The sequence below is a fragment of the Pseudorca crassidens genome, chromosome 2 (assembly GCF_039906515.1).
Source record: "Pseudorca crassidens isolate mPseCra1 chromosome 2, mPseCra1.hap1, whole genome shotgun sequence".
NCBI classification, from domain to species: Eukaryota; Metazoa; Chordata; class Mammalia; order Artiodactyla; family Delphinidae; genus Pseudorca; species Pseudorca crassidens.
The window spans coordinates 124980024-125556739 of NC_090297.1; the positions used below are offsets into that span (position 1 = coordinate 124980024).

General features: G+C 38.7%; 9 protein-coding genes and 2 pseudogenes across 24 annotated transcripts; 6 read left to right on the top strand and 5 right to left on the bottom strand.

Annotated features, from left to right (window-relative positions):
- Positions 1–16671: 16671 nt before the first annotated feature.
- On the top strand, positions 16672–41452 carry ATP1B1 (ATPase Na+/K+ transporting subunit beta 1). Its single transcript, XM_067728573.1, has 6 exons — positions 16672–17249; positions 22040–22168; positions 34948–35103; positions 36850–37034; positions 39638–39718; positions 40722–41452. The coding sequence occupies exons 1-6, from the start codon at positions 17153–17155 to the stop codon at positions 40983–40985; spliced, it is 912 nt and encodes a 303-aa protein (XP_067584674.1). The 5' UTR covers positions 16672–17152; the 3' UTR covers positions 40986–41452.
- Positions 41453–41977: 525 nt separating this feature from the next.
- On the bottom strand, positions 41978–301556 carry NME7 (NME/NM23 family member 7). Of its 3 annotated transcripts, none has more exons than XM_067728572.1 (13): positions 301425–301516; positions 259695–259741; positions 257382–257489; positions 256474–256640; positions 248052–248162; positions 243977–244027; positions 242472–242679; positions 223263–223371; positions 195683–195747; positions 192738–192806; positions 175858–175959; positions 95747–95869; positions 41978–42264 (listed from the first exon to the last, which is right to left on the bottom strand). In XM_067728572.1, exons 2-12 carry the CDS (start codon positions 259716–259718, stop codon positions 95753–95755), a joined length of 1131 nt encoding a protein of 376 aa, XP_067584673.1. In that variant the 5' UTR covers positions 259719–259741; positions 301425–301516; the 3' UTR covers positions 41978–42264; positions 95747–95752. The 3 variants fall into 3 exon arrangements, with proteins under 3 accessions (XP_067584673.1, XP_067584671.1, XP_067584672.1); XM_067728570.1 differs by having other exon boundaries at positions 95762–95869; positions 301425–301515; XM_067728571.1 differs by lacking the exon at positions 259695–259741 and having other exon boundaries at positions 95762–95869; positions 301425–301556.
- A 126-nt stretch (positions 301557–301682) lies between these two features.
- BLZF1 (basic leucine zipper nuclear factor 1) lies at positions 301683–323539 on the top strand. Its single transcript, XM_067728585.1, has 7 exons — positions 301683–302053; positions 303141–303216; positions 312759–313198; positions 314560–314759; positions 316563–316691; positions 318581–318800; positions 321966–323539. Exons 2-7 carry the CDS (start codon positions 303186–303188, stop codon positions 322149–322151), a joined length of 1206 nt encoding a protein of 401 aa, XP_067584686.1. The 5' UTR covers positions 301683–302053; positions 303141–303185; the 3' UTR covers positions 322152–323539.
- A 2706-nt stretch (positions 323540–326245) lies between these two features.
- Positions 326246–326515, top strand: LOC137209318 (SNRPN upstream reading frame protein-like). The gene has a single exon (XM_067710867.1). The coding sequence runs from the start codon at positions 326246–326248 to the stop codon at positions 326513–326515; it is 270 nt and encodes an 89-aa protein (XP_067566968.1).
- A 98-nt stretch (positions 326516–326613) lies between these two features.
- Positions 326614–327353, top strand: LOC137219664 (small nuclear ribonucleoprotein-associated protein N pseudogene; annotated as a pseudogene).
- Positions 327354–327837: 484 nt separating this feature from the next.
- CCDC181 (coiled-coil domain containing 181) lies at positions 327838–375573 on the bottom strand. 9 transcript variants are annotated; one of them, XM_067728577.1, is made up of 8 exons: positions 375328–375573; positions 374936–375048; positions 357028–357079; positions 350835–350954; positions 347338–348288; positions 342943–343089; positions 331278–331432; positions 327839–329313 (listed from the first exon to the last, which is right to left on the bottom strand). In XM_067728577.1, the coding sequence occupies exons 4-8, from the start codon at positions 350949–350951 to the stop codon at positions 329151–329153; spliced, it is 1533 nt and encodes a 510-aa protein (XP_067584678.1). In that variant the 5' UTR covers positions 350952–350954; positions 357028–357079; positions 374936–375048; positions 375328–375573; the 3' UTR covers positions 327839–329150. The 9 variants fall into 9 exon arrangements, with proteins under 9 accessions (XP_067584684.1, XP_067584678.1, XP_067584681.1 ...); XM_067728580.1 differs by lacking the exon at positions 357028–357079; XM_067728578.1 differs by lacking the exons at positions 357028–357079; positions 374936–375048; positions 375328–375573 and adding exons at positions 355444–355531; positions 356798–356983.
- Positions 356990–396504, top strand: LOC137219663 (putative POM121-like protein 1). 3 transcript variants are annotated; one of them, XR_010941195.1, is made up of 2 exons: positions 356990–357128; positions 371541–375407. XR_010941195.1 is itself a non-coding variant. In XM_067728586.1 (2 exons), exon 2 carries the CDS (start codon positions 395665–395667, stop codon positions 396460–396462), a length of 798 nt encoding a protein of 265 aa, XP_067584687.1. In that variant the 5' UTR covers positions 356990–357128; positions 395599–395664; the 3' UTR covers positions 396463–396504. The 3 variants fall into 3 exon arrangements, 1 of the variants encoding a protein (XP_067584687.1); XR_010941196.1 differs by having other exon boundaries at positions 373790–375407; XM_067728586.1 differs by lacking the exon at positions 371541–375407 and adding an exon at positions 395599–396504.
- SLC19A2 (solute carrier family 19 member 2) lies at positions 383439–409384 on the bottom strand. Its single transcript, XM_067728584.1, has 6 exons — positions 408955–409384; positions 402218–402820; positions 389407–389629; positions 388119–388311; positions 387638–387779; positions 383439–385430 (listed from the first exon to the last, which is right to left on the bottom strand). The coding sequence occupies exons 1-6, from the start codon at positions 409156–409158 to the stop codon at positions 385302–385304; spliced, it is 1494 nt and encodes a 497-aa protein (XP_067584685.1). The 5' UTR covers positions 409159–409384; the 3' UTR covers positions 383439–385301.
- Positions 397090–397193, top strand: LOC137220386 (U2 spliceosomal RNA; annotated as a pseudogene).
- Positions 409385–435771: 26387 nt separating the features above from the next.
- On the bottom strand, positions 435772–521702 carry F5 (coagulation factor V). 3 transcript variants are annotated; one of them, XM_067728588.1, is made up of 25 exons: positions 521444–521702; positions 517461–517552; positions 509111–509233; positions 488484–488696; positions 486856–486999; positions 484009–484230; positions 482330–482495; positions 469173–469350; positions 467501–467600; positions 466856–467067; positions 465344–465494; positions 462777–462989; positions 458519–461567; positions 455532–455694; positions 454550–454786; positions 453456–453666; positions 450367–450546; positions 448386–448502; positions 447432–447503; positions 446504–446607; positions 445745–445900; positions 443377–443521; positions 440892–441043; positions 437781–437963; positions 435772–436070 (listed from the first exon to the last, which is right to left on the bottom strand). In XM_067728588.1, the coding sequence occupies exons 1-25, from the start codon at positions 521599–521601 to the stop codon at positions 435927–435929; spliced, it is 6885 nt and encodes a 2294-aa protein (XP_067584689.1). In that variant the 5' UTR covers positions 521602–521702; the 3' UTR covers positions 435772–435926. The 3 variants fall into 3 exon arrangements, with proteins under 3 accessions (XP_067584689.1, XP_067584690.1, XP_067584691.1); XM_067728589.1 differs by lacking the exon at positions 454550–454786; XM_067728590.1 differs by lacking the exons at positions 435772–436070; positions 437781–437963; positions 440892–441043; ... (3 more) ...; positions 447432–447503; positions 448386–448502 and having other exon boundaries at positions 450396–450546; positions 453481–453666.
- Positions 521703–525026: 3324 nt separating this feature from the next.
- SELP (selectin P) lies at positions 525027–567615 on the bottom strand. Of its 2 annotated transcripts, XM_067728591.1 has the most exons (16): positions 567537–567615; positions 555108–555198; positions 553020–553406; positions 549678–549785; positions 549021–549206; positions 548317–548502; positions 545821–546006; positions 543012–543197; positions 539327–539512; positions 533191–533376; positions 531686–531895; positions 530451–530636; positions 529480–529599; positions 527594–527624; positions 526291–526346; positions 525027–525705 (listed from the first exon to the last, which is right to left on the bottom strand). In XM_067728591.1, the coding sequence occupies exons 1-15, from the start codon at positions 567537–567539 to the stop codon at positions 526292–526294; spliced, it is 2307 nt and encodes a 768-aa protein (XP_067584692.1). In that variant the 5' UTR covers positions 567540–567615; the 3' UTR covers positions 525027–525705; position 526291. The 2 variants fall into 2 exon arrangements, with proteins under 2 accessions (XP_067584692.1, XP_067584693.1); XM_067728592.1 differs by lacking the exon at positions 549021–549206.
- Between the last annotated feature and the right edge of the window lie 9101 nt (positions 567616–576716).

Consider the following 576716-nt stretch of genomic DNA (forward strand, 5'->3'; position numbering starts at 1 on the left):
AAAAGGTGCTATTTCTCTCACCAGACTATTATCCTGAAGTGAGGACAGGCAGATGTTGCCACACATGCCAGAAGGACGGGGCTTGCGTGTTATTCGCAGGGCAACAGGAACCCCTAATATACCAAAACTAATACCCCCAATGGGCCTGAAATGTCCCCACTACTAGAGAGTCACGTTTAACGATAAGGCACTGAGCCCCAAGGAGTCCCTAGTGCATATGCACACAGAAGAACACAGAAATTTAAGGGAATAGACACGGGATGTAGGAGTTCCGATGGCAGAGATCCCACTGGCAAAAAATGAAGAAAGAGAATGAAATCTGCCGAAGACAAGTTAATGAGGTTTTGCCTGGGCTCAGAGTTCTCAGTGGAGAGAGTGCTCAGGACAGCTCGCAACTGTGGCATGGGGGATGTTCTCATCCCATCTCACCTTACGGCCTCCCTGGTAGCCAGACCTGCCCAACCCTTTCACTTGGTGTTTGTGCTTTGCTCTGAGCCCATCCCTTGTTGTCACATTATGTTTAATTTAACCTTCACTAAGATCTGAGGGATTTAAGGTACACTGTTCTAATCTGGAGCATTTGGTAACAAAGAATAATCTCAAGCTAACTCAAGAAAAGGGGAGCGTTAATCAAAAGATACAGAAATCTCATAGGAATCCAAGGAGAGTCTACACGAAACACGTGGGCCCCATGAGAAGAGAAACTGAGAAGCTGTTCAGAGCTCTGGCAGAGGTTGCTAACCATCTCCCAGGGTTCACGTCCCTCTTCTTCTTCTTAATACAGAGCCCTCTGTGCTTTATCTGGGTGCGTGGCTGCCAGTCTGGCACTACAGTTCCCAGCCTGCCTTGCAGCGGGGTGCCGTATTGTAAGTAAGGGGGTATAAATGGAAGTGAGATGTATAAATTTGGCATCATCTTCTTAAAGCCAAAGACATTGTCTAAGATTTTCTCCTTGCAGTAAGATGGAATGCAGATTTGGTATTGACTCAGCCTTAGCCATGCAAAGAAGGACAACACCGTTGAGGACGCCAGAGTAACAAGATGGAAAAACAAGGGTCCCTTGATAACTTCGTGTAACAGAACCGCCTTGCCAGCCTGGACCATTCACCTCCAGGCTGTTAGGGAAGAAAGAAATAACTGTTCTTTTCTTTGAGCCACTCTCTTTTTGGGTCTCTGTTACAGTGGCTTGGCTCACATCTTAACTAATATAAGAATCGAGAGCTAGCCCATAGATGGAGCTTCCTTTGAGTCACAGCCACCCTTGTTTACTCTTCCATAATTGGATGGAAGGGGCACCGTCTTAATCAGCTCAGGCTGCTGTAACAAAATACAGATATTTATTTTCTCACAGTTCTAGAAGCTGGAGGTCTAAGATCAGGGTGCCAGCATGGTTGGGTAATTGGTGAGGGCCCTCTTCCTGGCTGGCAAACCATCTTATTGTATCTTTGCTTGGCTGAGAGAGAGTTCTGGTGTCTCCTTCTAATAAGGGCTCTAATTCCATCTTGGAGCTCCACTCTCATGACCTCATCTAAACCTAATTACCTCCCAAAGGATCCATCTCTTAATACCATCATACTGGGGTTAGGGCTCCAACATAGAAATTTGGAGGGAGACCTAAACATTCAGTCTATAATAGGCACCACAGTAAAAACAGAGCAGTTTCGGAAGCCCTTATAGCACACGTCCACAGATCATGTAGTGAGGAGAGTCAGCTGAATAAGCATTTGAACTCATGATCTGTCACTCAGTTGAGGTTCCTGAAAGTTCAATACCTGGGAGATATTAATTCTGTGAGCATCATATTCTAAAATCTCCAATGGATTATATTTTCTAGGTGCAAGTCATCTATTCTCATATCATTTCTAATCACAGCACAGGAGAATTTTACACACGCCAGTCGTTCTGGTTCTCAAACTTTAGCATGCAGCACAATCAACTGAGGACTTGTTCACACAGATTTACTGGCCCCCTACTGATACACTAGGTCTGGAGTGAGGCCTGAGAATTTACGTTTCTAGCAAGTTCCCAGGTGATGCGGACGCTACTAGGCTGGACATCACACTTTGAGATCCACTGATATACATCATCCACCACTGTCCTACATGTTGTATAGAAAACACACATTAAAAAAAAGCAAAAACAAGAACAAAATTTAAAAAACAACACACAGCTATTGCTGGCATACTCCACAGAGTCTTAAAGCCAGATGCTAATAGAAACACTAAACACCATGATATTTTAGCTTATTCAAAATGCAAGGATGCATTTCTGTTCTGTGACTTGGTAAGTTGTAAACAAATACATCATTTGTTTAACAAATATTAACAAGTGATTTTATTCTCGACCAGGCACTAGGAGCTAGCAGTGACAAAGCAGACAAAAATGTCAGTCCCTATAGAGCTTAAATTTGAACAGGAAGAGCTGTCATTTGTTGAGCTTCTGTTATGTCCTAAGCCCTTTTCATTAATTATCTCTAACTCCCACAAAGACAATAAAATATAAGTGTCGTTATTCCCATTTTCAAGATGAGAAAGTTGACCCTCATATCGTTAAGTAACTCACAAAATCAAATGGCTCTGTCTCCAAAACCCATGTACTTTCCATGACACCACAATGAAATATAGTTGGCTAACACTACTACACAGGGATTTTTAGCTGAAATACCCTATATTTTGCCAGCAAAGGATTTCTTTTTCACTGCTATGGCCTGGAAAGATCTTTGAAGCATTGGGGACCTTCAAGTGTAAGATCTCAAGGGCTGGATGAGAATATTATAGACTGCAAGGAAGGGATGGATTTCCTAACTCTTGACTACAACACACTGGATCATCCGGCCAGGTAAGTTAACGGCAGGGCCACAATAAAGTTTTTGTGGGTTCAGAAGTTTACCTTGAACAGCAACTGTACATAAAAACTAGCAGGTGCCTAGTTAAAATTGGAGATCTTTTCTTCCTTCAATCATTTATTCAGTAAATGTTTCTTGAAACTTCTGTGAGTCAGGCACTATGCTAGGAAGTGTGGAGAATTCGAGGTAAGACTTTGTTTCTGTTCTCAAGCAGGTTACAATGTAAGTATAGTAAGTCCCCTACATGCGAACAAGTTCTGTTCTGAGAGCAGGTTCGTAAGTCCAATTTGTTCATAAGTCCAGCAAAGTTAGCCTAGGTACAGTTGGCTATATAGTACTGTACTGTAATAGGTTTATAATGCTTTTCACACAAATAATACATCACAAACAAACACAAAAAATGAAACATTTTTAATCTTACAGTACAGTACCTTGAAAAGTATGGTAGTACAGTACAACAGCTGGCATACAGGGGCTGGCATCGAGAGAACAGGCAAGAAGAGTTACTGATTGGAGGTGGGAGAGGAGGTAGGAGATGGTAGAGCTGAAGGATCGTCAGCAACAGGACACAGAGGGCAAGCTGCACGTGACAATGTACGTCAGACACGTGAACTAACTTACGTGATGGGAAAGTTTGCAGCCTGAAGGTTTGTATGTGGGGGACTTACTGTATAGTGACTTCTTCCTGGACCTCCTCCAGCTACTGCATTTGGGGTTCTCTTTGGGACAGTAACTTTTGTCTTATGTTTTATACTTTGAACTTTTAATCTTTATTCATAATCCCAATTCATACATCAGTTTGTGCTGTTTGGTTTTGTTTGTTTGTTTTAGTGGAGCTATTTATATAGAGGAGTTGGGTATTTGGTGAGACAATATAGTGAATTATTTTTTTAAAGAGAAATGACAGTGATTATCCAAGATCTTGGGGAAATATTAAAAAGAGGAGGTGGGTCCTGAAGCGATGGGAGAAAAGAAAAATTCTTGGAAGTTAAAGAATCTATGATCCTTAAAAAAAGATAGGAACTTACCCTCAAGTAGAGAGAGAGGAGAAGAGAGTCTTAAAAGAGGGAAAAGATGGGCTTCCCTGGTGACGCAGTGGTTGAGAGTCTGTCTGCCAATGCAGAGAACACGGGTTCGTGCCCCAGTCTGGGAAGATCCCACATGCAGTGGAGTGGCTGGGCCCCGTGCTCCGCAACGGGAGAGGCCACAACAGTGAGAGGCCCGGGTACCGCAAAAAAAAAAAAAAGAGGAAAAAGAAATCTTTGTAGTGAAGTAAAAAGTGCAACTAGGTGGGCAAAAGAAAGACAAGAACACTCAGTAGAACTCTTCCTTTAAAGGGTTATCCCACCCTTTGTCGAAGTGCATACTTGGACTTCATTGAGTGTGGCTGCCCATGTGCGTTGTCAACTTCAGGGTATGGTATACCTCAGTTTTTTCAAAGAAAACAAGGATTAAAGTTTGTCAGCTCACAGGTTTGGATGTCTTTAATAGGTGAATACAGTGTATGTCTTCTTAAGTTCAGAGGCTTGAAATCAGACCGAGGGTTCCACAGAGGACTCAGTTCTTCATTCAAAAGGCCCAGCTAGAGCTCTGAGTCACCACTTCACCTGGGGATGGGGGCTTGGGGGTGTGGGGGGAGAAGACAGCAAGTGACTGGTAACAATCGGGTCTTTCTTTTTACTCCTTAAGAATCCCTCAGCAAAGGTGCTACAGTGAGCACACATTGTTTTATTTCCACATACGCTTGATCTAAGCACAGTGAGCAGCTCTGAATTTTCTAGTGTGTTTTCAAATCTCAGAGGTCTAAGCTGTCTTATGTGTTTCTTCATCCAGTTTAAGCATATTAAGATAGTTCCTGAATACAACAGTCTCGTCCTAGGACACATTCCAGTGCCTAGCGTGGGGGTCTTAATTATAACCAGCTGTGCTATCTTCCCAAACTTCTACACACCCTAAGGTAGGGCTTCTCAATCATCTTGGTGCTTAATTACCAGGGAAGCTTGTTCACATGCAGATTCCTGGGCCCTATCCAGGTAGTGATTCAGGAGGACGTCGGGGATAAGCCCAGGAATGTGCCCTTTAAAGGAGTCAGCCAGGTAAATCTGATGCAGAGAATTCATGGTCACCATATTGAGAAAATCTGTGCAGTTGTCTTAGGGTTTGAGACAAATGTGCAGGGGGACCTCTTTACTCAGCTAAATTTATAGAGCATATACTACGTGTCCATCTGTGATAGGTAGAGGGGATACCATGGTGGACCAAGGCTGTTCTTATGACACTTAGGTAAGCAAATAATCACACAAATGAACGTAGAACGGCTTCAGCGACCAACGGCACAAAGAAGAGTTACACGGTGCCATGAAAACTCGTGGCTAAGATGTTTTCCCTAGTTTCAGACATCTGGGAAGTCTTCCCCTGAAAGCTCAGTAGGTGTTACCTAGCCAAAAGGGGAGAGATAAACCCTCCAGACACAGAGGGGACTAGCGTGTGTAAAAGCCTTGAGGCCAGAGGAAGCTTGGAAGGTGTGAGGAGCTGCCAGAAGTTACCCTGGGGACTCAATAACGTGTAGTCCCATGTTGGCCAACCCGAATCAAGACTTCAAAACTAACATGCCATCCTTTCAGAAGGCTGATGAAACTGAAGAATTATTGATTTGCTGGAAGTGGCTCTTAATTTGCAACCAGATGTGACCTGCTCTAAGACCCATTGTCAGTTAACGGGCTAAAACTGGCAGGGCGGCTGGCATGCTGGGTCTGGATCAATCACACACCCTGTGCCACCACAACTCATACTAAGATTAGGCAACAGCTATCTAAATCCCACAGCCCCCAGAGAGGCTGGAGGAGATTGAATCCACTGTTGCCATAGGAAGTAGAGAAAGGAGATGGGGGCAGAATATCAACAGATCCAGCCTTTGCCGATACGGCAGAGTCACAGATCACGCCCATAGCACAATCTATATGCAGCTGTTTTCTGCACACTCTTTTTGAGATCTTTTCCAGCCGTGCTCCCCTGCTTCTTCCAGAGCCGCTTCCTCTGATCCCGGTGACCTGGACTTTTCTAATGGTTTGCTCTTACAATGGCTCGCCTTTCTTACCACAAAAGAAAGAGATTTGATATTCTCATTGGACAACATAGATAATGGCAGCCATCCCAGGATTTGTATTTTGAAAAAGGTCTGGAAAATACTAACTCAAAAGAACAAATCAATATGTGTCAAATTCCTCTGTGTCATTGTGGTGGAGACAGGGATAGACCCTATAATTTTTAGCTGGGCCCGTGGTACCCAAAATAAAGACTATATTTCTCATCTTTCCTTATAGCCAAGTATTGCCCTGAGGCCAAATTCTGACCAGTGAGATGGGAGCAGGCACGCCGTGTTACCGCTGCTGGATGGATGTTTCCATAAAGGGAAATTGGCACTTACATCTTTCCTTTTCTTCTTTGTCCTCTCTTCTAGCCTGGCTGGGAAGACTGCCGTCCTAGGCACCATTTTGGCCCAGGAGAGCACGGGCCACATAGGAGGGATAGTAAAAAGGGAAGCTGGAAGAGGCCCAAATCCCTAAGGATGTAACAGAATACAGCCATGTCCCCATTCCTGGACCGCTTTCCTCTGGACTTGTAAGTGAGAGGGAAATAAATCCTATGTTATTGAGGCCATGGTTATTTTGGGCTTCCGTTACTCACAGCCAAACCTAACTCCAACTGGTAAAACCATCATGGAAGATTTTTCTTTCTTTTCTTTTTTTCTTTTTTAATGGAGGATCACAGTGAAGTTGCTTCTTGGGGTCCCTCAAATGTAGGCAACGATATTCTCCATCTTCACGTGTGGCTGCTTCTTCAGGCCAACCCAAGCTGAATTATAAGATGGAAAATGAACATGGACTAGGGGCACGAGGCCTTGGTCTGAAGCCCGTCCAGCCACAAGCTCTCCGGCTATTTTCTCTCACTGGGCTTCTGCTTCCTCATCTGAAAAATAACCTCTAAGTTCCCTTACACATCGTAGAGTTTCTAAGACCAGACATGCTAGGCCTCCCCCAAGCCTTGTGCCCACTCTGCCTGTCAAGGGAAATTGTTATCAGGATGAAGGGTTTTCATCTAACCAACAACAGGTTGTGTTTTTAAAGTCTATCATTACTTGTTTAGAACTTGCAACACAGTTTTCCACAGGTCTATAATGTACATGAGGTTTAGGGTCTCGAGCAAACTCCAGAAAGAGGTTTAATCAACTTTCCGTTCAGCTGTAGTGCGGGGAGAGTCAGGGAACCAAAACAATATGTAAAAGATTGGTGTGGGGGGAAAAGTGCTCAATTTCAAATTGGAGGAGGGACAGAAATGTCTTTTCCTTCACCCTTGGCGGAGAAGAGGACACACACCCTCCCTCAGCCCCGTGTTCTGCTGGAGAGAATAATCACCTCAGAGTAACAGCGCTTCCCTTTCACATCCAGATTCCTATGAAATGAGAAAATGGGAGTCTCAACAAACGTAAGAACACCAAGCGGGGAAAGTGGCAGGAGGCGGTGGCGGTGGTGGTGGTGGGATGAATTGGGCGATTGGGATTGACATGTATACACTGATGTGTATAAAATGGATGACTAATAAGAACCTGTTGTATAAAATAATAGATAAAATTTAAATGATAAAAAAAAAATTAAAAAAAAAGAAAATGGGAGTCTCAGTAGGTGTCAAATATGACACCTATGAGACTGCTGCCTGGTTTTCTTCAGTCTAATTCTGATTTCATTTGAAAACTTTGTCCTGCAGAGAAAAGAAAGGCCATTTTCTGGGAATGTCCAGATTCCCTGAAGTAGATATTATGCATAAGCCCTGGGAGAGGTAAAGGGAGGAAGGGTGCTCTCTTTTAAGGAAATTATGCCTTATGGTAAAGTCTGACTTTTCCTGTTGGTCGCAGTGGCACAGAGCCTAGGCATCACCCAGTTCAACCAAGGGAGTTCAGCAATGAAGACGCAATGAGGACAGACCTGATTTCATATGCTGGAGGAACGGAAGCAGTATCTTTTTCTTCCTACCCTGATGAACGTCAGAGTGTTGGGAATGAAGTCACACTTCTCTGATGGACTCTGATCTGCTCCGCTCTTTTTCTTCCTGTAGAAAGGGCAGTCCAGACCCTTTACCTCTAAGTCTCATCTTTTCTCTATTAAAAAAAATCTTTGTCCCAGGCATTCCTTCCATCTACCCCTCCTAAACATAGCCCACATTTCCATGTCTTTGCACAAGCTTCCCCCCCGCCCGCCATGTCCTTCCCCTCACTTCCCCTCACAGGCTAACTCTTCCTTGCACAGATGCCACCATCTGCAGGAAACCTTCCCAGCTCTCAGGAGGTCCCTCTCTTGTGTTCTCTCCTAGCACCCTTGGCAAGTATCAGGCTGTCCCCACATGAGAGAATAAGCTGCTTGACCATCTCGACTCTCTGGTGACCAGCAAAGTGACCCAGCACACGGTAAGGTTACCGATATTCAATGAATGAGTGTTCCTTCTTTTCTGCTTCTTCTCACAGGGTTGTTGGAATCCTGTTCAGGGCCCACCTCTTCCCAAAGGGGTATCTCTCATCTCTAAATTCCTATTGTTCCTCTTGCTTGTGGTATCCATTGTGGGACATGATCATTTACTACCCTGCATTGTTGTCTGCTCATTCCCGTGTATCTGGCCTCACTGACTCGATTGTCTGCTGCTAAAAGGTCCAGACATCTTCTCTGTCTTTTGTGACTCCCTCGGTTTCTAAGGCTATGCTATATACACAGTAGGCAATCGATGAATGGTTGATGAATAAGTACATGAATCCAAGACAGGCTTCTTTAAATTGTGACCCAACGAGACTTACATTATCTCGGAGAGCTTTTGACATGTACAAAAAATAAGAAGAAGCTTTACATGATTCCACCCATTTGGTGCCATGAGGTATGCTTGCACTTTCTGTATGTACACATCTTCCTTCTGAAGAGGCAGTTAGTCCTAGTGGTTCAGAGCACAGGCTCTGGAAACAGGCTGCCTGGCTCTGAATGTGGGCTTCCCTCTTGCTAGCCTTAGGGATCTAATCTACATGAGAGACTTAGTTGCTTTGTTTGTAAAATGAAGATATAACAATAATAGGAGTGTATTAGTCAGGGCTCTTCAGAGAAGCAGAACCAATAGGATATATATAGATATATCTATAAGAGGAGGTTTATTATAGGAAGCGTCTCACTCTGTTTTGGAGGCTGAAAAGTCCCATGATTTGCCATCTGCAAGCGGAGAACCAGGAAAGCCAGCGGTAAGTCAGTCTGAACTCAAAGGTTTAAGTCCCAGTCTGAGTCTGAAAAACCCTAGAACCTAGAGCACCAGTGTCTGAGGGCCGGAAAAGATAAATGTCCCATTCAAGCAAAGAGAAGGAGTTTGCCCTTCCTCTGCCTTTTTGTTCTACTCAGGCCCTCAACGTGCTGGACAATGCCCACCTGCTTTGGTGTGGGTGACCCTCTTTACACAGTCTACTGATTCCAGTGCTAATCCCTTCCAGAGATACCTCACAGACACATCCAGGATAATATTTTACCAGCCATCTGTGCATCCATTAGTCCAGTCAAGTTGACATGTAAAATTAACCATCATAGGACTTACCTCATGAAGTTGTTAAACAGGTAATATAGAGTAGAAAAGGTAATCCACATTGAATACTTGGCATAGTGTCTGACTTATCATGTTTGATAAACACAGTTATTATTAGCCAGTGTAGCTTCTCATATGATGACAGAAGCTTTAAAGGGAACAAGAGCTCTTGGGAAAGCCCGGGCTCAGTGATCCTGGTCATCATTCCACTCATTTATGTGTTACTGTGAGGAAAGACACAGCAATAACTTTTGGAACCAGGAAGTCAAGCACCTTGGCAGGTAGTGTCATGTCATGTGACTGGACAGAAGGCCATCTGGTACTCAGGATGCATTTCTAAAACTCCAGCAAAGGGGGCCTACCCTCAGTGATCGGTGGGTGCAATGCCATGTGGATGGTAGGTAGGAAAGACTGAATGTTATCATTCATTAAGGCAAAAATCAAGCTGTTAGCTCGCTATGTTACAGATGCTGCAAACAGCCCATCTGCCTAAAGGATCTGCTTCTTGAGAGTATAAAATCCTTCTCACTACTCGGTGTAGAAATTAGTATAAATTAAATTGTAATCTAGTTTATACAATTTTTTTGCATTTTTTGCATCTGTCTCCCAGCTCCTTCTCAAAGTAAAATAAATGCAAAACAGTCTTTTTTCACTTCTCCCCTTTGGTTTGATTCCTACAAAGTAGCCACATTAAAATGCAATCTTTCTAGAATGGTGCGGAAAGTTACAGTACCTCAAAAAGAAAAAAGATCTGGCAAATTTTATAGGGTGTATAAGGTCCTTTGTTCTACGCGTTTGTTTGCCTACCTGTCTGCCTGCCTATCTGGGCGTGTGCGTCTGTCTCATGCCAGCCAACAGCTATGCAGCCCTTTCAACCAGCAGGAGCCACAAGGGGGGCGGGGCGCGGGGAGGAACTGAGGCCAAGATGGTCAATGCTGAGGTTTCCCAACAACCTCTGACCTGTGAAAACGGGATCTGTGCCAACCTGACTCCCCCACCTGGATTAAGACTGAGAGCAAAGAAAGCTGTTGCCAGTTAGCAATGGGAACTGCAGCTTCAAGACCATGAGAAACGTAGGGCCATAAAAGCCTTAGCCAGCTGACCTGCCTGTGGGCCAAAACTGGGCACTGGGGGCTGCTGAGGAAGTCAGGTGGTGGTGAGAGAGCCTGCAGAATGTCGCTGAGTCACTTCGATGGGGACGCTAGAATAAAGACCTCCAGACTCCGGCCCAGCACCTGCCCAGAACAGTCCCTTCAAGGTCAGCCTTTGCAGCATTTTTCCCTGGAGCCCAGGGACAGGTGTCCCCCTGCGCTGACTGCTCCATGTGTAGCCATTTTCCTTGAGCTAGACTTCAAGGGGAGGGAGTGTCTCTGTTTTTTTTGCAAGAGCTTTTTCTAAAACATTTATCTGACTTCAGTGTTAAAAAGGCCTAGCTCATACGGGCTTCCCTGGTGGCGCAGTGTTTGAGAGTCTGCCTGCCGATGCAGGGGACACGGGTTCGTGCCCCGGTCCGGGAAGATCCCACGTGCTGAGGAGCAGCTGGGCCCATGAGCCATGGCCGCTGAGCCTGTGCGTCCAGAGCCTGTGCTCTGCAACGGGAGAAGCCACTGAGAGGCCCGCGTACCGCAAAAAAAAAAAAAAAAAAAAAAAAAAAAAAAAAAAAGGCCTAGCTCAATAAAACCATGAAGGCATAGTGTTGGGAGGATAGTAATTGATTAAAAAAATGATAGTGTCCTGATCACAATCCAAAATGATCTCCACTGGACTCTGCGCTCCTTGGAACCAGGGTACTTGCTTTAAAAATGGACGCCAACAAATGGGAAATTGCGCAGGGGAAAGGAGATAGTATGATGAGGAGGTCAGAAACCAGCTCCTACATGAACTGAAGAAACTGGGGGCTTTTTACTGTGAAAGGTATCAATATACGTAGAGCGGACACATTGAAGATGCACCCGACTTGCATCCTGTCCCTTGAAGGAGAGAACCAGAATTGGGCAGGAGTTACAAGGAGCTAGGTTTTAGTTCAGAGTTTCCCAACAGTGGAACGTTCCACTGCAGGGGAGGGAGGACGCAGCCCCTGGAGCTGTTCAACTAGAGGCTAGTTGACCTTATCTCCAGGAGAAGGGATTCTGGACTCAAGGACTTCTGACATTACTTTCAGAAGCACTATACACAGTGAATTCATCCATGATGCCTCTCCAATTGAGGACCTGCCTGCCAGGTCCTCAGTTAAGGAGCAGAAAGAAGTTGAAAATTAAGCAGACCGTAAAATAGACATTCCCTCTCATCCCTGGAAGACTTCAAGTAAGTGGTCCAGTAAAAAAAAGGATCATAACATGCCCCAGATTCTCATCCCATCTATACATGTCCGCAAGGCCAATTAGACCATGCCTCTCTGACAGTAAAATGCTGCAATGGGACCGCCCCTCACTGAGCTTAGGCTCTCAGAGGGGTGTCCACTTGTCACCTTTTAAGTAGATGGAAAATACAGGAAAGGAATTTTATTTTCTAAAGCCTAGGATGCGCTGGCTGGCACCAGACATTTTTCCAAGATAAAAGAAAATTCAACCTCTTGCCCCGCACTGGGGAAGTACAAAGGAACAAGTAAACTCTGAAAGCTCTAAGGATAGTTTAGCAGTACATCTCCCAGACCTTCATTCCTTACTGCCCACCACATCAGGAATATTTGTAGAGACCGTGAACCTCTGTGGTCCTGCCAGAACAAACAAACAAAAACTCATGTTCTCTGTGTCCTCTTCTCTCTACTGTGGTCACCTCCACCATCTACACACCTAATAGCAACTTGACAAAGGACAGGGGTGGTGGAGAGAAAACAGGCAAGTCTCATTACACCATGCACGCTTTCTGGATTTAAGTTTCCTGACTTACCAGTTAGGAAACAGTGTAACAGAAAGCAACTTTTGGAAGTCTGCCTGCTAGGGCCTGGTGACCAAGGTGACACAGGTAACTTGCCACTTCTTCCACTGATGTCAGGGACAGACCCAAATGGGTCTTGCTTAAAAAAAAAAAAAAAAAAGAAAAGAATCCTTTTTCATTATTTTCTTACTATGTTCTCAACCAGGACAAGAATTCAATTCCAGACCCATTGAAACAGCAAAGTGCCCGAATGACCTTAAATGAAAGTAATGGAGGGATATTTGTATATGTCCGCATTCAGGGTCTCAGAACCATTCCAGAGAATGTTTTCCTATTAAATACGCAGAGTCCATGGTGAGGCACAGAAGGATGTCTTGTGGAACGCTCGGGTTGCTATGATGGATGGTCAAGGTGCTCAGCCTGGGGCTGGGTGGGCTGTGTGGGGTGTTAGGCAAGCATCCACCCATGTCCCCGCCACTGTGAGCCGTCCGGGGCCATTGCTCAGTGCTTCTCTCTCCCAGACCTTGGCCTTCATTGCAGAGCTGTGCATTCTTGCCGCTTTCCATTGCGAACAGAGGCTGCCGTTCAGCCATTTTCCTCAACGCTGCATACAGTTTCTGCTGCCAGGATGAGTCACCCTGCAACACATACCCTCACCCCCTCCACTCTGGATTTCAAATACTCTAGGCCTGGCCGAACAGAACCCTGCTGTCCGTGAGCATGTGCGTGAACTTGGGATGGGCAGGCTCAGCCCTCCTGAGGCCTCTGCAGAGCAGACTGTGTTATGTTTGCCCAAGGGGTTCAGAGAGCCAATAGCCTGGGGGCGGTTCTAGTTTTCAGGTCTGGATCTCCCTCACGCAGCCTGCCAAGCTGCAGCCTCTCTTTTACAGGCAGGTGAACCTCCATGTTAGCCTCCGTGATCTTGAGCAGAAGTAGCTGACAGCCTGGGGTTGATTGGTTCTGCCTCTTCTCCCAGCCCGGCTTCTGACTGGGTCATGTTGCTACAAACTAGACCGCCCTTTCCTGCTTTTATCTCTGGACCCCTATCTCTGCACCCTGGGTAGATTCTGCTTCAATGTGCATCTGGTTGTTTCCCCCGCTTGGACAGAGGTCCCTAACCTTCCTCCACTCCTCGCTGCTGCCATCCCTGCTCTCGGCTTCCCCTCTCTCCACACCCCTTCCCCCCAGCAGCGGTCTCAGGCAGAACAAGCCACAGTACTCCAGAACTATTCCACTTCCCTAGCCTGCACAGAAAAAGAGATTGAAAAATTGTTCTTTTCACCCTGACCGTTGAAACTGGGCTGAAGAATTCCTTCTTCCTTCTTTCTGCAGAGAAACACCAGACCTCCATAGGCACAGACTGAACGGCTTTCTGAGTTCCTTGTGGTCCACCCCTCCCCCCCGTCACACCCCAGCCACACGCTCCACCTGCCAGAAGCACCCCTCCCTCTGGAGACCCACACGTTCTCCGCTTTCAACCTGCTGCTACAGCACCCTGCGCTGAAGGGGCCTCAGAACACAAGCCCAGCCCAGCAAAGCCCAAAGGGACATGGTGTGCTCAAGTTATTCATTACTCAAGTTAGAGGAGGTCACAGAGCAGGAAGCACATTGGAAAGCAAGGTGAAAGGTGGCATGGAGGGTGGGGGATTAGTCAGGGTGACCTTCTAAGGGAATTCAGAGCCTGGCAGGAGGGCGTATCAGAGTGGGAAGGTCCTAGCAACAGCCCCAAGGTTAGACAAGGTCAAATGGAAACTGCTAATTATAATTAAGCTACCTACTTTATAGCTCTTGTTATGCACCAGGCACTGTGCTTAGTGCTTCCCACAACTACCATTTAATCCTTGCAACAATGTATCACTCCGATTTTACAACTGAGAGAACGGTCCTGCAGAGAACAAGTGACTTGCTCAAGGTCACACAGCTAGTGAGTACTGAAGCTGGGAGACCGAGTGCAGGTCTGTCTTGCCCTTCATCAGGTTGCTCTTTTTGGTGACACGGTTAGATGAGTGAAACAATTCTAGATGGTCTACAGTGGAAGGTGGAGTTTGAATCTGGTTCCCATAAAGATCATGCTCTCCAGGGGCAATACCAGGTTTGGGTGGAAACATGGAGGTTCTTTTAAGCCAAGGGGAGGTTGGTTTAGAATGAGATGCTACTGTGAAGGCATGACCCTCGAAGCTTGTCAGAACCCAGCAAGAGTTTACATGCAGGGGAGGGAGAATGAGCAAAGCTGGGGAGGTAAAATTTGAGGGGGGGTGTGTGTATCCCCCAGAGGAAGATAGCAGGTCAAGGACAACAGGAAAAGGTCATCCTTGCCAGACACAGGATCAGACCAATTGGCATTTGCCATAGCTCTAGAGAGCTAGGGTAGGACACTGCTTTTTTAAGAAAAAAAGATTTTTTTAAAAAAAACCTGGCAATGCGAGCCTTTCTCTGCATACTTCCTTGTACTACCTACTTCTACTGGAAAAGAGAGAAGGGGAGGGGAGAGAAAGAGGGGGAGAGAGAGAGGGAGGGGAATATAGGTGTGGGCATGTGAAGGGTGGGAAAGGGGAGTATGCACAAAGGCGGGCTCCACACCCTTCCTCAAACCCCTCACCCCTTCCCATCCCACCTTTCCCTCCACTCATCCTTTTTTGCTGATTCCGCTCACAAGTTTTCCTCTGTCTTACACATAGGGGGCACTCACTATAACACATGCCCTTCCCAGTGACCTGTCCTGCTGGAAACTCCTCCATAAGGTAGCTTCTGTTGGGAGGGGACTAGGGGCATCATATCTGCAGGTGCAGCCTCTTCCTGCAGTTCTACCACCAACTTGGGGCTTTTCCAACATAAACACTGCAGGGGCAAAGCAGGGGGTGGCTTCCTTTCTCAACACTGCAGTTCTCAAGGTTGCCCTTGACCCAGCCCTACATGTAGCAGCCCCTTGGGGGCTGGGTGGATGGGTGGCTGCTTCTGCATTTCAGGAATTTTCAGGTTTGCCCAGGTCTGGTAGGTGGGCCTTGAGAAGGATTAGTGGGAAAGAGCTCATACTACATCAGTTCAAGGTTGTCCTTAGACCTGCCAGGTTCACCTTGGTGACAGAAAGGTGACCCCCGACAAGCATCCCCTGTATTGGCTTTCTGGATATGGGGAGGGGAAATCTCCTTTTCCAGGATGGGCTATGTTGCTCCCTGGGGATGAGACCTCTCTGCAGTGACTGAAGAGGCGCCCCTGCTGATTTCTGCTGTGTCACTCCCTTGAGAGGGACGTGTGAAGCTGTTCAGGTGTTTAGCGGAGGGAGATGAAACCAAGGAGTTTGGGTTTTCAGGCACAGGGGATAAAGGAGGGGAAGGGATAAAGGGTACCAAGGACTGCCCTGCACCTTCTCGCCATCTGAGCTGGGTTTCCCCGTATCCTGTTTGGCCCCAGGCATTTTATAGAAGAACAAAGTGGTCGGTACTCCCGAAGGGGCATAAAACCACGTCCGTGATAATACCAGCCACCGATTCGGCGCCAAGGGGAGTCCTCGGTGGCTGGGTCACGTGCAGACATTGTCGCCCGGGTCTAGACTGGTGTGAGCCGCCAGGCAGTGCGACTGGTTTCCGAAGGAAAGACTCACTGGGGGCTGGCGGCTCGGCCTCCTACACCTCCCACCCCTTCCGAACCCCGGATCCGGGCTGCCGCCCTGGGTGGGTTTGGCAATCGTCCTGCTTGAGGTGGTTCAGGCCGCCCACAGGGAGCACAGCCCGGCAGTCACGAGCCGGGGCTGCCGGCTGGGCTGGCCTAGAAGGAGAGGGACGGGCCGGAACTGCAACCGCAGGGGCTGGGAGCGCGGAGGGGGCGGCAGGTGCAGGAGCGGAGAGGCGGGGCGGAGCTGGGCAGAGTCGCCGACTCTCAGGCGTCCCGGAGTGACCTTCCCCCACCCGGCCAGGGCCTAGAAGGGGTGGACCTGCGGCGGAAGGAGGCCGGGAGCGCACGAGAGGGACCGGATCAGGACAGCCGGGCCGAGGTCCCCGAGCGTCTGCCGGGCGCCGGGCGACGCAGGTGCCGGGCACCTCACTAAAGAAAGAGCAAGTATGCGGCCAGCCCGGAGCGAGGGAGGGGGGCTGCGTGTTGCTGCCGGGGGGCCGCTCGCCGTTCCCCCGGTCCCTCTCCGCGCCCCCGCTCTCCAGCCCGCCCCTCACGCCGCAGCTCCGGCTCCTTTGTGCCGGCCCCGCGCCCGCCCCTTCGAGCCCTAGGCCCCTCCCCTTCCGCGCCGGCGATTGGCCCGCCGGGCCGCTAGTGGGCGGGGCGCCCGGCAGCCTAGGCGCGGTATATAGTAAAGGTAGGGCATGCGCCCTTAGCCAATTTCTCGGCTCGTGGCTGGCCCCAGAGTCCTAGGCCCGCAGCCCGTTGGTCCGTCCTCTTGCCTCTGACTTTCTCCTGTCCCCTGCCTGTCTCTGCAGAGGTCACAGGAGGTGGGGGCCGAGCACGCGTCCCCGGCGGCAGCGGGAGCGGCAGCTGCGGGTTCGTGTAGCCCCCGAACCCCCCACGGGCAAGAGGAGCGCGTGGCGGACCAAAGAGCGCCCGCGAGCGGCCGTGAGCCCACCAATAGGTGCGGGGCTCGGAGCCGCCCAGCGTGCGCGGTCCCTCCCTCCTCTCTCCGCCCCCGCCCCCGCCGCCGCCTCCCCCTCCTGCCTCTGCTCCTCCACCGCGCGTCTGGCACTTTGAGAGCCGCAGCGGCAGCGGCGGGTGCAGCCTGCGGAGAGCCAGGCCGGGGACGCCGACCGGCAGCCGGGGAGGACGCGAGGGCGCACGCCGCAGTCTCCCACCCTTAGTCCCCGCGGCAGCTGCTGACCCGCCACCATGGCCCGCGGAAAAGCCAAGGAGGAGGGCAGCTGGAAGAAATTCATCTGGAACTCGGAGAAGAAGGAGTTTTTGGGCAGAACCGGTGGCAGCTGGTGTAAGTACGGGGTCCGCAGCTCTGCTCCTAGCGCCTTGTCTTTCCTTGTAGGCGCATCCCCTGCGCAGGCTCTGCGGACCGCTCCGCACGCTGCGCGCTGGAGAGGACGGAGGGGGTCGGGTGCTGAGCGCTGCTCAGATTGCGCCGGCCTGGGCTTGTCATCCTGTGCGGAATGCGGAGTCCCCGGGCTAGACGCGGGGTGGGGATAGGAGCGCGCCAGGTAGAGGGTTATGTATATTTTAGCGGTCTTGGTAATTTGCAGTCTATCGGAGCGTCGCTTGAGCTCTTCCGTCCTGGGAATGGTCAGGCTGTGGGAGACTAGATATGCCTCTCTCTATAGACATGTTTCAAGTCCTTAAAAATGAGATCTGAGGCTCTGAGAGAACCGCATGAGGGTAATCGGATCGAATGCAGGCGAGGTTGTGTATTATAGCAGCTTTCTTCTAGTCTAAATATGTACCTCAAAAGGCGGGTGTGGGAGGGCGGCGGTGATGGTGGCAGAATCCATACACTGCAGTATTTCGTAGCGGTGCCCAGAGTTTCCCCCGATGACCTACCCTGGAGTCATCACAGCCCAGAAATGGCCCAGGAAGCTCCATGTCAGGACTTCGTTTCTGAGCCTTGGCCCCAAAACATGGCAAAGCCTGGTTGTTTTCAGTGTCTACAGAGAGATGCAGAATCAGTAGCTTGGGTTGATTACGGTGAAGGGTTACTGTAAGAAATAAATAGCACAAAGGCAGTAGCAGGTTATCTTATAAGATTTTGGGCAGCCTGTTGCTTGGCTGGATAGACTTTTTTTTCCCCCCCATTGAAAATTAAATACCTTACTTGTCTTCCACCTCTCTACACGGGAAGGGTGACATTTTTTTTTAAGGTCATTTTGAAGGGCAGAGTTGTAGGCAAATCTGTAACAGTCGTGACTGCTGGGGAGAGAGAGAGAGAGGGAGGGAACCCCCCTCCTGCATCACTGCCCCCTCCTTCTCTAATATCATCATCACCATCATCATCATCATAGACACCACTAGCACCACCACTGCAGCCACTAAGGGAGCCCTGGGTAGGTGCTGATGTGGTGCTCCTGATTGGAAGGATCTGTGAGCATCGGCAGGAGAATGAGTCAGGGAAATAATGCTTGGCTGACATTTTGAAACGGAAGAAGCTGGAATATACGATTTTTGTAGAGGAAAAAAAAAATGCAGCCTGTAGTGGGTCTCTTTGATTGAAAAGTAAAGGGTTAATAATGCATCACATTTCAAGGTTAGTCAAGGTGAAACCTCATCCCATACCTGTGCTGAGAAGCATAGATATCCCTGAGCCATGTTAAATGTAGGTCTTTAAAGGGATGGCTTTTAGCTTGTATTCTATATTTTGTTTTGGGAAGACTCTGTTCTTCAGTGGGATTACTGCCATAGTTTCTCACGCAGAAAGATAGCTCTCTGTGTTTTCTTAACGTGGAAGGAAAAGCCTGAAGAACTCTGGGTGTTTTGTAGGGTGAACAGCTCCTGGCCTGGGCCGTCTCCCAGCAACTCCTGGTAACTCGAGTGAGGCCTGAGGGGTGCACTGCAGAATGGGCCCTCTTCTCCCAGATTCACTGGCGGTTCCTACCACGATGATCTGACCCCAGCCTTGTCATGGGCCAGGGGCTGCATTGACCCCAGCCATATTGTAAAATTTGCCCTCTAGTGTTTTTCCCTCTCATAAAATGTCTTTCATTCCTCATTCCATTTCCAGAATGATATTTGTTTTAGAGGGTAAGGCAGTATGAAACGACTTGTTTTGTAAGCTGACATTTTATAAGGCAGCACCTCCGTATGAGAGAGACTGTGTTGATATTTGTGTCTTGATACCACATACAGCAAAGTGTTAAATACACTGATTAATGAATGCAGACATCAGGACTGGTGCTCTTGTCTCATCTTTCCTTCCATTTTCCAAGATGCTGGGTTAAAAAATCTGGTTTTTATTTTGCACTAATATGTTTACTCCTTTCTGGCAATGTAAGAAATGACAGAGCCCCTCACAGGCAGAGAGAGTGGCAGCAGCTGTGTCTCCTATGGAGAAAATGCCACCTTTCTAGTACTGGGCCCAACGTGGATGCCCTTGGGACCAGGGCAGGTTGCCCTTGGTTCAGTTCGCTTGTAGGTAGATTTTCACCAAGATGGACGCAGGAGCCTCGCCTGTCACCTGCTGGAGAAAGCGCAGCACACAAATCACCTGGTGCTTTCTACCTTTTTATTAAGTTAATACAGGCGTTGGTAGATTTTTATGTCTACTGCTGGGCCCAGATGCCATTTTCCCTTCTGTCTGTGACCTTTTGAAGGGTACTCGTTCTTTGTTTGTTTCTTTCCTAACTGGAAAACCTCTATATTACTTGTATTTTTTAAAAGGAAGAAACATTGCTTCAAAGGAAAAAAACGTCTCTAAAGTTTATCCTCTGTGCCACCCTGGCTGGTTGGTACAGTATGCCCAGCTTTTCTTTCTGAGCCTGTGTGTCGGTGAGCCCACACTGCATAGGCCCTGCCACACCTGCGTCATCCACTCTAACCAAGTGACCTCACAGCACCAACGGGGGAAACTGTGCCAAGTAACGTCTCCGAGCAAAAGAGAAGAATCCCCCACTGCCCTTAGCGTATAGTGTCGGGCAGATAGGAAAGGCTGTATCTCCTTCAATTTAATCAGCGTGCTTGCAGAATGGGTAGTTTTTCCGTAATCATATTTGTATTTTAAATCGTAGCCTCAATTATGTATCTGCTCATGTTGTTAGAATTAGGTATCTGGAGTCCAAGGAATCAGTATAAAAATGCTTCCGTGGTTAGGCAGAGAGTGCCAAGATGAGGTGAGGGCAGCAAAAAAGAGGATACAACAGTTCTCTTTCTGACCGTGTTATACCAACTCTTGTACCTCTTAGGAGCATTCACTGGAAAATTTTTCCAGATCTCTTGACGTCACAGCCTTGCCATTTGCCTACTGCTGCCTGGATACAGAATGCAGCACTTAACCCTTGTCCTGCAGGGAAGCACTGATTGAGTTGGGGAGCTATAGTTCTGCATTGTACAGTCTTTTCATTTTTCCTTATCTCTGCTTGTGTCTTTGCCCTTTTCCTTCTTTTCTTTTTTAATAGGGGAGAAAAAGGATTAAGCATTTTGGTGTGGTTTTATGTGTGTTTGGCTTGTTTTAACAGCTCTAGAGTATGATTTTCCCCTGAACTATTTATTTGCTGATAGAAAAGTTGAGCTTTTAAATATACGGAGAAGGCGAACCTGGCTGATTACAGCCACAGTGAACCCACTCCCTCCTGACCTCCCTCACACACACACACACACACACACACACACACACACACACGCTGATTACAGCCACAGTGAACCCACTCCCTCCTGACCTCCCTCACACACACACACACACACACACGCTTACACTTCTTTTCAATGATGCTTTTGTTCTGTTGCTTTCTCCCAAGGACCCCAGCATGTAATGCAGGAGATCTGAACGTTGTGAGAAGTAAGCTAAAGCTTCCTTGTGCAGTCATGTTTCAGATTTGATAACCCTACGGCTCACTGTTCCCACTGCTGCCTTCACATTGAGTGGCTGGCACAGGGCTGCCCGGTGGTGCCTAGTACAGCCTGTTACTATGCGGCTAATTGGGGAGATAATCCCTGTAAACCAGTAACTGATAGCCTCATTCCAGTCCATGGGCTTCTCGGTTTGTTATTTATTTTTTTTGGCTTTTGCAGCTCTTTCAGCTTCCATGTTGTCCTGTGAACTAGGGGGAGAGGAAAATGCAGCTTATCAAGTCAGTCCTTAGTCTGAGTCTAGTCAGAAGATGAAATAAAAATGTGCTTGCCATTTTTACTATAGCAGTTCCTTCCTTCCTTTTTTTTTTTTTTTCTTGTCTGGTGCCCCTGAAAGGAAAGACAATGTACTTGGTCGGGAGAGCTTCACTGGGTCTCTCAGCGTTCATTGCTCTTTCTCAGCATAAAAACTCACAGGTGTTTGAATGTTTGGAGAAGCAGCAGAGCCCGGATTGTAGTATTGAAACGTCAAAGGATAAGCAAGCAAAGAAAACATCAGTCTCTAAGGAAGTGTGTTGTCATATTTGAAATGCACTGCATAAGCACACAAACACAGCCCTAGGTTTTATTGATGATCTTCAGGACATTTTTTTTTTTTTAAAGGAACATTTATTTATTTATTTATTTATTGTCTGTGTTGGGTTCTCGCTGCTGCACGGGCTTTCTCTAGTTGCAGCGAGCGGGGGCTACTATTTGTTGCGGTGCTCAGGCTTCTCGTTGTGGTGGCTTCTCGTTGCAGAGCACGGGCTCTAGGCACGTGGGTTTCAGTAGTTGTGGCATGCGGGCTCAGTAGTTGTGGCTCACGGGCTTAGTTGCTCCGTGGCATGCGGGATCTTCCCAGACCAGGGATCGAACCCGTGTCCCCTGCGTTGGCAGGCAGATTCTTAACCACTTAGCCACCAGGGAAGTCCTGTGACATTTTGTTTTTAATTTAGGGAATAAAATTATTTCCTATAAAGAACCTTACTTCTAATTGAATATTTATCCTACCTGGAACACACATGCACTATAATGGAGGGCTGCCCATCCCCCTGTTTTTACCCTACAGTCTGGGAACGAGATGCACTCTCTTGATCAATGTTGGAAAAGGAAGCTCTGAAGACACAGCTTGGAGGGGAAGCCGGGAAGGAAATGCATTCGTCTCTGGGAAGGTTTGCCTTGCATTCTGAGCATGTGACTGCATCACAGCCTTTTTGTTTCTGTCTGTTCCCCTTGCAGTTAAGATCCTTCTGTTCTACGTAATATTTTATGGCTGCCTGGCTGGCATCTTCATCGGAACCATCCAAGTGATGCTGCTCACCATCAGTGAATTTAAGCCCACGTATCAGGACCGAGTGGCTCCACCAGGTAAAACGAACGTGAATAAGTTCAGTTTTTCTGGAGGTGAAAGGAGCGTGACTTTTTCAATTGCGAAAACATTCTTCTGAAAATTGTCTATCATGTGGTCTTAAACCCAGCCTAGGAAAGAAAAATCGGGGCTTCTGTCTGTTGCAGCCAGCTCTCCTACCTGCGCTGCAGGCAAAGCTCCTAGGGTTGCAGGCATCTTATTTTCCCAGCTCTGCTGGGAGCGAGGAGAGCCCTGGTCCTCTACCCAGCCTGCCACTCACCGCCTCTGTGACTCCCAACCACAGCCTTGCTCTCCTCGTCCCTCCCACCCAAGGCCTTGGTTAGTGGGATCATTACAGGGCCTTTCCAGCTCTCACGCACATTTTTCACTTGCTTGAGGGGCCTATGACTCAGATAAATCCTATAAAAAACCAATCTGGCTCCCTTTTTTTTTTTTTTTTTTTGTGGTACGCGGGCCTCTCACTGCTGTGGCCTCTCCTGTTGTGGAGCACAGACTCCGGACGCGCAGGCTCAGCGGCCATGGCTCACGGGCCCAGCCGCTCCGCGGCATGTGGGATCTTCCTGGACCAGGGCACGAACCCGTGTCCCCTGCATCGGCAGGCGGACTCCCCACCACTGCGCCACCAGGGAAGTGCTGGCTCCCATTTTTAAAGGTTAATTTATTTTTAGGGATGATGAGAAGCTCTGAAATGGCCACCCGCTCCCAGGGAGACGAGCCCTGACTTCAGGGGTCCATTCTTCCACCTGCTATTCACAGGCAACTTGACCTTGAACAAAGGCACTCTCTCTTTTCACTTCTCAATATATATGCCTGTTTGTTTAATAGGAGTCTTATTTATTGGCTTTCTGGGCCCCCTTTGCAGGTTAACTGTCTCCTTTAGCTCTGTAAACTTGGGGCAACTAAGAGGTTATCATAGAGGAATGCAAACTGCCGCATGAGTGCCCTGCGGTGATGTGGGTGCTGTCACTGTTGAGTGACCTGCCCTGTACGCGTGCATGTCCACGCTGGTCACTAAACCCTGGGGAGACCCACTGCCCTCATGCCTGACGCTGACAGAAGGACAAGACAGCAGCCACAACCAATTGTTCTGTTTGTGATTGTACTGTCTGGCTCATCTAAAAGTCTTTGTCGGGACCTGGAGAGAGGAAATGTTGCATAACTTCCGGGTTCTCACATTGTCAGTGACCTTGAGGCTGCCTGCCGCTGGGGGTGGCAATGACGTGTCCCCTCTACACTTTCCCTGGGCAACGGTTTAGTAACAGCTGTACTGAGGTGACAATCTTGAGGCTATCTTCATGGGACTGAGCAGCCTTGATCAGGTGCGGCCGCGAGTCACAGCCTTGTCGTGTCCACCTCCTCCTTGGGCATGAGAAAGTCCCTCGGAAGAAAATCTTCAGAATATGGAGATGGAAAACACTGGTTTTTAGCCCCAAGTCAAGTAGTCCTCTACTGTAAGAGAACCCCTAAATATTTCCAGATAAATTTAGATCTAGGGGATTTTGGAAGTGAAAAAAAGAGAACATGTAAGTATATAAAATGACTGCTTAATAATATTCCAGTTTCCAGCAACTGTTTCCTAAAAGAGGTGGGTCTGTGGAAAGGTTGAAGCAAGAATTCTGGGTGGTACAGTGAAACGTAGGATCTTAAGTAAACATGTTGGACTCTGGCTTTTGTGATAGTAAAGCATGGTGTGTCTTTTCATGTTCACTTTTTTTTAAAATTAATTAATTAATTTTTTGGCTGCATTGGGTCTTCGTTGCGGTGCGCAGGCTTCTCATTGCAGTGGTTTCTCTTTTTTTAAATATATTTTTAAATTAATTAATTAATTTATTTTTATTTATGGCGGTGTTGGGTCTTTGTTGTTGCACGTGGACTTTCTCTAATTGCGTTGAGCGGGGGCTACTCTTCGCTGCAGTGCATGGACTTCTTATTGCAGTGGCTTCTCTTGTTGCAGAGCACAGGCTCTAGGCGCGCGGGCTTCAGTAGTTGTGGCACACGGGCTCGGTAGTTGAGGCTTGCGGGCTGTAGAGCGCAGGCTCAGTAGTGGTGGCGCACGGGCTTAGTTGCTCCGCGGCATGTGGGATCTTCCTGTACCGGGGCTCGAACCTGTGTCCCCTGCGTTGGCAGGCGGATTCTTAACCACTACGCCACCAGGGATGTCCCTCACGTTCACTTCTGCTAGAGTTTTTATGATAGCATTAGTCATAATTTAAATTTGTGTAGACCTTTTATTTTTTTCTCTTTTTTTGCCATTTAAAAGCTAATTTTCAATCATGATGCCATTTTCTAATAATTCTTATACTTGAAGTCAAAGGCGACCCCAAAGTCAAGCATTTTCTTTAATTTCCTAGATTTAAAAACTAGTCCTTGACTAGTTTGACTTTGGGGTATCAGTCTTTTTTAATAAAATTAAAAATATTCTTCATGTTCTCTGCAGAAAGGGAAGTTTCACTTTCAAAAAGAAAGAGCCAAAGAGCTGGACCTTTTAAGTAAGGGCTTGTAAATGACCTTGCCTGGAAAATCTACTGGCCGAGGTGCCTTCTCTCCGTTTCCCTCCCTCCCCTTCCTTCCAGCCCCTTCCTAAAAGACACATTCTGAGTACCTATATTTAGTGTCCTCACAGCAGTTGGACTGACCTGACAAACCGTCACTTCTCCAAAGGAATGCTGGTGGCTCATTTTGGAAATATGCACTCCTGTCCTTTGGTCTGAGTCACAGGAAAAGTGCTTCCTCAGCTCTCCATCCTCCCTGCCCTGTCCCTCGGGTTCTTTGTCACTTCTCTGTCTCTCCTTTTCATCATCCCCTCACCCATCACCTTGACAGGAGAGTCTAGGTCAAGCCCCCTTTTACCCTCGCCATGGCATTAATTTGAAAATGATAGAGGCCTTTGAACCGGGAGGCCAGGTCGGCAGAGCACTTGCTGCGAACAAGGGCAGCCCGTGGACTCTCCCCGAGTGCTCTGAGGGACCCTCCTGAGCCCTCCTCCTGGCATCTTTCAGAACAGATCTTAAGAATTTGTATTTTTGGTAGGCAGTAAGAACTGAAGGAATATATGGAAGGATACCCTGGCAATTTTTTGACTTCAACTTAATATCTCTAAGCCTGTATTTTCATGACAGTTAAAGGGAGAAAAGTGTATATTTAAGTCAAGTGGACCTAGTGAGAGTGAAAGAGCTGGTCCATCATTTAAAGATATAAAGACTTATTAATGCTATTATTAACTAAACTTGAGTCGTGAATACAAACCTGGCCAGACTGGGTTTTGACTGCCCTTTTCACACTGGAATACCTAGTAATCAGATCTCTTCTAAATAACATGTGTGAATGTGGTCAAATTAAGCAGTGGCAATTGTGCGGTGCATTTGGGTCGGTACGTCTGTAGCAATGGACAAGATGCTGGGCTAAACCCAGAAGTCTCAGAGTAAGGACCAAATCATCAAACGGAAGAAAAATGTAAGAAAAAATGGATGACATGTACGGTTTCTTGCCCTGAGCAGTGGTGGCCATCACTGCTTATAATGTCTTACAGAGTTGTGTTGCTATGAGATATTGGAACAGATCTGCCTGCTCAACCTGGAAGGCAAGGGCTACTGGGATTTTATGTCGAAACATATTAATTTGCTATTTTTGTGGGTCAGAAATGGTTACGTGTTGGCAATTTCACATTGCCTAAGCTAAATATGAAAGCAGCCCCTGAGGTCCTAAGCCACGACACGGAGGTTCCCAGTAAAATTGACCTGAGAATGACAAGCAGGGGCTGTGACGCTGGACACAATCCCACCATTCTACACAGTACTTAACTTCACTGAGCCTCAATTTTCTGATCTATAAAATGGGAATAATACCTGTAAGGGTTAAAAGAGATGATAAATATCTGTAAGGTGAATAGTACTTTATAGTTGCAACCCTAGTGGCATTAGGTGGCAATATTAACAGCCACCTCTATTTTTATAGCCCTATCATTTCACTGGAAGCAGCAGTTTCTTCTTTTTGGATATTGAATTCAGTATTTCCAGGCTTTGGATGATATAACAGAGATGCTTTGACACTTAGATGGTATGACACTTAGATTTTCATGAAGGTAATAGAATCTTAGCTGTCCAAGAAAAGGGTTCGGGAGAAGTTGGGTTAGGAAACACGTTGAAGAAAAATGTTCAGGTGACATTGTGTTGCTTCTGTAATCTCTCCCTCTAAAATACCCACATTTGTTGGATTAGCCCCTACCAAGCTTTCCTCCCTGAGGGACCCTCTTAGGAGAGTCCTCAGCGGTTGGTCAGTGGCATCTCTTCTCACCATGTTAACGGTGCTGGATCTGGAGAGAGACATGGGTGTCAGCATGCTAGAGAGGGCAGGAGGCACGCGAGTGTGCCCGCTCCCCCTCCCCGCCCACGGTCACGCTCACGAGGCCCCGTCCCTTGTTTGACCGTGCACCTCTCGCTGCCTGGCCAGTGGTGTAATGGAAGAGTCTCCTCTTCCATCCCTGCTGCTCACAGAGCCACAGTGGGATGAACCAAAGTGTGTGTGTCAGTCAGGGGGTCCAGGGAGATTCCCAGCTGCCTTACTTCCTGGTAAGCAGGTATGAATATGTGGACTCTTCTCTTCCTGTTAAGTTGTGGACAGGTTTTTTGTTTTGCTTTGAAGTAAAGATGGCTCAGTGCCGGAAGAATTCTTTTTTTTTTTTTTTTTTTTGCTGTACGCGGGCCTCTCACTGCTGTAGCGTCTCCCGTTGCGGAGCACAGCCTCCGGACGCGCAGGCTCAGCTGCCATGGCTCACGGTCCCAGCTGCTCCGCGGCATGTGGGATCCTCCCAGACTGGGGCACGAACCCGCGTCCCCTGCATCGGCAGGCGGACTCCCAACCACTGCGCCACCAGGGAAGCCCAATAATTCATTTTTAAAGGGTCATATTTACCGTGAGATGGTAACCAGCATCAAGGCAGAAGAATAAACAGGGTGGGAAGACCGGCAGCCCACACTGCCACCACCAGCAGACTCCATTTCATCTTGATTGGCAGAGGGAAACATCTTGTCTTCAAATCTCTTAAGATAGAAGGCACCTGTAATTCCAATCTCATTGTATTGGGTTGGCCAAAAAAGTTCATTTGGGTTTTTCCGTAACATCTTTGAGAAGTCATCATATCGAGCTCAGAATTGCTTAATTTTTTTTTTTTTCAAGCTACATTACACCCATGTTACTCTCTTTCACTTAAATTTCAGAGGGGCAATTGGACATATTTGGCTTCCTTATGCTTCAGAGGAATTGTTCCTTCAAAGTGCCAACAAGGTGTTTTTCAGCTATTTCGTTAGATTCCATTGATCCGTGAGCTGACACGATAAATATGTGATGCCCTCCAGGCCCACCTGGCGCTCTGTTCCCTCTCCTCTCCTCCCTCCCTCAGATGGGTCCTGCCAACCTACTCCCAGAGTTTAAGGCTGTGGATGAGCTGGCATTGGTGACGCTAGGATTTCTGGAAGCTGCTGCCCAGAGTTGTAGTTTGGGTAAAGGGTTGAGAGCAGCAAACTCCAGGTTCCCTTCCTCGGTGAGCCTCGCTGTTTGCCCTCCACAACTCACCCACTTCTTCATGTCTAAAGACGAGGGTACAACTAATAAGTCAGCTCGGGTACACGGGAAGTCTACTAATTAACTTAAAACTGTTCTTGGAGACACACAAAAAATGTGTCTGCATTCATATGCTCATTTTAGATGAGTGAGCAGAGCAGAGCCCTGTGATGAATAGGACCAGGTAATAAATTTCATGCAGAGATGGGGGTGGGTGTAGGGGGAGATGGATCTGTGGAGCTTCCGCTGCGCTCACTTGGGGGAAGGGCTCGGGGAGGACGGCAGTGGAAAGAGCACCGGCCTCACGGCCTCCACGTCTATCTCCATGTCTGTGGTACAATACCTTGGGTTGCAATTGGTGTCTGTGCTTGTTCAGCGCTCTCATTCTAGTGATCTCAGGACTCCAGAGCCTATCTGACACAGACAAGACGAGAGGGAAGTTGGGGAGATGAAGGGGAGCGGGGAGGTGTCCCCTAGGGGCTTCCAACCAGAAAAGTATCTTTCCCCACATACACACGTGAATAGACGTCATCAAATATCCTGGATAACGTGGTGTCTTGTTTGGGGATAGTATTGGTCACTTAGCAAATTTTATATCTCAAGTCAAAATACTATGTGTGCTTGTTCTTCAGTTTGGCCTTGGATAAAAAAGCATAATTAACGTAAAATAGTAGGATTTGACTATGTATATTTTCCCATTATCAAAGGGGTTGTCATTTATCTTGGGAACAAGCACAATAACGAGCTATACAAAATATCAAAGATATGTCCCTGTGAAATTCTGTGCTCATCTAAGATGGAGCCCTTGAACTAAATAATTCTCTCTCTGCTCGCCTGAAGATGATCATACAACTACAGGAAAAAAACTCTGATGATAAAGGGTAATTCCATAAACAGAGAAGGGCCTTCAACCAGTGTGCATGGCATTCAGCTTAGGAGAAAAGATTCCCATACACTAAGGGTTGTTGAACATCCAAATAGGCTGTGGCGAAAGTCCAGCAACCCATCTTTCTAAGACTTTTCTTCAAAAAGAGCAGCTTCTTGAGGGTTTGGGAGGGTAGGTGTGACCCTGCCTGGAGGTAGGGGGGTTGACGTCAGCTGATCCCAGGCCACAGTCGAAAGCTGAACCTGAGGCAGAAGGTGAGGCTTAGGCTACCGGTTTCCAGAGGGCACAGTGGCGCCTTTTTTCCTGTGCTCTCCCTGTATTTTATTAGGTAAACTGATATTAATCATGCAGGGGTAAAATAAAAATTAAAAACAGCAGTCAAAACCCATAAATATCTTAGTGGCACTTGAAGGGGTAAAATGTGTGTGTGTGTGTGTGTGTGTGTGTGTGTGTGTGTGTGTGTGTGTATATGTGTGCCTAGAAATGTATGACTGTGTGTATAAAATCACACACCCCCAGCTTTTTTTTCTTTAATTGAAAATTACTTTTCCGCTTGGAATGTACAGGAGACACATGATATAGATGTGTTGTGTGCATGGCTACCTTTATAAGCATTTCTTTGCCTCCTGGAGGTTTCTGTGGAGAATGATACCTGTTTAGAGTATTTGGCCTAGTGATTTATTGGATGTAGTAAATGACAGGTACAAGCAGCTGTGCTTTGGGATCCCCCCTTTGAGTAACTGCTAGAAGGTTAAAATGAATGCATTCTAGTTTCAGTACTTCAGACTCACAAGTAGATGGAGAAATTATAAGCCTGCTAACATTGGTTAAAATGAATGCATTCTAGTTTCAGTACTTCAGACTCACAAGTAGATGGAGAAATTATAAGCCTGCTAACATTATAAACCTAATTGGAAGCAAAATACTTCTTTCTTAATGAAAAGCCTTTCTTTTCTCTTTCCTTTCCCTCCCTCTTTTACTTGCCCTGACCCCTCCTGCTATGAACACCTACTAAAGCCGAAGATTGAGTGTTTTCCTTATTTGTTTCTCAGGAGATGGGGAACCAAGGAGAGGCCAGTGTAACTCAAAAACAAATGCAGGGGCTTCCCTGGTGGCACAGTGGTTGAGAGTCCACCTGCCGACGCAGGGGACACGGGTTCGTGCCCCGGTCCGGGAAGATCCCACATGCCGCGGAGCGGCTGGGCCCGTGAGTCATGGCCGCTGAGCCTGCGCATCCGGAGCCTGTGCTCCGCAGCGGGAGAGGCCACAACAGTGAGAGGCCCGCCTACAGCAAAAAAAAAAAAAAGCAAATGCAGAGCCAAAGGGTTTTTGTTTGTTTGTTTAATTATTATTTTAACTTCAAATCTTATGTTAAGCTGACATACTCATTAAAAACCAAATATTAAAATTTCACATATCCAGATTCTCATTTCAGTCTTTCAGGTGGCTTTATTTGATAATAATCAATCTGTAATTTAAGGCAAATGGTCAGATCAGGGCAAAGCTGTACAGAGCTCAGCGTGGTTAATGTCGGTTCAAGTTCAGAAGACTGGAGAAGCAAAAGGTTAGATCTGTTTCCTGGAATATAATTTGAAACTACAAGCTAGTGATCGGGTGTTCTGCTATCTTTGGCCTCTGGGAGTTACCACTGCAAACAAAGCTCGGCCTTATCCAGAGCTATAACTAAGGACTGTTAAGGAGTGAGCAGTGTGGAGAGGGACAGCTGAAAGTATCTGACCTAGTGTGAAAACAACTAATGAGAAGGCCAGCCAGCAAGATGGGATTTGTGTGTCCTTGGAGAGGGTCAGGCTTGAGGAATTTGCCTGTGGACTCAGGATAATAAAGAAGTTGCCAAATCCAACCCTAATTCTTTCTATCCCTTTTTTCCATTAGTCTGATAATGTAAAGTAAATGGTTTAAAGGATTTAGATATCAGGTCGAGGGCCCTTCATCTGCCTCTTGTAAGTATCTAATTGCTATCTAATTAGGGAAATGACTAGGAGTTTTCCTAATGTTTTAGAGAAAGTCTCATCAGAGATTTTAAAGATTATCCAGAACAGAACCGTCCCGGGTTGGGGGGGGGGATTGATCTCTGATAGCTTCCAGGAAGAGGAATTCTCAGGTCAGCAGCTTCTGGACAAAGAAAAGAGAGGAGGCAGAGACGGTGGGTGAAAGAGTGAGGGACCTTCAGAAATGTGAGGAGGGGCTGAAGAGCAACAGCCACCCTGGACTGTGGGGCGGCCTTCTGGATATTTTTGTATTATTTATGTACGTGCTCCGTAGGTGAGGGTTGAGCGACAGAAGCTGATTGCATGACCTCAACCCAAATGGTTCATGTTTTTCTGGATAAGCAACATTTAGATCAGAAGTTAGGTATCTTAAAAGGATAGTCTCTAAGGCTTATATTAGTTCAGAGATCCCTCAGAGATTCCAGAGGGAAACTTTACAGAAGAGAGCGAGACGCGGCTGAGCTCCCTGAGTTGACCCATCATTCCTGGGCTCCCGTGGCCAAGGTTGTCATGTCACTGAAAATGCAAAGGATGGGGCAGAGACTTTGGCCCAAGGTCTAATCCAGCTGGGCGAGTCACAGGATTGTAAGACCCAATGCTTAACTGTCCATTTCACCTCTTGCCTTCTCAGTTTCACCAGTTTCTGATGCTTCTCTGTACAGAACACAGTAGAGATTCTTCAAGTGTGCTGATCTGCTTTTCTCTCATGCGGTAACATAGAGGCTTGACAGGGCTTAGATCATAAGCCAAACTCTCTGAAGGATTTGGGCTCTTGGAAACTGGTAGACACAAGACCAACTGTGTGTAACATTTTTCTGGGCCAGTGGGTACCACTGTGCATGTAATAATAATATCTATATTTCCGTTAGTCTGCTGAAGAATTCACTCACTAGCAGTACCCTTTTGGTAGTAAAGGGCCCACAGCACTGAGTGAAAGGAGCTAATGCCTGGGGTCTCCCACGTGTCACGTGGTCTCTTTAATAGTGGAGACCCTGCACTTGGCATTGGGAAGGGATGAAAAGCACGCCGCAGAATCCCAGCTCCTCTTGTTGCTTTCCTTTTCTCTCTGGGAGAATCTGAGAAGTACATCCCTCATCCTCATACACACATCCGGGAGATAGAACAGCCGCTGGAAGAGGGATGCAGAAGCGGCCAGAAAGTGAGAGGCGGACTGCTGGGGAGGAGAGCTGAAGCCAGGCCAGAGGGAACACTGACCTGTGTGACCCTCACCTTGCCATTTAGGTCCTACCGTGTTTACTCTCAGTGTGACCTTCTAGGGTCACTTTCCTCTTTTTAACCTGTTGGGTGAGATACTCCAAATCTCACACCAGGCTCACTGACGTTTTGTTAGCATTTTCTTTTTTGCTGCGTCACTTGCTCTGCAGATGGACCATGGCTGGCATGACTGTAACTCATCACACTGATGTCCCTGCCATCAGCCAGACGGTCGTTCCCCACCTTCTTCCTACCTGAAGATTAGGCGAGACTGCTCTTTGGCTTCTGACAGTTGCTCTCATGTTCTTCACCCTTCATCTGTCTACCGCTCTCCCGCCTTCTCCTTCCCAAGCCTGAAAACACTGTTTAACCCTTGGCCCATAGATCTTCTCTTAGTCCATTTCTGCCCACCACCTTCGCCACCAGGGTCGAGGCAAACTTCCTGCCTGACAAATTCAAAGGCATTTGCCTCCGAGTTCTCTGGCTGCCCTGTGCACTGCCTTTCTCTGTGGCCCCTCGCATGTGAATGCCCCTCAAAGCTCTGTTCTCTCCTGACTCCAGGGTTACTCTGGGAGAACATACCATCCCCCTGAGTTCTGTTAACCTCTGGCTCTGGGACTGTCTCTGCACTTCCCCAGGTCCAAGCAAGTCACCTTGACTTAAATGTCTTGTTTACAACCCAAACCAGCGATGACCCTCCTTCCCAGACGTTGAGCATTTCAGCATTTCAGCCGGGGATCCCTATTTACCCTACTAGCTCAGGCAGGAAATCCCAGTGAAAGCTTCTCCTGACCTCTGTTCGTTTTACTTTATGTTTGCACGTATCTATCACCTTTATCATGTGGCCTCTTTGTACCATAAATAATCACAATGCCAGTTTTCTAACTAAATAATGTAGAAAAACATTTTTAGGGTATATTTAAATTGCTTAAGTCATACAGTTTTCTACGGTTTGTGAGCATCATAAAAAAAATGTTTTAATTGTAGTAACCTTTATTTTTAACTGAAGATTTTCTGCTACTTCCTCTCTGACTCATTTCCATCACTGTTGACAGCTTTTTTCCCCCTGAAATTCTTCAGGTTCTCCATCACCCTTTCCAAGATGATTCTTTTTTTTTTTTTTCTGGTACGCGGGCCTCTCACTGCTGTGGCCTCTCCCATTGCTCCGGACGTGCAGGCTCAGCGGCCATGGCTCACGGGCCCAGCCGCTCCGCGGCATGTGGGATCTTCCCGGACTGGGGCACGAACCCGTGTCCCCTGCCTTGGCAGGCGGACTCTCAACCACTGCACCACCAGGAAAGCCCCCGAGATGATTCTTAACGTCACTGGTAGTTTGTCTCGGGCACCCTGTCTGCCTGGCTCCAGACCCTCACGTTCCTTGTCTTCATCTCCCATCGTCTCCATTCCTCTAGGGAACTACAAGCACAGAAGAACTTGCCCATTCAGCCCCCTGAGCTGCCCCCCCCTCCCCTCATTATTTAACTGATTTTGAAGCTCAAAGCCATCCTTAATGACGAGAAAAAATAACGGCCATTTAGCCCAGGCCCTACTGAAGTCTGGTCTCACTCTGGTCATCACTTCCACTTTGATTAGATCATTATCTTCATACCCACCTCACGACTGCCACCCTCAGGTTCTAATTCTCTAAAGCAGTGGTTCTCAAACCAAGGGTGCTTAAGGATCTCTTTAAGCTTGTTAAGCAGAGATTCCCAAGTCCCACCCTTAGAGATGGGGATCTGGCAGGTCCGGAGTGGAGTCTGCCAGGCTTCGTGTTTAACAGGCCCCTAGGTGAGTGATGGAGGTACCCTGAAGGGCTTTGATGATGAGGCACCTTTCATGCCCAACACAAAGAGGGCTGGTCTGGGAGTGGGGATTCAAATAGGGTTGCCAGATGAGCAAATAAAAATACAGGAGGCCCAATTAAATTTGAACTTCAGATAAACCATGAATAATTTATGTAAGTATGTCCTGAATTTTACACGAGAGATACTTATATAAAAATTTTTTCATGGTTTATCTGAAATTCAAATTTCACCATGCATTTTATATTTTATCTGGCTGTCCTGGAATAGAATGCCGTTGTGATTGGCTCTCCACCCACTGTCTTGCGTAGTGCTGTGTAGTGTTGTTCAAATATCTATTTGGGAAGTCTTGTGAATGACAGAGGCTTTTAGAAGTTAAAGAATCTAAAAGTCCACTGAAGAGTGGAAATCCAAGGTGCACATACCCTGTCTGGCACTTGACTTTCTCAGGATAACCACTTATGTTTGGAATGGAAAGCAGGAGTAGTAACTGCACATAAATTGCATATTCCTCCAGTTTAGGTGAAAAGATCCAAAGAAATGTCTCTACTGAGTAGTCTTGAGTCTGTAGCATTTTCAGCGGTCATAAGTTAATTGATTAAAAGGAGTATGGAAGACGATGTCTGTGCTCAGTCTTACGTACAGTTAGAAAAGGAAAAGCCACCTGCATGAGATGCTTGCTAGCAGTGCGCAAGGGAGGACTGGAAAGATGACAGGCTTTAGAGTACCACGTGCTTGGGTTAGAATTCCGGTTCCACCACTTCCTCTGTGACCTTGGGTCAGGTACTTAACCTTTCTGTGCAAGAAGTGTTTTCATTCATAAAAAACAGATATGCTTATCATGAAACGTTGCTGGGGAACTTAAATGACATCTGATATCAAGACATAGTCATTGGTACTTACGTATTTAACCTAAATGCCAGAGAAAGGATTTCACAGGAGAGAGAATTTATTTTTTTATTATTTTTATTTATTTTTATTTTTTTGCGGTACGTGGGCCTCTCCCTGTTGTGGCCTCTCCCGTTGCGGAGCACAGGCTCTGGACATGCTGGGCCCAGCCGCTCCGTGGCATGTGGGATCCTCCTGGACTGGGGCACGAACTCGTGTCCCCTGCATCGGCAGGTGGACTCTCAACCACTGCGCCACCAGGGAAGGCCGGGAGAGAGAATTTAAACCATTCTTTTTAGTCAGATGGGATTAGCAAAGTATGTTTTATACGTGGAGAGTCAGCTTTTGAAGTATCTTGGTTGACTACCTTCCCACTCATGACTTTGCTCTGTGTTTTTCTAACTTTCTTCCTGCTCTAGGATTAACACAGATTCCTCAGATCCAAAAGACTGAAATTGCCTTTCGTCCTAACGATCCCAAGAGCTATGAGGCATACGTGCTGAACATAGTTAGGTTCCTGGAGAAGTACAAAGATTCGGCCCAGAAGGATGATATGATTTTTGAAGATTGTGGCAGTAAGTAGACATATTTTGGATGTTTGTGGTTGGTTAATTCTGATTTCCTGTTTCTATTTGTTACTTAATGATTGAAAGATACTCCTGAAATAATTAAAAGATTGAACTCTGGCCATACTGAGAGGATAGTTTTTTTGTTTTGTTTTGTTTTTAAAGCAGGAACACTTTATGGGTTAGGCTTGGATACAATGAAATAAACAGTATAGCCTCAAGTATTACTTTTACCTGTATTTGAAAGGTGTCTTACTTTTGAACACTCCCAAATATCTCTGTTTTTACTACTCAGACTCAAAGACCACAGTTACAGATTTGATTCTCTCACATCCATTGATTTTGAGAAATACAATTGCTTATATTTCCAGATTTCTGTCCCCCTCCCTCCCCATCCAACCCCTGGCCCCTACAGAAGAGTTCACAGGACCTTCTGTCACCAAAATGAACCTTTGGTGTGATTAGCTATAACCACACTGATACCGATGGAGGAGGGTTTATGGTCAGGGTATATCTTAGAGACCCTGGCCGGGATGGATAATGAAGTATGTCTTATCCTATGTCCATCATATGGATAAGGGAATGACTGATGAATGTAAACAATGGCTCTTAGTTTCATTAAGCCATTGACAGAATGCACATCTTCCTCCTTGCTACCTGGAGTGTGAATTTCCCAGCCTTGTTGTCACGCCTACCAAAACAAGACGCCACTCTGAGTTACCAGGTGATACCAGTTCTTCTGATTCAGTTCAAGCATTTATCACCTCCAGTTCTTTAAATGGCAGACCGTTGTGTAATATGGGGTGAATTGCCATTTTAAGTCATTTTAAAAAGATTTAGTAATTTAAAAGAAACTCTTTCACTAAATTTTTCTCATTAGAATTTAAATGAGGTTTTCATCTTACTTTGTAGTAATTAAAAGGCCCGTATGATAGATACTTAGAGTGAATCACTTCTCAGGAGATGGACTGAATTGAGGCACTTTATTTGAAGGGAAAATAGTTAGTTTGTGGACTTAAAAATATGTATATAATTTATGGTATTTGCATCCATTTCCTGCAGGATGCTTTAATCTTGAATTCTGTTCTCATTTATTCTTTCTCTGGCTTTGAAATAAAAAATGCAACAATACAATTTCTCACTTGAACAAATGCTTATAAGAACTCAGTGCTGAAAGACAAAAACTCAAAAAGAAATTTTTTTTAAACCTTGAATGGTGGTTGAAAAGGAAAAACAATTCTTTCCTACTCCCATTTTACTGTTTAACATGTTAATTAGAGGCATAGCTCCGAGAAATCCCGACCATGAAACTTCCAGTTCTGAAAATTATTGGCAGTCCTTTTGTGCTCTAATTATATAAATGTCCCTGTTATTGAGCTGAGCTGATGTCGACCTGTGCAAATGATGCTACTCCTGAAGAGAGATCCAGTTTCCTTTCAGTTTTCTAATTAGTGGAGTCATCCATTATTTAAAGAAAGAAAAATCGGCAGAGACCCAACATCATGTGCTGCTCATCGAGCACTGTGAAGCTTTGGTACTGGCTGTTGCTTTTGGTAAAATACCTTTTTAAGGTCAGTGGAGAGAGGAGAGATGGCTTGCTGGAAATCCTTTCTTAACTCAGGTGATATAATACATTAAGTGCAGGATAGCCCTGTCTTCGAATAAGTCATTGTGACAAGGAAGAGAGCCCTGTCCTTTCTCAGTGGTGCTCAGGGAATTGTTGGTACAATGTGAAAATGGCGTTTGCATTTTCAGATGTGCCCAGTGAACTCAAAGAGAGAGGAGAATTTAACAACGAAAGAGGAGAGCGAAAAGTCTGCAGGTTCAAGCTTGAATGGTTGGGAAATTGCTCTGGAATAAATGATGAAACTTACGGCTACAAAGAGGGCAAACCATGTGTCATTATAAAGCTCAACCGAGTTTTGGGCTTCAAACCTAAGGCAAGTAATATTTTAAATCATAGAATTTAGATGAGCCATTCACAACTCGATGTAGTCCTTAATTGGTATGAAAAGAGACCCTAACGGACGTTTAAAGGATACTCAGTGACAGTTTTGAAGCTGATCAGTAGAGTAACACTGAAAAACCTCTGTGGCCACCTTGGAATTCTTAGGGTTAGGTCATTAATCTCATTTCCTAAAGTTAGAGAAATTCTGTGTGGCAAAGCCAAATTCTGAAGTAAGTCCTGTGGCCCTGCTCTGGATTTCTATTATGTAATTCTATAACGTAAACTCTTTAAAAGTAAAAAAGAGAAAAAGATGTCTTTAAATTTAAAACCTACCTGAACTGTAGGAGCCACAGTATTTAAAACAAACAAAAAAAAATCTCGTAATCTGAAATAATTATCTGGTCATCTGAAAAAATGTTTTTTTTGTTTTTTTTCTGAATGAAGTTTCCGTTAGAACTTCTAATTCAAAATTAGAAGTTGAATACTGTCTAGGTTGAACTTTTATAACCATGCCATTGGCTTTTGCCATTATTGCAACTTATAATGGGTAAATACTACTAGAGATCATTGAACAATTGCAAATTGCCTTCGCTCACCATTTGGTGGGATGGTAGCAATTCTTTAAAATTAGAAGAAAAAATTGTATGGGTGTTCTCTCTGTTTTTATAAGACTGCTTATTTCATTCTCTCCCCCAGCTCATGAAGTAAAAAATGCTGTCCTTTTCTCTTAAGCGTGGATTCTTAAGGAAGATTTCTCCCATTTGCTCATGAGAGCATTGCCATTAAGAGGGTAGTTTTTGGTTCTGATAGGAATTGACTGCAGTATACAGAGTTATATGAACAAACTTACCTCATTTCTGGAATCTGGCTCTTTTGTTCATTAACTTTCTATTATATGCTCTTTATTTCTGCAATGCTTATTACCCATGAATAATATTTTCAAAAGAAAGTCAATGTAGAGATGAAAAGTTTTATTAACATAACTGAAGGATACATCAAAACTCCTTTACTGCCACCAGAGGCAAAAATGGATGAGTGGGTGCATGGATGTTTGCCTGGCTGGCTTGTTGGATCTCCTACAGAAATTAATGTACCTCTCAACAGAATTTTAATCTTCGTTCCACGTAGACTAGGAGGTAATCGAAGAAGAATGGTGAAAGCCATTATGTCACACTTAGAGTTGATATTCATATTGCTAGGAAATTCTTCACCAAGATAAACAAGCTATTTGGCAATGAAAGGAACTGGTGCAGTGTATCCAAAGGACTAATCGTGATCTTTGCTCTCCGAATCCCTCACTTTTGATAATTCCTTTTCCTAGACATTGAATGATATTTGTCCCCCACAGAGTGTTGTGATTCACATCTCTTCCCATATTTATAAAGATATTCTGTTAAAGTGATGAATTCAGCTACTCTTTCTTTTCAGTCTTTGTTTTTTTTTTTCCTTTGGATTCCCCTTGGTTATCCATTGCCACTTTCTGATTCAGCCCCGCATCCCAAATCCCCAACTCTTTCGTTGTTGGAATTACAGAGGTTGCAGTACTCCACATCTCACTTGATGTGCCCGTTCCCTCACTCCCCGAGGATAGATTCTGGTAACTTCTTTATCAATGTGTATTTTCTCTTCATATTTTTAAAGATAAATCTATTGCTGGCAGAAAGTTCCAAGAAGCAAATCTAGATGATCATTTTCTTATATTCCAAAAGAAAGAGCAGTACCAAAAATAGTCCTTTACTGATATAGAGAATTGTGCATTTTACCTGACTTTGATTAGGCTATGTATGTGTTACATCTCATGTCAGGATTCACATACTCTGCTGATGTGAGTAAGCAAGTGACTGTCTGTCTTCCAGGGGGTAGATGTCCATCACACTTCTCCTGAGATGGATTTGAGCCAGGGATCTAGGAAGGCAGGCCCTGGATATTTCACTACAGCAGTAATTTTCAACGTGTACTATGGGTCCCTTCGATGGCGTTACCCCTTCACAAGACCCCTTCATTGAGGGCAATGCCACTTTAATCTATTTTACATGCTGGACTCGCCTAACAAAACTGGGACTTAAATGACAGGGCCTCCACTGGAGATTTAAAAAAACAAGAAAAAAGGGGGAAAAAAAAAAAAAGGAAAGCTTACTTGAAGAAGGCATGCTTGAGGGAGAAGGATGGCATTATTTATTCACGGCTCGGGAGGAAAGCCCAAGTTTTATAAAAACAGAAATGTCAACCAACCTTTCCATCTAATTATAATCTTAGCAAATGAGAAGAGAGCATTATTTCTGAGTTGGCTCTTATTTTTCAGTGTCCTTGAATAAAGCTTCTAATGGGTTGCCATTAGAAGTTCCATTTAGTACTGGGCTACACATCACAGCTTAATTGTAGTGGTCACAAAACTTGGGCATTTATTTTCAAGAACATCACAGCATGACCTTTCCTAGACTGGTTAGGAGAGTCATTCATTCTGCTGTCCTCAGGCGTTTGGTTATTATTTCAATTGACCAAAGTGTACTTGTTTGGGCTACAAGCTCGTTTTAATTTTCAGAAGTTAAAGGAATTATTTACAAACTTATTGACCAACATGGATTTTATTTTTAGCCTCCCAAGAATGAGTCCTTGGATACTTACCCAGTGATGAAGTATAATCCATATGTCCTGCCTGTTCAGTGCACTGGCAAGGTAAGGAGACCTTTAGAGTTACTGAGGGTGGGGCAGGAGAGAGGGGAGAATGAATGAGATTGTTTTAAATTAGAGGTAAAACTTTAACATGGGAAATAAGAAGCACTGCTTCCAGGAATCAGTCTCAGCTGATGGAATTGTAGCTACACTGGGTAAAACTTCTTAAAAGAACAGAAAGATGTAACAAGAATAAAAACATCTGTCAGTTTCTCCAACTGGAACAAGAAACCGAAATATCTGAATTTAATCAGTTGGAATATTGGGTTACAGAACTGAGGTGAACTAGCCCACGTGAGTGCTTCTCTGGCTCACATGGTGTGTGAAAAACTTGAGGCCAACGTTTTTGTTTTTTTTTTAAATAATTTTACATTGAAAAATTGCTTCTGGCTTTTCTTTAAAAACAATATTGAAATATTAAGGTAACCATCAATGTGTATTCCCTTTAAATCTGAAGACAGGTACCTGATGGATTGTTTAGAGAGAGAAGCAGAATAAAGAAAGGGAAATCTCCAAACAGTTCAAATTTATGTTGGCACCAAGAAAGGAAATGGACACAAGAAAATGAAAGGCAAATAGTTAAACTTTTGGAGGTAATGTCATTGAAAATATCCACTGGGCCAACACTGAAGAGTTTCTTTCAGTGCTGGCCCTACTTCTAGGAGGTTGTGTTGGCTTGAAGAAAGGCCTTAGTTGGCTTTTGCTGCAGTTTCCCATTTGTACAGTGAGGAAAGCCTCCTTTTAGTGACCGTTTCTCAAGGCTACTAAGGATTAGGCTGATTGTGTCTCTTCCTCTCGCGGGAGATGTGGTTCCCCGTATCCTCCAGTGGTTAGTGCTCACCTCCTCCCGCGAGGGGTTTGAGCTGGCATGTCCGCGGATGACCCACTTCCTCCAGCAGTAGCTCGCAGACTGCTTTGTGGGACTGAGAGTCTCATTTGTATGTGAGTACAAATCGTCATCCAGGATGTGAGCCCTGAAAAATCTCATTTCCTCTCTGGTTTCCAGCGAGACGAAGATAAGGAGAAAATTGGAACCGTGGAGTATTTTGGACTGGGCAGCTACCCTGGTTTCCCGCTGCAGTATTATCCCTACTACGGCAAGCTCCTGCAGCCCAAGTACCTGCAGCCCCTGCTGGCTGTACAGTTCACCAACCTCACCATGGACACGGAAATCCGCATAGAGTGTAAGGCGTATGGTGAGAACATTGGGTACAGTGAGAAAGACCGTTTTCAGGGACGCTTTGACGTAAAAATTGAAGTTAAGAGCTGATCACAAGCACAGATCTTTCCCACTAGCCATTTAAAAAAGTTAAAAAAGATACAAAAACCTACTAGTCTTGAACAAACCGTAATACGTATGGGACCTACACTTAATCTATATGCTTTACACTAGCTTTCTGCATTTAATAGGTTAGAATGTAAATTTAAAGTGTAGCAATAGCAACAAAATATTTATTCTACTGTAAATGGCAAAAGAAAAATAAAAATTGAGCCTTGGGACGTGCCCATTTTTACTGTAAATTATGATTCCATAACTGACTTATAGTAAGCAGTGTGTTTCTGGCCCCTAAGTATTGCTGCCTTGTGTATTTTATTTAGTGTACAGTACTCTCGGTGCACACACTCTGGTCATTTTTCAAGCCATGTTTTATCGTATCTGTTTTCTACTTAACGTGAGCAAAGTTTGCTGTCCAAGGTGTAAATATTCAATGGGAATAAAACTGGCATGGTACTTTATTTTTCCTTTTTGGGTTTGGCTCTTTCAAAGATGATAATGGCCCATCGATGAGCATTTTTAACACACTCCATAGTCTTTCCCTGTGGTGTTTGTTAGGTCTTTATTATTATTATTATTATTTTTCCTGGGTCTGGGTTGCGGGGGTGGGGTGGGCTGTTATGGGGGAACTGCCCTTTAAATTTTAAGTGACACTACAGAAACACACACAAAGGTGATGGGTTGTGTTGTGCTTTGTACTGAATGCTGTCCTGACTCCTCTTCCCCTGTCCTCCAGTCTGTTCTGAAGCCGTGTATGAGATCTGGAGCGCCCGTCACTTTGGCTAGTGACGGGGCTGATTAATTTGCTTTGTACATTTTCTTTCACTTTCCTTTTTTCCTTTCTCTGGAGGCATCACCTGCTGGTGCTGTGTCTTTATGAATGTTTTAACCATTTTCATGGTGGAAGAATTTTATATTTATGCAGTTGTACAATTTTATTTTTTTCTGCGAGAAAAAGTGTAATGTATGAAATAAACCAAAGTCACTTGTTTGAAAATAAATCTTTATTTTGGACTTTATAAAAAGCAATGCAGTACCCCATAGACTGGTGTTAAATGTTGTCTGCAGTGCAAAATCCATGTTCTAACATATGTCATAATTGCCAGGAGTACAGTGCTCTTGTTGATCTTGTATTCAGTCAGGTTAAAACAATGGACAATAAAAGAATGAACACATTCCTCATGTGTGATTCACTCTTGTCTAAACACCACAACCTGTGACTTCTTTACTTTCTAAGCTGCTAGTTATCCAAGATCTTGAAGAAATACTGAACCTGAAAGACAAACACGTGATTTCATCAGTTCACATGGAAGTTCAGGCTTTTCTACCCGACAGAGGCCATAGAGCTGGGTCAGGACTCTGAACACCAAGGTGCACACCCCTTCCCAGTGAGACAGCCAGGTTAGTTGGAGGCAGAGGCTCAATCAGCGAAGTTTTAAAGTTCAAGTTTAGAAATATTTTGCAGTGATACTCAGTTTAGAAAACATGAAATTTTGGTTCCTGCTAGCGCTTCACGAGATATGGTTGTTAGTAGTTCAGTTAAAAAAAAAAAATGAGGTTAGCAATCAAAAAATGGACAGAAGAACTAAACAGACATTTCTCCAAAGAAGACATATAGACGGCCAAGAGGCACATGAAAAGCTGCTCAACATCACTAATTATTAGAGAAATGGAAATCAAAACTACAATGAGGAATCACCTCACACTGGTTAGAATGGGAATCATCAGAAAATCTACTAACAACAAGTGCTGGAGAGGGTGTGGAGAAAAGGGAACCCTCTTGCACTGTTGGTGGAAATGTAAATTGATACAGCCACTATGGAGAACAGTATGGAGGTTCCTTAAAAAACTAAAAATAGAGTTGCCATATGATCTAGCAGTCCCACAGCTGGGCATATATCCTGACAAAACTGTAATTTGAAAATACACATGCCCCCATATGTTCACAGCAGCACTATTCACAATAGCCAAGACATGGAAACAACCTAAATGTCCATCGAGGATGAATGAATAAAGAAAATGTAGTATATATACAAACGGAATATTACTCAGCCATAAAAAAGAACATAATAATGCCATTTGCGGCGACATGAATGGACCTAGAGATGATCATACTAAGTGAAGTTAAGTCAAAGACAAATATCATATCACATATGTAGAATCTAAAATAGGACATAAATGAGCTTACCTACAAAACAAACAGACTCACAGACATAGAGAATAGACTTGTGGTTGCCAAGGGGTGGCAGGGTGGGGGAGGGATGGATTGGGAGTTTAGGATTAACGGAGGCAAACTATTACATACAGAATAACACTGTATAGCAGAGGGAACTATATTCAATATCCTGTGATAAACCATAATGGAAAAGAATATGAAAAATAATGTGTATATATATGTGTGTAACTGAAAAAATTAGCATGTGCCAAAAAAAAAGGTAGGGTTTGAGGTTCAGTAAATTAAGAAGGTTTATACCTTGCTTTTTGGTTCATGGTTTGGCCTAAGTCCATATTTAGCCATATATTTCAAAATTAGCCTTAGAGTGAAAGGAGATGAAAATGAGCTTTCTGAAAAACATTCTCCAGGTATAACGGAGCTGAAGATTTAGTATCCCTTAACCCACGTGGGAAGTACCCAAACTAAAATCTTGGCATCATCATATTTCAGAAAATGGAAACCTTTCACAAAGCCTGTGCAGCCAAAGCTTACATCAATCCTTCCTGCCTTCAGGCTGGTCCCGAGAAATCCTTTGGGACCTGAAATGCTGAAATGCCTCCTCAGTTGGGCTCTCCTCTTACAGAAACAGACCCAGAGGCCCATGGCCATTTCTGTGACAGCACAACTTGTTCAGAAATAGTAACAGCTTAAATTCCCACCTTACTGCCCCACATTTATTACCCTGCCAATCTGCTTCTCTTGTTTATTCTTTAAAAATACTACCTGAGACTTTGCTATCTCTAGAGCAGCAAATCGTGTGATGGTAAATTAATACCAGAGAAACAATGACTCCATTTAACAAAAAACAGCAAAGGGAACTGTGAGAAATGGCACGACTGCTTAGCTGCAAAGATTTTAGGAGCCCTCCTTAACAACTGAGGAAATACAGCAAAAATCCGTAAACGGACAACATATCTACCTAAAGCTGGGTTTCTCAAAAAGCAACCTCCACGTACATTGAAATGGAAGGTATCGTTCCTTTAACAGAAGATGGTTTGTTTTGCTGAAACATCAACACTTTTTGCAGTGTACATGAGTCTTAAACGTGTGATGTTTATGAACAAGAAGTGGGGAATGGCTTTACGTCTGAGGAAAGGGGAGTATTTATTCAAATTGGAAGGTCGTTTGTATTTTTGAGACTGTTCTCAGGTCACAACCTCGGTCAGACACACTTAACCCCCTGCTTTCACATGAACCTTGTACCTTCTGTTCTAAGACACTGTGTGTATGTGCATATATGTGTGTGCATGTGCACCTGTGTATGTATGTGTGTGCTCTCTGCCTATTCCTTCCTTCAAGATTCTGTCCAAATCTTGCTTCCCTGTAGCCTTTCCAGATGGTGCCAACCTATTCCCTGCCCGTGCGAGTGCTTATACCTCCACTAGGAGACTGGGGAATTGGTTAGTGTTTTTTGACTCCGTACGTATTTGTTGGCTGCCTAGTCTGCTAAGTACTCTTCAACTGCCCCGGAAAGACCCTCGAGTGACCCTCTGCCACTCACATTCTAGTATGAAGTACCTGCATATTTCTGAAACTCTTGCTGCTACACGTTTATCATGATTTGCTCTCCTCGTATTATTAGATGACACGTTTCTTGGGTGTAGGAACAGTGCCATCTACTTTTGGGGTGTCCTTACATCCTGAAAAGGGGTTTTCATTACAAGTCCAGTCAATCAAATATTGAATTCCTCACACAGAATATAAAAGGAATGAGTTTTTCAAAGGCAGGTTTTCTCACACGTTCGCTAAGTACCACTTGGAATCAAAAGCATTGGAATAATTACTAAATAGAGGAAAAAGGATTCTTTCTTTCTTTCTTTTTTTTTTTTTCCAATCCATCACATTCCCTGAAGGAGAGCTTCAATGTGGTGCTAGTATGGCTTCAACCCAGGTTACTACCCTTTCAAATAAAGGGAGATAGGCCTGGGGCTCAGAACCTTTTGCAAGCAATAGTATCTAGCTAGAATTCAATAACTTTTCTTTTCATTGTATTTATTACCTTCAATTAAGGACAAGTAATACTAGTTTCCCACTTAGGCTAAATAAATACTTCCATGATGGAAAATAAACTTATTCAAGTATCACAGCGAATGAATTTAAAGAAAAATAGTAAATACAATTTCAGGTGGTACTCAGATATGGTAAAACTCATGAAGGTAATAAAGGCCAACTAGACTTTAGGAACCTTTGCCCCAAAATACAGCATTAACGGAAGCCAAGGTTTTCGGTTCTGTACCTGTTTGGGCAAAATCTAATCCGAGCTCTGTTTTAGAACAATAGCATGCCCTGTCTGCCCAAGCTGCATTTATTACCAGAGGGAACTGCTCCAACTCCAAATTAAAAACATTATCAGTGATCAGAGACGAAAATCTAGTTATTAAAATCTTTCAAAGTCCAATGAAAGCTCAAACTCCTGGCATTTTAAAGGATTAGTAACACTTCAATATCAGTATATATTTGGCCCATGGAGGAGAACTAAGTGAGGTTACTTCGAAAATCCATGACTAAGGACAGAGGGAAACATAATACAGAGGGAAACTATCCAAGGAGCATTTAAGAACAGCTGTAATCAAGTGAATAAAGTGATCTTGGTTTCAAATTCAGAGAAAATGTGACTCTGTCTTTTCTTCTTCAAGAGGAAACTAGCATTAGCCAGACATGTTATCCGCCATTTCTAGGCTCTGCACTGGAAAAGATGAACAGGAAAGAGAGAGATAAACCTGTTATTCTCCCAACTGATGCCTGCAATCACCAGCATCTATAGCCTACCCAATGTGAAACAGAGAGATTGGACCAAGGCAGATATCTTGGTTCATATTTTAATTCTCTATTTTTCTCCCAGAGACTGTCAGCATTGGTCTGTTCTGAGAGGTTAAGTACCTCATGAAGGTACTGATTTTTATTGACTACAGAACCCAGCTATTTTATTTAGCCACACATGAATCCCACACCCTAAGAAAAGGCCCACATTGTAATAAAACTGTGACTTACTATCTCCAGCTGGCTTTACCACAAAACCTTTAAAAAAATGGGATTTCATAAAATCGGCACCCTTACAAGCAGTCTGTAAAGCACTACCTTTTCCAAGGAAATGCTCACCTTCTTCCTCTAGTGCTTGTCCCATACAGGCCAGGTAGGAGGAGACACTGAGTGATTTGAAACCCACCTATTCAGTTATCCACAATGTCTGATATACTCAGTATTCATTCCTCTGTAAGGTGGCCCTTTAGTGCCCATAACTTGTTACAGGGATTTATGGTCACTAAATTAGCAAGTACTGGAGGAGCATGGAACAGTCCTATAGCAATGGGATATAGGGTCTATTCCTTTACATAGGAACAGGGGTTCTAAAATGACTAGTGGGTGAGGATCAGGTATTGGGGAGGTGCGGATAATTCAGCACTGGAACCTCTGGGGGGCAAGGGAATAGAATAAGGTTAACAGACACTTTGGGATTGTACTACCAAAAGTGAAACATGGCACGAGAAGTCCATGCTGACGGAAACCTGTGCCTAGAGCTGGCCTTTCTCCTTTTCTTTGACTTGCAAATGTCTTCCAAGCTACCTACTATGTGCCCAGCACCGACTGTAGGTGGGGGAGGGAAGGGTTCAGGCATACAAGATCCCTGTTCTTATGAAAATTTTGCCTTCACGCTTCTAAATGTCTTAAATGCCCTAAACTACTCTCACCTATACTTAATTCATTCTTTCCCTCCTCTGTCAATCATTCATTCAACATTGAGCACATCCCATTCATGATAATTCAGTGATGGGTGAGACCTGGTCCTCAGAAAGCTTATAGACTGAAAAGAGGAAAACCCGTGTAATCAAATAAAATCACTATCGTGTGCTAAGGTATGAGTGGGAATCATTAACTGCTAGTGGGAACACAAAATGTTTCATAAAGTGGTTAACATTTGAGTCCTCAGGATGAGTTGGAAGTGACACAGAGGAAGGAGCAGCGAATTTTAGCTGAATATACAATTGCTATGCCAATGGGCAATGATACTTTAATAATCAGATTAACTTGAGGATTTGTTCTGTCTTTATCACTGTTAAATAAGAACAACAGCTTACATTTATGAACTACTTCACAGTGTACGGCCTAATTTCATATATAAACCATCTCCTTCACACCAGCTCTGTGAAGCTGGTCCCCTTATCCCCATACAGAGCAGGATCCCGAGACTCAGAGGTCCATGACTTCCCTATATAGTAAGCTGAGGAACTTGCTCAGTTGGCAAGGCTGGAACTTGAATCTGTGTCTTCCAACTCTAAGCCACAGTGGCACTGTGACCTTCCATGGAGTAGCCCCTGCCTTTGCTGATGACCGTATATAAATTATTGCCAATTCTGTAAGAACGTAATTCAAATAAATGTACATTTTCTGTAATTGCTTCAAGTGTAGACTCAAGGAAAGCTTCCAGAGAATGTCTCGTCTTTGCCCTGAGTACGGTGCATAACAAAAACGGGTCTCAAGGCTAGTGATTCCCTGTCCACCACTCCCCCAGAGGAACTTCTAGTATATGCAGCAAGCGTGAAATCTCCTTGCATGTTTTATTAACTCTGGCTTTGTATCAGAGTCTCTAGTGTAGCTTACTGCTCCTGATGCCTGGGCTCCGCCACAGATAGCTGAATCAGACACTTTGGAGGTAGAGTGCAGGTGTCTGTTTTCCAGTGGTTCTTAACGTGAGCTGAGCAACAAAAATGCCTGTGGAGCTTTCTTTTTTCTTTTTTTTCTCCTTTGAAATCAGAGTATAGATGTGCTCGAACATTTACAGAATTTATCCATCTTACTGTCGTGGAGTTCAGCACCAAACTAAAATATATGTACCTGTGCCATTATACTAGATAGATTTTCAGTACAGTTTTGTTAGTGTTCCAATAATATACTGATTTTTAAATACATCAGCCTATTCAGAAAGGAAACAACTTTCTACTCACTTGGGGCCCTTATAGCCAAGGCTGGCTTCATGGATGTGTAACCTGTGCTGACACACAGGGCCACATGCTTAGAAAGGCCTATGCCTGGTTTAGTGTTCCACTGTCTCTCTCTTGAAATTCTTAATAATTCTTGAACCAGGGGCCCTACATTTCCATTCTGTAACAGTTCTGCTTACAGCCATGGGCCTCTGTGCTAGGGCTACTTTGGCCTGGTTTTCCTATCGGGTGAGTGGAAAATGTGGTTGAAAAGGCTGCTTGTAAAATAAGCAATGAACAGATCCATGGTGAGAGGTGGCGGGTTGGGGAAGGTGCAAGGTGAGGCTGGCTATGGAAGATGGGAGCCGCCAGACTTGCTAGGAGAGAAACAGAGGCCCAGGAGGGCAGGCCGAAGCCTTGGGGCAGGGGTGAGGGGGAGAGGGTCTCTGCTGTGGGGATGGTTGGAGGAGGCTACCAGCAGGCCTTTCACATGTGAGCCTGAATCCTTTCTGAACTCTTCCCACGCTCCCTCTCTCCCTCTTTGTCTTCTCCCTACAAGTCACCACTTGTTTTCAGCTCTCCAGATAATGGAGTTCAGAAGTAAACAGTTGTGAGGAAAAAGGTGGTGGGTAAAGGACCTCTGTTCTCCAGACAGAAGGTCTCAGAGGAAACATCCTCGCCTTGATATAAAGAAAAAAAAAAAAGAGATGAAAAATCTGTTCCTGCTTACTGTCTCAGCTACAGAGCCCAGAAAGTCCTTGGGCTGCAGAGGTACCCCCTCAAATCTATTTATAGGCTACAAAATATTAATAATAAAGTTGAACCTACTGTAGTTATCTCCTTCATATATGTTTATCTTCTCCATGGGTTCGGAGGCCATATTTGAAGTCTTTTTCGTTTTTTTAAATTGGAGTATAGTTGATTTACAATGTTGTGTTAGTTTCAGGTGTATATAAAAGAGATAACTAGGGCTTCCCTGGTGGCGCAGTGGTTGAGAGTCCGCCTGCCGATGCAGGGCACACGGGTTCGTGCCACGGTCTGGGAAGATCCCACATGCCGCGGAGCGGCTGGGCCCGTGAGTCATGGCCGCTGAGCCTGCGCGTCCGGAGCCTGTGCTCCGCAACGGGAGAGGCCACAACAGTGACAGGCCCGTGTACTGCAAAAAAAAAAAAAAAAAGAAGACAACTAATAAGGACCTACTGTATAGCACAGGGAACTCTATTCAATACCCTGTAATTACCCATATGGGAAAATAGTCTTAAAAATGAGTGGATATATGTATATGTATAATTGATTCACTTTGCTGTACACCTGAAACTAACATTATAAATCAACTATACGCAATAAAAATTAATTTAAAAAATTAAAAAAATAAAAACAAAACTAATAAGGACCTCCTGTATAGCACAGGGAACTCTACTCAATATTCTGTAATAACCTATATGGGAAAAGAAACTAAAAAAGAATGGATATAAGTATAACTGATTCACTTTGCTATACACCAGAAGTCTTTTAAGACAAAATGAAAATTTCACATTGAAATGACTAGACATTTCAGTAATTCTGTAAACCCAATATTCTCAGTTTTCTTATAAAGATCTGATTCTTCTGCTGCCACCCACTAATGAGAGCAACTGTCTTTTTAAAGCTAGAAGGAAAATACACCTCAGCCCAGAATAGAGTGGTGCTGACCTTTCTCTCTATAGGAAATATATACCATTTTTTCTAATATATCTAACAGGAGTCCTTTCTAGAAATTCATTCTAAAATTGTGTTTTGTGACTCATTCTTATCTGGCCTCTTCTGCCCTGAAGGTGGTTCTGGTTGCAGCTAGTCCCTCCCCAGGCCCTCAAAAAACCTAAAAGTATGAATAGGGAACTTCTGTTCCCTTCTCCCTACCCTCAATGATTAAAAAAGTACTCTCTGAGGGTCACCATATGAGAGCCACGGATAATTTTTCAATGTTTACATTTAAAATTTTACTTACTCTTAAAAAGTGGAGTCCTTGTTATATATCAAATGCTTTCATAAATTATCTTGTGTAATCCTTAGAACTGAAACATGTATTAGTCCCATTTTTCAGTTGATGAGACTGACGTTAGAGCTAGCAGCTTGCCTGAGGACGCGTGATTCAGTTTAGTGCCTCAGGCTTTGCTCACGCTGGTTAAGAGATCAAGGTAAAGGTGGAGCCTGGCTGCGGTGGGGATGGGTTTGACTCCTGGCCTTGCCATTTCCTGGCTGGCTGACCTTGAGGAAGTCATAACTTCTTGGTTTCTCATATTGCACATCTCTAATATAATAATACTGATTACATAAGGTTGTTGTAAAGATTAAATGAGTTAATATACGGAAAGCATTTAACACAGTGCCCAGCATATAGTAAATATTACAAAATAATTATCATTATCAGTTCTCCCATATCCTCACAATGCTGTGGTCTGTCCTGCTGTATGTCAGTGAAGCCATGGGTTTCTGAGCAATTCCATCCGGCTCTGAGAGCCAAAACTGCCAGGGCAATTCCAGCTTATTAGGGGACAGCCTACATAATTAACCAGGCCATGAATGACAAAGGCAGACTGAGGACCTTTGCAAACAAAGACAGTAAAGAGACTCAGAACCAAACACAACATGTAATCCCTGAATGGATCCTAGAGCAGAAACATTTTTTTTTCTTGTGCTACAAGACATTTGTGAGTGAAACTGGTAAGATTTGAATGTCTGTACATAGTATAGTGCTGTATTAATTTCCTGATTTCTAATCATTATTCTGTGGGGAAGGAAGAGAATATCTGTGTTTTAGGAAATATACACTGAAGTATTGAGAGATAAAAGGGAATCATAACTGTAATTTACTGTCAAATATATATACATACATGTAATAAATAATGCACACATACACAAGGAGAGAAAAGAGAATGATTAACGTGGTAAAACGTTAACATCTGGGGAATGTGGGTAAATGGTTTAGAGAAGTTCCTTGAATTGTTATTTTTTTGCAATTTTTAAAAATAAGTCTAAAATTATTTCAAAATAAAATGATAATATTAATCGGTAGAAAAAACAGCCTAGTATAGTGAAAGAGTACTGAATTTGGACTTGGAAGAACTTTGTTTGATTCTAGTCACTATTTCCTCGTGCTGTTAGGCAAGTCATGTAAACTCTCTCAGGCTGTTCCTGAAACCGTGGACCTCAGATTGGGACTTGAATCCACAGTCTTTTAACTGAGATAACACACCTGGTCTCAGGACTTAATGAAGCTCAGGTTCTTGACGTCTTGTCACAGAAATAATTCAGTGAGAGATAAAGTGATAGGTAAAGAAGTGGATTTATTTAGAGAGAAACACACTCCACAGACAGAGTGTGGGTCATGTCAGAAGGTGAGAAAGGCACCAGGGTACGGGGTTGTCAGTTTTTATAGGGCTGGGTAATTTCATAGGCTAATGAGTGGGAGAAGTATTCCAGCTATTTTAGGAGGGGGCGGGGATTTCCAGGAATTGGGCCACCACCCACTTTTCGACCTTAAAGGTCAGCCTTGGATCTGCTGATGTGTTACAATGAGAGTATACTGAGGGTCAAGGTCTAGTGGAAGTCATTGACTCATCTGCCATCTTGGACCTATTTGGTTCTAATCAGTTTGTCGTGTCCTTGGGCTATGTCATTCTTCTAAAGGTTGTGCCCTGCCCCCTTCCCTCCTGTTTCATTCCTAAATCTAAAAATTGAGAACAATAAGATCTACCTCATTGGGATGAATGTGTATATACGGTGATGAGTGGATTTATAAATTCGCAGCTCAGGATGGGCTTTGCTGCAAGTCAGTTTACGGTGAAGCTAAGAGGCTCACCTGGGAATATCAGTCAAGAAGGGGAGAAAACTCAGGTGAACTTGTCATTTCATGTTCGAAATTCACTTTTGCTGACCCCCCTACAGAAAAAAAGGTTTTGATAGGGAACATATTCTGTCCTTAAAACTTAAAAAATGTCTTCAAGTAAGAAAAGGAAATGTAAACATGATGATCAATTGGAGAAGGAGTGATTCTCCATCTGGCTGTAGATCAGAGTCACCCTTTAGATCTCTAAAAAACAACAAACGGATGCTTGGACCCCATTCCCAGAGAGTATGATTCATTAGGTCTTGGGAAGGGCCAGGATATATGCACTTCAAATAGCTCCACAGATACTTCTGATGTTCATGGGGGTTGCAAACCACTGCCCTAGACAGTTAGTAAAAGTAGGCGCCCTAGAAATCAGGGCTGGAACCAAGCCCATCTGATACTGCCACAAGTGATCTGAAGGAAAGAATGAAATCTCCCAGTTAACTTGGCTTTTCCTAGTACACTGGAGGCTCTCAACATGAATAATGTGCCCAAGAGATGGGTAAGGCCTCACACGATGAAATGGGGAATATGGGCAAAAAAAAGGAGACTGAACTTCAACAGGCTCATCTTGGGTATTCATGAGAAAGAAATGAAAGTAGCCTCACAGAGTGAGTTCTATAACAATAAACGGCGACTTGGGAAAGGGATCTTGGAGTGTGTCCTGTTGGTCCCCTAAAGACTTGGGCCCAAGGGGCAAATGCTGTCTGGGAGGCCATCTTTGCAGACTGACCTCATAAAGGATACTGGAAGTTAAAACCCAAGGAAGTACAGTACCTTTAAAAAAACAAAAAACAAAAAACCCACAGGTATTCGTTTCTTGGGAAGTTCTTGTTGCTATACTTCACACACATTTCACTTTGAAAAGCTCCAAGAGGAAAATGATTAAATTAGAAAATAGCAACTCAAGTTATTTAGAAGATATGGCATCACTTTTATAAAGACATGTTAGAAAAGTTTAAAAAGCTCTTAAATTAGATCAAAGCAGATAGAAGATATAATCAGAATATACAATTAGCTAATGAGGGGAATAGTTGGGATGGACTTTTCCACTAAATCCAGAAAGAACTGGAGAGGGCAAATGTTGAGATAATTTAAGATTAAAGAAAAAAAGACCTCCTTACATCCAAAGATTTAAAGGGTCAAAATGGCTAGAATCATATGTTAATAATATCTTTTGAAGGGCAAATTGGAGATGTGGAAGGAATATTTTTAATCTTTGATAACAATGTTATAAAAGGCAATTGCCATATTTTTCTATAAAACTTTCCTCACTGTTACTAACAAAAAAGTTATTCTGGGCTAAATATATTCCAGTGAAATTTCAACCTTCTTATTATGTATTTAAAGAGCTTGTTGCACAGTTCCTGGGAAAGATGAATTGAGACAATGGCCCTGAGCCGAGATGGCCAGTGCTCCTGGTAGGGAGATAACAGCCTGGAAGACAACTGCATGCGAAGAAAGAGATGAGTTGCCAGCTAATTCTAAGACAGGGAGGCTCCCATCTCCACCTGTGCTCCAGCCACCATCACTGTCATTGCCCAAAGCAACCTCTGAATCTCACACACCTTCCCCAGCTCAAAACCTCCACTGGCTCCCTGTTTCCCACTGTATTATGTCAAACCTTCCTGGCTTGGCTTTCATAAAGCCCAACATTACAGCCCCCTAAAACCAGCATGCTTTTGGCTCCAGTCATTCTTCCTTTTCTGATGCCCAGGGACAAAGAAAGGACTTTACCACTTCAAATGTCCTTTCTTTTATTCTTTCAGCGCAAGGGATTTTATGCTTCAGGGCAAGGGATGCTCCTTTTACTTCTTTTGTATATGTCAGAATTCTTCATATACAGTAGTCCATAAAGTCTTGATAATTAAATATCTGTATCGTGTTCTCTATTTCTCTTCTTTATCACACCCTCATCACCCACTCTTTCTCAAAGTCGGCTATAGATAAAAAAGAAACTTCTTACCTAAATGGACATTTCCCCAAAGAAGACATACAGATGGCCAACAGGCATATGAAAAGATGTTCAACATCACTAATTACTAGAGAAATGCAAATCAAAACTACAGTGAGGTACCACCTCACACTGGTCAGAATGGCCATCGTTAAAAAGTCTACAAATAACAAATGCTGGAGAGGGTGTGGAGAAAAGGGAACCTTCCTACACTGTTGGTGGGAATGTAAATTGGTGCAGCCACTATGGAAAACAGTATGGAAGTTCCTCAAAAAACTAAAAACAGAATTGCCATATGATCCAGCAATCCTACTCCTGGGCATATATCTGGACAAGACTATAATTCAAAAAGATACATGGGGACTTCCCTGGTGGCACAGTGGTTAAGAATCTGCCTGCCAATGCAGGAGACACAGGTTCGATCCCTGGCCCAGGAAGATCCCACATGCCACGGAGCAACTAAGCTCGTGCGCCACAGCTACTGAGGCTGTGCTCTAGAGCCTGCAAGCCACAACTACTGAGCCTGCGTGCCACAACTACTGAAGCCCGCGCACCTAGAGCCCGTGCTCCACAACAAGAGAAGCTACTGCAATGAGAAGCAAGCACACAGCAATGAAGACCCAGTGCAGCCAAAAATAAATAAATAAATATTTTAAAGAAGTCCCCTTGTAAAAAAAAAAAAGATACATGCACCCCTATGTTCACAGCAGCACTATTCACAATAGTGAATAAGATGTGGAAACAACCTAAATATCCATCATCAGATGAATGGATAAAGAAGATGTGGGACATATATACAATGGAATACTACTCAACCATAAAAAAGAACGAAATAATGCCATTTGCAGCAACATGAATGGACCTAGAGATTATCATCTCTAGGTGAAATAAATCAGAATGAGAAAGACAGATACCATATGATATCACTGATACGTGGAATCTAAAATACGACACAAATGAACTTATCTATGAAACAGACACAGACTCACAGACATAGAGAACAGACTTGTGGTTGCCAAGGAGGGAGTGAGGGTATAGGAGTTTGGGATGAGCAGATGCAAACTATTACATATAGAATGGATAAACAAGGTCCTACTGTATAGCACAGGGACCTAAATTCAGTATGCTGTGATAAACCATAATGGAAAAGAATATGAAAAAGAATGTATATATGACTGAATCACTTTGCTGTACAGCAGAAATTGACACATTATAAATCAACTATACTTCAATAAAATACATTGAAAAAGAAAAAGAAGCTTCTTGCACAATCTCCATCACTGGCTTCTGCCAATCACGCTGATATAACAACAAACACTGACATTCATGAACAGAATGGAAAGAACTCTGTCCCTAGGCCAGCAAAGACCATGGTTGGTTTGCAATGAACAATTTAGGGCAGTAGAGAACTGAAGAGGATTTCAGGAGGGTAAGAAATGAGTGACTATATTCCTATCAAAGAAGAGTAAATAGGCTTCTAGAAAGAGGCAATTATGACAGAGACATGCTTCAGGCAAAATATCATGAATTAATTTATTTTCAAACAAGAATATCAGTGGCCCGTAAATACTCCAAAAGTTCTTTAAGTTTCTAGAATAGTATAAAACAATGAATTATTTAAAGCCTTATCAGTTTAAAGATTTCATTTAGAGTAGCTTGGATCTTAGTTTCTAAGCCTTATTTTGAATGGTATAACCCTGTCTTGGTCCTATCAAAAATCTAGATAATTTATTTTATTTAATGTTTCATATTCTCTCAAACTACTTAGAACAGAACAGTGATGTCAAAGACTGAAACAGAACCCAATCAATTAAAATATAGGTGACTTACTATTGGCATATTCCTCTGGTGCTATTTTCAAGAATAATATTGACAGGCTGAAGAAGTGTTTTAAAACAAAGAGAGAGATTTTCCATGGATCCTGTCACTGGGAAATTTACAGCAGAGAAAGATGACAGTGTTTCAAGATATAGCAGGGATGGCAGCAATAACAACAACATTGAAAATAATGCGGTAGAGACTGCCAGTGCCCACCCAATACTCATTCTCCCTTTCTCCTTTATAAGAGGATTTTGATTTTGTTGGCGCCTAACAAAGTGCATAGCCTCTGTTACAGGTGAGGGGCGGGGAGGGGAGGATGGTGATTCATTTCTCACTAATGTCACATATGCAGAAGTTGTTGGGTAGGGCTTATAGGAAAGCTCCTTAAAAGCAGGCACTCTGCTGGTAGTATCCTGTTGCCCTCTGCCCTTCAGTTCTTTCTGCCTGGAATGAGCACATGATGTTAGAGACAGAGTAGCCACCTTGGAACTAAGGGGCAGTCACAAGGGAAAGGCCAAGATTACTGCAGAGATCTTGGGCCTGGATTGTTGAGCGGCTAAACCAAAGCCTATCATGGCCTGCCTCCTCACTTCTTGTTTCACAGTAAGAAAACCTTTAATTTGTTCTCTTTTTGGCACTTCTGTTCCTAGCAGCCAAATTCTTAACGGATATAAATAACAGTAATAACTACAATAATAATGGTGATAACAATAGCACTGTTCTAAATGCTTTGCATTATCTCATTTAATACTTACTGATCTATGACTGTTATCTCTGTATGACAGTTCAGGAAACTGAGATTTAGGCCCCATAGCTAGCTAAGAAGCAGAGTTAGGATTTGAGCCCTGGCAATCTAATTTTTTTAAAATTAATTAATTAATTAATTAATGTTTGGCTGCATTGGGTCTTTGTTGCCGCACGCAGGCTTTTCTCTAGTTGCAGCGAGCAGGAGCTACTCTTCATTGCGGTGCGCGGGCTTCTCATTGCGGAGGCTTCTCTTGTTGTGGAGCCTGGGTTCTAGGCGCACAGGCTTCAGTAGTTGTGGCACGCGGGCTCAGTAGTTGTGGCGCACGGGCTTAGTTGCTCCATGGCATGTGGGATCTTCCCGGACCAGGGCTCGAACCCATGTCTCCTGCATTGGCAGGTGGATTCTTAACCACTGCAGCACCAGGGAAGCCCTGGCAATCTAATTTTAACTGTTTGTATTGTGATTTCTATTACCCTACTAAGTGAAGGAAAACATCAAGTAGCTCAATTGAGATTCTGGGGTCATGGATGCTGTTCTCCGTTGCTATTCTCCTTTATGCCAAATACACACATCTCTAATCTAGGCATTTCCAATAAAGATTCCTGAAACATTCAGAATTCATGCTTAAAAAGAGTAAAGTCAGATCAAATAGATTTTCCAGAAGAAAATCTCCCCTATGTGAGGATTTAGAACTACCTGCCCTGTGTCTGTCAACTCCCTTTCACTTCCTCATTCATCAGCCTGAACATTTTAGCCAGACGTCATCCTCACCTTGTAAGAGTCTGGGATGAGATCTTCATTGATTTACTAAATCCCTACCCTTTCAGATGAAATCATACCAAAGGAGCAATTTAGTGCCAACTTCAGTGGTTGTTTTCTTTAGTGCAGGCACCATGCCTACTCCCTGGGACCTATAACTCCCCTAACCCAAGTGGAAATGATCTATCTTCAGCGGGATACACTTGGGTTGATTTAGGAAAAAACAAAACCAAACCAAAAGCAAACCACTCCAAAACTGCTTATGATATTTCCTGAGAAGATTTTTCGGAGGTCCTTTCCAAGCAGTTTCTGATCACCACTGCTCTTTGACTCAGTCATAACAGCAGTAAATTTGAGGGAACTTTTGCAATACTAGTTATTATGGTTAGGCCAACTAAAAATTAATTGAATTGCTTGGAAAATCAGAATCACAAAAGTTAAGCACTGAGTACCAAAAGAATTTTGTACAATCTTCTCAATTATATTGCTTTCTCTTTCTTGTGCACTTTCCATCTCCTAAAGATGAATAATAGCAGAAAATGCTGATGTTTAACATTTCTAGCTAGAATACATTTTGAACACGTAAAACTAGAGATGCTTATGACAAAATTCATTTAGAGGTAGGAGGTCCCAGTTTCCTAGCTATTCTACTTTTGATCTTCCTCCAACCCATTCTCTCTACTGCCACTAGAGTTTTCTTCCATTGCTCCTTATTTAAAAAACAAAACACAACCCATCACAACCTGGACCTAGTCTACTATTCCAAATGCTACCATAACCACTTTTCCCTTCATATTTTAAACTCTAGCCACAATCATTTCAAATAATTACCTGGATACTCCATCTTCTGGCATATATCTGGGACTCTAGGCATGCAATTTCCTCTGCCCAAATGCTCTTCCTGTACCCTCTTCCCCCCATCCCACTTTTCACTTTGTAACCTTAGAATCTCTACTTTAAGCCATCAACCAATCAACCAACAGAAAACAAGGAAAAACCCTTGTGGAACTTAAAAAGAAACTGATAAAGGCCAAACTAATCATCTAAATCAGGGGTCACCAAACTTTTTCTGTTAAGGGACAGAGTAGTAAATATTTTAGGCATTGTGGGCCATACAATCTCTGTCGCAACTACTCAATTTTGCTGATGTAGCTGCAGAGCAGTCATAGACATTATGTAAATAAAGTGTGGCTGTGTTCTAATAAAACTTTATTTAAAAAAACAGGCAGAGGGCCAGATTTGACTGGTGGGCCATAGTTTGCTGACCCTCATCTAAAGCATGCTATGTCTAAATAGCACACATATCTCTAGCTGGCAAAATACATCATTTTCCATGAGTATACTCATAAATAGCAAAATCATACTGATCATACACAAGAGAATATATTTTGTTACAAATTGTATCTGCCATGTGGGATGCACTCATATTTCTTACCAAAAAATCTAGTTATAAATAATTTTAAAACCCATGAAAGCTAATTTTTGAGGGTAGGGATTATTGATTATACTTGAGTAAATGATATAATGTACATGATATCATTTAACACTTCTTGGTACTTAACAAATGCTTAATTGAACCAAAACAGAATACAAATTCACCTTGTTACTGGAGAATTGTGCAAGGTTTTTGTGTTGTTTTTTCATGTGGCTTCCTCCCTCCCTCTTTTCCTTCCTTCCTTTCTTCAAGAAAAATTTCTGACTCAGAGAAGGAGCCAAAAACCCACTCCAACTTTGGTCACTGCAAAGCCATAACAACTGTAGCTTAGAGAGAGCAAGGACTGAGAATTTGGTACTAGTGAAACTGATATTATATTTCTTAATTGATACTCAAGGTTTTGTAGGTTCTCATCACAGCAGTGATCTAAGGAAGTGGTCTTATTTGTTTTCTACAGAGATTAAATATGCTGCCTTTGTATAAGTTCTTTTCACTGATATACTATAATCCAAAAAACACTCCTTGCTTTTGGAAAAAAGGGCTTAAGTGTTTCAAAACTATTTCCCCATTTAGTTCAGTATTGCTAAATCACTCAATATTAAATATGCAGTTAGCGCCTTCTTTCCCCCATTTCTCTTCTTTAGCACACTTTGGGTGGCAGCTAGTCTCTAAGGATGATCTTTATGAGTCACATTGTCCAGTGTTTGTGGCCTTGGGTTTCCCCCCTTACACTGAATATGGGCCTGAGATTCACTTTAACTAAGAGAATGTGATGGAAGGGATGTTATGCCAGTTCTTGACCTAAGATTTAAGAAGGCCTAGCAGCTTCTGCTTTTGGCAGTCCTACGCTGCCATGTAAGGAGTCTCTGCTGGAGAGATGACCATGTGAAGAGGCAGTTCTGAGCTGACATGGAGAGAAAGGGACACTCAGCTGTCTGAGCTAAGCTCTCTTGTGGTTCTCCTCCAAAATGTCAGAGATTTGAAGGAGCTATCTTGAACATTCTAGCCCCTTTGAACCGCTAGGTGACTGCAGCTCCAGCCAGCATCACAGAGAACAAATAAACCACCCAACAGAACCCAGTAAACCACAGAAGTGTGAGAGAGAAAATGATTACTTTTTCAAGCCACTAAGTTTTGGGGTAGTTTATAACACAGCAATATAGATAATCAAAATACTTTGAAATGATTAAAAAGAATATATTAATAGTGTTTCTTTTCTGGGAATCATTGCAGTGAATATTCTAACCATACAGAGTTCCACCTGGAGTTAGTAAAAAAAGAAAAAAAAATTTTTTTTCCTGAAGAAAGTTTACTGACCTGGTCTTGACTTGGCCAAGAGGAACACGAAGTGAAAAACTAGATCTTCAGAATAGGGTAATTTGGGGATTACCTATAACAAGTGATCAATCAACACATTTGTTTTCTACAGAGAGAAGCAAACAGGTGCTATGGAAAAATCATCACTGTTGGAGTCAGATGTAGATCTGGATTTGAATCCCAGCATTTTTGTTTACTTGCTGTGGGATCTTGAGCAAATCATTCAGTATTGCCAAACCTTGGTTTCCTCAGCTCCCAAATGAGAATACTGGCAGCTCCCACCTTTTAGGACTATTTTAAGGATTCAGTTAGACAAATGTATGTAAAATGCCTAGCACAGTGCTGGTACATAACTGTACCAGCAAATCTTATTTTGTTGCCCTTATAGAGGCGTCATGACAAGAACCTGGCTGAATGGAAGGCCTAAGTCTTGGGGCGTGCCTCTGATGCTGGATCACCTTCCTCCCACCCTACTTCCTCTGATCACCCAAGGAGGTCAACAGGATGTGAAGAATTGAATCCTGCCTCTAACTGACAAGTATTACGATATCCATCTTGGGCTACTGTTACGGGAGGGACTGTGTTCCCGCCACATTCATATGTGCCCCAATTATCTCAGAATGTGACTGTATTTGGAGAAGGATCTTTAAACTGGTGATTAAATTAAGCTGGGGTTGTTAGGGTGGATCCTAATCCAATATGACTGGTATTCTTGTAAGAAGAGGAGATTGGGACACAAAAACACACAGAAGAAAGACTATGTGAAAACAGGGAGAAGACAGCCATCTACCAACCACGAAACGAAGGCCTCAGAGGAAACCAAGACTGCCGACACCTTCATCTTAGACTTCTAGCCTCCAGAAATGTGAGGAAATAAAGTTATGTTGTCTAAGCCACCCAGTCTGTGGCACTTTGTTATGGCAGACACAGTAAACTAATCTAGCTACTCTGAAAATGATTAAGGTACATGAGGCAAGCGAATACATCACAGGTTACAAAGAGAGTGGAAGGGAACATAGCAGAAGGAGAGAGGCGGGAAACAAAGATAGGATGGAGACAGGACTTGCCACTTTGGGAGCTCAGGTTGTGATGGTCATTTGGGATCTGCCTAAGTCCATGCCTGAGCCTGGTAGGTAAAAGGTTCACCTAAAGACACTGAACATCAGAAAGAAAATAACACTTCTACACCAAATGCAGAAAGAGATAAAAGTCTGTCACTCGGGACCCTCTTTCTTATGAAAAGTTTTAAAACATCTTAGAGTACAAGTGAAGATGGAAAATGCTTTGCTATTTTGAGACTTGTTCACTCTTGTAAATGACATCTGTGATGTCAACATTCAATGAGAGCTATTCAGAATCTGGCACTTTTAATTCATGTGAGAATGCCAATTCCACCGAGTAAAGAGGATATTAGGGTTACATTTAACACAGAGTGCAAATATTGCATTGGAGTAGGTTAGGGATAAAAATGTCAATTATATGTAAAATTAAATACCACCTTTTTGAATCATTTGCCTTGGCATCGTGGAAAATTTTCTAGCCTTCTCCAAGAGTGTGACATTTGGTAACAGTAATTCATAAATGGCCTGATTCCCCAGTGAGTCACAGTGACTAAAATACTTTGAATAAATGTTTCACTTATTTATATTGTTGGGTCAAAACCACAATTTGCTGAATTATCTGTGTTGGTAACATTTTTTAAAGAGTTACAATTACCACTTGCAACCTCTCAGTGCTCCATATGTTGTTGACACATACAAGAAAGTGAGTAGATAGGATTAATGGATAATGATTGTGTACCCCCATGTCTTAAAACTCAACAAAAAATAGATGAATTAAATAGGCAGCCACAGTGATTATATTTAAAAATAGAGCTTATTCCCATGAACAAATGATACGGAGCACCAAAGCAGGGCGTTACTAAATCTTTGAGCCTGGAAATTGTAAAATAACTTCTTTTTTTGTTTCTTTTTAAATAAGTGCTCACTTATTTTTCAGCTGGTAATATGTACATGTGAAATTTTACTTTCTTTCTTTTTCTTTTAACAGATCTTTATTGGAGTATAATTGCTTCACAATACTGTGCTAGTTTCTGTTGCACAACAAAGCGAATCAGCCATATGCATACACATGTCCCCATATCCCCTCCCTCTTGAGCCTCCCTCCCACCCTCCCTATCCCACTCCTCTAGGTCATCACAAAGCACTGAGCCGATTTCCCTGTGCTATGCTGCTGCTTCCCACCAGCCAACTGTTTTACATTTGGTAGTGTATATATGTCGATGCTACTCTCACTTTGCCCCAGCTTCGCCCTCCCACCCCATGTCCTCAAGTCCATTTTCTATGCCTATCTCTTTATTCCTGCCCTGTAACTAGGTTTATCAGTACCATTCTACTGTTTTTTAGATTCCATATATATGTGTTAGCATACGGTATTTATTTTTCCCTTCCTGACTTACTTCACTCTGTATGACAGACTATCCACCTCACTACAAATAACTCAATTTCATTTATTTGAATGGCTGAGTAATATTCCATTGTGTATATGTGCCGCACCTTCTTTATCCATTCATCTATCGATGGACACTTAGGTTGTTTCCATGTCCTGGTTATTGTAAATAGTGCTGCAATGAACACTGTGGTACATGTCTCTCTTTGGATTATGGGTTTCACAGGGTATATGTCCAGTACTGGCATTGCTGGGTCATACGGTAGTTCTATTTTTAGATTTTAAGGAAACGCCACACTGTTTTCCATAGTGGTTGTATCAATTTACATTCCCACCAACAGTGCAAGAGGGTTCCCTTTTCACCACACCCTTTCCAGCATTTATTGTTTCTAGATTTTTGATAATGGCCACTCTGACTGGTGTGAGGTGATATCTCATTGCAGTTTTGATTTGCACTTCTCTAATAATTAGTGATGTTGAGCATCTTTTCATGTGCTTCTTGGCCATCTGTATGTCTTCCTTGGTGAAATGTCTATTTAGGTCTTCTGCCCATTTTTTAACTGTATGGTTTGTTTTTTTGATATTGAGCTCCATGAGCTGTTTGTATATTTTGGAGATTAATGCTTTGTCTGTTGTTTCATTTGCAAATATTTTCTCCCATTCTAAGCGTTGTCTTTTTGTCTTGTTTATGGTTTCCTTTGCTGTGCAAAAGCTTTTAAGTCTAATGAAGTCCCATTTGTTTATTTTTATTTGTTACTCTAGGAGGTGGGTCAAAAAAGATCTTGCTGTAATTTATATCAAAGAGTGTTCTTCCTATGTTTTCCTCTAAGAGTTTCATAGCGTCTGGTCTTACATTTAAGTCTTTAATCCATTTGTGGTTTATTTTTCTGTATGGTGTTAGGCATTGTTCTAATTTCATTCTTTTACATGTAGCTGTACAGTTTTCCCAGCACCACTTATTGAAGAGGCTGTCTTTTCTCCATTGTATGTTCTTGCCTCCTTTGTCGTAAATTAAGTGCCCATATGTGCGTGGGTTTATCTCTGGGCATTCTATCCTGTACCATTGATCTATATTTCTGTTTTTGTGCCAGTAACATACTGTCTTGATTACTGTACCTTCGTGCTATAGTTTGAGGTTGGGGAACCTGATTCCTCCAACTCCATTTTTCTTTCTCAAGATTGCTTTGGCTATTTGGGGACTTTTGTGTTTCCATATGAATCGTAATTTTTTTTTTCTAATTCTAATTTTAATTCTGTAAAGAATGCCATTGGTAGTTTGAAAGGGATTGTATTGAATCTGTAGATTGCTTTGGGTAGTATAGTCATTTTCACAATATTGATTCTTCCAATTGAAGAACATGGTATATCTCTCCATCTGTTTGTGTCATCTTTGATTTCTTTCATCAGTGTCTTATAGTTTTCTGAGTACAAGTCTTTTACCTCCTTAGGTAGATTTATTCCTAGGTATTTTATTATTTTTGTTGCATTGGTAAATGGGAGTGTTTCCTTAATTTCTCTTTCAGATTTTTCATCATTAGTGTATAGGAATGCAAGAGATTTCTGTGCATTAATTTTGTATCCTGCAACTTTACCAAATTCATTGATTAGCTCTAGTAGTTTTCTGGTGGCATCTTTAGGATTCTCTGTGTATAGTATCATGTCATCTGCAAACAGTGGCAGTTTTACTTCTTTTCCAATCTGTATTCCTTTTATTTCTTTTTCTTCTCTGATTGCCATGGCTAGGACTTCCCAAACTATGTTCAATAATAGTGGTAAGAGTGGACATCCTTGTCTTGTTCCTGAGCTTAGAGAAATGCTTTCAGTTTTTCACCATTGAGAATGATGTTTGCTGTGGGTCTGTCGTATATGGCCTATATTATGTTGAGGTAGGTTCCCTCTATGCCCACTTTCTGGAGAGTTTTTATCATAAATGGGTATTGAATTTTGTCAAAAGCTTTTTCTGCATCTATTGAGATGATCATGTGGTTTTTATTCTTCAATTTGTTAATATGGTATATCACATTGATTGATTTGTGTATATTGAAGAATTTTTGCATCACTGGGATAAATCCCACTTGATCAAGGTTTATGATCCTTTTAAACCTTGTGTTGTTGGATTCTGTTTGCTAGTATTTTGTTCAGGATTTCTGCATCTATATTCATCAGTGATATTGTTCTGTAATTTTCTTTTTTTTGTAGTATCTTTGTCTGGTTTTGGTATGAGGGTCATGGTGGCCTCATAGAATGAGTTTGGGAGTGTTCCTTCTTCTGCAATTTTTTGGAAGAGTTTGAGAAGGATGGGTGTTACCTCTTCTCTAAATGTTTCATAGAATTCTCCTGTGAAGCCATCTGGTCCTGGACTTCTGTTTGAGGGAAGATTTTTAATTACAGTTTCAATTTCATTACTTGTGATAGGTCTGTTTATATTTTCTAATTCTTCCTGGTTCAGTCTTGGAAAATTGTACCTTTTCAAGAATTTGTCCATTTCTTCGTGGTTGTCCATTTCATTGGCATATAGCTGTTTGTAGAAGTCTCTTATAATTCTTTGTATTTCTACACTGTGAGTTGTGATTTCTCCTTTTTCATTTCTGATTTTATTGATTTGCATCCTCTCCCTTTTTTTCTTGATGAGTCTGGCTAAGGGTTTATCAATTTTGTTTAACTTGTCAAAGAACCAGCTTTTCGTTTTATTGAACTTTGTTGTTTTCTTCGTTTCTATTTCATTTATTTCTGCTCTGATCTTTAAGATTTCTTTCCTTCTACTGACTTTGGGCTTTCTTTGTTCTTCTTTCTCTAGTTGTTTTAAGTGTAGGGTTAGATTGTTTGGGATTTTTGTTGTTTCCTGAGGTGAGATTGTATTGCTATAAACTTCCCTCTTAGAACTGCTTTTGATGCATCCCATAGGTTTTGGGTCATTATGTTTTTTTTTTTTTTCTCTTTAAATTTATTCATTTATTTTATTTATTTATTTTTGGCTGCATTGGGTCTTCGTTGCTGCATGTGGGCTTTCTGTAGTTGAAGCGAGCGGGGGCTACTCTTTGTTGCAGTCCACGGGCTCCTCTTTGTGGTGGCTTTTCTTGTGGCGGAGCATGGGCTCTAGGCACGTGGGCTTCCGTAGTTGTGGCTCACGGGCTCTAGAGCGCAGGCTCAGTAGTTGTGGCACACAGGCTTCGTTGCTCTGCAGCATGTGGGAACTTCCCGGACCAGGGCTTGAACCTGTGTCCCCTGCATTGGCAGGCAGATTCTTAACCACTGAGCCACCAGGGAAGCCCTGGGTCATTGTGTTTTTATTGTCATTTGTTTCTATGTATTTTTAAAATTTCTTCTTTGATTTCTTCAGTGATGTCTTGGTTATTTAGTAGTACACTGGTTAGCCTCCATGAATTTGTGTTTTTTACAGTTTTTTCCCTGTAACTGATTTCCAGTCTCATAGCACTGTGGTCAGAAAAGATGCTTGATACGATTTCAATTTTCTTAAATTTTCAGAGGCTTGATTTGTGACCCAAGATGTGATCTCTCCTGGAGAATGTTCCATGTGCACTTGAGAAGAAAGTGTATTCTGCCACTTTTGGGTGGAACGTTCTATAAATATCAATTAGATCTATCTAGTCTATTGTGTCATTTAAAGCTTGTGTTTCCTCATTTATTTCCAGTTTGGATGATCTGTCCATTGGTGTAAGTGGGGTGTTAAAGTCCCCTACTCTTATTGTGTTACTGTCAATTTCTCCTTTCATGGTTGTCAGCATTTGCCTTATGTATTGAGGTGCTCCTATGTTGGGTTCATAAACATTTATAATTGTTATATCTTCTTCTTGGATTGATCCTTTGATCATTATATAGTGTCCCTCCTTATCTCTTGTAACTATCTTTATTTTAAAATCTATTTTATATAATTATTGCTACTCCAGCTTTAACTTCCATTTGGATGGAATATCTTTTTCTATCCTTTCACTTTCAGTCTATATGTGTCTCTAGGTCTGAAGTGGGTCTCTTGTAGACAGCATATATATGGGTCTTGTTTTTATATCCATTCAGCCAGTCTCTATCTTTTGGTTGGGGCATTTAATCCATTTACATTCAAGGTTATTATTGATATGTATGTTCCTACTGTCATTTTCTTAATTGTTTTGGGTTTGTTTTTGTGGCTCATTTTCTTCTCGTGTTTCCCGCTTAGAGAAGTTTCTTTAGCATTTATTGTAAAGCTGGTTTGGTGGTGTTGCATTCACTTAGCTTTTGCTTGTCTGAAAGGTTTTTGACTTCTCCATCGAATCTGAATGAGATCCTTGCTGGGTACAGTAATCTTGGTTGTAGGTTTTTCTCTTTCATCACTTCATGTATATCCTGCCACTCCCTTCTGGCCTGCAGTGTTTCCACTGAAAAATCAGCTGATAACCTTATGGGGATTCCTTTGTATGTTATTTTTTGTTTTTCCCTTGCTGCTTTTAATATTTTTTCTTTGAATTAATTTTTGTTAGTTTGATTAATATGTGTCTTGGTTTATTTTTCCTAGGGTTTATTCTGTATGGGAGTCTCTGTGCTTCCTGGACTTGGGTGACTATTTCCTTTCCCATGTTAGGGAAGTTTTCAACTATAATAGATAAATCAACAACCGGAAGGTATATTAGTACCACAATAGTAAAAACGAGGAGGATGGAAAAGAAAAATGGGGGGAGGGGGGGAAGGCCTTGGCTGTGGAGGGCGGAGCCTAAGCAAGGGCAAGGTTTGGGTAGTGGGCGGGGCCAATGCTCAGGACCCACAGGGCTGGAAAAGGCCCTGGGGGCTGTGGCTTAGACTCAAGGAAGAGAAGGGGTCCAGGCGTGCCCCCCACCCCTGGTCTTAGAGGGCAGGGGATCTCACCTGGGAGCCCAGCAGGCTTCCTGGGCTCGAGTGGGTGGGTCAAAGGTTCTCCTCTCCTCTACTGCTCCTCCAGTCTGGGAGGGCCCCTCCCTCCTGCCTCACCTGTTCTCCCCTTGGCCTCCTTCCTATGTCCCCAAGGACCCTTGTGACATAGAGGGGACTCTGGAGAGCAGGGGATTGGCCTGGGAGCTTAGCAGGCTCTCCGAGCCCGAGTGGGCGGGGCAATCACCCTCTGCTCCTCTTCTCCTCTTCCAGAGGGCCCCTCCCGCCTGCCTCTCCTGATCTCCCCAGACTCCCTTCTATGCCTCCAGGACCCACGCAGCCTGGATGGGGCTTTGAAGGAGAGACACCAGCTTTGGAGCTCAGCAGGCTCCCTGGCCCAAGTGGGACAGGTGATCACCCTCCAGTCCTCTCCTGCTCTTCCTGGAGAGTCCCCGCCAACCCCGCCTGCCTCTCCTGATCTCCCTGGCCTCAGGGGTGCCAATCCTGTCTGGTCTCCACTTCTCCATCCCCCTCAGTCCCCCTATGTCCTACCGGTTCACTTTGGGGTTCCTTCCGTCTCTTTGGGCATCAGAGTCCCTGACCAGCGGCCAGCAGGTACCCTAGTTGTGGGGAGACGCTAACTCCGTGTCTTTCCACACCACCATCTTGACTCCGCCTCCTAAAATAACTTCTTTTAGTGAACAAGGGGCATTATATTGAAACTTGAAATTATGGGAGATTATGAGAATAGAGCTTTTAATTAACAAAACCAAGCCACAAAAATCTAAGATTTTACTGTAAGTTCTTTTACTTCCTTTTAAAACTGACGTTCTTCAGATCATATAGAAACTTAATTTCCAGTTTAAAATTTAGTGCTAATTGTGAACTAAAGGTTTAAGGACAATGAAGCTGACATTAAACATATACTCTTTCAAATTAGTCCTGATGGCTGTTAGAGTCATAAAATATTCATAAAAGTTACTAATTCATAAAAGTTACTAATCCATGCGGTTTTATAATTTTATGATTAACTAATTTAATGATTCTCTTATTTGTCAGCTTAATTAGTAGTGGAGGGAACTTTCTGAGTCCTTCAGTGACACTGTGGAACTCTGCCTTGCTTCTAATTTGGAAACTAATATACAAAATAATAAATCAAAATTATTGCTCTTTACTTGCCTAGGTTATTATTCCCTTTTGTTTTTGCCTATATTTATTAATTTAAATGTAAAACAACATTTTTAAGTTGGGGAAATCTGAATCTAACCTCTGAATATGTTAGGAAAAAAATGCCCCACAGGCCAGTGTGACAGTTACTGAATGACTAAAATATCGTATACTTGAATGAGAAAAACTAATATGTATTCACCTCAGTGGAATGAAATTAGTCATAAAATCTCTAGTTGTAAAATGCTTGTCACTTGATTTTCTATCATTTCCAAAGGACGAGTGAAAATCCCTGTTTATACTACTATGAATAGAAAATAAATTCTTTGCTTCATTTCCTTTAGCTTATAAATTATTTATATCTTTCTTTTAAAAATTGTATCCTTGGGACTTCCCTGGTTGGTGCAGTGGTTAAGAACCCACCTGCCGGTGTGGGGGACACGGGTTTGATCCCTGGTCTGGGAAGATCCCACATGGTGCGGAGCAACTAAGCCCATGCGCCACAACTACTGAAACCCGCATGCCCTAGAGCCAGTGCACCACAACTACTGAAGCCCAGGCACTCTAGGGCCTGCATGCTGCAACTACTGAGCCTGAGTGCTGCAATTACCGAAGCCTGCATGCCTAGAGCCCGGGGTTCCCCCACAAGAGAAGCCACCACAATGAGAAGCACATGCATCACAATGAAGAGTAGCCCCCACTCACCACAAACTAGAGAAAGCCCACGCACAGCAACAAAAACCCAATGCAGCCAATAGATAAACAAACAAACAAACAAACTGTATCCTCATTTGGATGGCACTGGGAAGGTGTAGACTACAAATAAAAATTTCTTAAGTAGGTTTCATTTAAAATATTGTTGACCTGAAATTATAATGCTGTTATCAATGCTCAGTGGTATTTTGTGGTACAGCCCTTAAGTAATGAAGCTAACTTCTATTGGGTTGGCTAAAAGCTTCGCTTGTTTTTTTCCATAAGATGGCTCTAGTAGCACTTAGTTGTCTTTAACTTCATTTGAAACAATTTTGTTAGACTGTATGTGACAGCTGTCACATCAGCGTGCACTTAAAAAAAGACTTACCAAAATTGGTGAATTTTTGTGTAGCCATTTTAATATTGAAGATGGAAGGAAAAAGCAACATTTTCAGCATATTATGCTTTGTTATTTCAAGAAAGGTGAGAACGTAACCAAAATGCAAAAAAAGGTTTGTGCAGTTTATGGAGAAGGTGCTGTGACTGATCTAACACGTCAAAAGTGGTATGAGAAGTTTCGTGCTGGAGATTTCTCGCTGGACAATGCTCCACAGTTGGGTAGACCAGCTGAACTTGATAACGATCAAATCGAGACACTAATTGAGAACAATCAACGTTATACCACGAGGGAGATAGCCAACATACTCAAAATATACAAATCAAGCACTGAAAATCCTTTGCACCAGGTTGGTTTGTTAATCACTTTGATGTTTGGGTTCCACATAAGTTAAACAGTGATTCTCTACTGAAAAGTAATGAAAATGTTATCTTTTTAAAACAAATTTTGATGGGCAATGAAAAGTGGATACTGTACAGTAATGTGGAATGGAAGAGATCATGGGGCAAGTGAAATGAACCACCACCAACCACACCAAAGGCTGGTCTTCATCCAAAGAAGGTGATGTTGTGTATATGGTGGGATTGGAAGGGAGTCGTCTATTATGAGCTCCTTCCAGAAAACCAAACGATTAATTCCAACAAGTAATGCTCCCAGATAGACCAACTGAAAGCAGCACTTGGAGAAAAGTGTCCTGAATTAGTCAACAGAAAATGCATAATCTTCCATCAGGATAACACAAGACCGCATGTTTCTTTGATGACCAGGCAAAAACTGTTACAGCTTAGCTGGGAAGTTCTGATTCACCTGCCGTATTCCCCAGACATTGCACCTTCAGATTTCCATTTATTTTGGTCTTTACAAAACTCTCTTAATGGAAAAAATTTCAATTCCCTGGAAGACTGTAAACGGCACCTGGAACAGTTCTTCACTCAAAAAGATAAAAAGTTTTGGGAAGATGAAATTATGAAGTTGTCTGAAAAATGGTAGAGGTAGTGGAACAAAAGGGTGAATATGTTGTTTAATAAAGTTCTTGGTGAAAATGAAAAATGTGTCTTTTATTTTTACTTAAATACCAAAGCATTTAAAAAAATTTTTTTTTACATTTTTGTTGAAGTATAATTGCTTTACATTGTTGTTAGTTTCTGCTGTATAACAAAGTGAATCAGCTATATACATATACCTATATTCTCATATCCCCTCGCTCTTGCCTCTCCCTCCCACCCTCCCTACCCCACCCTTCTAGGTGGTCACAAAGCACCAAGCTTTGATCTCCCTGTGCTATGTGGCTGCTTCCCACTAGCTAGCTATTTTACATTTGGTAGTGTATATATGTCAATGCCTCTCTCTCACTTCTTCTCAGCTTACCCTTCCCCCTCCCCATGTCCTCAAGTCCATTTTCTATGTCTGCGTCTTTATTCCTGTCCTGTACCTAGGTTCTTCAGAACCATTTTTCTTTTTTTTTTTTTAGATTCCATATACATGTGTTAGCATACGGTATTTGTTATTCTCCTTCTGACTTACTTCACTCTGGACGACAGACTCTAGGTCCATCCACCTCACTACAAATAACTCAATTTCGTTTCTTTTTATGGCTGAGTAATATTCCATTGTATATATGTGCCACATCTTCTTTATCCATTCATCTGTCGATGGACACTTGGATTGCTTCTATGTCCTGGCTATTGTAAACAGTGTGGCAATGAACATTGTGGTACATGTCTCCTTTTGAATTACGGTTTTCTCAGGGTATATGCCCAGTAGTGGGATTGCTGGGTCATATGGTAGTTCTATTTTTTTTTTTTTTTTTTTGGCGGTACGCGGGCCTCTCACTGTTGTGGCCTCTCCCGTTGGCTCCGGACGCGCAGGCCCAGCGGCCATGACTCACGGGCCCAGCCGCTCCGCGGCACGTGGGATCTTCCCGGACCGGGGCACGAACCCGTGTCCCCTGCATTGGCAGGCGGACTCTCAACCACTGCACCACCAGGGGAGCCCCGGTAGTTCTATTTTTAGTTTTTTAAGGAACCTCCATACTGTTCTCCATAGTGGCTGTATCAATTTACATTTCCACCAACAGTGCAGGAGGGTTCCCTTTTCTCCACACCCTCTCCAGCATTTATTGTTTGTAGCTTTTTCATGATGGCCATTCTGACCAGTGTGAAGTGATAGAGATACCTCATTGTGGTTTTGATTTGCATTTCTCTAATGATTAGTGATGTTGAGCATCCTTTCATGTGTTTGTTGGCAGTCTGTATATCTTCTTTGGAGAAATGTCTGTTTAGGTCTTCTGCCCATTTTTGGATTGGGTTGCTTGTTTTTTTTTGATATTGAGCTGCATGAGCTGCTTGTATATATTGGAGATTAATCCTTTGTCAGTTGCTTCGTTTGCAAATATTTTCTCCCATTCTGAGGGCTGTCTTTTCATCTTGTTTATGGTTTCCCTTGCTGTGCAAAAGCTTTTAAGTTTCATTAGGTCCCATTTGTTTATTTTTGTTTTTATTTCCATTTCTCTAGGAGGTGGGTCAGGAAGGATCTTGCTGTGATTTATATCACAGAGTGTTCTGCCTATGTTTTCCTCTAAGAGTTTTATAGTGCCTGGCCTTACATTTAGGTCTTTAATCCATTTGGAGTTTATTTTTGTGTATGGTGTTAGGGCATGTTCTAATTTCATTCTTTTACATGCAGCTAGCAGGTTCTTATTAGTTATCCATTTTATACATATTAGTATATACATGTCAATCCCAATCTCCCAATTCATCCCATCACCACCACCACCCCCACCCCCGCTTTCCCCCCTTGGTGTCCATGATACACCCACTTTAGAAGAGAGTTTGATAAAGCATACTCTTACCAAATGATCCAGCAATCGCACTCTTTGGTATTTACCCAAAGAAGTTGAAAACTTATATCCACACGAAAGCCTGCACACAGATGTCTGTAGCGTTTTATTCATAAATGCCAAAACTTGGAAGAAACCAAGATGTTCTTCACTAGGTGAATGGATGTATCAACTATGGTACATCCAGAAAATGGAATACTACTTAGTACTAAAAGGAAATGATCTATCAAGCCATGAAAAGATACGGAGGAACCTTAAATGCTTATTACTAAGTAAAAGAAGCCAATCTGAAAAGGCTATACGGTATGCTTACAAATATATGACATTCTGGAAAAGATAAAACTATGGAGACAGTAAAAAGACCAATGATTGCCAGGGGGGCTGGGGAGAAGGAGAGATGAATACAAATAGCACAGAGGATTTTTAAGGCAGTGAAACTACTCTGTATGATACCATAATGGTGGCTATGTGCCATTATACATTTGTCCGAACCCACAGAATGTACAGCACCAAAGGTGTAAACTTTGGTGAACTCTAATGTAAACTACAGACTTTGGGTGATAATAATGTGTCAGTGTGAGTTCATCAGTTGTAATAAATGTACCACTCTGGGTCAAGGCTATTGACAATGGGGAGGCAATGCACGTGTCAGGGGAGCGGGTATTTCAGAATTCCCTGTACCTTCCCCTTCATTGTGCTGTGATCCTAAAGCTGCTCTGAAAAATAGAGTTTATTAAACAAGAAAACAAAAACAAAAAGCATAATGTTCACAATGCTGATCATTAACTCATTATTTAGCAGCACTTAATCTATTAAGTTATATACAATACTGTTTTGCCAATTGTCATGTATGTATAATTGTTTCATCTTCTTAGAATGTTAGCTCCATGAGGTAATGGACTATAGCTTATATCATTCCCTAGTGATATGTCTAAAGGTAAATATATATATACTTTAGCGAAGGAATTACATTTAAAGTCCTTAATGTATGATGCAAAGAAATAATACAATGTAGAAAGGTTTTTGGATTTTAAGTGTAGTTAAGCAGGTATCCAAGAAATATTTCTTAAATAAATAAATGAAGGAATAAAAGGTGTTTTCAATTTTACTGACTCTAAACATTTAAATTTCAATTTCTTATACTGATTCTGAAGATAAGCATCCTTCTTTCTAAATGTCATTGGTTGGAAAACATAAAATAGAGAATGAAATAAAAATAGTTTAAGAAAAATTTATGCCACAAACTAAATGTAGGAGGAAAGGCATGTTACATTACCCTTTGCTTGACTTTCAAAAGACAGGTCAGATGCCTAAACTACTCTTCCAGGTATGTTCAGTTAGTTGCAAAAGTGCTGTAAGTGCTATTCCTGTAAGTCACTTCTGATTAAATCTTCCCTTCCTTAAGCAAAAACAGAGTACAAGCTAAGCATATCTAGGTGAAAAGGCGCATTTGGAAAACAGGTGTCCTTGCGTCAGAAAAACCAGGCAAGTCTGTAACTGTCCTACCATTCTGTGGGTTTGTTCTCATCCTAAAATGACGATGGAAAGAGCGACACAGACGTTTTGTTATTAGGGTTTCTGGGTGCCAAAGGCTTATCAGAATAGAAGGAAATGAGTAGGGAAAATAAATAAATAACAGGGGAATAATGAAAATAATGGTGGCGAAAGCATGGCACTACTGATACAATTATATCTTTTCATTAGTATTAGAAAATAATAATTTCAAAATGATTGTACCATTGACAGTTTATTATAGGAAAGAAGATTGAGTTTGTGTCTAGGCACCCAATAAGATCAATCAGCTGTTTACATCTGAATGCAGCAAGGCATATCCTGTCACAAAACAGTTAACTGAATTGAGTCCTATTGTTTTAATTCAGTGATTACGTTAACTGAATCAGACAATACACAGAAATTTGCTTTATTAGGTCCTGCCATCTTGACCGGGAGAAAAAGGGATCTTATAAATAATGGGCTGATAACATAGATGAAGATTTATATTGAACTGCATCCTTGGTGCATCCCCTAAGGATAGAAGCAAATCAACATCTTAAGGTTAATAAAAGTTTACAAGTAAACTATGTATTGAGATTTAGTGATACCTGTACTCCTGCTACTAATATACCAACAGCAACAAAACCAACAGTAACTATCATTTATTGGGCATCTGCTGTATGCCACACCCTGGGCTCTACCGTTGTGGCAGATACTTAGATTGGGTCTCTCAATTTCTATTTCATCCTCCTTCTGTTTGGTAGCGAGAAAGCTACAAACTACATTTCCCAAACTCCTCTGCAGCTAAAGCTCTTATTACAAATCAGGCTCCACGAATCAGATGCATCCATGGGAAATTTGCAAGAGAGAGGCAAGACAAAGGCCATCTTCTTACTGCTCTGAATACTGGCAAGCAAGTCAGAAAGATAAGTGTTTGTAGTGGCTGGACTCAGCCTTCCAGTGTCTTGTCATCAGGTTCACGGCTGTGAGACTGCAGTTATGTCAGCAGTTGCGGCCGAGGTGGCGTCAAGAGCAGCTGCCTGACCTCTGCACAGTAGTGTGGTGTGAAATCAGTGGCCCTGTGGCATCCCCTTCCTTCCATTGATTTCCCCTGTATTAAACCCCTTTCTTATTGAAACACGTAGTTTCTGTTTTCTATACTGAACTCTGATGAAACAGTCCTTTTTATATATTGTCTCATTCAATGCTTACTGTGAAATGTCATTATTTCCATTCTGCAAATGGGGAAAATGAGTCTGAGAAAGGTAATTTTTCCTAAGTCCCAAAGTTGGTAGGTGGAGAAGTTAGAGGTTTGAACTCAGGTTACTCAACTCCAGAGCCTGTGCTCAGAAGCACTATACTCCTCAGCCTGCCTCATACTTTAGATTCAAATTCAACTTTAAACTTTTGATTCACCTTTGAACGCAAGTTCAAATCAAGTAAAAAGCTATTGAAAGCTCAGCTAATTTCTCTTTCTACTCATCATTTCTGTATGCTTACAGACTTTGGACTGACTTAGAAATAGAAATGCTGGTCTTGTAATAGTTTCAGCTTAGTCAGAATAAAATAAGAAGTGTGTTCTCCTGGGAAGTCACTTCTCCGAAGTTTTCAATCTTCCAGTTTTAGTAAAATGATGTTTGATATCTCAGAGTAATAAATTTTTACCAGTCATTGAAAAAAATATAAAATATATTTCTGTACATAACTAAGGAAAGAAAAAACACCTGCAATCTTGATAATTATAATAATAACCAATTACCTGATCACAATGAATATGAAGACAGTATGCATATTAGAAAAACCCAGCATTCCTGGTTAGGAGACTAATGTTCTATACACCGAGCTATGCAATCTCAGGTAAGCCACGTCCTTCTTTAGGCCACACTCTCCTAACTGGTGAAAAACAAGGGGGTTAGATTGGAATCTGAGTTCCTCAAAACCCCGAATCAGGAAATGTTAGTGCACAAAAGGGGTTTAGAGCGGGACTCTCAATCTTTGTCACCTCACGGCACACAGAGAAAATGCTAATTCTTGTGTGACATACTGAAGCCACAGCAGGAAGCAGTTCAGGATTGAAGAAACTGCTCTTAGGCCTCCAAAGATCAATTTCTCAGCTCACTTGTGGAGAAGTCTGAGCTTAGAGAACCACCCGTTCAGCCTCATCAGTTTCCATGTGGAGAAACTAAAGTGACTTTACAACAACCTGTAAGTTAAAGTATATGGTATCGATGTATATTATCAGCTGTTACACTCATATATTATTTAATAATTTTTCCCCAACTTGTCCCCACTTCAGTTCATTTTCTACACAGCAACCAGGGAGCTCTCTTAAAAAATACAGATCTGATCACGTCAGTCCCCACTTTCCCTCTCATTGTTCTTAGGATAAAGACCCATGTTCTTTATCATAATAAAATAGCCCACTAGGCCCTGCATGTCCCAACCTCTATTTCTCCAGGGTCATCTCACACTATTCTCCCCACTGCACTTTATATCCCTTTTTTCCTTTCCTAAAACGGCCCAAGCACTTTCCTGCATCAGAGCTTTAGACTCTGGGGTCCCTTTTACTTTCTTCCCTAGCTGACACTTAACTCATTTCGATAGATCTCAGTTCAAGTGTTATTTCCTCAAGAAAACCTTCCCTAATCTCCCTTCTATATCAGGTTCCCCTACTACATCTCATCCTTTCTTTTACTACACAGCACTGATGACGTTTTGAACTCGCTCATTTCCTTTTGCGATTATCTGATTAACGTCTGCTTTCCTCATTAGACTCTAAGCTCTGAAAAGGGCCAGCAACTCTTTTGCTTTTACTGTCTCCTCAGTGCCTACTGCTGTGTCATAGGTCATTTATGAATAATTGTTACCAAGATCTGACACTCTCACTGGAGAAGGCTGGAAAATTTTCCATGATGCCAGGACAAATGACTTAAGAGTATGTTTCAATTAAATATTTGTTTAATGGATAAATTTATGGTTTTGTTTGGGCTATATGTAGGAGTCTTCCTGGCAACTCTAATCTTTGAACTGACATAGTTCTGTACATCAAATTTCTTATGATGTGAAATATGGATATGGTGATGCTTTATTCTAATTAATGAACAGTATGGTCATTCACTTAAAAGCTTTCAGTGCAAATATTCTTAATTTTTGGATCGTGGAATACTTAAAAGCTTTGGACACTTTTTTCAAGAAAATGGATACATTCACAACATTTTGCGAACAATCTCAGGCAGTTAGTCCATGGACTAACCCTATGAATAAATTTCAAGTGCCTAAATATGGCATAAAATTACTTTTTCTTGATCCTTTTGACTTGATTTGACTTGATCCTTTGATACCTTTCCAAGTTCGCCTGCCACTCTCTAATATTATTTTAAACTCTAATATATCACAGTCCGTGTGGTTTCCCAGAATATATACCATTTCCCTTCCTGGAATTCCATTCTCACTTTTTCTTTTTAACATATCCTCCAATACTTGGAACGAAGCTTGTATCTTCCAGGAGCCTCACCTGACTCCCATGCTGGGAAATGGGTACCTCTTTACCATGACACCTGGTAGAGATCAGCCTCCTAGCATTTACTTCCTAATGTCAAAATTATAGTATTTCCTGGAGAATTAAATTCTTTGAGTGTAGGGACCACGTCTTAAACCCCCCAACTCCCCACACCCCAGTGTTTGGAACAGTGAATGACACAAACAGATCTTCAATAAATGTATGTTAATCTGAACTGCTGAAGAACAATAGTAGAAGAGCTAAGAGAACCCATAGATAATATCCCTCAATTGAGAGGACAAACTGTAATACTAATAAATAAATTGAACATCTACAATGTATAATCATCGTCAAAGGCTATTAACACAAAAGACGCATAACAAAGTTATTTTACTGTTAAAAAAATATCTAGTCTAAGATATCAGTGTCTGTATGGGTGTCCATTACAGAAAATCATCATACAACTAATAGAACAATGGATTCTTTATTAAAATAGTTTGAAGGTAATACTCAGAAAATGTATCATTACGACGCCCTCATGGAAGGGTTCGGTACCATGCTACGTGCTACTGCTGTACAATGTTTTACAATTCTCATTGCCCCATGAATAGTAAGCTGCAGATTTCAGCTCTCAGATGGTGACTGTACGGTAACAAAAAGTTAATGTATAACAAGCAAAAAGGAGAACTTTGCACAGAAAGTTATGTACACTGATATTCCAAGCAAAGAAATTAGTTTTGCTGTTTTAAACCTACAGTTGTTATTCATTTACCCAACAGATAAGGTATCTGTAATTCTACAGCTGATACCAAAGGGGACCAGTAGTTATCACTGGAAGGATGACCATTCATGACACAATAGACTAGGAGCATAATGCAGAATGTGATTGGGACGGGTCCAATGAGATGGCCAATTCACACATTTCTGTTTCACTGGCTCTAGAACTCCTCTCTTATGCCAGATTCACAGGCTGTCATAAGTCAGATATTGCAGCATGGGGTTGGGGGGTGGAGGCAAGGGATGGAAGCATTATCAGAGGATTCAGAGAATAACGATCTTTTAACACCCCCTCATCCCTGCTTAGAGGTGATATGCTGATTTCCTCTCTCAGCCTCATTCCAGCCCCCACCCCACTCAAACTGCTGGGAGAATGAGAGATATCACTGATGGAGCAGACTATTTTTTTCTTTTTTTTTTACATCTTTATTGGAGTATAATTGCTTTACAATGGTGTGTTAGTTTCTGCTTTATAACAAAGTGAATCAGTTATACATATACATATGTTCCCTTATCTCTTCCCTCTTGCGTCTCCCTCCCTCCCACCCTCCCTATCCCACCCCTCTAGGTGGTCACAAAGCACTGAGCTGATCTCCCTGTGTTATGCGGCTGCTTCCCACTAGCTATCTGTTTTACATTTGGTAGTGTATATATGTCCATGCCACTCTCTCACTTTGTCACAGCTTACCCTCCCCCACCCATATCCTCAAGTCCATTCTCTAGTAGGTCTGTGTCTTTATTTCCGTCTTACCCCTAGGTTCTTCATGACTCTTCTTTTTTTCCCTTAGACTCCATATATATGTGTTAGCATACGGTATTTGTCTTTCTCTTTCTGACTTACTTCACTCTGTATGACAGACTCTAGGTCCATCCACCTCACTACAAGTAACTCAATTTTGTTTCTTTTTATGGCTGAGTAATATTCCATTGTATATATGTGCCACATCTTCTTTATCCATTCATCTGTTGATGGACAAAATGGGCAGAAGACCTAAATAGACATTTCTCCAAAGAAGATATACAGATTGCCAACAAACACATGAAAGGACGCTCAACATCAGACTATGTTTTGTATACAAAATGCCAGGAGCAGTAACAAAGATAGAAAAACACCAAACAAGAGTGGGCTTACAACAAAGATGGGAGCTGTCATTTATGCTGAATTTAAAAACAACAGCAACAACAGCAAATTGAATTATGTAGGAAGAAAGAACATTTTAAAACCCTTAGAAACAAAAATGGTGTCCAGCACAATTGTGGGTACACAGCGCAAAACGTAAGTGATACGAACTAAAATGTGGTGAATTATGAGAGTATGGTCGAGACAGGGAGAAAAGGGAGGAAGGAAGCAGAGAGAGACGGTATTTGATATTATTGGGAGAAAAATCACCCAGTGCTGCACATTTGTCTCAAATAATAAACAAATCTGTGGTTTTTTCAAAGAATCAGCCATATTTTCTAAGGCAGACTTCCTAGCCTATTCCTACATTATGAGATAGAAATTTGGATGCTGCAACGATTTGGGGGCACCTACATAGGCATTCTGTATAAATTAAGCAAAAATGAATGTGCTTATCAATAATCACATATGAATTCACCAAGAGTTCTGCCAAAGCCTTGGTGACAATGTAAGCAGCCTGCTGGTTGTGCGTTTTTTGAGGAATAAGTAATTTTAATTTTTCATCTAAAACTTAGGGGGGACAAGTTCATGAACAAAAATATAAGTTAATGAAGATAAAACGTAAGTAAATATCCAATTATCCTAATTATTGATGGAGGCCAAATATTCTTCCCCCAAGCTTAATTTTCTGCTCTCACCCATCATTTATTTCATCGCGAACTCCATAGAAGTAATACTCATTACATTTAAGTTTGTAATATAAAGGTGGTGAAGTTAGAAAGTGGAAATTCTGGACCCAGACTGCCTGGATTCAATCTCAATTCTGCTATGTTCTAGCTGTATGACTTTGGGAAAGTTGCTTAACCCTTCTGTGCTTCAGTTACTCATCTGCAAATGAGGTAGTAACATTTACGTCATTGAGAGATACACAAGTTAATGCACGTAACACACTTAGAACAATGCTTGGCACATAGTAAGTACCCCCTGAAGCTAGTTAATACTGACACCACATAAATACATAAAAATACAAAATTAATAAGCAAATGACACAAAGGAGTTAATACAAATAAATTTTATAACATAGGTATCTTTTAAAATTAGCTACAAACATGATTGTACTGAGTTCTTAACTCATTATGACATAAAGATTTGTCCAATATAAGATTTTTTTAAAAAGTAACTATAGTAGTTTGGATTTCATCTATACATGCAGCAAGAAAAGAATGTGCGACTTTGCTGTGAACAAGATACTTTCAAGATGTTGTCTAGTTGCTACCTTTGTCGGTAAAGGAATGTTCAGGTTAAAGGAGAACAGGAAATAGCTACCATTGTCATTCTTTCACAGAAAGTTACAGAATTATCACAGGAAATTGCTTACACAACATTAGTATTTATGTGATAGTGGAGGTATTTGACCTTTGAAGATTAAAGCCCTTTCAGGTTTCTTTAGAAGCTTTCTATAATCTTTAGAATCTCAATACATTTGTTCTTGAAAACATTAGGAGGAATCTTTTCCTTCTGTTCGATTATTCCATAGTTTTCTCTCTTGTTAAAACAGAAATGCCCGTAACTGTCTAATGGGCAAAGAACAGTAGTGGGTTTAGCAACTTTTCCTCTGACACCAAAGTGGGAGTAGTAGTAATATTTTATGAATGAAAAAGAGGATGAATTTGATTAGGTCAACAATGCTTTAGGCTCCTTTCTAGGCCCTCTCTAAGGACCTTCAATTAGTCACCTGAGAGTTACTCATTAACTCAGATCATGCTTAGTCACTGGCTAAAAAAATGAAGGATCATGCAGACGGAAGACAAGAGTTCAGGGTCAAACTGCAGAGAGCAAAGGACAATGAGTGGATGGTGATACCTTCCTCCTCATTCTTTCAGAGTCAGGGAAATGAGGCGACCAGGCAGCCTTTGGAGGTACTAATGTGAATGCGATATCAGGTGTGCTAGTGAAGACACAAATACCTCCAGTTAAAAAGGGCACTTTGCTTCCCTTACTTGAGATCAGGATCAGAGCCATGAAACCCTTATGAGTGCTGGGTTTGGTACCTTTTTTCTTTTACAGGATGCCTGTACACAAAGCAGACACCATGCCAATGCTATTCTGGAAGTTCTTTTGACTCTAGGATTACTGGAAATAAGAGTAGCAGAGAGCATATTTATTAGTTTTAAATAATATTTAATTCAGAGAGGTTACTATTTTAGGTACACATGTCTATCACTAGAGGATTATACTTGATGATAATGTAACCTTATCAAATCTAGATTATATAATTCTGGGATGAGTCAGTCTTTTAACTTCTAGTTTGTGACTTATTTGGGTCCCTTCATAATTCTTAATCACGTTCATTTGATCGTAAAATATTTATTTTAAGCCCACAACAAGTATATTTGTGCTCTATAAGAAGATGGCTAAAAATAACAAATTTAAGAGCAAAAGAGCAAATATTCCACTTGGATATTTATTACCAAAAAAGTGAAATGTCACATGGTGAACAGGTTGCACTTAATAGACAAATGGTTGCTGATCTCTCTCTGGATTTCAAGTGCGCTCGCTAACCTCTTCATTTCTCCATTCTGGTAAATGACCAAGAATTGACCATAGTCATTCAAATTCATATGTCAACATAACTGAAGATCATCACGGTGAAGGGCTACAAACTAGAGACAAGCACCACTCAGTGGGAATGGAAGGACATTTTAATTTTTTAAAATTTTTATTGGAGTATAGCTGATTTACAATGTTGCGCTTTTAACAGAGTCGGCAAAGGGAAGTTTTGCTTGTCTAGATAAAGTGTGTATTCTCACTCCATCGCTATTGGCTTATCTAGCTTTGGCCTCTCAAACCTCAGCTAAAAAAGGAATCATCCATGAGTTTCATTTTACTGCCAGGTGGTAGACGACAGAGTCGTCTACAATGAGACAAGAGGTTGGAAAACAAAAAAACAAGAGGACCAAGTTTAGCTGCTATGGCACTGAGGCTAGCTAGCACCTGGGTACTGACCTTTGGATTGCTTGCAAAGGAATACAATCTGATACTCAGTCATAAAGAGCTACACTAAAAATGAAAGACTTCTTTTATTTATACTTAAAAATGTATTATTTGAAACCAGATCTGTGTGTGCTTTGTATTTGGTAAAAATGGAATTAAGTGGTTTCTGACAGTGAAATTATACCTAGAGGTTTAGTTTTTTTTTTTTCGGCTGCGACGCCACAGGGTTTGCAGGAGCTTGGTTCCCAGACTAGGGATCGAACCGGGCTCTGGCAGTGAAAGCGCCAAGTCCTAACCACTGGGACTGCCAGGGAATTCCCTCTTATAGTTTTAATTTAACTGGGATATTGTTTGTGAAAGAGCCTAACAGTACTTACACTTAATGGGCACAACATAACAAAACTTATAGTCTTCCTGTTGACTCTGATATATTTATTTTCCAATAGCCAAATGTAATGATAAAGATTATGATAATGATAAATATAATATTAACTAATAATATTTATTGAATACTTCCTATTCTTATTGATTTACATATATCAACTAATTTATGTTTTGTAACTACCCTTGGAGATAAGTATTACTATGTTCATCTTAAAGGTGAGGGAATTGAGCCACAAGATTTTAAGCAACTTCCTTAAACAGCTAGTAAGTGGCAGAGCTGAATTTAAACCCAGGTTGTCTGGCGCCAGATGTACTCACTGTACTGAGAACACTTAGCATGGTACCTGGCAGGAAGTGAATGCTTAATAATATTATCATTACTTTCAACATTACTAGATTTAAGAAAAATGCATTGAGTGCCTAAGCACTGGGAAAGTAAGCAATGACAAAAAAAAATGCAAGGCCACTGTTCTCATTAAGCATAGCATTTAGTGGAGGAGACAGATATTATTCAAAGAATTGTACCCTGTAAAGCAGAAATGATTACTTGAAGTAGAAGAATATTTCTAAATATTTTAGACCACTAACTGACAAGGGATTAATTTCCAAATTACACAAAAAGCTCATACCGATCAATATCAAAAAAAAACCAGGGCTTCCCTGGTGGCGCAGTGGTTGAGAGTCCGCCTGCCGATGCAGGGGACACAGGTTCGTGCCCCGGTCCGGGAAGATCCCACATGCCGCAGAGCGGCTGGGCTCGTGGGCCATGGCCACTGAGCCTGCGTGTCCGGAGCCTGTGCTCCGCAACGGGAGAGGCCACAACAAAGAGAGGCCCGCATACTGCAAAAAACAAAACAAAACAAAACAAAAAAAGAACTAAACAACCTAATCAAAAAATGGGCAGAAGATCTAAACAGACATTTCTCCAAAAAGACACACACAGATAGCCAACAGGCACATGAAAAAATGCTCAACATCGCTAATTATTACAGAAATGCAAAGCAAAACTAGAGTAAGGTATCACCTCACTCCAGTCAGAATGGCCACATGAAAAAGTCTACAAATAATAAATGTTGAAGAGGGTGTAGGAAAAAAGGAACCCTCTTACACTATTGGTGGGAATGTAAATTGGTGCAGCCACTATGGAGAACAGTACGGAGGTTCCTTAAAAAACTAAAAATAGAGCTACCATAGAGCTGCAATCCCACTCCTGGGCATATATCTGGAGAAGACTCTAATTTGAAAAGATACATGCATCTCAATGTTCACTGCAGCACTATTTACAATAGCCAAGACATGGAAGCAACCTAAATGTCCATCAACAGATGAATAAAGAAGATGCGGTATATATACACAATGTAATATTACTCAGCCATAAAAAAGAATGAAATAATGCCATTTGCAGCAACATGGATGGACCCAGAGATTATCATACTAAGTGAAGCCAGTCAGAGAAAGACAAATATCATATGATATCACTTATACGTGGAATCTAAAAAAAAAAAAAAAAAAGAATTTATTTACAAAACAGATATAGACCCACAGACATAGAAAACAAACTTACGGTTACCAAAGGGGAAAGAGTAGGGAAAGGATAAATAGGAATTTGGGATTAACATATACACACTACTATGTACAAAATAAACAACAAGGACTTACTGTATAGCACAGGGAACTATACTCAATATTTTGTAATAACTTATAAGGAAAAATAATCTGAAAAAGAACATATATATGTATATGTGTGTGTGTGTACTGTACACCTGAAACTAACAACACTGTAAATCAACTATACTTCAATTAAAAAAAATAATAATAAATAAATATTTTAGACTGCTATACTGGATGATTAAAGCATATGCTTCTATTACTCCTATTATCTATTCACTTAAACTCTGCTGCCTGGTTAAAGTTTTGGAAACTCCACTTTGTCAGGTCATTGCCCTATTCAGAAACCTTTGATTGCTTCCAGTTTTGTAGAGCCTAAGTAGCCACTGTGTGTCATACATACCAACAAACTCCCATCCTCCATTTATGGCAGATGTTAGTATTCCATGATGGCATATCTTTTTCTCTTTAGTTGTGGTCTTGCAATCTTATAATAAATCAAGGGTTGGTACCTGAATTTAAACCTTTTTGCCATTGCTGACCCAGTTTTCTGGACAGAGTATTGGTTCTGGACTCAGACAAACAGGTTTAAATTTCAGCTCTCGGCCACTTATTTGTGGTGTGATGCTGGGCCAAGTCATTTCACCTATGGGAGCATCACTCTCCTTACATGTAAAGAGGGGATAATAAAAACTACCCAATAAGGTTTTTAGGTAATGCAGTTAAGACATTTAGCATAGTGCCTGGTATATATTGCTCAGTAAACTGCAGTTACTATTTTTATCACCATAATCCTAATGTTCATTATTGCCATCAGAAAAAAAAGCCTTCAGAAACCTCCATAATCTAGCCCTAATTTACATTTCCAGATTTATCTCCCGTAATCTACTAAAGGAGTCCTCCACTTTAACTAGATTTGGGTAACTCATTGTTCTCCCAAAACTAGCCTGCCGTTCCCTCTTCCTCTCTGCATATAAAAATCTGCCTTATTCAAGGCCCTTCTCAAGTGCAATTTCATTAATGAAATTCCCCTGATCCCTTCAGCCACAGTCACACTGCTCTCCATTATACTCTCACCATACTTACTGTCTGTTCCTGACATTTCATCATACCCTCACTGCCTGACCACATTCTCTTATGCTGATGTTTAATTTTATATTACAATTTAACTGTATACGTGTATTTATCTTGTTTTCCTAGCTAAATTTTCAATTCCTTGGAAGGCAGCTATGCTAACCACGATATCACCAACGCTTCAACTCCTTAAAGGCTGGGACTATATAATACTTGTGTCCTCAAAATAATACCTAATCAAATGATCGTACATTATCATCAGTGAATGAACGAACTAAAACGTACGCACATGTGTTTCAGTTAACTTAAAAATGAGTCATGGATTAAGAAGAGAAATTTATTTTTTAATTCTTCATATGATGTTTAAGGACTCAATGTTATAAGAAAAATCTCTGGCTTTCTACTTTGAATTAGATTATTCTCCCTTTGCTAGTCATACTTAAAGATTTTTTTTTTATATTCACACCTGTATCATCATATTTGAGCCTACGTAGTATAAGTGTTAGAAGAAGACTCTACCTCTCCAAACAAATTAGAAAGGCTTTTTGTTTTTATATGTGTTTTTAAAATTTGTAGTTTTCTTTAATATGCATAGAATCATCACTCAGTACTAAAGAAATCTCAAATAATTATATTCCTCTTTGACCTAAGAAACATGATACATGTTTTTCATATCGGGTTTGAGTAAAATAAGGAATCCAAAGGCTCCATAATCACATGTAACTTAGCCCAGTGGCTCCTGTCACCACTCTGCAGGTGCTATGGGATGGGGCCGGGATGACATTTCACTGCTCTCTAGCAAAATGGGAGAAATAAGGGCACTAAAGCAGTGATGAACCAAGGGCTGGCAGGAGTAGTCCACTCTGAGGAGGGGACAGTATTTTCTTACTGACATTGGAACTGCCTGTACAGGGTAGATAAAAAGCAGACAAACTTTTAGTGGATTCTGCTATTGTTTTAAAAGTACCTACAGAAAATGCAACCACATTTTGTCTGTACCTGTAGCAGACTGCTTCTACTATCGTGCCCTTGGTGTGTCATAGCAATAAAGTGAGCTTTGAGTAAAGCTAAATTTATCCAGTTGAAGAGACAGGCCATTATTGTGCAATTAAATGATGTTGGCAATTAAATGTCCTTTCAAAACAAAATGGTAGTGATGATGGGAAACAATTTTTTTTTTTTTGGCCACGCCACACAGCTTATGGGATCTTAGTTCCCTGGCCAGGGATGGAACCTGTGCCCCCTGCAATGGAAGTGTGCAGTCCCAACCACTGGACCACCAGGGAATTCCCAGAAACAATTATTTTAAATATCCTCATTTGGTCAATTTTTTTAAAGTTGATTGTTATGCCTATCCCCAATGTGGGCTTTGTTACTGTTGCTCATTGCTTGGTTTAGTTTTGGAAATGTCCCTAGTCTTTGAAATTCCATGTCTGAGAACAATTAACCAAGACAACAACTTGACCTAACAGAGTATGCGTGTGCAGCGACTTTTGGCCCAAGGCAATGGTTCTCAAAGTGTGGGGCTCTGGACCCATGGCATCAGTGTTAACTGGAAATTCTTTAGAAATGCAATTTAGATCTACTGAATCAGAAACTTTGGAGTGGAGACCAGCAATCTGTGTGTTTAAAAAGCCCTCTACTGGATTCTGCTGCTGCCAAAGTTTGAGAACCACTCAACCTTCCAACTAGGTAGGGAAGATGAAAAAGTGCTGAGACAAAATACATGGAGATTTTTAAATGCCCCTGTAATGTCCAGTGATTCTTCATCTAATTTATTTTGTATGGATTTTCCATAGTTATTAATTAATCAATATTTCCAAAGGAATTAATCTAGATTTATTTCCTAGAGTCTACAGTGAATGACTTCATAAGTGCCTATTCAAAGTGGGAAAAATAATGCTAAATATAGACCTTAAGTGATTAGGCTAATTATTCTTCAGAATGAGAAGTCAGTCAATCTAAAGAAAGTTGGAGCTGAGGCTGTATTTGAGGAACTGAAAGACCTGTGGACCTGTGAACTCCCTTTGTGCAATGTCATTTCAGTCATTATAACGATTGCATGGTTATTATAGTATTAATGTCTATAGAAATTTCCATGAAGTAAACAGGTATTATGACTGTTTAGGATAAATTATTCCAGCACTTTATTAATAGAGATCTGCTGTCTTGAATAAAAAATTAAACTCCTACCTATGCTAAATGAGGGAAATATTGGAGATCCATTTATTACTGAGATAGTGTGAGGACTGTCTGGGGTGAAAGTAACTGAAGTAATCTAGCAAGGAACATGAGCTCCACATATGGCAGAATACAGGAGGGAACGTGAAATTGTGCCTTACAGATGCTTTTATCCAAGAAAACAACCAATTCTGATGAAATACTAACTGGACTGTAAAGAATTATAATTTGATAGCCTAATGCTTCTTATATTTTCAGGATGTTTTTACGGTTAATGTAGAGACTTTGAAATATTATGTTTGAGAAGGAAGAAAATTCTATGCAAACCATCAGGTTTCCACATGCACATGTATCAGACAGCAATACATGTGCATGTGTATTGCATACACAGTCAGCAATAAAAGATGCTGGCAGCAGTAGACTTTTCTGACAACTGGTAAGTGGAGGGAATAGTGGGTGTGGCCCTTGAAAGTAGGGCTCACCCTCATCAGGCTGTGACTTTTTAGCCATATGAAGAGAGAAAGGGGGATGAAGATGCACTGACCCCATTCATGATACCTTCTCCCAGTTCCCCCCTGCACTGACTCAACAGACATTGACTAAAAGCCTGCAATATGGAAGGAAGGCGCTAGAGAGACAAAAATCTATGAGAGGTCCAGGCCCTCAAGGCACTTACACAACCAGCAGGGTGGAAAGACGTGACTTAGTTCCTGGCACAGCTGTGAACCACACGCCCAAGCTAATTTGCGGGTGCAGATGTGAAGGATCTGAGAACTGTTTTCAGCTGTGAGAGACCCAGGGCCTCTGTCCTTGTTAGCCTTAGCATGAATCAACACTCACATGTACCCCAGGCCTCTAGTTACTCCTGGAGGGGCATTTTGGCAGCCGCAACATTGAGCCTTTCCCCAAGAAACCCAGGTCCTCAACCAAGTCATGGCTGCCTTCTTCCTGGGAAGCCAGAGATGCCCCCAGTCAGAGACTGGGACTCCCTGGGGAGTGTAATAACCTTGGCTGCAGCTGAACCCATTGACAGAGGCTACAGATCCCCTCAAATTTCAGAGGTTGTTCCTATTTCCAATTCTCACTGAATCTTCCAAGCAAAATAATCCCTTTGCTGGCTTGCCCACAGGGTCTAGGTTTCCCTCAAAAGCAGAATCATGACCAACTTTTTCCAAAAAGTCTGAAGGGCAGTGGTTTCCAAATGGTAGTTTAATTGTTAGCTATATCAAAATCACCTGCAACATTAAAAAATACAGATACAGGAAGCTCATCCAAGACCTACTTAACCCAGAACTTTCTATGATGGAGCTCCAGGCTCATGTAGTTTAAAAAATTCCACAGGTGATACTGATGCATGCCACCAGCTGGGAACCCCTGCACTAGGGCAGTGGTTCTCAAACATTAGGGGCATCAGAATCAAAATACAGATTCCTGGGCTCGATCCCCAGAATTTCTGAGTCCATAGCTCTGTGGTGGGGCCAGAGAATTTCATTCCCACCAAGTTCCCAGGTGATGCAGATGCTGCTGATCAGGGGAGGAGCTTGAGAACGACCATACTAGGGAAGGGCAGGGGCCAACTCTACCAGAAAGCCGGGCCCTGGCTGAATACCCGTTACCCTGTTGACCTCCTATGGCAGATACTGCTCGTCACCTCTCCAGTGCTCGTCCTGCCTTTCTGCGTTCTAGCAGAAACTTGATTTCGCTGGAGGTACTAATGATTCTCAACTAACAGAACTCCATTTACCAGCTTCCCTTGAAGGCGGGGGTGCTTGTAGAACAAAATTCCAGCAAATAAATCATAAGCAGAAGTTGTTGGCTGGGGCTTTTGGAAAAGCTTTTTAAAGTGGGTGGGGAGGAGGGTGCTGGCTGAGCTGGCATTTTCCACCTTTTGTCCCCTGCTCTTCCCCCTTTTTCAAGCCTGGAACACAGAGGTGATAACTGTAGTTCTCACAACCATCCTGGGATATATTATACAAAGAATCTGGGACGTTCCCCCACTATTTAATACATTAATATTTCTTCAGCAGTGTGAACAGTCACATTAAATGAGTTACATAAAAATTATATATGTGGGTTCTGCATTCACGGGTACAAAGGGGGGATTATACTATGCCATTTGACATAAGGGACTTGAGCATCCACAGATTTTGGTATCCTGGAAACAATCCCCTGTGGATACCGAGGGAGGATCAGGTTAGGCTTTGCCCTCAAGCTTATGAAAACACGTTGGTTTCCAGAAATTTTAGCATCACAAGGATGGTAGTCTCTGTACCACCATCTTCACTTGGAGATAGGAGTTAATCTAGTCTCCTTCTCCTTGGATGTGTTAATCCTTCACATCCAGTCAGTCTCTGGGGCTGTCACGTCTACCCCCCTAAAAGTCTTTTGACACTTCCTGCTTCTGGCTATCCAAACTGTCATAGCCGTTCAGACTACCAGAATCTTTCCCTGAATTATCTTAATAGCCTTCTCCCTGGTCTGTCTCCCTCCCAACCCCGCTTTGATTTGCTCTCCACACTGCAGCCAGAGTGACGCCTATAACATAGGGATGATTGTGCTAATCCCCTGTGTAAAACGTTTCTATTGCCCTCTGGATAAAGTTCAGACGTCTTAATATGACTTTACAGGGCCCTTGCTGGTTTTTCAACCCTTATCTCTTGTCATTTTCCATGTCAAGTTCAAAGCCCCTGCCTTACTAAACTATTTTTAGATCTCTAAGAGAAAGCTATTTGCTCTTGTCCTTGTACAAGTTGTTCCCTCTTGGACAATGTACTAGTAAAAATCATAACTCTTCATTCAACACAGAAACTAAACCTAAAGATAAATTATGAGTATTAGTGTTCAGAGGCCTACACTAACCACAGCCAAGAAATCCAGGCCTGTCCAATCATCTTATAAACTATACACCTATGTTTATTTCTGGTAAATGCTTGATTCTTTTTTTTCTAGAGTGTACCAGAACAAGAATCAATGCAGAAATAATTACATATCCAAATTCAAACTTGTTTTGATTGACTAGTCATACATACAATTAAATATTTTATATATTTCTTAAATTTTTATTTTACAACCACAGAAGTGATATAACCAAGTTATAGAATATTTGGAAAAGAAAAACAGAGGAAAGACCCATATTTTCATCATTCTAGAAAACAATTACTATGATTATTATCTCCTAGAAGGTGAGCTCCGTAAAGCCAAGAGCTACGCATACCCTGTTTATTGCTATGTCCCCAGTGCTGTTTTTAGTTTTAAAAAAATGTAAATATCTGGATGAATGACTGATGAATCTGGATGAATGACCAATGTATCATTTTGGTGTACAGAATTCAAAATTCAAACACACTTGGATTTTCTACCATATACCTATTAGGCAACTTTGAGAATTTCAATTACAGTACATGTAAAGTGTCGAAGATAATCAGAGAAAGACAGTCCTGGGAACAGACTACAGAAGTAAAAACGAAAGGCAGAGGAATATATATATTTTTTCAATAAAGCTTTGGGAGAGATAAAGAAAGCAAGAAGAAAGTAAAACGGACCCTCAGAAGTATCATCAGTGACATGGGTGAGAGGAGGGCTAATGCTGAAGGGGATAGAGGGGAGGAAGACACAATGCGGAGTCACAACATCAAAAAGGCATCACACATTTTCATGGACAACGGAAAGCCAACAAATGACTTTGCATAAAGAGTATATGCCATACAATAAAAGAAATATGTCAGTATCTTGTTTGAACTGTAGGTGCAAGACATCTAGAAAAGTTTCTGATGAGCAAAGGAATGAATGACTCAATTGAATTAGAATCTCTACTTATTATCTTCAAAGGTGTCAGGGTCACAAAAGTCAAGGAAAATCTGAGGAACTGCTCTAGATTGTAAGAAAGTAAGGGCAAAACTAAACGCAATGCATGATTCTGACCTGAACCCTTTTGCTACTGAAGATCCATTGGTTATTGACTGGCAAAACTTGAATGGAGTTTGAAGATTCGATAGTGGTAATGTATCAACATTAATTTCCTAATTTAGATGCTTGTGATGTGGTTAGGTAGGAAAATGTCCCTGTATGTTAAAAATACACACTAAAGTACTCAGAAAAATGGGACATTATGTTGGCAACTTAATCCCAGACATTTATTTTTAAAAAGTTTTGTATACTAAGCTTGAAATTACTTTTTTAAAAAAATTAGGATCTTTAAAGGTGGGTCTGGACATCAGTATTTTAAAAACTGTTCAGGTGATTCTAACATGCAACCAAGGCTAGAAACCACTGCTACAGAGTCTTCATTTATCAACCTTAAAGAAAAAAGGTTACATACTTTGGTACTGAGTACATGAACTACAATTTATTTAACCAAACTCTTCTGTCTTTTCCTTCAAAAATGACTTATTAAAGTTTTTATAGGCCAGGCAAGACAGAATCTCTTCCCTATGAGCACTAAGTCTCATGGGGAAATATCTACAAGCCAACAAAATGTGCTGTAATAATAATAATAATAATATAATTGTTATCATTTGTTCAGCAATTACTGTGTGCTAGACACTATGCCACCTGAAAGGTCAGGCACCGCTATCATCTTCCTTTTACAGAATGAGGAATCCTAGGCACAATGAAATAAGTCACCCTGGAGTACAGATCTATGTTGACTCTTGACTACACTACTGTATTAGAGGAAAGCAAAGCGCTATGAAAACACACAGATGAGCCTCCGATGCAGACTACAGGTGTCATGGAAGCCTAATCAGAGGAAAGAACATCAGATATATCTTTAGACATGCACCCTATCTCCAATTTTAATTACCACAAATATTTCTTAAGTGAACATCTGTGCAGAAAACTTTCCATTTAGTAGTCCTGCTTCTATTCCTACTCCTTTGGTGAGATTCTAAGAAGTAGAATTCTGGGACAACGTGTATGGAAAAACCCCATGGCTTTCAATACCTGCTGCCACATAGCTGTCACCAGCAATACGAGGGTATCTATTTTACGGTAACCTTACCAGAAGTGGGCACTGATACTTTAAAAATTCTTTTCCATTAGTGGAAAACGAGTATTTCTTTATTACAAGTTAAGCTAAACATTTTTTCCACTAATGCTTTCTCTAAAGCACAAATTTAAATTACTACCAATAGAGTCTCAGTGCATGTTACCAGCAAAATAACATCTTAGAATGTCTCATACTATACAGATGCTGTCATTTTTCCCTATAACCACAAAAGTGGCTGTGTCACAACAGCAGCATGTAATGAAATCAGATTTCAATATTCATGCTAAGATCCCTGACCTCTAAAACTTTGTGAGCTCATTGAGGACAGAGGAAATATCTTGCTTGATCTTGAAATCCTATCACAGTGTTAGCAAGTAAAACACACTCTGTAACTGTTTGCTGTTAAGAGTAAGTAAATAAAATCATGGATGGTGACAAAATATAAATGGAAACCATACTTTCTGAGCTCTACACATATGACACAAAAAACCTAGGTCAGTAAACATCACATGAGAAAAAGGAGAAGTAGGTTGCTCCCTTTTTTCCCTTCTTGCCATATAATTAGGGAACCCATGACACCAGTGTGCTGATGACAGTTCTTGTTTATACCTTTTGGCCTAACATCCTGGCTGATTAATTCTAGATTGGGCGATACATTTCATGGTCACTCTACATCTAAAGGATGTTCCTTTAATGAATAGTAGATCTAAGTACAAAGTGCTTCCCTGATCAGAGAGCTTGTCTTTGTGTCACTTTAAATTTCACTTTAAAAACCTATGAGCAGATAACTCTTTGGGCCTCATAGTGTTTTGTTTTGTTTTAATAAAATTTTACCATTTAAAGCTAAGTGATAATCTGCAAATAGTTAATCCCTAACTAACAGAACATCCCTTGATAGTATCAGCACTCTTAATTCCATTTTATTGATAAGAGAAGGGAGGCATGGAAAGTGACTTATTCCAGGGCACAAGTATGAATCATCAGCAAGGTGAAAGGAGGCTGTTGGAGCTCTAACTTCCATTTTTGATTAATGCTCTGAACCACACAGGCATTAATTTGCAATTAAATCTCCTGTGTAGTTTGTTTAGAAAGATTTTAATCATTTAGAAAATGGCTCTGTAAACTGCAGGCAGTAATATCTATTTCAAATTGTATGAGCAAAATCACAAGCATACCTTCAGTAACATTTTTTAATGGGCATAAAATTCACGGTTAATAATTTTTCAATTTCCCTGAACAACAGTCTGAATTCAAGCCTCACCTATAGGTCCTAAGTTATCAGAAGGTAAAGGGAATATTTATAAAATAAATTAAAGTATAAAGTAAATATTTAATCCTTTGTGTAATAAAAATAAAATTTGTTACAGTTTTATGTTTCAGAAGTATGCATGTCTACATTTCATACTATGGTGCAGTTTGGATAAGATTTTAGCAGATTAACATCTTGGATTATGACAGAAAATCTTAATGGAGGTAGCAGTCACTCTTTATAGCAACTAAAACAAAAACTCATAGAAATAAATTTAATAGGCTATATGTCTAAGACCCATATAAAAAAAGAGGCATAAAAGAAGAGGCAATACCACATACACAGCTGGAGAACTATTATTATACTTATGTCACACCCACATTAATTTATAAACATACTGTAATGTCAGTCAAGGTTCCATTGGCATCTTGTGGGGGTGGGTTAAAGCAGGGGTCCCCAACCCCTGGCCCACGGACCGGTACCTGTCCGAGGCCTGTTAGGAACCGGACCGCACAGCAGGAGGTGAGCAGCGGTCAAGCCTGCAAAGCTTCATCTGCCACTACCCATCACTACTCATAGCTCTCATTACCGCCTGAACCATTGCCCCCCATCACTCGGCCTACAGCCTGAATCATCCTCCCCCTCCCCCCACAGTCCATTGGAAAATTGTCTTCCACTAAACTGGTCCCTGGTGCCAAAAAGGCTGGGGACCGCTACGTTAAAGAACTTGGTAAACTCATGTAAAGTTCATTTGGAGGAATAAATTTAAGAGAATAACCAAGAAAACTTTTTAAAAGTATAAAGTGCAATAATAAAAATAGTATTTTGCTGGCACAGACCAATAGAATAAAACTGAAAGTTCGAAACAGGCACAGGTGTATATAAGTATTCAATAAATGAGAAATAACAATGAAAGAATAAAAGGATTTAATAAGCAATGTTGTGACAGCTGACTAGACCCATACCTCACACCATTCAGCAAATTAATTCCAGGCTTTCCAGGCTAGTTGAATATTTCAGTGCAAGATAATGAAACGAAATATTGGGAAAGGCTTTAAAGATACACACACACACAAAAAAACGACTGATAGATTTGTTATAAAACATATTACTCACTAAAATAAATATGTATTAAGGATATCAATCATTTTTGTCATTCATGCTTTAATCACTTAAATTTATCAGTTGTCTTTTAATTTCATTTAGCTCCTCCTGACACAAAACTATAAGAAGTTAAACTATAAGAAGTTAAAAATACCAATCTTTTCTTTAAGGCCTCCTTCCCTTGGCTGTGAAGTGACTTTCTTAATCCCAAACCACACTAATTTTTCACTTATATCTTCTTATAATTCTTTTCATTGTTTCTTATGTCATGTTAATTACACAGACGAGAAATCAAAATATGGCCTCGTCCTTTATTAACTGTTTGATTTGAGGATGTTACGTAACCTCTCTGAGTCTCAATTTCATTTTTCTGATAAAACAGACATGATAATGCCAACCTATCAGAGTTGCTGTGGAGATTAAAAACATAATTTATACAAAGCATTTATCATAATTATTATAGAACCTGGTATATAAAAAGTCAAAACAGTCTTTGTTTTTCTAAGTTAAAACGGTAGCTATTACTTTTAATGCTATCACATTGCACAATTTCATTGACAAATCATGACTAGAAACCTAAGGTAATGGTGTTTTTACCTGATTTTTAAATAAATTTCACATTATTTAATCAATGCTATAGCTTTTTACTTTTTAAACCATACTATATGCCAATCAGAAAAATACCTTAGTTCTTTGAAGACTACCCCATTACTACAGCATCCTACAATTTGGTCTTTTAAAGTTGCAGTCTGAAGTTATCCAATGGCCAAAGAACATTGTAATCCAAGAGTATTAAAAGGTTCCTTACACACTAGACCTGCTGAGATTATTTATGAGTTTGAAATATAAATAGGATGCTTACCCTTCTTCATCTTACCTCTAATAGGCCATCCTCTGGTAGATCAGTGCAGTGGACAGCATTCTGGATCTTAGATTTACCAAAGATTGCTCGGAGGGTTCCAGGGCGTAAATGCCGGGCAATTTCCTATTAAATAAATACACATTCACATATAGATTAAAGTCAGCCATGTAGTGTCAATTTAAAAAAAAAACACCAGCTGTACGAAATACGTTCATTAATTATTCATTACATGTACATGTATACATTGTTGGTAATGATTTTTCCTGGAAACAGGATGAATGCATGAAAACTGAGCAATGAAAATTCTCAGTTCACTCATACAGCTTTTTCTCTGGCCCAATGTAAAGTCCACTGTAATCTATGTCGAGGGCAATAATAATTATATCTCTTTTTATCGACAGATTATGGGACTCACATAAATATGAACCCAGCTCATTATTGTGAAAGACTTGTATTTTATAAAGACAACAGAGATCCTAACAATTTAATTTAAAATGAACTAGTTTGATGGCACTGATTGCAAAAGACTTTAAAATGTTACAGTTGTATCAGTTTAGTGCTATCTTACATTTAAGGGAAAAAAATGGTTACAAATAACTCATAAAATTTTGGGTAAAAGAAACAAGAGGTTAAAAAAAATTGAAGATGTGGGCTTCCCTGGTGGCACAGTGGTTGAGAGTCCGCCTGCCGATGCAGGGGACATGGGTTCGTGCCCCGGTCTGGGAAGATCCCACATGCCGCGGAGCGGCTGGGCCCGTGAGCCATGGCCGCTGAGCCTGTGCGTCTGGAGTCTGTGCTCCGCAACGGGTGAGGCCACAACAGTGAGAGGCCCGCGTACAGAAAAAAAAAAAAAAATTGAAGATGTGGGAGTATCAATGACCTACTTAATAGTCTGTTTTTCTAAGTTAAAAATTTTCTAAAATCCTATTTTGATTTTGAAATATACATACAAAAAAGGCATTTACTACACATATTTAAAAATAATAATGAAACAAATACCTGTGTGCCCACTATTAAGCTGAATTAAAATAATATTACAATAACTTTCAAGGTCCCGGTGTGCTCCATCTTCATTCCATCCCATCCCTATCTCCACTCAGAGGTTACCTTTAATATCAATTTTACTTAAATATTCCCTTGTTTTACTTAGTTTTCAAGGCAGTTTTTCATATTTGTCCATGTAAATATGTGTAACTGTAATTCATTTGTTTTTATTACCATATATATTCCAATGTATGACAGAGCATACTTTATCCATTTTCCTGATGATTGACATTCAATTAATTTCTTCTCTCTCTCTCCCCACCTCTCTGTCCTCCCACCTCTCTCTCCTCACGCTCACGCTCACGCTCACGCACACGCACACGATCACAAACAATTCTGCTACAAGCATTCTTGTACATGGTGCACATGTGCAAGAGTTTTTCTGTAATCTTGGGGGCACATACATATTCAGTTTTGCTAAGTACTGTCAGACTATTTTCTTAAATGGCTGTAACAATTTGCCCTCAACCATCAATGCACAAGAATTCCCACTATCCATACCAAAGCCAGCATTTGATAGTGGCTGACTTTTTACTTTTGCCATTAGGCAAGCGTGAAATGGTATCTCATTGTGTTAGTACGAATTTCCTTGATAACTAAAGAAATTGAGTGTCTTTTCATATATATCCTTTTCTGTAAAATGCCTATTCTTGACTTTTTCCATTTTTCTATTGGGTTATTCTTTTTCCTTTTGTTATTCTTAATACCTTCTGAATTCTAATTTTTTGTCAGTTATATATGATGCAAATATCTTTTCCCAATATGTAGCTTGTCTTTGAGTTTTCTTTATGTTTTCTGATGACCAGAAATACTAAAATTTAATGAAATTAAATTTATCAATTTACGATGTGTGCTTTTTGTTTCTTAAGGAATTATTCCCTACTCCAAGTGCATAATGATACTCATCTCTATTGTCTTCTAAAATCTTCAAAGTTTTGCCTTCCGCACTAAGTTCTTGATCCATCTAGAACTGACTTTGGCTATCATGTGAGGAAGATGTCCATCTTCATTTTTCCCATATGGATATTTAATTGCCCTAGCACCATTTTTTGAGTTATTTCTCTCTTTCCCCCGCAATCTCCAATGAGATTGATAGCTCTGTTATATGAAAGGTTTCCCTGGATGTATGGGTCTGTTTCTTGCTTTACTATTTGATTCCATTGGACTTTTTGTCTATTTTTATCTATGCTGTCTTAATTATTATAACTTTATAATAAGTCTTCACCTGGTAACGCAAGTCCCCCAGATTTTAGTTTTGAATGCATTAAGTTTGGGTTCCATTAGACATCCAAGTGAAGGTGTCAAATACATGATTGGCTGAGTCTAGAGTTCAGAGGAGTGTTCCACACTGCAAATAACAATTTGGGGGTCAATAGCATATATATGGTATGTAAAGTTACAGGTTAGATGAGATCATGAAGGCAGTGAGTATAAACAAAGGAGAGGAAGCACAGGGACACCATGTCATTAAAAAGTCAAGGAGATGAGGAGAGATGAACAAAGAAGACTGAGAAGGAACGGCCAGCTTGGTAAGAAGAAATGCAGCAGCATCCTTTCCTAGAAGACAGTGAAGAAAAATGTCAAGGACAGAGAGTTATCAACAGTGTCAAATGTTAAGTCATATAGGGTTAGGACTTCCCTGGTGGCACAGTGGTTAGGAATCCGCCTTCCAATGCAGGGGACACAGGTTCAATCCCTGGTACGGGAAGATCCCTCATACCACAGAGCACCTAAGCCCGTGTGCTACAACTTCTGAGCCTTGCACTCTAGAGCCTGTGAACCACAACTACTGAGCCTGCGTGCCTAGAGCTCGTGCTCCACAACAAGAGAAGCCACAGCAATGAGAAGCCCACACACCTCAACGAAGAAGAACAGCCCCCACTCGCCGCAACTAGAGAGCCTGCACGCAGCAAGACCCAATGTAGCCAAAAAGAAAAAAAAAAAAAGTCACAGGGTTAAAGACGGAGAACTGGCCACTAGACCACGTGGAGTCACTGCTATCCTTGACGAGAGCAGTTTCTGAGGAGTGGAGAAAAGCTAAAGGCTTATTATTGTGGTTTCAAGAGAGAATGAGAGAGGAAGAACGGGCACAAGTGAATACAGGCAACTACGTTGAGGAATTTTACTGCAAAGGGGAGGAGAAAAATGGAGCAGTAACTGGAGAGGGAAGTAGAATCAAGAGAGGGTTTTTCATTAAATGTTGGAGAGGGTGTGGAGAAAGGGAACCCTCCTGCACTGTTGGTGGGAATGTAAATTGATATGGCCACTATGGAGAACAGTATGGAAGTTCCTTAAAAAACTAAAAATAGAACTACCATATGACCCAGGAATTCCACTACCGGGCATATACCCTGAGAAAACCATAATTCAAAAAGAGTCACGTACCACAATGTTCACTACAGCTCTATTTACAATAGCCAGGACATGGAAGCAACCTAAGTGTCCATCGACAGATGAATGGATAAAGAAGATGTGGCACATATATACAATGGAATAGTACTCGGCCATAAAATGGAACGAAACTGAGTTATTTGTAGTGAGGTGGATGGACCTAGAGTCTGTCATACAGAGTGAAGTAAGTCAGAAAGAGAAAAACAAATACCGTATGCTAATGCACATATATGGAATATAAAAAAATGATACTGATGAACCTAGTGGCAGGGCAGGAAGAAAGACGCAGATGTAGAGCATGGACTTGAGGACACAGGGGAGGACAGGGAAGCTGGGACAAAGTGAGACAGTAGCATGGACATATATACACTACCAAATGTAAAACAGATAGCTAGTGGGAAGCAGCCACATAGCACAGGGAGATCAGCTCCGTGCTTTGTGACCGCCTGCAGGGGTGGGATAGGGAGGGTGGGAGGGAGGCTCAAGAGGGAGGAGATATGGGACATATGTATACATATAGCTGATTCACTTTGTTGTACAACAGAAACTAACAACATTGTAAAGCAATTATATTCCAATAAAGATATTTAAAAAAAAGAGAGGGTTTTCTTTTTTTGAGGGGGAGGGGATGCTGTTTTAAAGTGGGAGAAATAATAATACCTTTCCAGGCTGATAGGAATCATCGAACAAAGGGAAAAACTGATGAAACAGAAAGGAGAAGAGAGAATTGCTGGAGTGATGGAAGCAAGTGACAAAGTAGAGGAGTTGGCCTTATATCTAAGAGTGTGGAACATTCACCCTGAGCATCAAGACAGTACATGGGCCCAGTTATAGCTATGTGGGTTTATGCAGTGGCTGGAACTTATGGAAGTTCTTTCTCTATTTTTCGTTTTTATTGAGATGTGACTTACATACGATAGTATGCATAGGTTTTAACTGCACTGCCCCATGAATTCAGTCAAATGTATATACTCAGCAACCACCATCTTCAACAAGATATAGAACGTCTCTAAAGTTCCCTCTAGACTTTATTTTTTTGACTCATTCTATTTTCCAGTGAAAAAGTCAGCAAGATTGTCACCAGCTGAGAGGAAGGATGGGGAAGAGGTTTTGGGGATGTGAGGACAGAAAAGGAGGTACAAGACATTTTAAGAGAGGAGAAGAGTGAATGGACTAGAAAAATGAATGTGACTGCTCGGCAGCACTGAGGGCCCTCTTGAGGTTAATGATCATGAAGGTTAAGGGAGATCGTTCAGGACGCCTGAGTGTTCTCCAGTCATGGGTGCAGGCAAAGGTTAGGTAGAAGGCTGAATTTAATGAGGGTTGGGGTTCTTTTTTTTTTTTTTTTGCGGTACTCGGGTCTCTCACTGCTGTGGCCTCTCCTGTTGCGGAGCACAGGCTCGGGGCATGAACCCGTGTCCCCTGCATCGGCAGGCGGACTCTCAACCACTGCGCCACCAGGGAAGCCCTGAGGGTTGGGGTTTTACCAAGAGAAAACAACAAAGTAAGAGAGGGGTAAGGGGGCTGAAACTGTATGTAAGGAAACAGTGATAATGATAGACAAAAGAAATTTTAATTGAGGATGAAAGTAAGTGAGGCCCTGGGGGGTGGAGGGGGGGTTAGAGACAATGAAAAGGTAGGTCAATGCATTAGAGCTCCTAGTGGGATGGGATGATTATGGAAATCGGTGTGTTATAAGAAGTGAGCTGGAAAGTCAAGAGATAGGATACCTGAAATTGGAATTACTGGAGGTGCACAGAGAGGGGGTTATAGATATTTATAATGACCAGTTTTAAGATATAACCATGGCTGAGGTCAGGTGGAGGGCAAGAAGGTTACAAGAAAGGAGGACAACAGATGGAAAGGTAACGTATGGAACGGATTACCCGTATGAATATGGAAATCACCAAAAATTATGACAGGTGTAGCGTATGGTGCAAGGATGCTGAGCAGCGTTCACACCCGTGATTCCGTCACTTAAGCAATTTTAAAGGCATGGGTTTATTTATTAAGTCTTACTTCCAAGGTTTCTATCAAATGTCAGTTATAAGTGTATCAAGTTTAAGAAAAACATTTTGATAAACAAAGAAATAAGGATGACCTTATATTTTATTTCATATTCATTACTTTCATTCTGTTCTCCATAATTTTCCTGGGAATGAAGTACCCAATATTAAAAACACCTACTCTACTTACATGGTGGTAAGCTGCCATTCTGTGAAAAAAGATGTACTTTGTAAAATTATTAAAGGTGAATGAAAGGTGAGTACTTATTTTCCTTTCCTTATTGTTTCAGATTAGGGGGAAAACTTTAAAGTGACTCACTTTGATTAAACTGCTTCATAAGAACTTATTCTCTACCCACTTTTATTTGGAAATCACCATGTTCATTAAAATATTTTCTTGTAGGTGTCTGCTACACGCACAGCACTTGAACTCAAAAGATGTTCATGTGTGTGTGTAGGCGGTGGGTGGGTGTTGTACTGTGGTCAGAGAAGGCAGTCTCTTTGTTCTTCTTTTGAAGGAATTTGTTGAGATTTTCTTTGCATCCTAATACATAGTCAATTATACTGAATGTCTCATGGGTAGTGGAAAAGAATATTGTCACAGGTTGCATTTCTCCGGGAAACCAACTCTGAGGTGGAGATTTGCATGCAGGAAGTTCGTTGGGGAGTGGCTTCAGGGAAGTTTATTGTGGGGAAGTGAGGAAAACAGGATTAGGCAGAGAGAGAAGTTGAAGTTCAATGCAGTTACAACAGTTGCCCCAGATCATCCTACAAGAAGCTCTGGAGCTCCAGAGTTGTCCTCAGTTGAAGCAAAGGGGTCAGACCTTTCTCTCTCTAAATTGACAAGTCACTGGACATATGCCATTCCAGGGAAGGGGGCATGTCCTTGGGCAGATGACTTTCTTTGGCAGAGAGAAATGTCTGGAGAGGGACTTATTGTATTACAGTCAGCAGCCAACACTTCCAGAGCTGGGAAATGGGCACTGCAGTCGTGAAGGGCAGAGGGGAGTCTGAGTGGCCCTCCACAGCATCTACTAATTACATACATACAAACATACACACACAGACATGCACATGCATATGTGATACATTCAGTATATATAGCATATATGACAAATATGGCATTGCAGACTATTGCAATCTGATTACCATTCTTTTTAGGTAACTAATTTTTTCTGCAAGGTTTTGTATTATCTCTCTATCTAGGCATTGGTCATTTACTGGTCATTCCTCTCTGTACTCAACAGTCCAATCCTATTTGAAGATACACACCTTCAGTCTGTTATTTCTTTTATTGTTTTCTCTCCTCCATTTTATTTCTTCTTTCCTTTCGCTGTTTCTATGTAATAGATATTGAAACTTCTGGTTCTATATTCCCTCTCTCTTTTCTTTTATACTTTCCATCTAATTGTCTTTTTGTGTTATATTCTGGGAGAATTCCTCCATTTGATCTGTCACCTCACTAATTTGTTTTTAAACTTTTGTTTTTAGGTCCACTGCACAATTCTACTCATTTACTGAATATTTTTAATATTTCAAAAATTATATTTTAAGTTTTTCATATCTATAATTATTTTTATGGATCCAGTATTCTCTTTCTGGGGCTACTGACTGTATTATTTTAAAGACTTTTGTTAGCTCTATCAACTTGCTTTCCTTAGGTACTGATTCCCTTTGTTGTGTTTGGTGTTTTCTTTATGGTATGGTTTACCTTCAAATGGTTGGTAATTCCTGGCTCTTTATCTTTGTTTGGAATTTTCTGTTTACCTGTCATAGAGGTCAGGGACATACTGACAGGCAGGGTATGCTGGTTGTTTTTCTTAAGGAAGTGGGCGTCCCATTTTTTCCTGGGTGTCACTAGCTACCTACCCACCACATTGCCTCTAGCTAAAGCCCCACGTTCACGGCCTTGGGCTGTAGTTAACAGCATCAGCTGTCCTCTACTCAGCATAAGCAAGCAAAGGGGAAAGGGCTGATTTATTCTGCTGCTCTTTATGCAGTCTCCTCACTCATCACCCTGCTGACGGCTCCAGGTCCCTCCTTAGCATTGCATCCACTGTGGCTGATGTGCGGCCAGACCCCCTGCCCCTTCTGAGCAATCCTCTCCTGCATGGTTTAGAATATGCTTCTCTTTAACAGTCCAATCCTACCTGCTTTTTGCCTTTCAAAGTTAATGTTCTGCTAATGGTAGGCACTCTTTCTTGTTTTCCAGAGTGGCTGGAGATTTACTCTTTAAAATAAAACAAGATAAAATAAAATATATCTCCCATAATTTCTAAGGATTGGAAAGGCAGGGAATGATGGGCACACACGGTTATCTGCCACACTGATGAAAACTCATCTTACTGACATTTCCATTTCCCCAAACTCAGTAAGTTACCTTCAATTCATATTAGCTGCTATCATTTTGTGTCTAAAAATTGAATTCCTTCCAGAGTAATCCTTCATTTCCCACTGCTCCTATAGGAATTTATGCTCCTATTGTAACCCCTGACTTGCAATTCATATAGTTTTTCTGTGTGCCTATTTCAGTAAGTTTCCATTAGACTCTCAACCCTTTAACACAATACAAAAATTCCTTAATATTCTATGCCTTACTATGAGCACACAATAAATGTTTGCTAAATATTTTTTGACTGACATAAAATGGCAAACTTCTATTTAAGGAGCCAGGATGGAGCAGAATGAAGAATAAGGGCTGTGAAGGAAGGCAATGTGGATTTGAATTTGGCCTCTGTCACTTACTAGTTGTGTGGTCATGCCACGTTGCTTAACCTTTCTGCCTGTTGTAAGGTTTTCATTTGCAAAACAGGGATAAAAATAGGACTTAGCTAGACTTAACTATGATGTTTTTGTGAGAATTATAGTAAGTAAAAGTATTTAGAGAAGTGTCTGTCATATGGTAAACAATCAATAGATAATGGCTATGAGTTTTATTAATGTAGCCTTAGAATTAAAAGGAAACTAAGATGAGAGTTCTTAAAGAGATAAAGAACGGTATATTTTGATATAGTCAAAGATGATCCAACCAAATAGTCATGTATCTTTTAATAAATATACAACATTTTTCAAGAATATTAATGATAGTTTTAGAATAAAGGTAAAAGTTTAAATAATCAAGTAATAAGACATTTAGATTTGATAATACTAATCTATAAACAAACCTCAGAAAATACGAAGTAGTTTTACGTGTATAATGTATTTTGTTTAGGTAAATGATAATGATAAAGAATAGAACAACAAGTATTTTCTTACATCTGTTGTTAAAATTTAGGCTTTCATTTTGGATCATCTTCTTTAAAAAGGTAATACATTTATTTTGGTTTTGACAATTGTAAAATATCAAATATGTCTATATAAGTAAAAAATACTGAAATGTTTAAAGCCTGGAAAAATCCTCCATGGATCATCTCCCCCCTTCCTTTCCTGGCAGATTTTCCCTAATTATTCCCAATAGGTCCATGCTGCTCTGGCTCCTTGCATTGTACGGTGAAAGTCATCCTACTATGCACAGTCCCACTCCCATAATGAAGCAGAGAGGAGTACCGGGTAAATAAAAGCAACAAAAGTACCAAAAATGCAATTTAAATTTAATATGATAATTTTTAAGTTACCACAATATTAATAAGTGAGGGGTTATGCTGAGAAAATAAGACTCTTTAAAGAGCAATATTTATTTGTACTTAAAAGGTCAGAAGACTTTCAAACTCTACCAAATTCCTGGCCTACCCATCCCCCACTACCACCTTGCCTTCTCAGTTCCGTCAAGTCAAATGCTTGGTTATTGAACAGCTCATTTTAAGTACTAAAAATTCCGCTTGGGTAATCCTGTAGGGGAAGAAATCTGGCTTAGAGAATGACCTCTAAATCTAAGACACGGAGGAAAAAATGCACTAAGTAGAATGGTAATCAGCAGGATACTGAAAACAAAGAAGAGAAAGTTTATATAGCTATTCTATTACCATGTGCATTATAAAGAATATTGTTGTTTACTGAATAATAGGTCTATCAGACCGATAAAATATGACTGGACAAAGAAAACAAACTGCTTCCCTGGAAAGCTATTCTCTTTCAGTTCTCCATGATACAGGAGAGATATGCAAGAATGAAAATGACCTTCCATTTAAGAAATGAATTAAATTTGGAAGAGATTTGTAAAATTTACTGATTATGGAAATTTGAAGAAAGACAACTTTGTGATCAACCTTAGAATATATTTATATAATGAGTGACACATGGTACAGAATCACACCTGGTCATTAGCCTAATTTTGGGAAAATTCTAAGTAAAAGGAAAAAAAGTCTTGCCTAATCTATAGGATAACCATGTTAGCAGTGATATAGATAAGTGGATAAATCTTAACAGAGGAAGTAGCATGGCTCCAGTCTTAGCAATCCTAAAGGAGCTGTGAAACAAAACAAAAAATCATGTTACAATCATTGCCTTCATTTTATAGGCAACAAGGGTAACAGAATTTAATATCAAAGGCCAATGAAGCAACCACTATAATTAAAACAGTAAACATCCATGTTCCTAGCCATTACTGGTACCCCTTGGCAGAGTCCTATAATATTAAAAAATACATGCTTAGTCCTCTTCTTGGCTCCTCTGGTACTCCAAAAATATTTTACCAAAGCTTATCCTCCAACCATTTTTCCCAGTTACATGCAACTTTGTATTAACTAATGCAGTTACAGTTTTATATTCCTGGAAGAAGAGCAATATCAAACTAATTCACAACTAAAAGAAGATAACGAAACACTGGAAGGAATTGCAAGTAGGAAAGGAAACGAGAGAAGAGATCCAACGTCTACTTTCTGTAAGTCTAAGGATCCTTCTAGAACCTACGCATAGGATTCAGAAAGAGGAACTACAAAATTGAACTCAACTACTTCTGTGTTAGTCTCATTGAGTGAGCTACTGAAGAATTCACAGTAAATACTCTTATCTTGTTAGCTCTGGAGACCACATGAATTATTTATATGAGGAATCATTAAAACCTGGCTTGTGAACTCTGACAAGCTTCACATCTCACCTTTAATTAAGTAGGAATTAGCTGTAATGTAAATGTATAGAACCTGAAGACGGTCATAATCAAATGTAATTTAAGGTGAAACATTTAGACAATTCAATCCTATCTTTTCCACTAGGTTTCAGCAGACCGCATGCCATAGTAATCACTGCCTCTTAACGAGCTGTTTGCTCCTGCGGTCAATAATAGGCTCTGGCTGAAATAAACTCTCATTTGACAGAGGTATTATTTTTAAATGTAAAATGATGATCCCCTGGTTCTACTCTTTTCAAATTGTTGGGCAAATCTTTTTGCTTGCTCTTCATGTGAATTACTTCGTATTTTGGCAAAAACCACAAGGACTTGCTTATGTAAGTAAAGTCTGAGAACATAAACATTAGTATAGAGGAAAATGAAATTCCTTTTTGGTAAACATTTTCCTAGTGCTTTTCTGTTTTTCCCAAACACTGCATCATAGGAGATTTAACCTTTGAAGTACAGGCATTACCGGGAGATATTGTGGGTTTGATTCCAGACCACCACAATAGAATGAGTATCACAATAAAGCAAGTCACATGAATTTTTTGATTTCCCAGTGGATATAAAAGTTATGTTTGCAATATACTGTAGTCTATTAAGTGTGCAATAGCATTATGTCTAAAACAATGAACATACCTTAATTAAAAAATAATCTATTGCCAAAAATGCTAGCCACCATCTGAGCCTTCAGCAAGCTGTAATAGTAACATCAAAGATCACTGGTTACAGATCACTGTAACAAATGTAACAGTAATGAAACACATGAAATATTGAGAGAATTGCCAAAATGTAACAGAGAGACAAGAAGTGAGCAAATGCTATTGGAAAAATGGTGCTGTTAGACTTGCCTGTGGCAGAGTTGCCACAAACCTTCGGTTTGTTAAAACAAACAAACAAAAAAAAACCCCCACAATGTTAGTGAAGCGCAATAAAGTGAAGCACGATAAAACAAGGTATGCCTGTATAGACACATAACTACTGAGAAACTTGAGAGGCGTTCAGTCTCCCCCTACAAAAACTGTGTCCTGCACAGTCTACCACACCCTGATAAAATAACTGCCGCTCAATCTTTCTCTACTCTCCTAAAGAAATGTATAGCTCAATACTCAGAAACCCCTCTAAAGGAACAAAATAATGAAATAGCTGGGACCCATTCCTGGCATCTCTAACACCCAATTCCTTGCCATATCCTGTCATTACAAATGGTGACGTATGGCCCATATCAGTCTACTTTACTTTTTTTTATTATTATTATTTTTTATTTTATTTTATTTTTGCGGTACGCAGGCCTCTCACTATTGTGGCCTCTCCCATTGTGGAGCACAGGCTCCAGACGTGCAGGCTCAGCAGCCATGGCTCACGGGCCCAGCCGCTCCGCGGCATGTGGGATCTTCCCAGACCGGGGTACGAACCTGTGTCCCCTGCATCGGCAGGCGGGCTCTCAACCACTACACCACCAGGGAAGCCCTATCAGTCTACTTTCTATCTTCACTCTGCCACCATATTCTCGTACATAGACTATTGGTTCCTTCCTGGTTTATCTAGTCTCCTAGATTCCACTGCTTTTGATAAATACATTCTCCACAAAATAGTCAGGGTAGCCTTTATAAAACATAAGTTGAGTTATACCATTTTCCTACCTTACACCCTCTGATGCTTTCCTTCTTAAGAGAAAATCCAAAAATTTTAACCTAAGCTATACAATCTTGCATGATCTCATCTCTGCTTACCTCTCCACCCTCACCTGAAATGGTCTAGTCACAACAACCTCTTCCAATTTTTCAAAGCCACCAAGCTCTTCCCTACTTCAAGCATGAAAACACATATTATTCCCTTTCAATATTCTGGCTCAGAAATTCTTCTCCCTCTTCTCAAGAAGTTTATGTTCTTTACAAATGGTTCAGAGTAAGCAACGTAAATCAGCTGTGGTAGATTCTGCAGAGTGGCTCTCTCAACCCTTCATTCGTCTGCCTTCTAGTTGGAAAAACTACATTCTCCAGACACCCTTTTGCCTAGTGTTCTTGATGCAAATTATGTTCCACCAGTGAGGTCTGGAGGGCAGAACTGAGCAGAGGCCATCTTTCTGCTGATGGTGCCACAGTCAGACAAGGTAGAAGACGAGTGTTTGGAGGCAGCTGTGGTAGCCAAACTCAGTGCCTGAGTCACCAGATTCTTGGGAATGAGAGTCAGTGATGGTGGCAGCAGTGGAGGCGGTAGCAGCAGCAACTTCTGGCTTCTAGAGGCAGAAATGCCCTTAAAATCAATAACTCCAACAGCAGCTCCTGACTCAGGCCTTGCAGCCCTCCTAATGAGTTTGTAAACTTCTTCCCTGTATTAAATCCCTTTTTAAAAAATCCCTAGGCTGGTTTGTTTCCTGCTCTGAACTTTCAGTGATACTTTGAGGTTCCATCTCTCTTCCTCATCTCTACACAAAAGGACAATCCCTGCTGCTACTTAGTAAGTACCTTCTTGCCATCTGGCTTTCACCACCACTCTCTTGAAACTGCTCTCTCAAAAGTCACCTATAATAATCTGTCTTCTTGCTGAAATCTCTTATATAGCAGCAAAGTTATAAAAGTACCATCAGAAGTAGCATCTGAGTATGGGTATACTTCAATTTATAAAATAGGACAGAGAGTTTATAAAATTTAAGATTATTGATCCCAGAAGCAACATAAATCTCAACAGTTAGTGGAAATATCTTGGTGTCTTAAAGGCTTAGGTTCAGCCTACTAGACTGAGTTAAGCGAGGTAATGCCCATAAAATGTCTAGTGCTGTCTGGCCAACTTGGAGGCACACAGCAGTAGATAAACTCATCTTCATATTGTTAAAAAATAAACTTAAAACTATAGCTAACCATGAGGCACTCACATAATCTTTTCATTTTAAAAAGCAGGTAGTATTTCCTATGAATCTCACAACTCCCTATTGGGCTGACAATGCAGATGGTTTTCACCTTTTGTAGATATGGATAACCGGGTTCTATGGACAGTCTTAGATCTCCTATCCAGCACTAAAGAAAGGGTGTAGTCAAAGATCCAACCACTTTGGGCAAACTCCTTTCAAAAGGCTAATTTCCTAAACTGCCCCAGGTGTGCTATAATCCCCTTTAGAGTCGCTATGAGCAGCTAAGATTCCAGACTGAGGTTAGTAGCACTTCCAAAACCATCTAACTGCCTCCTGTAATTACCAAGAGCAGCTCAGTCCAACAGAAATATAACAGGAGCCACATTAAAAAGCAAAAACAAACAAGTGAAATTAATTTTAATAATATAATTTATTTAACCCTATATATCCAAAATATTATCATTCCAATGAGTAATTAATATAAAAATTATTAATGAGCTGTTTTATATTATTTCATACTACATCTTCAAAGTCCTGGGTGTATATCACCTGTAAAACACATCTCAATTTGAACCAGTCATGTTTCAAGTGCTTGAGAGCAGTAAGTGCCTAGTGGCCATCATGTTGGATAATGGAGACCTAGAGACCGGTAGCTCTCTTTTTTGACCCAGGGTAACTTCTAAGCAACATTCTACTTAAAAGCTGAGCCAAGACTGCTAATATCTATAGTATTAACCTTTCTGACCTAAAGGAGACCTTAGTCTACACAGGACCATAACCTTTAGGGCAATCTAGCCATGCTACTCACACTGCCATCCTAGGCTATAATCTAATCTTATCTATCTATCTACCTATCAATTAATCATGTCTGTTGCCCACTTTTCCTCCACAGCTAACATTACAAATGTACACCATTATCCTCAAGCCTGTATCCTTAGCTACATCTTTTCACTCAGCAGACAACTTTGTTTCCTGCTTCACAGAGGAAATTGAGATTATCAAGAATCATCTCCTTAAAATTCCTATACCCACAGTTTTATATATATATATATATACAAACACACACATATATATGTATATATTTTATCCTCTCCTCTCCTATTCAGTATCAAAAGAAGAAGTATTTCTTTTCCTTTTAATAATTAACCCTTCTTGGCCACTCTTAAGTCAGGAAATTTGCTCCATTACAATTTCAACATTTCTCTTTCCAATAGCTTCTTTCCTGCCTCCTATATAAATGCTCAAGTCTCTCCCATCACACACACACACACACACACACACACACACACACACACAGAGCTTTAATTACTCCTCCATCTCTTCCCTTCCCTTTTTAGAAGTCTTAATAATCTCTATCCCATTTACTCTTTAAACTTGTGCCCCACAACTCTACCTAAAATGCTTTGGCAAAGGACACCAATAATCTAATTGGTCATAGAATCTCTGCATTCGCCACTTCTCTCCAGCTTTTAGCACTGTGGACCATTCCCTTATTCCTGAATCTCTCCCTTTACTCAGCCCACATGACACCACAGCCCAGGTTCTCCTCCTGACTGTTCCTCCTCAGCCTCCTTTATTTACACATTCCTCCTGCCAAGAGTTCTCTCTTCCCTCTCTTCTTAACTTTTGGCTCTCCCTGGGCAATCTGTTCACTACTAATCATGTCTTTTCAGAGGACTCTTTAATCCCTAAGTTCAGCCCAGTCCTCTTTTCTAAATTCCAAACTGGAATATACAACTGTCTAACCAACATCACCTGGTTATCCCACAGGACTCTTATACTCAATTTGTCCAAAACTAATCTCATTATCTCCCTCCCCCCCACAAATCCTCCTCCTCCTAAATTCCTTCTCTTCGTGAGTAGCACCACCACTCAACCAAGTTATCTAGGCCAAAAGTGTGGGAGTCATCCTAAGACCCCTCTTTCTCTCCCCCTTGGGCCCCATAGCCAATCCATGTCAATCACATGGATTTATTTCTTTAACAAAGCATCCTTTTCTTAACTTTCCTAGTCTACCCCAACTGCCACAGTTCACCCTCTCATCTTGTGATGAGAACACCACAGTGGTCTCCTAACAAGCCAGCTTGCCTCTACCGCCAAAAATGCCACTTATTTGTTCACATATCTGTTTTACTATTGTAATCTGTAAACTCCTTAAGGACAAGGACTATGACCTTTTCATATCCAACACACAGAGACTGCTCATAAAAGAATCACTGAGTAGGGACCTCCCTGGTGGTCCAGTGGTTAAGACTCCACACTCCCAACGCAGTGGGCCCGTGTTCAAGCCCTGGTCAGGGAACTAGATCCCACGTGCCGCAACTAAGACCCCACATGCCTCAACTAAAAGATCCTGCATGCCGCAACTAAGACCCAGCGCAGCCAAATAAATAAGTAAATATTAAAAAAAAAAAGAATCACTGAGTAATAGTAGTAATGATTTAGTGCAAGAGAGAATAAATGAATGAAATCACTAACTTGCCCAAATTTATACACTTCATTAACCTGGTTAATGATAGGCAGTGAAATTAGGCCTCTTGGTTACCAATAGTCCAGCTCCCTTTGGCTAAATTACACTCTTCAGAAGTGCCTATTTTAAGGAACCCTGAAGCAGATCCTTTTGAAATGCAAGTAATCACCCTTAATTTATCTATTTTGTGAACTGATAGTTTTGTGTATCAGATTTTTTCCAACGAGGGCACACCTGAGAATGGAATCAAAAACCATAAGCACTGATCCCAAAGCTCTGATAGTGACTTGGTCTGTGACCTTGATTGAGGATAATATTACTATTTTATCACAGATACGAAACACCATGTGGTGAATATAAAATGAGGTGGGAGCAATCCACCAGCGTGGCATTAGATTTATAAGTGCAAGCTTGTAAGTGACTTTTCCAGTGGGGATATAAAGACATGCCTAATTCCCTGAAGAACTATTGAATCTTATGGTGAATATACATAGCGTAGAAAAGACCAACTCACTGTAAACATTAGAGTTCACATTATAGTAAATGATCTTTCATTTTATGTTTAACTTCTCCATTACTTATTTTTAAGATATGTACTCCTCCATTGCTCTATAATGCAATAACTCACATTCTTAAGTATGATCTTGAGGCAAGATCCTCATTTAAAAATGAAACAATAAACTCTGTTTACCATAGTTGTAATATCAACATTTACTTGGTTATATATTTTAAAACCACTCATTTGTGTACAGAATATACTGAATTATTCTATTAATGAGAATATTTCAAAATAAGACTATCCCTTTATCTAGATAATTCAGACTCAAGTTGTTGCCCTCAGAAGTATCTTGTTTTCCTTCCCCAAGTCTTTATTGTACAAAGACGTTTCTTTCTCATCTCTAGTCTTTAACTATAATAGCTTTTTTAGAAAGAAAATTTTTTCTTCAGGAGTTATATTCTAAAAGATAACTTCATCCTCCCCCCAAATTCATTTTCTCTTCCCAGGATTACTGTAAACTATCATCTTGAAATACAAAATTTACATTGTTAAAAAGAAAAAAAAATTCCTCATTCTCTTTTCTCTGCCAAAGCAATATTAAGAATGCATTACAGAAATTTTATTTTGTCTTATACTCTGGAATGAAGCAATCTTTTTTTTAAACAAATAAATTTGAACTTTAGTCTGTAGAGGTGAGTATTTTAGAAAACACCATAAAAAATAATTTCAAAACTGTCATTGGATAGTAATTGGAATAAATGCTGGTCATCTGCAACCTTGGTCTTCTGCTAGCACTCAAACCCATGTCCCAAAACAATTATCTTTCACTAATTCCCCAACCCCCCATCCCAGACAACGCTAATGCCATTTCACTTCTTTCGTTCCTAGTGGCATCACTATCTTTCCAAATGTTCAGGTTAGATAATTTAGAGCTATTTCTAACAATTTCATCATTACCCACAACCAATTGGTCACTACCTAATTTGCTAATCTCATTTGTTAATCTGCCCCTCCATTTATTCAACGATTATTTATTTATACCTATAATATGTGAAGTACCGGTGCTAAAGTAAGGAAATAAAGATTAATAAGACATTTTTACTCTAAGAGATCACAGCCTTAAAGGAAGTCAGACAGGTAAATAAACAACTAGTGATGTGTCAAGAATTGTTTAACCACCAGCTATCAAAAAACAAACTGATTTGTATTATTTGCCCATTTCCATGGTGTAAATATGCCCACTGGGATGGAACATGAAGTTGGGAAGTGATGCTAAAACTGTATCTTTGCAAGTTCGTGCAAATGACTCCAACATACCACTATAAAACCCCTCATAGCGTGACAGATTCTTCCCTGGCTCAAACACCTTTGATAGCTCCCCACTCCATACAAAATAAGTTCAAAGTTATAAGGCGTGGTAATTCAAGGTGCTTCAACTTTGCCCTGAGGTCCTCTTTTAGTCTCATCACTTCATGCATATCTGTATAATGTATGCTTTAGAAAATATTTAGAAATGAAAAAGGCTAATGAAAGAGAAGCAAATATTTGTGCATGGACCCAGGATATAAAAGAGGACATACATATTTGCCATAATAGTAAAGAGTTGGTTTGAATCTTCTCTACGAATTTCATTTTTTTAAGTAATCAAAAACTATATTCCATGAATTATGAAATAAAAGTATTTCTAAAAATATGCAAAAAATACACCAACAAACTGAATTTCTAAAGGTGTGAAGATGAAGCCTGGGCAATATAGATAGGAGACCAACCAGAATTTACACAGGAGAATCTCAATAAAATTAGAATATTTCTATTGCACGAGGGAAGAGCTGTGACCATGTCTCCAGCTATTGCTTTTAGAAGACACTTTACCGGGTTCTAAGTGAAACCTGGGACTTGTACAAATAACAAAATGTCACCACAAACAGGACCCCAGGCTCTAGACATCATTTTGCAGCTCTTTTTGGAGGAGCTTCATGAGAACCCACAGAACGGGGATCTGAATACTTTATTGCTCTGTGGGTTTGGATATGTGCAATATATTTCTTACTTATTTCAGAGGTTTTATTGATTCCACACCCTATGTGGTGAGTGAATTCATTCAAAGACCTAAAGGTACATTTTGTAACAAGTTCATCTTGAAGAGTACACTGGAATAAAACAAGATTCAAGGACAAATGTTCTATGGGTACTTAGAGGTTTTGTTCTGTTTTGTTTGAATGTGTGTGTTCTCTCTCAGGCAAGGATAAGTATTTGATCACACGTGTTTTTTAAAAAAACATTTCAGACTAAAACTATACAGTCATGCTTCATGCTACAGAGCTTTGGTGACTGGATTCTTCCAATAGTTTCTATGCAACAAATGACGGGAAATAAATCCAGGCCCTGCCTGTGGGTACTTCCTGGGCCTGTCTCATTATGCGCTTACCTCCATTCAAGTGAATGTCCAGGTTATTCTCCTTAAACTCCAAAAGAAGTGCACCTGGCTTGGCTAAGAGGTGAAGCACACCCGTCTGTACTTGCCCGAGGACAGAGAATAACCACATTCCAGTTATTTTCCAGGGAGTTTAACCTTGAACTTGGTGCCACTCAGTATTACCAAAATACTTAAAGAAGAAAATGTATAGAGATCACTTCAAGAAAATACAAACAACATATCCTTCCTTTTAGAACTCTGTCCCTATACTGCACCACATCCTACAGTATAGGAATAGAAATCACGCTGATTTCTCATACAGTTGTTGCCCACTGGGTGATACCGTCAGCTTCTTATAAGGAACAGACTAGGAAACTTGCTGCCATGGAAGACAGTGAGTGCTAGATCACATAGTGCCTTCTTCTGGGATCCATGAAGGAACCTCCTCCTAGGTATCAGGAAAAGTTAGGATTTTTTTTTTTTAAGAAACTAGTTTATCTCATGGACACGGCCAGTCATATATAATTTGATTGCCTGGACGTCTAAAAACTAACAGCCACATTGTGGCGCCCTGTAACAAAAGGACAGGATTTCGTGGCATGCATTTTATCATGTGTAGTCTCATTACCTCACTTATTTTAATTTACCTTATCATCTTGCATAAATGCTCCTAAACTACCTTAAATCATAACTGGAAAAAAGGAAATTTTAAATAAATAAATAAATAAATGTATTAATGCCAATGTTGTATGCTTTTTAAAAGATACTGTTAACTTATAATAAAATATCTGTTTATATATAATTGCAACTAATTATATTGATATGTAACTGCAGGCATTCTTGTTGCAGGCACCCAAACAATGAATGTTTAAAAATCACAAAACTTCCATTCATGCGCTAATTAAATATCTCACTTTTTGAAAGATTTATTTACTTTTATAAAACTAAACTCATAAAATACTTGTTTGACCATTTGCTTTATTTATTCAACAAGCTGTATCAAAAGGAGTCCTAGGGCTTCCCTGGTGGCGCAGTGGTTGAGCGTCTGCCTGCCAATGCAGGGGACACGGGTTCGTGCCCCAGTCCGGGAAGATCCCACGTGCCGTGGAGTGGCTGGGCCCGTGAGCCATGGCCGCTGAGCCTGTGCGTCCGGAGCCTGTGCTCCGCAACGGGAGAGGCCACAGCAGTGAGAGACCAGCATACCGCAAAAAAAAAAAAAAAAAAAAAAAAAAGGAGTCCTATATTTAAATCAATTCTGTGGTACATCAGCTCATGTAACTCAGCCATTTTCAAAATATAATCATTTATAAATTTGATTCTGCTTTTAAAACATGATAAAAAGCTGGTTTTGAAAGGCAACAAATAGTATATACAGTGTGTTTACCAAATAGAATTCTCTGCATAAGGGGGAAAAAACTTCAAAGACAAATTATTGCTTTGGCACACAGCCATTCATTCTTAGTTAAAAGTCATGTTTAAGTTGTTTTGCGTATTGTTTGTACAACCCAAAGACTCAAATGTGACAAGACCATAACAGAACTAGGCACTGTTTGCTGGTTAGTCAAATAGATGAATGCTGCTCACTGTAATGCCTACTGTTTACTATCTCCTCAGGTTAATTAGTGTTCTAAATATTACATAACTCTCGTGTATATTGACGCACTTCAGGAACCAACATAAGCCCTGCTATTCAAAGAAAATACTCTACAAAGGAAACCATGTAATCATTTAAGTCAAAGTCTATTAAGCTACTACTGTGGTTTTAGAAAGGACAAAAGTTGTAAATGAATAAATACCTTTTATCTTCTGACCTAGTAATTTCACCTGTAGGAATTTATTCTAAGGTAATAATAAAAACCTGTGCAAACATTCATTTATAAATCTGATCTCTGCAATGCCCTTGACATAATAAATCAACAGTAGGGGAATGGTTAACTAATCCATATGCTGGAATATTATGGAAGTCTTAATAACCAGGTTATGGAAGTATATTTAACGACATTAGAAAAGATCACAACTTACATTTTAATTAAATAAGGAAGCTACATAATTGTAAATATTGTATGATTGTCATTTTTTATAATATGCATAAAAATGGTTTGAGGCCAAAATGTGTTTATTTCTGGAAAGTAGAGAAACAACAGTAGTTTTTAAATTTTTTTATAGTTGGCTCTTGGTTCTTTTACATAATTGTCCTTATTTTTGTGTGTTTTTTTTGGGGTGGGGGTAATAAACATGAACTACTTCAGTAATTCAGAAAAAAATGATAAAAATTCCATTAAAAATGATTCATTTCACTAGTTGCAGAACAGAGGTGTCTTCAGTTTTAGTGTGCTGATTTCACTTGTGAGGAATTACATTGAAGTAGATTTGGGGCCTGGGGAGAGAGGCAATATAAAAAAGTATAGGCCAGGAAGACTCACACCAAATAACATCTGGCACTTACATTTCATAGGAAGGAAGCAAGTGACTATTTCTACCAAAATAACCAGAAAAATGAGTCCTATCTGGATACTTTAATATTGGCAATCAAAGTTTGAAGTGCACATAATCTCCTAGATTAGTGTGTTCTCTATTTGGGGAAACAAGGGAAATCAACAATGGACTCTGTGGTAATGAACATGAGTTTCTTGGTTGCCATTATAACCTGGGGACTCAGTCATTGCTTGTTGATAATTCTTTTTTTTTTTTTTTTTTTTTTTGCGGTATGCAGGCCTCTCACTGTTGTGGCCTCTCCCGTTGCGGAGCACAGGCTCCGGACGTGCAGGCTCAGTGGTCATGGCGCACGGGCCCAGCCGCTTCGCGGCATGTGGCATCTTCCCAGACCGGGGCACAAACACGCGTTCCCCGCATTGGCAGGCGGACTCTCAACCACTGCGCCACCAGGGAAGCCCTTGTTGATAATTCTTAATGGTCCCCTTTTGAATTCCATCAAAAATAGGAAGGAAAAATTTTATAAAGTTTAGAGTAAGTTTATGCATAATTCTTGCCCCTGAAATGTGATACCCATAGGATTTGAGTCTACCAGGAAAACTGCATCTGCTCCTCAAAGCTAGATATCTCAAGTAAGAGCAAAAGTTAGAAAAAGACTGGATAACTCAGATGACTGAAAATGTGTTATAAAGGCCTTTGCTTTTAAGCCTAAATTAAGTGAAGCCAGAAGTAGAAGGTATTCACATACACTCTCAACCAGTCTGCTATCTGTTAAAGTAAGTAAGCTAAACTCCATTCCCATTGATCAGGTAGAGAAATCAGAAAAAAAGAAAAAAAAAAGACATCTCACACCTTCAATTATTCACAGAAATTGACTTAAATCTATGTTTACATCTTAGTGCTGTTTTAATATTGCAGGCAAATGAAGCATTTAACAAAATTTATATCTTTTGTCCTTTCATGAAACAAATAACATCATTGACAGACATTTGTTGAAAGTCTGTTAAAGACTTGGCACTTGAAGTGTCCTCTGTAGACCAACTGTACCACATCACTTGAGAATGTCATAAATAGAGAATTTCAGGCCCCACCCTACACTGACTGAATCACAACCTACAGTTCAACAAGATCCCAAGGGGTTTCCTATGTTCATGAAAGTTGGAGAAATACTGTGTTAGAGTATTTTGGGGGGTACTGGAGATGACAAAAAGGTGTAACACAGGTCCTCTAATTAGTATCTAGACCAGGAGGTGAGGAACATTAATAAAAGAAAATTATACAAGGAGCATATGCCAACTGCCAGATAACAAGTGTAGACAATGAGTGATATAGGAGTTCAAAGGAAGGCAAAAGTCACTCAAGGTTGGGGCAGTTTGTGGTGTCTTAAAGGAAAAAGAATACTTGGAAAAGAAGGAAAAAGTGAATATGGTATACGCAACCCAACTTTGGGTAAATCTACTCTCTAGAAGTTTTGTAACTATGACATAACTAGAGCTCTGAGGATTGAGTAGGGTCAGGAGAGAAACAGTTAGCAGGCACTTGGTCTTGTACAAAATATCGGTAAGACATTTACTTCATAAGACATTTGGTCCACATCAAAAAGGTCCTTGAAATTTGGTTCTATCCAGAATGTCCATGAGCATATCTGGTTCATGCCAAATGGTTCTGGACAGGACCTTTTGGCATGGATCAAATTCCTTATGGACATTTTAGACAGGACCATATGGTTCTACAAATATCAGGGACCTTTTTGTGTGGACAAAATGTCTAATGGATGTTTTAGAGACGACAAAGTGTCCCGCAAAGAGAGAAACTATTAAGTCTGAGTAACTTACAGCAAAATATGCTTGAAAATAGCATACCAATCAGGTAGCAAAGCTTCAGAAGATAAAGGAGTGAGGAATCTTGAGAGATCACATTGGTTTATTCTGAAATGTACAACCTTCTATGAGTGAGAACGAGTTTTTTAAATCCATATATATTTTACTTTTTACATTAAATGTCTTAAAAAAATTTGAGTTTTACTTAAAATGTAGGGAAACCTCTTTTTGAAGCACTACTGAAAGGGTTCTACTGCAAAGTACAGAATCCTTTTATGATATATGTAGTCAATTCCTAAATTATATGTACTTTGAGTTAATATTTTCATTTATTTTAATTTCTTTCAAAAAGATCATACTTGTACTTACTACAGAGGAGCAATGATTACTGTTTTGCTATCTAGTGTCACCAATCAAAAATCAATATACAAAGGAGAAAGGGTGGCACTTACTTGCATGGGTTTTTCAAGGGCCCCTAAAATCCCTCTTTTTGGCCTTGCAAGTGGTAGGACTGTCTCACTGAGATATAAATAAAATGCTTTACTAACAACATCCTGAGAACACCATGGCTCAGTACTATTCATGCCAACTGTAACTGATCCTGGGCTCAAACTTGGCGCTAGTGTCAGTGGCTTTTACCTATTGAGAAACTGGTAAGGTGGCAGGCTCTTACGTGTCCAAAAATGGTAATTCCCCAGAGACTCAAGAAGGTTTAAAAATATCTTCCTTCCATCTCAACACAAAGACTACTGTCTTTAAGTTGTACCACTAGCGCTGACATTTGAAACTGACAAGCAGCACATGTGCATTAGGGAGATAAGGCCTGGCACATGTTGCTGTAGCCTCCTGGGATTTTAGAATGCTAGCAGCTCCAGCTGGTGGCTGTGCCCCATTCCCTAGTGTGCACTGCTGCTTTGGGGAAACTAGCCCCTCCTTCTAACTGTGATGGGGATGTGTCTGATTGTAATACGGCTATTTTTGAAGACCTTCAAAACAAGCGATCTCCTCTATGAATAAGAAAACGGAAAGAAAAAAAGAGGTAAAATGTTAAGCTAAGAGATCTTAATGGAAAAAATATTGCCTGGTAGAAAACAGTTAAAGCAGCCAAAGGGAGATAAAAGAATCCCTAGGGAGGAATATTTTTTGAAATAAAAAGGAAAATAAATGAGAGGAAAACGAGACTAAAAGGGAAAATTCCTTGTGAGAATCATTCAGAAAAACGTACTGGAAAAAAGTGCTGATATGTGAAGAGGGAAATGAAAACAAGTCAAATGCCAAAATTACAGGAAGGAAAGAAAGAAAGAAAGGATAAAGGCCCATTATGGAAGAAAAAAGAGTTACCAAAATTTTCCAATCCCTGTGGGGACCAAGGTGGCAATTATGGAATAAAAGACAAGAAGCTGGGGTGGGGGGGAAGTAGAGAAGAGGACACAGTACTTCTCCATGATAGAAGATGCTAGGGCCAGAGGAGCAAGCAAAGCCAAAAACCTTGCAGGGAAATCAAAATTCAAAATACTAGGAGAGTCAGAAAAAGTGCCAAACCCAAAAGGATACATAGGCAAGGGTCTTCAAAAAAGTTAAAATTTTATGGGTGACAGTTTCATGATGTGTTATCGAAATGAACTGGAATGTCATAAAGCTAATGTCATATAGCAATGACTGGATATAGCAGCCACAATAAATAGTACATAAAGTACGTATTTAAGCAATAGAAAATGGAAATGTAATTAATATAATTAATATTCATCTTTCGAAAGAAAAAGTACAATGAGTACCTACTATATGCCAGATACTCTTCCTGATATATTGGTGAGAAAATAAAAAATCCCTTCCTTCCTGGAGTTTATATGCTAGTGGGAGAAAACAAAAAATACATGTGTTCAATAGGTAAATGATAACGTATGTTTAGAAGCTAACACTTGTTACAGAAAAAAGTAAAACAAAATAGGGCAAGATAAGCAATTGAGAATGTCAGGGTGTTGCAACTGTAAAGGGCAGGGGGGTTGGGACAGGTTAGACCTCTTTTACGTACAAGTACAAGTGCTACTAAGCACAAATAACTGATGTAACAAAGAACCAATTTGGATTTCTGTAAGCAAATTGTGTTTGATACATGGATGGCATTTTGGTATTGTTGTTATCCAAAGGCTTAAATAAGCTATATTTGCTGTAAGAATTTTACCTTGAAATATTCTAACAAATATATTCCACTTTTCATGTTATTCTTAACTTCTCTTTTGTCAATCTGAAGAAAATGAAAACACTAATTAAAAATATATATGGGGCTTCCCTGGTGGCGCAGTGGTTAAGAGTCCGCCTGCCGATGCAGGGTACATGGGTTCGTGCCCCGGTCCGGGAGGATCCCACATGCTGCGGAGCGGCTGGGCCCGTGAGCCATGGCCGCTGAGCCTGCGCGTCCAGAGCCTGTGCTCCGCAGCGCGAGAGGCCACAACAGTGAGAGGCCCGTGTACCGCAAAAAAAAAAAAAAAAAAAAAAGATACATGCACTGCAATGTTCATAGCAGGATTAGTTACAATAGTCAAAATATGGAAGCAACCTAAGTGTCCATCAACAGACGAATGGATAAAGATGTGGTGTGTCTATATATACATATATATATATATACACACACACATAGACACACACACACAATGGAATATTAACCATAAAAAAGAATGAAATTTTGCCATTTGCAATAACATGGATGGATCTGGAGGGTATTATGCTCAGTGAGGTAAGTCAGACAGAGACAAATACTATATGTTTTTACTTATACGTGGAATACAAAAAATAAAACAAACTAATGAATATACCAAAACACAAATAGACTCACAGATACAAGAACAAACTAGTGGTTACTAGTGAAGAGAGGGAAGTGGGGAGGGGCAAGACAGGGGTAGAGGATTAAGAGCTACACACTACTATGTATAAAATAAATAAGCTACAGGGCTTCCCTGGTGGCGCAGTGGTTGAGAGTCTGCCTGCTGACACGGGGGACACGGGTTCGTGCCCCAGTCCGGGAAGATCCCACATGCCGCGGAGCGGCTGGGCCCGTGAGCCATGGCTGCTGAGCCTGCGCATCTGGAGCCTGTGCTCTGCAACGGGGGAGGCCACAACAGTGAGAGGCCCGCATACCGCAAAAAAAAAAAATAATAAAATAAATAAATAAGCTACAAAGATATATTGTACAGCACATGGAATATAGCCAGTATTTTATAATAACTTTAAATGGAGTACAACTATAAAAATATTGAATCACTGTGTTGTATAGCTGAAACTAATATTGTAAATCAACTATACTTCAGTTAAAATAATTAATTAAAAATAAGTAAAGCAGAACCATTTATTTTGACCTTGTAGCAACAGTACTCATTAAGGCCATGTTCACTGTCAGTCTTCAGAAGCTGTCCTTAAAGTGCTCCCCATCTTCCTGTTGTCTTATTTTACTTATCTTTTGTTGTCTGTCTTCCCATTAGAACAAAAACTCTGTGAAGGCAGGGATTTTTTTTTTTTAAGTGCAGTATCCCCTGGCCTAATATTGCCTGACATATAAAAAGTACTTGGTAAATGGCTGAATGAATGAAAGCAGGTAATTAAGAATTGTTTTTAGAAAGAAACAGCCATTTGGTAAATTATTAGGATACTTCCATAATTAACAAAAGGCTTGGAATTCAGAGATTAAACATTTGTGGTTTCAAGTACTTAAAATATTGAAGGTGTGTGACATGCAATAAAACATTGCAGAGGCTTGTGAATGGGAGCAAATCACTTACCAAGGGAGCTGCTCAGCCTCTGACATGAAAGGTGGCTTTGTCATTTTCTACTAGTGACTGAGCACATCCGTATGGAGCAAGTTATTTGCTAAAGTGGTGCAAGAACTGGAGAGTCAAGATCTCAGGATGTAGCCCTCTTACTTTACAAAGAGCTTTTAATATAATAAAATTCCAGTCCCTAATCTAACCGTATGGAAGCAGCCTGGTAAAGTGGTCAGAGTACAGAAATGGCTTGAACTTAGTGAGTGACCCTGGACAGGTCACTGCATATTTCAATGCAGTTTCCTCACAGGTAAAAAGGAAAAGACAGTAATATCAGTAAATAACAGTACTTATATCTCACCATTTTTAGGACCAAGTGAAGTAATGTGTATTTAATTGCTTTAAAAATTGAAAAAGAACTTTGGAAAAATATATTACTTCTCAAAATAAAAACTATGATTAATACTCAGAAAAACTCCAGGTTTATGCAATACCTGGAATTTGTATTCTTATTTATATTTAACTATACAATTTTGAATGAGTCATTACTTCTCAGGTCTGGTTAACTCCATCATCATGACTATAAAATTGTACATTATTCAAAAACTGTAAAAAACAGACAAACAAACAAATCTTATATATCTTCTTGGATGTCAACATTCTTTAAAAGAAAGACAAGACAAAAAAATAAAACAATAAAATGTCTTAAAATCAAATCAAATGTATGTCTGGAACAAGGACAGACATATAAATCAATGAGAGAGCACAGACATAAACCGATACATCTACTGTCAACTGATTTCCAACAAGGGTGCCAAAACCATCCAATGGGGAAACAACAGTCTTTTCAACAAATGATTCTACAACAACGGAATAACCACATGCAAAAGAATGAAGCTTAATCCTTATCTCACACCAAGTACAAATATTAACTAATAATAGATTAAGACCTAAAAGTAAAAACTAAAACTATAAAACTTTTAGAAGACAACATAGGGGTAAAACCTTCATGACCTTGGTTGTGGAAAATGATTTTTAAATACAACACAAAAAGCACAAGCATCAAAAGAAAAAAATATATAAATTAGACTTTGTTAAAATTGAAAACCTGTTTTTAAGCTTCAAAGGACACCATCAAGAAAGTTAAAGGACAACCCAGAGAATGGGAAAAACAATATCAATATTTGCAAATTGCATACCAGATAAGAGACTCGTATCAAGAATATACAAAGAGCTCTTACAGCTCAGTAATAAAAAGACAGATGCACCAGTTAAAAAATAGGCAAAAGAACTAAATAGATAATTCCTCCAAGGAAGATACACAAATGGACAGTAGTACAAGAAAAGATGCTTGACATCATTACTCAACAGGGAAATGCAAATCAAAACCACTGGGATGGTTAACATCAAAAAGTCAGGTAACAGGGGTTTCCCTGGTGGTGCAGTGGTTGAGAGTCCGCCTGCTAATGCAGGCAGAGGACATGGGTTCGTGCCCCGGTCCAGGAGGATCCCACATGCCGCGAAGCGGCTGAGCCCATGAGCCATGGCTGCTGGGCCTGTGCGTCTGGAGTCTGCGCTCCGCAACGGGAGAGGCCACAACAGTGAGAGGCCCGTGTACCGCAAAAAAAAAAAAAAAAAAAAAAAAAAAAAAAGCCAGGTAACAGGCCAGATGGCAGACAGCAGAAGCAAGAAGAACTACAATCCTGCAGCCTGTGGAACAAAAACCACATTCACAGAAAGACAGACAAGATGAAAAGGCAGAGGGCTATATACCATATGAAGGAACAAGATAAAAAACCCAGAAAAACAACCAAATGAAGTGGAGACAGGCAACCTTCCAGAAAAAGAATTCAGAGTAATAATAGTGAAGATGATCCAGGACCTTGGAAAAAGAATGCAGGCAAAGATCGAGAAGATGCAAGAAATGTTTAACAAACACCTAGAGGAATTAAAGAACAAACAAACAGAGATGAACAATACAATAACTAAAATGAAAAATACACTAGAAGGAATTAACAGCAGAATAACTGAGGCAGAAAAACAGAAAAGTGACCTGGAAGACAGAATGGTGGAATTCACTGCTGCGGAACAGAATAAAGAAAAAAGAAAGAAAAGAAATGACGACAGCCTAAGAGACCTCTGGGACAACATTAAAAGCAACAACATTCGCATTATAGGGGTCTCAGAAGGAGAAGAGAGAGAAAAAGGACCCGAGAAAATATTTGAAGGAATTACAGTCAAAAACTTCCCTAACCTGGGAAAGGAAATAGCCACCCAAGTCCAGGAAGCGTAGAGAGTCCCATAAAGGATAAACCTAAGGAGAAACACATCAAGACACATAGTAATCAAACTGGCAAAAATTAAAGACAAAGAAAAATTATTGAAAGCAGCAAGGGAAAAATGACAAATAACATACAAGGGAACTCCCATAAGGTTAACAGCTGATTTCTCAGCAGAAACTCTACAAGCCAGAAGGGAGTGGCATGATACACTTAAAGTGATGAAAGGGAAGAACCTACAACCAAGATTACTCTACCTGGCAAGAATCTCATTCAGATTCGATGGAGAAATCAAAAGCTTTACAGACAAGCAAAAGCTAACAAAATTCAGCACCACCAATCCAGCTCTACAACAAATGCTAAAGGAACTTCTCTAAGTGGGAAACACAAGAGAAGAAAAGGACCTACAAAAACAAACACTAAACAATTAAGAAAATGGTCACAGGAACATAATTATAGATAATATAATATAATATATATAATTACTGTAAATGTGAATGGATTAAATGCTCCAATCAAAAGACAAAGGCTTGCTAAATGGATACAAAAACAAGACCCATATATATGCTGTCTACAAGAGACCCACTTCAGACCTAAGGACACATACAAACTGAAAGTGAGGGGATGGAAAAATATATTCAATTCAAATGGAAATTAAAAGAAAGCTGGAGTAGCAATACTCATATCAGATAAAATAGACTTTAAAGACTGTTACAAGAGACAAGGAAGGACACTACAAAGTGATCAAGGGATCAATCCAAGAAGAAGATATAACATTTATAAATATATATGCACCCAACATAGGAACACCTCAATACATAAGGCAAGTGATAGCAGCTATAAAAGAGGAAACCGAGAGTAACACAATAATAGTGGGGGACTTTTAACACCTCACTTACACCCATGGACAGATCATCCAAAACGAAAATAAATAAGGAAAGAGAAGCTGAAAATGACACAAGAAACCAGAAAGATTTAATTGATATTTATAGGACATTCCATCCAAAAACAGAAGATTACACTTTCTTCTCAAGTGCGCACAGAACATTCTCCAGGATACATCACATCTTGGGTCACAAATCAAGCCTCAGTAAATTTGAGAAAACTGAAATCATATCAAGCATCTTTTCTGACCACAATGCTATGAGATTAGAAATCAATTACAGGGAAAAAAACGTAAAAAACACAAACACATGGAGGCTAAACAATACGTTACTAAATAACCAAGAGATCAATGAAGAAATCAAAGAGGAAATCAAAACACCTAGAGACAAATGACAATGAAAACACTACAATCCAAAACCTATGGGATGCAGCAAAAGCAGTTCTAAGAGGGAAGTTTATAGCTATACAAGCCTACCTCAAGAAACAAGAAAAATCTCAAATAAACAATCTTACCTTACACCTAAAGGAACTAGAGAAAGAAGAACAAACAAAACCCAGGTTAGCAGAAGGAAAGAAATCATAAAGATCAGAGCAGAAATAAATGAAATAGAAACGAAGAAAACAATAGCAAAGATAAATACAACTAAAAGCTGGTTCTTTGAGAAAATAAACAAAATTGATAAACCATTAGCCAGACTCATCAAGAAAAAGAGGGAGAGGACTCAAATCAAAAAATTAGAAATGAAAAAGGAGAAGTTAACAACAGACACTGCAGAAATACAAAGCATCCTAAGAGACAAGCATCTCTATGCCAATAAAATGGACAACCTGGAAGAAATGGACAAATTCTTAGAAAGGTATAACCTTCCAAGACTGAACCAGGAAGAAATGGAAAATATGAACAGACCAATCACAAGTAATGAAATTGAAACTGTGATTAAAAATCTTCCAACAAACAAAAGTCCAGGACCAGATGGCTTCACAGGTGAATTCTATCAAACATTTAGAGGAGAGCTAACACCCATCCTTCTCAAACTCTTCCAAAAAATTTCAGATGAAGGAACACTCCCAAACTCATTCTATGAGGCCACCATCACCCTCATACCAAAACCAGACAAAGATACTACAAAAATGAAAATTACAGAACAATATCACTGATGAATATAGATACAGAAATCCTGAACAAAATACTAGCAAACAGAATTCAGCAACACATTAAAGGGATCATACACCATGATCAAGTGGAATTTATCCCAGGGATGCAAGGGTTCTTCAATATATGCAAATCAATCAATGTGATATACCATATTAACAAATTGAAGAAGAGAAACCATATGATCATCTCAATAGATGCAGAAAAAGCTTTTGACAAAATTCAACACCCATTTATGATAAAAACTCTCCAGACAGTGGGCACAGAGGGAAGCTACCTCAACATAATAAAGGCCATATATGACAAACCCACAGCCAACATCATTCTCAATGGTGAAAAACTGAAAGCATTTCCTCTAAGATCAGGAACAAGACAAGGATGTCCACGCTCGCCACTATTATTCAACACAGTTTTGGAAGTCCTAACCACAGCAATCAGAAAAGAAAAAGAAATAAAAGGAATTCAAATTGGAAAAGAAGTAAAACTGTCACTGTTTGCAGATGACAGGATACTATACATAGAGAATCCTAAAGATGTCACCAGAAAACTACTAGAGCTAATCAATAAATTTGGTAATGTTGCAGGATACAAAATTAATGCACAGAAATCTCTTGCATTCCTATATGCTAACGATGAAAAATCTGAAAGAGAAATTAAGGAAACACTCCCATTTACCACTGCAACAAAAAGAATAAAATACCTTGGAATAAACCTACCTAGGGAGACAAAAGACCTGTATGCAGAAACCTATAAGACACTGATGAAAGAAATTAAAGATGATACAAACAGATGGAGAAATATAAGATGTTCTTGGATGGGAAGAGTCAATATTATGAAAATGTCTATACTACCCAAAGCAATCTACAGATTCAATGCAATCCCTATCAAATTACCGATAGCATTTTTTACAGAACTAAAACAAAAAATCTTAAAATTTGTATGGAGACAGAAAAGATCCTGTATAGCCAAAGCAGTCTTGAGGAAAAAAAACTGAGCTGGAGGAGTCAGACTCCTTCAGACTATACTACAAATCTACAGTATTCAAGACAGTATGGTACTGGCACAAAAACAGAAACAGATCAATGGAAGAAGATAGATAGCCCAGAGAGAAACCCATGCACCTAAGGTCAAGTAATCTATGACAAAGTAGGGAAGGATACACAATGGAGAAAAGACAGTCTCTTCAATAAGTGCTGCTGGGAAAACTGGACAGCTACATGTAAAAGAATGAAATTAGAACACTCTCTAACACCATACACAAAAATACACTCAAAATGGATTAGAGACCTAAATGTAAGACCAGACACTATAAAACTCTTAGAGGAAAACATAGGACGAACACTCTATGACATAAATCACAGCAAGATCCTTTTTGACCCACCTCCTAAAGAAATGGAAATAAAAACAAAAATAAACAAATGGGACCTAATGAAACTTAAAAGCTTTTGCACAGCAAAGGAAACTAAAAACAAGACAAAAAGACAACCCTCAGAATGGGAGAAAATATTTGCAAATGACTCAATGGACAAAGGATTAATCTCCAAAATACATAAAGAGTTCATGCAGCTCCATATTAAATAAACAAACAACCCAATCCAAAAATGGGTGGAAGTCCTAAATAGACATTTCTCCAAAGAAGACATACAGATGGCCAAGAAGTACATGAAGAGCTGCTCAACATCACTAATTATTAGAGAAATGCGAATCAAACCTACAATGAGGTATCACCTCACACCAGTTAGAATGGGCATCATCAGAAAATCTACAAACAACAAATCCTGGAGAGGGTGTGGAGAAAAGGGAACCCTCTTGCACTGTTGGTGGGAATATAAATTGATACAGCCACTATGGCGAACAGTATGGAGTTTCCTTAAAAAACTAAAAATAGAATTACCGTATGATCCAGCAATCCCACTACTGGGCATGTACTCAGAGAAAACCATAATTCAATAAGACACATGCACCCCAATGTTCACTGCAGCACTATTTACAATAGCCAGGTCATGGAAGCAACCTAAATGCCCATTGATGGACGAATGGATAAAGAAGTTCTGGTACATATATACAATGGAATATTACTCAGCCATAAAAAGGAACGAAACTGGGTCATTTGTTGAGACGTGGATGGATCTAGAGACTGTCATACAGAGTGAAGTAAGTCAGAAAGAGAAAAACAAATATCGTATATTAACGGATATATGTGGAACCTATAGAAATGGTACAGATGAACCGGTTTTCAGGACAGAAGTTTAGATACAGATGTAGAGAATAAACATATGGTCAGTAAGCAGCGAAAGCCATGGGGGGGTGGTGGTGGTGGTGGGATGAATTGGGCGATTGGTATTGACATGTATACACTGTTGTGTATAAAATTGATGACTAATAAGAAAAAAAAAAGAAAGAAAAGCTGAGATGAAATGAGACCTGACTATTGGAAGGAAAGGCGAGTGAAGGGAGAAAAAAAGATGGAGAAGGAAAACTTATAAACATGAAAATTTTATTTGGAAACAATGAAAGTTTGTGGTAAATAAAGGTTTTTATTTTAGAAACACACACACACACACACACAAATAGCTTCTAAAAAAATCAGTAATATTCTAGATTGAAACTTTGTATATAGAAATTTTACATTTCCTCAAAATGTTTACCTGGTAATATTTTTGGATCTTGGAACTACTTAACCAGTGAGACCTTTCTGTATGAACAGCTAATCATAAGAATGGGGTATGTAATGGTACAAGTCTGTACTCCCCTATAGATTTTCAACACTCTCTCCTCAACAACCAATTCTGTATAATAATTCGGCTTTAAATTTGCTTCTGTTGAAATGAAAATAAAAGCAAATAGGTTTGGGGAAAAACAAAAAAGTCAGGTAACAAGTATCAGTGCGGATGTGGAGAAACCAAGACTTTCATATACTGCTAGTGGTAATGTCAAATGGTGCAGTAACTTTGGAAAACTTGTCTGGACGATCTTCAATTAAACATAGGGTTACTATATGATCCAGCAATACTCATCTCAGGCATACACCCAAGAGAACTGAAAACATACATCCCCACAAACCTGTACACAGCGTTTACAGCAGCATTATTCATAATGACCAAGGAAAGGAAACAACACAAATGTCCATCAACTGACAAACGGATAAACAAAATGTGGTATATCTATAAAATGAATGCTATCCAGCCATAAAAAGAAAGTACTGAATACATGGTACATCATGGATGAACCTTGAAAACGTTATGCTATGAGAAAGAAGCCAGTCACAATAGATCACGTATTAAATGATTCCATTCATATGAAATGTCCAGAGCAGGGAAATCTACAGAGGTGGGGAGCAGATCAGTGGCTGCACAGGGCTGTGGGGTAGGAAGGAAATAGCATAAGGTATGGGGGTTTTTTTTGAGGTGATATTCTAAATGTTCTAAAACAGACTGTGATAATGGTTGCACATATGTGTAAATATACTAAAAACTATTGGACCGTACATTTTAAAACAGGTAAATTGTATTGGTATGTGATTTATATCTCTATAGTGCTATTTAAAAAGCAAATGTATATAACTTACTCAGTTTTTTACAAACTTCACAAGATTTTCTTTCTCTTCCCCTCACCCCCTTTTTTCAACCTCTCTGAAAGAATTAATTTACCAGACAGCCTATCAAGATAATTATTTCTTTAAAAAGATGTTCTTGGGCTTCCCTGGTGGCGCAGTGGTTGGGAGTCCGCCTGCCAATGCAGGGGACACGGGTTCGTGCCCCGGTCCTGGAGGATCCCACATGCCGCGGAGGGGCTGGGCCCGTGAGCCATGGCCGCTGGGCCTGCGCATCTGGAGCCTGTGCTCCGCAACGGGAGAGGCCCCAACAGTGAGAGGCCCGCGTAAAAAAAAAAAAGATATTCTTTCATTGTCTTTGTTTTGATTATGCAAAATGTGACAGATAATAATACTTAAAAATGGTTAAAGCTAAATACTTAAAGCTAAATGTATATTTTTTTCTTCCACATTTCTCAAAAATAATGCCACTGCACCCTTTAGACCTTGGCCAGTATCATACTGTAAGGGTGCAGTATATGATTGAGTAGTGATTATCATAATAATCTCCATTACACCAATGACAGTAATAATGCTAGCTAATATCAATTACACGTTCACTATGCTAGGGAGTTTACATGAATAATCTCATTTATTCTTTACAATAATAATCCCAAGCAGTAGATATCATTATTATCCCAATCTCACAGATGAAGAAATTAAAATTTTGAGAGGTTTCCTACTTGGACCAAGAGCAATTGGTGTAGGTGGGATGTGAACTCAGATAACAGAACCCAAGTTCTTAACCACCTTGATATACTTCTTGTATATTATACATACAAATAAAAATCATGTACCACATTTTCTAGAGTTTCAACTTTTAAAACTGTAAATTATACTTCTAAGCCATGTAAAGGGAAAGGGAAAGGTATAATTCACCAAAAGTTCAGCAAAAAAAATCAAAATTTTACAGTTGGAAGGAATAGCATAAATCATTTGGTTTGATGACAATTTCATGGACGTAATAAAACCTGAGGATTTGGGGACTTTTGCCTAACTCTTACAAAATAAAGAAATCTCATTAATGATGCCTTTCTACAGTTAAGACTGATTTAGAACTCATTCATTCATTCACTTATTCATTTAGTCATTTTTCATTTCAGTCAACAAATATATATTAAATGTCAACTATGTGCTAGGTTACACACTCCAGAAAGTCAAAGAGGAATACAACAGTTCTAGCTCTCAAGGGGCTCACAGTCTGACTGGGAGGGGAGGTGGTCTTAAGCAACACATGTAAACTAATAATTACAATATAATGTGATAAGCAACACTGAATAAACATGGCAGGGCCTTATGAGTCTGTTGGAAAGGTCAGGGAAGCCTTCACCAAGAAAATCATTAAGAGATAAATTTTCTTTCCCAGGAAGACGGTACGGAACTTTAGCATGGAATGGTCAGAAATTGCAAGTCATTTAGGATTAACTGGAGCACAGCCAGTGAGAGTGGGAGACTGTATTAAGCATGTCTCTTTATTGTGATGTTCTGACATCTGGGGCTTTACTGACCCTGGAAAGAACAACCAATCCAGAGCCCCACACACAACCTCACCTCCTCTATCACATTTATACCCCAGGCCAGTTTTCCTCTGTCCTTATCACCCCAGGGCCAGGTACCAGACAACTCAGAACAGCCGCCTACACCCTAGGTCCCACTAAAATTATTAAAACCAGTCAATACAAAGCCTGCTTACCCTGTCCTGCCTATCCTTCCACAGAAGCCACAATAAAGGCTCTTGCCCACGTACCCCACTGCCACCCCACTCCTTCTGCTTCCTGACTAACCCCAGTGCTTTTCCCTGTGGCTCTGTGTGGGACAGCACACCCCTTCCACTTGAGAACTGTAAATACCTTTCAACAGCAATCGTCTCCTGATCTGCGGACTTCACCATGTCTGAATAATAATAAAACCTACATTTTAAAACAGAGACACAGTAAGTGCAACTACATAGCTAGAAAAGGGGAAAGATAGTGTATGGCCTTGTCTGTCTTGCTGAGGAGTTTTTACGCAGTAAACACTGGAAGCAAAAGAATGGTTTTAAGAAGGGGAATGACATGATGAGATTTACATTTAAAAAAATTACTCAGGTAGCTGTGTGGTTACTGAATTGGAGGGAGGTAATTCTGAAAGCAAGGAGACTAGGTAGAAGGTTATTGTCTAAAATAATCAGGAAGTGGAGAAAATCTCAAGATTTTTCTATTTTTTTTCTGTTCTTGTACTGTTTCATCTATTCTCCACGTAGAAACTAGAGATAGTGCTAAAACACGTCAGATCGTGTTGGTCCTTTGCTCAAACTCGTCAACGGCCTCTCTTTCACTCAGAGTAAAAGCCAAAGTCCTTTCAGTGGTATGCAGTGCTCCAACCTGGGTATTTCTTCCCATCCCTTACCAACTTGACCTCACCTCCTGCTGTTCTCCCCGTGGTCACTCTGTTCCAGCCACACTGGGCTCTTGGCTTTTTCCAACATACCAGGCACTCTGCAACTTTGGGACTTGATGTTCCCTTGACCTAGACTGCTAAATGACTCTTACCCTTACCTCCTTCAAGTCTGTATCCAATGTTACAGCCTTCCTTGTCCACTCCCTTTAAAAGCTGCAAATTCCTCCCCTTCCGGGAGAACCCTATTTCCTTCCCTGATTGATTCCCCCCTACAGCAGTTACCATCATTGGTCATACTAAACATTTTACTTATTTATTCTGTTCGTGGTATATCTCCCTCCATTGGAACGTAATGTCTGTGAGGACAAGGTTCATTGCTTGTTTTGTTTATTGCTATATCTCCATAGTCTACTCAGTACATAATAGGTACCCCCCAAATATTTGTTGAATGAATGAGTGAATTCATCCAAATATCTGTATAGAAGTTGGAGCAGGTGTTAAGAGAATGAACAATAAGTATGGGATACAAGTCTTGTAAGTTCTCAGAAGCTTAGAGTGGCAAGGATGGGGAGGATTCATGCTGGAAAAAGGAATAAAATAGAAGAAGCTGCCTTGGGTACTACTCTGTCTTCTAACTCCAGGGCTCCTTGTTTATCTTTATTTGACCCTGTATATCTTCCTCTGGCCTTCATTTTGTCTTATGCTTGGGTCCTCTTTTGGCAGCCTGATGAAGTCTAAAAACCTTTCTCAGAGCAATGCTTTTAAATGCATAAAACACACAGGATTACAAAGGAAACATTATTTTGAAATATAATTATCAAAATAGTTTTTAAGTGGTAATATAAAAACATAATGTGCATCTTTATTAAGATCTAGCAGCTCTTCTAAAGGCTCCTATACTTTTAAAGTAGCAATGGTTGTAAATGATATTCTCTCTACAATGATCTCTACAATTGTAACGATCTCTACAATTGTAACAACTGTAATGATCTCTACAATTGTAACGTGATACAAAAATGTTTGTAATTTCTAATGATTGCAAAGTCAAGGTATAGCCATTACAGTGGTTTATTGCTTGTATTCACAGGAATTCTAACTTTCATTCAGAGATCGGTGAAAATAAGTACATGATTTTTTTTTCACATCCAAGGTCACAGACTCCTGAATTCTATTCCCCAAAACTTTAGGGGTCTGTAGACAACAGGATAAGAATCCCTGCTCTAGGTTCAGTCTCAGGCTACATTCAAAGAGGAAGGAGAGGATCAAAACTAAGTACCCCTCCATACACACAATGCAATACTACTCAGCTATAAAAAAGAATAAAACAATGCCATTTGCAGCAACATGGATGGACCCAAAGATTATCATACTAAGTGAAGTAAGTCAGAAAGAGAAATACAAATACCATATGATATCACTTACATGTGGAATCTAAAATATGACACCAATGAACTTATCTACAAAACAGAACCAGACTCACAGACATAGAGAACAGACTTGTGGTTGCCAAGGGGGTGGGGGAGTAGGGGAAGAATGGATTGGCAGTTTGGGGTTAGCAGATGAAAACTATTATATACAGAATGGATAAACAACAAGGTCCTACTGTGTAGCACAAAGAACTATATTCAATATCCTGTGATAAACCATAATGGAAAAGAATGTGAAAAAGAATGTATATACATATATAACTGAATCACTCTGCTGTACAGCAGAAATTAACATAACATTGTAAATCAACTATACTTCAATAAAATAAATTTAAAAATAATAAAATAAAATAAAAGCTAAGTACCCTTCTGTCCTCTCAGCACCTGAAACTTGGGGGAGGGGGGAGGAGAAAACAAAAGCAAAACAAAACTATTTTTCCAAATTCCTTTAACTGTAGATAATCCTTTTCATTCAATACTTAGAGAATAGACCTAAAAATGCAAGAATTTGTGAATGTTAGAATATCAGGATGAATGAGTTTCAACAACAGTACAAATGGTTACTTTTTAACACTCTTGAGAAATTCAAAAGCACAGAAGCATGGGAGACTCAAAATCAACGTAAAAATCCATAGCACGGGGAAGGGAGTGTGCTGGGATGAGTAAGCGGGAAAGAAAGAAGAGAAATTTTGAAATTTAGATTTATGTAGCCCTGTTTACCTTTCTCTCTTCCCTAAAAAGGAAAAGCTATGTTTCAAAATTCTTTATGTTCTCTTCATGGTCCCTGCAGGCAGCTTAGCAAGAATTATATGGTCTGCAATTTCTTCTTATCTTGATTGTCATCTCTTACTTTTGGCAACAAAGTTGGAATATACTTCATGCCAGATGCCCTTTTTGGAGATTCACAATTTATGTTAGCATTCAAAATGTTCTAGAGTCCTGTACTAGACAAATTTGCTTAACGTCATTTAACCCAGTATTTCCTAATCTTTTTGCTTGTCTTTTCAGTTGTTGGAAATTTATCAATTTTTTCTTCCAGTTTTATTGGGATGTAACTAACAGATAGCACTGTACAAGTTTAAGGTGTACAGTGTAATGATTTGCCTTACATATATCTGGAAATGATAACCACAATAAGTTTAGTGAATATCCGTCATCTCATATAAATACAAAATTTTAAAAACACGAAAATTTTTTTTTTCCTTGTGAGGAGAACTCTTAGGATTCACACTCTTAACTTTGATATAGAACTTACATCAGTGTTAGTTATGTTTATCATGTTGTACATTAACATTCCTAGTACTTATTTATCTTATAACTGTACCTTTTGACTACCTTCATCCTACTATCCTTCATCCCCTACCTGCTGCCTCTCATAATCACAAATCTTATCTCTTTCTATGAGTTTTTAAAAAAAATAAATTTATTTATTTAATTATTTTTGGCTGTATTGGGTCTTCACTGCTTTGCGTGGGCTTTCTCTAGTTGCGGCGAGCGGGGGCTCTTACTCTTTGTTGCAGCGTGCGGCATCTCATTGCGGTGGCTTCTCTTGTTGCAGAGCACGGGCTTCAGAAGTTGTGGCACGTGGGCTCAGTAGTTGTGGCTTGCGGCCTCTAGAGCTCAGGCTCAGTAGTTGTGGCACACGGCTTAGTTGCTCTGCGGCATGTGGGATCTTCCCGGACCAGAGCTTGAACCCGTGTCCCCTGCACTGGCAGGCGGATTCTTAACCACTGCACCACCAGGAAGGCCTATGAGTTTGTTTTTGAAATATAATTGACCTACAACACTATATTAGTTGTTGGTATACAACATAGAGATTCAATACTTCTATACATTTCAAAATGATCACTGTAATAAGTCTAGTTACCATCTGTCACCATACAAAAATATTACATAATTATTGACTTTATTCCCCACACTGCACATTTCATACCCATGACTCATTTATTTTGTAACTAGAAGTCTGTACCTCTTAATCTCTCTCACCTATTTCTGTCCTCCCCCAACCCTGCTCTCCCCTTTGGCAACCACCTGTTGTTCTCTGTATCTATGACTGTTTCTGTTTTGTTGTATGTGTTCATTTGTTTTGTTTTTTAGATTCCACGTATGAGTGAAATCATACAGTATTTGTCTTTCTCTGTCTGACTTCACTTAGCATAAGACCCTCAAGGTCCATCATGTTGTCGCAAATGACAATATTTCATTCTTTTTTACGGCTAATATTCGATTGTATATATAGCCCACATCCATTCATTCACTGATGGGCACTTAAGGTTGCTTCCATATCTTGCCAATTGTAAATAATGCTGCTATGAAAATGGGGTGCATATATCTTTTCAAATTAGTGTTTCAGTATTTCTCAATCTTATTTGATCACAAACTGTTTTCCATTTGATACATATGTCTATCATGGCAATTATAAGACTTTATTGCAATTACTGGTTGTGCAGAGACTTCCTTCCACTAGGACATAAGTTCCTTTGGCTCAGGGAAAATGTGTTTTCATCTTCTCATTGTCAATGCCTAAGAATTCTAGACACCTAGATGGTTTGTAAATGTTGTTTGGTGGTTGGTGGGTGGGTTGATTGAATGAATAAATCAGAGAGATAAAAAGAAATGCTTTGAGCCAAATTCTTGTAAGGAACCTTCAGAAGCCTGACAAAGTAAGGTTAACAGTAGGAGAGGATAACAAAGATCAGTGGCTATTATCAGTAAAAGTCAACATGCACAGTTATATTTAATCTAAAATAATAGTGAAATCTCAGTTAAGAAAAGGAAGGCACATTTCTATTCTAATCATTTCCACAGCTTTGAAATTAGAAAGACTACGTCATTAATTATTTAATCAGCATCTCATTTGCATGCCATGCAAGATTAATTGTGACATCTCAGTAAGTGTCACATTTACTAGCAATAAATTATGGTAATTAATAGGAAGGCTTAAAGGCCAAAACTAGGACCAATCTCAAATAGTTTATAAATGTAATCTTTAATGGCTTGGATCACATTTATAGGAGATAATAAATTAGTAAATAGACATCCACAGAGTTACAGGTTTAGGAAAAAAAATATTATTAGTATTTGGCTTTCAACTCCACAAGGTTTTAAAGAATGTTTTTTCATAGTCTATCTGTTTTTGGATCCTAATCAACTAATTCCACCTACTTCTGATTCCCCAAAGCAGAACTAACAAGCAAGCAACATCTGCTGGTTACAGCAGGATGATGTGTAGCATTTTCTTTTTACCAAACCCGAGTTCCAAAAAAAATCTTCAAAATTAGAATTAACATTGAAGGAGCTGAATAAGGGCCCATTACTGCCAGACTACTTTCTTTAAGAACAAAACAGGGGCTTCCCTGGTGGCACAGTGGTTAAGAATCCACCTGTCAATGCAGTTCGAGCCCTGGTCCAGGAAAGATCCCACATGCCGTGGAGCAACTGAGCACGTGCACCACAACTACTGAGCCTGCACTCTAGAGCCCATGCTCCGCAACGAGAAGACACTGCAATGAGATGCCTGTGCACTGCAACGATTGTAGCCCTGCTCACAGCAACTAGAGAGAGCCTGCATGCAGCAACAAAGACCCAATACAGCCAAAAACTAAATAAATAAAATAAATAAATTTATTTAAAAAAAACAAAAACAAAAAAACGGACATACTCAAGAACTTTACCAAGGGATTCCAAATTTACTAAAAGCTGATAGATGTCTAAGAAACATAGTTTAAACTCAAGATTGAATGCTTTTTCTCTATTCCTATCTCCTACTTTTGAGAGTAGAAGCTATTTATGTGTACCTAAAATTTAAACTGATAGCTCAGGAAGAGTATTTAAACAATGAATAGTTAAATAGGCTTTGGTGTTTTAATCACTGTTTTTGTATCTCTTCTAAAATACATATGTATAACTGAATCTTTGAATTTTGTATCTCTTCTAAAATATATATTTATAACTGAATCTTTGTACTTTGCTGTACACCTGAAACTAACACAACATTGTTAAGCAACTATACTCCAATATAAAATAAAAATTAAAAAATAAATAAAATATGAGTCCCTTCTATCACCAATTTGTTTATCTATAGTAGGTAAACTACCTAACTCTTCATACCCAAGTTCTGCAAGCTCTCCTTTCCAATAGTATATTTCAAAACCTCCCACTGTCACCATCCAATGATGGTTATAAGCCCAGGGTCTCATAATTTCTAGTCAGAATTATTTTACCCTGCTCCAACCAATTTTCAACATGGTAGAGTGATATTTTAAAATACAAATTTAATCATATTGACCCCTTGTTGAAACTTTTCCATAGAACTTCCCACTGTACTTGAATAAACACAAACTAGTTAATGTGGCCTTCATAACCTGCCTAAACTATCTCTTCAGTCACACCGTAGGCTACCCTCCTCTTTGTACTGTAAGTAGAGCCAAACTGGACTTCTCTGAATTCCTAGAATATGCTAGGTTCTCCCCAGATTTAGGGTCTCCACACATGGCTGTTCTCTATCCTTCAAATTTGGAATAAATGAGAATGTTTCAGGAATCTCTCCACTTCAACTAAGCTACAGCCTTCTGTTATAAGTTCTTGCACAATGATGACACTCTGTTATAGCACTTAATGTAGTTCTAATACATACATATTCATATAATCATTTGTTTAACAGCCATATTCCTCATTAGACTATCAATTCCACATTGACAGAGCTAACATCTATCATCCTACTGCTGAATACCACCCCCACACACAATGTACTCAATAATTTTAGTTGAATGAAACAAAGTAAATCCCAATCTACCAAAAATGTAAGTAAAAGGTAAAAATCTCTTAAAGGGAGATTTATTTCTAGTATACCCTAAGTCTACACCATAGTCAATCTCTAGAAGTTTTATTCACAAAGGATACTTTCCTATATTCTCCATGCCACTAGAAGATAGATAGACAGACAGAGAGATAGAGACGTATATCTATAAAACACTATTCTTTGTATGATTTTTTTTTAGATTCCACATATAAATGAGATTATATGGTATATGTCTTTTTCTGTGTGACTCATTTCATTTAGCATAATGCCCTCAAGATTGATCCATTTTGTCACAAATGGCAGGATTTCCTTCCTTTTATTTTTTCTTTGCCTGAATAATAATATTCCACTGTGTCTACATACCACATTTTCATTATCTATTAATCCATCAAAGGACACTTAGGTTGTTTCCACGTCTTGGCCATTGATTCTGCATAAATATGGGGATGCAAATATGTTTTCAAGTTAGTGTCATTTCCTTTGGATATATACCTAGAAGTGGAATTGCTGGATCATATGGAGGACCACCCATACTGTTTTTCATAGTGGCTACACCAATTTACATTCCCAGCAAAGTGCACAAGGGTTCCCTTTGCTCCACATCCTTGTCAACACTTGTTATTTCTTGTCTTTTTGATAGTAGCCATTCTGACAGGTGTGAGGTGATATCTCATTACGGTTTTAATTTGCATTTCTCTGATAATTGGTGATAATTAGTGATGCAGAGTACCTTTTCACATACCTGCTGGCCATCTGCATGTCTCCTCTGGAAAAATGTCTTCAGATCCTCTGCCCATTTTTTTAATCAGATTTTTTTTTGCTATTGAATTGTATGAGTTCTTTATATATTTTAGATATTAACTCTTCTAAAAATATCATTCTCGGGCTTCCCTGGTGGCACAGTGGTTGAGAGTCTGCCTGCTGATGCAGGGGACACGGGTTCGTGCCCCAGTCTGGGAGGATCCCACATTCCACGGAGTGGCTGGGCTGCTGAGCCATGGCCGCTGAGCCTGCGCGTCCGGAGCCTGTACTCCGCAATGGGAGAGGCCATAACAGTGAGAGGCCCGTGTACCGCAAAAATAAATAAATAAATAAAAATATCATTCTCAATATCACTATATTTTTTTTCTGTCAGAATAAAAGAGTGTACTCTAAATGTAATGTGCCAAAACAAGAATTGTAATGTTATTATAGAATAACAGACTTTCCCAGTTATAATCACAAATAAAATGGGGGGGAAAAAAGGGGAGTGGGGGGAAGAGGTTTCATGATCAAAGGACAGTGTGATACCCCTAGAGAATCAGACAATGAACAGTTCTCACCAGATAAGCTAGCCCAATCATGTTTGGTGGACTTACAATGCAGATGCTAGAGAAACATTTGGATATATTAAAAAGAAACTTTTGGAAAAGAATTAACCATAAACACTATTCATCATAAAAGTATAAAAATGGTGTTTAAATGGTTTTACAGGGGAAAACATTATTTTATTTCTGAATATACCATATGTAATAGCTAGGAGTTAAAGTGAGATAGTATAAAGTTCCTTTTGTCTTTAATCTAACTTTTTACTGTTTTCTTGGGTTTTGGGCATCTATTCGTAATATAAGTAACTATGATATATGTGAAATAAGGCAAACACTGTCATTTATTTTGTGGCTTTTGGGTCAGCTTACAGCTAAATCACTCAGAAAAAGGATTACACAATCTCTCATTTTAAAACTTTATAGAGAAGAAAGTACTTCTGTATCTAATTTTCAAAAGTCATTTGATTTGTACATGTTTAATGCCTTGGTAATGTGACAGGGTCTCGCAGACAAGTAATAAGACTTGTATAATATTGATAAAATGGTTAAAAGCATGAACTCTGAATCCCAGTTCAAACGTTTGGATCCCAGTTCTGACACTTAATGGCGGGAACAAAAACAAAAAAAAAAGAGGAGAAAATATTTCATGTTAACTTAGTTGAAAAATCTACACATTACCAGAAGAAGATATGTAATAATTTTAAACATCTTCCTTGTAAATTTGAATTACATCTCCTGCCTTTTCAGGAAAATACTGCTTGAACCAGTAATACTAATATATTTGAATAAAGCTTTATTTTGTCATTGAAAAGTATTATAAAATATTGTTTTATTTCAGTAGTTTAATGTCAACTGCTTTTCTATTACTCTCTTATTAGATCACATTGTTTCATCTTTTTTAAAAAATAAATCTATTTATTTAATTAACTTATTTTTGGCTGCATTGGGTCTTCGTTGCTGCACGTGGGCTTTCTCTGGTTGCGGTGAGTGGGGCCTACTCTTGGTTGTGGTGTGCGGGCTTCTCATTGCGGTGGCTTCTCTTGTTGCGGAGCATGGGCTGTAGGTGCACACGCTTCAGTAGTTGTGGTGTGTGGGCTTCAGTAGTTGTGGCCCGTGGGCTCTAGTGTGCAGGCTCAGTAGTTGTGGTGCACAGGCTTAGTTGCTCCACGGCATGTGGGATCTTCCCAGACCAGAGATCGAGCCCGCGTCCCCTGCACTGGCAGGCGGATCCTTAACTACTGCGCCACTAGGCAAATCCTCATATTTTTATAATCAGAAAGAGAGTTACAAGCTTTGCCAAGTTTTTGAGCTGAGTGTTATTTGACACCAAAACAAAAGAAATCCAAAACAATAGTTATTCTGAAATGTAAGAATTTTCTACTATGTATTTTGTACTTTGAGCTAATTATATTAAACACTATCTATACTCTTCATGAAAAATTATTTTCTTTAGCCAGGATATTTTATTAATCAGGCATTGCTAATTATATTCTCTACTTTTATGAAAGTCATTCAAGCTTACTATTTTAAAAATGTAAAAAATACAGTCAATCCTTATTATTCATGGATTCCATATTTGCAAATTCACTTACTCACTAAAATATGTAACTCCAAATTAATACTTGGAGCACTTTCATTGTCATTCACGGACATGCAGAGAGTGGCAAAAATTTGAATCACCTGCCATGAAAGTTCCCAGCTAAGGCTGAACAAAGCAACAGTATGCCTTCTTGTTTTAGCTCTCATACTATAAGCAAGTATCCTTTCTGCAGGCTATTTAGTGCCACACTGTTTGCATTTTTGTACTTTTTGCTGATTTCACTATTTACAATGGCCCCTAAGCATAGGACTTAAGTGCTGTCTAGTGCTCCTAAGTGCAAGAAGACTGTGATGTGCCTTACAGAGAAAACACATGTGCATTACAAGCATCATTTGAGAATGAGTTACGGTGCTGTTGGCTGTGAGTTCAATGTTACTGAATCAACAATACATGTTAAATAAGGTGTCAGTAAACAGAAAAACACAAAAAACAAGGTTATGTGTTGACTGCTTGACAAAAATGCATCTAGAAGCTCATGGAAACCTAACCCTGTACTTCTCCACTAGGCAATATTTCAGTATTCACTAATTCAGTGTTCATAATGACTTTACAGACCATAACTATTGTGAATAATAAGAATCAACTGTAGAAAAATGAAAGAACATCTCAATCATAGTACTACAACCTAGATTGCCTTTTCTACCACATGGTTGCCAATGCTGGATCTTATGTAGCATTTTATATTTTGTCAAACTCACCAGTTTAAGAAAATTCTATTATTCTGTTTTAATATGCATTTCCCTGATTAATAAGACTAAGCATATGTTATATGAAATAGGCATATCTTCTGTGAATTGTTCCCCATTGTTTTGTCTCCCTCAAGTATGGAATTATAACCAACGAATCTTTAAATATATCTAACAGAGAATGAGTACCGAAGAAATTTCCCTGGTTGATTGTCCAAAGTGATTTAGATGACTGCTTAGACCTAGCCAAGAGAGACCCATCCTGGTCAGACAGAGGTCCGAGTTTAAATGATTTCAGTTGTTTGCCAATAGAATCATCTCATAAAAATGGTAAAGTCTCCTTGAAAGAAAATATATGTACACACACAGTGGAAACTCTGTTAACTAATCTCCAGTTAAAAGACTGTCCAAATTTCCCAATGCTATACACTCATTCCCTTTGTGATACACATTGACTGGTGGTGCGAGCACACAGACATCCATAGCAGTAAGCTACTTCCTGGTAGTGTATCGCTCGAAGATCTGTATAAGCAGTCCTACTTATCATCTGAGAATTTCAAAAGTGAATTATGAGATAAGAGAACTTTAGTCCTCATTAGGTTTTGATAGCTGTGAGACACACCAAGCATAGAGGATTTGGGTGAAAAAGGGCTCTCCGAGATGAAACTTAGGAAATATGCTAGAAGCAAGTGGTTTGAAGAAGAGCTTATATGTGAGATTAGAATTAAATTGGGCAGAAGCCCTAGAAAAAAAGCCTCAATATTGTTCTCCATCATTATGCCTTTTAAAAAGATTGGCAGATCCTTTTCCAAGGTGTTCTCTGAGCCTGAGCCTGGTGAAGAAGGGGATAACCTGGTTTGAAAACATGACTATGGAACTGCAGTGGCTCCTCCAACTCCCTTGGCTCCTCTATTCATTTGGAAAAACACAAAGCTTTTATGAGATTTTTCTACCATTTCAAAGAATGAAAAGAGGTCCAAGTTAAATTATCTTAAGAACATCAAAGAGTCCTTTGACTAGGAAAGAAGACCCCTGGGCATTAGGTAAGGCTTTCTTCTTAGGATTATTTTATTTGCACAGAAAGAAGTCTTCCTAACTTTCTCCAGGTCCATGTTAACATACAGAGGTATAAAGAAGCGATAGGATTAATGTCAAACTGGAACAAAGAAAGAGATGACTCATTTTTTTCAAATTTGAGGAATACTAGCTTAGCACCATATTTTGAGCTTTAGAAAGTAGGAACACAACTGGGAAGCAAAGAGGAAGTTAGTTCTAAAGGTAGGCTAAGGCCTTAGCCCAAAAAGATGATAATATTGACCAGAGCCCTAGGAAAGCTACATAAAGAACCTTAGAGCTTATTACCCATAAGAATAATAATCACATGCTAATCAATTACTGGAAGTAGAATGGGGAATGAAGAATTTATGTGGGAGAGGCATATTACAGTTAAATAGAATGGTCCTGGTAAGTTTGATTGAGAAGGTTACATGTGAGTGGAGACTTGAAGAAGGTGAGGCAGTTTGACATGTGGCTCACTGTGGGAACAGCATTATAGGCAGAAAGGACAACCAGGATAAAGGCCTGAGCATATGAGCAACACAATCCAGATGTCATATGCTTGGCCTAGAGACTTCTCTCATATCATGTTGATATCACAGGAGGAACACCCAGCCATTTGCCACAGATATTTTGCTTGTTTAAACACCAGTATAAAATAACTAAAAACAACAAAGACTCAAAATTCAGTGTGATTTGATACTGATCAGGATTATCAGCAGATGGCAGGACAACTTGATTTATTAAAACTTCAGAAACCTGGCCATGGATGTTCTAAGGCAACTATATTCATAAAAACATATGAGAAGATTCAATACCATAAAGTTTCTTGCCATGACTGAACCAGAGATATTACGTCTGTGGGTCCTTCCCTAAGAGGAACCTCCTACTTAATACATAGGCTTTGGAATTAAAGTTCAAATCTGTGAGTTCAAGTCTGTCACTTAACTGCATGACATTAGGTCACACATTCACATTCTCTCAGGACCTGAGTTTTCTCATCTGTGCATTGGAATAAATCATAATGATCTCATAGGATTGCTGAGAGAATTAAATGATTAAATGGTTTTTAGCACAGGGATAGGCAAATACAAATGCTTAATAAACAATGGATAGTATCTACCATACCTTTCCCCTTTAGAAAGTCACAACTGTTTAAATGGCTTGCTCACTTAAAGATTTTAAATATAACAAAACTCATAATTTCAGATCCTCTAACAAAGGAACTAGACTGATGTATGATACAAAGAAAAAATATTTCTAGTAACTGAGGGAACCTATTAGTACATGTAATATTCCTGATCCCAAGAAGGAATTTTATTCTGTGAGTCTTTACATTTACTTAGGTGAATCAGCAAAGAAAGAAATGGAGGATCAATGAAAGTAATTTCTAAGAGAAGCAAGAAGAACTACAATCCTTTAGCCTGTGGAACAAAAACCACATTCACAGAAAAACAGACAAAATGAAAAGGGAGAGGACTATGTACCAGGTGGAGGAACAAGATAAAACACCAGGAAAAAAAACTAAATTAAGTGGAGGTAGGCAACCTTCCAGAGAAAGAATTCAGAATAATGAGAGTGAAAATGATCCAGGACCTCGGAAAAAGGAGGGAGACAAAGATCGAGAAGATGCAAGAAATGTTTAGCAAAGACCTAGGAGAATTAAAGAACAAACACTTAGAAGAATTAAAGAACAAACAAAAAGAGATGAACAATCCAATAACTGAAATGAAAAATATACTAGAAGGAATCAATAGTAGAATAACTAAGGCAGAAGAACAGATAAGTGACCTGGAAGACAGAATGGTGGAATTCACTGCTGCGGAACAGAATAAAGAAAAAAGAATGAAAAGAAATGAAGACAGCCTAAGAGACCTCTGGGACAACATTAAGTACATCAACATTCACATTATAGAAGTCCCAGAAGGAGAAGAGAGAGAGAAAAGACCAGAGAAAATATTTGAAGAGATTATAGTCAAAAACTTCCCTAACATGGGAAAGGAAATAGACACTCAAGTCCAGGAAGTACAGAGCATTCCAGGCAGGATAAATCCAAGGAGTAACATGCCAAGACACATAGTAATAAAACTGACAAAAATTAAAGATAAAGAAAAATTATTAAAAGCAACAAGGGCAAAACAACAAATAACATACAAAGAACTCCCGTAAGTTTAACAGCTGATCTTTCAGCAGAAACTCTGCAAGCCAGAATGGAGTGGCAGGACATATTTAAAGTGATGAAAGGGAAAAACCTACAATCAAGATTACTCTGCCCAGCAAGGACCTTATTCAGATTGGACAGAGAAATCAAAAGCTTTACAGGGACTTCCCTGCTGGCAGAGTGGTTAAGAATCCGCCTGCCAATGCAGGGGACACGGGTTTGAGGCGGGGTCCAGGAAGATCCCACATGCCACGGAGCAACTAAGCCTGGGCTTGACAGCTACTGAGCCTGCGCTGTAGAGCCCGCAAGCCACAACTAGTGAGCCCGCATGCCTAGAGCCTGTGCTCTGCAACAAGAGAAGCCACCGCAATGAGAGGCCCGTGCACCACAGTGAAGAGTAGCCCCTGCTCCCCGCAAACAGAGAAAGCCCATGCACAGCAATGAAGACCCAAGGCAGCAAAAATAAATTTTAAAAAATTTTTTAATTAAAAAAAAAAAGCTTTACAGACAAGCAAAAGCTAAGAGAATTCAGCACCACCAAACTAGCTCTACAACAAATGCTAAAGGACCTTCTCTAAGTGGGAAAAACAAGAGAAGAAAAAGACCTACAAAAACACCCCAAAACAATTAAGAAAATGGTCAAAGGAACATACATATCGATAACTACCTTAAATGTGAATGGATTAAATGCTCCAACCAAAAGACACAGACTTGCTGAATGGATACAAAAACAAGACCCATATATACACTGTCGACAAGAGACCCACTTCAGACCTAGGGACACATACAGACTGAAAGGGAGGGGATGGAAAAAGATATTCCATGCAAACGGAAATCAAAAGAAAGCTACAGTAGCAGTACTCATGTCAGATGAAATAGACTTTAAAATAAAGAATGTTACAAGAGACAAGGAAGGACACTACATAATGATCAAGGGATCAATCCAAGAAGAAGATACAACAATTATAAATATATATGTACCCAACATAGGAGCACCTCAATACATAAGGCAAATGCTAACAGCTATAACAGAGGAAATTGACAGTAACACAATAATAGTGTGGACTTTAACACCTCAATTACACCAATGGACAGATCAGACAGAAAATTAATAAGGAAACACACTTTAAATGACACAATAGACCACATAGATTTAACTGATATTTATAGGACATTCCATCAGAAAACAGCAGATTACACTTTCTTCCCAAGTGCACAAGGAACATTCTCCAGGATAGATCACAGCTTGGGGCACAAATCAACCCTCGGTAAATTTAAGAAACTGAAATCATATCAAGCATCTTTTCCTACCACAATGCTGTGAGATTAGAAATAAATTGCAAGGCAAAAATGTAAAAAACACAAACACATGGAGGCTAAACGATACGTTACTAAATAACCAAGAGATCAATGAAGAAATAAAAGAGGAAATCAAAAAAATACCTAGAAACAAACAACAATGAAAACACGACTACCCAAAACCTATGGGATGCCTCAAAAGCAGTTCTAAGAGGGAAGTTTATAGCACTACAATCTTACCTCAAAAAACAAGAAAAATCTCAAATAAATAATCTAACTTTACACCTAAAGGAACTAGAGAAAGAAGAACAAACAAAGCCCAAAGTTAATAGAAGGAAAGAAGTCATAAAAATCAGAGCAGAAATAGATGAAACAGAAACAAAGAAAACAATAGCAAAGATAAATAAAACTAAAAGCTGGTCATTTGAGAAGATAAACAAAATTGATAAACCTTTAGCCAGACAGATCAAGAAAAAGAGGGAGAGGACTCAAATCAATAAAAGTAGAAATGAAGGAAGAGAAGTTACAACGGACACCACAGAAATACAAAGCATCATAAGAGACTACTACAAGCAACTCTATGACAATAAAATGAACAACCTGGAAGAAATGGACAAACTCGTAGAAAGGTATAACCTTCCAAGACTGAACCAGGAAGAAAGAGAAAATATGAACAGACCAATCACAAGTAATGAAATTGAAACTGTGATTAAAAGTCTTCCAACAAACAAAAGGCCAGGACCAGATGGTTTCACAGGTGAATTCTATCAAACATTTAGAGAAGAACTAACACCCATGCTTCTCAAACTCTTCCAAAACTGTAGAGGAAGGAACCCCCAAACTCATTCTATGAGGTCACCAGCACCCTGACACCAAAACCAGACAGAGGTACAACAAAAAAAGGAAATTACAGACCAACATCACTGATGAAAATAGATGCAGAAATCCTGAACAAATTACTAGCAAACAGAATCCAACAACACATTAAAAGGATCATACACCATGATCAAGTGGAATTTATCCCAGGGATGCATAATTCCTCAGTATATGCAAATCAATCAATGTGATATACCATATTAACAAATTGAAGAATAAAAACCATACGATCATCTCAATAGATGCAGAAAAAGGTTTTGACAAAATTCAACACCAATTTATGATAAAGACTCTCCAGAAAGTGGGCATAAAGGGAACCTACCTCAACATAATAAAGGCCATATACAACAAACCCACAGCAAACATCATTCTCAATGGTGAAAAACTGAAAGCATTTCCTCTAATATCAGGAACAAGACAAGGATGTCCACTCTCACCACTATTATTCAACATAGTTTTGGAAGTCCTAGCCAGGGCAATCAGAGAAGAAAAAGAAATAAGGAATACAAACTGAAAAAGAAGAAGTAAAACTGTTACTGTTTGCAGATGACATGAAACTATACACAGAGAATCCTAAAGATGTCACCAGAAAACTACTAGAGCTAATCAATGAATTTGGTAAAGTTGCAGGATACAAAATTAATGCACAGAAATCTCTTGCATTCCTATACACTAATGATGAAAAACCTGAAAGAGAAATTAAGGAAACACTCCCATTTACCAAGGCAACAAGAAGAATACAATACCTAGGAATAAACCTACCTAGGGAGACAAAAGACCTGTATGCAGAAACCTATAAGACAATGATGAAAGAAATCAAAGATGATACAAACAGATGGAGAGATATACCATGTTCCTGGATTGGAAGAATCAATATTGTGAAAATGACTACTACCCAAAGCAATCTACAGAATCAATGCCATCCCTATCAAATTACCAATGGCATTTTTTACAGAACTGGAACAAAAAATCTTAAAAGTTGTATAGAGACACAAAAGACCCTGAATAGCCAAAGCAATCTTGAGGGAAAAAAAACAGAGCTGGAGGAGTCAGACTTCCTGACTTCAGGCTATACTACAAAGCTACATTAATCAAGACATGAAAGCAGAAATATAGATCAATGGAACAGGACAGAATGCCCAGAGATAAACCCATGCACCTAAGGTTAACTAATCTATGACAAAGGAGGCAAGGATATACAATGGAGAAAAGACAGTCTCTCCAATAACTGGTGCTGGGAAAACTGGACAGCTACATGTAAAAGAATGAAATTAGAACACTCCCTAACACCATACACAAAAATAAACTCAACATGCATTAGAGACCTAAATATAAGACCAGAGAGTATAAAACTCTTCGAAGAAAACATAGGAGGAACACTCTTTGACATAAATCACAGCAAGATCTTTTTTGACCCACCTCCTAGAGTAATGGAAATAAAAACTAAAATAAACAAATGGGACCTAATGAAACTTAAAACCTTTTGCACAGCAAAGGAAACTATAAACAAGACGAAAATACAACCCTGAGAATGGGAGAAAATATTTGCAAATGAATCAACGGACAAATGATTAATCTCCAAAATATATAAATAGCTCATGTAGCTCAATATTAAAAAAACAACCCAATTCAAAAATGGGTAAAAGACCTAAATAGACATTTCACCAAGGAAGACATACAGTTGGCCAAGAGGCACATGAAAAGCTGCTCAACATCACTAATTATTAGAGAAATGCAAATCAAAACTACCACGAGTTATCACCTCACACCGGTTAGAATGGGAATCATCAGAAAATCTACAAACAACAAATGCTGGAGAAGGTATGGGGAAAAGGGAACTCTCTTGCACTGTTGGTGGGAATGTAAATTGATACAGCCACTATGGAAAACAGTGTGGAAGTTCCTTGAAAACCTAAAAATAGAACTACCACACGACCCAGCAATCCTACTACTGGGCATATACCCTGAGTAACCATATTTCAAAAACAGTCATGTACCACAATGTTCACTGCAGCTCTATGTACAATAGCCAGGACATGGAAGCAACCTAAGTGTCCATCGACAGATGAATGGATATAGAAGATGTGGCACATATATACAATGGAATATTACAGCCATAAAAAGAAATGAAATTGAGTTATTTGTAGTGAGGTGGAAGGACCTAGAGTCTGTTATACAGAGTGAAGTAAGTAAGAAAAGAAAAACAAATACAGTATGCTAACACATATACGTGGAATCTGAAAAAAAAAAGGTTCTGAAGAACCTAGGTGCAGGACAGGAATAAAGACGCAGGCATAGAGAATGGACTTGAGGACACTGGGAGTGGGAAGGGTAAGCTGGGACAAAGTGAGAGAGTGACATAGACATATATACACTACCAAATGTAAAATAGCTAGTGGGAAGCAGCCGCATAGCACAGGGAGATCAGCTCGGTGCTTTGTTACCACCTAGAGGGGTGGGATAGCGAGGGTGGGAGGGAGACGCAAGAGGGAGGAGATATGGGGATATATGTATATGTATAGCTGATTCACTTTGTTATAAAGCAGAAACTAACACACCATTGTAAAGCAATTATACTCCAATAAAGATGTTCAAAAAAAAACCACACTGTTTGGGGAGGGAAGGAGATGCACACGACTCTACAGGGTTAGAAAAATAAAAATAAAAAAATAAAAATAGAATAACCATATGACCCAACAACCCACTACTGGGCATATACCCAGAGAAAACCATAATTCAAAAAGACACACCCATCCCAATGTTTATTGCAGCACTATTTACAACAGCCAGGTCATGTAAACAACCTAAATCTGCCCATTGACAGATGAATGGATAAAGAAGATGTGGTACATATACACAATGGAATATTACTCAGCCATAAAAAGGAATGAAATTGGTTTATCTGTAGAGATGTGGATGGACCTCTTAGAGCCTGTCATACAGAGTGAAGTGAGTCAGAAAGTGAAAAACAAATATCGTTTATTAATGCATATATGTGGAATGGAGAAAAATGGTACTGATGAACCAGTTTGCAAGGCAGAAATAGAAACACAGATGTAGAGATCAAATGTATAGACACCAAGGGGGGAAACTGGGGTGGGTGATGGTGGTGGTGGTGGGATGAACTGGGAGATTGGGATTGACATATATATACTAATATGTATAAAATACGTAAGTAATAAGAACCTGCTGTATAGAAAATACATAAATAGAATTCAAAAAAAAAGTAACTTATAAGACTGTCAGGCTGCTAAAGGGTCAACAACAGGAGATGAAAATGATACAAAAGACATGAAAAGGGGTTAAAAGCTATAAATATAGAAATTATGAAACCATAAAAATAGCAGGCTAAAGTAAGCTGAAAAGAATATACAAACAATATACAGCTAAAAATAATTGTATAATTTATAAAACCATAGGATGTAGTGTAAAACCCTAGAGGGATAAAAAGGTCAAGTAGGTAACAGCATATAATCCTTGGATTTTAAAAATTCCTTAGACTTACAGAAATAAAACAAGTTCTCTACACCAGTGCAGTCTAATAGAACTTTCTGTAACAACAGATATGTTGTATAGTCTACGCTATCCAATATGGTGGCCCTTAACCACATATGGTTATTAAGCACTTGAAATGTGGTGGTGTGACTGAGGAGTTAAATTTTAAATTTTATTTAATTGTAATTAAATGTAAATAGATACAAGTGGCTAGTTGGTGGCTACTGTACTGGACAATGTATCTGTAGACAGAAGTAGCTCCCACAGCCTGTGTTCAGGGCTCAGAGGAGGCACCTTCCTCTACTGCAGCCCTTTATTAACTGTGGCCCCTTGGCAGCCTTCACAAATCTCTAACTTGTGAAAAAACCTGATAGCACCACAAACACAGGGTTGAAATGATTTTCCTTCTTCAGTCTTTGACTCGGCTAGAAGAGGGAAAAGTTTTCCACATGTGCTCTACAGGATGCAACATGGACCCTAAATAACCTTTTAACAGAAAAAAAACATGTTAAGATAACTCATTCTTATGTCTAGCACTCCGGTCACTCTCCCTGCCCCTTTACCACAAGTTCACTGAAAGACTGGTTCTAACCCCTTAGAGGTCAGTGACCTTTCTGTATGCTCTCACAGAGCCATGTGGTGACTATCTTAACCATTCATGTCTTTTAAATGTTGGTTTATTTGTGGCTTCTCCCACCCCCACAGAAAACTGCTTGAGTTCAGATACTATATTATTCATGAGTGTATTCCCAATATACATTCCAATGCATCTTAAATAATAATTAATATTTGTTATAAGAATAAATTGAATATACTATGCTTTCTCAAAATCTTTCATTCATTCCTCAACACATTTATAGCCTGGCTTTTGTCCTCACTATTCCACTGTAATTACTTTTACCACTTTCATCAGGTTTCCCGATATGCTAAGTTAGATACTTTTCAAACTCTACTCTCTACACTCCAAAGCCAGTATGCACCAAAATGAAATTCAACATTTCATCTCAAACTGGCTTCCCTTTCTATATTTTCTAGTTTAATTAATGGTACTACTTATAATCCAAGTTGCTTAAGATAAAATTTTTTTAAAGCTAGGAGTCATCCTTGATAGTTTTTCTTATACCACACGTAATTGATACCAAGCACTGTGGATTCTATAGCCTTCCTTAATATCTCTTAACCTGTCCTCTCTTCTCTGTCTGCACTGCTACTACCTTAGTTTATCCCTTCATCACTTCTTATCCACATTTTTATAGGATGTAAAAAAATAAAAACAAATGGAAACCTCAAATAAAGTTGGGAGACCAGAAGGGGGAGCTCTCACTCCCTGTGAAGATAGCAGAGCCCAAAAGGCAGAAAGACTCTTCCTCTTTCCTGGCAAGGATTCAGTTAATGAAAAGCCACGGACTCTTTACTATACCCCTCCCACTTTCCTTTTCCTCTCTATAAAAGTGTTCTCTTTCCCTTGCCGTTTGCATATTTGCACATGGCTCACCAAGGTTGCAGACTCCAAATTGCAATTCTCTGCTGATCCTGAATAAACCCATCCTTGCTACAGAAATATCTGGCAGTCTATTTGTTTCAGGTCAGTAAGGACCTTCTCTTTGCTTCTAATCAAGCTGCCCTATTATGGGTCCTCCACACTACCATAATATTAACTTCCCTAAAATGCAAAAATGATCACATAATGGCCCTGCTGAAAACTCACTAACTCCTCCCTCTTTCCCACCCTTCAGCCTCTGGAATTAAATCCCAACCCTTTAGCATAATTTATAAAGCCTTTTCTAATCTGGCCTTTGCCTACCCCCAACTGCATGGTCCAGTGAAACACGCAGTGAGAACTCAGGGTAAGATAGATTAATGATATTCTGGCCAAGAGATCTGACTCCTACCTAAGACTTTGGCTAATTCTCTCTAAAGTACCTGAGAGAAATATGCACAAAGGAATTAAAACTATTCACTATAACACTTTATTGTTTGTATTGTTTACCCAGTGTAGCGCTCCAATAATCTCAGCTACACTATGGGAGAAGGTTCTTTATTCATAAATAAGGTCTACTGGAATGGCCCAGATTTGCACTGTCCAATATGGTAGCCACTAGCCACATGTGACTATTAAGTACTTGATATGTGGCTAGTTTAAATTGAGATGTGCTCTAAGTGTAAAATAAATGCAAGATTTCAAAGACAGTAAAAAAGAACAGGTGTAGTATCTTGCACAAGATCCAGACTTTTCTGAGGGAAATAATAGTGAAGGCAGGTGGTAGGAGCTTTGATCTCCCATTACAAGCCAGCTCAAACCATGCTCTCTCACCCTACTGTGATAAACAGGATTCATTCTTTACCTAGGCAAATTTTACTGTCTAAATTATACCTCCAGGGACTTCCCTGGTGGTCCAGTGGTAAAGAATCCACCTTCCAATGCAGGGGACGCGGGTTCGATCCCTGGTCGGGGAACTAAGATCCCATATGCTGTGGGGCAACAAAGCCCACACACCTCAACTAGAGGGCATGTGTCCCACAAACTACAGAACCAACACTCTCTGAAGCCCGTGTGCCACAGCTAGAGAGAGAAAACCTGCATGTCACGACTTGAGAGAAGCTCACGTGCTGCAACAAAGAGCCCACGTGCCGCAACAACAAAAAAAACTCTCATGCCACAATGAAGATCCTGCACACCACAATGAAGACCCGATGTAGCCAAAAATATAAATAAATAAATAAATTATACCTCCTGGCATCATTTCCTCTGGGAAGTCTCTCCTGAATAGTCTCTTCCCTGGGCCCCCATCCCACCTCCTCTCTACCCAACACTGGCTGAGTTGTGTGTTCTTTCTATGTATTTCCTTAGCATCCTGTACTTTCCTCTAAGATAGGTTTCATCATGTCTGACTGAAATTTGTCTGATTCTCCTATTAGACTGTGAACTCCTGAGGGTCCCAACTGTGCAGAACCCATCTTTGAATCCCCAAGAGATAAGCATGATGCTAGGTTCATAACAATTCTTCAGTAAATGCTTGAATTTATGAATAAACAATGACAGGTGAAATGAACAAGATAATATTTACTCTATTTCTCCCATTCTGAAACATGTTCCAATATCCACTTTCAATGATAAAGAAGCTACAGAAACTTGATGTAAGGAAGGTCAGGAAGATCTTCTGAGACAGTTTTTCCTTATTTTCCTTTCATTTTGGTTCTCATCCTTCATGAAAGATTTTCATAAGTCATAACTTTAAGTACTTACTTACATTTCAGTTCCAAAGTCTACGCTTTCAATCCCATTTGTTTTAGGAAATGGGCCTCTACTTAATATCCCTACATGTAAACAAATTCTAGTAAAAGGGTAACTTGTAAAGTAAATACAGCTGAGTTCAACACTTCCCCAATTTTCACCTTTAAAACTGAAACTAACTGACCATCTCTCTAGGTGAGTGGAAGCATTTTAACTGTATTTCTGTATTTCTTCTGACCTTTTATAACTTAATACAACATCCATTTAAAAATTCTTTTAAAATGAATACGAATAGTTAAACCTTAGTTACAGTTTGTTTTTAAGAGATATCGTGCAATAATGTGGTAAATTTTTTCAAGTGATCTACCATCTATCTCAGTTTTCCTGGGATTCAGAGATTTCTCAGGACTCTGCTCTTTTGGTGCTAAACCTGGGAGAGTCCTGGGCAAACTAAGACAGTGTTTGTCACTCTAGCTGGTATACAACACTGAGATAAGTGGTTTCTGTTTTGTTTTCTTTTTCTGTTAGAGAAATAATTCTTCATTAAAAACATGATAATTCACAATAGGATTATTTTTAAATACTGAATCACTTAATAGGTATTGTAAATTACTGCACACAATTACTTCAAATTAAGTAAATTACTTTCACGTAGTATTTCTGCATACTACTCTACGTTCTTACTGTACTTGGAATACTTTCAATGTTCTTTATTCTTTTAAATGCATTTAAGTCACTTAATACTTTTCTGAAAATGTATTTTTAAATCATTTTTATACTTTCTAAAATCAGTAAAATGCTTATAAAATAATTAAGTTGATTAACCTTTTAAAAAAAAAAGTATTGCTTATATTTTTACCAAAAACTAGCAACAGAAATTCTTGGCCTGTTTTAATCTGCGAATAGGTCTTCTATCCCTGGTCAGGCATAAATGTCTTCTCTAATTGTTGTTATGCACTAAACTGACAGAGGAGAAATATTGATTCACCTTCCACTTGTCTCGTCAATAGACTGAGATGAAACCAGAAAAGAATGAAGAGAATTCTGTTCCGTTCTAGTCCCATCACTTAGATCTAAGGATTCCTCCATATCCCTTCTCTAGGTTTTCATCAATTTTAACCTTCATCCATTCATCCACTAGAGATAAAGAGAAGCAAAAGGTAAGAAACAATGGTAAACAACACCTGGCTGCCTCTCAGTACATCCACTGCTACCATCCTGGGCATAGTCAACATCATCTTGGTCCTGGATTGCAACTTCTACCCTTGCTTCCCTTTAGACTATTCTCAACACAATTGTCAGAATGATCTTTTTTTTAATTATTATTTTTTGCAGTACGCGGGCTTCTCACTGCTGTGGCCTCTCCCATCACGGAGCACAGGCTCCGGACGCGCAGGCTCAGCGGCCATGGCTCACGGGCCCAGCCGCTCCACTGGGCCCGTGAGCATGTAGGATCCTCCCGCACCGGGGCACGAACCCGTGTCCCCTGCATCGGCAGGTGGACTCTCAACCACTGCGCCACCAGAGAAGCCCCAGAATGATCCTTTTAAAAGTCAAATCATGTCACTACTCTGCTCAAACCCTTTGAAAACGTATGGTCTCATATAGAGTAAAAGCTAAAGTCATTACAAGGGTCTACAAGGTCTTCCCAGTCTTTATCTATCTCAGTGACTTTATCTCCCACCTTGCTTATTCCCCCAAGTTCTGGGATTACCTCAAGCAAGCTCCTCTCCCAGAGCCTTCACAATGCCTGTTCCCTCTGCCTATGATGCTCTTCATCCAGAAATGGGTATGGCTGGCTCTTTTCTCTTCCTTCTTTCATCCTTCTCTTATGACTCCAATTTAAAGCAGAATCCTATCTATACGTCCTTAACTCTAGTCCCCTTTCCTTGTTTCATTTTTATCCATGAGAAATACTATGCATTCTATTTTTTATTTATTTATTATCTGTCTTCAACTAGAATGTAAGCTCACTGCTCTGTGAGGAGACCGTGTGCTCTCTGTTTCACACACACATACCAACACATACACACACACAAACACACACACACACACACACACTTGTTTTGTTCACTGGTTTATCCCCAGTACCTAGAATATTGCCTGCACACAGTAGGCATTCAATTATTCATGGATGAATGAATGATTGAAAAGTAAGAAGTCCCTTCAGTCAGTTTCTCTTTCCTCAGTCACCTTCCCGGGGCCTACAACTCCAAAGTTAGAACTGTTTTTCTTTTAAGACAAAAATAATGCACTCTGTTTAAAAAGGAAAAACCCTAGGAAGTGATAATATATTCATTCTGAGTAGTAATTTGCATCTCAGTGTGACTGAATTTGCCAGATCTGATTAGAGACGTCGTTGTGTTAAGAAAATGGGGAAGCCTAAGCCCAAGATCCTGGGATTGTGGAGAACGAAGGAAGGAGACAAGGAATCTAAGGAGGCAAAGAATATAATCTACTTCCTTCACACTTTTCAGGGTGCAAATGTGGAGGACAGAGGAGAGGAAAAATTGCAGCAAGAAATGAGGCTGGAAGTAGTAAGGACTATATCATGGAGGACTCTGTAACCTCCTAGGAAAAGTGAACTTTAACTGTAAGCCATAAGGAGCCACTGGCAGGGTTTTAAACTGAGAAGTGTTACTTATTTATATTTTAGAAAGAGTGTTGCATCAGGGATGTCGAAGAGTATATGAAGGATAAGACACTGCAAAATGGAGAAAACTTAAGATATAATAGAAATAGTGAGTATAAGCAATAAAAAAGTAGCACTGAGGATGGAGACAAGGAGACAGACACTTAGCTATGAAATGGTATCGGCTACCGGATTGGGACACAAACAAATATGTTGGGATAAAGGAGAAAAGAGAGTTTCAGCTGATTCTTCAGTTTCCAGGTAGGAAGGTATTACTGGCATTCGTAAGGACAGGAGAACGTGCGAGAGGAGGGAGAAATGTGTAGGAGGCACAGAGTTTTAGAAGCACATGAAACAGGAGAAAGGTCTGGGCTGCAGTTATGGATTTAGAGTCATCAGCATAGTAATTCATAGAAAATGTACTGTTATATATAAATATTAATGCTATCACCCGAGAGCTTACGGACTTTGAACAGATGAAAGGATGAGGTCCTTTAGAACAGGGGTCCCCAACCCCTGGGCCACAGAGCAGCACTTGTCCATGGCCTGTTAGGAACTGGGCCGCACAGCAGGAGGTGAGCGGCGAGCAAGCAAGCAAAGCTTCATCTGTATTTACAGCCACTCCCCATTGCTCACATTACCGCCCAAGCTCCGCTTCCTGCCAGATCAGCGATGGCATGAGATTCTCATAGGAGCGCAAACCCTACTGTGAACTGCGCATGCGAGGGATCTAGGTTGCGCGCTGCTTATGAGAATCTAATGCCTGATGATCCGAGGTGGAGCTGAGGCAGTGATGCTAGCGCTGGGGAGTGACTGCAAATACAGATTATCATTAGCAGAGAGGTTTGACTGCACAGAGACCATAATAAATCAATTGCTTGCAGACTCATATCAAAACCCTATCAGTGAGTGGCGAGTGACAATTAAGCTGCATCTGGTGGCAGGCTTTACAGTGGCAAGTGAGTTGATGTACTTCAACTGTACAGCTGCATCTGGTGGCAGGCTTTAAGTCAGAATTCTACACTTATTTTAGTCTGCGTGTGGACCACCCATTATTTTATTTATCACTTCTGTCTGTGTCTCTTTCCTGTACTGCGCACTTGTCACAGTTTTGGTAAGCCCACAAGCTAACCCTAGCCAAAATGAGTAAAAAACAAATGTCACTGGAGAGCTTCTTTGAAAGGGGGAAAGACCCAATGATGAGACAGCCGAAGACTCTAAGACTGCCAACAAAAAGAAAGCTGCATTTAAAAGAAAATACCAAGAGTCCTACCTACTTAAATTAGGGGTTCACTGCAACAGGTGATTCACATTCTCCAAGCCCACTTTGTATAATATGTGGCAACTGGCTATCCAACGAAGCCATGAAACCTTCAAAACTGCTTCGCCACATAGAGACCAAGCACCCTGCATTAAAAGACAAGCCTTTGCGGTTTTTCAAAACAAAAATACGTGAACAGGAAGAAAAGAAGCAATTATTGAAGGCTACCACTTCATCAAATGTGTCTGCACTGAGAGCATCATTCTTAGTGGCTAACCACATTGCTAAAGCGAAGAAGCCCTTTACTACTGGTGAAGAGTTGATCCTGCCTGCCGCTAAGGACATTTGTCATGAACTTTTAGGAGGCTGCAGTTCAAAAGGTGGCACATGTTCCTCTTTCAGCTAGCACCATAACTAGATGAACTGATGAAATAGCAGAGGTTAGTGAGGCACAATTGTTAGAGAGGATTAATGAGTTGCCGTGGTAGGCAATCCAGGTTGACGAATCTACTGATGTTCACAATAAGGCAACAATGCTTGTTTTTGTGCGATATATATTTCAGGAGGATGTGCATGAGGATATGTTATATACACTTTTGTTTCCAACCAACACCACAGCTGCAGAATTATTCAAGTCTTTGAATGATTACATATGAGGAAAACTGAATTGGTCATTTTGTGCCAGTATATGCATGGGCGGAGCAGCTGCCGTGACTGGACGGCTTTCTGGTTTCACTACTCGGGTCACAGAGGTGGCTTCTGAATGTGAATCTATGCACTGTGTCATCCATAGAGAAATGCTGGTTAACTGAAAATGTCACCTGAACTTAACAACGTTTTGCAGGATGTGATTAAAATTATCAACTACATTAAAGTACATGTCCTTAACTCACGTCTGTTCGCGCAGCTCTGTGAGGAGATGGACATAGGGCACACACGTCTTCTCTTATACACAGAAGTGAGATGGCTTTCTAAAGGTAGATCACTGGCCAGAGTTTTTGAGTTACAAGAGCCGTTCCAGAGATTTCTTTTAGAAAAACAGTCACCACTGGCAGCACATTTCAGTGACACAGAATGGGTCACAAAACTTGCTTACTTGTGTGATATATTCAACCTGCTCAACGAATTCAATCTGTCACTTCAGGGGAGAATGACAACTGTGTTCAAGTTGGCAGATAAAGTGGCTGCATTCAAAGCCAAACTGGAATTATGGGGGTGACTAGTGAACACTGGGATTTTTGACACGTTTCAAACATTAGCAGAGACTTTGAAAGAGACTGAGCCAGGGCCTTCTTTCTCCCACCTGATGCATGATCACCTATCTCAGCTTTCCAAAGAGTTTGAGCATTACTTCCCAACCACAAAAGACCCCCGAACTGGGAAGGAATGGATCTGCGACCCATTTGTGAATAAGCCTGGTGAATCGACTTTGTACATGCTGGAAGAGGATCAACTGCTTAAGATGGCAAATGATGGTGGCCTTAAAAGTATGTTTGAGACAACTTCAAATCTCCATACGTTCTGGATTAAAGTCGAGGCAGAATATCCTGAGACTGCACAAAAGCACTGAAAAGCCTGCTTCCATTTCCAACACCCTATCTTTGTGAGGCAGGGTTTTCTGCTGTGACAGCCACCAAAACGAGATTACAGAGTAGACTGGACATAAACAACACACTTCAGGTGTCACTGTCTCCCATCACCCCCAGATGGGACCATCTAGTTGCAGGAAAACAAGCTCAGGGCTCCCACTGATTCTGCATTATGGTGAGTTGTATAATTATTTCATTATATATTACAACGTAATAATAATAGAAATAAAGTGCACAATAAATGCAATGTGCTTGAATCATCCCTAAACCAGCCACCCCTCCACCCCAGTCCCTGGAAAAACTGTCTTCCACACAACTGGTCCCTGGTGCCAAAAAAAGTTGGGGACCGCTGCTTTAGAACACCCTCACTTAAAAAATAGATAGTTTAAGAGTCTAGCTAAGGGGACCAAGTCTCAGCCTGTGAGTTCTCCCAAGTGGAGAAAGTGAAAGTCTGTGAGTGAGCACTGGCTTCCGCAGCACTGCAGGATGATGCCAAAGAAGCCCATTTCTCTCTCACTACATTCAAAGTACTGAATTGTGAGCTGCATGACTAGACAGTGGGAACAGCTGGGAAAGCAGCAGATAAGAGCACTAAAAGGACACGGATCCTAAAAACTCTGTCACAGACTCCATCAAGAAGCCTGTCCATGAGCTGCTGGGGATGCCTCACCAGGGGATCACCTCAACTAGCCCAGGGGCACCACCAGTACTCACACATGCCTCACCCACCATGTGAGGTGCTCACCCCATGTGCTCCCTGTGTGCATTCCCAATGGCAGCAGTGAGAGAAAGTTTTGGCAAATGGCTAGTGAGCCTGTGCAGAAAGCCAACAAGAATTTGTGAGCCAGGGAGAGACCACAAACTTGAGCTTTAGTGTCATCTTTGAAAAAGCAAAAGGCAAGCTGTCAGCATCCAGCCTGGTGCATTTCAGGATCAAGAGAAGGCATACAAATTTAAGAATTCTGCCAGAAGAGGGAGCAAGAAGTGTGAAGCTGGTATAGCCATACAAGTTCTAAGAAACCCCGGAATCCCTAGCAGGGCTGATGGAAGATATTTCTCTCCAAAAGGTAGTTAATAAAGAAGAAAAGAGGTGAGTTCTACTTCAAATGTGAAGACAGCAACACAAAACTGCAAGATATATGAAAAAAAATCAATGAAACATGACACAACCAAAGGATCACAATAATCTTCTAGTAACTGATCCCAAGACATGAAGATCTGTTACTTACCTGATAAAATCTTCAGAATACCTGTTTTAAGGAAGCTCAATGAGCTACAATAAAGCACAGAAAGGTGGGACTTCCCTGGTGGCACAGTGGTTAAGAATTTGCCTGCCAGTGCAGGGGACACGGGTTTGACCCCTGGTCTGGGAAGATCCCACAAGCTGTGGAGCAACTAAGCCCGTGCACCACAACTACTGAGCCTGCACTCTAGAGCCTGTGAGCCACAACTACTGAGGCTGCGTGTCACAGCTACTGAAGCCTGCATGCCTAGAGCCCGTGCTCCGCAACAAGAGAAGCCACTGCAATGAGAAGCCCATGCACCACAATGCAGAACAGCCCCTGCTTGCCACAACTAGAGAAAGCCCATGCGCAGTAACGAAAACCCAACACAGCCTAAAATAAATAAATAAATTTAAAATATGTACAGCTTTAAAAAAAAAAACAGAAAGGCAATTCAAAAAAATCAGGAAAACAATACACACACAAAATGAGAAGTTTAACAAAGAGACAGAAATTAAAAAAAAAAGAACCAAACAAATTCTGAAGCTGAAGAATACAATGAATGAAAAGAAAAATGAGCTAGAGAGCATCACTCTCAGAATGAATCAAGCAGAAGAAAGAATCTTTGAGTTAGAAGAGAGAAACCAGGAAATCATCCAGTCAGAGGAGGACAAAAAAGAATGAAAAGAGTGAAGAAAGTCTACATGATCTATATTATCAAAAGCAATAACTTGCAAATTATTGGAATCTCAGAAAAAGAGAGGAACATGATGATAGAAAGCTTAAGTAAAGAACGGATGGCTGGGAATTTCCCAAATCTAGAGAGGCTTGGATATCCAAGTTCATGAAGCTCATAGATCACCGAACAAACAAAACCTAAACAGATCCTGTTCAAGACATATTATAATAAAACTCAAAAATCAAAGACAAAGAGAGAAACTTAAGAGCAGCAAGAGTAAAAAAAGGTTGTAACTTACAAGGGGACCCCCATAAAGCTATTAATGAATTTCTCAGCAGAAAACTTATAGGCCAGGAGAGAGTGAGGTGATTCAAAGTGCTGAAAGAAAGAAAACAAAAAACAAAAAAACACCTGCCAATCATAAATACAATATCTGGCAAAGTTGTCCTTCAGAAATAAAGGAGAGCTAAAAACTTTTCCAGACAAACAAAAGCTGAGGGAGTTCATCACCCCTAGACCTGCCTTACAATGCTGAAAGGAGTTCTTCAGGCTGAAATGAAAGAATGCTAAGTAGTAATATGAAAATATACAACACATGGGGTAAAGGTAAGTATGTAGTCAGATTCTAAATGCTCTAAAATTGTAACATGGTGGTGTATTAACCAGTTAACTGTAGTAGAAGGGTTAATAAACAAGAATATTAAAAATAACTAACCTAAGACATCAAAAACAAAAAAGGGGAGAGTCAAAGGGTAGAGTTTTTGTATGCAATCAAAGTTAAGTTGTTACTAGTGTAAAACAGACTGTCATATATTTAAATGTTTATGTAATACTCATGGTAACCAAAAAGCAAAAGCCTACAGTCCACTCACAAAAAACAAAGAGAAGGGAATCAAAGCACCACTATGGAAAAATCATCAACACACACATAAAGACAGCAAAAGAGGGAGAAAGGAACACAGGAACTACAAAACAGTCAGAAAACAATAAGATGCCAGTGGCAAATCCTTATCTATTAATAATTACTCTATACGTAAATGAATTGAATACTCAAAACAAAAGGCATAGAGAGGCTGGATGGATTAAAAAAAAAGATCGAACTATATTCTGGCTACCAGAGACTCACTTTAACTTTAAGGACATACATAGGCTCAGAGTAAAGGGACGGAAAATAATATTTCATGCAATTAGAAGTGAAAGAGAGAAGAGCTAGCAATATTTATTCAGAAAAAAAAAGATTTTACACCAAAAACTGTAACAAAAAACACAGATCATTATATAATGATAAAGGGGTTAATTTATCAAGGGGATATAATAATCACAAATATATATACACCTAACATCAAAACACCTAAATATATTAAGCACATACCAACAGATCTGAAGGGAGAAACAGACAACAATATAATAATAGTAGGGGATATCAATCCTCCACTTTCAACAATGGACAGATCATTCAGAGAGTAAGTCAATAATAAAACATTGGAGTTGAACTATACTTTAGACCAAATGAACCTAAGAGACATATACAGAACATTCCCTCCAACAGAAGCAGAATACACATTCTTTTCAACACACAGGGGAACTTCTCCAGGATAGATAATATAATAGGTAACAAAATAGGCCTTAGAAAATTTAAGAAAGTTGAAATACCAAATATCTTTTCTGACCACAATGGTATGAAACTAGAAATCAGTAACAGGAGGAAAACTGGAAAATCCATAAATACTTAGAAATTAAACACTCCTGAACAACCAATGGGTCAAAGAAGAAATCAAAAGGAAAATCAAAAGATATCTTGAAACAAATGAATATGGAAACACATATATTAAAATTTATGGGGGAAGTCTGGAAAGTGTTTGGGACTTGCCTTAGGTGATATCTATTTCCCTGACCCACTCCCTTCACCTCCAGTCATGGGTAGGTTCATGTCTTTTATGGTTCTTTATTATCCTCTACCCTCTAGTGTCTACACTCAGCACTTTGCATCCTACTCGTGTAAGTGACTATCTCTCCCTTTAGACACCAGGCAAAATTTTCTTGTACTGGTTCTCCAGCTCAGGGTCTGGTATAACTTCTAAGTTCAATAAATGTTTGCTGAATAACTGCCAAAAAAAAAAAAAAAAAAAAAAGCTTATGGAATGCAGCAAAAATAGATCTAAGAGGGAAACTCATAGTGATAAGTGCCTACATTAAGAGACAAGAAATACCTCAAAATGAACAACCTAACTTCTCATCTCAAGGAACTCAAGGAACTAGAAATTAACTAAATCCAAAGTCAGCAGAAGCAAGAAAATAACAAAGGTCAGAGCAGAAATAAATAAAATAGAGACCACAAAAACAATAAAAAGATAAATGAAACCAAAAGCAGCTGGTTTTTTGAAATGATAAACAGAATTGACAAACCTTTAGCTAGACTACTTAAAAAAAAAAAGTGAGAAGACTCAAAATCAGAACTGAAAGAGGAGATATTATAACTAATACCAAAGAAACAAAGGATCATAAGAGACTACTGTAAAATCATACACAACAAACTGGACAACCTAGAAGTACTGGATAAATTCCTAGAAATATGAAAGCTATGAAGAATGAATTATGAAGAAATAGAAAATCTGAATAGACCAATAATGAGGAGGTTGAATCAGCAACCAAAATTCTCCCAATGAAGAAAATCCTAGGACCAGATGGTTTCCCTGGTGAAATCTACCAAATATTTAAAGAAGCATTAACATCAATCCTTCTCAAATTCTTCCAAAAAATTGAAGAGGAATAGGAATGAATGCTTCCAAACTCATTCTATGAGGCCAGCATCACCCTGGTAACAAAAACCAGGAGACACGATGATTAAAAAAAAATTACAGGCCAATATCACTGATTAACATAGATGCAAAAATAGTCAACAAAATATTAGCAAACCAAATTTAACAATATATTAAAAAGGATCATACACCATGATGAAGTGAGATTTATCCCAAGGATGCAGTATGGTTCAATATCTGCAAATCAATGTGATACAACACATAAACTAAAGAATAAAAATCATATAAACATCTCAATAGATGCAGAAAAAGTTTCTGACAAAATTCAACATCTATTTATCATAAAAACTCTCAACAAAGTGGGTGTAGAGAATACATACCTCAACATAATAAATGTCATAGATGACGAACCTACAACCAATATCATACTCAATGGTGAAAATCTGAAAGCATTTCCTCTATGATTGGGAACAAGATATGATGCCTACTCTCACCATTTTTACTCAACAGAGTACTGGAAATCCTAGCCACAGCAAAGGCAAGAAAAAGAAATAAAAGGAATCCAAATTAGAAAGGAAGAATTAAAACTGTCACTATCTGCAGATGACATGATACTATACATAGAAAATCCTGAACACCACTGAAAAACTAGTAAAATGAATTTAGTAAAGTTGCAGGATAAAAAAAAATCAATATATAGAAATCTGTTGCATTTTTATACACCAATAGTGAACTATCAGAAAGAGAAAATAAGAAAATAATCCCATTTACAATCACGTTAAAAGTAATACAATACCTAGGAATAAACCTAACCAAGGAGGTAAAAGATTCATACTCAAAAAACTGTAAGACATTGATTTAAAAAAACCTGAAAATGACAAAAAAAAAGGAAAGATATAACATGCTCATGGATTGAAGAGTATTGTTTAAATGTCGATACTACCCAAAGCAATCTACAGATTCAATGTAATCCCTATCAAAATTTCGATAGCACTTTTCCCAGAAATAGAACAAACAATCTTAAAATTTTAGAGAACCACAGAAGACCCCGGGTAGTCAAAGTAACCTTAAGAACAACAAAGCTGGTGGCATCACACGTCCTGATTTCAAACTACAGTACAAAACTATAGTAATCAAAATAGTATGGTATTGGCATAAAAACAGACATACAGATCAATGGAACAGAATAGAAAACACAGAAATAAACCCATGCATATACGGTCAGTTAATTTACAACAAAGGAGCCAAGAATACACAACAGGAAGAAGATAGTATTTCTGCAATAAATAATATTGGGAAAACTGGACAGCCACATGCAAAAGAATGAAACTGGACACTATCCTATACCATACACAAAAATTAATGCAACATGAATTAAAGACTTAATCCATAAAACTCCTAGAAGAAGACACAGGCAGTAAGCTCCTTGCTATCGATCTTGGCAATGATTTTTTGGATCTGACAGCTAAAGCAAAGGCAACAAAAGATAAACTCGTGGGACTACATTAAACTAAAAAGCTTTTGCACAGCAGGACTTCCCTGGCATCCAATGGTTAAGACTCTGTGCTTCCACTGCAGGGTTCAATCCCTGGTTGGGGAACTAAGATCGTGCATGCCATGTGGCCAAAAAAAAAAAAAAAAAAAAAAATCCTTTGTACAGCAAACAAAGCCGTTAACAAAATGAAAAGGCAGCCTACTGAGCAGGCGATGTTTGCAAATGATACATCCAATAAGGGGGTAATATCCAAAATATATAAAGAACTCACACAACTCAACACCCAAAAAACAACTGAAATAAAACAAACAACTGAAATAAAATACAAAATAAAATGCAAAATTAATACACAGAAATCTGCATTCCTATACACTAACAATGAAAGATCAGAAAGAGAGATTAAGGAAACAATCCCATTTACCACTGCATCAAAAAGAATAAAATATCCAGGAATAAATCTACCGAAGGAGGCAAAACACCTGTACCCAGAAAACTATAAGATACTGATGAAAGAAACAAAAGATGACACAAACAGATGGAGAGATATACCATGTTCTTGAACTGGAAGAATTAATATTGAGAAAATGACTATGCTACCCAAAGCAATCTACAAATTAAATGCAATCCCTATCAAATTACCAATGGCATTTTTCACGGAATTAGAACAAAAAACTGTACAATTTGTATGGAAACACAAAAGACCACAAATAGCCAAAGCAATCTTGAGAAAGAAAAATGGAGCTGGCGGGGAACTCCCAGAAATACAGATTGATGGAACAGGATAGAAAGCCCAGAGATAAACCCACACATATATGGACACCTAATTTACAACAAAGGAGGCAAGAACATACAATGGAGAAAAGACAGCCTCTTCAACAGTGGTGCTGGGAAAACTAGACAGCTACATGTAAAAGAATGATATTAGAACACATCCTAACACCATACACAAAAATTAATTCAAAATGGATTAAAGACCTAAATGTAAGGCTGGATACTACAAAACTTTTAGAGGAAAACATACGGAAAATACTCTTTGACATAAATCACAGCAAGATCTTTTTCAATCCACCTCCTAGAGTATGAAAATAAAAACAAAAATAAACAAATGGGACCTAAAGAAACTTAAAAGCTTTTGCACAGCAAAGGAAACCATAAACAGAATGAAAAGACAACCCTCAGAATAGGAGAAAATATTTGAAAACAAAGCAACCAACAAGGGATTAATCTCCAAAATACACAAGCAGCTCATGCAGCTCAATATCAAAAAAAACCCAGCAACCCAATCAAAAAATGGGAAGATAGGGCTTCCCTGGTGGCGCAGTGGTTGAGAGTCCGCCTGCCGATGCAGGGGACACGGGTTCATGCCCCGGTCTGGGAAGATCCCACATGCCACGGAGCAGCTGGGCCCGTAAGCCATGGCCGCTGAGCCTGCGCGTCTGGAGCCTGTGCTCCACAATGGGAGAGGCCACAGCAGTGAGAGGCCGCGTACCGCAAAAAAAAAAAAAAAAGGGAAGATATAAACAGACATTTCTCTAAAGAAGACATACAGATGGTTAAAAAGCACTTGAAAAGATGCTCAACATCACTAATTATTAGAGAAATGCAAATCAAAACTCCAGTGAGGTATCACCTCACACCAGTCAGAATGGCCATCATCAAAAAATCTAGAAACAATAAATGCTAGAGAGGGTGTGGAGAAAAGGGAACCCTCCTACACTGTTGGGTGGGAATGCAAACTGGTACAGCCGCTATGGAGAACAGTATGGAGGTTCCTTAGAAAACTGAAAATAGAGCTACCATATGACCCAGCAATCTCACTCCTGGGCATATATCCAGAGAAAACCATATTCGAAAAGATACATGCACCCCAATGTTCACTGCAGCACTATTCACAATAGCCAGGACATGGAAGCAACCTAAATGTTCATCAACAGAGGAATGGATAAAGAAGATGTGGTACATATATACAACGGAATATTACTCAGCCATAAAAAAAGAACAAAATAATGCTATTTGCAGCAACATGGATGGACACTCATACGGAGAGAGATTCTCATAGTGAAGTAAGTCAGAAAGAGAAAGACAAATACCATATGATATCTCTTTTATGTGGAATCTAAAAAAAGGCTACAAATGAACTTATCTACAAAACCAAAACAGAGTTACAGATGTAGAAAATAAACTTATCGTTACCAGGGGGTAGTGAGGGGAGGGATAAATTGGAAGATCAGGATTGACAGATACACACTACTATATATAAAATAGATAACTACAGTAAGTCCCCTACATACAAACGAGTTCAGTTCCAAGAGTGCATTCGTAAGTCCAATTTGTTCGTGAGTCCAACAAAGTTAGCCTAGGTACCCAACTAACACAATTGGCTGTACAGTACCGTACTGTAATAGGTTTATAATACTTTTCACACAATAATACAACAAACACACACACAAAATAAACAAAACATGTTTAATCTTACAGTACAGTACCTTGCAAAGCACAGTAGTACAGTACAACAGCTGGCATACAGGGGCTGGCATTACTGACTGGAGGAGGGAGAGGAGGTGGGAGATGGTAGAGCTGAAGGATTGTCAGCAATAAGAGATGGCGGGCAAGCTGCAATTTCACTCATGCCTGACGTTGATGGCTCAGGTTCTGGTTCCTTGCTGGATTCAATTCTATCTACCCTCTAGAAAAAAAAAAATCCAGTTTTTTTCATGCCTGGGTAGTAGCTAATTTTTTCTCATCATAGATGACATGGCAGCACTGGACTGCATTCTGAATGGCTGCTGTAACCTTTGTGTACCATTCTACATTCGGGTCCTGTGCCTCCTCAAATAAAGAAAATCCCCTTGCCATGTCCTGCACCGTGAATCTCTTCAGTTCTTCAGTTACTTCTTACTTCTATCTCTCTTCGTCCTTTCTCTGGGCCTCTAATTCCATCACTATCGCTTGGCACTTCTTAGCAGTACCAGCTACATCACCGCTGCTTTTACACTTGCTTCCGGACATCCTGGGCTTGAAATAAAGATACTGTACTACTGTACTCTGTACAGTATTGTACAGTAAAGTACGCAAAAGCACAACCACTTGTAGAGGATGCAGGCGTGTGACAACGTACGCCAGATACGCGAACTAACTTACATGATTGGACATGCGAACGCAGTTCTAATCTCTGAAAGTTTGCAACTTGAAGGTTTGTATGTAGGGGACTTGCTATAATAAGGACCTACTGTATAGTACAGGGAACTCTAATTCAGTACTTTGTAATGGGCTATATGGGAAAAGAATCTAAAAAAAGAGTGGATATAGGTATTTGTATAATAGATTCACTTTGCTGTACAACTAAAACTAACACATTGTAAATCAATTATACTCCAATAAAAAGTAAAAAAAAAATGGCAGAGAATCTGAATACATGCTTTTCTGTAGAAGACATACAGATGGACAACTGATACATGAAAAGATGCTCAACAACTGCATAATGGAATATTACTCAATCATAAAAAGAAGAAATCTTGCCATTTCTAACAACATGGATAAATCTAGTGTGTACTACACTAGTGAAATAAGTCAGAAAGAGAAATACCACATGATCTCACTCATATGTGGAGTCTTAACGAACAAATGGAACAAACAAAACAAAACAGAAACAGATTAATAGATACACAGAGCAAACTGGTGGTTGCCAGAAAGGGTGGGTATTGGGTGAAATAGATGAAGAGGATTAAGAGGTACAAACCTCCATTTATATAATAAATAAATCATGATGAGTATAAGGAATATATATATAAGCATAAGGAATATGGTCAAAAATATAATTATTTTGCATGAGGACAGATGGTTACTAGATTTATCATGGTGATAATTTCACAATGTATGTAAATGTCAAATCACTACGTAGTACTCTGAAACCAACATAATGGGTAAGCCAACTATATTTCAATATTTAAAAAAGCACTGAATATGGCTGTGGAAGAAAACTGAGAAGATAATTGACGGGAGCTGAGCTCTGAGGCCAGGTGTTGGGTGAATCTTCCACATGGATGTTATGGTAAGAAATGGGATGAAGAGAAGGACTATGATCATGGTTTCCAAGTCTTCAGTGAATAAAGGAATGTGACCAGAAAGTCAATAGAAGACAGAAGCAACAACTTCCAAGCATTTCTCTTCCAAGTTTCAACAACTTTCTGCACATTCATGAAGAAAGAACGGCCCTTCAAAATATCATACTTCTACTTTGATCCTGAAATCAGTGAAGGCCACTAGACAGCAGGTAAAGTATCCCTCTGGAACATCAAATGAAAGAAAAACTTCATTAAATTTGAAGAGCCACTTTTACTTTTTGTGTATGAAAATGACTCAATTCAATCTGGCAACGGGGTAAAGGTTTCAAAGTACGAAAGCAGATGAGGGTAGATATTCACTTCACAAAATAATTCAGATTCCCTTAAATAAGATCCTTCGCGTAAAATATTTTACGAACACATTTTTCATGTGTTCACATTTTTCATAAAATACGGCATACCTATGTTAGGTTATTTTGGCTTGTCATACTCACCAGTCCAAGAACAAATATATTCTGCATGATTTTTCCAAACAATTTACCACTTCTTTGGTGACTCTTTCAGGTTCCTAATGGCTCAGCAGGAAAACTGCCAAGCTACTCAACAGTGAAATTCTTCAGCAGGTGCAATTAAAATCTCTTCCAGAGGCAAATCTGGAACTGATTTTCTGCCTAAGTGAATGTATTTTCTGCAGGTGATTGTGTGGTGAGTGAATACTTCTGTAATTATAAAGGAATCTGTTGTGACAATTTTACCATTCTATATAGTAGCGTCCAACATTTTTCAAGCACCCTTATGAGTAGAATACGTACATACATCAAAATATGTATCTATTTTAATAGATTATTTACATGTACTCTTATTAGTCCACACATTAACTATATCAAACTTTAGTTTTTCTTATTTTTCATATGGTAAATAAATATAAATGGAAAGTCTAATAATCCCCCCCACCCCCCCCCCACACACAATGTATTGTATTGTGCACCTCCCCCTCTTTGGAGACCACTTCTGGACAGACTGGAAGAAATTCCATTCATACACATGACTGTTTCCTTCCAGCTATGAGACCACAGAGAGGCAGAATCTCTGCCAATAGCAGATATCAATGATGAAAGTGATGTCAATATACAACATATACAGTTGACCCTTGGACAACAAGGGTTTGAACTGCTCAGGTCCACTAATATGCAGATTTTTTTCAACAGTAAATACTACACTACTACACAACTTGCGGTTGGTTGAATCTGTGGATTCAGAACATGGATATGGAGGAACCACAGATATGGGAGGATGACTATAAGTTACACATGGATTTCTGACTGCTCAGAGGCTTGGTGCCCCTCCACTCATTGTTCAAGGGTCAACTGTATGGTTACAAAGTGATCTAATGATCACTGTTAGGCCGAATCTTCTTTTGAATCAACTTAAAAAGTAGTTCTACATCTTAGAAAAGTATAAAGAAAAAAGGGACCCACTTTGTAGATTAAATACATTCAAACAATAAATTAGTACCAGTTGTTAAGTAGGTGTAAAAATACAGCCAGTGTATTCATTAATTCATCAAATATTAATTGTATGGCCATTATGTACCTGGCTTTCTTCCAAGTGCTAATTATATTGACGTGTGTTGTAACCAAGGCTCTCACTTTATACGTGGGAATTACTAAGCAGTGAAGAAATAAATTTCTAAATTATTTTTATATAACACATGAACAGATTGGCACACCTGGCAGTTAAAAGTGAGATTTCTGTTTAATTATCAATTCTGCCTCCTAGAGCTAAACCATTAAGTTCCTCAAAGATAAGGACTGTATTTGTTTATTAATATAAACCTGGTAGCACCTAGCATAGTGGCTGGCATGTAGTAAACATTCAATATCTATTTACTGGAAAGGTGGGAGAAAAGGGAGAAAGAGAGAGGAAGAAGGACAAAATGAACTAAAGTCTGAGACCAAACTGTAAGAGCCATTTTATTGTCCCTAAAGCTTGACTGTAACTACTAATGGTGTTTCTTCTGACTTGAAAATACCCATCAATACCCATCAAAAGCATATCGTTGTGCACAGGGAACTAAACTCAATATTTTGTAATAACCTATAAGGGAAAAGAATCTGAAAAAGAAAAGATATTTATATATGTGTATAACTGAATCACTCTGCTGCACACCTAAAACTAAGACAACATTGTAAATCAACTATACTTCAATAAAATTAAGAAAAAAATAAAAACACCCCCAAATTAAACTAAATTTTAAAAAAGCATATGGTCCCCCTTGAAATCCTGTACCTATACTTAGGAACAGTACATAATTCAGGACCCTGAGACTAAAGAGGAGAAATCAGTCCTGAATCAGCCCCAACTGCTCATTTAGAAGTTCATTTACTTTCAGGTTTTATGATAAAATAAAATGTATTTTTCTAATTATAAACGTAATATAAATACTTTGAAGAAAATTTGTAAAATACAGGAAAGTAGAATTGAACATTATTATAATCCTACCACCCAGACAGCCACTGTTAACATTTTATATGTTAAACTAGTACCAAATTTTAAAATCCCTGTGATAAAACTTTGTAGTGATATAATGCAATAAGGGGCTCATAAATAACTAAAATGAAAAAAATATAGTGGAGTAATTCCAACTATGCTTAATGACGCAAGACTTAGGACGCTGAAAGAGATTATGAGTTCCTTAAGGGAAGATACCTTGTTCTAGTCATCTTTGTTATAGCCCAGCCATGGGACCAAGCATATTATACATATTATACATATTGTACATATTATACTATTCATTCCATAAATGTTCACTGAATAAATATCTAGAAAGAAAGGGAATCAGCAAATTTTTTTATTGTCAGGACTCTTCCTTCTATGATTACTCACCTGCTCACTTTCCAACTCTTCCCCCAATGACCTTATTTCTATCATTCATTGCCCTGTACTTTAGCTACAGTAATAACAGTTTGCTGCAGCCCAAAAGTGATGCTGTTTTATGCATTCATAACTTTACTCCTATCATTCCCCACCTTCTTCACTTAGCTAACATCTACTCATTCCTCATAATTTAGCTCAGATGTCATGTTCTTCAAGAAGACTCCCCTGACCTCATCATCCATCCCCAGACTAAGCTAAATGCTATGATTCTGGGCTCCCATAGTACCCAATACAAACATCCAACAATGCAGTTGCCACAAAACATGGAAACTAACCACTTATGTATTTGTGCCCACTCATAGAATGTAAGCTGTTTAAAGCTTCTTTCTTTATAGTCACAAATACCAGCACAGGTTCAATGAATATTTATTGGATGAATGAAAGAATGAACAAACTCATCTCATTCTTTTTTTTTTGTCTTAGTTTCTCTCTAATTTACCTCTGGTCAGCTGGTCACCCATAATTTTAATTATCTTAAAAAACAAATGAACAAAACCCCCTCTTGGTCATAAAACACAAATCAAAAATTAAAAACGGCAAACACTGAGTTCTGCTTATTCATCTAGCCAAAAAGTATTCCTTCTTAATATCTTACAATTAATATTTAATAAATAATTAATATCACCACCACTTTCTCCTAATGTCCTCTAAAGCAGAATCACATTTTAATAATCACTCTTTCACAATCACACATATTACTTACTTCTATTCTTCTTTCTTCCTGAAAAGATATAAAGTAGGTCCTGCCAACTCTTTCTCTAGTAATGTCATCAGGTCTGCTCCTCTCCTTTTCTATAGCCCCTGCCTTTAATCTCTTCCAATTTAGTTTGCTCTAGTTTCATCAAAGGAATAATTTAGTATATCCAAAATTAAACTACATACAAGGAATTCCTATTTTCTACTATACAGTATTCTAATTATACAGAATCCATAATTTTTAGCCTGGCTTTTAAAGCTATGCATCCCATACTCATCTCTACCAGTATTCCCTACCTTGTTTCCTCTCAGAAAACATATTTCCTTGTGTTTCTAGGTATGCATTCCCCATTGAAGCCAAGCAAATATTCCTGCTGTATACCATAGTAAATCTTCAAATTCTTTCATTGTTATCTTTGTACATAGAGTTTTACAGCTTTCCCTATTCTCTTCATGCCTTGATTCATCTTTAAAATCCCTGTTTACATCTCTCTTCCTCTTACAAAGATTCTTTAATTACCTTCAGGTCATACTAATTGCTCCCTTAATAAACAACCCTTCACCATTTGTATTTTACCTGAACTAACAATATTTTAGACCTTACTAGTATGTTGCTCTGTAAGTGTTTGGAAAGATCTTTATGTGTGTGCTTTTTTTTTTGTAAATTTATTTACTTTTGGCTGCACTGGGTCTTCATTGCTGTGCGCAGCCTTTCTCTAGTGGCGAGCAGGGGCTACTCTTCGTTGTGGTGTGTGGACTTCTCATTGTGGTGGCTTCTCTTGTTGCAGAGCACAGGCTGTAGGCACGCAGGCTTCAGTAGTTTCGGCACATGGGCTCTAGAGCGCAGGCTCAGTAGTTGGTGCACACGGGCTTAGCTGCTTCACGGCATGTGGGATCTTCCTGGGCCAGGGCTCAAACCCGTGTCCCCTGCATTGGCAGGCAGATTCTTAAACACTGCACCACCAGGGAAGTCCTGTATGCGCTTTTTGATTGTTGAGAACAGGTGTATTGTTTTTTCCTACAGGGCTTAATCTAGCAGCACTCTCATACAAGCTGGCTTCTTAATAGGTGCTGCTAATTTTTTATCTTACATTTAAGGGAACTCAATAAATTGTCTGAATTAAATTAAATTGAACTGGCTGTTCTTCATCAATAAACTTTACAAGTGATAGTGAAATAAAGGGTAAATTTAAATTATAGTTAGTGTTTAAAATTGGTAATACTTCCTATAATCCTACCCAGCTTATAACATTTGCATGGAGCTTTTGCATATGTATTCAAATGTTACTTCTGCTTTTCAGTCCCATCCCCGTCTCCATTCCCCTTACCACCAAATGTCCATGTGAAGAAAACCTGAAGCAAACTGAAAGGCATACTAGAGAATATCACTTTTCACATAAGTCCCACTGCTCATATTTATTTACATATCTGGTATGAAGCCACCATATCAATATTCTTCACATTGAGAGCTTTATTATGGCCTCCCTATGTCAAAGGATAATTAATACTTTAGACAATTTCTATCACAGAGCTTAACAAATTTACTTACCTACACAATTTAGCAACAAGAAACAATAAAAGAAAATGCCACAGTGTTTCTGCCCATTCTATATTGTCACGAGGCTAATAAAAATTCACTTTTGTGGCAATACTGTATAAGAAATAAAGGACGTAAAATGCGATTTTGAATAAAAATTTGTATCTATTACATTCATTTTGTATTATTTCTTTTAAAGAACTAAAACCATCAAAAACCTGTTAAGATATTTAGTTAATGGATAAAACAAACTTTATGTTTTAAACAATAACTTACAGGATCAGCAGGTCCACAGAATTCTCGAAATGTCACTGTAGGATTAGTCTGTTGAATCTCCATTGCTACACAAGGGCCAGAATACATTTCTGTCACCATTTCCTATAATATGTAATATAAAATAATATTAACAAACAAGTAGAATTTAATAATCTTTTACTCCTCCTCTTTTAATTGTACCACTATTCTACTGAACTCAAAATGTTAGAGTTATGTTTGACATCTTCTCTACCTGTACCCTCTATGACAAGCAGTTCCCACATTTTGTCCATTTTTCCTGCAAAAATGTATTTTAGATATGTCCCCTTTTCTCCATTCCTACCACAACCACTTTTAGTTTAATGCTTTACCACTTGACATGTTCACTATTTGAAATTAGCTTCTAGTACATCTTCCTTTTAAAAGGCTCTCTCCCCTTGAACACAGTACTGTCAAACGAACACTTCTAAAGATATAAATTCCAAAGTGTTTACCACAAAGAAACTTATAAAAATCATAATGAGTTCCAGCAATAAGGAAACACAGGCACCAGATTTATTCTCTCACATTAAACATGTAGAAACTAAAAAAATATATATATAAAACAACAGTTTTCAGACACTGGATGACAAACAGCACAGTACTATGATCCCCTAGAGGAGGAAAACAAAAGCTATATAACAGCCCCATCTTACTGCCTGAAGGCTTCCAGACAGTGGGATAGGTAGAGCAAACACAAAAGGGCCCAACATTCTCACTGAGTAGAAGAGACAAAGACTGGAGTTTAGGGAGACCAATGAGGCTAGAATTTGCAGGACAGAATACTACAGGAGGTGGGAGAGCTACAGGAGAGTAAGCTACAGGGATTTGCAGAGAAGTTCACTTGAGTCTTTGACTAAGAGTCTGTGTATGTATAAAGCATACTACCCAAGGCTGAAAAAAGAACTACCAGAAAGCAGAAAATGAAACAATTCACAAAGATAGCACAAGGCTGAGAAGAGTTTGTGCTTCTAACAGCCAGAGTGGAAAGCCCTCATATGATACACAGGGCATCAGGCAGAGTCCTCAGAATGGTACTGCATCATAGTAATTGGCCTAAACTTGCTTTAGATATGGAATGCTCTATACCTATCCTATAAAAGCTTAAAAGCAAGTCTCAGAAGGGTCCAACTGATCCCAAGTAACTTGACTGAGTGCCAGAACAAAGTTAAACATTCTTCAAAGGAATACAAAAATACCATGTAACACTGTAAGTTTCACAACATCAGCATATAGTAAAAACTACCAAGCATGCAAAGAAGTAAGAAAATATGAACCATCACCAGAAGGAAATAAATAGACCCAGCAATGACAGAAATGATGGATGTAATTACAGAAGAATTTTAAAACAGTCACTATAAATAGGTTCTATATGCTCAAAATATAGAAGGAAACATGGACATAATGCACAGAGAACAGAAGATATTAAAAAGATCCCAATAGAACTTCTAGAGATGAAAATTACATCTGAACTTAATACACTTTATGGGATAAACAGGATAAGATTTTGTGGAAGATCAATGAATTTGAAGGCATACAATAGAAACTATAAAAAGCAAGCATGGAGAGAAAGAAAGAAAAATTTAAAAACTAAAAAAAAAAGACTTGTGGGACAATGACAAGCTATGTAATTGGAGCCCCAAAAGAAGAAAGGGTGATGAACAGAAATATATTTCAAGAATTAATTGCTAAAAAGAGTTCAAATTTGATGAAACCCACAAACTCACATATCCAACATATCCATATCCACATATCCAAAATCAAAGGAGAATAAATGGAAAGAAAAATAAAGTAGGGCACATCATAATCAAATTGGCTATAAAACAACAACAACAAATAAAACAACCCAGTGATAAACAGTAAAAACAAAAACCTCAGAAACATCCAAAAAAAGAAACATAACAGTAGAACAAAGATAAGGATAAAAACAATAACAACAACCTATCTAGAATTCTATACCCGGTTGAGAAAACATTTGGAAAATATTTTCCAAAATGAATGAAAAATAAAGACTTTTTCAGAGTATAGGTCTTTAACCTCCTTGGTTAAGTTTATTCCTAGGTATTTTATTCTTTTTGATGCAACTTTATTTTTTTATTATTTTTTTTTATGTTGGGGGTAGGAGTTTATTAATTAATTAATTTATTTTTGCTGTGTTGGGTCTTCGTTTCTGTGCGAGGGATTTCTCTAGTTGTGGCAAGTGGGGGCCACTCTTCATCGTGGTGCGTGGGCCTCTCACTATCGTGGCCTCTCTTTTTGCGGAGCACAGGCTCCAGACGCGCAGGCTCAGTAGTTGTGGCTCACAGGCCTAGTTGCCCCACGGCATGTGGTTCCTCCAGACCAGGGCTCGAACCCGTGTCCCCTGCATCAGCAGGCAGATTCTCAACCACTGCGCCACCAGGGAAGCCAATTTGATGCAACTTTAAATGGTGATTGTTTTCTTGCTTTCTCTTTCTGATAGTTCATTATTGGCGTATAGAAAAGCAACACATTTCTATATATTAATCTTATATCCTGCAACTTTACTGAATTCACTTATTAATTCTAATAGTTTTTTTTCGTGGAGACTTTAGAATTTTCTCTATATAGTACCATATCATCTGCAAATCATGACAGTTTTATTTCTTCCCTTCCAATGTGGATGCCTTGTATTTCCTTTTCTTGTCTGATTACTGTGACTAGGACTTCTAATACTATGTTAAATAAAAGTTGGGAGAGTGGGCATCCTTGTCTTGGAAGTGAAAGACCTATACTATGAAAACCATAAAACACTGCTGAAGGAAATTAAAGACAATACAAAGAAATGGAAAGACTGCAGAAATTAATATTATTAAAATGGCTATATTACCCAAAGCAATCTATAGATTTAATGCAATCCCTTTCAAAATAGCCAAAAAATTTTGCACAGAATTCAAACAAATAATCCTAAAATTTATGTGGAACCACAAAGGACCCTGAATTGCCAAAGCAATCTTCAGGAAAAAAAGAACAAAGCTGGAGGTATCATGCTCCCTAACTTCAGACTATACAACAAAGCTACGGTAGTCAAAATAACATGGTACTGACACAAAAACAGACACATAGATCAAGGGAACAGAATAGAGAGCCCAGAATAAACCCACACACTTATGGTCACTCCACAACAAAGGAGGCAAGAATATACAATGGAGAAAAGACAGTCCCTTTAACAAGTGGTGCTGGGAAAACTGTACAGCCACATGTAAGAGAGTGAAATGAGAACATTTCCTCATACCATATACAAAAATATACTCAAAATAAAGGCCTAAGTGTAAGACCTGAAACCAAAAATTTCTACAAGAAAACATAGGCAGAACACTTTAACATAAATCCTAGCAATATTTTTTTTGGATCTGTCTCCTATGGTGAAAGAAATAAAAGCAAAAATAAATATACTGGACCTATTAAACTTAAAAGTTTTTATACAGCAAAGGAAACCATTGACAAATGAAAAGACAACCTACTAAATGGGAGAAAATATTTGCAAATGCTATGACTGATAAGGGGTTAATATCAAAACATAAATAAAAAGCTCATACAATTCAATATCAAAAAAACAAACAACTCGATTAAAGAACTGAATAGACATTTTTCCAAAGAAGACCTACAGATGGCCAACAGGCACATGAAAAGATGCTCAACACTGCTAATCATCAGAGAAATGCAAATCAAAACCACAATGAGATATCACCTCACATCTGCTAAAATAGCTATTATCAAAAAGTCTACAAACAACAAACACTGGTGAGGATGTGGAGAAAAGGGAACCCAAGTACACTCTCAGTGGGAATGTAAATTAGTGCAGCCACTATGGAAAACAGTACGGAAGTCCCTCAAAAAACTAAGAATAGAACTACCATATGATCCAGCAATTCCACTGCTGGGTATATATCTGAAGAAAATGGAAACACTAATTCAAAACCATACATGCATTCCAATAGCAGCATTATTTACAAGAGCCAAGATATGGAAGCAATCTAAGTATCCAACAACAGATGAATGGATAAGATGTGGTATATATACATACAATGGAATACTACCCAGTCATAAAAAAGAATGAAATTCTGCCATTGGCAACAATGTGCATGGACCTAGAGGCTTAGTGAAGTAAGTCACAGAAAGACAAATACTCTATATGTTATCATTCACATGCAGAATCTTAAAAATAAAACAAACACATGTATATAACAAAAGAGAAACAGACTCACAGATGTAGAGAACAAACTAATGGTTACCAGTACGGAGAGGGAAAGGAGTAGGGGCAAGTCAGGGGTATGGGATTAAGACATACAAACTGGCATACATAAAATAAGCAACAAGGATATATTGTCAGGGAAATATAGCCATTATTTTTAATAACTTTAAATGGAATATAATCTATAAAAATATTGAATCACTGTGTTGTACACCTGAAACTAATATAATATTGTAAATCACTGATCTTTCAATTAAAAAAAGACTTTTTCAGACAAACAAAATCTGAGAGAATTCACCACCACCAGCCACATACCACAGAAAATGTTAAAGGAAGTACTTCAGACAGAAGAAAAATAATGCCAGACAAAAATATGGATCTATACAAAACAATGGTAAACATGTGGGTAAATATAAAACATATTTCACAGCAACTAAAAAAGAAAAAATGTAATTGATTATTTAAAGCAAAAATATTAAAAATGTATTGCAGAGTTTATAACATATATAGATGTAAAATGTATGACAACAGCATGTAGAATAGGAGAGAAGAAATGGAAGTATACTCTTTTAGGGTTCTTAACTCTATATGTGAAGTGGTTTAATGAAAAACATGGTCAAAGAAAAGTGCCTCTCACAGTGTCTGAAACGTTCAATGAACGGAACACTTCAGGCAGAAGTGAAAATACATATAAAGCCTGGAGGAAAAAGTACAGTTGGGGTATATGAAGATCAGTAAAGGAGCCATGGTATCAGGATCTGAGTGAGACCAGAGGAAAGCAGTTAAGAGATGAGGCCAGATCATGGAGGGCCATGTAAACCATTTTAATGACTTTTGAAGGTTTATGATACATAATGCCAAAGTAAAATAAAGGCAATTTATTACAGAATATTTAAATATTAATCCAAACTCAGTCATCATGCCTACTAGAAATGCCAGAAGTTAAAGGAGGGAGAGAACTTCATAATTAATATGGTACACAGAACCCTACTCATTAGAATCCCTAGATGTATGCCCCTGAAGTCACTTTACTATTTCACAAAGGTCATAGGAAATTGATTTTTATGGATAATTATGTTGAGTAGGATTTTCTGTCTAATGAAATTGAAGTACTGCCTACACATAAATGTCAAGAGCCAAGTTGTCAGTAAGGGTAGAAGAAGACATGAGCATGTTATCCAAAAACAGAAGTGTAACTTTTGTCCACCTTTCTTTCACCTGTCTCTCTTTCAGTATTAATAACAAATACCAGTAAAATGATAAACATAGAGGGCTGCACAAAATGCAAAGAAAAGGACTCCATCAATAGCAAAAAGTGTTCCTTAAAAAATGGACTTGAGAATGCTGTTAACAGATTAAGAGAATTAATTAATTAAAAGAATTAACAGAATTCTCAAGTCACCTAGGTTTTTACTTAAGCAAAACACTGTCAAACAAAAAAGCACTTGTTTCCTTCCTTAATAGCCCTTTGACTACCATCCTTAAGCAGTTGCAGTGGGATGTCTGATTTAATATCTCTCCTTACCAGGACATAAGCTCCATGAATGCAGGTAGTGTGCTTTTTTTGTTCATTTCTGTCTCCCTGGTAGCCAACACATTGTACGGCCCACGGGAGATACTCAATACATGTGTAGTAAATAATTGGATCATGATAACTCTATAAGATAGGAATTATTACCTTTTAATGACTGCAAATGCTGAAACAGCAAATTTAACTGTAAATGATCAACACAGAATCTACTATAAAGATTCTCAGCTACAGTAATAACAATAATAGTAGTAATAATAAAAATAGCTAATATTTACTAAAGCAATAGTCTCAGTATGTGAGACTGCTTTACATGGTTTATTTTATTTAATCACAATAACTTCATAAAGTAATAGTGTTGTTTCTATTTTATATATGGGTAAACTAAGGCTTAAAGAAGGTAAATAACTTCCATGGTCACACAGCTGGTGGGTGTGTTTGGGATTTGAACTTTGCATCTGACTCCATAGCCAAAAAAAAACAACAACAACAAAGGAAACTGAGGTCAGGAAGCTGTAAGCTGTTGCAATGAATTTTGGGAAACAGGAAAATTTTACAGTTTCAAGCAAGTAACATGGGAAAACCTAGAACTAGAGTAGAATTATTAAAAAATATCTGGTACAACTGTCAGTGATGCTGTACTATTTCACACTACATATTCTACATTTCACACCCTTACATCTTTAAGTTGAAAACAATAAAATGGATGAAACCACTAATATGACCTTATATATCTTATTTCTTTTATAAGTAAGAATCTGAAGACAAAGAGGGTAAAGTGCTGTACTAAAAGTCAGAGTAAGAATCAGATCACCTGTTTTTGTTTCTTTAGACTATGTTGCCTCTTAAGATTATTTTTACATGGCCTACTTTATAGAATTAAATAAATCTCATAAAATTAAGAGACATCCAGTATCAGCATTTAAAAACTTACCTCTTCCTTGAACTTAAAACTTGAGTCCTAAATATTAACTGTCATGAAAAATAAGAGACCCAAGAGGAAATACAACAATCACAATAGCAAATGAGACCCAGGATTTGCTATCTGATTTTTGCTATCCCAAACTACCCAATGTAAGATATCCCAATCATATGCATTTCTAGTATATGAATACAGACCATCATACAACTTCCTTTGAATGAAATAGTCAGAATCATGAAATGGGAAAAGAACTTTAAAAGAATCAGAGGCTATATACCATTCATAAGAATATATTTACTTCAATAAAATATTACTGGGATAAAAACACTCTTTCCCTTTGGGGAAAATGTTCAAGGAAACAACATTTCTTAGCATAAATAAAATTTTATATCATATAAATGCAGTAACATCTCAAAGATACCTGGATATTGATATATTCTGGTTCATATATATAGTGCATTCTCCCATTAAGATACTGCTACAAACCAATAATCTGAAATACTTGTTTTCAGCGGAATAAGCCATTTTAAGCTGAATAAAAACCATAACCATTACTAAAAATTACTCACAAGACTAATAATTACTCTGAATAAGGTAGTTTTTCCCCTTCCAAACAGTCCCTCTGTTCCTTCTCCTAAGTAGGTTCTTTTATTAATATTACAAGATTTAAATAGTAATTACAGACAATATCTTACTGAGAAGATTAAACCGAAGAAAGTACATCAATATCAATCATTCTGGGCTGTCCTGACATTAAAGTATAATATTGCTATTGCCATTCAAATTCCTGATTTCTCAGGGGAAATGACAAATACACTCAGTGATGTTTTTATCTTTATCTCCAGAATCCCAAGATCAAAAAATTCTAAGAGTAAATGTATAGTATATAAAAAAATTGCATGTATGGTATTTTCAAAGCACAGTATAACACAGAAATATAATGTTGTACACATGAAACATATAATGTTGTAAACCAATGTTACCTCAATAAAAAATAAAAGAAAAAGATGAGGCTTTTTTTTAAAAAAAAAAGTTTTTTACCAAAGGGAAATATGGCCTACCTCAGATATGTACATAAAACATTAATGTCCTCAACTGCTACTTGCTACCAAATTCAATACTACCTGATGTTGTATGAGAATGTAACTCAGGATCAAGGCTACTGTAAGATATGCCTCCACGAGTCTGTTCATCTTATGTACAATAAAACTATAATATAATGTGCATTAATAAAGGTAGTTGCTTCTAACCATATTTTTTAAAAAGCCAATCAAACACAGAAAAGAAGGAAAATGTAAAAAGGGAAGATTTAAGAAATGGAAAACATGTGTCACTGGTTGAATAAATGATGTTAAGATAAGAACGGTGGAGGGAACCTTCAAGATGGCGGAAGAGTAAGACGTGGAGATCACCATCCTCTCTGCAAAATACTTCAAAAAAAAAATCTCCACGTGGAACAACTCCTACAGAGCAACTACTGAATGCTGGCAGAAGACCTCAGATTTCCCAAAAGGCAAGAAACTTGCACCTGGGTAGGGCAAAAGAAAAAGCAGAGACAAAAGAATAGGGACAGGACCTGCACCGCTGGGAGGGAGCTGTGAAGGAGGAAAAGTTTCCACACACTAGGAAGCCCCTTCGCTGGTGGAGATAGGGGGTGAGTTGGGGAGAAGCTTCGGAGCCACAAAGGACGGCGCAGCAACAGGGGTGCAGAGGGTGAAGCAGAGAGATTCCCACACAGAGGATCGGTGCCGACCAGCATTCAACAGCCTGAGAGGCTTGTCTGCTCACCTGCTGGGGGGGCTGGAGACTGGGAGATGAGGCTCCAGCTTCAGAGGTCAGATCCCAGGGAGAGGACTGGGGTTGGCTGCATGAACACAGCCTGAAGGGCGTGTGTTCACCACAGCTAGCAGGGAGGGAGTCCAGAAAAAGTCTGGAACTGCTTAAGAGGCAAGAGACAAATGTTTCGGGGTGCACGAGGAGAGGGGATTCAGATCACTGCCTAAATGAGCTCCAGAGAAGGGTGTGAACCACAGCTATCAGCACAGACAGCAGAGGTGGGCATGAAATGCTAAGGCTGCTGCTGCAGCCACCAAGAAGCCTGTGTGCAAGCACAAGTCACTATCCACACCTCCTCTCCCAGGAGCCTGTGCAACCCACCACTGCCAGGGTCCCGTGATCCAGGGACAACTTTCCCGGAAAACACATGGTGCACCTCAGGCTGGTGAAACGTCACGCCAGCCTCCTCTGCTGCAGGCTCGCCCTGCATTCTGAACCCGTCCCTGCCCCTGGCCTGAGTGAGCCAGAACCCCCTAATCAGCCACTCCTTTAACCCCATCCTGTCTGGGCGAAGAACAGATGCCAGAGGGCGACCCACACGCAGAGACGGGGCCAAATCCAAAGCTGAACCCCAGGAGCTGTGCAAACAAAGAAGAGAAAGGGAAATCTCTCCCAGCAGCCTCAAGAGCAACAGATTAAATCCCCGCAATCAACTTGATGTACCCTGCGCCTCTGGAATACCTGAATAGGCAATGGATCATCCCAAAACTGAGGCAGTAGACTTTGGGAATAACTGTAGACTTGGGGGTTGCTTTCTGCATCAATTTGTTTCTGGTTTTATGTTTATCTTAGTTTAGTACTTAGAGCTTATTATCACTGGTAGATTTGTTTATTGATTTGGTTGCTCTCTTCCTATTATATATATATTTTTTCTTTTTTCCCTCCCTTCTTCTCTTTTTGGGAGTGTGTGTGTGTATGCTTCTTGTGTGATTTTGTCCGTATAGGTTTGCTTTTACCATTTGTCCTAGGATTCTGTCCGTTTTTTTCTTGTTCTTTCTTGTTTTAGTATAGTTTTTAGCGCTTGTTATCATTGGTGGATTAGTTTATTGGTTTGGTTGCTCTCTTCTTTCTTTTGGATTTTTATAACATTTTAATATTTGTATTTTAATAATATATTTTAATTATTTTATTTATTTAGTTTTTCTTTCTTTCTTTTTTCCTTCCTTTTCTTCCGAGACATCTGGTTGACAGGGTCTTGGTGCTCTGGTTGGGTGTCAGGCCTGAGCCTCTGAGGTGGGAGGCTGACTTCAGGACACTGGTCCCCCAAGGACCTCCCAGCCCCACATAATATCAATCAGCGAGAGCTCTCCCAGAGATCTCTGTTTCAACACTAAGACCCAGCTCCACTCAATTACCAGCTCCACTCTACGACCAGGATGCCCATGCCAAACAACTAGCAAGACAGGAACACAACCCCACACATTAGCAGATAGGCTGCCTAAAATCATAATAAGCTCACAGACACCCCAAACCACACCACCAGATGTGGTCCCTCCCATCAGAAAGGCAAGATCCAGCCTCATCCACCAGAACACAGGCTGCAGTCCCCTGCACGAGTAAGCCTACACAACCCACTGAACAAACCTTAGCCACTGGGGGCAGACACCAAAAACTACGGGAACTACAAACCTGCAGCCTGCGAAAAGGAGACCCCAAACAAGGTAAGTTAATCAAAATGAGAAGATAGAGAAACACATAGCAGATGAAGGAGTAAGGTAAAAACCCACCAGGCCAAACAAATGAAGATGAAATAAACAGTCTACCAGAAAAAGAATTCAGAGTAATTATAGTTAAGATGATAAAAATCATGGAAATAGAATGGAGAAAATACAAGAAACGTTAAACAAGGACCTAGAAGAACTAAACAGCAAACAATGATGAACAACGAAATAAATGAAATTAAAAATTCTCTACAAGGAATCAAAAGCAGAATAACTGAGGCAGAAAATGGATAAGTGACCTGGAAGATAAAATAGTGGAAATAACTACCACAGAGCAGAATAAAGAGAAAAGAATTGAGGACATTCTCAGAGACCTCTGGGACAACATTAAATGCCCCAAAATTCAAATTATAGGGGTCCCAGAAGAAGAAGAGAAAAAGGACTGAGAAAATATTTGAATAGATTATAGTTGAAAAATTCCCTAATACGGGAAAGGAAGTAGTCAATCAAGTCCAGGAAGCACAGAGAGTCCCATACAAGATAAATCCAAGGAGAAACACACCAAGACACATATTTATAAAGCTATCAAAAATTAGATACAAAGGAAAAATATTAAAAGCAGCAAGAGAAAAGCAACAAATAACATACAAGGAAATTCCCATAAGGTTAACAGCTAATCTTTCAGCAGAAACTCTGGAAGCCAGATGGGTGTGGCAGGACATATTTAAAGTGATGAAAGGGACAAACCTACAACCAAGATAACTCTATCCAGGAGGGAGGGAGATGCAACAGTGAGGAGATATGGGGATATATGTATATGTATGGCTGATTCACTTGGTTATAAAGCAGAAACTAACACACCATTGTAAAGCAATTATACTCCAAAAAAGATGTTAAAAAAAAAAAGATTACTCTACCCAGCAAGGACCACATTCAGATTCAATGGGGAAATTAAAACCTTTACAGACAAGCAAAAGTTAAGAGAATTCAGCACCACCAAACCAGCTTTACAACCAATGCTAATGAAACTTCTATAGGCAGGAAACACAAGAGAAGGAAAAGACCTACAATAACAAACCCAAAACAATTAAGAAAACGGTAATAGGAACATACATATCAATAATTACCTTAAATGTAAACGGATTAAATACTCCAACCAAAAGACACAGAAAGCTGAAAGCATACAAAAACAAAACCTGTATCTAGGCTGTCTACAAGAGACCCACTTCAGACCTAGGACACATACAGACTGAAAGTGAGGGGATGGAAAAAGATATTCCATTCAAACGGTAATCAAAAGAAAGCTGGAGTAGCAATTCTCATATCAGACACAATAGACTTTAAAATAAAGAATATTACAAGAGACAAAGAAGGACACTACATAATGATCAAGGGATCAATCTAAGAAGAAGATATAACAATTGTAACTATTTATACACCCAACATAGGAGCACCTCAATATATAGGGCAAATGCTAACAGCCATAAAAGGGGAAATCAACAATAACAAAATAATAGTAGAGGACTTTAACACCCCACTTTCACCATGGACAGATCATCCAAGATGAAAATAAATAAGGAAACACAAGCTTTAAAAGACACATTAAACAAGATGGACTTAATAGATATTTATAGAACATTCCATCCAAAAACAACAGAATACACTTTCTTCTCAAGTGCTCATGGAATGTTCTCCAGGATAGATCATATCTTGGGTCACACATCAAGACTTGGTAAATTTAAGAAAATTGAAATCGTATCAAGTATCTTTTCTAACCACAACACTATGAAAGTAGATATCAACTACAGGAAAAAATATGTAAAGAATACAAACAGATGGAGGCTAAACAATATGCTATTAAATAACCAAGAGATCACTGAAGAAATCAAAGAGGAAATCAAAAAACACCTAGAAAAATATGACAATGAAAACACGATGACCCAAAACCTATTTGAAGCAGCAAAAGCAGTTCTAAGAAGGAAGTTTATAGCAACACAATCCTACCTCGAGGAAAAAGAAAAACCTCAAATAAACAACCTAACTTTACACCTTAAGCAATTAGAGAAAGAAGAACAAAAAAAACCCAAAGCTAGCAGAAGGAAAGAACTGATAAAGATCAGACCAGAAATAAATGAAAAAGAAATGAAGGAAACAATAGCAAGGATCAATAAAACGTAAAACTGGTTCTTTGAGAAGATAAACAAAATTGATAAACCATTAGCAAGACTCATCAAGAAAAAAGGGAGAAGACTCAAATCAATAGATTTAGAAATGAAAAAAGAGAACTAACAACTGACACTGCAGAAATACAAAGGATCATGAGAGATTACTAAAAACAACTATATACCAATAAAATGGAAAACCTGGAAGAAATGGACAAATTCTTAGAAAAGTACAACCTTCCAAGACTGAACCAAGAAGAAACAGAAAATATAAACAGACCAATCTCAAGCACTGAAATTGAAATTAAAAATCTTCCAACAAACAAAAGCCCAGGACAAGATGGCTTCACAGGCGAATTCTAACATTTACACAAGAGCTAACACTTATCCTTCTCAAACTCTTCCAAAATATAACAGAGGGAGGAACACCCCCAAACTCATTCTATAAGGCCACCATCACCCTGATACGAAAATCAGACAAAGATGTCACAAACAAAAAAACTACAGGCCAATATCACTAATGAACACACATGCAAAAATCCTCAACAAAATACTAGCAAACAGAAACCAACAGCATATTGAAAGGATCATACACCATGATCAAGTGGGGTTTATCCCAGGAAAGCAAGGATTCTTCAATATATGCAAATCAATCAATGTGATTTGTATTAACAAATTGAAGGAGAAAAACCATATGATCATCTCAATAGACGCAGAAAAAGCTTTTGACAAAATTCAACACCCATTTATGATAAAAACTCTCCAGAAAGTAGGCAGAGAGGGAACCTACCTCAACATACTAAAGGCCATATATGACAAACCCACAGCCACCATCGTTCTCAATGGTGAAAAACTGAAACCATTTCCACTAAGATCAGGAACAACAAGGTTGCCCACTCTCACCACTATTATTCTACATAGTTTTGGAAGTTTTAGCCACAGCAATCAGAGAAGAAAAATAAGTAAAAGGAATCCAAATCGGAAAAGAAGAAGTAAAACAGTTACTGTTTGCAGATGACGTGATACTATACATAGAGAATCCTAAAGATGCTACCAGAAAACTACTAGAGCTAATCAATGAATCTGGTAAAGTAGCAGGATACAAAATTTAATGCACAGAAATCTCTGGCATTCCTATACACTAATGATGAAAAATCTGAAAGAGAAATAAGGAAACATTCCCATTTACCACTACAACAAAAAGAATAAAATATCTAGGAATAAACCTACCTAAGAAGACAGAAGATCTGTATGCAGAAAACTATAAGACACTGATGAAAGAAATTAAAGATGATACAAACAGATGCAGATATACCATGTTCTTGGATTGGAAGAATCAACATTGTGAAAATGACTATACTACCCAAAGCAATCTACAGATTCAACTGCAATTCCTATCAAGCTACCAATGGCATCTTTCACAGAACTGTAACAAAAAATTTCACAATTTGTATGGAAACACAAAAGACCCTGAATAGACAAAGCAATTTTGAGAAAGAAAAGCAGAGCTGGAGGAATCAGGCTCCCTGACTTCAGACTATACTACAAAGCTACAGTAATCAAGAAAGTATGGTACTGGCACAAAGACAGAAATATATATCAATGGAACAGGATAGAAAGCCCAGAGATAAACCCACACACATATGGTCACTTATTTTTGATAAAGGAGGCAAGAATATACAATGGAGAAAAGACAGCCTCTCCAATAATTGGTGCTGGGAAAACTGGACAGCTACATGTAGAAGAATGAAATTAGAACACTCCCTAACACGATACACAAAAATAAACTCAAAATGGCTTAAAGCCCTAAATGTAAGGCCAGATACTGTAAAACTCTTAGAGGAAAACATAGGCAGAACACTCTTTGACATAAATCACAGCAAGATTCTTTTTGACCTACCCCCTAGAGAAATGGAAATAAAAACAAAACTAAACAAATGGGACCTAATGAACCCTAAAAGCTTCTGCACAGCAAAAGACATCATAAACAAGACAAAAAGACAACCCTCAGAATGGAAGAAAATATTTGCAAATGAAGCAACGACAAAGGATTAATCTCCAAAATTTACAAGCAGCTCATGCAGCTCAACATCAAAAAAACAAACAACCCAATCCAAAAATGGGCAGAAGATATACAGACTGGCAACAAACACATGAAAGGATGCTCAACATCACTAATCATTAGAGAAATGCAAATCAAAACTACAGTGAACTATTACCTCACACCAGTCAGAATGGCCATCATCAAAAAATTTACAAACAATAAATGCTGGAGAGGATGTGGAGAAAAGGGAACTCTCTTGCACTGTTGGTGGGAATGTAAATTGATACAGCCACTATGGAGAACAGTATAGTTCTTAAAAAGCTAAAAATAGAACTACCATACGACCCAGCAATCCCACTACTGGGCATATACCCTAAGAAAACCATAATTTAAAAAGAGTCATGTACCACAGTGTTCACTGCAGCTCTATTTACAATAGCCAGGACATGGAAGCAACCTAAGTGTCCATCGACAGATGAATGGATAAAGAAGATGTGACACATATATGCAATGGAGTATTACTCAGCCATAAAAAGAAACGAAATTGAGTTATTTGTAGTGAGGTGGATGGACCTAGAGACTGTCATATAGAGTGAAGTCAGTCAGAAAGAGAAAAACAAATACCATATGATAACACATATATATGCAATCTAAAAAAAAAAAAAGGTTCTGAAGAACCTAGGGGCAGGACAGGAATAAAGACACAGATGTAGAGAATGGACTTGAAGACACAGGGAGGGGGAAGTGTAAGCTGGGACGAAGTTAGAAAGTAGCATGGACATAGATACACTATCAAATGTAAAATAGATAGCTAGTGGAAAGCAGCCACATAGCACAGGGAGATCAGCTTGGGCTTTGTGTCCACCTAGAGTCGTTGGCTAGGGAGGGTGGGAGGGAGACTCAAGAGGGAGGGGATATGGGGATATATGTATACGTATAGCTGATTCACTTTGTTATACAGCAGAAACTAACACTCCATTGTAAAGCAATTATACTCTAACAGAGATGTTAAAAAAAATAAAAATAATAGGTAATAGCTAAATTCATAAGCGCTAAGAATTTGAGATGAGGTAATAAATTTAATTGAAAGCATACAAATTGTCATCAAAAATTGTAGCATAGTCAGACAGAAAAAGACAAACATCGTATGATATCACTTGTATGTGGAATCTAAAAAAATGATACAAATGAACTTCCTTACAAAACAGAAACAGACTCACAGATTTAGAAAACACACTTACTGTTACCGAAAGGGAAACGGGGGGGGGGGGAGAGATAAATTAGGAATTTGGGATTAACATATACACACACTACAATATATAAAATAGATAACCAACAAGGACTTATTTTATAGCTCAGGGAACTCTACTCAATAATCTGTAATAACCTGAATGGGAAAAGAATCTGGACAAGAATAGATATATGTATATGTATAACTGAATCACTTTGCTGTATACTTGAAACTGACACCACATTGTAAATCAACTATACTCCAATATAAAATGAAAATTTTAAAAATTTAAAAATAAATTAATAAAAAAATAAGAACATTTTAAAATTTCTTCCATTTAAGAAAAGAAAGAGCATAACTCTAAAATCAGGAAGCTAACAAGATTAAAGTTCGATAACCTACAGCAAAAGAACACTGGTTCCTCTAAAGAAGGGTGGATCACTACCAGTATGCTGAATGCAAAATATAATATCTCATTATTGGTCTTTACTATGTAGGGCTAAATAAGACAAAGGCTCAGGTCATTTCTTAAAGTAGGTTGAAAGGAAAGGGCATAGAGAAGTGAGGAGAAGGGAATCTAGTTTCATTGTCAGGAATAGTGAACTTTATGCAAAAAAAGAAAGCCAAAATTCTCTATAAAATAATGTGGGGGATGAGGGAGGCCACCAGCACAAACGTATCTAATTTGATAAAAGGCAAAAGAAACTAACTTTGATTAAATATCTATCATGTATTATTTTAAGAAACAACATTCAGTTTATCTGAATATAGTCTTGTTTTCAAGAATGAATTTCACTGCCCTCTAAACAACTCCCTTTAAGTCTAACCATTTCTTCAGTCTCTATCGCATTGTCAGATGATTCTATCTGCATTTGTAGCATTAAGTAGACACTAACTACCGCTATGAAGTTACATTAAGAACTATTTGCTCTCAACTTTTTAAAGCATTTTGGACAGTCTTCCACCCTGAGAATTTTATCATGTTCATAGATAATATCAAAATGTGTCAATATCTCAGCAAAGTGTTTTTTGATTCCTGTATATTTTTGTTTCATAAATGAAATAGCATCATATTTTTAAAACTGACCCAGTGGCTCTGAGGGATAAAAAATGCCTCAGTCACTGGTATGATCAGTTGGCAATTGGCAGAATCATGAATACTTCAAGCAATACTTTCATGATTATAAATTATACTGAGATCTACAAGATTTGAGATACACAAGTTGTTTTCAGTACCAATGCTTTACATTTATTTTGATACTTACGTTATACTCAGACACGACTCCTTTATAAATTTCATAAAACTCTTCAACATTAACTCGATCCATGTTGAACTATATTTAAAAAAAAAAAAAACATAAGCCAACCAACACAACAGAATGAGCCACACTTAGCACTCAACATTTATGATCTCTTGGATATATTTCCTTTAAAATGTAAACCTTGAACAAATTAAACAATCTTTGAAGAAAAAGTGTTAAAGTGTTAAAGTTCAGATCATCAATAACAAATTATTGTTTATTAAAAATAAAAAATTATTTATAACATTTGAGTACTTAAATATATCAAGCATTGTTCTAGGTCCTGTAGGTACATCATCTCAGTTAATCATAAAAATCACCCTACAAGGTAAGTAATGTTAATAGCCCCCATTTACAGATGAGGTGAAGACTCAGAGGGGTTATGTAGCCTTCAGTACTTGGCATTCCATCTTAAGCAGTCTGATCTCACTGACCATACTCTCAACCACTACACTCTACCTCGCTGAATAAAACCTCATTCCTGGTACAGAAACGACGTATGTATCTATACAATGTAATGTTGTTTATCGATAGATTAGTGGCACAAATAAGAAGCACAGGGAGATCAGCTCGATGCTTTGTGACGACCTAGAGGGGTGGGATAGGGAGGGTGGGAGGGAGGGGATATGGGGATATATTTATACATATAGCTGATTTGCTTTGTTGTACAGCAGAAACTAACACAACATTGTAAAGCAATTATACTCCAATAAAGATGTAAAAATAAATGAATAAATAAAAATAAATTAAAAAAAATTTTTTAAAGAAATATTACTAAAGAAAAGTTCTTCAAATTTTGTAGAGGGGGCTGGAAATAATACCCTTTTCCTCCCAAGCATTCAGAAAAATCCCTAGTCTGGCTCATAATAAAGCACTGACACCATTCATCTGGAAATCCCACTCCTCTTCAAAAAGAATTGTCAGAATATGCTAATAAGGTAAACCTACATGAGTCATTCTTATCCAGGCTGGATTCAAACTTAGAAATAAAATTTCATTAAGTTCTACCATCTCAAGAACCAGAACCTTAAATTTTTAAAAAATAGCCTCAGACTTCCCAATTTTGTTTTCCTCCCTACTTTGCTTCTTTATTGTTGCCAGGATTGAAGATCACTAAGAAGTTTCTGTCTACCAAGACAATAGTTCAAACTAGGAAGATTTATTTTCATAGGCAACATAACTATTACAGGGAGGGAATTTTGTTTGATTTCAGTATATTATTTGATATTCATACAAATTCTTATATTACTAATACCATAAAATAATAACAGAAAATATAATTTATTAAATACTTAGTAACTTGTACTGGAAATTCTACAAAGTATTGTGTAGGGTTATTTCATTTATTCCATGAAATAGTCCATTGAGGCAAATAATATTCTCATTGCCTAGCTGAGAAAACTGAAGATAAGAATGCTTAAAATCTGGCCAAGTTCACATACCTAGAAAGCAGAAGACACATGATTCAGAAATAGAGCTTTCTGATTCCAAAAATCACAACACGATTGCCACTAAACTACCATGCCTCCCCCGTAAGTTCAATTGATTCTTTTTTTGTAATTATTTTTTTTCACTGAGCACCTACTATGGACAATCACTATTCTAGGTTGTAGGCCTAGAGTTAGATCAATGATTAATTCTAAAATTTCCACAAGGATTACTACTTAAGGAGGCTTAGGTCCTATAACCCTGCAACTACATCACCAAGCTAATACTTTGAGAACGTTTTGGCTAACAATTTCATTATAGTCCTGGCTAAGATTCTTCAATTATTAACTTCCTCATCAGTCTCCAAGTTGTGCCTGATAACTCTGTAAACTAGCTGGTATTTCTGATCTTTTCTCAGCTTATTAACGTTCCCACCAATCTGGGATACAAAATAGGCAGAACCTCAGTTAGTGTCCTGACCTCTGATTTTGGGTGATCCTAAGACTTCATAGAAATCAAAAGCAGTTCCTTTTCAGAAAAAGAGCAAATAAATTATATTGGTAAGAAAATTCTTTCCAAAACTGGCATTTCACTGTCATAATAATGCAAACTTGCTGGCCTTCAAAAATTGTAAAATGTAAAGACAGACTAATTAAAGATGATTTTAAACCCTAAAACAACACTAAAAAAATTTTTAGAGGTATAAGTAATAAATCAATAGTGGAAATAAAATGGAATCATTAAAAAAATCCCCATTAATGCAAAAAAAGAGGAAAAATGAAACAAAAACAAAAAACAATTGTAAAATGTAAATTATTTGATTCCTATAATAATTTGTGCCCAATTTATCATCAAATGCAATGATAATGATAGCACAAAGATATAGAAGGACTCAATAGAAGTTAATATTGTTTCTTCAGTGAAGGGTTTCCTAGAAATGTGCCAGCAGGGCAATTTTGAATGATTGTGGACTCCGGAGATCCAGTGGTATGACTGCCAAGAGAGGGGCTGCTGAAATGTGCTAACTCCAAAGAAGATCCTGAGGGAAACTCCAGAAACCAGCAAAGGTCCTGGGAAAAATCTGAATTGATTCTCTTCTTAGTCACAAATCCAGACAACAGAAAATTCATTATAACTACTTAGCTTAATTCTATATTTTGTTTGGAGGAACTAAATGTATTGTTTCAGTCTGCATTTATTTTGCAACTAAAGTTCCAGGAATTACATAAACCTGCTTTACAAGCTTAAATTAGATGTACCATTAGAATATTAGTTCTCTTAGTGAGAGATTATATGGGTAAAGTCAGTTCCAAAATATTTTTTTACTATAAGGTTATCAAGTTCAACAAATATATCTTTTTATTTTTAATGCATTGAGTTCACAAGTACACAGAGAAAATTCAGTGTAAAAAATTTTCAAGCATACTTCAAAAAAAAAACACATTTCCTCAGTAAGTTATGACCCATTGCAAACTACCTACCATCTGCATAGCTGAAATTTCAAAACCTGCATCTCGGATAGCCATCAGAATCTTTCCCAGCAGTCCTGAAAATACAGAACAAATGAGGGCAAAAAATATAAAATTTCTAAGGCATTTTAGTTTCAGAGAAATGCAAATTTTCTATATCAAATTACTTTACTTACATTCTATAGGAAGGAATCACATATTTCTGAGGGAAGCTAAACCCCTAATACTGTAATCCCATTTGATTCACTTAGTAAAGTGCTTCAGGAATACCAACAATGATCTTGAAGATTAAGCAAAAAACTTTTAAGTTACTATTGCCTGTAAGGACCCTGAGGGCTAGTGATGTAAAGAATATGAAAATCAAACAATTAAAGTAATATTACCAAAAAAAATGAAATGTTCAAGTACCAGATACAGAAGGAGTTCACAGGAGCCGTTCAAAGAAGGAGAAATATCAAATTATAACTGAAGAGGGGAACAGAAGCTTCAAGGGGATATGAGAGCATGAACTGGCCCTTAAAGGCTATAGGTAGATGGCATTATATAGGGACAGAGGTATAAAAAGAGACAAGGCATAATTCTGGGAAAAATGTGAATATGTGTACAGAATAGTAAGAAGTCAAAAAAGAAAAAGATAAAAAAGGAAAAGAGATTTAATCCAAATTGATAAAGGCCTTAGATATCAACATGAGGAATTTGGTCTTTATCCCACGAATAGCAACATTTATAATGGTGTTTGTAGACTCTGGAGGTCTAGAACTGATTTTTTAGATTCCATTAGTCTCTATAAAAATCTCCTAAGTTTCTTTTTTTCAAGTGAACTAAAATTCTCTCTCTCTCTCTCTCTATCTCACACACACACACACACACACACACACACACACACACACACACACTCCATATTCTGGATCATCTTGATGTTCACCTAATAACCCCAAAAAAACAAGTAGTATCAGTGCCCGAATGTGCATTTTTATTTACTATCTTACTGCTGCCAAATAGGCTATTTTAATTGTAGCTGGCTGAGGGATGAAAAAAAAAAAAAAGACAAGGACAGATCTATTTCTTAAATGATATGTTTGTACCAAGTGAAGGCCAAATGATACCATAACATGCTGTAGAAACAAAGGTTTCTCAGAAGTTTCAAGAGTAGAATAGGCCCGGTGGTGCAGTGGTTAAGACTTCAAGCTCCCAATGCAGGGGGCCCGGGTTCGATCCCTGGTCAGGGAACTAGATCCCACATGCATGCTGCAACTAAGAGTTTGCATGCCGCAACTAAGGAGCCCACCTGCTGCAACTAAGACCCAGTGCAACCTAATTAATTAATTAATTAAAAAAATAAAAGAGTAGAATAGGTCTGTGCCAAACTCAGAGCACTTAGTACCATATTCACGTTGAGCTTACTGATTACGTTTCAGCAAACATCTTTTGTCACATTAATGTTAACTTAAATTTTATCCATTTTATAGTTTTGTTTGTAATGAATTTGTAAACTGTTTTAGTTATACAATTTTATGTGCAAGCATTTATATTTAGTTGTATATTTAAGTTACATTATAATTAAGATATTTTATGTCAACACTGGGAATTCATGAGAAAATTTTTCCTTCAAAAGAAACACTGCCAAAAAAAAAAAAAAAGAAAAGAAACACTGCCAAAAGAAATGGATCACTGAAAATGTTGAACAGGAGAATACAGGATAAATACAGTATTTTAGGAAGACTACTAATGTAATAATAATGGGCAAGCTGGTCTGAAGAAAAGAATAAGGGATAGAAAGAATAGCAAAGGCCGTTGAAGTCATCTACTGTGCTGACTAGACTTGGATAGCAGTAGTAGAGAAATAAAGAAGTAATGAATATAAGATATTTCCAAACAAAAAGTAACAAGACTAAAGTAACAAGACTCAAGTGAACATAGAGTGGGAACATGAAGGAATAAAGGTTTTGAGTCTAAGTAACTAGAAGAATGATAGCACTTTTAAGAAGAAAACAAGCTAAGAAACCAAATTAAGAAAAAAGTGAATGATTCTGGACATAGAAACAGAATTTTAGAGCAGAACGCTAATCAGCATTTGAGAAGACAGTATATCCAACGGCAATAAAAATCATCAAGGAATGAATGAACTCCCTATATTACATTGGTAATATGGGGTTGTATTCCAATAGACAGACAGATATAATGAGGCTACAGAAGGTTAGAGCTGAAGTGATGAGAATAGATGACTACTTGTTTGACAAAAAGAAGGGCAAAAGCAAAAAAAGAGTTGGGAGGAATGAGTTTTGAGAAAATATCTAAAGTTGGGGACATGTAAAAGGATACTTGCAAAAGAATAAAGAAGGAAAATATTACACTAGTATCAAAAGAAGGAGCAAATTCTTAGAATACAAGGATAGTTAAGAATTAAAGGAGATTAAGCACCTTGGAACTAAGATAAATCCTTTGGCTTAAGCAAGATGGTATGATGATATTAAAGTCAGTCATATCAACAGAGTGTTAGGAAAGAGAAGTTAGATAACCTATTAGTAATCTGTACCAAACACTCAGATGGCATAGGACACAGGAATGTTAACCAAAATTCCAGGTCTTTTATCAATAGGAAAAGTATAGACAAAAGTTAGGAAAGAAGAAAGTAAATTAATTATTGGGGGCTGAGCCCTTTCATATGAAGTTATTCCACTTAATCCTTAAAGCAATACACTAAAACAGGGGCTACCATCCCACCATAAGGTGAGAATATATGAAGATTTGGAGAAGACAAATAACTTGCTCAACGTTACAAAATTAGTGGGTCTCCAAATCTCACTGTCTTTCTGCAAGTTTCAATAGAAAAACAGGAATGTGTATATGAAAGCCTGATATGTAAAACTCACTAGACAATATAACCCCCTGAGGCAAGGGTCGTGCTCATTTTAGGACTCATTTTATCTCCAGTGACACTAGCAAAGTGTCTAGCATGTAGTAGGTAGTTAACAAATATTGTTCACTGAATTACAAAGTTAATAAAAGAAATAACCAAAGGAAAAAACAGTCATAGCTCTCTGACTGATCCAAGTCTGAGAAACTCTAAAGCTCTTCAGAGCACAATTAGAAAATACCAGAAAATTGTAAAGGAGTAATTAAAATTAGAGAAGGGAAAAAAATTTTAATTTTTTTGGTTTAACAGTTTGAGAGAAAAAGTTCATACTGGCCTCATGCCACATACAAACATTAATCCTAATGAATTCAAGGTAAATGTAAAAAAAATAAAGGCAATTGATTAGAAAAACATATAGGTGATTATACTCATGATATAGGTAGCCTTTTAAAAAGGAAAGAAAAAGGTTGGTTCCTTGGTGTAAGCTTCAATTCCAGCTCTGGATAGACTCACCCTCCTCCAATATGCAATCTTTTTTCATATCTTTTTCCATATATTTATTCCTTTCTACTTGGTCCATTTTTCCTCTCACCCTCACCATCAGTCCACCTTCTAAGTCTTTCCTCAGTGTCTTCTGAAGCCCTGAAGTATTTTGAACAGTTACCTTTATGCCCTCAGTCTCAGTTACCCCACCACAATCTCTCTTACTTAGAATTTAATCTTCATTTACCTGCAATTGTAGCAGGTTGCCTCCTTTTTCCCCTTGCTATGATTTAAATTTTTGTGTGCCAACCAACTTCATATGTAGCCCAATATGATGGTATTAGGAGGTGGGGCCTTTGGAAGGTGCTCAAGTCATGAGGCTGGAGCCCTCATAAATGAGATTAGTAAAGGCCAAGATTTTAGATGGATTAATAAAACAAGATCCAATTATATGATATCTATAAGAAAGCAAGTTTAAATATGAAGACACAGGTAGGCTGAAAGTAAATGGATGGAAAAATATATACCATGCAAACAATAAGTATAAGAAAGTTGTAATGATTATATTAATTTCAAATAAAGTAGAATTTATGGCAAACAGTATTACACAGATAAATGTCCCAAGAGGCATTGGGAGACAGTACTTTAGACAGAGAGCTAAAAGAAAACGGATATTCATGGCAAAAAGAGCACTGAGCAAAGGTACAGAGAGGTAAAACAACATGGTTCTTTTGATGAGGGGAAATGAGACAGAAGAGATCATAGGAGAGGTGGTAGAAGCCACTGATAGAAGGACTTTTGGACCACAGACAGAGGTTTGAATTTTACCCTATAGGCCAGAAGTTCCCAAAACATTTTGGTCTCATGGACCCCTTAGCTCTTAGAAATTATTAAAGACTCTAAAACACTTTTATGTAAATAGGTTATATTGATAAATATTTGTTGTATTAGACAGCAAATTTTAAAATATTAACTTAAATATAACAAAAAAATTTACATTTTAACATAAATACAATTTTTATGAGAAAAATGACTGTTTTCCAAAACAAAAAAATCAGTGAGAAGAGAGATATTGTTTTACATTTTTTAAAATCTCTAATGTCTAATTTAATGAAAAGCAGCTGCATTCAACTTTCAACCTGCTGTTATGTGTTGTTTGCTTAAAGTATATTTAGTTGGAAAATGGTGTAGTATTTTAATAGCCTTTAATATAATTGTATATATTCTTCTTCACTTGACAAGTGGTAGTTTCTTAAAAGCTCACTGCAACATATAATTTCAAACTTCTACCAACGACCTTTTTTTTAACCCTGTTGCATTAAAATCCACTGGTCAATCTTGTACTTTGTATAAATCTTTTTTTTTTTTTTTTTTTTTTTTTTTTTGCAGTACGCGGGCCTCTCACTGTTGTGGCCTCTCCCGTTGCCGAGCACAGGCTCCGGACGCGCAGGCTCAGCGGCCATGGCTCACGGGCCCAGCCGCTCCACGGCATGTGGGATCCTCCCGGACCGGGGCACGGACCCACGTCCCCCGCATCGGCAGGCAGACTCTCAACCACTGCGCCACCAGGGAAGCCCTTGTATAAATCTTTTATCCATGCATGATTTTATAACATCATACACATTGATCATTTGGAAAATATTAGTTCACTGAGTTATGCAGATCTTCCAAATGCTGACTCTCTATTATACCACATCAAAAGAAAAAAAAAATCCCATTTGTTAAATACCACCAACTTCATCAGAATAATCTAAGTATTGGAAAGCTGTTGAGTTCAAGGTGGTGCATACAGTTTTCCAAGTTCCTAACTCTAATTTTTATTTGTAATTTTATCTTCTTTTGGATTTTTTTCTTGGGCAACAACTATTGTCAGTTGTCCTTTCTTTTAAACGATAGGCTTATTTTAAAGAAAATGCCAGCCAAATATCCATATCTGAATGACCATAGTTTGTGAGTCATTCTTTCAAGTAAAAATGGTATTCTATGAAAAAGGCATTTAGTTCAACTCACAACTCAAACAACTGTACATGTGCTTTTCCTAAAGATAGCATTATATTTCAGTATGTATCAAAAGTGCTTCATGTATACTTCCCACTTCTTCACACAGAATATTAAAAATATTTTGACTTGAGGGTAAAAAATTAATAAAATTAATAATTGTTATTGTTTCATCAAGGACACTCCTAAGTGAAAGTGGCTTTTTTTCTGCAAATGCAAGATGGTTAAAAACACACTACTAGTACAGTCTGCTGCCACTATCCTGCTTTGTTCTAAGACACCAGCAGTTTTACCCACTGTTGCTTCTGCACCATCAGTCCAAATGTCAACATATTTTAAAAGGCAAATAAATTCTTAGTACTTATGAGATTTGATCTCAAGGATGCCTAAAAGAGGTCTTATTTATTATAATAAAGAAAATATTTTACATGATTACATAAGAATCCTGATCTAAAAAAAAAAAGAATCCTGATCTAAATATGAAAGTAGTATTTAGCCCTATGCACTAACTAACACAAAGAGAAATGTACAATCTATTCTAAATCTATAATCATATTAAACTATGACTTGTGGGATGTAACATTTGAACAGAATAATTCTATTCACAAATAAACCAATAAAAGTTATAGCCCAAGCAGCACTGACATTGTGCCAAGAACGGTCAGACCTGAGTCAAGGATACTGCTTTTTTTATATTCAGTTGGTTATGTGCAGAGGCAGGACAGAGAGGCATTTAAGAAACCTGTTCTGTGTTTAACAGCTTGAAATGACAAAGTGTCAATAACCATAATCCTTTACTTTGTTCTAGACAGAAAATGTTCAGGTGACTGAACAAATGACAATAACTATGTAAATGAAGTTGCAAAAGAAAAAGTAAAATTGCATGCCCCACAGCAAACATGTTCAAAAGGGTCAAACAGAGCAGATGGCTTATTTTATTTGGCTGGTGTTTGCATAGTTAATTTGTTTTTTAATAGTTTGCTTAGAACTCCATGAATGCTACCTAAATGTTTCGAATGTCAAATCACCTCCCCATCTCCACTCTTTCACATACTCAGTTCATATCCTGATACCTTTTACCTGAATTGTTCTAAAGCCTTATTAATAAGTGGTCACCCTGTATCCAATCATCAATATCAGACATCTATTACTTTGTCCTTCTAAAACCTCTTGCTTCTCCTGGAATTAGGAGCCCTCATTCTCTTTTAGGAAAACTAAACCATTTGACTGGAAAGGGAGTTGCCATCTTCTTACGTGACCCTATAACCATGGGCCTCAGCCAATGGTCAAAAGGTGGACACCAGACCTAAACAAGGTCAATCATAGCACTCTGCTCCCTGGGCAAAATAATTCACCCAGGAATTGGCCTAGAATTGGCACAAGCCAATCAGAGTCCTTCCCTGGAATTTTTTTTAGCTAGAACAGGGGGGAAAAAAAAAGTTCTTTCCAGTGTGTTTCTAAGTATATGAGTCTTGCATTGCTGGAAACCCAACCCCTCTCTCAAGGTGCTGTTAAAAGCTAATCTGCAAGCATGAAAGTGATAGTCAAGAGAAGCACATATGAAAGCCATATGTGCTGAGAACAAGGAGGTTGAACAAGTCTCCCTAAGCCTAGCTCGACCCCTATTCTTCTTCCAGCCCTAAAATGAGACAAATAGGGAATTCAAGTTGGGTTTCAACCAGTTGTACCAACAGTGTCCTCATTAAGCCCCCATTTTTATGTAGGATTTTTTATATAGGAGGTGACACACTGTACCCCGAGAAAGAAAGGTTGTAGAAGAAAGGGTGGAGAAAGAAGAAACAGTACATTTTGAAAGCTGTGGTATTCTTATGGGTGTTGATTCTGACAAAAGAATTACAATCAGCAAATATCCCAGAAAAAAATCCTATGAATAGCCAAATGATCAAAAACTGGGATTAGAAGATCCCTCTTTCTGTCTATAAAGTTCATAAAGTGATCATGGTTGGAGAGTGGAAGAAAAGTAACTGACAATAAAATATTCACGTACATTGAAGTTCAAACAGTATTTTTAGAAATAGCAGACTTAACAGTTTAAATAAAAATAGACTTGCACCAAATAATGGAAACAAAATTGCAAGGCAATCGAATGAAACAGGCACTTTAACACTCACTGGTATCAATAAGATTAAAAGGACAGTAAAGGTTTTCATAACATAACATGGTTTGCACCACTTGGAAGAAAACAAATGGGCACCAGGCTTATATGCTCCAGGATGGATGCACAGGTACCACATAAGGTACCCTGGGTCACCCAAGCAGGTATAATGAGGTGCTAATATAATGTCTAAGGCTTTTTTAGGTATGAATGCAGCCACATTATTAGAGTCTTGAGGATTGGGAAAAGCTTCTCCCAAGCGTTACTGTGAAAATCTGGCTTGAATTTAAAATGGAAATAAAAATGGATTTTTTTCCAGTTTTAAATAAATACATAAATTGAAGTACAGTATATACTTTTGAGAATCCATTTTTTTCTCCCTCTGACCTGTATCTGGTCAGGGTAAATGAATCAATGTTAACAGATCTGCCTTGATTTGGCTCTGTTACCTATCGTCATCCCTGCAAACAAGGCCACTTAGACTGAAAGGCAGCCCTTATGAGTTGAAATAGGATTATATTGCTCATAATAACCTTGAGTTGAAAACGAGTTGTTCTCTCTTTCTTTACAGCTGCCAAAGAGGAGTAAAACCTCCCACAGTGTGGCACAGAGAGGAAGACCATCAACAATGACTACATATGAGATATTTGGCCAGGGACCAAGTGTGTCAATTTACTCTCCAGGCCACAGATGTAAGGGCTGGTAAATAATCCAGTCTGAAGAGATTTCTCCTTTGCCTATCTCAGCCTAACCTCTCTATGGTCTCAGTTTCTTGCCTTGTCTATAAAAGATGGTAATACCTACCTCATAGAAGTTTTATGAGGATGTAATGTGTCTGTATATGTAAAATTCTTAGAACAGTCAGGGGCATACAACAGCACTATTAGCTAATGACAGCAGCAGTAGAGTAGTACTAGGGCCAAGAATAGCCTGAGTTAGGATGCATAGCTTTGCTTATAGAATGAGCACAAATTTAATTTTTAGCCGTACTGTTAAAATGCAAGCATTTTATATGTCTCGTTTCAAAGAGAATATTGTGTAACCGGTACACCGCAAGGAGGCTAATGCTAGTGCCCAGGTCACACCAAATGAGATAGCTGCAATGACTGATGAGAAGCAGATAACAGGGTCAGGGCAATACCCAGCTACAGGCACAACAGGGCCTGGCAAACCCACCGGTTCTCAGGAGAAGGAAAGCCACTGTTGTCTAAGCCAGCAGTGCCTGGCAAACATTGCGATACAAGTTAGGGGAAGCAGAGCAAGAAAAGAAGGAAGAAGGGGGTCCTTACACAGCACTTGACAAAACAAGGCCTCTCTCTCCCACTACGAACCCCTAGAAATATTTGAGGTGCACTTTGTAGAGCGCTCGAGCCCTATCTTAGATGAACGTGTGCATCAGTGAAACAATTTCTGTAGATTCATAAGGAATATGTAAAACTTTAAGCAGAATTTGAAACAGTTTGCCTGTAAAAACCCCTCCCAGGGGAAAAATGACAAGATAACACTTTATATTATGTATTACATCAGATTTTTGAAATAGGGACTTGGTCCAGTGGTTGAGAATCTGCCTGCCAATGCAGGGGACATGGGTTCAAGCCCTGGTCCGGGAAGATCCCACATGCCGCGGAGCAACTAAGCCCATGTACCACAACTACTGAGCCTGCGCTCTGGAGCCCACAAGCCACAACTACTGAGACTGCGTGCCACAACTACTGAAGCCTGGGCACCTAGAGCCCCTGCTCCACAACAAGAGAAGCCACCACAATGAGACGCCGTGCACTGCAACAAAGAGTAGCCCCCGCTCGCTGCAACTAGAGAAAGCCCATGCACAGCAATGAAGACCCAATGCAGCCAAAAATAAATAAATAAATAAATTTATTTTTCAAAAAAATATAATGTAGCAGGTATTCTCATAGACATGCAGCTGTGGAAATATTTAATTGTTATCCTCTTTCTGGAGGATAAATTGGGATTTACTAAAAACTTTAAAATGTTTTTATTTGATGTAAGAATTTCTTGAAATTATTCTAAGGATAACTTAGGTGTTCACAAGGATTTATACAGGAAAATGTTAACTGCAGAATTATTAATAATAAAAATTTTAATTATAAATAATAAAACAAGAAAAAGATAAAAGTATATTTCTATAACTGACTATTATTCAGATTTAAAATTATGTTTTCATAGATTATCTAATTGTGCAGAAAAAATTCAAAATACAATGTTAGGTTTAAAAAGTACAATATAAATTTATATAAATTGGATAATTCCAATTCATTTTATAAAACTAGTATTACCTTAATATCAAAATCAGAGTACAAAAATAAAACACACATCGATAACCCTCATGAATACAGATGCAAAGTCCTTAACAAAATATTAGCAAATAGAACCCAGCAATATATAAAAAGAACTATAGTTCTTTTGGACAACAAGTGTTGTTAAAAATATATATATACCAATGTCATCTGCTATATTAAAAGGCTAAGGAAGAAAAATCACATAATCATATCAATTGATGCATAAAAAACATTCAAAAAAATTCAACACCCATTCATGATCAAAACTCTTAGAAGAAAACTAGAATAGATGGGTACTTCCTGAACTTCATAAAGAGCATCTACAAAAACAAAAACAAAACAACAATAAAACCACTACAGCCAGCATTATGCCTAACAATGAAAGACAAGAATGTCCATTCTCATTGCTCTTATTTAATACAGTGCTGGAAGTTCAAGCTCCTGCAATAAGGCAAGAAGAAGAGAAGGTGAGAGGAAGGGAAGGGAGGAAAGGGGAGGAGGTGGGAGGGGAGAGGGGAAGGAAAGGGAAAGGAAAATGGGAAGGGAAGGGGCAAGCAGATCAGAATGGAAGAAATATAAATCTCTTCATTTGCATATGACATAATTATCTAAAAAAAGAAAATAAACTACAAAAAATATTCTAGAACTAATGACAGATTTCAGCAAGGTTGCAGGACGTAAGATAAACATACAACAATCAATTAATTATCTCTATATTAGAAATAAATAAGTGGACACTGAAATTAAAAGTATAATACCATTTATAAATAGCTCAAAAAGAAAAAAATTACTAGGTGTTAATCTGACAGAACTTGCACAGGACTTGTATATGAAAACTACAAAATGCTGGATGGAAGACCTAAATAAATGGAGAGTCATATAGTGTCTATCATTTGGAAATTAACATAGTACAGATGTCAGTTGTCCTCAAATTGATAAATGGGTTTGGCACAATTCCTATCAAAATCCCAGCAAGATATTTTGTAAATACAGACAAGATTTTCTTTTTTCTTTTTTTTTGGCCGTGCTGCATGGCTTGTGGGATCTCAGTTCCCCGACCCTGAACTGAACCCAGGCCCCTGCAGTGAAAGCCCAGAATCCTAACCACCAGGTCACCAGGGAACTCCCTAGACAAGATTATTTTAATATTACAAGGAAAAATAAAGGAACTAGAATAACAAACAATTTCCAAAAAAAGGTAGGAAAAGTCAATCTACCCAATTTCCTGACATATTAGGTAGCTATAGTAATCAAGACTGTGTAGTACTGGCAGAGTGGCACACACATAGATCAATGGAGCAGAAGAGAAAACCAAACATGAATATGCCCTGCTGATTTTTGATAAAGGTACAAGAGCAATTCAGTGAAAGAGAGATAGCCTTTCCAATAAACCCACTGACATGGCCGTACAAGGAAAGTTAGGAAATACAGTCTCTGACAGGACAGTCACTTATCAGAAACAAGCCTACACTGTAGAAGAACAAATTTAGGAAGAACAGCTAGTCTTCTCTCTCGTGTGTATTGTACATGCTAGTCATATTATTCCTGCAATCCTCAGAACAGCCCTATGAAGAAAGTACTATTATAATGTTCATTTTATAGATGTTTACTTTCTCTACTAAAAGGTTAAAACAACATGCCCAAATAGCTAGTAAGTAACAGAACTGAATTTTAAACACAGTTGTGCTTGCCCCCGATGATCTGAGATTGTTAGATTACAATAAAATAGGCAAAATATTTAATTGGTTTGTATAGATCATTCAATTAAATAAGTCATGTATATTAAAGAGTTCAGAACATACCACCCCAAAATATGTTGCTCTGGTATACTATTTTGACTTAAGGCAGCGTATACAAGAAAAACACTGACCTTCCTTCCTTTTCTTAAAAGTGAGATAAAATTCCCATAAGAAAGTTGTCCTCCCTATGCCAGAAGGAAAGCAACATTCTCATCACTAAGGATAAGAAGTTGCAATCAAGAGAATTCTATACAAACAGACCTTGTTAAAATAATTCTTATCTTCCTCTAACCTCCCCACATAGTTTAGTCACTTCTCCACAATAGGCACTATTGTCTCTCTTTTTTTTCAACCTAATATAAAAGCAAGTAGGTTTTCTCTATTTCTTTGGGTCTTCATTTCCTTATGAAGGAAAACTTGTATTAAAAACTTGTATTACATAAATTTGTATGCTTTTCTCCTGTTGATCTATCTGTCTCATGTCAATTTAATTTTCATGCCCAGACAAAAAAACTAAGAGGGTAAGAGTTTGCCTCTCCTACAATATACAAAAAAAACATTTATTTATGTGTGCTACTTATATTTTTTGATCTTCTGAATATATAATGTAAAACCAGTAACAGAAGAATATAGAATTTTTATCTAGTAAATTTTGGATTGTTCAGAAGATCATAACCCAACTTATTGATTTTTCAATTTAAGGTTTCCTTCCTTCTTACCATTTTGAAGCTTAACAAATTTGAAGGAAAAAAGACAGGAAACAATTGATCATTTTACTATTTGTTTGTAGTTCTAGAAAACTTTTATAGAGAGAAAATAGTTAAGAGCAAAGTTAAGTTGTTAACAAGGTAAATGGACAATATTCTTCAAAATTATGACAAAATTGGTTTTCACATTTAATAATCTAGTAGTTTCAATTTTGCCACCAAAAAATATTTTCTGTAGAAATAACTTATTCTGATGTTAAGGTCTTTCCTGGAGTTGTGATATCTTCCCTTGGTATTATAATCTCTATACTCTACAGTAAACTGTACACTTGAAAGCAACCTTGCAGCCAATGAACCCACCCTTATACTGTGGAAAAGCCTGAAAAACACCTTTACTATGAATGTTAAACTTACTCCTTGCAATAATAAGGTATAAACATCCAAAAACAAGACCTTATTCAAAGAAATGAGTGCCCATGAAAAGGACATTTTGGTGAGCAAAACAACTTACAAAACTCAACATTAAAGAAGCAGCCAGTGTAGGAGTGTTCCCTTTTCTCCACACCCTCTCCAGCATTTAATGTTTGTAGATTTTTTGATGATGGCGTTCTGACTGGTGAGAGGTGATATTGATGGGAATGTAAATTGGTACAGCCACTATGGAGAACAGTATGGAGGTTCCTTAAAAAACTAAAAATAGAGCTACCATATGATCCAGCAATCCCACTCCTGGGCATATACCTGGAGAAAACCATAATTCAAAAAGATACACGCACCCCAATGTTCATTGCAGCACTATTTACAATAGCCAAGACATGGACTATGTCCATCAACAGAGGAATGGATAAAGAAGATGTGGTACATATATAATAAAATAATGCCATTTGCAGCAACATGGATGGACCTAGAGATTGTCAGAGAAGTCAGAGAAAGACAAATATCATATGATATCACTTATATGTGGAATCTTAAAAAATGGTACAAATGAACTTATGTACAAAACAGAAATTGAGTCACAGATGTAGAAAACAAACTAATGGTTATCAAGGGGGAAAGAGGGGAGACATAAATTGGGAGACTGGGATTGACATATACACACCACTATATATAAAAGATAACTAATGAGAACCTACTGTATAACACAGGGAACTTTATTTGGCTCTCTGCAGTGACCTATATGGGAATGGAGTCTAGAAGAAAGTGGATATATGTATATGTATGGCTGATTCACTTTGTTGTACACCTGAAACTAACACAACATTGTAAATCAACTGTACTCCAATTAAAAAAGAAAAAGCAGCCAGTCTGTTGTACAAGACAACTCATCACAACCTGGATGATACGCTCCACAATACTGATACTAAATAGGGGTGGGTGAGATATAAAAATGGCGGATTAAGAAGTGTCAAAAAGAAATCTTGCGTTTTACTTCGGTAGGATCTGTGAAAGAAAAGTTTTAATCTTGATACAGCCAAGAATGCATGAACTATACATAAACAGATGTTGTGTTTAATATTAATAACCAATTTAAATCAAATTGGAGAAATCTGATTTCTTTTAAAATTTAAATCTAATGAAATAAAAGACATTTTAACTAAAAAATAGGGCTGGTGTGTCATTAAAATGTAATTAGTGTAAAGCCAAGTTAAAGCTAGAGATTATAAGAGTTTAAGAGTTTAATGTTCAATGCCAAAATACAAAAGAAATCACAAGCATTACTGAATTCAACAGAAGGAATTTAGTACTAATCCTAGCAAACATGCATAACAAATCAATTTAGGCATAAAAGCCAGGTGGAAAAGCTTTCTGTTTCCTAGACAGCAATATGTTACTAGGCAATACCACTTCACTGACAATCTTCCAGTAATTTTTAATCCGATGAAAAGATAAACCCACAGATCAGTTTGGCTTCAAATGTCTGTTACGATTTTTTGCTGGCTAGTAAGCAAAAATATTGTAGAATCACATTAAATCAATTGCAGATGAGAGTCTGGATTCAGCAGAATTGTTAAGCTGAGAGCTAGTAAGGCACTTAAGTCTTAAAAGATCTCAAATTAATTCATTAGCTGATCATAATTTATTCCAGTAGCAAGTAGGCTTATAAAATATAGACCTAATTCATCTAATAGCCTTTCTGATTCTGCACTTGCACCACACACCCAGATCTAAAATGCACATTTTCCTTACCAGTGTCCTAACAACCACAATCTGTAATTCCTTACAAAGCAATAAAAAGAGTAACCAATATAGCTTTACAGATGTACCCACAATATGGTAACTTGGTATATTAAAATTCATCATAATGTAATTAAGTGAGTAGAAAATAGTAAAGGCAGGCTCCACACCAATGCAGGAGCAACAGAGAAGACCCACAGGATCTAAAATCTCCAGGAAAAGGCCATCAATAACCCCTCCTTACTGGGAAGACAAGGATGGGCTCAGCATAGCAAAGGAAGCCAAGAACAGCTAGCATGGCTGAAATAAGATCACAATTTTAAAACAAGCACAGTCCAGGAAAAACATAATAGGGTACCAGGATGACAAGGGAGAAAGTGAAAATTTAGTATTAGGCAAATAGGTCATCAGAAGCCCAAAGTTAATGCCAGGTTACCACGGAAAACAAGTTAATCACACAATCACAAAGCAATGTTACGTTTTTACAGCACAGGATACTGCCAACTTCTAGGTAGGGGGAGATCCTTCCTAATTTTAAAATAGGCCAGCCCCTCTTCTGGAGGGTGGAGTAAGCACAAGTCCCACTGGAAGTTGACTTCATGTTTGCAGGAGATTTTCATGAATTATACAAGTGCTATACATGTTATAACTCATCAATGGAAATCTGTTAGTTTTATAGGAAAGCACAGTGAAAAAGACTGAAAAAGTAAATCAAAACCATGGATCCATAAACTCTAACATGAACAAAACAAAGCAAATCTTTTCCCTTTCTTAAAATTAGTTCTGTTGTTTTGTATCTTTTTTTTAAAGACATATAAAGAAAAAGATTCTCAAAGCTTGTCTTTTGCACAATTTTCAAAATTACGAACATTTATTTTCTTTATTCCAGTTATCCAAAGTCACAGTTAAGGAGATCACAAATTTAGACATCTTACTACAAGAACATGGCTTCTTCTGTTGATTTTAAATGGCTCTGATTTCCTCAGCTGGCAAGACCTACATTGTCGCTCACAGGCTTAAAAACAGACGCAATGCCACAACATGGGCCACAAATTTTATATAACTCTTACTCCTCGTCTGCTGGAAGCACATACTGTATGCACTGGGTATGGGCCTCCATTTTTGTTCTATTTTCCAGCACGTCCTTATGTAGGGGGCAGCTTTGCCATCTAGTGGTTCTCAAAATGTGATCCCTGCATAAGCAGCATTGTCCTGACCTGGGAACTTATTAGAAATGCAGACGTACCGAGTCAGACACTCTGAAGGTATAGCCCAGGAATGTGTATTTTAACAATCCAGATCCAGTGATATGGATGCTCACTAAAGTTCGAGAACCATGACTGGGAGCAAGATCTCTGAGGACAAGAGAACATCACAATAACCATTCTCCTGGCCATGAACAAGGGGAATGTTATCTGAAAAGCTTATGATTTTAATTTTCAGTCCAATTCTTCCTTAATCCCTCTACTCCAAACCTGCATCATCTTAAAAAGGAAGTCATAAAGGTATTAAATTCTCAAGTTTTGACTTTTTGGTCTTAATTTCCCCTACCCTCTCTCACACAATTTTTAAGAGCATTCCTCATTGGAAAACATGCAAAATGGAAGTAAAAGGGTATATGGTGAAAGTAAATCTCCCTCCCATCCCAGAATCTCAGTCTTTCTTCTTAGGGGAAATCACTGTCAGTAATTTCTTATATATTCTTCTAGAAATATTCAACATATGTACAAATATATGGATATGGCCTTTTTGTTTTTAAGGAAATAAGAACATACTATACCATCTATTCTATGCCTTGCCCAATTTCTAAATATTTACTGTAAAATATAAAATGTATATGTTTTATGGTAAAATATATAACAGATATGCTCAGTTTTATAATATTAAAGTGAACATATATGGTAACCTCCACTCAGGTCAAAAAAAAAAAAAAATCAGAACATTGCCAGGACCCTAGAAGCCCTCTGGGTGTGCCTCTCCAATCATCACCCTCTCTCTTCTCAGAGACTACCTGACTTTGGAATAACCTTTTCCATGTATTTCTTTTTTCTTTACTACCTACATATGCATTCTTGAAAAACATAGTTGACTTTTGCCTATATTTAAACTTATGAATAGCATCATATGGCTTCTAATTTTCTATGTCTTATTTTGTTCAACTTCAAGATTGTGAAATTCATCCATATTGTTGTGTTCAGCTGTTTGACAGAGAAGGAAGAACATGCCACATTGTAAACAGAATCTCTGAATGGTAGAAGTGATTTTTAAAACAAACATTTTTCTGTATTCCTATATTTTATGTAATGCATATTACTTCTGTTAATACAAGAGAAATTCCAATAAACATTACTAAGACAAATTCCAGGCTAAAACTCAGCATGACCCACCTCTGTATCTCTTTGATGTCTATTCCTTAAAAGGAGCATTCTGGTATTTTCAATGCCTAAAGAACACAGTTCCTAAAGAAAACATTCAACTTTAATTATGTATCAATGTAAGATCTTAGAGTGATGACTTTTCCTAAAGATCTCAAATTGGTTTTATATATATTACCCAATTTATCCTCACGCTATAGTTGTTAAGAATTTAAGGCATGTGTTTTGAATCACATTAACTAATAGCAGTCAGGTTAAATGAAAACTATCATCATACAAAGCCAAACACCATAAAACTCATACTGGAAATTTCATCTTCTTTTTTTTGCTGTATGCGGACCTCTCACTGTTGTGGCCTCTCCCGTTGCGGAGCACAGGCTCCAAACGCGCAGGCCCAGTGGCCATGGCTCACGGGCCCAGCCACTCTGCAGCATGCGGGATCTTCCCAGACCGGGGCACGAACCCGTGTCCCCCGCATCGGCAGGCAGACTCTCAACCACTGTGCCACCAGGGAAGCCCCTGGAAATTTCATCTTCTGACTCAGCCTAATGCGTAAGTAAGATTTGGCTTAAAGTTTGCCTGCCCTCAAATCCAGGATACTCTAAAGAATAAAAATAAAGAGTAGAGAATCTGGGCATAAATCAATACCAAAAATCTCAAGATACACTTCAAGCACATCTGAGCTCTCTCCAATCTGTTTAAACTAAAATCCTTAATTTTATATATATATATATAAAACTGAACCACTTTGCTGTACACCAGAAACTAACACAACACTGTAAGTCAACTATACTTCAATAATGAAAAAACATCCTTAAGATTATCCTGAAGAGACATTGCAAACCAGTCCTTTGATAACTAAGCTATTCCATGATGACCACCATGAAAATGGCGGTGGAGAAATAACTTCCCACTTGGCACACACAAGCCACCGTACACAGAGGTATAGTCGATGTAAGGTGGTAATAGGTTACAAATGAACTAACCACCAAAACAAGCAAGACCTTTGAACCACAGACTTTCTAGAGTAGGAAAGATGTGCGAATATGTAGAAAAGCAGGGTACCACTTATTAAACAACTCAAAAAGTAATCACAGCGATCATGTGCCTTCAGCATTTTTTCATAAGTATCTACTGCTCCCGTCTTTTAACATGTCATTTGCAAACCCAAGCTTTCCACCTTTGTAAGGTACCATCTTTTCATTAGATATGTGCCTTTTTTCTTCCTCATGAGAATCAACTGTAATCATATTGTCAGAATTTCAGCATTTATAATCCGTCATGTAACATGAATCATCTTTCAAAGTCTTACCACACGAGATCATGTGGCTTTTCATTTTTAAAATATTTCCTGATGAAGTAACACGATGTGGCCTGAATCCCTGGACCCCAGCTCCACAGAGATGGGTCCAGCTCCTGGGCTGGAGGAAGGAATCAGCTGGAAGAGCAGAACCACAGCCTAGTGGAAGCAAGCCCTGTCTTCCTTCTGTCATTGTGCAATTACATGGGCATCTTTGCAGAGGAGGAGTTAGGAGGAGATACCAGTATCAGAGATTCCTCAAAGGCAGAAGAATGGGAACACACTGTCTTTGCAAACTCTTTGAGACAGGTTTTCCTCAAGTCTAGACCATTTCTAGTTATGCTCAGCATTAGTTATGACATCTACAATGACATGGCCCTCTAACAGTCATATATGTGAAAAATAAGCAAGGGGAGTGGTATTTTGTCATCCAAGTTCTGCATTTAACCTTGAATTGATCCTGTTCCTCCCCAAAGACTCTGTGCATATCTAGAATCTAACAGGTCAACAGATCAATATCTCAAAGGCAAATGTGTCAAGTTGCTTCAATAACATCATTCCCTGAAAGGTGACTCCTGAATCCTAATATACAAAAAAGTTGGAAAAAAGGAATGGGAAAATGAAGTTTCCAACTTATTTTCAAATAAAATAATCCTCCTGCCAATAAACATCATCCCTCAAGTAATATACATACAGGATGTCCCACAAGTCTTAGTGCAGTAACTTAGAAGTATAAATGCTCCAAATGTATAATAAAATATGATTTGAAAGTTAATTATATAAATTTCTTTTTAAAATACTTAGCAAAACATAAACTTTATGATTCAAAATACAAAAAATGGAATAACTATAAAAGAAATTTAAATTAATTTTGTAAATGATATTTATTAAGTTTGTTGCATTTATAGTCCTAAAGTTTACAACTACACTAAGACTTCTGAGAGATCTTAGAAGTCACCTTCCTTAAAGTTACACTTCTTCTAGCGCTCTTTCAATGAAAATGGGTTTCATTCTAATCTCACTAGAGAGAAATGTCAATCTAAGGACTGCCTAGCCACAGATAAACTTTTCTGTTATTTTTGTTAAACAACTGCTAAATAGAAATAAACAAGTATTTGAGATGCTACTTTGGTAAAGCAGAGTGCCCTGGATACCCAAATTTTCCATCACTCCAAGAAATTCTCACCAACCTGAAATCTAGCACAGGGAACTACCCCTGTAGAGTCATACGAATAATTGAAAACCAAAAGGTGACTCTTCCTTAACCTTCCCCATGGTTGCTATTAACGTGCCACAGAGAACAAGCTAGGAATAAGCTTGGTATAAAATTTCCTAAGGCCAGCCTCTGATAAAGGCAGATCACCAGAGGAAATGCAGAGTGTTCCCTGTCCGCAAAATTTCTAATAAATGGTTCTCAAACTGGACATTAGGTGTTCATCAGGACAACCTGGGGAGACTATTTAAATGCTTATTTCTGGGCTCTAGTCCAGACTTACTAAACTAAGTTCTGAAGTTAGGGCCCAGACATATGCATTTTAAAAGTCCCCCAAGTGGTTCTGGTGCACACTAAAGTTTGAGAAGCACTGTCTAGCATACAATTACACACCACCACTGATTTGGGTTCGAGTACCACATTCCTACCGTGTTAAGGTCTTAGGATGCTTTATACCACTTGAGGGAAACTGCTACATTGGCGGTCCCCAGTGAATCATGATCCCTGGTATTCATGCCTTTGTGTAATTCCTCTCATAATGATTTGGCCACATGACTAGACTTAGCCATTGGGACATTAAGGCATGATGCAAGCAGAGGCTTGATTAGCACTTGCACAATGAAGATTGTCTTGGAATGCTCCTTTTGGAAGCCAGCAACCATGCCATAAAGAAGCTTAGGATAGACTACTGAATGGTGAGATGCCATGTGGAAAAAGTCTCTGAAGGATGAGAAACTATCTTGTACATTTCAGTTCCAGCACAGCTCCCAGCTGAATGAAGCCACCCAAGTGACCCCAGGTATACCACAGGAGAATTCCCAACTGAGCCCAGGTAATACACAGAATTGTGAGAAACCATTTTTAAGGAACTAAGTTTGGTGATGGTTGTTATAAAGCAATAGATAACTAAAACACAACTACTTCAGGTTTTTAAAAAATGTGTCATGTGATATAATCTCTAAAACTGCTACTGTTAATAGCTAACACTTTATTGTATACTTAGTATGCAAATTATTCCAAGTGCATCACATGTATTTACTTATTTATGACGTAGGTTCTATCACCTCCATTTTGCAGATCAAAAAAATGAAGCTTTAGGAGGTCAAGAAATGTCTTCAAGGCCACATAATTAGTGTCAAGCCATAGAATTATAACAGTCATTCCAAACATTATATCCTATGATCATCCTTGCCAGGTACTGTAGGATTTTCACTGAACTCTCTGCCATTCTTTTATCTATATTCTTGTTTCTTCTAATTCAGACATTTGAGTATAGATAGATCTTTTGCTTGTACTACACTTCACTAGGCTCTGAAGAGAGCTTACGATTCCTGATGCACACATCACAGTTGCTAGGTGCTAGTGCTTTGGCTGCCTAGCAACAGATGTTTCTTTATTCCAGTCAGGTGTGAAGAGCAAGCCCTGTCTTCCAACAATAAAAGACACAGTGATTTCTCATTGCTTTGTCATTGATTAAAAAAAAAAAAACAACTATAATCATAAAGGTACACAATTAAGCCTGGAATAAATCTATTCAATCCTCCTGCTTTCACACAGTAACATTCAAACAATCAAAACTACTCATCGTCTAAATGTCTGCAAGGAGACATCAACCAGGACCAAGTTTATCCATTAAGAAAGACTTCTTAACTCTAAGAGTTTTAGACACTGTATTACAGTGCTAGAAATGTACAATTAAAATATGTACATTTTATGTTACATAAATTATACATCAATAAAGTTATTTAAAGTTAAAAAAGAAGGACATTCTCATACCAATAACTTGGAAGATGGGAAAAGAACATTTCAGTGGCTGCTTAAAGCATTCTAAAGTCTTCGCCTTTGGAAAAATTTGGACAGAGTGAACAAGTTTAAATTTTATTAATAAAATTTAGAGTTAAGTACATATGCTAAAATTTAGGCAGAACCAATTTAAAAATATACACTCTATAACAGAGGTCAGGAAACTTTTTCTGTAAAGGGTCAGACTTTAGGTTTTACTCTTTTGAAGTTTTACTGTATCTGTCACAACTACTCAACCCTACTCCTGTAGCAATAAAAGCAGCCATAGATAATACATAAATGAGTATGGCTGTGTTCCAGTAAAACTTTATTTATGAAACCAGGCAGATGACCCGACTTAGCCCAATGGCTATAGTCTGCTGATTCCCTGATCTAGGACTTTCAAACTAGCAGATAAACAAAAGAGAAAGAGGGCAATAAAGAAAAATTTGTCCATCCAACAGAAGGTGGAAAGGGGTGGGGGTTTAAGAGCAGGGGAAAATAATGAAAAAAAAACTTTAAGAAAGATAAAGAAATCCAAATCAGTTATCACAATAAATGGCAATGGGTTAAATTCAACTATTCTAAGACTACTAGATTGGATTGAAAAAGCAAAAATTCCTTAAATAGGAATGAAACAAAATTCAGTCATAGTGATTATAAGATATATATTATAAGCAAAAGGCTTAAAAAAATTGGGAAAAGACATGCCTCCCTTTAAGGTAAACAACAAAAAACAATTACTGGAACTAAAGTAAGACTAATGTAATGAGCAAAAAGATAATCACACACAACAAAGCCTCAGGACATACAAAGCAAAAGCAGTCCAAATTAAAGGGAGAAATGACAAATTCATAATAATAGATAATTTTAATGTGGAAGAATTTAACAAAGTTTTTTTCAGAAACTGATTATCCAAACAGACAAAAAAAAAAAAAAATTCAGTTTGGACAACAGGTTTGAATCAATAGCTATTTACATGTAAAGGGAGAACGATGCAACAATATCCTTCCTTTCAAACACACACTGGAATTTTTTTTTAATGAGCCATGAGTTAAGTCACAAAGGACATCAACAAATTTCAAAGAAATATCCATCATAGAGACCATATTCTCTGACAATGTTCAGACACTAAAGACTCCTAAATAACACATGGGCTAAAAGAAAAATTATGAGGAGTACAAAATATTTTTTAAAGTATGACAATGAAACAAATACTGTTCCTGTAATCAGTTTGTAATCTAGTAGAGGAAAAAGACAATGATCACTCAAAAATTAATATATATTATGCATTGTAGCTATAAATATATATGTACATATATATATATACGCACATACATACTAATTATACAATATATAATAGCAAAGCGTACTAAGGGCTATAAAAGAAAAGCACAGCATGCCAAGAGAACATGTCACTTGGGGTTTCTCTGAGAAAAATTACATTTTGGGGGCTGGGGGAAGGAGGAGGGGATGCACATCCCAGGCAAAGGGAAGAGCATGTAAAAAGGCCCTCAGGAGAGAAGGAACAAGGGGTATTAGAGAACTGAAAGGCAGGCAGCAGTGCTGGAGTGCAGGAGCAAGGGACAGAGTAACCTGAAACAAATGGAAATAAATTACACCTAGGAAAAGGAGATTCTTGAAATATAAAAATAGGATAAAAGAAACAAGAACTGTTTTAGTCAAATTAAACATCTTTAAAAATATAAAAAGCATTATTCCCATTTAACTGGAAAAGTTCTAAGGAAGTATTCTAAATTTACAATTCTCAATTATTTGTTATTCATCTCTTAACTGCCATTACCTTGTCCAGAACAGCAGTCATTTCTCCAGGTCCCATCTTAAACCATAAGTATGTTAAGATTTTTTAAAGTATTAAAATCACCCTTCATACTTATCAAGAACATCTTTCCACAATCAATTGACCTCAATATTCATGGAATGGCACAAATAATTCCAGCTGTAGAATCAAACAGCCCTGGATTTCAAGATGTTACCTATCCCTTCTAATTCTTAGATTCCACATCTGTAAAATGGGGTTAATAATCAAATTTGATGATGGGGATTTATAGGGTCTAAGTGATAATGTATGAATGAAGAATGGTATAAACGAAGACAAACTTGGTGCAAATCTCAACCGCACCACTTAAGAGCTGTGTGACTTTGAGCAAGTTACTTAACATCTCACTGCCTAGGTTTCCTCCTCTGTGGCATATGTTTCAAACAGTACCTACCTTTACAGTTTTAAGAATTAAATAATTCATGTAAAGTACTTATCACTCCATAAATAAGAACTGCAATTAGTAATAAAATTTTTTATTGTTGTTCTATACTTAAGAAAAGTACTTTCTAACAGTCTCATTAACAAGATTTGAGACCTTCTTCCACTCTGCCCTCAGTCAAGTCATTAAAACTGACAATCCCAGGGACTCTCATTTTCCTCTAAGGGTTATTGGACATTGGAACATATTAACAGGTAAACTTTCATTATTTCTAAAAAATTTTTTCAGTAGCGTAATGCTCAACTACTTCGTTAGGACCATTAAATGTAATCCTTCCTGAAGATTGGGATTCTTTTGTAGAACTAACAGAACTCTTGAGATTCCTTTCAAGTCAATAAATTAGTGATTTCATTTAAAGTTCCCACAACTTGCAAATTCATTAGATATTTTTACTGCCTATAATTCTGCATTTCAAAATGCATGCTAAGTTCCATAAAAAATCAGGGTCTTATATGTAGTTCAATGTACTTGGTGCATCTGTTATAAATTAGCTTCAACTCCTTCAGATAGAATAAAACAATCACAAAACTCCAAAACTGTGACATTCTAAGCAAAACTGGGCCACTCCAAGAATTTTTACTGAAATTGAGTTAGATTAACAATGTTAAATCCAATCTCTTTATTTATAATTAACATACAATCTATATTAGTTTCAGGTGTACAGCAATTCGACCTTATGAAATAATCACCACAATAAAACCAGTTATCATCCGACACCATACAAAGCTGTTACAGTATTACTAGCTATATTCCCTACATGTACATTACAACCTCCTGACTTATTTATTTTATAGCTATAAATTTGTACCTTTTAATCCCCTTCACCTATTTTGCCCATACCCCTATGCCCCTCCCCTCTGGCAACCACCAGTTTGTTCTCTGAATCTATGAGTCTGTTTCTCTTTTGTTTGTTTACTTGTTTTTTAGATTCTACATGTAAGTCAAATCATATGTAAATCCAATCTCTCTACACCAAAAAATGTCACGGCTCTTCCATAGTATCCCAGAAGCTGAATTACTTGAAGGAAATCCAATACAAAAAAGCTGGGAACTTAACCAATTCAATCCGCCCAAATTCAGGGGGGTTCCACAGGGTGGACTGTCTCTTCTAGGGCTCTTGGCCTACCTAGCATCAAAACTACCATTCAGGGTGGAAATTAACACTCTGAAAGAGGTTCTGAGTAAGAATAGCTCAATTTTTAAAAGTGAGGAACTTGATAAATATGATCTTGCTGAAGATCTAGTCCTGTTTCAGTTAGTGTATCAGAGACCATTCTGGCATTAAATTTATAAACTGGCTAACATTCTAATAAGTAATTTGCTTCCTATTTAGTTAAATGTAAACAGACAACCTCCAAACTGTCTCTATATATCTTTTAAACATCTAAAATTGCTTTGAAATAGCCTCCATGAAAATAGAAATGTTACAGCCAAAACACAACATTGAGATACAGAATATAACTTTCTTTTATAAGAATTTTCAATACAGTTCCACAGAATAATAGAATATCTGGGTTTAAAGGCTGAGAGGAAACTTTTTAAACCATCGTGACTCATTGTACTGAGGAGGAAACTAAAATCATACAATGCAGTAAAATCGTTTAATGCAGAAATCTGTTATAAGAAAGGAAAATTTCCAACAAAACTTCAGGGTTCTAATACTTCAAAAGGCTAATTTTTTTGGCCATTACAAGTGCAAAAGCAGCTCTCCCAGATTTGGCTACCACCTCCTGCCCAGTGCCAACCGTAATGGATGATCAGAGTATGTAATTGCTGATCGCTGCTGAATCGACTAGATGGAAGCAATGATCCCACTTCATGGGCTTAAGTTAGACCCAGACTTTCAGAAAAATAAAATATTTTGTTCCTTACACACTAATAGGGATTTTCTTTCTCTCTGTGGATGATGGATTTTGTTAGTATTTTAAACTATTGCTTTGTTTCTAAGGAGTCATTCACCTTTAGTTAAAAATTAAAAGATAATGATATTGGTAGTAGTAGTAGTAATAGAGCAGTAATCATAATAGTAATAATGTCTAACACTTATGTAGCACTTAAGTAAGTGCTGGGCACTGCTTAGGACATTAATCTCTACATTGAATCATTTAGTTATCTAACCATTACATTAAGTGCATTTAAACCTTACAGTTACCTTGTGAAGAAGGTATACTATTATTCTCATCTTATAGATGAGGAAACATGGTACAAAGAGGTTAAGTAATTTATCCAATATCCTCATGGCTAGTAAGTAGCAGAGCCAGAATACAAACCTACACAGCCTGATTTCAGAGGGAAAATAATTCATTTCATCAATGGAATTAAACTAACTACATATAAATAATACTAAAACAAACACATTGCATAATTTTTAAGTTCGAAAAAAAACAGAAAAATTCACCTTGTTTTTCTTCCCTTTTAAAACCTGAGTCCCCAAATAACAAAATATATTTCAATCTACATATGTAAAAAGACTGCAAATATCCTAGGATATCCTGTTATTTTCTTCCACCATCTATTCCACAAACTAAGCTCTTTTTTTCTAGCTCTCTTAGAAGTCAGAAGTGAATCACCGCATCCATGTAAATTAACTAAAAGACTAAGAATTAATGCCGCCTACATCCACATGACATTATCATTTGTGCCAAGAAATTATTACCCACAAAGATAAAGCTGTAAATCATTAAATAACTTCATTGTTCACTTCAGGAACCTCCCAAAAGTCCATTTATCTCAACAATAGTCTATTCAAACAGTTCACAATATTCCCTCAACTGGGCAAATAACTCACTCATCAAACAAAATACTTTTAAGACTTGGTTAAAATCCTTGCCTCACTGTTTCTACTAATTCTAAACTATTATATCATAAATGTTGCCCCATTTCAATCATATCACCGCATTGACAGACCCACCTTACATATCTCAAGGTCACACCTGAAATTCTACAATATCTGCCCGTGACCTCTCCATTGTGAAGTCCACTAAGACTCCATCCAGGTGTGATCTCCTTACTGCAGTAGGCAGTAAACTCAGTCTTGCTTAATCAACAAGCCATTCAGGTCTTCTTTGGGGGAGTGGACAATCAACAGAAGGTAACACTCCCTGTTCCATTTCAGCTGCTCTCTTCATAACTCCTTTTTAAAAAATCTCTTCTTCTAGACCACAGGTGAAATTAAATATACCAGGAAATCAGATCATTATAGAAAAAGAAACATAAACCAGCAATTGAAAGGGGGCCAAGTAAAGCTAATAATAAATTCAACATGAAACTTCAAACTATATTTAATTGTAACCACAGTTTAAGCTGAATTGGGTTAACTACACATTTCAGAATCGTTTTAAAGCATCCCTAAAATTGAGGTTTAAAAAGCAACAAGGAAAAAATGCCCTGAAATGTCAAAGTTTAAATAAAGTATTCTGCCATCTGATTAGATTTAACAAAAATTTCTTATACTTTAACTCATATGCCTCTACTGTTACATATCAAATATGGGTATATGAAATATAGTTTTAATCTTTAAAGACTAAAAATTACTTAAACCCATATAATATTTAGAAAATGAAATTTTTAAAAATCCATTCATTCATCTATTATTTAGTATATTCTAGTTTTTTAAGGATGATCTTTTAAATTATACCCCATCTCATTTCCAAAAGGATTTGGGATGGCTGACAAAAATACATTGAGCAGACTAAAACAAACAGATGAAGGAAAATGAAGAAAAAATGTACAAACTCTCTCTCTCTCTCTCTCTCTCTCTCTCACACACACACACACACACACACACACACACACACACACACACACATACACCAGTCAAAGAACTTTGTTTCAGATACAGAGAACCAAAAGAAGTTTCTATAGCTTTCTCAGAAAGGGCATACTGCAGATATGGTAGATATTGTTCTCGATTAGGAGTGCTGTTTAAGTGAATTAAGTGAATCACAGTCATGTGGTTGGGAGGAGAGGAGGCAGAGTAAGTCAAGGAATCAAGACCAGTAACAGAACGAGCATGACCATAATCAGCAACCCAAGGAACACCTTTTAGAAATGCTCAGATACAAAGAGAAAGATACAGATTCAGATAGATTTTGCCCTCATATTATGTCACCTTTATTCATGTGCCTTCAAAAAAAATGAATGAAAATATTAAAATTATACTTTAATTTCTATATATAAAATATATCAAGAAAAAACAAACATTAACAAAATAAGCTCCTATTAGCAAAATGTATTGGCTATATTGTATTCAACACAGCACTTACCTTCGCTGATGGCATGGGGCTTAACAATGCAACAAGTAGTACAGCTGGTAAATTTAGCAGTGTTTGCTGGCCCACAGACTCCACTCGAAGGAAAAAATAACTCCATTTCCTAAAGACAGAAAGAAATGACTTTGGCACATGTAATCTTGTTACAAATCTGTAAAACAACTCAGGAAATGTGCACAGAATACTATTATCCAGGTACTTCAGAGAGGAGCTAAAGCAGAGGATATGGGGGAAGTGTCTGCCACAGGAAGGCCCCAGAGGGTCCTGCTCCATTACAATCTCTTCTCAAACTCCTAGAATATTCACGTGAGAGGAGAACTATGCAATTACTTTTAAAGTTTCACAACATAAATTCTTTTCTTCAAATTTTCTAAAAATGCTTTTTACAAAGACTAACTGAACCTTGTTTTAAGTCTTAAAAGAACATATAAAGAAGTATTAAAGCAATGACAATATGTATCATTCTGTCTCAGGATTAAAGCTGAGAATGTCTTAACATATTTTGAATATTGGAAGTAATCAATACAAAGTTCTTATTTTACCCAAAGCATCAGTTTATGAGACACAGGTCCAATTTTAAACTTTTCATTAAAATATGTAAAATTCAATTAAAAATTAGGAAATCTTTATAGAAACAGATTAGTATTCAAGAATCAGAGCTACAGTTAAAACTAATTAACTACATATAGTGCTAAAGTCAAATCACATGAACCTTATTTTATAACCAGATTCAGGCTGTGCTATTTGCTTTGCACATAGTTCATTAAAATAACCACCCAGCAATTTGAACTAGCCACAAAGATGGCCACACTAATCAGTAAACTATTTAGACATATGCTTTCCTGCTTCTAAGCTTTTACTAGTATTATTTCTATTCCCTACAAAGCCCTCTGTTCCAAAGAACCATACCAACGTGTAAAGGGTCACTTTAAATATTATCTCCCCCAGGAGCCCCTTTTGATGCACCCCAATCAGTACACTGTACTCCTCCAAAGTTGTGGTTATTTTGGTAATTGCCCCCCATGAATTATAAATTTGAAGAAAAGAACTAACTTGCATAGCCGTGTAGGTCTTTTAGCATCTAAAACAAATAGCTCAAAGTAAATACTCACTTTTCACTGAATTTAAAAATTGAAAGATAGTAGGATGTGTTAGTGTACCACACTGGTGTTCATTAAAAAAAAAAAAACTATCTCGGGAAGATGAGGCAAGGTTCAAATAGTAGCGTATATACTTGAGTGATTCTGGGGTTAATGACACTTTAGAATTAAAATGTTCCATTCCTTAGACAAGTATCTTTCTATCGTATTGCTGCCTTTGCTTATTACTCTTCTTGATCAGTAACAGCAACTACCGCTTGTAGTCCTGTACCAGATGGTTTGATTACATGTTCTCAGAGAACGTGTAAGGTACAGGTGAAAACTCAGATACCTACAGGGTCCTAGTAGGTAATCAATGAGTGAATGAAGTAAACCTGGTGTGACAAGAAGGCAGGGCAGAGGGTTGCAAACTGGAAAGGGCGTGTCCCGTCTACAGTTCCCCTTTCTCTGCTTCCTTTGCAACAAAACTCCTCAAAGAGATGTCTTTATTCTGTCTTTACTTCTTCTCTTCCATTTCCTCTTAAACTTACAACTAATTAGGCTTTCATTCCACAAAGGCTATTCGTGAAAATCCCTAATCACCTCCACGTTGCCAAGTACCCTGGATAATTCTCAGACCTCACCTTACCTGACCCAACAGCATTTGACACAATTGATCCCTACGTCCTGGAATGCTTTCATCACCTGGTTTTCTTCCCACTGCTCCTTTTCAGTCTCCTTTGATGACTTTCTCCCCTTTGGCAGACCCCTAAGTACTAGAGAGGGGTCTAGTACTATCTATTGTCACTATTCTACCTATTGTCACTCTCTTGTTGAGGCCCTCAAGTCCCATGGCTTTAAATGCTACCTGTATCCTGATGTCTCCTACATTTTAACCTCCAGCCCAACCTCCTCCCTAAACTCCACATCCATATCTACTACTTACAGACATTTCATATTTAAAACATCCAAAACAGACTTCGAATTTCCACTGTCCCCCATAAATCTGTTCAGTCCCACCCTTTTCCTTACCCTTCAATTGCACAAGCCAAAAATAAATAACAAAAACAAAGAACACAGTGGTTCTTGATTCCTCTCTACCTGTCCAATCTATCAGGAAATTCTTTAAAATATAACCAGAATCCAACCACCTACCTCCACATCTGTCACCTTGGTCCATGTGACATGCCACCACCATCTCTCCCTTTAATACCTGCACTAACCTCCTAACTGATCTCCCAGTCCAACTTTTCCCACAAGTACCCCTACCCTGCCTGGTCTATTATTAACACAGCAGTCAGAATGAAACTAATAAAAACAGATCATGTCACTCCTCTGCACAGAACCCTCCACGACCTCCTATCTCATTCAGAATGAATTTCAAAGTCCTAGATATCCTAAAAGGCCTTATGTGACCTGGGCCCTGGCTATATCTGACCTAATCTCCAGCTATTTCCATGAAACACATCTCTGCCCCAGCATCACTGGCCTCACCTCCTCACTGTTCCTTGAACATAGCAAATATGCTCTCACCTCAGAGTTTTTGCATGTATTGTTCCCTTACTTGCTGGAACACTCTTTCCCCTAGACATTTGCTTGGATTTCTCCCTCACTTCCTTCTGATCGCTCCTCAAACCAGATATTATAAGGACTTTCTATATGCTATATTTAATAACATTCAACACCTCTACTCCACACACAATGCTGGTCTTTTTCTATATCCTTCCCCTGCTGTATTTTCTTCAGAGCAATTACTAATAGACATCAGAGTTATAGGCCTATTTATTTACTATCTGACATGCCCCCCATCAGAAAAGCTATAATAAGCTCCATGAGTCAGGACTTTGTGTTTTTCACAGTAGCTTCTCAATAAATAGTTTGGAATGACTGAAATTCAGACACATTTTATTTAACATATGTAGAATTTATATGGACACAGACACTCTGAAAGATTAAGAAACAAGCCCTTGCAAGTTAGCAAGTGGCAAAGTGATGATTCAAATCCAGGTCATACTGACTCCAAAGTCCTGAACTTTTTCTATCACCTTTCTTTCAGACGTAAAAAGCTATGCTAGAGGGGAGACCTTCAAGATGGCGGAGGAGTAAGACGTGGAGATCACCGTCCTACCCACAAATACATTAGAAATACATCTACATGTGGAACATGGGGTTTGCTTTCTGCATCTAATTTGTTTCTGATTTTCTGCTTATCTTAGTTTAGTATTTACAGTTTATTACCATTGGTAGATTTGTTTATTGATTTGGTTGCTCTCTTCCTGTGTTTTTTTTTTTAATATATAGATATATATACATTTTTCCTTTTTCTCTTTTTGTGAGTGTACATGTATATGCTTCTTTGTGTGATTATGTCTGTATAGTTTTGCATTTACCATTTGTCCTAGGGTTCTGTCTGTCCTATTTTTTTAGTATAGTTTTTAGTGCTTGTTATCATTGGTGGATCTCTTTTTTGCTTTGGGTGCTCTGCTCTTTTTTTTTTTTTGCTTTCTTTTTTTTTTTTTCTTTGCAGTACGCAGGCCTCTCACTGCTGTGGCCTCTCCCGTTGCGGAGCACAGGTCCCGGACGCGCAGGCTCAGCAGCCATGGTTCACAGGCCCAGGCGCCCCGCGGCAAGTGGGATCTTCCCGGCTCGGGGCACGAACCCATGTCCCCTGCATCGGCAGACGGACTCTCAACCACTGCGCCACCAGGGAAGCCCTTTTTGCTTTCTTTTTAAATTACTTAATTTTTTAAATTCTTACTAATTATTTTTATTTTTCATAATTATTTCTTATTTTAATAACTTTTATTTTATTATTATTTTTCTTTCTTTCTTTCTGTTTTTCTCCCTTTTCTTCTGAGCCATGTGGCTGACAGGGTCTTAATGCTCCAGCCAGGTGTCAGGCCTGTGCCTCTGAGGTGGGAAAGCCGAGTTCAGGACATTGATCCACCAGAGACCTGCCGGCTCCACATAATATCAAATGGCAAAAGCTCTCCCAGAGACCTCCATCTCAATGCTAAGACCCAGCACCACGCAACGACCAGCAAGCTACAGGGCTGGATACCCTATGCCAAACAACTAGCAAGACAGGAACACAACAGAGAACACAACCCATTAGCAGAGAGGCTGGCTAAAATCATAATAAGGTCACAGACACCCGAAAACACACCACCGGATGTGGTCCTGCCTACTAGAGAGACAAAATCCAGCCTCATACACCGGAACACAGGCACTAGTCCCCTCCACCAGGAAACCTACACAACCCACTAAACTAACCCTAGCCAATGGGGAAAGACACCAAAAACAACAAGAACTACAAACCTGCAGCCTGAGAAAAGGAGACCCCCAAACACAGTAAGATAAGCAAAATGAGAAGACACAGAAACACACAGCAGATGAAGGAGCAAAGTAAAAACCCAGCAGACCAAACAAATAGGAAATAGGCAGTCTACCAGAAAAAGAATTCAGACTAATGATAAAAAAAGATGATCCAAAACTTGGAAATAGAATGGGGAAAATACAATAAACGTTTAACAAGGACCTAGAAGAACTAAAGAACAAACAAACAATGATGAACAACACAATATATGAAATTAAAAATTCTGTAGAAGGAAGCAATAGCAGAATAACTGAGGCAGAAGCACGGATAAGTGACCTAGAAGATAAAATACGGGAAATAACTACCACAGAGCAGAATAAAGAAAAAAGAATGAAAAGAATTGAGCACAGTCTTAGAGACCTCTGGGACAACATTAAACATACCAACACTCGAATTATAGGAGGCCCAGAAGAAGAAGAGAAAAAGAAAGGGACTGGGAAAATATCTGAAGAGTCACAGTTGAAAACTTCCTTAATACGGGAAAGGAAATGGTTAATCAAGTTCAGGAAGCTCAGAGAGTCCCAACAGGATTAATTCAAGGATAAACACGCCAAGACACATATTAATCAAACTATCAAAAATTAAATACAAAGAAAAAATATTAACAGCAGCAAGGGAAAAACAACAAATAACATACAAGGGAATCCCCATAAGGTTAACAGCTGATCTTTCAGCAGAAACTCTGCAAGCCAGAAGGGACTGGCAGGACATATTTAAAGTGATGAAATGGAAAAACCTACAACCAAGACTGCTCTACCCAGCAAGGATCTCATCCAGATTTGAAGGCGAAATAAAAACCTTTAGAGACAAGCAAAAGCTAAGAGAATTCAGCACCACCAAACCAGCTTTACAACAAATGCTAAAGGAACTTCCCTAGGCAGGAAACACAAGAGAAGGAAAAGACCTACAATAACAAACCCAAAACAATTAAGAAAATGGTAATAGGAATATACATATCAATAACTACCTTAAATGTAAATGGACTAAATGCTCCCAAAAGACAAAGACTGGCTGAATGGGTACAAAAACAAGACCCATATATATGTTGTCTACAAGAGGCCCACTTCAGACCTAGGGACACATACAGACTGAAAGGGAGGGGATGGAAAAAGGTATTCCATGGAAATGGAAATCAAAAGAAAGCTGGAGTAGCAATTCTCATATCAGACAAAATACACTTTAAAATGAAGACTAAGACTATTACAAGAGAAAAAGAAGCAAACTACATAATGATCAAGGGATCAATCCAAGAAGAAGATATAACAATTGTAAATATTTATGCGCCCAACAGAGGAGCACCTCAATACGTAAGGCAAATGCTAACAGCCATAAAAGGGGAAATCGACAGTAACACAATCATACTAGGGGACTTTAACACCCCACTTTCACCAATGGACAGATCATCCAAAATGAAAATAAATATGGAAACACAAGCATTAAATGACACATTAAACAAGATGGACTTAATTGATACTGATAGGACATTCCATCCAAAAACAACAGAATACACTTTCTTCTCAAGTGCTCACGGAACATTATCCAGGATAGATCACATCTTGGGTCACAAATCAAGCCTTGGTAAATTTAAGAAAATTGAAATTGTATCAAGTATCTTTTCTGATCACAATGCTATGAGACTAGATATCAATTACAGGAAAACATCTGTAAAAAATACAAACACATGGAAGTTAAACAACACACTACTTAATAACCAAGAGATCACTGAAGAAATCAAAGAGGAAATCAAAAAATACCTAGAGGGCTTCCCTGGTGGTGCAGTGGTTGAGAGTCCACCTGCCGACGCAGGGGACACGGGTTCGTGCCCCGGTCCGGGAAGATCCCACATGCCTCAGAGTGGCTAGGCCTGTGAGCCATGGCTGCTGAGCCTGCGCTCCGCAACGGGAGAGGCCACAAAGGTGAGAGGCTCATGTACCACAAAAAAAAAAAAACAAAAAAAAAAACCTAGAAACAAATGACAATGAAAACACAATGATCCAAAACCTATGGGATGCAGCAAAAGCAGTTCTAAGACGGAAGTTTATAACAATATAATCCTACCTCAAGAAACAAGAAACATCTCAAATAAACAACCTCACTTTACACCTAAAGCAATTAGAGAAAGAACAAGAAAAACCCAAAGACAACAGAAGGAAAGAAATCATAAAGGTCACATCAGAAATAAATGAAAAAGAAATGAAGGAAACAATAGCAAAGATCAATAAAACTAAAAGCTTGTTCTTTGAGAAGATAAACAGAATTGATAAACCATTAGCCAGACTCATCAAGAAAAAAGGGAGAAGAAACAAATCAATAGAATTAGAAATGAAAAAGGAGAAGTAACAACTGACACTGCAGAAATACAAAGGATCATGAGAGATTACTACAAGCAATTCTATGCCAATAAAATGGAAAACCTGGAAGAAACAGAATTCTTAGAAAAGCACAACCTTCTGAGACTGACCCAGAAAGAAATAGAAAATATAAACAAAACAATCACAAGCACTGAAATTGAGACTGTGATTAAAAATCTTCCAACAAACTAAAGCCCAGGACCAGATGGCTTCACAGGCGAATTCTATCAAACATTTAGAGAAGAACTAAAACCTATCCTTCTCAAACTCTTGCAAAATATAGCAGAGGGAGGAACACTCCCAAACTCATTCTACGAGGCCACCATCTCCCTGATACCAAAACCAGACAAAATGTCTCAAACAAAGAAAACTACAGGCCAATATCACTGATGAACATAGATGCAAAAATCCTCCCTAAAATACTAGCAAACAGAATCCAACAGCACATTAAAAGGATCATACACCATGATCAATTGGGGTTTATCCCAGGATGCAAGGGTTCTTCAGTATATGCAAATCAATCGATGTGATAAATCATACTAACAAATTGAAGGAGAAAAAAAATATGATCATCTCAAGAGATGCAGATAAAGCTTCCAACAAAATTCAACACCCATTTATGATAAAAGCCCTCCAGAAAGGAGGCATAGAGGGAACCTACCTCAACATAATAAAGGCCATAGATAACAAACACACGGCCAACATTGTTCTCAATTGTGAAAAACTGAAAGCATTTCCACTAAGATCAGGAACAAGACAAGATTGCCCACTCTCACCACTATTATTCCACATAGTTTTGGAAGTTTTAGCCACAGCAATCAGAGAAGAAAAATAAGTAAAAGTAATCTAAATTGGAAAAGAAGAAGTAAAGCTGTCACTGTTTGCAAATGACATGATACTATACACAGAGAATCCTAAAGATGCCACCAGAAAACTGCTAGAGCTAATCAATGAATTTGGTAAAGTAGCAGGATACAAAATTAATGCACAGAAATGTCTTGAATTCCTATACACTAATGATGAAAAATCTAAAAATCTAAAAGAAAAATTAAGGAAACACTCCCATTTACCATTGCAACAAAAAGAATAAAATACCTAGGAATAAACCTACCTAAGGAGACAAAAGACCTTTATGCAGAAAACTATAAGACACTCATGAAAGAAATCAAAGATGATATCAACAGATGGAGAGATATACCAGGCTTGTGCAAGTTTCCTGATGGGAGGGACTGGTGGTGGGTAAAGCTGACTGTTTCTCTGGTGGGCAGAGCTCAGTAAAACTTTAATCCGCTTAACTGCTGATGGGTGGGGCTGGGTTCCCTCCCTGTTGGTTGTTCGGCCTGAGGCAACCCAACACTGGAGCCTACCTGGGCTCTTCGGTGGGGGTAATGGCAGACTCTGGGAGGACTCATGCCAAGGAGTACTTCTCAGAACTTCTGCTGCCAGTGTCCTTGTCCCCATGGTGAGCCACAGCACCCCCCCCCCCGCCTCTGCAGGAGACCCTCCAACACTAGCAGGTAGGTCTGGTTCAGTCTCCCCTGGGGTCACTGCTCCTTCCCCTGGGTCCCGACGTGCTCACTACTCTGTGTGTGCCCTCCAAGAGTGGAGTCTCTGTTTCCCGCAGTCCTGTCAAAGTCCTGCCATCAAATCCCACTAACCTTCAAAGTCTGATTCTCTAGGAATTCCTCCTCCCATTGCCAGAGCCCCAGGTTGGGAAGCCTGACATGGGGCTCAGAATCTTCACTCCAGTGGGTGGACTTCTGTGGTATAAGTGTTCTCTAGTCTGTGAGTCACCCACGCAGCAGTTATTGGATTTGATTTTACTGTGATGGTGCCTCTCCTACTGTCTCACTGTGGCTTCTCCTTTGTCTTTGGATGTAGGGTATCTTTTTTGGTGAGTTCCAGTTCTCAATGATTGTCCAGCAGCCAGTTGTGATTCTGGTGTTCTCACAAGATGGAGTGAGAGCACGTCCTACTCCACCATCTTGGTTCAGGACCTGTTTTGGTTCTTTCACTTGAGTTTATTTTTTTAAGTTTCAATGAAAAACTTTGCTAGGATTTTGACTGGAATTGCACTGAACTTATAGATCAACTTGGAAAGAATTGACATCTTTATGATACTGAATCTTCCCATACATGAACATGTATATATGTTCATTTATTTCTTTTCTTACTGCCTAAAATAAAATTTATAGTTTTCTTGAAAAAGATCTCCCACATCTTTTGTTAGGTTCATCTTAGGTGTCATATAGTTTTTCACCATTGAATGGAAATCTTTTAACTCTGTATAAAATAGATAACTAATGAGAACCTAGTATAGCACAGGGAACTCTACTCAATGCTCTGTGGTGACCTAAGTGGGAAGGAAATCCAAAACATAGGGGATACATGTATACATATAGCTGATTCACTTTGCTTTACAGTAGAAACAAACACAACATTTTACAGCAACTATACTCCAATAAAAAGTAGAAAAAAAATGGGAATCTTTTAAAATTATATTTTCTAATTGGTTATTTCACATATATCAAGAATACTAATGATTTTTATATACTGATATATGCAGTATAACATATAGATTTGGGAAGCACCGTGAAAATGAAACAATAATATCAATATATAACATCTATTAAATACCATATTCCAGGCACTATGCCAAGCACTTAAATAATTTCACTTAATCCTTAGAAGAACACTATGATGTACTTACAACTATTACCTTATATTACAGACCAGGAGACTGAGAGCAATAATAGTAGTAGACAAGGGAACAAAGCCTGTACAACACCAACACTACCAAAGGATAGGTGAAGGGAAAAAATGCCAGTTAATAAGACATAGGGGCCGGAGGGGGAAGATGGCAGACGAGTAAGACGCGGAGATCCCCTTCCTCCCCACAGATACATCAGAAATACATCTACACGTGGAACAACTCCTACAACACACCTACTGAACGCTGGCAGAAGACCTCAGACCTCCCAAAAGACAAGAAACTCCCCATGTACCTGGGAAAGGCAAAAGAAAAAAGAATAAACAGAGACAAAAGAATAGGGATGGGACCTGCACCAGTGGGAGGGAGCCGAGAAGGAGGAAATGTGTCCACACACTAGAAGCCCCTTCCCGGGCGGAGACTGCGGGTGGCAGAGGGGGGGAGCTTCAGAGCCGCGGAGGAGAGCTCAGCAACAGGGGTGCAGAGGACAAAGCGGAGAGATTTCCGCACAAAGGATCAGTGCCGACCAGCACTCACCAGCCCGAGAGGCTTGTCTGCTCACCCGCCGGGGTGGGCGGGGCTGGGAGCTGAGGCTCGGCTTCCGTTGGAGCGCAGGAAGAGGACTGGTGGCGTGAACACAGCCTGAAGGGGTTACTGCACCACGGCTAGCCGGGAGGGAGTCCGGGAAAAAGTCTGCACCTGCGGAAGAGGCAAGAGACTTTTTCTTCCCTCTTTGTTTCCTGGTGCAGGAGGAGAGGGGATTAAAGGCGTTGCTTAAAGAAGCTCCAGAGACAGACGCGAGCCGCGGCTAACAGCACAGAACCCAGAGACGGGCATGAGACGCTAAGGCTGCTGCTGCCGCCACCAAGAAGCCTGTGTGCGAGCACAGGTCACTATCCACAACCCCCTTCCGGGGAGCCTGTACAGCCAGCCACTGCCAGGGTCCCGGGATCCAGGGACAACTTCCCCGGGAGAACGCACGTGGGGCCTCAGGCTGGTGCAACGTCATGCTGGCCTCTGCCACCGCAGGCTCGCCCCGCACTCCATACCCTTCCCTCCCCCGGGCCTGAGTGAATCAGAGCCCCCGAATCAGCGGCTCCTTTAACCCCGTCCTAAGCAGACGCCCTCCGGCGACCTACACGCAGAGGCAGGTCCAAATCCAAAGCTGAACCCGGGAGCTGTGCGAACAAAGAAGAGAAAAGGAAATCTCTCCCAGCAGCCTCAGAAGCAGCGGATTAAAGCTCCACAATCAACTTGATGTACCCTGCATCTGTGGAATACATGAATAGACAACGAATCATCCCAAATTGAGGAGGTGGACTTTGAGAGCAAGATTTATGATTTTTTCCCCTTTTCCTCTTTTTGTGAGGGTGTATGTGTATGCTTCTGTGTGAGATTTTGTCTGTATAGCTTTGCTTCCACCATTTGTCCTAGGGTTCAATCCGTGCGTATTTTTTTTTCTTACTTTTTAAAAAATTTTTTTTCTTAATAATTATTGTTTTATTTTAATAACTTTATTTTATTTTACCTTACGTTATTTTATTTTCCTTTATCCTCTTTCTTTCTTTCTTTCTTTCTTTCTTTCTACTTTTTCTCCCTTTTATTCTGAGCCGTGTGGATGACAGGCTCTTGGTGCTGCAGCCAGGAGTCAGTGCTGTGCCTCTGAGGTGGGAGAGCCAACTTCAGGACACTGGTCCACAAGAGACCTCCCAGCTCCATGTAATATCAAATGGTGAAAATGTCGCAGAGACCTCCATCTCAACACCAAAACCCAGCTTCACTCAACGACCAGCAAACTACAGGGCTGGACACCCTATGCCAAACAACTAGCAAGACAGGAACACAACCCCACCCATTAGCAGAGAGGCTGCCTAAAATCACAGTAAGTCCACAGACACCCCATAACACACCACCAGACGTGGACCTGCCCAGCAGAAAGACAAGATCCAGCCTCATCCACCAGAACACAGGCACTAGTCCCCTCCACCAGGAAGTCTACACAACCCACTGAACCAACCTTGGCCACTGGGGACAGACACCAAAAAAAACAGGAACTACGAACATGCAGCCTGCAAACAGGAGACCCCAAACACAGTAAGATAAGCAAAATGAGAAGACAGAAAAACACACAGCAGATGAAGGAGCAAGATAAAAACCAACCAGACCTAACAAATGAAGAGTAAATAGGCAGTCTACCTGAAAAAGAATTCAGAATAATGATAGTGAAGATGATCCAAAATCTTGGAAATAGAATAGACAAAATGCAAGAAACAGTTAACAAGGAACTGAAACAACTGAAGATGAAACAAGCAACGATGAAGAAAACAATAAATGAAATTAAAAATACTCTAGAAGGGATCAATAGCAGAATAACTGAGGCAGAAGAACGCATAAGTAACCTGGAAGATAAAGTAGTGGAAATAACTACTGCAGAGCAGAATAAAGAAAAAAGAATGAAATGAATTGAGGACAGTCTCAGAGACCTCTGGGACAACATTTAATGCACCAACATTCGAATTATAGGGGTTCCAGAAGAAGAGAAAAAGAAAGGGACTGAGAAAATATTTGAAGAGATTATAGTTGAAAACTTCCCTAATATGGGAAAGGAAATAGTTAATCAAGTCCAGGAAGCACAGAGAGTCCCATACAGGATAACTCCAAGGAGAAACATGCCAGTACACATATTAATCAAACTATCAAAAATTAAATACAAAGAAAACATATTAAAAGCAGCAAGGGAAAAACAACAAATACCACACAAGGGAATTCCCATAAGGTTAACAGCTGATCTTTCAGCAGAAACTCTGCAAGCCAGAAGGGACTGGCAGGACATATTTAAAGTGATGAAGGAGAAAAACCTACAATCAAGATTACTCTACCCAGCAAGGATCTCATTCAGATTTGATGGAGAAATTAAAACCTTTAGAGACAAGCAAAAGCTGAGAGAGTTCAGCACCACCAAACCAGCTTTACAACAAATGCTAAAGAATCTTCTCTAGGCAAGAAACACAAGAGAAGGAAAAGATCTATAATAACAAACCCAAAACAATTAAAATGGGAATAGGAATATACATATCGATAATTACCTTAAATGTAAATGGATTAAATGTTCCCACCAAAAGACACAGACTGGCTGAATGGATACTCTCCAGACAGTGGGCACAGAGGGAAGCTACCTCAACATAATAAAGGCCATATATGACAAACCCACAGCCAACATCATTCTCAATGGTGAAAAACTGAAAGCATTTCCTCTAAGATCAGGAACAAGACAAGGATGTCCACGCTCGCCACTATTATTCAACACAGTTTTGGAAGTCCTAACCACAGCAATCAGAAAAGAAAAAGAAATAAAAGGAATTCAAATTGGAAAAGAAGTAAAACTGTCACTGTTTGCAGATGACAGGATACTATACATAGAGAATCCTAAAGATGTCACCAGAAAACTGCTAGAGCTAATCAATGAATTTGGTAAAGTAGCAGGATACAAAATTAATGCACAGAAATCTCTGGCATTCCTATACACCAATGATGAAAAATCTGAAAGTGAAATCAAGAAAACACTCCCATTTACCATTGCAACAAAAAGAATAAAATATCTAGGAATAAACCTACATAAGGAGACAAAAGACCTGTATGCAGAAAATTATAAGACACTGATGAAAGAAATTAAAGATGATACAAATAGATGGAGAGATATACCATGTTTTTGGATTGGAAGAATCAACATTGTGAAAATGACTATACTACCCAAAGCAATCTACAGATTCAATGCAATCCCTATCAGACTACCACTGGCATTTTTCACAGAACTAGAACAAAGAATTTCACAATTTGTATGGAAACACAAAAGACCCCGGATAGCCAAAGCAATCTTGAGAACGAAAAACGGAGCTGGAGGAATCAGGCTCCCTGACTTCAGACTATACTACAAAGCTACAGTAATCAAGACAGTATGGTACTGGCATAAAAACAGAAAGATAGATCAATGGAACAGGATAGAAAGCCCAGAGATAAACCCACGCACATATGGTCACCTTATCTTTGATAAAGGAGGCAGGAATGTACAGTGGAGAAAGGACAGCCTCTTCAATAAGTGGTGCTGGGAAAACAGGACAGGTACATGTAAAAGTATGAGATTAGATCACTCCCTAACACCATACACAAAAATAAGCTCAAAATGGATTAAAGTTCTAAATGTAAGGCCAGAAACTATCAAACTCTTAGAGGAAAACATAGGCAGAACACTCTATGACATAAATCACAGCAAGATCCTTTTTGACCCACCTCCTAGAGAAATGGAAATAAAAAAAAAAATAAACAAATGGGACCTAATGAAACTTCAAAGCTTTTGCACAGCAAAGGAAACCATAAACAAGACCAAAAGACAACCCTCAGAATGGGAGAAAATATTTGCAAATGAAGCAACTGACAAAGGATTAATCTCCAAAATTTACAAGCACCTCATGCAGCTCAATATCAAAAAAACAAACAACCCAATCCAAAAATGGGCAGAAGACCTAAATAGACATTTCTCCAAAGAAGATATACAGACTGCCAACAAACACATGAAAGAATGTTCAACATCATTAATCATTAGAGAAATGCAGATCAAAACTACAATGAGATATCAACTCACACCAGTCAGAATAGCCATCGTCAAAAAATCTAGAAACAATAAATGCTGGAGAGGTTGTGGAGAAAAGGGAACACTCTTGCACGGCTGGTGGGAATGTGCATTGGTACAGCCACTATGGAGAACGGTATGGAGGTTCCTTAAAAAACTGCAAATAGAACTACCATATGACCCAGCAATCCCCCTACTGGGCATATACCCTGAGAAAACCAAAATTCAAAAAGAGTCATGTACCAAAATGTTCATTGCAGCTCTATTTACAATAGCCCGGAGATGGAAACAACCTAAGTGCCCATCATCGGATGAATGGATAAAGAAGATGTGGCACATATATACAATGGAATATTACTCAGCCATAAAAAGAAACGAAATTGAGCTATTTGTAATGAGGTGGATGGACCTAGAGTCTGTCATACAGAGTGAAGTAAGTCAGAAAGCGAAAGACAAATACCATATGCTAACACATATATATGGAATTTAAGAAAAAAAAATGTCATGAAGAACCTAGGGGTAAGACAGCAATAAAGACACAGAACTACTAGAGAATGGACTTGAGGATATGGGGAGGGGGAAGGCTAAGTTGTGACAAAGTGAGAGAGTGGCATGGACCTATATACACTACCAAACGTAAAATAGATAGCTAATGGGAAGCAGCAGCATAGCACAGGCAGATCAGCTCAGTGCTTTGTGACCACCTGGGGGGGGGATAGGGAGGGTGGGAGGGAGGGAGATGCAAGAGGGAAGAGATATGGGAATATATGTATATGTATAATGTATATGTATAACTGATTCACTTTGTTATAAAGCAGAAACTAATACACCATTGTAAAGCAATTATATTCCAATAAAGATGTAAAATAAAAATAATAAAAATTAAAAAATAAAAAAATAAGACATAGATTGTGATCTGCTAAATATAAAACAAAAAAGGATAGTGAGATATCACAGAATTAAAATATTGTGGAATATTTCAAAAAGGAGAAAGTGTGCTAACCTGTTAAATGTTGCAGTAAAGCACAGTAGATACAGGAAAATAAGAAATGATAATTTTTTCTTGGATTTTTTAATTAAGAGGACATAGGTTATCTTAGCCAAAATGATTTCAGTGGAATGAAAGGATGAAGCCAAATTGTAATGACTGCTCTCAATGTAGTCAAAGGCAACTGCAAACAGTGAGTATAGTCTAGGCTTTGGTGAAATCTGGGAAAGAAGGAAAAAAAGATCACACAGTAACTAACAGGAATTCAAGGTCAAAAAGAGGTGATTTGGGACTGCTTGTATAGTGTTTTTCAATCTTTTGTCAATATCTATGGTCCTTGCTTCCTCATGTATGCTACATGTTCCAGCTGCAGTATTTCTCCTTGATAGCTGGTCAGCTAACATAACGTCCACAATACTCACTCTTCCCAAGACAAACATCAAGAATATGTATAACCTAACGGGTTCATACAAATAATGGGGTATTTCTGAGATGAACGTCAGAAATAGCTGAGAAAATTTAAGTGCACAAAATAGAAACAAATATGCTTAAGACACTTCTTTGAAGGAAGGATTATGGTAGCTAAAGTTGTAGAAGGTTCTCCACTACAAAAAAAACGGAGGGAAAGGTCATTCTGCAAACTGTATCTGCAGGTAGGAATTTTTCTACCAAGCTTAGCACATGCATTACGTATGTGCATGCATCAAAACACACAAATATATATACTTAAGATGAGTCTAGCTTTACCATGTTAATGTATAAAACTTCCCTTGCATTTCTAAACCCACTTATTTTCAGCATCAACGTATTATTGAAATAAATGTACAACCTATATCACTATCCGATAAAGATACGGTATAGCTGGACTTAGAGTCAAGGTTCATGTTATGGTAAAAGGCAAAGAACATCTGTAAGGTAAAGCATCTCAAGAAAAATACCAAAGTGATATGCTGACACTTTTCCCATTTTATTTATATTATATCAAAAGTTTTTCTTAAAAAAAAAAGACTTTGAAAAAATATTTTTTACTAACAGGAAGTAGCTAGGGAGCTTAATGACCAATTTATTGGATGAATGAATTCTCCTGATAAGTATTTACTGAGCATTTATTATGTAGCAGGCAGATTCTAATAATCAAAACAAAACAGAAAAAAAAACCCTGCCCTCATGGAACTCCTTGGTGGAATCGTCTAATGTATAAATACATACAGAGCCTAAGTTATCTAAAATCTGACGGGTACATTTGTGCTCAAATTTATTAAGTGAACTGGTGAAAATCAAGAACAGAGAAAGGGATGGGGTGAGATGCTCATGGGGGAAATAGGAGGAACGTATCAATGACTTTTCAGTTCAGCCCCCAATAATTTCCTTCATTAATTATTTATGTCATCATTTTTATAATATCTTACAATATCTGATTGGCATTTAACAATTGAAAATAATACTACATTTATAGTAAATGTCTACAAATAAGATCAAAGGTCAGGGACTATAATCACTCTTGCATATACCTTTGACAACCACAACCCTCCTATCATACTTGCTTCACAAAACCACAGCCATGGCTAAAGCAACCCTTCACCTACTCTGCACCTACACTCATGCAACTGAACATGGCTGGAGAACATCCACACTCATAGTTCATGACCATTACAGTTCATGAACTGTAATTCTCATCTTAAAAGAAAATTTGACCCTGCTTTTCCTCATAGCTACCACCTCATTTCTCTGCTCACCTCTGCAGCAAAAACTGCCCCAAAAGAGTTGTCTAGATTCACTGTCTAGAATTCCTGTCCTCCAATTTTCTTTTAAATCCACTCCAAGCAGGGCTTTGCCTCCAACTCTGCATCAACATTGATCTTACCAAGTTTACCAATGACCTCTGCATTGCAAAATCTAATTTTCAATTCCCAGTCCCCTTCTTACTTGATACATCTGCTTAATTTGACACTACTGATCATTCTCTCCTCATAGAATATTTTCTTCACTTGGCTCCAGGACACAACTATCTCTGAATTTTTTCCTTCTACCTCACTAAAGGCTCCTCCTTTACCTCCTTTGCTTCTTTCTCCTCTTTAACCCTTTACCAGGGCATAAAGGTTCCAACTCTGTTCTCTTTCCTTCTCTAGCTACACTCTCCTTGGTAATCTCAACCAGTTTCACGCAGTTTCCAGACTTCTCCCCCAAACTCACATATTCAGTTTTTTCTTCAATCTCTCTACTTGGATAACTAACATACATGTTAAGTTTGCAGTGTCCAAAGTGTAACCTCTTATTTTCCATCCATACTGACTCTAGCCATAGCCTTCCTTATTTCAGTTTATTTCAATAAACCAAAGTTTATTTCAATGTTATCCTTTCAGTTGGTCAGTCCAAGAACTTTGGAGTAATCCTAGACATCTCTCTTTTTCTCATACTCTACATTCAATCTGGAAGGAAATTTTGATCATTTGACCTTCAACCACTAAACTATATTTTTAAATACATCTAAGCACTGCACTCATTGCTACTACCCTGGTCCAAGCCATCACCTCTCTGAATTATTTGCAACACCCTCTTAACTGGGCTCCTGTTGCTACTCTTGCCCTCTACAGTCTATTCTCAATGCAGCACCCAGAGCAATCTTTTTTAAATGGCAAGTCAAGCTTGTCAGTCCTCTGTTCAAATCCCTGCAACAGCTCTCCACTTTCCTCAGAGAAGACGACAAAAGTCTTGTGCTATCGTGGTCTTCAAACCATGTGATATCTCCCTGATTACTTGTGACCTCATCAGCTCATTCTTTGCTGTTAACTAAATAAGCCAGGCAGCAATATGCTATTCTAAAATTAGCAAGACGGTCAGAATACCTGAGACAGAGTGACTAAGGGAGAGACTGGTTGTAGATGATGTTATAGAAGTTGACAGGGACCAGATCAGGTAGAGCTTTGCATGCTATGATACTTAGATTTTATAAGAGACAAAAGTTCACTAGAGTTTAATAGCTGAATTGTTAATCTGATTTATTTTTAAAAGATCACTTGGACATAGTTAATTTTACTTGGGAAAGGTAAATTTTTCATAAATTGAGTGTAAGAGAAGAAGGTAAAGAAGAATTAGGAAGCTTTTTGCAATAGTCGATAAAATATAACAGTGATTTAGACCACAGTGATCAAACTCAAGGTCTAATTTGAAAGAAAGACCAAAAGGATTTATTGACAGAGTTGAAAGGAGAAGAAAATATATATATCAACTAGCAGTTGACCCTTGAACAACACAAGTTTGAACAGTTCACTGGTCCACTTATATGCAGATTTTTTTCAACAGTAAATACTACAGTACTACATGATCTGTGATTGGATGCCAAGGAAACTTGGATAGGGAGGAAATGTGGCTGCGGAGGGAGTACTATAAATTACAGGCAGATTTTCGACTGCACAGTGGTTTGGAATCCCTAACCCCCACGTTGTTCAAGGGTCAACTGTATCATAAAACTCTAATATTATTCCATTAAAAATATGACCAGACTAAAAACCATCTTAAATTAGCTAAGAAACTTCTCACAATGCTAAGAATTAACTTGCACTTCATTAATTCAACATCAGTATAAACCCAGTGTAATAATACCTTATTTATATGGATTTAAAATAAGGAGTAGGAAAACTTTTTCATAAACACTAGCTATATATAGGAAAAGAAAAGGATGTTAAGCTTGAATATATGGTGTCAAGTCTGAGTCAAAGAAAGAATGTATGAAATGATGCCTTCTTTTTGAATATTCACTTTCCATAAACTAGTATTCTTAGATGAATAAGTCATACACTGATAAGCCTCAGTAATTTAAGTCTTTGGAACAAAATGGGACAATAAGTATTTCAACTGGAGAAAACTTATCCTGACCATGACCAGGTTACCAGTTCTCAAAGGAGATGTATCACTGAAACACTGTTAATCCTAGGCAAAAGGTCAAAGGTTTTCTCTACTGCTACACCACTGTATAAATCCACCCTAAGTCAGCAGTGACAAAATGCTTTACTCTGACATCAAACATTTAACAAAACCAAAACAGAATTGAAGTAGTTTAAAAACACCTTACTCTGGCAGCACAAGCAAAAGAATCAGGGCCATGAGCTGCATTTCTTATGCCATCTGTTCCAAAGAGGGCTCTAATGCTTCCAGGAGCATCTGTACGTGCCAGTCCAGAGTTGGCAGGTCCAAGAAGTCTTTTCCATTCACATATAGCATCATCTCTTAAAATCTCCATGGCAATTATAGGACCACTGGTGATAAACTGGATCAACTCACTGTGAAACAGGTGAAAGATTGATTTGCTTCATTTTTCTATCAACCTAGGTACCTCTCTTAACAACAAGGATATATGACAATTTGAGTATTTCAACACATACTCATGATCATGATCTCAGAACTACTGGACATAGTGAATTTTACATGGGCAAGACAAAATTTTCATAAATTGAGTGCCTTACAGTGGCCCGAGTGTCTACAAATCACTAGTGTTGTCAATTACTATTAGCAGAAAAATCAATCTTTCATTGAACTAAGACTACTTCATTGACTTAAAATGCATATTTTTGATCTATGCTTTCTACATTGCTCTGAAAGGTACAGAAGAATCTTTTTATTTTCACGTGGTTTACCATTGCAGTCAAATGAAATCGCAGTAGAGAAAGTGATGAGTGATGTATTGTAATATATTTGCAGTAAGAATTAATTGTTTTTGTGTAGATCTATTAGAATTCAAAGAATGACAACGAATTTTCAGTCAATAAACATTGAGTTGGTCTAGTGACATATAAGACATTACACTAGAAGCTGTAATACTATAAACACATACAAAGACTATAACAAAGAATAATTTCCAAGACAATTGTAGATGCCTATTCTACACAAGGTTTGAGAACATTTTTATAATGCTTGGTTTAAAATAATCTATACCATAATGATTTTCTTATGTAAACATTTTCTTTAATAAGGCACTATTCTGTACAGGACACCAAATAGCATTTCTATTGCAGCAGCTTGGCTAATCCTTCTTTATTAGAAAAATAAGTATTCCTCCTTTGTCAATAGCAATATGAGGTGCACAATATTCACTTAACTTTAAATACAACCCAAATATTTAGAACATAGCTTGTTTCTAACATATTTGTTGCTATATTTCAAAGAACAAAACGTATATCAAACAACTTAGTTAACAAAGGTTCTTTGAACAATGTTTTATATACATTGAGAGTGCTAAAATAAGAGTTTAAAACACAACAAATAGATATTCAACATAAAATGTAATTATCTATTTTTAATCTACTGAAATCTAAAAAGAATGCTATGCTCCTTAAAACATTTTATTTGCTTCTGATTAAAGTTTAATATGTTTATTTAATGATAAGAGAATTTTCAACTAATAAAAGGAGAGAAAAAAACAATTCTTAGAAAAAATGCTCTCTGCAGTTGCAAGATGTTGCTAAGGACTTTTTGACAAATTATTCTCATGTAACAAATTTTTGAATTGTAAAATTATAACTCTTTCATTTTCCACGATATCCTCCATTATATCCCACGACCCCCAATTTCAGTACCTACTTTAAAAAGGGCTTTGACTGATGATCTATATGAAAATCTGTTGCTTCTTTCCTATAATCAAAATGACAATAGTTAAGAATTATGTAAGGAAATTATTTTAACTTACATTAATAAAATAATGAAATTCTCTATGTGATCCGTATGTGAATTAAGGACTTTTCACCAAATATTCTGCTCAAATCTCCCGTTTTCAAATTTTTGCTAGTATGGATATCTATGCTAAGATGTAAAATTAAAATGAACAAAAGAGGCAATATTTACTTTATTACTCATGTTCAAATCTACAATCTTCCTTTTCACTAGCATCTTTAACATTCTAAAGCCAAAGTTTAACATATGACCAATAAAAATTATTTGTTCTTTAAAGTTCAAATAAGTTACATCAAAAAATGCAAAGCCATCTTCAAATTCAAAATTTGTTACCTCCTTCTACAGGCTTTAAATCTGAGAGGTTAGGCTAGAATTTTACTTTAATAGTTATAGTTTTCTTCCTTAGATCGCCCTAAAAGAAAGACTATATACTTGTGTTTTTAAAAACTGCTTGACAAATTATGCATATCAATGTACTCTTATTGGTTTTTAATGTATTAAAAACGAATCCTTGAACTTACATTCCCCCCCAAAAATGGATAATATGGAGATATTCAGAAATCTGAATTTATTAAGGGCAATCGGGATTTACTTTTAAATTTACAGTCCCACAACTATAGAGACAATGAAAGGATAACAGACTTTTACACTGATTTTAAAAGTTATTTAGACTTTTCAGTTAATCAAACCAAGTGTCTCAAACTTGTACAGTTTTCTCAAAGGCTTTAAACTTAATTCATAGTATATGACAAATATATGTCAACATCAACTTTTTAAAATAGCAAATTAAAGTATCCCCTAACAAAAGATTAACCTTTCAGGCTTGGTAATTTAGTATGCAATGCTTTAAGATCTTATAGGCCCATTACAAAATGAATTTACTTAATAAGCTATATCGGGATATACTTTTATTCAAACCAAGTGTACTAAAATATTCTCTTTGGCCGTGAAAAGATTATGAAAGTATACTATGCAAGTATAGAAAATGAAATTCATCCCAAGAAATGGAAGGGGAAGAAAACTCATTTTTCTAGAGGGTATATATGCCCAACATTAAATGTTATTATTCCTCATAACAATATATTGAAATAGGTATGTTCATTTTACATTTGAAAATAATGAAGTTCAGCATGATTACATAACTTGTCCGGGTCAAAGTGCTGGTAAGGGAAGAAGGACAGGGAGATTTGAACCCAAATCTCTGATTGCTTATGACCTTACTATTACCAACTTCAGAAAAAAAAAAAAAAAAATGTAGAGGGTAAGGAAAAGAATTCATAAAAATGATACGGATATTCTGTATTGCAGCCTAAAATGAGGTAAAACTGAGCGTCTAAAAAACCTCAAGTGGGGAGTATTTTAGAAGAGTGAGCAGCAAGACTACTAATATGACCAATTCTAAACTTTAACACAACTGAACTAAGAAAAATCATCATGTTTAATATCAGTGAAAAGAAAAATATTAATTACTGAAAGTATCTTATTGCTTTCTTCTAATATGTCACCGACCCCATAGTTATTTCCACTGAAAATCTATAACTGAAACCAAGATGAGAGTTCATGAGTTTTTTTCTCATCATTCTTATTTAATTCCTCCCTTAAAAAGTTTAGATGGAGAGAAGGATTAACAAGTGCATCACCACCTAGAGAAGTCTTTTTGCTGTTATTCTGTTATGTTTTGTTTTGTTGTGTTTTTATAAAGAAACTCACCATTTTCACAAAGATCTATTAATTCTTTTACGAAATACTTACCTAGTGCCTACTTTGAATCAGGCACTGATCCAAGAACTAGAAGTACAAAGTTAGATGGAACTCAGCTTCTGCCTTTCAGATACTGTCATGAGGGAGGAACTGACATTTGAGCAAATAAGTTTAGAAAAGACTTAAGCATTGGGAGATACTCCTCCATGGGTCTCTGACACTCCTAACGTGTCTTATTGGGTAGGCCAAGAATGCAAGGCCCCAGCTACTGTTTATCCTAGCCATTTCTTGGAGTTATGTTTATAATGAGCAACTTTGAGGGGTGAGGTCATGCCTCTTCAGTACAAACAGAAGGCTTGTTTACTGCTCGTTAATGAAACAGTGGGTAACCTAAGTTCAGTGCTCCTCAGAGGTGATGCAATCAACTGTGTGTACGACATCCACCCGGGCCCATATCATATTATTCCCACAGGACATGAAAGCAAAGGGAACCAACAGAAACATGATGTTCATGCTGCTTACTGACCATACTCAAGCCCTCTGTCTCTGACTCAGAAGTTTCAAGTCTTCTGCTAGCATCCCGGAGAGAGTAACAGACTAACTTATTAGATTTTAAGTTGGGTAAAATCCAAGACTTGACAGTAATATTAATAGAGATGTATAAGGTGCTATAAACAATTTAAAAAGCTGTTAAGTTTTCTTGGGCAACTTTATTGTGGAAAGTTTGACACCAAATTATCAAACACTGGAAGTACAGAGACATAAAAAAGTTTTAATCTCACTGAAACTATTCAAAGTCATCTCTCCAGAATTCAGTCCCATAGCCTGCTGTGAGGGCAAGCATTCTCAATACAGAAGAAATACAAGACAGAAATGGGACAAATGTCTCAATACAAGACAGAAATGGGACAAATATAACTATGCTCATAAAGGATCATGACCTCAGCTTCTACTAAATAATAGTGATATCACTAGTACCACACCACTACCACTAATAGCTAACACCTATATACACCTACTATGTGCCACGGTTTTTCAAAGCACTTTACTTTTATTAAACTCACATAACCCTCATAACAACTTTATGATACAGATGATGTTATAACCTCCATTTTGCAGATGAAGAAACTGAAGCACAGAGGTAAGCTGTTCAGAGTCACAACCTACTAAGCGGTGCAGTTACAAGCAATCTGGCTCTAGACTCTGTGCTCTGAAATAGAAGACGCCTGCCTTTCTAGAATATATGTAAACTGGGAGATCTTACATAGGGGAAAAATTCAAATTGTCATTACTGGGGTAAAAATGAGGATGTTTTGTTAAGGTTTCTAGGGATCAGACTTCTCAAAGCTACACTATCTACTGCTCTCCATTGTCCCTGTTCTCACAGAGACAAAAAAGCAACCGTCCCATGGGATAAAGAGCCAGGAACATCAGTGAGAAGACACCTAAGCAAACAAACACACACAAATCAGTGAAGTAACCTAAGAAAACTGCTGGGTCAAGCCCTGCCTAACAGCTACATGAATGTCTCTACCTAACACTAAGTCTTTTTTTTTTTTTTTTTTTTTTTTTTGCAGCACGCGGGCCTCTCACTGTTGTGGCCTCTCCCGTTGCGGAGCACAGGCTCCAGACGCGCAGACTCAGCAGCCATGGCTCACAGGGGATCTGTGGATCATGTGGGATCTTCCTGGACGGGGTCACGAACCCGTGTCCCCCGCATTGCCAGGCGGACTCTCAACCACTGCACCACCAGGGAAGCCCGCAACACTAAGTCTTACTTTCATTAAATAACTTAGAAAATATCTGGTCAGATAGAATGGCTTGCTTTTCAGAGCAGTAAATAGGTATATCTGCCAATTATATATATTGGAAGGAAATAAAGCATTTCCAAACACATGACTTTTGAAAATCTCAACAGTAACATTCCCTTGTCAAATAGAAATAATCTAATATTCATTTCTTCTATAATTTCTATACAATGTGTTACATTGTATAAAAGAAGAGATTACAACTATGAAACACTGGTGTTATAAAAGCAGATGGGGTTATGAAAGATAATGAAGAGTTCATGTCTAATAAATAGTTAATAGTATAACCTGACAACTCCTATTTGCTTAGAGTTCAATCATCCTTTATGCATCTGATTACCTGTTGTCTTCCATTTCCTACTATACTATTCTTTGTCATTCTGTGGAAGTTTTTAAACAAAGACATGAAAGATAGATGATTTTTTTTGAAAAAAGGAACCAGACATTACATAACTGAAAATGCTCAAAAAATTTACCTTGAAAGTGTCATCATTTTGAGTTTGGTTAGAGTAAATCCAGCTTTGCTTATTATTTCAATTATTTCTCCTGCTTTTGATACTGCATCTGGTTTAATCAGGGCTAATGTTCTATAAAGAAATAAAGAATAAATTTAAAGATAAAAATAGTTTGGCAGTTTTTACTTATAATTCCCAAGCAGTGGTAATTTCCTTAAAAATCCTAGATCAAACATCAAAGTGAATTATAAATACAAGTGTATTAATGGCCTCATAAAAACTTATACAATGGAAGTTTACTATTTTTTCACAAGGAAATAAAAATTAGGTACCCAATCTAGAAAAATAATAAAAGTTTAGAGGGAAAAAAAGTTAAGACTCATTTTAAATATGTCCACGTTATAAAACACAGGTGTTTAAGATTTCTATTTCTTAGCATATGCTTTAGAAAAGACAACAATTCTCTAAAGAGTTGCATTAAACATATCAGCTTGACTTTTGGTCTCTTAGACTTTAACATGTGTATGCCATGCACTCAGTTCAGCACTGATTTGGAAATAATATAAATTCTTCTATTAACACTTTATTCATAGCATGAATGATATAAAAAGAACTAAATATCTTCTTACCTGAAGATGTATATGGCTAGCGAACACCCTGCTAACTTTTAAAATCACACTTTCCTCTTAGAGGATACATCAGAGCTACGCGTTCTCCCCTCTGAAGCCACAGAATTAATGGATTTTTAGAGATGGAGATCACCTGAATTTCCTCATTTTACTAACAAGGAAAAAGGCCCAGAGAGGTAACTCTCCAAAGATCACACAGCTGGTCTGTGGCATCCTCAGGACGGAACACCCATCTCACACGACTCTTGGGTCTGTGCTCCTTCCACACCACACCACAAATAATGTTGCTATTAATATTAGCAAAAGGGAACATAATCACAAATCCTCAAGACTAACACTTGCAAACGCAAGGTAAAATCAGATTAGTTGGAGTAATTCAGTTTATCTGGCACACAAAATAAGATAAAAAATTGCTGTTGGGCTTCCCTGGTGGCACAGTGGTTGAGAGTCCACCTGCCGATGCAGGGGACACGGGTTCGTGCCCCAGTCCGGGAAGATCCCCCATGCCGCGGAGCGGCTGGGCCCGTGAGCCATGGCCACTGAGCCTGTGTGTCCGGAGCCTGTGCTCCACAACGGGAAAGGCCGCAACAGTGAGAGGCCCGCGTACCGCAAAAAAAAAAAAAAAAATTGCTGTCACTTTCCCTTTATTTTCAATTGTTCTGACACTTTGGCATTAACTCAAGGAATCCATAAAAGGAGACTGGTAGGCTTTTTCAAAGTAGACTTTTTTCACCAATGAGACAAACTTAGCTAAGGATATAATGATACAAATATCCTTACTTACAACTGGATATAACTTATGGCTGGCTTTTAAAACTTTTAAATAACAAAAGTTGTTCATTTTAGTCTGATAGGGCTTGTAATAAACGGACTTTTTATTTTGAAGCAAGTGAGTCACTTCTAGCATTTCATATGGCTTCAAAGATACAGTTAAAACTCATCATTTTTTTAGCTCACATTGTTTAAAATATTATAAAGCCAAACTAACCCATGATTGTTTATGCTAAACTCTGGAAACATCTTCAAGAACCAAAGCTCTTAAAGAAAATATAAAACACATCGGCAGTGAACAAGAAGCAATATAAAAAAAAATGCAGTTTCATTTTCTCTTTAAGTGCCTACAGGAGACAGAGCGTTGATTACTGTGATTAATTACTCTAAGCAAGTTCCTCTGTCATGTCTTCACTGCTTAATTGTTCAGTAGATAATAGTTAAAATGCATTTTGGAGGGAAAATAAGATCGGCTTTAGGAATCATATGTATTATTTAAAAGTGAAGATAGCACACAAAGAAAGTAAAGGGCCACAAAAATATATTAATAGTGCCGCTGTTATCTGCTGCTGCATAACAAACCACCCCAAAATGTAGTGGCTTAAAACTACAAACAACTTCTCAAGATCATATAGGTTGGCTGGGGAGTGGTTTCACCTGGGATGGGTCATACTGCTGCGTTTGGCTAGTGGGTCGGTTGAGACAGCCAGGCTTCTCTTTCCTTGAGGCCTCAAGAGCTGGAACAGGCAGGGAGATGGAGTCTCCCCTAAAGCCTCCACGAAGAAATGTAGCCTTCCCTACCAACACCTTGATCTTAACCTGACGAAATCTGTGTTGGACTTCTGATATATAATAAATTTGTATTGTTTAAGCAGCTGACTGTGGTAATTTGTTATGTCTTCAATGAAAGACTACAGAGAAAAAAAACTCTGGAGAGGAAAAACACCCCAACAAAAGAATGGAAAGAAGAAAAAATTAGAAAAGCAGGAAAGCAGTAAAATAGTCGAAATATGTAGAAAAATACTAATACAACATATGTAAATGTACATGTACTAGTCTCACCAGTGAAAATCTAGAGGTTTTTAGACTGATTTTTTTTTTTTTGCCGTACGCGAGCCTCTCACTGTTGCGGCCTCTCCCATCGCGGAGCACAGGCTCCGGACGCGCAGGCTCAGCGGCCATGGCTCACGGGTCCAGCCGCTCCGCGGCATGTGGGATCTTCCCGGACCGGGGCACGAACCCGTGTCCCCTGCAATGGCAGGCGCACTCTCAACCACTGCACCACCAGGGAAGCCCCAGACTGATTTTTTTTTTTTAAAGAGCTGCATGCTGTTTACAAGAGATATATCTACAATATAACTTAACAAGGCTGAAAGTAAAGCAATGACAAAAAGATATCAACCAAAAATACATTATCAATCAAATCCATTCTTGAGAAAGATGGCTAAGGCCACCCATTCCTTGGCTGTGGTCTCCTTCCACCTTCAAATCTAGCAATGGAGACTGGGTGCTTCTCACAATGGCATCTCTCTGGTTCTCTGCAGCCAGAAAGGTTCTCTGGTTTTATGGACTCCTGTGATTAGGTCGCACCCACAGGAATGATGCAGAATAATTTCCCCATCTCAAGGCCTGTAATCTTAAATCTGCAAAGTCTCTTTGCCATGTAAGGTAACTGTTGGGCTGCACCCGCAGGCCTGTAAGCCTTGTAGATGCCCAGCCTCGAGACAGAAGAAAGAGCCCAGAGAGCAGCAAAAGAGACCTCAATGGTTTAATTGATGGAGGAACTTACATGTCTGAAGCAAGGTCCTGGAGCAACACCCCAAGGTGTGCAGCAGACTGCAGGCAGGCTGTAGCAGCAGTGTTGGCTGCTCAGGACAGAGGGAGGCTACCATTTACTCAGGGGGGAATTGATTTCAGGTGGGCTCATCAGTTAACAAGGGCTAATTAACAACCCTTACAATTAAGAGAATTGGATAGTCATGTGAGGGAAGCAGGGCCTAGTCAATCAGGAGATCTACAGAGAGCAAGAGAACAGCCGTCTTGAACGGCCTGACCATACAGTAACACATTCATAGGTTCCAGAGATTTGAACATGGACATCTTTGAGCAGCCATGATTCTGCCTACTGTACTCTCTATTGTTTTGGAGTTTATATACTATTTTTCTAGTGGTTAGCTATGAAACTTTTTCATACTTATTTAACTTAAAATTCTTAAAATTGTATAATATCTTGACCCTTTAGAAAGACTTTAGAACACTTTAGCTCCAATGTTCTCTCTTCCAACTTATATAGTTTCATTGTTGTTTTGGACATTCAGTTTTTTGCCTGCATGAGTAAGCCATCTTGGACGATGAGACCACAGGTAAGTAAAGATGAGATAAAGATTGGCTGGGGAGGGGGGAGGGGGTGTGTGAATTTTTAGCAAGGCCTTGGTAATTGAACTAAAGTCTTACTTGAATGCATTTCAGTGCCTTTTTGCAGCCAAAACTCAACTGCTCACCACCACCTAGGAGGATATGTAAAGTAACAGTAATTGGTATTGAGGGAGTAGTTTCCCAAAGGTGAGAACAGAACTGAACTAATACCAGTAATTGTCTGGTCTCCTCCCCTGAGAAGTAGCCTTGGTCTACCTAAAATTGTTAGGCCGACTGGCTTAAAGAAATAAAACTCCAGGAACAATGAGAACATGTGTACCTTTGCTCCTCGTGGGTAAAGTGACTTCTACTCCATTCCCAGGAGAGCGCTTCCTCTCTCCACCCCCTTCATTTGCTCCTCCACATATGGCCACATTTAAGGGTTTCTGGCTGTATGCGGCCCTGCCTCTTCTCTCTCAGACCTGCAAGCCCTCATGCAGGACACAGTCTACAGTTCTTCTCCTGCTTCCATCTGGTTAGCACAGCAGAGGCAGAGGCCGGCACCTGCATGGAAACCTACCTCTCTCTGGTGCTCTGTCTCCCATGCTGGATGGGCAAGTGTGCTCTCAGGGTTTGCTCTAAAGGTATCTCTCTCCCTCAGACGGGCCCCAAGGTCCAGACTGGGAAGGAGGGCAGGGCTGGGGTGGAGAAGTAGGAATAAAGCTCAACCATTCTCAGAGCTGGCTTACACTAGGCAGCCTAAACCAGCACTTTACTTTGATTTGCCTCTGGCGCCTACGTTAGTGCTCCATCAGTTAATATTCAGAAGGGAGAATGGAGACCAACTGAACCCAAGAGATGACAAAAAGCCTGTATGATGTCTTTACATCTGAACAGCAAAACCATAAAGCATCAATTTATTACCTTCTAAAATTAAAATTGAATACGCTAAAAAAAAAAGAAAAAAAATTAAAAATGTTTTTAAGTCAAATACTATGACTCATAGACAACTGATAACATTTATCCATTTGATTTGAGGAGCTTTATAAGAAGAATAGATTAAAATTAGCTAAGAGAGTAGATCTTTCATTAAGTTCCCTTACCACAAAAGAAAACTCAATATAAAAAATAATAAGGGGGTGGGAGGAAAATTTTGGAGGTAATAGATAAATTTATACCCTTGATTGTGGTAATGGTTTCATGGGTATACACTTAGCTCCAAACTCACCAAGTTGTAATGTATTAAATATTTATAGCTTTTTGTTTGTCTATTATACCTCAATACAGAGATTTTTGAAAAAGAGAATTAAAATGTAAATCGAATGTCAGATTTCTACAGTTAATGGGAATTAGGAAGCTGAGGCTAGTTTGTTAGCTAAATTGAATTATATAGAATTATCTTGATAAGTGCCTCAAAATTAGCAGACGGGCACCATGAAGATCAGCTTTACTCCTCCCTCTCAGTACAGGCTTTACTCCAGAAAGAAAATGGTTGAGTATGATAAATATAATAGGGATGTAATTAGTTCATAAATTATCCTTGACACTATATAAAACTGAGAACTAGGCTAAGTTATAATTATTACATAGAAGCTATTTCCATGGGACCATGATAGACATGCACGTATTTCTTTCTCCATATGCCTACTTCTTTGGTCATTTAAATGAAACAATATATTTTTAAAACTCTTGAATTCTGAAGAATTTTATTTAAATCACCCAAATGGTTGTTGGATTTAACCCACTTGCAGTTAGGAGAGAATCAGAAGAGAAAATGGTGAAACAATTGAAGTCAGTAAAAATACAATATTGCACATATTTTAATTAATTATATTTATAAAGCCCAAATATTTAAAATCTGTCTTCACATTCTTCTGTTCCTCCTATTTTTAAATCAGTTCATTCAATAGTATTTACCAATATATTAATTAGAGGTTTTAATAAAAAGAGAATGAGTTTTAAAGTCAAACACAACAAGATTTACTTGTTTCCCTTTACTTTGTAGTTGTGTGACTATGGCTGTGCTCTGTAAAATGGAATCAACAACATTCACTGTAGACAAATCAATTAATATATATATAAATTATAATTGTTACAGCTATTATTATTTTATTTTGATTGGGTCATACTATTAACCCTGTCTCCCTAATTCACTTATTTTTGCTAGTTTAAATGAAAACTTCAAGTAGTCTTGAACTGAGATGCCTACCACAGTGGTTGGCATATAGCATGTGCTCAAAAATTAAGCTATAAATATTTATTACTTGTAAATAAAGGAACTGTGCTTGGTGTTTCCTTAATCCCATAGACTTTTATCAGTAGATCTCATAACAAAGAGATTCCTATTTGTCTAACACTCTTTTTTTTTTTTTCCTAGTTCAGAGTTGTCCTGGGAATCTTTGGTTTTCCTTTTTTATGAGTCATTCACCACCTCACTGATCCATCACCACCTGTGTACTAATACCACACTGAGCATCAAAGAACCTCCAGAATTATAAAGGGCTTGTAAAGAAGTCACAGAAAGAATATTACTATGGGGGGACTCAGGTATTAGGTAGATAACCAGCTATTATTTGGGTGGCAAACCTCAAAATATAGTTTGACAGATATTTTTTCCTATAGAATTAAAGAGTTTGGGGAGCTTTTTATACATATAGCCTTAACTTCCACCAGTGATCCCTATTTTTCATTACTGCAACAATCACTCCACAAATCCAAAGAATCCCCCAAGTCAGCACAATATAATATAAGCCACAGAAACCAGAGCCAAGAAAGATGACCAAAGAATTAACATTCCATTTCAAATATAGCTCGTGCTAGACTCAGAAAGCTGCAAACTCATAAACGTAGAGGTTGAAAATTACAATGTCATTTTCGTATTATGTTTTCTGGCTAGCCTAATTTTCAGCTACAACTGCAACTTGTTCTGTCTCTCCTCTAAATCAAAACTGAGGGAAAGTCAGAATGACAAATGTAGCTGTGACAAACAATGAAGAGAGAAGACCAGAGAGACACACAGAAGGCACCGTACTGCAGCTTCTCCGCTGCACAGGAAGAGCCACGTGCAATGGGACGGAGGGAAGAAGGCAGGGAGGCAGCCAGCGGGGAGCTCTGCCTCCAAACACAACGACTATTTTCACCAACATAAGCTCATTCATTCAACAAACTTATGTGGGGCATCCCCTGTGAATAATGCACTGCTTGAGGCATCACCACCATGGCCTTTAGAGATGCAGTTGTGATCCCAAGACAGATTAAGTTTCTTTGTATCACAATGTTTTTGTATATTTTTTTCTTTTCAAAATACTCATATATCCTGTCTTCAACTGATCAGTCAATATTTATCAGATATCTATTACGTCTGTGAATAAAACTCAAAAATAGACAATATATATTCCAAACAATCTAGACAAAAACAACTTTGTCAACTAGATCAAAGGTCATCATTTGAAAACAGGGAGGAAATGAAGAAAAGGAAAGAGTAGATAATAAATTTTAAATTGTTATTCAACGATTCATTCATCTAACACAGACAAGGTGCTTGTAATGTATGAGGAGATGTGCCACAGGAGACATAAAAATGAACTGAGACAGAAAGAAGACAATCATTTTGCAGGTCCTATCCATTCTCCTGTGATTAAATCCTCCTATTCTTGATTCAGACAGACGCTGGGCTTTAATCCTGCCTCTACTCTGTGACCTTCAGCAAGTTACCTAACATCACTAAGCCTCAACTTCTCCATCTGCAGAATGGAGCTAATAATAATATTATTAGCTTGTGTATTAGGTTGTTGTAGGGCTTAAATAAATGATGCATACAAATCATTTTAACACAATACCGTTTATAAAAATAGCTAACAGATATTAATGCCTATCATTACTACTCTTACCGTACTTCGGTTAATCACTTTCCTTCCTTCCTCTTCATACCTATTGCTACCATCCTAATCAGTCTATTTTACTACTTAAATTAAAAAAAATGTTTAACCACCAAGCCAGTCATGAAGAACAATGAGCTCTGCCTAGTGTATAACATTCTGTTGTATTTTTACTCATACTCATTCCTCTGACCAGCATTCCTCTGAGTTGATCCAACTGGGTAAAAATTCAGTCCATCTCTCATGATCCTGTCAAATACCTTCACAAAGCCTTCCCTACTCTTCTACAAGAAATAGCTTTATTCCTGTTTCACCCGTGATTCATTTTGTTGTGAAGCTGAAACTAACATACCATTGTAAAGCAATTATACTCCAATAAAGATGTTAAAAAAATAAAAAGCAAAAAAAAAAAAAAAAAAAAAAAAAAGAAATAGCTTTACTTTCCTGAGTTTCCTTTGAGCTTCTGGCAATCACTACTTCCCCCCCCATAAACCATCTTTATGCTGTACACTAAGATTTACATTTTCAGTTCCCAGTTAGAAGAATGATGAGGGTGTATAAAAGGTTTGCATTTTTTCCTCTGGAAAATAATCATTGCCTAAGACTATGAGCATCACTTTGTTCCCTGAGTGAAGAGCAAATCACAGAATCTGCTCCATAAAATTCTAAAAATGTCATAATACTGAATTGGATCACTGAAAAGTATCTATACTGTAAAAACAAAAGATAGAAACAAGAAGTTTGAATTTGGTATCAAGACATACATAATGTTCTAAGAATTTTAAAAAGATTATATACTTGCTTTCTTACTTTTCTTTCCTACTGCCCAGTTGCCGAGCTGTATATTGATCCCCATAGTCAAGTAGCACCAGTTGTCGAGAAAAGACATTCACTTTGTTGCCTATAAATAAATCTTCCAAGTGAAGGTCTTCATATTTGGTCCGCTTTAAAAAGGTGCGATGATTCTTTACATCATGCTGGAATCAAAAACAATACAATAAAACAAATAATTATCAGTAGGTAATGTTAACCTTATTATAAAACTAGAAATAGTTATTAATTTTGCTCTATTAAACATAAGTTACATTCTGTTTCATTTTTGCTATAAGTACAAATCATAATTTCTTTCATAACTTATGTATTTCCTAGTCTACTCTAGTAATAACATAAAAATTACAAATTTTATACTTTAAAAAACCCTGGATAGAAAGATTTGTTTATTTCCAAATCACTGCAGCAAATTAGTGCCTATGAAATCCCAGAAAAATTCCAAATTTCTGCTTTCTTGCCAACACAAAATCCCAATACCAAATAGGTCCACCTGCAAAAGGAGTCCTCAACAAAGGGACACAAAGAAACAAGCACGACTCTTTTAACTCAGTCTTCTTCAATTTGACTTTTTGTAGCGATAACAGCATTCAACAATGGTGACATATTTATGAGCATGATAATCTTTATCTATAGCCACTTATTGACTATCACTTAATCCAAAGCATAAATAATCCCACTTCAGTTTTCTAACCAAAAAAATAATTTCTATTAAAAGTAAAGACACAAGGTATCTTCTTGTATTGGAACTATAATACCAAAATGTTTAAAATTCCCAAAATGAAAAAAATGTATTTTTAAAAGCAACTATAAAAAAGGCAATCCTATTCCTCTCTGGATCCCACCTTCACTCCGTTTGCCAACTTTAAAGTAAAAAAAGGCTCATTTACCATTTCAACAGATCCATCCCCTGGGTAAAATAAAAGCTCATAACGTCGAAATAGTGAAGCATTTGGATCATACCACTCTGCAATGAAAACGAATCTTTCACTATGATTCTGTAAAGAAGGATAGAAGAATTTTAACACTAACATGTAAAATATAAGCACTCTTGTAAAAATCATACAAATTGAAAGAAAGAATTACCAAATATTTGCAATGAAGAAATTTATTATTACTTATTGTATTGAATAATTCTGCTTTTCAACAGTATGCCAGTTATCAACATACCCTCATACATATTTCCTTCTAATTTCTTATTAAACACCCTTAGATATCTCAAAGATGACTTATGAACTGCTTAATACTTCACAGCCATCCAATCATCCTGGATAAATTGATATTTTTTTTAGAACATGAGCTCCTGATCTGACTACTGTGATAATTCAGTCCTTCTGAAAGCAAGTTTACATATAAGCAGATAATCAATAAACTAGTATGAGAAAAAAAAGAAAAGAAAATTAGTATGAGAAAAAAATTCTGAGTGGCTAGTTCTCAATTACATTTAGAACATAACTGTTCTAAATTTAAGACTCCAGCAGTATTAGAATATTGTTGTCATTCAAATTATAGTAAGCATCTTTACTCTCCTTAGTAATTTCACATGATAGTATTTTTTTATAGAAACAGTGAGAGAATGTGTTAGTCTAGGTCCCCGGAGAAGCAGACACGATGCCAAGACAGGATTAAACATGTAAAAATTCTATTCTGTAAGAGAAATTCTGTACAGGAAATTCCTACAAGAGAAAATAGGGAGGGATCCAGGGAAGGCTGACAGACCACAATAAAAATCTGACACTGAGTGAAGGAGAGAGTGAAGGAAGACTGGATGGAATCCTTCTGGACTGCTCTACAGACTAAGGAAGGTTCAGCAAGACCACTACTACCAAATGTAAAATAGCTAGCTAGTAGGAAGCAGCCACAAGGCACAGGGAGATCAGCTTGGTGCTTTGTGACCACCTACAGGGGTGGGATAGGGAGGGTGGGAGGGAGGGAGACGCAAGAGGGAGGAGATATGGGGATATATGTATATGTATAGCTGATTCACTTTGTTATAAAGCAGAAACTAACACACCATTGTAAAGCAATTACACTCTAATAAAGATGTTAAAAAAAAAAAAAAAGACCACTGGGCGGTGCGCAAGCCAGTTAGCCCTCAGAGAGTTCTCTGACTTCCAGGGACAGGCCTGCTTTAGTATCCCTGCTCCTCTCAGTCACGGGCTGGGAGCAGCCCTTAGGAAGCATGTCCTAAGCACAAAAGCAGCAGTAGATTCCAGAGCACAGGAGCTGAGGCCCTTTGATCACTTCAGCTCCCTCTAGTTGAAGATCTGTGAGGTGCATACAATGAAAACGTTAAGTCAAAGAATGGCCCTCTTTCCTTGACTATTAGGCAGGATTTCCCATCATATGTTATTAATATCTTAGCCCCCAAAGGTCCTTCATCATAATAAGCAAATGAGGACATAAAGAAGAAAGGAATCTAAGGGTTTTGTAGCTAATTCTGGATTTAGCATCTGATTCTCTGGTTATAGTATATAGACGGGTTCCTTTTATGTTAATAATTCACTTATAAATTCTTATAGTACTATGTCTAGTTATATTTATGATTGTACTCATAAGCTATAATTGAGATAGCTTTTAAGACACTATTTTATTTTTCCCACAATCATCCAAAGACACATTTAAATGTTTATTAGTCAAGAGAAAACAAAGGTAAGAGATATAGTATAACAAGACTTTCTTCATTATTTTTCATATTGATCCCTATAAATACAGCTTTTTTAATTTTTTAATATAGATTTTTAAAATTTAGGTTTCACTGTGCATTCTAGTATTATACTCTCCTTTTAATATAAAATTTAAATATTAGTGGTTTATTAAAATTTTTACTATCTATATTAAAATATTCATTCACTCAAAAACATCATTGAAATATTGCCTTCACTAAAATAAAATTATGAAATGGAAGAAATGATGAGACATCTAACTGAAGGTAAAAGGGCAAAGAAAGTGATGCAAATGAAAAACCAATGAAACTTGGCACTTCCATTTATCCAGGCAGCCTTAACCACAAAAGCTGCCAATCACACTCTTTAACTCTGAGGCAGGTAGTAGAATTTTTCATGATTCATCATCCAGAAAACTGTTTTAATACAAAGAAAACAAACTGAGGAAGTACTGTTTCTGGCTGACAACGTAGCTTAGAGCAAATCAATGCTACTTTCCAAGAACAACTAGGAAAGTGTGATGTTAAAAAAATATACCTGTTTGATGACGTTGGAGAGCATCTAAGGCAGCCAGATTTGATGATCTAAGATTCAGAAAGACAGGACGTTCACTGAGGTGAGCACAGCATTCTTTATACTGCTTTTACCTGAGGACCTGTGCTGAGACTTAAGTCAAGCTGGACAAGAGACTGAGAATCCCAAGAAGCTGGCAGGGGAAGGCTGCTAAGAGGCAGAGAAGCTAGCAGAGCTTTTGACAGTGTCATGGAGATAAGTAGACAAACACTGGAATTTGGGCCTACCAATGCAGACAAGACTTGAGGGGCAAAGATCCGGAAGAAAAGGAAACCACAGAGAAGTGAGCTCAAAGCTGTGTTTGTTCAGTGGAGCTTTCAGTAGCATCACAGTGCTGGAGGGAGGAAAATGAGAGTTCAAACCCACCAAAAAGGAGACCACTGATAAACTATCTAGCCTTTCTGTTGTGACTCCTGGAGCATTACACTCCAGGAGCATAGGCAAACTACAGGTAAACAGATCCTTACAAAATTTGAAACAAGTTTTGTGTTCACTCAATGTTCAATTATGATAAGTGATGTTTCCTCCATTCCAGCCCCCTGCATCTCCAGAAATGGAAATATGGCTTTTCATACACAATGTCAAGCTTTCAAAGACAAACTACCAGATATACCAAAAAAAGAAGACCAAGAGAAAAAAAACAGACAATAGAAAGAAATCCATGAATACCCTAGTTATTATCTGAAAAGGCTTCAAAATAACAATGATAGGTATGAAAAATATATGTCAAGATTAATAATTTCACCAGAGAGCCAGAATCTATTTTTTAATCAATCAGAAATTCAAGAATGAAAAGTAATTGCCAACACAGCATTCTATAACTAGCAAAATTACCCTTCAAGAGGTGAAGGTGAAATAAAGATATTTTTAGACAAGCAAAAACAGAAAATTTATTGCCAATGCACCTGCATTAAAAGAAATTCTAAAGGAAGTTCTGAAGGAAAAAAGAAAATGATTCAAGATGATTCAAGGAACAGAAGAACTGAAAAACAATGGAAATGTAAATATGTGGGTAAATCTAAATAAATAATGCATATACAAAATAACAATAATGTCTTGTGGGATATAAAATAAGTAGAATTTGAATTCAGATCAACAAGAATATAAAGGGTGTGAGGGGAAGACAATATTCTTCAAATTATGTGAAGCAAAAAAAGTATCTCCTACATCAGTTGCTGGATCTTTTCTCAAATTCCAATGAACATCAGTGAGGAGAATGTCTCTTAAGCTAATAGGCACACAAACTGGAGACATCTTGTTCAATTTTTCACCCTCTGTTCTGTTAGAATAACCTTTCTTCATCTCCTAGTGCTCAGACAACAGGAAAACAATTATCAAAATGTTTAATAAATTAGTGCCATTCAAACTTTAAGAAATTAATGATAACCATTAAGCATGACAATAATAATTTTTAGAGTAGCTACTAAGTAGCAGGTTCTTTACATACATTATCTCATTTCATTCTCACAACAGACAATGTAGGTTGACAGAAATAGGGATACTATTTCATGGACAAGGATAGTAAAGCTCAGAAAATTTGAACACTGGTCCAAGGTTACAAAGCAAAGAAATGAGTAAGTCAGCCCTCAAACTTTGGTTCTTCAGACTTTGCAAAGCACATGTTTTGTCCCACTAAACAGCACTACTTACATAAAATGATGCAAAAGTCAGTGTTAAAGAAAGAATTCAGTGGGCCTAAACTAATGATGAACTGATTTATTTAACTACTCCTCTATGTAAAGTTAAATAATTCTAGACAGGGTCAATTTTGTAAACTTTAACAAACATGTAGGAGAAAGGGTATGGATTATTACAAAATAGGATAAGGAAATCAGGTGACTCCCTGTGACATCAAACATACTTAACAAAATATCTCTTTTCAATTATATCCCAATTTCAGAATCTTAAGAAATCAAGAGTCAGTGAGGTTTGTCCTCATAAAATACCAAAAAAACCTTCCATATAAAACTATATTTTAAAACCTATATAACACCCATATGGAAACCCAAGAGACGCAGAAGAGCTAAAGCAGTCTTGAAAAAGAAGAACAAAGTTGGAGACCTCACATTTTCTATTTTCAAAACACTGCAAAGCTACTGTAATCAAGACAGTGTAATACTGGCATAGAATAGATATAGATTAATCTAATAGAAGGGAGTCCAGAAATAAGCTCATACGTATATGATCAACTGATTTTCATCAAGGGCAGCAAGACCATTCAATGGGGAAAGAACAGTCTTTCCATAAACAGTACTGGGACCACCGGATATCCATAGGCAAAAAAATACATGAAACTGTATCCCTACCTCACACTTTATACAAAAATTAACTCAAATGAATCATAGACCTAAACACCAAGAGCTAAGCTAGAAAAACTGCTAGAAGAAAACATTTGTGACTTTGGGTTAGTAAATGATTTCTTAGACAAGACACCAAAAGCACAAGTGACCAAAAAGTGAAACAAAACAACAACAGCAAAAACATAGATAAGTTGGACTCCAAATGATACTATCAAGGGAGCAAAGTGACAACCCACAGAACTGGAGAAAATATTTACAAATCATATATCTGATAAGGGAGGGTCTAGTATCCAGAATGTATTAAGAACTCTAACAACTCAATAATAAAAGACAACCCAGTTACAAAATGGGCAAAGGATCTGAGTAGACATTTTTCCAAAGAAGATATAAGAAGACATACAAATAGCCATTAAACCTATGAAAAGATGCTCAATACCAGTAGCTCGTAGGGAAATGGAAATTAAAACCACAATGAGATAATACTTCACACACACTAGAATGGCTATAATAAAAAAGACAGGCAATAATAAATGTTGGTGAGGATGCAGAGAAAATGGAACTCTCATATGTTGCTCGTAGAAATGTAAAATGATGCAGCTACTTTGGAAAACAGTTTGACAGTTCCTCAAAATGTTAAACATAGAGTACATATGACCCAGCAATTCCACTCCTAGATATATACCCAAGAGAAGTGAAAATATAGTATATACCCATATAAAAACTTGTACATGAATTTTCATAACAGCTTTATTCATTGAAAATATACTATACACCCATACAAAAACTTGTACATGAATGTTCATAGCAGCACTATTTATTACAGTCAAAAAAGTGGAAGTGACCCAAATGTCCATCAATTGATGAATGGATAAATTGTGGTATGTCCATAAAATGGAATATTATTTGGCAATAAAAAGGAATGGAGTATTGACTCATGCTACAATATGGATGAATCTTGAAAACATTATGCTAAATAAATGAAACCAGTTACAAAAGATCACATATTCCATTTATATGATTTCACTTATATGAAATGTTCAGAACAGACAAATCTAGAGACAAAAAGTAGGTTAGTGGTTGCCAGGGTTTTCAGGGAGGGAGAGATGAGAATGACTACTAATGAGTATGGTATTACTCTTTTGCGGTAATGAAAATGTTCTAAAATTGTCTGTAATGATAAATATGCTAAAAACCACTGAATTGTACACTTTAATTGGTGAATATTATGGCACATGAGTTATATTTCAATAAAGCTGTTTCAAAGTAAAGTAAAATAAAATACCATCAGTTTATGATACCAAACAAAATTTTACAAAGCAGATGTTATTTAGGAAATTACAGAAAGTATATACACACACACACATATATATATATATTGTGTTGCCAATAACTTGCTGCTTTGAAACCATTTTCACTGTGAGTACTATATTCTAACGTAGTCATGACCTCTAAGAAAAAACAATAAAAACAATTACTTTTTTATTGTAAAAAAAGAAAAAAAGTAAATAGATACCAGAGGTCACACTTTTGAGGGGAAAGAATAGAGTTGTGTTAACTTTTAAAATTCCATCAGAAACCAAACAACCTAATGCGATGTTGAAAGGAGAGTCTGCAACACTACAGATCAGTTCAATAAATCTGATAAATAATTGTCACACAGAAAAAGATACAATAACTATGTCCACAAGATTTCAAAAATGCTTAAGCTCTTGGGTCTGACCTCTTGAAGTTTTGGCATAGAGTTTCACAACAGCACTTACACACAAAGAAAAAATATTTCATAACCTCTCAAACAATTAGCCCATTCCTTCATCTATAACTGTGATTTACCTCAATGAGATTGTTAAAAAACTATATATGAATAATAACAGAATTTCTATTTAATAGAAGAAAGTAACTCTCAAGCAAGTATTGTTTCCTCTATGAAAAAAGGTTTATCATGCCAAGTAAAAATTGTATTCAAACTTGATTTAACCTTAACCTTTGCAGTAGAAACTTTAGTTATTTCCTAGAGTCAGAAGATGTCTAGAGATATAACAGTGGTACATCTGAACTTGGCAGAAAACAATGGTACATCTGAACATCTCATTCAGGCTGGCCTTTCAACGAGTTGCCTCACTACACATACACACACACACACACACACACACACACACACACACACACACACACACGAGCACATATTCACATCCACATACCTAACCCAAAGTTACCTGTGAAATTTTAAGAATTTTATTTTCAGCTAAGTTGAGGCAAATCTAGCAAAGAACTCCATTCCTTTTTTTTTTCAGTGATCTCAAAGCTGAATATCATCGTGTTCAAACCCTTCATTTTATAGATAAAGAAACTGAGGCAAGCAAATATAAATAACTCGCATAAAGTCACAGAGCTAGTTAACGACTGAGTTAAAACTTGAAACTCCACTTGCTATGACTCAGATCTTTCCATAATACTGGGCTTCCAGGGCCAACTCAAGAGGGAGAAACTAACGCTTTAGTCACACATAGGGACACCTCCAGTTTTCTGCCAGATCTTCGGATGAGAATGTCACTGCCTGGATGATCACCGGGACAACAGAGATTTCCATTTCTGTCAGAAATACCATTATGCAGAACATTTAAAGATTATGCTCTAGCAAAATGAGACTTTTTCTTAAAGAAGCTAAATCATTTTCCTTCTTCTGAACATTTCAAATATAATTTATACATAATAAAACATTCAAGCACACTTTGTTCCAATTTTGTAAATAACCACCAATGTGCCATCTCATTTTTTTAATATTATAAGCAGATAGCCACACTATAAGGTTCGAAACACACTACTCCCAACATATGAAACCTTGGCATATTGAATATTTTAAGCCGAAGGAGTTTGAGAGAACAACAGAAGCAGGAAGGTCACTCTGACCTTTACCCAACCCTTCTTCCCTGAAATAGGTCATAAAACCCTCATGTGAGAGCTACCCTGCCTATACCCTTTGAAAGCAAAGGGACACCGAGGAAACTCCCAACAAACAGCCCTCTCTGAGTTTCCCCTAGTTTACCACCCTTCCCTCCTACTCCTTAACTTACCATATTCCTCCAAGACTGTCCAGTCTTCATCAAACCCAGCATAAAAATACTCAGGTCTGTTTCCTCAGGTCCTCATTTCCTTATGAAGGCTCCCATGTCACAAAAAACTTACATTAAATAAACATGTATGCTTTTCTCCTGTTAATCTTTGTCAGTTTAAATTTCAGACCCGGGGACCCTAAGAGGATTGAGGAATACTTTTTCCTCCCCTAATCACACTATAGTCAAAAAGCTAAGAAGAGAGCCAAAAAAATGGAAGAGAAGCTTTCATGAGCCGCAGCGTGGGGGCAGCAAGGGGAGAGAGACGTTAAGCAGCAAAAAGCACAGTGGTTCTGCAAGATAGCAAAGAGTAAGAAACAACATGCCAGTGGTTATGTAAACAATAACCAAACCCGAGGCAGAGTGGGGAAACTGTAATCAGAGTATTATTAATCCTAAACAAAAGTGGTTCCATTCCTTTTGCTAATCAGCACAGAGAAACCTAATGAGCATTCATTTTCATGGCCCCAGAACTTGAGGGATGATGACCCAAATTCTTATTATTCAACATAATACTGTAGTATCGGTAGGGAACAGTGTTCTGGAAGGACACTCAGGAATGTGACAAGCCAGTGATGATGACTTTAGGGGTTCACTGCACACACTCAACTCTCTCACAGTGCATGAGGGGGTCGGGGGACTGGAGAGGGTCCTTTTCAATTTACACCTTTCTGCCCTGGTTGACCCTGTTTGGTGCTTGTGTTACTTTTATTATTTGACGTCAAGAGGGGTTAAATTGTTTGCTAATTTATAGTTTTCTTTAGAGTTTAATTTCAAATTATATTGAAGACCTGAAGCCAGTTTTTTTTTTCTCTTTAATTAGGTAAGGACTAATTAAACACCCAGCAAAGATACTACTTGTCAGTAGATCCTCCCTCATATCATATATCATCTAGAACTCTTGGAGTTCTCTTCTACCAACTACACTATAAAATCAGAATGTAAATACAAAAATCAAACAAAACAAACAAATAATCAAAGAGTATAACATGAATGTTAAGGAAATACACTAAGATATAAACAGTTAAATTTGGGTGGCAGCATTCTGTAGTTTTTTTCCCACCTTTATATTGTTAATGTCTGTGTTCTCCCAATGTAAATTTGTTTATAAAATCATAAAAATCATAAAAACAGCCCTTTAAAACTCAGTGTAAACAATTACATATCAGATATATGATACAAAAAGAATGGGAAAATTAACATTAAAAGCTAAAATTTATTTTTCTCCTACTTCTTTGTATTTTCTAAACTTTATATAGTCAGTACAAAAAATAAATTTCCCTATAAAAAAATCTTCATTTTAAAGTGTTTTACATGGTAGAACTTTTGGTAAGCAATTAGATATATCGTGTTTTTTAATTTTATATGAAACTTACTCTTCCCCTCCCCTTATAAAACAGATAGTTAGAAAGATAGATTGGAGCTGGGGGAGAGATGCTTTGAAGCAAAATGCATTCTCAAGTAGAGGTGGAATGCAGAGAAAGTAACAGAGAGCAAATCCCCAACACAAAAGCAGAGAGGAGAATATCCTTTTGCATTATACAGAAAGAGGTAAATCCACTGAGAACAAATCTGAAACCATGGTTTCAGAATGAAGAAAAAGGAAAGTCATTCAGATTTTTAAAAGAAAATGTTATTAGTTTTATACAGGCCTCTTAATACAAAGCACAGTCGTATGTGGGAGTTTCTATATATTCTACAAAAATTTGGGTTTGACTTTCAGTTAATGTAAGCATTAGACAAAATAAGAACAGGTGGTGTGTCTGGAGCACGGTCCTGGAGTTCTGTATGCTCAGTCTCCTCATTTGGAGAATGAGAAAAATCACACCGATTACAAACAGTTGTAAAAATTAATGTGAGCACATTTGTAAAAGGGTCTGATACACAGCGTAGAAAACTGAAAAGGTCTCCTGTTAGAACCAAAAGGCACTGGCTAATGTTCAACAGTAAACAAAACAATGAATTTTTAACATTGTCAATAAATCAGAATGATTAATGATCAGAAGCAAATCAGCAAAATTAAAGGTCAGAATTTCAGGGTGAAATGATGACTTTCTAATCTCAGAGCATCTCCAACATCTCCAGCTCTTACAGGATTTAAAATTAGAGCTTAGATTTTAGAGCATTCACTTGAAGGGCTGTATGATAGTGTGTTCAATCTCATGTCTACAGTTCAAACCGTGTATTTCAGTATTCTCTGAGTTAATAAAATGCTTACAACTGTCAAAGTGACTTGCTTCAACCTATTTATATCTCTACATACAATCTTACCATTATTTAAGTATAGGCCTCACTACTTACATGATGAAAAGGATAAGGCAAAGCTATCACACCTTTATACATCATCTGACTTCCATCCACCAATTCGTGTATTCAACAGATTGACCACTTACCATGTTCTAGGTACTACGTTAGGTACTAGGATACATCAAGACATGACAATGATGATTAGAAACAAACATCGCCCTTGCCTTCATAGACCTTATAATCTAGCACGGAGAATAGCCAGTCAAACAATCACACAAATTCTTTTTTTTGACCAAAAAAATAAAAAATAGAAAAATAAAAAACTATTGTGTTGCATTACTCTTATTTATTTCTAAAAACTTAGAACTCCTGGCTCTGAATTCACTGTTCTACTATATCACAACTGACTCAGTTAAGTAGGTCATTTAATTTTTCTCTCATCTTACTCAAAACCCATTTTACACTGGTTATATAACTAGTTATCAGAATGTGCTGTAAAGCACTTTACAACCTTTATTTTTAATTTCCCTTTGATGGTATGCATTTTTAAATGTCAAAAAACCTTAGATTGTTTTTCCAAATTTAGTTTGTAATGCCTTCTAAAAAAGAAAAATGTCATTTTAAAATGTAGCATATGAAAATTGCTGTCCATTCAAATGACATTCTGGTATGAATCATCTCTCAGTTCAGTCTTTTTTTTTTTTTAAATAGTAGGCTTATACCACGTACAGGCTGATTACTTAGGTAAGTTTCTTCCATTCATTTTGAAAACATTTTTCCTTCTTTCAATTCCTTTTTGAAAAATAGGTGATAACCGATAGAAATAATAATGTTCGTTAGTAAAACAGGTAAATTTAAAACCATATGTACGTTGATTAAAGCATGATAATGAATGAACTTGCAGATAATGCTAGAAGAAAGGACGGGATTAATACAGATGAGGTAGCCACACCCCGACCCTTGCTAACCTGAAGGTGTTCCACCACCAAATTCAGGGATTCAAGCATTCTCTTCACTGCCCATATCCTCCTGTTCTTACAGTTAGTTTGTTCAACTTCTCCCTCTTTTATATCATCAGGTTTTCCAGCGCAGCAGCCCTTTCACACATCCCCAACCCACCAGCCTCTTTCCTTCACTTTCTTCCCTATCCATTGCAGATTCCTTGACTTGTCAATCATGCTCTTAACAATTCTTTTCATTGCATCATTTGGCCAGGACCCAACACTAGATGAAGTTAACCACTGTGCTTTCTCTGTGCTTGCAGTGGAGTTTATAGCTTTGCATTTTACATTTAGGTCTGTAATCCATTTTGAGTTAACTTTTGTGAAGAGTATAAGTTCTATGTCTAGTCATTCATTTTGGGTAATATATATGTAAAAAGGAAAGCCCAGCCCTACATGGATCACGTGAAACTAACAATCTTTCACATGCGCGTATGCTTTTAAAAATATCCCTTAGTTCAAGAGTAAGTTTATTAAGCTTGTGCCACCAAGTATAATTGTACCTTGGCCTCATACACTTCAATATTACTGGTCAGAAAGAGCCATTCCAGAAATTTCGCCATTTGCAGCAACATGGATGGACCTAGAGATTATCATACTAAGTGAAGTCAGACAAACAAAGACAAATACTATATGATATCACTTATCTGTGGAATCTAAAAAATAATGAAAATGAACCTATTTGCAAAATAGACTCACAGATAAAGAAAACAAACTTATGGTTACCAAACGAGAAAGGGTTGGGGGAGGGATAAATTAGGAGTAGGAGATTAACAGATACTACTACATATAAAATAGATAAGCAACAAGGATTTACTGTGTAACACAGGGAACAATACTCAATATCTTGTAATAACCTATAATGAAAAATAATTTGAAAAAAATATATGTATATATTCTTTGCTGTACACCTGAAACTAACACAGTATTGTTATTGTGAATTAACTATACTTCAATTAAAAAAAAAAGAACCATTCCATTTCTGATCACTCTATAGTAATCAATCAACAAATACTGATTGGACCTGGCATTATCAGTATTTGGCAATGCATGTGCCAAATTGAGCCTGCTGCCGCTACTCTTGCTTCTCTCATTTGCTGGTAGCCTATAGCAAATGACATGGCTCTGAGCTGTGCTGCTTGAAAAGAAAATCCAGGAAACTACAGGGAATTTTCTTTTGGGGTCAGATGGGGAATACTTCAGGATAGCTAAGAACACGGGCTATAGAGTCAGACAGACCTGGGGTGGGCGACATGGACAAGATAGGAGAGAGCCTCTCTGAGCCTCAGTTTCCCCACCTATAAAATGGGAATAGTAATAGTACTTTCCTCCTAGGGTAGTTGTGGGGATTAGATGACTTAGTGTATATAAAGCACTAGGATTTCTGTTGCCTAAGTCTTATAGCAGTGATGGTGGCTCGTAGGGCCACATGTGACTTTCGAGCTGCACTGCACACATTCATCTCCCTTACTGGCCTTTTTCTGATATACAAGAAGGGCCTCTTTTGATTCGTGATGCTGCAGCCTGCACTGCAGCAAATCCTAGTAAGTAGTTCTTTAAAGGTCTTTGCAGAAAAAATCAGTAGGAAGGAAAAAAGAATTTGTGGCAAACAGAAAACCACAAATGTGACTAAAATTGTATTTATTATGAAAAGTATAGCTACTGAACATATATAGTTATTTCTGTAAGTAATTTTTTATAAAGGACATGTAGTAAGCCGGAGTCAGTACAAATTTTTGCCCTTTAGGGAGCTCAAAGTTATGGGTCTGTTTTTACCAGTATAAAATTGAGCAACAATTTTCTTTCTAAATTTTATGACATCATCTATTACACATTAATGATTAGTATTATAATTCAAACTTCTCAAAGGAAAAGCATCACTGGAAAAAAATCACAGATTACATTAATCAACACGAAATTACTGCTGCAAATTGTAGATGTGAAAACTTAAACCATGTGCTTTGGCTCGGCATGGAAACACAGAAATGTTATGGAAAATAATAACAAAGCACTTACATTCTATAGCTAATATAATATTTAAAGTCATATTGGACATTATGCTTATAAACAACTTATATGTTCAAAAGAGCAGGTATCATATCTTACCATTTAACTACTCTAAGATGCAAAATTAATTATGTGACTAGTTTCCAGGACCAAGAAGAAATCTGAGAAGCTATGTGAATGTTTATGAAATAGGAGTAAAATCTGAAGAATCTGCCTCCAGTTCCACAAAGCAAAGCAGAAATGTTCTATATTTTATTTAAAAGAGAGAAATATGTACTTATAAGAAAGCATGTCAGTCCAAGGCTTCTCTGGTATCTAAAATAAAACACAGGAAATAATTTTCAAATAAATTATCTAAATCTTCATTTAATGGCTCAACAGTGAAATAAAATGTCTACTTAAGGTAACTTTTCAAGTAAATTTTTATTCCTGATAGCAATAAGCCTGGGAGAAAGGCAGGAAAAATTGAAAATCATACTCATTATCTAATCCCACATCAATTATAAATGCAGAAGAAACAAAATAAAATATTAATATGGCTAGAAATGTACCCCCATACATAAGTACTTGGGGTAAAGGATGAGTTCATGGGTGTATATGCGTTTGTGTACATGTTAAGTGAAGACGAATTATTTCTGAATAATACATGATAATAGCAAAAAATTATCTTTATTTCTTTTTACAAATAAACTACAAGGTTTCTGAAGAGGAGTTTTGATTATAAATTGCTCCATTGTAATAGACCCCCTTAACAAGTCCTTTATTCTTCCAGGGACCTTTCATTCTGATAAGGCCTCTAGAGGATATTGGAAAGATAAGGTATCAGCCCAATACATACTGACACAAATGTTACCACCTTTAAAGACTGAACACTTAAAAATGCTTAAAAAGAAAGAAAGAAGAAAAGGAAGGAAGGAAGGCAGAGCCATTATTGTTTTGTTTTTTTACGGTACCAACTATCATAATCTTGCATAAATCAATGGGATACACTGTTTACATCTGATTGCTGGTACTTGTGACTCTTTCACTGTTCTCTAAACTGCTACTATTTTAATCAATGTTTACAAATCTTATTTACCTCTCACAACTGTTAGAATCAAATACTGACTCAAGCAGATAGGGAGGGAAAAGGGAGATAAACTAACAGTACATTAGGGGTAGGTAATACACTGTCTAGGTTAATCCTCACCAGAAACTTACCATGGAGGTACTCCCCCAATTTTCACCCATGAGAAAGAGATTCAGAGACATTAAGATTAATTGTCCAGAGGTTACACAGATCAAACTGCTGGTCAGGGCCAGTGCTGGAATTCAAAGAAAGGTTTGTCTGATGCCAAAAATCAATGCTCATTTCCAGATACCGAAAGAACTGAATCAGGAAAAATATCAAAATGAAGAGTTTTGGGTCAGCCAAAAGAGCAGCAGAGATGAGAGACAGTGAGAAAGGTAGCCTATCTACAAGGTACATTTGAGCACAAAAGCCGGCTGCAATAATAAATCAGAGGAGATCACTAACAATGAAAACTGTTTGGCCTCAATCCAAGAAACAACAGGAAACATTCTACAGTTATAGAAGGACTCTGTCAAGGTTACTGAGGCCCTTCTTACATGTTTCTGGAAACTGCATTTAAGATGTGTTGTAAGAGATTAAGGAAAACGAGTTACTCAAGGTCAATACAAGACTCCTAGGGAATGAAAATCAGTTCATGGAAGAGAAAAAAATAGAAGAGAAAAAACTGCAGTGGCAACAGTAGTATGATGTGGTAGTGTGGATTCAGAAACATAGCAGATGTTTGCCTGGAAATGTCTTTATTTCACCTCCATTATTTTGAAGGGTATCTTTGCTAGTTATGCAATTCTATGTAGTAGAACTAACAGTTATTCAGGAATGCATCTTGAAGAACAATACTTTGGATTCTTCTGCCCCAAAACAGTAACTGAGGAGAAGACTATCCCAAGTAACTTCAGTTATTCAAAGAAATGCATCTTTTAAAACTTAATGACAGGGGCTTCCCTGGTGGCGCAGTGGTTGAGGGTCCGCCTGCCAGTGCAGGGGACACGGATTCGTACCCCGGTCCGGGAAGATCCCACATGCCGCGGAGCAGCTAAGCCCGTGAGCCATGCGGGCTGAGCCTGCGCGTCCGGAGCCTGCGCTCCGCAACGGGAGAGGCCACAACAGTGAGAGACTCGCGTACCGAAAAAAAAAAAAAAAAATTCATGACAGGGCTTCCCTGGTGGCGCAGTGGTTAAGAGTCCACCTGCCAACGCAAGGGACACGTGTTCGAGCCCTGGTCCGGGAAGATCCCACATGCCGCAGAGCAACTAATCCCGTGCGCCACAACTACTGAGCCTGCGCTCTACAGCCCGCAAGCCACAACTACTGAGGCTGCAGGCCACAACTACTGAAGCCCGTGCACCTAGAGCCCATGCTCTGCAACACGAGAAGCCACCACAATGAGAAGCCCGCACACCACAACAAAGAGTAGCCCCCGCTCACTGCAACTAGAGAAAGCCCGCATGCAGCAACGAAGACCCAACGCAGCCAAAAAAAAAAACACGTAATGACATTATGTACCAATCATCTATTATATGTCTGAAACCAGTACTGTACATCTAGTTTCTGAAATTGTCAAAGGTGAAATTTTTTAATGGCTGCTGCTTGCATATCTTACAACTATACAATGCAAAGCATCATTGTTAAGAGAGAAATACTAATTGAGAGTCATCAAAGTACAAAGTAGTATATTGGGCACAGAGGATAGGAGTGGAAAACATTTACAAAGTTGAATGAGTAAGACTGATGAAGGAGCTTAGAATCTAAATGAGAAAAGATGCATAGTTATTAGTTATTTTTTAAAATTACAGAAAGTATATGCAATTTAGGAACAATTATCATATTTTTTCCATATATTTAAAAACCCATTATAATAGTAGCTTTCAAACTTTTAACTATTACAGTAATAACTTCACATTATGACCCAATATACACATACATGTAAATATGTTACTGATAAATTTCACGCAATATTTATCCTTACTATGCACTGTGTACTAAGATATTTTTTCTTTTCTTCTTTTATTTTTTTAATTTATTTTAATTTTTATTTTATATTGGAGAATGGTTGATTAACAACGTTGTGTCAGTTTCAGGTATACAGTAAAGTGATTCAGTTATACATATATATCCATTCTTTTTCAGATTACTAAGATATTTTTTATTCCAGTCTTTTTTTCAAACATCGATAGAGACCCACTAAACTGATTTTATGAGCTATAAGTAAAGCCAAAAACCTTTGAAAAACATTGTATTACCACCCACTGCTCCCTTCACATCCTCTTTTTTGCTTTCAGGCTCACCACCCTCAAAAAGGAGAAAAAAAAAAAGGATTTTCCCTACCGGAACCAAGCAATATATCAGTCACTAAAATAAATGTGCCTGAATTGCCTGAATTGAAAACAGTACAGAGAGAAACAATTGTATATTCAGAAAGATGGAAGAAATCATTTCTGAGGGGTATTTTAATTCACATTGGCTATTGACCCATCCGTGCGTGAGTGTAGTAGCTCAAAAGGAAGAGGAAATTACAACTCTGTAGTTCAATGAGGTTGTAAGGAAACAGCCTGTCATGCTATTGGGTCAGGACTGAGTGGCATAGTCAAACTGCTTAAAATTCTCATAGAAAGATGAAGCAAAGAAAGAAGCAGTGTTTCTGAAATCAAGTATCTAAAACAGAGTCCAGTGAAACAGCCAATACAACCCTTCACTGGGATTAAGCAATTATATCCTAGCCAGCAAGAACAATCACTTCTACAGAACTAGTTTAATAGCTAAACACCAAGTTAAAAATGTGTACTATTTAAATATTTATTTGTATAAGTTATTTGAACCTATGAGATCATAACTCAATGCCACTTATAAGTTTTTTCTCTTCCAGCAAGCAATGAAGTACTTGGCAAACTTTAAAAACTATATCAAATTTGCTGCAAGCTTTGTTAGCGTATTTCTCATCACATTTTCCCACTTGCCCAAGAATTGAGACTGAACTTTTGCAGCTTCCCTCATTTCCTATGGGATCTCACAATTTAGCTGTCTTCTATAAATCAATATAAGTGTAACGAAATATTCTCATTACTATTTTTAAAAATACTTTAGCCAACTGTAAGGAACTAGGAAATTTTGGCTGAAGTTTTAAAATACTAGTTCTCCTCGTGATTGGACAGCAGTAAGCACCCTCTGTTGCATTTTGTTTTATTACTTAATACAAGGAAATTTTTAATATCTAAGCAATGTAAAACTGTTTATACCTTTCATCTTACTCTAGTCCTTCTACCTTCATCCTCTTTTCTACTCTTCCAAATTTCAAGGTATTTAATTTTGACACAAACTAAACTGTCTTTTATTGAATCCTCTGTTTATTGAGTGAAAGCTATAAAAAAAAAAAAGAGAAGAAAATCTGTCTCACACAGATTTGCCAAAATAAAAGCCCACCCACTCAGGAAAATGGTGAGCCTTCTAACTAGCTACACTTCTTACCACTGAACTACAGAGTTGTAATTTCCTCTTCCTTTTAAGGAAGCACCTATGCAAGGATGGGTCAACAGCCAAGCAAAAACTGTTATTTGAGGAGGGGAAAATCAGAGAACTAGTTCTTACCCATCATCACATCCTAGGAAGAACTGTCTGGCTCTTCCTGGAGGATGAATAAAGATAAGTACAGGTAGACTCTAAAATGGTAAGTAAATAACTGGCCTATTTAGTTTTTCCGGGACCAAACCAAAAAAGTATCACACTTCAGTTCTGAATGCTGCTGAAATATACCCTTAAATACTCTGCAGACCTCGATCAATGAGATGTACCATATATCTCCTTATTTATGGTACTTCTAAACTTTTGAAACAGTCTCTCTCAGTTCCTTCAAAATCTTCACATATCTTCTTGTCAAGACACAATGAAAATTCCACCTGCTCGACAAAAATCTCCATGAGCCTCCCAAATGAAAGACATTTTTCAGTACTCTGAAATCCCCTTGCATTTTAGCTGAGCCTTTGGAAGCATATTTATAGTTGTTTATATACTCACCTTATGTTTCTACTATAACGTAAGTTCCTGAGGATAAAATGAGGGTATCATTCATTTTTATATCCCCAAAGTGCACATCCCAGGGCCTTCTACAAGTCGGTATTCAGTCAATAACTGGTCAATACTTCAATCTTAGGCTCACATAAGGACCAGTTCCCAGGACTTCCCTGGTGGTCCAGTGGTTAAGACTCTGCCCTTCCAATGCAGGGGGTGTGCGTTCGATCCCTGGTCGGGGAACTAAGATCCCACATGCCCCACAGTGTGGCCAAAAAAAAAAAAAAAAAGAACCAGTTCCTACTGAAAACTGTTTACACAACACCTAATTCAACATATCTGAGCAGGTTTTTTACATGACCATTTTATCTGTTGCTGTAAGATTACAAAAAATTGTTTACATATTCCTATATCTTACTACTTTACTTCTACTTCTTATAAAACATTACCTTGCATATCTAGTAATTTAGGTTATTACTCATTGCTTGTCACTGATATATTTACAAGTTTTTCAATGTACATCAGTCAAATCATATACATATATTTTTGCACTCAAACAAGCATGAGTTTCATTAATCACTGTACAAACAAAATAGTACTTTCTCAACACCTATGAGGCCCATTCCCTTTCAGTGGCCACTGAGGTATCCACACTTAACCCCTACAAACACGAGTGATGGAGGAGGGGAAGAAGAGATATACCACCAGACACTGTACTTTGCTCCTCCTGTCTGAGGACTACTAAAAAGTTCAACATCAGTTTTTCTGTTTTTAATAATATAAGAAAAGGCCTATAAAATATGTTGACAGTGTAGGTTCCTCTCACATAGAATGATCTCCAGCACACTCTGTACAGACTGAATTGATAGGGGGATAGAATAAGCACCCTTCTAGACTCGGCCCTAGGTCCCGGGTGGGAGAAAGGGGGATATACAGAGGTCAAAATAACAATCCTCATCATCAGGTGCTTTGCAATCATTCTAAATTGCCAATAAAAACCAGTACACATGAAAAAACAGCAAGAAGGACTTCCCTGGAGGTCCAGTAGTTAAGACTTTGCCTTCTAATGCAGAGGGTGTGGGTTCAATCCCAGGTCGGGGAGCTAAGATCCCACATGCCTCACGGCCAAAAAAACCAAAACATAAAACAGAAACAATATTGTAACGAATTCAATAAAGACTTTAAAAATGGTCCACATCAAAAACAACTTAAAAAAGAAAAGAAAAAAGACCAGCAAGAAAACAATACAAAAATAATTCAGAGATAGGTTGTGTGACACAGAACTACAGGCGTTTGAAGAAGAGCAGTCTGTCTATATGATCACCATGACAAAAGCCACAAGGGCACAAAGCTGGGAATAAGCATGAGTATTATTGGCAACCTGGGAGGATGCAGCTGTACAAGGATATAAAAGTTCAACAAGTGATATGTTTATATTTTAAAAACAAAATGAAAATAGTGAATCATTGAGCTAGTGAACAGTCTGAGTAGAGAAATACAATCATGAGGTTAATGTTTCAATTCATCTTAGTAGGGATATGCGCCCTTGAGGGAGGAAGCTTATTGCCAGTATCTAGAAAAGTATCTAGCAAAAGTAGGTGCTCAATAAATGTTTTCCAATATAATGGCTGGATGTATGGATGGACAGATGAGAACATAAAGATTCTAAATCAGGGAGACCAATTAGGAGACAAATCAGATGTCTTAATTCGGGACTAAAAGTGGTTACAGGAAGAATGAAGAGAAGTGATGGATACAAGAGACAGATTTAAGTAAGTAGTAATAAGTCAGTGACAGAAAGGGAAGAGATATGGGAATAAGAAATAGAGATTGAGCAAAGATTTTTCAAAGTTTCAAGCCAAAGTGAATGGGAGAATGCAGGAATCTTTTCAAGGTAAAAATAAGATTACATTTAGGCCAATAGATTTTTGAAGTGAAGGCAGAGCTTCTAATTATTACAGTAATCACTTGGAGTTATGAGACCAGAATTTGAGCAAGAGAAAAGAACTAATGACTTAAGAGTCCCCCCAAAAATGTATTAGAATAGATAAAATCTAGCACCTTCATGAAAAATTCCCAGAGGAAAAATATCTTCCAAAACACATCATCATCGTCATCAACATAACAATAACTCTAATTTATTATCAGTATTATTATTAGAGCTGCTAACATTTACTGAGCCCTTACTATGTAGCATGCACCATAGTTATTTGCCTATATTATTGCACTTAGTCCTTACAACAACCCTAGGAGGTTGTTATGATTGCACCCATTTTCCAGAATAGGAACCTGGGGCACAGAGTGGTTAAGTAACCACATTTATTAAGTGCCAGAACCAGGACATAAATCGAAGTCTGATAAAAATACCTTTTTCTATACCAAGAGTGTCTAAGTTTCTACACCAGATATTCTCTAAGATCCTACTGGGGGAAAAATAACTCAACATTTCTATTTTTTTTAACTCTTAACCTATTAAGGTTTCTATTATTGTGAATTATTCACAATGTATGTAATGTATTAATACAGTACTGTATAAATTATAACTGAGCACTCATTTATGAGGGAGGAAGAGATGTTCTATTTCTTTTTCTAGTAAGAATGTGAGATCAAAACAGCCTAGAGATATATATATATATATTTATATATATATATATATTCTCTTTCCTGTCTACCTTTGTTTCCTACAAGAATTCAATGTCCACAGTTTTATCTTTTTTCTTTAAAAACAGACCATTTATATACCCAAAAGAAGGGTATCAGGCTTCCCTGGTGGCGCAGTGGTTGAGAGTCCGCCTGCCAATACAGGGGACACAGGTTTGTGCACCAGTCCGGGAAGATCCCACATGCCGCAGAGCGGCTGGGCCCGTGAGCCATGGCCGCTGAGCCTGCGCGTCCGGAGCCTGTGCTCCGCAACGGGAGAGACCACAACAGTGAGAGGCCCGCGTACCGCAAAAAAAAAAAAAAAAAAAAATTAAAAGCAGGTCTCAAAGAGATATTTATATACCCATGCTCATAGCAGCATTATTCACAATAGCTAAAATGTGGAAGCAATCCAGTGTCCATTAATGGATGAATGGATAAACAAAATGTGGTATACACTTACAATGGAATATTATTCGGCTTTAAAAAGGAAGGAAATTCTGACATATGCCACAACATGGATGAAAGTTGAAGACATTATACTGAGTAAAATAAGCCAATCACAAAAAAGATAAATACTGCCTGATTCCATTTACACAAGGTACTCAGAGTAATCGAAACGACAGAGACAGAAAGCAGGATGGTGGTTGCCAGGGCTGGGGGAGAGGAAAATTGGGAGTCATAGTTTATTGGTTATAGAGTTTCAGTGTTACAAGATGACAAGAATTATGGAGATGGCTGGTGGTGATGGCTGTACAACATTATGAATGTATTTAATACCACTGAATTGTACACCTAAAATTGGTTACAATGGTAAATTTTATGTTATGTGTATTTATCACAATTAAAAAAATTGAGGGAAAAAAAACAGACCACATATGATCAGATGAGAGCTCACTTATTCATTCCAAAAATATTTATTAACTGCTTCTCTTGTGCCGAGCTCTGATGGTACATTCAATGATTTCTAAGAAATAATCCCTGGTTTTAAGGAGGTCTTTAAGGAAGTCAGTAATGTAAAAGCCAAACATATAAACAAATCATTATAAGTTAATACTCTAAGAACAATAATAGTGATAGTCAAGAGCTAGCACTTTCTATTAGGGACCTGCTATGTGTTAAGCACCTAGTTCTAAACACTTAGGTATTTTATCTGAATAACAGTATGAGAGAGACAGATTATTACCTGTACTTTACAGATAGTAAAACTGACTCAGGTAGGTTTAAAAACACACTCAAGACTACCCAGCTTAGAAGCAAGTGAACCCAGGCAGTTTGATTCCAGATCCCATGTTCCTAACCACTCTCCTCAGAGTGGTGGAAAGGGGATCTAAGGGAAATAGGACCACGCAGCCTACATACACTGCTCTGTTTGCTACATCTCCAGAACCCAAAACTAAACTCTCATTTTAACTGCTTATTGAAACAAATCACATCTTAAAAAGCAACACAACAACAATGGCCTAAAAATCAGGCCATACTTGTCAGACTTGTAATTCTAACAATGCACTGAAAAATGTATGTTGCACTCTGCAATACTAGAGTTCAGAAAAAACTACGTCACAATAGGCAACGAAACACTTTTGTTTAAACTGCTCCCTTGCTTAAATCACACTGAAATGGAGTTATAGAATACAATATGGAGAACAGTCTTAAACAAACCAGAAATCTGATTTTCAGAAGTTGCATATTTAAGAGTCAGTCACCATCTGTTTTAAGCCAAATACCTGCTTCTGTGTGACTTCAAGGGCATTCTGGAGTAAACTATACAGATGGTAAAGTTTACCATTCAACAGTCTTCTAAAGTTTAATCTAAGTCTCTATGTACCTCCATCCACCCTGAATGACATTATAATAGAAATCAACAGTATATGAGAACCTGCTACGTCAAGCCAGCTGCTTCCAGTAAGGGTTTGTGAAAAGCGGCTCCAAAGAACAAACTTCACTGTCTCAAACATTCTGAGAACACAGTTGATCATTAAATATTTATTACCTGACTAGTAGGCAAATAAACATAGCAATTCCTATGGCTTTACTTAGATGCCACAGTGAGAAGTACAACAGAAACGAAAAAGACTACAACCAAAAGGTTTGTATTTTCCCATTACCACAGACTAGACTTTAGGCAATAACTTGTTTTGTACTAAATCTTTACCAGTCTTCCTCCAGGGCTTCCTTCAAGGATCAAGTATTCTCTTACACTGAATTGTGTCAAACATTAACCTTAACTTTAGTGTGGCCAAAACCATTTTCAAACCTGTCCAGATTGTTCTCAGAAGGCTATTGCTTCCTCATAAATTCACCTCGAAAGGCAAACAGAAGGTGAGCTCAAGTGAAAAGGGTCTCATGTAGAGACTCTGATTTGCTAACTCTAGCTTAGCATTTCTCATTAATAAAGTCAGACAAGCAAATAACATTAGGAGGAAAAGTTAGGCGAATTATTAAATTTAGTTAATTTTCCTTTTCCATGTAAATTCTTTAAGAATTAAGTTAAAATGTTGTAATCCTTTTTATCTTTAAAAAAAAGTCAGTTTAAGGCCAAATATCTTCTCCCCTTGTGAAAAATACAATGTTCAATGTGAGGATTCTACATATTTCCAAGGTTTTCTTTTTAAAAAGTCATTTGAGATAATATCTCAGAAGTAGAATGCATTATTGTTTGTCTTTAACAGAAAAAAAAAGTCAATGCTGCAGTAAACAGAACACAAACTCATGTGTTTCCCCAACTATGATGCTTAGGAATGCACCTTCCATTTAATGCCTGCTTAATTTTATTACAGAGTAAAAAATGCCAGAAAAGAACCATTTCCATAGTATAAGTGTACATCAGGAAACTGATCAAATAAGAATCATTTTAAAAGGCATATATCCAGTTTCAGAGAAGAAAGGACTTTTTGAAACTTTTTCAGCTTGGGCCCTATAGATCCTTGAAAATTCTTCCTCTCAGACTTCTGCAGATCACTACCGTAAAAATTTACAATAACGCCACGTTAAATACCACGTAAAAAAACAATGCCACATACTGCCTACTAGGGGAAATCTTCTCTCTGAAAAGCAAGGCTGAAAGAAAACACAATTATTGTTAAAAGTCTTTCCAGACCAACCCTAGCCAACTGATATTTCTGTATACTTGGAATCTAATTTTCACCGAATTTCAGAGATCAAAGGAACATTAATGATAAGGAAACAGAAGTTCAAATAAATTAAGTAACTTCACAAGAGTTTTGTGACTTGCTAAGTAACAGAGTTTAACAAAGACCCTTGTTTCCTGATGGGCAGACTGATGTTTCCGTAGTAGAATGCTGGGTCGTCATCTGGCAGGTTTGTGCAACATAAATTCTCTCTATAACCAAATTCTGAGCTTCTGGAGGATAGTGACTACATCATTTATTTCTTTTGAAGCTCCAAAGTGATTTTCCTGGTTCTGGGACCCCTAATAAAAAAGTCAACTATATACTACCAAAATAAAGATCGAAAGGAGTAAATAAATGTGTTTAGCACAAGATTTTAATAAAATGGCAAAATCCACTCCTCAAGATAAAAAACAAAACCCTACACCCATTTGTTTGTCTATTTCTATTTCCAGAAAAATTCAGAAGGAAGACATTTTTTCTTACTTTTTTGAATAAGTATGGCTTCTCTGACTAGCACTTTAAAAAATACACTTGATGAGGCTTCCCTGGTGGCACAGTGGTTGAGAGTCCGCCTGCTGATGCAGGGGACACAGGTTCGTGCCCCGGTCCGGGAAGATCCCACATGCCACGGAGCGCCTGGGCCCGTGAGTCATGGCCGCTGAGCCTGCGCGTCTGTAGCCTGTGCTCCGGCAACGGGAGAGGCCACAACAGTGAGAAGCCCGCGTACCGCAAAAAAAAAATACACTTGATGAAAGAGTAAGTGACTCCAGGAGAAGAGTTATCCATCAGGGACCACTTGTCAACAATTATCTGAACCACAATATTCGAAAAGAGAAATGGATCTGAACCAAAAAAGAAATAGTGGGTCTAACTATAATGGCAAGAGACTATTAAAGCAATTACACACTATTCACCTAATATTCAATTAGAAAACTGACTTCATTATTGGGCTAGAAGTCATCTGATAACACAGAAGATTAGAATATAAGTGGTATCTATAAATTTCTTGATCCAAAGGGCTGTTGCTAAGGTCACGAGTATACGAAGCCTAATTTTGTTATGCCTTTATCCCATAGCCACTATGCCACTGGGCCTGGAAGTGAACGTGCTAGCCATTTACGATGTGTCCATCTAGACCTTCACTATGCTCTTCTTTAACCTGCTCTGAGTTTGGCCAGCCAACCAGTATGAGCTTCATCAAAAGATTCCCTTGTCCTTGGACTTTCACATGGGTCCAGCCAGTAGGAAGCAGTGGCTAAAGATCAAAGGAAGAAAAGTGAAGTCAAGATATTTATTCTCCTTTCTCCCTGCCAGATCACATTGGTCAGTTGCTCCTCTCTACAAAAGGCCACAGCTCCTGTCAATCTATCTGCCCATTACAGCTACTCTGCTAGCTCTCTCCTTCTGCCCTGGGAACAGGTCTATAGGTAGTATTGGCTCCCTGCTGTTGCTAGTCCCTCCCCTCATACTGAACCATCCCTTGTTAACTTCTCTTACTTCTCCCCACACCTCTATAATTAGTCTCTTTAGTAAACTTTTCAATTATCCCAATTGAGTATACTATATCTATATCCTGCTGGGACCCAGAATGATACTTTGGAATACAGGTACTTCCTGCCTCACACTGCCAGTCCCAAATCATTTTCATGGGGGCAGTGGGGGGAGGGGGTCACCTTCAGTTACTTGTGCTTATGTTGTCATATCCAAAAGGGCTTTGCCTAACCCAAGGTCACATATATTTATTCCTATATTTTCTTCTAAGAGCTTTATAGTTTTAGCTTGTACATTTTGGTCTATAATCCACTTTGAATTACATTTCAGAGTCTTATCTTTTTGCATATGGATATCCAATTGTCCCAGCACCATTTGTGGAAAAGACTACTGTTTCTTCATTGAATTGCACTGGCATTTTTGTTGAAAATCAACTTACCATAAAAGGTTCATTTCTGGACTTTCAATCCTGTTCCACTGATCTCCATGTCTAGCCTTACACCAGTACCACACTCTCTTGATTACTGTATCTTTTTTTTTTTTTTGCGGTACGCGGGTCTCTCACTGTTGTGGCCTCTCCCGTTGCAGAGCACAGGCTCCAGACGCGCAGGCTCAGCGGCCATAGCTCACGGGCCTAGCCGCTCTGTGGCATGTGGGATCTTCCCAGACCGGGGCACGAACCCGTGTCCCCTGCATCGGCAGGCGGACTCTCAACCACTGCGCCACCAGGGAAGCCCTGATTACTGTATCTTTATTGTTAGGTTTGAAACCAGGAAGTCTAAGTCCTCCAATTTTGGTCTTTTTATTCAAAATTTTGTTGACTATTCTGAGTCCTTCACATTTCCATATCAATTTTAGGATCAGCTTGTCAATTTCTGCAAAAAATATCTGTTGGGATTTTGATAGGGATTGCACCAAATCCATTTATCTGTTTATAGAGAAATGCCACCATAATATATTGATTCTTCCAATCCATGAAAATGGAATGTCTCCATATATCTTACAATTTTACTCAGCAATGTTTTGTAGTTTTCAGTGTATATCTTGCACTTCTGCTAAAAAATATTCCTAAGTATTTATTCTTTTGATGCTATTGTAAATGGAATTTATTTCTTAATTTCCTTTTCAGACTGTACATTGTAGTACATAGAAATACAACTGATTTTTGAATACTGATTTTGTATATTGATCTTATATTCTGCAACCTTACTGAGCACATTAGTTATAAAAGTTTTTTGGTTTGGGGGCAGGGGGTGGTAGATTCCATAGGGTTTTCTACATATACAGTTATACCATCTGTGAATAAAGACAGTTTTACTTCTTCCTATCCAATCTGCATGCCTCTTATCTCTTTTTTTCTTGCCTGACTGCAATGGCTAAAACTTCTATTACAACATTGTATAAAACTGGTGAAAGCAGACATCATTGCCCCTTATTCCTGATCTTAGGAAGAAAGCATTAACATTTTCACCAGTAAGTATGTTGTTAGTTATAGGTTTTCTGTGAATCTCCTTAGTCAGGTTGAAGGACTTTCCTTCTATTCCTTATTTGTTGAGAATTTTTATTATGAATGGTATTGGATTTTGTAAAAATGTTTTTGTATGTTTGCTGATCATGTGGGTTTTGTCCTTTATTAATAAGGTGAATTATATTAATTAATGATTTTCAGATATTAAATCAACTTTGAATTCTTGGTATAAATCCCACTAGGTCATGTGGTATAATCCATTCCATATGTTGCAGGATTCAGTTTACTAAAATTTTGTTGAGGATTGGTAAATCTATATTCAAATAAGGAGTATCAATAGTTTTCTTTTCTTGTAATGTCTTCCTCTGGCTTCAGTATAAGGGTAATACTGGCTTCACAGGATGAGTTGCGAAGTACTCCTCTTCCTCTATTTTCCTGAAAGGTTGGTGTTGTTTATTCTTTAAATGTTTGATATAGTTCACCAGAGAGATCATTTGGGCCTGAGCTTATCCTTGCAGAAAGATTTTTTATAACTCATTCAAGTGCTTTGCCTGATATAGATCTATTCAGATTTTCTCCATCTTCTTGAGTCTGTTTTCGTAATTATATCTTTCAAGGATTTCACCCATTTCATCCAAGTTGTCTAATTTGATGGCATAAAGTTGTCCATAGTATTTCATTATAATTCCTTTAATTTATGTAGGGTCAGTAGAGATGGCTCCTCTTTCATTCCTAATTTTGGTAATTTATATCTTTGGTCTTCTTTTATTAGCCAGTCTAACTAAAGTTTTATCTATGCTAATCATTTCAAAGAAAGAATTTCTGGTTTCACTGATTTTCTCTATTGTTTCTTAGTTTCCTATTTTATTGGTTTCCACTCTAATCTTCATTTCCATCCCTCTTCTTGTTTTATGTTTAATTTGTTCTTATTTTTCCCTCTATCTAGTCTCTTAAGGTAGAAGCTGAACTTACTGATTTGTAATCTCTTTTCCAGTTTACGCATTTCTCGTTGATTTCTTAATGTTAAGGTACTCTAGGTCTTGGTCTTTGGACCTCTTGTTTCTATCTACACTCACTCTCTTAATGATTGTCTGGTCCATGGCTTTAAATGAATTCCGTATACTGACAGCTCTCAGACTAGACCTCTTCCAAATTTCAGGGTCATATGTCCACCTGCCTCTTACCTTAGATATTAAATAAACATCTCTAATTTAACAGGCTCCAAACTGAACTCCTACTCCAGCCCCTTACCAAACTTGCTCCTCGTCAGTCTTCCACATCTCTGTTAATGGCAACTCCACCCTTACCATTGCTTAGGCCATACTCCAAGGGTCATCTTTTTTTTTTTTTTTTTTTTTTTGCGGTACGCGGGCCTCTCACTGTTGTGGCCTCTCCCGTTGCGGAGCACAGGCTCCGGACGCGCAGGCTCAGCGGCCATGGCTCACGGGCCCAGCCGCTCCGCGGCATGTGGGATCCTCCCGGACCAGGGCACGAACCCATGTCCTGTGCATCGGCAGGCGGACTCTCAACCACTGCACCACCAGGGAAGCCCCAAGGGTCATCTTTTAACTCTATCCCTGACTCACTCTTTCTCTTAGACCTCAGACCCAAGCCATCAGGAAATCCTGTTAGCTCTACCTACAAAGAATATCCACCAAATCACTCCACTACCTCCACTGCAATTACACTACTCCACGCCACCATACTCTCGCCTAGATTATACCTTATGACTTGTCTCTCTACTTCCACTCTTGACCACTGCCCCCTGCCACATCTATTCTCAAAAAAGCAGCCAAAGAGACGCTGTAAAAATGTAAGTTGAACCACCTCACCCCTCCTCCTAAAATCTGCAGACTCAAACTTCCTCTCTCTATCAGAATGAAGTCAACACACTTTCAACGGCCTGCAAGATCTGGCCTCCCAGTACCTGCCTGATCTCATCTCCCACAACTGTCACTCTTGCTTACTGTGCCACAGCCACACTGCTACTTGAACACAGGGCATTCTCCACCTAAGAGCCTCTCCATTGGCTACCCTACTTCCTGGAATACTTTTTCTCCAACATCTGCATGGCTCATCCTTTCTCACTCTCAAGTCTTTGCTCAACTATCATCTTCTCTATTAGACTGACTCTGGCCATGTCCCTTTAAATGACACTTACCACCATTACTAGCATTCCCAATGTTCATCACCCTGACCACTTTTTCCCTATAGCATTTAACACCTTCAAATATTATGTATATTATTCTTAATATGTTGATTATTTATTATATATCTCCTTCAATAGAATGTAAGACCTCTTAGGGCAGGAATAATTGTCTGTTTTATTCATGGTTGTATCCCAAGGGACTAGGTATACGTATGGCATATAATAGGTGTTATTAAATATTTGTTGAATGAATAAATAAATTTAAAAAGCAGAACTTATCCACTGGCCATTATCAAATTAAACGTTATTCATGCCTGAAAAGCTGAATTTATTTACTCCTCCATTCATTCAACAAATATTGAGCTCCTTCTCTTTGCCAGGCACGGCGGCAGACAATAGGGATATTCAAAACAGACATGTCCTGTTGACATGGAGCTTGTTTACCAACCTTCTGTTTCTCTTCATAGCATGTTAAAAAAATGGTATAATTTCTGTAATAATAAGTGTTATAAAGACAATACAATGCATAAGTAAATGTGTTAATGATTAGGAACAGAGAGCCAGGAGTCTTCCTTCAACTAGAATAGACAGTAAAGCCCACTATGAGGAGATATCATTCGAAGTAAAACCAGGATAAGGAAAAGCCATTCATCCAGAATTCTGTGGGGAGAAATATTCCAGAGAGACAAAAAGCATAAAGCTTCAAAGAGGAGATGGAAGGGCTTCCCTGGTGGCGCAGTGGTTGAGAGTCTGTCTGCCGAGGCAGGGGACACGGGTTCATGCCCCGGTCCGGGAAGATCCCACGTGCCGCGGAGTAGCTGGGCCCGTGAGCCACGGCCGCTGAGCCTGCGCGTCCGGAGCCTGTGCTCCGCAACGGGATAGGCCACAACACTGAGAGGGCCGCGTACCGCAAAAAAAAAAAAAAAAAAAAAAAAAAAGAGGAGATGGAGTTTGGTGAATTCAAGAAAAAAAAAAGCCAATATGACCTGAAGGTGGTAGAAGAGGGATAGATAAGGTGGGAGGGCATCCTGCCTCCACTGCGGAGGCCCTAAACCCACCCTAACATTTTTAGCAATTTAGACGCATCCTAGAATGTTATTTTTATATCACCTTCTCTCTCCTGTGCTCCCTCTCCTACTTTTTTCCCTCTAGGGAAAATGCCAATGGCACTGAGTGCCAGTGTCACTGAGTCGAAATTTGAGAAGCTTATTCCTTAGCAGACTTGGTAGTTCTGTGCAAATCAGAAAAAGTTGTGCTTTCCTCACAACACTTTCTGTCATCTATTAGAAAAATATGTAATAAATAAGCGTATCTGCAATTCACTCATAGTTGTGCATGTGCAGTGCAACATGCACAGCAGCATGTAGGGCCCTGGTTGCAGAGACAGAGGAGGGTAGCTCTTTGCAAATCCAACTGGTTCCATTTTTCCTCTAATTCAAATACAGAGTGCTGTGGATGTTAAATATACATGTAGCTTTTCATACACTGCAATTATTACTATTCGGCATTAACTACAGTTGGCTACAGATTCTGTTAGCTTTATCCTCATGCGAAAAGGAATGAGTCTGAGTATTTCTGAGATGCAGATTCAAGGTGCTGTAAGCATGAACGTACTTCCGTAAAAATGGCAAAAGCCTTGACTATATCAGCAAGTGTCAGAAGTACTGATCATCAGACAGTCTAACAGAAGAGCTACATATTAGGGTAATCTTCCCTATCTTTAGGAAAAGTTTTTGCCTACATTATTTCATGTGACTCCTGGGTTATTTTAATTTAGTAGTTTACTGTTTTGTTTTTTTTTTTTAATAAGATAAAGGATATTTTGATGGAGTAACAGATTCTTAAAAACCATTTTCAAGTTTAATCCCAAAGGAGGCCATTCTTTTCATCACCTAGGCTTCCGGTTCCTAATTTATGAAAAGGAAAAGTGTGTGTCTTCATGAAAAATAATCTGTGATACTGTGTTCTTTCTAGATGAATGGTATGCGTATGTCACATTGATGTAATTAAAATTAATGAGCAACTAATAATATCCATAAAGGATATCGCTCCCGAGAGAATGCGTCCAGTGATAAAGGAGTGCCACCTAATGTTCAGTGTGGACTTCAACATATCCAGGCCACACAGCCATGTGACAAACACCACCCCTCAGTTGGAGCCCTGAAATTATATATTAAATCATGGTAATTTTGCAGAGGCCCCAATTGAGTATCAAAATAAGAATTATGGCTTCTTGAAGAAAATTTGTATCACTCATATGCTCTAGAAATTGATTTTTCAAAAGGAAGTAAACAGTCTTTACTTTTCTCTATAGCTACAAAAAAAAAAAAAAGAACAAGCAGAAATTTACTCCTAAAATATTTTTTAAAATTTAAACACCTTGGTCTCAACTGCAGTAGACTAGAAAGAGCCCAGACTTCCAGGTTCAAATCAGGGCCCTCCCACTCAACAGCAGTATAACCTTGGGTCTTTCAAACCTGAGACTGTTTCCTTACATGAAAAGAACTTAATTTACAGTAGGCATAAAATAAATGATAGATATTAGTTATTAAAAAAGTAGGTCTCCCATTATGATTTATAAGCTAATAAGTTAACTTAGTTTTTAATAGATCCCCTTCCAGTCATCAGGGCTTTAAGAAATGTTTTATTGAAAAGACAACACATGCCAGGTCAACAATTTCATCCCTCTCTAATCCCTTGCATAAAAAAAGGACCTAATCTCAGTTCTTTTCTGATCTTTCCCCCAACCAGTCCCAAGTAAGTTTAAAGCATTTTTTTTAGCCACTGAAGAAATTATCAGGTTCAAACAGCAACTCTGATGAAAGAAGAATAACATGCACTGAATTCTCTTCACTTGCTTTCTAACATCTAACACATTACATAGCAGGGTTTTAAACAATTTAAAACAATAATTTTTAAAATCCAGTTAAACTATTTCAAGAATATCTTCCCCATGACATTTAAAAAAAAGGAAGGGAGTAATCTGATGTATGTGTGTGTATGTGTATGTGTGTATGTGTGTGTGTGTGTGTGTGTGTGTGTGTAAAAGAATCTTTTATTTTTAACCCTTGGATTAATATCATCAAATTTTATTAATTTAACTTTGCAATTCTCAAAAATTAAGTCTCTTTTGAGCCTAATCTTCCCTTTAATATTACAGATTTATTGTTTGTATAAGTGACAATTTAGCTGTAACAGATAAGAACAGTTTCATGACAGCTCAGTGTATTAATTAGGAAGGTCTTTTAAGCACACAGTTACTGAGGGCCTCCATGGGCCAGGCCTGGGAATGCAAAGGAGCATAATATTGGGTTGGCCAAAAAGTTTGTCCAGGTTTTTCCGTAACATCTTACAAAAATCCCGAATGAACTTTTTGGCCAACCCAACAAATAAATCCTGCTCTCCAGGAGCTCACTCTCCTCGGCACATTACGCAGTCCTCACTCTGAGAGCCAGAAGGCAGATTACAGAGATAAATTCTCAATGCATGTCTTTGAAAGCAGATGGAGCCCCTTCTCCACCAGCACTGCATTCCCAGGAGACTAAGCCTTCGGGAAGGGGCAGAGGGGATCGTGGAGACCGTAGGAAGAATAGGCAGGGCCAGAGACGTCGCTACTTCCTTCTCTCTCCTGGCCTTGGAGGTTTCTCTCTTTTCTCTCCTGGATTTTAGATGTCTGTCCCTCTCCCTCTCTCTTGGTCCTGGATTTCTTTCTCTCCCTCTCTACCTCTAAACTTTGGACAGCTTTCTTTCCTAGGGAGATAAAAGGATATTTAAGAAAATAGAGAATGCAAAGGAAAATAAGACAAACAGTGTAAAAAAGGATCATAAAACAGAACTGAAGTTGGTACTTACTGATATGGTATTGACTAAATAAAGTTTTTAATTCCTTCCCTTATTTAAGAAATTAGTACTACAGCAGTATGGAGTCAGTCACATCTACATACAGCGATGCACACCGCATCTAGACATGAGCACAGTGTGGCAGCAAGAACATCTCACTGAGGGAGAAGACATGTGGGCCTCTGAGTACTTGCCAACCTAGCTTCCTCATCTATAAAATTTGGGGATAAGACTAGATTGGTGGCTCACAAACATTTTCTTTTTTTTTTTTTTTTTTTTTTTTTTTGCGGTACACGGGCCTCTCACTGTTGTGGCCTCTCCCGTTGCGGAGCACAGGCTCCGGACGCGCAGGCTCAGCGGCCATAACTCACAGGCCCAGCGGCATGTGGGATCTTCCCGGACCGGGGCACGAACCCGTGTCCCCTGCATCGGCAGGCGGACCCTCAACCACTGCGCCACCAGGGAAGCCCCACACTTTCCTTTTTTTTTTTTTCACCAGAACCTACAATAAGAACTACAATTTCCACTAGAACCAATACACACACATACACCCTCCACAATGGAAAAAAAAGTTCCATGAAACAATTCTTATCCTAGAATGTGCAATGTACTAATATTTTACACTGTTTTTAAAAGCTAGTTGCTATTCACAATTTAGAGTTCATAATCCACCAATGGGTCCCAACATCAGTTTCAGAAACACTGGTCTTACAAAAATCCAAAGTCTCCTTCAGCTCGAAGAGCTTATGATTTCATACCACATAGGGCTGATATGATCTGGCCTCAGGCTACCTCTCAAGCACATTTCTGCCACTCTCTCCCTCACTCTTCTCTGCTCCAACCTTACTGGCCTTCTTGCTGGTCCCTGGACAGAGCAAGCAGGCTCCCACCTCAGAATCTTTGCCCTTGCTATTCCCTCTGCCTGGACTACTCCACTGCTAGGGTTGTTAAGGCTCTCTACAGTATCACTTCATTTAGCTTTCTGCTCATATGTCAGCAATCTAGAGAGGTTTCCCTGACCATCCAATAAATACCACCTCCTTCTACTTTCTTCAATCTCTTCTCCCATAATCTAACTTTTCCATAGCACTTGTCAATAATTAACACTATATTACATGTTTGTTTATTGTGTGACTTCCCACCCCCAGAAATTTTAGCTCCATAAGGGTAGGACTTTGTCAGTCATTGCTGTATATCCTGGATGCCTAGAACAGTGCCTGGTATATAATAGGAACTTAAAAATAATTGTTGAATGAATGAATGAATCTAGAGTTCCCTCTCAGAATACAACAGCCTACTGTTTGAGACTTAGAATTTTAGATTTTCTCTGGTGGTAAACAGCCCTTGATCAAAAACAGTTCTCTACTCCTGGTCTTTACCAAAGGGACTAGCAGGGAAATTCAGTGGAAAGTTAACTTCCCTTCTTTTCAACTACCTTTTCAGAGCATGATTATTCTTCTTTGAATGTCCGTGCTTCTCTGCTCTCTACTGATTTTGATATTCCTCCTCACATGCAATTCCTATCTCTAAAGGACATTATGAATTAGTTCCGAATCTTAAATGCCTTAAAAAATGGAAAATATTATGTAAATATCAGGCACTATCATTATTAAACCTGCAGCTGTGCAATGCTTCTGTCAGGTGCTAAAATGAAAAAAGAAAGTGAAGAAGGGGAGGGGAACCAGAGTAACTGGAGGTGCTACTTTAGGTTGAGTGGGCTAGGAAGGCCTCTCCCACGAGGTGTCATGTAAGCATCGGAAAAAGTGAAGAAGCATTTCAGGCAAATGGAATAGTAACTGTGGCTGAAGTCCATGTAATTCTGGGGGAAAAAAAGATGTAAACTTTTAAAGATGTATATCTCGAAAGGTTAAACCAAAAAGAATCTGCTTTAAAATCATATTAATATGCACACCTCAAGTACTTCCCAATAGTCACCAGATGTGTGTGTCTTGTGCCCACCTACAACTCACCCAAAGGGACATCTGGGTCAATAGGCAAAAATGTTCAAAAGAAAGAGAAAAAACAAAACAAAACATTTGTTAAGTAGGCTGAAGCTTGAACAATGAACCACAGTGACACTTTCCTACTGTTTCCAAATGCCTTCTAGTAAATTTAAGGAATCGATGTTGACATTAGCATGCTAAGTTTAATTTGGGATTTATATATATTCAAAGTTGAAGAAAATGTGAAACTCAGTGAGTGAAAAATAACACAGAAAAAGGTGTAAAGTTAACTAATCTTGTTTTTAATTAACACTCCTACATAGTGATTAGTCTCTCCTCTCTGTTCCTACATTCAGCAGGTCTCTATCTTAACACCTGTCAATAACAACAGTAGTAGCAACAGCTAACATTTATTGGATGCTTACAATGTATAAAGCATTAAGCTAAGCACTTTATCTCTTTTAATCATAACAATATTCCTATGAGGGAGTTAGTATTATTATCATGTTCATTTTACAAATGAGGAAATTGAATTTCTCTAAGTTAGTAGTACAATGTTACAATATATCATGTTTATCTCTTCCCTGCCTTCCCTCTTCCCCCAAGATTGTGAGCTCCTTAAAAGAAAGATCTAGTCTTATTCATCTTTGTATCTCAGATTTATGGCATGTAGCAGGAACCCAACAGTAGGGCAGAAGGATGAGTACAAGAGGCTCTGCCCCACTTCTTAGTATTTCAATTTTGCTTCTAAAAATGTTCTAGTGATGCATGCCTCGACCTATGTGTGTACTGAGAGTCAAGATAAATTCTCAAGGCCATTACTAGATTTTAAATGGAAATTCTGGGGGAAAGTGAGCATATTATTATAGGATCCATTCTCCCTTTGGAGATAAAATTTTTAATTATTTAATTATGAAAAATACTCAAATACCTAAGATATACAAATATTCGCCTTTCAGAGATTTGGGCAGATATAGTAAAATTCAAAAAACTACTTAAAAGAGCAAGATGGTTTAACATAAATGATAGACCTGTACCTGCCACTAGATGGAGGGATTTTCCATTTTTCCAAAGCCCTATTTCTGAGCCTCTGTAGCAAGAAACAGATTAGGCCTAAAAAGGGCTCCTTTATATTTTCACAATCAAATTATTGAATAATAAAATTTCAAGACTACCAGTAATAAAAGCAAATAAAACTTAGCTCCCAGCTAATCCACTTAAGCTTGGCAGAAATTCATGGATCTCAAGATCTAATACTTACTAAACACATATCAGACATGCTTAGCTGTCTCCTCCCAAAAGGACATGAGAGTTATTGAAACTGGTCGCAAGAACTATTCCTGCCATCTCCCATCCCCTCCCTTTTCCCTGACCTTTTACTGCTTCCTTAGGAAAATGAATCTCTAATAGAAATTGAGGAAGATGGTATTTAATATACTGATATAAAAGTAAATTTTTAAATATCCACAAAATTGGACAGTAACACCACTAACCTCAAATATTTACTTCTGAAACTTGTTTTAGATTTTTTTTTTTTTTTTTGCGGTACGCAGGCCTCTCACTGCTGTGGCCTCTCCCGTTGTGGAGCACAGGCTCCGGACTCGCAGGCTCAGCAGCCATGGCTCACGAGCCCAGCCGCTCCGCGGCATGTGGGATCTTCCCGGACCGGGGCACGAACCCGTGTCCCCTGCATCGGCAGGCGGACTCTCAACCACTGCACCACGAGGGAAGCCCTTGTTTTAGATTTTAATCACCTTCCATTCTCTCCAACCATCTTCTCATTAGGTAGTAGTTTGGTTAATATGAAAATAATAAATTTCATATGTATAGTACATTACAGTTTATAAATTATTTTCACATACATTACCTCATTTGATCGTCACAAAATATGAACAGAAATTATCATTCTGATTTTATGGATGAGAAAACAAGCCCAGAAAGATTACATGTCACACAGTAAATAAGTGCTGAAACCAATACTACAATAAGGATTGAAAATTTTCGATTTCTAGCTCTAGACCAGTTCCTTTGTACTACAATCAGCTGCTGCTTCAAAACAGACAAGAGAGGACTGGATAATCTGTCTTTGAATAATAGTTTAGAAAAGGTTACTCCTATCTTCATCAGTATATACAGTCAATAAATTTTGAATTGTAACAGTTTATGAAAGATGTGAAATAATTAGAGAAATATTTTACATAAGTATTAACAGCATTTTTCATCTATAGAAAATTAGTGATTTAAAATCTTTCTCTCTCAATATACTGGGTAAAGAAAGTGAAAGAGTTCGAATCCATTGTTACATGTATGTATTAAATGTATAGAAATATCAGGTTAGAGATTAGGAGACACAGGCACCATGGCACACTGCTAGTAGTGTACAAACGGGTAAAACTTTCTGGAGGTAATTTGGCAGTGCATATCAAAAAGATTTTAAAATGCACATGGCCTCTCATCCAGTTATTCTATTTCTAATTTATTCTAAGAAAATAATTATGATGTGAGTAAAAATGTGTCTGCAAAAAATACGTTTATTATGGCGTTAAAAGACCAAATTAATAAATAGATTGGTTAAACCAGATTAAATGAAGGAATATACGTAGTTCTTAAAACTGATCTGGAAAAATGTATAAGACATATTAAGTGAAAAAAAATTTGTAAACAATGTATGCAATAGGATCACATTTTAAAAGAGATATATACATCTGTGTGTGTATATATATATATATATATATATATACACACACACACGTGTGTGTGTGACTGAGATAATATTCTAAAATATTAATACTGATTGTATATAGTGAGTGATATTACAGATGCATTCAATTATATTTTTGCACTTAGCTATTTTCAAATCTCTAAAAATGACTACATCTCTACAACAGAGTAAGTTAAATATTATATATATAAATGAAGTATATATTTTATATGTTTTGATACATTATGTATTACCTGTATTTTATATATTACATAAATATATAAAATGCATATAGCATATATATGTTTAACTTGTACCAGAACTATGGAAAACAAAGAATGAAATTTAAATTTACATATGTCAGAAAACCCTGGTGCCATTATGCATGTCTACAGAAATACATTTTAAAGAATAAAGCAACATGAAGAATGAATAGCACATAGGATGAGTCAGGAGAGATAACAATAACAACTTAATTAGACAAAGTGCCTGGCATCAGAAAATAAACTTGAATTGGGCAGTACATTTTAATAGCAACAATTTCTCACATCTACTTAATAGAAAGTCTTAAAATACCAACTTTTGGAAGTGAAGTAGCTTAGACAGTTTTTGCAGGAAAATGAATATAAGGTTCATAGGAAATGTTGGAGATACTTCTGGAGAACAAGGGACTTCAATCTTATGCTATAGACCTATTAAGAAAGGTATCAGGTGAAATCACAGCAGAACACATAATATCCCTAATAACCATGTAGAAACTATGATGCATACCCACCTGGAATGGGGGGCTCTGCCTGACGCATCTTACAGAAGATATTATGGAAACAAAAGGTCCAGTAAAGGGCAATTAAATTATGAAAAGGCAATTATAAGGGGAGAAATTAGTCTCTGATCTTCAAATATAAGAGCAGGACAAAAAAAACCTTTCTTTCCAAAGTTTACAAGATCATAAATGTTACAGATGAAAATAGGCACTGAACAACCAAACTAATATGGCTAACATTTAAATAAGTCCAGATCCAAGGAAAATAAAATATTTTGATGGAATAGGAAAAATGTATGAGATACATTATCCTATTGCATTTAGAATGAAACCCCAAATCCTTCCCTTCCTGCCTTTTGTGACAACATGGATGCAACTTGAGGGCATTATACTAAGTGAAATAAATCAGACAGAGAAAGACAAATACTGTATGATATCACTAATATGTGGAATCTAAAAAGCCAGACTTATAGAAACAGAGAGTAGAATGGTGAGTACCAGGAGCTGGGGGAAGGGGGAAATGGGGAGGTATTGGTCAAAGGATACAAACATCCAGTTAGAAGATGAATAAGTTCGGGGGATCTAATGTATATAGCACGGTCATTATAGTTAACAATGCTGTATTACATACTTGAAGTTGCTAAAAGAATAGATTTTTTTCTTCCAAAAGGATATTAGCATGTTTAATAGCATTCTCTTATTACATTTCATTATTCATGGCCAGTCCTTGAATCAGGGGCTGGTCAATGTACAATGTAAACAGAAGGATACAATAGTGGCAACATTTTTTAATTCAATTTTTTGTTCTACAGGTAATACTGGAATTCACTTCACTTGATAAAAAAATAAAACCACTGCAGTTCAGACTCAAATTCCCTTTGATCAGCTCCCGAAATCCAAAACTCTCCCCTAAACACAGAGGTGACCACTGTTACCAGCTTGTCTATATATTTGCCTAATATTTCCATAGAGAATACATAGTACTATCACGTGGGTTTGTATTTTGCTGGGTTTTTTTTTTTTTACATACATTGGAAACTACAAATATTCTGCAACCAATTCTGCAACTAAATTCACTAAAAAAATTCTTATCTAAGTTGGTACATATAGATCTATAACAATCTCCTTAAATGCTACATAATATTCCCAGCATGGACACACCATGGTTTACTTAGCCATCTCCCTATTGATAGACATTTAGGTAGTCTCCCATTACAAACAGCCCCTGTCAAAGGCTGGAGACTTCAATCTGGTCCGCCTGGTCCTATGTTCCTACCCCTTGCAAACAAGATTTATCATTCACACTGTGTTAAGTACACAAAATAGCAAAAGTGTCCTTAGGAACATTTTATAACAAATTTATAGTAAATTTTTTTGTCAAAATCCTAGTTCCCACTAAAATGATTTCTTTTTTTTTCTGTTTCTTTTTGGCTTTTTTAAAATATACAATTGACAAATATAACATTGTATTACTTTCAGGTGCACAACGTAATGATTTAGTATTAGTATATATTGCAAAATGATCACCACAATAAGTCTAAATAACACCCATCACCATACATGGTTACAAAATTTCTTCTTATGAGAACTGTTAAGGTCTACTCACATAGTGACTTTCAAATATGCAATACAGCATTATTAACTATTGTCACCATGCTGTCCATTATATTCCCATGACATTTATTTTATAACCAGAAGTTTATACCTTTTGACCACCTTCATCCCTTTCACTGACCCCTCCACCACTCTGCCTCTGGCAACCACCAATCTGTTCGAAGAGAGTAGATCTTAAATGTTCGCATCACAAAAAAGAAACGGTGGGCTTCCTTGGTGGCACAGTGGTTGAGAGTCCGCCTGCTGATGCAGGGGATACGGGTTCGTGCCCTGGTCCGGGAAGATCCCACATGCCGCAGAGCGGCTGGGCCCGTGAGCCATGGCTGCTGAGCCTGCGCGTCCGGAGCCTGTGCTCCGCAACGGGAGAAGCCACAACAGTGAGAGGCCCGCGTATCCCCCCCACAAAAAAAAGAAGAAACGGTAATTATCTAAGAGATGGAGGCAATCATTTTGTAATAGATAAGTGCATCAAATTAACACATTGTACATCTTAAACTTACACAGTGTTATGTCAATTATACCTCAATAAATCTAGGGGAAAAAAAGAAAAGATGGGGGACAAAAAGGCAGAAAAAAGACAGGAAATAAGATAAAGAGCTACAAAAGACAGGAAAAAAGATAAAGAGGAAAATTAAGCATTATATTAACCAGTTGCTATGGAGTTTTGCAAATACAACTGCTAAAGAAGAATATAACAAGCTCTAGACTGCATTCGTAATAAAATATATAGGGGAAAATGTTTTAAGTTTCAGGTTTTTATTTTAGGCTCTATACTTTCTGATTCAGTTGTAGTAAATAAAATCCTGCCTAGCTTTCAAACTTTAGTTCCTCCAAGTTAGCAGTTCAAGTAACATAAGGAATTCTGGATGGCAAAGAAGCACGTGGCAAGACAGTTAGCCTATTTAGAAAAAACTTTATAAAGTTGAAAACTGAAAAACAATTCATGGAATGAAATCCTGTTCTTTATTCAGCAATCATGAAACTCTCTTTGAAGGCTGTTTTAAAACACCAACTTTGAGACATTTATTTAGTCTAATTCTTGTGGAACACAGTTGATCATCTTTAAAGACCTTATACTAGCAGTTCATATTGGGTAACAGTATTCAAATCAATGCTCTATTTTAGAAGATATATAACATTCATATCTCTTTATTAATCAGAAGAGTCTTGGAATTATCTCTATTCTCTGTACGCACAAAAGTAAATAAATTGATGACTCTATTATATTCTTTATCTTAAACAGCATGCATGTGAGACATCCTTAACTACGGTTGCCTATCTCTGCTTCACAAGATACAGGTGATGCTGGAATTTGAAGCCAGAACCCAATTCTGTTGCTAGAAGCTAGAGCTGTAACAAACCAGATGCAGATAATTTAATTGCAATGACCAGCAGAGCAAACAAACTCCATCCTCAGCTGCTTATGGAGACCATCAGCTTTGATAGAGTACAGATGCCCATGGCCAGACTGAACACGGAGAAAGGACATCCATTTCTCTCTTTTTCTAAAGGCCTACTCTTTCTCATAAAGGACCGACAGCAACTAACATAAGAGAAAGATTTGGATGCAGAAAGAAATTTGAAAATTCAACTATAGTCAATTGTAGGCTTTCATTAAATTCAGAGTTTATCCTGACACACAATAAGATTGTCACTAGGTCAAAGGAGGAAGAAGAAATCTGCATGCCTTGAGATCTCAACTATTTTGCCATTTAAAGTGTGTCTTGTTCAAAGTACATTTTACCTTGAACTTTGTGGATCACGAGTCACAGTAAGAAATATATTCTGCGTCATAACCCAGTACACATAACATACATACAATTTAAAACAAAAATTTCATGAAAGCGACCCTTACTATAGGCAATATGGTAATGTCTATTTCATGTGTCTTCTTTTTTAATGCTGGCTACATACCACAAACTAATTTCATGACCGAATAATGGGTCACAACTATAGTTTCAAAAACACTGCTGTAGTATATACACGTGGTGTGCCCTTTACCTACCTCTCTACTGGAATCTCACACTCCACCATACTCCCCCCACTGCTGTCGCCCACACACCACCTCATAACCTATCAATAATAGCAATTTTTTTTTCACATTAAACCATAAGATCAGTGCCTGCAATACTCAAAGCTCTTTTGATCTTTTTGCTAGTGCTGCCTAGAACCCTTCCCTCAGATCATCGCACTTTATCACTCAGACTTCAAGACAAAAGTCTCTTCCTCAGAAGAGCCTTCATTGACCACGCAATTTCTCAAAGAGCCACCACACACAACTCGAGCCAGGACAGAGGGTGCGAGGAGGAGTTCACTGCTCTTAGGGTTGTTGGGGGGTCTGAATGACAGGCACCAAAAAACAGTATTTCACAAATATCTGAGTGCCTAACATGATATAAGCAACAGCAGTGAACAAAAGAAAGACCCATTCCTCTAACAGTTCACAGTTTAGCAAGTGTGACAAATCTATGAGCAAATAATTTCGACTGAATATGGTAAGTACAAGTTTGAGGGGCCTCTGCGGTAACCAGGTAGAGATGTCCAGGAAGCAACTAGGCCTTAACAGGTCTGAGATGAAACTGAAATTTAAGAATGAATGCTTAGGCATTAGTAGAACTCGTGTGTGTGGATGAAATCAACCAAGGAAAACGTAGAGACTGAGAAGTGAAATTATTAAAGAGTGAGTCCCAGAAAATGACATTTTAAAAACAGGCAAAGCCAGTGGAAAAAAAGAGGGAATGAATAACCATGAGCTTCAGCTGTCAGAGAGGCTAAATAAAATAAATTTTGAGAAGAAATTACTGGATTTGGCACTTAAAAGGCCGTTGGAAATTTAAGCAAGAACAACTTCATGAAGCCATTAGAGAGGAATTCAGACAACAGACTGTTGAGGACGTAAGTGACCGAGCAGAATTTGATACAAATGGAAGCACTATGCTTTCCAGAAGTTTACTGATAGATTGATGGGAGGATTGGATAAACACAGGAAGGGGAAGGGCTTTTGTTTTATTTCATTTTCTTAAGATGTATGACTTGAACACTGAGAAGGAAATGGAGAGGAAGAGGCTGAAAGCACAGGAAAGAAGAACTATAACCTGAAGCAAAAGTCTTGTAAGGAATGGAAGGGAATAAGATTTAGGGCAAAGATGGAAGCATTATCCTTCAACACCTGTTTCTATCAACTAGAAACACAAGACCGAATGATGGGTAAAAAATATAGATCAATATATAGGTTGGGGCATGAGGTTAAAGAAAGTGACTGTTAGACTCTGTCACCTGCTTAGAATGGAGGGGAAGGGACAGGGTTTGTAAAGTGAAGGTGTGGAAAGGGCTCGGAAGGAAAAGGGCAGCAGAAGATTGGAGTAATAAAATGGATTGCTGAGTAGTACTGGAGAAGGGGTGGTGGGTGGGTCTCTGTTAAGTTCATAGCTATACTCATCTGACAATAGTCATCTCTCTATCTTCCAGTTCTTTACCTGTAAGTGTTTAAAATATTTGGTAATTAAGTGAATTAACTAGAACCCTGGTGTTTTCAAACACGTGATTGAATTATCTACAGGCTTTTTCAAAATGCAAATACGGAGCCCCATTCCTATTTATTCAGAATTTCTGGGGGTGAGGCTCTAGCAAGTGAATTTTCCAGAAGTCATCTTGAGGGGCATTCCTGTTAAAAAGCACAGACCTAGAAGGTAATCAACTGTCTAGAAGAGAGCTAATGCAAAATACAGCTATTACTATATGGCCCTTAGACAGGGTGTGGGACAGTACTCGGCCACTCAAGAAAGCAAACATTTCAGGAACTAGGGAGGTTCGGATCGGTAATGAGAACGTTATACACACACCACAACATACTATTAAATGAAGGGCGTTAAGGTGAAGCTGGGAGCTTGAAAAACAAAAATGCAATGATGAAACATGAAAACATTTTAAATGTTCGAAATAATCTCTCACCTCAGACTAATAGACTCAGTGTCTTACCCCTAAACTTCCTGTCACATTACTCTCGAGGCTTAGCAGTACCAAAGTGGAATTCAGAGTGCTACAAGAAATAGGGCAAGAGGAAATTGCAGGGACTGCTCCTGGAAAGGGAGAAAGAGATAACGGCGTGAAGGCAGATGGGACGCGGACGCCTCTCAGTGCCCAGACAACCAAGGACCTGGGACGCGGAGTAAAGAAGACCCCGGAGCCGTTCTGGCCTCGCCTGGCACTCACCATCACCTCAGGATCTCAGCACAAGGAAACAGGTATGGTTGCGACAGGAAGTATACAACACCAACACCAACGCCGGGTTACTCTGGCAACGGAGCTCCACCTACTGCCGTACTTTGCGTGGGCCGCCCTGCCCGCCCCTTCGTCCCTATTGGCTAAAAGTAAACTCAGCTCCGCCCACCCAACCGACAGGCCCGCCCTTTCACTCCGTCGCCTGGGGCGACGGAACACCGCCTACCTCGTGCCAGCATCATCATTTCCGTTTGGCCGACAGATAACTCGGAAGTTCAAACTAATACGCGGCTAGGGTCCAAATAGTCTACATTTTATTTTTTAATAAGGGTTCATCCAGTTTTCACTTACTGAAGTCTTACAGAAGATGTTCTGTGTTACTTGAGTTTAAACGCACCACAGAGTGTGTTTACCTTTTTCTTTTGGAAAAGTATTCCGGAAACGAAACCCTGAGTAATCGGAAGTGATTATTTGTGAACCAGAAGCTTGATGTCACCAAGGCCTGGGCGGATTGGCTTCCGAGTGCAAGAGTTGTGTGTGGAGAAGTTAGCCCAGTGAGATCTAGACGAAGAACCTGTAAAGTGAGGCCCCCTGCAATAGGAAGAGTAAGAGTCTGAGAGGTAAGTCCAAAAACGGACTTGTGTAACTAAGAGGGCGTTTTGGAACGGGATGGCGGTCTGAGTTGAAGTTTGGTGTTCAATCGCTTTGTAAGGAAAGGTTGCCTGTTGTTCCAGGAAGGCTTGTTCAGACAGGCACGGAACTTGGGATTCGACTTCTGGGGACCGCAGAGGTTGACAGGCTTGTCGCTTCCATCCTGCCGCCTTCATACCTGTTACCCACTCCAGACCCATCCTTCACCCCCTTCCCTTGGTGTTTGCCGGCCGACATTGGCTGTGCTCGTACATTTCGCTGCGCTCGTACATTTCGCTGCGCATCTTCCGAGGGCTCACTGCTCTTTCGAAGGGTCTTTGGAGACCTGTTTTCAGAACAATAGGAGGAGGGTTTGTGACGTTTGAGGAAGGTAGTCGTGGGAGACACTATGCCAAGTTATATCGAGTACCCGAGTGATCATTTTTGTGGTGAAACCAGTTGTCATCCAGTGTCCAGTTCATTATACTCATAATCACTGCATTAGTATCACCTTCCTTCTCACGTTCTCCACTGAATCTTAGTCTATACTGTAAGGCCATGCATACACTTCTGAAAGCATATGCTATGCCATTTTAATTTTATTACCAAGAAGTGCAAATTATCATGAATTTTTTGTCGCTTGTTAAACATCTGAACAGAAGCTCCTCTCTGATATATATAGTGAACAAAATAGTGTCAATAATGTCTACTGAGAACATAACTACTTTAATTACTTTTAAATTCCTGGCGTCATATCAGTGATACAAAAGCCCCTACAGTAATTATAGTACTCTTTCTGAGCTAAATTTAAGGACACACATCTGATAATTTAGAATATACTGGTGGTAATTTAGAGTATACACTGAAACAGAAATTTGAAAATAAACCACCCCTAATTTTTTTGAGACATTTGGGAACCATAACAATATCACCTTCTGAAAAAGGGCTATAAGGGGCACCTCCTAAATGCAGCCTTATTAAATGCAGAAGGAGAATATCACGGTATATAAATTACGGGGACTTAGTGAATGTGTTTATATGGTATTGTTTTAATTCTTTCATTTTATACATTTTTAGGTTTTTTAGTAGAAGTCTTGGGGTACATTTTTATTGGTGAAAAAAATGACTACTCTTGAAAGTTTAGAAACCAAAGGTAAGTGTTCTTCTTTTGCTGATAATTGTTTTTAAAACATGAAATTTATGGTGATAGGACGAAGGACTGTTTGAGCCAGGTAACCAAACCCCATAGAGCCCTTGGGAATCATTTGTATTTCATATCTCTTCATGTTTGTTTTTTAATGCAGTGTTTACATTTCAGTACTACAGATATACAGGTGAATAGTAACATTATTTGGTTGTATTTATTAGATGACTGCTACTGTTAAACAGTAGTGTAAAAGCAAATTTTTATAGCTGTGTTCTCTGTCCACTAGAAGATTAAGATTTAAATAGTAAGAATGTACAGTTTTAAAGATTTGGGTAGATGGACAAACAACTATCAGGTATAAAAGACCTTTTTCTTATTGCATTGGTTTGTTAGGGCTGCTGTAACAAAGTATCATAAACTGGTGGCTTAAACAACAGAAATTTATTGTCTCATGGTTTTAGAGTCTAGTAGTCCAAGATCAAGGTGTTGGCAGAGCCATGCTCCCTCTGCAGGCACTAGGGAGGGATCTGTTCAAGGCCTCTCGCCTAGTTTCTGGTGGTTTGCTGGCAATTTTTAGTATTCCTTGGCTTGTAGACACATCACAGCGATCTCTGCCTTTTTGTTCACATGGCATTCTCCCTGTGCATGTATGTCTGTGTGTCCAAATTTCTCCTTTTTATAAGGACATTAATCATATCGGATTAGGGTGCACACTACTCCAGTATGATCTCATCTTAACTAATTACATCTGCAATGACTTTATTTCCAAATGAGGTCACATTCTGAGGTATGGGTGGGACACAGTTCAACTCAGAACATTTGCTAACTACAGTAGTTACTTTTTAGTCCTGCCTTGCTTGTCCTTTGTATAACATTTCATACTATTGATCATGCCCACTTTTTGAACTACTTTCTTTCCTTGATTTCCATGACTTTACTCTTATTTTCCATCTACTCTATGGCCCTTCACTGTCCAATGCAGTAGCCACATGTGGCTATTTGAGCTTAAATTAGTATTTTTAAAAATTAAAAATCCAGGGCTTCCCTGGTGGCGCAGTGGTTGAGAGTCTGCCTGCCGACGCAGGGGACACGGGTTCGTGCCCTGGTCTGGGAGGATCCCACATGCGGCGGAGCGGCTGGGCCCGTGAACCATGGCTGCTGAGCCTGCGCAGACTGCGCGTCCGGAGCCTGTGCTCCGCGACGGGAGAGGCCACAACAGTGAGAGGCCCACGTACCGAAAAAAAAAAATTAAAAATCCAGTTTCTCAGTCACATTAGCCACATTGAAGTGCTCAATAGCCAATGTGGCTGGTGGGTATTGTATTAGAAAGTGCAGATATAGAACATTTCTATAATTGTAGAAAGTTCTGTTGGACACCACTGCTCCAGTTATAGTTTCTTTTTAATTCTCCTCTTCTTCTGGTTTATCTTTTAAATATTAATGTTTTTCAGCCCTCCTTCTCTTCTACTCTCACAGCTTTAGTAATTATAAGGATGGCTTCCAAATCTATCTATAGCTCAGATCTCTTGCCTTGTGATTCAGACCCTTGTAGCTTACTGTCTACTGATTATCTTCACTTAGACATAGATAACAGTCTTAGCATGTCCCAAAGTGAGCTCCTCTTGATTCAGGTTATTCTTGGGTAGAGTGAGTTGTGGAGGTTGGAGCTGTCAGTGAGAGATGGGAAACTATTTTCTAGAAGCCAGTTTTGCAGCAAGCAGATCTCCAAAAGCAAACTCTTTAAAGGGGGTTTAAATGTGTTTAGACAGCGAAGATCATGCCAATAAATATTTAATTGAATTTAATTCAGCTGAGTGCAAGAGCATTTCAGGTCACCAGAGGCTTTTTATATTATTAGAATAAGCAAACCAGAAACTGAAATGAAAGTAATAAGCTGGGGATTAATGGGAAATAAGAGCAATTAAATCATAACTACTATGAAAGCAGTTAGCATGGTACCTGGCAAAAAGCGAAAAACTAAATACGACATTATCATTAGTAATTAGAAGTTAGTTATTGCAAGGCCTCTGTGAAATTATTTATTTGTTGTTACTTGTTTGTACTGAGGATTAGAGTTATAAAGCACTTTCACATACATTACTTCATTTGATCTTAATTTTACAGTGAGGTAGGTAGTTCAGCTGTTAGTCTTAATCCTTCGTTTAATATCATTTTAGCTGTTAGTGAAGAACAGTTACTTGTATCACATGGCCTGAGAAAAGGTGCACATTTGTCAGTTGCCTGCATTTCCTGTAACTGCCTCAGAAAAGAAGCAAGATTGGCTTATAGGGACAGAACAACTTCTCAGCAGACATTTGAGCAATGCTGTCATCATGAGAGGGATGTGTCCTTGCTGCTAAGGTTTTTTGAAAGGGAAACATGCAATAAATAGGAACAATTAGAAAATTAGAATTTGAATCCAAAACCTTTTGGGGAAGCAAGGTTGAAATTAAAAGTAAAGGGATTAAAGTCAGACAGTTTAGTGAAAATAGACCAAATAGGAAGGTCTGAGATGTTCAAATATTTATAATTCCATAAAATAGTCTAACTTTTAACTCTAAGTCTGTGGAACAATAGTTATTAGGTGAAAAAGGATTCCATGGACAGATAAATTAGAGAAATGCTGGATTAAGGGAGAGATTATACTACAGGACCCTTCAGAGCCTTTAATATACTAATGTACACTGTGCAGCTCCAAAGAGATATATGTGGTATGCAGCACTGCCCACACTTATTTGACCTGGAAGCTCTTCTATTTGCGGGGCCTGTGACAAAAGGAACGTTTGGATTCCACGTCAGTAAACGTGGGCCTGCCTTAAGTCCACTGCCTAAAGCATATTTTTCTAATTTAGTGGTAAGTAAACTTCATTGGGTGATACTGGTGACATATAAAAGAATATTAATTTAAAATTACCAAGTGATGATCCCTAATTTTACTGTTTTATAACTGAATCTGCATACGATCTGAAAAGTTTGTCAGATTATGAGTTAGTAATTAATGATTTCGTGTAGAGGAAAAAATTGAGTAGTTTTTAAATGAGTTAGTTATTGGATGTTAAAAGGAAATGTTCTAGGTGGTGTGTTAATGTTAACATTGATGAACTTCCATAAGCACTTACTCACCTTTCTGCACCAAGCACCATTTCATTAAGCTGATGATACCAAGATTAGGAGGCAGTCCCCGCCCTGAGGAGATCTCAACAGTTTAGGAAGGAAACAAATTTTGAAACACTCTTCTATTTGCATTATTCTGAAAGCAATGTAGGATGGGGGGGGAGGTAAGGTTACGTGGTTTGCCCAAGGTCACACAATGTGGGGCAGTGGAGACTGAAGTTTTTGACTCAGAGTCTAGTCTAGTTTTATTATACCATCCTGCTGACTCTGAGTATCTGTCTCCATAGATTTACAGTTTTATCAAAAAAGGAGAAATGTTTGTTTCATTACAGACTATAAAATAATGTTCTTTTTGCCTCAGTATTCTAGAGCAAGGGTTGGCAAATTATGGCTCTTGGGCCTGCTGAGAATATTTGCAGGCAGTCTGATAATAGGGAACACGAGCTTTGAATCCCACTTAAGCCAGGTGTTATCCCAAGTAAAAAATAACTCTATTCTTTTCATTATTAAACCTATATTACCCAAAAAAACTTCCCTCAATAATTATAATTTGAATTTCATCTTTAAAATTTTGTTTTTTTTCTTCATATATAAATGCCTATATATCAGTAGTATCCTTAATTTTGCCTTATGGTCCACAGAGCCTAAAATGTTATCTGACCCTTTATGGGAAAAGTTTGCCAACCCCTACTGAACAGTATTATTTGTTCTCTTGCTACATTTCACCAATTTTGGGGAAAGGCAGTGAGAATGAGCCATAAACCTTAGATATGTTTTAATTCTTTGATAAGTGATCACAGGTGGAAGTTAATGTTGATGAGTAATTGAAGAATTGTTTTGTTGTTTCCCTTCAAAGAATGGGAAGGGATTGATGTTTTGCTTTACTTAAACATTACTCATAATTACAGAGCTGGTACCATAGATCACTGTCATCCCACTTGACTGAAGGTAATTGCTCATGAATGTGCCCTGGATTGGGCCTAGTGCATATGTAATAAAGGTTTCTCTGTGGGTCACAGAAAAAATAGAATTATGAAAGTAAGTTACTGGGCAAGAAAATGTAAAGCCCTGACTCCCCCTTGCCTCCTTGCCCGTGCACAGTAGCTAGAAGCACACTTGTTACAAAGAGGGAGCTGCCCTGTGAGATATGGTACAGCTTTGGGACTCACAAGTGCTTGAGTAAGTAGAACAGTTTAAATAAAGGAAGTGTAAATTGAGTTTGAACCAAATTGATTGAATTTCTTGATTGGAATTTTATGACAATTTTGTTTGAAAAGAGATTTCTGTTCAATACCCATTGTTTCTTTGCCTTTTAAATTTAGCATTAACCATTTTGTGATTTGCTCTTGAATCTCCATTACCTAAAATTCCAACTCAAAAATGTTACGACTTGCCTAGAAATCGTATTTAATCTTAACAGATGTCACACCTGCTTCTTATTTCTTCAGCTTCAGTGGGCCTGAATGGCATAGCTCTAGTGTGTCTTTTTGTTGTGTTTTTTTAATTGTGAATCTGTAGTTAATTCATGACTCTACGTTACTTCTTAAATGCCAGGATGTCTTAGTGACAAAATTAAATTTGTACAAGATAGAGTTAGACAAACTTGAAACCATATTTTAAAAGCATGGGAATAGGCCTTTATTTTTAAAACAGTTCAGTGGGAATTCTCCTTCTCCATGCTGATGTGCTACAGCATGAACTAAGTACCAAACCCTTTATTTCACTTTCGGAAGTATTCCTTTGTTCATCTTTTTGAAAGTAGAGTCATTCCTAAAGCTCAGGGTATGTCTTAGTTAACATTTAATATAGAAATGACAAAATATTTTATTTTAATATAAAACGCTTTGTTAAATAGAACACCTTAATTATACCTCAGATGTCTTTCTACCTCCTGTGTAACATAACTCAGGATTCCCAGTACATTACTACATACTTAGGAAAAAGTCCCCAAAAATCTGATAAATGAAAAAATAGTCCTAAAGTCTGACGATATAACTTTGTAAAACTTTAGCATAAGAGAATAAAAGGCACAATTATATTTTATGATATTAAGCTTTTTCTCCCCTCAATCAAGATCCAAAGTTATTAGATTTTTTTAAAGAATAATAATAAAAGCAATAGGAGGTAACATTTAATGAGCGCTTACTGTGCCATTCTAAACACTTTAGAATGTTTTCTTACTTACTTTTAAGCATTGCATTAGCTCATGGATATGGAGCATGCAAAAAATAAAACTAAATAAAGACATAAGTAATAGATCTACTGATACGTCAGTAGAGTTATTTTGTGAGGCAGTTTGACAATGCAGATCTTCACCTGGCACATTAATTCTATTCTTGGGAGTTTATTCAAAAGAAATAATTCAGAATTTGAAAAAAAAACCTGTAGGCATAAAAATATTCACTAAAGCATTTTTATAATAAATAATTGGAGTCTAAACATCCAGCAATAAAATAGTAATTAATTAAATAGTGCTATATTAACTTGAAGGAATAATGTAGTCATAAAATGAAAATGTGAAGACTAGCAAAACAGAAAAATATATTAAGCTTATAAAGTTAATTATGAGTATAAGTATATAAAAATATTGAAGAAATTTGAAGTAATGAAAAGTTATTTTAGAATGATTAGAATATACGTAATTTTTTCTTCTTAATATCTTTTAATAATGTAATGTTTTAAAAAATAGTAATAGAAACCAGAAGATATGTGACTGTGTATGATGATAATCTGTTCTACTCTATAGTTTCTGTATCTATATAACTAAGTTTGGAAGAAGAAGAAAAATAAGCTTATTAAAAAGTAGAAACCTGGGAGGGATGGATTGCGAGTTTGGGATTAGCAGATGCAGACTATTATATATCAAATGGATAAACAACAAGGACCTACTGTATAGCACAGGGAACTATATTCAATATCCTGTAATAAACCATAATGGAAAAATATATGAAAAAGAATGTATACATACATATAACTGAATCACTTTGCTGTAAGCAAGAAATTAACACAACATTGTAAATGTATATTCAAATCATATGAATATATGATTTGGCTAGATAGTAATGAATTCACCAAAGACTGATCAATAGTCCATGATTGTTCAATTAACATTTTTGTAGAAATCAAATTTCTGTAGAAATATGTTTCTACCACTTATTGCACACTTGTTATATATTACCCAGTAACACATGTTATCTTTTTACATGTATGTCCTGTCTCCTCAAGTTTAGATAGTAAGTTTCTTAAGCATAGAGGTCCCCACTACCTCATACAATGTCTGGCCAATATTAGGCACCAAGCAGCATGTTTGTTGCCTGTAAAACTCAAAAGTTTATCATCACCATTGTTATATGTGCTTATCCTTTTCCCCTCCTCTTGCTTCCATTTATTTATTGTTTATCAGATAGAGAGTTCTGGGTACAAGGCACTTTACTAAGAATATAGTGGTAAATGAGTGACACATAGTCCCTACCCTCATGGAACTTATATCCTAGTGGAAGGCACAAATAGTATAAACTAATTACACTGAAAAAAATGTTTACCATTTTGATAAATGGTAAACAGAGAAAGGCAGGGTCTTTGCTCTAGGGGCGTGTAAACAAAGAACCTAGCCTAATCATGGAAGATTAGAGAAAGGCTTCCCTTTGGAAAGGTTGAACTGAGATTTGAAGGATGAGTAGGGGAGAAGAAGTTAGGAAGAAGATTCCAAGAAGAAATGTCTGCAGAGGAAGAGGAAGGCATTTGCTCCTATTGAGACACTAAAAGAAAGCAAGTAACACTGGAACTTAGGATCTGAGGGAGTGAATGGCATAAATTGAGACCCAGGAGATAGGCAGGGGGCCAGATCACCAAGGGCCGTATAGGCCATGGTAAGGATCTTGGTCTTTATTCTGAGAGTGACAGGAAGCCATTCAAGGGTTTGATGCAGATCAGATCTGCATTTTTTTAAGTTCACTATAACTGTTATATAAATTCTGTGGGCTTTTGCAACCTGACAGATAGGGCTATTAGCAGAGGCAGTAAGTTCAAGGTTGATGAGGCAATAGTTTTGTTTGTGGAAGGCCTCCCAGACCAATTAACAGCTTAGCTCTGGAGTCATATTCGGACTCAAATCCCAGTTTGACACTGATGATTTGGACAAGCTATTTAACCTTTCACAGCCGCTGTTTCTGTCTACAAAATGGGTACTATTGTGCTTACCCCATGAAACTTGTAAAAATTAAATGATATTGATGCATCTGAAGGACTTAGAACTATGTCCTTGGCACATAGTAAATTGAATAAAAGCTAATTATTACCATTCCTAGGTTTTGGCCTCCATTTTCTCAGATGTATGCCAGACTTGTAAAATGGCAAGGAATCTAACTTGTAGCTCATAGGGATGTTACTGAATATACTAATTCAAGAACTCCATGCAGGTTAGGTATCATCTCAGCCATTTCCTCAAGGTTGCAACATTTCCCATTCTAGCAGATCCTCCATTCTTTCTAAGCTCTAAACCACTTATTTTCTTGAATCAATTAGTGAAATTAGCCCTTTCTTGGAGAAAGATGACTCAGTGAAACTTCTTACACTGCTTAATTTGAGTTAAGGTAAAATAGGAGAAAAGAAACAAAATTTTTGTTATTTGACTGGAGCAATGGTAGTATAGTGGTGAGCATAGCTGCCTTCCAAAGGTTATCTAAACTAAGGACGGCTAGCCAGGTTTGGCTTATATGCGGGGAGATTTTTTTTTTTTTTTTTTGGCTGCATTGGGTCTTCATTGCTGCACACGGGCTTACTCTAGTTGTGGTGAGCAGACTTCTCATTGCGGTGGCTTCTCGTTGCGGAGCACGGGCTCTAGGCATGTGGACTTCAGTAGTTGTGGCATGTGGGCTCAGTAGTTGTGGCTCACGGGCTTAGTTGCTCCGCAGCATGTGGGATCTTCCCGGACCTGGGATCAAACCCATATCCCCTGCATTGGCAGGCAGATTCTTAACCACTGCGCCACCAGGGAAGTCCCAGACGGGAGATTATTTTAATTGAGCAAATTAGTAAATGTGTGCAGCAATGTATTAAGTTACAGAGGAAAGGAATGGGAGCTACCATTTACTGAATGTCTGCAATTCTGTGCAAGACACTTCTGACACTTAAAGGGGCAGTGTGTGCAGTGGTTAAGGCCTCAGTCTTTGGGACCAGGCTGCCCAGAATTGCATTCTGCATCTTCTACTTACTGTGTGGTATGACTTTGGGCAAGTTCTTGAACCTCTTTGTGCCTTACTTTCTTCATCTATAAAATAGAGCTAATTATATTTACCTCAAAGGGTTACTGTAAGGATAAATGAGTTATGTGTAAAGTATTTAGAATAGTGTTTGGCACATGGTAAATCTTTTATAAATGTTTATTTGTTACTTAACCATTTTCTCATTTAAGACATAAGGTAACCCTAGATGTATTGTTAAATTCTTTTCATGGAGGCTGAAACTGAAGCTCAGATAATTGCAGGATTTTGTCCAGGATTGTACAGGTAGCAGTGGTGGAAATGGGACTCAAAACCAGATCTGGCTGATCCCAGAGTTCATGTCATTTCTATAATACCATGCTCCTTCCACTTGTTTAGGGCATGATGCCTGGCCGTAGTGTGCTTATCAGACTTATTGGGAAAGTGAGATTTAGCATATAACAAAACCCATACATGATAATTATGGTTCATGATTAAGATTCAAACTGAATGTTTGAGATGGTAAGTAGCATAGGCATTCAGAGAGTAGACTAGAACAGTTGGGAAAATTTAACGCAGAGTAGAGTTTAAGCTGACTTCTTAAAGGGATAAGTGAGAATCACAGTAAGTGTCGAAAGAAGCCATTTAAGAGAATAAGAAATAGCAGAAACAAAGGTCTAGGAGAGAGAGTATTAAGGAATCTGGTTGGATAACTTGTGAAGCATTCTTTGCTAAGAGTTCACAAAAACAGGTCAATCTATTTTGAGGTAGACACTTTCAAATACGTATATACATAGCTTATTTTATTTTTATATTTAATATTATTGAGTGTCTACAACGTGCCAGGCATTTGATCTTATTACATTGTTTCGTACCACAACCCTGTAGCATAGTTGTTACTATCTCCATTTTGCAGATTAGGAAATAGAGATTCATGGAGGGTTACATTATTTACTTAGGATTATACTAGGAAGTAGAAGTTGAAGCCGAATACCTTGATTCCAAATCTCTTGCAGTTTCTACCAAGAGAGAAACCATTTACTTAAGGAAAGTTTGAACCTGTAAGACTTTGTTCATCTTTTGTTGACACATGATTGTTTTGAAAATTTTTACTCTAAATGTTTTCCCTTTTTTTCAGTACCAGGAATTCTGAATGTAGGGTAAAGCATGTCTTAGCATTTTCCTGGCATTTCTTTTCAGTAAGTAGTTTATGTTTCGTTTTCCCTTCTATAGTCATCCTTACTTCATCCCCAATTCGAGGAGCGGGAGATGGAATGGAAACTGAGGAACCACCTAAATCTATTGAAGTTACTCCTGGAATCCAACCTATAAAGCATCACGTCCTTCCAAGTCCACGAAAGAAAGCAGTTCCGTCAGAGAGCCCAGGCGTTCTTCAGCTAGGGAAGATTCTCGCTGAAAAAGCAGTGGAAGTCGAAGCTGTAAGAATATTAGTTCCCAAAGCCGCTATAACCCATGATATCCCCAACAAAAATGCAAAGGTTAAGTCTCTGGGACATCACAAAGGAGAATTCCTTGGCCAGCCAGAGGGAGTTGAAGAACCCAGAAAGGAACTATCCGAGGTAAAGAATATATTGGAAAAGCTCAAGAACTCTGAAAGGAGGTTACTACAGGATAAAGAAGGTCTTTCAAACCAGCTCAGAGTACAGTCCGAGGTAAGAACAGCCTTAATAGGTTTAATGAGTACCTCTCTTTATACCTGGGCCTTCTGAGCCTGCATGTTAGAAAACAATACTTCCTCTTGCAATGTCATTATAACTTGTCATTTATCTAAAAAACTTCCTCTTAAATTTCTCATTCTCTTTAGTGCCTCTAATAGAAGTAGTTTATGTTGGGAACTTATCCTCTAAACATGGTTGAAGTATGAGGTACTTTGGACAATGTGAGGTACTTTGGACAAGACCACCTACAAGTTGTAAAGGAGGTTACAGTTATGAACTTGCAAACCAGAGATTGACTAAGTAAGACTAGCTAATAATCCTTGCTTTAAGAATCCATAAATTCCAAGTATTTTTTTCTATGTATAGATAATACTTAGAATAAAGAGAATGGTGGTATAAGTATCAGTGTCTTCATTGTAAATGGAAAATTATCTATAGTGCTTGATTCACTTTCTTTAATCTTTACATCTTAGTAATGGCCTTACCAGCCCCAGTTTGCCTCTCTGTTAGATTATACATCTTTTTGCTAGATGTTAGTCTTTGTGACACCATGGTTAGTGGTTGTCATTCAAATATGTTTCTAATATATTTAATAATATATTTTTAAATAACTGATTTCAAATTACAAAACTAGTACATATTTATTTGTAAACATTTTAGAAAATACAGAAAAAATAATGAAAATAGTGCTACCTGTATTATACCATCTGGCTATAAATGCATAATTATACATACTGAGTATATTTTTGCCTTGTAACTCACTTTTTTTAGTTGTCTTTTAGTTGTTAATACAGGATATTCTATTAAAATATCATTATTAATAGCAACAGTGTTCTTCAATGACTGCACCATATACCAATACCTTTTATTGGACATTTATGTTTTAATTTTTTGCATTTTTGATAACAATGTGAAGAACATGCTTATAGACATGTGAATTGCTTTTTTGCTTAAATTCTTAAAAATAAAAATCCTAAGGCACAAAGAAATCAATTTTTAAATGTTGGAAAAGATTTATAAAACACTCGGTCATATCTTTTAGCAAAATTTATTGGTTCACTTTTCTAATTTTTTGCCTTTAAGTGTTGACTGGAGGCAGTTTGTAATTTTTATGATAATGATTTGTACTCTTATAATAAGAGGCTCAGATTATAACCACATGGACTATAGATTAATAGAGATATAGACATGGTTATATACATTATGAAACTTAAATATTTAATATCACTTTTTGATACACACTTTTAGTAATGGAGGTCCAAACTACATGAAACAGTTTCTCTTTTGTTCATTTTGCTACATTAAAGTCACTGGCATCACTTTGAGCTTGTTGTATTGGTCATGATTTCCTCCAGGTCAATCGTGAGTTAAAAAAGCTGCTGGTGGCTTCTGTTGGGGATGATCTTCAATATCACTTTGAACGTCTAGCCCGTGAGAAAAATCAGCTTATTTTAGAAAACGAAGCCCTAGGTCGAAACACAGCTCAGCTTTCCGAACAGTTAGAACGGATGTCCATACAGTGTGATGTGTGGCGAAGTAAATTCCTTGCAAGCAGGTATTTTCTATTTTAAAGAGTATTTCATTTCCTAGCTTTTGCTCTATCGGACTTTTGACCCCTAATGCAAGAAAATAGATTGTAGTGTGAAAATTTCTGATTCAAATTGTCAGAGTACCTCGTGTATTATTTAAGATGTGGACTCTTCCTCCTCTGGATGGTCATACAGTCTCCGTAAATGGAAAAGTGGTATCAAAAGGCACCTCCCTCATTCCAGAATTCTGAGTTACTCTTCTATAGTAGAAATCACTCCTACTACAATGTTTAAGATCAAAACAAAACTGTAAACTCAGTCAATTAATAAATATGTAAATTTTTTAAAAGACTATTTTTCCCCACCTTCTATCTGGAGAACTCAAATATCATTGCCACTCCGTACATCATATTTTGTCTCTCGTGCTCTGTTCTTATAGCTCATTTTACTACATAATAGAGCTTCCCAACCTTTTTCTCACCATGCACAAACAGAAAATGATAACATCTGTATGACATACTGTATAGCCTACTGGATGAGGCTACTCTCCAGTAGAGGTGAGAACCCCAGGCCCCTAGAACCACCAGGCCCATGGTAGTTGGGAAGCTCTCTTATATATTATGATTGTCTATTTATCCCCTCCTTCCAACTTTGAGTTACTGGAGAAAGGATCTGGGTGTTATCCATCTAACACACATCTATTTCTAATTGTACTATTATAGGATCTATTTGGAGAAATGAATTTACTGTTTATTGACTATTTACTGTTTATTGACTTAGAATGAATATTAATTAATTCTCATTGAACAGCTTAAGAAGCAAATCATGCATATATTTTACAGATTACTGTAATAACTTTTTTTTAACATTCTGATCGATGCTGATAGTAACACGTTAAGTGCAATAATAATTAAACCAAACTTTATTGATATTTTAGTTGATTTAATCTTTTAATGTCAGAATTGTTTTCATTTTAAGGAATTCAGTGGTTACTATGGTCTGAGACTTTAGTTTTAAGATTTTCAGCTGAATAAAAATACTTTAAAATTTTGCTTCATTTCCATCAATAGAGAATTGGTTAAATACATTTTGGTACATCCAATCAGAAGAAAACATTAAGCTGTTTTTTTTTAAAAAAGGGAATGAGTTAGCTCTATGTGTGCTAATATGAAAAAAAATCACCAAGATAAATTATTAGGTGAAAAAAAGCAAACTATAGAAAAGTTTGTATTAAATAATCCCTTTTTTGTAAATAATATGAATATAGTTATTTTTACACATAATTTTTTGTTGATATACACATAAATTATTTTTTTCTAGAAAAATATGTTGGTTACTTTATTGATCACTGACTATAAAAGGAGGATGGGGATGCTGGTCTGGAAGAAGGACTTAGTTTTGCTTTTTTATAAATCTTTCTATATTTAATATTTTTCTAAGGACAAAGAAGTAATTGATGGCAGAAAAATAACTCATTTTTTTCTCTTAAATTTTCCATATTTAAAAAACATTTAAATAATGTTATTTTTTTCCAAAACTTGATTAATCTAGAATAAGACTAAAGTACAAGTTCCAAAGTCACTATATAGGAAAGTTAAAAAACTGTTTCCTTTGTCATTTTGTAAACAGATATTTTAATTGAGTCCCTTTAATAAGTTCTAAGCTCATAAAGATTTTAAATGTTTTTTAGTGAAGATTTAAAAACTGAGAAGTAATTTGACAATATTAAATCTTTTTTGTAAGTTTTTAAAAATGACAGTCACAAAGGTAGTATATTAACTTCTTAACACTGTCAGAGAATTTATATGTAAGACTTTAATCTTTTCCAGGGTTATGGCAGATGAGTTAACCAACTCCAGAGCGGTTTTACAGCGTCAAAACCGTGATGCACAGAGTGCTATACAAGATCTCCTGAGTGAACGGGAACAGTTTCGTCAGGAAATGATAACTACACAGAAGTATGGCACTTGTTTACATTCTGAACTCTTCTCCTTTCTCCTGCAATTTTTGTTATTGAGATAGTTCTTTAGTATTTCTACATTTAATAACTTATTGAGCATATATGTTTTAAAACAGATGCCCAGGGGAGGGAGAAAGACTGAAAAAACAGAAGACATGCTTCTTTTATTCTTAATTGGGGAGAGAATTAGTTATATCTATAATAGAAGAAATCTCTGGATTTAAAAGTAATTTTTGGTTATAGTTATAGCAGTTTTGTATGGTTTTTGGTAGAAGCCAAAAAGCATACCAGTCTTTCCTTTGGAAGGAGATCTTTTTTTTTTTTTTTTTTTTGCGGTACGCGGGCCTGTCACTGTTGTGGCCCCTCCCGTTGCGGAGCACAGGCTCTGGACGCGCAGGCTCAGCGGCCATGGCTCACAGGCCTAGCCACTCCGTGGCATGTGGGATCCTCCCGGACCAGGGCACGAACCCGTGTCCCCTGCGTCAGCAGGCAGACTCTCAACCACTGCGCCACCAGGGAAGCCCGGAAGGAGATCTTTTTGAGGATTGTTCTACAGTATTAGAGCTTACTTTCATGTCTATATGCACCAGAACTGTTAAAATTGATAGTCTTCCTTAAATGTACTTTATACTTTTATGTAGTTGATTTCTTACAAATCAAATAAGTAAAGGTCAAGAGAAAATCATAGGGGAAATTAGAAGAATGAAAACACAATATATCAAAATATCAGATTTTGTGGGAGGCAACTAAAGCAGTGTTTAGAGGGAAATTTATAATTTTAAATGCTTATTGTAGAAACGAAAAAAGGTCTCGTCAATAATCTAAGCTTCCTTCTTAAGAAACACAAAGAGCAAATTAAGCAGAAGGAAGAAAAGGATGAGAGCAGAAATAAATGAAATAGAAAGCCAAACACTGGTTCTTTGAAAAGATAAGTTTACAAAACCTCTAGGCAGTATAATCAGGAAAAAAATAGATAACAAGTGACTAGTATCAGGGATGAGGAGAGGGGTACACTACAGATTCTGTAGACATAGGAAAGATAATAAGGGGATGTTATGAACAACACTATGCTAATCAATTCAACAACTTAAATGGACGATCTCTTTAAAAGACCCAAACCACCAGAGTACCCAAGAACAGATAACCTGAATAGCCCTAACCTATTAAAGCAATTTACTTTGTAGTCAAAAACTTTCTAGTAAAGGAAACCCCAGGCCTATATTGATCCATTGGTGAATACTAACAAATATCTAAGGAGGAAATAAAACCAAATTTACACAAACTTTTCTAGAAAATAGAGAAGGGAACAACTTCCAACTCATTTTATGAGGCCAGCATCATCTTGACACCAAAACCAGACAGAGGCACTACAAGAAAACTACAGGCCAATATCTCTAATGAATACAGATGCAAAAATCCTTAACAGAATTTTAGTGATTCAAATCCAACAGTATATAAAAATGTTTATAGACTGTGGCCAAGTAGGTTTTATCCCAAGCATTATAAGTTAGTTTATCATTTAGAAATCAACCAATGTAACTCACACAAAAAATTATCATATACATATACCATATGAATATCTCAATAAATGCACAAATCTGTAGTTGTATAATACTGTATGAGTACACTATTATTACCTGTACTAAAATATGAGAACTAAAAAACGTACTGTTTGTTGAATGATTTCCAGATAACCATAAAATCAATAAGTGCTTTCTGTAATCTGACTTATTTTACCAGACTTCCTGATTTATTGAACTCTGAGAGAAAGATAAAGGAGAAAGATACTATATGATTTCAGAAATATGTTTCTCATTTATTCATCATTCTTGATTTTTAGATTTTATCCTCTTATTAATATTGAGTGCTCATGTGTGTTCTTTGCAGGTTGTTGGAGGAGCTCTTGGTCTCCTTGCAGTGGGGAAGAGAGCAAACTTACTACCCTAACGCGCAACCTCACAGCACAGCAGAACTAGCGTTAACAAATCACAAGTTGGCAAAAGCAGTAAATTCTCATCTTCTGGGAAATGTTGGCACTAATGGTCAAAAAAAGTTTCCATCAACAGTTGAATTCTGCAGCACCCCAGCAGAAAAAATGGCTGAAACGGTAAAATACTTCTCTTTCATGATCTGTGGAACCTCTAAGACTGTCCTCGTATTGAAAGGTGACATGTTGTAATGGAAAGTGCTTGGCATTGGGAGTTAGGAAATATGGGATCAAAATTTGATTGTCATACTAATGAGCTAGGGATCTTGCAGAAAATTATTTCCTCCTCTGAGCTTTAATTTTCTCAAACACTTGAGAAAAAAATGTAGTTGTAGTTGTTTTTAAAGATGACCTATTTTTTAGCTACTGAATCATTGATAATCCTTTTCTTGAGCTCATTTTGATATGAAAACCACTTTGTAGAACTTTTAATTTAGTAATCAAGAGTAGATAATTGATTACTTCTGGTCTAAGATGTTATTTGTTTTTTCCCCATATAGATGGGAATGTGCCAGACTCCACAGAAGCAATTAGTGTAGACCTGGTACCTTCAGTCCTGTGTGAATTGAGGGCTCATGCAGGTGACCTGTCAAATACTGTGGTCTCACAGTTCTACAACCATCCAGGTTCACCCTCATCCCAGTCATAGGCCTTGTCATTACCAGAACTTTTCCACTTTTAAAATCTTCAACATCTCTCCATGAACTGTGATCTCAACAGTTTTGGGGATTCCATAAAATAATACATATAAAGCCTGTAGCAGTTTCCAGTATAGGTACAGTAATTTCTCAATAAATAGTAGCTATCATTTTTATTATTATATCCTTCATCCCTCTAATCCTGTTGCCTTTACAAGTCCTGTCAGTTCCTTCTAATTTATCCCCTCTCCCAAGTTCAAACACCTGATCTCCAGGCTAAACTTTAGTAATAGCCTCCTCACCAATATCCCCACCTTGCTTTTTACCTGCCTCCATGCCATCCTCTACTGTCAGTGAGTTATTTCAAAAATGCCAATCCCATCATTCTTGGTACTGCTGTTCAGAGGGCTCCCAGTCTCCCTCATCACTGAATCTGAATTATTTCATACTGTAGAGAAGGCCTTTCATTAATCATTATTCCAGTTCCCCTTCGCTAGTATCATTTTCCAGGTGTGTCCACCCTCTGCACTTCACATCCCAGCAGTGTTAACCACTTGCATTCCACAGATAGGCCACTGTATCTCATGCCTCTGTACATACTTTCCCTCTGCCTAGACTGCCCTCCCAACATCTCTCTTCTTGCCCAACCACTATATTGCCTTTAAGAATCAGCCTTCCCTGAATCCCACAGGCAAACCTAGATGTTCCTTCCTCCAGGCTTCCATTTTGTACATATATATATATATCTATATCTATATGTATATATATATATATCTAGTATAGCTCTTTATCATGTTAAATTGCAATTGTTTGATTCTCCATCTCTCTCCCAAACTGTGAGTTCCTTAAGGAGCTTATGTCTTGCATTTCCTCAAGGTCTGGCATAATCCTTTGTACAACAGTAGGTGTTCAGCTATTTACTGAATCAGTCCCTGAAACTAAACTCATCAGCTTTATCCAAAATCGTTTCTCTTTTTCTATTCTTTTGTTGGGAAATGGTGTTGCTGCCTACCTGGTTGCTGCCAGTAGCATTTGGTATAATTAACTACTCCTGATATCTTGAAACACTCTCTTCCCTTGGCTTACGTAACCCTACACCCTCCTACTTCACTATACAATGGTGGGTAGCCTCAAGGCTTGGTTTACATCCCCTTCTCCCAATCCTTTATCCACCTTATCGTCTCATTGAACAAAACTGACAGTCCTACTTCCTTAGTGTCTCTTGGACCTTTTAGCCACATTGCTTCAAGGTCAGCATTTCTTAGCTAGATTATTGCTGTAAACTCCCTTTCTCTGTTCTTCCCATGTCTGCTTTAGTGCCCACTCCTTCCCTCATCCACCCGCTGTGTATAGAGTGATCTCTCTGAAAGGCACCCTGCTTAAAATCCTTCCCTATCACTTCCAGGCTAAAATCTAGAAACCTTGTATCTATACTGGTATCTTGGTCTCCTTTAATTGTATTCCTTTGGCATTTTGTTCCTCCCTCTAAAGGCACATAATGTAATAACATATATAGAGAGTTGGGGTACTGTTACAATTTTCCCTTCTAAATTTATAAGCAGCTTTAAGATAAGCCCTTTATCTCTGTTTGTCCAGTAGCATCTAACCAAGTTCCGTAAAAAATAGAAGGATATCAAAAACTAAATTGAAAAAGCAGTAATCCAGTAGAAAAACAGAGGTACTGAAATAGAATGGTAGCTGTTAAATGATGCCAGGACATTTTTAAATTAGCTATAGCTCTTTGGGTACATTGGTAACTTAGAAGGAAAAAAACCTGCTGGATAATATGAGAGCTAGGGAAACAGACATCTCAAGCCATTTCTGAAAGCTGTTTTGAATAAGCCTTACATAGAAGGAGAGAAAGCTCTTTCCGCTACTGCTTTTCCCAATTCCTTTCCAATTCCAGTACCTGCCTCCTTTGCCCAATAACCCATGTTCATCATATGATGATGGTTGGAAGAATATGAAAATGAGAAACAGGAGCTATGAGTCAGCCATGTTATCCTTGCCCTTAATTGGAGAATTTTTTTCAACCCAAGAGTTCCTCCTGTTGTGGGTCTCAGTAAAGGAAACAGAATAGGAAAAATCAGAGCAGAAGAAGAATTAAGAGAGTATGGTGTCCATGAATCCAAGAAACAAAAGCATGATCGTTAGCATCAAATATTGCATATAAATTAGAAAAAGAGAAATGAAAACCATTGATTTTACAAGTAAATGATCAAAAACTTTGAAATAACATTTCAGTAGAAGAATGAAGGCAGAATCCCAGTTCCAGGCAGTTCAGTGAAGGACTGAGGGAGAAAGGTAGTGCATACTTTTTGGTTAAAGATAAAAATCAACATCACTTATAGTAAAATTGATATAACCTAATTTTCTTTTATGTTTTCATATATTTTCATCAATATGCATAAGAGTAATTTCATTATTTTTTAAAATATGTAACCTAGGTAATATAATAACTTGACATCATTGTCAAATTTAGAGCTTTTTGAGAAAAGGCATAAGTTCTCTAATCAAATGCATCATTCAGATGTTATTTTTTACGGCAGTTTCATACTAATGAAATAGCACTTTTATATATTAATAAAACCAAGGGCTTTTACAGTCCTTCCTGCATACATCTGACATCACCTCTTATTTTCCTTAGGTTCTACGCATTTTGGATCCAGTAACCTGTACAGAGAGCTCAGCTGATAATCCGTTTTCTGAGTCTTCACCAACCACCTTACTTGCTACAAAGAAAAATATTGGACGATTTCATCCCTATACAAGATATGAAAATATAACTTTCAATTGCTGCAGTAACTGCCAGGGAGAACTTACTGCCCTTTAACAGTCAGTATGTTGGAGGCACACTACAGAGTCATTATAATTTGGCGGCTGGGGTTCTTTTAATGCTAGAAGTATTATCACTTTCTATTTAAATAATATATATCCCCAAAGATGTTTCATGTACTGGACTCTGGATTACCCTTTCTTAATAAATATCTCAGGGTAAGAAAAAAGTGAAACTGTGTAGCTATATTTGAAATAGACAATACAGGCATTACAGGATGGTTTTCCTAAAGGACTAAAAGAACGATTCTGTACCTTCTTTTAGGCTCTAATTTATTAATCTTGCTATATATTTTACATAAGCAAATTAATTTCTGTACTCTAAAGCAAGGATTGGCAGACTACAGCCTTGGGTCATATGCAGCCATACCCATTCATTTACTGTTGTCTGTAGTTGGTTTCATGTGCTACAACAGCAGAATTGAGTAGCTACAACAGGGTTTGTATGACTAGCAAAGCCTAAAATATTTACCATCTGGTCCTTTACAGAAAAAGTTTTCCGACCTCCACTCTATAGTAAAAGTAGCTGGCAGGGGTCGGGGAGGGAGTGGGGTAGGAGTCCTTTCCCTTTTTGGTGATTTTTAGGGGCTACAAAAGAGTCTTATGGAAACACTGTGGGTGAAGGGACTACTTTAAAAATAAATGCTATATGTTAGGAAACTTTTAAATATTTTACAGCCACATTAACAAATGCTTGAGCAAAACATGTTCTCATTTTGCTTTTGTGCAGGGGATTCCATATTTTGAATGGATGCAATTTGATATACAGAAGAAACATTCTAACTATTGAGCTCATTTTGGCAATTGCAGCACAACAGGAGTATCCAATTTGATACTTATGAAATATGGCAGAGAAAGTAGGATCTTTGGGCTTCCCTGGTGGTGCAGTGGTTGAGAGTCCGCCTGCTGATGCAGGGGACGCGGGTTTGTACCCCGGGCCAGGAGGATCCCACATGCCACGGAGCGGCTGGGCCTGTGAGCCATGGCCGCTGAGCCTGCACGTCCGGAGCCTGTGCTCTGCAATGGGAGAGGCCGCAGCAGTGAGAGGCCCGTGTACCGCAAAAAAAAAAACAAAAAAAACGGATCTTTCTAGAACATTGTTCAAACTCAAAAATGCAATTCATCAATTTTTATGTCATATATATTATTATTTACTTATGACCGGCTATCATCAAACATCCTTTTATATACCTTTAAAAATGTCCACAAAATGTTTACACCAAATTACCCTAACTGGTTGCAGAAGTGCCTATCAGTAAAGAAATCCTCAAAAGACAAATATGATCAAATAACAACATGTTTTAATGTCAACGTAATGGTTTTGTTTTGTTTTGGTCTGATTCATCTGAGTTATAGTTTCAAGTGGCAATAAATTTCTCTGCCTTCTTTAGTGTGAATATTTATTTATCTTTCCCCCAGAATGATGTGCTTCAATTCAAGTCTTCATCTAGCTTATACTATTTACAACTGATTCTTCAGCCTTTCCTTTAGGTTTACTTAGTATAAAACATAGGATAGGGAGGGTGGGAGGGAGGGAGACACAAGAGGGAAGAGATATGGGAACATATGTATATGTATAACTGATTCACTTTGTTATAAAGCAGAAACTAACACACCATTGTAAAGCAATTATACTCTAATAAAGATTTTTAAAAAAAAAAAACATAGAGGAAAAGCTCCATGACAGTGGATTTGGCAATGATTTCTTGACTATGACACCAGAAGCACAGGCAACAAAAGAAAAAAATAGATAAACCTCATCAAAATTAAAACCGTCTGCACAGCAAAAGAAATAATGAACAGAATGAGAAGGCATCCTACAAAATGGAGAAAAATATTTGCAATCATGTATCTTTTAAGGGTCTAATGTCCAGAATAAATAAAGGGCTACGACTCAACAACCAAAAAACAATCCAGTTAAAAAATGGGCAAAGGAATAGACATTTCTCCACAAAAAGATATACAAATGGCCAATAAGTACATCCAAAGATGCTCAACATCACTAATCATTAGGGAAATGCAAACTGATATCACTTCATATCCATTAGGGTGGCTATTACCAGTAAAGCAAAATAACAAGCGTTGGCAAAGATGTGGAGAAACTGGAACCCTTGTGCATTGCTGGTGGGAATGTAAAGTGGTGCAGCCATTATTGAGGACAGTATGGAAGTTCCTCAAACAATTACACACACAATTGCCACATGATCCAACAATTACACCTCTAGGTAGATACCCAAAAGAATTAAAAGCAGGGACTCAAAAGGATATTTGTATACCAATGTTCATAGCAGCAGCATTCTTCACAATAGCCAAACAGTAGCAATTCACATGTCCTTTGATGGATGAGTAGATAAAATGCGGTATATACATGCAATGGAATATTATTCAGCCTTAAGAAGGAGTAAATTCTGATATGCTACAGCACAGATGAATCTTTAAGACACTAGATGATTCCACTTATTTGACATACCTGAAATAATCAAATTCATAGAGACAAAGTGGAATAGCGGTTACCCAGGGTTAAGGGAAAGCAGAATGGAGAGTTGTGTTTATTAGGTACAGAGTTTCAGTTTGGGCTGTTGAAAATTTATGAAGATGGATAGTGGTGATGGTTGCACAACATATGAATGTACTTAATGACACAGAATTTTACATTTTAAAAAATGGTCAAAATCATAAATTAGGTAATATATATTTTACCACAATAAAAAAAACTTTAAAAAATTATATACATACACTCATAACCACAAACTAGTGGCACACCTCTGCAACTGTTGCTTTAAGAGTGTCAATAATAAAGATAACAGTTAACTGAGCTAAACAACAAAAAAAAAAGTTCATATATCAACAACCTAACATTACACCTTAAGGAACTAGAAAAAGAAGAGCAAACAACCCAAAACTAGCGGAAGGAAAACAATTGAAGTTAGGGTGGAGATAAAATGGAAAAACAGAGAATCAAGGAAATCAAAAGCTGGTTCTTTGAAAAGATCCGCAAAATTGACAAACCTGTAGCCAGACTGACTATGAAAAACTGAAGATGCAAATACCTAAACTCAGAAATGAGAGTAGGACATTATTACCAACCTCATTTAAATAAAGGAACAATTATACACCAACAAATTAAATAATCTGAATGAAATGGAAAAGTTCCTAGAAACACAATTTACCAAAACTGACTCGAGAAATAGGAAATATGAACAAGCCTGTAACAAGAGGTTAAATCAGTAATCAAAAACCTCTCAACACCAAGAGTGGATCCTAACGTGAGCTACGGATGTTGGGTGATGATGTGTCAATGTAGGTTCATTGATTGCAACAAATGTACCACTTTGGTGAGGGATGTTGATACTGGGGAAGGTTTTAGGGATGGAGGGAGCAGGGGATATATGGGAACTCTCTGTACTTTCTGCTCAACTTTGCTGTGAACCTAAAACTGCTCTAAAAAATAAAGTATATTAAAAAACAAAAAACATCCCAACAAAGAAAAGTCCAGGACCAGATAGTTTCACTAGTGAATTCTACCAACTATTTAAAGAATTTATACCAATCCACCTCAGTCCCTTCCTAGAAAATAAAAGCAGAGGGAACAGGGAACACTTCCTAATTCATTCTGAGGCCAGCATTACCCTGATACCAAAGCCAGACAAAGACACAAGAAAAAAATACTACAGAAAAATCTCTCTTACAAATACAGATGAAAAAAATCCTCACAAAATACTAGCAAACCAAATACAATATCATAGTAAAGGGATTATATACCACCAAGTGGTATTTGTCTCAGGAATGCAAGGGTGGTTCAATATAAGACTATCAACCAACGTAATATATCACATTACTAGAACAAAGAAGAAAAACCACATCATTTCACTTGACGCAGAGAGCATTTGATACAACCCAACACACTTTCATGATAAAAGCACTCAGAAAAATGGGAATAGAAGGAGTAAATAGAGGGAGGAATAAGAATAGAACTTCCTCAACTTCATAAAGGGCATTTATGGAAAACCCACAGCTAACATCATACTTAATGCTAAAAGACTAAAAGCTTTCCTCCTAAGATCAAGAACAAAATAAGGATGCCCAGGCAGAATGGAACGGCCACTGGAGACATTGTGTTCTGAGGAGCGGCCAGTGGCACGATGGAGCAGGGCCAGGGACCGCTTACACTTGAGATGGACCATGGAACAGCACATCCCAGAGGTGGAAGTCCAAGTCAAACGTAGAAGGACAGCCTCGCTACGCAACCAGGCGTGTCGCCTGTACCCGAGGTGGTCTCAGCAGCAGCAGCAAGTACCCGCGGTGGAATTCCATGTGGAACTGAGGCAGGCATTCTTAGCTGAGACGCCAAGAGGTGGTTAAAGCAGTATTGGAACACCTGGGTAGCTGATTCCAAGAGAAAAAAAACCAGCCTTCCCTTAGGTCTTAAGGATCCCAAAACTTTCCTGTAGGTATTGGACTTGGTGGAACAGCAATCATGACTGTGGGGAAGAGCAGCAAGATGCTGCAGCACATTGACTATAGGATGAGATGTGTCCTGCAAGATGGCCAGATCTTCACTGGCACCTTCAAGGCTTTTGACAAGCATATGAACTTGATCCTCTGTGATTGTGATGAGTTCAGGAAGATCAAGCCAAAGAATGCGAAGCAGGCAGAGCGTGAAGAAAAATGGGTTTTGGGTCAGGTGTTGCTGTGTGGGGAGAACTTGGTTTCCATGACTGTGGAGCGACCACCCCCCAAAGGTACTGGCATTGCTCGGGTACCACTTGCTGGAGCTACAGGAGGCCCTGGAGTTGGCAGGGCAGCTGGCAGAGATGGTCCAGCTGGTGTTCAAATTCCCCAGGCTCCTGCTGGGTTAGCAGACCCTGTCCGAGGGTTTGGGGGCCATCCCAACAGGTAATGATCCCACAGGGAAGAGGCACTGTAGCAGCTGCTGCAGTTGCTGCTACTGCCAGCATTGCTGGAGCCTCAACTCAATATCCACCAGGATGGGGGACTGCCCCCACACCTGTTGGTCGAGCAACCCCACCTCTAGGAATTATGGCTCTTCCACCTGGTATACGATCACCCATGCGCCCACCAATTGGGCTCCCCCCTACTGGAGGGATGCCAATAGGCATGCCCCCTCCAGGAATGAGACCTCCCTCCAACAGAAATAAGAGGTCCACCTCCCCCAGAAATGCGTCCAGCAAGACCCTAGGATACTATTGATCCTTCTTAGTCACTTTGTTTCCTGCAATGCGTCTTGTGAAATATGTGGAGTGTTCGTGAGCTTTTGTCCCCTCTGCTGCATTAATATTAGCTAATAAATGCATAAAGCAATTAAACTGTGGGGAAAAAAAAGACAAGGGTGCCCACTTTAACTACTACTACTCTACATTATACTAGACATGTTAGCCAGAGTAATCAGTCAACAAAAATAAATAAATAAAAGGCATCCCGTTGGATAGGAAGAAGTAAAACTACCCCTATTTGAAAATGATATTATCCTATATAGAGAAAATGCAAAAAAAAAAAAATCACTGAAAAAGTTTAGCACTAATAAACAAATTCAACAAAGTTGCAGGGTATAATATCAATGCACAAAAATCATCTATGTTTGTGTTTTGAGTATACAACCCATAAAGAAAGTTAAGAAAACAATTCCATTTGCAATAGAATCCAAAAGAATAAATATCTATGAATAAATTTAACCAAGTAGGTGAAAGATTTGTACACTGAAAACTATAAAACATTGCTGCACTAAATGAAAAGACATTTATGGATTAGAAGACAATATCATTAAGATGGCAATAGTACCTAAAGCCATCTACAGATTCACTGCAATCCTTATGAAAATTCCAACAGCTTTTTTGGTAAAAGAAAAATATTGTGGAATATTTAAATGCCAAATTGGTTTTTATCATTAAGGATAAACTTTAAACAACACAAGACTAGTTATAATGAAATGCTAAATTGCCTGGTGTATGCTCAAAGTGCTATAGGAAGTTGAGACAGGATTGAATAGCTCTCTGTGTTTTCTAATTTAGGGTCAAGTGATTAAGGTACAAATACCCAGTTGATAAGAACCTTGTCTTTTGAAGCTTTAACAGAACTCCTACAGCAACTCTCCACTCCCCATCACACTTGTATGTTTGCCTTTGTCCTCCAGTCCTTAAGTGCTCTTACACATATCAAGGATACTGTTCTCCCACACGCTGGATTCCTGTATAGTCCTATATACCCACAAATGTCTACCAAGGTATGTAAGCTTTACAATATAACTAACAGAAAGGATTTTGCAATCATTCAGATCTCAGAATCTGTGAGCAAACTGCTCACCTCTGTACTTTGGTTTCCTCATCTGCAAAACAAGACTAATAGGGTTGTTATAAGGATTAGGTCAAATTATTTGTGCAAAGCATTTACAACAGGCACATTATATAAACTCTCAATAAGAGCTGGATAATTTTGTATAACATACCCAAAATAGTATACATAATTGTTACTTTTTTTTTTTTTAAAGAACACGTGGAAGTAGGCCTAACCTACTGTTTAGCTTGCCATAGGTATTCAAATTCAAATCTGACATAATTAGGACTTTGTATCAGGCCTTGAACCAGGCTTGTTTAAGAGGTCACTCCTCCTGCCTTATGAAATGTTCTATTGCATTTTTTTTAAAATGATAACAGAAACTAATAATAGATATCTGTCCCTTTTTTGTGTCCGTTCCAGCTAGACATGTTAAAATAATTTAGAAGTAAAGGAATGTACAGTTTATTTGTTGCTCAATTTTTTGCATGGACTAAGAGGTGGTATAACACATTACAATGCTATGAGAGAAGAAATTTATTTTGCTCTAGTGTTAAAAGAAATAAGATAAATTCACTATCAACATTACCAAAAGATAAATAGCATTTCCATAATTTAGAGTATGACCAAAGCACACAGGCCATAAGAAATGATATCGAAAATTTTGAGGACAGCAGCTTCCAAATGAAGTATTTAATAGATACCTTCAGCTGTAATGATCAGTAAAACGAAAAGATTTGGCTTCTGACATATTATATAGGTGGTACTGTAACTGTTTAGAATGCTTTGCTTCCAGTCGGAGCTGTCTAGTTCTTTCTTTGACAGCTTGCTGCTCTGCTAGTTTTTCTATCCGTTTCCTTCTTAGCCATCTGTAGAAAAAGACATGAACAGACCTGTTGAGTACCAACCTGAATATACTCTTCATGCTATAAAGTTATTACTACAGACAAAGGAAATTCGATTTCTTTAGATTAAAAAGCTCTGTTCATAACACAAATTAGTATGAACTGAAAAATTTCAGGCTTATACCAAAGGCTCATACAAGGAAGCATAGTCACATTTAGAATCAAATGTTTGAAATTAAGTTTGTCTAATAAGGAAACTGCCAACTAAAAAAACTTTTTTAAGTAATAAACACACTATTTTACGTGACATAGGTCCTACCTTTTAAAATATGATTTTCTAAGCAAATAAGTATTTGATAGATACCAAATAACTTATTTTTTGCAACTAACTGTATTCTACAACATTACTTAAGCAGCATGCAGAATACCAGCATGCAGAAATGTCTCCTTGCTCTTCTTGGTGGAGAAATTATAGAGCTCTTGCTTTTCAGTGCATAAAATAGTTCTCCCTTAAAATGGAAAAATAAGCCTAAGCATAAGAAACATCAAAAAGGGTGAAGGAAGCGTCCACATTCTAACAAATTTGTCTATAAAACTTGCTTAGGTAAAATAACATTAAAAATAACTGTAGGGCTTCCCTGGTGGCGCAGTGGTTGAGAGTCCGCCTGCCGATGCAGGGGACACGGGTTCGTGCCCCGGTCCGGGAAGATTCCACATGCCGCGGAGCGGCTGGGCCCGTGAGCCATGGCCGCTGAGCCTGCGCGTCCGGAGCCTGTGCTCCGCACGGGAGAGGCCACAACAATGAGAGGCCCTCGTACCGCAAAAAAAACAAAAACAAAAAACAAAAAAAAAAACTAACTGTATACTCACATCTCTGGTATGAAAGTGTGTACGTGGTGTGTGTGTATATATATAATTTTTTCAGAAATAAATCCAGACAAATAAATAACTGCATTAGTATAAAAGAGACTTAAGAAACCTCATAATCTAATGTTGTGTGGTTTTGAAATTGGATATCAGTTTGAGCAAATTAACTGTAGTCATTTAGGGGTCGATTGGGAAAAAAATGGTTATAGGTTGGATATTAGATGAGCTCATTAACAAAAATAAGCAGATTGCAGAACAGTATATACAGTATGATCTCAATTTATATTTTAAAACTGTAAATATATGTACAGAGAAATATCTAGAAGTTATGAAGTACAGTGCTAACAATAGTGATTCCTGGGTGATGAAAATGTGAGTTTATTCCCCTCCATTTCCACAATGCACATTCACTGCATCTATTATAATAAAAGGATATGTATATTTTTTAAAGAAGGAAAGGAAAGAAAGAGGCAAAGAAACTAAAAAAGAGAAAGATAGCAAAAAAGATAGAAAAGAAAGAAAGAAGTGAGCTTCAAACAACTGGACACAATATTCACTCCCTCTCCCAAGGTATGCTGGCAAAATTTTGAAGCCAGGTCTGTTTCCTCAGAATAAACCGGGTAATACAGACTCTTACCCAGGCAACTGAAGGGAGACCAGGTTTGCCTTAAGTTACCAAAATATGTGTCCAAATCTCCTTTTCATTTGGTCTGTACAGATCTTCCTCCTCAGCCTGACTGCTTTTCTTTACAGAAAAATATTTATTGGTAAATGCAACTCTTTATTAAGTTTTCCTGAGGACTGTGTAGGAGAAGCTGTAACCAATCTCTGGCCTATTTCTCTAAGAAATGAACAAATCAATCAACCAATCAATGGTAAGCTATCAAAGGTTATCACACTGGTGCCATAAGAAACAATTTTAGTATTGAAAACTACCTTGAAAAAATGGTATAGGTATTACGCAAAGTATGGAGTTAAAGAATTTTCTCACATATTGTTAAAACTGTGGCTTTAAAATTGAATAGGTATGTAATGAGATCAATTTTTTTAAGTTTTATTGACTATATAACTTTCTAAAATGACCATGAGGAAGGGGGAAAAATGCCCTGCCTTTGACTTACTGTTTAAAGGCCCTTTCACGGCCTTCTGTTCCTTTAAAGAAGAATAAGCATTCCTCTTGCTTTCGCAGTTCTTCTATCTTTCTTTCTTTCAACTGTTCTTCGTGCTTTTTTTTAAGCCATAATCGAAAAGCTTGCTGTGGATCTCTGTTTTCCTGCTACTTACAAAAACAAGCTTTGCTTAATTTAAAGAAACCAAAACTACTTTTTGAGCCCCTGCCTATAAGACCCTATAGGAACACATGTCCTACTCACCAATTTTTCATAATAATACCAATCTCATTACCTGTGCTCCTTGCATCCAAACCAAATACATGACCTTTGAACCAGCAACATTGATTACCCTTTTGTCAGAAAATTCAACATTGAACTCACTGCCCTCTGGCTTCTTTCAAAAGTCTTACTGAGGTAATCAATAAATGAAGGGCTAGATGCAGTGATTTGCAAACTTTTCAAAGTTGAGCCCTTTGACAAATAAAATAATTTTGCACAATGGCACATACACATAAAACATGGCTGAAGAAATGTTGGGGATAGGCAGTATGAGTGAGTTGAGGTCTTGGTATCAATTCCTGAAGGAAGCTCCATGGAAGCTCCACTGGAATTGAAAACCAATGACCCAACATTTGTGTTATTCAAACTTTCTTTTAAATTCTACTTTCGTTTTTAAGTTTTAAGAGCATCTAACTGCCAAGCCCATCTCCAAAACTGTAATTATTATTATGGAGTGTGGCAATGAGGATTTTCAACTATAAGAACTTTTTCATAAGGATAACAGCCATGAGGATTTTGTCATAAGAATGGGCTAGTGGGAGCAGCTTATTGTATGGTTCTTCAAACTTCATGATGGATACTATATTCAGGGATAGCTGAAAGAGCTCTTATTTGGGAGAATAAAGAGAGCAAAGGGAAAGATTTGGGGCTCTTTAGTCTTGGGAAAAGCATGACTCACATGGATGCCTGGCTAGAACACAAAAGGAAAAGATTCATGCAATTAATACTTTCACCAAATATGAACTCTGTGATAGAGAAGACCACCTCCTACACCTTGCATTTTCCTTTATCTGTAACCCATATAGCCCAGTATGCTTCAGTCTAATTTATATAATTTATACAATTTAGGATCTTTGATGTATAATGCAGAACTTTGTGAGGAGGTCCCATGGACCTACAGGACCATTGCTGAACACCTAAAGTTTGGGAATGTCTGGAGATGACTAAAAAGCGTTCAGTCCGCAATTATAGATTAAAAGAGTTAAGAATTCAGAGATAAACAGGATTGATGGGTATCACTGTTCATCTATTTATTCAACAGCTATTTACAGAATATCTACTACACAGAGTATCTACATGCACATAGCTACCGGGATGCATCAAAGGAAAAAAAAAAAAGGCCACAGCAGTGAGAGGCCCGCGTACCGCAAAAAAAAAAAAGAAAAAAAAAAAACAAGCCTCCCTTTCTCATACATTCCATACCTGCACTATACAATAAAGAGTCACTAGTCACATGTAGCTACTTAAATTAAATAAAATTAGACAGTCACATTCAAATACTTAATAGTCACATTATGGCTAGTGGCTACTTTATTGGACGCTGCAGATATAGAATATTACCATCATCACAGAAAATTGTATAGGGCAGTGTTGTTCAAGATAAGGAGATGAAAATATATGATTGATTGACTGATTGATATGTCAGAGAGAGTAATAATGGGAGAGGTGAGGAGAAAGGATGGTATTTATCAATAGACAGAAAGTGAGGGAACCATTTATGGGATATCTGGAAAAAGAGTATTTCAAGCAATGGTAACAGGGCAAAGGTTCTGAGAAGGGATTATACTTGGCATGTCCAGTAAATAGAAAAAATCCACCGCAAGAAGAAAACTGGAAAATTCACAAATATGTGGAGATTAACAGGCTCCTGAGCAACCAATGGGTCAAAGGAAAAAAACAGATGGGAAGTCAAAAAATAGCCTGACACAAATGAAAAGGGAAGTACAACATACCAACACGTATGGGATGCAACAAAGACAGTTCTAAGAAGGTGAGATCAAAAAGCCAACCTAACTTTACACCTGAGGTGTAATTAGAAAAAGAGATATAAACGAAGCCAAAAGTTAGTAGAAGGAAGAAAATAACAAAGATCAGAGTGTAAATAAATACAACAGAAACTAAAAAGACAATAGAAAAGATCAAAGAAACTAAAAGCTGATTTCTTAAAAAGATAACTAGACAAACATTTACCTAGACTTACCAAAAGAGAGAGGACTCAAATTAATAAAATTATAAATGAAAAAGGAGACATTACAACTAATAGTACAGAAATACAAAGGATCATAAAAGACGATTATGAACAACTATAAACCAACAAACTGTAAAATCCAGAAGAAATGAATAAATTCCTAGAAACATACAACCTACCGAGACTGAATCAGGAAGAAAGAGAAAATGTGAATAGACTGATTACTAGTAATGAAATTGAATCAGTAATCAAAAATCTCCCAAAAACAAAAGCCAAGACCAGAGGGCTTCTAGAAAATCAACAGAAAAATTAATACCAATCCTTCTCAAACTCTTCCAATAAACAGAAGAGGAGAAAACACTTCCAACCCATTTTATGAGGCCAGCATAATGTGATACCAAAGCCAGACAAGGACACTACATGAAAACAAAATTAGAGGCCAATATGAACAGCGATGTAAGAATACTCAGTGTAATATTAGAAAAGCTAATTCAGCAGTATATTAGAAAGGATCATACACCATGATCAGGTGGGATTTTCCAGAGATGTAAGGATGGTTCAAATCTACAAATCAGTCAGTGCTATACACATTAACAAAACGAAAGATAAAAATCATATGATTATCTGGATAGATGCAAAAAAGCATTTGACAAAATATCTTTTCATGATAAAATCTCTCAAGAAATTGGGTATAAAGAGAATATACCTCAACATAATAAAGGCTATATATCACAAGTCCACAGCTAACATCAAACACAATAGTGAAAAGCTGAAAGCTTTTCCTCTAATATCAGGAGCAAGACAAGGATGCCCATTCTCACCACTTTTATTCAACACAGTATTGGAAGTCCTATCTGGAGCAATCAGACAAGAAAAAGAAATAAAAGACATTCAAATTAGAAAGGAAGAAGTAAAACTGCTCTATTTGCAGATTACATGATATTATTATATTATTCTATATGATATAGAAACCCTAAAGACTTCACCACCCTAAAAATGTTAGAACTAATAAACCAATTCAGTAAAGTTGCAGGATATAAAATCAATATTAAAAAATCAGTTGTGTTTCTATACAGTAACAACAATCTATCTGAAAGAAAATTAATTAAATAAGCCCTTTTAAAATAGCATCACAGGGCTTCCCTGGTGGCGCAGTGGTTGAGAGTCCGCCTGCCGATGCAGGGGACACGGGTTCGTGCTGCAGTCCGGGAAGATCCCACATACCGCAGAGCGGCTGAGCCTGTGAGCCATGGCCGCTGAGCCTGCACGTCCAGAGCCTGTGCTCCTCAACAGGAGACGCCACAAGAGTGAGAGGCCCGCGTACCGCAAAATAAATAAATAAATAAATAAATAAAATAGCATCACAAAGAATGAAATGTGTACTTAGAAATAAATTTAACTAAGGAGGTGAAAGATCTATATGCTGAAAACAAAAAGACATTGATGAAAGAAATTGAAGAAGACACAAATGAATGGAAAGATATTCCATGCTCACGGACTCGAAAAACTAATACTGTTAAAATGTCCATACTATTTAAAAATTGGCCATATAATCTAAAAATTCATTATAATCCCCATAAAAAATCCAGTGGAATTTTTCACAAAAATAGAAAAAAGTCCTAAAATTTGTACAAGATCCAAATATCCAATGTAATCTTGAGAAAGAAGAACAAAGCTGGAAGCATCACACTTCCTGAATTTAAACTATATTATAAAGCTAAAGTAATCAAACACTATAGTACTGGCAGAATAGATACATAGATCAATGAAGCAGAACAGAGAGCCCGAAATCAACGCGTGCATATATGGTAATTAATTTTCAACAAAGCAATCAAAAATAACAATGAGGAAAGGACAGTCTTTTCAACAGATGAAATTGGTAAAACTGAATTGCTACATACAAAAAACTGAAACTGAACACCTATCTTACACCATACACAAAAATCAACTCAATATGGATTAAAGACTGTGTGTAAGACCTGAAACAGTACAACTCCTAAAAAGAAATATCAAGGATAAGCTCCTTAGCATTGTTTTTAGAAATGACTTTTTGGATTTGATAGCAAAACAAAGACAGCATAAGCAATAATTTTTAAATGGGACTACATCAAACTAAAAAGCTTGTGATCAGCAAAGGGAACTTTCAACAAAATGAAGAGGCAACCTATTGACTGAGATAAAATATTTTCAAACTATATGTCCAATAAGGGGTTATATCCAAAATATACAAGGAATTCATATAATTCAATAGAAAAAAAGAAAAAAGCCCAATTATAAAATAGGCAAAGGACTTAAATGGACATTTTTCCAAATAAGATATATAAATGGCCAACATGTACATGAAAACATGCTCCACATCACTCATCATCAGGAAAATGCAAACAAAAACCACCATGAGATATCATCTCATACATGTTCGGATGGCTATTATCAAAAAAGACAAGAGAAAACAAATGCTGGCAAGGATGTGGAGAAAAGGGAACCTTTGTGCATGGTTGGTGGGGATGTAATCTGGTATAGCCATTATGGTAAACGGTGTGGAGGTTCCTCAATAAATTAAAAATAGAATCATTATATGATCCAGCAAACACACTTGTGGGTATATATCCAAAGGAAAAAAAAATTATCTAGAAGAGATATCGGCACTCCCATATTCGTTGCATCATTATTCACAATAGACAAAGTATGAAAACAACCTAAGTGTCTGTAGATGAATGAATGGAGCAAGAAATGTCACACACACACATGCACGCACACACACGAATATTATTCAGCCTTAAAAAAGAAGGAAATTCTATAACTTGCAATAACATGGATGAACCTGAACCTGGAGGGCATTATTATAAGTGAAATATGCCAGACAGAAACAAATACTGCATAGAACCATTTACATGTGGAAACTTAAAAAAAAGTCTAGGTCATAGACAAATGGAGAGTGGTGGTTATGAGGAACTGGGGGGTTGGGAGAAATAGGGAGAAGTTGGTAAAAGGGTACAAACTTTCAGTTATAAGGTGAAAAAAGTCTGAGGATCTAATGTATAATATGGTGAGTATAGTTGATAACATTGTATTATATAAGTGAAATTTGCCAAGAGAGTAGAACTTAAATCTTTTCTCCAAAAAGGGGGGAGGTGATGTATATGTTAATCAACTTAATGGGGGGAATCCTTTAATAATGTATATGTGTATCAAATCATGTTGTACATTTTATCTTACAATTTTATTTATTAATTATATTTCAATATAACTAAAAAAAAAAGATCACACACACACACACACACACACACACAAAGAAATAGAAACTTAAAAGACAAAAAACAACCTAAATTCCCTGAATGAGCTTAACAGTAGATTGGACATTGCCTAAGTGATGTCAATGCCAGAAGATAGATCAATAGAAATTATGCAAGCTGAAAAAGAAAAAATGTTTTAACAAACATGACCTTAGTAACATCTGAGATAACAGCAAGTATTCTATCATATGTAAAACTGGATTTCCAGAATAATAAGAGAAAGATAATAGGGCAGAAAAAAATATTTGTAAAAATAGTGGCCAAAAATTTCCCAAATTTGGTATAAAACATCAACCTACAGATACAAGAAGCTCAGCAAAGCCCAAGTTAGTCAAATTCAAACAGAGTCACACATCTACTCAACTGCTGAAATTCACATCAGAAAAGGTTTAAAGTAGCCACAGAAAAAACATTTCATACAAAGGGACAGTGATAAGAATTACAACTGACTTCTAATTAGAAACAACGGATGCAAGAAAACCACTGAACACCATCTGTAAAGTGCTGAAAGGAAAAATAAAAAAAACTGTCAACCCCAAATTCCATATCAAATTAAAAAAAAACTTCAAAAACAATCTATTTCTGATAAAGATTTAGGGTATACATATCATAATCCCTAAAGCAATGATTTCAAAAATAATTCAGAGGTATAACTAAAAGCCAATAAGAAAATAAAATGTAATTTTTTTTAAATACTTGATTAATCTCTGTAAGAAGGCAGAAAAAAGATGAATAATGGAGTTAAAAACAAATGGAACAAATAGAAAACAAATATCAAGATGGTAAACTTAAAACCTACCCTTACCAATAATTATAATTAAATATAAATGAACTCCTGTTAAAAGTAACAAATTTCTGGATTAAAAGATCCAAATATATGCTGTTTGTACAAGTAACTCTTCAAATATAAAGACAGATAAATTGAAATTAAAATATGAAATAAGCTATAACATATGCAAATGTTAAAGAAGGTTACTGTGACTTCATTAACATCAGGCAAAGTAGATTTCAAGATAAGAGGGACTCATAATGTGAAAATGTCATTCAATCAGGAAGACATAAATTTGTAAATGCATACACATGAAACTTTTAAAAATATGAAGCAAAACCCAATGGAACTAGAAGGGAAACAGACAGGTACACAATGATAGTTTAACATAACTTTCTCAGTGCTTCATAGAACAAAGAGGGGGAAAACAGTAAGGATACAGAAGATTTAAACAACATTATCGACCAACTTCAGCCCATTGACATTAATACAACACAACATCCAAATGTAGAATACAAAATGTATGCAAGTGTCCACGGAGAGTTCACCTAGATAGAGTGATGACATGCATACATATGCTTGCATATGTCTGTATATACATACAGTGCACACGTATCATTTATATATAACACTGACCAAGAGAAGCAAAGCTCATTACAAAGATGGAAAGACATTTTTAGCTATTTTTCCTTAAATGGCAATAAAAATTCCATCACCTAAAAGCATTTTTAATTCAATGTAAAATAGGTCATTCTACAATCTATATATTGTAAAGATATTTTCTGGAAACTATGACTCACATTATACAAAATATCCCACAGAAGTGACCAGCAAAATACACTTATTATCACAATGCATTAATAAGCCAAATTAATCAACTGCCAAAGTATACTATAGCTCGGCTTCAGCAGAGACAAAGTTCACAGAAGTTCTTCAGAATATTATTTGTTTATGATATAATTTCTAGCTAAAGTTAATTTTTGAGACAGACTTAAAATATAGCAAAAAATTAAAATTCCAAAGGGAAATATATAACCATGATATCTTCTAACCAAAAAATTTAAATTATGTTCAATGTGGCTCAAGTTTTTAGCGAATACAATTCAAAGTTTTATTATCTCTAAATAGAACACAATAGAAAATTAAGGTATACATTTATTTTTACAAATGCCCAATAAAAATATAACATTAGGCTGAATGCCATGAGGCCTGAAGGTCCGTCATCCCCTGGGAAATTATCAGCAGAGCTGTCACAGGGGTTTTTCTTGGTCAGTGATTGAAACGTAAGCTCCTCTCAATTTCTTTACTCTTAAATACTACAGTAATGTGCTATCCTTCTAACCTACCCAATCTCGAATTCCTTTACTCCATCCAAAATCTTTTTAGTTTCTTCTCTATAATTCCCATTCAATAATATAAAGACTTCCAAACAACCCTCATTCTCCCAAACCATTGCTAGGACCCTGGCCTTAAACCTCCTTTCTTACCCAAATCCTGATTCTCCCGTAAGACACAGCTTTTCTCTCTCAAATGGAAGCTGCATTTTTTTGCCATACTTCAAGTACTTCCGAGGTCTGGTGAAGAAGTTAATATACTCTTTATTCCTTCACACTTCTTCAGAACTCCTGAAGAGTAGAGAACTTCTTCTTCTCTACTCTTAAGTAAAGCCATGCTCCTTTGATATTTATATTATCTGACTATATTACTCTAACAATCTCTGGTCACAACCGGCTCAATGTACCTCTCCATCCTAATCCCAAATTAACACTTATAACCAAATGAATGAGCCATTCGACATCCAGCCTCACAGATTTTTCATTTTTTCATTTTCTACGCCTTTCTTCACTGCACTTGCCACCCACTCCAATAGCCACATCCACATCCACATCTTTGAAATCACTAATCTTCTCATTCATATTTCCAGTCCCAACCTCTGTCCTGAATACTACACACGTTTCTTCAGTCAGTCTTCAACATCTTTACCTGAAAGTTTTGTAGGTACTTCAAACCCAACAATTGAAATGATAATTTCCCCCAATCAGTATCTTTTCTACTGCTCCAGTGAGTGGCACCATCATCCACCAAGTTGCTCAGAAGAGAAACCTGGTGTATTCTCTTCACACCTCATTCTTCCTCACTCACATATCTAGTTAATTATGAAGTTCCTTCAATTAATACTCTAAAACAAATATCACATTTCACATCTCTTTCTTTCTCTCTCTGCTGTTATAATTCTATCCCAAGTCACCATCATTTCTCACCTAGACAACTATATATGCTTTCTAACTGCTCTCCGCATATCTGTTCTTGCCCCCTCCAATCCATTCACAGCATGGCAGTCAGAGTGATCTTGTGGAACTGCAAATCTAATATATCACTCCTCTGTTTAAATAATCTCAATGGCTTCCCATAACAGGATTAAATACAAATTTATAGACCCCAACATGCCATATGATCTGATTCCTGCTCACTCTCTGGATCCTCTCAAACTCACCAAGTTAGTTCCTGTCTCAGGCATTCTCACATGTTCTCCTGGCTTAAAACAAATTCCTCTAATCCTTGGCCTAATTTCTACTCCTACTTTACTCATCAGAAAAATCTTTCCTGATACACTTATTGCCCTCATTATGATCTCTCATAGCTCCTTTTTTTCATAGCATTCATCACTATTTATAATTATAAATTTATTTTACATTGAGACTTAAAAATTTTTTTTCAATCCCTACTAGATGAGTGTTATAAAACATAGACTAAACCTATTTTTCTGGGACTTCCCTGGTGGTGCAGTGGTTAAGACTCCATGCTCCCAATTCAGGGGGCTTGGGTTCAACCCCTGGTCAGGGAACTAGATCCCACAGGCATGCTGCAACTAAGAGTTCGCCTGCCACAACTAATGAGCCCGTGTGCCTCAACTAAGGAGCTGGCAAGCCACAACTAAGGAGCCCACATGCCACAACTAAGGAGACGGCAAGCTGCAACTATGGATCCCTCGAGCTGCAACTAAGGAGCCCACCTGGCGCAAATAAGACCCAGCTCAAACAAATTAATTAATTAATTAATTAAAAATAAACCCATTTTTTCCATGCTGTGCCTAGAATAGCACCTGTCATATAGTAAGCAGTTAAAAAAAAATCTATCGAATACATGAAAAAATTTAAATTGGCATTTCTTTGACTCTACCAAATTTGTATCTTGCTCTCATATATTATGGACAACTATATTTATCCATATTATTTGAACTTATTATACATATCCTTTGCCCATTTTTTATTGGAAAATTCAAAAGTTTTGCTTTAATAATATAAATATTAATAGTAACACTAACAATTATGACAATTTAAAAGTCCTAATCAGCTTTTAATGGATATTACATTAAATACAAAGATAAATTTGGAGGAACCCAAATCTTTGTAATATTTAGTTCATTCATCCAGGAATATTATAGGAATATCATATTTGCTTTCATTTAGCAAATAACTCATATATTTATAATATTTTCCCCCCATCTAGGAATATTATATTTATTTTCATTTACCAAATTCACCTTTTTGGTCCCCTGCTCCATAGAGGTCTTACACATTCCTGTTCAGCTCAAAGTTTTTTATATATGCCTATATTCCTTCCCCTTTTATATTTTTCTATGAGGTTTTTGCTGGAATACAGAAAGACTATAAATTTTTGTATATTTATAATATAAAAGACCACTTTGCTAATACTTATACCTCATTTCCCTTTCTCTTAATAAATTGGATAGAACTCCCAGAATAAAATTATTATTATAGAGGGGAGCCTTACCTATCTCTGACTTTAATGGGTATGCCTATGGTATTTCCTAAGATGGTATTTATATTGTAACCCACATTTTATTAGAAATACTTAAAAATAAATTATAATAAATACTAGTAAATACCCTTTCTATATCTTTCAAGATAACCATAAATTCTCCTTTATCTACCTATTATGTACTGAATATATTAATAGATTTGTTATTATTGGTCCATAATTTCCTTCCTAAAATAAATCCTACTTGGTTATAGCATAGTATTATTTTACTATACAGTTGCAGTCAAATTTCTCAATATTTTCTCTTTTAGTTTGTGGTTTCAGGTCTACTACCTTAAAAGGTACCGTCCATCCCAAGATTTTAAAAGCTAAAAATTTCTACAAATGGCATAATAAATGTAAATAAATGTAAAAATATATCATTTTTTCAGCCTAGGAAAACATATTTACAGACATAATAGACAAAGGATTAAAATCTCTAATATACAATGCAATAAGAAAAATAAAACAAAAAAGGACTATAAATAGGAAATTCACAGAATACACACATGCTCGTATACAATAATAATGTATATTATTAATTCGAAGAAAAATTAAGAAAATAAACTATGTACAGTGTTAGACAGGATGTGTTAAACATTCACTCTTCCATACTGCTGGAGGGACTATAAACTGATACGACCTTTTAGGAGGTTAATTTTGCATGTTTAACCACAGCTTTCATTCTGGACATCCAGTAAGTCATAAATTTCCAAGAAACTCTCCTACAGAATGCTGATGTTCTCCTACAGAATGCACATGTTCACAACAGCACTGTTAATTAATACAGCAGTATTAGAACCAATCTAAATATGTACAAATGAGGAATGGTTTAATAAATTAAGTTACCTCTGAAGAGTAGAATATCATACACCTATTTGAAAAGAGAGATCTAAATGTAATGATCTAGAAATATTTCCTTGATGAATGAGTGAAAAAAAACCAAACCATATAATAAATTTTTAGCAGATAAACATGTAAATATAAATAAGACCTGGAAGGATTTGCGGCACACTGTTAAAAGTGGTTACCACTAGGGGATGAGCCTAGAAGGGCTTAGAATTGAATTTTCAAATTTTACTTTACATACATTTTTTAAATAGTATGGATATAGATGATTTTTTTACTTTCTCTTGGGTTTTTTGTATATTTTGAACTTTAAAAAATTAAATAATTTGGTGTCTTTGTTAGTTTTCACATAAGATTTCTATACATCTACTCTTAAGTGAGACCAGTCTATAGGGTTTTTGTGTGCATTGTCCTCCTATTTAAATATCAAAGTTATACTATCTTAAAAAAATGAATTGGTAGCTTTCCTTTTTCTCTGCTATAAATGTTTGAATAAAATAGGAATCATTTGATTTTTACAAGCCTTCTTAGAATTTAATTATAAGTCATCTGCATGTGGCATCTTTAGCAAGGGTAGTTCTTGGACCACTTTTTCTACTTCTTCCATAGGTTTTTAGTCTGATAGCCTCCCTTCTATAAATAAATTCAGCTTTCATAGCTGTATGAACTTGTTTTTCACAGAGTTTTACTTACTCTACTGTTCATGTCTTCAATTTGCTTTGCTCGCTGAATTCTCCTCATTTCTAGGACCTGCTCTCTCTTCTTTTGCAACCATGCTTTAAACACCATGTCATTCTCTTTTTTCTTTTCTTTCTCTTCTTCTATTTTCCTTTGTTCCTCCTGGTGGAAGGAATATCCAAACACATTAATGAAAAATTAATAAAATTATATATGTGTTATCAAAGTAGAGAGATACATTTTGAGGTCTGAAATTAGGATTCCCTGCCCCTAAAAATTTCCATCTGTAAATTGGGCCTCCCTAAAAAACAGGACCTCTAATTTGCTTAGGGAAAAAAAATGAAGACTTTTCAGATAAATTACATTGTCAAGATAAAGTCTACAATTACATAGATCTACATTATACAACATGCTGTTCAAGAATTCCTTGGATCTCTCCTTCACTTCCTAGTTTACTCTTGGTATTTAACTCCCCAAATTGCAGCTGTGCAAAAGAGAAAAAAAACACCATACTCTAGAAGCACTACATGGGGTCTCTAGAAGCACTATAAATGTCTTAAAATTTTTTACATTTTTGTTAAATTTGATAATTGTGATACATGGCATTGTGGTTACAAAACAAAATGCTATAATCATTTTCTTTCTCACATGTACAATCACTTCTGAAGTGCACAAGTAGCAATGATGGGCTGTCTAGGACTTGCTTTAAAAATACCTCAGCCAGGGACTTCCCTGGTGGCACAGTGCTTAAGAACCCGCCTGCCAATGCAGGGGACGTGGGTTCGATCCCTGGCCGGGAAGATCCCACATGCCGCGGAGCAACTAAGCCCGTGCGCCACAACTACTGAGCCTGCACTCTTGAGCCCGCGAGCCACAACTACTGAGCCCACGCGCTGCAACTACTGAAGCCTGTGCGCCTAGAGCCCATGCTCCACAACAAGAGAAGCCTCCGCAATGAGAAGCCCACACACCGCAACGAAGAGTAGCCCCGGCTTGCCGCAACTAGAGAAAGCCCGTGCACAGCAACGAAGACCCAACACAGCCAAAAATAAATAAATAATTAATTTTTAAAAAATACCTCAGCCAAAAAAGGAAGAGATGAAACAAATATGCCAAAGTCTCAATGACTTTTGAATCTGGGTAAGGGAGACACAGGGGTTAATTGTACCTTTGTATATGTTTGAGATTTTTTTTATATAATGTTTAAAAATATTTTCAACTACTGTATAATCATAAAGTAACATTTCTGCTATCAGAAAAATAAGTAATTAGTTAACTATGAGAACAAAATGCACTTTATAACTGCATTATTCAACTAATGTTATAAAAGAGAGTTACTTAAACTAGAAGTGAGAGTACCTCACTGGTTTAAGTATAAACCAATTATGAAGAGTTATAAAATAGTTACTGGGAACAAAGCAGCATGTCACAGTGGAAAGAGCACCAAGCTAGAAGTTAGGAGGTCTGATTAACAATCATACTGCCATCATAATATGTCAATTTGGGCAAACCACTTAACTCAGTATTCCCATCTATAAGATGAAGTTGTATTAACAAGCTCTTAAGTCTCTTCCAATACTAAAATTTTAGCATGGAAATAAACTGAATTATAGAATACATGTTTAAACTGTTTTTAAACAATGGAATTCAGAGTTCTTTCCTTACATTTTGACAATATAGCAAGCCCTTCTAATTCTTTTTGATTGAACAACATACAGGAAGGAAAGGAAAAGTTCTATCCGATTAACAGTATAAAATGTCTTTTAAAATACCAGTATACTATTTTCTAAGCCCTAAAGGAGCTTACATTATATAATATGTGAATTTATTAAATATTAAATTTTATATTTAAGTTCATTTTTACAAAAGGATTTTGGATGCCTTGCATGAATATAGACAGTATTGTAAGACAATTATTTTTCCAGATGGAACATCTGGATTATACAGAAGATATCAGCCAAAGCACAGATACTACAGTTGCCAAAGAGAACAGTGAAATGATGCACTTAATGCAGAGAGATGGAGTATAGCTGCCCAACCCAGCAAATATTTTGCTGGGCATAAAAAAGGAAAGCCTTCCCCTGAAACCAACTAAAAATATTTTAAAGTCTTAGCACTTAAAGACAATGCCTTCAGCAAGTACATAAGCAAAGGGAAATTTAGTTATGAGGATCCTGACATGAGAAAAGTATATCCCAAAACAGAGTGTTTGACACCTAAAAAAGAGGATCAAAAGAAAAACAGAACTATCCATCAGTCATACCAGTTAAAGATTACCGTTAATTCATTAGTGAAAAGACACTGAAATTATATAAAAACTCCTACATAACTTTTACAGAAGTATATACACAAATACACATATAGATGCATGTGTGTGTACAGCAAACATATAGTTCAGTTATTCTCAACAAATTCTTTTGTTATCATGAAGTTCTGAGTTAACGATCCTTTTAAGTACCTATTATATACCTGAACCAAGTAAGCTGAGTCTGACTGTTAGAGTTCAGTACCCAAGTAAGCAAAATTTTATTAAGTATTCACCCTTTCAGATTCCTACCTGAGTGTGCTATAGGTTACACGTTCTTACTAACTTCATTTTTTTTATCTTTTTCTGCTAATGTGAGTTTGATTTAAATGCCAGAAATTTCCATGGTAATTTCCTACATAAGTAGAAAATATACCGTTTCTCAACAAATGACAAGAAAACTGGGATTTTGACTTTGCTACAGACAAGTTGAGGGACTTCAATAAAGTTATTTAAACTATCTCGACTATAGTTTTCTCATCTGTAAAATAATCTTTAAGGTTCCTTCTAATTGTAAGGTTCTATTAACTGTGATTCTGTTGCAGTTTGGTATTTACAGTTAGACATTTTATATGGTTCAGCTTCATGCTATCAGGTAACCAGTAAAACAGAGAACCAGGGCGCTGATTTAGGTAATTTAGAGAAAATCCCCCAGTTTTAATACCTAGAATTTTCAATTATACTTTTATTTAAGAGCAAGGAAAAAAATCCCAAAATAATAATTTTGGATTCTGTATGGCATTTCGGAGACATTTCATTTAGGTTATGAGGTTCTATTCTTAATCTAAAACTAAAACCCCTGAAATCAAGGAACTGTAGTGTTGACGAAAATAATCTGTAATAGGAATAGAAAAGAGTTTTATTCCAGCCAAACTAAGGACTATAGCCCAGGAGACATAAATTCAAGAAGCACTTGAATTGTGTTCCACTGGACTACAAAATGGGGGAGGCATATATATTAGCAAAAACTGCAAAGTTACATAAGTTGTTTGTCAAGAACCAGGATTGAAGCTGGCAAGAAATAAGGGCGCTTGTTAAGCAAGGATTGGTTGGTATCTGAAATGGTGTCTCAAGGGGAGACCTTGAGAGCATAAGGTTGCAGCTGGCAGATATTATTTTGGAAAGTCTGCTGATATACTTGAGTTTGATACAGTTCAGAAAACTCAAGTTCTCGGCGATACAGGAACACATCTGAAACCACATCCACAACGGCCACCCAGTGCCATTTTGGATGCTTGGACCATAGTTTTATATCTTGTCAGAACAAAGAACAAACATCAAGTGTGAGAGGGGTACATCCCTTCAAGGTTTCAAAAGAGACAGATTAACATGTACACAGTAAGTCAGTATGACCTTGGTGTCTGGGTAGGGAACCTCATCTTCAAAGGAGTATTAGCATTGGTGTCATGGGAAGTGGGGGAGCATTTATCCTATCTTCAAAGTGGACATTCTAAGAAATCTGGTAAATACATTCTTTGTTTTCTTTAATGGCGAAAGGAGATGTACAATGTATGCTTTACAGGCCATAAGACAGGCTGTTCTAGTTAGCATAAAGTTCAAGACAAATCATGTATAAGCCAGAATGACTTCCCCATACCTCAATATGTGAAAATTTCTTCCATCAGTAGGCCTGGAAGATATATGAAATACACACACACACACACACACACATACTCCAGAGAACATAATCCAGTCCCACCTGTTGCCTCCTAAACCCCAACAAATTTGTGCCTTCATTTTTTCATCTGACATCTGATTTTCACCTACCTCATAACAAGATTACTTTCAGCAGTCACTTAACTTCTCTGAGCCTCACCTTTAAAATGAAAGGATCAGATGAGGTCATCACTGAGGTCTCCTCTAGCTCTAACACGGGTCATTCATTACTATGCTTTTGTGATGCTTACCAGAAAGGACCAAGGTAATCATGGTGCTTGTTCCATAAATACAGATGCTTAATACTTAACCACTTAATCCAACAAAAGAAAAACAAAATAAGCAAGTAGATATATCAAATAATTTGAAGAACCATTTCAATTCCTACAGCATTTATGAAACATAAAAACATATTCTACTTTCAATATAATGCCCACTTGTGCTCTCACCTCTCTCTTTAGCTTTTCTCTCTTTTGTTCTAGTCGTTTTTGCAGTTCTTTCTGTTGAGGAGAGAGACAGTATGTTGAGGTCACTGGAGATACATCTGCAGACCGTGTCCTATGACTAGATTTTCCATTCCCCTTACTTCGATCTGAGTTGGCAGCAGAACCTGGATGAGTCTTGGGGTTGGGTGGTGGCTGAGAGATATAAGCCAGTTGCTCTTCTGTTGATGAGTGAGCCAGAGCATGAATTTTTGCTATTGGCTCTTCTTTCTTGACTCCACTGACAGATAAATTGGGAGATCTGGGTGACAACTGCTGAGGCTCATTTTCTGTATAATTAGCATTATTAATGGGGGGCAAAAACCCCTGACTCTCAATGTCTTGTAAATTCAGAAGTTCAAACTTTCCATCTCTCTCTACTAGTATTTTCCTATCCTTGTTTTCTTCAGAATTTCCATCAGTAGGCGACAGGAGCACATTTTCTTGTGCAAATTCATTGGAAATACATAACTGAGACAGTTTTCCAGACACATCACTTTCATTTTCAAGATAATTTTTGTAAGTATCAGTGTCTTCCAGAGGAGGAACTTCCAAATCAACTAATTTGTCTTTGAATTTAAGTTTTCTTTCCCTTTTATCATTCACAGGTTCTTGATTTTGTAGAAGCTTGTTGGCTTGTATAATTTTCTCCATAATATATCTCCTTACTTCCTCATCCTCTTCCTCCTCCAGGTCTTGCTGGCTTTCTAGTTTGGATTCCTGTAAAGAGTTTTCACTGTCTGAATCTGATATGGGATCCAAAGGTTGAATACTCGGTACAGAAATGAAGTCATTTCTTATTGATGAAACCTCATCCTTGAAAGATCTGTCAGAATCAGAAAGCTGCTTGGAATGTTCTATTTCTGTTTCATTCTCTTTTAAGCCTTGGTTAATATTCTCTTCATTCCCACAAACCTTCTAGAAAAACAGAGATGAGATTCATTTTCAGTAAAAATTGAGACTCTTTTGTCCATTTATATGTAGACAATCCAAAATGGATTTTCATGCTCATGTAATTTATTTTATAAGTGGGAAAATTTACATGCTTCCTGATCATACTTCACTCATAATTTTCTAATTCATATTTATGAGCACCCCAAGGGAAAAGCACATCAGGAAAAATTTAACTCTAAATTTGAATTTGATGTTGCTAAGTACTAGACTGGTTATTTTTTTTTAATTTTATGCCAATGTATAAAAATGTACCTACAAATAGTACAATATTATTTTAATATTCCTCCCTCTATAAAATTTTCCTCCCTTTACAGATTCAGAAGAATATATTTTAAAATGTTTTCTCCTGTAATATTTGTATTTTTCAAAAAGATATCTTTCTCCCCAGGACCATTACAAGGTCAGTGCCTTTGGTCAAGTCCTAATAATTTTGAGGTTCCTATAATCTTTTCAGATTAGTGTTGCTGCTATTTTCTGCAGGACCTATACCCAAATATCAGGTCAAGTTTTAGCTCTGGATCAGATTCTCTTTCCTCAGCTATCTTCAGAGGCTCCAATAATCTACGTTAAACACCATTATATAACTTGGCCTTACTTTTTTAAAAAATGTAATTCCACATGAACCGTAAACCAGCATTATCACATCACAAAACCCTGCTCCACATCTGTTTCTAACTAATGGTTTCTTACCTAGCATCTCTCCTCCAAACATGTATCCTCACCTACCAAACACTTTGCCCCTAAAATATATAATTTTTTCTCTTTCTCAGACAATTCTCTCCTCCTGAAAGAGTTCCATGGGAGCTACTCTTTTCTGCTCTCTTCAACCCCTTAAAATTCCCTTCCTCTTTTACTAGCTCAGACACCATTTCTAACAGCCTTCTCTTCCTAACCTGCACAACACTGCTGGATGTCCAATAAGTAAATAAACCTGGCCCCCTAAAATGACTACCAAACAACTAAGACCAACTAAGACCTCTGCCTTGTAATTTTTCTTTTTAGCTGTATTTGATTCTCTGGCTCATTTCTATAGTATCTGTTTCCAAATTCTCCTTTAGCTTTCACTTCTTTGTAAAACCCACTACAGTAAAATCTTCCCCCGACCCTCACCCCTGTTTCAAGCTCTGTCATCCATCTTTCCTACCAGCCTCAAAGGAAAAAGTGATTGTAGTAATCCACCAGAATGAGCAAGACTCATCACAGCACTGTTTTGACCACTGCTGTATCCTCAGCACTGTTTTGACCACTGCTGTATCCTCAGCACTTAGAACAGCCTCTGACACATGGCAGGTGATCATTACTTTTTGTTGAATGAATGAATAAAGAAGTAAAACAATGAATTATCATTATCACTTCTCTAATTCTGTTACCCTGTGCTGTGGCTCTCACACTCTTCTAGTCATGAGACCTTGGTTCAGCATTATTGCTCTGGGTATCTCTACCTCTACTCATTCTGATTATTTTTTTGTTAAAGATGCATAAAACTGCCATGTAAAAGTCATCTTGGAAAAGTCTTCACTTTTGACTCTGTTGCCATTTCCAAATATCATCTATCCCATCTGTCTTCTCCATTGCATAAGAAAGCAAAACGGAACTAAGAGACAGTTGTGATGTAAAACCTGCTGCCTTCATTTCCTCATATTCTTTTCCTTAACTCTCTGAAATCTGGCTTCTGTTGTAACTACTCTGATCCACGTCCCTCTAAAGTCACCTTTTCTTATCCCCATCTTGGTCCTTTTCTTTATTACTTCCCTATTTATTGACAATAATTATATTATACATAATAATTATGTATTATCTATTGTAATACACATATATAATTAGTGTCAATACATATGCATATATATATATACACACACATATATATTATATATGGATACACATACACACTGTATATATGTAAAGAGAGAAAGAAGGAACCTTCTGTGAACCAGGAACTGGTTCATTTTCCTGGACTTCCCTTCTACATGTCTGATACGGAATCATGTTTAATGGATCCACTTTTTCCTACAAATATTCCTATGGCTCAGTCTTTGACCTTTTACTTTTTTCCATATATTCATTCCCCTAAAATTCACTCTTAAGGTTTCCAATATTAGCTGAAGACCATGTTTTTGAGGATTTGCTTTATTTTTCATGTATATTAAAAGAATAAACCCATGATTTTACCCAGGTTCACATAAAGTAGAAATTAAATGTATTTTACTTTTGATGCAATAAATTATTTACATTATGTAAATTATAATTTTAATTTTTTAATTATAATTTTGGCTTTATTAAGTGCTAACTTAATCGCTGTTCTCTCACTAATTAGCCCTATGCCTTAGGACGTTTAAACTCTCCACGCCTCAATTTTCTCATCTCTAAGATGGGGATAATTACACTTGCTCTATGTATATCAAAGGAATTTTGTGAGGTTCAGATGAGATAATATATGTGAAACGCCTCAAGAACTACAAAACGCTTTGTTAATATAATTACTATGAACTCTGTTGGCAATTTATATATACCTCTATTACGCTGGCACCATTTTCTTCTTTTTCATTAATCAACCATTCCAGGTCCTTTTCAAAGTCATCTTCATATTCTTCACTACCTTTTAAATCAGTTTCTTGATTTTCATCCATTTTCTGTTTGTTAAAGAATAATGTTATAAGATTAAAAGAGATAAGGTGTATGTCATGTCCACTTTAGGGGTAGTATGGAGTGTGCTTAATTAGCTTACCTTTAATGTTAAAGGTAAGCTAATTAAACACAGAAACACAAATTATGGAATGTTCAGAATAAACATATCAGCATACCCTAAAAGAGAGACTTAAAAAGGCCAGACATTTTCTAGGTGTACCACTCCTAACAACCATTCCACCTCCCCGCAATTCCTGACACCCTATTTACGAGGAGACTAAAAAAGGTGGATAAGAAAAGTATCTGAGGCTTAGAGAAGGATTTTCCACATCCCTACCAATCATTAAAACTCCTTGTCCAGGTACAAGCTGATGAATCAGCTTTTTAGTCTCACTCGTTCACATTTTCTCATATTCAAATAAAAACAATTATATTAACCCTCATCCTCAGTTTCTCAGTCCTTCTGGTAATTTATATAGCATAATTACAATTTGTGATCTGAGAGTTTTTTTTAACTATGTAACAACTGACTCTCAGTTATAGTAAATACTAATTTCCAGAGAAGTCAAACTGTTGTCAATTCAAAATAACATATATCTTTTTCATAAAAAACAAACTGTGATGCCTAGTACTATCTGGAAGGCAGTGACAAGAAACAAGAATGTCAGATGACAGTTAATAAATGTTTGTGAAAATGGTATAAAACTTTTTATGAAAATACCATTCAGCCATTTTTATGAAAAAACTAAAGTTATCTGCAAATTGAGGTCAGTTCCAAGTCCTAATTTTTTGGTCCATAACTTTTCAAATGATGGAAGCATTTTAATCTTTACCTATAACGTGCCTTTATGTGTGTGAGCATACTATATACATGTGTGAATATGCACTGCAATTTTGACAAATATTTGTTGAACACCTACGATATTCCTATAAAAATTATAAAATATGCTCTTGAGCCCTGATACAGAAGACAAACATAAACAAAATACATACATTTAAAATGTAGATAAAAAACATAAATTGAAAATGTAGATAAGTGGGGAAAAGGTATATTATAAAGGACTGTGGAAAGAAGAATAAAAAAGCAACTAACTCCGTTTAAAATTGGAAATATCAAGGAAAGATGAGATGGGTTTTGAATAATGAGTACGAGAGTTCATCATTATCCCAGACAAGAGAACAGCATGAGGAAGAAGCAACACAGAAGTGCATGGAATTTTCCAGTGTGGCCTGAACATAAATGTGCTCCTGGAGAAGGGTCTAGAAGAAGTGAGAAGGCATCAGTTTGATGTCATATTTTCTTTTCAAAAAGAAAATGGTTGAGGGAAAATTGTTTATGTGGATCTAATTGTCATGAAATAGCCAAAGGTAGAAATATACAGCAATAATCTGCATACGTTCCACTATTGACTTAAACAAAAAGAGCAATGCTCTATAAATATACCTAGAATTTTAGGTCCAGTTTCAAAATAACTGTAGAACTATGATCTTCAGGGCCCCAAACACCTGGGACCTTGTTTCTATACCTGCCTTCTCTTGCTCCTACACCAAGAATAGGTTGCCTAAAACCTTTTCTGGAAGTAGAAAGTACAGAAGTCAAGCACACATTAAATCTAGGTACATTGTTTTTGTTTTGTTTTGTTTTTTTGCGGTACGCGGGCCTCTCACTGTTGTGGCCTCTCCCGCTGCGGAGCACAGGCTACGGACGCGCAGGCCCAGCAGCCATGGCTCACGGGCCCAGCCGCTCCGCGGCATGTGGGATCTTCCCGGACTGGGGCACGAACCCGTGTCCCCTGCATCGGCAGGCAGACTCTCAACCACTGCGCCACCAGGGAAGCCCTAGGTACATTTTTTAAGATACAAAATGAGAGAAATTATGTTTGATTTGATAAACATAAAACATCAAACTCTGTTGTGGCCATTAGCTTCACTTTATTCTCCCCAAATGTTTGACCAGACTACCTAACCTGGTGCCAGTTTTACTAAAGCAAGATTTACATTTTTTTCCTTCTACTGTTCACCACCAAATGATAATGAAAGCATGTGGGAGACCATCTTTCCACTAGCTGTACAAGCACTAGCTAAGAGAATAGATAATGCTATGTGTGAAAAAGTTTTGATAGGTTTTAGTGCACAGTATGTTCAAAATGAGTTAAAAGGATGAGATAATTCAAATAGATACATGCACCCCAATGTTCACAGCAGCACTATTTACAATAACCAAAACATGGAAGCAACCTAAATGTCTATCAACAGATGAATGGATAAAGAAGATGTGGTGTGTATATATACACAATGGAATATTATTACTCAGCCATACAAAAGAATGAAATAATGCCATTTGCAGCAACATGGATGGACCTAGAGATTATCATACTAAGTGAAGTAAGTCAGAAGGAGGAAGACAAGTACCATATGAGATCACTTGTACGTGGAACCTAAAATATGACACAAATGAACTTATTTATGAAACAGAAACAAACTCACAGACATACAAAACAAACTTTTGGTTACCAAAGGGGAAAGGGCGTAGGGGAGGGATAAATTAGGAGTTTGGGATTAGCAGATACAAACTACTATATATAAAACAGATAAACAACAAGGTCTTACTGTTAAGCAACAAGGTCCTACTGTATAGCACAGGGAACTATATTCAATATCCTGTGATAAACCATAATGGAAAAGAATATGAAAAAGAATATATGAATCACTTTGCTGTACACCAGAAACTAACACAACATTGTAAATCAAGTATACATCAATTAGAAAAAAAATGATGAGGACGAAAACATAAATGGGTTCCAAGGCTGAGACCTGGCTGAGGTACAGATAACATACAAAGCTCTGTATGCAGTTTGTTACAGTTTAGAGAACAAAAGACAAGCTGGAACACATTCAGAGGTTGGTAAACCAGGAGACGGAAATAAAAGACAAGGAGAAGGGAAGAAGACAGGTTATGAGAATAAAATGCCTTAAAGCCAGTATTCTGAGAAATACTTGAAAACCCTCAGAATGTTAGCCCACAGAAGAGAATCTCCTAAAGGAGAGTCATGACAACTGCTTTACAATATTTAAATGGTAACCATGTAAAGGAGGGTTGGACTTGCATTATTTCAAACAGTAAGACTAGTACCAAGGACTAGAAACTCAGGGGCAAATTTTTCCACAATGTAAGACAGAATTTACATTTTCAAACTTGTCCTGAAGTGAGCTGCGTTCCCTGTTGATCAAATGTTTTTACATAGCTCAGAAGATAATCACAGCAAGACTGTTTCAAAGGAGACTGAAACTTTGGACAAATGATTGAGCTAGATGACCCTTAGGTTTATTTTAACTTTTACTACAAGAAGCAAATTAGCAAATAACTGCCGACTTATGAAATGCAAGAGAATGTAAAAACAAATGCACAGTACCATGATAATGCTTACTCTAAAATAAATTATCAGTGTCTGAATAACTGAGTTCAAGACTTAAATTCTAAAGTCTATCTCATTTAAATGTCACCACCTTTCCTCTGCAGAGTTCTTAATATTACTTCCCCTTCCCTCTCAAGACAAAATTAGTTTTAGGCACACTGAGTGTTAATTATTCAACTCAATTATTCAACTGGATAATTATAACTATTTCTAATGTATTAGTTGGACTGTATCCTTCTAGATACTTATTTCTTTTAAGCTAAAAACAGGAAATGGACTTTCTTAAAGGACTCAAAGTAATGTCTCAATAATTTGGAAATCAGAGGTTGAGAGGAATATTTTGAAGTGACCTGAAGAAAACAAATCAATGTTTCAGAGTGAGTTTATTTATCACTGCCTAAGCTGCAAAACTGGCTAAATCATGTAAACTGTTTTGTCTACTTACCTACCAGTTAAAAGTAAGGGTGCCGGGGCTTCCCTGGTGGTGTAGTGGTTAAGAATCCGCCTGCCAATGCAGGGGACACGGGTTCAAGCCCTGGTCCGGGAAGATCCTACACGCCACGGAGCAGCTAAGCCCGAGCACCACAACTACTGAGCCTGTGCTCTAGAGCCCGTGAGCCACAACTACTGAGCCCATGTGCCACAACTACCGAAGCCTGCGTGCACAGAGCCCGTGCTCCGCAACAAGAGAAGCCATGACAATGAGAAGCCCACGCACCACAAGGAAGAGTAGCCCTCGCTCGCCGCAACTAGAGAAAGCCCACACGCAGCAATGAAGACCCAACGCAGCCAAAAATAAATAAATAAAATAAATAAATTTTAAAAAATTGTTTTAAAAAGTAAGGGTGCCAAGAATGATGTAGAATAGACTAAAACTCACTGTGATCCAAAACACTTATATAAATAACACTATTTTTCACAGTCACATATGCCTTAGGATAATCAGCTTTATTTTCAGATCAGGAATCTTGAAATTTATTATTTTAAGATGTTTAAGTTACATAACTAATTGTTAGAGTAAGACTTCTATGGAATTCATCACTGCTTTCCCTTAATTTCATAAAAACATGGTTCTGACCTGTAAATAAATGGTTGCCTGAAGACTCCAGTAGATACGCTTTTCTATTCACAAAGTATCTCACCCATGTGAAAACTCAAATTTAAAACTAAAACACAGAATCAGCAAAATAAGATAATTACAAACTAAACATATTAGGTATTCTTAAATCAAACTATCATGCTGTAATTAAAAAGAAAAAAAGCCATAGTTGAAGTGACTCAGGGAAGTAAATGAAGTTCATCAAATAACAAGTGCCATTCTTCTCCTGTAACTTCAAAAAATTCATGGATCGTTCCCAAGTAAACAAAGAACAGAAATCATAAGCTCTTGTAACGAAGTCCCTTAAGCCTTTTTCAAATGCGTCACAGGATATTCAATCCCCTTCAGTTTTTTTAATCTTCATCCCCAGGGTACTGGCCATATGGCACACAGTCTACATTCTGGAAAAGAAATACATCTTACACAAACTGAATCACCTAACACGTATTCCTTGTGAGTTTCACACATTCACTGTGTATCATCAGTAAAAACCTATGTAGGTGGCTTAGGCCAGAACCACCCTCTTAATAAGGAACTGTAGCAAGAGACAGAAATTAACTCCTTCCTCTTATGTGTCTGCTAAATCCCACGTGGTTATGACTGTAGATTTTTTAGTTAAGTCCATATATACACACAATTTTGATAAGTTTCTTTCAGGATTCAAAACACTCAAAAATAGTTTAATCTAAATCATTGACTCCAGTCATACTAGTTTAAGGTTGCTTAAAATCTAAGAAAACGGGAAGAACGTCAAACCAAACGCCTTTTAATATAAAATAAGTACTTAAGCAAAAGCTAACCAATAATCACATGAAACCATCTGGCCCATTCTTACTGCGGCATCCTACCCAGACTGTGATCCCATCAGTAAAAATTTTTTTAAGTCACAATCTGTCACACAGCATGACGATAAACAATATTTTACAAACATCAGTGGTAATTTTAATTTCTATCCAGGGTCCCAAGGTACCACCGACTAACTGAATACCTTAGCCTCTTCATGGAAGCTAACATTTCAGGAGTGACTTTTTTCTCCCACGGATGAGAACTTTCAGAGGCGAAAGAATATGACAAAAATTAGAAAGGAAGCTACCCTCTGAGGGGTTTCCCTCATACAGAGCGAAGTAAGGCGGAATTGCCAGGCTTCCCCGCCAGCGCCAAGCTCCGTGGACCCCGGACTCAGAAGGATGAGGCGCCAACACGAAGTCTCCTCACTCGGTTCTCTACCCACCTTTCCTCCCAGCTGTCCCAGACGTTTACCCCTTTACCCTCTCTCCCACCGTAAATATCTCCGCATCATCCTTCCCTTCGCTCCCTCTACATCCCCTCCTGCCTGTGTAAGACGCAGCGGCTGAGGTCACAAAGTCGGCCAGGGGAGTTCTCCTTTCCTCCTCTTTCTAAGCTCTGACAGCAAAGCGAGCGAGACCCCAGCACTTGCGCCGCAGCAGCCAGGACCCTGCTGCCATGGCAACGGCGCGTCTCCGCGTCTTCCATCCGGGCCTCTTTCACTACAAGGGCGCGGGAGACCAGCGCAGACGCAGATGATAGCTTAAGAACACTTACCTCTCCGGGCGCTCCTCCTGGCGCGGGCAAACGACCTCTCTGGCTGCGGTTTCTGAGGAAACGACCAAGAAATCCAAGCATCACCCATAAGTTTCACGAGGGTTAGTACGAATTGGGGAAAGTTTACTGTCTGGGTTGAGTTTTCCAACGTGTGTCTCTTGCCGGATACGGACTTTATTAGAATGAATTCTAGAGGTATATTGCCGTTAAGTTGTTTTCTTCACCATTAACTTCCAAAAGTATTTTCAGCTTTCATTAGTAGATAAGCACATTGCTAATTAGTGACCGGAAGATTCCCCATCCCACCCCCATCCTCCCTAAGCAAAACCAAACCTTTGCAGCTAGAGGTTATCATACTAAGTGAAGTTAAGTCAGAAAGAGAAAGACAAATACTATGTGATATCACTTGCATGTGGAATCTGAAATATGGCACAAATGAACCTGCTATGAAACAGAAACAGACTCACAGACGTGGAGAACAGACTTGTGGTTGCCAAGGGGGAGGGGGTGGGGGAGGAAAGGACTGGGAGTTTGGGATTAGCAGATGTAACCTATTATATATAGGATGGATAAACAGCAAGGTCCTACTGTATAGCACAGGGAACTATATTCAATATGCTGTAATAAAACATAATGAAAAAAATATGAAAAAGCATGTGTATAACTGAGTCACGTTGCTGTACAGCAGAGATTGGCACAGCATTGTATATCAACTATATTTCAATTAAAAAAATAGAGTAAAATAAAAACTTTTATTGCCCAAGAGAATGGTCAAAGGAAATAGGTTGTTTGCTCCAACTTTCAAGCATGTCAAAATGGTCATCTAGAATTTTCTCAAATCCTCCTTAAAGGTCATCTTTATGTATGAAGGGGGAGCAAGATGATTTTGGGGCTGTGGTGACAAATGACAAGATTTTAGGAACTGTCCATTCCCTACCAGAAATAAAACAGGGAGAAATGAAAATATTTCCTCAGCACATTCCATTCAGATTATTTTTGTTTATTATTAGGATTTCTATCATTTGGTAAAATGGAGAGCACCTTTTCTCCAAAGAGGAGCAATATAAAACTTAATTTTTAAGTATTCTCCAAACTGTACAGTAGACTAAGTTAAAAAACATAGAAAAGATTTAAGGTTAAGATTAATTACAATATTGAGTGCACTTCCTAGCTACAGTGTAGAATGTATAGTTGTAACGACATAATGTTTCTTCTGCTGCAGGACTTTGGTCTTAGGCCAAACACTTGAAAAAGACAAAAAATATAAAATTATCAAGTATTGAAGGACAAAGGAATTTTAGTCAAATCTCCTTTAGTGAACATGGAATTACTACAAAGCTAAAGTTGACCTTACGTTTCTGAACTCCTAGTTGAATATTTTTTCCACTGACCCTCCTAAATATTTTAAGTATTTTTGCAAATATTAATGGAATATAGCACCATTGTTCATAATATCCAAAAAGCAGAAACAACCCAAATGGCCAAAAAATAATGAATGGATACATAAAATGTAGTATATCCATTCAATGGAATATTTCAGCTGTAAAAAGGAATGAAGTACTGATAAATATTCAATACTACAACATGGATGAACCTTGAAAATGTTACTGAATTGGTCAACCGGACCCATGCTTAGAGAATAGATCTTAAGTGTTATCACCAAAAAAAGAAAAGTAACTATGGGAGGTAATGCATGTGTTAATTAACTTGATTGTTGTAATCATTTATACTTATAAATATTATACAGTATAATATTTAATAATATTATATAATATTTACATATAAAATATTTTTATATATAAAGTCATCATATTGTACACCTTAAAAATCATGTCATATAACCTAACTATATACAATTTTTATTTGTCAATTATACCTCAGTGAAGTTGGAAAAATAAAGTCCTCTTTCCTCTTCTCTCTGGTGTGAGCCCTTTGGACTACCAATGACTGCACAAGGAAGGAGAATTAAGGAAATATAGGAACAGGATGATTTAGGTAAATGCAGGTACAAAAAGAAAAGAAGTTTTCTGCTATACAGGCCCTTTCACCTGGATGGACTTTAATGCTCTTCAAAGTCAGAAAATGTTAAGCATCAATAAATGACTATGTTTTAGTAATAGGCAGCAGAAATGTGTTTCTAATTTATGACTCATCAAAGACTGGGATTTTTTTTTTAATTGGGGTATAGTTGTTTTACAGTGTTGTGTTAGTTTCTACTCTACAGCAAAGTGGAGTTCCCTGTGGTATACAGCAATTCTCATTAGCTATCTATTTTATATGTATTAGTGTATATGCGTCAATCCCAATCACCCAATTCATCCCACCCACCCTTTCCCCACTTGGTGTCCATAGGTTTGTTCTCTACATCTGTGTCTCTATTTCTGCCTTGCAAACTGGTCCATCTGTACCATTTTTCTAGATTCCACATAGATGTGTTAATATATGATATTTGTTTTTCTCTTTCTGACTTATTTCACTCTGTATGACAGTCTCTAGGTCCGTCCACGTCTCTACAAATGACCCAATTTCGTTCCTTTTTATGGCTGAGGAATATTCCATTGTATATATATACCACATCTTCTATTTTTTATTTATTTATTTATATTTGGCTGCGATGGGTCTTCATTGCTGCACGCAGGCTTTCTCTAGTTGTGGCGAGCGGGGACTACTCTTCGTTGTGGTGCGTGGGCTTCTCATTGCGGTGGCTTCTTTTGTTGCAGAGCATAGGCTCTATGCACGCAGGCTTCAGTAGTTGTGGCTCATGTGCTCTAGAGTGCAGGCTCAATAGTTTTGGCACACAGGCTTAGCTGCTCCGCTGCATGTGGGATATTCCTGGACCACGGATAGAACCCATGTCCCCTGCATTGGCAGGCAGTGGATTCTTAACCACTGTGCCATGAGGGGAGTCCCTGTCTTCTTTTTTTTTAATTAATTTTTTTTTAATTTGGGTATAGTTTTTTTTACAATGTTGTGTTAGTTTTTACTGTACAGTGAAGTGGAGTTCCCTGTGCTATACAGCAGGTTCTCATTAGTTATCTATTTTATACATAGTAGTGTATGTATGTCAAGCCCAATCTCCCAATTCATCCCACCCCCCCCTTGGCGTCCATAAGTTTGTTCTCTACATCTGCATCTCTATTTCTGACTTGCAAACCAGTTCATCTGTACCATTTTTCTAGATTCCACATATATGCGTTAATATACAATATTTGTTTTTCTCCTTCAGACTTACTTCATGCTGTATGATAGTCTCTAGGCCCATCCACATCTCTACAAATGACCCAAATTCATTCATTTTTATGGCTAAGTAATATTCCATTGTATATATGTACCACATCTTCTTTATCCATTCGTCTGTCAGTCGACACTTCCATGACCTGGCTATTGTAAATAGTGCTGCAGTGAACACTGGAGGTGCATGTGTCTTTTTGAATTATGGTTTTATCTGGGTATATGCCCAGTATTGGGATTGCTGGGCATTATAGTAATTCTATTTTTAGTTTTTTAAGGAACCTCCATAGTGGCTGTATCAATTTACATTCCCACCAACAGTGCAAGAGTGTTCCCTTTTCTCTACACCCTCTCCAGCATTTGTTGTTTGTAGATTTTTCTGATGATGCCCATCCTAACTGGTGTGAGGTGATACCTCATTGTAGTTTTGATTTGCATTTCTCTAATGATTAGTGATGTTGAGCATCTTTTCGTGTGCCTCTTGGCCATCTGTATGTCTTCATTAGAGAAATGAAAGACTATGGGATTTTACAAATAGTGATCACTGTGTATATGAATAGTGCCATGTGTTTTCCCTCTCCACTGGTTAATTTAATACTAGTTATAACTATAAATTTCAAATGTCCATTCTGAAAAAAAGATCCAAGAAAGAGATAAAACTCCCCCAGTTTTCTGTCATTGTTCATTATACATGGTATAGAAATAAGTACACAAAATGAGGAAGAGAGCAGCATAAGGTTGAGCAACTCTCTTTCAATTAAAAAAAAGCACTTTGAAGGCTTTGATTTAGAAAAACCAATATTTATTTAACTTAAGTACCCAGAAGAGATTAAATAAATGCCAAGAATTAAGAAGACATGACTGTACATGTCTTCTATAAAACTGTTCAAAGTAAAACACTTTACAGACAATATGCAGATTCTGTATAGAGTCACGATATTCTAAATCATTCAACAAATATTACTCAGCCCTTAAGTGGCAGACACTGTTCTAGATACTTGGAATATATCAATGAACTATCATCTTCCCTGGAAGTCAGAGTTCCAACTATCTCAAACACCTAGAACCCAATTGCCAAAAAAAAAAAGGTGCAAAAGTCTCAGAGTCCTTTGCCTTACTTTATTCTAATAAGTTCAGATCTCTGAGTTCCCAGCCCAGAAATAGAATGTTATCATTTGAAAGGAAGGGAAAAAGAAGAGGTGAAATTTTAAGCATGTATTCTTCTGAATTTATACCTATACATTCCACCTTTAAGGCTCATTTATTTACAGAGCACAAGGGCTTTATAATGTTTACATACATGTATTTGAAATCGATACATTAACATCTGGATCTTTTGTAAATTAAAAAAGCTATTTTATAATGTAGGGAATATTTTCTTTAGGAAGTGAAAAATTCACCGCCTTTATGGAGCTCACCTTCTAGTAGGGAGAAAAGACAATAAATAATAAACATACTAAATAAGTAAATCATATTGTGTGTCAGAAGGTGAGAAATGATATATAAAACATAAAGCCAAGAAGAGAGGATCAGAAGTGTGGGGCTAGGTTGTAGTAATGGGGCTGCTATTTCAAATAACTTAGTCAAGTTAAGCCTTATTGAGGTGACATTTGATACTTTTAATAGTAGTTATACACAGATTTGATGTATAATAATATTTATCAATTACATATATATTACATATCAGATATATCTTATATCTGGATATAGTTATAATAAAAATATAGCAACTGCTGAAAAAATCAAGACATTCTTTCTGTAGTGCACTATTATTATGAGTGTGTCACAGTAAAGGCTGGAGAGCTTGAGTTTGCATATGACCCTTAGCAGCAGGACAATCCCTTTTTCAGCTTGTATGCCAGCCATAAGTACATCCCTTTAACACAAAAAAATTATTCAGCACTTGTTTCATGTGTTCAGCACTTTTGAGTGTATGCCCAGCCCCCATAAGGCAGAAGTTTCAAGGGATCTCCTGCTATGAGGCTCTAGCTTACTCAGTATGTGATTAGAAATTCTGAAATCTGGGAGAAGGATTTTATAGAAATAAATTATAAAGGGAAAGAAGCAAAATGAATCAGAGGTTAGCCTTTGAGGAAAAACAACAAACATAATTTACCTTTTAAATTATTGACAGGAAAACCCTGTGTTTATAAGTAGTGTTTTATTGCCTGATTGAATAATTACTCTTTGAAACTACCCATATGGTTAAACATTAAGTGCCATTTGCTAACCTGTCCTATAGGTCTAGCTCTTTGCAGTTTTATAGCAGAAGTTGCACTTTCTTGACTTCTAGACATACATATTTAATGTGAAAAGCAAAAAATAATTAAATATGGAAGCTAAACTACAAAGGCTCTATTTAAGGTATACAAATAGTATTGATGACTAGTGATAAGAATGACCCTGCTTATCGTCTGCTCGAGGTCAAATAATTGACTCATCAACATGAAGAAATGCACTTCATGTCACTCTGTTGTCATAAAAATACTTTTAAATTAATAATCTCTATAGTCCTTCATGTTCCACTTATATTCTTTACTATTAACATCACCCCATAGAAAGGCAAAGTACATTTTGGTTTATTGAAGGTAATATACAATTAGGCATAAAATTTTCCTGTGATTAAGTTTATACTCAACATGTTCCCAAAGGCATTTGAAGCTGCTTGCATTACCATCCTGGATACAATGAATGGTAGATATAGATGAAGCCAATGCCAGTATGCTAACACTAAGAGTCAGTTCAGTTTCTGTAACTGAGTTTTCAAATTTTAAGCAGCTAATGTAAAAATGGAAATAAAGTACACTTTCTATTTCTTAAAAGAAATCACATGTGTTCCTCAAGAAAAACCTGTTGTCCTGGCATTTATTTTTAAAATAATTTCTTTGGTGGGGTTTTTAGTAGGAGTAGTCAGTGATGAAAGGGCCAAGGCCTTCAGTAGCATTTTTATAGCAAAGGTATAGACAAGTTCCCTAAGGCTGTTCCAATTTTCTTGAGAATAATAATTTTTTAAAGCTATACTTCAAAACCATAAACTTAAAAATATTGACTTTGAATTCTTCCAACTTTTTCTCTTCACCTATGCCTGGTGAATGTCTTCTGTCTTAAAGTGACAATCCAATAGCAATGATGGCTGTCTCTCTTCGCTGGTGATGGCAATATCATTAAAGCTCATTACAAAACTTGGATATGCAAGAGTACCTATGCATTAACTGAAAATGGACTCATCTTGTCTTCTGAATCTGCGTGCAAAGAATGAATGCCTCCCAAGTACGTATATGGCCACAACCAAGAGGTTCATGTCAGCAAGCCACACTCTTCTAAAAATGTAAATCATACCCCTCTCTGACTTTCCAATGCTATTAGAATAAAATTCAAATTCCTTACCTTACTTCCAAGATTCTGCATAATTGGGCCCCATCTTACTCCTGTAATCTCACCTGCTACCACTTTGCTGCCTATTCATGATACACCAAGCACCCTGACCTCTCTGTTCCTCAAGAATGTCGAGCTCTTTTCCATCTTTGCTATTTCCTCTGCCGGGAATGCTCTTCCCCAGATATTTGCACTGCTAACTGCTTCTCATCCTTTAGGTAAGAGTGGACATTCTTGCCTTGTTTTTGATTGTAGGGAGAAAATGCCCAATTTCTTACCATTAAGTATGATGTTAGGTGTAGGTTTTTTGTAAATGTTCTTTATCAAGTTGAGGAAGTTCCTCTCTATCCTTAGTTTACTGAAAGTTTTTTTTTTTTATCGTGAATGGCTTTTGGATTTTGTCAAATGCTTTTTCTACATTAATTGATATGATCACATTATTTTTCTCTTTAGCCTGTCGATATGGTGGACTACATTAATCGATTTTTTAATGTTGAGCCACCTTGCACACCTAGAATAAATCCCACTTGTTTGTGGTGTATACTTCTTTTCACTGCTGGATTCAATTTGCTAATATTTTGTTGAGGATTTTTGCTTCTATGTTCATGAGAGACTTTAGTCTGTAGTTTTTCTTTGTTGTAAAGTCTATTTGTTTTTGGTGTTAGGGTAATGCTGGCCTCATAGAATGAGTTAGGAAGTGTTCCCTCGGCTTCTGTTTTCTGGAAGAGATTGTGGAGAATCGGCATTATTTCTTCCTTAAATATGTGGTAGAATTCACCAGTGAAACCATCCAGGCCCAGTGCTTTCTATTTTGGAAGGATATTAGTGATACAATTTCTTTAATAGTTATAGACCTATTCAGATTGTGTTTTTCAAGGAGTTCATTCATTTCATCTAAGTTATCAAATTTATGGGCCTAGAGCTATTTATGTTATTTCTTTATTATTCTTAAGTGTCCATGTAATAATCCCTCTTTCATTTCTGACATTGGTGATTAGTGTCTTCTCAGCCTGGCAAGAGGTTTATTGATTTTATTGATATCTTAACAACTGTGTTTCATTAATTTTCTCTGTTGATTTCTTGTTTTCAATTTCATTTTTTTCTGCCTTTTAAAGATTATTTATTTTCTTTGGCTTGCCTTAGGTTTAAATTGCCCTTTTTTCTTTAGTTTCTTAAAGTGGAAGTTTATATTACTGATTTTGGATCTTTCTTCTTTTCTAATATATGTCTTTAATGTTATAACCTTCTCTCTAAACATTGCTTTTGCTGCCTCCCACAACTTTTGATAAATAGTATTTTCTTTTAGTTCAAAAGATTTCTAAATTTCTCTCGAGACTTCTTTTTGACACAGGTGTTATTTAGACATGTGTCTTTTAACTCCAAATATTTGGAGGTTTTACAGTTATCTTTCTGTTATTTATTTCCAGTTTAATTTCATTGTGCTGTGAGAATATAATTTATATGATTTCTATACTTTCAAATTTGTAAACGTATGTTTTACAACTAAGAATGTGGCCTATTATGGAAGTTGTTTATTCAGGTTTGGAAAAAATATGCATTCTGCTGTTGTTTGATGGAATATTCTATAAATGTCAATTAGATCAGGTTGATAGTGGTTTTCAGGCCAACCATATCCTTACTGATTTTCTGCCTGTTTGATCTATCAATTAGTAAAAGAGGGTGTTGAATAATTTAACTATAATAGTGTATTTTTCTATTTCTCCTTTTAGTTGTCAGATTTTGATTCATATATTTCAGGGTTCTGTTGTTAAGTACATTCACACTAAGAATTGTTATGTCTTCTTGGAAAATTGGCCTCTTTATCATTATGTAATGACCCTCTTTATATCTGCTAATTGTCCTTGTTCTGAATTCAGTTTTGTCTGAAATCAATATAACTACTTCAGCTTCCTTTTAATGATTGTTAGCATGGTATATCTTTCCCCAGCCCATTGCTTCTAATCTATTCATACATGTGTCTTTAAAGTGGGTTTCTTATAAATAAGTTAGGTCTTATTTTTTATCCACTCTGACAGTCTCTTTCCTTTAATTGTTGTATTTACACCATTTACATTTAAAGCAATTATTGATATGCTTGGATGAATATCCTCCATGTTTATAATTGATTTCTATTTATTGCATTTATTCTTTGATATGTTTCCCCCCTTTTTTTCTGCCTTCTCTGGTTTTAGTTGAGCATTTTATATAATCTATGTTATCTCTTCTCTTAGGATAGGAATTATACTTCCTCAAAAAAAATTTTGGGGGCGCAGTGGTTTAGAGTCCACCTGCCGATGCAGGGGACATGGGTTCGTGCCCTGGTCCGGGAAGATCCCACATGCCGCAGAGCGGCTGGGCCCGTGAGCCATGGCCTCTGAGCCTGTGCGTCTGGAGCCTGTGCTCCGCAATGGGAGAGGCCGCAACAGTGAGAGGCCCGCGTACCGCAAAAAAAAAAAAAAAAAAAAATTTTGGTGGCTGCCCTAGAGTTTACAGTACATTTTTAACTAATCTAAAATTAATTTCAAATAACACTACTGCTTCATATGTAGTGCAGGTACCTTATAAAAGTATTCCCAGTTCCTTCCTCTGATCCTTGTGACATCGCTGTCATTCATTTTACTTATCCATATTCTATAATCACTCAATACATTGCTTCTATTATTACTTTAAACATTTTAAGGTTTAGTTTTTAATAAATTAAGATTAAATAAAAATTTATTTTACCTTTATTTATTCCTTTTCTAACATTCTTTCTTTCTTTATATAGATCCAAGTTTCTGACCTATATATCATTTTCCTTCTCCCTGAAGAACTTCTAATATTTCTTGCAGGACAGAACATTTTAATACTTCTTGCTTGCACTGAATTCTCTCAGTTTTTAATTTTCTGAGAAAGTCTTTATCCTGAACAAAAGGATAATTTTGTTGAATATAGAATTCCAGGTTGATGATTTTTTTCCTTCAATATTTTAAATATTTCACTCAACTTTCTGTGTGCTTCTATGGTTTCTGACAAGAATCTGCTGTAATTCTGTACGTAAGATTTTCCTGCCTCTGGCTTTTTCAAGGTTGTTAACTTTGTCTTTGGTTTTCTACAATTTGAATACGACATACCTTAATGTCGTTTTTACTTTCTTCGTGTTTTTTTTGTTTTGTTTTGTTTTGTTTTGTTTTGTTTTTTATCCTGCTTGGTATTCTCTGAGCTTTCTGGATATGTGGTTTGCTGTCTTTCATTAATTTTGGAAGGTTATTCGGCTATTATTACTTTGCATATTTCTTCTGCTCTATTTGTTCCTTCTCCTTCTGGTATTCCAATTACATGTATGGTACATCTTCTATAATTGTCCCACAGTTCTTAGGCATTCTATTCTTTTTTAAATTCTTTTTCCTCTTTGCCTTAAATTTTGGGAAGTTTCCATTGACCAGTCTTCAAGTTCACTGGTTCTTCTGCTGTGTCAAGAGTAGTGATGAATGCCTTTTATAGAGTCATCAGTTCTGTTACAGTGCTTTTGGTTTATAGCATTTCCTTTTGATTCTTTCTTAGAGTTTCCATATCTCTGCTTATATTACCCATCTGTTCATGCATGTTTTCTTACACTTTCCATTAGAGCCCTTAACATAATGACCATAGTTAAATTCCCAATCTGATAACTCTAATATCTCTGTCAAGCTGGGCCTGGTCCTGTTGCTTTCTTTGTCTTTTCAGACTGTTTTTTTTCTTGCATTTTAGCATGACTTGTAAATTTTTTTGTTGAAAGCTGGACATGGTATATCAGATAATAGGCACTGAAGCAGATAGGCCTTTAGTGTGAGATTTTATGTTAATATGGTTAGAAGTTGGGCTGTGTTTAATGTTTTCCATAGCTGCATGTGCCAGAGGGTTCAAATTTCTCTAGTGTCCTTCTTTTTCTTTCTCTAGTTTTTGGGCTTCCATAAGAACGCCTCCTCAGAGAGCTTGCATCTCCTTCAGCTGTAATTCACTGTTATTCTACTGGAGCCCTATTGGTATGGTGGTAAAGTATGGAAGAAGAGAATCATTCTATAATCTTATGATTAAATCTCACTCTTTCGGTGGGCCTTGGTCCCTGGGCTGTGACCTTCACAAGTGTTTGTTAGCTTCCCCCTCTATCTATTTAGGTGAGACAGAAAGGCTAGAGGGAACTGGAGTTGAAGAAATGCCTTTCCCTCACATAAGATAAGCCTCTGGGAAAGTCTTTTTCCCTGGAGATTAGGCCTTTGTTATGAAGAATGTCTAGGCTTAGATATTCACAATGGTTACTTTCTGCCTCTAGCTACAGAACTTTTTCATCTTCCCCAAATGAAAATTTGTACCTGTTAAACATTAACTCCCCATTTTTCCCTCTCCCCAACCCCTGGCAACCACCATTCTACTTTCTGACACTATGTAGCCTTTTGCATCTGGCCTCTATCACTAACATAAAGTTTTTAAAGTTCATCTGTTGTGTAGTATGCACAGTATTTTGTTCCTTTTTAACACAAGATAGTATTCATTGTGTGGCTACCATCTTTTGTTTATCCACTCCCTGGGTGATGAACATTTGGGTTGTTTCTGCTTATAATAACTATTATAATGTTGCTTTAAAAATGTGTGTAGAAGTCTTTGTGTGGGCCTATCTTTTTCATTTTTCTTGGTTAGATTTCTATGAGTGGAATTATTGGGCTGTGTGTAATTTTTAAGAAACTACCAATCTGTTTTCAAAAGTGGTTGTGCTGATACATTTCCACCAGTGATGTATGGGAATTCCAGTTTCTCTATATCCTTATCAACACTTGGTATTTTCTGCTTTTTAAATTATACCTTCCTAGAGGGTGTGCAATGGCATCTCATTTTGAAACTGCACAACTCAGATGGGGTTTGAACGCAGCCAAAACTCAGATTGGTTCTTGAACCCATGGGCTGAGACTCAAACCCACTGTCTTTTTTTTTTTTTTACGGTACGCGGACCTCTCACTGCTGTGGCCTCTCCCGTTGCGGAGCACAGGCTCCGGATGCTCAGGCTCAGCAGCCGCGGGCGGGCTGGGCTCACGGGCCCAGCCGCTCCGCGGCATGTGGGATCTTCCCGGACCAGGGCACGAACCCGTATCCCCTGCACCGGCAGGCGGACACTCAACCACTGCGCCACCAGGGAAGCCCAAACCCGCTGTCTTTTAATTGAAATTGCACACCTGGTCTCAGGACTTAATGAAGCTCAGGTTCTTTATGTCTCAGCACAGAAGGAATTCAGCGAGAGGCAAAGTGATAGGTAAGAAGTAGATTTATTGCGAGAGATACACATCCCATAGACAGAATGCAGTCTGTCTCAAATGGCTTGAGAGTGGCCCAAAATACGGTGTGGTTAGTTTGTATGGGCTGGGTAATTCCATAGGCTATCAAGTGGGAGGATTATTCCAACTATCTTGGAGAAGGGGTGGGGATTTTGAGGATTTGGGCTACCACCCACTTTTTGGCCTTTTATGGTCAGCCTCACACCTGGTCATAGCTCAGTAGCATGCTAATATATTACAATGAGCATATAATGAGGCTAAAGCTCTACTGGAAGTCACATCTTCTGTCATCTTGGACCTAGTTGGTTCTAACCAGTTTATGTTGTATCCACAATGGCTATGTCATTTTTTTAAAATGCTCCCTTCCTTCCTGTTTCAATTTGGTATTAATTTTCATTTCCTTAATGCTACTAATTTGAAGTACTTTTCATATACTTGTTAGCCATTAGTGTGTCTTCTTTGGTGATATGTCTATTCAAGTCTTTTGTCCATTTTTAAACTGGGTTATTTGTTTTAGGATTGAGTTGTAAGGATTCTTTATATATTCTGGGTACAAGTCCTTTATCAGATATTTGATTTATAAATATTTTCCCCCAGTCTGTGGCTTATCTCATCTTGCTTTTGGTTTTAGGTTTTCCTTTGTTTTTCTTCATTAATCCACCCACCAGCTCAATCTTCAGATGATTCATAAATCAGCATTACCTCTGATCCAATGGGGAATTTTTCAAGGGAGAATTGAACTCCAGAAACTACTACCTCTGGAGCCAATCTCAGCTGAGTTATAGCCCTTCTTACAGCACAGTGGCACCCATCCCAACTTGAGGCAGTGTTCTTTTCTAAATTGTTGATATTTGTACATAGCAGACAATTTAGCAGAGTATGAAATCAAACCATCAGTGGTGGATTGGCATATATTAAGAGCTTCACTAGTATATATTCTATCCCTCCCTGAGAGTAGCTCACAGATTTATCAGTAATAAAGCCAGAATTTTCTTCAGTCACTGGCTTTGAGTGCACAAGATCTAAAGCATATTTCCCAAAGATATTTCTTCCATGAATTCATATCATCTTTAGCAAAAGATATGAACCTTAGAAAAACTTAAAAATCTCCACTTTAATCAATCAATTCAATGAACATTTATAGGGTGTTGTGCTAGGTACTAAGAGACAAACAATGAACAAAACAAGTTTCTCCCCTCAAAGAGCTTAAAGTGGATATATATACATACAAATAACTGTAATACATAGCTGTATGTATATGTGGTAGCGTAGAAATATTGGAGAAGGCTGCCTATAAAAAGTGGCATTTGAGCTAATCTTCACAAATGAGTTGGATATCAAAGTCAGAAATCGGGATGAGGGCATCCCAGACACAGGGACTAATATGTGCAAAAGCATAGAATCTGAGGCTCCTGAGTAATGTCAACAACAGCAAGTATTCTGGAATAGTGTAGGATGCCGTCCTGAAACAAAGCTGGAAAATCAGGTAGGGAAAGGCTGTGAAGAGTCTTAAATTCAATCCATTAGAGGTTTATTGACCACCTACTGTTCCCAACATTGCTAGGTAATCTGAGGGAATGGTTCACAAATTTTTGTGTTTGTATTATCCCACAGTTACTATTCTATCAAAAACCATATCTTCCTCTCAATTGTAATCAAATTCTAATTTTTATGAAGACGTTAATGAATTCACAGGTACTATATCTGTCATTTATAATTAGTTTAAAAGGCATTAAATGTGCAACGTAGTGTACCTGATAGTAAATTTGTAACTGGGTATTTTTGAAAAATTAGTCTTAAAAATTATAAGGAAAATTTTAATATTTTATGATAATTTCCCAGATTGTCTATAAAGAAGGCCCACTTTTTTAGACATTGATAAAGTCTTCTCTTCACATATTTTGCTAAAGAACACTTCAGACATGTTACTATGAGACTGATTTTAACAAAATCTATTAGATGTGTATCAGCTAGTTACATATTATATTCATGTTTTTTTGTGAATCATTAGCTTTGTTTAAAAAGATGGCTTTTGTATAAGTACATTTCTGTTTTTGTGGGGGGAAAAAGGTGACTTTAAAACTGCCCCAGACAGAAAAAAAATGGCTTGTTAGGAATATGTTTTGTGTTAGTGTGAGTTACTGTTACTGTATTTGTTTATTGTAAAGGTAGTTGGTTAATATTCAGTGTACTTTACAATAAAGAGTAATAAAAACTTCTAAGTCCTGAAATTCAAGAACATCTCAATGTTGATGAAAAATTAATCAATAGATCAAGAAACAAATGGATAAACACCAAGGTCCTACTGTATAGCACAGGGAACTATATTCAGTATCTTGTAATAAACCATAATGGAAAAGAATATGAAAAAGAATCTATATTCATATGTATAACTGAATCACTTTGCTATACAGCAGAAACTAACACAATGTTGTAAATTAACTATATTTCAATAAAATAAATTTAAAAAATAAAATAAAACAAAGCAAAAAGAAAAAAAAAGGAAAGAAATGGAAAATTTTGAGCCAAATTTGATGATTATAGCCCAGGAACAGCATCTCATAAAGCTCTGAGAGGACTTCCCTGGTGGCACAGTGGTTAAGAATCCATCTGCCAGTGCAGGGGACGCGGGTTCAAGCCCTGGTCCAGGAAGATCCCACATGCCGCGGAGCAACTAAGCCCGTGAGCCACCACTACTGAGCCTGCGCTCTAGAGCCTGGGAACCACAATTACTGAGCCCACGTGCCACAACTACTGAAGCCCACATGCCTAGAGCCCATTCTCTGCAACAAGAGAAGCAACCACAATGAGAAGCCCACGCACCTCAAAGAAGAGTAGCCCCCACTTGCCACAACTAGAGGAAGCCCGCATGCAGCAATGAAGACCCACACAGCCAAAAATAAAAAAAACAAATTTATAAAACCACAACAAAAAAAATCTATTAAAAAAAAAGAAAAAGAAAACTCCGAGAACTGTTCTGCCCGTTAGAAATCAAGGCACAGTTATATAAGTTTGTTGCTACAGAGGGCTACACATTAAATAATGTATTATTGACAGTTTACACATTCTAGATCTAAGCATCATCATGGCCCCTTACAAGATCAAGAAAGAATGTTATCTTTTAAGGAGTTGTCTTGTTGATGCTAGGAGAATGTTGCTCTTTATGGTTGAGCAAGTATTTCTACCCATGGGGGAGGTTTGGTTGATGCCTAATGCAGATACACAATGCATAGTAGAGGGGGAGAGAGGAGGCCAAAGGGCAGAAAAAAAGTATCTACTTGAGATGTTAAAAAGCAACTAATTTTCAAATAGCCAATCTCTAATTCCATTACTCCTGGGCTCAAACATAAGCAGTTGTTGTTTTCTATATACCTGTTCCATAACCAGATTCAAGAATACTGACAATTACCTCATGTGACAAAAAGTTTAATTTTAAGAGTAGAAATTAATATAAATTTTGCTGTTATAATAATTGTAAAGCACAAAGATAAATAAAATACAGTAGCATTATTAATAAACAAGATTGATAAGAGGTGGCATAGAAGTAGAAATCCTATAGGCTGAGTGCTTGAAATTCGTAACTACTCTTATGCCAATCTTTATTTGGCCTAATATGGCAGTGAACTGAATTAATTTTGATGAGCAGAGAGGAAGGTGTTTTGATGGTTGCCACTCTCCTTTTTTTCTTCTCTTCCTTTTAAGGAAGCAAGAAACATGTAGAGCAAAACAAATCATTTCTGTCCCAGGCTCTAGCCCATTCACTGATTCTAGACTAACCAACTCTCAGGTAACAAGTATAAATGAATGACTTCACAAAGAATTACATAATACCTGAGTTGATGCAATAAGAGAAAGACGGTATGAAAAGATGGGGAGAAATATTGTCAATAGGATTTGCTATCCATAGACTGAGGGGAGAGTGAGAGAAAAATAGGAGTCACGAATGACTTAATGCTTTTGTTTAGCTTGTGCAAATGAAAGAATGAAATGGCACTTTACTGAGATCTAGGACAAGCAGGGTACAAATCAAGAGTTTGTTTCTCCAGTGTTGTTGTGATTAGTTAGGCAATCAAGTAGAGATGGAACTGAGCAGTTGGATATAGAGCCTGGAATTCAGAGAATAGGAAAGGGATATACATGACACACAGGGAGGGGATGTAGATGAGGAGGGAAACAAAAGTTCAGAGAAGTAAGCCTGAGAGTGTTCCAACATCTATCTAGCTGTCAGGAAGAAGAGGAAGAGCCAGTAAACAAGACCCTGGTGCAACCAGTGAGTTACAGAGAATCAAGAGAGAGTTGTGTTCCAGAAGCCAAGGGAAGGTCTTGTTTAAAGAAGGGATGTTCACTGTTTCAAATGCTGCTGACAGGCCAAATACAATGAGGACTGGGAACCACAGTTTTGACAATAGTTGTGTTTTTTTGTTTTTTTTTTCTGTGACCTTGGGCAAGTTAGTAGTGCACTTATGCTCTGGTCCCTGTTTTAAAATGGGGATGGACATCTATTAAGGCTGTTGGGAGGAATGACTAATACATGATTGGGGTATAATAGAGGTGGGGCAGGTGCGGGGTTGTTAGCAGTGACTGGTAGCAGTCCCGCTCAGCCATTGGTCGGCCGTTGGTCACAGCGGGCCCCTCCCGGAAGCAGACCACCGTTGGTGAGCAGCCATTAGGGAGCAACCCTTAGAAGGCTACCGTTAGCAGTCCCAGTCAGCCATTGGTTGGCATCGCAGTGGGCCCCTCCCACTCCCCTTCCTCTGTATAAAGGAGCCCGAATTGGGACTGAGGGAAGATTTTGTTGGGGTGGACTCTAGTCTGCCATCTTCTTGATCTGCTAGCTTTCTGATTAAAGTCATTATTCCTTGCCGCAACAGTTCGTCTCCCGGTTTATTGGCCTGTCGGTCGTGCAGCGAGCAGAGTGAGCTCAGTAACAGTTTTAGAGGAATGATGGGATCCTGAACAAAACAGAAGAGAGTAAGCAGAGACAGCAGCATTGCCAGTTCACTTCAAGGAGTATTGCTATAAAGGGAAGAGAAGAAAAGGGACAGGAGCTAGAAGGACATAGAAGTTCAAGCAGAGGAGGATTTATCATGAAGCTAATAAAGCTTACATTTCAGGGCTTCTCATCTGCACCAGCTTCTTCTATGGCCCTAGGAAGGGCCCTAACAATGTGTTTCTGTGAAAATATGTTTTTGTAAAATTTCCCAAGATAAAATATTTTAATGACAATGAACCAGTGTCTCCTTCCATTCTAGCTTCCCTCCATCAAGTGTTCTCTACTTTTGTCTGGCTGCAGACACTGCTGGTATTTGAGTAAAGGAGAGTTAAGTTAGGAATACAGGTAATTTGGGTTCATGTTTTGTTTTAACTCTGAACAACAAAAGTGTTTTCAAGTATAACAAAAACAATGATTGCATTGAATTGAGAATTACATTTCTTCTTCTCTACCACTTAAATCATGAAGAACTTGAGTGAGAAAAAATAAAACTACCTATCCAACCCTAATGTACTGTGAAAATAGAAGTACCAAGAATTGCAGATTTCTGGTCACAAAGTTATAAACCAATGCAGTTATTCTGGGCTCTAGATGCGTTAATTTTCATTTTTTGAAGAAATGTGTAATCATGTGAAGCAAAATAAATTTGAGAAAGAATGTAAGGATTTAAAACAAGAAATGCTGATAATATGAGATAATAATGAGACAGGCTGGGACCTGGAACCTGAGACCCTTTCCTCCGTCCTTGCACCTGGACAAATGTCTCCTTGAGCAACAGAATACAAAGAAACTATAAAGGACTAAAGATATCCACACACATGCACAGTCGGGACAGTTATGAACAATAGGATACAAAAGGCCAAAACCCAGCTGCTACTTCTGAGGTGCCAGGAGCAAAAGCAGGGTACTGCTGTGATCCCGGCACACAGCACCACCAGGAGGGTGGTCAGACCACCTAAGCCACGCCTCGGGCCCCACCCACAGATCAACCTCTACCCTCACCCCATTTAAGGAACCAGCTTACCCCGCCTCAGGGATTGAGCAAGTGAACCTGTTGCTTGTTTTCACTCCCTCGTGCTGCAGCAGTAGTCCTTATGAAGTCTTGCGTGAATTCCTTGTCTGGTCTCGTATCAATTTCTAGTGATTAAAGAGTCCAAGAAACCAGGTCAGTAACAGTAAGGAAGGTGACTCAGCAAAGTATGCATCCTTTTACAGTAAATGCCTACTCGGAGAACCAAACCTCTTCGTTAAATACAGTAAAATAGAAAAGAAGAAACTATCAAGAAGTTACATTTCCATTAGAATTTTTAAGACTTTCTTAAAATAACTAGACAGCCACAATTTCGTTAATGTTCATTTGAACCACTCAGTGGCAAACCAGTATCTCTGTAAAATATAGTATTGTGTGGACACTACCATTTGACTACCACTTTGTTGCAGGAAAATGGGGGGGCTCAAGAAGATGGTCATGTCCCAGGTTTCAGGCGAGTGAGTCCATGGGGCAGGCCACCAAGTGAGGGTCCTTTGCCTCCTTTAGGAAAGAATCCAAGAGCAAGCCACGGTAAAGTGAAAGCAAATTTAGAGAGATACACATTCCACAGGCAGAATGCAGTCGTCTCAGAAGTCGAGAGCAGCCCTGGGCTGAGGGTGTGGTTAGTTTTATGGGCTGAGTAATTCCATACACGAATGAGTAGGAGGAATATTCTAACTATTTTGAAGAAGGGGCAGGGATTTCCAGGACTTGGGCCGCCACCCACTTTTTGGCCTTTCATGGTCTGCCTCAGAACTGTCTTGGTGCCTGTGGGTGTGTTATTTAGCATGCTAATGTATTACAGTGAGCTTCAAGGTCTACTAGAATTTGAATCTTCCACCATCTTGGGCCTAATTGGTTCTAACTAGTTTATATAGTATCCTCAACAGCTGTGTCATTCTTTTAAAGGTTGTGCCCTGCCCCCTTTCCTCCTGTCTCAACTTGATGCACATTAAGTAGTAATAAGTGTGAAACTTTATTTCCAGAAATATTGAAATAAATTTTCCTAAACTGCTGGATTTGTATACAACACTTTCCTAGTGTAATATACAAATACATGGTCGCTCAGCCTCTCCTAGAACATGAGGGACACAGAACAGCCACTTTCACAGGGGGCCCATATTTTTGTTGCTTACTTACTCTGCTTCACATTATAGCAAGGAGCTCCAAGACTACAAACATGGAGCAGAGTCTGTAACCTTAGAGAGGTTGCTCCCAATCTCACTCTCCTTTTCGTTGTTACTCTTCTCCCTCCTTTCCTCCCAGTTCTAATCTTTTGTTTTGTACAGGCATTTGCGGGGGGCGGGGGGGGGGGGGGGGGGCGGGGAGTGAATACTAACATAAATATTTAAAAGAGCATAAAGTGAATGTCCCTTCCTACAAGTGGGCATCTTCGAGGAAATGCATTCCTGAAATCTTGATCACTACAATAGGAGCAAGAGAATAAGACATCTGCGTAGCTAGGTGAATTAATTTTGAAATTACCTTCACCTTGCAGTGGTGGGCTTCTTAAAGTGCACCAGACTCCTCCATCTGTATGACACATGTGGGTTCTCGATAACCTTACTCAAGTTGTTGCTTTTGGCGCCTCTTCCTTCCTTAGGACCCAATAGATGCATTCTTGAAACTGTTGCAAACCCACAGCTGACGTTTTCCATTTTAAGAATGTCTTTTCATTGTTTTCATTACAAAACAGCCTTTTTTTTTTTTTTTGCGGTAGTCAGACAAAAGCATAACTTCTTTTAGATGTATTTTTTCACTTCATAATGTTTTTCATCAGGAAAAAAAATGAAATCTATATTTCAATACTATCGGAGTCCAAACTAGACAACCAGGAGGTATGGATATTTTGTCTCCTTACTCTACAGGATGAAAATACCCTCACTCATTTGCCCACTATGACTGTAGGTAATTCCACACAAAATTATTTGCCAACTCTAAAAAAAAATTACAAAGAGATAAGATATTTTCATATTTTTGTATTTGTTCAGATACTTTGCAGAATTGCTGCATTAATTGTGGTTTATATTTGGGGGTTAACCAGACATTAGAGAAATTAAAAGCTTACAATAAAAGAAGGCAACTATTAGATTTCTCCTACTCAGGAGAAAATGTTTCCTTCAGGGTCTCAACTATAATTGATTTGAATTCTGGCAAGTGATGCAGAAGGATGATAGAAATACTGATCAAAATTCACAGGAAGTTGGCAATGATTCTCTCTCTGAAAAAATATTATATTTGATACACACGAAAGGCTATATATACAATATGTATGTATATTACAGTGTAATAAAAGTCACTTACCAAAATAAGAACATTACAAATATTCATGATCTACCTACACCATCTCCCTATCTTACCAAAAAAGGTAACCACTATCACAAATTTTTAGTGCTTTGTTATGTTCTTTTAAAAAAATTTGTTTACCACTTATGTATGTTGTTCTTAACCAAAACATTGTTTCATTCACTTGCTTTTGAGCTTCATTTTTTAAATGGTATAATGCAGCATGGACATGCCAGCTATTTGGTTTTTTTCTCACTGAACAGTATAATTATTTTCTAAAATTTATAAATGTTTTTTTTTCTTTTTATTTTTTTATTTTTGCGGTACGCGGGCTTCTCACTGTTGTGGCCTCTCCCGTTGCGGACCACAGGCTCCGGACGCGCAGGCTCAGTGGCCATGGCTCACGGGCCCAGCCGCTCCGTGGCATGTGGGATCTTCCCGGACTGGGGCACGAACCCGTGTCCCCTGAATCGGCAGGCGGACTCTCACCCACTGCGCCACCAGGGAAGCCCCGAAATTTATAAATGTTTTGCACATTATTATGTTTGTATTTTTGCCACTGTATAGCATTGCATTAGTACAATATATCAGAAGTTTTCTATTCGTTCTCCTGTTAATGGAATTTGGGTTATTTCATGTTTTTCTTTTTATGTTTTGTGTTTAAATTGTCATTTAACAATTTAATAATTCTTCATTTTTCTTTCATAGTTGTGATTTTATTCAATCATGTTCAGATATTATGAATAATCTGTAAACAAATCTTTAAATTTAAGTACCAAAAATCTAAAAAGTCATGTAGGCCAAGATTAGGGAGCAGTTTTCTTTAGAAGCAATTCTCTCTCTCCCTCACTATATCTATAAAATGGCTTGGAGACAGACATTAAATAGTTTGAAATATTTCAGGCATATTAAATGAATAACTGTGACTCCAAATTGCCTTTTAGTTATACTTCAAGGTATAGGATGTGAAAACTGCCCTCCTTATCAAGACAGTCAAAACCTCTCAAATAAATATCCCCACTTGTTTTGGTTGTACAAAAAAAAAAGAATAGACAGCATGTGAATTTTTCTTTTAAAAAAAGTATGTACATGCACACACAATTGGATGTGGTGGTATTCATTCCTTCCAAACATGTGATTTTAGAGCTATTTTTTAAAAACTTGCATTTACAAAGTAGGTGATAAAAATATTTTTCTGGATTGTAAAAAGGACACAGAAACCACCAAGACTTGGTAAATGATATTAATCAGACTGACGTCTCTCTCTCCTGCTAACTCTCCTCATTTCTACTTTCTTCAACGTCTGCAGGTTATTTGTCTTTAGTTTCCTGGATAGACATTTCAGCCTGTTTCCCTTTTGCTCTCTTTTTTCATTTGTAATTTTTTGGCAGATGATTTATTCTTTCTCACTGCCCTTTTGAGTTTGGTTTCAATGTCTGCAAGAATTAGTTTAGCTGAAAATCTTGCCAGTCTCCTCTAGAGCTCTTCTTTTACTGTCCCTTCAGCTAAATTGATCTTCACCTTGAGCTACTTTGGCAGTGGTTTGTGGTGGGGAGGGCAGGTGTCTGGGTGCCTATGGCCACAGCACTGTGGGAAACTTTACAAAGCCAGCTTGCATGGTTTTTGCTGCTAAAATCATTCCTGTTTTGTTTGCTTTTACTTTATTTTATTTTATTCTCTCAACTGTTTAGTAACTTATACACTCTAATTTTATTCTTTGCTATTCTTTAAACCTTACTGTGATACCTAATTTAACACAATCTCATCTAATCTGTATCTTAATATTTCTCATGAATAACATAAGGAATTTAGAATACTTCATTTCTAAATATCTCTCATAAGAGCTGTCAGCTGTGTTCTTTTATAGATGATATGTCTTTTCTCTCTGGCTGCTTTTACAATCTTCTCTTTTTCCTAAGTTAACTGCAATTTTACTACTATGTGTCTGCAAAATTCTCAGTCATATTGTAGCATATTGCCTCACCTCCATTCTATCTGCTCATTCTTTCTGAGGCTGTGATGTAAGATCTTCTCATTTCCCCCAACATATCTTAACTTCTTTTTACATCTTTAAAGGGCTGTCTCTTTACTACATACTAGATAATTTTTTAAGTTTTATTTTCCACTTCACTAATTCCCTCTTCAGCTGTGTTTAATATGCTATTTAACCTAGTTATTGAGTTTTTAAAGTGTTTTTAGTGTGAAATTTACTGAACATACAGAAAAGAACATAAAACATAAATGAAACATAAATGAAATATAATGAAATATAATGAACATAAAACATAAATGAAATATAATGAAAAATTATATTGCAAGCACACATGTATCATCTTCCAAGCCAAGAAATATAATGAACATAAAACATAAATGAAATATAATGAAAAATTATATTGCAAGCACACATGTATCATCTTCCAAGCCAAGAAATGGCTGTGTGCCCCTTAATCATACCTCTTTGCATTCCTCAGCAGTAAATACTTGCTAGACTTTTGTAGCAATCATTTCTTTGTTTTATACTTTTTTAAATCACTTTATGTATATAGATTTAATCAGTATAGTTTGCTTTTGAAAACTGGAATTGTATTGCTATATTCTTTTGTGTCTTACTTCTTTTGCTCAAAATTATGTTTATAAAATTCATAGAGGACTTCCCTGGCGGTCCAGTGCTTAATACTCCACGCTTCCCATGCAAGGGGCGTGGGTTTGATCCCTGCTCAAGGAACTAAGAGCCAACATGCCATGTTGTGTGGCTATAAATAAATATTCATTGAAATTATTTCTTGTAGCTCTGTTTTATTCATTTTCATTCCTGTGTAGTCACATTTCTATAGGAATGGAATTGCTGGGTCATAGAGGATGCAAAATCTTTGATTTTAAAGGGCCATGCCAGAATGCTATTCAAAGGGGTTGTACCAACTTACGTTGCACCAGCAATTTATGAGACATTATCCATTGAATTTTTTTTATAAATTTATTTATTTATTTTTGGCTGCATTGGGTCTTTGTTGATGCACATGGGCTTTCTCTAGTTGTGGCAAGTGGGGGCTACTCTTCGTTGCAGTGCGCGGGCTTCTCATTGCAGTGACTTCTCTTGTTGCGGAGCACAGGCTCTAGGTGCACGCGCTTCAGTAGTTGTGGCATGCAGGCTCAGTAGTTGTTGCACACGGGCTTAGTTGCTCCGTGGCATGTGGGATCTTCCTGGACCAGGGCTCGAACCTGTGTCGCCTGCATTGGCAGGCAGATTCTTAACCACTGGGCCACCAGGGGAGCCCTATCCATTGAATTTTAATTTCAGCATTTCTATTTTTAATTTCTAAAATATATCTTTAGGTTCTTTTTGAAGTCACTCTTTTCATTTTTGTTAGTCTCTTATTGTTCAATTTTGTGATTTCATCTTTTATATTTAAAATTTTATAGATATTCATTTTATACTCTGTATATGATCATTCCAAAACCTAAATCATTAGGACTCTTATCTGTTGTTTTTTCTGCCAACTCTTATTTGTGGTTGCTTATGTCTCTGGTGATTTTTAAAATAATGTATTTAATTTTTAATAACTTAATTTCTAAAATAAATATTTTATATATTTATTTGATCTGAGCATGATCTGCAACTAAGTGTCTTATTAACTACTTATGCTCTATTGTGGTTTCCTGGGGGGTGTGAGAGGATAAAAATCATGCATATGGGATTAGAGTTGACAGATATTAAGAGTAACCATTATTCCTAAAGCTTTTTTACATTTCCCAAATTTCCTACCATAAATACATAATACATAATACTCTTAAAACTGGGAAATAATGTTAAAATAACCATGGAACCAGAATACTTGCCAACCACAAATAAACTCAGCTAGTAAAATTTTATCATACATTATGAGGTAGGATTTTAGGTCACTTCTTAGGAGGCTATTTATTGAAGATTAAGGTATCTTCTCTGTGACTTTCTATTCCATAACTCTGTCAGTGCAGGGGCTTAAAAGGGAATGCTATTCTCTAGAGATTATTTTTAAATATTGTTTTTAAAATTCTAATATCAGCCAGGGATTTCTACCCATTTGGGACCACATTAGCTCCCACCTAGATCCCTGACTTAATGCTGGAGTCCTTTCTACTAGACATAGCAGGTCTTTTTTAATTAAAATGGATATGGAGGAATGGCTTTGAGTAAGTATGAAATGGTTTATACCTAAGGAAAGGAGACCAAAATGCAAAGAAAAAGTCAGGGTAGGGAGGAGAGAATCAAAAAACTATAATTGTTCATGGGATTTAATTATAAGAGTTGGAGATAAAAACAGATCTTTAAGCCAACTTGGATACTCTCTCACTACGGATACATTCTCTGGCCTACTGCCTCTTAATCAGTCAAACACAAGACACAGGCAGGAATTTCTAGATACCCTTTTCTGTCCAAGTGTTCAATCTTTAAGTACTGATCTGGAGTTCAAGGTCGACTTCTGGCAACACTCCCAGAATATGGCAGGTGGGTCCTCCAGGATTTTTGGCATCCTGCAAAGAACGATGGTCAGCTCTTGCAGTTTGAAAAATTAGAAAGAAGGGGTGGTGGCTTCCCAGCTTGGCTGGGAAGTTCTGATTCATCCACCGTATTCACTAGACATTGCATCTTTGGATTTCCATTTATTTCAGTCTTCACAAAATTCTCTTAATGGAAATTTCCATTCCCTGTTAGACTGTAAAAGGTACCTGGAACAGTTCTTTGCTCAAAAAAAGTTTTGGGAAGATGAAAGTATGAAGTTGCCTGAAAAATGGCAGAAGGTAGTGGAACAAAAGGGTGAATATGATGTTCAATAAAGTTCTTGGTGAAAATGTCTTTTATTTTTACTTAAAAACCAAAGGCACTTTTTGGCCAACCCAATAAATGGTGAGGGGGAAGGGAACTGATTTCTCAGTCCCTTATTGTGTCTGATGTGATAGGTGCTTTCACATATGTTCTTTCATTTCTTCACACAATCTTGTGAGGTAAGTATCATCCCCACTTGCCAATGAGGAAACTGAAGCTCAAGAGTGACCTCCCTAATGCATCAGAGCTTTGAGTGGCAAACCCAGTATTTTAAACTCTCTTCTACCAGCATTACTTAATGAAAAAAGTAGAGAAATTAGTCCTACTACAAGATGCTTTTTCCAGAATCAATGGAGATGATGTTCACAAATACCTTTTCCAAACTAAAACATGTTAAACAAGTAAGGTACTAAGTATGAGGATGCCATAATAAGTAAAACAAATAGATACCCAGTTTCTATCATTTGAGCATAATGCCTTGAATAAAGCATCCAGTGGACTAGAGATCATTGATAGGCATTTAAATCTTAATGTTTTACGTTGATGTACCTTTTTCAAAATAGTGAGCATTTAGCTGTTGTATTGGCAGGTGGCTATGTTGAGTCCATATCATTTGTATAATTCAATATTCATAGCGCACAAACACATCACAGGGTGTGTTTTGTAACAAAAGACAAAAATAAGGCATGGTCCCTGCTTACAGCAGGCTTACAGTCTGAAAGGCCTTAAGATACAGGGGATATAACTATAGGGAGAGAAAACTTTATCTTTAAAAAACGTTTTTGCATGAAAAATTTCCAAGTCTTTGGTGATAATCAATGAAATGCCTTAATGAAGCAGGTTTTGGAATGGGAATTAAAGAGAAGGTACCCATTTGATACTGTGAGAGAAGATTGATTCGGTTTCTAGGGTATAATGAACAAGTGATTCTCAACTAATGGCAAGAAGATGCTTCCCTGGGTATCAGAATATTTGGGGTTGGAACAAAAAGGCTATGATTTTTCAAAACAAGATGGTACCTTATGCCTTTGATTCAATTTCATTTCGTTTACTTTAAAAATCCAGTTAACACTGAAGGGAATGTAGGTCTTTTGGTTTCTAAATGGGAGAATGCTTTAAAAAAGTAAGAGGTACCAAGATGAAGACCAAGAAAAATAAACAGTACAATGTGGTGTTAGAAGAAAATTGGAAAAACAGAAATGAAAGGGAAGAGTCAAAAGTAAAGATCACAAAGCAATGGAAGAATTAACAGGATGACTCTGGGTTAGTTAGTAAAGTCAGGTGAGGGGAAGGCTTACTCTGAAATTTGTCCTAGTCGAAACAACTAAAAGATTTAAAGAAGTAATCCAAAGCTCCTAATACAGCAAAAGATAAATTAAAAACAATTCTGATTAAAAAGGAAAAATATACTATAAAATATTTATTTAATAAATAAGTTTATAATCTATACAGAATTGAATAAAAAGTACAACAAATTATTTTCACTTCTTTACAAAACTGCATACAGTACAACTTGCAAATTGGGTTCAGCATTCTACAAATAGGGCCACACACCAAGATGTAAACTTATTATTGTCTTAAATAAGTAAAGGCCCTAACTGTGTACCACAAACTTTGAATTAAATTCCAGGGAAATACTGCTTTAGTATTGATTGTACCACAGTCTATTTTATTTAAAAAATTAAATAAAATTCCTCAAATACCACTTTTCTACTTGTTTCTGAGTAAACAATTCCCTATGTAGCAAAATAAAACACAACAAAGACAAAATATAAAATTAGAGGCTGCTATTTACAATATCACTTCCTCTTCCCTTACTTAGCTAGTGTTCTTTTCCTTTCCCTTATTCAGAAAGGAAGGTGAGTGGAAACTGACTTATTCTTATCATTCATTTGCTTCTAGAATTCCTGCTTACGTAAATGAATATGTCAGTTTTGGAATCCTGACACTATTATTCAGTGTTTACCTATGTCGTTCTAAAAAAGTTAACCTAGTTTTGTGTTTTTTTTTTTTTTTTTTTTAAGATTAGGCAACAAAATTGGCTTCAAGATAGTTACGTCTCAGGCTAGCAGCCACTTGGTAGACTAACTTCCCAATTAAATGTGCACAGAATAACATTTTTTTCAAGTAACCTGGAAATGGAATCAATAGCAATTCTTATTTTAAGCAGATATTCAAGATGATCCACCTTTAGAAACAAAGGCAGATTTAATGTACAAAATACAGGAACTAAGTCTATCCTAGTTCCTGTCCCACCAAAATAATTAATAAGAGTCTCAGTTTGAGAAAAAGACCTTGGAATGATCCAACTCTTAACGACATCTTTATCTTGAATAAGAAGGATAAATAATATAAAAGCTATAAATGGAGATGAAGTTATTTTTAAAAAGACTTTTCCATTTTATTTTGGAGATAAAAGTGCAAATACAAAATGGGTTAGTTGTATCTTTAGCCCATTTAGTAACTTTTCATCATAGAATTAATAGTCCTTCATACTGAAGAATAAAAGACAAGCAAACCTGCCTTAAGTTTTCTGATTAGGTCACTTAGATTTTTAGCAGGCCTCAAAACTTGCCTTACTATTTAACTAAATTAGCTTCTCTAGGAAGCATATGAATAATGTAAAAATGAAAAATCCACACAAATACATAATTGTCAAGATGGGAATTGAGAATATTTACACAATGAATTTTTTAAAATAAATTATTAACGACACATATTCCTTATAAAACACCAAACCAGAGCACATATTGTCAGTGATAGGAACAACTTTCATCTGCAGAAACACAAATGCACATGAATAACACAGAAATAAGAATTAAGTTGAACAGAGGCAGGTGCTATTAGAACATATTTCTGTTCTGACCTGTAACACCTGTGGCCCCTGTGAAGCCCTGGTCCCACCAGGCCAAGCATCTGGCTAATCTGATACAGAAGTACTTGACCTATGAAACACCAGACTCACTTGCTAGCAAGTATACACCACCATGTGCTGCTTGATTGCTCTTGATTACTTGGTTTTCAAAAGCAAGCTCACTTTCAAATCAGAAAAAAGTCATCCTTATATTGGCTCTCGTAAATAATCCATGAAGTACACTTCACTTCTGAACAGTATTCTGTTACTCTAGGAGGACAAGGTATAGTCAACTGGCTGCTTTGAAGCCATGAAATGCACACTCATAAATATGTGTCTACACTTTAAAAAATTAAATACATCCAGGCACAGCTGCTGTGCAGAGTTCTTGTGATAAGAAGCTCATTAGCAGTGTGTTATGAAGTGGTCACTTGAGAACTTGATTCTGGATCTTGGGGCTTTCTGTATTTCTTCAAAATATTGACTGCACCATTAGTCAGGAAAACCACAGCAATGAGTGCAAAATAACCAGCGTAGATGAAGAACTAAAGAGGGGGAAAGAATAATTTATAGAATTATCAATTAGAAGGTAAGCTCTTTTATTACATATATGTGAACAGACTCCATAATTAAAGGTATATTCAGTTTCTCTATAACACTTCAAAAAACATTGTGTGCTTAAACAATGTGCCAGGCACTGAGGATACAAAGAGGCAGCACAGCATGGTGATACTGAAGGCTGATTCTTGGGTGCAAATCCCGACTTCCCCCTTACTAGCTGTATGACCTGGATTGAGAGACTCAGTCTCTGAGCCTCAACTTCATTTGCAAAACATTTTGTAATTCATAATATTTCCTAATTGCAGAGTTGTTGGGAAAGGATGAGATTATGTATGCAAATGTTTATTAGCACAATGCTAATGCTGTTAATACTATCGTTTTTATTTTTGTTGCTGTTATAATTGAATCTTGCTGTTATAATTGAATCAAGCTGATATGATTAACAGGCCAAATTCTGAATATCAAGACCTCTACTCTTGCCCAGAAGAGGGCAGTAGAAGGTCAACTATCAATATATTCCATTATAAGATTACTTTTTATAAGAATCTTCTCTAAGCCAATTTTTTTTTAAATTTTATTTATTTTTTGACTGTGTTGGATCTTCGTTGCTGCATGCAGGCTTTCTCTAATTGCGGCAAGTGGGGGCTACTTTTCATTGCGGTGTGCGGGCTTCTCATTGCGGTGGCTTCTTTTGTTGTGGAGCACGGGCTCTAGGCACATGGGCTTCAGTAGATGTGGCACGCGGGCTCAGTAGTTGTAGCTCACGGGCTCTAGGGCACAGGCTCAGTATTTGTGGCGCATGGGCTTAGCTGCTCTGCGGCATGTGGGATCTTCCTGGACCAGGAATTGAATCCGTGTCCCCTGCATTGGCAGGCGGATTCTTAACTACTGAGACACCAGGGAAGTCCCTCCGAGCCAATATTTTAATGTAACTATGTTGTTTATCAACATCATCATCATTTTTGTTCTTAAAATAACTTACTAACTACTGATAAGCTAACACTCTGAGCCAGGTCCTTTAAAATTCTGTTTCATTTTCCTATAGGAAACTCGTTAATTAATCATGGCAGTTACAAGTTTCAGCACAGCCCACAAAATTCTATTATTCCATACGTTTAAACCTACCACTTCTATAGCAAGATGACAAGCACCTAGTTACTCTTCTACCCTCCACCCCAAATGAAAGTACCTAGCCCTTGAGAGGTCTTCTCAAGGTTTTTATTGCAGGTAGTAACTGGGAAACACTTAAGTAATTCTTACGTAAAAGAAAGTAATAAGTTCCCATTCCTCTGCTCTGTCCACCCCCTCCCCCATCCTTTTGTGAGGCAGCATGATGCAGTGGGAGATGCCTAAGCTTTGGAGTCAGATGCTGGTTTGAATCCTGGTTCTGCCATACTATTATTGACTGTGACCTTAAACAACACAACATCTCTCAGACTCATTTTCTTGATGTCTAATCCTGATAACAACACTGCACAATTCTATATAAAGTACCCGGCACATAGAAAGCACTCAATGCACATTACCTATTTCTCTTTTAGACCTCCTCAGTAAAAACAAAGTTACTTACTGCTAACATGTTAGGTCTTTGTATTCTAAGAAAACTAATATGTAAGGAAGGAATAATGGAGATGGAATCATTTGGGCTGAGATGAGGTACGGTAGGCACTTTTTTATTCAATTGCCCATTTTGCTGAAGTACAGAACAAGCCCTACCTACAACTCACAATCAAGAAGGCATATACAGCTATACAATTCCTGAGTGAATAAAATTATTCACACTGTCTCTGTTTGTGCAGGTGTTTTCTCAATAGGTCATATGTTAAGAATCATAATGCTATTCAGCAACAGGAAGCCATTACCTTGGTATTTGGGTGAGGGGTGTTTTAAATAAAGAAGCAGGAGACTTAGAGAGCTTTGAGGTGAAGCATGGCATCTCAAACATGAGATGTAGTATTCCAGGCACAGAATTTAAAATGGAGGGAAATAATGGATGAGGAAGCAGAAGGGCTTGGCCTGGAAGGAACCAATATTACCTTTCAGCTCCACCAGGCTGGTTAATTACACACAGAAATGTTCTAGGGCCTCATCAAAAAGATGATATTGTTTGAATTTGTTTCCATGAAGCATGCTCCACTTCTGTTACCCTGATCAACTCATAACATCTTCAGTACCGAAACAGAGATCTTACCTGAGGGGTAATTTCCAAGCCAAGGCCACTGGCATCTACCACAATTAGAGTAAGCAGAGTCTGCAGTGCCAGAGCGATGAAGGTATTTACACCAAACACTAGGGCGTAGCGCTCCACGCTGAGGTTTGCAGCAATCTGAAAACTTAAAAAATAAATAAAAAGAATGCATAGACAAGAATTACTTCCAGGATAGTGTGAAGAGTAGCCCGTACTTTCTACTGTCAATTCCCTTCCCAACCAAGTGAAGAATATTTTGTTGCTAAATGATGTAAACCCCATGCAAACATCTGAAAACAGCAGGAACATTTAAACAAGGAAATAAAGAACCTTGCCTAAATGCTTCCTCAGGAGAAAAACTGGCAATACACATATAATGCTTCCTCCCATTTGCCTCTTTTAACCAGAAAATTTAATTTGTAAAGAAACCAAAAAGCTAATCCTGTCAGCTCTTCCTAATGGTTCTTTGAATCAAAATACATACGTTGCTATAGTGATGAGTAACATGTAGATGATTCTGAAGACAACGTAGGATGCGTAGCACACCCAAATGTTACCCACGGTGTCCATGATGTACACTGCAGCAGCAATCAGGAGAGAAAACAGAGACAATGTCAATTCTCCCCAAGTGGACCAGGATAATTTTATGTAACCAACTGCAAACACAGCAACAGCACCTACAAAACAAAAAGAGAAAATTTGTCATTTTGCTACACAAATACTATTTCAATAAATTAAAAATTTATCTTAGATTATTACATTTTAAGATCTTTTAACTTTTAAACAGGGTAACTTAAGATTATGGAGGGCCTTGAAAGACAGGCAGAGAATTTTGGACTTGATGGAATAAATAGTATGGAGCCATGGAGAGATGATGAGAGACTGAACTAGGGCAGCTGGTAATGAGAAGGAAAAGGAGGATACAGAGCCAGGGATGCTGCTAAGGAAAAACTACTGAGGCGGACACAGAGGCGAGAATCAAAAAGAACCACTGCTTGTAGCTTGGCAACACGGCAGGATGGCTCATCTCTCTTCCCAACTGAGGGGCAGTTTATTATGTGGTAAAATGATGATGATTATGATAACGATAGCTAAAATGTATGGAGTGCTTTCTAAGTGCCAGTCACAGTTTTAAGTGTTTACAGAAATCATATAAAGTTTTCCAAAACCTTCTGAGGTGGGTCGACAAATTAGAAAGGGACAACAGAATAAAATGGCCAAAGACACAGGCTCTGAGTTCAAACCGCGACTTTACCACTTACCATCTATATCATCTTGGCCAAGTGATTAACCTATCTGTCCACAGCTTCCTTAACTGTAAGCTGGGGATAATAATTACACCTATCTTAGGAATTCTGTGAGGACTGAGTGAACATACATAAAGTCTTTAGAGCAGCGCTTGGCACATATAAACAATATATTTGCTACTGCTGTTATAAAGTATTGTATAGGTTACTCCAAGTTTTTCAACAAGTGGCAGAAGAACCCAGTAAATCAGAGATAATGGAAACCTAGATAAGAAGACAATTTAGAGGACTATTATATTAGGTTTCCCAAAGGTTAAAAGAATTTAAGTTTGTTAGTCATAGCCCTCCACCTCATGTGCAATTCTAAATTGTCCTCCTAAATTATAAAATCAGAGCTCAAAATAAGTAATCCATTCTCTGGGGTTACTTCAAACTTGGGAGGGGAGAGAAAATCTGATTATGGTTGACTTCACTACCAGAGGAATCTCCCCCTCCCAAGCTGCCCTACCACCCTGCACTGCTTACCCAGTAAGGTTGAAACGGCCTCCACGCCACCGTTATAGATGGCAGCATGACGAGAAGGCATCACCTGCTCCCACAGGCCCTGTGCATAGTTCACGACTTGAAAATAGCCGCAGGTGGAGAGGGCCCACCACACGGACCAGCAGAGCAGAGGGCGAGAAGAGTAGCACACCAGGAAATCATTCCACAGGACCTTCAGCACAAGGAGACGGTCTGGCTTGGATTCCTACACAGAAAAAGGGAAGAAGCCAACTGTACAGAAAGCAATTGTATAGACTCAATTTTCTATTCAACAGACTTTTTTCTTGTTCCTTGTGAAAACCAATTGCTTATTTCATATACGTGTGTGTGTGTGTGTATGTATAAACTTCTTAGCAATTACATTTATCCCCCTGGGGAAAAAAACACATTCTTATATAATTTTTGCTTTGAATGCTCTATAAACATTAGTACATCCAGCAAATGATATACTGTTTACAAAATGAAGGTAGAAAGATGGTCAGAAATCGCGTACTTTAGCCAAAGGGAGATGACATTCCATATCTCCCCATACAGTGGCAAGCAACATTAAGAATAAGCAATAATTTGGGCTTCCCTGGTGGCGCAGTGGTTAAGAATCCACGTGCCAATGCAGGGGACACGGGTTCAAGCCCTGTTCCGGGAAGATCCCACATGCTGCAGAGCAACTAAGCCTGTGCGCCACAACTACTGAGCCTGCACTCTACAGCCCGTGAGCCACAACTAGTGAAGCCCACGCGCCTAGAGCCCGTGCTCCGCAAGAAGAGAAGCCACCGCAATGAGAAGCCCGCGCACCGCAACGCAGTGTAGCTCCCGCTCACCGCAACTAGAGAAAGCCCACAAGCCCAACGCAACCAAAAAAAAAAAGCGCAATAATTAGCAACCCTAGTAAATCACTGTTCAGGTAGAATCCATGAATGAGAACCTATCAGATTCACTGAAAGATAATAGTTAAGACAGAAATCTTAGAAAGAAATAAATCAAAATATTAGCAGCAGTTCTCTCTGGCTGATGGGGTAATCAGTGATTTTAATTTTCTTCCTTACACTTTTTCTGTTACCCAGTATTTATGGGAAATATTACTATTACAATGAAGTAATAAAGCTACTATGCATGTAACTGAGTGAATCAAAACATTACTATGTACCATCATCCCTGGACTATGCCAAGAAGTCAATATGAGATTCCAGACATCCTGTGAAATAGCTATCAAAGGTTGCCATAATTCCGGAGCCTCGCTCAGAACATAGGAACTTTTACTTTTGCAACTAACATGGGAAGGCAAAATGAGAGAATCCAAAGGGACCAAGAGGAAGCTAACTGTGAATTAGCATATAAGAGCCAGGATGTGTGACAGGAGCCATGTTACACATTATTAACACCAATGGCAGCAGCATGATTCAACCCGCTTGCTGGCTGGAACCCATATCTTGCACATGAGAACCTACAGATGTAAAATGACTACTCCCACCTGCTGTCAGCCCTTTCTCCTTTATTTTTAAAAACTGAGGTATAATTGACCTTTAACTTTATACTAGTTTTAGGTATATAACAATGATTTTATATTTGTATACAATGTGAAATGATCACCACAATAAGCCTAGTCAATATCTGTCACCATACAGTTATAATTTTTTTTCCTGTGATGAGAAGTTTTAAGATCTACTCTCCTAGCAACTTTCAAATATGCAATATGGTATTACTAATTATAGTCACCATGCTGTACATTACATCCCCAAGACTTATTTACAACTGGGAGTTTTACCTTTTGACTCCCCTTTACCCATTTTGCTACCCCCTACCCCCTTCCTCTGGCAACTACCAGTCTGTTCTCTGTATCTATGAGCTTGGGGTTTTTGTTTTGTTTTGTTTTTAGTTTCCACATATAAATGAGATCATGCAATATTTGTCTTTCTCTGTCTGACTTACTTCACTTAGTATAATGCCCTCTAAGTCCATCCACATTGTTGCAAATGGCAAGACTTCATTCGCTTTTTAATGGGTGAATAAATAGTGTTCCAGTGTGTATATAAATTTGTCCGTATACCACATTTTCTTTATTCATTCATCCACTGATGGACCCTTAGGTTGTTTCCATATCTTGGCTATTGTAAATAATGCTGCAGTGAATTGGTGGGTGCCTGTATCTTTTTGAGTTAGTGTTTCCATTTTCTTTGGATATATACCTAGAAGTAGAATCCTTGAATCATGTGGTAGTCTGATTTTTTTTAATTTATTTATTTAATTTATTTAGTTTTGGCTGCGTCGGGTCTTCGTTGCTGCATGAGGGCTTTCCCTAGTTGTGGCGAGTGGAGATTACTCTTCGTTGTGGTGCACAGGCTTCTCATTGTGGTGGCTTCTCTTGTTGCGGAGCATGGGCTCTAGGTGCACAGGCTTCGTTAGTTGTGGCGTGTGGGCTCAGTAGTTGTGGCGCATGGGCTTAGTTGCTCCGTGGCATGAGGGATCTTCCTGGACCAGGGATCAAACCCATGTTCCCTGTACTGGCAGGCCGATTCTTAACCACTGCGCCACCAGGGAAGTCCCTGATTTTTAATTTTTGAGGAACCTCCACACCGTTTTCCAGTGACTGCAACAATTTACATTCTCACCAATAGTGCACGAGGGTTCACTTTTCTCCACATCCTCACCAACACTTATTTCTTATCTTTTTGATAACAGTCATTCTAACAGGTGTGAGGTGATATCTCATTCTGGTTTTGAGTTGCATTCCCCTGATGATTAGTGACATTGAGCATCTTTACATGTACCTGTTGGCCATCTGAATGTCTTCTTGGGAAAAATGTCTATTCAGATCTTCTGCTCATTTTTAAATTGGATTCTTTTTTTGCTATTGAGTTGTATGAGTTCATTTTATAATTTGGATATTAACCCCTTATCAGACATATGATTTGCAGATATTTTCTCCCATTCAGTAGGTTGCCTTTTCATTTTGTTGATGCTTTTCTTTGTTGTATAGAAGCTTTTTAGTTTGACGTTGTCCCACTTATTTTTGCTCTTGGTGTCAAATTAAAAAACACATTGCCAAGACAGATGTCAAGGAGCTTACCACATATGTCTTCTTCTAAGGCGTTTTATGATTTCAGGTCTTACATTTAAGTCTTTAATCCATTTTACGTTAATTTCTGTGCAGTCCCTTCTTTAAATAGAACCTTTTAATAGGTATAGTTAGGTGTTTATAATACCAAGTTAAATGCTACTCTTTTCTTAGCTCAGTTATATGCAGAGGGAGATGTGTCTATTATCAAGCCAATAGCTAGGATGGAAACTTGAGAATAAGTTTGCTTCTTTTATTGTGCTGTTGAAGGACACAATCCTAATTCTTGCTATAAACAATGAACATTTTTTTCATGACGAAAGGAAGACTATCATTATTTTCTCAGATATTGATATTTCATTACCCAAAACATAGTACAAACATATACAATGAGCCTTAACCAATGGGGACAAATATAGTACATCTGGTTTCAAGGAAAAGGAACCAAAATATGTATCATGGAAGAACTGGTGTTTGAGACAGGCTTTGGGAGATAGATAAGATTAGAATAGAGAAACAATTAAGAACAACATTCAAAGCAAAGGAAACAAGAACAAAAATCACAGAAGAAGGCGCTTTCAAGGTGTACTTAAGAATTGGCAATGATAAAGTTCTCTTCCACCATAAAAGGCTTCTGGGACACTCTGTCCTGCCCTGGCCTGCTGTGCACTTATCTTGTTCCAAGAATACTCATTCTTGCCTTTGCCTGGTATCTCGTAGAGCCCTAGTTCATAAGCCCTAGTTCAGGGGCACTGGAAACCTTTTAAGAGTTGGCACAGAGACCTGCCTTTGGCTACTCTTTTTCAGGGGAGATAACACCTATCTGAGCTTCAAGGGCATTAAGCTGCCAAAGGTAGGGGGCACAGCCATATACGGCTACACACTCTCTCCCTCCATCCCAACTCAGACATATCCATTGGCAGGGGCCCAACTGGAGATATCCAGAGGGAAAGGCTGTGACCACAAATGAAAAAAAAATGGGGAGGGTCAAAAGACAGACTTTGTCCTTCACACAAGTCTTTCTGATCCTGACTTTTAGTGCTCAGGGCCAGCCTGGTGAGAAAGACAGAATACTGCCCAACACAAACCTCCCCCCAGTCACTTTCACCATTATGGTTTCAATTCTTTGGGTTCTGAAGGCTATTCTGACATGAAAAGAAAGAAAGATCAGTCTTGAATTAACACTGAGTAAAAAACCATAAAGTTATAAACCTACATGTAGGTTATAATTTCATTTACTATAAAATCTGTACAAACAGTGATATTTAGAAAGGGCACTAAAATATTAACAGTGGTAATCTTTGCACCCAGCAGTTCAGATTATTTTGACTTCTTTTTATGTAGTTTTCTGTATTGTTTACTTAAAAAATTAAGTATGAATCTTTTAAATAAAATCAGTAGAGCTCCAGTTCCCTCACCTGTAAAATGGAGACAGTGATACCTATATCATAGAGTTTTAATGATAGTAGTTTTAATAAGAATGAGATAATGAATATAAGATTTTTGGCACAGTGTCTGGTACCCAGGTCAAAATAAATGGGAGCTGAGATGATGAATCAGCAGCGTACTTGTCTACACTCAGATGAGAAAAATTTCTGAATCTTAGGCTTTTTACAGTAAAATGGAAATTAATGCTTACTTCAACAGGTTATTGCAAGAACTAGATAAGCATTATTCAGTATGTAGCAAGTGCTCAATAAATGTTGGTTTTCCTTATATTCTATTTACCATGACTCATTAACATAATCAACAAATAGGTCCTGAGTGCTGTTATTCAACTTTGGACTTCCAGGCCCCATCTGCCTGTTAGCGTTCACTTCTTAGAGTTTCAACTGCATGCTGTTTGTCCTCTATCTTGCTCCATGCGGCTCTCAAGCCCTCGTAATATGACCACATTTCTCGTGCCACATGTAAAGATTCTAACATTTTGCAGATACTGAATTAAAAATCTATTATTTACATTGACTCCACCATTTTCATTTTCCTGGTGTGTTCATTAGAAAATTCAAAATTACATATGTGCCTGGCATTATGTATTTTTTGGTGAGCAGTGATCCAGAGGATGGAAATGTATGCCTCCTTCGACTCCTTAAACTTAACCCCACTCTGGGGCAATGTCCCAGCCAGGCAGAAACTGCAGGTGGAGCTGGAGACCTTGAAGAGTTTGGCTATACTTCCAGCTCAGCCCAAAGCCCAAGGATGATTCTGGACTTTCACTCTGACTCGTGCATTTCAGATCTTTCTGGGTTTGGACCTGGTATATATGTCCCTCCCAGCCCGCCCTGCCTGCCCCTTCAGTTGTCACCCCAGCAGGATCTCGGTGGCTTGGGCACTTCTGGGTTTTTTGGGGGGTTTTTTTGGCACTTCTGTTCTTAGCGGCTCTCTCCTCCAATGTTACCAGGTGGGAGGGCAGGCGGACGCACAGGCGCTGATGCCAAATCTGCCACCTCGGGCAGCGGCTGCTGAGCCAGGTACCCTGCTCTCCAGCTTTCCCGCTCTGGTGGCCGGGGACCCAACCTGTACAGTTAGAGCCGGCCGGGGGAGAAGGGGCAGCTGCCCTGCCAAGAAGCTCATCACCCTCAAGGCAAACACCTCCAACCCTCAGACCCCCGGGAGATTCAGAAGCGCTAGACGGTCCAGGGGCGCGCATCCTCACCTGCGCGCCCCAGGGCCTGACGTGTACTCTGCGCATGCGCCACCCCTCCCTAAACTTTTGCGCCCTGCGAACACACGCCCATTGTTCGCTCACAGGTTGCAGAGTATAAAAAGGCAACAGGCCAAAGAGAGCACACTCCGCTTTTGGCCGAGTTGACAGCTGAAGGAGAGTGCTCGGAGCCCAGCTCTCTATCCAAAGACCGACCTCACCCAAGTTCTCTAGGGGCAGTTACTTAGGTAGGCCCTGCCCCTCACCCCCGCCCCGGGCACTGGGGGACCAGCACCTGCCAGGAGGGTTCGGCTGCCCCCAGCCCGCTCCCCGCGCCCACCGACTTCCCGTGGCCGGCCCGGGTCACCCAGCTGTCTATGGCCAGCTATCCACTCGCAGGCCAGCCCACAAGTGTCCAGTGACTCTGCATCTGCGCTTTGCCACAGAGTCTCTGAGACCCCATTCTACCATCCCGCAGACCCTGCGCTCCTTTCTGGGGGTCCTTATCTCCATCTGCAGTCGAGGCCATCGGAAGAAGGCGGTGATGGGTGCTCGCACCTCCACGACATCCCGCAGCTCAGTGTCCGCAGTGGACACAGTCACTGTCAGTGTGGCGCGGGGGCAGCCAGTGCTGCCCACGACACTCAGCTGTGTCCCGAACTACAGCACAGATAAGACGGTGTTGAGGGCCCTGGGAGAGAGCGGGCAAGGGATGGCCAAGCAGGAGGAAGTCCCCACAGTCACAGGGAGGAACGAAGACCAGAGAAGCGGCCCCGATGACACCGGGGGCGCACGATCTGCATTTAGGCCCCTGGGGGGCTCCTTCTTCGTGCCCAGGCCTGGACCTCTGCAGAGAGACCTCCACGCCAAGAGGGCAGAAGACAGATCCAACAGGAAACTGCAGACCTCTTGTATGAGCTCCTGCCTCCAAAGAAACGCCATCACGAGCTCATATAGCTCCACCCGAGGTTTCCCGCCAGTGAAGAGAAGGAGGGGTCCCGCCATACCGCAAGGGCTGCCCCAGAAGTCTGCAAAGAAAGGGAGCAAGGAGGGCCCTCCGTCGCCCTCTGCAGCTCCGGTGGTTTCCCAGAGGAAAAGCCAGCCTGACAAAGATGCGGAGGTAACAAGAGGGCAGAAACGGCCCTGGACGAACGACTCCCTCACACCTGACGGTCCCAGGCCCCGAAAACGCAGGATTTCTCTGCTGCCGCACAGGCGAGGGGAGCCTCTGAGGCTGCCCCCAGCCCCTAAGCTGGGTTTCCGGGTCACCAACGAAGACCTAGACTCGGAGAAGGAAGCAGCGTTCCGGCGCATCAACAGTGCGCTGCGGGGTGAGACCTAGGCCATCGGAGGCCTGGGCGCCGTGCAGCCTTCCTGTCCCTTCCTGCTGCCTGCCGCAGGGGCTGCTTCTCCGCAGAAAATGTTTCATAGTTATTTCTATTTTAATATGATCATGGTACATTAAAATATATTAGTGCTTGCCTGTGAATACTAAGGTCGCTTGACTTGTAATTTTCTATATTGTTCTATATTTTTGTGACTAAAGGCATTACATGGGGGAATTAAAAGAATATCTTGAAGCGATTTTGGCTTTTGATCTGCCACTAATTCCTATTTAACCTTAATTCAGGGGTCGGATTCTTTGACCCAAGGAAACAGAATAGTATAAAAAGAAAGAATGTGAGTGTCAGAGGGTGGCAGTGATTAAGTATAGCAAGAGACGCCTTTGCAAAAGCTACTGTTGGTCCCAGAAGACTCTCACTTAGCTGTGTGACCCTGGGCAAGTCACTTCACCTAAATATCTGAATTATAGGGCTGTGCTGATGATTTAAAAGTGACTGGGCACGGTGGACGCTCATAAATCCTGGGTTCTCAATAAAGCCACTGCCCTGCTCCTTGGTCCTTTGGAATTACTATATTAGTAAAATTTATACTTGACAGTAATTTTAGCTTAAAGTTTATTTTGTCTATTTCATCTCAGCCTTTTGGCTAAGATCAAGTGTAGTATCTGTTCTTGTCACTTTAAATAGCAAGAGAAAAGAAAGAAAAATAACGGGCATGCCCCCACATTCTTCAGACAATAGGAGCCTCTTAACCTGTTCCTTTGTCCAGAGACACAGGCCATTTCTCAGTGAAGGCCTCTGCCATCACTGAGGTTGCAGGGGAGATGTGGTAACTGGGGAGAAAAAGACCAATGGGGATGACCCCCTCACTCCTCAACATGCAAGCCCCCCACTTTCTCACTTGTCTAGCTAGAAATAAAAGGTTGATCCCATGGTTTTAACTTTCAGCTGCTGCTGGACTTTGCATGCCTTGCGTAAGCTGGGAGACAGAGGCAGGAAAAAACCCACCATAATCACCCTGTTAAGGCCATGAAATTAACTGCCCTGCCCTTATGAAATTAACACTGGAGTAAGAGAGACAGATCATAAACACACACATAAAAGAGAGCTTATAGTAGGAATAATACTATAAAGAAAGTAAAAAGGGTAATGGGCTAGCAAGTGACTTTGGAATGGAGTAATGATTGCTAAGAGTGTTAAATGGCTTTCTGAAAAGCTGATGTCCGAGCTGTGACCTGAGTGACATAAAGGAACCAGCCATGAAGATCAGAATGAAGGGCAGTCCTGACTGACACAATCTCCTGATTTGAAGTTCTGAGGTGGGAACAAGCTTGATGTGTTTCAGCCCAATTGAGACATAAGGTCAGAGAGGTTGGCAAGCAGCCAAATTGTATGGCGTTTTGTAGGCCATGATCAGAATTTTGCATTTTCTTCTATATACAATAGGAAAATGTAGGGGGAGGGGATAACTAGGGTTTAATGCCTAGACTATGAAGATTTAAGTCAAGGGCTGATGATTTCAATTAAATTACTTCTGTGTATCCCTACATATGTGAGGGACTGGAGAGGAAAGGAGTTGTTCATGGTATGCCTGGGAAACAAAAGAAAAAAGAGAGTACCTTCACATCAGTCAGCTCACAAAACTCAGGATTCTAGAGTCAAGTAAAGCTTAGTGATCATCTGATTTAACACTCTACATTTAGGGGTAGCCTAACTCAGTTAAAGAAAAAGAATTTGTGGGACTTCCCTGGTGGTCCAGCAGTTAAGACTCCGCACTTCCACTGCAGCGGGCACAGGTTCCATCCCTGGTCGGGGGAACTAAGATACCGCATGCCACGCGGTGTGACCAAAAAGTAAAAAAAAAAAAAAAAAAGAAAAGAAAAAGAGAAAAAAAAAGAAAAAGAACTTGTGATGGAATTAGTACCAGACTCTCATAACTCTTCATAAGGCCCAGAATACCTTCAACAAATTCAAAGGGAAGATGAGAAATTATTTACAGCCTCACAAATAAAGATCTACAGTGAAGGTACAAAGCTGTTCTTGATTATTCATATCTAATGATAAAGATAATAATAGAAATTACCGTGTATTGATTACCTACTTATGTATACTAATTTGAAAGCTCTACATGGCTTTATTTAATACTTGAAATAGCCCTATGAGGTAGGTATATGAATGAGGGAACTAAAAGTCACAAAGAATTAAGAAACTGGCCCAAGGTCACCCTGCTGGTAAGTACTAGTACTGGGGACTGCCTCCCTTCTTCAAAATCCGCTATACTCTGCTTCTATAAATGATATTGAGTACAAGATAAAAACAGTTATTTTGCTGCTGTCTGTGTTTTATGGAACTCACACACACACACACACACACACACACACACACACACACACAAAGAATGCTTCCTAATAGTAAAAGGTGTCAGTCTACAAATAAAAGTATAGTTTTATTAACAGATATTTATTAAGCATTAATCTCATGTCAAGCCCTGTGCTAAAGAGTTGGTTTAATTTACATCATTTCTAATGGATAAGCTACTTAAAAAAAATCATGTCCAACTATATGCCAAGCACAAAATGAGTCCAGTTGCCTGTTTGGGAAAGAAAATCACTGGCTTTGGCAGCTCCTCCTCCTGCAATGTCAGCACCCTCTGCCCCAAAGCAGTAGGACTCATTCTGAAAATCAACTTACAAATACTCTAAGATAACTTGTGGACTGGGCTATCACTTTGACTTCGACCTCATTTTCCCTCTTTTTAAGTCAAGATAAAACCACCCACTGACCTAGAACTCTTCTTTACTGTAATTACCACGATTATCATTTATGGTTCATTGATGGGCTTTGTCAACTTAAGATGGCACTGTGATCTCCAATATCCACATTCTAATTTTCCTTCAAGCTCGTCAAAGAAAAGCAAGCAGTATTTTAGGGCTGTACAGCTGCCAAGCAGCACTGCTTGCCTGTCCTGGTGTCGGTAGCTGAGCCAAGGAGACCATGAAACTGACTTGAATCCTAATTTTACCTCACCATGGCCAACATGATGGTTCTGACCATGTTGTTATCCCACCGAAAGACTTCATGGAGCAAGGTACAGATTGAAGTGGATTTCATATCTGCTCTAAAATTATGTCTAGGAGTACATGTGTGTAATTTTGCACGACTCACTAGTGTTGGATCTGAATCCTTATCTCTAAAATGAAAGGGTGATGTGACCTAAAGTCCCTTTAACATGCTCTGATTGTTATATGATTTGTGGTTAGAATCACTTCTAACTCTAAAAGTTTATAATTCTTCACCAATCAAGTACTGACATTTTGCATATCTATAAATAACAAATATCAAGGTGGTCTAGGACAGAGTTTTTTAAATTTTAGATTTCACCTCATTAGTTGGTAATAAAATCAGTTTAGTGGGCAGTGATCACATTATAAAAAAGTAAACGAAATGTGTCAGAATAAACCATTGTGTTGTAAAACTTTTGTTTCATGGATGACTTTGAGGGGTTCAAGACTTCAGTGGAGAAAATAACTGTAGATGTGGTGGAAATAGCAAAAAAACTAGAATTAGAAGTGAAACCTGAAGTTGTGACTGAACTGCTGCAATTTTATGATAAAACTTGAATGGATAAGCAGCTGCTTCCAATGGATGAACAAAGAAAGTGGTTTCTTGAGATGGAATCTACTCCTGGTAAAGATGCTGTGAAGATTGTTGAAAGGACAACCAAGAATTTAGCGCATTACATAAACTTAGCTCATAAAGCAGGGTTTAAGAGGACTGACTCCAATTTTCAAAGAAATTCTACTATGGGTAAAATGCTATCAAACAGCATTGATGCTGCAGAGAAATCATTCCTGAAGGAAGAGTCAATCGATGCGGCAAACTTCACTGCTGTCTTATTTTAAGACATTGCCACAGCGCCCCAACCTTCAGCAACCACCACCCTGATCAGTCAGCAGCCAACAAGATCGTGGCAAGACCCTCCACCAGCAAAAAGATTACGACTCGCTGAAGGCCCAGATGACGGTTGGCATTTTTTGGCAATTATGTATTTTTAAATTTAGGTATGTATATTATTTTTACATAATGCTATTGCACACATAATAGACTACAGTATAGTACAAACATAACTTTTATATGCACTGTGAAACAAAAAAAATTGTGTGACTTGCTTTATTATAATATTTGCTTTACCTCAGCGGTCTGGAACTAAACCCACAATATCCTTGAGGTATGCCTGTATCACACATAGTTTTCAGCACAGATGAGGAAGATAACTTCCTATCCTTACATACTGTGGACTTCAATTCAGAAACTGGAAGTAGATATTCATCATTTATTGGAATCATTTCACCTATTCATTTAGAAAATTTTTTCTAGAGCTTCCTTTACATACCAAGTTCTGAGGATAGAAAGATGAAGAAGAGGCAGACATTGCTGTGGCTTCTAAGACATCTCCAACATGAGCAATATAATGTTGTGCCAGCAGCTCAATAACAAAAAAACAAACAACCCAATCCAAAAATGGGCAGAAGACCTAAATAGACATTTCTCCAAAGAAGATATACAGACTGCCAACAAACACATGAAAGAATGCTCAACATCATTAATCATTAGAGAAATGCAAATCAAAACTACAATGAGATATCATCTCACACCAGTCAGAATGGCCATCATCAAAAAATCTCGAAACAATAAATGCTGGAAAGAGTGTGAATAAAAGGGAACACTCTTGCACTGCTGGTGGGTATGTGAATTGGTTCAGCCACTATGGAGAACAGTATGGAGGTTCCTTAAAAAACTACAAATAGAACTACCATATGACCCAGCAATCCCACTACTGGGCATATACCCTGAGAAAACCAGAATTCAAAAAGAGTCATGTACCAAAATGTTCATTGCAGCTCTATTTATAATAGCCAGGAGATGGAAACAACCTAAGTGTCCATCATCGGATGAATGGATAAGGAAGATGTGGCACATATATACAATGGAATATTACTCAACCATAAAAAGAAACGAAATTGAGCTATTTGTAATGAGGTGGATGGACCTAGAGTCTGTCATACAGAGTGAATTAAGTCAGAAAGAGAAAGACAAATACCGTATGCTAACACATATATATGGAATTTAAGAAAAAAAAAATGTCATGAAGAACCTAGGGGTAAGACAGGAATAAAGACACAGGCCTACTAGAGAATGGACTTGAGGATATGGGGAGGGGGAAGGGTAAGGTGTGACAAAGTGAGAGAGTGGCATGGACATATATACACTACCAAACGTAAAATAGATAGCTAGTGGGAAGCAGCCACATAGCACAGGGAGATCAGCTCGGTGCTTTGTGACCACCTAGAGGGGTGGGATAGGGAGGGTGGGAGGGAGGGAGACGCAAGAGGGAAGAGATATGGGAACATATGTATAACTGATTCACTTTGTTATAAAGCAGAAACTAACACACCATTGTAAAGCAATTATACTCCAATAAAGATGTAAAAAAAAAAAATCTAAAATAAAATTTAAGTAAAAAAAAAAAATAATAATGTTGTGCCAGTCCCGGAGGTCATTTACTCCAGAGAAAAATACATTTGTCAGCCCTAATATAAATCAACGTTATATTGAATGAATGAATTAATGAACCAATGAAGCAACTCAAGATAAAACCAGAATCCAAATGAATTGAGGGACTTTCCTGTCTGCTTTTTCACCATTGGTCTAGCCCCAGAGTAGCAACCACCAGGCACTTAAGGCTGTGCTTACCTGTCCCTCCATGGGAGGCTCCTCTGTATTTAGAGGGATCTTTGATTCAACGTCTTCCCACTGCGGAAGGTGGTTAGAAGCTGAGGTATCAGTAGCAATGCCACCATTGTGTACCTTGACGCCATTTGCTCCTTGGCAGGAGGGAGGAACGTGGTGAAAGAAAAGACTCTTCTGTGGCATAGGGAGAAACCAGGCTACAGCGAAAGCCACAGAAACACAGGTAAGAGAGATGACATTCAGGCTGAATAGGGACCAGCCTGCCACTGAGACGAGGATCTGCCCTAGGACAGAGCCCACTGTGAAGCCCACCAAGGTGGCACTTCGACAGTAACTCGTGACTTTCTGGTACATGCTCAGGTCTACCACACTGTAGATGTAGGAGTAATAGGCAATTTCAGTGGCTGTGGCGATGCCATAGAAGAATTCCAAGAACTGAATGGCCAGCAGTCCCTGGGCATAGAGCAGCATGAACCATGTAACAATAAGGCTGAGTCCCTGCAGCAGAACAACAGGTTTATAACGGAGGAAGTCTGTGGCAAGGAACACAGGAAACAACAGCACCAGGTAAGAGTAAGTCCATACTGGATATATTTCATTGAAGACCTGGTAGAAAAAAGATAAAATCCCGTTAGTGATCTCAAAGGACCGGGAACATTCGTAACAATTTATTCTTATGAAACAATCTACCAGTACCTCAAAGATCTCATTTTTATCAACCAAAGAAATCTTGACAACAATTCTGATAATTGTTTGGAATATACTTCTCCGTTTCCACCCCATCGTCTTTTTCCTAATAAAATCTTCCCTATTCATCAAAGCCTAGTTCAAGGCCTTCCTCATCCTGGAAGACTTTGCTGCAGCTGATAGTGTTTGTATCCCACCACCCAAAAAAGCTCTCCTGATACTGCTTTGTATGTGTCAGTCTCCTCAGTTACCTCATGGCACTGCTTCTTAACCATGGCTACACATCTCCCAAGGAGCTTTCAAAAATGTGGATGCCTTGCCGCAGGCATTTTTTAGAAACCTCCCAGGAGATTTTATTATGAGCCAGAGTTTAGAACCATTGCTTTATAGGTTCTTTCAGGGTGGACTTGACTTTCATTTGCACAACCTAACAGCTCGCACACTGTTTGGAAGATACTTGGCTCAATAAATGCTTTGGAAACAAATAAATGTTTTGGAATCATTGTCAGTTCTTACTTCTAGCCACAGAACAGGGAGCCATGATCCTACTGTTTGATTAGGTTTCTCTGATTTTAAGTTTCATTTCTTTGGGGTAACATGAATAGATAAAGAAGGTAAATCTGTCCTACAGTCTTAACAGAGTAACTATCTGTGGATGGTAGCATTATAAGCAACTCTGTTGTCCTTCTTTTTGTATGTCTATACTATGAAAAAAAATGGAAGGTTTTTTTTTCATTAATTTTTCATTGGAAGATAGTAGAAATAATATTTAAACCACAAAGACCCCAGCTGGAATTTCTGTTCCATCATTTGCCGTATGATTTTAAGCAAGTTTTTTTTTCAGTTCCTTTTAGCCTTAATCTCCATTATCAGTAAAAGAGAAGTAAAACCTATGCCACAGGGTGGTTTCTTGCAAGGACTAAATGAGAGAGTACATGTAAATCACTTACTCTTTTTTCATACGTTTAAAGACTTAAGGACTGAAGCTGAAACACAGACCACTTGGGACAATACAAATTAAATTAACTGAACTGTCGTCCCCATTCTTCGAATAACAATCATTGTAGGAGACTTTTCCCTCTTTTTACACCTACCCCATAGCCTAGTAAGTTCCTGGGGCTTTAAGCGAGTCAGTTTTATAAGTGATCATTTCAAAGTTTGGATCAGTGGCCTCAGTTTTTAAGTGCGTTCTGAAAGGTAGTCTTACTAACAGTCTAAATACTTTGTGATGGAGCAATCTAATCCTTGGGTTTGACTTACTTTTTAACTCGCATGTATACCTCAGTTCACCCAACTAATTGTTTTAAGGTTTTAGAGGAACAATAAAGTAAAAATTTTATTTTTAGTAAATTATTATAAAATAATTGCCAATGCAGAGAACAACTATAAAAGGAAAACATAATCTGAAATACATTCCAGACTTGATTTCTGACTGGCTGAATATCAAAAGTGATTTGTCTAATAGCCTCGCCTTCATGAATTCCGGTCTAATTTGTGTTTGCAAATCATCTAGCAACCTCCATTTACCAGGAAGCTTTCTTGTGCCTGAATGTGTGCGTGAAAGAATAATCGAGAACTGTAGAAATGATTCTTATTCACAAGTGTGTAAGTTTTATCAAATGAGGAACAAAGTGCACTCGGCTGACTTAACACAGGGTCAGAGGCTTCTCAGTAGAAAACCAAAGGGGATAAGGGCAACCTTGAGATGAAAGCCGTGAGGAGTGAAGGCTTCCCTACAGACTTCACAGGTGTGCTCCATTAGCAACTTCCCACTCCTTTTTTGCCTATAGTTTTATTCATTCTCCTACAGTTTTCTTAAGTGTGAAACTGCCTCCTCTGTTTGACTCTGCATATTTCTTCACCTTCACATTTTCCCCAACATAATACTACAAAGCTATTAGCCACCACACTTCCCCTTTAAAAATACCTTCCTTCCATACCCAGTCTTCTTTGTTCTCCACCACACCGCTTGGGACTTTCACTGATTCTTCACTCCAGTAATACTGTCTGCACTTAGACATGTTATATACCCTTCAATACTAGTTGTCCCCAAACGATTAACTGTGAAGTTTTCGTTATATAAACCTCATCCTTTCAATTATCAATTTAAAGTGTTTATGCTTATGAGTCTAATTCCACTCCTAATACAAAAACCACAGTTTACGTAATGAAGATAAGGAAAAGCAATGCCAAGTAGAAACTAAAATAAAGGCAAGCAGGGGAAAAAGACCAGATATGTTCTCTTTAACTTATTCTCAATGAGAAATCTGAATTTACTCCTAGGAGAGACATCAACCCAAGAGGACCGTCCCTCCCTCAGCATTATCAGCATTATAATAGTACATCTCTACTGACACCACACGCTATGCTAATCACCTCACCTATATGACCTCATTTAATCCAAACAACGCTAAGCAGTAGATGCTTTTATCATCTCTATCTTACAACCAAGGAAACTAGGCCTTACGTGAATTGCCCGAAGTTATCCCAGCTAGTCACCGGCAGAGGGAGTATCTGCACCTAGATATTCTGAATCCACCACCCTAAAATGCCCCATTTCTTCAATCAGAAAACTATTGTTGATCATCTACTATGTTCCAGGCTTACTTCTAATACCATAAAGCAGCTTTTTCAACCTGCCTAGGGGTGCTTTTATGGGGCTTTCATGAAGAGAGAAGACCAGACAATATGCAGAGCTTAGCCACTGTGTCTCCAAAAGTCTCCATAAGACCCCTTCTCTCTCAATGCCTCCAAGGAGAAGCTGTCACACCAGGAAATGCTTCTTTGATGGATACTCTGAATCCTGAAGCGAAACTTCCCACATGCCAAAATGTACAGGTTATAGACTCTTACTGGCCACACCTGGACGATACCTTCTTATCTCAGGTAAAAATCTGCCATGTGAGCAAAGGGAACTGATTTTATTCTAAGGTGCCTTTCACAGTTCTTTGGATCAGAGCTTGTTTGTGCTTTCTTCTGAGACACAAAGAGTCAAGGGAAAACAGCTGTTCAGTTTTAAGCTCTAATTCAGATTTACACTTTATTTTAGAATCACATTTCAATTAGACAACTAGTTAGTAAGCACTTATTTGCACAACACTGTTTTCAAACTGTATGGAGATTACGAAAATAAAAAAAGAATAAAATGAAGCCTCAGTTCTCCAGGAGTTCTGAACCTAGTGAAGAGCACATACACGTAAATTATTGACAAGGGAGTTAGGAAATATGGGGGGTTGCTCCTTTGAGATGGACCTTGAAGGATGAGAAAGTTAGATCCACTGGATTTATGACTATAAGATTAACGTGGATGGAGCTTGGGCATGTAGAAGGCAAGGGGAAGAAGGATGTAGTGGGAGATAAGGGTGTTAAGGAGATAAGAGCCAAATTCTGTAAGGCTCTCAATATTAGGCAGAATAGTTTTAAATTTAATGTCTTAAAAGTATCAAAGAAAGGTAGTGAATGTCAAATCCCATGCTGGAAAAGATGAAAGGATAAAAAATTTTTGGTGATAAAGAGCTCTATTTTATTAAAAGTTTGGCTTTCAACTACTGAAAGACAAATTTTAACCTGTTTAAAATTTATAAAGTGATACAGGTTAATGGTTTTCCTGAAATCTAAGAAAAAAAAATCCTTTGAGAGTGGAAAGAGGAAATTCTGACCTTCTTTTCCTCCTTTTGTCTTTGACCTTGGTTAACAACAGCTCTATCTAAGATGACTGCTCTTGGACCTTCTAAAGTCTCCTGAGGGAAATACAAAATTCAACACAAATAGACTGACCATGATTTGGTATTTGCTTTGCCTAAAAATCATGTAATATTAAATAAATAAATAACTGTACCTTGGTGAAAACAAGCAGTCAGAAAGGAGAACAAGTTGTCCTATTTATTTCAGTTATTAGAGATATTTAAAAACCTAGGGTTCCAGAGAGGGTGGACAGAGCCATACTGTGCACGACCATCAGAATCGGCCATGATTCTGAGGTCCTCAGACACAAACGACATCCCTTTCCAGACTTCTGGATTTTTCTTCAAACCCTGCCCTCTTCCTCATCTAATGTGCAGTAACAGAAGTGTGCTATGTTTTTGTTACACATTCAGCAAATGTTTCCTGGGCCTGGCCCCTCTGCTTTATTGCTATACGCCTCGAACATATTTCACTCACCTAGGCAGCTTTCTGATAAGACAGGACACATGATGGCACATCACACAGCAATTCTGCCCAGGGCACTTGTACAAAACAGTTCGGCTTTCAAATATCAACAATGGGAGCATGTTTCTCTCCCCGTGTGCTTCTCTTTCAGGCAAGGTGCACAAACTGTGCAGATCACGTGGCAGTTCACATGAAATTTTAATTGTTAGCAGCTCACAGACAGTATCATTTCTGCTTCAGTGGCTACAATTCAGATTTGGTGTTTGCTGTGGGTCTCCAGAATCATTCTCTCTTGTATTTACTGAAGTAATTGTCTTCTTGGAGAATCATTCTGTTCACAAGAGTTGGCCCTTTCCCCTTTATTATTGTTTTTAACCAATACTATAATTCAAATAGGTAATGAGTAACTCTTACAGTTCCTTGTGGAGTGGTCCATAAGACTGAGAAGTAGATCTGAAGTTGGGTAAAAGTCAGTGCCACTTGCTAGGGGTGAGATAATGTGGGAAACTCAAGTGAAATCCTCAACCAAGAGTTCAATCCCTTCCCTGTTAAGTGCCCTTGAAAATGGAGGAGCAATGCAACAACAAACTGGATTATGAGTAATTACATCCTGCTCTGACCTGTTATGCAGGGATACTCAAAACAGGTGACTACTAATCACAGGGTAGAGAGTAAGGTTTAAATGGGAGGAGTACTTCACAGCAGCTGGGACAGGAAGGCAGGGTGGGAGGAGAAGTAGACATAAGAAATAAGAAACAGCTAACAACTGCCCACTCAGCTTTCACCCTTTTGTTCCAGAAAGGAATACCAGACCTCAGCTTTCTTGCTTTGTAGTGTTCAAGGAAGAGGATGCTGAATCTGCTTTACTTGGGTTTTGTGGTAGCAGCTTGAGTTTACGTCCTTTTTCAGTTAATATAATGTCTTTCTTTTTCAAAAAACTGGTGTTGAGATTGACCATACACTTTAAAGAGTTAAACACATTTTTAAAGTACACAATGCACTCCAAGTACTTTACTTATAAATCCTCCTGGGGAAGTCAGTCAGCAAAAAGTTCTTGATCATGGACTATGTACTCTTAATTACTCTCAACGTCGCAGCAGAACAGAAAGGAGCAAAACTAACATCCGTGAAGCAACAATTCACAACGCAAGAAAAACTATAATTAAATGCCAACTATGTGATACCATCTAAATATCTGCTTTTATCCCGGGAGGTGGGGTTGGGGGAGCGTGTGGGAAGCGTATTCCTGGACACAGTCTCGCCCAACCAAAAAATCAAGACAAGATGATGGGTTCTTGTTGTCTTGTACAGTCCTTATTTGAGCACTTCCATCTCTCAAGGGTAAACAATGCAAAGTAGGGGAAGGAAGAGGGTGCAGCAGGTAGAGGGAAGATCCTTTCAGAAAGCAGGAGTTACTCAGCATCTGGTTCCTTACTTTCCGGCAGCAAATATTTATTTAAATCTTTACCATGTCCAAAGTACAACCTGCTGTTTTCCCTTTTATTCTCCAAATATTCTCCTCCCCGCCGCCCCCGTCCCCGCCCCCAAGCAGGAACTGCTGGATCAGTCGGAGCAGAGTGGGGCTAAGTTCCATTACAGCATCATCAGCACATCGCCTGAAGCACACGTGAACTGGGGCTCCCGAACCGCGTTTCGAGCCCTTCACCTAAGACACGGCCTATCAATCCAACGCAGGAGAGAAAAACAGCGTGAATTAAGGCAGCGCCTTCCAACTGAGAAAAGTCAGCAATCTCTGCTCAGAATGGCTCCCGCGTTTCGAGCGCCTTTCTCACTCCTCCTTTCCTCAGCTACAGCCCCTCCGCCCGCTCTCACCTTTTCCCGCACATCTCGGCGCCCGCGCCCCGCGCCGGCCGAGCCACCTCCCGCCCGCCCCCCGCGCCTACCTCCCTCTTCGTCAGGTTCTTGTCGGGCCCCAGCAGGTACGGGGTCAAGAAGGGCTCGGACGGCCTGAGGCTGGCGAAGAAGCCGTAGGCGCAGAGCAGCGCGGTGGGCACGAACCAGCACTCGCGCGGGACCCGAGCCGTGCGCAGGAGCATGGTGGCCGCCGCCGCCGCCGCCCGCCGTGTCACCGGGCCAGGCACATCCATCTGGGGCGCGAGGGGCGGGGACCCGGCCCGGCCCTTTCCTTCTCCTTTTCCTCCTCGGCCAACCGGAGTGAGGTTGAATCGCTGCCCCAGCGCAGGAACCTGCAATTGCGAGTGGCGCCTCCTCCCGGCAGGGCCAAGCAGTTCTGAGACAGTCGCCTCTGATCGCAGTGACTCCCAGCCTTTCCTGATTGCGGGAACCTCACGAGTCGCCACCCGCCCGCTGAGCGGCAGAAAACCGTTCACGCCCTAAGGCCCACCCTCCGCCACCACCTCCCTGCTGAGAGCCAATCACAGAGGACGTCAGGCATTGGCTTCTGTCCCATTGGTCGGTGGCTCACAAGATGCGAACTCGCGGCGGCGGCGGCGGCGGCGGCACGCAAGAGCGCAGCAGACGTACGCTGGCTCGGGCGCAGAGGACTTGTAGGACTCAGGTCAGACCGTGGCTGTTCTGGCGTGCGCTGCTCAAGGGGCGAGCCCTCCGACCCCGCTGGAGGTCGACTAAGTCATCCCTCGTGCTGCAGCTCACCTGTCGGGAATGCTCCGCGTGGGCCTTATCCCCACCAAGAGAAACGCGCTGTTACACACAGTCATTTTCTGATTCTTAACCACGGTCCATTCAGATTTTCCTTCCCAAGTGGCCAGCTCCGGGCAAAGATTTAACCTTGGGACGGGGAATGCTCTACCTTTCTTCCAGCAGCTTTCAGGTTTTAAATTGTATTCATCTGCAGTAAAAAGACATTAGAAGCCCGGGATCTAAACGCTCCGAGGCGTTTACCAAGAGCTGGAGCAGGAAAAAGTGGATAAAGTGCTGTGAAAAGAATGAACGAGCTAGTTGCTTAACAGAAGGATCGTAATGGAGTCCTACTGAAAGGGTTTTAGCTTTATGTCGTTACTTTTTGTAAGCGGGATACAAAGAAAGCAAACATAACGTAACTGTAGATACAGGCTGTTTAAAACGTAAGGGGGAAATCCCGAGTCATTAAAGCAATCACGAAATATCATCGATCTCTTTATTAAAAAACGCAAAACAGAGGTCTTGGCATAGTGTTCAAGGGCAAAGCATGACAAGAATCCGCAGTGCTTTCTTTAATTTTTGTCTATAAACCTCTTTCTGCCTGACTCAGCCTGACTGTAACCCAATCCTTCCACTGCAGACCAGCTGCACCATTTAAAGCAATTTCCCCTGTGCAGTATTTGCAGACTTACAGATCCTACCAGAAGCTCACAGAAAACATTTTTGAACTCTATTTTGCTTTAATGTATGTTACGACCTATCTAGCTCAATTTTCTTCCTGGGTCAGCAAATGACACTTGTTGCAAAAAGGATACTTTTTGCAATCAGCCACACAACTCTACCAGATGGAACGACATACTAGTAAAGGGAAAGGAGATTTGTTTCTAAGACTGCACAAGTGGATGAACCAAAATATATGAGTTGATTGACCGCTGAAGAAATGCAGTTGTTGGTATTTACATCTATCAGTGGGTCTCAAAGTGAGGTCCAGGAAGCCCAAGGGAACCTTGGGATCTTTTCAGAATTCCACGTGGTCAAACTACTTTCATAATACTAATAAGACTTTATTTCCTTTTGCATTCTAGAGACTACATGATATGTGATGACATTGTCACTCTAAAGACCAAGAGAATGTATGTTTGTATATTTTTGCATTTAAAAACTTTTCAGATTTAATTTCTAATATGGCAACTATGAGTAGGTATAACCCACAAAAATAAAGTCTTTAGGGTCCTCAATAACAGGTGTCTTGAAGCCAAAAAAGTAAGAACTTCTACAATTATCTAGTCCTCTAAACTTCAGCCATAGTATCTACCTCTCATTATGACTACAGAGAGAACATCAGTGGTCCTCTTGGCAATGCTTCCCTTCACATTTATTGATACATTCAGTGCTTTAGTAGAAGAGAAGGAAAGAGAAAAACAAAAGAGGCCTCAGAAAGAGAAGCCCACTTATTAAGAACAGCTTTCCATCCCTTCCCTGAGTCTTGGAGACCTAAATTGTTTTCACCTGTAAATCATTGGTTCTGAAATTTTTCCTTGGTATTAATCATTTAGGCAATGTTGGGCATTAACAAATAACAATTGTTCTTAAATTAGGTAGAAACTGTTCTATTATTTTTCTCTAAGAGGTCATGGCAGAATTCTAAGAATGACTCCCAGTGAGCCTGCCCTTCTATAATTCCCACCCCTTCGAGTGCCGGGTGGCACCCCTGAATTCAATGAGACAATACAACTGCTTGTTACATTGTATGGCCAACGTGAGATTATCCAGGTGGGCCCACGTGAGATTATCCAGGTGGGCCCATCTAATCACACTAGCCCTTTAAAAGCAGAGAATTGGCTCCTGCTGGTGGCAGAAGAGGCGGGGAGAGATATTTGAAGGAGAAAGTTAGCCATGCCGTTGCTGGAGGGAGCTGTGTGCCAAGAATGTGGGTACCCTGTGGCAGTTGAGACTGACTCTTGCCTGACAGCCAGCAAGGAACTGGGGATTTCAGTCCTTCAGTCATAAGGAACTGAATTCTGCTAAAAACCTAAACAAGCTTGGAAGTGGATTCCTCCTCAGAACCTCCAGATAAGAGCACAGCACAGCCAACACCTTAATTTCTGCCTGTCAACTTTAGAGAAACCACCCAAGCCCACCTGAACTTCTCATCTACAGAACTGTAAGCTAACTTGTAATTTTTTAAGCAGTTGCGTTTGTGGTAATTTGTTTTACAGCAATAGGAAACTAATACAGAGGTAAATAGAATATATTTTTTAAATTGAGGTAATAGTCACATAATGCGAGATTACCCATTAACCATATTTAAGCGTACAACTCCGTGGCATTAGTACATTCACAATGTTGTGCAACCGTCACCTCTATCTAGTTCTAAGATATTTCACCACCTCAAAGGAAACTTGTACCCATTAAGGGATCCCTCCCTTTTCTTCCCTCCCCCCAGCCCCTGGCAAACACTCATGTGCTTTCTGTCTCTATGGATTTACCTCTTCTGGATGTTTCCTACAAGGGGAATCATACAATATGTGAGTTTCTGTTTCTACCTCCCTTCATTTCGCATAGCATTTTCAAGGTTCACCCACATTGTAGCATGTATCAGTACTCCATTCTTTTTATAGCTGAAAAATATTCCACTTGACATAACACATTTTCTTTATCCATTCATAAGTTGATGGACATTTGGGTGTTTCCCTTTTTTGACTATGTGAATAGTGCTGCTGTGAACATTTATGTGTAAGTATTTGAATGCCTGGTTTCAATTCTTTGGGGTAGATAGGAGTGGAATTGCCAGATCGCCTACTAATTCTATGTTCTGCTGTTTAAGGAATGGCCAAACTGTTTTCCACAGAACGTACACCATTTAACATTCCCACCAGCAATGTATGAGGATTCCAATTACTCCACATCTTTGGCAACACTTGGTTTCTTTTTTCCTTTTTTAAAATATCCATCCTAGGGATGTGAAATGGTGTCTCGAGGTTTTGATTTGCATTTCCCTAATGACTAATGATGCTGACCATCTTTTCATGTATTTGTTAGCCATTTGTATGTCGTCTTCAGAGAAATGTCAGCTCAAGTCTTTTGTCCACTTTATAATTGAATTGTTTATCTTTCTGTTGAGTTGTAAGAGTTCTTCATATATTCTGGAGAGTAGAGCTTTGTCAGGTATATGATATGCGAATCTTTTGCCCATTCTGTAAGGGTAAGTAGAATATTGAGAGACGTTTTTCTCTATACACATGGTCTCCAACTTAATGGTTCAACTTAATGGTTTTTCGACTTTATGATGGCGTGAAAGCAATAAGCATTCAGTAGAAACTGTATTTGGAATTTTGAATTTTGAGCTTTTCTGGGGCTAGTGTGGTATGATTCTCTCTTGCCATGCTGGGCAGCTACTGAGGCCACAGTCCAAGTCAGCCAGGTGATCATGCGGTACCCAGACAACCATTATATTTTTCATTTTCAGTACAGCATTTAATAAATTATATGAGATAGTCAACACTTTTATTATAAAATAGGCCTTGTGTTAGATGATTTTGCCCAATTGTAAGCTACTGTAAGGTGTTCTAAACGTGTTTAAGGTTGGCTAACTAAGTTATGATGTTTGGTAGGTGTATTAAATGCATTTTCGACTGGAGATATTTTCAACTTACAATGGGTTTATTGAGACATAGCCCCAGTGTAAGTCGAGGAAGATCTATGTATGAAAGCATGAGGGAATGTGTGTTTTGCAAAAAGTAGAATTATATTATGTACGCTTTCGAATCTTGCTTTTTCTCACTCAGGAATAATCCATGCAAAACATTCCATGTAATAAGGTTAAGCTCTAATTCTTTCTAAGGTTGCATTGTGTGGGTGTGCTAAAATTTATTCAACTATTCCCTTTTATGGCCACTCTGGTTTTAGTTTTTTGGTCACTGCCAACAATCCTGAAGTTAACATCCTCGTACAATATATGTCTACGTATTGTTTTCATTTTATGGGATTTATTCCAAGGAGTGGGATAACTGAGTCAGAGTTATATATTTTTTAATAGGAATTGTTCAGTCACTTTCCATAAAAGCTATAATAACTTAGTTTTACTAGCCACATATGAGAGTATTCTTTCTGCACTGCATACTTGCCAACAACAGGTGTAATCAGTTTAAAATTTTTGCTCGTCTGATAGGTGAAAATCAGTGGTTCTCGACCTGTAATGATTTTGCCCCAGCCCAACCCCCAGGATACTTGGCAGAGTCTGGAGAGATTTTTGATTGTCATAACTGTCAGTCATAGTTGGGGAGCAGGTGCTACTAGCTTCTAGTGGGCAGAGCCAGGGATTCTGCTAAATATCCTAAAATACTCAAGGCAGCCTCCACAACAAAGAATTATCCAGCCTAGAATGCCAGTAGTGCCGAGGCTGAGAAACCCTGGTGTAAAGCGATACCTCATTTTGTCTTCAGTTTGAAAATCTTTATGGATGAATTTGAGTATCTTTCCATATGTTTGTCAGGTATTTGGATTTACTGTTCTGTAAATTACCTGTTCCTGTCCTTTGCTCATTTTTCTTTTGGTTGTTTATTCCTCTCATTAATTTATAAGAGCACTTTGTCTTATAAATGCTTTATTTATCCTCTTCATTGAAAATATTATTTTTCAAATATATTTTTTATTGACCTGACATAAAAGAAGGTCTGAACCAGTGGTCAGACATATTATAACCTTGGGTAGGAAAATAACATCATAAAAATGTCCCTTTCCCCTAAGTTAATTTATAACTTTAATGCAGTTCCAATTGGAATCCGGACAATATTCAGTTAAGAATCCAAAACCATTTTAAAGTTCAGGTAAAATGATAAATGTACAAGAAGAGCTAATAAAATTTTGCAAACAAAGACTAGTAAGGGGGTACTTGCCTAACCAGGTATCAGAACATACTTTAAAGGCTCTAGAAGCAAATCAATTTGGTAATATAATTGGAATAGAGAAATATATAAGTGAAACAGACTAGGAAATCCAGAAATAGAGCTCACTATATGTGAAAAGTTAATAATTGACAACTATTTTGTTCAATTACATGAAAAAAGGGTAAATAATTTAATAAATATTACTGGCCAAACTGTTGATCCATATGAAGGAAATTAAATTTGAGGCAACTTTATACCATATGTAAAAATAAATTCCAGATATAGAAATGATTTAAATTTAAGTAATAATAATAATCTTCCCCCCAAATCTACGAGACTACATGTATACTCTAGGAGACAATGAAACCCTTTAACTAAGACTATAAATGCACTAATATGAAATAAAATATAAAAAATATAAAGAGAATAACAAAATGATCATACTTACTAACTTGACCTTATTGAGGAGATTTCTGGACTGAAAACAGAAACCTTTTTGTCTTAATGTTTTGTTTTTCTGGCACAGTATCTGACTAGTTGAAGGAGCTTAATGAATCTTGGTGAATGAATGGCCCATCGTTGGTTCTAATCCCTTAGTGACCCATTTCAAAAACATCAAGGACAGCTTCCAAGCAAGCAGTGATCTACAAAGCATGAGTGAGTTAAACATTTAGAATCTGTGGTGTGGTAGCCCAGGCAGGAAAGGAGCATGGATTCATACCCATGGTATGGCATATAGAACCTTAGAGCAAAAACAAGAATTAAGATCAGTTTGCCTATTGCATTACTTTCCAGGGGAAGACTCCAAGTTACAGAGAAGTTAAGAGATGTGATGTGATGAAATTGGAAACATGCCTGTTGGCCCAGTTTGAACTTTGCTCTGCAATAGAAATAATGATGTAATTCAGAAAAACATAATTATAACCATAGACTGTTAATTTTGGAAATAATATCAAAGCTGAGGCCAAGAAATGTAAATCAGTCTACCAAGATCACCAAGAGAATTAGAGGCAAAGTCAAAACAGTCTTTGGTTGTGCAGACTAACAGTCCAATATTAATCCTTCATGCCATGCAGCCTTTTAGGTTCTCTTTTATTTAATATTTCTTTACTTTTCAATATAATGTACCACAAATCAGTTCTCCTTGAAAGCATTGAAATGCCTTTCAAATGTATTTACTCCAACTTACAGTCTTAATTCATTCTTATAAGTATGATATGTACAAATAGACATTTCCTCAGTTTATAGATGGGAACACTGAGGGGCAAGGAATCTCAGTCCTTCCAAGTCACATTTATTCCCTCAACATGAGTTTATTAAGAGCCTGTTGTCCAAGCATTGTCCTTGGTGCCGTAGTAAACAATGAGAAGACAGTCTCAACCTTGAAGCGCTCATATGATGAATCAGCAGTGAATCAGTCATCCAAGTTCTGCTCTAGGCTGTGACCCTGAATTGTCCCTAAGTCGATGACCTATGTCACAAACAGAAGCATGATGTGTTGTCCTGACAATAATCATAGACTGAATGACTGTGCTGTGCTATCCAGTAAAAGGCCAGCTCAGCTCACAAGTGACTCTCCTGCCTGTATGTAGTCATCAAAACATTGCCCTACAGCTCAGCCATATCATGGAGCAGCCCATTCAAAGGCCTGCCTACTTATCAGCCTGCTCAGCCTGTGTTGGCCCGGAATTTGGTGCCCCGCTAGCAAGGCCCTTAGGGAAAGTGCTTTGGGGTTTGCCCAGTATATATGTTGTGGAAACATGCCTCCCTCCTGCCTCTGCCTGTCTTCTGCCATCCTTGACATCTAAATGGGAATGCCACCATCACTCCCTAATCTTAAAAAATTCCGTCCTGTGTGAAAAGTTAGTGTACCCTATGAGAACAAACCTATCGTTAACCATAACTCAGATATCATTAAACCACTACCTTTATCCTCTGACTTGCATTTATTTGATTGTAGTTTTCTTGCCTCTAGTCTCTTCCTAGCCCAGGCCAGTTTCCATACCACAGTCAGAATAATCTTCCTGGAATCAAATATTACCCTTGTCCTTAATTCTGATTGTTTAAGAATTTTGGGTGTTTACTCAATAAAGCCAAAACCTCTTATTTCTGACTTTTGCTAACCTCTCCAGTCTCATTCTTCACTACTGGCCTGTGCACTCCCTATGTTCACCTACAAGTGGCTCACCAATTTCTCAAGATGGTATTCAGATATCTTATCTCCTCTACTCCTACAACCCCAGTCCAAGCTATCACCATTTCTTCTCTGAGATACTACACTAGACTCCTAGCTTGTGTTTTTGACCCTAGTCTTCCCCAAGTTGTAGTCTGTTTGCACAGCAGCCAGAGTGATCTTCCTAAAGCCTAGATCAAATCATGCCATTTTTCTGCTCAAACCCCTCCAGTAGCTTCCCATTCCACTTGGAATTAAATCCTAAGTTTTTACCATGGCCTGTAAAGCCCTGCCTGATCTGCTCACTCCACCTCAGTATATCTCTGTTCTCATCTCCTATGACTCTTCACCTTCCTGCTCTGGGCCAGCCACACTGGCTTCCTCATTGTTCCTTGTAGATACCAACCACACTCCTACCTCAGAACCCTTGCACTTGCTGTTCCCTCTGCCTGGAACAGCCTCTTCCTAGATACTTACTTGATGTCCTCTCTCACTACTTTCAGCTTACTGCCTAATTATCACCTTATCCTACTTAAAATAGCACATATCCTCATCCGGGCACCACTCTGTCCCTCTACCCTGATTTATTCATCTTAGTACTCATCCCCACTTGCAATATTATGTAATTATTTGTTTGCTTGCATATTTCCTAGAGCACTAGAATGAGTGTTCCATAAAAGAAGTGACTTTGTTTTTCTTTGCTGCTCTAGAACAGTGCCTGGCAGCAATAGGATCTCAATAAATATTTGTTGAATGAATGAATGAGTGAATGAATGAATGAATAAAATGTCAGCTTCTCTCTGCACACTTCCCTAACACCTCCAAGTTACTGGTTTCATTCTCTGTTCCATTGGAGCTATGTATATACCTCTATTAGAGCTATCACATTTTTATTGTAATTTTTGCCTCTTGTCCCTTACAAGTCTATAAATTCCTCAGAGACAGATGTCTTACTTATCTATATATACTTCATGGCATCCAGCACTAATTCGGTGAAAACATGTGGAATGAATGAAAGTGGGAGAAGCAGAATGTTACAGCTACATTGGAGGTTCTAGGATTCAAATATATGAGCTCTTTATTAATCCCATCTTCTGGAGGCTACACTGGGACTAAGGGCAGGCATTTGTTTGAATATAGATGTCCAAGGCAAAAATGTAAAAATATCTCCTTCCGGTCTACCATTATTTCCCAAATTTCTCTTCGTAAGGACTTCTGGTCTTCGTTGGGCCTCCAATAATGGCTTGGATGGTGATTACACCTAAAGCCTTAAAAAACAAGCTAATGTGTAACAGTCCTGACATGAAGGTCATGTTACAAATACCAGTCACCTGTAGAATTTAATCAGAAAATAAAATTGATGGTCTTAGGAACGAGACTAATCTATCACCCACCTGACTGGCATGAGTCTATGGACCTCATACACACTCTAGGGGCCAATCTAAGGATAAAACTTACTGTAGTAGAAAACAGCATTGTTTAAGGAGTTGGAAACCCTAAGTTGTAGCTCAGGTTTTTCTACAAACAAGTTCCATGATTTTGGATAAGTGGCTGCACCCTTGCACCTCTAACAGAGGGATTGGGACTAGATGAGCTCCAAAACCTTTTCCAGCTGTAAAGGTCTATTGATTGATTCAGCCAGGAGGTTGTACCCAAGTGGCTGTACTCAGTGGAATAAACTGAGTCTGGGAAAGGAATGTATTATCTCTCAACACCAGTGACTTTGCATGGGGAGGTATAACGACAGAGTCTGACACCTGGCAGAGCCTGGAAACAGGCCTTAAATCCCATTTGCACTCCCGTTCCTACATAACTGCCTTCTTCAACCTTACAGCAGCTGGGCTTCTACCACGACGGAAGAGGTGGAGATGAGGGGAAGGGTGGGATGCCCCTCTAGCAGGGTTTAAGCAATATGTGTAGCTGAGAAGGGCTTAATCAGGAGACTGCAAACCTATCAGCATTGTGGTGGTTGTCTTAGCTCTGCTCTTGGGTTTTTCCCTGAGAATTAGAATTAATGTGGCCCAGCGCTCAGAGTGTGCCCTTTGGAAATTCCCAGGGGGTTCCAGAGATTACCAGAAGCACACTGGCAGTGGACAGTCCCTTGTGAGGCGGCAGCCCTGGAAGTCCAGTCTGTGGCTCAGCCCAAGAGCCTCCTCATGTCAGACCACACAGAATAGATTTCACCTGAGGCCAGAGCGGCCTAGCCTATTTAGCCAAGCCATGTGGTGAAATAATTTACTTTCTGATATACTTTATCTCTAAAGGAATGCATAGAACTTTTAAGAAAAATGTTATGTCCCGTTTTATAAAAACATGTAGACTCTTACGGCAGCCTCCAAAAAACAGCATTCACAATCACATGGGAATGAGCTGTAAGTTAGGAAATCCTGAATGAAGTGAAATAAGGGTGTGTTGATTTCTCTCATCTAATATTCATTTGTGGCAACATAATTGCCCAAGGAATAGGTGAAATACTTTATGAGATTCTTACGGCCATAGTCAGTCCATATCTATTAAAATGTTTCTGATGTGTCACTCTCTTCTCTGCCTCTCAACAATGTATAAACACATGCAAACACACAATCACACACTTACTTTCTCTCCTCTCACTTAGTTATATAGTCTCCATGTGGTTTGGTGAGGTATTTTTAAATACTCTCCAATGGCAAATTAAGGGCTCAAAGCATTTTATGTAAAGTCTACCCAGATAGAAGTGATTAGTAGGGAAATGCTCTTCCCAACTCTTAATCTGAATACTAGTTCAGGATCTCCTGTCCAGGTTCTCATAACCCCGAACTCCCATTAAGATGTTTACCTTTTATTTCTTCCCTATTCTGTGCTTGCTTTGGCAAAACATGTATTTCCTCCCTATTCCGAGGCTGAGAGTTCTTGGCTGGAATCCTTATTAACAGAAAGGACATTTTCATTTCTTGGTAAGGTAGCCAGGCATAGGGTGCCTAGCGCTTAATATGTAATCAGTGAATTGACTGAGGACAGATTTGCTCCTGAGAGACTTCAATTTTCATTGAAGGCAAGCTTTGATAGACAAAGGAGAAAGAAACATGATTAAAAGGTCATTTTCTCTGCAAAAAAAAAGGAAGAGAGAAAATGAAAAAAAGAAGAAAATAAAAACTAAAAAGCTACTAATGTTTACTGGGAGATCCTTAATAGTTCAAAGTCAGACAGAACAAAGGTCAGAGATGGAAAATAAAAGACTAGGCTAAGAATTTAAGAAATCAGCTGGAACCCTTGCACTCCAAGTATATATTCTAGGAAAAGCCTGCAATCGAATTTAACATCCCTCCATGTTCATACACATTTAGATGGTAAGAAACTGCAGAACATCATTAGAAAGGGTGTTTTTTAAAATGTGGCATTAGGTTTAAGTAGAACAGTACTTTAAAGGGGGCTAAACATAGGATGACAAGATGTGTCCTGGTAAAGCAGAGGGTAAAAATGATGATTTTGAAAGAAGTTCTCTTAGTGTAAAAAAGGGAAAAATACTTACATCTTGTGAATATTGAAAAAGTAGAGTGAATAAAGTGTTAGGGAAACAGGGTTGTGGGTTGGAGAGGAGAATGGGGGAAGGTAGTTAAATATAAACCTGGGTTTATTTGCAAAGCTTTCATCTTGATAAATGGTACCTTCTTAAAGCAAATACCTCGTCCAGGGAGCTCATGACATTATTTATGTTTCAAAATCTAGGCTATAGTCCAAACGATTTCAAATTCTGGGAGAAACTGTTTGTTTAGAGTCCATTGTACTGAGTGTTAATATAACAACACACCATAAAATATTGTTAGCTCTTAAGAAGAGATCAATATGTAATTACTCAAACCAGGCCTTAATAACTGGAAATTTGTAAATAACTCTGTTAGTTCTTTAAATGATTAACAAATAAATATTTGTTTAACTGAATTGAAAGACTCCCAAACATGTTATATTCATTTTCAGGAAAGGTGATTATTAGAAATGATTAATCTGTACTAAATAGACAAATTATGTCTATACTTACGTTTGAATGTTGATGAGTTTACCATAGGTATTCTTCTGTGAGCTAGATTAAGGTGTTCTACTACCAAAATAGAATGGTGGTCTAGTCCAAAATTATAGGAAAAAATTAGATTAATGGAAATAATTTTCTCAATTTACATTTTTCTCCCATTAATTTTTCTGAAATATTTGGCATCTACTATAATTTGCTTATAATAGAATCTGGTGCAAGAACATAACAACTTTGCAAACAATTTAGTTCAGTGTTTAATCTTGAGGTCATTGTCATTGAATCGCTATCAAAATCATGACTTAGGAAAAAACAGTATTTATGATATAAGCTGTTGTCTGAAGAAAAACAATTTTCCCTGAGGAACTATAAAATCTACCAGACCAGGAGAGAGCAACGCAGTTGGATCACATAGTACTGGCCTCTGTAGACTTGCTTTCGCTGAAGTGTGCTTTGGTGGGAATCCTTCAGCCCCTCCTGAAGGATACACAGGAAACAACCTTATAAAATCTGCTCTTGTTAAAAACAAGAGTGCTCTGCACATTATATGGTGGCCTCTTTCATGGATCTTAGGGCGAAATTTAATTTCAGTATCAAAAAAAAGTGCTCTTTGGGCATTTTTCAGGGACACTGAATTGTACAGCTGATGAGGCTTTTCTTTTTACATTGGTATTTACAAACTTCCTGGTAAACCCAAGCCCCACCCATAGCAAGGGGAAGGGCTTTATGGTATGCACTTTTATACTTCCTGTTTATGGTCCTACCTCTGTTTTTGCTTTCTCTCTTACTTCTAACATATGTTATCTAGTAGTAGTTTATGTTTTCTTTTAAGCGACCTTAAATCTTGTGGAAGAACAAGCTGAGAGATACATAAATATATTCATTCATATATACATAAAATTATGCTGTGTTTAGTCATTTGAGTTTTTTTTTTTTGCTAAGAGCCTGGTGCTTTCCAATTATGTTGCCTCCTGAAGAAGTATGAGAATCTTTGATTTAGAATATTAGCTGATAGGAAGGCAGAGAAGATTCTTTATAATATCTGGAAGATATCAAACCACACTATCATCACCAGCTGATAAATTTTTAAAGACCTATTTGGTTCATTACAGAAAAGTACAGCCTTCACAATACATGCTACAATCTAGCAAACTGACTATTCTTCCTAGTTTAGCCTCCGGCACGATATATACAACTTCCTTTTTCAAGCCTTCTTCATTGGCAACCAATTCATTTTTTCTTGTAAATTTTTACTTACTTCTGTTTTAAATTATCTCAGTTTGTGGATAATTTACAGTAATTTCTGAATCCCATACTAAGCCTATGGACTCAGGATATAAACTGCTGTTAAGTAGTCTCTATCCCTGAGAAAAACATAATTAGGTCAGTTAAGTCCACTGACTAAAGTCAACTTAAGCTGTTCAATTCTTTGTTTAACCTGGATAATTAAGGCTTGACCTCCGTGTGAGGTCAGAACTCTGGCTAGGTACAGTCGAACGAGACAAAGTCATTTTATCCGCCTGTGTCCTACTGCTTTTCCTATCTCTAGTCTATAAAACCATAAGAACTTGGAAGAATTAAGCATTCAGAATTTTCCATAAAATAACTCTCTATTAGAAAAAAAAACCCACACAATAAAAATAGTAGTATGGAACTTTCAGATATTTTTAAGTGTGTGTTAGGCCCACTGCCTTAGGGCACATGCCAATTATAGAACCAAAACCCACTGCCCCGGAACTTGCTCCTTCTTAGTCCATCCAGAGAAATAAATGGTGAAATGTTCATGGCTCTTCGGAGGATCCAAGCTATTTGGTGAATGCTTTTTCCCCGAGTTTGCCAACATGTCCTGAACTCAAAATAGAGTGATTATTCAAAGTTATTCTCAAAAGAGACATGCAGTTTGTAATTTCTTTTAACAATCTGAAAAAATCATGGAGAACTAATTCCTTGTTTCCTATGACCCTTTCATAATTGTGATACACTCACAGCCCCTGTTTTCCAATTCTCAATTAGAATAATTAATAATGTTCAGGATATGATCTGTTGGTTTCCTCTTCTGAGTCATGATTCTGCTGCAAGTCATGTAACTCCTTTCCATAGCAACTATAACTAGTTGGGAAAGTATGCAGTCAAATAGCAAGCAGTATGTTTGCTTGCTATCTGTTATGTCAGTGGAGGATGTACTACATAGCAAAGGTTTAATTTTATCTAAATGACTTTAAAGAGAAGAATAAAAATATGGAAATGCTTATGTCAAAATAAGAGGGGTTTTAATATTTCTACACAGCATCAGATATAACCCATGGATCATAAACATTATAATTTCCATTGTATGGAAGAGAAACCAGACTGAAAGAGAGACTGGGCATCTGATCATCTGGTTTCTGGTTTCAGCTCTGACAGAAACAAACCATAGCATCAGGCAGGTTGTTGAAACTTTGTGGCCTTATTTTATTTTATTTTTTTTGGCTGCACTGGGTCTTCATTGCTGCACGCAGGCTCTCTCTAGTTGTGGCGAGCAGGGGCTACTCTTCATTGCAGTGTGCAGGCTTCCCATTATGGTGGCTTCTCTTGTTGTGGAGCATGGGCTCTTGGGCACGCAGGCTTTAGTAGTTGTGGCGTATGGGTTCAGTAGTTGTGGTGCGTGGGTTCAGCAGTTATGGCTCGCAGGCTCTAGAGCACAGACTCAGTAGTTGTGGTGCACGGACTTAGTTGCTCCACGGCATGTGGGATCTTCCGGGACCAAGGCTTGAACCCGTGTCCCCTGCATTGGCAGGCGGATTCTTAACCACTGCACCACCAGGGAAGTCCCTAGTTTTTTCTTACATAGAATAATGAAGCTGGACCTCATGCTCCATTCTCATCTCTTCCCCTATCACTCCTATTATAGTCTTGCCCTATTATACTTTGGTAGGTTCTAGGTTGGAAGAGATCCTGCCCATTTGTTCAGTAGAGGGACCCAGGACTAGCTACGTAATTTGTGGGGCCCACTGCAAAATGAAACTGTCAGACTCCTTGTTAAAAAATTATTAAGAAATTCACTAGGGTGACCACAGAGCATTAAACTAAGCACGGGGCCCCTCTGGGCACGGAGGCTCTTTGTAACTGAACAGATTTCACACCCTTGAGGCTGACCCTGGAGAGACCAAAGGAATTTTTCCTTCCCATGTAGACACACTCTTTTGCTCTTAACAGAATGCAAATAAGAGAAATTTTGGTGGAACAGTGGCATGAATCATTAAAGGGAAGCAATAATGGGAATACAATATTAGAAAGCCAATGTTTTAGACTGACCGAAGTGGCGAGACAGGGGGCTCCAGACTTTCCTTCCTCCCACAGATTCACTGAATATACAGCTACACATGGGTCAGTTTCCTTTGAGAGAAATCTGGAAACAAATTGAGTGACTCCTACACATTGGGTGACTGAGAAAATGCCCACATCGAAACGGGTAGGAAGGGCTGAGAATACATATTCACCATAAACCCGACCCCCAGCAGAATGCATTTCATTCAGGAGAGAACCCCAAAATTCTCAGCTTCTCCCTGTGAGTAAAGGTTTGGATCACACATCTAGTGCCCCAACTTTTACAACTGCCACCCGAGGAATGGGAATGCCCAAATCACCCAGCTGAGAGAGCCAGTGGAGTTTTGCATTCACAAGTCCCACAGGACCATAGCAAACAGAGAAGGAATGGTTAAAGGAGCGCATGAGCACTCCCTGCAGTTATACCCCAGGGCTCAGTTCAAAGGGAGCAGTCAAAAACTCCCTTCTCCCAAATTCTGCTAGAAGGGATTTGACTCCCAATTTCTGCTAGAAGGGATTTGACTGCACACTTTCCTAGCTGCTGCCTGAGGGTCTGGCTTCTAATCAGCCTGTGTCTGGATGCTGACTGGGATCCCAAGAGCCTAAAAGAGCTGGTGGGCACTTCCCCTACATTCTTCTTCTGGCTCACAGCAACAACAACAAAAACCAAGTTAACAGCTTCTCCCTTGAAATCTGTGCCCCAGCTTTTGAAACTGCCACCTAAGGAATGTGAGCTCAAATCACCTAGCTCTGATATCCAACAGAGCTTGGCAGTCAGAGTCCCACAGGACCATATTAAAATTTAAAAAGCAATTTTCGAACAGGCATGCAAGCACTTCTCATAGCTATTCCCTCCCATGGCTCTGCACAGAGAGAACAGCATTCATTTCCCGGTTTCTCCCTAGAATGGATTTGACTGTATACTTTCCCAGCTGCTATTTGAGGTTCTGGCTTCTAATCAGCCTGCGTGTGGAAGCTGACTGGGATCCTCCCAGGAGCCTGAAAGAGTTGGTGGGCATGTCCCCTCCTGTATCCCCTAGCTTGCTACAGTGGTAAACCAAGTCTCCAACTTCTCCCTGGAAGAAACATACCCACCCATGTAGCACATCAAATATCACAGCTGCCACATGAGGGACTGGCTTGCAAATCACCTAGCTCTGGGTACTGATGAGGCTTGGCATTTACGAGTCCCCCAGGACCACAGAAAACAAAGAGGCGGCTCTGTATGGGTGCACAAGTCCTACCAGAGACTGTTGCTTCTGGCTCAGCAGAGTGAGTAGGCAAAAACAAACACCCATTTCCAAGTTTCTCCCTGATAGGTCTATACGGCATATCTAATGTCCTGACTTAGCTGCTGCTCGGAAGTCAAGCTTCCAATTAGCCTTCATCAGAGAGCTGTTGGGGCAGGCAGTTAACAGTCCTCCGGGACCCTGAACGGCCGTGTGGGCATTTCCCATTGCCTTTGGGACAGTGGCAGGTCTTGGCACAACCTAACGTACTGGGAGCCACTAGAAGCAAAGAAGGTGGCTTGGGCAATCACAGAGGTTTGAGAGGCAACCAGGAGCTCAGGTGGGCTGACTGATGAGGTTCACCTCCTACACGAGGCAGTCTGTCAAGACTGGGAGAGGTGGCTGTTTTATCTAATGCACAGAAACAGATGTAGAGAGTCAAGAAAAAGGAAGGAACAGGAAGATATATTCCAAACAGAAGAACAAGGTAAATATCCAGAAACTGACCAGATGGCTTCACAGTTGAATTCTACCCAACACATAAGGAAGAATTAATACCAATCCTTCTCAAGCTCTTCCAAAAAAATTGAAGAAGTGAGAATATTCCTAAACTTATATTACAAGGCCAACATTATACTCATACCAAAGCCAGATAAGGACACAAAAGAAGATTACAGGCCAATATCCTTGATGAACATAGATACAAAAATGCTCATCAAAATTGTAGCAAACTGAATTCAACAGTACATCAAAAGGATCATACTCTGTGATCACATGGGATTTATTCCCGGTTCGACATATTCAAATCAAAATATGTGATATACCACATTAAAAAATTAATGATAAAAATCATATCATCTCAATACATGCGGAAACAGTATTTGACAAAATTCAACATCCTTTCATGATAAAAACTCTCAAGTTGGGTATAGCTGAAATGCACCTCAGCATACTACAGAGCATATCTGAGAAGCCCACAACTAATATCATACTCAATGGTGAAAAGCTGAAAACTTTTCCTTTAAGATCAGGAATAAGAAAAGGATGCCTACGTTCACCATTTCTATTCAACATATGGAAGTTATAGCGGGAGGAATTACACAAGAAAAAAATAAAAGATATCCTAATCTGAAAGGAACATGTAAAATTGTTATTTGCAGATGATATGATCTTATATGTAGAAAATCCTAAAGGCTCAACCAAAAAACCTTTGGAATTAGTAAATGAATTCAGTAAAATTGCAGGATATGAAGTCATTATACAAAAACGAGTTGCATTTCTATACACTAACAATGAACTATTGAAAAGAGAAATTAAAACAATCCCATCTATAACAGAATCAAAAAGAATAAATATTTAGGAATAAATTCTCTCAAATAAGTGAAAGATCTGTACACTGAAAAGTATACAACATTGAGAAAAGGAATCAAAGACACAATTGAATGGAAAGATGTTTTCTATCATGGATTGCAAGAATGTATAATGTTAAAATGTCCATACTATCCAAAGCAGTCTACAGATTCAATACAATCCCTCTAAAAATTTCAATGGCTTTTTTTCACAGAAATAGAAAAAGCAATCCTAAAATTTCTATGGCTCCACAAAAGACCCTGAATTGCTATAGCGATCTTAAACACAAAGAGTAAAGGTGGAGGCATCACACTTCCTGATTTCAACTATATTATAAAGCTATAGTAATCAAAGCATTATGGTATTGGCATAAAAACAGACACATGGACAAATGGAACAGAATCAAAGCCCAGAAATTAACCCATGAAGATATGATCAATTAATTTTTGACGGAGGTACCAAAAATACACAATGGGGAAAGGATAGTCTCTTCAACAAATTGTGTGAAAACTCAAAATCCACATGCAAAAGAATGAAATTGGACTTCTATCTTACACCATACACAAAAATCAACTTGAAATGTATTAAAGACTTGAATGCAAGATCTGAAATCATAAAACTTCTAAAATAAAATATATGGGATGGTTCCTTGACATTTTTCTTGGCAATGATTCTTTTGGATATGACACCCAAAGCACAGGCAACAAAAGCAAAAGTAAACAAATGCAACTTACCAAACTAAAAAGGTTCTATACAGCAAAGGAAACCATCAGCAAAGTGCAAAGGCAACCTATGAAATGGGAGAAAATATTTGCAAACTACATAATCAACAAGAGATTAACATCCTAAATATTTAAGGAACTCATATAACTCAAGAGCAAAAACACCAAATAACTCAATTTAATAATGGGCAAAACCTGAAAAGACATTTTTCTAAAGATGACATAAAGATGGCCAACAGGTATATGAAAAGATACTCAATGTCACTAATCACCATGGAAACGCAAATCAAAACTATAAAGAGATATCACCTAACCTGTTAGAATAACTATTATCAAAAAGCTAAGAAATAACAAGTGTTGGTGAGGATGTAGAGCAAGGGAACCCTTGTACTCTGTTAGTGGGAATGTAAACTGGTACAGCCACTATGGGAAACAGTATGAAGATTCCTCAAAAAATTAGAAGTGAAACTACCATATGACCTGTGACTTGTGTGAACCAATAGAATGCAGCAGAAGGGAGGCTCCAGTTCTGGGCCTAGCTTTAAAAGGACTGGCAGCTTCTGAGGTGGAGTCAGTATGGTGGTGTGGGAAGATGTGGAATGAGCATCTCCCCGCAACTAGGGCACCTACTGGCCGCTGGTGGGGGACTGTGACACCCAAGGAGACGGGAGGAACCCCAGGATGAGCCAGTAGGACATATGGGGACTGAGAGGGGAGGAGAAGTGGAGGCCAGACAGGATTGGCACCCCTGAAGCTGGGGAGATCAGGAGAGGCAGGTGGGAGGGACTCTCCGGGAAGAGTGGGAGAGGAGTGGAGGGCGATCGCCTGGCCCACTTTGGCCAGGAGCCTGTTGAGCTCCCAGGCTGGTACCCCCCACTCCAAGGCCCTATTCAAGATGTGTGGGTCCTGGAGGCATAGGAGAGAGTCTGGGAGATCAGGAGACACAGGCAGGAGGGGCCCTCCGGGAGGAGCGGAAGAGGAGAGGAGGGCGATTGCCCTGGCCACTCGGGCATGGGGAACCTGCTGAGCTCCCAGGCCAGTCCCCTGCCCTCTAAAGCCCCCTCCAGGCTGCATAGGTCCTTGGGAGCATACAAGGGAGGTTGGGGAGATCAGGAGAGGCGGAGGGAGGGGCTCTACCATACCGGAGGAGCAGGAGAGGAGAGGAGGGCGTTTGCCCTGCCCACTCGAGCCCAGGAGCCTGCTGGGCTCCCAGGGGAGGTCCCCTGCCCTCTGAGACCAGGGGTGGGGGGCACGCCTGGGCCCCTTCTGTTCTTTGAGCATAAGCCCCACCCCCCACAACCCCCAGGGTCTTTTCCAGCCCTGTGGGTCCTGAGCATTGGCCCTTCCCACCACCCAAACCTCGCCCTTACTTAGGCCCTGCCCTCCACAGCCAAGGCCTTCCCCCAACCCCCCTTTTTTTTTCCCTCCTCCTCTTTTTTACTATTGTGGTACTGTTGTACCTTGTGGTTGTTGATTCATCTATATTTTTATTTTTATATTCTTCCTAACATATCTGTTAGTTTCCTGGTCTAATTTTATTTTTTACTTTGTTATTGTTTTGGGGTTTTTTTTGCCACCCGAGGCGGGATCCTGGTTCACAAGCCTGGGGTTGGGCTGAAGCTCCTGCAGTGGGAGCTCCAAGTCCGAACCACTGGACTAACAGAGGTCCTCAGACCCCAGGGAATATTCATCGGAGTGAGGTTTCACGGAGTTCCTCATCTCAGCACCAAGACCCAGCTCTACCCAATAGCTTACAAACCCCAGAGTTGGAAACCTCAGGCCAAACAACCAGTAAGAAAGGAACATGGTCCCACTCATTAAAAAAAAAAAAAAAAGTGAGATGGCCAAAATATATGTCACAGATGAAGGAGCAAGGTAAAAACCTACAAGACCAAATAAATGAGGAGGAAATAGGCAATCTACCTGAAAAAGAATTCAGATAAAGATGATCCAGAATCTCAGAAATAGAATGGAGGCACAGACTGATAAAATACAAGAAGTGTTTAACAAAGATCTAGAAGAACTAAAGAACAAACAAACAGAGGTGAACAACATAATAACTAAAATGAAAAATACACTACAAGGAATCAATAACAAAATAACTGAGGCAGAAGAATGAATAAGTGAGCTGAAAGACAAAATGGTGGAAATAACTGCCGAGGGGCAGAATAAAGAAAAAAGAACAAAGGGAATTGAAGACAATCTCAGAGACCTCTGGGACAACACTAAACACACCAACATTTGAATTGTTGGGGTCCCAGAAGAAGAATAGAAAATGAAAGGGTCTGAGAAAATATTTGAAGAGATTATAGTTGAAAACTTCCCTAACATGGGAAAGGAAATAGTCACCCAAGTCCAGGAAGCACAGAGAGTCCCATACAGGATAAACCCTAGGAAAAAGACACCAAGACACATATTAATCAAACTAACAAAAAATTATTCAAAGAAAAAATATTAAAAGCAGCAAGGGAAAAACAAAAAATAACATACAAAGGAATCCCCACAAGGTTATCAGCTGATTTTTCAGTGGAAACTCTACAGGCCAGAAGAGAGTGGCAGGATATACTTAAGGTGGTGAAAGAGAAAAACCTACAACCAAGATTACTTTACCCAGCAAGGATCTCATTCAGATTCCATGGAGAAGTCAAAAGCTTTTCAGACAAGCAAAAGCTAACAGAATTCAGCACCACCAAACCAGCTTTACAACAAATGCTAAAGAAACTTCTCTAAGCAGTAAACACAAGATAAGAAAAAGAACCACAAAAACAAACCCAAAACAATTAAGAAAATGGTAATAAGAACATATGTATCAGTAATAACCTTGAATGTAAATGGATTAAATGCCCCAACCAAAAGACAGACTGCCTGAATGGATACAAAAACAAGACCCATATATATGCTGTCTAAAAGAGACCCACTTCAGACCTAGGGACACATACAGACTGAAAATGAAGGGATGGAAAAAGATACTCCATGCAAATGGAAATCACAAGAAAGCTGGAGTACCAATACTCATATCAGATAAAATAGATTTTAGAATAAAGACTGTTATAAGAGATAAGGAGGGACACTACCTAATGATCAAAGGATCAATCCAAGAAGAACTTATAACACTTATAAATGTTTATGCACCCAAAATAGGAGCACCTTAATACATAAGGCAAATGCTAACAACCATGAAAGAAGAAATTGACAGTAACACAATAAGAGTAGGGGAATTTAACACCCCACTTACACCAATGGACAGATCATCCAAACAGAATATAAATAAGGAAAAACAAGCTTTAAATGACACAATAGACCATATAGATCTAATTGATATTTATAGAACATTCCACCCAAAAGTGGCAGAATACACTTTGTTCTCAAGTGCACATGGAACATTCTCCAGGATAGATCACATCTTGGGTCACAAATCAAGCCTCAGAAAATTTAAGAAAATTGAAATCGTATCAAGCATCTTTTCTGACCACAATGCTATGAGATTGGAAATCAATTACAGGAAAAAAAAACTGTAAAAAACACAAATACATGGAGGCTAAAGAGAGCTACTAAATAACCAAGAGATCACTGAAGAAATCAAAGAAGAAAAATACATAGAAACAAATGACAATGAAAACACGACAACCCAAAACCTATGGGATGCAGCAAAAGCAGTTCTAAGAGGGAAGTTTATAGCAATTCAAGCTCACCTTAAGAAACAAGAAAAATATCAAATAAACAATCTAATGCTACACTTAAAACAACTAGAGAGGGCTTCCCTGGTGGCGCAGTGGCTGATGCAGGGGACACGGGTTCGTGCCCTGGTCTGGGAAGATCCCACAAGCCGCGGAGTGGCTGGGCCCGTGAGCCATGGCCGCTGAGCCTGCGTGTCCAGTGCCTGTGCTCCACAATGGGAGAGGCCACAACAGTGAGAGGCCCGCATAACACACACACACAAAAAAAAAAAAACTAGAGAAAGAAGAACAAACAAAACCTAAAGTCAGTAGAAGGAAAGAAATCATAAAGATCAGAGCAGAAATAAATGAAATACAAATGAAGAAAACAATAGCAAAGATCAATAAAACTAAAAGCTGGTTCTTTGGGAAAATAAACAAAATTGATAAACCCTTAGCCAGACTCATCAAGAAAAAAAGGGAGAGGACACAAATCAATAAAATTAGAAATGAAAAAAAAGAAGTTACAGCAGACACTGCAGAAATACAAAGCATCCTAAGAGACTACTACAAGCAGCTCTATGCCAATAAAATGGACAACCACGAAGAAATGGACAAATTCTTGGAAAGGTACAATTTTCCAAGAGTGAACCAGGAAGAATTAGAAAATATAAAGAGACCTATCACAAGTAATGAAATTGAAACCATAATTAAAAGTCCAGGACCAGGACCAGATGGCTTCACAGGCAAATTCTATCAAACATCTAGAGAAGAGCTAACACCGATCCTTCTCAAACTCGTCCAATAAATTGCAGGGGAAGAAACACTCCCAAATTCATTCTATGAAGCCACCATCACCCTGATATCAAAACCACAAAAGATATCACAAAAAAAGAAAATTATAGGTCAATATCACTGATGAACATAGATGCAAAAATCCTGAACTAAATACTAGCAAACAGAGTCCAATCATACACCATGATGTATTTAATCATACATCATGGTGTATGATTAAAAGGATCATACACCATGATCAAGTGGGATTTATCCCAGGGATGCAAGCATTCTTCAATATACGCAAATCAATCAATGTGATACACCACATTAACAAATTAAGGAATAAAAACCATATGATCATCTCAATAGATGCAGAAAAAGCTTCTGACAAAATTCAACACCCAATTATGATAAAAAAAACTCTCCAGAAAATGGGCGTAGAGGGAACCTACCTCAACATAATAAAGGCCATATATGACAAACCCACAGCAAGCATCATACTCAGTGGTGAAAAACTGAAAGCATTTCTGCTAAGATCAGGAACAAGACTCTCACCCTCTTATTCAACATAGTTTTGGAAGTCCTAGCCACAGCAATCCGAGAAGAAAAAGAAGTAAAAGGAATACAAATTGGAAAAGAAGTAAAACTGTCACTGTTTGCCAATGACATGTTACTATACATAGAAAATCCTAAAGATGCCACCAGAAAACTACTAGAACTAATCAGTGAATTTGGTAAGGTTGTAGGATACAAAATTAATGCACAGAAATCTCTTGCATTCCTATACACTAATGATGAAATTTCTGAAAGTGAAATTAAGGAAACACTCCCATTGACCATTGCAACAAAAAGAATAAAATACCTAGGAATAAACCTAAGGAGACAAAAGACTTGTACTCAGAAAACCATAAACACTGATGAAAGAAATCAAAGATGACATAAACAATGGAGAAATATACCATGTTCTTGGTTGGGAAGAATCAATATTGTGAAAATGCCTATACTACCCAAAGCAATCTACAGATTCAATGCAATCCCTTTCAAATTACCAATGGCATTCTTCACAGAATTAGAATTAGAAAAAAAAAAATTACAAGTCATATGGAAACACAAAAGACCCCGAATAGCCAAAGCAATCTTGAGAAAGAAAAATGGAGTTGGAGGAATCAGACTCCCCAACCTCAAACTATACCACAAAGCTACAGTAATCAAGACAGTATGTTACTGGCATAAAAACAGAAATATAGATCAATGGTACAGAATAGAATGCCCAGAGACAAACCCACGCACATATGGGCACCTAATTTACGACAAAGGAGGCAAGAACATACAATGGAGAAAAGACAGCCTCTTCAATAAGTGGTGCTGGGAAAACTGGACAGTTGCATGTAAAAGAATGAAATTAGAACACTACCTAACACCATACACAAAAAGAAACTCCAAATGGATTAAAGACTTAAATGTAAGACCAGACATTAAAAAGCTCTTAGAGGAAAACATAGGAAAAACACTCTTTGACATAAACCACAGCAAGATCTTTTTTGACCCACCTCCTAGAGTAATGGAAACAAAAACTAAAATAAACAAATGGGACTTAAAAGCATTTTCACAGCAAAGGAAACCATAAACAAGACAACAAAAAGACAACTCTCAGAATGGGAGAAGATATTTGCAAATGAAACAATGGACAGAGTATTAATCTCCAAAATACACAAACAGCTCATGGAGCTCAATATCAAGAAAACAAACAATCCAGTTAAAAAATGGGCTGAAGACTTAGACATTTCACCAAGGATGATATACAGATGGCCAAGAGGCACATGAAAAGATGCTCAACATTACTAATTATTAGAGAAATGCAAATCAAAACTACAATGAGATATCACCTCACGCTGGTCAGAATGGCAATTATCAACAAATCTAGAAACAATAAATGCTGGAAAGGGGATGGTGAAAAGGGCATCCTCTTGCAGTGTTGATGGGAATGTAAATTGATACAACCTCTATGAAAAAACATATGGAGGTTCCTTAAAAAACTAAAAATAGGACTACCATATGACCTAGCAATCCCACTACTGGGCATATACCCTGAGAAAACCATAATTCAAAAAGAGATATGTACCCCAATGTTCACTGCAACACTGTACAATAGCCAGGGCATGGAAACAACTTAAGTGTCCACTGACAGATGAATGTATAAAGAAGATGTGGCACATATATACAATGGCATATTACTCAGCCAGAAAAAGAAACGAAACTGAGTTATTTGTAGTGAGGTGGATGGACCTAGAGACTGTCATACAGAGTGAAATAAGTCAGAAAGAGAAAAATAAATACCATATGCTAACACATATATATCTAATCTAAAAAATAAAATGGTACTGATGAACCTAGTTGCAGGGCAGGAATAAAAAGATAGACATAGAAAATGGACTTGAGGACGTGGGGTGGGAGGGTGAAGCTGAGGCGAAGTGAGAGTAGCATCGACATACACGCACTACTGAATGTAAAATAGTTGGCTGGTGGGAAGCAGCAGCATAGCACAGGGAGATCAGCTCAGTGCTTTGCAATGACCTAGAGGGATGGGATAGGGAGGATGGGAGGGAAGCTCAAGAGGGAGGGGATATGGGGACATGTGTATGCATATGGCTGATTCACTTTGTTGTGCAACAGAAACTAACACAGTATTGTGAAGCAATTATACTCCAATAAAGATCTATTAAAAAAAAAAAAAGGACTGGCAGCTTCTGCTTCCTACCTCTTGAACACACTTGCTTTTGGGAGCCTGTATCACCCTATAAGAAATCTAGATCACTTGTTGGAGACACCAAGTGAACAGACCACGTGAAGAAGCCATGCAATGAGGAGAGAATCTGAAACTACTTGGAGAGGGACAGAGGACCAGCTTTCCCAACAGTCAGTTGAGCCTCCTGATGACTCTGGCTACAGTCACTGTCTAACTGTAAACTCACTAGAGACCCCAAATGAAGCCAGCAGTAAAACCACCCAGCTGTGCCCAGTCAACCTACAGAATCATGAGAAATAATAAATTGGTGGCTGTTTTAAGCACTAAGTTTTGGGGTGGTTTGTTCCACTAAAATAGATAGCGTCACCAGTGAGTCTCTCCCATGTGACTTAGAGGATACCAGAGGGCTTCTCAGTCTCACAATGTCTGTAAAATTATTAGATACCAAGTTCCCAGGGAAGGGAGTGCTTGAAAGGGGAAGGGAGAGCTGGAGGCTGGGGCCATAAAGAGAAAGGCACTGAGAGAGAATTTCAACTGTTTGCCACTTTGGCCAGGGGCCAGTTCTAGCAAGAACAGCTGCATTTGGGCCAAGGGTTCCAACGCTCTTTATTATAGGTATTCACTTTCCTGTAGGTGAGCCTGTGTTTTGAAACAGTGTGCCATGTACTACCGGCTAGAATGAAGCCAAGGTTACATGTTCAGCCATCCCATGGTTATTTTAGATCTGTTCTATTAATGATCCCTAACCCTGAACATCAATATATGCAATCAGTCCCAAGGGAGACCAGGCCAGATTCACAAGTGCAGCGGGACCACTGAAAACATGCTTACTTGTATCTTTACTCGTGGAGGGTCAGAAAAGTCATTATCGTGTCAGTAAGATAGGGTATTTTAAGCACGTGTCGTTTCATGTAGTAAGACTTTTTCTCCCCACTGTCAAGAAAAACAAACCATTGAGAAATACTGTTTGTTTCCTATACTCTTAAATCATAGTTTTTTTTAAAGAAAAATATAGGAATGAAAGTTATCTGGGCTTATAAATGCTTTAAAAGAGTAATATCTCTTTTATTAATGTGTATAGGGTTTGAGAACTATAATGAAGAATGTTAACTACATGAATATTACTTTATATAGCATTTTTAATCAGTGAAAGATAAGACTTTTCTTGTTGGTTCTTGATATTTTCCCATCTATACTCAAATTAATGCAGAGATAATAGTCATCATCTTACTTAGTAGTTATAAGAAGTTATAAAGGTTTCACATATAAAATTTTATTCTCTAATAGAAAAAAGAGAAATAGTGGAAAAATTTTAATATTTAAAATAGCTCTAAAATACATTGTCCACTCTAAATGGTTTGATATCTTTGAGTCCCTCCTATCTTTTAGAATAATCAATTCTATTAAATATCACAGCCAAAGAGTTCCAGGCGAAGTGCAATGTTTTGATTCCATGTTTTAGGAATGATGCGTATAAACCTGGAAATGATTGGTGGGTTGAAAAAGTTCTTCGCGTGTCCTTTGATATTATTATTTCCTTCAAAAATCTGAAAGCAAAATATGAGAAAATCTTTAAGGATGGCATAATGGGTATAAAAATCTTATACCTGAAAGTAACATAATATTGTATACCAACTGTATTTCAATTTGAAAAACTTATAATTTTTTATCCTTTTAGTTCAAACTGTGGGCATTAATGAACACATACAACAGTATCACAAAGATGATCCTCAATCAATTATGAACTCACACTCCAGACGTACCTCTTTAGTGATATCACCTCATCTGTGATCTGGGAAAAATAAAGAAATCTGATATGGTGCTGTGGGGCAGCCGCAAAAGCATATCTGCCTTTAGCCCCTTTGTAGCTATGTGACTTTGAGCAAATTACTTGTAGTCTCTGATTATCCATTTCCTTATTGGCAAAATGGAGATAATAAAGTTTACCTCATAGAAGTTGTAAAGATTTTAAAGAGTATGTAAACATATGCACGTCTTTATTAAGTGCCAGATAATGGGCACCAATAAATGGTTAGCTATTACTAACTTTTAAAATAAAATACATCATGTATTTTTATTTATCCTTTTTGTCATATGCCCTATATCATCAACTAAACTGTGTTTTAGGTGTGTTTCTGTCATCCCCAGCAAGTTCCCCAAGATTTACACACATCAGAAGCTAAGTCACTATTTGTTTATAAAAATGATTTTTGCCCTACTATGAGGATATCTTGATACAGTGAGAAATAAACCAAACCAAACCTAACAAATAAACAACCCAGGAGTTTAGAGAGAAAGAGATTCAAATCCATTAACTGAGATTAAGTGCTGAGCCCATGATGAGCATAAATGTCCATCCCCTTCTCCCGTGTTGCCCCTCCTACTGGTTTCAGCCCAATTCCCATTCCTGGAATATTAGGTTCCTCTCCTTAGCTTTGCCTCTGGTAGTATTTTAAAACCGCATAACTAGGAATTTAGGAGTATAATGGAATAGTTCATCTTGCAGGAAATTAGTCTCCTCATCCGGAAGGATAACAATTGTTTGAATAACAATATGACACTGAAAGGTATATGGCCATGGGTATGTATGTGATCAGCCATGAATAACAAGTACATCCAAGCTAATGTTAATATGGTAGAAGGTTTTCTAGACCCCTGTTACAGACTGTATGTTTGTATCCTTCCAAAATTCATATGTTCAAACCCTAATCCTCAATGGGCTGATACGAGGAGGTGGGTCCTTTGGGAGATGATTAGGGCTAGGATGGGGGTAGGGCCCTCATGGCATCTCTGTGTGTGCACGCGCCGAGGAAGGCCATATGAAAGCACAACCAGGAAGACTGCCCTCACTAAAAACCCAACCATGCTGGCACCCTGATCTAGGATTCTAGCCTCCAGAACTGTGAGAAATACGTGTTTTTTGTTTGTCACCCAGTCTATGGTAATTTGTTATACAGTCCAAGCAGGCTGAGACAACCCTTTCACCATCTTTCTCAATCAGAGCTAATTAAACTTCACACCACCCGCTGCTGTTTTGTCCTCATTCTTTTATAGGTGGCTCAGTCAAAGCAGAAAGATAGTGTGCATGGTCCCTGTCCCAAGACCAGCTACTTACAGAGCTCGGACTTAGAAGACTTAAAGAGTGACGCATGTCAGTGCATGCTTATCAAATACAAAGAACTATTTGCAAATTTGAGGTTCTGTTCTCATCATAGCAGTTTTCAAATTGTTTTCTTTTTGCCAGGATACCCCTGTACCTTGTCCACCAACGAGGATTTCTCTCTGTAAGGTTTCCATTCAACTCCCTGGTCACTGTACTGGATGGTGTAGCTCTTCACATACATTTCAGAGGACAGAGACTTGCAACCCTGTGTTACAATCGCTGTTATCTTCTTGATTTTGAGCAGATCAATTTGTAACCACTGATTGTTGTTGTTTGCCTATGAAAATGATTAGAACAATGCATTTGACATTAAAACCTTTGCTTTTTTAGACCAAGATACTCAGAAATGCACTGAGCTGGAAGGATTTCTTTTATGTCTCATCCCTGAGGATTCCCTTTCTCCTAGAATCCTTCCCTGTTCCTTCTTGTTTATTGTCAGCAGGTTTATAAACTTTTGGAATATATCACGCATTGTACAACAGTTACGTGTTTACTTGTGTTCCTTACCCTTTGAGGGCAGGGACTTAGTTTTGTTTTCAGGTGTTCACCACGATGTATGGCACACAGATGGTGCTCAACAAATAAATACATTTTATTTGAGAAAAAGCATTAAATTGCTAAATTACCTGTAAATATTTTTCTCTTAAGCAAGTTTATTTAAATGCTGTGGTGATATTACTGAAGAGTTATCTGAGAGAGAATTAGATAGTATCCTCTCCCAATTTAACTTATTTTAGAAAAGCCCCACTTTTCTTTCCATTGCTAATGTCCAATAGGAGAAGTAGTCCAATTTCTTCTTTTCTGATATTTCAAATAAATGTAATATCTGAGAGACCTAATAAAGCGACACCCAGGGCTGGGTGTGGCATAGTAGTTGTCCTGTCTCTGGCCTAACAAAATGCCTAATTTGATGATAGACGCTTGGAGAAAGAGAATCAGAAAAGACTAATTGAGTTTTAGAGTAATCTGAGATTAATTTTCATCTTTGGGAGGTTTATCATGCCCCATAGTCTCATTCAATTCTGTATGAAATAATGAATATTGATATATTTTCTCAACATCACTCATATGTGCATGTCTGTATGTGTATATACATATGTATGTATAGCCACATATATATATGTGTGTAGTCACATATGTGTAGTCGCATATGTATGTATGTGTGTATGTATATGTGTAGTCACATGTTATTGTATTTTTTAAGCAAATTAATTGAATTAAAATAATTGTATTAGATAATTTTGGTTAATTTTGTAACACCCTCTAGTGACATCTGGTGGTGTTTTAGTGTGTCTTCCAATCAAGGTTGTACGAGTGATACAGAATGCAGATAGCTAGCTAGGGGAGCTTTGTAAGTGTACATTTTTTTTGGAGGCATCGAAGAGGCAGAGACACTTCAGTCTGCGTGCATACCTGCATATGTCTGGCTTAGATTTTCCACCTCTCTAAAGAAACCCTGTACATGACATTTCATACTATTGAAGGTTAAGTGAAACAAATAGTTTTGACCTAAAATTCCAGATTTAAAATGACAGCTTTAAAAATTAAAATTAGACTTTTATCTTTGCAGCCTTTACTATATCACAAAACTAAGAGCAAATTATAGAGAGGGCAAAATTTTTTAAAAGGCTGTAAAATGGAGGGTGGGATGACAAGGTTACACCATGAACAGGTCTAAAGGGGCATCTGGGAAAGAATTGGTTGATACCCTCTCTCTAACTTTTTTTTGGGGGCCGTGCTGCATGGCTTGAAGATCTTAATTCCCCCACCAGGGATCAAACCCAGGCCACTGGCAGTGGAAGCGGAGTCCTAACCACTGGAACGCCAGGGAAGTCCCTTTATTTTAGTTATATTTATTTTATTTTATTTATATTATAGAAATTAAATCAATATAATATTACACAACATTATTACTTTAACTTCTGTGGGTCTCAGTTCCCCCCTTTGCAAAATTGCAAAATGGGGTGCCTGGGTTGCTTCAAATGGTGCAAAGAACATAGATCTGTCTATCCGGAGAGTGGGATTCCTGATTCTGCCACCAGGCTAAGCTAAAATTATTTAACCTCTTTTGCGTTTGGACTTAAAAGGAAAATATGGACCAGATGCTTTGTAAAACCCTTTGCCTTTCTAACATTCTGTGATTCTGTGATGATCCAGAAATGAGTCTCAAGGCACAGACATAGTTGCCCAAGACTCTCTGTATTGGGCCCAGATAGTCTCTTCTATTTGCTCCCCTTGCATCACACCATTCCCTCCTCCTTTATCTGGTGGCTTGATTTAAGATTAGGACGTGGGATTCTATACAGAGTCCAGGGAATTGGAGTGTAGCTTCCTTAAGGGAGGGAGTTAGGAGGACAGAAAACAGGGAACCTGGATTAAGTTGATTGACTGGACTGTTCTGATTTCTGATGCCATTCAGATTTTTCAGGTCAGTCGAAGAATGAAATAAATATGAGTCAATTATTAATAGTTACCCTAGAACTAAAAGTTACCTTAATTACTCAGTGGGCTAATATCAAGGGCAATATAACTCTCTGCGAGATGTTTACAAAACTTAGATCACATATTTATAAACCTGGTTTTGCAGCATCTTATCAGGCTGCCAATTATCAAAAGGAATGTTACAAAGTTCTGAGAAAATGAGAACAAAACAATTTAAATGACACTCTTAAGAAAATGAAAAATATTGCTAAATTCTGGAGAGAGCAAAAAGAAGACAAGATGTTGCAAATCTCAGTCATTTATCCCTAATGGAAGTTGTCTCGATCAGGAGTTGGCAAACTACAGCCCAAGGCCAAACCTGGCCTACTGCCTGCTTTTGTAAATAAGGTTTTATTGGAATACAGCCATGTTCATGCATTTACATATTGTTGACGGCTGCTTCCCTGCAACAGTGGCAGCGTTGAGTAGTTATGACAGAGAATGTACGTCTCACAAAGGCTAAAATATTATCTGGCCCTTTGCAGAAAAATTTTGCCCACCCCTAGTCTAAATCAAGACCACAGAGATGATAACTTCTCTCCGAGCCAAAGTTCGAGCTAAAGCTATCAAGACAGCACACAGCCTAGTTCTCAGACCTAGGATCATAATCTGCAGAAGCAGGAGATGATACTCTGGCTTCCCAGGGCCCCCATGTTCCCTGTAGTGAGGGCCTATGCTTTCTTCTGAAAGGCTGAGAGAATTCCATTTGCAGGGGACATTTCACCTTGGCTTGCCAGGCATTCACACGGCCCTGGGCATTAAGGCGGGCAAGGAAGGGTTCCCAGTAATCTCCCCACCAAGAGTTTTTAATTGAGGAAGCTGTGATTTGCTTGTTTTCTATCTTTCCACTTTCCATACCCAGCGGTGTGGAGCATCCTGTCAAGAAAAAAGTAACGTGATTAATTATATACCATGATATTCCTTGCATGGCATTTTGTACTTCAGAGGAGACAAGAAATAATATTACTGCTAAGTAATGACAAAAACAACCATCACAGCAATGAACATTTATTGTCCAAGTGCTAAACCCTGTTTTCAGGCTTCACACGTATTACTTAATGCTCTTAAATATCTCCATTTTACGAACGAGAAAACAAAAGCACAGCAAGAAAAAGTAACTTGACTAAAATAATACTGCTAGAAGAATCAGAAACTAGCTTTGAGCCCAGGCAGTCTGACATCAAATACCATGTTCTAAACATCTAAACTCATTTCCCTCCTTCAGTGAGTCATGGAAACTTTGCTCTTTGCTTTGAGGTAGACAATACTCCTAAAGTATCTATGTGTATAAAAACATACTCTATTTCTTCCAACAAAAGCTACAAAGAAGAAGTTATAGGGGACCTTGGTAGTCACATTTAATATTTTATTTCCAACCCTTTGAGGGTGATGCATGGGATACACCCTTCAGAATTTTGCCAAGGCATGAATTTGAATGTCACAGGCAACAAAGCTGATCTGTGAGTGTAAGAAACATATCTAGTGAGTGAGCCCAGCTGACTGCCCATCATCATCATCTTTGTGACACTTTGTTCTTGCTAGCAAATCATGCAGACATTTTCTTGAAGTGATACCTTACTTTCTTCATGAAAAAAAGGCTTCAGAGAAGAAAGCTTACTGCTAATACTAATTATATAAACATCAAGAAAGTGAAGAGATCTTAGAAAGTAATACTTCTTGTATAGAAAATAGAGGTTTTAAATAGACTAACATTGTTGAATGTCACATTTTAGGGTAGCTTGACTCTATGAGCTGAACAAACTACCAGTTACATCGCACACCATATGGAAAGAAAAACGATAATGACTTATAGAGCTGTTTTAGGTTTTCCTGCCTGATCAAAATTTGCAATTTTTTTCTGATGTGGACCATTTTTAAAGTCTTTACTGAATTTGTTACAATACTGCTTCTGTTTAATGTTTTGGTTTTTTGGCCATGAGGCATGTGGGATCTTAACTCCCCACCAGGGATCGAACATGCACCCCCTGCGTTGGAAGGCGAAGTCTTAACCACTGGACTGCCAGAGAAATCCCCCAAATTTGCATTTTATGTGGAAGATGTTACATAGCATTGCTATCTGAACATTGGCAAAAATGCCCATTTCCATGTCCCTCATGAATATCAAGAGTTTATTGTACTGTTATCTGCTTACAAGTTTCTTATCAGCTGATAAGAAACTTATTCCAAGGTTCAGCTTTCTCCACTGTAAGCCATGGTTTCTTCCTTCTACCCTGAGAGAAGGCACTGTAGCTCCCCAACAGATGTGCCACAGCAAGTTTTAGGTGTGCCTGTATGTGTGTGTGTGTGTATATATATATACACACACGTATATACATATATATTGTATAAATGTGTCTTTATTTTGCCTTCCTTGTTGAAGAATATTTTTGCTGGACAGGTGTGCCTGTATATTGATCTCCCTCCCCCCTCAGCCCTTGAGCAGCTAGGTGGTGCCTAGATCAGCTAAGCCCAGGGTGGATTGCTTCATCCTTTTACCCCAGACTGTGAGACAGGTATTATATTTTATATGTGCTTTGAAGTGAAAAAATTTGGAAAGCACCACTTTAAGAGTCAGAGAAGAAGAAGAGTTGATAAAATCCTTAAGCATCTTGTTATATAGAGTAGAATTTTATTATGGCCATTTATGATTATCTAGATTTATTTATACCACAGGTCACATTACATCCCCTGAAAAATAGAAGCTTACATAGAAAAGGCTTGGATACCTACATAGAGTGTGAAACAGAATACAGAGTTCAAGGAAGGTTTCAGGAAGTTGGGAGGCAGATGTATATTTCAAAAACATTCACTGAACACCTAATATATGCCAGTAATGTTGCTAGATACTTTTATTACATTAAAGTCTGAGTGACCTGGCTGGAAGACTTTGGAAGAGTCAGACCTAGTTTGACTCTCAGTTCTTATTGAAAATGGGCTGATGGAGGTCGTTCTTCGCTAGGGCCCTTCTTTCAAGGGTCAAGGCAGTGTCCATATGATCCAGGAGTTCTTCAGAGAGCCTGCCCTCTGGCTGGCAGAACCAGTCTCAGTCTAGATCACAATGAGAGTTTACCTGAGTGGAACCTCTGTTTCACAAAGGATTTTCTGGGAGCCTAAGTGAAGAGAACTAAACATTCTACCCATTCTCCCATACCCCCCAAATCTTGATTTTCTGAGTGGCAGCTAGAAAACAATGCATCTGTGTTCCTTACCGTTAACCTCGCAACCTTGCAGCTCCAATCGAAGGGCAGGTTTGTTATAGGAGTTAGTTGGAGAGATTCTAATATATCTAGCCACAACCGGTGGGTCAAACTGATTCTCTTTTATTGTAGAGGCATCCGAATTGCCATTAAAATACTAGAGGAAGAGAGGAAAATTTAGTTATATAACAATTCTCTATAAGGTGATTTTATAATAAAATTTTCATCCAATTTAATATGGTAATATTAAGTTTTCATGTAGCCCGAATCAAATTAATTTGGTCTTAAAAGATACCTGGGAATACTTCCACTTCAGGAAGATGGTATAAGCACAACTGAAAGCATAAAAAGACTCTGAAAGGTGGAGAAAAGGCAGACTGGCTAGGGTTCTCAGGACCCAAGGAACAACACAGTGGTGAGTCCCCTGGGTTTTCTTTTTACTGCATATACAGACTTATAAGTAAAGAAGCCAGGAACCAGGAAACACGAATAGGTGCAGACAAAAAAAAAAAAAAAAAAAAGCCAGCAAAAGCCTTCTTTCTCTAGCCTCAGGACCAGAAAAGAGCAGTCTAACGAGACAGAAAACTTTTAGATAACAATTATTCTACTTCAAGCCAAACATCATAGAATAGAAAACACTGTGGCCCCTTCCCTACCCACAGAAGCAAAGGCCAACTGGGGAGCCTAGACTTCCATGCTCATGAGACTGTAAGGAGGCACCCCAACACCCTGACTGGGTTTGTGTCAGAGAAAGCCAAATAGAGACCCAGGATCTTCATCTCTTCCAGCTTCTAATAAGGCTCCCACTCCTGCAGTGTCAGTGGATACCATCCCATCCCCCACCAGCAGCAAAGAGAAGGGGTCCCAGCTCAGGTGTCAACAGAGGAGGCCACGTAGGGAATGGACTTTGACCTCTACCTGGCTGTAAAGAGGCTGTGCCCCATCCCATTTCCCTGCCAGAACAGTGTCAGGAAGAGCCAACTAAAACAAAAGAGCGGATATCAGGAATATTGAAAACAGAAAAGCAATAGATAACAGCAGTGAAACAAAGGGCCAGTTATTCGAAAAGATCTTTAAAAATTGGCAAATCTCTAGCAAGACTGACAAAGCAAAAAGAGAAGAGATGCAAATTACCAATATCATAAATGGAATAGGCAATATCACTACAGACCCTGCAGACATCAAAAGGATAATAAGAGAATACTACAAAAAACTCTTACACATAAATTTAACAACTTAGAGGAAATGGACCAATTGACTGAAAAAACACAAACTATCCAAATTCACCCCTATGAAATAGGTAATTTGAAGAGCCTGTAACTATTAAATAAATTGAATTTGTAATTTTTAAATTCCCAGAAAACATATCTCCAGGTCCACCTGGTTTTGCTGGTGAATTATACCAAATGTTTAAAGAATTAACACCAATACTAGATTATCTCTTCCAGAAAACAGAATAGAAGAGCACACTACCTAATTTATTTTATGAAGCTAGTATTACTCTGATATTAAAACAAAAAGGACAGTATAAACAAATAAAACTACACACAAATATCCCTCATGAACATAGATGCAAAAATCTTTAAACTATGGACTTTAACTGTAATTTGTGTACTGTCACCAATACTGATTGGTAAGAACCATAATTTAAGATTTTCATGATCTATTCTAAGGTATAGTACAAATAATTTATTATTAGAAATAACTAAATGATAACATAGAAGATAGTAACATAGTAAATGATTTACAGAAAAAATGAAAATGATTCAAGGTTATCAGTGTAATAATGGTGGACTGACTCCTTGCATTCAGATAGCTTTCTTTGAAGAGGGGGGTGAGGGAGAAGGGGAAGAATTAGGACTGGTATAATTGGGTCATTGGGAATAAACAGGCTGAGCCCCTGGACGATCCAACAGGGGAAAGTCACTCCTCAGGCATGGCAGCAAAAAAAAAAAATGTGAGAATCACACTGCCTCAGAGCATTACTGGTATTAACACTATTATTTCCTTCAGTTACACTGAAATAGAGAACAAAATAAAATGTAAGAGTAAAATCAAAACTCTTGGTGGCCCATTTTTAGCATGAGCTCTTTAAGGCACAAGACCAGATATTCTACTGTACTGCATATCACCTGCCAATCTGAGAAGTCTGGGTATTTAGTTTGATTATAAAGAGATTTTTTTTTCAAGGTTTATGAAGTTTTGGAATTTCAGAAGTCAAGCTTATCCCTTTAATTTGTAATACATATATACACCTCATTTTACCACTTTCCTCCATAAGACACTAAGAAAGCCGTTTGTATTTATAACACCCAGAAAGGTATTTTTAAAAAAGATATAATAACCCTAGGCTCGGGAAGAAACAACAATGCACACAGACCATCACGTTCCTAGTGCTGTTTCCTTTGAAGATCCGCCAGTTTGTCCGGTCAGAGCTGTAAGCCACAAAGAACTCGGTGGTGTAGTAAGACTTCAGGTAGTGTTTGGCACCTTGGGTCTGGATCCCTGTGAACAGGACTTCCCTTTGCATGTCTACCTGCAATATAGAAAAGCCATTAAGCAGAAGCATCCTTGTCAACAAGTCACACACTGCCTTAATTCATTGTACAACTAACCTTCTTTAGAAAAAAAGAACCAACACCTAACAAACTAATAAAATGGCTAGGGGCAATCCGTATTTGAGCACAGGGTACCTGAACTTGAATCCAAACTCAACCACTCCCTAGTGTATGTGACATTGGGAAGTTAGTTAATCCCTCTGTGCATTAGGTTTTTTTTTATCTGTAAAATGGGATATTACTAGAAATAACCTCATAGGGTTCATTTTGAGTATGTAAAGTACTTAGGATGGTGCCTAGCACCTAGTAATTGTCATTTCCCCTAACAACATTGCAAGAACAACAAGAAGAAATTATTAAATCACTGTCATTTTTATTATTACAGGGAATCCCCTGGCAGACCAGTGGTTAAGACACTGCACTTGCATTACCGAGGGCCTGGGTTCAATCCCTGGTCAGGGAACTAATATCCCACAATCCGTGTAGCGCTGCCAAAAAACAAAAACAAAACCCCCACATTTTTACTATTAACAGTAGCAGTAAATATTATCAGGTTAATATATCAGGTTAATAAGATATACCTGGATCCAAGGTTTAGGGTTAAATTCTACTGCAAGTTTTTCTGCGATCCAAGCGTTATATGATCCACCATTGTTTAGTCTTGCTAATTTGGGTTCCCAATAACCTAAATCCAAAGGAAGAAAAAAATTTATTCTGAATTAAAAAAAAAAAACAAAAACATCTAGCAATTTCTCAAGTGAGTTTAGTCCCAGTGGAAAACCAGATTCCTCAAGGAACTTCTGTTGCAATTAGGAGACCAGGTCATTGACACGGGCCTCAGCTACTAAGTCAGTCCCTGATTATGAAATCTTGGTTTCGGGCCTGTGCTTGGACAGCTGTCAACTACCACCCACCCCCTTTACTGCATATAGGTCACATTTATTTTTTCTCAGTTATGTTTGTATGGTTTCTGCCTAGTGTGCCTGCCTAACAGAAAGACATGGGAGGAATTTATGGGAGCCTCATGATCCCTTACAATTGACCATCTGATGTTGGGAAGAGTTTGAGGCAGAGAGAGGAAACTTAGGAGGAGTTCCTGATGCACAGTGGGTGAACAAAAAGTTTCTTGAACAGATGCATGGTTGATGCAGCAAAGGGCTCTATTAATGGGGATTGTAATACCTGGCCTATAAGACCCTGTGAATCTGGCTAGAATATTTCACGGGTTAGTTCCATTGACATCTTACATTCTACAAAACAGAGTAATGAGTAATTTCTGCTTAGAAGATACATATAACAAAGTAAAATTTCCACAGTTAGAGATTATACCTCTAGTGGGTCAGTAATTAGAGATTTTACTGCTGTTTTACTATGTTGTGGTAGAGAAAAGCCTAGAGAGGAGCAATGGCCCATGGATTCAATAGGCAGCGTTGTCATGTACAGTTTTGCGGGCCGTATACAGCACAATTGTAGGAGGTGCCTTTTACAGGCTATGATGCTACTACTTACCCCAAAACTCAGAAGCCTTGATCTGTGAATCAGCTATGAGACCAGTGCTTAGTCCCATTGGCATTTTACAGTCTACAAAAAAATAGAACAATGAATAATTTTTGCTTAGAGAGTATATATAATAAAGTAAAATCTCTATGGCTGTAGATTATACCTCTAGTGGGTCAGTAATTAGATGTTTTCACCTACCTGTGTGGCACTGACTTAAATATGTCTGACCATAAAATCGTAAATGTACTAGCAAGAACTGGTCCTTTCATAGAAATTAAAATTAGTGATGCCCTAGTGGAAAACAACTTATCCTGAAATGCAAATACTTTTTAAATTGATTTCCATCTGTTTGTATCTTAAAATAAGCCATTTTACAATATTAAGTACTATCCCTCATAAGACTATGTTCTCAAAAGTTGACCTGAAAGTTACAATGTTATTTATATACTGATCAAAGAAGGGAATACTAGCCACTGAACTATCTGGATGTTGACACAGTGCTTGGTACAACAGGTGCTTAATAAATGCTGGCTTGCTGGCTGGCTGGCTGGTTGGATGGACAGACGGATGGACAGATGGAAACTGTGTTTCTTGAATACTGAAATGCCAAGTTCAGTGACTATCTCGGTCACAGTTGAATTCCTGGTTTCTCTCCCCTCCTCTACTCTGGGAGTCTGGAGAATTTCTTATGTTCACTTCCCCATGGATCACAAATCATGAAGGAGGATGCTTTATATTAGTTCCTCAAATGAGGGGAATGCCTTTGGTTTGAACCATTTGGCTTAAAACTGATGTTTGCAGTATAGTCAGACTATAGGTCAGAATAAAAGAAATTACTGCTACAGATTATGCCTCTGTTATGTCAGAGTTCTCAGAGTTGAATATTTCCAATCTAAAAATTGGTAATATTCTAGGGACAGGCACTCTCCTGCTAAAAAAAATAATGTGGCTCTTGGATGATACCTCTGTCTATGATGAGAAATGGCGTTTGCATCCCTGCTCTCTGGTTTTCTCCAACTTCTGTGTCTAGGAGCCACCAGCCAGGTTTTGATGCCTTCATTTCAAGAGTTTTAAATGAACCTAAAATAGAGAGTAAAGGACAACATTGCATACACAAAGATTAACAGGTTAACATTGGTTGACCACTACCAAAGAATCCTAAAATCCCTGAGTTGCAAGTGGTTTAGAATATAACTTAAGAGTTACCCATTTCTCTTTAGGCAGGACTACAGGTGTAACAAAGAGATCAAAACAAAACAACAATGACATCACACACACAAACTTACTAAAAATAAATTGCCCTGGGACTTAAAAAAATCTCCAGCACCCCTTACTAGAAAGAAACTTTCATTTATCTAAATATAATGTTACAAGCTAACCCATATATAATACAGCTTATCAAGCAACCTTGAATGATATGTCATTGGGCCTCAAAAATACTGTACATGTTTCCTTTCTCTCTCTTCATTTCTCTAGTTCTTTTTTATCTGAGAAAATTAAAATAAAACATCCTTCCCCCATGTTTCAATTTTTCTATAAAGTTTACATTTTAGAGAGAGATGTACAAAAATTGTTTCAGAAAATCACTGAAAGAGTGAGATTTCTGAAATCTCTGATTATCCATTCTGGTATTTAACATTACCTACCGCCAGTTAATACTTAAATTCTGCTGACTATAATATGTGACCATTTCCTAGATTGTGAGTAAAAAGTAATAGCTGATGGTCATCCTCCTCAAACACGCTAAAAAAAGACCTCCAGCCTTCTACTCTCTAATGCAGATATTAGGTATGAAGATTTAGGTGGGTCAGCGAACCCCAGCTTCTCACGCGCAGGCTCATGGAAAGGATGACTGATCTGGTAACAGTTGGTGAAAAGTTAGGAGTGAGTTTGACCTAATCCTTTCTGCCCCTGATTTTAACAGAGTGGGTCTTTATAGCTTCGTTAATGAGAAACTGGCATGTTTCAAACAAACAAGGACCCTGTTTACCCCATCCTTAACTAAATCGGGCTCGTTTGGACTTGGGTGCCTACATCTGAGGCTGATTCACACAGCAACCTCCCCACCCAAAGTCAAAGGACTGCCCTGACTAGCTTCTCAGATGGCATTTATGGAAGGTAGGCTGCTTGTTTAAAATGCAAAAAAAATGTTAAAAATCCTGAGCCCCTGCCCAAGTTCTATCAGATCAAAATCTCTGAGAGCAAAATCTCTCCTTAGCATCTGTGTTTTAACCAGTTTTGTAAATTTGTATTATGCCCACTGCAGTCTGAAGATCAACGGCATCTAGCACTTACACCTCCACTCACACACCTACGATACACACCTACAAACAACTCACTGGCACGTAAAAATCCTTTTTGATGATTGTAGTTTGTTAAACCTTATCATTATTTTGCATATGAAAAGCTTTAAATACCTTTATTATTCTTTAGCTTTTATAATCATTTAAAAATATATTTTTCCCCTCATGAGTCAGTTTAAGATTCAGATTCCTACAGTCACTTGCCCAAAGATATCAGGGTGATAGAGTGAGGAGTAGAATTCAAGAACCCCGAAATCCTGGTAAGTTTCTGATCTCCGCCCAATGGAAAGCTTTAGCTGCCTGAACCTCGTGGGATTCATTTTGGAATCTGCTTTAGACCTGGCCTGCGTGACACATCATGGCTTGGAAGAATCTGCAGTAGACAGAGCATCTCTGTAGAAGAAAGCTGGGCACATTTAGTCTGTGTGGTGCTACAAACAGTGCAGACATTTAGCTGGCTCTTCTGTATTCTGCATGCAGGTTTAGAATATGGCTTTGCCCAGGATCCATGCCAGAGCCCATGCTTTAACCCCTTTGGAAGGAGATGCACAAGGAGGGAATAAGGAAGAGTTACAGACGCTAAGATTGTCTGCTCTCGCCATTTTGTCACAGGGACCTCTTTTCATTGTCGAGATCTTTACCAGGCAGAAGAGGCCAGACCCCTAACTGGTGCTGTTGAGTGCCATTTTCCAGCAAGGTCTGGCCATGAAAGTGAACCACATGAATGTCCTGGGAGCCGCCTACGTTCAGCAGGTGCCACCTCACCCACTCTTGCTCATACATTCTCAGGCCAGGCAAGTTGTAGATCATCCCATTGATGGCTGAAAAGACAGAGAGTTGCAATCAGTCAAAAATCTGTGAACATCAGGAAAGAGGAAATATGAGGCCTTCCACTCACCACCCATCTTCTTTATTACTCTGCATGCCCAATCCCACCCAGACATAGTAAGGGGCCCCCTATATGTCATAATATCAGTAAGAGGCTGAAACAGAGCCACCTTTTCCTTCTTACACCAGCCTACTGCAGAAGTGTGGGTGAGTACCCTTTCCAATCAGTTTATCACTCTTTTCCCCAGATTTACACTTTTCCTGTTCTGTGCTTTATCCATTTATTCTTTATATTTGTAGTATGAATTTTCCTAGGCTACGAAAAGGGTAAGGACTAATGTGGGCAGATAAGTGAACTCTAGTCATTAGAGGAAAGAGGGTAAGTGAGGGGATATGCAGTGTATCACTCTAAGGCCTCCTAAATTCAGAGATAGTTCCAGGCAAAATTAGGAAGTCGGTTTAAAAAAAAAAAAGTTTATTTATTTATTATTTTTGGCTGCGTTGGGTCTTCATTGTTGGGTCTTCGTTGCTGCACGCAGGCTTTCTCTAGTTGCGGCGAGCAGGGGCTACTCTTCGTTGTGGTGCGTGGGCTCCTCATTGCAGTGGCTTCTCTTGTTGCAGAGTTCGGGCTCTAGGCACGCAAGCTTCAGTAGTTGTGGCAAGCAGGCTCAGTAGTTGTGGCGCATGGGCTTAGTCGCTCCGCAGCATGAGGAATCTTCCCGGACCAGGGCTCAAATCCGTGTCCCCTGCATTGGCAGGCGGATTCTTAACCACTGCACCACGAGGGAAGCCCAGGAAGTTGGCCTTTATCTTTGTTATACCCACCAGCCTTAGACATTCATGTTTATTCTCTTGTTTGTCTGATTGCTCCTCCGCCCCCTTCCCAGCTTGGATGTCTAGGGTTCTCAGACTTTATCAACTCTCTCCTTACTGAAATATGTGTGTTTTAAGCATCTGATAAACTTGATCACCTTAACAAATGAATGCATACAAAATTTTAATGATAAAGCTTAATGCTACCACGAACTTAATTGGGACTGAAGTGAGGGAAGTTTTGGTGGTGGTGGTGGCTGTTGTTTATTCTTCTAAAGTTAAAGGGACTACTGTGGAATTTCAGGAACCAGGCAAGTGAATTTTTGGAGGGAGAAGAGTTGAGATCATTTTGGCTCTCTTAAAATTATATCAGATATGAAAGTACCTGTCTAGATACTCATAACACCAGCCTCACCTCCTCATCTTAGTTTCTGTGTAAGAAATAGATCTCCTAGAAGTAAAAGGTATCTCCAGTGGTTATTAGGTCAGCATTGCTAAACCATTACATCAGGATACAAAAGTGAAGATGCTCAGCAGAGTAGGCACTCAGTAAACATTAGATAAATTGAGCTGAGTGAATAAAGTTCATTTGTTTACTAATCCAACACATATTTACTCAGTGCACACTGAAGAGGCCAGGCATAGGTGGTCTGCTTATCAAATACCCTGATAAGTTCTACAGTGGAAGATTACCAAATTACAGAGATTTAGACGACAATACATTTAAAACTCAAACTATACTGGATGCATTTTACGCTTTCTTTGAAGAATCAGGAAGCAGGGCCTCGAGGGTACTCAGCAAGTAAACGGCATGGCTACGAAATGGGCCTGTCTGATTCTGCAGTCTGTACTTTCCACTAGGTTGAGAGATTTTCAGAGGATGTGCTTCCTACCCATGAGACCAAGCACCCTGGGCTGAAAGGCCTAGAGATTATAGGAGAAGAGAAAAGAAAGCTCTGCTTGGAGTCTGTGGGGCAGCTCTCAACTGACTCTATTCTAGACTAATAGAATTTCTTAACCTTGTGTGATAAGCAGAGTCCAGAGGGTGGGGTTTTGGAGCAGATTGTAAATCATATTTCCTCTACGCCAAAGTGTTTTTACAGGTGAGATCAGATTGTATTCCACACTTACAGAAGTTTAATGAGGAAAATAAGCTAAAAAAGGGTAGCCTGAGTATATAAATGGGGTGGGAGAGGGAGCATAGACCGACTTAGCCTTGATGACTGGCTGGGGAGAGGAGGTGGCAGTGAACTGGATATTGCTTATAGTGGTTTTTTTTGTTTTGTTTTTTATTCCTGAAGCCTCTTCTTTCCTATTACACTGAATGACTGACCCATCACCCAAAGCACAGGACCTTCCTGATCAGAAATCTCATAGAAATCACCTCCATTTATCAAACTCTGAAAACAGGGTCTTCATTTGTCTTCTGATCCCTAAGTCATTCTATCTGCTGTTCACCAAATCCTAAATTCTGCCTTTCTCTAAAACTGTAATTCCGTTGCCAATTTACAGACAAAGTTCCTGAATGGACTTCAGAGTAGATATGCTTTCCCCTCTCTTCCCACCCAAACGCTCTCTTGGCCCTCTTTTTCCATTAGCTGGCTACACAGTTTCCTATATCATTTTCTCCACATATGCTTTGGGTGCCACCTGGGAACTGCTGAGAGCTACAAATGTTACAGTCATTCTTATTTTGAAAGTACGTGTGATCACTTCTACATAAATAATTGATCCTTTAGAGATCAAGAAACAGTTTTATTAACTGTTTAAACTGCAGAATGATGTTAATTCCTTTCCAATTTATGTTACCCACCGAAGCACACTGGCTTTTTTGTTGGTTTGCTTGGGTTGGTTTTGCAGCAGCCTTGTGAGCTATCTTTTAGATTTCAGATTTTGTATCCTCTCTTTCACCTGCAGTGTCACCTGCCAGGTTACATCAGCCCTCGTAGACATTTAAGGACCTGGTGTCAGTTAGAGCTCCTGGTTCCACAGAAGCATCTCATGTCTAATTTTGGGAAGACCTATGGGCAGGAATCACTATCACCCAGGGATTAGGTTCAGAGACTAGATCAAAGTCAGAGGAAAATACCATGAAACTCATGGGAGTTTTTTACTTCTGAGGATGTGCGGCTCCAAGACCTCGTGGGCTTCTTTTCATAGTACCAGCTCTTCTTTTCATCAAAGACCATAAAAAGTAGGACAAATTCTCTCATGTCCACAGGCATGTTGGTCTCCTTATGAAGTGTTCCTTTTCGGCAGATCAGAAGGGGTCCTATCAAGCCTGAATGGATATCTTTTTCCTGGAAGATAGTAAGAGCAAATTGCACGTATTATCTCTTTCTCAAGATTTTCTTTGCCCTTCTGACAATCACTGATCATATTGAAGAGGAGACCTTCTCAGAGGCTCTGAATTTGAAGATTATAAATGAATAGCTTAATAAGCCTGGATATTGATCATCTAATTCTGTGATACTCATAGTCACTTCCTCTGATTAATCCTTTGTTTCGACATGGTAGTAATGATAATAATGATGATAATAATAGTGATACTATTATAAATACTATTTATTGAGCATCTACTATGTTAAATATTTTGCCTATAGTATCTTATTTAATTCTGACAACAATCCTATATGGTAAAAAATAAATTCATTTATTGAACAAATATTACCAAGTGCCTACTATGTATGCTATATACTGTTATCTCATTTTTAACTTTGGAAACTGAGGCTGAGGGAGCTCAAGTAACTTTCCTAGGGCTACACAGTCAGTGACAGGATAGGAATTGAAATCTAAGTCTATGCTCTCTACCATGCTCGAAATGAGGGAGTCTTGATTTTGTAGTTCTTTTATTAAAAAAGAAAAAAAAAGGCAGAAGAAAGCTAATACTTGTTCAAGGAAACTGCAGATAAACATCTTCTTCTGTAAAGGTAGTCACTGTAACTAGGGCCAACCTTTTAAGTATTCCTCATTCCTTTCCACTGAACAAATGCTTCTCACCGTCATCTGAAGATCGGCATGGATAGTCCCTGATTACGGTAGCTGTCGACTGTTGACCATGATCCTTACACATTCCTCATGGAAAGACAGATATCTACTAAGAAATAATTGTGACACTTCCATCTGATGGACTCAGGTTATAAGTTTGGGGAAATGAGAAAAACTTTCGATGGCCATGCTTACCGGGTTCACTGCCGAGTAGTAGGCCCAAGCCCGACAGGCAGAGCCAGGATTTTCTGGCCCTGATCGCTCAGTGGCGTGCCATACGTATGTATAAGTGCTGTTGGGCTGAACAGCATTGTCTTCATTAAACCATTCAGGAGAGTCATCTTCATAAGTCTTTCCCTCTGATGATTTTTCATAGAAAAGCCCATGGGCATGAAGAGAATATGGTCTGGATGCTAAGTTTTTAAAACGAACCTAAAAAAAAGAATGGTTCACCAATGTATTTACGTTTAATAAAGCCCCCCAAATGTCAGCATTATGGGTCAAAGTGGATGGCTATTAAATTGAACCTAAGATATATTGAATGTTTAGAATCGCAAAGTAACTTTCGTATATTACTTCATCTAATTTTACAACCATCCTATGAGATAGGGCCTAAGTAGTTTACCCCAGAAACACCAAAACAGGTTTGTTTTTAGGCTCAAAGCAAAAGTATTGACATTATCTACAAATGAAATGATAAAGATAGGTGCTACAGATTTGAAAATGAATGAGGCTTGGGTTTTACTCACAAAAAGGTTTCAACCTACTGGCTAGAGAGATTGCACATGTGAATGCAAGTTAAAAATCTGGAGACAAAAGGTGCTGTAAACAAAGTATGAATGGGATTAGGTGGGAATGCCTGGGAGAAGCAATTCAGTTGAATGTTTAGGAGAGGTTGGGGGAATTAAAGAAAGTTTCTTAGGAGAAATGGAATTGGCCCATATAGAATGAACAGGAGCTTAGCAGAGGGAGAAATAAAATTATGAGATCTTTTTTTTTTTTCCTTGAAGAGTGGCAAGTTACTTGGTAAGCAGTCTTTGAAAAGAAATGTAGTTATTTGTTAATTTTGAAAAATAAATAAGTCACCATAGCTCTCTTGCCACTTTCATCTCTACAACCCTCTGGTGCTTGTGGAAATTCCTCTGATGATCTTAGCAATGCTCATAAGATGACTTACTTGGATAACATCATCCACTTCAGCTCTAATGATAGGACCAAGTATGCCAAGATGCTCTTCATACTCTCCCCGAGGATCAAGCTTGTTAAAAGAGCTATCAAGGTACTTTCGAAAAACTACTTTCTTGTATATGGTGTCCTTGGAAACATCATCAATGTCTTCACTGAAATGATAATAATAGCATTTGCTTAAAAGAACAAGTTAAAGGCCATTCAGGAATTTAGGAAATTATCTCTGTTTCTGAATATAGTATATAGAGAAGATATTTGATAAATATTTGATGAACAAATGAATTAAAATATAAATAACTAAAACCACAAGCCAGTAAATATCCTTCAACTCCCAGCTCATATATCATTTCTTGGTATCTCCTCCTATGATCCTTTAGACTGGGTCAAATCTCTAGCATTCCTCACATTTCTATACTACTACTATAGTATATATAGTAAATCCCTGTAGTATTCTTATAATATTTCTATAGTATATGTAGCAAATTATATATCATTTATTCATGAGATTATCTATTGATATCTGACTCTACCACTAGGGTGAAAGCCCCAAGAGGTTAGGGATTGTGCCTCGTTTGCTTATAATTTTTATTTCTATTGCCTAGCAAGTTATCTGGCACATAGTAAGCAGATATTTATTTAATGTATTAATGAATGACAAACATAATCATATATTAACATAGCAGATTTTAATATCAAAAGCAGACAAAGCCACATGATGGGACAGTGCCAGGACAGGCAGATGATAAGAGTCAGTTGATTGAGAGGGCCACCCCTGTAAAGGTCACTGGATGGATGAGTGTTTTATACTCGGAAAGTAGCCACTCTTCCCACATTTGCTTTTGCTAAATCATAGTATTCCTCATGTAGTTCACCAGCTCAGTCTGGAGCTAGAGCACATCATATTTTCCTACTGACTCTTAAATTTCCCAGGAGTCTGGGAAAAAGGCCAAAAGCTCATCCCTCAGTCTCATAGTATTTGTTACACGACATGAGCCATCCACAGAGAATCCCATTCTGCCTTCCTTCTAGCCTTTCTACTGGATTAACCCCGTTCTTCCAGACTCTAAGCATAACATACAATCTCACAGAACACGTGGGGAGGAGCAAAACAACGTTGCCATAAAAATGGGTTGCATATCTGGAATGGGATGTAGGATTTTGAAGGAACTAGTTCCATCCCTTTACACTCTGGAAAACCTTATTCCCTCAGTAACTTGCTTAGAAATCCCTAGATAAACTATTTATTCTCATATAGTAATGGGTGCTACATCTAAATAGGAAGTCAAGGGAGAAAGCCTCTTAAACTAACAGAATTCTAACATGGAAATGTCAGGCATCAGATTAATGAAATAATTTCTGTAAGTCACGCCATGCATTGTGTTTGCTTACTCTAGTTGCACTTGGGTTTTAACTTTAGTAGTGTAACAGTTAGCTTTTGTAAAAGCTGTGGGCTCTATTTGGACACTTTACACATGGTCCCCATGATATCCCTGAGGATCTGTAGTTGCTTCTTGTCCCCCTTCCTCTCCTTTCTCTATATTGTCACCCCAGAATATAGAACCCAGACCAATATGGCTTTCCACACTTGAGCAAAATTAAATTAAAAATTATCTTTTAAAAATGCATGTGGCTCCCTTAAAAACTCTCTGTTATAAGTCAGGCCACTTACAAAATTGCATCAACTCCTTCAACTCTATGGTTGAAGAGTGGCTGGAACCCTAAAATGTTAGAGCTGCAGCAGATCTTGGGGGCCACTTGGTGTAACTCCTCCATTAAAAAGACTGCAAGTAACAAGGTTCGGGAAAGGAACTGACACATTCCAGTAAACTAGGAATGGCTTAAAGCTTTTGAAGGGTTTCTCATTGCTCTTTGAAAAACATCAAAATTCTTCCCAGGGCTCACAGAGCCTAGTGGCATCTGATCTCTGCAGAGCTAACCAAACACTTTCCTAGCACCCACCCTCTTCTTGAGTTCCAGCTACACAGGTCTTCAGCTTCAGGGCTTCCTCCTTCCTCAGGGCCTTCATCATGCTGTTCTCTCTGTCTAGAATGCTCTGCCCTCTCTACCTCCTGTTCATCTTCAGATCTCAGCTCAAATGCTGCTTCTCCAGAGTCAGGCTCCCCAGTTCTCATATCTCCAAATATCACCTTTCCTTATTGGTCTTTATCATGGTTAATTTTTACACTTATTTATGTGAGCACTTGGTTCATATCTTCCTGCCCAACTAGACATAAGTTCCATCAGGGCAGGAGTCCTGTGTTTATATTCTCTTTTATAGTCTCAGCACTTAGCACAATGCCTAGGAGAGAATAAGTACTCATTAAAGAGTTATTGACTGAGTGAGTCTATAAACCAAGTTAAAACAAAAGTTTAAATCAAGATAAATCATTATGTAATGAATGGCTCAGTTGAGGGTATAAACTTGCTTTTTGTTTCTAAGCTACTTTGTACCCTTGGCCTCTGCTACTGGAATCTTATGGAATTTGAATTAATCTTCACCAAGATGCTATATACTGTATATCGATCAGTAAACAATTTTAAATGTTTTTGTTAAATAAGTAATTGCGAAAGGAGATTTCTACATCACAAATTTGGATTTGAAGCCAACTTCAGTGAAATCATATTGATTAGCCTATAGCTATGGATAGGTTGGGCTCTGCATTGGAGCAAGGAGAGGTAGGAACATGTGTGATGAGAAAAGAAGAGAGAGGAGGGGGCTAATTTAACTACAAAATATCATAGACTTCTTAGAGTGATAGCTCTTATATTGTCCAGATGTCACCTAAAGTAGAGAAGCTAATCTTGGAATTGACAAAGGAAACAGTATAGGCCAAGTTGCAATAGGGAAACTAAATGATACTTAGTATAAGTTACACTTAGTATAATTTGCCCAGAATCATCTCCTTAGACTGCTGTAATTACTTTTTTTAGCAGTAGTGGAAAAGTGAGAATATAAAAGGAGAGAACTGGCCAAACCTTTGTGCAAATTTTGAATAATCCCAGGATAGTTCTTCAGCAGCAATGTAATAATTTTTTCTGTTTCCATTGTTGCTGCGAAGGTACCATGCTGCAATGTTGTCAGGATTTCTGGAGGAGTTGATGTCTGTCCTGAGATCAGTTTGGTAAGGGTCATCATAGGTCACAAAATCAAATTCACCATAGTCTTCTTCACTGCTCTCTTCCTTCTGCCTTGGAATAATTTCAATGTAATCTCCATCATCTCTACTGAGACCTACTATGACCAGTGGATTAAATTCTCTTGGTATAAAAGTGTTATTTAGTGGAGAATGTGGTGGAGGAGATGGCATCTGACCAAGATCTGCATAAGGGAAAGTCTGACCAAGTTCTGGGAGAGGCAATGACTGAATAGATTCAGAAGTGTGGGATGTCTGATTGAGATCTAGAGGAGGTGATGTCTGCCTGAGATCAAGAGGAAGGGATGTCTGACTGATGTCTGGAGAGAGAGTTGCCTGGTTGAGGTCTGGGGAAAGTGGCATCTGACTGAGGTTTGGGGGAAGAGTCGTCTGGCCAAGATCTGGGGAAAGTGTTGTCTGGCCAAGGTCTGGAGAAAGGGTTGTCTGGCTGAGGTCTGGAGAGAGAGTCTCCTGGCCAAGGTCCTGGGAAAGGGCCATCGGGCTGAGGTCTGGAGAGAGAGTCTCCTGGCCGAGGTCTGGGGAAAGTGTTGTCTGGCTGAGGTCTGGAGAGAGAGTCTCCTGGCCAAGGTCCTGGGAAAGGGCCATCGGGCTGAGGTCTGGAGAGAGAATCTCCTGGCTAAGATCTGGGGAAAGTGTTGTCTGGCTGAGGTCTGGAGAGAGAGTCTCCTGGCCAAGGTCTGGGGAAAGTGTTGTCTGGCTGAGGTCTGGAGAGAGAATCTCCTGGCTGAGGTCTGGGGAAAGCGTTGTCTGGCTGAGGTCTGGAGAGAGAGTCTCCTGGCCGAGGTCTGGGGAAAGTGTTGTCTGGCTGAAGTCTGGAGAGAGAGTCTCCTGGCCAAGGTCTGGGGAAAGTGTTGTCTGGCTGAAGTCTGGAGAGAGAGTCTCCTGGCCAAGGTCTGGGGAAAGTGTTGTCTGGCTGAGGTCTGGAGAGAAGGTCTGGCTGAGGTCTGGGGAAAGTGTTGTCTGGCTGAGGTCTGGAGAGAGAGTCTCCTGGCCAGGGTGTGGGGAAAGGGCCATCTGGCCGAGGTCTGGAGAGAGAGTCTCCCGGCTAAGGTCTGGGGAAAATGTTGTCTGGCTGAGGTCTGGAGAGAGAGTCTCCTGGCCAAGGTCTGGGGAAAATGTTGTCTGGCTGAGGTCTGGAGAGAGAGTCTCCTGGCCAGGGTGTGGGGAAAGGGCCATCTGGCCGAGGTCTGGAGAGAGAGTCTCCTGGCTAAGATCTGGGGAAAATGTTGTCTGGCTGAGGTCTGGAGAGAGAGTCTCCTGTCCAGGGTCTGGAGAAGGGGTGGTCCAGCTGAGATCTGGATAGAGGGATGGCTGACTGAGGTCTAGAGAGGTAGTTGTCTGCCAGACTTCAAGTTCCAAGGAAGGGAACGTTTGACTAACATCAGTAGGGAAGGCCTTGTTTCTTAGGTCATAGTCGGGTATCTGGCTGGGCTCTGGAGGAGGAGATCTGTGACTGGGGACTGTAGTGGAGTGCGTTGGATCAGAGTCTTGAATAGGGAATGTTTGATAGTGTTCCTCTGGGCTCACTGTCTGATAAAGATCTGGAGGGGAGCTTGTCTGACTGGTGTCATTTGGGGGGTTTTGATCACCATCAGGAAGTGAGGCCATGAGGCTAAGGTTCATAGAGGGGAGTGTCTGATTGAGGTCTGCGGGAAGAGATGTTTCATTGGATGGGTGGAGTAACAATGAATGATTATGTCTCCCATCTGAAAATGGGGTGTTGGCCTCTACTCTCAGAGGGTGAAAACTCCTTGGAGATAGAGGAACATGGTGTGCAGGCTTCTCTTCCTTTTTCTTTCTTCGTGTCCTAATTAAAAAAAGGCCTTTCTTCAATCTACTATTTCCTCCATCTCGTCTTCCTTGTAGAGGTTTATGTCTAGTTACAAAAAACGTTGGGTGGCCACTCTGCTTTCCATGCTTGTCTTTAAAAGGGATGTTTTCTCCCCAAGTCCTTGAGTCATTCTGGGGGCTGTTTGGCAGCTTATTAACAACCTTAACTTCATCAGCATCTTGGATTATGTCATAACTGCCTTTCTCAGAAACCAAATGCCATTCCCCATTCAGAATCTTAGATGGATCCTTTTGTTGTAAGAGTAACAGATCACTGGGAAGGTTCTCCCAGGGCCCTATTCTGGAAGAAGAAGAGTTGCCTTGGCTTAAATGTCTACCAGTTTTATGTGCTGGGAATTCCATCTGGGAGAACCTATGCTTTGCTCCTCGGCCTCTTCCTGCCTTGAATCTTTTACGTTTAGCATGTTCTTGATTTCTGAATTCTTCTGTACCAAATGGAAGCAGGCTTATCCCTGTGACATCTGAGTATAGAGGATCTTCTATAGAGTCTTCAGAATAAGGGCTGGAATGCTCTGCTGTGGGAGGGTTGAGAACTGAGTTCTTATCTAAGCTGGTGTGTCCTAGCGGTGGACCAGCTGTGGTGGCTTCTGGGTGAGGAAGAATTTTTAGAGGTTGTGCAAAGTTATTGGCAATAAGCCTGCTAATGTTACCTGGGGAAGAAGAATTTGAACCAACAGTTCTGTTGGTACTTGGAGGAATGAATTCAGAGTTGTTCTCCAGAGCCAGGGCGGTAAGATTGAACTTATCTTCCTCCTGCTTTGATGATGAATTTCTGAATGACCTGATTCCTAATGATGAAGCCAGTGTGTTCTGGTAATCATAGTCAGCATCATTATTTTTATCTTTGATTTCTGAAGATTCACGCATTTTCCTTGTAGTTATGGATGTAGATCCTGAAGGTTCGTATATAATATCATATGAGTCATCATTATAATCCCGGATACACTTAACATCCCTGAATCTCAGCCACAGTTTTTTGCTTCTTGGATTGGAATTCATGGTAGTTAACATCCAAGTTCCTACAAAATAGAGACAGAGAGAACAGAGAGCTCTGAGTACAGAAAAAGGTATAAAAACCCTATGGTCCATTGTGGCAGATAATTTCCAGTGAACTTTCATCAGGGATACTGTGGTCTGTGGACCACAACTGATCTGTGAACTGTTGTTTACTGTTCCACAGTGACATAAGGAAAGAAATCAAGAGTAAAGTGTATAGGAAACCTTTTAACAGTTTGACATTTCTATGACATCCAATCATGTGATCAGCATACTTATCTCATTTAACAGAATATAGACCCAAAGTATTGGTCAGTGAAAATTAGGGAGAAAACAACTTTCAGCACAGATAGTTTGAGAGTCACTATTTTAGAATATATTTTTAAAGGGATGAATCAAGAATGAAATGGACTTTGAATATCATAAGCATCTTGTGAGTTGCATATTTTGTTAGAGAACTGGAGTTAGGGGGAAGATGATGATGTTTACCCCCACAAATAAGAGACATATAGATATTTCTAAGTAATAAATAATTCAGGTGGGCCTAGGGCAGTTTTGAGTTTCTTTGAAATGGTATGATTTGCTGGCACACTGAAGATTTCCCGGAAAGTCTTCAATAGTTACCACATGTTGATTGTCTACTGAGTCCTAGGCACTTGGCACATATAACAATTAATGGTCAAAGCAACTCTGTAAGGTATTATTATTCTGTTTTTCAGATGAATAAACTGAGGCTCAGTGAGGTGGAGTAATTTGTCCAAATTGCTACACAGATATCAAGTGGCAAAGCAGGATTTGAACCCAGGTCTGATGAATTCCAAAGCCCATGTGCTTTCCATGACACTGTTGTCCCTGAAGCCAGCCTCTAAGGCACTATATCAGATGACCACTAACCCTAGGGTGGGATGGCTGTCTTATAAAGCTGAAAAAGGCATTTTGATAAAGGAAATGCTCTTTTGTGGCTGAATGCTCACGCTTTCTTCTCAAAGTCATGCCTTATCTTTTTACTGTTGTGTCTTTACTTCTCACTTAGCCCAGAGAAGGATAAATAGAACGCACAGTAAAGGACTGGACCCATTTAAGTAATTAATTCCCCAAATAGAAATCATGAGTAGTCCTGAAAAGAAAGCCTGCAAGGGATCAGGGAGAGAAGCCCAGGAACCATGGTAGTCTGGAGAGCTGCAGCAGACCGGGTTGATCAGGGAGTCCCCTTTAAGTGTCCAAGCTCTTACCAACATTATCCATTGTGACGGTCACAGATTCCCCACGCATGGGGAAGAGGGTCAAGGTGTCCTCGTGTTTCTTTCCATAGATGAATGAGTGCCCAGTGAAGTGAATGGTCAAAATGTCATTCTGGGTTCCCATACTGCAGAAGTGCCACTGGACGGTGTCATCAAAGCAGAATCCTAGTGTGGGTATGCTCTCAGGCACATAGCCATTGATAGCTGAAAGAGTGAAATTTGTTGAAACATCCGGCCTATGCCAACAAAAGGGAATGTGTCTAACTGTACTTACGGTAAATATCCCAATGGTAATTTGGTTGCATCTAAGCAGTGATTATCTGAGATAAGCTTTACCAAATGTAACATGTAACTGGAAGATCAAACTCAGACTTTTCAAATGAGAGCTTATTCTCCTAAGTTAGCCAAGGGAGAAATGTCAGGATAAAGACAAAGCCTTTTCATTCACATTGATTTATTTATTCATTTGTTAAGTGTATATTAAATATTTTGTACTCTAGGTTCTGTTTATAAAGATATTCCGAAGGTAACTTAGAATTTTGTCTAGAGTAATTTTACCTGGAGAAAAAGCATAATATAAGAAATACAGATTCTTGACGCATTAGTTATTTTTTTTCTTTTTCTTTTTTTTTTAACATCTTTATTGGAGTATAATTGCTTTACAATGGTGTGTTAGTTTCTGCTTTATAACAAAGTGAATCAGTTATACATATACATATGTTCCCACATCTCTTCCCTCTTACATCTCCCTCCCTCCCACCATCCCTATCCCACCGCTCTAGGTGGTCACAAAGCACCGAGCTGATCTCCCTGTGCTATGCGGCTGCTTCCCACTAGCTATCTATTTTACGTTTGGCAGTGTATATATGTCCATGCCACTCTCTCACTTTGTCCCAGCTTACCCTTCCCCCTCCTGTATCCTCGACACATTAGTTACTGAATGCAAAGTTCCTAAAAATGAAGCATATTTAGCACATTTTGCAATTTTAATTGCTCTGTCTTAGCATTTATATAATCTCTAGTTTGCACTCAACTATCAAGTTCAGACATTTTCATTCTCTTTCCAAGGGATACAGTTTTAGTCAGTATCATTGTCTACTTATATACTAAGCATGATAATAAAATCACAGATATGATTTCTATAAGGGCAGGGTCCATGTCTGCCTAGGTTACCACTATAGTCCTAATCTTAGTACAATGCCTAGAACTAGTGAGAACTTAAATAGTTATCGAATAGCTGACATAATGTGTTTTTAGTTTGTACCTCATTCAGGAAGCTTTTCTAAATGGTCTATAGCTGCACTAATTTGGTAGCCACTAGCCACCAGTGACTATTGGGCACTCGAAATATGGGTAATCTGGATTGAGATGTGCTGTGAGTATAAAATACACACTGGATTTTAAAGATTTAGTAAGAAAGTAAATCTCATGAATTTTAATATTGATTATATGTTGAAATGATAATATGATATATTAAACATTATTAGATAAATTTCATATATTTCTCTCTAATTTTTAATATGCCTATTAGAAAATTTTAAATTATATTTGTGGCTCATATATGTTCTAATGGACAGCACTAGTCTAGAACTATGACAGATTCATTGCCAAAATGAAATTAAGTACAGAAAGCTGAGGCTAACTCCCTGTTTCAAATTATTTTCCTGGCACCTACCAGTTCTGAGAATCCCCAATTGTTAGTTGTCTGAAGTTATATGAACAGACCATGGAGAAACCATCCTCGTACCTGTGGTTACTTATCAGAGAAAGTGATAATAGTGACTCTCAACTCTGAGGAAGGGGACGATGACCATTGTGGCGAAGTTTGCTTCCAGCTGGCTCAGTGAAATCTCTCCCAGACTTCCCATACCAGTGGCTTTGGGCACTGACTTTAAAACTGTAGCAAAAGCCTGAACCTTGGCTCAGGGAATTCTTTCTGTTCTGAACTTCTTACTGCATGCTTAAAACTTCTTTATGGATTGACTTTCCAAGACTCATGTCTCCCCATATGCATTTTGCCTTAGTTTGATTTGACAATCCACTTTTGGATTACTTACCCTGTTTCTGCCCTGGCAGAAATAAGAAATAGACAAGACAAAAAAGTAACTAAAGGAATAAGCGTTGTTACATTCATGCTAAAGAGGACTACTTAATATTTCTGCCCTGGCCATACAGAGTATTCACCTTGCACCCATTCTAAAATCCCCAGATACCTCTGACCAAGGCCTCTTCCCTCACCATCCATCCCTCACCCTGTTCTTACCTGCTCAGAGCAAGTGCACATGCACACGTGTGCGTGCATGCACACACACACACACACACACACACACACACATTTGGAGCAAGAGACCAAGAAGACTTCTAAGGATAACAAGCTTTTTACCTCATGCTGTAAAAAGATTTCTATAATATCACCCAGTAATTTCATCACCAAATCCCTATACTGGAAGTGAGGGTAAGGGGTGAGTGGATTCTAATCCATGTCTCTTCCTCTAGGAAAGTCACACTTCAACCACAGGAGTGAAAAACTGATGGACAAAAAGAGTGCTCCGACTTACTGCTCATGATGTTTGACTCATAAAACTTGGGGTCATCACGTTTCACCTTCTCAGGATTTTCACAGAACTTGTAGATGTTGTCCTCAATGTACCAGCTCTTGTTCTCATCAAACACAGCAAACACAGCCTGCTGCTCAATGTCTGCTGCCCTCTGGAGGGTAAAAGTGCTGTGTTCAGTGATTAACGTCCTAGCAGATTGATTAACTACAACCCTGAGTTCTCAGAAACCAAAGGGGTACAGGTCTTGGGTCCAGTGAAGCCATAAATTCAGACATCTGTGAGAGCCCATTGTGTACAAAGCCCTTGTTAGAGCCAAAGGTAGCATGTCAAGGCAAACAGAGCAGATCAGAAAATTCAGAGGCTAAAATATCCTAATAGAAAAATCCCATTTCAATGTAGCACCTGTAATTCTGTTTATCTCTATCACCTTTCAACTCGAATGATTGATTGGATGTGCTCCAAATAGTTGCAAAGGATAAAAAAGAAGGGTGCCGTAGGAAAGTTTTATATCTCTCCCTACCTGTTTCCTTTCCTAGCTCAATAAATTAGGGTCTTCCAAATGTCTCTTTCTGCTTTTTCTAGGCATATATTTATTTTATATGCCTTGGGATGAGACTTCTTTGATTATAGCTTAGCCTAATTGGGAATTTTAAGTTAATGATATGAGGCTTTTATTCTTCAATGATGATAAAGTCAGAAGATCCATATTTTTGTTCACATTTTTCTGTATAAATTGGTCTTGCTAGAGATAGACCATTGTCTGGGTTCAACTTCCTGAGAACCATTGTCTGCAAGCTATGTCTGCCTGTATCTCTCCTTTCTCTCCCTATTGCAGGTCTCTAAAAATAACAAGGACTGGTACAGAGCTTTACACTTTTACCAGATGGCACCTCATTGAGCCGTGAAACAACCCTATAAAATTTTTAGGAGGGGGTAATACCCCTTTTTTTTTTTTTGCATATGTAATGTTTTATTTCTTGAGTACATAGAAGTCTGTTTTATTCTTTTCTGTAACTTTTTGAATATCTGAAATATTTAATAACAAGTAATGTTTCTATGAGCTTTAATTTTGATTTTTAAAATGATCCATACAAATTTAGAAAAAGTGGAAAACATAGTAAAGTACAGAGATAAATATGTAACTAATCAGTAACACTACCACTCATTAATTTTTTAAAAATGGGTAATACCATTTTGATGAAAGGAAGAAATTAAGAGAAACTAAGTGACTTGCTCATCACATAGCACGGACAGATCTGGAATTTGAAACAAGCAAACAAAATACAGTATCACACTGTAGACTTGCTTTTCCAGTGAAAGTCCATATGGAAATAGACAAGACAAAAAAGTAACTAAAGGAATAAGCGTTGTTACGTTCACACTAAAGAGGACTACTTAATATTTTCTGGTTCTCTAGAAGCAAAAGCCCCATTATTTAACAAGGAGAACTAATCTGTTCCAGATAGAAGAAATTCCTGGAATTTCTGAAAGGTTACTTCAAGGACAAAATACCTGTATGCCTCGCTTATCCAAGGATCTGCTCTTACAAATTAAAAGTAGCCCTATCAGCCCAGAGGCAATGTCCCTTGTGATGTCCACATTACTATAGTATGGTCTTGTTAAGCACTGAGCATCATTTTCCTTGGGTTCATCAGACTCTAGGATGTTCCACTTATAAGTATAGGTTTCCCCTGGTTGAACTGCTTTGATCATGGTGTTACTGCCTGAAAGAAAATATAGTCAAAATTGTTTTCAATTTTCAAAATTATTTCATGGAAATAAATTAAATAAACAAATAAGTAAATAATAAATGAATGAATAATTTAAAATAATTGAGCTCTTGTTAGAATCAAAGTTGGAAAAGGAATATTATTTTTATATTAAGTTCCACTTGATAGAACTCTGGAGAGCATGTAGCTATTACATATTCGTCCACTAGAGGCCACTTATGGCACTAACAAAGGACACCATATTTTGTAATCATTAGGGTAAAAAAATCCCTGAAGTGAGCAGTGTTTGGTTGTGACTTTGAGGATACCCCTATACGTATACTACCTGACTGTATAAGTTATACTACTGGGCAAGGAGGACAGTAGAAAATTATGGCAACCTCTCAGAAGTCAATAGTTTCATTCAGTAGAAGTGAAAGGTTCAGACCTGAGGTGGAGGAAGAGTTGACTTCATCTTCATAAGGAGAAAAGGTCACACCATGAGGGTAAATGCTGTAGCTGCGGCTGGCCATATTTTTGAACGTGATCTACAAAATTAACTCAAATTCATTATTTCAGGATTTAAGGTCAATCATGAGAACAGAGGATGCTAGCTTTGCATATTTACTTGTGGGATAGTGTGTGTGTGTGTGTGTGTGTGTTTGTGCATGCGTGTGCGCGTGTGTGTGTGTGTGTGTTTATGTCAATGCAAACTAATGCTGTTTATCTGAGTGGAAACCTCTCCCCATCACCTGACAGGCGCATCTGAGAGAGTTCCACTCACATAGAAAGGTAGAAAACGGAAAGAGAAGTCTAACCTTAGAAGTGACATTTTCCTCACAGTATATCACTCTCTCCAAGTTGGTCACCATCCCCTGTCCCCTCTCCTTTCTTGGACCACATCTGCCTTTGAATCTGCTCCTTCTCTTCTCTTAGACCATGATCACCTTCACCAGCCTGCCCGATCCCCCAGAACCCTGTCATCAAGTCATCTTCTTGATGGGGCACAGAAAATAGCGAGATCCTGAATTGCCAATGAGGCATATTTCCACTTTCTAAGAGTACCTAAAAGGGATCAGAAATGAGGGAAGGGAAAGAGAACAGAGAAAGGCTGCATTCTGCCCTTTTGTTATTTTTTAAATGAACAGAATTGGCCTTGTCTGTAGATATCCTCTTGGTTCATTCCCATGAAGAGGTGAAGGGAGGAGCTTTATGCACACAGGAGTCCTAGTTAGCCTGCTTAATCTTCGGAAGAGAATTTTATCTTCTACTTGCTTGCCAAAGCATCTGGATCATGCTTAATCTGCAGATGATCTGCATTCTAGAATCTTGCCAAAGATTGCAACTTTCAATTCTCTGCCGTCTAGTTCTTATCAGAAGATAAGTTGATGATGTGACACAGCGTTTAAGGAAAACTGTCTGAAGAACGCTCAGTGCTCTTGAAACATATCAAAATGTACCTTCATCAGAGACTAATCATCAGAGAACTACATACCTAGACCACATTGATGAATTGTTTTCATTCAGTTGGGTTATGTTCTCAGCTATAATGAGAAACATTATTTTAAAAAGCTTTGTAACTTTTAAATTTATAAATTTCTTTTATAAATTTATTGTACCAGTAGGAATTTATCAAGGATTCCATCTACTACATCACACAGCATCCTCTTTCTTAAGGATCCATGGGAGAAATTCCTCTTAAGTCTCAGTAGCAGGGGAAACTGCTTTTTTTTTTTATGACTACTGTGACTCCTACCCTGACCTAGTTCCCTTTTTACTTTGGCTGCTAGAAAGCTTAGGACAAAATTTGTTGACAACATTACAGGAGCATATGCTATGTGTTTCATTATACTTATCTTATCCTTGGCTTTATTTCCTTTGTCCCCACATTATCCTTCACCCCAATTACATTGGCTCCTTGTTTTATTCCTTTATAATTTGATAAACTGTCTCAGATTGTTTGTTTTATGAGATAGGCTACAATAGGTGCAAATACTAAATAAAAATTAAAGCTGTATTTCAACTAAAAATTATACGGACACATTAAAAAAATAACCAGTACTTATAATCTTGTTTTCACTATTTAATTTCTTCCATGGTTCTATATTTCTGTTACTTACTTTAAGTGTGTCTCTGACCTGGGCTCTGATAATAGGGCCCAAGATCCCATCTTGTTTGTTATCGGGATTCTCCAGGAGTTTGGTGAAGGATGCATCTTGGTACTGTTTGTAGACAACCTTCTTATAATGTTTTCCAATTTGGTTTGAGAAATTATCCAAATGCAGAGATCTGTACTTTCTTAAAGTGAAATAAAATTTAAAAGATTAAATCATTTTCTCAAGTAGAGACCCCAGTATGATAGGGAAACCCTTATGCTTAGAAGTTCTGCTATTGAATTAGCTAAAATGCTAGTTTCCTTAAGGAAAACAAACAAACAAACCTTAATGTGGTTTGCAAAGTCCTGATACCTTCTCTCTAGTTGGAAAACTGGAAACCTGTGATCTGTCTCCTCCACCATTGATAAAGTCTTAATCATGGTTAGAACCAGCTACTTAGATCTTCCTGTCACTATGGTTTCTAGAGTGGACCTTCACTATCTCTGAAAGGTCTACCTGGATGAAAGGATGAGAAACACTATGAATTTTTCTTAAGTATTTCTTATCACTTAACTTATGATATCTTTATTGGCTTTCCAGGTATTTCTCAGTCTCTAAAAGCACATTCCCACTCTAGGAAGCTTCTGCTGTCTTTATTAAACATAAGTTCTGTGCTGTTGGGCTATCTCTTCTACCATCCACCCAATCCTGGTGCCATCTGAAAACCAAATGCCTTCACCCATCTTCTGTAGCTACTGCAATAAATGATTTGGGGGAAGCAACATGAACCACTTTCCCCCTTGGTCCTTTTTATAGCCTTAGTTTGCAAAAGCAGAGTTCCATTTTATGCGTTTATTTTACACAATGAAAATCACTGACTACTGCTAGAAAGTTCTGGATTCTTATCCCAACCCCACTTCCCTAACCCTTTCTGCATTTTTTAAATATTCACTTGTATTAATTTCATGTGTATAATTCCAGAGCATCTTTATGCAAATATGACTTGCAAATATAAATATTCTTATCCTTTCACTCCTTTCACAAAAGGCAGCTATTTATGTATTCTATACTATACCTTGAAGGTTTTTTTGCATTTTTCCAGCTTTACTGAGGTATAATTGACAAATGTATGTATTTAAGGTGTACAACATAATAATTTATATATGAATATATGAGACTACCACAGTCAAGCTAATTACCACTTCCATCACCTCACCTAGTTACTAATTCTTTAAAATTTTGAGAACACTTAAGATATACTGTCTTAACAAATTTCAAGTGTACAATACAGTGTTATTAACTATAGTGTTACTAACTATAACAGGTCTCCAGAACTTATTTATTTTGAAACTGAAGGTTTGTATACTTTGATCAACATCTCTGCATTCCCCTCACCTCCCAACCCCTGGCAACCACCATTATACTCTCTGCTTCTATGAGTTCGACTTTTTTAGATTCCACATATAAGTGAAATCATGCAATATTTGTAATTCTGTGTCTGGAATATTTCACTTAGCCTAATGTCCTGCAGGTTTATCCATGTTGTTACAAGTGGCAGGATTTCCTTCTTTTTTAAGGCTGAATGACATTCCATTGTATATATAAACCATATTTCTAAAAATTCATTTATCCATTGGTAGACACTCAGGTTGTTTCCATATGTAGGCTATCATGAATAACACTGCAATGAACACAGGAGTGCAAATATCTCTTTGATATACTGACTTCATTTCCTCTGGATATATACCCAGAAGTGGTAGTTCTATTTTTAATTTTTTGAGGAAGCTCCTTACTGTTTTCCATAAAGGCTGCACCAATTTACATTCTCACCAACAGTGTACAAGGATTCCATTTTCTCCACACCCTCATCAACAGTTGTTACCTCTTTTTCATCCTAGTCATCCTCATAGGTATGAGGTGATATCTCATCATGGATATGATTTGCATTTCCCTCATGATTAGTGATGTTGAACACCTTTTCATATGCCTATTGGCCATTTGTATGTTTTCTTTTTTTTTTTTTTTTTTACCACAGTTGACAATATTTATTTTTTAATTTTTAAAATTTATTTATTTATTGGCTGTATTGGGTCTTCATTGCTGTGTGCGGGCTTTCCCTAGTTGTGGCAAGTGTGGGCTACTCTTTCGTTGTGGTGCACAGGCTTCTCATTTCAGTGGTTTCTCTTGTTGCAGAGCACAGGCTCTAGATGCGCAGGCTCAGTAGTTGTGGTGCACGGGCTCAGTTGCTCCGTGGCATGTGGGATCTTCCCAGACCAGGGATTGAACCCGTGTCTCCTACATTGGCAGGCAGATTCTTAACCACTGCACCACCAGGGAAGTCCCTGTACATTTTCTTTAGAAAGATGTCAGTTTAGATCCTTTGCCCATTTTTTTTAATCAGGCTATTTTTGTTTGTTTGTTTGTTTTGCCATTGAGTTACATGAGTTCCTTTTATATTTTGGATATTAACCTCTTATCAGATATACGGTTTGCAAATATTTTCTCTCATTCTGTAGGTTATATTTTTATTTTGTTAATTGTTTCTTTTGCTGTGCAGAAGTTTTTCAGCTTGATGTAGCCCCACTTGTTTATTTTTGCTTTTGTTACTTATGCTTTTGGTGTCATACCCAAAAAAATCATTGCCAAGACCAATGTCAAAGAGATTTTCTGTTATGTTTTCTTCTAGTGGTTTTATGGTTTCAGGTATTACATTTAAGTTTTTAATTTATTTTGAGTTAATTTTTGTCTATGCTGTAAGTTAAGGGTCTAATTTTATATTTTTGCATATGGATATCCAGTTTTTCCACCATCATTTACTGAAGAGACTGTCCTTTCCTCATTGTGTATTCTTAGTGCCTTTGTCAAAGATTAGTTGACCATATATGCATGGGTTTATTTCTGGGCCCTTACTTCTGTTTATTTGGTATATGTGTCTGTTTTTATTCCATTATTATACTGTTTGATTACTATAGCTTTGTAATATAGTTTGAAATCAGGAAGTTTGATGCCTCAAGCTTTGCTCTTCTTGCTCAAGATTGCTTTGGATATTTAAGGTCTTCTGTGGTTTCATCTGTTTTTTTTCTATTTCTTTGAAAAATGTCATTGGAATTTAATAAGGGTTGCATTGAATCTGTAGATCACTTTGGGTAATGTGGGCATTTTAACAAAGTTAATTCTTCTAACCCATAAACACAGGACATCTTTGTATTTGATTGTATCTTCTTCAGTTTCTTTCATTGCTGTCTTATAGTTTTCAGTGTGTAGATCTTTCACCACCTTGGTTAAATTTCCTAAGTATTTTATTCTTTTAAAAAAATTCTATTGTAAATGGAAGTATTTTCTTAATTTCTGTTTGGATTGTTCATTGTTAGTGTATATAAATTCAACTGATTTTCATTATGTTCATTTTCTATCCTGCAACTACTGAATTTCTTTATTCTAACAGATTTTTGGTAGAGTCTCAAGTGTTTTTTTATATATAAAATCACATCATCTGCAAATAAAGACGATTTTACTTCTTCCTTTCTGATTAGGATGCCTATTTTTTTTTCCTTGCCTGATTGCTTTGGCTAGAATTTCCAGTACTATGCTGAATAAAAGTGACAAGAATGGGCATCCTTGTCTTGTTCCTGATCTTAGAGGAAAAGCTCTCAGATTTTCACCACTGAGTATGATGTTAGCTTTGGGTTTGTCATATATGGCCTTTATTGTGTTGAAGCACATTCCTTCTATACCTAACTTGTTGAGAGTTTTTATAATGAAAAGATGTTGAATTTTGTTAATTGCCTTTTTTTTGCATCTATTGAGATAATGATATTTTTATTATTCATTTTTAATGTGGTACTTCTAATTTATTGATTTGCATATGTTGAACCATCCTTGAATCACAGGAATAAATCTCACTCGATCATCATTTATGATAATTTTAATGTGCTGTTGAATTCAGTTTACTAATATTTTGATAATGTTTTTGGCATCTATGTTCATTAGGGATATTGGCCTGTAATTTTTTTCTTGTATTGCTCTTATCCAGCTTTGGTATGAGAATAATGCTAGGCTTGTAAAATAAGTTTGGAAGTATTCCCTACTCTTTAATATTTGGGAAGAGTTTGAGGATTAGTGTACAATATACCTGTGAAGCCATCTGGTCCTGGGCTTCTTTGTTTGGAGGTTTTGGATTACTGATTCAATCTTCTTACTTGTTATTCATCTGTTCAGATTTTCTATTTCTTTTTGATTCAGTCATGGTAGGATATATGTTTCTAGGACCTTTTTCCTTTCTTCTACTTATCCAATTTGTTGGCATATAATTGTTCATAGTAGTCTCTTATGATCCTTTGCACTTCTGTGGTATAAACTGTAATGTCTCCTCTTTTAGTTATAATCTTATTTATTTGAGTCATCTCTCTTCATTGCTTAGCTAAAGGTTTGTCAATTTTGTTTATCATTTCAAAAGAGTAACTCTTGGTTATGTTTATCTTTTCTGTTGTCTTTCTATACACCATTTATTTTTTCACTAATTTTTATTTACTTCTTTTGGCTAACTTTGGGCTTAGTTTGCTAGTTACTTGAGGTATAAAGTTAAAATTCTTTCTTTCTCCCTTCCTTTCTTTCTTTCTCTCTTTCTCTCTTCCTTTCTTCTTTCTTTCCTTCTCCCTTCCTTCCTTCCTCTCTTCCTTCATTCCTTCCTCCCTTCCTTCCTTCCTTTTCTTTCTTTCTTTCTTTCTTTCTTCCTTCCTTCCTTCCTTCCTTCTTTTCTTTCTTTCTTTCATTTGTTTCTTTCTTCTTCCTTTCTTTCCTTCTCTCTCCCTTCCTTCCTCCCTCCCTCTCTTTCTCTTTCTTTCTTTCTTTCTTCTTTCATTCTTCTTTCTTTCTTTCTTTCTCCCTCTCCCACCCTCCCTCCCTCCCTTTCTCCTTCTTTCTTTCCTGTTTTTTTAAGTGTTTTTATTTTTCTCTTTTCAGATTATAAAATAAAATTTATTAATTATTGAATGTGAACTAAATACAAGGTGCTTTTTTAATATTTATTTCTTTGTTGAATTTTATTTATTTTTTATAGAGCAGGTTCTTATTATTTATCTATTTTATATGTATTAGCCTATATATGTAAATCCCAATCTCCCAATTAATCCCACCACCACCACCACCCACCACTGCTTCCCTGCCGTGGTGTCCAAATGTTTGTTCTCTACACCTGTGTCTCTATTTCTGCCTTGCAAACTGGTTCATCTGTACCATTTTTCTAGATTGCACATATATGCGTTAATATACGATATTTGCTTTTCTCCTTCTGACTTACTTCACTCTGTATGACAGTCTCTAGGTCCATCCACGTCTCTACAAATGACCCAATTTCATTCCTTTTTATGGCTTGATTATACTCCATTGTATATATGTACCACATCTTCTTTATTCATTCATCTGTCAATGGGTATTTAGGTTGCTTCCATGACCTTGCTATTGTAAATAGTGCTGCAATGAACATTGGGGTGCATGTGTCTGCTTGAATTATGGTTTTCTCTGGGTATATGCCCAGGAGAGGGATTGCTGGGTCTTATGGTAATTCTATTTTTAGTTTTTTAAGGAACCTCCATACTGTTCTCCATAGTGGCTGTATCAATTTACATTCCCACCAACAGTGCAAGAGGGCTCCCTTTTCTCCACACCCTCTCCAGCATTTGTTGTTTGTAGATTTTCTGATGATGCCCATTCTAACCGGTGTGAGGTGATAACTCGTGGTAGTTTTGATTTGCATTTCTCTAATAATTAGTGATGTTGAGCAGCTTATCATGTGCCTCTTGGCCATCTGTATGTCTTCCTTGGTGAAATGTCTATTTAGGTCTTTTACCCATTTTTGAATTGGGTTTTTTTTTAATATTGAGCTACATGAGCTATTTATATATTTTGGAGATTAATCATTTGTCCGTTGATTCATTTGCAAATATTTTCTCCCATTCTGAGGGTTGTCTTTTCGTCTTGTTTGTAGTTTCCTTTGCTGTGCAAAAGATTTTAAGTTTCATTAGACCCCATTTGTTTATTTTTGTTTTTATTTCCATTACTCAAGGAGGTGGGTCAAAAAAGATCTTACTGTGACTTATGTCAAAGAGTTCTCTTCTTATGTTTTCTTCTAAGAGTTCTATAGTGTCCGGTCTTACATTTAGATCTCTAATCCATTTTGAGTGTATTTTTGTGTACAGTGTCAGGGAATGTTCTAATTTTGTTCTTTTACATGAGCTGCGCATTTTTCCCAACACCACTTATTGAAGAGACTGTCTTTTCTCAATTCTATATCCTTGCCTCCTTTGTCATAGATTAGTTGACCAGAGGTGTGTGGGTTTATCTCCGGGCCTTCTATCCTGTTCCGTTGATCTATATTTCTGGTTTTGTGCCAGTACCATATTGTCTTGATTACTGTAGCTTTATAGTATAGTCTGAAGTCAGGGAGTGTGATTCATCCAGCTCTGTTTTTTCCCCTCAAGAGTGCTTTGGCTATTCGGGCTCTTTTGTGTCTCCATAAAAATTTTAAGATTTTTTGTTCTAGTTCTGTAAAAAGAAATGCCGTTGGTAATTTGATAGGGATTGCATTGAATCTGTAGATTGCTTTGGGTAGCATAGTCAGTTTTACAATACTGATTCTTCCAATCCATGAACGTGGTATATCTCTCCATCTGTTTGTGTTATCTTTGATTTCTTTCATCAGTGTTTTTTAGTTTTCTGAGTATAGGTCTTTTACATCCTTAGGTAGGTATATGCCTAGGTATTTTATTCTTTTTGTTGCAATGGTGAATGGGATTATTTCCTCAATTTCTCTTTCTGATCTTTCATTGTTAGTGTATAGGAATGCAAGAGATTTCTGTGCATTTTTTTTGTATCTTGCAACTTTACTAAATTCATTGATTAGCTCTAGTAGTTTTCTGGTGGCCTTTTTAGGATTATCTATGTGTAGTATGATGTCATCTGCAAACAGTGACAGTTTTACATCTTCTTTTCCAATTTGTATTCCTTTGTTTCATTTTCTTCCTGATGGCCATGGCTAGGACTTCCAAAACTATGTTGAATAATAGTGGCGAGCGTGGACATCCTTGTCCTGTTCCTAATCTTAGAGGAAATGCTTTCAGTTTTTCACCATTGAGAATGATATTTGCTGTGGGTTTGTCATATATGGCCTTTATTATGTTGAGGTAGGTTCCCTCTATGCCCACTTTCTGGAGAGTTTTTTTCATCAATGGGTGTTGAATTTTGTCAAAAGCTTTTTCTGCCTCTATTGAGATTATCATATGGTTTTTATTCTTCAGTTTGTTAATATGTGTATCATATTGATTGATTTGCATATATTGAAGAACCTTGCATCCCTGGGATAAATCCCACTTGATCATTGTGTATGATCCTTTTAATGTGTTCTTGGATTCTGTTTGGTGGTATTTTGTTGAGGATTTCTGCATCTATGTTCTTCAGTGATATTGGTCTGTAATTTTCTTTTTTTGTAGAATCTTTGTCTGGTTTTGGTATCAGGGTGATGGTGGCCTCACAGAATGAGTTTGGGAGTGTTCCTTCCTCTACCATGTTTTGGAAGAGTTTGAGAAGGATGGGTGTTAGCTCTTCTCTAAATGTTTCATAGGATTCACCTGTGAAGCCATCTGGATCTGGATGAAGAGTTTTAATCACAGTTTCAAGTTCATTATTTGTGATTGGTCTGTTCATATTTTCTATTTTTTCCTGGTTCAGTCTTGGAAGGTTATACTTTTCTAAGAATTCGTCCATTTCTTCCAGGTTGTCCATTTTATTGGTGTAGAGCTGCTTGTAGTAGTCTCATATGATGCTTTCTATTTCTGTGTTGTCCTTTTAACTTCTTTTTTATTTCTAATTTTATTGATTTGAGTCCTCTCCCTCTTTTTCTTGATGCGTCTGACTTAACATTTATCAATTTTGTTTATCTTCACAAAGAACCAGCTTCTAGTTTTATTGACCTTTGCTGTTGTTCTCTTTGTTTCTATTTCATTTATTTCTGCTCAGATATTTATGATTTCTTTCCTTCTACTAACTTCGGGTTTTGTTTGTCCTTCTTTCTCTAGTTCCTTTAGGTGTAAGGTTAGATTGTTTATTTGAGATTTTTCTTGTTTCTTGAGGTAGGACTGTATTGCTATAAACTTCCCTCTTAGAACTGCTTTTGCTGCATCCCACAGGTTTTGGATCATCATGTTTTCATTGTCATTTGTCTCTAGGTATTTTTTGATTTCCTCTTTGATTTCTTCAGTGATCTCTTGGTTATTTAGTAACGTTTGTTTAGCCTCCATGTGTTTGTGTTTTTTATGTTTTTTTCCCTGTAATTTATTTCTAATCTCATAGCATTGTGGTTGGAAAAGATGCTTGATATGATTTCAGTTTTCTTAAATTTACCAAGGCTTGATTTGTGACCCAAGATGTGATCTATCCTAGGCAATGTTCCATGTGCACTTGAGAAGAAAGTGTAATCTGCTGTTTTCAGATAGAATGTCCTATAAATATTAATTAAATCTATCTGGTCTGTTGTGTCATTTAAAGGTCATGTTTCCTTATTAATTTTCTGTCTGGATGATCTCTCCATTGGTGTAACTGAGGTGTTAAAGTTCCCCAATATTATTGTGTTACTCTCAATTTCCTCTTTTATAGCTATTAGCATTTGCCTTATGTATTGAAGTACTCCTATGTTGGTTGCATATATATTTATAATTGTTATATCTTCTTCTTGGATTGATCCCATGATCATTATGTAGTATCCTTCCTTGTCTCTTGTAACATTCTTTATTTTAAAGTTTATTTTATCTGATGTGAGTATTGCTACTCCAGGTTTCTTTTGATCTCCATTTGCATGGAATATCTTTTTCCATCCCTTCATTTTCAGTCTGTATGTGTCCCTAGGTCTGAAGTGGGTCTCTTTTAGACAGCATATATATATATATATATATATATATATATATATATATATATATATATATATATATATAGGTCTTGTGTTTGTATCCATTCAGTGAGCCTGTGTCTTTTGGTTATGGCATTTAATCCATTCACATTTAAGGTAATTATCGATATGTATGTTCCTATTACCATTTTCTTAATTGTTTTGGGTTTGTTTTTTTTGTAGGTCTTTTTGTTTTCTTGTGTTTCCCACTTAGAGAAGTTCCTTTAGCATTGGTTGTAGAGCTGGTTTGGTGGTGCTGAATTTTCTTAGCTTCTGTTTGTCTGTAAACTTTTGATTTCTCTGTCGAATCTGAACGAGATCTTTGCTGGGTAGAGTAATCTTGGTTGTAGGTTCTTTCCTTTCCTCACTTTAAATATATCATGCCACTCCCTTCTGGCTTGTAGAGTTTCTGCTGAGAAATCAGCTGTTAACCTTATGGGAGTCCCTTGTATGTTATTTGTCATTTTTCCCTTGTTGCTTTCAATAATTTTTCTTTGTCTTTAATTTTTGTCAATTTGATTACTATGTGTCTCGGCTTGTTTCTCCTTGGGTTTACCCTGTATGGGACTCTCTGAGCTTCCTGGACTTGGGTGGCTATTTCCTTTCCCATGTTAGGGAAGTTTTTGACTATAATCTCTTCAAATATTTTCTCGGGTCCTTTCTCTCTCTCTTCTCCTTCGGGGACCCCTATAATGCGAATGTTGTTATGTTTAATGTTGACCCAGAGGTCTCTTAGGCTGTCTTCATTTCTTTTCATTCTTTTTTCTTTATTCTTTTCCACAGCAGTGAATTCCACCATTCTGTCTTCCAGGTCACTTATCCGTTCTTCTGCCTCAGTTATTCTACTAATGATTCCTTCTAGTGTATTTTTCATTTCCGTTATTGTATTTTTCATCTCTGTTTGTTTGTTCTTTAATTCTTCTAGGTGTATGTGCTTTAATTCTTCTAGGTCTTTGTTAAACATTTCTTGCATCTTCTCGATCTTTGCCTCCATTCTTTTTCTGAGGTACTGGATCATCTTCACTATCATTATTCTGAATTCTTTTTCTGGAAGGTTGCCTATCTCCATTTGGTTGTTTTTCTAGGGTTTTATCTTGTTCCTTCATCTGGTACGTAGTCCTCTGCCTTTTCATTTTGTCTATCTTTCTGTGAATGTGGTTTTTGTTCCACAGGCTGCAGGACTGTAGTTCTTGCTTCTGCTGTCTGCTCTCTGGTGCATGAGGCTCTCTTTCTTCTGTTTTAAATGTAGGCATTTATTACTATAGACTTCCCTCTTACAACTGCTTTTGCTATATTCTATAAATTTTAGTATGTTGTATTTCTGTTTTCATTTGTCTCAAGATATATTTTGATTTCCTATTTGATTTCTTCTTTGATTCATTGGTTGTTCAGGAGACTATTATTTAATCCACATATTTGTGAATTTTTCAGTTTTCTTCTGTTACTGATTTGTAGTTTCATACCATTATGGTGAGAAAAGATACTTGATATTATTTTAATATTCTGAAATTGTTAAAACTTGTTTTGTGGACTAATATGTTATAAAGAATCCTAGAGAATATTCCATTTGCACTTGAGAAGAATATGTATTCTGCTGTTGTTCAACGGAATGTTCTTTATTTGGATGTAATGTTCTTTATATGTCTGTTAGTTACACTTGTTCTACAGTGTTATTCAATTCCACTGCTTCCTTATTGATTTTATGTCTGGATCATTTATCCATTGATTAAAGTGTGGTATTAAAGTCCCCTACTATTATTGTATTGCTGTCTATTTTTCTCTGTAGTTCCGTTAATATTTGCTTCATATATTTAGGTTCTCTAAACTTGGCTGCATACATATTTATAATTTTATAGTATCTTGATTAATTGACCCCTCTATCATTATATAGTGACCTTGTCTTTTTTACCCCTTCACTTTTTTTTATAACTTTTTATTTTATGTTGGAGTATAGCTGATTAACAATATTGCGATAGCTTCAGGTGCACAGCAAATCGACTCAGCCATACATATACACGTATCCATTAATCTATAGGTGTCCTTAAAGCTAAAGTGATAAGTCTGCTAATGAAGCTCTCTATTGAATATTTTCAGTTCTGTTATTGTATTCTTCAGCTCTAGGATTTCTGTTTGGTTATTTTTTTATGGTTTCTCTTTCTTTATTAAATTTCTTATTTTGTTCATTTATTGTTTTCCTGATTTCATTTGATTACCTATCTGTGTTATCTTGTACCTCATTGAGCTTCTTTAAGATGATTATTTTTAATTCTTTGTCAGGCAATTTGTAGATCTCTATTTCTTTCACACTGGTTACTGGAGCTTTATTAGTTTCCTTTGGTGGTGTCATGTTGCCTGATTCTTTGTGATTTGTGTAGCTTTGTGTTGATGTTTGTGCATTTGAAGGAGCAAACACCCCCTTCCAATCTTTACAGACAGGTTTTGGCAGGTAAAAACCTCTTGTCAGGTCTGCAGGCTGATGGAATTGCCTCTGGGATCACAGTTGAGTGAGGTTGGAACCAGATCATGTGGTTGCTGCTGGGCTTGCAGCAGCATCTGTGGTTGGAAGGCCTTTTACCAGGGGCTCAGGTGGACATAGACCCTGTCTGGTCCCTGGGAAAATGGAACTGCCTTCAGGACCTTGGTCGGTAGAGCTGGCACTGGGATAACAGTCTACTTCAAGGTCCACAATTGGGTTTGCAAATGGTAGGCCTGTTATCAAGTGTGTAGATGGGAGTGGCTCCCATCTGGCCCTTTGGAGGGCTCCCAGTGTGTCACTTGGTGGGTCCCTGAGTTGGCAGAACTGCTCCTCAACTGCAGTTTTGAGGTATGGAACTAGGTAGCAGGGCCATTTCAAGATCTGTAGTGGGACCAAGGTCTGCAGGCCAGCCACCAGGGGCATGAGTGGATGTGACCCCCAACAGGTTCCTGGGCAGGCAAGACTACTCCTGGATCATGGCTGGGAGAAGGATTGAATTAGTTACAGGGCTTCTTCAAGATCCACAGTCAAACTGAGTTCTGCGGGTCAGCCTCCAGGGTCATGGACAGGCGTGACTCCTGCTGGGTTCCTTATCAAATGGTGCTAGTGGCAGGACCAAGGTTAAGTGGGGCTGTAGCTGAGTCCATAAGGGGAGGAGGCTATTTCCAGGTTTGTAACTGAATTACAGTTAGTGAACCAGCCATCTGAGCATGGACTTGCCTTCACAAAACAGTCCTCCTTGGTCTTGACTTACACTGGGATTTTGCAAGTTCCTACTTTGATCCCAAAGCTCTCACAAAGGCACTTCTCTTTGTGGATGGCTGCCAAATTATCATTGCTGTGGGGGAATACAAGTGGGGGAATCTGCTATTCTACCTTCTTGCTCCCTTGACTTTTTAATTTAAAAGTATCTCTTGGAGAACTTTTTATATTAGTAGTACAGAGAGAGTTTTTGCATCCTCTTTAAAACAGATGCATAGTATTCCATTGTATGGATGTACCATAACTTATTAATTTCCTATTGATGGACATTATGGGTTGTTTCCAATCTTTTGCTACAACAGTGCAGCAGTGAACATCCTGTACACATACCATTTCACCTGTAAGCAAGTATATCTATATAGTAAATTCCCAGAGTGAGATTGCTGGATCAAAAAATATATGCATTTATAATTTTAATACACATTGCCAAATTATCCTCTAGAATGGCTTTTCCAATTCGCTCTTCCACCAGCAATACATGATAGAGCTTGTTTCCCGCAGCCTTGCCAATACATTATGTCATCTAAACTTGTGAGTCTCATAGGTGAAAAATAGTATTTGAGAGAAGTTTAGTTTACATATTTCTCTTACTGTGAGTGAGCTTGAGTATTTTTCAAGTGTTTAAGAGCTATTTGAATTTCCAGTTTTCTTAATCCCACTCTCCCATTTCCTAATTTACAAAATAAATAAAAGCTGTTTCTAACTTGTGGCATTAAAGAAAAGCTCTTAGAAAGGTTTAACACAGTGCTTGGCAAAAGGAAGCATTCAAGAAGTAGTAGTTGCTATTATTATTGCTGTTGTTACTACTACTATTATTATTATTTTTCTGAGCTCTCTTGGTGAGTTTGGAGTAATCTCAGATTGTTTTGGAAAAGAAAACCTGAATGAGATCCAATACATGTATTACCATGAAAGCTGTCAACTCATGACCTTTCACCCCATGCATCTAGGACCCTATGGAAAATGTCTGGAATCTGCACGGTAGGAAGAACCCCCCAAACTCACTTGTCCATGTTTGCTGGTATTATAGGTGCATAGTCCCAAATGACTTCCTCTGCAGCAATGAAGTATTCCCATCTCTTAATGTGCCGCCTCTGGTCTCGAGTTAGTTTCTTAGGATTCCTGGTTTTCTTTGCACAGTTTTTAATGTCTATGTAAGCCTGCATCCCAGCTGAGTTAGGACATAAAGACAATGAAAGAATTTGAGAGAAGAAATTAAGGCTGATAAAATGTATATCTTTAAAATAAATTTGTGGAAGTTTTCAATAATAACAGTGAAAGTAACGCTCAGGCAACTTTTGAACATTTTGGTTTGAAGCTCTTTTAATACACTGCAGAAGGACCAAGAATAAAAAAGCAAGGGAAAGAGAGGATGAATTAGGGGAATAACTTGGAAAGCTATCCTTTGTTTCTTACCAGGGAGGAAAATTTCTTGAAATTTCCAGATCCTTAAAACCTTATGACTTAGGTCATGTCGATTTCTCATATTTCCTATAACCTCTTCCTTTTATTTGTAAAATGAAGATATTACTAGTATGTACTGTATGAAATTGTTCTTAAAAATTAAATAAGATAATACAGAAAGCACTTAACTTCAATAATGTTAGTTTTGCTGTTGTTTCATTAGTATTTGGGGCTCTATCTTTCAGGGATATTGTGACAATTTCATTACTTCAAATATAATTTTGACTGCTTAGTGTGAACAAAAAATGAAATGATCCCATAAAGTGTCTCTTTTTTATATTTCTTGCTTTTTTATTATTTATTTATTTATTTTTGTGGTACACGGGCCTCTCACTGTTGTGGCCTCTCCTGTTGCGGAGCACAGGCTCTGGACACGTAGGCTCAGCGGCCATGGCTCACGGGCCCAGCTGCTCCGCGGCATGTGGGATCTTCCCGGACCGGGGCACGAACCTGTGTCCCCTGCATCGGCAGGTGGACTCTCAACCACTGGGCCACCAGGGAGGCCCTATTTCTTGCTTTTATACACATTATTTTGGTAACACAATGATTTCCTATAGTGATATTTACTTATATTTACAGGAACCCTCCTCCTAACTGTTTTAAAGCAACAGTGTGTAATAGACCGTTATTTTGTTTACCTGATACCATATAACAACCTAGGCTGATCTTTTCCCCCACTAGAATTCACTGATGTTCTTTAAAGCTCACCCCTCAGCTGGTTAGATACCGTGTTTTTTCTATTCAACACACATCCACTGAGTTCCTCTTTGGGTCAGGCTCTGTGCTCATCTTGTTATGAAAGACAATTTTTTCATGTTAAAACTTTTACACTTTCTGTAACTTGGTGCTTCTATAAATTTACAGAAGTTTGACCAGTTCCAACACCTAGTTCTTTTCCTTTAGCTGCATATTAAATAGCCCAAGAAAAAATATCTTTATGTATGTTTTTGTTTCCTTCCTCCTTTCTCCTTTTAAGGAAGTAGAGACCTCTTCAGCTTTTGCATCACTTTAAAAAGTCTTTGTCAATTTCTCTACTTCCTCCATCCCCAACTAACGAGCTATAAGTCTAAGAGCAAAGTATCTATATTCTGTTCTCAAGGACTAAGGAATGTATGTTTGGAGTGTGGGTGGCTTGCAAGAGCAAAGGAAAATGAGGGATTTAGTGCCTAGGACGAAAGGATCCTACATTTGTAAGCAAGACTGTTGAAAGAATTTCTTGCCTTGAAAATGTTTTGGGATGAGCGAAGATATGATCCACTTTCCCTCTAGGCTCATGGTCATGTTTGCAGTTGTGGACGTAGCACTGACGAGAGTGATGGCTGAGATCTTATGATGGCTCTGCTCCAGGACATGGCCGTTGAAATGAATGGAGAACAGTTCTGGCCCAGAGCTCATTCCAATCAGATGCCAACTGATGTGGTCATGGGCACAAACTGTTATATCTGAGGGAGAGAGAGAGAGATGGGGGCCAAAACAGTCAGTCAGCAGTCTGTGATAACAAATTCACTCACCAGATACGTATTGAGCACCTGCTTTGCATCAGGCATTGTGCAAGGTTCTGGGGGTACAGACACTCCCATTTTCATTCCTGCCCTAGAAAAGCAGACATCCGAGTGGTGGGCAAACAAGCAGTCACAACTCATTGCAATAAGTGGTATTATAGAGCCCAGAGAGGGGGGACATTAGTTTAGAAACACAGGGATTGCTAAGGCCAAGGAGAGAAGAAAGTAGGTGACCACCCATCCTGGTTTACTGAGGACTGAGGGGTTTCCCAGGAGGCAGGATTTTCAGTGTTAGAACTGAGAAAGTCCTGGGCAGGCCTGAGTAGTTGGTCACTCTAGTACCAATCTGGACTCAGCTGGAGGGAGTTGCCAGAGCCTCCAACAGGGCTGAGTTTAAGGGTCTAAACCTCTAATCCTAAAAGGGCTTGATCCTAACAGGAAGAAGATGTGAAGATGCTTTAAGGATTTTATACTGTTTCTTTGCCCACTGGTTGATTTTTTTAATGACAAGGCAGTGAATTACTGTGTGGGTTATAGGATCTCCTTAAAATGCAGTGGACAAAGCCTCAGTATACTGGGTCACTGGGAGCGTTTCATGGATGGAGTAATGAGAACTGAGTACAAAAGCTGTCTGGCTCCTTCTTGCTCCCACAGTGACTCAGAAAATGCTGATTTGCTCTATGGGAGATTCCAACCTCTGGCTTCTATCCTTGGCTTGGGTTTTAAATTTCAGATCTATAATCACTCGATACTAGACCATGGGGCCATGAATCAGTCCCTTACCCAAAGAGGGGCTAAGGGCTTGTCTTGTTCAGACCATTGTAACAAGACCAATTCCTAGTATCACAGGTGAGAACAAGAAGCTGGAAGGTAGGAGGCTTTGGTGGAAGAATTTGTCTGCCTCCAATCAATGCATATATTGGGTTGAGCATTTCATACATCTGTATTAGCGTTTATCATATTTATTCAATTTATACTGCCCCATAAGGCAGTTTTACAAGCATTAACTTTTCTCAGTTTCTACTACCAGCTACTTTTGACCCCAGCTACTCTGTCTTTTTCAACTATAAATTCATAAATTCTATGCCCTGATAGAGTTATTAATTTTTATTTTTTCATATGGGTTATTTTGGCTTCTCCTTCTCTATATTTAGACGGATGATTTACTTTGCCAGGACACAGATACAATTTCTCTTTTGACCACTCCCCTCTAAGGCCCATAGTAGCTAACATGCTATGTTATCTGTAAAAAACTTCTTAAACACCCTGTGCACCAGGATAGATGATTAACCCATTTTTTAACGAAAGCACGTTGAGACAACTAACTGCTAAAAGCCACACTAACGTAGAGAAGTGAGCAAGGTGTGAACTCAGATGTGCTAACTCAGTTAACTAAGTTTTTAAACTCTGAATCAAAACCCAGGGTCACGCTTCCCTGGTGGCGCAGTGGTTGAGAGTCCACCTGCCGATGCAGGGGACACGGGTTCGTGCCCCGGTCCGGGAGGATCCCACATGCCGCGGGAGCGGCTGGGCCCGTGAGCCATGGCCGCTGAGCCTGCGCATCCACAGCCTGTGCTCCGCAATGGGAGAGGCCACAACAGTGAGAGACCCGCGTAACGCAAAAAAAAAGAAAAAAAAAACAAAAACAAAACCCAGGGTCATCTTAGTATATTTGTAATGACCTGGGTGGGAAGATAGAATCAAATGAAATGGAATACAATTTAAAAGCAATGTCCAGACCTCAACTCTTGACAAGTTTTATTTTTAGTAAGAGAAGCCATTTGTGATTTTCAGATATAGAAAGCAGCCTCTGAGAAACTTAGTGTTTTGAAGCATAGTTTATTTAATAAAGTAATATTTCATTTTTCCCATTTTTCCCCCACAGGATCTTTGGTTCTAGGTCATTTCTATCAGAGAGAAGTAGAAGTGGTTTAGGTGGGGATCAGTTTTTTTTTCTCTCTTAACAATTGTTATGATTTTGCTTTTTCACAAGAGTCTACATGTAAATGAAAAGAGAAAAACATCCCATATGCCACTGAATATTACTCATCCACCATCTTTTGAAATGCTAGTAGTATTTTTGTATGTTGGATATTTCTCCTAATCTCCTGTTCATCTTCACTGTAAGTGTCTTCATTGCATTCTTCCTGCTGACCCTTCCTGCTGAGGACTGGCCTTGAACTCTGTTTTGTAGGGCTTCCTCTCTGGAAGAAAACATGGTCACCATGCAGCAGGGGCCACACAACTCACTGAAGGAGACTAAGCTGATATCCTGGATGTCTTCCTGGAGATGTAGGCCAAGGTGAAACCTGCTCGGAGCACTACATGTAATAAGACTGCACACTCCTTCTCTTAGGTAGCTTCTAATTTGTCTGTTGTACTTGTTAGTTAAAAAAAGCAAAAAAAAAAAAAGATTAAATCTTGAGAACCACTGAATTAGATTACATTACCTTTCAGATTAGGAGTTAAAAAATAGTGAGTATGGTCAACTACCCTAGTGCCTTTAGGAAAACAATGGGATCAGTGCTTCAACTATTTTTGGATAGTACACAGCCCATGTGTTACCTGGCATTGTCCCATTCACATAGCCATTGACTGTGTACATTAGGGATGATGTCTGGTTCCAGCTTTTACTTTCATCAAACACAGCAAACATCAGTACATGTTGCTTGTCAAACATCTTCTGTATCCCATCCTCAGTTAGGGTGCCTGTGAAAAAGACATACTTTTAATAGCATCCAAGATAGAAGGCTCTCATTAGCTATTCCTAGATAACAGAGTTTAAGATAAGCAGCCAATCATAATGATGTCAACTGTAAAGTGTTCTTATAAAAATAGCATCTATCAAGTAATAATGATTGAAGGCTTATTAAAATCCTGGTGCCACCTTGTTTCTTTCTGGCACCTGATAGCCTTGAGGAATGGGGTTTAAAAGTAAATTTGATCTGGCACAGAGAGAAAACATGTGGGGACTGTCAAGGCTTTAGTAAAAGTATCCATTTCTTCCAGTGTCAGTAAGTCAATGCAGGGACTTACCTGGTGGTGCAGTGATTAAGAATCCACCTACTGATGCAGGGGACACGGGTTCGAGCCCTGGTCTGGGAAGATCCCACATGTCGTGGAGCAACTAAGCCCATGCACCACAACTACTGAGCCTGCACTCTAGAGCCTGCGCACCACAATGAAGTGTAGCCCCCGCTCGCCGCCAAGTAGAAAAAGTCTGTGCACAGCAACAAAGACCCAACACAGCCAAAGAGAAATAAAGAAATTTATATTAAAGAAAATAAGTTAATGCATAGGTACCGTAGCTCATTTGGTCAACGCATCACACTCCAAGTTTAATATAGCCATCTTGCTAGTACGTGTAATGGGAGGCTAGAGAATTGGTTGAGAGGGTCAAGATTAATCCACTCTCATGAATAAAAAATGCACCTGATTGTAAAATGAAAGAAGAGACTTTTATAAGTTTAAAATTTTTTCGGTGTCATCACAGTATCTTCTATACCAGGCAATGAAAATATGTATTTGTATAGTGAATAAATGAATTAGGAAGGTATGTAGGTATGGTATGCGTGTATGTACAGACAGATGGTGAATCCATCACATTATCTCCCACAGTGCAGTTTGTTGTGGTTGTTTGTTTTAATGAAAGATGGGATGAATTTGTTTGGGATAAAATAAAAGTCCAAGCTTGCTCCTAAGAATCCCAGCCAATGAAATTTCTTATGAAGTCAGTTGAGTGTGTTTGAAACCTACCACTCAAAGTGTTCAGCTTGTTTGCAAGAAAGGAACCTGGAGTTTTGTGTATTTATAGACCAAATTACCAACCCAAACCTCAGATCTATTACTCAAAGTTCTTTCCAAGTACTCTCAGCAGAGTATGGACTGCTGTATACTTTCAAAAAGACTTGGCCTTGAGGTAAATGTTACGGATCATATGGGCATGGCAGCAGAACATACTCTCAGACAGAGATTTACTTGGGAGAGACTCCCAGGACCGAGATGAAGGAGGGGTTTAAGAAACAGAGGAAGATTGCAAATCCTCAAATATCAGTGTCAAATGATGATCTGATTTCTGCACCCTTCTCTGCTTGATTTACGAAAAGATACCAAGACACTCCCAAGCCTCATTCCATTATAGTATCTTTACCAATCCAACATCTTTGCTCTTTTGATTTTTTTTTTTTTTTTACCTTTCTTACAAATAAGCAGAGGTCCAATCAGTCCAGAGTTGAAGTCGTGTACCAGATTTTCATAGGAGTAATAGATATATGTGAGGCATGGAGGGTCATCGTGGGTGGGCCCACTGTCCTCACTGATATTCCACTCATAGGTATATTCTTGACCCGGAGCTACAGAATCATCCATCCTCTCCACAGGGAATGTGTGGTCAGGGTAAGAAGCACCTGGAGACATAAAAGCTGTGAAAACATCTGGATAGTTTCTGAGAACAACTTTTTCATCACTCTCAAGTCTGGGGGAACATAAGTTCTCTATGAAGATATATATGCCTTTCTATAGAAAGCCTTCATTATTTGGAAAGATTCACATATATCCACTTCTATGTCTATGTAATTATAAAGGCTTTGATCCATGGTGATCTGAAGTGAACAAGAAATGTTACTAGTACATTATTTAAAGTTTAGCAAGCTAAGTTTCCAGAGTATCTAAATAATTATTATTTAAATATAATCAGATAAGTGAATCACCTTTGACCAGAAAATCATCTCAGAATAAGATGGGTTAAATCTTCTCTGTGATGTATGACAAGACATTTTTTTTAATTTTTAAATTTTTTATTGAAGTACAGTTGATTTACAGTGTTGTGTTAGTTTCTGATATACAGCAAAGTGATTCAATTATATAGCTATATCTGTATCTTCTTTTATATATTATTTTCCATTATCATTTATTACAGGATATTGAATATAGTTCCCTGTGCTATACAGTAGGAGCTTGTTGCTTATCTATTTTATATATAGCAGTTTGTATCTGCTAATCCCAAACACCTAATTTATCCCTCTTCTATCCCCTTTCCCCTTTGGTAACCATAAGTTTGCTTTCTATGTCTGTGAGTCAGTTTCTGTTTTGTAAATAAGTTCATTTGTATCATATTTCAAATTCCACATGTAAGTGATATCATATGATATTTGTCTTTTTCTGTCTGACTTCACTTAGTATGATAATCTCTAGGTCCATCCATGTTGCTGCAAATGGTATTATTTCATCCTTTTTATGGCTGAGTAGTATTCCGTTGTATATATATACCGCATCTTCTTTATCCATTCATCTGTCAATGGACATTTAGGTTGCTTCCATGTCTTGGCTATTGTAAATAGTGCTGGTATGAACATTGGGGTTGTGTGTATCTTTTCAGATTAGAATTTTGTCCAGATATATGCCGAGGAGTGGGATTGCTGGATCATATGGCAACTCTATTTTTGCCTCTCACTGCTGTGGCCTCTCCTGCTGCGGAGCACAGGCTCCGGACACGCAGGCTCAGTGGCCATGGCTCACGGGCCCAGCCACTCCGCGGCATGTGGGATCTTCCCGGACCGGGGCATGAACCCGTGTCCCCTGCATCGGCAGGTGGACTCCCAACCACTGCGCCACCAGGGAAGCCCTATTTTTAGTTTTTTGAGGAACCTCCATTCTGTTTCCATAGTGGCTGCACCAATTTATGTTCCCACCAACAGTGTAGGAGGGTTCCCTTTTCTCCACACCCTCTCCAGCATTTGTTATTTGTAGGCTTTTAAATGATGCCATTCTGACTGGTGTGAGGTGATATCTCATTGTAGTTTTGATTTGCATTTCTCTAATAACTAGCAATGTTGAGCATCTTTTCATGTGCCTATTGACCATCTTGTATGTCTTCTTTGGAATAGAAGTGTCTATTCAGGTCTTCTGTCCATTTTTTGATTGGGTTGTTTGTTTTTTTTGTTCTTGTTGTTACCGTTATTGAGTTGTATGAGCTGTTTGCCCATTTTGGAGATTAAGTCCTTGTTGGCCACATCATTTGCAAATATTTTCTCCCAGTCTGTAGGTAAGATATCTTATACTTAATCGCCTGTTAGCATGGGTTTAAGTGGTTATAAGAACACTCAGATCTGTTTATATATTGTTTTGCTCTGCATTTCATGTCTTCTTTCCAACTGATGCCACCCTTAGCCCTGTTTTATCAGTTTATCACATCTCCACCATCTGATTATCCCAACTCTTTCCCCAGAGTCTTAGAGTCTATCCTATATGCAGTCTAATTGTCCTTGTATAAAATATATCTACCGTCTGAAGTTTACATGCCTTACTTTGGTCCTTTGTGTACCCAAAGGCCCACTAGTAACACTTGCATGTGTATTCAACTTTCCCTACTGGTGGGAGACGGGGGAGGATATAGAAATGGTCTTCCTTATTGAAGAAAGGGAACTGTGATGCTGAAGAGTAAAAGCAGTGCAGAGGGTTGGGTGGGGCTTTCAACAACAAAGAGAAGATGTGGCGAGAGATGGAGCAAGTGAGGTCAGGAAGGGCAGAGTTAGTTGTCATAGATAGCAAGAGGGAAGGGCAGTTTCTTCTGAGGCATTCCTCATTTAATCAGGTGAAAGTTTCACATCGCTGGTGCCAGAATTTCTCTTTAGGATACAGTTATCTTTGTTTAGTACAACAGTCAATAAATTTCTTGAGGTGGAAGGTAAGACCATCAGACTGTAGATGTGGGTAGAAAATAAGGATCAGAAAAAAGGGCTAAAATGTTTTACATAATGGAGTAAAGGGCCAGTGGAAACTACTCTTACTGAAGTGACTGTAGTTTTTGAAAACAAATGGTTAGTTTCTTTTCTTCCCTTCCCTCCTCCCTGTTCCTTTTCTTCTCCTCTTTATTCCTCCCCACTTCTTTCTCTCACTCCATCCCCCTTCCTTTCATCATCTTTATTAAGGTATAAATTACAAACAATACAATTCACCAATTTTAAGTACAATATTTGCTGAATTTTGACAAATAAGTACAGTTCTATAGCTACCATCACTATCGAGGTACAGAAGATTTCCATCACTCCAAAAAGTTTCCATGTGCCATTTGTAGCCATACCTTCCCCTATTCTCTGGACACATGCAACCACTGATTTACTTTCTGTCACTATGCTTTACTTTCCTACATTGTCATATAAATGGAATGACACATCCATTGTGTTTGATTATAGTTAGTATGGTATACCTTCAATCCTTTTTTTTTTTTTTTTGCGGTACGCAGGCGTCTCACTGTTGTGGCCTCTCCCATTGCGGAGCACAGGCCCCGGACGCACAGGCTCAACGGCCATGGCTCATGGGCCCAGCCGCTCCGCAGCACGTGGGATCTTCCTGGACCGGGGCACGAACCCGCGTCCCCTGCATCGGCAGGTGGACTCTCAACCACTGCGCCACCAGTGAAGCCCCAATCCTTTACTTTTTATCTTTGTCTTTAAAGTGGATTTCTTGAGTTCACCTTAAAGTTGGGTGTTGCTTTTTATTCAATCTTAAAATCTCTTAGTTGTCGTGTTCTTCCCATTTGCTTTTAATATAATTACTAATATGGTTGGGTTTAAATCTACCATTCTGCTATTGTTTTCTATTTGTCCATCTGGCTTTTATCCATTATTTTCTTTTCTTTCCTACTTTCTTTTGGATTAATTGAGTATTTTTTATGTTTCCTTTTATCTCCACTATTGGTTTATTAGCTTTGCTTTGTTTTATTGGCGATGCCCTTCAGCTTACAAAATACAACTTTAACTTATCATAGTCTACCTTCAAATAATCTTATACCATTTTACTTATATTATAAGAAACTTGCAGTAGTATATTTCCATCTTCCCCCTCCCAGCCTTTGTGCTATGGTTGTCATCCATTTCACTTCTACATGTATAATATACCCCATAATAAACTGTCATTATTTTTTGCTTTCCAGTTTAGATAATCAGCTATCTTTTTCAGAGATTAAAAATGAAGAAAAATTACTCCATACTTACCCATTTCTGGAATTTTTATCCCTTCTTGTGTCCCCAAATATCTCTCTGATATAATCTTTTTCTGCCTAAAGTACTTCTTTTAACATTTATTTTTCCTGGTCTGCTAATGAGAAATTGTTCCTGCTTTGTATGTCTAAAACAGTCTTTATTTTGCCTTCATTTTAAAAGGATATTTTTCCTTGGTGTAGAATGTCAAGTGGACAGATTGTCCCCATCCCCCCACACCCAGTACTTTAAAGATGTCCCTAACTATCTTCTGGCTCGCATTGTTTCTAATGATATCTGCTATCATTCTATTTTTTTCCTCTGTGACTTTATTTTAAAATTAATTAATTAATTAAATTTATTTTTTAGCTGCATTGGGTCTTCATTGCTGCACGTAGGCTTTCTCTAGTTGTGATGAGCAGGGGCTACTCTTCGTTGCAGTGCACGGGCTTCTCGTTGCAGTGGCGCCTTTTGTTGCGGAGCATGGGCTCCAGTAGTTGTGGCTCATGGGCTGTAGAGCGCAGGCTCAGTAGTTGTGGCACACGGGCTTAGCTGCTCCACGGCATGTGGGATCTTCCCGGACCAGGGCTCGAATCCATGTCCCCTGCATTGGCAGGCAGATTCTTAACAACTGAGCCACCAGGGAAGCCCCCTCTCTATGACTTGTTTCCTCTGACTGTTTTTAACATTTTCTCTTCATCACTGGTTTTCAGCAATTTGATTATGATGTGCCTTGGTGTGCTTTTATTCACGTTTCTTCTTCTTGGTTTTGTCAAGCCTCCTAACTTTGTAGGTTTATAGTTTTCATCACAGTTTGAAAGTTTTCAGCCACTATTTCTTTGAATATTTTTTTCTGTCCCTTCCTTTTCTAGGATTCTAATTACAGTTTACCCTTGAACAACATGGTTTAAACTGTGCAGGTACACTTACACATGTTTTTTTTTTCAACAAATACATACTACACCATCCATGGTTGGTTGAATCTGCAGATGCAGAACCACAGATATAGAGGACAGACTAAAGTTACATATGGATTTTCGACTGTGTGGAGGGTTGGTGCCCCAATCCCCACATTGTTTAAGGGTTTACTGTACACATATGTCAGATCACTTGATATTGTCCCATAGTTCACTGAAGCTCTGTTCATTTTGTTCAGTCATTTTATTTGCATGTTTTATTTTGGATAGTTTCTATCATTATGTATTAATGTTCTCCAATATTTCTTCTCCAGTGTCTAATGTGCTGTTAATCTCATCCAGTGTACTTACCATTTCAGCTATTGTATTTATCTATAGAGGTTCCATTTATGTTTTGTTTTTTTTAACATTCCATCTCTCTCCTCATCATGCTCATACTCTTCTCTACCTTCTAGAACATATGGAGAATATGTATAAGGGCTATCTTAATGTCTTTGCTTGCTAGTACTATCATTTCTTTTTTTAAATTTAAATTTTATTTTAATGTAGTTGATTCACAATGTTGTGTTAGTTTCAGGTGTGCAGCAGAGTGATTCAGTTATACATATACATATATTCATTCTTTTTTAGATTCTTTTCTCATACAGGTTATCCCAGAATATTGAGTAGAATTCCCTGTGCTATACAGTAGGTGCTTGTTGGTAATCTATCTTATATATAGTAGTGTCTGTATGTTCTTTTTCTGGATCTGTTTTTATTGATTGATTTTTTCTTGATTACGGGTAATGATTATCCTGATTTTATGAACACATTAATTTTTATTAACATTGTGAGTTTTACATGTTGGTTTTGGGATTTTGTTGCATTCTTGTAACAAGTATTGGATTTTATGCTGACACATAGTTCAGACACTTGGAATCAATTTTATACATTCAAGTCTTATTTTTAAAGCTTTGTCATCTCCTGAGCGGCCTATAGTCTAGACTAATTTTGTCCAACTTCTGTTCCTTCTGGTGATTCTACCCAGTACCCATTTATTAGGAGGTCTTTCCACTTTTGATGGTGGGAACATACACTATTCCTGACCCTGTGTGTGGTCTAGGGATTGTTCTGTCTGTTTCTTTTTGGTGGTATTTACCTTACCATTAATACTTTCCTCACATACATGTGCATATTAGTACTTAGTTGAAGACTTGACAGGACCTCTCACTGAATTCACAAGAGCTCTTTCTCTGTAGCTGTACCATTCTCTCTAGGACTCTGCCCTACAAATCACAGGTTCCAGATACTATGGGCTACCCAGAATCTAAACTCTATTTCTTCAACTCAAAGAGACTGCTGGGCTCTGCTTGGATTCACCCTCATTGTGCTGTGCCCTGGAAACTCTCTCCAGGCAGAGGGCTCACCTCATTTGTTGTTATTCCCTCATGGATCATTCTCTTGCATTGTCTATTGTTCAATGTCTGAAAACTGTTTCATGTTATTTTGTCTGCCTGTCTAATTGTTAAGCAAAAGGGTAAATATGGTCCCTCATGTCCAAAAGCCAGACTCTGAGATGCTGAATTTCTATAAGAAATAGTTTATGCTGTAGTAGTGTCAGCTACCCTTGTCTAATTGCACATCATCAGGAAAATCTATTCCACTCAGAAACACTCATGTGAATTTGCATGGCATCAGCATACATTTGGGCTCTCCAGATGGGAGTGGGAAACGAGGAATATGCATCCATCAGCAATGGGGCATTTAGGCTGCAGCAACATGCATTGCTGTACCACATGAGGTTCTGAGTATGGAAGTCATAAGATAGAAGATTTGAATATGTACATCTAGATTCACTGACATGTTCTCCATAGGACACCATTCTGTGTATGGAAGAGAATACAACCAAACTTGAAGTAATATTGTAGTCATGATTTCATTTGCTTTAGAGATAGGAAACAAAGATGGACTTTAATACCCTCAGAAGCTGCCAATTTTTGTAGATGATTAAGCTTAGAGCATAGGGGAAAAAAAGACTAGTTATGGATGGACCATAAAGTCTTTACTGAAGACAGGAGACTGAATCAGGTTACTATTAGGTCAACACAAATCCAACTGTGTCAACTCATTCCATCAAACTTTTGTCTCACCCACAGGATAAAGACTAAGTTTGTTACTATGGCAGCTGAAGTTATTCATGAGTTTGCCCAATCTACCTATCCAGTATCATCTCCATTTGTATCTCTATGTCATGCATATTTTGTACTCCACAGCAATTTACTATGTCTAAAATATATTCCAAGTTTGCACTCTTCTCTGTATCTCTATAGGCATCACTCTAGGACAAGCCTAGACTCCAGAATTAGTCTGTTAACTGGTCACTGGGATTCTGGCATAAGAGGACCCTCATAATCTATTTCCCAGCCTGTAGACAGAATGATCCCTTAAAACCCCATATCTTACTTTGCCATTTTCCTGCTTAAAATCCTGACAATGGCCTCTTATTTCTCAAAATCCTTAACATTGACCACAGGTCCATTTATGACCTACCCCTACTTCTCTCTCCATTCTCAACGTGTGTGACTTTTCCCCTTGTTTACTATGTATCATTCACACTTGGGTCTCCTTTTAGTTTCCCAGAAGTGCCAAGTTACATCCTAGCTCAGGGTCTTTGTAGATATTATCCCCTCTGCCTAGAGTGTTCTTCCTCCTTTTCTTCCTTTGGATAAATGTGTGCTCATCCTTCAGATGTCAGGTGTAAGCTTACTTCTTCCCTCATCTATGATTGTGCTGGTTTTTTTTTTCTTTTACAGCACTCACCACAATTTATAATTAAGTATTGATATATGTGAGATTATATGATTAATTTTATTTCTTCCTACTAGATAATAATTATTTGTACCATGCACATTTCTGTCACTAGAATATGAGTGACTCAAAGACAGGTGCTGGATTGTATTTGTCTTAGTATCTCTGGTGCCTTTCACAGTACCTAGCATTGAGAAGGTGCTCAATGAATGTTTATTGAACTCTTAAGATTTAAGGTCCTATGGTCTAGAAGCAAGGTCATAAAGTCTAAACTTATGTGTATGTTTGTTAGAATTGCATGGCATTAAAACATATTAAATGCCAACATTAACAATATGGAGATATTATATAAGAATCAGGTTGCTGGTTTCTCTTAAAGAATAACAACAACAACAAATAAAAACCTGGAGATCTGGTGACACTGGATCAAATTCCTGCAGAGAATTTGGTTGGATCTGAGTTTTGGCTGCCCCCTTCAGATAGGACACTAACTATCTGATCACCAGTCCCTACTGGACTAAGTTTTTCATTGAATTACCCTCCTGGCTTCTGTAGGCATCTAAGTTTGTGACCTTGTGCTAGTGAAAAGCTTAACACGGGACTTTGTTGTATCTTTTTTTCCCCCGCAAAAGATATCCTTTTGACACTGATAACCAATATTTAATAGGCTGAACTTTCACTCCATTGATAAAAAGGATTTGAGTGTTAAAATTATCAGGAGCTGAGAAATGTTAAAAGCTGAAATAACTTCCTGTGAATAATAATATTATTCCAGTCTAAGTCAAAAAGAAAAAAGAGTTTATGAGGAAGAGTCTCTGCTAATAAACACAATGAATTATCACTGGAAAGTTGCAAAATAGCTTTGGTAGCAAAGCACAAACAGGACTGATAAGGAGATCTGCCCTCTCAGGTTAAACCTTGTCTGTTGACTGAAATTCTCATGGCAAGTTGTTGACTAAAGCTATGTTGAATCAAGCATGATGACCCTTATTCAATGCTTCATGCTTTGTGATCTCATGAAGTTAAAAAATGATGTTTCTGGACATAATACTTCCACTGTTCCAACTGTGATTCTACTATAGGAAATTCCTATAGTAGCAAATGGCATTCATAAGCTCTCAAAAGGACAAAATGTGATATTCTTTGTAGGGTGAGAGAGAACTTTTGAAGTTCTTCCTCTTTCTCTGGATAAACATATCCTATAGGTCAGTTTACTCATTCCCTGATCTCTGATATATATCATATAATTTCACAAATATTTAATTAGAAATTGTGATGATACTATAATTAAAATATTTATGAAATTGTATGATTAATGATACTTTCTTCTGCTAGACTGTGGGAGAAAGTACATGAGTTTGCGGGCAAGAATTGAAATTTCTTGGTTGTACCACCTGCTAACTGTGTGAATTTGGGAAAATTTCTTAACCTCCCTTTCAGCCTCAATTTTCTCTTTCATAACTTAAGATAATATAATCATTTTCTAGCAACAATATTATCATTTTGATGGGTTCTGAAGACTGAAAAATATATGTAAAACGTCTGGCACCTAACCAATGCTATGGCAACCTGTGCTGATATACTTTAGTATTTTGGCTATTTCCTTTCCAAGCCATTTTTATTTACTTACTTACTTACTTATTTATTTATTTTTATTTCATTTTATTTTTTTTGGTGGTACACGGGCCTCTCACTGCTGTGGCCTCTCCCGTTGTGGAGCACAGGCTCCGCAGGCTCAGCGGCCATGGCTTACGGGCCCAGCCACTCTGCAGCATGTGGGATCTTCCTGGACCGGGGCACGAACCCGTGTCCCCTGCATCGGCAGGCGGACTCTCAACCACTGCGCCACCAGGGAAGCCCCCCAAGCCATTTTTAAATTAACATAACCTCTTTCATTTATGAAGAAATGAACTTCATACTTCTGATATGATTTATCTTGTGTTCTTAATTTCTCTTAATACACGTGAGAAAGACTGAATCTATTCTAAAGGGGGTAGGAACTGGTAGTAAGATCAGGTAACTGCTCACAATCACTGGGAAAATTAATACATTTCAGAGCAGGTGGAAAATAACACATGGTCTCTACTTTCCAATCTGGTCCTCAGTCCCTCAGTTTAGTTCAGTAATGATTGTCGTCATCATCATCTATGTTCCAGACTCTGGGCTAGGTGCCAGGGCACAAATGTAAGGAAGACAGCCTGAGACCCTGAGGGGCTCACAGCCCAGTTAATAGTAGATTACATGCTAGTGCACTGGTTGTCATGGATTTCACTTCTAGATTTCTTCTAGGGCCACTTCAATGGAGAAGCCATAATCAGAACACATTGTTCAACTGTAATGAGAGCAACCAATATAATTTTCTAAGAATCATGTAAGAGGCTCTAACACATGCTAGATATAGCAGTGTAACCAATTACCCAACTATATCAAATTTAATTTTAAATGGTGTTACATATCCAGGTTTATTTAAACATATAGTGGTTTTTAATATCTACCTCATTGACAAGAGTAAATTACTGAGAATTTCACATTCACATGTTAGTTAAACATAAGATAAAGAGACAGAAGAGGCAAGAAGAACTGCAATCCTGCAGCCTGTGGAACAAAAACCACATTCACAGAAAGACAGACAAGATGAAAAGGCAGAGGGCTATGTACCAGATGAAGGAACAAGACAAAACCCCAGAAAAACAACCAACTGAAGTGGAGATAGGCAACCTTCCAGAAAAAGAATTCAGAATAATAATAGTGAAGATGATCCAGGACCTTGGAAAAAGAATGGAGGCAAAGATCAAGAAGATGCAAGAAATGTTTAACAAATACCAAGAAGAATTAAAGAACAAACAAACAGAGATGAAAAATAAAATAATTGAAATGAAAACTACACTAGAAGGAATCAATAGCAGAATAACTGAGGCAGAAGAATGGATAAGTGACCTGGAAGACAGAATGGTGGGATTCACTGCTGTGGAACAGAATAAAGAAAAAAGAATGAAAAGAAATGAAGACAGCCTAAGAGACTTCTGGGACAACATTAAATGCAACAACATTCGCATTATAGGGGTCCCAGAAGGAGAAGAGAGAAAGGACCCGAGAAAATATTTGAAGAGATTATAGTCAAAAACTTCCCTAACATGGGAAAGGAAATAGCCACCCATGTCCAGGAAGTGCAGAGAGTCCCATACAGGATAAACCCAAGGAGAAACAAGCCAAGACACATAGTAATCAAATTGACAAAAATTAAAGACAAAAATTATTGAAAGCAGTGAGGGAAAAATGACATATAACACACAAGGGAACTCCCATAAGGTTAACAGCTGATTTCTCAGCAGAAACTCTACAAGCCAGAAGGGAGAGACATGATATACTTAAAGTGATGAAAGGGAAGAACCTACAACCAAGATGACGCTACCCAGCAAAGATCTCATTCAGATTCAATGGAGAAATCAAAAGCTTTACAGACAAACAAAAGCTAAGAAAATTCAGCACCACCAAACCAGCTCTACAACCAATGCTAAAGGAACTTCTCTAAGTGGGAAACACAAGAGAAGAAAATAACCTACAACTACAAACCCAAAACAATTAAGAAAATGGTAATAGGAACATACATATTGATAATTACCTTAACATGAATGGATTAAACGGTCCAACCAAAAGACACAGGCTTGCTGAATGTATACAAAAACAATACCCATATATATGCTGTCTGCAAGAGACCCACTTCAGTCCTAGGGACACATACAGACTGAAAGTGAAGGGATGGAAGAAGATATTCCATGCAAATGAAAATCAAAAGAAAGCTGGAGTAGCTATACTCATATCAGATAAAATAGACTTTAAAATAAAGAATGTAACAAGAAACAAGGAAGGACACTACACAATGATCAAGGGATCAAACCAAGAAGAAGATATAACAATTATAAGTATATATGCACCCAACATAGGAGCATCTCAGTATATAAGGCAAATGCTAACAGCTATAAAAGAGGAAATCAACAATAACACAATAATAGTTGGGGACTCTAACACCTCACTTCGACCAATGGACAGATCAACCAAAATGAAAATAAATATGGAAACAGAAGCTTTAAATGACACTATAGACCAGATGGATTTAATTGATATTTATAGGACATTCCATCCAAAAACAGCAGATTACACTTTCTTCTCAAGCGCGCATGGAACATTCTCTAGGATAGATCACATCTTGGGTCACAAATCAAGCCTCAGTAAATTTAAGAAAGTTGAAATCATATCAAGCATCTTTTCTGACCACAACGCTATGAGATTAGAAATGAATTACAGGGAAAAAAACAAAAAACGCAAACACATGGAGGCTAAACAATATGTTACTAAATAACCAAGAGATCACTGAAGAAATCAAAGAGGAAATCAAAAATTACCTAGAGACAAATGACAATAAAAACACAACGATCCAAAACCTATGGGATGCAGCAAAGCAGTTCTAAGAGGGAAGTTTATAGCTATACAAGCCTACTTCAAGAAACAAGAAAAATCTCAAATAAACAATCTAACCTTACACCTAAAGGAACTAGAGAAAGAAGAACAAACAAAACCCAAAGTTAGCAGAAGGAAAGAAATCATAAAGATCAGAGCAGAAATGAATGAAATAGAAACAAAGAAAACAATAGTAAAGATCAATAAAACTAAAAGCTGGTTCCTTGAGAAGATAAACAAAATTGATAAACCATCAGCCATACTCATCAAGAAAAAGAGGGAGAGAACTCAAATCAATAAAATTAGAAATGAAAAAGGAGAAGTTACAGCAGACACCGCAGAAATACAAGGCATCCTAAGAGACTACTATAAGCAGCTCTATGCCAATAAAATGGACAACCTGGAAGAAATGGACAAATTCTTAGAAAGGTATAACCTTCAAGGAACGAGGAAGAAATAGAAAATATGAACAGACCAATCACAAGTAATGAACTTGAAACTGTGATTAAAAATCTTCCAACAAACGAAAGTCCAGAACTGGATGGCTTCACAGGTGAATTCTATCAAACATCTATCAAACATCTAGAGAAGAGCTAACACCCATCCTTCTCAAAGTCTTCCAAAAAACTGCAGAGGAAGGAACAATCCCAAACTCATTCTATGAGGCCACCATCACCCTGATACCAAAACCAGACAAAGATTCTACAAAAAAAGAAAATTACAGACCAATATCACTGATGAATATAGATGCAAAAGTCCTCAACAAAATACTAGCAAACAGAATCCAACAACACATTAAAAGGATCATACACCATGGTCAAGTGGGATTTATCCCAGGGATGCAAGGATTCTTCAATATATGCAAATCAATCAATGAGATACACCATATTAACAAATTGAAGAAGAAAAATCATATGATCATCTCAATAGATGCAGAAAAGGATTTTGACAAAATTCAACACCCATTTATGATAAAAACTCTCTGGAAAGTGGGCATAGAGGGAACCTACCTCAACATAATAAAGGCCATATATGACAAACCCACAGCAAACATCATCCTCAATGGTGAAAAACTGAAAGCATTTACTCTAAGATCAAGAACAAGACCAGGATGTCCACTCTCACCACTATTATTCAACATAGTTTTGGAAGTCCTACCTATGGCAATCAGAGAAGAAAAAGAAATAAAAGGAATACAAATTGGAAGAGAAGAAGTAAAACTGTCACTGTTTGCAGATGACATGATACTATACATAGAGAATCCTAAAGATGCCACCAGAAAACTACTAGAGCTAATCAATGAATTTGGTAAAGTTGCAGGATACAAATTAATGCACAGAAATCTCTTGCATTCCTATACACTAATGATGAAAAATCTGAAAGAGAAATTAAGGATACACTCCCACTTACCATTGCAACAAAAAGAATAAAATACCTAGGAATATACCTACCTAGGGAGACAAAAGACCTGTATGCAGAAAACTATAAGATACTGATGAAAGAAATTAAAGATGATACCAACAGATGGAGAGATATACCATGTTCCTGGATTGGAAGAATCAATATTGTGAAAATGACTATACTACTCAAAGCAATCTACAGATTCAATGCAATCCCTATCAAATTACCAATGGCATTTTTTACAGAACTACAAAAAAAAAATCTTAAAATTTGTATGGAGACACAGAAGACCCCGAATAGCCAAAACAGTATTGAGGGAAAAAAATGTAGCTGGAGGAATCAGACTCCCTGACTTCAGACTGTACTACAAAGCTACAGTAATCAAGACAATATGGTACTGGCACTAAAACAGAGACATAGATCAATGGAACAAGATAGAAAGCCCAGAGATAAACCCACGCACCTATGGTCAACTAATGTGTGACAAAGGAGGCAAGGATATACAATGGAGAAAAGATAGTCTCTTCAATAAGTGGTGCTGGGAAAACTGGACAGCTACAGGTAAAAGAATGAAATTAGAACACTCCCTAACACCATACACAAAAATAAACTCAAAATGTATTAGAGATCTAAATGTAAGACCGGACACTCTAAAACTCTTAGAAGAAAACATAGGAAGAACACTCTTTGACATAAATCACAGCAAGATCTTTTTTGATCCACCTCCTAGAGTAATGGAAATAAAAATTAACAAATGATACCTAATGAAACTTCAAAGTTTTTGCACAGCAAAGGAAACCATAAACAAGACGAAAAGACAATCCTCAGAATGGGACAAAATATTTGCAAATGAATCAACGGACAAAGGATTAATCTCTAAAATATATAAATAGCTCATGCAGCTCAATATTAAAAAAACAAACAACCCAATCCAAAACTGGGCAGAAGACCTAAATAGACATTTCTCCAAAGAAGACATACAGATGGCCAAGAGGCACATGAAAAGATGCTCAACATCACTAATTATTAGAGAAATGCAAATCAAAACTACAATGAGGTATCACCTCACACCAGTTAGAATGGGCATCATCAGAAAATCTACAAACAACAAATGCTGGAGAAGGTGTGGAGAAAAGGGAACCCTCTTGCACTGTTGGTGGGAATGTAAATTGATACAGCCACTATGGAGAACAGTATGGAGGTTCCTTAAAAAACTAAAAATAGAATTACCATATGATCCAGCAATCTCACTACAGGGCATATACCCAGAGAAAACCATAGTTCAAAAAGAGGCATGTGGGACTTCCCTGGTGACGCAGTGGTTAAGAATCTGCCTGCCAATGTAGAGTACATGGGTTCGAGCCCTGGTCAGGGAAGATCCCACATGTCGTGGAGCAACTAAGCCCGTGTGCCACAACTACTGAGCCTGTGTGCCACAACTACTGAAGCCCGTGTGCCTAGATCCTGTGCTCCACAGCAAGAGAAGCCACTGCAATGAGAAGCCCGTGCACTGCAGTGAAGAGTAGCCCCCATTCACCACAACTAGAGAAAGCCTGTGCACAGCAACGAAGACCCAATGTACCCATAAATAAATAAATAAATTTACAGAATAAAGTTGAAAAAAAAAGACACATGCACCCCAATGTTCACTGTAGCACTATTTACAATAGCCAGGTCATGGAAGCAACCTAAACGCCCATCAACAGACTAATGGATAAAGAAGATGTGGTACATATATATAATGGAATATTACTCAGCCATAAAAAGGAACGAAATTGGGTCATTTGTTGAGACGTGGATGGATCTAGAGACTGTCTTATAGAGTGAAGCAAGTCAGAAAGAGAAAAACAAATATCGTATATTAACGCATATATGTGGAACTTAGAAATATGGTACAGATGAACCGGTTTGCAGTGCAGAAATTGAGACACAGATGTAGAGAACAAATGTATGAACACCGAGGGGGGAAAGCGGCATGGGGGTGGGGGTGGTGATGTGATGATTTGGGAGATTGGGATTCACATGTACACACTGACGTGTATAAATGGATGGCTAATAAGAACCTGCTGTGTAAAAAAATACATAAAATAAAAGTCAAAAATTTTTAAATAGAGAATTATAAGTGAAATATATATAAAAAACACATAAGATAATTTTCAAATAATTGAATGAATGATTTTAATTGTTACTATACTACTAAAAGATTAATTGTGAACATATTGAAACAAATAAATTTGCATTGGCGTAATTATACTGAGTGAGGATTACTAATGAGACAGTTTGGGGAAAATTTTTCAATGCTTTAATTCTTTTCATTCCAAAGCATTTTCTTTTACCTTTCATCTACAATAAAACACGCATGTTTTATATTTGATTTTGCAACCTATATAACATGAGGTATGAAATATAAATAGCTACTTAGAGGAAGCATTTATGAAATACATTTTTGGCAAATCTGATTTTGACTTTGTAATCAAAACAAAAAGTTTAAAACTCTTAACCGAAAAGATGAGAAATAGACAGGAAAGACTATTATGCTAGAGCACAAAAAGTCCTTGTTTAGCTTCTCGCTAGAATAAATTCTTTATACTAGGGCAGCCTTTTATTTCATAGTTTTTCAATTCTGTTCATTTCCTGCTTAGTCCATAGTCAGCTCTGTGATTTGTTTACCCTTGTCATGATGAGCTAATTATTTGCCAAGAGGCTCTGAGTATTTTTTTTTCAAATGTAAAATGGTGCGTACAAGCTTTGGAAAAGGGAAGTTACATAAAGAGCCACTTTGGTCACCCATTAGGGTGCTTGTTCATGAAATCCTCCCTTGTTATTTATTTTCTTGGACAGCTCTTTTCCCCTCCATTTAATAAACTTAGTGAACAGTTCAGTGTGCATTTAAAGATTCAGAACATTCTTTATTCTTATAGCTTCTAGAACATCCTAGAAGCTATCATTTAGGCAGTGGGCAAATTAGAGTGCTGATGTTTTGTGAAGAGCCTGGTTTCATCGCACAGGGCGTGCAAGTCTCTTTCATAGGAGAGCTCATAGTTTTTAGATTTACAAGAATTATTATATTAGCCCTTACAATTTGTTTCAGGTATTTATCATATACTCAAAGAAGTATCTATATAAGCCCAAAATACCCAGATGCAAAGTGAAAAATGTAATTGACTACATGATGTCAAGCATTGGAATGTTTTGAAAAAATATTTTTTCATATAAAGAATTTGGCAACACTTAGATGCAAAGAGCTATCTCTGGTGGAAAAGTTATTTATTTACTTGCTCGTTTATTTATTTATTACTTGGAGAGTTGGCTTACCAGCAGACAGCTGGATATTATAGAACTAATTTCGTTGTATAGTACTCATGATGCAACTCACACATTTAAATTGTGAGAATATAAATCAAAGAATAATATTAAGATTCCCTCTGAAACAAACTTTTAAAGGTAATGGACCAAAACAGCTTCAGAAATCTTACTGGACAAAAAAATTTGCTCAAACAGTTCATTATAATCAAACAGTTCAGCATGTACTGGCTACAGAGTTTCTAAAATTTTAGCCTCAAATTGAAATTCGTTTAGTGATAAAAAGTTTTAAAATGATTAAGTACAGCTGCAGATATTTTATTTACTGGTTTAAAAACATATTCCTATTAAATACATTTCTAAAAGGAATGTTCTTGTAAGCATTTTTATGAATCACAGTTTGTCTATCCTGCCAAAAGGGTTACCCGTCATTGCCCTACGTAACGCTGTACACCTGGGGTTGGGGTGCAACTGGAAGTAATTTGGAAACACTATGCTACAACTTGGCATTTATGTCAGCTGCTTCCAGTTTATGGATGGAAGGCCACCATGAGACTTCCACACTAAATACAGTAACATCTTTCCTTGCCAGGACTCAGATTTCCAATTATCTCCTAACTAAGGCATAGCCAAGAATTAAAAAAGCAACAAGGTTCCTGGACAACCAAAATAAATATTACATAATCCATGAATGAAAGCTCAGGGTCTTTACCTGTAGACAATACCAGAGACTCTTTACCTGTAGACAATACCAGAGACAGTAATGTAGTTTGTTTGCTCTTAGACTGAACGCAGTTCTAACATTTGTGGATCTTTGTAAAGTCTCCAAGTAGAGTGGAAGTAATGGTTTAGAAAGGGATTCGAATTTTCCTCCTTACTCTTCTGTTTTAAAAGAAGTCTGGGAAAGTATAACATTTAGAAAGATTTGCATCCAAAGTGATTAAAAGAAAGTATCTTACACTTAAAGAAGGAAACCTCAAACTATCTGGAAAACATTCTTATCCAAAACAACTCATTCGTTATGTCCTCCTGGACAACTGAAGTTTTCTATGCAATTTTAGTTCATTTTGTCATCTAAATTCCATCGTGGAGTTTTATTTCATTTGAGTGGAAATAAAATGATGAGCACTATATAAAGCCAAGGTCTTCATTCAATCTAAGCTTCTGGAAACAAAATTTAATGCCTGCAATATAAACAGCCATGAAAGAACCACAGCAATAACACTCTCCTTATTGTGTGCAACTATGTGCCAAAAACCTTAACATATATTATGACTAACCCTTGCAATAACTTTAGATGGGAGGAATTGCTATCCCCATTTTATAGATATAAAACCGAGAGTTAGAGATAAAGGAAATTTTCTAGGTAAACTTAGGATTCAAACCCAGGTCATTCTGGCTCTAAAGCCAGCATTCTTTCCATGGCTACCTTTTTCTTCTAGCTGATGACAGTAGGTCTCCAAATCTTTAGTGGGGCTCAAGGATTAATTCCCAGATAAGGAAGATTGCTGTCTAGGTTGGATCATTCACTGATTAGATCAAGCAGCCACACAGGCAAGAATTGAGTCTGCTCTCAAGACACTTATATTGTTTCAACCTCTCACCATTCATCTCTCAAATATCTACCTCTGAGATAAAGGAATCTGGCTTCTCTTGTAGCTGACTCAGCATGTAGTTAATTTATTTCCACTCCTGAAAAAATAGTTCAAACCATAGAAGGAAGCTATGGGTGAGGATGAGTGTCAGACATGAAGGAGGAGGAGATGTTTTATTCTCAGAGAGGACATGATAAAATGAATAGAAGCCTTGTCTTATTTTTTATTTTTATTTTTCACTGCAAAGGACACTTTTTAGCTGTTTACTAGATTCGCATCTCATTTCTAAGATAACATTTGACTTTCCCCATCAATCTGTGCTTACCTTTCTCAGACTCATGAAACCAGGGGCAATAACCAAGTGACGAATGGAAGTGGTGGGAGCATTTTAAACAATTGCTCATAAGTAATTCTGGCCATAGGGGAGTGTAGGGACAAATAAACAGTAAAGGAAGGGGGATAACTGTTGCAAGGTTCATTCCCTGTGCAAACAGCTTAGCTAGAATACAAAGTCCACAACGCTTACCTCCTCCCACACCTGAAAGAGAACCTGCATGGGACATTCTGAGGGTTCTCCCCTCGTGCATTGTGTTGCTGAATTCCTGATGCAGTAATCTGGAATCCTTATAAGTAGGTGATTCTTCACTATGTCACTATGCCATTGCATGCTACCTCACCCAGAGTCTTGCCAAAGTGCCTTTTTAAGATGCCTGAAATTACAGTTAATGCTTCATTGTTTTTCCTCAAGCCAAATATTGAGTGATAATACTAATAGTCCTGGGGAGGTTAGTTCATTGACTTATTATCAGTCATTTATATGTTGTCAGAATGAGTTTGATAACAATTTACATAGGCAACAATAAATATAAAAGTCACTTTCTAATCCCTATATTGTCAAATAAATATTAAATTATTTGAGCATATTTTAAAATTTTTAATTGAGATATAATTGACATATAACATTAGAATTTGAACACATTTTGATTGAAGAATTACCTTTACCATCATAGCTAATATTTATCAAGTGCTTATTATATGTCACGCATTGTTCTAATATTTCATGACAACAAAACCTATATGAGGTAAGTGTAATTACTATCCCCATTTTATAGATGAGAAAGATGAGGCACAGAGAGGTTAAGTAACTTTTCAAAAGTCACACAGCTAATAAGTGTCTCAGCCAGGATTTGCACCAGGCATCTAGTTCCAGAACCTACATTGTAAACCACTCTCCTACCCAGTTCCTCTCTTCAAAGGTGTAACGGCTGGAACACATGGGAAAAAGAAGATTTGTGAATCATGAAGGGTTAAAATTTATTTTTATATGTTATTATACCAATATCTATTACAATATGGATAATTTTCTTATATCAGTTCCTAGCAGAACTCTGCTCTGCTTAATGTGGTCTGAACATCAACATAATGGAAATAATCAGAACAATATCAACATGGGTACTTACCATCCTGTGGCTTTTATCACCACCATCTTCATGATCTTCACCATCATTGTTATCATCATCATCATTATCATTATTTATTGAGGGCTTACCAGGTTCCAGGCACCATGTTTAGTTTGTTACCTTAAGTGATCTCATTTGATCCTCAAAGTAATCTTATGAAGGGTTAAAATTATAATTGTTCTCATTTTATAGATGAGAAAACTGAGGCTCAGAGAGGCTAAGGTCATAGAACCAGAAATTGTAAAGCTGGAATTTGAATTTAAGTCTGCCTTCAAAGCTTATGTTCTTAAGTACTTTACTATGTCCAAAATTTTAATACTACTTCTACTACCACCGTCACCACCAAATATCACTGATTAAGTGCCATCTATGTGCCAGGCTAGTCCTATGTTGCTATTTCGAACTATGTCTCATGAGCCAAATCCAGTCAGCTGCCTGTTTTTGTAAATAAAGTTTTATTGGGACACAGCCATGTGCATCCATTTACATATCGTCTATGGCTGCTTTTGTACTAAAGAGTAGAGTTGAGTAGTTGCAACAGAGATTCCATAGCTCACAAAGCCCAAAATATTTACTAGCTCTTCACAGAAAAGTATGCAGACCCCTGCCTTAACCCCTCTTGCAATATATGTATTATTATTCTCATTTTGCAGAGGAACATATTGGAGTTCATAAAGATTAGGTAACTTGCCCATCCAACTATTAAAAAACAAGAACCTACCAAAAAACTGAGGTCCAGATGACCCCAGAACTTTTTCATTTTCCTCTCTGAAATCTGCGAAGGCAGCAACTTTTATAATTACCAGTTGTAGGAAAGGAGATTTCTCTAACTTGGTCAACAATATGGTTTAAAATGTTTGACACAGGTGGTAAAGAGTTGTAACTTTTCCCTTCTCAGAGGGATGTTAAATTCCTCTTACCTTCTGAGAATTTACTGTACTTAATTCCTTGAGGATGGATGCTTAAGGGCTTGTCTGCCTTATTTTTAAAGTGAACTTTCATGATGTCTCCAACTTCAGCATATAAAGTAGGCCCAAGAAGTCCTATGAAAACAAGGATTTAAAATATGTCTGTGTTCAGGATTACCAAGACAGAGCTGCTAAGCAAGAAAAACATGCAGAAAACCCCACGGTTGATTGCCGTCATTCCTCTCAGTCCTGAGGTTGACCTGTTTATCTTCAATCTAGAAGGCTTTGCCAGCTCATTAACTCTATATTACATGCAGGCAGATAAGGATGGGAAGGTAGAAACACTTGGCTTGGGCCCAAAGCTAGTTAAGAGAGTAGAAGAAATAGTTCTGACCATGTCCACCCCATTCTGATCCACTGTCATTCCTGGGGAGACTACCATCTTGGGTCAAGAAAGATGTTCATTTTCATTTATACAGGGTAATGTAAGAAGGGTGACTGGCTACTTTAGATCTCTCTGAAGGGGAGACCTCAGAGACCTAAATGAAGTCAGGGAGCAGATCAGACTGTTCTCTGGTCCTGAGGCAAATTCAAAGTCCCTGAGGCAGGAGCTTGATGTATCCAAAGAACAGTCAGACAGTGTGGCCAGAGTGAGAAAAGTTGGGGGTGGAGAGGGCAGATCACCCTCTATGGGCCATGGTAAGGACTCTGGATTTTCTTCTAAGTGAAATGGGAAATCACTGGAGCTTTGTGCAACAGAGAGACATGGTCTGATATGTTTTAAAAGTTCAATCTACTGGGCATATGCCCAGGGAAAATCATAATTCAAATAGACACATGCACCCCAATGTTCATTGCAGCACTATTTGCAAGAGCCAGGACATGGAAACAACCTAAATGTCCATTGACAGATGAATGGATAAAGAAGATGTGGTACATATATACAATGGAATATTACTCAGCCATAAAAAGGAACGAAATTGGGTCATTTGTAGAGACATGGATGGACCTAGAGACTGTCATACAGAGTAAGGCAGAAAGAGAAAAACAAATATCATATATTAATGCATATATGTGGAATCTAGTAAAACGGTACCGATGAACCAGTTTGCAGGGCAGAAATAGAGACAGATGTAGAGAACAAACGTGTGGACACCAAGGGGGGAAAGCGGGTGTGTGTGTGTGTGTGTGTGTGATGAATTGGGAGATTGACATATATACACTAATATGTATAAAATAGATAACTAATAAGAACCTGCTGTATAAATAAATAAATAATTTTAAAAAGTTCATCCTAGCTGCTGTGTACAAAATATTCTGTGTAGTGACAAGAGTGGAAGCAGAACAGGTGGTGTAAACGAGAGACAACAGTGTATTGGGCCAGCATGTGTAGCAATGAAGTGGGGAGAAGAGGTTGGATTCTGGACATTTCAACAGTAGAGCCAGCAAATTTGCTGAGGAGTTGGATGTGGCACTTGAGAGAGAGAAGTCAAGGATGACACCAAGGTTTTTGATCTGAGCAACTGGATAAATAATGTTATCAGTTACTTTGATGGGGACACAGCGGGTTGAGCAGGTTAGGGTGCAGAAATCAAGAGTGAGGTTTCACTTACTACATCCCAGGCACTGTGCTAGGCTCTGGGGCCACACGGATAAATAAGGCACCATCCCTGTCCTTAAGGAGATCACAAGCTCGTTTAGAGATAGACATTCGGTAGGAGCTACTGCTGAGATACGGGCCAAGTGCTACGGGAGCAGAGAGGATGAAGGACCAGTTCTGTCTGCAGAGTTAAGGGAAGAGTTGATATTTGAGTAAGGTTTTTGAAGAATCATATATTAGAATTTCCCAAAGTGTAGTCCTCGGATGCTCTGCATCAGAATCAGTGAGGGTCTAACTAAAAGGCAGACTCCCAAGTAAATACTATCTCAGCCTCAATGAACCTGAGTCTCTGGAGGTGGGGTTTGGGAACGTGCATTTTAGATGTGTACCCCTGAGTAATTCTGATGTCCTCCAAAGCTTGAGAACCTGTCACCAAAAGCTCTCTTCCAGACAATTGACTGTTCTCACTTCCAAGCCATCCATAAGCTCTCATGGGGTTGGTTTCTGCCCATTAGGAATCACAGGAACAGGAAAGGGAAGTTACAGTAGTCATGGAGTTCAACTGGCATTTGTTTGCAGTGGCGATCATTATAAACGTCCCTCTTGATATATTTGAGCACTCTAAGTCCTTACATTAAACCTCCCAATACATCTTTAAGGTAGATAGTAAGAGCTTTATTTTATAGATGAGGAAACTGAGCCTCAGAGAATTTAAATATCTTGCCCAATATTATACAGCTAATTAGAGGCAGAGCCATGATTTAAACTTAAATCTGTGTGATTCTAGATACTGAGCTTTTAGCCACCTCTTGGTATTGCAGCCCCCCACCTTGTAGTTATTCATTCATTCAACAAATATTGAGTGCTCACTTTATCCTAGGTGTTAGAATTGCAATGGTGAGTAAAATAGATGTACCCCCTGCCTTCATAGAGCTTAGAAAATAGAAGGAAAGACAGATTTTAACAAATGATCACACAAATATTGAATTACAAACTGTGGTTCATATTATGAAAGAAAAGTACAGGATTCTCTTAAGAGCATTTGACAGAAGCATCTAGTCTAATCTTAGAAGCAGGGAGGTAATCAGGGTTGGGAAATGCTTCCCTGAGGAAGTGATGCATTAACTGAAGTCCAAAGGCAAAGAGGCAAAGGGATAGACAAGGGCATTCCAGGGAGTGGGTTTAGCATGTGCGAAGGCCCTGAGGTGCCAGAAAACTTGGCCTATTCAGAGAACTGACAGCCATGGGAAGGTAGAGCTTAGTAGGTAAGAGAGATAGGCAGAAAGTGAAGCCAAAGGCATGATCAGAGGTCCAGTCACATAGGGCCTTGTAGGCCTCTTAGACTTTTGCGTTTTAACCTAAGAGTATCTGGAAGCAGGGATGTGACATGAACCACATATTGGTTTTTAAGCCTCTGATCTGGGGAGAAACCAGAGTGAATGTTGAGAGAATAGATGGAAGGCTCCAGGAGAGAGATGTTGGTGACTTGGCTTAGTTTAAGGTTAGGGCAATGGAGATAATAAGGAGAGAACGTATTAGAGAGCTATTTAGGAAATCAAGTTGTCAGGACTTGATGGGTTGAACATGGAGTGGAGGATGAGGGAGATCAAGTTGGCATGGATGGCTGGTGACGTTCTGGCTTGGAAGGCTGGGTGGATGAGGGTGCCATTCTCTGAAACGGAGGATGTTGTGGGAGGGTTTTGTTTGGTGGGTGTGGCAGGCAGGATAATGGCCTCCCAGAGATGTCCCTGACTTAATCCCTGGGACCCATGGATATGCTACCTTATATGGCAAAATGGATTCTGTGGGTGTGATTAAGTTAAAGATGTTGAGACGGGGAGAGTTTCCTGGATTATCCAGGTGGACCCAATGTAATCATAAAATCTCTCATAAAAGGGATGCAGGAGTGTCTGAGTTAGCAATTGGAAGATGCTGCCTGCTGGCTTTGAAGACGGAGGAAGGGGCCATGAGCCCATGAGTGCAGGTGGCTTCTAGTAACTGGAAAAGGCAAGGAAACGATTCTCCCCTAGAGCCTCTAGAAGGAATAGAGCTCTACGAACACCTTGATTTTAACCCAGTGAAACTCATTTTGGACTTCTGGCCTCAAGAGCGCTAAGATAATACATTTGTGTTGTTTTATGCCCCTAAGTTTGTGGTAACGTGTTACAGCAATAGAACACTAATTTCCTATTAGCATTGATAAAATGTGATCTCTGAGATAGAGGTCCTATCTTTCCCCAACTCCTATCTTTCCACCCACTTATTCCTTTCACTGAACTCCAGTCCTAGAGTTTATATTGACCTTGTGCCTGAAGCTTTTTGTTTGTGTGTTCTTATGTTAGTTCTGCACAGGACCATGGAGGCCACATAGTTTAATCCTCATTATAGAGATGGTTACAAAGCCTGGGAAGTGGGTGCGGAGAGTGACTGGGTGGCATTGCTGGGTGTAGAACTCAGTTCTCTGGACTCTTGAACCAAAGCTTTCTTTAGCACCTTCTGCAGGGCGGGTCAGATCCCCCACTTTCCTGGAACAGTCCCAAAGTCCACACCATTTTTGACTCCTGGCCACATCTGACTCCACTGGCTGACCCCTCTCTTCTGGCTGCCACCCTCAGTCCTAGCTCCCAGCAGAAGTCCCCACTGGCTACTCCCACCGCCCAGAATGCCCCTGAGCCCAATCAGATGCTGACTGCTGTCACATTGTCCACTGCATTTTGTTGCCGTGGTTGCCTTGCTTGGTCGATTTGTTTGTTGGCATCACATGGCTGCAAATGCCAGATGCCCAGAATAAGTCTTCTAAGTGATTTCACCTCTTACTGCAATGAGTTCTTTGCAATATTTATTTAGCCTCCCTATCTGCTTCTTCAGAATTAAAGCAAAACAAAGGGATGTTCTTATAAATACAAACCAAATACCTTCATGCATGTAGGCAAACACATGGCTGAACGTTGTTTGAGCTGCTGTTTAGTTCCTCCATTAGCCAGATGGCCTAAGACCTTTTCCACCCTCTCCTCAGTGCCCAAAGCCAAATTGGGGGAAGGAGTAGCCTGTCTTGAGATCCCAGGAAGTTAGCACAGCATGTACCCAATTTCTTGCAGTTTTGGAGTTGGAAAGGACTACAGGAGGTCAGCTAATGCAATCCCCTGCTCTCAGGTGAATAATGTGTTGCAGAATACAGGGCAGCCCATTGTTGCTGTTAATATAAAACCCCTTTGGGGACAAACATTTCATAATCTTACTGTAAAATACACAGAGACTCAAAACTAGCCATTTTAGAGCCCAAGACAGGATTTCTGAAAATGAGCCTGGCCCCTCCGCCTGTCCACATGTCCACAAACCTCACTGGACAGGTGTCTCGTCAGACCTCCAGTCCTGTAGCCTTAGCCCCACCTGTAATTACAATAACTTCTGGGCTCATGCTGCAGAAATGGGGCACATGGCTAGAATCATACCCCCCAGATGGGTGGAGCAGGAAATAAGCAAAAGGTACAAAGAACACAGAACTAGGCAATGGAATGGGGAAGGCCACATAGTCAGTGACAGTGTTCACACCAGATCTTATTAAAAATCTGAGACTTTTCCTTTACATCAGGTTTGCCTCCTAGTATCAATTATTATAGGGTTACAGAGCTGAATAAGACACCACCCCTGTGCTCCAAGGTTCATAATTAAGCAACCTTAGGAGTTCAGGAAGAGGTTGCATGAAAATGAATGTTAAAATGCCTCAGAGTTCACATAAAACAAATATGTTATGAGATACACTGGGGTTGACAAAGGTAATATTTTAAGTGTACCAGGCTTAAACATAAATCAACTATCAAGGTCTACTTCTAACTTATGAGGTTGAATCAGGAAATCACTACAAAATTAATCAGCTCCAAGGATTTTGGTCACAGTCTTCTCCTCTTCAAAAATGAGCACAGGGAACTCTACCTAATAAACTGTGGTAACCTAAATGGGAGGGAAGTCCAAAAGGGAGGGGCTATCTGTATGTGTATGGCTGATTCCTTTAGTTGTGCAGTGGAGGCTAACACAACATTGTAAAGCAACCATACTCCAATAAAAATTAATTTTAAAAAATGATTGATGACTCTGTATCACCTAAAACAGCAGTCCCCAACCATTTTGGCACCAGGGACCGGTTTTGTGGAAGACAGTTTTTCCACGGACCAGGGCAGGGGATGGTTTGGGGATGATTCAAGCGCATTACATTTATTGTGCACTTTATTTCTATTATTATTACACTGTAATATATACTGAAATAATTATACAACTCACCATAATGCAGAATCAGTGGGAGCCCTGCACTTGTTTTCCTGCAACTAGATGGTCCCATCTGGGGGTGTTGGGAGACAGTGACACCTGAAGTGTGCTGCTTATGTCCGGTCTACTTCGTAAGATGCAGTTTAATTGTCACTTGCCACTCACTGATAGGGTTTTGAGATGAGTCTGCAGGAAATTGATTTATTATGGTCTCTGGGCAGTCAGACCTCTCTGCTAATGATAATCGGTATTTGCAGCCACTCCCCAGTGCTAGCATCATCGCCTCAGCTCCACCTCAGATCATCAGGCATTAGATTCTCATAAGCAGCGCGCAACCTAGATCCCTCGCTGCACAGTTCACAGTAGGGTTCGCGCTCCTATGAGAATCTAATGATCTGACAGGAGGCGGAACTCAGGCGGTAATGTGAGCAATGGGGTGTGGCTGTAAATACAGATGAAACTTCTCTGGCTCCCTGCTCACCTCTTGCTGTGCAGCCCGGTTCCTAACAGGCCACAGACTGGTACCCGTCTGTGGCCTGGGGGTGGGGGACACCTGACCTAAAAGGCAGTCTGCAGGCTGGCACTGGTCCTTCTATCCCTTACTGCACTCAGCACAATGGCTGACACAGCACATTCAAATTCAGTGAACTTGGCAAAAGTCACAAAAAGGAGAGCTCTGAATCTCTGCCCAATTCCTCTTTTTCCAGGCCTAATGAATATGTTTCCCAGCTCGTCTTCCCTTTACCCACTCACAACTTAATTTAATTAAATAGTTCTTAAATATCTACTGTACATACTAAGCTTGAAGCTGGATCTATAAAAATGAATAGACTACAGAGTCTGTAGAGGACAGGAGATCCTTTAATTTCCTGACCAAAATGACAAACTTAATTTTATTAGTAACCTTATTAATAAAAGCTTACTCACCTGATCCCTTGCCAGGCTCCCCACCCAGCCCCCCATGAAGGTTAGTATCTCTTCCACCTCAGGCTGATCCAACCCAGCTTTGAATCACATCACTTCCTGTTTCTTCTGAGTCTGGCTCCATCAGTTATTCTCCCTCAGATGTTTTTATCCTCTCCTTTTCTATTGGATTCTTCCCTTGAGCACTTAGATATTTTAAGTCACTGTCCTTTTTTAAATAAAACTCTTAAAATGTCCTTAAACCCCTCATTCCCTCCCAGAACTACCCTATTTCTCCTCCCATTTGGAGCCAAGTTTCAGGAAAGAGTTATCTATGTAAGTTCCTCCTACTTACATTTCCTCACCTTCCATTCACTTCCATTCCATCTCCGTTAGCAGGGGAAGTGGCACCAGGGAAACAAGGTAAAGAGAGAGTTTCAAGAAGGGGGAGCATTACATGTCCTAGTAATATCAAGTGGGAAAATAACTGGAAAGAAACCATTGGTCTGGCATCTAAGAGGTCATGGGGCCCCTTTTAGGAGAGTAATTTGATATGATAGTGAATGAAATGTACCAATCACACAGGAAATTGGTAGTGAAGGAAAGGGGAGAAAAGGCAGACAGAGTCAAGGGGAGACTTTTTTTTGAGACCGGATGTTAATTTGAACATAAGTTGTGTTCTGTTTTTTGTTGAGGATTTTTGACGGAAGGGAAGTCTCCATTTAAGGAAAGATTGAAGATAAAGGGAGATCTGAGGAGGAGGCAGAACAAGATGGAATGAATAAAAGATAGAAGGACGAGTCTGGGGAAGATGACAGGTCTTCACCTGGTTGGGGGGAAGGATGAGTGAATTACTGACTAGGGGACCTAACTGGAGGAAGTTCTCTCTTAACGGCCTTTATCAGTTCTGTGAACTATGTTACCATATTTACCATATTTATGATCCCAGAAACCCATTCAGCCTACTTTCCTTAATTAAAAAAGAGGTGAGGAAAAAAAGAGATTTTTTCTCTAAAAATTATAGCTGTTATATACATCACACTGAATAAAACAGAAGAGATGGGAAAGATAGATGCAAAAGAATCAGCCATATACAGTTCCTTTAAATGAGTCTTGGGACCCAGCAAATCATCATTTGCTAAGGCTCATCTGTGCTCATTAAACTAGACCATAAGCTCCAGGAAGGCAGGAGATGTGTCTCTCTTGTCCAGCGTGGCATCCATAGTGCCTAGTTCAATTGAGCACCCACAGCAGGTGTTCAATAATAGTTTGTTAGATGAGTGAATAAAAATGCAAACACTTAGAAGTTTTGTTTAGTTTTTTTTTTAATCACAGTCAAAACCAGCTGGCTTCATGGGCATGAGACCCATGAAATTGCACAGGGCCCCATGCTCAGAGGGGCCCCTAGTTTGGCTTAATGCTTTGCTTTTCTCAATTCTCAATACTATGAATAAGACCTCTACCAATTATCTAGCCAAAATAACAAAAACACACATTTCTATAAAATATCACTAAGTGAATATTTTAGATATATATGAATATCAAATTATCCATAGAGCTTTATCTTTAAAATTGAAAAATATATTTCAGGCTGACCTGAAGTTGTGGATCGTGGTTTTTCTTTCTGAAAAAATGCTTCATACTCTCTGTAGACAGTTTTCTTAAAGGAGGTTGCAGAAGTATTCGAACTGGAAATAAAATAAATTTGAAAGGCTTACATGACATCTACTTCGCACATGACAACAAAAGATATCTCTCATGTCCTCAGACTTTTACTAGAAATAACAGTATTTTTAACTGCAGTTTAGAAGCCCAAGGTCTTATAAATATGAACAGTAAGCGAAGTTAATAAAATAATTATTGGCGTCTTCAAGAATATTCTGTTGTGATAACCATTCTTTCACAAATTTAGTCTGTCCTAACCAATCCTGTTACTCAGAATCAATTTTCTAAAATAGAACCCAAGATGATAGTGTGAACCCAAACTTTAGGCTTAGATTTTAAATGATTAAAGACATCACCAAATCCTTTATGAATAAATATGTGAGCTGTTTTTCAACTCATCAATCAAATACAGTCTTATGTGACTGGGGAACATTGTAAAGAACAATTGATTTGGTGGACTCTGTTTCTCGCTGAGAAGTTGAAGATAGCTAATGGAGTCAAGACCCTGAGATTCATATAGGAAACAAACAAATGAAAAAACTAAGTCTCAGAAAGTTTAAGTAACTTGCCCAAGGAGAATCAGTTGATAATGGCAAAGCCAGGATTCAAAAACCATTGTACAGTCATCCCTTGGTATCTGTGGGAGGTTGGTTCAGGATGACCCTGGAGCCAAAATCTGTAGATGTTCAAGTCCCTTATATAAAACAGACTAGTACAGTTATCCCCCTGTATCTGTGGGTTCCATATCCACAGGTACCAAGGGATGACTGTTTTCATGGTTAAAAATTCAGAGAGAGGGCAGCAGGGAGAGTACTGGGATACTTTCCCATCTTTTCCTTCAGTGTCTCTAAAGATGGGCACATGATTCCTATCCTTGTCTTAAACTCAAAGATGAAGGAAAGATAATTAGGGGAAATTTCTTACCAATGTCTAAACCAGTTGCCCATATTGGCTTTGTTATGCTTCCTAATCCAGAGAGTGGCCCCACTATAATTAGGGTGTAACAGAGAGGGATACTAATCACATTTGCCATGATGTCTATGTAGCACAGAAGCTAAGAGAACTGGTTGTAGATTCAGAGTGTCTGAGTTTGAATCCTGTGTCTACCCCCTTGTTAACTATATAACCTTGAAAAGTTTATTTAATCAATTTGTGCCTCTGTTTCTATCATTGTGAGCTGGGACTGATAGTAAAATCTCCCTCACAGAACTGTTACAAGTTTTAAATAAGTTAATACCTACAAAAGGTTTAGAGCTGGCACATTGTAAATATTCAATGCGTGTTAGCTAGTAGTATTTTAAAAATATAATGAAAATTGGATTTGAGCTTTTAGGTTTTCCCGGAGAGCAGAAAAATCTGTAATTGTAGTCATTCTCATAATTTTAAAATGTAAGATACAAGAACTGTGTTAATATTTGGAAACAGGATTAAAGGAGGCATGAGTAAGTATTTTTGGAATGGCTAGCTATTGAAGGTGGTGGGTTCTCAGTCACTGGAAGCTTTCAAGTAGAAACTAGACAACTATTTGCTAGGGGTATTGGTGCTTTGGGTGTGGGGAAAAGTAAGAAGTTAAAACATGAAAGTTGAAAATGAATTAAACAACCTCATAGAGTTTTTAGAGCCCAAGAACCCTAGGATTCTGTATGTTAGTTTGTGTCCCTAATGTGAAGGTCCATTTTTATTTATCTGTGGTGGTAATTTTGTGTGTTTAGTTTTATGTACAGTTGAAACGTAGCTCCCGTCCCTAACCTTAGATCTTTAAATACAGGAGTATAGGTGACAGTAAAAAATCTTTACTAAGAAAAATTAGTCTTTTATGTGGAGTAATTTTAATAGAGGTGTGTTTCCTAATATGTTTCCCTGTGTATATTATGTGTGCATACTGAGGTATATTTATTTTAATTTGAACAATTGAATTGCTATTGGAAAATAATTTGTCTGAAAGTTAAAGATGACATGAATTCAAACAATATGCATGATGAATTTTCCATTTATGAGGACTATTTAAGGATGATTTATTCATAATAAAATCATATAAAGCTAGAACACGAGAAAAAATACATATGTATTTTTTTCAATATCTGTTACTATATACATGTGATTGAACATGTTTCCTTAGGGAAATTTTCAAAACCATTCACTTCAGCCCCAGAGCAAGAATGAAAGATATATTTCACCTCTAAAAGGCACTGTCCTGCCAATATTACATGAAATAAGGAAAGATCTTTGCTTTGTGCTAAAATACACTTTAGCAAAGGATGGAGTTGTCTATGTTGATTTCTTTATAGTGAGTATCATTAGCTCTAGATGTAGGACAATCTATAACAAGTTCTTAGTTTAAACAGCCAGATACAAGGTTAGACTTTTCACATAAAAGTACTAGAAAGAAATGACATGATTTGAGGTTCAAAAATATGGACAGTTGGTCTGGATTATCACTGTATGGTTTTGACTGAGTAATTGATACCAGAGGAACAACTCTTCCCAGAATTCTGGAAACTCAGCCACAGAGAGGATAGGATGACCAATCATGGCTTCCTATGTGAATTCACCATATGAATCAGGGTTTTGCCCTATGTGATTCTGCCTCCAAAATTCTGCTTGTTATTCTTGTTGTTAATTACAGAAGAAAGAACAAACTCTAAAGCATAAGCACAGTGTGACACAGGAAAGCCAGCAACCAAGTTAGTGTTCTACCCAAGAGCAGGACAATTAATGTTGGAAAGACTGCTACTTCCTTTGGGGTTTCAGTCAGGAGCAGTTCTCTAAGGGTGTGGGTGTGACCTAGATTATCACCTTGAAATACAATATTTTAAATGTATTTAAATGTACAATATTTAAATAAGAAGTCCCTCCATTTTTGTACAAAAAAAAAAAGGGGGTCTTCTTATTATTACAAGACCAAGATGCAATGCCCTCCAAAATAACCCAATTACAAAGAAAAGGTTTTGAAAGGGTAATGTTATACACTAAAAGGCTTAAAACATTACAATATCTTCTTGGCAGATTGCTTTGGTTTCGAAAGTGTAAAAGAGGAACACATCGTTCACGATTGCTTAAACTGTGATGTTAAGTTACAAAAAAACTTAAGTCACACTAAGAGGTTTACCATGAAAAGAAATAAAAACATAACGAACTGGAAATATTGAGTAGAACCTATGATTTGTTTAATTTCTGTGAAGTCTTATTTTTAACCTTTCAATTAGGAAAAATAGTTTGCAACTCAAATAGAGTTTTATTATTTAACCCCCCTCTAAGTCACATATGCCTTTTAATAGTGACTCTATCAAAATAGCCAGAGTAGACCATATCCCAGGGAGTGATTAAGAATGAGAGAAAAATGAAGAGTCACACGAAGCAGAAAAAAGGTACAAGAACAACAATGTTGCATTTTTATGAACTGATGATGTTTTGAAAGTCATTTATAAGAAAACAACAAAATTATAGCAGTTGTTATCGAATAACCTGCTTATAATAAAGTATACAGTGTACACCTTTAGTTTTAGAAGATGAAGTTATGTGGACATGGAATAAATAATATGTAGCTAGAAGTTTAATAAAATACTAGACTACTAAAAATCTGGAACAGGAGTGAAGAGGTAGGTACCTGGTGCTTTTGAATCAATCAATATATTAAATCAACTATCAGTCATACTAACAAAACTGTATTAACAGCAAACTTGAAACAGCATCTAGCCAAACACTATTTTCTATATCCTCAGAATGATAAACTTGTATTATTGGAGGCAAAATGAGCATCCACCAAGCTTATTTTATTCATTATGCTCTTCTATTAATTGTATTTACCTACCTGAAGTAAAAAAAAAAAGCAATGCAATTGCAAAGGGAATGCTCTCTAAAAGAAATAGATTGTCCTCCCTGGAGAAGCCCACCGGTCGCCATGCCTGCCTTACCTAAGGTATGTGGACTCGGGGCGATAGTTCCAGCTGATGCTCTGAGCAGCCACGTAGAACTGCCTTAGCCGCGCTGCTTCAGCCCCTAGGCTCCCCCAGCCTGCCCAGCTGGAGCCCAGGACCACGAGGACCCAGAGGCAACGGCAAGCTGGGAACATGGTTCCTTTCCTGCCTCTGCCTCAGCCGATTGCGCCCGGCTTGGCCGGGCTTGGCCGCTGTCGGGACTGCAGTGAGCGCCGCGCCGCTGCGGGTGGCAGTGTCCTCCTCCTCTACAGCTCCCCCAGGCGTCGCGGCAGCTGCAGCCCGCGCTGTCCCCACCTCCTGGGGCCTTTCCAGGCTGGGGTTGACTAGGTCACTGCTCCAGATGACAGGAGGTATTAGGGAGGGCAACCAGGTTAGTGACTGTTTTACTACCAGTGGAGAAAGGACAGCAGTCAGCGGCTCTAGCAGGCAGGGCAGTGCTCAGCGATTCATGAGACGGGGCAACACTGTCCCCCCCCAGCTTCCATCTGCTGACCCCACGGCTCAGTAGCCCCTCATCAGACCCCGCCGCCATAAACACTGCCTGGGGCAGAGTTCACACTTACCAGGCGCTCTGCAATTCCCAGGGCAGTGGGACCCAAATCCCTTCACCACACTGCTCTCCTTCTGATCTGAGGAAGAGGGCCCTATGCCCTGTTACTGGGCACAGAAATATTGTATTTTCAGGTGGTGAAGAAGCAAGGGGATGGTCACGTGAATGGGGCCTGCTGGCCTGGCCCACTTTACTGACTTCTATCCATGCACAGTTCTGTCTTTTAAAAAATATATATGTATATTGAAATATAGTTGATTCAATGTTGTGTAAGTTTCAGGTATACAGCAAAGTGATTCATATTTGTGAATATATATATACATATATGAATATATATATACATATAATTTTTAGATTATTTTCCACTATAGGTTATTATAAAATATTGAGTAGAGTTCCCTGTGCTATACAGTAGGTCCTTGTCGTTTACCTATTTTATATATAGTAGTGTGTATATGTTAATCCCAAACTCCTAATTTATTGCTCCCCCCTTTCCCCTTTGGTAACCATAAGTTTGTTTTCTATGTCTTTGAGTCTATTTCTGTTCTGTAAGTAAGTTCCTTTGTATCATTTTTTTAGATTCCACATATAAGCAATATATGATATTTGTCCTTCTCTGTTGCCCAGTTCTGTCTTGATAAGGGCCTGTGGCCACCTAGGCAGTGACAGAGGAGAGGGCTTAAAGAGCTTCACTGAGAGAATCAGACCAGATTTCAATCCCACTTACTAGCTGTGTTCTCTTGGATACGTTACACAACCTCTCTGGAGCTCAATTCTGACACCTGCAAAACAGGGATGATAATAATAGTTTTTTCAGATCGGGTGGTTGGGAGGATAAAAGAACACTGTGAAGTATATAATTCCTAGCAGTTGGAAAGCACACAGCACGTGTTGATTACTATGATTATATTTTCCTGCCTCCAGGGCCCTTTATGTATCTCGGAGGATCTTGCTATTTCACGTGGCCTTAAGATATGATTTTGCTATTTATAGAGAATCTGAAAATTATCTTGTCTGAAGCATCATTATGACTTATCCCGGGTCCCCTGAATCTACATGCCTCCAAGCTTCTATGATTTGTCTCAACAGATTCAATAAATTGTAATGTAGCACCTCACATGAGATCTCTATGATGTCTTCAGTCTCCTCAACATAAGGTCTCCGTCTTTGCTTCTTGGCCGATATTATTTGATCAACTCAGACTGTCCACTCCCTAAAGTCCAATCAGAGTTCTATCTCCTTGATTCTGGGCCAACTTGACTTTTCCATTTTATGAATTCCTACCACATGCTTCAAATAACATACTGATGTTGACTACTCTCTATCACTTTGTATTGGTGTCTATTGTGTCCCCAACTAGATGATAAGCTATTCAAGAACAGGAACGGTGAATGCCTTATCCTTCTGTATCTATAGTATCAGTGGTTCGCAAAGCTGATAAACCATCAGAATTCCCTGGGACGATTTTACAAAAGGCAGATTCTGACTCAGGAGACAGAGTGATAATCATCGTCCTATAACACAGAGCCTAGTGATTGGCATAAAGTAAGCAGTCAGAGATGCTATGTACAGTATAGGAGTGAAACTTTTTAAAAGCAATGTGTCCCTAAATCCCAAGGTTACTACCAAAATTTTTTTTAACATCTTTATTGGAGTATAATTGCTTTACAATGGTGTGTTAGTTTCTGCTTTACAACAAAATGAATCAGTTATATATATACATATGTTCCTATATCTCTTCCCTCTTGCATCTCCCTCCCTCCCCCCTCCCTATCCCACCCCTCCAGGCGGTCACAAAGCACCGAGCTGATCTCCCTGTGCTATGCGGCTGCTTCCCACTAGCTATCTACCGTACGTTTGGTAGTATATATATGTCCATGCCTCTCTCGCGCTTTGTCACAGCTTACCCTTCCCCCTCCCCATATCCTCAAGTCCATTCTCTAGTAGGTCTGTGTCTTTATTCCTGTTTTACCCCTAGGTTCTTCATGACATTTTTTTTCTTAAATTCCATATATATGTGTTAGCATACGGTATTTGTCTCTCTCTTTCTGACTTACTTCACTCTGTATGACAAGACTCTAGGCCTATCCACCTCATTACACATAGCTCATTTTCATTTTTTTTTATGGCGAGTAATATTCCATTGTATATATGTGCCACATCTTCTTTATCCATTCATCTGATGATGGACACTTAGGTTGTTTCCATCTCCGGGCTATTGTAAATAGAGCTGCAATGAACATTTTGGTACATGACTCTTTTTGAATTATGGTTTTCTCAGGGTATATGCCCAGTAGTGGGATTGCTGGGTCGTATGGTAGTTCTATTTGTAGTTTTTTAAGGAACCTCCATACTGTTCTCCATGGTGGCTGTACCAATTCACATTCCCACCAGCAGTGCAAGAGGGTTCCCTTTTCTCCACACCCTCTCCAGCATTTATTGTTTCTAGATTTTTTGATGATGGCCATTCTGACTGGTGTGAGATGATATCTCATTGTAGTTTTGATTTGCATTTCCCTAATGATTAATGATGTTGAGCATTCTTTCACGTGTTTGTTGGCAGTCTGTATGACTACCAAAATTCTTGCAAAATCTTGTAACCTTTAGTTAGACTTTCATCATTTTTATTTGCATGTTTTATTTGCATTTTTATTTGCATGTTTACTTAGTCTGTGTGACATGTTCATTGCCTCACATTTCACAGAGAGGACAACTATATTGTTTGGCTCTATAATTTTTGTATCAGTTTCAGACAACTACTGTGTAACTTTCAATAACCTATTTATTAAGCATGTGAATTAAAGAACGTGTAAAACACACTCAGGTGATGAAGACATTTTTCTGCTTCTCTGATTTTCTTGTGTGTTTATGGTGGTGGTAAGATACATATTTGCTCACTGAAGGGTTGAGCTTGTCATTGGGACTACTGTGATTGTGCATTACATTCATGTATGAAAAGTGACGGACACAGATCTTATTCAACAAAATGTCAAATAATAGAACATGGCATTTGGGGGAATCCTTTTAATTAGACATTCGAGTATTGGTCTTTGGGTCGTCTGGGGGAGAATGACCGGTGGAGGGAAGGTCTACAGTGACATGTACCTTCCTGTCTCGATCCTTAGTCTTCTGCAGCCTCTGGTGCCATCCAGAGGCTCCTCTTGAAGCCTCGCAGCAGAGGTCTAAAAGCCTTCACAAACAGCAAGCAGTGAAGACCCAGGAAATCCTACAGAAATTCCCTCAAGTCAGAGAGGCCTCCTGCCTTCCAGCAAAGTAGAGGATGATTTCCTCCAATCCAAAAATAAAGAGGCATTCTTATTTTTCTGCAGTCTGGTCTTCTGGTGAGTCAGATGCTCCAGGCTCTAGTTAATTAGTATCTCAAGAGACAGCGGGGGCAAAGCCCACAGACGACGGCAGAAACATTCAGTCCCAGCTTCTGAGGCTTGTGTTGGAGGAAGAGGAACTGGAGCAGGAAGGGGTGGTGGGTGGAGAGTTGGGGCTTGTGATACAGTCCTTCTGCTCTGGTCCACAGCTAATCTAAAGGAAATTCCATGCCCTTTATTCACAAGTATTTACAGAAAACTGCGGCAACTAAGCTACAGTTATAGTCAAGTCTGTCGGGAAGGCTGATGTTCAAAATTAGGATTCTGTGGAGGTTCAGTGAGGTGACCAAGAGAAGGACGGGTCTCTGAAAATGAGACAAAAAATTAAAATAATTATATTTTCCCAAAAAAGATAAAAGAAAGCTCTCATCCTATGTACCCCCTAAGGCTTAGTATAATCTTTTTCTAGATTCCAGATATTCTGCCATCTAGGCTACTTCTCTTAGGAAACTCAATCATTCACTGAGCTTTTTGGGAGAGAGACGTTATCATATGACTTTTGTTTTCCTAGCAGGTCACATAGGGAATTGGCTCCATAAAGTCTGTAACATTTTTTCTAGCACTCGTGACTTCTGGTGATCCAGCAAAGCTGCAGTATCAGTACCACCTAGCAGCCAGTAATTGAATGTCATACATCCTGACATAGGTTCTGTCTAATTAGAACATTTCTATCCTGGAGGAAATGGAAATCTTCTTATGATCTCACTTTCTATTGTCGCTCTACTGCTATACCTGTCCCCTACTGCCAACACAATTTCCTGCATGGTTTGAACATTTAATACATGGTTAAAATGTGACTCATGATTATATAAAGAAAAGTCAAGCTTTATAGTCTTCCTTTTTCCCCTACTGTTCTATTTTCTTCAAAAATACTTTCGTAGATAACTTACCTTAAGGGCTTGGGTCAAATGCAGCATTTGTAAAAACTCCGTATGTTCCTAGGTGGCTAAAGAAGAGAAACACAAGGATGACCTGCCATATTATGCTTCGTCCTTGACCCCAGTCCTGCACATAGTTCCTGCAGAGACCATGGATTACCATCCCACCCCTGGAATTCTCTGCTTTTAGTGGGAAAGAGGAATAAAACCAAAGAGATTTTCAAGATCCCACTTAACAGCTCTGGGTAATTTGTGCTGCACTTTATACCCATGTTATTGTTGATGCTTTGGGTACTGAATACTTGCTGTGCCCCTGCTGCAGCTTCTTCTTGGTGAATTATAAAATTCCAGCCTTGATACTTGATCACGTGGCAATAGTTTTCAAAGAATGATAGTACTGCTCCCTATAGGCATTTTTTGATTTTCCTAATGATCGAGACTTACTATTGACATTTAAGCAGGGGCCATGGGTGCTGGATGTCCTAATATGCTTGGGGCGCAAAAGAATTCTCTTACACACTCCACATAACTTTAGAATAGCTACTCAACGTTCATGGAGGTGAAAAATCCCTGAGCCTGCAACTTAACTGCTTTACATATAAATATTAAATTTTTTGTGCATCTTTTAAAGTGTAATTAAGGGAAGATAATAACAGGTTTTCCAACTCTTTACCAGAGTTGTTCCTCATTTAAAAAAATCAGGTTGGTGTTGGCAATGGTTCTGATATTGCTTGAATCACTAACAGAATATTCCTCTCAGTTGACCTTTATGCTGTTGCCTTCATACTGATTCTATTTGAATGAAGGTACAAGCATCTGACGACCCCATAGCATCTGCTAGTGTAGTGCCTCAGCTCTAGCATTTTATTTCCAAGTCACTTTCCCTTGTATTGCTCCTTTATATTATCATTAGGGCACCTATTGATTTTTTTAAAACACTATGAAGGGCTTCCCTCGTGGCGCAGTTGTTGAGAGTCCGCCTGCCGATGCAGGGGACGCGGGTTCGTGCCCTGGCCCGGGAAGATCCCACATGCCGCAGAGCGGCTGGGCCTGTGAGCCATGGCCGCTGAGCCTGCGTGTCCAGAGCCTGTGCTCCACAACGGGAGAGGCCACAGCGGTGAGAGGCCCGCGTACCGTAAAAAACAAAAATTATGTATTGCTAGGACATATTATCTGTATATTTTCAGAACTAGTCAAGGGGACATTGCCAAAGATTTGTTTCAAAAAGAGGTCATCTGTATAATCATTCTGACATACTACAGTGAATTAAAAAGTCAAACTAGAAAAACTTAATCATAAAACATTTCCATCTTACCTTTGAGGGTTCAAGGGGCTTTTTCCTTCATCTGAAATAAGCAAGAAGACACAGAAGATTGGTTTCAGAGTAAAAAATGAGATGAGGGAGAAAGGTCATCAGTGATAGGGATTATTGGGGAGAGTCAGCAGACTGATTTCCAGATGGGCTCATTACAAGAGACGTGTAGGGAACATCCCCTCCCTAAGAGGTGGGACCTGTTTTAGGCTAAATTGAACGTTCAACGATATGTAACTCCAGAGCGCGCTCATCTTTCTCCTCTTCCCTTTCAGTAACAACCTCTCCTCCTACCTCTGGTCCCTTCCTTCATCTTCTTCGCTACTCTTGGTTGTTGTTGAGACCATTGGTTCTCGAAACTCATTTCTTTGGCACTGGAGGCCCTCTATCCTTGCATCCTTTGTCACACTCCCTCAGTCATTATTTGGGCAAGCTAAGCGAGTAAGCAAATCCAACCCAACATAACAGTGGATGTTTTTCTCCCCGGATCACATATGTGATTGGAGGCCTCCTGTCTTAATCCAAGCAATGGACTCTGATAGTGGAAACTTTAAACATGGCAGCAGGTCTGTCAATCATCCCATGGGTAGATATAAAAGGAAAAGCATCTCATGCCTAAATACATTTAGAAAATATTAAGTGACATGAAGATGAACAAGTATATTTATTTATTACAGGGCATGACTGAGCCTTCAGTGTAATAATGAATGTGCACTTTGAATTTGCAGGGGAGGGACACAGTATGCAGCATTTTCCTAGTATTTGACCATAGAATCCTAGAAAGTTTAAAATCAAATTGGGACAGTTCAAGGGAAAATTCCTCATCTCCACAAATGAATTTATTTATTATAAAGATATTGGAGGATGGGTGGCTGCTGGTCCCTCTCCACGGTTCAGAGGGTTCCCTGGAAATGTCTCAAAACTAAAGAAAGAGCTTGGGGAAAATGCAGGAATAGGGTGATTCCTACATGGTAATGGAGATGAGGATTCAGGTCTTAGGAGCTCTCACCTCTGCCTTCCGGATTTGGTTAACCAAGCACAGATGTTCCATGGAGGGACTGGTTGTAGCTTTTTGGTCTTTAAGTAGTGTTATTGTTTGTCTATTGTCCTATTTACTCACTCACAGAAGAGTATATGAGGGAACATTAGAAAACCAGCCCAATGTGATGGTGGCTTTGTGAAGGGAGAGAGCATGAGAATAGGAAACAAGGGGTTCTTCCTCTGAGCAGTTAAAAATAGGTAGTGTGGGAGGGAGGGAGACACAAGAGGGAAGAGATATGGGGATATATGTATATGTATAACTGATTCACTTTATTATAAAGCAGAAACTAACACACCATTCTAAAGCAGTTATACTCCAGTAAAGATGTTAAAAAAAAAAATAGGTGTGGAAATCTCAATTCCATGAGAATGCTGGCAGGTACTTTTAACATAGCCACTTTCTGTTCCTGGATTTGAGCATCCCTGACCCCTCTGATACCCCCACTTACTTTCCATGAGGAAAGATGAAGAGACCCATTAGCTTATTAGAAGAGGATTGGCTTATTATTCGCTTCTCTTGTTGCAGAGCACAGGCTCTAGGCATGCGGGGTTCAGTAGTTGTGGCATATGGGTTCAGTAGTGTGGCGTGCGGGCTCTAGAGCACATGCTCAGTAGTTGTGGTGCATGGGCTTAGTTGCTCCGCGGCATGGGGATCTTCCCAGACCAGTACTCGAACCTGTGTCCCCTGCACTGGCAGGCGGATTCTTAACCACTGTATCACCAGGGAAGCCCCTTGTTTTCTTTTAATGCAAATGTTTTCAGACATGAACTACTGAAGTTGTCATTTCACTGCCCTGCCCCAAATCACATGAAAGAAGAAAATAAGGAGAATATTTTTTCCCATTTACCTTTCTGTCTGCAACGCTTTCTTAGCAGAGCCAGGAGTAGCCCACCCGTCACTAAACCTGTTGTAGAAGCCACTGCTCCACCAAAATAAGTCAAGGCTTCCTGGATAGTCAGTGGCCCCGCTGCAAAATAAACACATGCACGCGTGCAAGACATAAGAAGGGTATTGTGCAGAAGACCATCATTCCCCCAGGAGGTCCCCAAGAACTCTAAGATGTGAGATCAAGTAAGTCATCAAAGGTCCTGGCAGTGCTAACAACCCGGCACAAAAACATCTGGAAGTCATAAACCACTGCAACAGAATGGGATGCACGCAGGGCCTGATTTTCTTCCTAATGCTTAAATATCAAACGTAATTTCCAAAGGAGTCAGGGTAAGGACTCAATAAAAGGAATTAGATGATTAAATGGTAGACACAATAAATGGAAGTTTGGATAAACAAAGTAAACTTTGGGTAATTGTGGGGGGGGCAATTGAACATTTTTATGGGATGAAAAGTAGTTACAACAAGCTGCTAGAGAAAAGAAATGAAAAAAAGGGAGGGGGATGACATAAACCTTACAAACAGATGGAGCTTAATTAAGGAAGATATACTGTATTTTTGGAGGTATATGTTAAACAAAGATCTTCTGAGATAATAAATCAGGATTCTGCACTAAATAACCTTCAGTTTAAAACATTTTGAAACTTCAAGATGTACTACACACAGATTATAAAGAAATGAGAGCATTCATTTCACAAACTGGAGCTTTGAAAAAGGAGTGGTGACTGTTTACACAGAGTCACTGAATTTGATTCCCACTGCTCTGCATGAGGTACAGAGATGCTGTCTGATTCATTGTGAAACAATTATTAAATGCAGGGGAAAACCCAGTGATGGAAAGCAACCACTGCCAGAAATACTCAGAGGAGAAACACTGATTTCATTATTTTCCATATCAAAGCGACTTCCTAACCCAGATGAGAAATGAACCTTGGCACGCTGGCACGACAGCTGACCACTGGCCATTCTCTTGGCACACTGTTCTCGCTGAGCCGCTAAGTAAACGGCCCTCTGGGCAACGGAAGCTGCAGGTGGATCCATAGCTGAAATTTCCCCGAGGGTTGGAGCAGTTCATCACCATTGGCTCAGTCACGTGTAGCTTGGAGCATTTGACAGCTGCAGAAAAAAAGAAGGCAGGAAAAACAAACATATAGAATGAACATAAGAGAGATTATGGATTCATTTGAAACCTGGCTAGCATTGCCATTAGATGAGGTAGAATACAAAAGATCAGAAAGGAAATGAGCTACTTTTGACATTCCCACTAGCCCTTCCAGCATCACATGTACTAAGATATCCACTCAAAGATGATAGCCAAAGAACTAGGATGGGCACATAGTGGCAATTCAATAAATACCTGCCAGTGGATTGGTCGATCTTACCTACCAAAATACTATCTACAAAATTTTGCTTCTCAAGAATACTGTTGTCCTAAATGTCATTATTACTACCATTGACAATAAGCTGGCATGTCAGCACATATTTCTTAAAATAACAAGTGTTCAGCATAGCTGGCCTCTGGACGATTGAAAGAGGTAGAGACTTCCATACTCGTTAAACTATTTGTCAGGGAATTTCAGGCTATTCTCCTAAATTTGTGGATAGAAAACTAAATATAAGTCAAATTTAACTCAACTCAGGAGACTGAATTTAACTCAGGCAAATGTTATTGAGCAACAGTGACATTTGCAAAGCACTGTGCTGTGCTTCCTAGGGAATACAGTGATGAAGGAGACACAGTGCTTCGTGCAGAGGGCGATAGGTCTTCAAGAGGTATCAGTCATGATTTATCTTTTTATTTAGCTTCCAATTATGAAAATACGGAATATTTACACTGCCACATCATTAACAGAATTGTAACTTATATTTCACAATTCAGATAGCTGGTCTCGTGTTCAGCGTGTGTATTGTTCTAACACGTTTTGGACATTTACATATGTTTCCTCCTTTAGGTCTTTGAGTACCAGGGCACTACCTCGTGACATAAGGAAGGGGAAAAGTTGGTATGCTTCTTGCACATTGCTTCTAATTGGGATTGGTGTGGATTTCATGGAGGAGTTGACACTTGAAGGGGTCATTGGGGTTGGATGGGATTTCGACAGGCATGTACAGTGACTAGCTTGCTGGAAGAGAGCATCAGAACTGCCTGTTCCTTTTCACATTACCTCTGCATGCTGGAGCTCCTGCTGTCCATTGTCCAGAAGGTCTGCATCGGAGAGCACTATCTCCCATGAGTGTGAATCCAGCTTTGCATGCAAAGTGGCAAGTGGTATTCAAACCAAAGTTTCCCAGACGATGCTGACAGGACATTGTTCCTTGCTTTGGAGTGACGAGGGATGGGCATTGCACCTCTACAGTAGGAGCTGATACTATGTCTGTTGTGAGAAAATGTTTCAATTTAGAGCTCCCAATTAGAAGGAGCACAACAGAGTTAAGACTGACATGGGGGGCTTCCCTGGTGGGGCAGTGGTTGAGAGTCCACCTGCCGATGCAGGAGACACGGGTTCGTGCCCTGGTCCGGGAAGATCCCACATGCCGCGGAGCGGCTAGGCCCGTGAGCCATGGCCGCTGAGCCTGCACGTCCAGAGCCTGTGCTCCACAACGGGAGAGGCCACAACAGTGAGAGGCCTGCGTACCACCAAAAAAAAAAAAAAAAGACTGACATGGAATAACTGCCTTCCACTCCTTTCATAATCAGGGAGGTTCTAGCAATAGCTCCTTAAGGAAGTTAAGGAAAACTATTAAAATCAGGTATGGAAAACCAGATGAGAAAAATGATCTAAAATTGTCCTTGGAGAGATGATTCTCCTGGCCAGAAGAAGAAATTGGAGGTGGGGGGGGGGGTGGCATCAATGTTACTGATACTAAAAACAAAACAAAACAAAGGCAGAATAATTGGTGCAGAAATATAAGAATTCAGTAGAAAGAGAAATATGTATAGGCCAATTGCTTGCTCAGTGCTGCTTTTTTTTTTGCGGTACGCAGGCCTCTCACTGTTGTGGCCTCTCCCGTTGCGCGGGCTCAGCGGCCATGACTCACGGGCCCATCCGCTCTGCGGCATGTTGGATCCTCCCGGACCGGGGCACGAACCCGCGTGCCCTGCATCGGCAGGCTGACTCCCAACCACTGCGCCACCAGGGAAGCCCATCAGTGCTGCTTTATTGGGAGGTGGTATTGTCTTCTGGCCAAAGGCCAGCATGAAATGTGAGGCGTGGATATTGCCACTGGCTGTCACTAACTTGCCACGTGGCAGAGAGATGGCAGTTGACCCCTCTCCACTTCAGTTCCTTGATCTGAAACACTGGACCGGTGACCACACCCCTAGTGCTCTCTCCTGGCGATGAAGCAATGGAAACCATTCAATCAACTCAACAAAGCTCTTTGAGACAAAGAGGCCACAATTACGAAAGATAATCCGTGCTTAAGAATCGGTGTTATCTTTTATTCACAAATGTGAAAAAGTCCTGTCACTCCTTATACATTTTTAAATCCAGGCTGTGTTTCCTAGACCCCAGTAGAAAACCCACTTCATGACAAGAAGTGGAGCTTTCACAGTAATAATGATATCATGTGTACCTGTCATATACTAAGAGTGTATATAAGTGTTTGTTATTTTTGTTGAGGAAATTTCCAGAAGAAGAGCTGTCCCGGCAAGTGTATCCTGTTTTACCGTCACAGGTCGGTCGGGGTGCTGTCCACCTTCCAGAAGCTGTGCATTCAACATGGCTGGACCCCTCCAGCTTAAAGCCCTCGTTACAGGAGAAATGGCAGGTGGAGCCAGCAGTGAATTTTCCGTGAGAGTCAGGACAATCCAGGCTTCCCCACTCTGGGGCAGACAGTTCTGGACACTTGATGGCTGGAGAAGCAAATCAAGAATGTCACAATCTCCAAATTGATTTGGAAGCCCTGTTTTGCACCAAATTTATTTATTTTCAACAAATATTAACTACTTATTGAGCTCCCACTGTGTCAGGTGTTTTGCTAGGTAGCAGGCGTTTCACAATGAGCACAGGAGTTCATGAAGTACAAAGGGCAGGGGGAGGGACGGTGGGCTTGCAGAGAGGAGTATAGGAAGAAGTCAAGGATTTAGGCAGTCATCCTCAAGAATTCACAATTTCCTCCTCTTCTCTCTACACCTGCTGCTTTAGAGACCTCAGAGCCTCCCCCCAGCTCTCACTGTCCTATCTGTATAAATGCAGTCCAAGTTTTCACTTCTGTCCTTCCTCCTGCCTGAGGCTACTTCCGGTTAGATATCCTGCTGTCTCCACAAATTCAACACCTCTAAACCTGCAATGATCATCTTGGGTCCTAAACTACTGTTTCTTCCATTTGGATCCCCAGGCTTTTTTTTTTTTTAACCACAGTTTCATGGCACAGGAAAGCTCAAAACCTCCTGGTGAAGCTAGATTAGTTCCTGGGAAGTCCCTGAACTGACCTCATGTGTTCTTGCCTCTGGTTCTTGGCTCGCACTTCCCTAAATTTCTTTCAATTTTTACTGAATAAAATCCCACCCATCCTCTAGGATCCAAATGAACACAGCCTCTCTTAAGCCTCTGCTGATCACTGCATCCTGAAGTCTTCTCCTCTGAACGCATCAGTTTTTTCTTTGAACTCATATGCTGTCATATCACATGTCATCTCTTCCCTCTTCTCCTGGATAGAAAGCCCCTAAAACCCAAGAACCATAAGTCTTTGTGTCTCCCACAATTCACACTGCAGCATCTCAAGAGGTGGTGCTCAACCACCATATGCCAAGTGGATGTGGAATTTTTAATTTACTATTTCCCCAAAAAACTGTTTTGATAAGTTATTGCAGTTACCTATTTCTCTTAGGATCATGTCTTTCTCCCCACGAAGGTCTCTGACATAAGACTGTTATTTATCAACAAATATTGGATTATTGACAAACTGAGGGACTATTCTTTCTTTAAATCCAAGACTGAAAGCAATGCCTTGGTCAGATAAGGCTCATTTTGCTTAGCTATTTTGCTTTTAAAAAAAAACTCTTTAAGTCCTATGTAATGCCTCATGGAAAAGTGATGTATTGGCTTTTATGTATTGGCCCACGTGCTTTTTGGTGGCAGGCTATTCACTGAAGGATTGTGGATCCTTACTGTGTGAACCCATTCAGACAGCCAAAGTAACATACTGAATTTCAGTTTAGAACTCTCAAATTTTTAATAAATCCATACCTCTCAGATCAATTCCACTTATCAAACATTTATTAAACATATCTCTTGGTGTAAGTCATAGACATTAAATCATTTATGAACATTTTCACTAAAATAACTTTTTCAATATCTCCAAGAATTTCATATTTAAACCCAAGAAAATACATAATGTCAATTGCATGAGAGCAGGGACCTTGTCAGCTCTTTTCAACACTGTATCCCAGGCAACAGCGCCTGGCTTAAAGTAGGGGGTCCGAAAATATTTGTCAAATGAACGAATAAGTTAGCGCAATTTAATTTGGACTCATGCTAACAAGTATTTTTACATGGTGTGAAAAGAAACAAGAGGAGTTACTATTTTAAAAAATGGATTTAAGTATACAAAGTATACAAAGAGAATTATACAAAGAGTATAATATAGTATACAAAGAGAAAAAAGAGAATTACTACAAAAAAAAGAGAATTACTACAGCATTAAATCTACTTGGAGGACATTGCTTTGGTCTCAATCTTTTTCTGACAAGGTTATAGATATAGCCTTTTGTAGCTAGGAAAGTCTCTCATCCTTCTTCTGTAAACATGAACCTTGTTGAATCTAAGGACTAACTTGTGTAAGGAAGCATGTTTTCCTGTCTGAGGGGCAGCTTTGGTGAGGTTCATGGAAGCCTAGCCCAGAACGGGCAAGTGGTGGGCACTCAGCAAACATGGGCTGAATTAAATTTGTGGAGCTGTCAAGGAAGTTGTTGGAGTGAAGGGGCCTAGTGCGGATGTAGAGGAAGAGATTTTTACTAAGGAATGACCTCTGTGGGTAACTTTAAAAAGTAGTCATACTCTTGAGCCTCCTCTAAAATTTTACCAAAACCTGAGTCATTACAAGAAGAATAGAAAATGGATAAGGGTTGCTTTTATCACCATACTTAATGCTCTGTATTTGTGGACTTAAAGGCCGTGCTGCCTACTGGAAAGGTCTTCGTTGATATTTTTCTGTAATCCATGAAGTAGCTGTACATGATCGCCTGTGACTTCATGAACTATTGGGATCATCAGCACTCTATTATTATCTTATGACATATTTAGTTAATTCTCTGTTTCTTTGTATTATCTCTTTTTACTTGAGTTGGATACAGTTTTGTCAAGAATTTTTTGGAAAGAAGATGTATCATAAATAATAAATTTAATTGAGTTGGCTGTTCTAAACTCAAATTTTAAAAATAAAGGCTAGGAATCTTCATGGAGTCAGAGAAATGTTGGGGGAGTGGAGAAATAAAACAGATGTGAGCGAGCCAGGCCAGAGCATAGAGGGTACCAGTTTGCTATATTTTAGAACTTGGATGAGCAAGGATGTGGCAGAAGGGCAGAGCTAGGATTGGCATTTGAAACCAGGACCCATCCCTCCCCATCAAGGTGAGGTTGGTCATTAGCAGTTGGATCCAGCAGCCAAACATGGTCTCCAGAGGGCCAATGACAAAGTGACTGGGAAAACAGTAATCTGTGTCAGGATAGTGGCTCCACAGGTGGTGACATGGGGGACACAGAAACCGGATATAAGCAATTCAGCACTGCTTAGGTTCAGGGAAAGGAATTCAGGTCCTTGGCGGGGGCGGGCAAAGGCTGGGAGGAGACTGGAAAATACAGGCAGAGCTCAGGTCCTAGAGAGACCAGGAAACTGGCGTTCTAACTAAAAGGGAAATATCTGTGGACCTACTCAAAAAATGGAACCTCACATTGTGCTGTGAAGCAGGAGACTCAGCATTGCACCTGCCACACCACCCCTCCTTATTTGGTGGCCCTCAAGCCCCTATGACATAGCCCAGGACTCTGAAAAAGACCATGTGAAAAATCAAGGTTCAGTGCTGAAGGGTTAACAATTCATGGACTCAGGCATATGGGCAAAGAAGAGGAACTATGTGCCTAAATCTAGAGAATACATTTAGAGAATGAGGTAGAAACACAGGTACCAAAGCCAGAGCTAATGATCAGGGGCACACAGGGTTGACAGTTCCAAAGCCCATAGTTGACGAAAGCTGCTGCCCCTGGTCAAGTTTGGTTCTAGACACTGGGCAGGGCTAGGCCTGAAGGGCGGTGGGCAAATGCCACCTCGTGTGGAGAAAAGGAGGTGGCAAGGAGTGAGGGGAAGTGGGGGCTTCAGAGATTACAGATTTAACAACCATGTTCATTGCATATATGATTTAAACTTCAGTGAGATATTTCTTAGGGATTTTTTATTCTTTAGCTTTAAAACAGAATGTGGAAAAACAGAGCTTATGATAGATGCCCATGGAATAAACAAACGAGTGATTGAGAAATAAGTGACGAAGCCCTAATGGTATCAGCCATAAATGTTCTAGATTCCTCCGGTGGCTTGTAGTATATCTTTTTAACAGCGGGTGATAGCATTTTATATCCTTTAGTCTACAGAATTCATGTCCAGGGAAGAGACCTCAGAGTTGTTGTTTTTTTACATCGTTATTGGAGTATAATCGCTTTAAAATGTTGTGTTAGTTTCTGCTGTGTAGCAAAGTGAATAAGCTGTATGTGTACATATATCCCTATACCCTCTCCCTCTTGCGTCTCCCTCCCACCCTCCCTATCCCACCCCTCTAGGTGGTCACAAAGCACCGAGCTGATCTCCCTGTGTTATGCGGCTGCTTCCCACTAGCTATCTATTTTACATTTGGTAGTGTATATATGTCCATGCCACTCTCTCACCTCATCACAGCTTCCCCTCCCCGCTGTGTCCACAAGTCCATTCTGTATGTCTGCGGCTTTATTCCTGTCCTGTCCCTAGGTTCATTAGAACCATTTTTTTTTAAGATTCCATTTATATGTGTTAGCATACGGAGACCTCAGAGTTGATCTTGTCCACTCCTCTCCTTTTGGAATTGAGAAAATCAAGGGTGTGACGTGATTTACATGGTCCATGACTCCATGGAAGAGCAATACAGGTCTTCTTTGGATATTAATCTAGTGCTCATTCCACGAGAAGGAATAAGTATTTAGCTCTTTTCACTAATAGATTTCTATCGACATATTTTCTCATTTGATCCCTCTCATTCTCTCATTTGATCACTCATTTCGGCAACTAGACAAGAGCAGTGGAAAAGAGTAAATTTACAAGTGACTGACCTGGGATTTAGAAACCTGCCACTGTGTGGCAGTGTAGTGTAGTGTTGTGGTAAGAGCTCTGGCCCTGTAATCAGGCTAGACCTGGGCTTGAATCCTAGCTCCTTACTTCCTATCTATTAGATCTCTGCCAGCTATTTAGCTTCCATTTCCTCATCTTTAAAACGGGGAGAGTGACAACCATGTTAAGGATAGTTGCGTGGACTGAATGCAAAAATGCATATGAAATAGCTGGTACTTATTTACACAAGCAATAAAAATGAGCTATTACTGCTGGTATAGTACACAGAACAATAGAACAATGGCAACTTTTGAAAGTAAACGTGAGCTATAAATTAATCAATTCATAAACTTCTATTTTAGCGTATACTATATACTAGGTAGGTGTCAGTCAGATGTTTCGGGGGAATCAAAGACCCTTGCCTTTGAGGATCTACTAATTCCTTGTCAATAGGGCTTGAGCTTGAATAAATTTAACCAGTAAATGATAAGCTTCGATTCAACAGATACTTGTCACACACCTACTTTTTTTTCTGTCTAGTTGCTGCAGGAAATACAAAGGTGAATGCGGCACAGTTGCTGCCCTCAAGGAGCTCCTAATCCATATAGAAGTTGAGCGAGGAGAAACATACACCAATAGTTAAACTGTGAGATCCTTGAGGGGTTGGGATGAAATCACATCCACCCCTGAGTAAGCTCAGTGTCTGGGGCTTAGTAGTGCTCAGCAAAGGTGGATGTGGGAATGAATGAGTAAGAGCGTAGTAGAAAAATTCTTTATGATGAAGTAAAAGTCCCAGTCACATAGCTGAACTTCATCACTTACTAATAGTGTGAATTTTGACAAGTTACATAATCTCTGAGCCTCTATTTTCTCATCTGTAAAATAGAGACAATACTGCCTGTCCTCATTATTTTAGAATTGTAATAAACATCAAATATCGCAGTGACACTAAAACACGTTATAAAACTATGAAATGTTTAAAATTATTATTATAAGACTATTCAGAGAAGACTTTCCTGGTGGCGCAGTGGTTAAGAATCCACGTGCCAATGTAGGGGACATGGGTTCAAGCCCTGGTCCGGGAAGATCTCACACGCTGCAGAGCAACTAAGCCCGTGCGCCACAACTACTGCCTGAGCTCTAGAGCCCGCGAGCCACAACTACTGATCCTGCGAGCCACAACTACTGAAGCCCGTGCACCTAGAGCCCACGCTCTGCAACAACAGAAGCCACCGCAGTGAGAAGCCCGCGCACCGCAACGAAGAGTAACCCCCATTCGCCATGACTAAAGAATGCCCGTGCGCAGCGATAAAAACCCAATGCAGCAAATAAAGTTATATTAAAAAAAAAGAATATTCAGAGAGAGAGAGAAAAGCTTTTGGTCTAGATCGTTATGCTTTGTGGAGAAACCTTCCTTTAGCTTAGGAACAGGTTTACATGAATTGCTGATGATCCTTCATTCTACACGGTTACTTGAGAAGCTGTAAGAGAGGATAGACCCGTGGTCCTACCGTCACACGTTGGTGGGGAATCTGTCCAGCGTCCAGATGGAGTACAGTCCAATCTTTCCGGTCCAGATAAAGAGAATCCCTCATCACAGGTGAACTGGCATGTGGTCTTATAACTGGAATCTCCAAGAGGCTGGACACAGGTCTTTGTTCCATTCTGAGGGTTTGGGAGAGGTGCGCAGGTAACGGCTGCCGTGGGCATGGCCGAGGAGGAGAGAGGAGGTTGTTTTAGAACACAGCAACTTAAATCAGTGTGTGTGTGTGTGTGTGTGTGTGTGTGTCCGTCCTTAACATACCGGGGCAGCATGGGGTTAGAAATGATTGTTTGAATTTCATGGTGCTTTGTCACCCGTTAGAAGTCTTGTACGTGTGAAATAGCAGCAGTTGACAGTGGACTGGTATCCTGAAATGCTCACCGCCAAAGAGCTTTAGAGGTGATTTAAAAGGGAGTTGGTTCTTTGTTGGGAAAGATAGTGATGCAGCTCATGTTAGTTGCCCCTGGACAGGAGAAGGACTGGCTGCTTCCTTGATACCTTCTTCAGAGATAGACCTAATCACCTTGCCATAAAACAATGACAAGTGATTGGAAATAGGGAAATGGAGTAAAATACTCTTTCCCCTTCCAGAAGTTCCTTCCCCCAACCAAGTGGTGGAAAGAATCTGGGTCCAAAGCCTGCCTCTGTTACTTACTAGCAATGAATCTCTGGACAATAAGCTTTCTGAATCTCAGTTGCTTCATCTATGAAATGGGAGAAAAAACAATCCTTGCCTTGCAGGGATCCTCAGTTATACAAAATAATAAGTTAACTAAATCATAGGCAAAAATTAAATTAAAAAATATTTTAACAATCATGACACAAAGTAGGCACATAATGTAACTGGCCATCTGCAGATGCTCTTCCCACCAGTCTCATCCTACAATGACCAGCCCCAGATGACACTACTTGTTCACCTATAAAAAACAGTAAATAAGATCTCACAGTGCTTTGCCACAGCTTATCCATGTGGAGTTTGTGGTGCTAGAGGACTTGATTTGGTTGGCGATCATGCTCTGTGACTATTGGCAAGTCACTTAACCTCTCTGAACCTCAATATGTTCACCTTTAAAATGTGGAGAATAGCATTAAATAGCTCCCAGGATTTTTACAAGGCTAAAAAGTGAAAACACTCTGTATGCAAATGTTAATGGCTGCCAAGATGTCCCTCAGCCAATTAGTGAAATAAAACTCAGATTAAACGTATTGGCGTTAAAAAATGAAGGCTAAAGGCTAAGAGAACACATGGTTTCGGGTGTTTCTTCTTCAGTTTGGCCTGATTGGGTAGTGTATGGTTTTAGACCAGAGACAGTGGTGGTGTGGATGAACCTAGGGCCATTTCCACTGATTTGAACTGCTTGAGGTCTTGAGAGCATTTTCTATTTCTCTTTCTCTCTCTTCCCTTCCTCCCTTCTCCTTTCCAGCTACATTTCACCCCCAACCTCCCAATCTCATTCCTTGGTCGAAAGACCTAGTTCTTTTCTGCCACTTGAAAAGTCTTTCTGTATTCAGTGTGGGAGTGGTGGGTAAGGGAGAGCAGGCAAGTCAAGCAGCCTATAAACTGTAAGGACAAATTGGGAGGGTGTTGGTACCATGAGTCCGTTTGCAGCTCTTTTGTGGCCTTGCCTTCTGATAGCTCGGGTGGGGATACAGGGGCAAGGGGGACCTTGCAAAGGGAAATTGAGAACACCCTCTCAAGAGCATTACAACAGCTTGTGAGTGCAAGCCTCGTGGTACCTTCCTGCACAGACCGCATTTGGGTATTTCACTTGATGCTTGCCCGGCAACAAGAGGAGAAAGTTCAGTCAGAGTAAACAAAGAACTAAAAGCGGAAGGGAAGTGGAAGGTCACAGGAAGCCATGGTGAGCGTGAGCCTCCTTGCTGTGAAACACCCACAGATGGGCCAGTGTGGGGCAATGAACTGCAATCTGTGCCCTGAACAGCCCAGGGTTGTGCGGAAGGGTGCTAAGCATTGTAATACCCTCCTCAGGGACTCCAAGTTCTTCCCCAAAGCTGTGTGGACTTTGTAGTATATTCAGCCTTCAGTGCAGCCCAGGTAACAGCTGAAGAGCCAAGGCCACAAGCCTCACCTTGGTCTCTGCAGACCCAGCTCAGAAGGTGTGCTCATCCCTAGCCCCTGTGGCTTGCCATGCTCTCTTGTGCCTGGGGCTAAAGGACATGCAGTTCTATTGAGTTGGTCAGCCCCTTCGTTCGTTCGTTCGTTCGTTCACTCACTGTTGACCTAACTTAACAGTAGTGTGTACGTGTGTGTGCATGTGTGTGCTTGTGTGTGACCTGAATAGCAAGTGGTTTCCTTTTTATTAAAAACATGTTTCTGCCTACTTTCACTCCTGTTGGAAGTGGGTACGAAGTGAAAAGCAAAGGCAAACAATGCAGAATTGGCTGGTATTTTACCTACGTAATTTTATTATTAAAATTGTATATATATGCATCATAAAAATACTAATCACATGGAGGAAAGAGTGGGAAAATATTGGAAGAATTCATACAAGAAGGGAGAAACATAACCAGTGTCTGTTTTAGGGTTGGGTATTTGGGGGAGGTATTTAAGAGGATTTTTTTGTTTCTCTATTTCCTTATTTTTCTGTAGCTTTTATAAATAAAAATGTTATTTTTTAAAAATCAGTATTTGCGGGCTTCCCTGGTGGTGCAGTGGTTGAGAGTCCACCTGCCGATGCAGGGGACACGGGTTCGTGCCCCAGTCCGGGAAGATCCCACATGCCGCAGAGTGGCTGGGCCCGTGAGCCATGGCCGCTGAGCCTGCGCGTCCTGAGCCTGTGCTCTGCAACAGGAGAGGCCACAACAGTGAGAGGCCCGTGTACCGAAAAAAAAAAAAAAATCAGTATTTGCCATAAATATAAGTAAATAATTGGATACACGGAGTAGAGAAAGGAATGGGGAGTATAAAAAGCATACATCTGTCCTTCAGTTCCTAAACGCAGATGATTAAAACCAGTTCTATTCCACACAATAACTGCCTTTACTTTATATCAAGTGTAATGCAGACAAATATGCTTATGCTGAATATATATATACTTTGCTTCCTCTGAGAGTCCTGTTGACCTTTTGCATGTACAGATTAGTTTCTTCCTCTTTTCATCAGTCTGCACTTTATCCTAAGTGGATTTCTCCAGTCTTAACACAGATCTTGGAGGATGTTTGCAGCCAGGCACCTGTAAATTCTGCCCCTCCCATTCCACTATTAAACCCGGGAGCTACCCCCCATTCCACCATTGTACTCCGTGGTTCCTAGGAGCAAAGAGCCAGGTCAGTCTTGGAACAGCCATCCTGAGGCTAGCTCTTCCCTCTGGCCTTCTTTCCAGATACTATCTTCAGCCAAGGGAGAACAGTCCACCTGGTTCATGATAGGAGCCTTCATGTCCTGGGAAAGGCCCCAGGACAGAGCTGGCACCAGGCCACCATCACACCCCCCTGCCACCTTCCTGTTGCCAGACATCCTGTCGCTTGTGGTACCTGCCTAGCCCCTGAAGGCATTTGCATTTTGGATCCCTGGGTTACGTGATGACAGTGTTTATTCATTTTCCAGTCCATGTCAAGTTTCTGTCCCCTAGACAGCTTTTTAAAATAAGCCTACAGTTTATTTCCAAGACACTGGAAAGAATTCATTTTACCTTGGCATTCTGGAAAAGGAGCATTCCAGTTCCCCGTATCCAAGCATTGCAGCACACTTGCTCCCACCAGGAGAAAGCCCTCATCACAGGTGAAGCTGCAGGTCGACTGGTACCTAAAGGCACCAAAGGGATGGGAGCAGTTCACCTGGGCCTTGTTTGAGGCTGGAAGATACTGGCACTGCAACGCTAAGGAGTGAGGAAGTGAGAAAGTAAGGGAGTGAGGAAAGTAATAAACAAGTACTCATTGATTTCCACCCCTTAACTCTTTCTAGTGCCAACAAGAGGGATTTCTGAATTGGGCATGTTTAACCTGGAGGACGAGAAAAGTGTCATATAATCCCAATGCCACATGAAGGACTTCGGGAGGAAATGTTGAGCCATCGTTAAGCATTTGGCAATATGTATTCATAGTTTTAAAAGTATCGTACTTTTGGACCCAAGAATCTATGCTAAGTATGTAACAAGATGCATATCAAAAATCAGTTCAGAGAATTTTTATCATGATATTATTTGTGAGAGCAAAATATCAAAAATGAACATAAATGCCACTAATTAGAGGCCGAAAATTAACTATCGTGGATCCATGAAAGGAATATGATATATTTCACCTTGGAAAGATATGGGAGGTGTCTCAATGCACAATGTCAAGTGAAAAAGCAGGATAAAAATTATATACACGCCATGATCTCAATCATATAATGCAGATGGCCATAAATGGAGAGAACACATGTATTCTATATATATTAAGTCTTTTCTCATTTTTAAAAGGGGAGCAATAGTTTTAACTACCTCATGGAGTTCGACTAAAATGCTCAATAAATATTATCTAGTATTATTATTACTAATAGCAGTAGTAGCAGCAGCAGTAGTAGCAGTAGCAGTAGTAGTCTTAAAATCATTATAGCTATGTATCAGATGCAGACCTTGAATGTCAGAGTGGAAAACGCTAGGAAGGCCTACCAGGGGAGTTATTGAAACCACATATCTAGATGCTTAAGAGAACAGTCAATTCTCTCTTTTGGGTGATTAGACATTTACCTGACTGGAGACAAGAATGTCTCCAGTGACCCCTAAAGACCCTCTCCTTTCAAGCATGTCAAAGGGCTCTCTGTGTCTTTGTCTCTCAGACAGTACCTTCCCAGTACATCCCATTCCCCTCGCTAAGCGTCACCATCACATTGTATGATGATCTATTCCTCTACTGCCTCACTTTTTTTTTCAATTTTTTAACTGTAGTAAAATACACATAGCATAAAACTTACCTTTTACCACTTAACCATTTCTAAGTGTACATTCCAGTGGGATTAAGTACATTCATATTTTTGTGCAACTATCACCACCATCAGTCTTCAGAACATTTAACAGCAACTACCTATTCCTCCTCTAGGCCCCAGCAACAGCCATTCCACTTTCTGTCTCAGTGATTCTGACCACTCTAAGTACCTCCTATATGTGGAATCATTCAGTACTTGTCTTTTTGTGATAGCCTTACTACACTCAGCATAACGTCCTTGAGATTCATCCATGTTGTAGCATATGTCAGAATTTCCTTCCTTTTTAAGGCTGAATAATATTCCATTGTATGTATGTACGTACCACGTTTTTCTTATCCATTCATCTATGATGGACACTTGGGTTGCTTCCACATTTTAACTGTTATGAATAATGCTGCTATGAACATGGGTGTATACATCTCTCTTCAAGACACTACTTTCAAACCACTGCTTCATTTTAAAATCAGGTATACTTAGACCCAGGGTTCGCATAAATTGCTTGGGATCTCACATGAAATGCCAATATTTTCATTCCTGGGACATAAATTCTGTGTGGGGTACCTCTTGTAAAAAAAACAAAAATCTTCGTGATTTCCCTATATCTCAGTTCTTCAAGAGCAAAATATTGAGAACATGAACTATTTAAAGGAGATCACTTTGTAAAATCAGATCAGAGACATATGATTTACAAGGTAATGTTATGATCATTATTTTACCTACATTTGTAAAGCTCATAGCAGTTTTTTAAATAAATGTATTATTTTATTTTATTTATTTTTGGCTGCGTTGGGTCTTCGTTGCTGTGCGCAGCCTTTCTTTAGTTGCAACAAGCGGGGGCTACTCTTCGTTGTGGAGCATGGGCTCTAGGCGCCCAGGCTTCAGTAGTTGTGGTGTGCGGGCTCAGTAGTTGTGGCTTGTGGGCTGTAGAGCGCAGGCTCAGTAGTTGCGGCTCACAGATTTAGTTACTCTGTGGCATGTGGGATCTTCCCGGACCAGAAATGGAACCTGTGTCCCCTGCATTGGCAGATGGACTCTTAACCACTGTGCCACAAGGGAAGTCCCTTGTAGCATTTTTAAGCTTGCATTTACACACACTAATCCACAACCACTAGTGAGGCGGGTAAGGGAGATAATAGTACTCTTATTTTGCAGGTGACACTGAGTTTTAGAGAGACCAAAAGCTTGTTGCCAGGAAATGACAGAACTGGACTAAATGTCTTGTCATTACCCTTCCACTGTTCCATGCTGTTCCTCATGCATAATTCCTTCCTCCCAGCCCCCCCTCCTTCATGCCAACTCACGACATCCATGTCAGTCCATGCAGCCCTCGCCTTGCGTTTCAGGATACCGTGATGAACACATGCCTAAGACTGCCCTCACTCACCACTTCATCCTGAGTGGCCACACAAAGGGCCTGGCACATAATAGAGTCTTAGTGAATGTTTGAATAATAAATGAATGACAGAACTAAATGCACATGCTGATGCCTTTAGTAAGCTGAGAAGCAGGGAAGCAACGTTATGCTATCACAGTACCTTGACAGACTGGGGCTGGCGCTGTCCACTGTCCCAAATCAGCACATCGAACTGTGTCAGCTCCTCTCAGTGTGAAACCCTTAGCACAATGAAAGCTACAGTTGCTGTTGTACTGAAATGCTCTCGAAGACAGGGAGCAATCCATGCTTCCGTGGACAGGACTCTCCAGAGGCTCACAGGCAATGGCTAAACGGAAAAAGTGATTGTCTGATACTGGGCAGTAGAAGGGCTCAATTCTTTCTCAGAAGAGCCCCTTGAGAGATGCTCCATCTTTTCGACCCACATCGTCAGTACATGCAGAACCCTAAATCCTCCTTTTTCGAAAAGAGGTATCTGCCGGGAACACCTTGCCATGCCTCTGTTTACCTGGATCACTCACCTGCCCTTCAAGTCTCAGCTTAGACTTCACTTTCCTTAAGAAGCCTTCCCTGCCCACCCCAGCTTGGGCTAGAAGCTCTTCCAGTGTGCTCCCACAGCCCCTGTTCTTGAGCTGTTCATGCATTATTGTAATTCTGCCCCTCCCCTTAGACAGCAATCTCCTTGAGGCTGGTGTCATTCATCCAGAGTTTTATTCCCAGAGCCTGGCAGTGTTTCGGACATTGAAGGTGCCCTTTAGATATTTATTGGCAATATTTGTGAAATTGGATCTGGAAGGAGGAGATATAGAACAGACTGGACTTTTAAGGAAAAAGCTGGAACAATGTACCTTATTGTTGGCACTCTAATACTGAGCGCTATAAAATGATCCTGAAAGAGCCTTGTCTCTTGAACACAGGATGTCATCCTAATCAGACTTCAATTGCCACGTGAGTGCAGCCCAAGGTCAGTTCCTGAGCACAATTAAGCCCCGAGTGACCTCAGTTCTGATAAAGACTGGCTTCCTCCTGCTTTTCCTTGACAAAGCATGTCATCTCCAGGATACTTCTGGAGTTTATCAGCGTATAAAGATTACCTGTACACTGTGACCTTAGACCTCTGTTTTTTACAGAATCAGGGCATTTAAGAACCAAAGACCCTCTAGTGTTTCTCTCTTACTTGGCAGATGAGAAAAGTGAGGTTCAGAAATTTTAAATGACATCCCTAAGGTCTTATATGTAGACAGTAGTAGAGCTGGGTTTATAATCCAGGTCTCCCGGGAATTCCCTAATCCAACATTTAATTTCCCCCATATCCTAGTCCCCATTTTTGCTTTATAAGATGAAGGTGTGAGGCAATTACACAGAATTCAGTTTTGTGGTATTAGCTAACTGCCTAGAATTGTGTCACAACCTCTTTTTCAATGCAGTGTTCCTTTGATCCTTCGTCAAAGGCTACCACTGAGGGCTATGATGAGCAATCTCTCTCTGTGTCCTAACAGCCACTCTTCTGACTCCATCTGAAGTATAGGAAGGACACTGACCCACAGCTTCTATACACCAATGAGGCAGGGAGGGAAAAAAGAGGCAGAAACAAAGGCTCTCTGCGAGGTACATTATACAAGCTATTTAATTGTATACTTTTTATATACTTCATCCTCATTGAAGCTCCTTGCAATCCATAGCTCATTTCATGGAGGAGAAAACCATGCCTCCCGGACGCTGAACAACCTGTTTCAGTGCCAGAGCCTGGAGGAAGTCATCCTGATGTTAAGAGCCCTTGATCTTTCCACTGTGCTGTGACTCCTTCCCGGTGCACTGGCGGCTGCTAATGAAAAATCCTACCCTCGAAAGTTGGCAAGGGTGCAGTCCCTCAGCCAGGGCCAGTGCAGCAGAGTGTGTCCCAGCCCCTCACTCAATGGTCAGGTTCACATTCAAATTTGTAGCTGGAGCCATTGCAAAGGCAGTGAGGGGATGGACACAGTCCAGGGTTCCTTTGCTAGGGGCTTCCGGGAGCTGACACTGCGTAGCTGGAGAGAACAACCAAGGACAGAGAGAAAGGTACTAAGGAAGGAGAAAAACCATGCCCACAGCTAGAGAGCAATGGTGAATCCATCTCTGGAAATCCAGGTGGCGCTAGGAATCTGTAAGGTTCAGGAGACCCTAGTGATGTTTGTCCAGACTTGTATATAGTACCAGGCTTCAGGGCGACCTAAATCTCTTTAAAATAAAAGTCTCCTTCAAGCTTTTTCTAATGTCCTTTATTCCCTTTACTGCTATAAACCTGTCCTGGTAGGTCTTCTAGTGTCTACTTACAGATGTAGATGCTATCCTTTCCCTCTTACGTGAAATTTATGAATGAGGTCATTCTGAAATTGCTTGAGGGCAGTGAGTTTTGGGGAAAGGAGGACTTTTAAATTTTGTTTAAAATAAGTAGTAAAATCAGCCTCTTTTTTTTTTCTAGAGCCTGACACTCTTTTCCTATCCCAGATGAACACAATCTAGCTGAGTGGTAGGTCAAAGGAGAGTCAAGTTGTGGTGATTCAGGCCAGTTTCTCCATAAGCTAGCCAGTTTCATCTGTGCTCCCATCAAGAACCAGGTGCAGTGGACATTATACATCCCCAACTGCCTGAAACTCACCTTGACAGACTGGAGCTGGGGCTGTCCACACCCCCGAGGCTGTGCACTGCACCACCTCTGGCCCAACTAATGCAAATCCCTCTTCGCAACTGAAGCTGCAGCTGGACTGGTGCTGGAATGCTTTTGCAGAGTGGAGACAGGTCATGCTTCCTTGCTCAGGAGACTTCAGGGGTGGGCACTGGACAGCTAAAAACAACCACAGAATAATGGCATGAGACCTTAGATTATGCCTAGCACCTTGGAAGCTTTGAGATGCTGCAACAGCTGTCTGCATCTTCCCAAAGTGTCAGGCAGGTGAAGAACTTTGGCGGTTAAATGGTACTTTCAATAGCTGTTTGGAAAGATCCAAGCATCCTTTTGTTGTTTACTTTTTAAAGAAGCAAGGTAAAATGATCAAATTAATAATACCCAACCCCTAAATCATTATTGTACTCTGTTCACTTTGCAATTAACAAAGGGAGAAGGACCCTTTTGTATTGCTTTTGCCTGAGAATCAAGAGCTAAACTGACTACCTCACTCCACAGATACAAAATCATGCAAATTAAAATTAGTGTTACTCTGGTTGACGGGTAATAGTCATCAGCAGAATTTCCCATCTAACGTAGATCCCCATCCTTTCCCTTGTCTTTTAAATGGGGGAAGCTTGTTCTCCCCTCTGAAATTCTATTTGTGAGTGAAGATGGAAAGAACTGGGTGTACGTACCTACACACTGTGGAGGCGTATTCGTCCAGATTCCAGAAGCCAAACATTCCAACTCGCTGGGTCCATTCAGCGTGTACCCTTCAGCACAGTGGAAGCTGCACTGTGTGTTGAAAGGGAAGCTTCCCAGAGGGTGACTGCAGTTCATGAGCATGTGTTGAGGGAGGTCAAATTCGCTACACTCTGTGACTGTGGGGACGAAATATTGATTTCTTTCTTTGCGGGTGGAAAGACAATGTCAGGTTTGCTAAAAGCTGAGCTGTTTGTATAACCCACCTAAACCAATCTCCCTGGACTTCTAACCCAACCTGTTCATCTTTAGCTTTGTATTGGTTGCATCTTGGGAAATAATCATTCTTTCACTGGTTTTTATTCCCAACAAGCAAAATTAGCCTGAAAGAGTTCTCTTTGTTTTACTGCCTTTTCATTTCCCTTTTACCTTTTGAGATTTGGGGAGGAAATGCTCTCTCTAAGAATAAAGTGTTTTAACCCAGAGTGTGTGTCTCTGACACCTTGAGTGAGGCAGACCGACAGATGGTTGAGAGAGGCCCTAGGACTAGCCTTTCCTCACTGGAGCAACTCCAACATGATTTTCTCCCTGGCATCGCCTCTAGCACGAGACCAAGGACCACAATACTATCAACAACATAGTGGCCTCACCGTATTCACATTCTGGCCCATAGAATCCAGGGTAACAGGAGCAGGTGTAGTTTCCGATGGTCTCAATGCACTCTCCTTGCTTGCTGCAGGACATATCCTGGCAGGAGGCTGCATGGACACAGAAGGGTCAGGGTCATGGGCATTCCCAGGAGGTGTGAAGAAAAGCTGGACTCATTCCAAGTCACAGACTCGGTCCTACTTGGGTAAGCTTGATCTAGCCAGACAGCAGAAAAACCACAGCATCCCCTGGAGAGCCAGCTTGTTCCCTGTGAAGGACACTGTCGGAGCCTGCTGGAGCATTCCCTGGCTTCTATTTGAGGCTGCATTTAGTGTTGCCTGAAGAGGGGTTGCCATGTGCGGACACAGAGGGACAAATAGAGCCACCAATGCATGTGTAGACAGTGAAACTCCTCTGTGTGGTACAAAATAGTTGTGGCTTTTGACTAAGAGCGTTCATAGAGTTGTATTATTATGGAAACTCCTATGGCAGCTATCACAGCATGGAGGTTAGGAACCAGGGGTGGCAGGGGTCATGCATACATAGGCAGAATCCACGCTCCACTCCCTAATATTATGTGGCATCAGGCAAGTTACTTCTTTGAGCCCAACCTGCCCACTGTTAGGGCCAAAGCTCTTCCATCTTTGGTCTAAGTCTATGCCCGACACCACATGGCGGAGGAGCAGAGGACCTGAATGAGATGTTTAAGACCTACTCATGGTCAAGGACAAATGACCTTATGGGGAGCTGTGTCACAAGTCTAAATATGCCAGATTTAGATGGTACAGAGATGACTGGCCTGCCAGGCCCTCCTCACTAAGGCTATGCCACTTGGGTGATAGCACAGAGAAGGGGCAGAGTTTCTTTCCTGTAAGAGACTTGTTGAGGGTGTATGCACTATGCCCTTGGTGGTAGATTAGTATTAGAATTGATACCATGAAAGCACTGAGAGTGTTTTTATCGATGAGGTCATAGCTGGGAGCACGGTCTGTGGCTGGACTCTTTTCTGGTGGTGTTTCCTAAGCCCAGCCAACCATTGGTCTACATTGGGGTCTATCACAAGAGGAAATCCATATGTCACATAGCAGGTTGTGCTACTTGGTCTCTATATTCCCTCTTAACCCTGAGATGCTGTAGCTCTATAAGCCATGCAGTGTTCTACAGCAGGAAGTTCTGATGGCAGCCAGTGAGTCTGGTGAAGCTGCACTGAACCACTGGGAAGGGTTCCAGGTAAAGAGAAGATGCAGGAAGCAACAGGAGTTCCTAAATAGAGGTTCGGTCCATGTCTTCCACCCTATTTACCTTGATCCACCAGTGCCTTACAGTAATACCTGCCTGCCCTGTGCTCTCAGAGCATAAAAATTTTGTTCTAACTGTAGCTTCCTTAGGGTCTCAGAACTCTAGGAATGGCAAAACAGCCAATGTTCTGCATTCTATTCCATTTCAGGGTTTCCAGGCAGGTTAATAACTTATCTATTTCTTGGATCTCCAGGAAAGAACATAATGGTGATTCAATGAATCAATCTTTTTTTTGTTTTCCTTGACATCTTGTTCTGAGATCTAAGAAATCCTGACATTAGGGAATTATTCCAGCTTGGTTTTTTTGTTGCAGTGTAGTGTACCTATCTATTTCTCATCTATCTCCCACAGAGGACTGATGGTTCCCTACATCCTTTACATCTTGGATGGCAAAATGGCAATCAATGCCTAGAGTATTGTATTAGTGGAGGTGGAAGCCAACTGCGTTTGGGTGAAATTGTACCCATTAGTGATGCCTGCCATTGTTGCAGGCTAGAGGAGTGGCCTTGTTCATTATCATTCATGCCAGTAATTTGCAATCTCATTTCTTCCTTGCAAGCTTTATTGAGGAAGACTGTCTTGCAGAAATGGAGGCTGAAGTTTGAGTGGGGAGGGGAAGCAGTGGCATATTGGAACATCTCGTGGCAGCCAAGATAATCTGATCAGGACAGTTGTAGGGAGGCATAGCCCAGGAAGGGTAGGGAGCTGACTGAGAGAGCAGTAGGATGAGCTAACACTCTCGTAATGTCCGTCCTGGCCTATAAAGCACAGGTCATTATTTTATTTATTAAATATAATAATAAGTTATTTGTAAAACGAGATCTGACTACATGACAATGCGTGTACGGATATGTTTCCCCTCAGCTAGGAGGCTGTATGAGGAGAGGGAGAAAGTTCAGGGGATACTCTATACTCTGTATTCTGTTCCATTATTGTTGAGGGCTTCTGAGGGGAGGTGTTTATAATCTAACAAATTTAGAACATATATAGCAGAGTGTGGCATCTGTAAGATGATTTATTGAAGAAGAAGCTTAGAGTATTCAGGACTCTCTTGCCCGGGGCAGTCCATACTCTCCCTAGCTACAGTGTTTGTATGCTACCCAGGGCAAGGTGGGCTCCTCTGGATGGGAAGCCACATCAGAAAGATGGAATCAGTTCTGGCACGAGGCGCATGACCACAGGACGACCAAGCTTTCATGCAGGTCTGCTTACTCTGGAATCTGGAGAGTGGAGAATCAAGTATACTCACAGGATCTCACCTTTAGTTACCTCTTCCCTCTCCTCACCCCTCATCCCCTACCAAAGTCCAATGGACCTGGAGATATGTTGCTGTTGAAGGGAATCTGTAAAGCACTGTCATCCTTGGTCATGTTCTCAGATTGCCTCCTGAGAATGTTGAGCAAAGAGTGTGGTTGCATATGTGGCTAAAAATACCACCTTTGGAGTAAACATGAGTTTGAAACTGGCTCCATCATCAGGGAACTTAGAATCTTGGGTAGGTTCTTGAATAACTCTGAGCCTTTCCCTCATCAGCAAAATGAGGGCAGTAGAAGGAGCTGATTGATGAGGTTCTCATGAGGACTACATGCAACTAATACTAAATAGACTAATGACACATGAACTAATAGTAATGCCTGGAACATACTGGTGTTCGATAGGTAGTAGTTACAACTGTATCTCCTAGAGGCAAGGCCAAGTTCCCTCTCAACTTACACAGTCTCTTATGCTAGGGCACAGTGGTACAAAAAAGCTCTGGACATAAATTTTAGGAGACAGATCTCCTGAGCATCTATTTCATCAATTATAAATTAGAAGGGTGGACCAGATGATATTAACATTTCCTTCTGGCTTCAAAAGGCCAGTTTTCTCTAATCCTGAACTTATATTCTTCAAGGTGCTCAATAATGCTGCTTGATTGACAGTTTACTCTTTGTTTTCATGTCCCTGACTTTGAGACTCAATGTTATTGACTCAGGGGCTATATTAACGAACCAGGGAATGCATTTTTTATAAACAGTCGGATTTCCGAGCAGAGAAGGCCCTACCTGTATAGCACAGTGCCCGCTTTTTTTTCCCACAGGGCTCATCATTCCACTTGCCGGGGGCTGACAAACTCTTGATGTAGATCTCCACGCAGTCCTGGTTGTTCTTCTTGTTGTTGGGCTCGTTGTCAGCCCAGTTCTCAGCCTCCTCAGTGAGAGTCTTTTTGGTTCCCACCCAGGTCCATTGATTGTTGATCTTTCGGATGCCAATCCAGTAGTAAGAACTGTAGTAAGGTATGGCCTCATTGAGGTAAGCAATCTCATTTTTATTCTGGATAGCTACTAAATCCGTGTAGTACTTCTGGCAGAAGGCCCGGGAATAATTCCATGAATATGATTTGTTGCTGTAGTGATAGGTCCACGCTGCCACTTCTTTCTGGTTAATTAGCTCTAAGGAAAGGAAAGTGTGGGTCAGGTTAGCACCCCTAATGAGAAGGAGATTGTGAGCATAAGGACACTTCTGTGTAGTCAGATGAGTTTGACTAGAAGACAAAAACCAAAAACATGACCATTTTATGTCTAATCTAGTTGTTTTAAGGAAAAAGAGTGGTTTCCATCTTTTACTTGAAAGTATACATGAAGTCGGAATAAGAAAACGTCCTCTTCTGAGGATCCTTGGTATTCAAGAGCTGGAACCATAAGATACCAGAGTTGGAAGGGACCGTAGAGGTCATTTAATCTTCTCCTTTTATGAATGGAGGAGACATTGAATCATCTGCCCAAGCCCAGAGTAAATGACATGTAAAATGTCTCAATGGCTGCCTCATATCTCCAGGTGCTTCCTCTTCACGGCGAAAGTAAGATGCTTTATGATGTGGCACCTACCTGCTGGTCCAGCCTCATCACCCACCATATTTACTTTTTTAGCAAAACGTTAAGTCCCACTTCCATGCCTTTGCAGTGCTCTCGTTGCTTTTCTGGCTGCCCTGCCCGCTTAGGCGTGGTAACCTTCCTCCCCTACTTTCCTGACTTCTCCAGGTGGGCTTGGTATTCAGCTCCCACCCTGCCCTTCTCTGTCACCACCTCCCCTACGGCCAGGTATTGCAGCATCTGTCTATATGACGTGGGTCGCATGTGCTAGATTTTGAATCCTGACGGTGGTCTCTTTTTACCCCTGGATTCTTAACACCAAGCACAGAGCGTGGCACTTAACAGGCATTCGCTCCATGCTTGTTGGGTGAAACACAACAGGTTTGTGGCAGAGGCTCATGGTACCTCCCGGTTTGCAATCTTACACTTCATCCCACTGCTCTGGGCTGTTTCCCTTCGATAAATTACTCTACTTCCTCCATCTCTGCTTACTCACTTGTTAAAACAGGGCTTAAAACAGGCCTTTTAAAGAGATGTTTGTGAACTCAAATGAAATAAAAAATGTGCCCCTTAAAGGTATAAAGGGTATTATGATGCCAGGTATTGTTATCCTAGCCGGTGGGAGCTCACCCCAGCCAGAAGAGGCCAGTTCCCATGTGAAGAGGTGTACAATGTAAGCAATCAAACCTGGAAATGGCTCTATTTCCTGTTTATAAAGTCACGTTCCTATTCAACCTTCTTCTCTGCTGCCCACAAGAGGGTCGTTTCCGTTTGTCCCTCCCTCACAGGCACCTCTGTGGCATTTTTTTCCCTGAAGACTTCATTCTGATGTCACCAGGGCTGCATATTGGCTTGCAGGGACTCTAGGCAATTTTGCCTTTGGAGTTCCCTTCCTCGATAATAAAATATTAAAAACTGTATTTTATAACTGCATTGGTATAAAGATGAACGTATTAGTAGTATACACTAAAACATTTTGGGGCGGCCTAGAAGGAGATGATTTTTAAAGAAATTAAAGCATTTTTACGGGTCCCTAAAAAGTAACGTGGGCCTGTGTCTGTTGAGTCTAATGGATAAGTTGGCCCTGGGTATATATGTGTAGGTTCTTCCTGAAGCCTTTTCTACCAATAGGATGGTGTCGGGTGCACTTTTCCTCCAGGAATCTGGGCTTGAACTGTTTTCTAATGCCTCATAACAACCGGCTACCATCCTTAACTTCTCCCATTTGGAGAAGTCACCCTAATCACTGAGGGCCAGGTGAAGGGTTAGCATAAACTTTACCAGCGATGAGGGCACTGAAGCAAAAGAGTTGGGTGATTCTGAAGACCACTCTCTGAAATCTCCAGTTCCAGATGGCTTTTAGGCAGCTGGCCTGTAATAAGAAAAGAAAACTTCCTTTTAGTATCCACGTGCAATCACTGTGGCCAAACAATTCTAGTTAATAATCATGGTATTGAGTTACAATCCTGCCTGTTTCCATTCGGGGGTGGCTCAAGCCCTCTGCTCCCTTTTTATTTCTCACTGCTCTGCTTGAGTCCTACCCCAGTTGGACACTGCACCAAGGCTCAGGACAAAATTCATTCCTTCAGTCATTCAGCAAATATTTATTAACTACTTTGTGCCACTAGTATTTGCTTTTCTGACATATTTTGTAATATTTATGTAAATAAACACTGTCATTATTATTATGCAATAATCTCCCTTTAAGAACTGGTATGCCATACCCAAGAGTACTAAGAAGTCACACAGAAACTCCATGATCCATACAGTTGTCTGACCTATACTTTGATGCACAGAGCATCAACTAATTGTGCTGTGCTATGTCGTCTATCCTGTATTATTGATCTATGTTTTCTTTTCTTGCTTTATCATTTCAGCATATATCTATATTATCCAATGCTTAATGTATACATGTATATATACATACATATATAATTTTTATTAATATATGAATGATAAACTTATCCCCCTTGGATCTATAGCAAGTATGATTTCTCATGAGCTCCCTTCTGTTGGGATTTCATCAAATCTAATAATATTTTTAAAGCGTTTTTAGACAAATAAGTTCTGTAAATGTCCATCCAACACCCTCATGTTACGCATGAAAATACTGAAGGTTGAAGAGTCTAAAGTAACATTCAAAAGGACAGAAGCAGAGCCTGACTTTGAAACAAGAGCTTTTTCCACTTTACTTTCTTACTTTTGTAAACCTCCAGGCTTTCAAATCCATGCTGCGTTGTTGTCGATGATAGAATGTGACATGACCAAGCCTAGCTGCCGCATCTGTACTCATCCAGAGCTACCCCAATATAACCACCAACATAAAAATTGTGCGTTTGCTTTGCAACTGAAGCTTTATTGCTCTTCCAGCCAGATTGCTACCCCAAACCCTTCCCATATAGAAATTCTCAGTTGCCACAGCTGGGCTCCAGAGATCGATGATGTAGGCTGTATGGGGAGGGTGGGTGGTGGCAGTGTGTGTGTGCACGTGCACAGTGCATATACACTGTTGACTACAGCCAGACCAGACAGTGAGGTGGATACCACACAGATCAGTGCAAGTCTCCCAGATAGTGGGGTTATCTTTGTATAAGAAGCCTGGCACTTTTCCATCTAGGAGTTTCTGAATATTGGCTTTAATAAGCAGGCACATTTTGTGTTCTTATGAACTAGGACACTGATCAACTGGCCTCTGCAGGACCTATTATCAAACACTGGGAGTGTCATAATGTTATGATTTATGGTGCTGTTTATTTGCACAGGAAGTATGGCGATAATCCCTTAGCGGAAACTTAATCCCATGGAGTTCTCTGTGGATTATATTATATCACCAGCTATTATTAGTACCATATTTCTATTCAGTACCCAAAGAGTACCATGCCAGGTTCTATAGCAGAAATCTTTAAACCAGAATGAGCCTGGCTTCCCAAGGGGTACACAGACAAGGAGGATTTAAGTAAATCTGTGTTCAGATTCTCAACTCCAACATGTGCACTTTCCTAAAACCAATCTGCCTACAAATGTGTCCTTCTCCCATTTTATAAAAGAAATCATACCTTTTATAACTTGACTCTTATTTATCATTAGGCCTTGCCTCTGTATGTAAAAAACATCAGTGGGTGTGCCAAACAGAGACCATCCAAAATATTGGTTTAGATCTTGACAACTTGAATGCTTCAAATGATAGTGTAACAAATCTGTTTCAAGTCCAGTGGTTTCCATTTCTCTCTTTTCATCAGCTTTGATGAAGACCCACTTAAGATGTCAGATGCTAGACCATTGACTACATGTTGATAATACATCACTATGTAATTTGGGACATGAAACTTGGAAGGAATTCAAAGAATTGAGAGACGTTGCTATAATAAGCTTCCATTTCCATTTACTTAGTCATATGAATAAAAGTCCTTAATGCTTAAAAATCCTCAAAAAACGAAATTTAGGAATAGAATTGATGCTGAACTTGTTTGATTGTATCAATAAATAATATTCACACAAGGTTACATGAATAGGGAAAAAGCCCCTCTTCTCAAGTAGAGATGCATCTTCAACAGCACTTTAAATAGGGAAGTTTAAATTACTTATCAAAATTTGTAGTATGTTTATGCTATTTTACTTAAGTGTGTACTAAAAGTAATTGTCATGGTAACTCAGTCAAAAAGGTGAAAAACTTAGCAGAGATTTATGGTTTCAGAAAATTGCATCTTTTACATTTCAACTTAATTATGTTTTTATTTGTGTAAAGAAGTATGATATAGTGATCAGTAAAATACTTTAACCTTAAAAATGAATTAAATTCTGTAGAGGAAGTGAAATAGAAATAGGTATTAAAGAAGAGAAAATGAATAATATAAAATTCCCTATTATTAGAAACTAGTTTATGTTTTTTTAAGTGATGAGTGTTGTCAGATCACTATGATATTTTATTCCATTGGATAAATTCTAGGAAATAATGTTATATTTATTTATTGTAAAAGGCCAGTCTTTATAATGTACTGGAAATTCCATCTTTTATTTAAAAACTTATGATGAAAAATTTTAGCTCTCCACTTAGAAAGGTTCAAGAGGTTATCTAGTTTTTCAGGATTTTTTTGGAGGTACAGAAGCAAAACTATTGCTGGTGAACAGCACAGTAGTGTAGCCTAATGAAGGGGACCTCAATATTTGCCTTTGAAACTCTACTGCGTTTCTTCTCGGGTAGATTGGAGGAGGATCGCAGTGTTTTTAATCTAGTGGTGCTCTTCCTGTGCCCTTAGAAAGTGGTTTTCTTCCTGTAGAGAGTATTTCTAGGGGTTTCTCTGGCTTTGGGACCAGCTCAAGGAAGTGTGTTGGGACAGTGACCAGGTGAGGCTCCTATTTCCCTACCTCCATTCCCAACTCCTCCCACTATCCCAACAGAGCTGTTTTATGTTTTAACTTGTTTGTTTAAACTTTTCAGTATGGTTTGGTTTAAACAAAATAGAGAGACAGAGAGAGTGCTAGTTTTGAACATTTTAAGGTTTTAGAGGACTGGTAAGTGCTTCTGATCAAGACACAATATCTAAGAAAGGAAAATGCAAGTCATTGTGTGTCCCCGGCTTTAATCTGACCATACTTTTCTGTTTTTAAAAATCGAATACCAAGAATCACCTCTCATAGAATGTTTGAGAGCTGTAGGAAACCGTAAAGATGACTCCAGATCAATTAGGCATCTCTCCAGCATTCTTCAGCAGGTCTTTTGGACCACGGATGCTCAAGATGGGACCACCATCACTGCCTATCACTGAGACTCAGCAAATTTAGATGATTTGCCGAAGCTTCCGCACCGGAATGTATGTCGGGTTAAGACAGCGATTCTTATTTTCACAGAACTCGTGTACTCCTTTGAAAGTCTGATAAAAGCCATAGTCAGGATTCTTTTTTTAAAAAATTGCAGGCTTGCAACTTTTTAGACCATTTCAGAAGGTTCATGGACCCCAAGTTCAAATCTCTGTGTTACCGGTAAGGCAGCACCTTGACTCATTGGCAACTGACAAGGGTTTTGTGTGTGGGTGTGGAGGACGAATGATGCTTAAAATTCTTCATTCGAGTAATAATTTCCCTCTGAAACTTCCTTGGGGTGGGTAAGCCTTCTCACATCTGCCCCTGCTCTCAGTGTCATCTTTAGGACAGGGGTCTACATAGGTGAAGAGTTAAGGACTCTGTCCTGGTGTTTGTTACTAAACAAGTTAAGTGTTGAAACACCAGGAAATGCCTCTCTAGAGGAGCGGCCGTGTGCTCTGCTCATTTTTACTTTAATGTTCTTTGGCAACCTGCTTCAAACTGGAAGCCACTGGGAAGGAGTCTGAGATGGGGTTATTAGAATAACATCCTGTGCCTGTGTAAACCTTCATGAAGGCTGCTTCGCACCGTGGTAATCTTTCATTTTACTTTTCAAATAACTAAAAGTGATTGCAGGGTGAAGAGAGAGGCAGAGACAAAGTAGAAGTGTTTAAAGTAAACAGAAGTGTTTTTCCCACGACCTTTGCATAGAAAGAGGTAGTAAATGCCAGTAGGAATCCCATGGCTGCCAGCATTCTGGGTGGCTTACAAAGTTGGCAGGAATTGTACCATAGAAAGGCGATGGGGGGGCGGAGTCAACATGGCATACTATGAGGATGTGGAATTCGCATCTCTGCACAACTAGGGCACGTACCAGGCACCGGTGGGGGACCACGGATACATAAGGGGACGGGAGGAACCCCCAGCAACCGGGTAGGAGATGGTACATTGGGGGGAGTGTGGGGGGAGGAGAAGTGGAGGCGGGACAGGACTGGTGCCCCTGAGGGGCGGCTAGGGGAGGGGAAGGGATCCCACACCTGAAGGGGGAAATTGGGGGACCATTGGGAGGGCAGAGGATCAAAAGGGAGCATGGCCAGTTTTCCCCTGCCCACTTGGGCCCCGGGAGTCTGTTGAGATCCCAGGCCTGATCCTCTGCCCACCTAGGCCCCCTCCAGACGCGCAGGTCCTGAGGGAGTGGGAGGGAGGGAAGGGGGAGCAAAAGTAAAGGCCAGACCTCCGGGACCCGGACCCCTGAGGGGTGGCTGGGGGAGGGGAGGAGTTCCTACAGCCAGCGGGACCCACCCATGGTTAGGGGTCCAGCGGGATGGGGGAGACCCTGGGGGGGGATGGTGGTGGAGGGGCGCAGAGGGACAGAAGGGAAAGCAGCCAGAGCTTTCCCTGTCCACATAGGCACCGGGGAGCCTGTTGGGCTCTCAGACCTAATCCTCTGCCCTCGGAGCCTCCCGGAGCCTCCCGCAGAGCCCAAGACCCGCCCCTACACCCCCACCCAGGGCCCTACCTCTGCACTCGGAGACCCCCTCTGAGACGCCCTCCAAAGTGCTGGGCCTAAACCCCACCCACACACCCTCACCCAGGACCTTGCCTCCAAACTGGGCAACTCCACACTCTGGTGCTCCACACTCCCCTTCTGCACAGGTCCTAAGCAGAGGCCCCGCCCCATGCTTGAACTCGCCCTGCTTAGGCCCTGCCCCCAAGGTCTTTTCTGGCTGCATGGGTCCCGAGCCTAGGCCCCGCCCACCCCTAAGGGGTGCTACTGGCACAAAAACAGAAATATGGATCAATGGAACAAGATAGAAAGCCCAGAGATAAACCCACGCACATTTGGTCACCTTATCTTTGACAAAGGAGGCAAGAATAAACAGTAGAGAAAAGACAGCCTCTTCAATAAGTGGTGCTGGGAAAAATGGACAGCTACATGTAAAAGAATGAAATTAGAACATACCCTAACACCATACACAAAAATATACTCAAAATGGATTAAAGACCTAAATGTAGGGCCAGGCACTATCAAACTCTTAGAGGAAAACATAGGCAGAACACTTCATGACATAAATCACAGCAAGATCCTTTTTGACCCACCTCCTAGAGTAATGGAAATAATAACAAAAATAAACAAATGGGACCTAATGAAACTTAGAAGCTTTTACACAGCAAAAGAAACCACAAACAAGACGAAAGGACAACCCTCAGAATGGGAGAAAATATTTGCAAATGAAACAATGGACGAAGGATTAATCTCCAAAATGTACAAGCAGCTCATGCAGCTCAACACCACGAAAACAAACAACCCAGTCCAAAAATGGGCGGAAGACCTAAATAGACATTTCTCCAAAGAAGACATACAGATGGCCAACAAACACATGAAAGGATGCTCAGCATCACTAATCATTAGAGAAATGCAAATCAAAACCACAATGGGGTATCACCTCACACTGGTCAGAATGGCCATCATCAAAAAATCTACAAACGATAAATGCTGGAGAGGGTGTGGAGAAAAGGGAACCCTCCGGCACTGTTGGTGGGAATGTGAATTGGTACAGCAACTATGGAGAACAGTATGGAGGTTCCTTAAAAAACTACAAATAGAACTACCATATGACACAGCAATCTCACTACTGGGCATATACCCCGAGAAAACCATCATTCAAAAAGATACATGTACCACAGTGTTCACTGCATCACTATTTACAATAGCCAGGACATGGAACCAACCTATATATCCATCAACAGATGAATGGATAAAGAAGATGTGGCACATATATACAATGGAATATTACTTCAGCCAGAAAAAGGAACGAAACTGAGTTATTTGTAGTGAGGTGGATGGACCTAGAGACTGTCATACAGAGTGAAGTAAGTCAGTCAAAGAGAAAAACAAATACTGTATGCTAACGCATATATATGGAATTTAAAAAAGCAGTACTGATGAACCTAGGGGCAGGGCAGGAATAAAGACGCAGATGTAGAGAACAGACTTGAGGGAATGGGCAAGGGGGACAGGGAAGATGGGATGAAGTGAGAGAGTAACATTGACATATATGCACTACCAAATGTGAAATAGATAGCTAGTGGGAAGCAGCCACATAGCACAGGGAGATCAGCTTGGTGCTTTGTGTCCACCTAGAGGGGTGGGATAGGGAGGGTGGGAGGGAGGGGAGGCTCAAGAGGGAGAGGATATGGGGATATATGTATACATATAGCTGATTCACTTTGTTGTACAGCAGAAACTGGGAGGGGAGGCTCAAGAGGGAGGAGATATGGGGATATATGTATACATATAGCTGATTCACTTTGTTGTACAACAGAAACTAACACAACATTGTAAAGCATTTGTACTCCAATAAAGACGTGAAAAAAATTTTAAAAAAAAGAAAGAAAGGTGATTCTGTTCTCCTGTCTATGTTGTAGACCACAGCCTTGCACTTTTAGAGGCACAACCTACAATGTCCCTCCCTAGACCCTCTGTCCTCTGCCTAGGTCCTGTCTGATTTCTCTCCTTCCTTTACAGTTCAGTTTTCTTAATTTCCTTGCCTCCCCTTTCCTCTCCAGGCCCCAGTCCCTCCAGACTACACAACCACTCCTGCTGACTTTACCCCTGACTCCTAATTACCAAACCCAATGAAGTCTTTCCATCATTATCTCCCTTGACCTTTCTGCAGCAATAAATATTACTATTTCCTTTTGCTTAAAATGCTTCCCTTGGTTCTTCTCTCGATTCTTTTCTGACATCTTGAGCAACTGTTCTGAGTCTTCTCCTTAATCCACACCAACCTTCTTGCAGAGGTAGAGATAGAGATTCCCCTGGGTTCCTACCTCCCTGGCCCTATTCTCTTGTCACTCTTCTGCTTTCCTAGGGCCTCCTTATGGCCATCTGTTTGCCAGTGGCTCTCCATCAGCATCTCCATCCCTGACTTTCCTCCCGAGCATGAAGTCTGCAATCCAAATGCAAAACAAACATAGGAGCCCATGCACCTGGAGGCAGCTGCTGGCAGAGGCTTCTCGGGGCAAGGGATATGACTTACTCATGTCTGAATCCCAGCCGTAATAGAGAGCAGATGCTTAATCCTTAATAAATATGTTATAGATGAATGAATGAATAAGTGAAAAATGGCAAGGGAATGACTGAAAGTAAGATAGAGGCGTGCTGAATGGGAAAATGTTGGAGACATATGTGATAATTAGCACTAAGTACAGTATGGTTACAGCAGTGATCGTATCAAATGTAAAAGTGTATTATGATTAGGTAGAAGAGTATAATACGGCTGTGCAAAAAAAAATATGTTCTCGGCACTTGGTCTCATTCTCTTTGAGTATGAGAGAAACAAGGGGCATGATGGCTCGCATCCCATGTGAGAGAACAAAGGAGAAGGACTCACTCACTTAAACTCCATGCGGGTGGCAGATGGGGAGAAGTGGAGGAGAAGTGGGGGAATCAGGACCTACCATAGCTGGTGTGTCTCAGGAAAGCCTGGAGAAGCATCAAATAGTGGCAGCTCTTAGAAGAGGGAGAGGTGAAGGCAAATTCCATGTAACTCTCTGGAGTGGGTGTGTCCCTTTGAAAGGCTCCAGCACCGAAGAAGGCTCATGTAAGGGATGCATGTTCTTATGAACAGACAGTGTCACTGACCCGAGCCCCATAAGCTACCTGCCCACAGAGACCCTGAAGTCCTCCATCAGGTGGGACCAGGGAGGGAAGACCAAGGATCCCTTCACATCAGTCTGCCATCAAATCCTATTGACTTTACCTTCTGATGAGATACCTGGCCATTCTGCAGATTTCCACTTCATTGCTGCAGCACTAATTCAGACATTATCATTTCCTTCCTGGACCAGAGAAATCATCTTGTCACTGGTCTCTTCTCCTCAAGATTACCCATCCCCAGTTCTTTATCTCTAATGCTGTCTGAATGATATTCCTAACACAAAATCTGATCATATTGCTTCACTACTTAAAATCCATCAGCTGTTCCTACTCCCTGAGCAGTACATACCAGCTCCTTAAGATGACACTTTGGGGCTCTTCAAGATGAGACTTCTTCCTACTTGTCTAGTCCCATCTCCTGCCATTACTCCTTAATTACACCTGCCCCCACCACAATTCTACGGTGCATTTATATAACACGACATCTTGTACTTTCCAGAATGCACAGTATGTTCCCCATGTTCTCTTTACGCCCAGGGCACCCTCTCCTTCTGTGGATGCGTAGCTGTAAAAGTCCAAGAGTCTCCTCCTCAAAGGAGCCTTCCCTATTACCAATCCCTTCCTCCCCACTCCAAGATAGGCACGCCCTTGTTATTGCCTGTGTTCTTTCCCATTATTTATTTCAATAACTATCGACTTATTAAGTGCCTACAATGTGTCAGGCACTGTTATAGGCACTGGCAATTAAAATGATAAAAGAAGGCACGATTCCTTTCCACATGAAATGTACATTCTGTGGAAGACAGACAATGAAACAAACACCAATATATACGCAACAGTGCTGAACGAGTAAACATGAAAAATAGAAGACAGTGATAAGTGCTAGGTAGAGAATTAAAGCCAGGTTATGTGATAGAGGGACGGGGTGCTTATTATTAGACAGGGAGGGAGGTCAGGGAAGACCTCTCTACAAAGGTGGCATTTAAGCTGAGAGCAGAATGACCAGAAGAAACCAGTGAGAAGCAGGAGGAAAAGCATTAAAGACAGAAGGAAATGCTAATGTGAAGGCTTTAACGTGGAAGGAAAATGTGGAGTATTCAAAGAACATGAAAACATCAGTGTCGCTGGAATGGAATGAGCAAGGGTAGAAGAGTATGAGATGAAGCTGGGGACAGATCACTCTGGGCTTTAGGAACTAAAACAAGGGGGTGAGGTTTTTGTTCTAAGTGCAAGACAAATGGGGCAGCAAGTAGATTTCAGGAGAGGTAGTGATGTGGTCTGATTGCTGCTGAAAATTGGGAAGTCCTAGAGGTTAGTTGAAAAGAAGTTGTTCTGGAGTCAGACCTTGTGAGTTGGAAATGACAGTTCCAGAAGGGATCCAATTGCCAGGGTTTTGAACAGAGAAGCGTCCTGAATAGATGCATCTAATGATGGTGTTTCTTTTTTGTAATTTGAGGGAATATTATAATCTGTAGTCTTTCAAATTAAAAAGCAGCAAGTCTACAGGTGGTTTTAAACAGATGATTTCTCTTCAACATTTATTTACATATACTTCTAGCACACTGCTAGGTGCATGGTGGGGCACCGAATAAATATTTGCAGATGTTGGATATTATAATATCTACAAAATCAGTTTGTTTCATCTTAGAAATTTCTTATGGGAAAGAAAGGAAATTAAAGAGGGTCAGTGAGAATACAAAAGGGGGAAGGCAGATATGAGAGTCATTGAAGAGACAGAACTATACAACTTGTCGGTGGCAGAGTCTAGATTTTCAAGGCAGTACAACTGATATCATATTATTTCCCTTAAGTTTATGGGTGATGGTGGTAATATAGCACAGATATTAGTGGCCTCAGCCTAAAGGCAGAAAATGAAACCGTGAAACAAAGAGGTCTATAAGCCAAATAGCAAATAGAAATAAAGACAGGAAGAGGAGCCCAGGACAACATGAACACTAAGAATCAAAGCATATATATATATATATATATACATACACACACACACACACACACATATATATATACACACATATATATGTATTTAGATTCCTGATCACTGTTATTTAGGATGAAATATTAGCATGAAATATAAAGTAGCATACTTAAAAGATTTTTTAAGCCATTTGGACCATGGCTGACCTATATCTCTACAAATATAAAGGATTCATTTTGTGTATTTGATTTTATAAAATTTCTGTTTTGCTTTTCAAACAGAGAAATGAGTCACTTAGAAGACAATGTAATAATAAATTCCACTTATGAAACATCATGTGCCTACCCTCTAAGGTCAGGTCCAGAGTCTTTTCCCAGTACTGCCTGTTATGTAGTAAGTCACTGTGATGTTTGAGGGTTTGATTAATAAGCTTCCACTTACAAAATTCTGAAACTGCACTTTCTAAGAGCTAGCAGCCAGCCCAGGAGAGCGTGAACAATTTAACTACATTTTGAAAAATAGGTAATGGAAGGAAGAGTAAGAACTAGAATCAACAGACCTAAGATGGTTAAAAGGTATAAATGGAAATGAATCCAGACCTGCTTCTTAGTCCACTCACACCCTGACTAACATTGGCATAATTTAACTGTAAGTTCCCCATCTTGCGCTGCCCCACTCTGAGATCCATCTGATTGAAAACACCCCACCAGGGAAACCTGAACATCTTTCCTCAGGTCCTAGGGTTAATTGAAGCCGCTCTGAACTTGAAGATGAATTTTCACACAGAGTTCGAGGTTCCGGAATCCCAAGAGACAAATGTATTCAAGGGCAAAGGAAAAGGTCTTGTCATTGAAATATTCAAAACAATTCCAGGGCTGGAGTTCTTAGCACTTCATCACAGAGTTCCAGCCTAGTTTCAGGATGCCAGTGGAGGCAGTTCTGAGCTTAAAGCGTAGGAGGCGAAAGGGTGGGGTTCCATAAAGCTCAGTGTTTATGTGGATGTCTGCATTTTCATCTGCGCAAAGTTGTACCTTTTGTCAGAATCTCAAAGAACTCCATGATTCAATCTGTTAACATTCCTCTAAAATAGAGGAGGATCCCAAAGAGAATCGACGGAAGAAAGAAAAGACTGTTCATTCATTTAAGTTGACCAATACAGGAAATTTATGCAAGAGATAAGACAAAAGTAAAACACATTCTTACATCATTGGAGTTCAAACTCGGGACAGACTCAAACTCCTTCCTCTTCTTTTCATCATCCTTTTAGCCCTATTCTCCCCAACCTGGAAAATCCTCATTGCAAGTATTTGAAAATGGTACTATAATAAAGCAAAGAGAGGGAGTGAATTGGGTATAAGTGCTCCTTTCTTCTGGTATCCCATAGAAAGGGGCTCAAAAACAGGGGCAGTCTGGCTCCTCTCTAGCCACAGACTGCAGGATTGTAGACCCTAGGACTGTATGAGATATGCCTTGTAAGTCGAGGGTAAAACTCTATGTGTCTTATCTAGGATAATGTTAATAAGTTCAAGAAAGCCTTTTTCCTTGGATCTTCCCTGGATCCCAAATCCCACTGAACCCCAAGAATTTTCTCTTTCTCGTAACAATAACAGCTAACATTTACTAATCCACAACTATGTGCCAGGCTCAGACCTAAATGCTTTTCAGTGTAAACTTATTTAATCCTCACAATGATGCTACAAAGTAGAGTACTATTATTCTGTCCATTTTATAGAAGAGGAAACTGAGTCACTAACAGGACTGAGAGCTGAGGCAGAAATGGGAACTGTGTGAATACTCCACATTAGTCCCAGCAGACTCTTAGGGCTCAGAGAAAGAAATAGGCGAGCTGGGGATGAGAAAACATTTAACTGTAGTCTTGTCCCAGGACACTTGCTCAGTCTTGCATTCAACCCAGACAGAAGAGCAATCCTAGAGAAGGGGGTTGAGGGTTCACCAAGGTTTGCTCCAGGAGAGTCCCTGTAAGCCCTGCTAGGAAAAACAGCAGCTGTAGAGTCAGAGGACAGACGTTCAGATCCAGACAACATCAAGCCTAACAGTGTACCTTAGGTAAAACACCTAGCCTCTCTGTAAGACACAGCAGCTTCATTTGTAACATGGACATAGCAACTCACAAAGATGTGGGGAGGGTCAGAGTGGACAGCAGGTTTTGAAATGCTTACAAACTCTGGAAGGCTACTCAACACGAAGCTCCATGATTACTGCCCTTCCTCATTTTCGGAAGCTTTACCTGCCTGACTCAGCTCCGAACCACTTCAACTCAACCACTTCCCATAGTAAAGAGAAATGAACTTACCATCTCCTCTGTGACACAGCCAGCTTACTGCCGTCTGTGCAGCCCAGACTTCTTATAGTCTTGCTGCCTCCCCTCAGCTGTCAGGCTGTTTAGAAAAGCAACTTCCTATTCACTTTCCTGAAAGTCACCACAGCCCTTCCCATGAAGTTAGAATGTAGATAATACAGGAGCAGTGTTGGCAGCTTAGAAATAACAGTCACCGAGGAGACGGGCAGGGGGGTTTTGCCGACTTCCCTGGGAGGTGGTCCACAGACAGGGGTGAGTGTGAATCACTCCTGGACATTCCAGGCTGAGTAGTATAGGAATCGTACCCACGCCCGCAGTGGTCAGGTTTCTTTTGACGATGATATGAGCTCCAATTTAAGGTCATATATTGGAAAACTCACTTTGTCTTAATCATAATGTCTTAGTGTAAGTTTTCCAGTTACTGTGAAGTCTCAGTGAATGTTTTCTATTCCAGCAGGCTTCTGACGGATAAGGGAGAAATATAGTAACAAAAAATAATGAGGTGGGAAAGGGAAAGCCACTAAGGGTTTTCTGGCAAATGGAGGGGTTGTTGGAAGGACTTTGGGAGTGAAAATATAAAACAGACATGGGTCATTATCAGAAAGGGACTTCTGCTTCTTAAATCAGAAAAAAGATGTAAAAATGGTTAGTGTGGGGAAGTAAAAGGCTGTGTGGCACAGTGGTTAAGAGACCCCACTTGGTTCCATGTGTGGCTCTCCTTTAGCCAAACTACTTAAACTCTCTACACCTTTTTTTTTTTTTTAACTGTGAAATAGAATGATTATAGCAGAACTTCTCTTACAGGGCTGTTATGTGATTAAATGAATTGATATGTGGAGAGTGCTTGAAACAATATCTGGTCCACAGTTAGCACTCAACAAATGTAGGCTATTAGTATTACTTTTCAGATTTGCCATCAGACAGCAACATCAAGTATCAAGCATTTAGTGTCAAGTCAGAAAACCGTAACTCCAGTTTATCCCCTTGGAATTCTAGTTGTGCAGTAGCGGGTGTTATTCTTCATTCAGTCCATGATTATCATAGCTTGTAAATGGATCGATTAAAACTGGGATAAAATGGAAAAATCTGGAAGTCCAAAAATAAAGATGACTTAAAGAGCTTGGGCCTGCATTTTTACTTGGGAATTTGGGACAAAGAGGAAAGGATTAATACGTGGTAGAAATAGAAAACCTGGTGAAGGAGGCGGTGATAGAGGAATGGTAGCAGGAGAACAAGGGATGCTGAGAGAGAGGAAAGCACGAGGGACTTTGGGCAGCATGATGCAGAGGTTTAGAGCCAGACTGCCTGCCTCCACCGCCTACAAGCTGTGTGACCTTGCAAGTTACTATCCTCCTGTGACTCAGTTCCTTCAGCTATGCTAACAAATAAGGATAATAGTCATCAGTTACCGCCACATGGAAATGCTTGGACAGTTACATGGATATACGTGTGAAGTGCTCAGAACAATCCCTGGCACACTGCAGGTGCCGTGGATGCGCTAGCTATTATTTTTCTAAGACTTGCCTCCACTCCCTCCTGTTCTTATTCTCACTCTCCAGATCCTCTTCTTGACATTGCCTTATTCAAAAAAGAAAATTTCTCAGATGGATATGAGGGAAGGTGCTATGTAGACTCCAGGTTCTACCAACAATGTGTTTTAAGTGGGATAATGTTAAAGTTTAGGGAGTGTGAGGGGAGTAGAAAAGGATTCCAAGGAATAGGAATGGAAGGAAAATACCATTGACTTTGTTTAAAAGCTGTTCAGGCTGAATACCATTTGCTTGAATGGATTTAGTCTATGTAGAAAATCTATATTGTTTCTAATTATGTGGCCACTAAAAACATGATATTCTAATATAATTTAATTAGTAGTGTTACTTCTCTGTTTCATATCATGTTTTCTCATCTCTTCATATTGTACTAGAAATTCCCAAAGGGCAGGGCCCCTTTTTATATTAGTCTTGCTTTTCCTGTAGTATCTAGCAGAGGGCAAATAGACACCCAACAAATACTTGTTGACTCATTTATTAGGTGGATGGCTCTGGGTAGACACAATAAAAGTGTCCCCTCCCAACTTCCTCTCTGAATTCTGTTTATATTATTTCAGTGGTGCATTCGTATACACAGGACATATTTAAGCTCCTTCAAGGCTTCAGGCATTGTGCTAACACTAGGGATTCAATAATCAGCAACACCTTCGTGGAGCTCAGAGTTGTTTTATTTAGAGGTGGGGCATTGGATACTAGATTAAAATCACACAATTAAATACAGGAAGAAAAAAAATGATGTGGGGAAACTTTCTAGGCCATTTGAGGCTTGGAGTAGCCCAGGAGCTACCAGATAGCCACAGTGGCTGGAGGTTTGGGAAGGAAGCTGGGTTAGGGAGCACCCAGACCATGTCGGGTCCCACAGGCCATGTTAAGGTTGTATCTTCATGTGTAGCATCTGTCATCTAGTCAAATAGAAGGCAGTTAATTCTAAGGGAAGTTCCACCTGCACAGCTGGTCCTCTACTCATAGAAGACTAGGGAACTTTCTACAGAATAGTCCGTAGGATGACAAGTTAGAACTTCAAAAGAAGAACATATAGCTTTCCCCCCTCATTGTTAATGTAATACATGTTTGTTGTAAAGAAAAGAAAAACATAAAGTAGGGAAAAAATTATCCAAAGTACTGTCACCAATGGAATTGGAATCACATTGTATATTCAGCACAATGCTTTTGTCATTTGATAATATATCATAAACTTTTCTGATACAATATTTCTGCTCTAGTTACAACTAAAAAAAACCCAAAACCCTAAGGGTCTGTCACTCCCCTGATGGCTGACATAGTCATGGACAAAGCTGACCCTTACACAAATTTCATGAACCGCTAACTCTTCCCACTGAAATTCTATTTAAATTGGTCTGTGGTATTATGCTCAAGCATTTTGTTTCTCTATCTTTGCTCTGCAGTTTTTGAAAGGGAAGGAAAGGCAAGGGAATCAGTCACTGGCCAGGGTCTCAAACAGTAAACATGAACCTTCACAAAAACTATCTACACACATAACCTTAAATAGAAATTAGATTCTCAGGACACACTCCATATTACCCCATTTATGCCCACTTAGCCCCATCCAAAGTTTCATTTATTTGTCCTACCCATTTTTGTTACGGCCCATTCTGCGCTATCTTCTAAACTACTCTCTGAAGACATACAGATGAATAGGACGCAGTCCCGGCCCTGACGGAGCTCAAAGACAAGTGAAGAGATGGGTAGAGAAACATAATTAACAATATGGAGGACACAGCGTATACACACACATTCTTGTGCGAGCTCCACGAAAAGATACCTGACTCAGTCTGATGACGGCAGTGGAGAGGTGGTTGGAAAGGATGCTTAGAGGAGCATCTACTCACTGAGCTGAGTAGAATACGTCAGATTCTTTTGTGCAAGCTCAGTGGTTGGACATGCACATACAGAAAATGCTCTAAACTCAGCAGATGAATTAGGAAGTGGTTTTTGTATTAGAAGTATTTTTATCTTTCCAAGAGCATATTGTGTCTGGGGCCCTTTGATCAACATAAGGCTGTGATAACCACAAAAGGGTTATCACCCACAGTTGAACACTAGAAACACAATTAAATTGGTGACCTGTCTGTACATGAACAACATTCATAGACGCTTTCAAAGTCGCTGAGGAAGTGAAACAGAGATAGTGTTACATTTTTGAGCTACTATTTTGGAGCTCCTGTTCTTGGGCCAGACCCTATGTTAAGCATTTTGGGAAGCAGCCGCATAGCACAGGGAGATCAGCTCGGTGCTGTGTGACCGCCTGGAGGGGTGGGATAGGGAGGGTGGGAGGGAGGGTGACGCAAGCGGGAAGAGATACGGGAACATATGTATATATATAACTGATTCATTTTGTTGTGAAGCTGAAACTAACATACCATTGTAAAGCAATTATGCTCCAATAAAGATGTTTAAAAAAATAAAAATTAAAAAAATAAAAGTTGTATCTCATTGAATCCTCACAACAGCCTTATGGGTTAGTTCCAGTCTGCACAGCTGGCTCATCTACTCAGAGATTATTATGATACACATTTTATTAAAAAGTAAATTACAGCTTGGAGGGTTAAATGTCTTGCTCAACATGCCAGAGCTAATAAATGAAAAAGATGGGATTCAAATTCAAGTCCGGCTGAAATGACACTACACTAAAATGTGAGTTTTTCATTAAACTCTTTAAAAAGCACATCAAATAATTCTATGCTCCTGGCTGCTAATAAAAGGGAATTGTCTTACCAAGATGTATGATAGCCTCCTAGGGATTTGCTCTCCTTTAACAATGAAGAGATGGGAAATGGCGTCATTTGAGATTTTAATTTGGGTGACTCGGTTGTACTTAAACTGTGCTTAATAAGTGTTCTTCTCTTTCTATAGCTAGAGCTTGCTGTTTTACTCTTTGTTATTACAATAAAACTATACTTTTTCAGCTCATCTGTCAATGTACTTAATAAAACAATTCCCAAAATATAGTCTTTTGCTAAAATGAAAATAGTCTTTTGCTAAAATGAAAATATAAAAGTAATGTATTCTTTTATAAAAGCTCCATACCATACAGAAAGACAAAAAAAAAGTGAAAATCATCCATTATATCACCCTACCCAAAGATAACCACTGTTAACTTGGTAGGCTTTCAGAATTTTTTAATTCATATATTCACAAAAAGGTTTTCAACAAAAATAGATTTAAGTTTTATTTTTTATATTTTGGTTCTTAAAAGTAAACCATATACTAAGGACATCTTTTCATGTTCATAAATATATACGTACATCAGCCTTTATAAGGGCTGCATAATATTCCATTTATAATGCACCATAACTTATTTAAAATATCCCATATTGATGAAAATCTTACTATTATAAACAACACTGTAAAACATCTTAGGATATTTATCTTTACCTATATTTGTCCTATAACTTCTCTAGGAAATTTTCTAGAAGTGGATTTACTAGGCCAAAGTATCTTTGCACTTAAAAGGATGACAGATATTATTTCATTATCCTCCAGATAAAAGTATAAATTTGAACTCTCATCAGTAGTATATGAAAGCGTCCATTTCCTCACTTCTGCTCTAATACTCACCTCATCAGTTTTAAAACACTTGGCCAAGCTGGTAAACAGCTACAACAAAAATCTCAGTTTTCTACTTTTTAGGACTTAGATTACTATGGCACTTACCCAATCTGTAATGTTTTGAGAAAGTAACACAAAACATTGGGACACTGCATAAAGATGCCTTGGATGTCACCTCCTGCCACTTTGCAAGCTTGGGGACTTTGATAAGGTCACTGACAGTGAAGCATGAATGGTGGCAGGCTCAACAGAGGTGAAAAACAAATGAAAAGATAGATGTCCAAAACACAAACATGGATTGCTCCCTGGGTTTCGTGGCTGCTGCTTTTGTGGTTGTTCAGCTTCTGCTTGCCTGCCTTTTACAGGATTGGTGAGTTGGCTCATTTTTAGAAAATTAGGTTATTTTATTACTGAGTTCTGGGGACTACATTGCTGGAAAATGGTTAAACTCAAAGAGGAGAATTCTGGTAAACATGAACCTGAATAATAAAAAACTCCATATGTACTCTGGAACAACACTTGGCACCCAAATATCTTGGTTATCAAAATGGGTCATTGAATGAAATACATATAAACTCCAGCTGTGACATTAAACAATAGATCATAATATAATAAAGAAGTAGAAAATCAGCAACTGTATAAAGTCATTTAGCTGGAAGTAATCAAATCAAGTCTGAGTTATTGATCCTCAAGTAATTCTATGATCCTGGCCCTTGATAAGAGGGAATTGTTTTTCTCAGAGATTTAATAGCCTCCCTGAGGATTTACTTATGAGATGATGGGGACCGTGAATGACCCTAAATGAAATGTTGGGGTCCCACCACTGCAAGGCAAGTTTAGTTCTAGATGTTATTATCCAAGGGGCAGAGTGGTTCTTTCTGAACGGAGTGGTCTGCTGGTAATCGCCAAACACCTTTTGGGTTGAATCCATTTTATCCATTCTACCTTACTCGGAACTTCAAGCTTTCAGTAGTCTGCTTTTTATAAATACTTGGGCTGTGTGGCCTTGGACAAGTGACTCGACTTCCCTTAGTTCAGTTTTCCCTTTGTGACCTATTGTCAACAATGAAGAGGTTGCATAATGCACCATGACCAACTGAGATTTACCCCAGGAAGACAGAACTGTTTTAACATTAGAAAATCAGTTATGTAATTCTTCGTATTAAAGATTAAAGAAGAAAAAAATGTAACCTTCTCAATACACAAAAAAATGTTCAATGAAATTCAACATCCATTTATTTAAAAAAATTAGAATGTTAGGAAACTTCCGTAATGTGATAAATGTTATCTACAAAGAAAATCTATAGTCAGCATTATAGTGAACGGTGAAACACTGTAAACATTCCCTTTAAGATCAGTAACAAGACAGGATCCCATTATTTCCACTTCTATTCAATATTGTTCTAGATGTCTTAGACAAGAAATAAAAAACAAAGAATAGAGAATGTTCTAATTTCATTCTTTTACATGTAGCCGTCCAGTTTTCCCAGCACCACTTATTGAAGAGACCGTCTTTTCTCCATTGTATATTCTTGCCTTCTTTGTTGCAGATTAATTGACCATAAGTACATGGGTTTATTTCTGGCTCTCTATTCTGCCTATTGATTTATGTGTCTGTTTTTGTGTCAGTACGATACTGCTTTGGTCACTATAGTTCTATAGTATAGTCTGAAGTCAGGAAGCGTGATTCCTCCAGCTCTGTCCTGCTTTCTCAAGGTTGTTTTGGCTATTCAGGGTCTATTGTGTTTCTACACAAATTTTGAAATTATTTGTTCTAGTTCTGTGAAAAATGCCATTGGTCTTTTGATAGGGATTGCATTGAATCTGTAGATTGCCTTGGGTAGAATGGTCATTTTAATGATATTAATTCTTCCAATCCAAGAACATCGTATCTTTCCATCTGTGTTGTCTTCAGTTTCTTTCAACAATGTCTTATAGTTTTCCTAGTATAGGTCTTTTACCTCCTTGGGTAGGTTTATTCCTAGAGAGTTTATTCTTTTTGATGAGATGGTAAATAGTATTTTTTAAATTTCTCTTTCTGATATTGTTGTTAGTGTATAGAAATGCAACAGATTTATGTATATTAATTTTGTATCCTCAACTTTACTGAATTCATTGATGAGCTCTAGTGGTCTTCTGGTGGCATCTTTAGGATTTTCTATGTATAGTATGATGCCATCTGCAAACAGTGACAGTTTTACTTCTTTACCAATTTGGATTCTTTTTTATTTCTTTTCCTTCTCTGATTGCCATGGCTAGGACTTCCAAAACTATGTTGAATAAAAGTTGTGAGAGTGGATATCCTTGACTTGTTCCTGATCTTAGAGGAAATGCTTTCAGCTTTTCACCATTGAGTATGATATTAGCTGTGGGTTTGTCATATATGGCCTTTCTTATGTTGAGGTATGTTCCCTCTATGTCCACTTTCTGGAGAGTTTTTATCAGAAATGGATGTTTGATTTTATCAAAAGCTTTTTCTGCATCTATTGAGGTGATTATATGGTTTTTGTTCTTCAATTTGTTAATGCGTTCTGCCATTTGCAACAACATGGATGGACTTGGAGGGTATTATGCTAAGTGAAATAAGTCAGACAGAGAAAGACAAATACTGTATGATATCACTTATGTGTGGAATCTAAAAAGTACAAAAACTAGTGAATATAACAAAAAAGAAACAGACTCACAGATATAGAGAACAGTCTAGTGGTTACCAGTAGGGAGAGGGAAGCGGGGAGGGGCAATATAAGGGTAGGGGATTAAGAAGCACAAACTATTATTTATCAAATAAGCTACAAGGATATATTGTACAACACAGGGAATATAGGCAATATTTTATAACAACTATAAATGGAGTATAATCTTTAAAAATTGTGAATTACTATATTGTATACCTGAAACATATAATATTGTACATTAACTATACTTCAATTAAAAAAAAGACGAGGAATAAAAGGAAAAAAGATGTAAGGACTTGAGAATAAGAAATAAAATCATCTTTATTTGCAAATGATGTAATTGTCTGGTAGAAAACCTCAGTGAATCTACAGATAAATTATTAGAACTAGTAACAAAACTTTAAAATGTGACTTAATAAAGAAATAATATATAAAGTTAAGTTTCAATTCTAAGCATCAACCCCAAGAATTAGAAAATCTGGTGTTTTTATAAGAGACTTTTAAAGTGTTATAAAAACTTCACATACCTGGGGATAAACCTAACAAAATGTGTGAGCCTTTGTAGCAAAAATTATAAAACCTTAGTGAAAACATTACAGAAACAAAAAGATACATTATGTTTATGAGTCATAAAAATATAGATACTCCTAAAATTAATCTAATTCTATATAATCCCAATTATAATAAAAACCCCAGTAGATATTTTTTTTGTTATAGAGCTTCTTATTAACTTAATAACTGTTTATTGATCACCTAGTTCTTGCCAGACGGTGTACTAGGCATGGTAAAATGTAGCAATGAGCAAGACATATCCTTCTCCTTATGGACCTTAGCCTAGAGGGAGAAACTGACTTAAAATCAGCAATACTAGTATGCGATGTTGATTATAGGCTGTGTGAGTGACATTGTGCAGATGATAAAATTAAAACTTAAGCAAGTTCGTTGCCTTGTCCAGGACTGCAGAGCTAATACTAGAACCACTTCTTAAATCCAAGGTCGTGAAGTCTGACTTCAAAGCCCCTGTTTTTCCCATGTCACCATGCAGGTTTCCAAGACCCCATTTGGCCAAAAGTTCAGCCACTGCACATTCCTCTGTGTACCTGTATGGAGCCACAAATGCTTCTGAAATATCCACAAAGTATATATGACCTGGACACAAAGCTGCACAAATTAAGAGCTGCAGCAGCAACATGTAGTGCATGTAGTGTTCACTTACGCCAGCACCACCGGGCTCTGTGTTTAGGCAAAGTTGGCAGTTGCTGCGATGTGATTTCAGGGATGCTTCTCTAAAAGGCTCTCCTTCCTGGACCAGCTCAGTTTCTAAAAAATTCCATGATTGGACAGTCAGGTTGCAGGATTCCTAGGAAGATTGTGCAATA

Bases quoted from the DNA above. Each gene is read 5' to 3' on its own strand.
- ATP1B1 (XM_067728573.1), top strand. From the start codon at position 17,153: ATGGCCCGCGGAAAAGCCAAGGAGGAGGGCAGCTGGAAGAAATTCATC. The intron at 22,169-34,947 runs GTAAAACGAACG...TTCCTGCTCTAG, and splicing joins GGACCGAGTGGCTCCACCAG to GATTAACACAGATTCCTCAG. The intron at 39,719-40,721 runs GTAAGGAGACCT...TCTGGTTTCCAG, and splicing joins CTGTTCAGTGCACTGGCAAG to CGAGACGAAGATAAGGAGAA.
- NME7 (XM_067728570.1), bottom strand. From the start codon at position 259,718: ATGCTCTCCAACGTCATCAAACAG. The intron at 223,372-242,471 runs GTAAGGTGTTTT...TTCTGTCTTTAG, and splicing joins CTTTTGCTTGTGCTGCCAGA to GAAATGGAGTTATTTTTTCC. The intron at 95,870-175,857 runs GTAAGTTATTGT...TTTATTTAATAG, and splicing joins TCTGTGGACCTGCTGATCCT to GAAATTGCCCGGCATTTACG.
- BLZF1 (XM_067728585.1), top strand. From the start codon at position 303,186: ATGACTACTCTTGAAAGTTTAGAAACCAAAG. The intron at 303,217-312,758 runs GTAAGTGTTCTT...TCCCTTCTATAG, and splicing joins TGAAAGTTTAGAAACCAAAG to TCATCCTTACTTCATCCCCA. The intron at 313,199-314,559 runs GTAAGAACAGCC...GATTTCCTCCAG, and splicing joins AGCTCAGAGTACAGTCCGAG to GTCAATCGTGAGTTAAAAAA.
- LOC137209318 (XM_067710867.1), top strand. From the start codon at position 326,246: ATGGAACGGCCACTGGAGACATTGTGTTCTGAGGAGCGGCCAGTGGCA.
- CCDC181 (XM_067728574.1), bottom strand. From the start codon at position 357,108: ATGCTTGGATTTCTTGGTCGTTTCCTCAGAAACCGCAGCCAGAGAGGT. The intron at 343,090-347,337 runs GTGAGAGCACAA...TCCTTCCACCAG, and splicing joins GAGAAAAGCTAAAGAGAGAG to GAGGAACAAAGGAAAATAGA. The intron at 329,314-331,277 runs GTAAGTCAAAGG...CTTTTTCTACAG, and splicing joins CGTGAAAGGGCCTTTAAACA to ATGGCTAAGAAGGAAACGGA.
- LOC137219663 (XM_067728586.1), top strand. From the start codon at position 395,665: ATGGGTGCTCGCACCTCCACGACATCCCGCAGCTCAGTGTCCGCAGTG.
- SLC19A2 (XM_067728584.1), bottom strand. From the start codon at position 409,158: ATGGATGTGCCTGGCCCGGTGACACGGCGGGCGGCGGCGGCGGCGGCC. The intron at 387,780-388,118 runs GTATGTATTTTG...TTATTTTTTAAG, and splicing joins TTACTCATCACTATAGCAAC to TTTTCAGATTGCTGCAAACC. The intron at 385,431-387,637 runs GTAAGATCTCTG...CCCCCTCTTTAG, and splicing joins GCTTGGAAATTACCCCTCAG to TTCTTCATCTACGCTGGTTA.
- F5 (XM_067728588.1), bottom strand. From the start codon at position 521,601: ATGTTCCCAGCTTGCCGTTGCCTCTGGGTCCTCGTGGTCCTGGGCTCC. The intron at 448,503-450,366 runs GTAAAGATCTCG...TCTCTATTTTAG, and splicing joins GGTCTGGCCTCTTCTGCCTG to GTTCATTTAAAACTCTTGAA. The intron at 443,522-445,744 runs GTCTGTGTGCAT...CTCTTCCTCTAG, and splicing joins ACAGCACTAGGAACGTGATG to TATTTTAATGGCAATTCGGA.
- SELP (XM_067728591.1), bottom strand. The intron at 543,198-545,820 runs GTACTGTGATAG...CTCACTCCTTAG, and splicing joins GCCAGCCCCAGTCTGTCAAG to CGTTGCAGTGCCAGTATCTT. The intron at 533,377-539,326 runs GTAGGACCACGG...TTGCTTCTCCAG, and splicing joins TTCCCCACCAACGTGTGACG to CCATCAAGTGTCCAGAACTG.